Source organism: Equus przewalskii, chromosome 2 (assembly GCF_037783145.1).
Source record: "Equus przewalskii isolate Varuska chromosome 2, EquPr2, whole genome shotgun sequence".
Lineage (NCBI taxonomy): Eukaryota > Metazoa > Chordata > Mammalia > Perissodactyla > Equidae > Equus > Equus przewalskii.
The window spans coordinates 87,126,505-87,639,430 of record NC_091832.1 but is presented as its reverse complement, the minus strand read 5'-3'; the positions used below and the strand labels follow the sequence as shown (position 1 = coordinate 87,639,430).

Genomic DNA, 512,926 nt, shown 5'->3' with positions numbered 1-512,926 from the left:
TCTCTCCGACCACATTATAAGTCTCCTGAGGGCATCTCTTCTACGTTTTGAATCCCTGACAGACCAGGAACCCCTGCATACTTGACACAAGGAAAATGATAATAATATGTATAGACAGCTTAGAGATGGAAGTGGTTTCTTTCTCTTGCTCATCTCTCTGGATTCCTTCACTGCCCCTTGATTAGCTTCTCGATGGAGAACTGTCCCAATGGAAAAGGCCATTATTCCCACAGTTATCGCTAAGAATTTTCATACCTCACATTTGTACTTTTAAAACTATCAGCTCCAGTTTGTCCAGGAGTCTGACAGCTAATGTGAGAGAGAGTTCTATGAACTTGCTTCTTTTCATTCACTTTTTTTTTTTAGAATTCTTTAGACTAATGTACTATTGCCAATGGAAGTACAAGTTAAAATAGCAGCCACACTTAGTGTCTTATCAGAAAAAATACAGTTTGTTTGATTGGGAGTCCCAAAGAGGTCTCTCTGGAGATTAAATCCTATCTTCATTCAAAGAAATGAAAGGATAAAAGGCAGAAAAACGACTTGGATGAAATATTCCTTCTCCTTTTTCATAATTTGATTAATGTTTGATTTCTATACAGCATTTTCTATTATTAAACAAACAGAGTTTAAAAAGGGAAAGGGGAGGGGGCAGGGAGAGAGAGGGAGAAGGCTGGCCAGCTCCTGACTATAAAACTCATTCCTCTTGGGACTGTGCCCACATCAGAAACGACTTGAGCTCACTCTTGTAATTTAATAAGATGTCATCAGATCCCTTTGACATATTTATAGCCTTCTAATTAAAACTACTTGATGCAAAATCCATGTGCTTCATGTAAAGTAATTTAGATTATCATAGATACTCTGTTCTATGATCTATAGCTACCAAAAGCCATGCTTGCCGTGTGTACTGGCAGGAACCCTGGGCTAGCGCTGTAGGATATGGATCCTGGGCTTGTGTCTCCAACTAATTAGCCAGCTGATATTGGGTAAGTTCCTCACTGTACCAGGACACAATTTCCTTATGTATAAAATGAGAGATTTAGCTTCCTTCCAGCTCTGACAAGTATTGCTATTAGATATTACTAATCCCAGGATCCATGTGCATTGCAGATTTGAAATTGCAAATCTTGGAGAGGAGTCCATTAACTACTCCATTTCATTAATTTGTGGTGGCTTAATAATCAGAAAAGACACTCTTACTCATTTTTCTCTAGTCTCCCAGCCTCCTCTCCTCCTATCCTCTGTGGTTCTTTGCTGCTTTCTCTGATATATTCTCTGAATCTCCTTTTTCGCTCCTCCCATCCCGTTATGGTTCATTCTTGAGTCCTTTCATGTCTCCTACAGCTCTCACTCTAAATTTCTGTAACACTCTCTGATCTACAGCTATCATTTTCTTCGTGCTGAAGAAATACGCTGTTACAGGGAGGCTGCTACTCCCTCTGGGGTCCTTAATGTCTAGTTTTGCAACTGTCAGAAACATAATTCTCTCTCCCGTGAACTGTGTTCCCAAGAGGACTGCTGTAAGCACCCTACCTGACCGACGAGATCACATTCTGGGCAGATACAGACCATAAATGCCTGGGAGACATCATTTGAATGTTCAATTCTTGGTACAGAAGAAAGTGTAACCATGTGTCTGCTAGGGCTGCCCTATCAAAAGACCACAGACTGGGTGACTTAAATAACGTTAATTTATTTTCTCACAGTTCTAGAAACTAGAAGTCGGAATTCAAGGTGTCAGCAGGGTCGCTTCCTTCTGAGAGCTCTGAGGGAAGGATCTGATCTAGGCCACCCTCCTTGGCTTGTAGATGGCCGTCCTCTCCCTGTGTCTTCATATAGTCTTCTTTCTATACATGTCTCTGTATCCTAATTTCCCCTTTTTCTAAGGACACCGGTCATATTGGATTTGTGCTCCCCCTAATGACTTCATTTTAACTTGATTACCTCTGTAAAGACCTTATCTCCAAATAAAGACATGTTCTGAAGTACTGGGGGTTAGGACTCCAACATATACATTTTGGGAGGAGACACGATTCGACCTATAACACCATGCCCCAGAAAGGGCAGACTTACTGAGGCCTCATTTTCATTGTCTAAAGCAATGCTTCTCCAATTTCAGAGTGCCCTTTGTCACCTGGGTACTTTGCTAAAATACAGATTCTGATTCAGTAGGTCTGGGGTAGGGCCTGAGATTCCATATCTCTAAGAAACTCCCACATGATGCTAACACTCTTGATACGTGGGCCACACTTTGAAGAATAAGGATCTAAAGCATGGTTTATAGGTTGATTTAATTTTACAGACAGCAGAATAGGAATACTGGAAAAGACTTGAGGGAAACATGGCTTTCTGCCTCCAAAAAGGAAACAATGATATGTCCTATACCTTAACTCCAGGCTTATGCTTAGTTGAGTAGAATGTACACAAGAGCACAGAGTAAAATATTGGTGCGTGGCAGTCAGTCATCCTCATGATGTTGGGGTTGCTTGCTGTTGTTACTATAGCTGTTGTTTTTATTTTTAGCAATAACATCATAATCACACAAACAAGTAAAATATTTTCATATACATTGGAATTGATCTATCTGTTCAAAATAAACTTGAACTGGGTTGCTAAGCAATATGTACCATAAATAAAATATATGTTAGTTTTAAGCTATATAAATTATGCCAAGATAGTGTGTAGTAAGTAATAGCAGAAAACTGTGAAAGACTCCTATCAAGAGAAAAAATTTGAAAAGGGAAAATATCACTATGAATAAATATATTTAAATGAAGACATAGACCTTGAAAAAATAGAAAATGAACTTCTGTGTTGTAATGAATTTTCAGAAATCAAGTTTTATACCTTTATCTTAACACCAAGATATAATCATGTTGCTTAGAGTTGTAGACATAACTTAGAATTATGTCAAAATGTATCGGAAGCAACTTTTAGTGTTGGTCACTAAACAGCAATACTTACTATGTGATTCAAACATTTATGTACATTTTACAGCAGGGCACTCCAATAGAACTTTCTGTGATAATGGAAATGTTCCATATCTGAACTGCCCAATACGGTGGCCACTAGCCACATATGGCTATCAAGCACCTGAAATGTGGCTAGTGTGACTAAGGAACTGAATGCTTAATTTTATTTAATTTTAATTAAATTTAAATGTAAGTGGCCAGTATAAAAATAGAGTGTCTTTTCATATTGGCTACTTCAAAAACCAGAGCTAAAGGCGATTCTGACAGTTCAGTTAAAACGTTTTGGTGATACATTTGTTTGATAATCCCTTATACATAATCCACACTGAAATGTTTCACATTCCCTTTAACTTTCTGCTGTTTTGATCCTGTACCTTATTCAAAGTAGTATGTTAAACATACTATTTGCTCTGAGTTTTTGTGTGTGTGTGTGAGGAAGATTGTCGCTGAGCTAACATCTGTGCCAATCTTTCTCTAGTTTGTGGGGGATGCCACCACAGCATGGCTTGACAAGCAGTGCTGGGTCCGCACCCGGGATCTGAACCTGCGAACCCTGGGCCGCCGAAGCAAAGCAGGCAAATTTAACCACCATGCCACCAGGCCAGCCCCCTGAAATTTTTTACATTGGCCTTTGACCAAAACCAATAAAATTCTTAAATCTAGGTATAGTTTTATAGTACATTCAAAATCCATTATGCATGTGTTGAAACTATGCACTGTGATAACATAAATGCACATCTCTGAGTGTAAACAAGTGAAGAAGTAGCACTCTACACACAGAACTGTTGGTGGATAGAGGTGATGGTGGTTGACGCTTGTCATGTGTCAAACTCTCCTCTGTATTAGAGACAATAGAGACAGAGGAACCAGGAGCGTGAGAGTGCCACTATATGCCTTTATATTTAGTTCTATAAACCTCTCCTGGAAGACAAGAATTTTGGAGCAATAATAATATTTAAAGAGAGAAAATCAAATGCATTAGGCTACCTACAAGATTTGACTCTAAAACTTTACCAGATGCAAAGTAAAGTAATCGTGGGGCATAAGCAATAATGTATAGCCAAAGGGAATGTCAGAGGTCCAAAGAAAGAGTGAAGAAAAGATCTCTACCTTAATGGAAGTGGACACAAAAGACATAAAACAGTAGTGATTCAGCAAAACCAAATGGAAATAAGTGGGAGTAGTATTAATAATATCTAACACTTAAATGGTGCTGCGTGCCATGCACCTATTCTAAGTACTGTCAAGAACTGTGAAGGGTCTGAGATTTTGCTCTACTTAGAGGCTAATAAGTTAGCCTGCCGCGGTTTCATGGATGCTGGCAGAAGACACAAGACTTCTGGGTCAGAGACAAAGGACAGTTTATTATTCACAGCAATAGCCATAACTAGTTCTCCGAGCCCAAATTCCCACAGGGTAACACAGAAAGGGCCAAGTGATACTTGCCCATACAGTGGGTTGAGTTATAGAAGAGGAACTTTGAGCTTAGGGATATCAAATCTCCTGTAATAGACAGTAGGCAAACCTACCTGATCTTTGCATTAGAGGGAGAAGCTACCTCTATCTTCCAAAGCTGTTTGTTCTACAAGCATCCTTGCAAAGATAGTTCAGAATAAAGGCCTTCAGCACTTCTCCTTACAAGATGTGTAGAAACACAAAAGAGCCATAGAGAATTGTCACGCAATAAGCACTTTACAAATCTTAACTCATTTAACCTTATCAACAACCATGTGGGGTAGATACTCTTCTGCCATTTTACAAATGAGGAAATGGAGGGACACGGAGTTCCCACGGCTATTACATGGTAGAGTGAGGGTTTGGACCCAACAGTCTGGCTCTCGAGCAGTACTGTCCAACAGAAACATTATATGACCTATGGGTATCATTTTAAATTTTCTAGTAGCCACACTAAAAAAGTAAAAAGAAGCAGTGAAACTAATTTTAATAATATAGTTTATACAACTCCATGTACTCATAATATTATCATTTCAACATGTAATCAATATCTAAATTATTAATGAAATATTTTCCATTCTTTTTTATACTGTCTTTGAAAACCAGTGTGTATTCTACACTTCCAGTACATCTTAGTTGACACAAAATTATCAAAAAATACTTGACAGTTGAGAAAGTAGGTTCATATACCCAAGTTGTTCCAAACCCACTTAAAAGCTTTCCAATAACTGAATCAGTTGTCAGTTTTTAAAGGTAAACTAATTAGATAAGCAAATAAAACATTCCTTCTTCAGTCACAGCAACCCACATTTCAAGTGCTCTGTAGCCGTAGCTGGCTCATGGCTCCTGTATTGGACAGAATAGCTTTAGAGCTTGCGCACATAACCTCTGCGCTCTCCTGCCTCACAAGAAAAGTGCGTTAGACGTGTAGAGAATTTTAACCTAATGTTGTGTCCTTTTTATTTTAATTGCTTAACAGAGTCACAGTTGTTTACTTCATTATGCCTGAGCGCAGAGGCTCACAGTGAGACCCCGTCTCATCCATGTTCCATCACTTCTTGTCACTTCTCAGCTGTGTGACCACAGCATATTTTCTGACTTCCCGAAGCCCAATTTCTCCATCTTTAAAGTAGGACAAGAATAGCACCTCTGAAGATTAAATGAGGCCATTTGTGTAAAGGGCCTGGCACAGCGCTGGGCACATAGTTCTTGCTACATAAATGTCAGTCGTTATTTGGTAACCAAAGTAAATTTAATATGAGAGACCAAAAAAAAAGCTGAATAACACATCATTTGAAGATCCCCATTTGTTTCCTAAAGGAGAGGCCTTGCTCACTTAGCTGTGCAGACCGACGTCACCCTCTAGTGCCAAAAACCTTGAACAGCAGGCATCACCAACTGAACCTCTGAAAAAATGTGTTCATTTCTCCCACCTCAGATGCTGTGTCTGACCCAGGTCCCCAATCCCAGCCCCGTGCATTAGTAGTCTGTCTTCCAGCCCAGTGCTTCTGAAACTTTAATGTCCTTTCTTAGCAGTTACCTGGGGATCTTGTGAAAAGCAGTTTATGAGTCACTAAATATGAAATGGAACCTGAGAGTCTGCATTTCTCATCAGCTTCCAGGTAATTCCAGTGTTGCTGCCCCACAGACTCCTCTTTGAGTAGCAAAATTTTAGGAAATTCTATTTATCTTTCCAACTCTTTCAAAAGTAATCTCCAAATTATTAGAATAAGGAATTACAGGATTAAACTAAATCTTGTCTTCCTTCTCCTGTGGACACGTGCAAGAGGAAAAGCCCTAAATGGATACTGAAGCTGAAGTACACCTGAATATTAAGGATGGCTTTGAAGAGAGCAACAGTGATCCTCTAGGGAGAGTGCCTCAGCAAGTGAATATGGGGGTGGTTGGGCCATTACGGCAATTCTTATATTCCTTTGACCTCAGAATGTAATTCAAGATCATGTGCTATTCTAACTAGATATCTATGAATTAATGATGACCGTATAAATTAATCTGTGTTCACAGTTTGAGGCCTGAGATAATTTGGACTAGATAATGGCATGGTGGTGGGATCACTGGATAAGCAGTGGAAACTGAGTTAGAATCTCAGCAGTCACTGATCAATGGTCTCTCCAATGTCATATTCAAGAGACACTGGAAGGTTAACATTTGGAAGAAATCATCATCTATACTTATTTCACATTTGATAAAATGGATGTAAGGATAACTGCCACATTTTTGCAAACATCAAGTGAGATACAGTGAAAGTGCTTTGAAAATAGTGTTCCATGGGTATAAGTACAACTCATTAGAAGTCTGAAACATGAAACTGGCCCAGTATCTCTTTGGCATAATAAACAATATGGTTGTTTCTGGTAAGAAGAAAACGGGAAGGGGAACTTGGAGCTTATTTAAATTTTTCTATCCATTTTTTAAAAACTAATTAAGATTACAATGACTTAATTACTCCAAATTTCTAGGTATTTGTGTTGCCTCCCATAACGTGACTGCCAAGTTAATGATAATATTTATTCTCGTCTTGTTTTCAAACATTCATTTCTGATGATGAGTTTCATACACGACAACACAGTCATGCCTTGTTGGTACGTTTGCTCATTATCTAGTTGGACTCACTGTTACCAACTTTGGTAAAAACAAAATCCGCAGGGTTTTTCAAAGGCATGCTGAATATCAAACACGGCAATCGTGGAGGGTCTTGCATTTATCTCCTGAGGCATTGTGGTATCATTCTGGACGTGAACTCACATTTTTTACCTACTTTCAGCCCCCTCCCACCGTGGATATATATGAAGCCTGGCCTCTGTATGTCCTTGTTTCATTGTAAGAAATGACTTGATTTGTTTCTGTTGGCTTCTTAGAAGCTTGTTTTAAAAGTATTTCACTTCCCCTTGTTTTGAGTTAGGATCTCATATTAGGGTGCTTCCCCTAATTTATTCTCTCAATGATAATAGATTTCAAAAAAAGTAATATCAATATGCTATACTTACTACAAATTTAAAGGGAGAAAGGGAAGTTTGATTACCAGAGTTTGGGAAAAAAGCAAAACAATTCAGCCCTACATTTCTATAATGAGAGAAAATCAAAGAAGGAAGGTAGGAGACAAGTAAGGAGGGAGGAAGGAAGGGAGGTGGGAAGGAAAGGAGGGAGGGAGAGAGGAAGTAATTGGGAGGTTTCCTTTCTATATACTTTCTCCCTTTTCATTTACAAAATCAAACCTGACATTAGGACCAGGAAGCACTGATTTCGTCACAGGGTAGTGTTAAGAACACTTACAACAATCCACCAATCAATTGATAAATAATTATTGAAGACTAGGTGGGAAGACAAAGGTGTGTATAAGGCAGGTTCTTCATTCTCACAATGCTGAGAATGTGGGAAGAGATAGCTGGACATAAAAAATATCCAGACAAAAAATAGCACTATTCATGTCTTAAAGTATTTACCTAGCAAAGCAAATGTTTTAGCTTAAATCTAGTCCACTTTGGTTATTTATCTAAGGCCTGTGTTTAGGGCCTGGGTCAAGAGAGAAGGATGAGATCTTGTGTCACAGTTAAGATTCCAGGTGAGGTTTTCACTTAGTCCATTAAATGAACCCATCATCATTTGTCACCCTGGGCATTGTTAAGATTCTCATATCCAGACCTATTGGACTCCTGGGCCAGCCAAACATCTTCCCACCATCACCATTAGTGTCAGAAGCTCTTACTTTCCAATCTTTTTGATTGGCCTGTCTATTCAACTCCAGTCCAAGATTGCTGTCCTTCTTTTCATTACTGTGTTCATGAGCTACTTCACTAGAAATAGAAGCAGCCATGCCAAAATACATACCCAGATTCAGAAAAGTTTATTTGCAGGCAGGTAGCCTGGACCATTAACAGTATGGCACTGTCGTATTATATGGCACTCCAAATATAATGCATTCAGTTAATGTTCTATAGAGTTAAATTCCCTAGCAAAAAGATACAACCTGAATATTTCCAAAGAGGTGAAACAGGAATACAGAGCTTCTCAAGATTAGTACTCCATACTGCCAGGCTTACTTCATTATCCAATTTGCTTCCATCCTCATTATGGAAGAAAAACAGCAATGCTACTATTTGTAAGGAATCCTCATCTGAAAATCACCATGTAAAGACACATTACTACTTTACCTTTGGGAGACAATCAAAGTGCATTTCATGTACGGCATCCATAAAAAGCAGCTCATGAGATCCCCTCAAAAAGTCCACTTGGAAAACTTCAACCGGACCTATTCAACCTCAATTCCACTTGTCCCCAAATGCCTTCCAAGCAATTTAACAAAATACTTGAGGCATATGTAGTAGAGAGTTATGCTAATTAAGGGAAAAGAACAAAGTCAAAAGAATGCTTAGCAAATAGTTCCTTACCCAGATATGAAAAATTATATGGAAAGCTAATCAGCGGCCAAATGTCTTTCTATCTGGCTAGGTATAATGTGATCCAATAATCATTCAATTAGGTATCTGTAGCCAAGAACTCCCTTGACATACACACTGCCCTGCATTGGAAAACTTGGAGTGCTGCTGGAAAAACTGGATAGGGCAGAAGAAGACTAGAGGAAAGGAAGATACTTGACTAGCAGAGACTGCATCTCTAAGAAGCGGGTCTGGGTCAGGGGATCCTGGGACAAGAAGGCCAAGGGACACAGGAAGGGCATCAGAATGTGTCTTTCAAATGAGAACTAAACAGCATTGGAGAAATGTCAACTTAAAAGGAAGAAGGGATAGAGAAGACTTCTTACTGCTGCCGTGTAGTTATTGCTGCACCCCTTAGAAAGTGGGTGGGTCAAAGGGAAAGACTATTTCACAAATGATGTGCTGTAGTTTCATGAAAGAATTGAGCTGAAGCATCAATTTATGCTGGCATTTGGTCATTCATTCAACACTCAGCTAAACAACAACTGCACACACACTTTGGGCTAGTGGAACAGGAATAATCAAGACAGACAAGGCTTCAACCCTCAGAGAACATACATGCTAAGGAGGGAAAAATAATAGAGAAATTAACAGTAAACACTACAAAACACTATAATTATGTATTGTAATAAGTGGTATTGTGGCAGAGTATATTTTTCAAAGGTTGCTTGCGATAAGATCTCCCATCCCACATGCTTTCCTAGAGTCATCTCCCATCAAGACACGGAGTCTTATTCCCCCACCCTTGAATCTGGGCCAATAAAAACTAGAAATGGTGCTGAATGACTTTCAACATCACTATGTTGTAAAAGGTTATGCAACTTCCACTTTGCTCACAGGAATGCTTGGTTTCTGAAGCCTTCAGCCACCGTGTAAACAGTTGGACTACCCTGAGGCCACTATACTGTGAAGAAGCTAAAACTAGCCTACCTGGAGAGACCATGAGACAACATGAAGAAGAGTGATGTCCAGCCAGGCCAGCTTCTCCAGCCCTGTGCTGGTCTAGCTCCCATCACCTCCTGACTGCAATTGCATTAGAGGCACCAAGCAGAAGCCACATTGTCAAATCTTTCCTCATTCCTGTCCCAAAGAAACTTAGAGACGTAATAAAATGATTGCTCTTTCTTTAAACCACTAAGTTTTAGAGTGATTTATTGCATAGTAATTGACAAACAGAATAGTTAAGAAGGAAATGCACAGGGTGATGGCACAGAGAGTAAGTGGGAGTAACAGCTATTTTAAACAGGGAGGCCACAGAAATCCCATCTCAGGAGGAGTGTGGGAAGAACTTAGAAAAGGCATCCCAGACAGAAGCAAAAACCAAGACCTGGAGGGAGGAAAGGACTGGTCATGATCATAGAGGTCAGACTCACTGAAGTATTAGAAGCAAAGGGAAGAGTGAGGTTGGAGATGTAGGCAGGAGACAATTATGCAAAGTCTTACAGGCACTGATAAGGAGTTTGGGTTTTATTTTAAGTGCACTGAAAAGCCCTTGGGTGATTTAAAACCACTAACACCAGTCCATATCCATTACTCCAGCTGCCTTGGTCCCCAGGCTCCCCCTCCAGACCACAGCTTCCTTGGTGTACGATCATTAATCCAAATAATGGGCTTTGGTGTCCACTGGAAACCGAAATTGAGTGACATCAAAAGACAGTACGTCCACAACACCAATCACCAGTTTCTGCTCCTGCTGCTGTGTCCCAGTTCTCCTTTATCTCAGAGATTGGTACGTATTCTGTATAGGGTTTCCTGGTGACCAAGATATCTGGTCCTGAACTCTTTCAACCTCACACTCTACTTTTTTTTTGAGGAAGATTAGCCCTGAACTAACTGCTGCCAATCCTCCTCTTTTTGCTGAGGAAGGCCGGCCCTGAGCTAACATCCGTGCCCATCTTCCTCTACTTTCTATGTGGGATGCCCACCACAGCATGGCGTGCCAAGCGGTGCCATGTCAGCACCCAAGGTCCGAACTGGCGAACCCTGGGCTGCCGAAGTGGAACATGCGCACTTAACCGTTGCATCACCAAGCCGGCCCCACACTCCACTTTTTTACCTTCACACTTATTTCCCCTATAAGGAGCTTCATTTTTGTGTTTCCCCACAGACCCTACCACTGAGTACATACTTGTTGAATGAATGACTTGCTAGAACACTGCAAAACCACAAAAGATGCACCAAAGGATTGATTTAGCAGCCAAATCTGCACATTCAGTAAACTGTAATCTGCAAACCCTGTCCTTAACTATATATCTTGATAGGTTCTTCTGGCTGAAGTCCTTTGTGCCCAGGGCCTTCAATAAATCTGCCCTGATTTCAGGGGTTTGTGGATCCTGTTTTTTTAAACAGCATTTGAGATTCTAAAGACGCTCCCAGGCGTTTCAGTTCTGTGAGCAAAGAAGGGAGGTGGAGGAGGGTGGGTGAGTTGGGGCATGGTGGACCGGGTGGTCGACTGGTTCTTATCATAACTGTTTAGTTTCATTTACATTTTTCTCCGGGTTGCTCAGGTCCAGGGCAGTGTTATTTGATGTTGAACACCTGCCTTCACACAGGGAGAGCTGCAGCTAACCCTGCCGAGAGCAGCATTGACATTTCTGCTCTATAGAATTGTACAATGGGGCTAAAAGATGGACAGCCATGAGCTCCCGCCTGGTTCATGGGGTTCTGACTCAAAAGGAGTCACCCTATTCACGATTACAGAAGTCGTACTAGAGCATCTCCTTGTGCTTTTAGTTCCTGTGGTAAAAGCAAGCTTGTCATTCTACTTAAGCCATTTGATTTTGTTCGCTGGCCATTTTTATAGGCCTCAGTTCACTCTTTGATGAGACCTTAGTGAGAGATGAGTAAAACTCTAGACGATATTGTGCTAAGCTGATTCTCAGGGAATCTTTAGTCATATTGAATCAGAGCTGTATTCAAATTGAAAGTTACACGACTCAGAGAGCTTCCCATCCTGAGAATCCAGAACAATCCACAGGTTACTGGATGATTACAAATATACATGGGCCTCGCAAGTAACACTTCTCAAACTTTTATGCCCATACTAATTGGCTGCCCATCTTATAATATGCAGATTCAGACACAATAGGTCTGGAGTGGGGCCTGAGACTCTGAATTTCTAACGAGCTTCTTTGTGACGTTAATGCCCTGGTCTAGGATCATACTCGGTGTAAGGAGTCAAGTTAGACTCCAGATTCAACAGCCGTTGCCCTTAGCATAGTGGTTCCCAAAGCATGTTCCCCAGACCAGCAGCATCAGCATCGTGTGGAAACTTGTTAAAAATGGAAATTCTTGAGCCCCACCCCAGACCTACTGGATCAGAAATTTCAGCACTCAGTGTTTCAAAGGGCCCTCCAGGGGATTCTGATACACTCTGAAATTTGAGAACCAAGGCACTATCAAGATTCACTCACTCAAGTGAACTAAAGGATTTTAGCCACTGTCTCCAAACTTTGATCCAGTAATCAATCAATGGGTTGATTAGAATCAAAAAGTTTGATATATTTAACACAAATCTAGAGTTTAAAGTATAAATTTATTACAAAATGTTTCATCCTTATCTTCAAGATGCAGCTTCCATATAAAAATCCTCAGCATTTTTCACATTTAAAAAGTTTAATGCCTTCAACCCTCATGTAAAGATCTTCTGGTTCATTAATACTATCTTTGGACAAGTCCAAAATCCTGAAAGCCAAGCTCTTAATGCCTGGGTATGGATACCAGGCCAAGGGTCACTGGAGTTCTTGAAGTCCAGACACACCTTTGAACATTTTCAGTGGCCTTGTGGCTATTCCTAAAGGGAGGCAAATAGACAGCTCAGAGATATCTCACACTGAAAAATGGTGTATACTCAAGAGCCATTTCTTCTTCAGATGGAGTAAGCCAAATGGATGACCTCCTAAAATGATTGGCAGGATCAATAGGCAAGTAAGAATTAGACTACCTTCCCAGTGTAGGCTGGAAAAACATCTGTGACCTCAGACCTTGAGGCAAAATTTCCAGGGCTGCCAGGATCCTGTTAACTGTCTATCACCTCTGAAAGTGCAAAAGGGCAGCTTACCCCACAGGTCACCAGAGAAGGTGGAACCTGGAGCCTGTCCAGACCACATAACACCGCCCAGGATGCCTGTGACTCAGGCCTAGAGCTTTCGTACCTACTCTGGTTTCAACTTTCACAACTGGGACCACTTTGCAATTTCAGTTTTAAGAGTAATCTTGGAGAGAAATACATAAACCCCTGACTAATACCTTCTCAACTATAACTGTGCTAGTACAAGACCATGCAGCAATTGAATAACGCTGACTAATAACGTATATAATATATATAGCTCCTTTCATCTGAAGACCTCAAAGCATTCTGCCCATATGACCTCACTAATCCTTCAAACAACTTCTGTGAAATATATGGGAAATATTATTATCTCAATTTCTCAGACAGAAAAAAGAAAGCGTCTATGAATTGCCCAAGTCTCACTCTGAGCTCAGAGGTAGGCTCAAAGCTAAGAGTAGGTAGAGAGATTTGGAGCATTGAAGGGGCTAACTGGAAGAAGGACAATCTAGAGAGGAAACAACTTTGCTTGTCCTGTAAGCAACATTAGTCATGGAACCAACAGAATTACTAAGAAACAGAAAGAGGGTTGGCTTTTGGAATTTTTGTGGTTATTGTTTTGTTTCCGAATACATATTTTTATATCTCCATGCTTTGTTTCAGTCTTTATTCGGGTCAGTGTAGGTTTGGGGGGACAGGGTTGAAGAGAGGTCATTGCTTTATCTCTCCACATTGCTCAAGTGCATCTTGTGAAGTTTTGCCCAAAGGTCAGTGGCTAAGCTTACACTTAAGATTCTGATCCTTAGTTTCCTGATTGTTCCCTTGACTCCAATTTCTCTTTCTCAATACTGTTTTTGTAATCCACATTTTATTTATGCAACAATTGCAAAAATTTCCCCAAGGGGTCATTGAGGATATTATCAAAAGTACCTCAGATTTCCTGAACTGATACATTAATATTTAAAACTTTTTAGAACGGTATAACTGCCTTTCTTTCTCCCTCTCTTTCTTTCCTTTTTCCTTTCTTTCCTATTTTAAAATGTCAAAGGCTTCCTGACATGCTTTGGCCATGGAAATGGAACATATTTTCTCATTAGGTTAATTAATGGCTCTGCTTGGGTGGCATAATTTGGTGTAAGTTTCCTTTTAGAATTCTGTCATAACTAAAAAGGATCTTATTTTTGTTATGTTTTGTGGTGTCTTTAAATTTTTATGACTTCTACTTTGTTTAGTCTGTGTGTAATCCTTCTTTTGAAACCTAATGTCCTAGAAAATTTACAGTTTTCTCTCAAAACTGGCACTTTCTACATTTTACGGTGATTCCTGTTTCTTGGGTTCTCACTAGAACTTCATTTAAGTCCTTAAGGTGTAATTGGCAGCTCAGGGAGTTTATGATTACATCGTCAAAGTAAACTCCCCAAGTGCAATATATTCAGCCTGACAAGACGCTGTTCATTAATCTTTGAAATATAGCCAGGTGTGATGTAGTGAAGGGAGCCTTCCAACTACGAACAGCTGAAGGGCTCCCGACTGCCCCCACTGGGGAGGATTCCTTCCTCCTCACTGCCAAGGCTGCCTGGGTGGGGACCGAAAGGGCCAAACGCCCTTCCTTTGCCAACCATAGTGTTCCCTGCCTCTGCTGGTGTTCCTACAGCTTGGCAGCTTCTCCCCTTTTCATGCATTCGTTCAATCAACAAATATTTATTAACAATCTACTTTGGGTTGGGCACCAGGTGGACTTGGAGAGACAGTAATGACTCAAACAGAAACAATCCCTTGCTTCATGAGGCTTATAGTCTTAGGGTCTAGCTATAAACAAAGGCCTCAAGGCTCCTTTTCTCAATATCACCAAACCCATGTGAAACAAACTGCCTTGCCTGAATGTGCAGTAGCGTTTCTTCTCTGCCTCAGAGGTAGCTTTGATTCTAAATGACTCCGATCATCTGTGAGTGAGGTTGCAGGACAGCTTGATGAGTGCCCTGACGGAGATTTGCAAATAGCCCTATCACGGAGGAGCAACCAAAGCCACCTCGGGGGCAATGAGTGCTTGACCAGAAAAGCAGAGTCTAGCTAATCACTGTGCAACACTACCTCTAGAACTATAAGAAAAATCCAGATAAAAGGCAATACCTCTTAAAGGCGTTGGTAGGTCTTTCCCCAGATCTTTTTGTTTGCCTGTAGAAAACATAGTGGGCTAAATGCAATGTAGCATTCTGGATTGACTCTGAAACAGAAAAAGGACATGAGTGGAAAAACAAATGAAATCTTACAAAGTCTGGAGTTTAATTAATAGCCACGTACCAATATCAATTTCTTAGTTTTGTATAATGTGCTATGGCAATGTAGACGTTAACACCAGGAAAAGCAGGGTGAGGGATATTTAGGAACTCTCTGTGGTATTTTGGCAACTTTTCTACAATTCTAAAACTACTCCAAAATAAAAGTTTATTATAAAAATATTTGCTTATGAAACAGAATCCTTTAAATGAGTAATAAAAAGCTACTGAAAAAAAGCACATAGTAGGCATGGAGAAAAGATATAGCTTCCAAAATCAAACTACAAATTTTTCTTGAAACTAAAGAGAAATACATCTAGAAACTCAAAACCAGAAACTGATATTCTCACTGGATTTGTCCCTCTTTCTCTCATGCTACTTTGTTTGCTCTCATTGGTTGTGTTTTGTTTTGTTTTGTTTTTGAGGAAGATTAGCCCTGAACTAACTACTGCCAGTCCTCCTCTTTTTTTGCTGAGGAAGACTGGCCCTGAGCTAACATCCATGCCCATCTTCCTCTGCTTTATACATGGGATGCCTACCACAGCATGGCGTGCCAAGTGGTGCAACGTCCACACCCAGGATCCAAACCGGCGAACCCTGGGCCGCTGAGAAGCAGAACGTGCAAACTTAACCACTGCACCACCGGGCCAGCCCTGCTCTCATTGGTTTTAATGAGAAGAATCATATGCCCCAAGTTCAAGAAGCATGACTCCTATCATTTTATTTTTTAACTCTCTGAATTTACAAGACTTGTTCTTTCACTCATTGCCACCTCCCTAATTCACACACATACACTCACACCCCAGGTTGTTGCTGAAACACAACTAGCTGTTCCTCTCCTGTCTGCACACACACTCTTCACTTTCCTGTATTTGCCTGGACGCATAGAAACTTCTTTTTAAGTAACACAACAAGCATTCATGTGTGCAGATTGAAGATATTCCAGGCTTAGAATTACATTCAAGAAGACTTGGCTGATGGCATCCAATAAGGAACTCCTGTTTTTGTTAGACTTCCTACACTGTGGAGTAGTTACACAATCTGTGCAATGCACACTCCCATTTCAACCTTTTCAGGAAGAATTTTTCATTTCAAAATAGAAATGGTAGTGATGAAAGCAATATGTTTTTAGCTAGCTGCGTGCTTGAAAAGATAATGGTTTTGTAAACCAAGTGGAAACCTCTGAACAAACTGCTGGCTGTGGTAAGGGACTTCCTCCAAGGGCAGAGTCAGCCATTCAACATTCAAATGGTGCCTTGTCTAAGATGAAAATTCCTCCCCGCCCAGGGAAATGGACCATAGAATGAGAATATTAGTGCTGGGATGATTCTTAGAGATCATCTAATATAATTTTATCTTATTAAAGATGAGAAAAACAGGCCTGCACACTCGTGCCTTACTCAAGGCTTTAATGACTGAGCTGAGCCAAAACCAGATACCCAGATGCCAGCGCCACTGTCTCCTCCTCCATACCACACTGGCCCATCATCCTGAGGCCCCAGCTCTGAGAGTTTAATGTGGATGCTCAAAAAGTTTGCTTTGTGTTCCACACTTTATTTAAATGAAATAATGTGAGCAAACAAGTCATTTACAAACTGGGAAGTACCACACACATGTCATCTGTAATTGATGCTGTTGTTAGTATCATTAGTATCTATATTCGGCTATGAGAGAAGCATGACACATGCAAATTCTACAAATTCTCAACTGGAAAGAAAGGCAATTTTTACATGCTGATGATCATCTTCTGCTCTATCCCTTTTGATTCCACGGCTTTCCCATGGGTCCCCTGTTTTCTTTAAGAAACTGCTTTTTAAAATTCCTTTCCTTCTTTTGGACTTTCATCCCCCCTTTTTTAATATATATAAGCTGACAAGGAGGACTCACTGAAGAACAGAGTCCAGGTTTCTAGAAAGGCTCTGCAAAGAGGAAGTAAAACCACATCACACCATTCATCTGCCAAAAGTAATAAACCCAGCCAGCCTCAGCGCCCTCTTGACTTCATCAGCAACTAACGCTCCTCGTTTCTCCCCTTCCTTGCAAAGGAAGAGGAAAAGATGCCAGGCAAAGAATGCCAGCAAATCAAACCATGGGAAAAATAACACCTTCAAACTCAGGGCAAGATTCTTCTTTCCAATCCATGTTGCAGATGTCCCATCCGGTATGCTTGGCAGAATATGCTGCTCTTGGAACAAGATGCGGAACACAGGTTAGTGAGAAGATTTGGGCCAGAGACTGGTTGTTAATTTTTAATTCATAGTTGTTAAAGCCTGAGAAATATCACTATGATTTTGTTTCATACAATAATCAAAAGAAATCCGTAGAAGACATAGTTCCTTACACAGCTTTAAGAAATATACCTTCTGATTTCCCACAAATTATATTAATTGCTCTGCAAATCACTGAGTCTGTGCTCATGATTAATTGGCAGAATAAATGACAAAGTCAAGATTCAATATTCCAATATTTTCCCCAGACAGAAACTGCTGTGGGAATTCCAGCCTGGAAGGGCCATTCTTGATTCTTTCCTTTTTTTCTACTTGAATCCACCTGCCTCCTCTCTTTCAAATCAGTAGAGGATCATTTGAAGATAAGTAAGAAAGCCCACATTCTTAATATTGGCTTTCATCTTTCCAGTCAACCAAGATAGCAACTGAGAGAAAAAACAAACACAAACACTTATGATGAAACACCTTTTCTGAAATATAGGTTTTGGATTAAAAATCAAATAATCTGAATTTTAATCCCTGTTCTGTCGTGAACTCACTGTGTGGCGTCTCTAGGTTCTCAAACTCCTTTCGGGTCCCCCAACATTCTGTTTTAGTAATAAGGATAGTTTCTTCCAGCTCGAATATTCTCATTTTAGCATCCCTGAAATTAGATTTCTATCAAACAGGCAGGAGTACATCAGTATTTTCGAAAATGGCTGTCACCTGGGTGGAGAAAGGCACATGCTTATATCACTAGAGATGGGTATTAATGGGGAAAACAAAAGCTCTATGACCAGAAAGAAAAATCTTCGTGATTAGGACACCACACATATTTTTATTCGTTTCCCATCGACCAAACGTTGTCTTTAAATGCTGCTTTCTGTTCTCAGGGTTTCTTCCAGGAGAGAGCAGAAAACTCAAATGCATCCAGGAAAGGTTTTTCTTTTTCTTTTTTGTTTGAGGAAGATTAGCCCTGAGCTAACAGCTGTGCCGATCTTCCCCTGTTTTGTATGCGGGTTGCCACCTCAGCATGGCCACCAAAGAGTGGTATAGGGCTGCACCTGGTAGTGGAACTGGTTCACTAAAGTGGAGTGCACCCAGCTTAACTACTACACCACAGGCCAGTCCCCAGGAAAACATTTTTTTACAGTGAATAAAAATCAACCAAGAAGATAACATTTTGGAGCATCACTTTATGGTTAATCCTTCTTTTAAAACAGTTTCTACCTTGAATTGTTGAAGGAAGGAGCTAGCACGTGCTGAGCCCACACTGCATCAGATTGAACGCTCCACGTTCAACATTCATTGACATCTAATCATGGCCCTTAGGGAGAGAGATTAATATCCCCATCTTACAGAGGTAGAAAACTAAGGCACAAAGTACAGTAATTTGTCCAAGGTCATTTATATGTAATAAATGCTGGAACAGAAATTTAAACCAAACGTGTCTAATTCCAAAGCCTTTCTTCCACAACATATGAGCTTGTTTACATAGTGCTTGGCCTCTTAGGAAAGATTAGCTTATTAATGGTATATAAGTTAAGTTTCCTTTCTCAAGACAAACTTCATACAGAGTCACGTAATTATGACACTTTATTTAAACTGTCAGGCACAAACTATTGAATTTGGTGAGTACTAACATAAATTCAAAATAAAGGAGAAAAGAAGATTCTTGTTTCACAAGTGTGAAAACCAGTGTATGACTGCCCTTGTGGAAGATCCACCAGTGTTTCAAAAGTCATCAAAGGGAGGGCCGGCCCCATGGCCGAGTGGTTAAGTTCACGCGCTCTGCTTCGGCAGCCCAGGGTTTCACTGGTTCAGATCCTGGGCACAGACATGGCACCGCTCGTCAGGCCATGCTGAAGCGGCATCCCACATGCCACAACTAGAAGGACCCATAACTAAAAAAACTATACAACTATGTACCCTGGGGCTTTGGAGAGAAAAAGGAAAACTAAAATCTTTAAAAGAAAAAAGTCACCAAAGGGATTCCCCAGTGGGCTGAGAAGACTTCACACTGGTTGTTCTTTTCAAATAGTATTTCCCTACCTCACCCTGATTTCAACCTGAAGAGTGTCAAGGGGCAAAGGAAGCAGGAAGGAGAAGCAGGGCTGGCAGAGTAGTGGGTCAAAGGCATACCTTGTAGAGTGTAAGGACCACCAAGGTGAAAATCAAAGAAGCATCCTGAGAGCTTTGTTTTCAGTCATGAGAGGCTTTTTGAAGTTCACTGGCTGGGATTAAACTCCCCAAACATCCTTCATCCCATCCTCCCTGCACATACACACACTATTTATTTACCTCTCTCCACCCTCCCGTATCTGACACAACCTGGGGCTGCTAGGAGGCAGTGGCAGGAGAAGCCTCCAGGTGTCCTGCTCCAAGGGATTAGGAGAGTTCAGCTTTCAACTCCCCCCTGTCCCACCCATTTACTCCTTCCTACCGCACCCATCGCTCACCCTGACAGGCACACCTTACACCTTTGGCTGGCTTCATGGGAGCTGTTTATAAATAAGGGCACCTGTCTGTGAAAGCCAGACATTCACAGGAGCAGCCGAGGAGACAATAGATTACATGTTTGGGGAGTTTCTGTGCCTGAACTTTCCCAACAGCTGTATCTGCACTATGTAGGCTTTTGTGGGGTTTTGTGTTGCAGGAGAGAGAAACAGGTTCCTTGTCTTTGTATCCGAAACACATCTGCAAACCTGTCACATTCTACAGCAAGTGAACCAAAAGCAAACATTTAATAGTACTTGGAATTCTACCCCTTCTCTGTTAAGGAAGGTTGAAACGTGTTTGTTAAATGAAAAGTTTGGCTGAAACTAGATTCTTCTCCAAACACAAAAGGAGGTTGTAATTTCAAGCATTTTCCTCCTTGGATTTAATCATGAATATTAAGTATTGGTACCCAAGTGCCAGAGTAACAAACTAAAGTGAAGACCACCCATCAACTTAATTCCAAAGGCTTATTTCATGTAACTCAAGCTCCAGTTATCTGAGAGTGAGTGATGCTATTCACAACGGCCCATAACAAAAGCCAAAGGGTTTATGGCAATTTGACCTTTTCATTTTTCACTGGTTTATTTTCAGATAGCTGGGAAAACATTTTCCACTTGTATTTGATGACATGATTTCTAAAGCATCTTGACTAATTTCTCAATTAGCCAGGATCACCCCAAATGCCATTCACGTCAAATCATGGGCCAAAAAAAGCCATTATACAGTGATGAAATTTAAGCAAAACATAATTTGAACCCAATAATCCACAAGATCTTAATTCTTAGAAGCAATTGACTTTCTCTTAATTTTGTAGTATTTGCCACATCTTAATATCATTTCTTTTATTTTTTTTTAATGCATTTTCATTCTATTCAGACCCGAACACTCCAACCTTCTCCCACCAGCACCAATCCTCCATTCTCCTCCCTTGCCATTTTAGATGGAAATAAGAGATTCTATCCTTTGTCATTTCAAAGTTCAGAGTGCACTCCTCTTTCCTCCCAAAAACAGGAAACCACAGACGTTTCAAAGATCTGTGATTAAAATCATTTCTGCAATGAGACATGATGCCAAAAGCAAAAACACATTCTTAATGCATTGTTTGCCTGGAAAAATAAACTGCATTACAGGGAGGAATGTAGAGCAAGGTAATCATAGAAACCCAGAGGTGTAATCCAGTTAAACTCCTTGACCTGCATCAAATGTTGACAATTCTAACTTCTCTGTTCCAAGAGAAGTTTCTGGGACACATTTGCAACATTGCTTAAAAGTCCTGCCACCTAGTGGAAGAATTAAATAAAGTAGACCTCAGATAACCTGCTGGTAGAGAGACCTTGAGAAAAACACCTCCTCTATCAACAAGATTTCCCTTGAAAAATCATATTGGGTTAGCTTTAGACCTGATTTTCATAAAATGTTAAGATTCATTGAAATGGGTCGTTTTACTCTTCTCTGTTCACGTGCATCACATTCAAGGTAGGAAAGACTTGAGTTCAAGCCCTCAGAACTATGGGTGGAATCCACAAATAGTTTATGGTAATCATTCTGTTAAGCTGGTTTGGTTGACAGTTTTCAAAATGGGTTCCACAGAGTTAAGAAATAAACCGAATCCATTCCAGCTTTCCCTGGTGGAGGGCACTCCACTAGGCACTTAAGCCTCCAAAAGCCCAGCAGGAGGCCTCTTTATAGAAGGGATTTCTTTAGCTGGCTAAGGGAAAATATCCTGCCTGAACAGGAAGGTAGAGCATTAGTGGCCGGACCTCACAGATAGCCACCAAGTTTCTGAGAAAAAACTTCTTGAAGAGTCATGCTGAGAAGGAACTCTCCACAAAGACTTTGAGCAAAGTACTATACTTGAGTAAGACCTACAATGCATGCTTGGCCCCAATGATATCAACAGATGTGTTATGACAGCAGTCAGTTCCCCAGTGACTTGAAGGAGTGAACTTGCCTCCCTGACTACCTGGTCAAGGAAATATGAAAGTCTGTGATGGACAAGATCAGAAACAGTGTGAGATTACTGTACACTACAAATGGAGGTGTTCTATGATGCAAGGCCACTAAATACACTTGCCATGTGCCAAGGCCTATTTCAGATTCTTCTTTGTCCATGATTAAATGCAAATGCTATTAGGCAAATGCCTACTAGTTCTTTCTAAGAGTCTAGAGCTATTCAGAGGGAAACAACATTTGCTTCTGGTAAGAAAATTATGGTTCCAGACTCCATTAGTTGTATCTTCAATTCCGTCTCCTATCTCCAGGATAAATGATCTATTGGCCAACACTTGTGGATAAATGATCTATCAGTGAACCCTTGTGAGGTTTCAATTAATATGTATAAAACACTTTGAAAGGAGTTATGAAAGACAATCCTACCACTCAATATTCAAGAATTATGTTCTGTGCCTTTACCCAGACTTTCCATTATTTGTTCAGTTTTTTAAACAAATACTGTTGTTTACAGACCTAAATTTGATTTCACAAAGAATTTATTTCATAATTTAAGACTGAAGTGCTTTTCGTAATTTAATTATAAGTATGTTACATTCAGGAATGGTTTTTCCATCACTCTTACAGAATAGATTTTTTTTCAGTTTTGAAAACAAAACTGATTTAAAATAAAAGCACTACAATATTTCCAAAGAATGTGAAATGTTTTTTGTAACAAGGGGTAGTTATTGTTTTATCATTTTATCAGTCATTTTTTAATGATTTTCATAGCTGCTTATATGTTTACATCATTTTCTTTCTGAAAGAAATAAAAGAGAAAACAACAAATGAACATGAGACTTACCCTACAAGAAATACTAAGGAGAGTCCTTTAGGGTAAAATTAAAGGACACCAGATACTCAAATCTACATGAAGAAAAATAAGCTCCAGTAAATGTGAGTATATAGGTAAAAATAAAAGGCAGAGTAAATGAAATTTTGTTTATAACTCATTTTCTTCCTCCTAGCTAATTTAAAAGACAACTGTACCTAACAAAAGAACACCAAAATATATGAAGCAAGAAGTGACATGATTGTAGGAAGAAACAGGCAATTCAACAATAATAATTGGGGACTTCAATACTCCACTTTCAATAATAGATAGAACAACTAGACAAAAGACCAACAATTAAATAGAAGATTTGAAGAGCATTATAAGCCAGCCACAACTAACAGAGATCTAAAGAACACTCTACCAAACAACAGTAGAATGCACATTCTTCTCAAGCGTACATGAGACATTCTCTGGGTTACATCACATATTAGGACATAAAACAAGTATCAATACATTTAAAAGGATTGAAGTCATACAAAGTATGTTCTCCAACAATAGAATAAAATTAGAAATCAATAACAAAAGGAACTCTGAAAAATTCACAAATATGAAAATTAAATAACACATTCTTAAAAACACAATCTTTCAAAGAAGAAGACACAGGAAAATTTTAAAATGCTTTGAGATGAATGAACCCAAAACACAACATGCCAAAGCTTACAGGATGTGGTTAAAGCTGTACTTAGAGGGAAATTTATAGCTATAAATGCCTATGTTAAGAAAGAAGAAAGATCTCAAATAAATAACCTACTCTTCCACCTTAAGAGGAGCAAACTAAACCCAACGAAAGTTTTATTTTTTGATGAAATTAACTAGCTGATCCTAAAAGTCATATGAAAATGCAGGCACTCAGAATAGCCAAAATAATCTTGTGAAAGAACAAAGTTGGAGGACACACGCTTCCAAATTTCAAATTTACTATACAGCTACCAGAATCAAGACTGTGTGGTACTAGCATAAGGATAGACTGTAGATCAATGGTGTAGAATTGAGAGTCCAGAAACAAGCCCACACATTTATGGTCAATTGATTTAGACAAAGATGCCTAGATCACGCAATGAGGAAAAGAAATCTTTTCAACAAATGGTATCCAGAATACTTAAAGAACCCTTTCAACTAAACAATAAAAAGACAAATAATCCCATTAAAAATAGACAAAGGATTTGAATAGATATTTCTCCAAAGAAAATATATAAATAGCCAATAAGCACATGAAAAGATGTTCATCATTAGTCACTAGAGAAACGAAAATAAAAACGACAGTAAGATACAACTTAATATCCATTAGGATGACTATAATAAAAAAGACCAATAACAACAAGTGTTGATGAGGATATGGAGTATTAAAATCCTCATACATTACTGGTAAGTGTGTAAAATGATACAGCCTCTGTGGAAAACAGTTTGACACTTACTCAAAAAGTTAATTTATGACCTAGCAATTCTACTCTTAGATATATACCCAAGAGATTTAAAATATGTTCACACAAAAACATGCACACAAATGTTCACAGCACCACTATTCATAATAGACAAAAAAAATGGAAACAACCCAAAAAGTCCGTTGACTAATCAGAGGATAAAAAAAATGTGGTGTATCCATTCAATGGAATATTATTTGGCAATTCCATGGAGACAGAGAATAGTTTGGTGGATGCCAGAGGCTGAGGAAAGGAAGAAATGGTGAATGACTACTAACGGATATGGGGATTCTTTCATGATGATGAAAGTATTCTGAATTTTATGGTGGTGATGTTTTCCCAACCTTGTGAATACACTATAAGCCACTGAACTGTATACTTTAAGCAGGTGAGTTTTGTAGTATGTGCATTATATCCCAATAAAAGAAATTTAATATTTTAAATTACCTTTAATGTTAAAAAATAAAAAGATGACAATAGGCATCAAACCATTGATCACACACACAATTTTCTAACATCTTTCATAAACATCAAACCATTGCTCACACACATAATTTTCTAACACCTTTCACACAAAATTCTAACACAATTTTCTCACAATGTGGTTCATAAGTTAGCAGCAAAGGCATTACCTGGGAGTTTGTCAAATGCAAACTCTCAGGCTTGTCCCAGATCTTTTGAATCAGAATCTTTTGCTTAACAAGATCCCCAGGTGATTTATACGCATATTAAAATTTGAGAAGTGCTACTGCACTGCAAGAGTTTTCATTCTCCCATTTTAGGGAGTGTGTAAAAAATTTAAGTGGTGAGTCCAGGAGCCTCTTTCTCAACAACAGTCTAATTTCCTTTAGGGGACTACAGCTCCCCCACTGCATGCCATCTTAGTGGGATGGTAAATTCAGATGGCCTGGATTGGTGTCTAGAAGTCAAAGGGATCCCAGAACATCTTTTCCCTTTCTGCTGGCCCCTCCCTCCTTCCTGCTTAGTCCTTTCCCCACTCACCCCTACCCTGCCCTCAGCCAAGGGACAGGTTGGTATAGGATCAGCTCCGACTGTCAGCCTCTGTCTCCTGAAACTTGGAATCTGGAGTGAATGACTCCAGGAGAGATGAAATAGTTGGTGTTCCGTTATTCCAGGGGGAGTCCCCTAATGGTTGTGTATTCCTTTTCCCAAACTTGTTTCCCCATCAATTTGGTGACATCCAGGACAGCTTTCAAATAAATGTCCTTTTGTTTTGTTTTATTTACTTTAGTTGGAGGTGAATTTTGATGCTTGCAAAGAATCCTAATTGACACATCACCCTTTAATATCATAACATTTGGTTTGAATGCATATATAGTTCTGATGATTTATTCTCACAATGTGGATTCATATTCATGGCTATCATATCAGTAGGTATTATAATTACTGTTAATAGGCATAATTATGATTGTTAAAATAACTAGCCAAAGATCAAAAGCTAGTAAGTGGCAGAGGCAGGAATCACACTCAGCAGTCTGGCTCTAGGATTGATTTATATAACTCACATTGAAGGGGATGAGCAGTGGGCTTCATTTGAGCTGCTACTGGCAGAATATTTCTGCCAGTTAGATTAAGAATTCATATGCTTGTATACCAATGTTCACAGCAGCATTATTCACAATAGCCAAAAGATGGCAAGAACCAGCCATCCATCAACAGAAAAACAGATAAACAAAATGTGGTATATACATGCAAGAGAATATTATTCGGCCCGAAAAAGGAATGAAATTCCAACACATGTTACAACACAGATGACCCTTGAAAACATTATGCTAAGAGAAATAAGCCATACACAAAAGGACAAATATTGTATGATTCCACTTATATGAGGTACCTGGAAAAGGCAAATTCATACAGAAAGTTACCAGGGGCTGGGAAAAGGGCTGATGAGGAGTTATGATTTAGTAAGTACAGAGTTTCGTGTTGGGGTGATGAAAAAGTTCTGGAGAAGTACTCCAGTGTAGTACTTCCAGTGTAGTGTAATGGTTGCTCAACAATGTGAATGTACTTACTGACACTGAACTGTGCATTTAAAAACAGACAAAATGGTGCTATGGACTGACTCAATGTTTGTGTCCTCCTAAAACTTGTTTGTTGAAGCCCTAATCCCCAATGTGACAGTATTTGGAGATGGGACATTTGGAAATTAACTAGATCATGAGAATAGAGCCTTCATGAATGGGATTAGTGCCCTTCTAAGAAGAGACATGAGAGAGATCTCTTGCTCTCTCTTGGCCATGTGAGGATACAGCAGGAAGGCAGCCAGGAAGAAGGCCTTCACCAGAACCCACCCATGCTGGCACCCTGATCTCAAACTTCCCAGTCTCTAGAAGGGTAGAAATAGATTTCTGTTACTTAAGCCACCCGGTCCATGGTATTCTTTTATAGCAGCCTGAGCTGACAAGACAAAAAGTAAATATTCTGTGATGTATATTTTACCAGAACTTAAAAAAAAAGAACTACTATCCTAAAATCTTAAAATCTGAGGTAGAAAAGTGAAAGTAATATATGACTTACAAATATTTCATTGGTAAGAATTTGAGCCCTTTCCAGTTAGAAGTAACAGAAACCTGAATCAAATAATGTTAGCAAACAACGGGAATTGATGGACTCGTGTAACTATGAAGCCCAAGCTTAAGCCTGGATCCTGGGGCTTATCTTGTGTGCCACCTCTTGCTCAGCTTTTCTGTATGATTGCTTCCACTTCAGGCCAGCTCTCCTCACCTGGGTCTAGAGATAACTACCAGAAGCTTCCACCTTCATCAGCTTTGCAGCTAGAAATCCCAGTGTAAAGAGAGAGCCTCTTTGCTGACAAAGGTGCTGGAGAGAGTTCTACTGGTCTGGCTTGGGATTTGTGAACCAAATACTATGGCTGTGGGGATGAAAGAACCTGATTGGCTAACTCAGGCCAACTCAGTAGGTCTTCATCATGGGCCTACGCCTAGAGCTACAGGGTTGATCTGTACCCCCTGAATCACATGGACCAAGAATGAGGTAAGACTTCCCCCAAAGAGACACTAACATACAGAAAGCATATATATAATGTCACTTCAGTGCCCTGCCCGCGGCCCCTCAGCCCTCACTGTTCAATGAAAGCCTGAGTATTTACTGCAAGCGGTTGAGATTCTCTGCCTGAGGACTCTCTGGCTGCTAGAGCAGGATAGGTGGGGCTAACAGGGAGATGGAGTCCACAGGTGCAGCTTTCAACCAATGGGGAACGGACTTGGTGGGTAAATACTGCACCTGCCTCACTCTTCAAGAGCGACAACTCTGAGGCATGTTCCATACCCTCTCCCAGAGCTCTCCAGTGGGATTGAGCCCCTGTTGCCTACAATGGTAGCCTGCTTATTAACCTGCTTTCTATTTAACTTCTCTACTCTCCTATCATGACTTCCTGGAATCACTTCCCAAATTACCTACATTCACTCCAATCCCTGACTACAGGTCTGATTCTATGGGAACCCAAATTAAGACAACATGTGCATAACAGTGGGTGAATTCAAACTGTGGTCTGTCCATTTTATGTGAAGAAAATTTGTGGGAACTATTTGATATCTCCTCATTTTCTTTATAACACTCAGTATTTGTCTAATAAGCCATTTAAACTCAGAGAAAATATTTATTTATCCAGGAAAATACATCAAGGTTTGTGTGTGTATATTAGTTTGCTAGGGCTGCCATAAGAAAGTACTGCAAACTGGGTGCTTAAACAACAGAAATTTATTATCTTGCAGTTCGGAGGCTAGAAGTCTGAGATCAAAGTGTTGGCAGGGGTCGTTTCTTCTGAGGTCTCTCTCCTTGGCTTGTAGATAATTCTCTTCTTTCAGCACCTTCACATGGTCTTTCTTCTGTGTGTATCTGTGTCCCAATCTTGTCTTCTTATAAGGACCAGTCATATTGTATTAGGGCCCACCTTAATGGCCTCATTTTAACTTAATTTAAAGCTAATTTTAACTCCTTTAAAGGCCCTATCTCCAAATACAGTCACATTCTGAGGTACTGCGGGTTAGGTCTTCAATATATGAACTGGGGGAGAGGGGGCAGGGTGGGATTTAACCCATAACAGTGGGTGTCTGTGTATTGCGTCATTTTTGTCTTTAGAGGCAAAATGTCTTCCAAATAGAAGATTTCCCTGCCATCCTCCTCTCTACAGATTAGTATAATACGGACAACAAAATGGTGCCCTTTCTTTAAACTTCAAGGCCCAGCATTATAGAGTGGGGCAAAGTTTCTCTCCCAAAAGAACTAAAGGAAAGAGCTATTGAAAACAAAGAACGAAAACACTAGAACAGGAAGAAATCTGTGAGCTTCCTGAGTAACAAAGAGTCTTAACAAAGAGTCCAACCACAGTCATAACAGTGAGAGGCGTTCTGCTCTAGTTTGGAGTCTCCACAAGAAACACCAGCCAGCAGCTCCGGTGGTCTTCGCCTCATCACCCCTGGAGATTTGAGATGACAGACTCACTTTGTATCCTTAAGATTGCGTTACAAATTCATTCCTCCACGACTGAAATGAGGACACGGAGGTCCAGAGGACAGTCTAGGCTCTCTCCATCTGTAGATGAATGGGGAGGATTATGATTGGCTCCGCATGATTGGAGAGTGTGATGATAGCATGATTTATGACCAGTGGTGCTCATGAGGCTATTACTCAGTGTTATGTTATAAACACATTGAAAAATACACTTATGCCACATCACAAGCCAGTGTCATGTGAGCAGCTTGGTGATATTGTGACCCAGGACTCACAAAAATATTTCATTGAGGAGATGGGTGAAATGTGAGGACATGAATGCAGTGATCAAAGAGGCAATGAAATTTGCTTATTTCCACCTAACAAATGACCCGTCAGTTATAGAAACCATCTCTACTCAACTCCGCACCTCTTTGTATTTTGCCACAGCAGTGCCATCTTTTCTTACCACTGGAATTTCTGGCTCTTCTGGGCTTCTTTCCTGCACATATTTCACGGCTCAGAAAGCATGCCAAAATACAGATAGAGATTTCTTGGTCAGGAAGCCAAGCCAAGTTTGTTTGCTCCCTGGTGCATGTCACCAGCCTCAGTGTCTTTTTTTTTTTTTTAATGGAACTTTCTCTAGGCTCCTGATCTTTCCAGCTCTCTGGCAATCTGGGTCCTGTTTTCTCTTCCCCAGATGCACTTTCAATTGTTGCCTTTTTTCAATCAGTTTCCAGATGTTGTTTCGTATTCATTTTATTTCCGGCACATTTTATCCTTTACTGAACTTCTGCACAATTCCCTTCCATGCCACCTCCCCACTCCTCCTCCACTCCATCCAGATGAATCCTAGAAATCTGCTGCAATTATAGCAAATTTAGTTTGCTCTTCCATGCCCCAGCTGAGAGCGCCCCAGCCCTGAAGGTGAGAAAGATGATTGGTCTGCAGGAGGAGCCCCTTCAGAAGGAATGAGCTCCCAGCTGACAGCCAGATGCTATTGAGGTGCAGGCCCACTGCCGAGTAAAAGTCTCTGTAGAGAGAAAGAATGTTCACTGGGGCCCTGAAGTCCAAACAATAGTTTGTTTTAGAACTTTTTTTAAAAAAAACTCTTTGTGCAAATATCAAGCCAGTAAGCCAGAAATGTTTTTTAAATTACCATTGAACCATATAAAATTGTAAAGAGGTCTTGCCTTTCTGTAATACCTCTTACTTTTGGCACTATTTGGAAATGAGATCCTCCACGTAAATTAATTTTTTAGATAATCGAAACACGTCTTTAAGCCCCAAATCATCACAAATCTCAACAATTTTTACATAGCTCTTTCTAGAATGCATTACATTTTAGAGGGTGGTGATCATAATCTAATGTTTTCCTAATGATTCTGGGTTAAGGTTACGAATATCAGCAGCCGTGCCCTCGGGATTATGAGATGTTAGTGTACTCTTTTCAACACCAGCGTTTCTCAACTCAGCATTGTTGACAGTGGGGCCGGATAATCCTTTGTTGTGGGAGTACGGCCTGTGCATTGTTAGGATGTTTAGCAGCATCCCTGGCCGCTGCTCACTAGATACCAGTAGCACCACCCACTTAGTGGGATAACCAATAGTGTCTTAAGGACAAGGATGTACGCCATCATTACATATTCTCAACGTTGTGCTGGAGGCTTAGTCAATGCAATAGGAAAGAAAAGGTACGAGAATTGGAAAAGAAGAAAAACACTGTCTTTATTTGTAGAAGACGACTACATGCTTGGAAAATCCAAAATAATCTGCAAACTATTAGAATTAATAAGTGAATTTAAAGTGTCACTAAAAACAAAATCAATATGCAAAAAATTAATCGTATTTCTATGACCTAACAAAAAACAACTGGAAAATAAAATTTTAAAAAATATGACGTAAAATTTTATAAAAGAATCAAATAACTAGAAATTAATTTAACAAAAGATGTGCAGGACTTCTTCACTGAAAACTGCAAAATATTAAAGAGAAATTAAAGAAGACCTAAATAAATTGAGAGACACAATATGTTAATAGATTGGAAGAACTCAAGATTATTAAGATTTCAATTCTCCCCTAATTTATCTATAGATTCAATGAAATCCAAAACCAAATCCCAGCAGGGATTTTTTTTGGGAATTGATAAAGGAATCTAAAATTTATATGGAAGTGTAAAGGACTTAGAAAAACAATCTGGAAGTAGAGCACATCTGGAGGAATAATTCTACCAGATTGCAAGACCTATCACCAAAGCTATGGTAATTAAGGTAGTGTGATATTTGACCAACGGAACAGGAAAAAGCATCCTATTCAAACCTACCCATATACAATCAAATGATTTACCAAAAATGAAATTCAGTAGGGAAAAGATAATTTTAGTAAATGATGGTGAAGCAATTAGATATCTACATGGAAAAAAAGTGAACCTTGATGCCTACATCATATCATACACAAAAATTAATTTGAATTTATCATAGACAAAAATATAAAAAGTAAAAGCATAAAAAACTTTTGAAGAAAATATAGAATATTTTCATGACAAGATAGGCAAAGATTTCTTAAGCAAGATGCAAAAGACACCAACCATAAAAGAAAACATTGTAAAATTGGATTTAACTAATCTTAACAATTTATGTTCATCAAAAGATAACATTAACAGAGTGAAAAGAGAGGCCACAAAGTGGGAGAAGATATCTACAATACAAAAATCCAACAAAGGACTTATATACAGAACATAGTTTTAAAAACAATTTAAAATTGGCAAAAGAGATGACCAGACGTATTATAAAAGAAGACAGACAAATGGCCAATGAATATATGAAATGGGGCCCTAATTCATTACTCATCATGGAAAGCAAATTTAAACCACAAAGAAATACCATCACACATCCAGAAAAATGGCTAAAATTGAAAAGACTGACAAACCAGGGGTTAACAAGAATGAGGAGCAACTGGATTGCTGGTGGAAGTATAAATTCGTACAACCCCTTTGGAAAACTGTTTGGCAGCATCTCCTAAAGCTAAATATCTACTTACCCCAAGACCCAGCAATTATACTTCTAAGTATATACCCAAAATAAATAAATATATATGTTATTAAAAAGACATGGGGGCAGGCCCAGTGGTGTAGTGGTTAAGTTCATGTGCTCCATCTCAGTGGCCCAGGGTTTACAGGTTCAGATTCTGGGCGCGGACCCAGTACCACTCATCAAGCCACGACGTGGTGGTGGCATCCCACATAAAACAGAGGAAGATTGGCACAGCTGTCAGCTCAGGGCCAGTCTTCCTCACACACACCAAAAAAAGACATGAACAAGAATGCTCAAGGGCCTGTCCAGTGGCACAGCGGTTAAGTGCGCACATTCTGCTTCCGCGGCCTGGGGTTCAGTGGCTTGGATCCCAGGTGCTGACATGGCACCATTTGGCAAGCCATACTGTGGCAGGCATCCCACATATAAAATAGAGGAAGATGGGCATGAATGTGAGCTCAGGGCCAGTCTTCCTCAGCAAAAAGAGGAGGATTGGCAGATGTTAGCTCAGGGCTAGTCTTCCTCAAAAAAAAAAGAATGCTCATAGCAGCTTTATCCATAATAAGCAAAAATGAGAAATCAAAATGTTCATCAACAAGTAACTTATAGGATAGCCATACAATGGAACACCACACAACAACAAAAAGAAAAAAACTACTGCAGTGATATGCTCATAAACATTTAACAACTGGCTCTCCAGGGAGGAAAAGGTCCTGATTGTTAGTGTTTTCTGATTCTTGTGGTGTAAATACTCCAACATGGCCAATATCAAGTTACCAACATGAAGTCACAGAATGCGGAATTGGAAAGAAATGCGCACAATCACAAGCTGGTACGAGCCAGCTTCAGCGCAGCACTGCGTTACTGATACCTGGAACAACACTGATGAATCCCTCAGATGCTACGTTGCGTGAAATAAGCCAGAAATGAAAGAGTGCATAATCATTACCTTTCTGTTAATTAAAAGAAAAAGGAAAATTACTTGATGATAGAAGTCAGAAAAGAGGTTACTATAGGGAATTGGTATTGAACAGGAAGAAGAACAAAAATTCTGGGATGCTAGAAACATTCTATATCTTGATTTATTTAATGATTAGATAGATAAGTAGGTAGGTAAATAGGTAGAGAGATTTATGTAAAAATTCATCAAGTTGTAAACTTAAAATTAGCATGTTTTACAGACTTTACTGTATATATGTTATGTATCAATTTAAAAAATTTTTAAAACAGGATACTCCTGGGTGAACATGGCAAATTGAGCACACACATCTTTTTGGTTCATTTTGAAACCTAATTAAAGTAACAGTTTCATGTTGTTTTTTCTTTTTTGCTGAGGAAGACTTGTGCTGAGCTAACATCTGTTACCAATCTTCATCTGTTTGTATGTGAGCTGCTGCCACAGCATAGCCACTGACAGACAAGTGGTATAGATCCCCACCTGGGAAATGAACCTGGACTGCTGAAGGGGAGCATAACAAACTTAACCACTAGGCCATGGGGGCTGGCCCAAAGTAATAGCTTTTTAAGGCAAAGATCCACAAGAATGGGAAGAATAGGAGAAGAGGCTACGAAATATGTGAAGCTAGAAAGCCTCTAGACAAGAGATAAATAACTGTCCTGAGAGTATTAAATCCTAAGCTGCCAGTAGAGAAAGCCAATACCAACCTAGTTTACATCACAGAGTCTTCAAGAGGTGCATGAATTAGTGCAGAAGTTACCAGTGAAAACAGAAGCAGGGGAATGGTGTTAAACTAAGGAAGGTTGGTTGACAAATTCCAAACAGGAAAAAACAGGTCAAAAATAAAAATTCAGGAATCAGAATGCCCTCCAAGTTTTTATAAGCAACACTGGAATCTAGAAGGGTAGAGAAATTTTTCAAAGTTGCTAAGAAAAGGATTTACAACCTAGATATATATGTCCAGAGAAACTATCAATAAAGTATGAGGGTAGACAAAAGAATATTCTAGATATGCAAGGTTTCATGAATTTACCTCCCACAGATCCTTTCTCAAGAAATTATTAGAGGCTATATTCCACCAAACTGAAGGAGTGAACGAAGAAAGAGGCATACATAGGATTCTGGAAACAAGACTTTTAGAGCCAAAAGGAATTTTAACCTGAAGGTGCTGGTGATCCTAGAAGGACCTCAGTAGTAATAGAGGGCAACCTGTCCATATTAGAACCTGTAAAAGGCTTGGAAGAAATTTCTTCAAAAACGTGAAATTGATAGAGTACCTGCTATGTCTGAACATTGAGAGATATTCAATTGGCAGTGTTGGAATTAGAAATATACCTAGAAAACTAAACAAGTGACTCCCATCCCCAAAAAAGAAAATTACTAACTCTAGGAAACACAAGACACAAGTAGTTGTCATAGGTTACTCCATAGCCTTTATGAATTCATAATGACAAAAGCATAAATATGGCTTTCAACAAAATAACTATAAAAGTATTCTGAGAAACTATGTTAAGGATAGAAAATGTGCAGGTATATGTGACACAGGGAGAGAAAAGATAGTAAAAGCCCCATCCTCCATTAAAGAAAGTGAATAAATAATGCCTACAACTGGAGATCAAGAGGTAGCAACACGGCATGTTATTTAGACACTTACAAATTAGATAACAAAACAAGAAGCCAGAAAAAATTAATTTCCTTTGGGTCAGAGGAATGTGGGACAGGAGGTAGGATCTGCTATTGTTTTTCTGTAACAATCTTTGCAGAATTATTTGATTCTTTAAATTAGATAAATGTATAATTTTGATGGAAATGTTTAAAAGAGGTAGAAGAATTTTACAAAGCAATGTGCAGACACAGAATATGAAGCGGACATTAAAAAATTAGAAATTTTGGAAATTAAATATATAATCATTGAAATTATTAAAAATTCTGTAAATACCCCTATATACGGACAACTGATTTTCAACAAAGGTACAAAAGCCATCGAGTGGAGGAAAGACAGTCTTTCTGACAAATGACGGTGGAACAACTGAAGAGCCAGATGCATAAAAAATAAACTTTGATCTATTTCCTGCACCATATACAAGAATTAAGTCCAAATGGATCATAGACCTCAAGATAAATATAAAACTATAAAACTTCTTGAAGAAATCATAGGAGAAATTCTACATGACCTCGAGTTATGTAAAGCTTTTTTATGTATGACACCAAAAGCATGATCCATAAATGAATAAATTGATAAGTTGAATTTCATCATAATTTAAAATTTCTGCTCCTTGAAAGACACTGTTAAGAGAATGAAAAACAAGATGGAGACTGAAGTAAACATTTACAAAACATAACTAAAAAGAGACTTGAATCAAGAATAAATAAGGGACTCTGAAAACTCAATAATAGGAAAACAAACACAACAACAAAAAAAAGGGCAAAATATTTGAATAGACACTTCACCAAAGAAAATATGCAGAAGGTGCTCAATATCATTAGTTACTAGGGAAATGTAAACTAAAATTACGGTAATATATCAGTATACATCTATTATAAGGGCTAAAATTTAAAAAACTAATCATACCAATTGTTGGTGATGTTTTTCTGGGAAAAGGAAAAATTTCAAACTCCTGGAGGAAATTCAAAATGGTGAACCACTTTGAAAACAGTCTGGTAGTTTTCTTAAATAGTTAAACACACATCTTATCATATGATAAAGACATTCCACTCCTATCTACTTACTCAATAGAAATGAAAGCGCATGTCCATATGAAAATTTGGACAGAACTATTCATAGAAACTTTATTTTTAATAACCGAAAATGAGAAACAACCCCAAATGTCCATCAACAGGTGAACTTATAACTATGGTGGATCAATTCAATGGAATACTCTTTAGCAAAAAAAGGAATGCACTATTCATACACACTACGACATGGATGAATTTTAGAATAACTATGCTGAGAGAAAGAAGCTAGACCAAAAAAAAGAGTACATTCTGTATTATTCCATTTATACAAATTTCTAGAAAGTTAAAACCTATTTAAAGTGACAGAAAGCAGATCAGTGGTTTCCAGGTAACAGGAGGTGGAGAGGGGCAACAGGAAAGGCTTCTAATGGGGCACAAGGAAATGCTGGAATTTGGAAATAATAGATAAGTTCATTATTTTGATTGTGGTGATGGTTTCATGGGTGTATACATGTGTCAGAATGTATCAAATTATCCATTATAAATGTGTGTGATTTATTGTATGTCAATTATACATCAACAAAACTGTTTTAAAAAGTGCCAAGGTCACGAAAGATAAGGGAAGACTGAAGAATTATCACAGTTTGGAGCAGAATAAGAGATGTGACTACTAAATGCAATGTGAGATCCTGGAGTGGATCCCAGAACACAACACACAAGAGAACATTAGTGGAAAAACTGGTAAAATTCAAATAAAGTCTATGTTTTAATTAATATCATTGTACCAATGTTAGTGTCTTAGTTTGATAATTGTGCTATGATTATGTAAGATGTTAACATTAAGAGAAGCTGGGTGAAAGTGTATGGGAACTCTTTACAACACTTTTATAAATCTAAAATGATTTCAACACAAAAATATTTTTAAAAAATCTGTAGATGGGATAATTCCCAACAGGACAAAGTTAAACAAATCCTGACTTAGAAAATGTGGCTGGGGAATTCTGGCACACAACAAAAAAATAGAATAAAATAGGTTTTTTTAATGAAAAAAAATTTGAATGACAAGAATAGATACAGAAGTACCAACATTTGTTTAGTAGTACTTTCAAAAGGAGAGACTAGAGAGATTGTAAGACAGGCAATAACCAGAGTAATAATGGCAAAACTTTTTCTCAGAACTTAAGAAGATCATGAGTCCTCAAATAGAAAAAGTCAGCAGATTGTCATGCAGAAACAAGTGTTTTACAATCTATACTTTGAGCACTGGCACTGAAATTCCATAACATAAAAAGACAAATAGAAAATCCTAAAGGCTGCTAAAGAGATAGACCATCCAAAATAGAAGAAAAATCAGATGTATATTAGACATCTCAAAAGTAAAATAGGTGACTATTTTTAAAATTGAGCGATATCTTTAAATAACTGAAGGGAAATAATTTTGAACATAAAATTTTATATCCAAACTATCATTCAACAGTAAGGAAAAATAAAAATTGATCAGATATATAAAGACCCTAATGTATACCATCTATAACGTTGCATAACTCCAAGTACATATAAATGGTTTTCCCTGGAGTTGCTCAGTACACAGCCTGTGTAGTATGTGTGGCAACCCTGATCTACAAATCCTTGTTGAAAGAACCCTATCCAAGAGTAACCACTAGAAAAAAAAAGCCATTTTCTGAACCAATATAATAAAATTATGAAAAAAGAAAACTTAATTGCTCCAACAAAAGGAAGAATAAAATAATTTTTAAATGTGGTTAATAAAAAACAAAAATATCATGGGGCTGGCCCCGTGGCCCAGTGGTTAAGTTTGCGTGCTCCGCTGCAGGCGGCCCAGTGTTTCATTGGTTCGAATCCTGTGTGCGGACATGGCACTGCTCATCAAACCATGCTGAGGCAGCGTCCCACATGCCACAACTAGAAGGACCCGCAACGAAGAATATACAACCATGTACAGGGGGGCTTTGGGGAGAAAAAGGAAAAAAATAAAATCTTTAAAAAAAAAAATATCATGGAAACACTATGAAAATTATCCTCCTACTGTAAATAATTCGAAAATGACAAAATATATGAAACAACTCTTTTCAGACATTGGACAACAGGCAGCATTGGTCTGTGAACCCTAAGAAGAAGGAAGCAAACAAGATGAGCTCTATGATTTTCTTGGCTTTCTGTCAGGTGGCAGTTTCTAGGCAGCTCAGGAGAGAATTATACATAATCCAGTATTCTCACAGAGTTTGGGAGACAGAGAATAGAGTTCAGAGAGGTCAAGGTGACTAGAATTTATGGAGTAGAATGCCAAAGATGAGAAAACCATAAAGAAACAGCTCTAAAGATCTGCAGAGGAGTCCTCTGGAGTGTTCGGCAGGGTACTGATCTCCACAACCAGGGAATAAAGCTCCTTGAGGCTGGGAGTAGGAAAGCAGTAGGTTGAAGCATTCCCAGAACGGGACTAGGAATAGCTGAACAGTCAGAATGGAGAAACTTCCTAATATGAAGAGAATTCAGTAAAGACCTCAGCAAGGTCAGACTCTATACTAGGGCTAACCTAGCACTAGAATAAAGACTGCTCTAACCTCACCCTAGCAAAGCTTAAAAGAACCAAAAGGACCAAATTTATCTGCATAATTTAACTACTTGCCAGAACAAAGTACAACACTTTTTAAAGGAATACAATGAAATCAAGAGCTCAACAATGTAAAATTTAGTGTGTAAAATCCAATAAGAGAAAGATCAAGCATGCAAAGTAATATAAGAATGTCGCATATAATCAGAAGAAAAATGTATATATATAAACAGAATAAGAAAAATTGAATATAATAAAATTACTAGACATTGACTTTAAAACACCAATAATTAATATTACAACCATACTTAAAGATTTAAAGGAAAAAGTGAACATAATGAGAAGAATGAAAGATATAAATACGACCCAAATGGAACTTTTAGAGATAAAAAAGTACAAAGGACTGATTAATGGAAGAAAAGATTAGTGAACAGAAAGCTATAGCAAGAAAAACTACCCAAAATAATGCACAAAGAGAAAAAATATTTTTAATAAAATGACAGAGCCTCAGTAACCCATAGGACAACATCAAGCAGACTAACATATAAATAACTGTAGCCTCAGTAGGAAGGAATGTAGGGGCATGGAAAGAAAGAGAAAATACTTAAAGAACTATTGGATGAATATTTTCCAAATTTGATGAAAATTATAAACACAATAGTCCAAGAAGCTCAATAAACATCAAGCAAAATAAACACAAAGAAAACTACACCAAACCACATCATAACAATATTATTGAAAAACAGTGATAAAAAGAAAATCTGAAACAAAGCCAGAAAAAAGGGCACATTACATACAAAGATACTAAAATAAGAATTTAACAGAATTCTTGTCAGAAATTATAAAAGCTAGAAAACAGTGAAGTGTCATATATGAAGTATTGTAAGAAGCAAAAACATCAGTCTAAAATTCTATACCCAGCAAACACATATTTCAAAAATGAAGGCAAAATATAGACTTTTCAGACAAACAACAGCTTAGAAAACATGTCACTAGCATGTTTGCACTAGAATAAAAAATAAGTGATACCTAATAGAAATTTGTAACTACACAAAAGAGTCATCAGCAACAGAAATGGTAAATATGTAGGTAAATATGAAAGACATTTTTCTTAAGTTTTCATTTCTTTAAAAGATCATTGACTGCTTACATTAAAGACAGTAACAATGATATAGGGACTATTACTTTAATGCTATGGATGAGGAAACTGAAGCACACAGTGGTTAAGTAATTTGCCTGAGGTCACACAGGTGATAGAGCTTGTATTTGAATCCAGATAACCTGCACATTTGGCCTATACATTATACAATAAATAAAACATTGACTATTTACACAATGAAATATAATAGACTAACTAAATGAAATCAGCATGATCTTTATGTACTAATATGGATGGATCTAATATACTGCTGATTGAGTAAACTTAGCAAGTTACAGAAAGATACATACTGTATGATATCTTTTATGAGAAAAACACAAAAACAATATTGTGAATTTTAAAAGAGCATACACATTTATAAAAAATATTTTTGAAAATCTGAAAAAGTGCCCTTCCAAATATAACAATTGTCATCACTGCAGAGAAGGGAAAGGACTTCAGACTGAAAGTGCTGATCAAAGAAGACCTTAGTTTTATCTGTAATGTCCTAAATTTTTAAAAAGGAGAATGAGCTCATGTAATACTTTTTAAATGTAGGTAGAGCACACATGAAAGAAAAGTTTATGTAGAAAGAACAGAATAGAAGAAAAAGGTTAGTATCAATAACAAATTCTTAGCCTGTTAACAGCCCCACAACGAGGATGATCTAATGTCTTTTAAGTACACACAAACATGTGCAAATAATGAAAATATTTTTGTCTGTGTCCCTTAGGTGGAGCATCTTAGAAGAGACCACTATTCTTACAAATAAACCTAAGCCATAGAACAGATAACAGTAGGTAGCCTCTATATATTACTCCACAGATTATTATGAACTTGTGAATATATTCTACCATTTAAACTGTTTATGAAGGATGGCCGTTCATTAAATATTCAGCAAAATTGTAGTTAACGCCAACCAAGGTACCACACAATATTAAAAGAACTAGAAATATAGAATTTAATAAGAGATGCACACAGCTCCTGCCTTCATGGAACTTGTACTTCAAGGTAGAAGAAGGACTTTTAATTAGTCGTTGGGCAAACAAACAGAACAGAACAGAAAGTTCACAAACAAACCGACACTTGATTTGTGACAAAATTAACACATTGCAAGGATGATCTTTTCAATAAACGGGATATGAAAAATATATATCTTGACTCTCATATATATTTTACACCATGCAAACATCACTTTTACATGGATAGTGGACCTAAATGTAAAACAATATGCTTCTAGAAGAAGAAAAGCAGAATAATATAGTCATGACCTTGGAATAGGCAACAATTTCTTAAATGACACAAAATTCTACAAAGAAAAATACTGATAAATTATATTTCATTAAAATTAAGAACTTCTGTTCTTTAGAAGATACCCTCAAAAGTGTGAAAAATAAGCCAAAGACTAAAAGAAGATATTTGCAATACATATATATACAACAACAGACGAGTATACAGAATATATTACCCAAAAAAAACACACAAAAATGCTAACCTGTCAATGAGGGGAAATGAAGATAGCCCAGTGACAAAGTGGGGAAAGACTTGAACAAGAATTTCACAAGAGAGGATATACAAATGGCCAACAAAAAAGATATTTAATTTCAGTAGTCATCATCAGAAAGAGGAAAGTTATAAAATAAAATGAAGATACCACTATGCACCTACTAGAATGGCTAAATAAAAAATATTGACAGTACTAAATATCAGCAAGAATGTAAAGCCACTAAAATTTTCATACATTTCAGATGGAAGTTTAAATTTGTACAACCTCTTTGGAAAACTACTTGATGGTATCTACTAAAGCTGAATATATGTTTACCCTATGACCCTGCAATCAATTCACTCCATGTATATGCAGAATAGAAATGTGTAAATCTCTCAGAATAAAAAATCAATACAAGGATACAAGAATGTTAATCACAGCAGCAGCATTCATGATAACCAGAAATTGGAAACACTCAAATGCCAATCAACCATAGACTGAATGGATGACAAATTGTGGTGTACTCACTCAAAGCAATGGGAAAGAAAGATTATTGCCATATACACCATGAATTTCACAATCATAATATTGAGCAAAGGAAGATCCAAAACAAAAGTACAAAGTGTATGGTTCTACTTATGTGAAGCTCAAGAAAATACAAAACTAATCTATGATGGCTGAAGTCAAGACAGTGGTTACCTTGAAGGAGTGGGTTTCTGGGGTGCTAGTAATGTTCTATTTCTTGATCTAGACGGGTGTGTTCATTTTGTGAAAATTCATCAAGATACATATCCATGACTTGTACACATTTTTGTATGATGTTATACTTCAGTTAAAACTGTATTTAAGTAAAAAGAAAAAATCAGTAATTGGAAGTCTGATGAGAGTCTTAGAAAAGAGCAGGATGATATACAAGTACATTACAGAGAATAGACGAAGTCGGGGCAGGTGTCTTAAAGCACACAATGTTCAAATTGAACAATAGGAATTGGAAAAGCAAGTGTGGTATGTGGGGGGTTGAAATGAGGAGACTCTTCCAGGGAAGAAAGAATGTGAACAAAAGCCTAGAAGTATGAAAGAGCATAGCTCATTCAAGATACTGAGAGAAGACTAATGGGAGCAAAGAGAGCTAGGGCAGAAGAAGTGAGGCTCAAGAAGTAGAGAGAGTCTAGATCAGGGAGGACCTTATAGGCCATAATAAGACATTTGAATTCCATCTTAAGAGCAACAGAAATGTGTAGATGGACTTTTAGCACAAGAATCACACAACTGTTTTTATTATTAGAAGAGGGCTACAGCATGGAGAATTGACTGGAAGGAAGGAAGACTGCAACGTGGAGAGACTATTTAGGAGGCTGTTGCAGTAACCCAGATTAAGAAGTAATGGATTCCACTAGCTAGATAGAAGGAATGGAGAGAAAGAAAAGTAGGATGTACGTTGATGATTGGATGTAAGACGTGAAAGAAAGACACAAGTCAGAGAAGCTTCCCAGGGATCTTCCCAGACATTTGGGTGGATGATGATGCCAATTACTGAGATAAGAAAACCTGATTAGTCATTAGATCAAGGTAAGAAGATGTGTTCCCTTTTGGACATGTTGAGCTTGAGAGCTCTGCAGGACATCCAAGAGGAGTCTCATGTCGGCAGTTGGATATATAGATCTGAAATCAGGAGAGAGGCCTGAATTGAAGATACAGGTCATTAGCAAGTCCACTTTTTATTAATAACAGAACGTGTGACAGGATAATATTTTGCTGTATTAACATGCACTTTTTTTCCCTCAGAATTCTCTTTTACCCTGTAACCATCCTCCATTCAGGCAACTAAATTTTACCATAAGATGTTAATTGAATCAAGAAAACAAAAAAGACAAATTCTAGATTTCTAAGTCAAAACTTTGAAGAACTAAAGGCCCAAATTTATATCATAAACAATAGATTCTGAAGAATACATAATCAGTCAGAATTCCTTTTTCTGACCCAGGAAAGATAAAAAGTTTGAGGGATAGGGTAGAAAAGAGTTGGGAAAATGACAGAACAGAGACCTAGGTTGCTTTTCTGATAAGGAGCCCTATTCTTCACCCTCCACACCTTCCTACCACGGGCTGAGTCTTGAGGGAGGAAGAGGAAATAACAGAAACCCTAGATATGTTAGGGTGTTAAATGTCAGAGGAATCTATGGCTCAGTTCTCACGTGGAGCCTAGGGAGATAACGTCTTTCAGAGTTGCCTCAATATAGCACAGGGTAACTAAGCAGACCGACCTCAGACAGCCTAAGACCAACCTGAGACAGCCTGAGTTTCCCATGCCCCAGGAAGGCATGGGAAAATCATAGAAGTTGCTGACAGAGAGGAGAGCTGAACTCTAGAGATCTTTTAGTCAATATGAGGAAAACATGACAGTAATTTCAATGGATTGATGACCAAAGAGCTGATGGGAACAGGATGTATCAAAGAACCTTACTAAGATGCCACTCTCTTGACCCTAATGACACTAATTTACATAATGTATTAGTTAGTTCTTGCTAGAAAAATGCTGCATAACAAACTATCCCAAAACCCAGTGGATAAAACAATAACCATTTATTTAGCTTATGTGTTTGCAGGTCCCCTGGGAGTCTGCTGATCTAGGCTGGTGTGACTGGGGTTAAATTCTGCTATATATGTCTCTCACCTGGGGCTAGTGGGCTCACTCAGGCTTTTTCTTCTCCTAGCAACAGTGAAAGCCCAAGAGTGAGCAAAGCCAACTCTACATTCATGTTTCAAGCCTTTGATCACATGACGATTGCTAATATCCCAGTGACTAAAGCAAGCCCCAGAGTCAAGGGCTGCAGATAATCTGTCTAGAATGGGAGGGCAATACAAAGTTACATGGCAGGAGAGGGTGAGAATTAGGGCGATTATCCTGCCTCTACCACTTCCAAATTTAGATGAAACCCCTGGAAGAAGGGAAAGAAAAACAATGATTTAACTGCAGAAAGATACAAATTAGTGATAAAAAATAAAATCCCATTGCTTGCATATCTAGATTTTGCAATCCATATCTGTAACTGTTAGGAATATTATAAGTATAAACAAAATGCAAAAGAAGTCCATCATCTCATTCTGACATCAGAATAACATCACAAATAAGGTTATATTTGATCTGCGCTACAAAAGATGAGTAGAATTTCAAACAACTGAGCTTAAGTAAAAGCGCAGAATTATGAAAATTAGTTTTCGAAATGGCAAAGATTTCTGCAGCTGCATAGAATACACAGAGTGGAGCGATTCTCTTCAGGAGACCAGACACCTGTGAGCAATGGGAATCCGCAGCAGTTTTGTTTCTTCCTAATTTTTTGTTGATCAGAAAGAAGGATGAGAGGAGCACTGTCTATATGAAGTGCTCTAGGCCAGGAACCGTGCATGAGGAAGATGACGTGTCTTGGGTGGGAGTAGGGATTGGAGGTCTGGAATGGATAATTCATTCCAAAGTAAAAAGCAGAGAGAAGATGTAGGGGAAGCAGAGAGAGAAACCAGTAAAGTTGGGAAGAGATGAGAGAAAATCCCGGAGGACCCCTTTAACCCTAATTTCTGTGGTTTTCCTGATGAAGTTGTGGTGTTAATGGTTTCAGAGTTAATCAGAGAGCCATGTGTCTCAAACCTCAGATATAAGCCAGATGAAAACAGACATCCCACTTAAGTGGTATTTTAGTGACACAAAGGCTGACAGAAAAAAAAAAAAAGATTTTCATAGTAATGACTCTATCATTGCTTTAAAGCTGCATGGTATTTTCAGAGCCCCTAACAACCACCAAATCAGGAATTCAAACCACACCCTGGAAGGCTGGGCTTCCTTTTGTTAAAAAGAAGCACTGAGGATCTCTGAGGTCAGTTACCCAGGCAGTGAAAATCAAGTCCTGACTCCCCTCTAACCACTGGAACATTTGCCATGTGGACCCACACCCACCTAGGACATTGCCAAAACCCTGAGAAAGTACCATGACTAAGATCTGTGTCTTTCTCTGGGTACTCTTTCCACAGAAAGCTTCTTATATCTCTTCTCTGATATTTCACAAAATGGAGAAATAATATACCTGAGAAAAGGCCAAGCGTGAAAAAGAATTTGATTTTGGCATCCCATTTAAAAGGTTCTACTTACTTCCTCAACCCATGTAAGGCTTATTGTTGAACCACACCCCAAAGAGAATACAGCTTCAGCTTCCGCAAAAGACCACACCGTAAGCAAAAACATTGATTAGATGGATAAATAATAATAATAGCTAATAATTACTAAACTCCTAATATGTGCCAGGCATGGTACTAAAAATTTTGCATGTAAAACTCTTAAGATCCTGACAATGATTTTATGAAGTTGGTACTTTTACTATCCCCATTTTGTAGATGAAAAAGCTGAGGCATGGAGAGGTTATACAACTTCCCCAAGGTCAACTTGATAAGAAAGTGGCAAAGCCAAGATTCAATCCCAACAGTCTGATTTCAAGGTCCGTATGCTTAAGACCGACTCAGAGAAGAAATCAGAAATAACACACTCTTACATTAAACTTCCAGAGAACAGAGAAAAAACACTTTCTGGCTCATTTTATGAGCCCAGAATTACCTTTACTCAAAACCTGACAAGGATATAACAAGAAAGGAAAATTACAGGCCAATCTCTCTTGGGAAGATCATAGTATACGAAATGTTAGCCAGTTGATTTCAGAGAATTCTTATAAATAAATAAGAAAAAGGCAATCTGATAGAAAAAGAGGATTTCACAAAAAGATATCCAAATGGTAAGTAAACATATTTTTTAAGTGTTCAATATCGTTAGTCATCAGGGAAAGACAATTTAAAGCCATAGCATGTCCACCCGAATTACTAAAATTAAAAAGACTGACAATATTAGGAGTTGGTAAGGATGTAAAATAAGAGGAACTCTCACACACCATTTTTGGGAGCATAAATTGGTATGATCACTTTGGAGAAGAGTCTAGAGGTGTCTGCCAAAAGTGAGCATATACACACCCTGTGGCCCAGAAATTCCACTCCTAGTTTTATACTCAACAGAAATTCATATATGCACATCAAAAGAGAGACAAAAAAATGTTCATAACACCTTTATTCATTAGAATCAAAAACTGGGAACAGCCCTAATGTCTATTAACAGTGGAATGGATAAATAAATTGTGTTATATTTGTACTATGGAGAGCTATACAGCAGTGAAAATGAACCATTGCTGTTCACAATAACTTGAGTGAATTTCACAAACTATAATGTTGAGAAAAAGAAGCCGGAAACAAAAGTGCACATGTGTTCTGATTTCGTTTATATATTGTTTTAAAATAAGCAAAACAAACCTATGGTGATAAAAGTCAGAACAGTGCTTACCTCTGAGAAGAGGTTTTAGTGACTGGAAAGAGATAAGGGAGGGTGCTGGAAATGCTTTATTTCTTGATCTAATCATTGGTTACGTGAAAGCATTCACTTGATGTCTCAAGTATAGTTTGAGAAGTAGCACCTTGGAGAGAGAGATGGCGTGATCCAAATTCATGCTACACATGTAATGAAAATGGTTCAACCAGACGTTAAGCAGATTCTATTTCAAAATCAACTAAACAGTCATTGCTTCATTGATTGGGCATCTAAAATATACCTGGAACAATACTAAGTCCTGAGAGTAAAAAGATAAAAAGACAAACTTCCTATCAGCAAATCGTTCACAACCTAAGTGGAAGAGAAGTATAAAAACAATCTATTTCAAAACGAAGTGTGCTGTCCTGGAATTGTGCAAATTGTTTTGAGAATTTCGGGAAGCCAGGGAAGGATTTCCAGAGGTGGCAATACTTAAATCTTATAAGAGTTTTGCAGGCGAAAGGGCTAGATGGAGAGTAGCAGAAGGAGGGGGCCAGAGAGAGGCATTTGGCACAGAATTGACAGTATTTGCAAAGAGAACACAGAGAGAGAGTACTGTGAACATTGGGTAGTTAGGTATGGCTAGAGCTTAAAATGCAAGATAGAGAATAGTGAGAGGTGATGCTGGGCAGGTATGTCTTTTATTCCATCTCGGATTTTTATCCTGTGGGACATGGGAGCTATTGAAGAATTTGTATTTAATCAAATGTGAAGGATAGATAGGAGGAAGGTAAGACTGGAAACTGGAAGATTAGGTAGGAGGCTTTTGCAGAAAGTCAGATATATGTGTCAGGTTTTACCAAAGTAATAAACCATCCAAAATCTTAGTGGCTTACAACAAATATTCATTTCCTCCAAAACCTTGGTGCCTTACAGCAACATTTATTTTTTTATCATCCAACTGTGGGTCAGCTATGGGTTGGTTTTAACTCAGCTAGGTTGAGCTGGGTTGGGCTTGACTTGGCTCTGGGCTCTAGAAGCTCCGTGGGTCTTCTACTTCAGGAACCGGGATAAAGGAGCAATGACTTCTCTGGGCCATTCTCTTCTGCTGTAGGATGGCAGGAGAGGCAGGCAGAAACATGCAATGTCTCCTGAAGCTTCTGCTCAGAACTAGCACACTATCCCTCCTGCCCACTACACTAGCCAAAGTCACATGGTCAAGTTCAACACCTATAGGACACAACAGGATTCTCCCCTGAGAGGGTGAGGAAGGGGAGAGCAAAGATTTGCTAAGCATATTAACTCAATCTACCACATCAGGTAAAAGATTCTGAACACATAAACGAAGGCAGACAGAGTGTGAATGGACAAGAGGGAGTCAGGAAGGCTGAGACTGTAGCCAGAGTCTGGTATCCTAGCTAGTTGGACTGGGTGGAGATGGACTGCCATGTGAGGAGACTAGGAAACTAAACTAGAAGTTTTAACCCAGGGAAGTAACTGATTAGAGTTAGGTAGTCAATCTAAATCAATTCACTGATTTGAAAACATTAGACTAAGCTAAGAAATCCAAGGACAAACCTCTCAAAGGGAGCTAATGAAAGAGAAGAATTAAAATGAGTGGGAAGGAGCAGGGTCAGTAACAATCTTGAGCTTATCTCAGTTCTGCGGCAATGAGTACTCTGGGACCTCTCAAAAGGCAGCCCTAGAACAGAAACAGAATGATAGAATTGGTGTAGGAAGAAAGGGAGAGGGAGAGAATTTAGGATGACTCCTAGCTTTCTAGTCTAAGAAACTGAGTGGCTATTGGAGTCATCTGCTAAATTCTGCAACGCAAAAGGAGAGAGAGGTTCAGAGAGAAGATAAGTTCAGTTTGGTTTGGTTTTTAGATTTAAGCCATCTAGGTGGACATGCCTATTGACGAGTTGAATATAAGCTATGGAGCTCTTCTGTCTTTCATGCTGTTTTCATATCCAAAACACCCTCTCTCTCCTCTCTCACCTAGCCAAAGTCTTAAAGTTTCATGATCATTTATAATTCCATGTTGTCTTTCTTCTCTGAGCTGCTTGCATTTAGATTGTATTTATTTTCATTTCCATTAGCATGCCTTATTTACCACTGATCATTTGTGTCATACACACACACACTAATCTTGTGCCCTAAACTATAAATTCCATGAGGACAAGACCTTATATGTCTTTAGTATCTCCTATGTAACTTAGCATGGTGATAGGCAAAATCCAAAATTAAAGAATTAAAGAATGCATTGGATGATTAACCTTCCCAGTGAAGAATAATAACCAATGACTATTATCCTAAGTAATAGAGTAGTATCACTGTAAAGACCATTTTAAACAGTATTACTATTTTTTTGGAGACTGCATCTTACAAATTTCCTTTAAAATAGCACATTTTTTAACCTAGTTTCAACATTTGAGATAATTCTTATTTTTTAAGCAGTTATCTTCTGGTGTGTATCTCCATGACTGTATCTTTGTTCAAAAAACATTGTTAAAATTCTAACCTAGATACATGTTGAATGGCAGATGAAAGTCAACCTCATTTAAAAATTAGGCCATAACACATGACATATTTAAAGTGCTGAAAGGAAAAAACTTACAAACAAGAATACTCTCCTCAGCAAGGGTATCATTCAGAGTTGGAGGAGAGACAAAGAGTTTGCCAGACAGGCAAAAACTAAAGTAGTTCATCACCACTAAACCAGCTTACAAGAAGTATTAAAGGATCTTCTTTAAGCAGAAAAGGCCGTAACGAGAAATAAGAAAATATGTGAAAGAAAAAATCTCACTGGTAAAAGCAAATATTTAGTAATGACAATGGATCAGCCACTTAAAAAGCTAGTATGAAGATTAAAAGACAAAAAGTAGTAAAATCAACTATAACTACAATAAGTGGATAAGGGAAACACAAAAAAAAAGATGTAAACTATGACATCAAAAACATAAAATGTGGGAGGGGAGAGAAAAGGTAGTGCTTTTAGAATGCATTTGAACTTAAGTGATTATCATGTTCAAGTAGACTGCTATATGTATATAGGTCAATATATGTGAACTCCATGGTAACCCCAAAACAAAACCTACAATAGCTACACAAAAAAATTTAAAAAAAGGAACCCAAACATAACACTAAAGAAAACCGTCAAACCACAAGAGACCAAGAGAAGAAGAAAGGAACACAGAAGAACTACAGAAACAACCAGAAAACAACCAACAAAATGGCATTGAGTGCTTATCTATCAATAATTACTTTAAATGTAAATGGACTAAATGCTCCAATCAGAACACATAGGGTGGCTGAATGGATAACAAATAAAAAAGACCCATCTGTATGCTCTCTACAAGAGACTCACTTCATATCTTCAGATCTCAAGACACACACAGACTAAAAGTGAAGTCCCGAAAAAAGAAATTCCATGCAAATGGAAATGAAAATAAATACTCATTTCAGGGGTCGGCTCAGTGGCACAGCAGTTAAGTTCACACGTTCCACTTCGGTGGCCTGGGGTTCACCAGTTCGGATCCTGGGTGCAGAGCTACACACTGCTTGTCAAGCCATGCTGTGGCAGGCGTCCCACATATAAAGTAGAGGAAGATGGGCACAGATGTTAGCTCAAGGCCAGTCTTCCTCAGCAAAAAAAGAGGAGGATTGGCAGTACATGTTAGCTCAGGGCTAATCTTCCTCAAAAGAAGAAAGAAAGAAAGAAAAGAAATACTCATATCAGACAAAATAGACTTTAAAACCAAGGCTGTAACAAAAGGTAAAAAAGGGCATTATATAATGATAAAAGGTCAATCTAAGAAGAGAAGATAACATTAGTAAATATTTATGCATTCAACATAGGTGCACCTAAATATATAAAGCATATATTAACAGACATAAAGGGAGAAAGTGATAGTAATACAATAATAGTAGGATACTTTAATATGCCACTTACATCAGTCAATAGATCATCCAGACAGAAAATCAATAAAGAAACATTGGCCCTAAACAACACATTAGACCAGATGGACTTAATACATATATACAGATGTATAGAAGGACCATATCTCAACATGATAAAGGCCATATAGGACAAACCCACAGCTAACATCATACTCAGGAGTGAAAAGCTGAAAGCTTTTCTTCAAGATCAGGAACAAGACCCACTCTCACCACTTTCATTCAACAAAGTATTGGAAGTCCTAGCCAGAGCAATTAGATGAGAAACAGAAAGAAAAGGCATCCAAATTGGAAAGGAATAAGTAGAATTGTCACTATTTGCAGATGACATGCCACTATATATAGAAAACCCTAATGACTCCACAAAAAAACTATTAGAACTAATAAATGAATTCAGTAAAGTTTCAAGATACAAAATTAATATACAGAAATCAGTTGCATTTCTATACATTTATAATGAGCTAAGGAAAAGAGAAATCAAGAAAACAATCCCATTTACAATTGCAATAAAAAGAATAAAATACCTGGGAATAAATTTAACCAAGGAGATGACAGATCTGTACTCTGAAATCTATAAGTCATTGATAAAAGAAATTGAAGATGACACAAATAAATAGAAAGATATACCATGCTCATGGATCGGAAGAATCAATATTGTTAAAATGTCCATATTACCCAAAGCAATCTACAGATTCAACACAATTCCCATCAAAATGCCAATGGCATTTTTCAGAGAAATAGAACAAAGAATCCTAAAATTTGTATGGAACCACAAAAGACCCTGAATAATCAAAGCAATCCTGAGAAAGAAGAAGAAAGCTGTAGGTATCACACTACCTGTTTTCAAACTATATTACAAAGCTATAGCAATCAAAACAGTATGATACTACCACAAAAACAGACACATAGATCAATGGAATCAAATAAAGAGCCCAGAAATAAACTCACACATATATGGTCAATTAATCTATGACAAAGGAGGCATGAATAATACAATGGGAAAAAGACAGTCTCTTCAATAAATGGTGTTGGTAAAACTGGACAACTACATGCAAAAACTGAAACTGGACCACTATCTTACACCATATACAAAAAAAAATTTGAAATAGATTAAAGACTTGAATGTAAGACCTGAAACTATAAAACTCCCAGTAGAAAACATAGGCAGCCAGCTCTTTGACATCAGTCTTAGAAATATTTTTTTGGACCAGTCTCCTTAGGCAAGAGCAACAAAAGGAAAAATAATTAACACGTTTTTGCACAGTAAAAGAAACCATCAACAAAATTAAAAGGCCACCTACTGAATGGGAGAAGATAATTGCAAATCATATATCTGATAAGGTGTTAATATTCAAAAATATATAAAGAACTTATATAACTTAATATCAAAAAACCAAACAACTCAATTAAAAAACGAGCAGGGGCCGGCTCTGTGGCCAAGGGATTAAGTTCCCACGCTCTGCTTCTTTGGCCCAGGGTTTCGCCGGTTCAGATCCTGGGCACGGACATGGCACTGCTCATCAGGCCATGGTGAGGCAGCATCTCACATGCTGCAACTAGAAGGACCCACAACTAAAATATACAACTATGTACTGGGGGGATTTGGGGAGAAAACGGAAAAAAAAAGATTGGCAACAGTTGTTAGCTCAGGTGCCAATCTTTAAAAAAAAAAAAAAATAAGAAGAGGATTTGAATAGACGTTCTTCCAAAGATGACATACAGATGGCCAACAGGCACATGAAAAGATGCTCAACATCACTAATCATCAGGGAAATGCAAATCAAAACCACAGTGAGATACCATCTCACACTGTCAGAATGGCTATTATCAAAAAGACTAAAAATAACAAGTGTTGGTGAGGATGTGGAGAAAAGGGAACCCTTGTACCCTGTTGGTGGGAATGTAAACTGATGCAGCCACTATGGAAAACATATAGAGTTTCCTAAAACAATTAAAAATAGAACTACCATACAATCCAGCAATTCCACTTTTGGGTATTCATCTAAAGAAAACAAAAATACCAATTCAAAGAGATATATGCATTCCTATGTTCATTGCAGCATTATTTACGATAACCAAGATATGGAAGCAACAACATATAGAAATGCCCATCGATAGATGAATGGATAAAGAAGATGTGAGATATATATATACAATGGAATATTACTCAGCCATAAAAAGAAAAATCTTGCCATTTTCAACAACATGTTGGACCTGAGAGTATTACACTAAGTAAAATAAGTCAGACAAAGACAGATATCATATGATTTTACTTATATGTGGAATCGAGAAAACCTAATGAACAAACAAAACAAAACAGAAACGGGTTCATAGATACAGGAAACAAACTGGTGGTTACCAGAGAGGGGAAGGGTTGGGAGAGCAGGCAAAACAGGCGAAGAAGATTAAGAGGTACAAATTTCCAGATATAAAATTAATAAGTCACGGAGATGTAATGTACAGCACAGGGAATATAGTCAATACTATAATAATAACTTTGTATGGTGACAGATAATAACTAGAGATATCGTAGTGATCATTTCACAATATGTAAACTTATCAAATAACTATGATGTAGCCCTGAAACTAATAGGATATTCTTTACCAATTATACCTCAATAAAAAAATTAGGCTATAACAATCAACAGTATCAAGAGTTCACAGTTCAGATGGTCAATTATTTTGTGGTTTCTTTCCAAGAAGACACTAATAAAAAGAAATAATACATGTTAGAAATGTAAAAACACCAAGAGATGTTAAGTATTTTCTGAAGACATGGTTATGATTCTTTACCTGCTGTACACCAAATCACCGTCCATTTTATAAGCAGATAAGCAAAGGTATGGTTTGACAAGCTCAAGCTAACACTACTTTTTGTTTTGGAGGTAAGAATAAAAGACAGGTCTCTAACTTCCAGACCAGAGCTCTAAGACTAACTAAGTAGAAACTCTTAACTAGCTGCTGGATCCCAGTAGGGCAAGAATAAAAGATATAGCTGGAGCAGCTGAAATTAAAGGAATGTTTTAAAATCTCCTAGTTTCTTTTTTAAAGGTAGGCTTTGAAAAACTTCATTTTGTGAGGTATTCAATGGGGACCTGGAAAACTGCTCTTAGCATTTTAACATAAATTAAAAATCATTTAAGCAGACCTCTATTCAGCTCTTGCCAACTGCACATTTATTTTTCTGGTCAAGGAGGCTTTGCTGTTGCAAATGAAGGGGAAATGAAGGCATTAGAGCTTGGGCATATCAGTAAAAAAAGAAGTAAATGTGGATGTTGGATTAAGTTCTCTCATAGCTGCAATTTCATTTATCTGGGCAAGGAATTTGCCCCCCACAAGGTACTCTTGAAAACATTCTCTGAAAACTTAGGTGGCTGTATAGAATCTGGAGTTGCTGCAGGTGTTTCTGAAAAGCTCGTTAGCCCTCCAGAGAGCTAGGAAAATAACAGCTCCAACCTAATGAGAGCTCAGTGAGTAAGGTGGTCAGTTGGAAGAGCTAAGTTGGGAGGAGCTGTTTCCACTGCATCTGTACTGAGAGATGGGTGACCTCCATGGAGCCTAGAAGCTTGGTTCCATTTTGGATAAGCAACTTCAAGCATGGGGGATGGGAAATGGGGAAATGAAGGATAAAACATTACTTGCTAATTCTAAACATATGTAGCCTGCACATTGGTGAGTTGAGGTTGGCAAAGGGTAAAACAAAATCTTGCTGAACTGCTTTCCTCAGTGACAGCTATATTTGTTGATTTTTCCACTGGCATCCAGCTTTTGGAGTCTCCATTTTCCTAATTCAGGAACAACAGAGGGCAGTCATTGCTCATGTCTGAATACAACACTTGGCATCCGTGTTTTCATATAGAGAAGATTGTCTTCTGTGGGCCTGCAAAACATCAGTCTCACTCGGGCATAGAGTGGAGAAATTTATATACCCAGTCTGGTGGATTCAAAGTCACCACAGACTGCACCTCTCCCTTTCCTTCTTGGCTTCCTCCATATCCCAAAACACAACCAGCAGCTGAATAGAATATGGCACAAGAGGTTTCTTCTCCCCCCATTTTCCTCTATTAATAGAACATGGCAGAGGAAAAACCCTGTGACTGTCAAGTCAACAGCTAACTCAATTAAAGATGGCCCTGATCCAGAGTCAAAGTCAATCAGGAGTCCCTTCCATCAGAACGAGGCAGGGGAGCTGGGAAGGTATGTCACCAGTTACTTCTCATGGAACTTGAGAATAACAAGCACCAGGAAGTTGCATGTATGGCAAGAACAGAAGACAGAGTGCATCCTATCATAACTAATGTAGCCAAAAGCTTTTTTTTCATTGTGTTTAAGTTAGGACTGGCTAGGAAGTAAAGCAGATTTGTGAATGTTTATTAACGTTTTTATGGTTCAAGTACTTCCTATAGCAAAATCTTATTCACTAAAAATGAGCTCGAAGGGAATAAGTTCCCTTACTCCTCCCCACACGTCTTCTGTTGAATCTTGCCCGAGGAGGTTGTGAGAGAACTCAATCCACTAATTGTACAGACCTGAGATCTTGTCCAATTTGAGTAGTCTATAAGCTCCTTGAAGGGTACCATCCATATTCATCTCGATATTTAGCACAATATCTACCAGAGTTTTGTGGAAGTATTTCAACCGATATCAACAAATATTTATTGAGCATACACTTTGTCCAAAATAATTTATTAGTACTACATGGAATACAAGGGTGACTAAGTAATGATTCTTATTCCTAAGGTCTTTGTACTGTAGAAAAAGGTGATTAGAGATGTACAAATATTACAAGAATGCCAGGTGAAGTAAGAGGAGTACATGAGAGAAGTACAAAATGGGAAAGAATTTGAAAGGAGGGAGGAAGCATCTCAGTCTGGAGGTATGCACAGAGACTAACGTGTCTGAGATGGTGCTGACAGATCAACAGGATTTCAACAGACAGACTTGAAAAGAGGAAACAGCTCAGCAGATGAGCACAGAAAAGGAATAGTTACAGATTCTCCAGTTGTCCTGTTTGGCTGGGGAAGAGAATGTATAAAAAGAAAAGGTAGTGTTAAAGCTGAAAAGGTAGATTCAGTCAGTACGTTTTTCTCAAGATGCACGTTATGAATGTATTAAATATTTTCTCAAGATGCACGTTATGAATGTATTAAATATTTTCTACTGCCACTTGACATCCACCCACAGCCCTTTCTAGTCTATATCCTGCCCCCATATGTCAGGATCTGGAAAGCTAACTATTACCTTTGTAAGATGCTCTTGCAGCTAGGGTTTTATGTATGATTTAGATTCTGGCAATGAGATGAACTCTCTTGGTATTTGGAAGGCAGATGGGAGCTAGAAGCCAGCTTTGGGCAGCAGTGTCAGCTAATAAACTGAAAATTTGGAGGACTTTTCAAGGACGTTTTCAGGAGTCCAGTTTTCCCAGGTCATGTAGGGATATCCCCTCCAGAGTGAAAGATAAGTCATTGCACCTTGAACCCTCATGGCTGTGAAAAAGGCAGTATGAGGTAGCCTCTTTTGGTTTTGGAGTCAGTTGGTGTAGGTGCCATATTTGAGTGTGCTGCTTCTATCCACTTACCAAGAGTATTAGTTATCTATAGCCTCAACAATGCAGCAAAACAAACTACCCCAAAATTTAGAGGATAACATACAAGTCATTTACAGATGATCCTGACTTAACGATGGTTCAACATAAGATTTTTTGACTTTACAATGGTCTGAAAGTCATACACATTCAGTAGAAACCATACTTCAAATTTTGAAGTTTTTATTTTGAACTTTGCTCTTTCCCTGGGCTAGCGATATGCAGTATGATCCTCTCTCATGATGCTGGGCAGCAGCAGTGACCCACAGCTCCCAGTCAGCCATGAGATCACAAGGGTAAACGACCAATACACTTACAACCATGCTGGCCCCATACAGACATTCTGTTTTTCACTTTCAGTACAGTGTTCAGTAAATTACTGAGATATTTGACACTTTATTATAAAATAGTTAGATGTGTTAGATGATTTTGCCCAACTTGAGGCTAATGTAATGTTCTTCTGAGCATGGTTAATGTAGGCTAGGCTAAGCTATGAGTTCGGTAGTTTAGGTGTATTAAATGCATTTTGACCTACGATATTGTCAACTTATGATGGGTTTATCAGGACATAATCCCATCATAAATTGAGGAAGATCTGTATTATTTCTTAGGAGTCAACTGGGGACTGGCCGTTCTAAAACAGTCTCAGCTGGGAAAATTCAGCTCTCTTCTACATGGTCTCACATCCTTCAGCAGTCTCAAACAGGATTCAGGAGAGGAAGCAGAAACATGAAGCACCTTTTTCACCCTCTTCTTGAATCAAGTTATTTATTATCCCATTGCCCAAGGCAAATCTCATGGCCAAGCCAGAGTCAAAATAGAAAGGGACTACAAAGTTACAAGTCAAAGTATATGAATACATGTTGGCCATTAATTGGGGCCATTAATGCAATCATCTACGCAACGGAGTAAATTTTAAAGGTGCTAGTTTTGAGTAGGGCCCAGAGTAAGAGAAGCCAGTCCAGGCTGCAGTTCAAGCATCTCTGGCTTTATGACCCAGTATAGCCAATGATATTTACAGTGTCTGCTGCAGATGCAGAGACAATATGAATCCTCCGGCAAGCCTTGAGAGGGAAATCCTAAAGTTTTTGGAGCAAGCTATACTCTCTTTGGTAAATAGGTACTTCAAGGAATAGCTTTTACTGGGTCCTAGAAGTGAGTAAATGCCTGGTCATAGAATAGTAAATGGCCATGAACTTGAACTGCCAATCAAAAATGGTGTCATCTGATATCAAAACCATAACGTTGCACAATTGGAAAGGCTGCCTGCAAGACTGGGTACAAGCAGATCCTGAAATTACGCAAGCAACCGGTTTAGATGCTCACGTCACCCCCTCCTGCTACATTGCAACCTCTCTCCAAACTAATACCCAGGGCCTCGTGAGGAATTCCCTATAACCAACCAACTGCAGGAGGAAAAACTGTCAGGCTGGATATGCTAGCACCATCAAAACTGAGCTGCTGCATATTAAAGCCCCCGTTAAAAGTGGTCCCGTAGAAGGACAATCAGAAAGAGAAATACATTCAACGGGCAAAACTTAAACTATATATCTAGTTCTTCACTTTGTCTGAAAGGAGAGATAGAGGAAGGTACAAATGCAAAGCAGTTCAGAGGCAACAGAATACGGTTTGGCCAGAGGGTAACGGGTGGAAAAGGAGTAGAATTAAAGAATTGGTTATGAGAAGGTCTGGAGAAAAGGCCTGTGGATGTACTCCTCAAAATGGCAGAGAGTGGGAGAATATTTGTGTTCCATTGAATGCTCATCAAAGGGCACTCATTGAGGAGAAGCCTACCCATTTAAGAGGACAAAACCCATTCTGTGCATTTCAGTTGGCCTCTTTCCCTGGCTACCCTAAGGCTTGCCCAGTCGGCATGCAAGCGTACTGGCCCTGTCAGCAGAGATGGAGGTGATGCATGACTCAGCAATGTGGACTTTCTCTCACCAGGGAAGATGCAAAAAATGCTCCTGCTGAATGCCTGCTTGCCTGAAGGAAACATCAGAAAACATTTTTTTTTAAATATACATATATATTTATTTGATTTTAGATATATTTTATATATATTATATATATATTCTCAGAGAGATTTGAAAATATTGCATCCATAAAATAAAACAGGTATCAGATGGAAAATAAAATTATTTTAGAAATAATTGGCAATTTAAGATGTAACTATTGATGTAAATAATTTAATATATAGACTGAATAGGAGAATGAACGCAGATAAATATCAAATATTTTAGCTGGAATATTGAGATGAAATATTATCCCAAAACACAATACTATAGCACAAAGATATGTGAGTAGGAAAATGGAGACATGGAGAATAGATGCAGGAGTTCTAACATATGTCTAATAGGAATTCCAGAAGAAACAGAGAACGGAAGTGATTAGGTTATTTAAAAATAAAAGAAGGAAATTACACGAAGTAATGAATCCATAGATTTAAAAGTTTCAGAATTAATGAAGAAAAAATACCCAAATACATCTTGGTGAAATTTCAGAACTCCAAGCACGAAGAACAAATCCTAAAAAATGTCGAGAGCAGAATAAGGAGTTGCTCACAAAGTAATGAGAATCATACTGGTATTTGTTTTCTCATCACCAACACTGGATGCTGGAAAAAAACTGGCAGGAAATCAGAAAGAAAAAGAAAAAAATACACAGTAAATATAATGGAAACAATAAATCCAAACATAACATTAATCATAATATTAAAAGACAGCAAAGCTCAGATTGCCAAGATAGGAGGCAGGTATGAGCTATGAAGATTATAACAGAAAATGACACAGAAAGATTTACTGTAAAGAACTAGAAAGATATGCTAGAAAAATCATCCTGAAATATTAATATCAGAAAAAAACAGGAAAAGATAAACAGAATTAAGAAGAATATTTACATTGCTATTGGCATAAACTACTACTATTGATACATTGCAGAAGCTACCAGTGATGTAAATACAGAGCAGAACCCTGCATTTTGGGGGTGGCGTGGGAAGATCCTGAGAATAAATGAAGTATCAACTCAAGAAGCTAAGGAGAGAGAAGGAAAGAGAGAGAGAGGGAAGAATAATCAAATAAGCTAAAAAATAAATTAATAAATATGAAAGTAGAAAACAAAAATAAGTAGATGATTAGTCAAATGAAAAGTTAGTTCTTTGATGAGTTCCTTAAAAAGAGAAGTTAAATAAACAGACTTTGTCATATGTGATCATGATAAAAGAAAGAAGACAAATAATCAGCTTTAGGATTGAGAAAATAAAGATGTGGAAAATTTTAAGCAAATCAAATACAAATCTGTACCAAACAAATGTGAAAATTAGTTGAAATAGATTATTTTGTGGGAAAAACTGAGTAACCAAAATTGACTCAAAAAGGAGCTGAAATCCTGAAAAGACCAACAACCATAAAAGAAGTTTAAGAGGAAATAAAAGCCCTAAAAAGGGCACAATGCCCAGACAATCTTCTGGACACATTGTATTAAACCTGCAAAGAACAGATAATTTCTGTACTATTTACACTGTTAAAGAACATAGAAAGAGATGCAAAGTTTTCAGTTCATTCTACAAATATAGCATAACACTGAATCATAATCAGATAAAAATAGAGGGAAAAAACCACTCACAAACAAAACAAAAATCCCAAAGACAAATAGAGGCAAAAGTCCCAAATAAAATATTAGGAAATTTAACACAACAGTACATTAAGAGAATTACATCACGAACTAGTAGTCTTTTTCAGAGAAATGCTAGAATAGTTTAACATTTGTCTATTAGTGTAATTCACTACACTAAGAGCTTGAAAGAGAAAAATTATATTACTATCTCATTACATATGAAAAGGCACTTGCTAAAATCAGCAATTATTCCTGATAAGAAAAGTTGTTCTTAAGCAACTTGGTGGAAGATACCAGCAAAAACCTATATGATGCTTTCGATGAATCATAAGGAACATTCCATTCAAGTGAAGTGTTTTGCCTCTCTTGTAACTCTTCAGTAGGAACTACTCCACCACAGCAAGGCAGCAAATCAGGAAACAGGAAGACATATGATCCAGGAAACAGGTGACCCAATACAGGAGAGAGGCAAAGGGAAGCTCTAGAATGATGGTGAACGAAAATCTAGGCTGACAGATGTGCAGCAGACAGAGAGAGTAAAGAGCAGGAGGCTGAATGACTACAAGAAGGATAATTCCAAGAAAAAATAATGAAACTGATAGAACGGTGCTAGAATATATTGAGAAGGGATGTGGACTTCAGGCAGAGTTTTCATAGGAATTAGTAATAGGTACTTAGAAAATTAAGCAAAGAAAAAAATAAGTTAACTATGAATTCTGGGGAGGGAGAGTCATTTAAGAAAAATAATTAAATTATAGTACACTATATGACTCAGCTGAAAATAATGTATATATGGTCGTAATAATGTAAAATATAAACTCTGAATATTGATTTACTAAAATTGTGATATAACCCGTTTGGGAGAATAGGGTGGGAGAGGGGTAGTTTAAATAAGAGAGTTAATTCCTTATGTTCCATAATAAGTCAGTAGATAATATCTAAAATAGAAAAAATTTTTTAAAAGTAGTAGCATGGGGCCAGCCCAGTGGCATAGTGGTTAAGTTCACTTGCTCTGCTTCAGTGGCCCGGGGTTCCCTGGTTCGGATCCTGGGTGTGGACCTACACACCACTCATCAAGCCACGCTGTGGCAGCATCCCACATACAAAAATGGAAGAAGGTTGGCACAGACGTTAACTTACAGCCAATCTCCTCACCAAAAAAAAGAAAAAGAAATAGCATAAGTACGTTATTTAGAAACATAAATGTGAAAACCAGATGAAACAGTTGAAGAATTGAAAGTGGTGCCACTGAGGTGTGGCAGGGATGGAAAGGGATGTGGCTAGGACTGCTGGGTTTTGTTGTAAGTCTTGTAAAACTCATTCACTTATTTATATACCTGCATGTATTACTTTGATAAGAATTAAAATTAAATTCAGATTTTAAAAAAGAAAGAACAATACCCAGTAAGGATGTAGAGAAATGTCTACCTCCCAATGCTACAGGTGAGAGAATAAATTAGTACGAGCTTTCTAGACAGCGTGTTGGCACTAAGTATTAAAATTTCAAATGTTCCTATCACTTACTGTAATAATTCCTCCTCTCGCAACTTATTTTGAGGACAAGAATAGGGAAGATATGCAAAGATTTACCTAAAAGGATGTTGCCAGCATCATTCTTTAAAATATCGGGACACTCTGACTCTTCATGTACCTTAACAAGGGAATGACTAAGTAGATTACAACTTCCCCATACAGGAGAATACCTGCAGGCTTTTAAAATAATAGCATAAAGTAGTGGTTTTCAAATCATACTTGTGGGAGCCTGTATTTGTTTCCCAGGGCTGCCACAGCAAAGTGCCAAAAGCTGCATGTGTTAGAACAACAGAAATGTATTGTCTCACAGTTCTGTAGACTAGAAATCTTAGATGAAGGTGTCCACAGGGTTAGTTCCTTCTGAAGTCTGTGAGGGGCAATCTCTTCCCTGGCTTCTCTCTGGCTTCTTGCGTTTGCCGGCAGTCTTTGGTGTTCCTAGGCTTGTCGATGCCTTATCCTGAACTCCGCCTTCATCTTCGTATGCTGTTCTGCCTGTGTGTGTATCTGTCTCTGTGTCCAAATTTTCCTTTGTTACAAGGGCACCAGTCCTATTGGATCAGAGTCCACCCTACCGCCTCATCTTAACTCGATCATCAATCATCATCAAAGTCTATTTCCAAATAAGGTCACACCCGCAGGTACTGGGGATTAGGGCTTCAACGTCTTTGAGGGAATACAGTTCAACCCACAATGGAGGCAGCATTTCTGAGGAGTACCTCACAAACCGCTACAGAGGCACAGATGGGCCTGAGCTGGTGTGTTCTGGACTTCTCTTGCCCACTTTAACTAGAAATGTTCCATTTTTTACCAATTAGTATTCTTAGAGTTTATATGAAGGAAAGGACCACTACTTTAAAATATTTAAAAGCTAACAAAGTAAAACTATATTTATTGTGTCCCCAACATATTGCTAATTAAGAAAAGCAGTTTGTAAGCATGTGAACATGTTCCCAGTTCTGTAAAAATATAAAAATCCATGGGCCGGCCCAGTGGCACAGCAGTTAAGCGTGTACATTCTGCTTCGGCAGCTCAGGGTTTGCTGGTTCGGATCCCGGGTGCAGACATGGTATAGCTTGGCAAAAGCCATGCTGTGGTATGTGTCCCACGCAGAAAGTAGAGGAAGATGGGCACGGATGTTAGCTCAAGACCAGTCTTCCTTAGCAAAAAGAGGAGGATTGGCAGCAGATGTTAGCTCAGGGCTAATCTTCCTGAAAACAAACAAACAAACAAACAAAAACTATTAAAAATACAAAAACCTTTATCTATATCTATAGCACTTATATTTAGATTAATATCATTTTTGATACAATATACCCCTAAAATATCCAGTCACTAACAGGGCTACAATTTTACATGTTCTTTATATTTGTCTTCATACTTTTCTGTGTTGTCTAATTTTTTTCACAATGACATATCTTTGTAATAATAAAAGACTATAACTATTTTTTAAAGAAAGAGGTCACTTGTGACATTTAGTAAATACATGCTGGTGAATTGATTGATATAGTATTATCCATCTAGCTTGGCTTAAAAGAATTTCAAACCAAGATAATTTGAATGACTATTCAGTTCTCTCCAAAACATCAGTCCTTGTCATTCAAATCCCATTGGTAAAATTGAGTCTGCAAAACCAAGCGTCTATTGATGGATGAAAAGACAAACAAAATATGGTATTTACATATAAGAGAATATTACTCAGCTTTTAAAAGTAAGGAAATTCTGACATGCTACAACATGGGTGAGGCTTGAAGACATTATGCTAAGTGAAATAAGCCAGTCACAAAAGGACAAATATTATAAGATTCCACTCATATGAGTACTTAGAGTAGTCAAATTCATAGAGACAGGAAGCAGAATGGTGCTTGCCAGGTGCTGAGGTGAGGGAGAATGGGGAGTTATTGCTTAATGGAGTATGAAAAAAGTTCTGTAGATAGATGGTGTGATGGTTGCACAACCATGTGAATGTGCTTAATCCCACTGAACAGTACACTTAACAATGGTTAAAATGGCTTGGCCAGCCCCATGGCCTAGTGGTTAAGTTCAGCACACTTGGCTTTGGCAGCCTAGGTTCGGTTCCCAGGCATGGACCTACACCACTAGTTGGTGGCCATGCTGTAGTGGTGTCCCACATACAAAACAGAGGAAGATTGGCATAGATGTCAGCTCAGGGCAAATCTTCCTCAAGCAAAAAGAGGAAGATTGGCATAGATGTTAGCTCAGGGAAAATCTTCCTCAGCAAAAAAAAAAAGTTTAAAATGGTAAATTTTATGTTATGTATATTTTACCACAATTTTAAAAATAATAAAAATATTGAATCTTCAAATACTTCAAGCTAATGGTACCTATCTGACATTCACTTTTAATTTCATAAGCTCATTTATTTTTTATTAATGAATCATTAAAATCATAATCATCATTTTCATCAATACTATCAACATCAGACTATCTAAGAAACCAGTTGTATGCTTTATTCTAAAGATGGTTTCTCATTTCATTACACAAGCAGTATAAATACTTTTAGGTGAAAACACTGAGAGCATTGAGAAAGTCCTTATTTGGAACACTAAAATGGACATACCTAAGCTCAATATTCCCTCCCTTGCCCCTGGGGCAAGCTCTCCCCACCACCCTCCACCTCTCAGCCGCAAAAACACTGAACGAGATAATGAGAGAAACCACCCAAGAAAAGAAAAAGGGAGAATCAGTTACATATTCAACAAGCCAGGGAACAAGAAAACCCCAATCCGTTCCAGTTCTCTAGTTTCACCTTAAAGGCAAAGAACTGTAGATGCTTGTGAGGACTCTTCAAAGCCTAGATTCACAGCCTCTCCACGCGGGAGGTTACCAGCATCTGAAGAAAAACAACTACCAGAAAAGCTCTTCTTTGTTTTCATTCTTTGCAGTCCTTCAGGAAACTCTTGATAATGTGAAATGTTATTACTGCAAATGTTGGCCCGGGAAAGTTTACTCTAGAGTCTGACTATCACTGACTGTTCACAAAATAAAATCATTTTTAAAGCCTGTGAGGAGAGCCAAGTGCAAACCACAACTCAGAAAACCACCAAGGCGGGCTGGCCTCGCTGCCAGAGTTTAATGTGATCTAATGGGAGGACATCAAGATGTGAGAATTGGATTTTACGATGCTCCATGTCACATTTGGCAATACAAAGGCATTGGGCCCAACTTTCCGATCCTTAAGCAAACATTTGAAGTCATGTTTTACTTTCTCATCAGTTTTAATCCTGTCAACCAGGGCAGAGAGATTCAGCCTGCCCTACTCATTGTAAGAGTGCCATCTGTTTTGGGTGGTTATAGATTTAGTTAAAATCAATTCATAGAAGATGAAGATGGGCAGGCAGGGAAGGGGCCAGGAAAATAGGATGAAGTTATTTAGTGGCAGTGTGTCAACTGGATTGCAGCTTTCTTCTGCGTTTGTGATTTATTCCTCGGGTGGGAGGGCAGCGGATAGTGCTAACTAAAGCAACGTTCTCTCACAAGCAAAAACTAACCCCAGTGAAAGACAGTCAGATCTGGGCTGGATCAGGTTGCTCAGTCTCACACCAAATGGGATTGGAATTCAAGTGTAGCTCTATTTCCCATCACTCTCAAAAGAAAAAAAAAGAAAGAAAAAGAAAAAGGGAAAAAAGAAATAAAATGGTAGCAACATTGAAACCCGTCGTACACGGCAAATTAACAACTGATGACTCCATGAAATAAAGAGGGTCAGCCGGGAAATCCCATCGAAGGGCACATGAACAATGGAAAATAAGTGGAACTCACATTTTGTGCTGCCTTTATTGCTATTGCCAGGACAACAGAATGAGAATCAGATCGCTTTTCCTCTTCTTATGGAAGAATGCGTTCCTAATGATGTCAAACTCTTACTTACATTGTCATTTTTGTAGCAATTACGAAGTTGACCCAATGAAATGCGAAGCCCATCGAGTCAAGTTTCTTAAAGCAATAGTTGGCTAAGTGAGGTGCAACATCTCCCAGGCTGCAGGAAGAAATATTACAACTTTTATTTCTACTGACTTTTTATCCAAACAATAAGAAAGAAAGTAAGCCTCATCAATAGTCAAAATAAGAATGACACCAGGTCTTCTCTCTTGGGGCAGATATAAAGGGTCACATTATCACCGGTGGACTGTGAGTCTTCCCGAAGGAAGGCTGAGAGTTCACCAGTGCTGAGGTGGGACCGATGCTGCATCAGTTCAGGCAGGCTGGGCTGCAGTAATAAACAGACCAAACGCGTAGCGGCTCAGCGAAGTAGAAGTTTATTTCTTGCTCGGGTAACACTTTCGGTGGTTAGATCAGCAGCCCAGCTCAAGTCATTCAGGCATTCAGGTCAAGGAAGCTCTGCCAACTTTTGCTCCTGGTCAGCACCGGCCATCTGCATCTCTTCCCGCCAGAAGAAAGAAGGGGCATGGAGAATCAGTCCTAGGAGGTTTCTTATGGGCCCCGCCTAAAAGAGGCACGCTTCGTTTCAGCTCACCTTCCATTGCTAGAACTGAGTCTTCTAGCCACACCTCACCACAAGGGAAGCCAGTAAATACAGCCCGATTATGAGCCCAAGAAGAGGAAAATGGATCGTGGTGGACAGCCAGCAGTCTCTACCACAGTTCCCCTTATCCGTTGAGTGATTTGCAATAGATCGCAGTCTACATGTTCCCATTACATAGATTTAACCATTTTAATGAAATTTAATCTCATAAAATGAACAGGTGACCTAAAAAAATTCCTACCAAGGAGTCACAAATTGAAGGTAATACTAATAATCCAAGCACAAGCCTGTAATAAGAAAAGCTCAGGGCTGGCCCAGTGGCACAGCGGTTAAGTGCACACGTTCTGCTTTGGCAGCCCCAGGTTCGCTGGTTCGGATCCGGGGTGCGGACATGGCACCACTTGGCAAGCCATGCTGTGGCAGGCGTCCCACATATAAAGTGGAGGAAGATGGGCACGGAGGTTAGCTCAGGGCCAGTCTTCCTCAGCAAAAAGAGGAGGATTGGCAGCAGATGTTAGCTCAGGGCTAATCTTACTCAAAAAAAAAAAAAAGAAAGAAAGAAAGACTCAGAGCTAAAGCCTCTTATATTTTTACCTCTTTGTCAGCAATAGGGTGAGGTTTTAAAAAAAAAAAAAGACTATTAAATTACTTCTGGAAAGAAATCAAATTAAAATTTTTCAGAGCCAGACCTGATGGCCTAGGAGTTAAAGTTTGGTGCACTCCACTTTCGTGGCCCAGGTTCGGTTCCCAGGCGTGGAATCACACCACCTGTCTGTCAGTAGCCGTGCTGTGGTGGCTCACACAGAAGAGCCAGAAGAACTTACAACTATACACAACCATGTACTGGGGCTTTGAGGGGGAAAAAGGAAGAAAAATAAGGAGGAAGATTGGCAACAGATGTTAGCTTAGGGCAAAAATTCCCTTAAAAAAAATGATTAAGATGGCAAACTCTATGCAACGCATATTTAAAAAAAAGAGTAAAAATTTTCAAAAAAATTTAAGTTCATTTAAAAAGCATTTTTATATCCACTTTTATAATAATGAACCTCACTTGATATACATGAAACACTGCTAATAAAAATGTGAACATATCACAATTAGCAAAATAGTTAGGTAATCATAAAGCAAACTGGAGACAAGCTTCTACAATTTTATGTACAGTCTAAAGTCATGCTATACCCAACCTATTATTTGAAAAATTTTCCTAACCTTGTTGATAGAAGTGTAGAAGCTTCTTTTGAGATTTCTTATTTAGTAACAAAATACAAAAAGTCACATACCATTGAGTTCTCCTCATTTTTTCTTCTCCCATATTAAAATGGCAAAATAATATACATAAAACCATCTGGCAACAAATAAAAGTGTATTCTTACCTCAACATAGAAAAATTACTAGTTTTAAGAAATAAGAATTAAGATATGTTATGCAATGTTGGGGTTTGATTTACAGAAGAATGAAAGTATAAGTGTTTCTATCATGTCCCAGATTATAGTACTTGTTAGATCCTTTTTTAATAGTTAAATACACACTAATGTGTGTGTGTGCGCACGTGCACATGCACACGTGTACCTGAGGAGGCATCACAATGTATATATATGCTAGAGAAAGTATATTCTCAGCAGTCATTCAACCAATATTTATTGAGCACCTATCTTACCTTTATGGAGTTTTCATTACCATGTCAATAGTAAATTTAGGAAAACCAATATTTTAAGAGAAAATTGTCTAAGGGTATCCACTGATGGAGCAGCTACGTTGACTGAAATAGTTTTCTTTGTTTTGTTTTGTTTTAAAGATTTTATTTTTCCTTTTTCTCCCAAAGCCCCCCGGTACATAGTTGTGTGTTTTTCAGTTGTGGGTCCTTGTAGTTGTGGCATGTGGGATGCCACCTCAGCAGGGCTTGACCAGCAGTGCCATGTCCATGCCCAGGGATCCAAACCAGGGAAATCCTGGGCCACCGAAGCAGAGCATGCAAACTTAACCACTCGGCCATGGGGCTGGCCCCTGACTGAATGTTTGAAAAGATTTCTGGGATAAGTTTACTGAGGTAGCACAAATGAAATATATTTGTTCCACCATTCATAGGCAAGCTACTGCAATGAAATGCTATAAAATGTCATTGATGTGGTTAATTTTATAAAAACATGACTTTTAAAATATAGAGGAGTCAACCACCTCACACCCATTAGGATGGCTACTATCAAAAAGCAGACAATAACAAGTGTTGACAAGGATTTGGAGAAATTGGAACCCTTGTGCACTGTCTTTGGGAATGTAAAATGATGTAGTCACTATGGAAAACAGAATGGCAGTTCCTCAAAAAATTAAAAATATAATTGCCATATGATCCAGAAATTCTACTTCCCAGTATACATCCAAAAGAATTAAAAGCAGTGTCTTGCAGAGCTATTTGGACACCTGTGTTCATAGCAGCATTGTTCACAAAAGCAAAAAGGTGGAAGCAACCCAAGTGTCCATTGACAGATGAATGGATAAACAAAATGTGGTATACACATACAATGGAATATTACTCAACCTTAAAAAGGAAGGAAATTCTAATATATGCTATGACATGGATGCATCTTGAGGACATTATGCTAAGTGAAACAGGCCAGACACAAAAAGATAAATACTGAATGACTCCACTTACATGCATACCTAGAGTAGCCAATTTATAGAGACAGAAAGTAGAATGGGATAGCCAGGGGCTGGAGGAAGGGAGAATGGGGATTTGTTATTTAATCGCTATAGAGTTTGAGTTTTGCAAGATGAAAAGCATTCTGGAGATTGGTTACACAGCCATGTGAAGGTACTTCACACTACTGAAATATACACTTAAAAATGGTTAATATGATAAATTCTGTTACGTAAACTTTACTACAATTAAGATTTTTTTAAACATAGCAGAGGTTTTACAATATTTTCTAGTGAGATATGCAGCAACCATGAAAATATTTTGTAGCACTCAAAAGTTTGCTGGCTTTTTAAAGAACAAAGAACACACATACACACACACACAAAATCTACTTTCAAGGTAAGGATGACATTTTACAATGACTGAAAAATAGCTATTCTTTGAAAGAAGCTTAAGCTATGGGGAGAACATTTGAAACATATTTAAAAGTATTTCCATCACTGGTTATGTTGGTGCAGATAAATATACAAATGTAGCCCTGTAAAAATTTTCATAAATGAACAATCACACTTAAAAATAGAAATTTAAGCTATTTAATAATTTATCAGAGTTTTAATAGTTTAGAATCCAATTGGTAAAACAATAACAAATCAGCAACTTCCGATTCGTTTGTTAAGAACAACTGGTTGACATTAGGGAAGATAATAATTTTTTATCCAGATTTCAACAAAAGTCTTTGCATAATTGAAAAATAGGACATAAAAATGAATGTCATGATTGAGTAAGGCTTGCCAATGATGAGTTCTTTCCATTTGGATCTACAAATATGTGTGAAGCATCTTCTTACGATAAGATAGTCAAAGATACAAAAAGTGAGCCAGATTTTTGATTTACTACATTACAAAGTTTTAAACCATGAATTGGAAAAAAAAATGAAGAATATTAAATCACACAACTCTCACTAATGAGAGCAAAAAGGGTTTTGATACCAAAAATAAAACAGAGTACATAGTATAATTTTTAAAATACTATTTTTCTCATCTTACTTAAGCCATGTTAATTTCTATTCTACATGTATTTTACAAATATAACAATAGGTAGTATCTATATATAACTCATGAATAAATTAATTTTGTTCATACATAAAAATTTTTTTAGTAATATGGATATAAAATTTAGAGAATATTGTTCTAAAAATTCTTGGGAATCAGTTAGAAGAAATCTATTAATCCTTGTTTAAAAAGTAAATGGTCTCTAACTGCAATATGGAAGACCAAAGTTAGATATGAGAAAGGCTTCTTTATATGAAGGCAAAGAGACACAAGATAAATTCTCATCCATCACACGTCCTTAGGTATAATTCTGCCTTCAACTAGAAATTCATTATTCATAGAAATATTATGTAGCTCTTTCATTCTTTGTATTAAATGCTATCCATAATAGAATTCAAAGTATATATCTGCAGTTAAGCTGGCCCTGTGGCCCAGTGGTAAAGTTTGGCATACTCTGCTTTGACTGCCCGGGTTCAGTTCCTGGGTGCTGACCTACACCACTCACCAGCAGCCATGCTGTTGTGGTGACCCACATACAAGATAGAGGAAGACTGGCACAGATATTAGCTCAGGGCAAATCTTCTTCAGCAAAAAAAAACCCAAAAAACACTTCATTAGTGAAACAATACTGCACATGTATATTTTCCTTTATAATATTTAATATACTTCTGTGTTCATAAATAAGTTTTCTCAAATCTGTTTTGGAATGTGATGGGATATATTTAAGTAAATAAATAATTACGTGAATGAACACTATATTATTCTTTTCATCTGACCTCTTCCTTCACATAAATCCAGTGCAGAGGGGGGGAAAACCCATACCACAATAAAGTTACGTCATTCCCATTATTTAGAATGCCTTTCCTTATTTCTTTCATCTTATCTGAATTTTATCTGTACTCTGAGGCCCATTTCCAACAAATTCTATTCAACAACTTTTTGAGTATATTACTGTAGTACCGGAGTTGCAAAATGTGCCCTGTTTCCTGTGCCTATATGCTCTTTGCAATGGGGCTTTACAGTTTCCCTCATCAGGGAGAGGAGTCTATTTTCCCATCTCTTGAATGTGGACCAGCTTTGGGACTTTCTTTGGTCAATAAAATGTGGCAGAGGTGATAGTGTGTCAATTCCAAGCCTAGGCCTTAGTAAACCTTGCCTACTTCCACCGTGTCACTGGGAACCAGGACTACCCCATAGAACAAGTCCAGGCTGGATGAGAGACCACAGGGAAGAGAGCTGAGGTGCTCCAGGTGGCGGCTAACAAGTGCTCTGAAGCACAGCTGCCTGACCCACATGTGGCTGACAGCAGATGCATGTGGAGATTGAGCTAAGAGCAGAAGAGCCACAGAGTGGAGCCTGGCTGAAATTGCCAGCTTATAGAATTGTGAGCTAAATGAATGGTTATTATTTTAAGCTACTAAGTTTTGGGGTGGTTTGTTAAGCAGGACTATTACGGTAATAGATAAAAATACAACTCCCAGGTATAATAAAAAGACGGAAAAATGTGGTCATTTATGCCCTCCAAGGACTCATCTTCTTGGACAAGTTCTTTTAAACTGGGACCCACTGATGGACTTTAAAGAGATCTTAATTTCTCTGAAATTATACGTCAGATTTGGCACGTATACTCAACTGTTTTTTCTCTGGGGAAGTGGACTTCATGGTTTTCATCAGATTGTCAAAGCAGCGGGCCAGCCCAGTGGTGTAGTGGTTAAGCTCAGTGTGCTCCGCTTCAGCAGCCCGGAGTGCATGGGTTCAGATCCCAGGCACAGACCTACACCACTTGTCAAGCCATGTGACACACATACAAAACAGAGGAAGATTGCCATAGATGTTAGCTCAGGGCCAGCCTTCCTCAAGCAAAAGGAGGAGGATTGCCAACAGATGTTAGCTCAGGGTCAATCTTCCTCACCAAAAAAAAAAAAAAAAAACCCAGATTCTCAAAGAAGTTGGGCCCCTCCCAAAAGGTGATTATAGTGCAATCATGGAAGATATTGATGCATTTATAAAAATTATAATATATATATAATAAAAAATTAGATCCAATAACAGAGGCATGCGCCAGGCAGTATACATCAATATTGAGAAGAAAACTTTTCACTCTCCTGTGGAATTCTGAGGCTTTCTTAAATCTTTTTTTTTTTTTTTAAGATTGGCACCTGAGCTAACATATGTTGCCAATCTTTTTTTTTCTTTTTTCCTTCTTCTCCCCAAAGCCCCCCAGTACATAGTTGTATATTCTAGTTGTGAGTGCCTCTGGTTGTGCTATGTGGGACGCCACCACAGCATGGCCTGATGAGCAGTGCCATTTCCACACTCAGGATCTGAGCCAGTGAAACCACAGACCACCAAAGCTGAGCGCGCATACTTAACCACTCAGCCATGGGGCCAGCCCCTCTGAGGCTTTCTAAAGAAATTATTCTTCTCAAGTGTGAGAAATTGCCCCACACACAAAAAGAGCCTTTCAGGCAGTGGAATGGCAGGTACAACAACACAGGAATGTTCACGTGCCTAAGCCGTTTAAGAAAAAGCAAATTGTCTGGTGCAGCAGTAGAGTCAGATACATAGTTCAGGCATGGAAGATACAACCGAAGAAGACTGAAGCCGCCATGTTAAGGGCTTGTATTCCAAGCTAGGGCATCTGAATTTGAAAACTGTAAGGACCAACCACTAAAGGTTTTTGATCAAGGAAGAAACATAATAAGAAGTGCATTTTAGAAGAAGTCTTTGGCAGCAGAGAAGAGGATGGCTCGCTTGGAGAAAAGACGACCGTAGGCTGCCATTGTACAGGAAATGATGGAGGTCTGAGTTCAAGTGATAGCTGTGGGATGTACAGGACGAAGGTTAGAAGACATAAGCATCAGGACCTACCGAACGATTAGGTACAGAGATGAGAAAACAATCCAGGAGGATATCTCCTGATTGCACAAACAGAGATGGTGATAGAACTCGCCAAGGAGAGAACGTCAAAGGAATGTATTTGAGAGAGAAGATTTTGCAAATCCCATTTTAGACAGGTCCAGTTACAGAGGTGTGCAGCAGGCCTAGAGCTCACAAAAATGGTGAAGGCTGAAGATTTGGGATTTATTAACTATAACTTCTGAGGAATTTGAGGAGTCTACTTGGGGGAAGTACAACATATGAGAGAAAATTGAGGGCTATACACATTGAGGTCATCTTAGGAATGCACACTTTGGTCAAAGGGTACTGGAAGCATCAGCAGACTTTTCTCAGTACCTGGAGCGAGAGTGGCCTCCTGGCCAGCCACATCTTGCGAGCTGAAGCTGGGGTTGATGTCAGTGCTCTGTCACTGGGACAGCAAACTCTATTCCATGCTATCTACATCCTGTACACACTTCTTGCAGTCCAGCTCCACAAAGATTGATACTTGAACCAACACCTCCTCAGGGCAGGAAGGATAACAGTGGAGACTAAGAGATACCCTCAAACGTTACCCAAGTGGGATCAGCTAATGCTAATGGCTATCAAGACACATCTAATTTATAAATTATAAGCATAAAGCCCATGGAAATGGACAAGGTCAACCAGAAGACCGGGAGAAAAATAGAGGTCACAAATGGCAGCCTGTTTTTGGCTGAGCCAACAAATTAGTTTTGTTTGCCCTGCACAATGTTTTTAAAAACAGTGTTAGCTGACAACATTTAAAAACTGGGAGAGGGGCCGGCCCAGTGGCGCACACGTTAAGTGCACACATTCCGCTGCAGCAGCCCAGGGTTTGCCAGTTCGGATCCCCGGCGCAGATTTGGCACCACTTGGAAAGCCATGCTGCAGCAGGCATCCCACATATAAAGTAGAGGAAGATGGGCACGGATGTTAGCTCAGGGCCAGTCTTCCTCAGCAAAAAGAGGAGGATTGGCAGCAGATGTTAGCTCAGGGCTAATCTTCCTCAAAAAAAAAACTGGGAGATTTCATCCAAAAAAAAAAAATCAATTTCCAGCTTCTCTTAAAAATTAGAAGATATTGCAACACTGAGCAATAATCAGTTTCCACTCAGCAATAATCAGAGGAAAGCGAGAAGTAATGGCTACCTTTATAATGACCACATGTCCTTCAATTAGCCACTGTTCTCATTGGTTTTGCTAATTTTATTTACCTGCCTGCTCTCTGTAGACATCTGAATTTTTGACACTCTGGGTAGAATCAGAGAAGAAGTCTAAAAAAGGAAAATGGAAGAATTTGCCTCCTGCTACTGCTTATAAGCCAGTATCTTTTCCTCACTAAAAGTAAGCTCTTTGAGATCAGATCATATGCTTTATTCATCATTTTATGCTCACAGTCCTCTGTCCTGGGCTCTGCACATAGAAGGTATCCCCTAAGAATTTTCTGAAGTGCTTTGTTTGTTTGTTTGTTTCTTGGCTTAGGATAAGTCAGTGTTTGTATGTAATTGCACTTTTTAAAATCTGAATCTGATGCTAACTTGCCCGATGGCGCGTTCATAGTTCCTTCCCCCTACTCACTGTCATCACCTTAAACTCCTGCTCTGATCAGAGTAATAAAACAGCGACAGTTATTACATGTCTAATTCACTTAAAATCAGAGGGTCTTATGGAATCTTTATTAACTCCTGCTGTGAGTAGCAAGAATTTGCATATCCAGAGTTAGGTAATGTAGGGAGTTCCATGTCATGCAAAGGATACAATAAAACTTCAAAAAATTTGAAAAGAAATTTCCTTTTCAGTTGATTAGAATTTTCTTCGCCATTCTTCACTTAGAAAGATAACAGAGAAGGACTGAGATCATATGTTTTAAGGACTCGATCAGTAAGGGAGGGAGAAAGAGAAATTTCCATTCTCAAAGATAAGGAAAAATACAACCTCATAGTTAGAATCTGTTGCATTAGAATCTGACAAAGTTTCACCGGCTTTGGCAATAGGTTCTTGCTGCAATTTAGAAATATAGAAGAATTGCGTTATCAAGATCACAGAAATGCCAGAGCCACTTATCTGCATACCCTCAACCACTGTATTTTAACTTTCTCCCCTTTTTTCTGCTAACTGAAGAAAGTAAATGAGCTCATATTAGAAATAAGATACAGTAAGTCTGATATGAAGGATAGGAGATCAATAATAAAACTTACAATCTTACGTTTCCTCCCACTTTCAATAGTTCCCCCAAATCAAGGCAATAAAAATAAATTTTATTTAATCACATTAGCTCATTAATCATATAAAAGGCGCAGCTGGTGACCCTTCACCTTTCCCAATGGGACTGAGAAAGTCAATAAGCTGATAAAATAAAATGAAGTCTCTATCAGAATGTTAAAAAACAAACTTTTTTTTAATGATTAAGAATAATGTATACTCAAGATTCAGGTCAATTTCCCAAAAATTTCATTAAAGAAAATTATCAGGAAAAAGTTTGCTGACCCAAACATACAGGATTTTTTTTTTTTTTTTTTTGCAATCTCTTTAAAAATAAGAGAGAAAGATTTTAACAAGCTTCCCTGTTCACCTTGATTAAATCAGAATTTTAGAGAAAGTAACCTAGCAGAACTTCAGAAATGTGAAGTTCAAGTTCAACTAATGAAGGGACAAAGACTTTAATTTTAGCTGAATGGTCCTCCCATTTCTGTGTCAGCTTCGCACTCTATTAGATCCTCCGGAACAAAAGACTCAGACCCTCCCACTGGGAATCTTTAGCTGGAGCCCTGGGCACTATTGTTGATTTTATCCTAAAGGGCTTGGGAACACATTTTATAAACATGAAAATAGAGAGCAAATAAGTGTGAGAAACATTCACTGAAAGAAGGTCAATGGAAATAGCTCACATGCTGTCAAAGCCCCATTGGATTTCTTTTAAAATGATGTAGGTAGATGCATTTCTGGTTAGTGTGTTTAGTGTGATAGAGGTTTGAAAATGATATTCATTTGTCTCTTTCCTAACATGTGAAAATAATCACAATTTCTCAAGGAAGAATCTCCTGCTGGGTTACCAACTGCTGGGCTCATCCTCTCATACAACCAAATACCTTATTTTCAGCCTGAGACTCAAGGATGCTTTCTTTGGACAAACCAACATTGGCTCCATGTATGGAAATTCTCCTTCCTAGGGTTACCCAATGCGAGTGAAACACTGGAATTCCATGACACCTGCAAACCATTTCTCCTCTTCTGACTGAATTTGGCACAACAGAGCATGGAATCAGAACTAGAAAGCCAGGGACCTACCTGCCAAATGAATGCTATTTCAGGATGTCTTCAATGTTGTTGTTTTCTTTCTAAATAAAAATGAAATAATGAATCACATAATAACACCACAATAAATTTTGCACACGCTAAAATATAAAAGAGAGGACAATATTTCTTGAGCTTCCAATATATGTGAAACACATTTTGGACTGGAACAAACAACTTGAAAAGGTATTATATTCACAAATGGCATCTGAATGGAACAGTTGCGTATGCAACTGTGAAAGTAGAAAAGCTCCATCCATTGATAGAGGGCTGCCAGAAATGGATATTAAAAACTCAAAAGCTTTCTCAGTTTAAGTCAAGGAGTACAATTAGTCTCCTACAAATCCTATCCCTAAATCAAAAAGCGAAAATCATCCAGCTTTAGTACACAGAACCTTCCAACTAATCATATGCATAACTCAGCCTAAGAAAGCCACTATTATTCATAGCCATATTATCTAATATGCAATAGAAAGTTTTTCTCAGGATCTCAGAGGAGTTCCAAGATTGCATTTTTTACGACAAATGGTAGTTATGACTAACTCAAATTCTACTACAAAATATAAAATTGACAGTAGACTAGAAATCTATTCAGTCAGCAAGCATTTAGTAACTATAAGCCAACTGGAAAAGACACACCCAATACAAATCTATACCTGTTGCGTCATCTCTTTAGTACATATTTATTTAGGTCCCCTTGCACGCTCAGCATCATGCTGGGAGCTGGGATGTAAGCAAAATAGATGTGGTGCTCTTCTTTTGGAGAGTAAAAAGGGTCTCACTCTCTGATACTGGGCGTGTCAAGCTGTAAATGGTAGTGACATCTCACATTGATGAAGGTGCTGTTATCCTAGGCATCAGAATGAGAGAATTCTTAGCCCAGTTGTCTCTAGGCCAAGCTATTCATGGAGTTGCAAAGAAAAAATACACTTAAATCACTTTTATTAGTAAAAAAATGTACGTGGAGTTTGCTATAGACTGAATGTTTGTGTTCCCCCAAAATTCATATGTTGAAACCCTACCTCCCCATGAGATGGTATTAGGAGGGAGGGCCTTTGGAAGGTAATTAGGTCTAGATGAGGTCATAAGGGAGGAGCCTTTGTGAATGGGATTAGTGCTTCTATAAGAACCACAAGAGAGCTTTCCCCCTCTCTCAGGTCTTTGCCACATGAGGATACACGAGAAGTCAGCAGTCTGCGACCCTGAAGAGGGCAGTCACCAGAACCCATCCATTCTGGCACCTTGATCTTGGACTTCCGACCTCCAGAACTATAAGAAATAAATGTCTGTTGTTTCTAAGCCACCCACTCTACGGTATTTTTGTTATAGCAGCCTGAACTTAGACAGAGTTGGTGTGAACTATTTTTGTTTTGTTTTGTTTTCGTTGCTGTTGTTTTCCTTCTGTCTTCTCTCCTTATGGATCAAATTATGAGTGGATTGGAGTAAGATTAATGTTACCAACCACAGAACACTAACTTTCATTGAGAACCTCTGGCACCAAGCTGATCCAGACAGACATCACTGTCATCATGATCATCATCATGATCATCATCCAGAGGTCTGTAGTGCCTACCCGATCCATAAAACATGTGTTAGTATCTCCCAAATGGCACGAGGGACTGGGTCAGAGAACATATCTCAATATTTAACTGCTTATATTGAATAGCTAATGGATTAGGTATTTTAGAAATTGCACCCAGACTGGCAAATGCAGATGGGCTGGAGCTGTATGAAAGTGTAATAAAAATCTAATAAAACATTTGAGCAAACTCACACATCTGTGGACAGATGGGAGGCATTATGTAATACAGGTCATTGCTGCAGCAACCTCTAACCCCCCTGGCTACTGCTGCTGGGCCAAGGTTGAGTGGAAAGGGCCTCTGTGAGTTTTCCTTTTCTGTCAACATTCAGAGAAACCATTTTTAATCTCTCGAAAATGAGCTATTAAAATAGACAGCCTTTGACCCACACCCATGAAAACGATGCACAAAAATACCCCAAATCTTTGACCCAGGACCCAAGGTCTCACTGCTTGTATTTGTTGGTTTTTTGAAAACATAATATTTCCATGAAAACACTTTCCATTTCCATGAATACACTTTGCTACTTGCCAGGAGTTTTTCTCTCTGACAAATGCACTAGATAGTAATGTTTGAGGTGAGCTGCTCGATGTAGCTTTGGGGAGTAATTTCAGAAGTGGTCAAACAATTAGCTATACAAACCACAAAACAGATGAGAGATAGGTTTGGAATTTTTAAAAGGCTATATTCACCAGACTATGTAAATAATATGAAATTAATCCTCAGAAATCCTCACTTTAAAGAGAATTTAATATATGTGTGGGTGTGGGTGTGTAAAAATTTTACCAAATTCCAGAGTAACACTAGAATTTCCTCTTTCCATCCACTGACTAATCTTCAACTTGATATTCTAGAATGACTTTCTTCCCTGGATGGAAATTACATCTTCTACGGTATTAAACATTTAAGGTACATAAATCTGGAAGGCGGGGGTTAGGGGGAAGAGGGGCATCTCCTTCAGCAGCACTCCAGTGAAGAGCTATCAAAGAGCACTTGGGAAGTGTGTCTTAGAGGTGGAACATTTACACAAGCTTCTGGATCAGCTATACCTGGATTCAGCCCTATCACTTTTTTGATTATATGACTTAGGATATGTTCTTTAACCTCTACTACTCAATTTCTTCATCTGTAAAATGAAGATACCTCCTAAAATTGTTGTGAGGTTTAAAAGAACTATTGTATATAAAGCACTTAGAACAGTGCCTAGCAGGTAGTAAGTACTCAAAAAATATTAGTAATGATTACGTTGTTGTGTTTCAGACCAAGGTGCGAAAAAAAAAAAAACTAAAAAAATTGTCATTCAACTATCAGAATCCTGAGTTCAAGCAATAATGCCAGTGGAAATCAATGACTTCAAAGTGCTTAGTATATGTGCTATGAATCAGTTCTTAAAAATTTTCATTGACGCTAGATGATTCATGACACATTTACGGTTAACTCTCTTAGCCTCTTTTGGCCCATCAATGCCAAAGAACTGCCAAAATTAGGACTATCATTGAAAAAAGGTATGTCTAGTCTTCCAGTATGAAATCCTAAGAACGAAAGCCACAAAGTGAAGTTTGACTATCAAATTCGTAGGTTTGAAAGATGATTTTTCCCAGGTCAGATTACATAGAATTTCGTAGATGGGAATTAGAACTTCATATTGTGACTCATAGAATATTTTGTTATAAAACCTTTCTTATACATACAAATTTGTATAAAATACTATAATGAACACTGGTATACCCATCTCGCCCTGCTTAAAAAACAATAAAACCTTCTGAGTATACTCAGGGTTGCCATGTTGAGCGATTGCAGAAGGCACTGTTCTTCTTAGAGTGGAATGTGAATGATTCTCTGGGAGGATGTTCTGTATTCTGTATTCTGCATTCTGTATACTGTGTGAAGGGTGTCCCCTGGGACTGAGCCATACAGCAGTGAGCCGGGACACGATCAAAGAGCTCCAGTAACCGTTTCCTTGTATCATTCAGGAGGCACCATCAGGAATTTGGTGTTGATTATCCCCAAGCCCATTTCTATACCTTAATTACATATAGATCTACTTGTATAGCTTTCCTCTGTTTTGGACTTCATATGAACTGCATCATTCTTTATGAATCCTCCTGCAATTTGCTTTTCATGAATTCAACATTACACTTCTAAGATAGACTCCTGTTGATCTCTGTAGCTCCAGTTCATTTACTTTAACTGTTGAATAGTATTTCATTATCTGAATAAACCAGTTTATTAATTTATCTATTCTCCTTTTGATGAACAGTTAGGGGTTTTTTTGGTCTCACTTTTTTTGGCTGAGAGCATTGTAAGTATTCATTAAATGTTAGCTATTATTACCTGTCTTGTTTTGCATTCAGTACATTGGTGAGCAGTATCTATTCCACACTTTCCTGTGTGCCTCCTGGAGACTAGTATCTAAAAACTACATTTCTCAGGCAAGAGATCAACAACTGATTTAGGTTTGGCCAGTTAGAGGCAATCATGGCAGGTTTTCAGCATGGGAGTAAGATGGACACTGCACGCCTGCTATTTCTGCTGCGGCTGTTGATACGCACAGTCCTAGAGGTACTGGATTTTTCTACAGCGATGTCAGGGGTCCTAATGTCCAGTCACTCTGTGAGGTTTGAGAGGCAGGGCTAGTGCAGCCATTTTGTCAGTGAGAATCATTGCAGACCTGCTGTGGGTCTGTGCGGCAGCAACTGCTTCTTGATGACGTGCTCGTTTCCTGATTGTGGCAGCTTCCTGCGCAGGATACTGGATGGTTTGGGTCTATGGCTGGCAGCTTCCTGATCATAAAAGAGATGGCCTGAGTGGTCCATTCTGTAGTGTCGCTTTGGATGTCATACCTGAAAGCTCAACTGAGAGTCTATTTTTTCATCCTACTAGTGACTTCACTGAATACCTCATTAGAGAAAGATTTACCATGGAGCTTAAGCTTCAAAGACCCTCATTGTATCGGCCCATGGCTGGTCATGTGTTTTTACCAAAATTGCAAAAGTAAGATATTTTACTATTGTAAATAAAGACTCTTGTCTCTTTCCACTTAAACTTCCTCTCAGTTACATTTGTTTCCAGTTTTGATGGAGTGGCCTTAGACATTTTTGGGATCCTGTTAAGGAGAAATTGAGTTGGATGTATATTTAGATTTGGTTAACAGACATACTTTTGGGGTTGCAATCACTCCTAATGCCCACTGTGTGGACTCATCCAGCTTTGTGACATGAGGGGACAGATCCAGAGATCATATTGAAGTCTTAAGGTGTCCTACAGTTTTAGCACCAGAAGAGTGGGTAGTGGAGACTAAAAAAGTTTAAAATTGACTGAGCCAGAAGCTCATCTGTAGAAAACTTCCAAATCTTATTGTTGATATGAAAAAGAGATTTGACATTGGTTTTCCCAATTTTAACAATAATTCTAAAAATTTACATGGCATTTCAATAATAAGTTGTAAAGATGAAAGGAATTTTCTAAACTATCAGTAATAAAACAAAATTTCAGTTACTCACCACAAAGACTGAATTATCTTTTTATTCTCTCTACAAAAGTGATACTACAAAATTATCAAATGAAGAGGAAATCAAAGAGTGTATGAGGCAAAAAAATATATAGGGAAAATGCTGTAAAGGTGCATTAAGTATTTGATTAATAAAAAGAGTATATAATTTTTCTGGATTTTTGTGATGCGGTAAATGTCAGCTTTTTAGAATTCATAATTTCGTGTCATTTTTTCTTACTATGAATAAACTTTGAATTTCATGCTTAATTTTATATTTGTAATGTTGTATTTTTTTCCTAAAGAAACTGCCAAATATTGTATTAAATTCATGCCCCAAACAACTAGATCTTTCTCTGTCAGTAATAAATCAATTGTTTAAACTTGCTACATTGGATTCTGTTCTCTCCAGTGAAATTCTAAATGATTAGCCAATTAGTATCAGGTAGGGTTGCATGCAACAGAATTTCAAGGAAACAAACTGCTGGAATTGGTTATCTCACCTGGGTGGTTTTGAAAGCAATGATAATCCTACTAACAACAGACATAAGTAATGCTTGCTGAAAGTGGAGGACTGTCACACGGAAGTCTTGGCAGACCAACCAGCTGCTGAACAACCGCTTACGGTAAGAATGAGGAATAAAAGAAAAGTGGGACAAGTTGGCTAATTTTAACTGCATTGGAGAGTTTAAAAAAAAAGAAAAGAGCAAGCTCCACATTTAAAATTCTTAAACTCTGTGAACAGAGAATCAGAGAACTTTTAGAATTACCCTAAAACAATGGTTCTCAAGCTGCAGCGTGCATAAGAATTCCCTGAAGGGTTTGTTAAAGTACAGCTTGCTGGGTCCCCAGTCTCCAGAGTTTCTCATCCAGTAGATCTAGGGTGGAGCCCAAGAATTTGCATTTCCAACAAGTTTCAAAGTGATGCTAATGATATTGGTTCAGGGACCACATTTTGAGAAGCACTGCCCTAAATGAATGCCTTACCTCTTGTACCTGCAGGACAGGTATAACTAAATGTCAGAGGCACCAGGTTGCCAAAATACAACTTAAGTTAAATTCCCAGCCTCACTTGGCCTCTTATGTGAAAGCACATTAGTTAGGAAAAAGTAGGACGCTATGAATTGGAATGGGGACATTTGAATGGATTTAGATGACTCTGAATACCTGGACCTCCAAGCCCACTGAGCTTTCCATTCTAGCAACTGTAGCCCCTCCTACTTCTATTAGATAAATCGGCCATGTTTAAAGACCTAATGTGACTGCACCTCCAGGAATTATCTTGCAAGAAGATGCCAGTTCTCCCTATGCTCCACCCTCCAACCCCTCATTCAATCCAGACATTGAATGAGATCCCAGCAGACCCCAGGGGGCAAGCACAAAGTCTAACCAAGGAGGAGAAACCTTATACAACAAAATAGTCTTAAGATTTTGCCAAGTCATGTTAATAAAAATCTGGAGAATTATGGGAATGAATTCTGCAAGCAATCATTCAGGCTGAATTTATCAACATGGATGCATTTACTAGAAATTCGGGTTTCAGTGCCACATTTCACAAAGTTAGAAGTAATCTAAAGTGTTTGGTCAATTAGTTGACTGAACTCGAACTCAATGGCTGCCTACGCTAAATAAAGTTAGGTACTAAAAATTCCTTGATATAACGTAGAGGAAGGCATACAGAGACTTTGGGAAACAGGGATATTGGAGAAAATTCAACATGCATGACTGACTTACCCACCCACCAGCTGTGAGCCTTGAAAGGGTTCAGAGGACCCTCTCTTTACCAAAACGTTCAAAATCACTGTAGAGTAGTCATTCTTTTGCAGGCTAGAGATCAAGGTAATAAACATTTCCCCAGAAAGAGAATCCTGAGTTAAATAAGGATGAGGCCATCTTAGAGTAGCAAAGGCCATGTGGCAGCAGGAAATTACTGGAGATAAAGGAATAGATATTAAATAGAAAGCAGGGCTTCAGCGATAGTTATAATGGTTTGATATATTCTGTATATCCTCCACGGAAAAGCAAAAACCTCTTTCGCTGATAAATAGAGACCTGACTTGAATCAAAATTATAGGGAATCAAAGTTGCTCATCCAGTTCCCAGAACTGAGTAGCAGAGCCCCATGAATGAAGAATCCAGGGTCATCTAAAGAAGAAAGCTGAGACACTGCCACAAGTCCAAACTATCAATATTCCACCTAGCTTTCCCCAAAGGCACCTGTTGACATTTCTAGTATAACTGTGCCCTAGGAAAAGGGAAATACTCAGGTCTTTATTTAGAGAATTATTAGTTGCTGGCTTTGAATAAATGCTAATTCCTGGGGCCCTACATTGCTACTGTGGTCAACTGTTAAGAAGGGGGACTTATTGGGGTCAAGTGATAAGCGGAATTTTTATCAAAGTCCATCTATGTTCTTGAACACATCCTGTGGTTATTTTCCTATTTCTGTATGCAGACTTGAAAAAAAATGACAACTAGAAGAATCCTCAGAATAGCTTCCTGACCTGTGGAGTGATGGCTGTTATATATGTTAAGACAGCCAGGAGGAAGCTTCTGAAACAACTACTCCTTTCCACAACAGCAAACCAAAGGTAACGCCACATCTCTAGGGGGAATCACAGAGATTAGTGGTACCATCAAATATTTGAAAGATACATGGATAGTGATTCTTATCACATTCCCATTTAACCCTCTTGTTTGGTTTGTGTAGAAGATATTCTTGGAGAATGATAGTGGCTTAGCATCACAAACTGGCTTAGTCAGCTCAGGCTGCTATAACAAAACATCATAGACTGGGTGGCTTAACAACAGACATTTATTTCACACAGTTCTTGAGACTGGGAATTCCAAGATCAAGGTGACTGTGGATTCAGTGTCTGATGAGAATCCTCTTCCTGGTTTCCTTCTTGCTGGATCCTCATGGTAGGAGGAGTCTCTTCCTCTTCTTATAAGAGCACTAATCCTATCTTGGGGCTCTGCCCTCACGACCTCATCTAAACCTAATTAACTCCCAAAAAGCCTCACTTCCTAATACCATCACATTGGGGGTTAGCATTTCAACATAAGAATTTTGGAAGGACACAAACATTCAGTCCACAATGCAAGCTTAATTGGGGGATGACTCTGATAAGCACCTGATTGGCAGCTATTGATCTAGCAACTCTCCATCCCTAACCCAATAAGCAGAAAACAACAAAAGCCCTTCAACTGGACATGGCAAGGATAGGCATGTGCTGTTACCGTCTTGCCTCAAGGCTAATTAACTCTCCAGCTCAAGTCACAGGGTCCTTTATCATCTTACCTTCCCTAGGACATCATGCTGGTGATTACATTGATGACATCAGACAGATACAATCTGGTGAGCAAGGAGTAGCAGTTACCCTAAATTTCTTCATAAGACAGATGTATGCTAGAAGATAGAAGATAAACCTCATAAAAATTCAAGGGCTTGACAACCTAGTTCATAGGTCATTGGACATCAAGAGAGAATTGTAACTGAAATAAAGGAGCAATGCCTAACTCCCAAAATTAGATGCAAGGATTGATGGGACTTTCTTATCTGTGTGGGTGTAGAGACAATAAGTTAAGATTTTGTCCTGCTGTTATTGTTGTTTGGAAATCTAAGTCAAGGAAGAAGGGCATGCTGGCGGGTTAAGGAACCATAGAGGTGCAGTGTAGTATACTGCAGATTGAGATTCACACAAACAGAGACTAGAAAGCTAAAAACAATTTCCTTTTTCCTTTACAGCTAGGTTCTGGAAGCGATTTAGATTCTGCCAGTCAGATGAACTCAACCAGATTTGGGAAATAGAAAAGAGGCAGAGGCCGCATTTCTGCTGCTTCTGTGCTCTCTGCTGGCAAGCACGATCACGGACTGTGTGCTGGCCGAGTCCCAGGGCCTGGTCATGAGCTTTGTAGGTGTCAAGAAACAGAGCAACATATCTGTTTTTTTGATGTGGATCATAGCAGGCAGGGCATTGATCTGGATCCAGCAGCATAGCAGTAGCCTCTGATCATGGTTGTTTCCTGATTATGACAGTTACCTGCTGTGAAAGTTTACTGTCTCTGGCAGCAGCAATGCAGTTCCAGAGCCAGCAGTTTCCTGATTATAGAGGAGGCAGCAGTTCCTTTGTTGGCCCAGTTCTGTGATTTAGGGGAGTCATTTCAGAAAGCACAACCTAGAGTTCTCAGCCCTCTCAATAATACTAAAGCCATTAAATTATTATTTTTTTTTTTTTGAGGAAGATTAGCCCTGAGCTAACATCTGCTGCCAATCCTCCTCTTTTTGCTGAGGAAGACTGGCCCTGAGCTAACATCCATGCCCATCTTCCTCTACTTTATATGTGGGATGCCTGCCACAGCATGGCTTGCCAAGCGGTGCCATGTCTGCACCCGGGATCCGAACCGGCAAACCCTGGGCTGCCAAAGCAGAACGTGTGCACTTAATCACTGCACCACCGGGCCGGCCCCTTAAATTACTTCTAATAAATGCCTTCCTGCCTAACTAGCTAGAATAGATTCTGTTCTTTGAAAATGAACACTGCTTGATACAGAGCACATGCTTGAAAGTTTCTCCAGAACATATACACAGGAGTGTAATTGTTGGGTCATGGTGTAGACACATTTTTAACTTTACTAGGCATTGCCAAAATGTTCTTCTAACTGTTGTGTCAATTTACATTCCCATCAGAAAATTCCACCAAATTTTGTTATTGTGATACTTTTGATTGTTGTTAAACTGATGGGTACAAAAAAAGGATCTCATTTTAATTTGCAATTCCTGGATTACTGATTTTTCATACATTGATTGGTTAATCAGTTTTCTTTTTTAGTAAATTGCCTAATAATATGATTAATTCATTTTTCTGTTGAATTGCTTATCTCTATTGATTTATATAAGTTCTTTATATATTATGAACACTAAATCTTTGCATTTGCAAATATCTTCTAGCAAGTGTCGACAAAAATAATCCATAACCAGTCTATAAATGAAAATTTGGGTGAGTTTATTCTGAGCTGAAATCTGAGGACCATGGCCCGGGGCCTTTCTTCCCAAAGGGAGAAAGGGCACCGAAGATGTGGGGTGCACAGAGTGGTTATATACCCCCAAACAGGGTGTTTCACATATGATTGAAATGTCCCTCCCACAATAGTCACAAGATTGCCCTGTCAGCACAGTGCTTGATGGACACAGCAGGTAGTGGGTCTGCTCTCTGGGAGGGCGTAGCAGGAGGCAAGTCTATTGTCTTGAGCTGGGTGGTCACAGGTGAGCACAGCAATCAGTTTCTAGCCTAAGGAAAGATGCTTAATCCTTAAAGAAATGCCAACGTTGGGAGGGGGACGGAAGTTGCACTTTTATCTCAAGGGCCTTTGTTCTTGCCATAGGGAATATCTAAAGCAGATATACAATGCATGCTCAACAGCCACGGTCAGGCCCTTTTGGAAAGACAAGGTCAGGCCAAATTAGGTTTATACCAAATGGCTTCCTCATATTCTCCAATATATCCTATTGCTTGCCATTTTTATTTGTCACAAGTGGCATGCCTTTTTCATTTTACTGTTATTTTTGCTATATGAAAATTTTCCACCTTAATGCAATTAAATTTATTGAGATTTTCCTTCATTATCCATGCTTTTTGTGTCTTATCTAAGAAATCCTTTTTTACATGTCATAAAGATATTTTCTCATGCCTTCTTTTAAAAGTCTTGAACTTTTTCATTTTTACCTCTGTAATAAATCTGGAATTTATTTTTGTAGCTATATGAGACAGCAATGTGATTTTATATTTTGCATATGGATAACCAATTATTTCAGAACTGTTTGTTAAATGTTCATCCTTACCCCACTAATTTTAATGCTACCTCTGTCCTATTCCAGGTCCTACATACCCAGAGGTCTTTTTCTGGGTCTTCTAGTTTCTTTCATTGCTTATTTTTCTATACTTGCAGTAGTACCACACTGTAGGGGATGAAGACATATCCTCTACCTGCTCTGGGTACTTCTGGCTGGACAACGAATTAAATTCACATGAGACAGAATAATAGGAGAAAATTAAACAAAGTTTTATAACATGTATACATGGGAGAGGCTCGGGCAAACTGAGCAACTTGCCAAAATCACTGAAGCCACCACCTTAAATATTGTCTTTGGCTAAAGACAAAGGGGATGTTGAGGATGGGGGTGTCGATCATGGGAGGTTACCAAAAAAGCACAGTAAACAAGAATAAGCTTATTATGCAGATTTAAGTCCTTGCCTTCTGCATTGATAAGGTCATCCCTCTTTCCTGACACAGAGAGGGAGACACCTTTACAGATGAAGATTTCCTCTACAAATGTAAATGTCTCTTAACAAAGGGTAAGTAAATTCTACTTTTCAGAGTTTCTTTCCTGTCTGCAGTTTTTAAAAAGTAGCCAGCCCAAAATAATCCTCATGCCAAAGAGACACATCTTGGGGTGGCCAATTCCAGTCCCCCACAACACTGTCTTAATTTTTACAAGACTTGACATCTGGTAGTGTTACCAGCCAAAGGCTCTCTCCACCTGTGCACACAGAAGCCAACACTGTGTACACCAGTCTTTGAGCAAAGAAGCAGTTTATTACACAACTGATTGGTAAAGAGACAGAAGGAAGGCTCTCAACTCTGTCTCCCTGATCCTGGGCATAGAGTAAGGTTTAAGGGATCAGAGAGGGCAGGCTAGGATGCAGAAGTGCTGGCAGGGTGAGTTTCGAGAGACAGATGAAATTTTCTCTTTTGCACATACTCCTGGCTGGCTTGCTGTCCCTGAAAAAGAGCCCTAACATTCTGTTGTCAAGATGAGGCCAGCACAGTAAACAAGGGTGAAGTTGTTATGTAGACTTGTCCTTCCCTTCTCTACTGATAAGAGTTTCTAGAGATTTAGTCATCCTCTCCTTCCTGGCTCAGAGAGGAAGGCACCCTTACAAATGGAGATTTCTCTTATAAATGTAAATTACCCTTACAAATAATGGGTAACTTGTACTAGGTTTTCAGAGTTTTTCCCTGTGTCTGCTGTTTCTTAAAAATAACCAGCCTAAAATAATTCTTATGCCAAAGAGGCATATTTTGGGGTGATGAATTCTGCTCCTGGTCCTGTGGTTACAGTAGAGCGAGTCTCACAACATTGCTCTTAAAAATTGTTTTGGCTATTCTGGGCAGGCTAGAGGCTACAGTTGTGGACTAGAAGAAATGAGGTTAGCCAATACAGATAGATTAGGGGGTATCATGTGGCTCACACCATTAAACAAATCAAATACTGCATTCTAGACTCTATCAACATGTTTTCCCTTGACTAAATTTATCATTTTAAGTTTTTGACCTTCAACTTCAATAACCTTCTGTTCGTACTGGTTAATAAGTAACAATTACATATAATTCATCAAGTAGATAAGTGAATCATGAAACCCTTTTGTGTGTGTGTGTGAGGAAGATTGGCCCTGAGCTAACATCTGTTGCCAATCTTCCTCTTTTTGCTTATGTGGGATGCTGACACAGCATGGTCTGATGAGAGGTATGCAGGTCCACGCCCAGGATCTGAACCCAGAACCCTGGGCCCCAAAGCACAGTGTGTCAAACCAAGCACTATGCCACTGGGCCGGCCCCTGAAACACATCTTTTAAAGCTGTATTTTAATGACTTTACTATTTAGCCTCAAAGAAGAAATTATATTACAAAATGGTATGTTCAATCTGTTTATCTCTGAGTCGACTAACTTCCTTCAATTACAAAAAAGAAGTGTACATGTATGTACCTGTGCATATCCAGTTGTCTTTCAATTTCCCTTACCCTCAAATAACCTATTTTAAGAGTAAGTCTGTTTTTCGCTTAAATTTAAGAGTGATCCCCCTTTATACAAAGCATTCCGTAGAACTGACTCATTTAACTCTCACAATAAACATAGGAAGTAGTGTGTAATAAGAAATATAGATTTGGTCTTCTTCCCTGGCTCCTGTCACAGAGCTTCTAAAACCTTTGTAATTTCTTGAGTGATAAGAGCATTTTTTGTTATAGTATTTGGTTTCTGTACAGAATTCCTAAAACCCTCGTAATTCCTAAGTGACAGAAGTGTCTTTTGTTATTCACAACAGGTCTTTTAATCACACTTGGGTTTATGCTAATGAAATAATTTAGGGTGGGGTCCCTACATAGCCTCAGGATGGGGCTGGTCACCAGAAAGACCAGTGATCACAGTCATGAGTTGCATAAGGACACTTCAGTCAACTTACAGACCCCATATACCTTAGTGGTCCCACAGATTATAATGAAGCTGAAAAATTCCCATCACCTAGTGATGCCATAGCCATTGTAACATGGTAAAACAATGCATTGCTCACATGTTTGTGGTGATGCTGGTGTAAATAAATCTGCACTGCCAGTTGTATAAAAGTATAGTACATATAATTATGTACAGTACAAAATACTTAATAATAAATTACTATGTTAATTTATGTATTTACCACACTATACTTTTTATCATTATTTTAGAGTGTACTCTTTCTACCTATAAAAAAAGATTTACTGTAAAGCAATATGCTGTGTTATGCTGGCAGCAACCTCATACATCTTGGGTTTACCGTAGTCTCTTGATTGCATCATTTTCTCTTGATTTAATCTCATGTTGTTTTGTTCATCATGGCCCCTAAGCATACAAAGTCCACTGCTAATAGTGTCAATAAGAGGTCATGTTGAGTAATTTATCTGGAAACAAAATTAAAAGTGATAAAAGACTACAAAGGTGGAAAATCAGTGATGGTTATTGCTCACCAGTCAAGTATGTCTCATTCCACCAGAGCTATGATCTTGAAGAACAAAAACAAAGTGATGAAAGCGGTTGAATGATCAGCTTCATTGAAGGCAATGATACTAACAAAAATTCAAGAAGGGCCTATACCATACATGGAGAAGCTTCTAAAGACCTGGATTGAAGACCATAAACAGAAGTGTATCTTTCTCAGCACCATGACAATCACAGCCAAAGCAAAAAGGTTATTTGTGATGAAAGAGAAGGCTGGAATCGACTACAAGCTTGAATTTACTCCTAGCTTTGAGTGGTTTAAATGACTCAAGAATTGTTATTCTTTACATAATGCGAAAGTGAGTGGTGAGTCTGTGAGTGCTGATGTGAAGGCAGCTGAAGAATTTTTGGAAACCCTAGATAAGCTGATTATGGAGGAAAATTACTTGCCAGAGCAAATATTCACTATGAATGAAATCTTCCTATTCTGGAAATGAATGCCTGAAGGGACTTTCATCCATAAGGCAGTCAAGTCAATGCCAGGTTTCAAGGTTTTTAAGGACAGGATAACAGTACTGCTTGAGCACAATGTTGCAGTCTGCAAATTGAAACCCTCTCTGATCTGGCACAGTAAGAACTCCAGGGCCTTCAAGCATATTAATAAGCATGCACTGCCAGTGTACTACAGGGGCAATAAGAAGTCATAGATGACACAGCTCCTCTTCCAAGATGCCCTCTTGAATTGCTATGCCATCGAAATGAAGAAGTACTACTTGAAGAATAACACATCTTTCAAAATTTCGCTTATTGTTGATAATGCTCCCAGACATCTTCCTTTTATTGATGATCTTCATCCCAGTATCAAAGTGGTGTTTCTCCCTCCAAACACCACCTCTTTGATCCATCCGATGGATCAAGGAGTTATAGCAGCTTTTAAGGCGGACTACCTGAGGAGGATCTTTCCCCAGGCTATTGTTGCAACTGAGGAAGACAGTGATGCAATTCTGGAAGGATTACAACATCTCTGACTGCATCAAGTTTCTTGCTACAGCTTGGGGTGATATTACCAAGGAGTGTATGAATGGCATCTGGAAGAAGACACTCAAGAGGTTCGTCCATGACTTCAAAGGATTTACTGAGGATGAGGAGGTTACAAAAATCAACCAGGCTGTGTTTGAGATGGCAAACAACTTTAACCTGAATGTGGATGAGGATGACATTGAGGAGCTCCTAGACATGGTTCCTGGGGAAATGACTAATGAGGAGTTGTTGGAACTGGAACAGAAACACATAGCTGAAGAAGAGGCAAGAGAAAAGGAAACTGCAGGAGAAGAAAAAGAAGAAGAGCCCCCAAGAAAATTCACAGTGAAGGGTTTAGCAGAAGCTTTTGCAAACATCAACAACCTCCTTAAAAACCATGAAAACATGGACCCCAACACCAAAAGGTTTTCATTAATAGAGAGGAATGTTTATGGTACATTATCTGTTTACAAGCAAATCTATGATGAAAAATAGAAACTAACCAAGCAAACCACCATGGACATATTTCTGAAAAGAGTGACACCTCCTCAAGAAGAGCCTCAGGCAGGTCCCTCAGGAGGTGTTCCAGAGGAAGCATTGTTATCATAGGAGATGACAGCTCCATGCGTATTATTGTCCCTGAAGAGCTTCCAGTGGGACAAGATTTGGAATTGGAAGACAATGATATTAATGATTGTGACCCTATGAAGGCCTATGCTAATATCTGTTTGTGTCTTCGTTTTTAACCAAAAATTTTAAAAGTAAAAAATTTTTAAATTTTAAAAATAGAAAAAATCTATAGAATAAGGATATAAAGAAAGAAAATATTTTTGTACAGCTGTACAATGTGTTTGTCCTTTAAGCTAGGTGTTGTTACAAAAGAGTCAAACTTTAAAAAAAGTAAGCTTATAAAAAATTTATAGTAAGCTAAAGTTAATCTATTATTGAAGAAAGAAAAATACTTTTTTATAAATTTAGTGTAGCCTAAGTGTACAGTGTTTGTGAAGTCTGCAGTAGTGTGTAGTAATGTGCTAGGCCTCCACATTCACTCACCACTCCTCACTGACTCACCCAGAGCACCTTCCAGTCCTGAAAGCTCCATTCATGGTAAGTGACCTATATAGCTATGCCATTTTTTTTTTTTAAAGATTTTATTTTTTTCCTTTTTCTCCCCAAAGCCCCCCCAGTACATAGTTGTATATTCTTCATTGTGGGTCCTTCTAGTTGTGGCATGTGGGACGCTGCCTCAGCGTGGTTTGATGAGCAGTGCCATGTCCATGCCCAGGATTCGAACCAATGAAACACTGGGCTGCCTGCAGTGGAGTGCGCAAACTTAACCACTCGGCCACGGGGCCAGCCCCAAGGTATGCCATTTTTTATCTTTTATATCGTATTTTTACTGTACCTTTTCTAAGTTTAGACATGTTTAGATACACAAATACTTACCATCGTGTTACAATTGCCTAAGCATTCAGTACAATAACATCGTATAAGGTTTGTAGCCTAGGAGCAATAGGCTACACTACATGGCCTAGGTGTATAGTAGGCGATGCCACCTAGGTTTGTGTAAGTACCCTCTATGATGTTCACACAACACGGAATCACCTAACCACGGATTTCTCAGAACATATCCCCATTGTTAAGCAACACATTACTGTAGAGAGTTGGAAACTTCAGCCACAGCTACTGGCCTTCAGGAAAGGGGGTCAGGGGAGCTGGAGAATAAAGCTCTATAAAAACTCTTGAAAGATGAGATTTGATGAGCTGCCAGGTTGGTGAATGCATCCATGTGCAGGGAGGATGGCACACCCCAGGGCCACAGGGACAGAAGCTCCTGTACTCAGGATACTTCTGGACCTTGCCCTATGTACCTCTTCATCTGGCTGTTCAACGGTAGCATTTATAATAAACCAAGAAATGTACACAAATGTTTTCTGGAGTTTTATGTGCCATTCTAGCAAATTATCAAACCTGAGGCAAGGGTTGCAGGAATCTCTGTAGCCAAATCAGACAGAAGTTGTAGGTAACCTCAGGAAGCACTACTTTCTACTGGTATCTGAAGGGAAGGAGGTCTTGTGGGACTGAGCTCTTAACGTGTGAGGTCTGACCTAACTCTGGGCAGTTAGTGTCATATAATTAAGTTAAATTGTAGGACATCCAGTCGATGTCCACCAAAGAACTGAATTGCATTGTTGTAGGAAAAAACACACACATCTGGTGTCAGAAGTGTTCTGCGTGAGAGTGTAGAGAAAGTGTTTTCCCAAAAGTAGGCACTATTATAGCATGCCCATTACACAGAAGTGGAAAACAAGACACAGAGATCTTAAATAACCGGGCCTGGCCCTCCCTGTTAATAAATGGCAGACCTGAGGCTTGAACACAGGCAATGTAGCTTCGTCACTCTCCCAAATAACCACTACAACTCTACTGCCTCTCATTAAACTAACGATCACAGAGATTGATAGTTACAACCAAAGACAAGTACTTACGAAGAAGGACAAAGAGTTATGAGAATAGGTAAGAAAGAGGACACGACCTAATCCGGAGAGAGGGAGCATGTAGTTAGGAAAGGTTGCATTGAAGGAGAAATACTTAAACTGAAATATGAAAGATGAGTAGGGTTTAGTTCCATGCAAGTTTGTTTGTTTGTTTTGACAAGGGGATGGGGGTAGTGAGAAGAACCTTCTAGGAAAAGGGTAAATACAAGAGTATAGTGACGCCTTTGAAGAAGCCAGTGCAGCTGGAATTCAGAGGCAGAGTGGCGTGAGCTGAAATTTGAGTGGCAGCTGGGTGGCCCATGTCACATTGGGTCTGGATGCCCTGGCAAGGGATTTGAACTTTTTTTTTTCTTTTTGAGGAAGATTAGCCCTGAGCTAACTGCTGTCAACTCTCCTCATTTTTGCTGAGGAAAACTGGCCCTGAACTAACATCCGTGTCCATCTTCTTCTACTTTATATGTGAGACACCTGCCACAGCATGGCTTGCCAAGCAGTGCCATGTCCACAGCCGGGATCCAAACCAGCGAACCCCGGGCAGCCGAAACAGAACATGCACACTTAACCGCTGCACTACCGGGCCGACCCCAGGGATTTGAACTTGATCCTTCACCTCCACAGGGTTTTAAGCCAGAAGCGACATGAACAATATGCAGTTTTTAAAAAGATGTGTTGAATATGTTAAAGAAGGCACAATGCTAGAATTTCATTAATAAAGGAAAAATTTAAGTTTTCCATAAATAATTACCTTTATTAAAATTTTTCTGAGAGGCTGTAAATTTATCATCAAAATTTAAATTTAGCACAGAACCAGAATAAGAGAACAAAGAGCACAGTCTTTGGAGAATTCACATCAGACTCTCATCCCAGCTGTTCAAATTACTTGTGTGATTCAAGGCAAGTAATATCATTGCTATGAGTCTCAATTTCCTCAGCAGTGAAAGGGAATACCATTTACTCGGAGGCGTTGTTAATACGATTTGTCTATCAGCAGGAGCACTCTAAGACTTCGAAATCTAGTTGAATTTGTCCCAACTCTCCAACCTGTGACCATTAAAAGCCCTTCCCACAACTTCCTGTAACTTCCAGTGGCTCATGGCCCTCGTTATCTGTGCCTCTACATCTCTGCATCCACCAGGCTACCTCCGCATATCAATCTGGAGGGCAGCCCAGCCCCTTTGCAGTCCCATCAAGTTTCCTGATCCAGACTTTGCATACATTTCACAAATGTACTTGAGATTTGATGGAAGGGCCCACAGGGAGGATTATATTGAGCACTGTGGTCTCCCATCACCTCACTGGTTCTCCCTTCTGTTTGCTTCTTTTCCTAGTCCCCTTTTCTCTCTGATTCAACAACAGCAACACACCCTCCCTCCACTTACCAGGAGGAGTTCTGCCCACACCTCCATCCTCTCACTGGCTCACCTTCAGTCATTGCAGTATTTTTCTAGCAAAGACAACTCTCTTTTTTTTAAAAGGAATTCTGGTGAATTATATTTTCTTCCCATGAAGATTTCAAAATCACTAAGTATAGAGAGTAGCTACTGTTATCAATATTATTATTCACGGGTGCAGATATTCTGTTTCTTAGTATATAGAAAAGCATGCCTTTAACTCTTTATTTAAGTTTTCCTTAAAGCAGAACAATCCCTTATCAGAGTCTCTGATTCAAACTAGAGGATGACTGCATTAGTTAGCTCTGTTGCATAAACAATGAACCTCAACTTATAACGGCTTACAAAACAAAAGCTCATTTTCTCGCTGACATTTCAAATGGACTCCAGCTCCACTGCAGCTGTGCTTTTGGCAGTGGGTAGGCTGTGGCTCTGCCCCGTGAGTCTTCACACAGGCGCTAAAAAAGCAGCCCCTATGTGGGACATGCTATTCTCACGGCAGCGGAAAGAGGGCCAGAGGTAAGGACACAATGCCTCTCAAACCTTCTCAAACGTGACATATTTAATGCCCACTCACGTTCTATTGGCCAAAGAAGTCCCATTGCTAAGCTCAATGTCAATGAGACAAAGAAATGGAGAGACTGAATATGCAAGTGGATAATGGCCAGACCTATGTAATAAAACTCTGACCCACAACCTCGACAGCAACCAGCCCAAGAAGCCAAACCACAACCTCTGTAGCAATTGGCCCCAGATGGTCAGGACTTGGTCAATGACTGCCAGATTTTTTTCTGTCCCTGCTTCAAATTCAGGATCAACCAGAGAAAGCCAAATATGCTCCCAAACCAATCACATACCATTCCCCACTTCCAATTAGCCCACCTCCAGCTTCCCCATGCCAATAGCCTCCAATCAGCACACCTGAAGCCTTCCCTTTCTCCCATTATGAAATAGCTCTCCCACTCCCCTGCTGCCTTTGAATCTCTGCCAAACGTAAGCGATGGAGGCTGACTGCTTTGCTGTATAGCAAACTGAATAAATGGCCTCTGTTTGTTCTCATTTGGGTGGTCTTTGCTGTTTCCACAAAATATACCCTCCTATGATGGCAGGGTCTGGTGGGGAGGGTTACTGCAAGTCACATGGCAATGGGTGATGATGAGTAATCTTCTTGAGGGAAGAAGAGAATAAATAGAGAAGGGACAATGACACAAGCTGCCACAGTTCATCCTCTGGATCATGAAGCTTTGCTTTCCCCCTCTCCACATGCAAAATTCCATCCAATTATGAAAGCACGCTTCAAGTCCAGGATCTCCTGATAGTCTCTGTTTCACATTTGGATATGTCTACCCTGTCTTCAGAGACACATGAACTAAAACACAAGTTCTATATGCAAGATATAATAGTAGCTCAGGAATAAAATAACGGTAACAAACAGTCTTCAGAAAGGGGAAGAATGGGAGCTAGATGGCAGAAACTTATCAATAGCAATTCTAAAATCCCCTGGGCAAATGTTGCAAAAGTCTCCTCCTCTGTGGGGAGGAAATGTTCCTACATTCGGCTCTAGCTCTACTTCCTGGAAGTGTTTCTTCAGTCCGTTTTTCTCCATCACTCTTGGCTCTACCCTCTGAGAAGCCCTCCCTTTTTCATTATCCTCCCTGACTACATCTAAAGAAGTCATTGGACAATATGCCCTCCTTTGTGGCTGAGCACTGTTAAAGAAAAGATTATTTTGACACTTGTTAAAATGGAAGACTTTATTCAGGACTATTGCAATAGGTGTGAAGACTATCATAACAGGGGAGAGAAATTGGGCTCAACTCTGAATTCAGTAAGGACAAGTGGGGATTTACAGTCAAGGAGCAGAATGAGGAGGTCAATGGATGGAAAATTACTAAGAGGAAGACATCAAGGTTAGGGGGGATTCTTGCTAACCTGACAATAAGATTCTTGCCGAAGGCAAGATAGGGTGATAAGATATCAAGGATGGAAGATGAGGAATTATTTGATCAGATATTGAGGGTGATCAGATATCAAGGGTGGGAGGAATTCTTGCTGGAGTGGGACTAGTCAAAAAGGGGATATTTGAGCAGATGTGATAAATGAAATTAAATGGTTGGCTATAATGCTGTCTTCCATGTGCCATGAGGGGAAGTCACATGGCTAAACCCAACCCCAAAGGGACAAGGACAAATACTCCTTGAGGGGTGGGAACTGCAGGACAAAAAGGTACAATCTTCTCACAAAGTAAGACGAGCAAATAACTGGAGAAATAATAAAGCTGATCATATCAGTAAAGAATAGAATTATTTGAGGAATACGTTTTTGTCTCTTGACACTGACAAAGAAAGAGAATTAATAAATGAGTTAAAAACCCCCACTAAAACTTTGATAAGAAGAAGACTATGATTTCCTTTTGCTCTTTTTTTTTAAAAAAAGATTTTATTTTTCCTTTTTCTCCCAAAGCCCCCCGGTACAAAGTTGTATATTTTTAGTTGTGGGTCCTTCTAGTTGTGGCATGTGGGACGCTGCCTCAGCACGGCTTGGTGAGCGGTGCCATGTCTGCGCCCAGGATTCAAACTGGCGATACCCTGGGCCACTGAAGCAGAGCACACGAACTTAACCACTCAGCCACGGGGCCAGCCCCTCCTTTTGCTCTTGATTGCTTTGTTTTCACTTCCTTTCTAGGCATACGTAAAGTGTAATAAGTCATATGGAATAAAAGAAAAAATGTTCCCCATTAACTCTGCTCACTTTACATTCCTAACACCAGCCAGACCAGAAAACACTGGGCGGCAATGGAAGAAAAGGATTATAGAGTCCACCTTCCAGGGACACACGCCTATCCCTCCCTCCTGCAGCTTATTGACTTTCACCAGCAGACTAGGCAATTCCTGGAATAGCGTGCAGATACCAGGGCCGCATCTACCCTTCAATAATAGGAGTTCTCATAGTATAAGAATAATCTGCCTACAGATTAGTAGCTAAATGCCCAATTGCCCTCTATGTTAGTCTTTTCCTATGGTCCAATTTTGAGAGCACAGACTCAGTCTTCCTTCTTGAACAGGGCAGCTGCTAGCTTATACGTGCCTTGTGCCAAAGAGGAAAGAGCTGTCTCCTCTAGGTGGACAAATTAGAAAAAGCACCATTAAAAAAAAAAAAAAAGATGCCCCTCCCTCCCATTAGTAAAAGATGCCACCTGAGAGAGAGAGCACATGGCTTAACTAAAGAAAGTACCTTTGTGGGATGAAAAAAAAGCACTCTGACTCCCAGCAAATGTAGCCCTCAGCCAGGGTTTTAGCTTGGCAAGTGCAACATGGCTTTGATTGCAGCCCCCACTCACCTCTTGGACCAGGTGCCTTTGTTCAGTGCACAAAAACAATTATAAGTGACAGCCCTACATTTGACATTAAGCATGGGATGCAAAAATCTCATGTAAAACTTGTCCAAATGAATATTTTCCCCCAATAAATTTCATTCTCAGCTTCTGCAAACCAGTGTTGAGTGGTTTAATTAAACTCCACACTGACGTGAGCCAGTCACTTGCAACCATTCTCTATTGAGAAAGGAGCCTTAGGTAACTTCGTGGCTTGAGCACAATAAGACCTTTCTCTTCCATGTAGGTAATATGTCATGTTTAGTGCCCTCTGATGGAGTTATTTATACATTCCCTTAATGTAGAAACAAGCTGGTGAGCTGGGGTTTTTAAGTTTTCTTTTTTTCTCTCTCTCTTTCATTATCATTTTGCATTTTATTCTCCTTTCTGGTTCAATCCTCCACATTCAGATCTTTACCTTTTCTTGCCAATTGCCAGTAAGAGTATACTTGAAAATGTTCACAGGATTTTCTCCAGACACCTGCTGTCAAGTACCACGTAGGAGACTTATGCAGTAAATGGCTTCTCATTAGAGAGATTTGCCATATGCTATTATAAAGAAGTCATTCTTCAACCCCTTTGCTTCGCACAGCATCATACTCAGCAGTGCAAATGTACAGATTATTTAATGTTTCATAACACTCACAAATGGAGTTTTAAGAAAAAATGATCAACAAACTAAGACTATTTACTTTTGGGAGAAGCCAGTGTCAAAGCATTGCAGAGGCCTGAACTGTAATGTGAGTTCTAATTTTTCACATTTGTACAGTGTCCACTCTGGCGATGTGTGTGTTCAAAGTGCAGAAAGAGTGGCTAGTGACTTGTTTTTCTTAAAATATACCTACTCACAGTAGAAGCAGTCATGAATAATCTAGGGCTACTCATCAGAAGCCACACAAAGTACATAAGATGGAAAATAAAAATAAATAAATCAACGTTTTAGAAACTTGCTAAGGTCTAAGATTTATCAGTGTAATTTGAAGACTGACTTTTTAAATACTACTTTTTTGAAAAACTATTAAAATTAAAGAAAATCATCTATTCACCCAGCAGAGGAGAATCAATGTGGTTGGTTATTTCAGTGTAACCCAATTGAATTTACATGGCTTTAATAAGATGGTTATAAATTTTCACTGCATTATGATACTCCTGTGGATTCTAAGAACATACTCATCCAGAGATGACTGTCGCCAGGTCTTGTCCTTCTCATCTTTATTTGGGGTGAAGATGAAAAGAAGGATGTTTTCAGTTATAAGTAACAGAGACATCAAATCAAACTAGCCAGAATACTAAAAAGTGGAAATTATTTCACATAATAAAAGGTCCAAAAGTAGCGAGGGCTATAGGATTGGTTAAGTCAGTGGCGAGCAATGTTATCAGCTCTATCCTTCTCTCCACTCTCAGCTTTATCTTCAGGCTGACTACAAGATGACTTCGGTAGTTCCAGAGCTCATGTCCTAATAAAGTACAGATTGGATCTCTCTTAGGAGAAAGAAAATGTGCCCTAGAGGCTCCCTGAGAAGCTTCCATATTTCATTCCTAAACCACCAATGGCAAAAGGAATGAGATTACCCTTGAATAAAGCAGACCCACTGTTGGAGCGGGGGAGGTGTCAGTTATCCTGGGGGTCCATGGTGTCAGGGGGCAGAGGGGTCAATTCTTTCACAAAACTGAGTTTCTGAAAGAAAAGAAGAGAAAATGGATACTAAGTGAGGAACCAATATGATCCTCTCTGAAAGCTAAATCTGTAAGTAGTTTAGCAAATCTTAGTAAAAGTGTCTCCAAAAGTACTACTAAAATCCTGATTACAAAAACAAAAACTCTTCCTTCTCAAGAGATTGTCCAGTTTCTTCATAAGATTTAATATTAAAAAGAAAAGAACAGAGAAAAGAAAAAAGGAAAGAAAAACCCTATACATTCTTACAGATGTACTTACTGAGCCCATTCAACATCAAAACTCAGAAATTTCTCACTCAAAATTTTAGAGTAAATATTTTGGCTCCTCTTAATTGTTGGATACTCACCATAGAGAAAGCTAAGGGACTAAAAAAATATAGATCTTCTCAAAAGATAAGGGAAACATTTCCAGCTTACTGTCAACTATGATTTTTTCCAATGTTACAGTTACCAATACACATATTTTTGGATCCCGTCTAAGTATTCTACAAGTTTTTTAAATAGTCTAGCATCTTGCTCCTCCAAATATATTCCTTGAACCAGCAGCATTAGCGTCATCTGGGAACTTGTTTGAAAGGCAAAATCTCGGGCCCACCTCAAACCTACAGAATCTGCATTTTGACCAGATTCCCAGAAGATTCATATGCACATTAAAGTTTGAGGAACACTACTATAAGGTATACGTAGTCACTCATTGGTTCCTGGTGTCTGGGAGATACATATACATAATATGAAATCTAGCAACTACAGTGTATTATATCCCACATCACTTTAGCTTGGAACTTGAGGAACCAAGAAATGAATATCATGGACTCAGAACACATAATTCCTTCTCATCTCTTATCTCTATTCCATTAATCCAAATAACAAGATTCCATTTAAAATGATTGACTTATACATGAAGGATGCCAGAAAACTTTCTGACCCCTTCTTCTGATCACATTAAAACAGTCTGGATATTTGGACATGGGTTTGACGGTACATGGTGGGAAGACTAAAGAGCAGAACTTGCTTGGAGTCATTTAGATAAATGCTGGCACTATTTCCACCAAATACGGACTCAGGGCAACGTGGAGGCCAACACATGGCTGGTGCCCAGCAAATACCCCCATGTTAATTTTTTTAAGTGATAATAAGGCTAAAGTTACAGAGTGAAGTTTGTTCCTATGGTTTGATCATTTGGACAAGTACAGTATGTTCAGAGGCTTATCTACCCCACATTTAGCAAACTCCCTTTCTTGGCATTTCTCTCATTTCCTCGAAAAGCCTTTTCTGGAGAAACTTCAGATCAGAAGCCAAAGAAAATTCAGCTCAATTTGCCCTGCTCCCCATGGAGCTCCCAATGACTGAAGGCTTTCATTCCCTTCTCTCCCACATTAATTCTGGCCATGCGTTAGTCACCATCAGTGTTTCCCTAGGTTTCACGATGAGAAAGCACTGAATTCGCTGGCCTTGTCTAGGCTAAGTTAGCAGCCTGCTGCTTCATTTTCATGGGCATCTGTTTTGCTTTGCTTTGTTTGTTTCTGTAGTTGTTTTGTTTTACTGCACAATATTGATGAAAAATATAACCAAGGCTCTATAAAGGTATGGTCAAGTCTACAAATGTAAGATCTGCAAATAGATAGTCCCCAGCACCTTAGCTCCTGCCTTTGCCCTTTACCTGTGCTTTGTCAACTTCTCCTCCTACACCCTTGGCTTTTATAATATTTCTTTTTCCCCTATGCTCAGTCCTATCCCTACTGCCTTTCCTCTGAACAGATGACCTTGCCTCCTGCTTCATAGACAAATTTGACGCTTCCAGGTGAGAACTGTCTTGGCTTCTGACCCACCAGCTACAATTTCTACACATCCCTATCTTAATTTTCTTTCTCTAGTCTGTTCATATCCCTTTGCTAGTTCCAGACCCATCCCTTTACCTCTACTCTTGAACCCTTCTGCGGGGGGGGGGGGGGGGGGGTGGGGGGAATGGCAGTCACTAAAAATATATGTCCACATCCTAATCCCTGAAACTGTAAATTTGAAAAAGAGTCTTTGAAGATGGGATTGAGTTAAGGATCTTGAGAAGAGGAGATCATCCTGGATTATCCAGGTGGGCCCTAAATTCAATATCAAGTGTCCTGTAAGAGAAAGGCAGAGGGAGATTTGAAACAGACAGAAGAGGGGAAGGCGATGTGAAGATAGTGGCAAAGATTGGAGTGACGAGGCCACAAGTCAAAGAATTCCAAGGGAAGCTGGCAGCCACCAGAAGCTAGAAAAGGCAAAGTAGGGCTCTCCCCGACCCCTCAGACTCCAGAGAGGTGGCCCTGCTTATGTCTTGATTTCAGACTTCGGCTTCCAAAACTGTGAAAGAATAAATTTCTCTTGTTTTAAGCAACCAAGTTTTTGGTAATTTGTTACGGCAACCATAGGAATCGAATACACCCTCCTTACTAGAGGAAGATCTTGCTGTGTCAATTAGTTCTTCTTTCTCCTACATGTTTTTGTTCCATGAGGAAGATTTTGCCCTGAGCTAACATCTGTGCCCATCTTCCTCCACTTTGTATGTGGGATGCCTCCACAGCATGGCTGATGATTGGAGTAGATCCACACCCAGATCCCAACCCGTGAAATCAGGCCGCTGAAGCAGAGTGCAGGGAACCTTAACCACTCAGCCACCGAGCCGGCCCCTCTCCTACATTTCTAATCCTTCTACTGCCTCGTTTCCCTTAGCCACACTTCCTTGAAATTTTCTTTCACCTTAAAAAGGTTTTGTTTTGTTTTGTTTTTCTCTGTACCCCTTTCTCCTTCCTTTCCAGGTAAGCACTTCAAAAGCAGTTTGCAAGCTTAGTTCCCTCTCATATTTTATACTGCTACAATCAAACTTTTCTGCCTACCACGTCACTGAAATGTTCTTGCAAATGTCACCTGTGTCCTCAAAATTGCTAGAGCCAACAGATTCTTCAACTTTCACCTTATTTGACCTCATTGTTGTATTTGATACTACTGCCTCCTCCTTTCTTGAAATGTATCCTTTTCTTGAATTCTAAAGTGTAAATTTCTCCTAATCCTCTTTCTCCTCTCTGACCATCCCTTCTTAAACTCCTCTGTTGCTCCTGTTTTCCTAGTCATGTACACATTGGTAATTCCCAAGGTTCTTTCTACTCATCACCTTCCTCTCATTTATATGCTCTCTGAATAACCCCATCTTCTATGGCTTTAAATACCACCCATATGGATGAAAATCTAATCAATTTCTGGATACAACCCCTTCCCTGAAACTCTAAATACGTATAGCCAATTTCTTACTGCCTGTATATTAAGAGGTATCTACTTTAACACCCTATTAACACCTCAAATTTAATATTCCCCAAATTAAACTCATTGATTCCACCATTAACTGGTAAAAATGGGAGTTATTGTTGGGAGGCAATTCTCCAAGCCATTTTTAGTTACACATCTCAGATTATCTTTTCAAGGATGTTAGTACAGCAAACAACCTTGGAAGATAAAGGCAGTGTCTCTCTCTGGGTCAGAGGACAGATATTTCCTGAACAGAAAAATAAAGATAATTTCTCCTTTGAAGGCGAAGGTTGGCAGCTTTGCTAGCAGCACCTTTAAAAGATTGGAGCGTTCCTTCGAGCAGAGTTCCTCAGCTCTGGCAGACCAATGTATGCTTAGCGTTCACTGGGTCTGCTCCACATTGCCCGTAAGACTTGGAGAATAAGAGGAACTGATGCAGACATGAGGCTCATACTGCCTGCTGTGCCATGAATAAGCAACTGTCTAAGACTGTTTGGCTTACTGTTTCCTTGTTGACTACATTTATGGACGTGTGGCCAGCAAGCCTAGCAGCTGCAGTAGTCACTGCTGCCTACAGACTGCTTGGCCACAAGACAGCTATACGCCTAGACAGGAAAGGAAAGAGGAAATGGCCAAGATATTGCATAAAAAGTTTGGCATTGGGTTAGTAGAGGCTGGAGTTGGAAATGTTTGGGCAGAGCAAAAGCCTGAGGACCTCAGCTGGAGGCTGGCCAAGAGCAGAGGTAGCAGATCCTAGAGATCCTTGGGTACTTCTGTCACTGAGGAAGTCATTAGTTCTCTAGCTTAAAAAGTACAGCAGAAATCTGTCTGCCATGTGAGAACCAGAGAGGCCTGACTCACATCCATCAGACTCGCTTCCTTCTGCCCACAGTGAAGGCTCTCATGGGCGAACAAGGTGTGCCACTTGTGTGGGGCATAAGTAAAGACTCAAGATCAATCAACAAGTAACCAAAAATTATCGTACTCTGGTATTAAGGCATTATTTGCTATCCCCCAAGTCAAAAGCCCAGTATCACCTTATACTGTTCTCTTCCTTTTATCTCCTCTCCTAACATACCACAGCAAATTGATGACTGAGTCCTGTCACGTATTTCTCTACAAGACCTTCATCTGACTTTTGTGGCTTTGATTCAAGTTGTCATCGCTCTGTACCCAGACTCTTGTTATAGTCACCTAACCCATCTCTTTGCTTCAAGTCTTGCTTTCTTCAGTTTTTATCCACTGTGCTGCTAAACTGATCACATCAGTCCTCTGCCTAATACTCTTTGGGGGTTCCTGACTGTCTACAAAATAAACTCCATGCTTAAATATGGCATATAGAGCCCCAAACAATCTGGCTTCTACCTATATCTCTAACCTCACCTCTCTCGCCTCCTAATGCCCCCTCCAAGTACCGATCATAAGAAACATCTCCAGTTATCCAAAAACCCAAGCCCTTTCCCGCCTCCATGCCTTTGCTCATGCTGCTTCCTCTGTCTAGAATGCCCTTTCTCCTCTCCTGGTGAACATTTTACTCAGCTTCAGGATATTCTTCAAATGTGACCTTCTCTATGAAGTTTTCCTGACACCACGTCCCCATGCATTGGGGCCCTAACTGTATTCTGTATATTCAATCATAGCATTGGTAGCGTTTATTATATTTAGGAGTTTCCATGTTTATCCCCTCCCAGATTATTAGATAATTGAAGAAAGAATCTGCCTTCTTTGTCCCTAGCACCTTGCACAGTGCTGAACACAGAGTAAGCACTCAAAAAAACTCTTACTAAATATGTTAATGAATGAGTGGCTGAAGAACAGGAACCCTGCCTGCCACCTTAGAGCCACGCTGGGTGTGCTGGAGTGGAACAGAATGAACATGGCGCCTCTTCCTATTGTGCCAGTTTTACACAATGGTAAGTAGTCCAAAACATTTTAAGTTAAAATGAGTTAGAACTTATTATGAATCATGGTATAAATGTTATGTTAATACTGAAGGTGAAGTGTTCCAAGAAAGTTTGAACTTGATTTGGACCACTTTGGGCTGAGACCTAGACTTTCCCAGGGCAGATGAATTTAGTGTTTGTGTTATTGTAAGTAACAACATGAAACTCACAATGTAGCTATTGTTAGCTAGGTGGTAGGGAGTCTGCATAAGAGGTGTGTATCACCTAAGCCAACAATACAGAAAGGCCTGGATCTATACCGAAATAGATTCTAGATAACTCTTTACAAAAAAACAAAAAAAGGAAGATCCAGCCTGGTGGCGTAGTGGTTGGGTTCATGCACTCCACTTCAGGGGCCCAGGGTTCACTGGTTCGTATTCTAGGCACAGACATGGCACTGCTCATCAAGCCATGCTGAGGCAGCATCCCACATAGAAGAACTAGAAGGACCTACAACCAGGATATACAACCACGTCCTGGGGATTCGGGGAGAAAAAAAAAGAGGAAGATTGGCAACAGATGTTAGCTCAGGGCCAATCTTCCTTATCAAAACAAACAAACAAAAGATTCACCATAGAATTCTTTTAAATCCCAAATTCTACAGCATTTAAAATATAGTTCAAATTATAAACATATGATTCTCCTCAATTTTTCATAAATATGAACATTTTTACATCTCTGGATTTTAGATCAAGTTTAGAGTCAGTGACGACAGTTCAGAGACCTAAGTTTGTACTGAGGACTCGAGCTTTGTATGCACTCTTACTTCTAAACTGGTAGATAATTTCCTACAAATGAGGAAAGAAGTGAGCCCTAAAGTAAATACTGAGTTGAAATAGAGATTAGGGAAAGTTTAAAAATAGTTGACCATATTTGTACAGCAGAAAACACTTTAAAGAAAAAGCATCAAGGTTCATCTACTACAGAAACTTTAAAAAGTACTTTTTGCCAAAGGAAGAAATTGTCAAAACAAGTTTAGCTACGTTGGACCAATTGTAGATTTTCTTCCTGTCACCTTAGAATCCATTTGATGTGTGAGTGTATGTGTGTATACGTTTTACGTGTGTGCCTCAGTAACTATGTAGTTAGCAAATAACTTTGCTGCTCTATGACACTTCTTGAACCACTAGTAAATAACTAAGTGGCGACAAGAATTAGAAAACAAAAGCAATCCAAAAACAGAGGGTGGAGGAACTGAAAAATTATAAGTTGCTCCAAAGACTATCTGGGGTCAATGCAAGAGGGAAATCTGAGAACATTTTCTTAAAAAGAAAAAAATGAAAGGAAACAGAGCATGCAACTTCAGACCTCAGCTTGTGCCTAATCTCGTTGTGTGGGATTTTTTCATTCCAACACGTACCTCCCAGGACAAGCAGAACAGCAACCCCAAAATCACGTTCATCTTCTGAGACTAATACATAATAAACATAGCCTTCCTTAAGGAGACATGAGGATCGGGACAAACCACCGTGTGGATCTCCCATCCTGCAAATCCAAAATGTTCATACAGATAATATCTAGCGAAAATGAACACAAATGGCCGCCGTTTGGGGGAAGAGAAAGGATGCAGATGTAACAAAAGAGCATGTGACTTAGGGAATATGGAAAGGGTAAAGGGACTCTCATAACTGCTCACAAATTGTACGGACTTTTGTGTGTTTGGTTTTCTTTTTTACTGGGTGGTGGGCACCACCTCCTCTGCCCTCTATCCTTTGCTCACTGAGGAAGTTCAGGTGCCTGGTTCTCACAGCGTTGGAATATGAGCCCACCAGATTGTCAAGTCTCTGTTATAGAAACATCAGAAAACTATTTTTGTGGCAAATATGGCATCTGAAGGACACCTCAGATTTCTAGTCCTATTCTATTCCATATCTTTGGGTGACAAAATCTATTATAATCTGACAGAGGCGTGTAGAGTATACAGTGTTGTCTTTGAAAAAGAGTATTTAAATATCTAGAAAATCAATCTTTTGTAGATTGTCTTACCTCCTTTTTATCATTTTATCTGCATTTCAAAGTAATTTCAGAGCCAAAAAGAAGGGAGACATTATTACTATTACGCTCTACCTTGGAGAAAAGACAAAGAATTGATAGAAACCTCCAATCCCAGCCACTAGGTGTTTATAGCAGCCATTCTGTCGTCTTCTGGAAATCCTCTCCATGTGGTATGTATCTGAAGCTGTAAGGTGCAAGTGCTGGAGAAAACCCAGCTCTTTTCTCAGTGAAACGACCTGTTTTTCTGTGAAAAGAAAGGAGGTGTTTCTCTGAGACCACCATTACACCTGCTATGCTTTACTGAAATTCAACGCCCCCGCCCCCCTCGCCATCTCTCAACTACTCACACCTGGGAGCTGACTAGCAAAAACTGTTGGGTTGGGAGTGGGGGAAGGGCTAAAATATAACCATCTTGGTTACTAGGTAAACAACTCTTGCAAATGTCTATGGTTTTCTGTGTATAACCGAATTTGGGTCTAACTATATTGTGAAAATATCAAAACACTTTGCTTTAATTGACACACACCAAAAGAAAAAAAAATTGAAAAGATATTTGGCAAGGCATTTTGTTTTTTAACATTAGTGAAATGCAGTCTAACAGTGTTCTTACTGTAGTCCTGCCCGAAAGTGATCATTTTTCTGTACTTTTCCTATGACAAATTTATTTTCCCTATATGCTTTTGTTGGCTAGCAGCTCTGGCATGACTTGACTGACAATGAGCCAGAAGATCTGAGTTTGGGAAAATGCACGGCTCGCAAGCCTTGGCACATGGTAGATAAGTGCAGAGCAAACGCTATGCATTCAAGCAGAGCCCTGTGTGTTGGCCTCATCAGCTCACCAAAGGACACCACAGACATCAGAGGAAAATGACATACCACATAAACTTGTGGACAGAGATCCAGGGAAAAAGAAACAACTAGCTTTTCGATGTTAGAACAATTAAACAATTGCTAAAACTTCCATTAGCTTCATTAGGTAGCAATGGGTCATATGTTACAGGTTCTGTTTAGTTCACATAATTGTTGTCCTACACAAGAGTTGAGAAAGTTCCCCTCTGATGATTTACCTTTTCTCTATGAAGTAGGAGGGGAGGGTATCAGCTCAGAGTGAGGATGTGGCCAGGGTTGAAAGAGATTATCCTAAACCATGGATAATGAAAGTCTTTTTTTTTTTTTAGGAAGATTAGCCCTGAGCTAACTGCTGCCAATCCTCCTCTTTTCGCTGAGGAAGACTGGCCCTGAGCTAACATCCATGCCAGTCTTCCTCTACTTTATATGTGGGACACCCACCACAGCATGGCGTGCCAACCTGTGCCATGTCCGCACCCGGGATCCGAACTGGCAAACCCCGGGCCGCAGAAGCGGAACGTGCGAACTTAACCATTGCGCCACTGGGCCGGCCCCGGATAATGAAAGTATTTTAACAGCAAATTCTTCAAAGAAGAAGATACGTGTAGTCTGCAGTGGCAATCTTATGAGGGTATTAGCATTTCAAATTGATCTTTTAATCTAATACACTAGCATTTAATCATATGCAATGTGTAAAAGACTTAATTACCACATAATAGGTGATATGTTATATGTTAGCATATACCTAGAAAAGAGATCCAAAGATTTCCAGTTCACTTGACAAAAGTGTGCATAGGTATGCACACACACACACACACACAAGAAATGGGTTTTTTTGTTTTTACTCTCCCTCTAACAAAAAGTTGTCTTCATCGGAATCTAAGTAGTTTCACTCAATGGGTCTGGTCTGACATCTGGTATGTGATTAAGCTAATCACTAAACCAATAAGGCAATGATATATAAAACTTTTCTGGACCACATTTGTCTGAGGATTATTAAATGCTAAAAGTTCTTCCCAGAAAAACATACATACACACCAAATTTTACACAAAACTTCAGAGAGTTCACAGACCTCCATAAAACCTATTGCGTCAGTTAGCTATTGCTGACTACATAACAAATCAACCCAAATGTAACAGCTTAAAATAACACTATTTATCTGAAAATTCTTCGGGTCCACAATTTAGGCTGGACTCAGCTGAGCAGTTCTTCTGGTCTTGTCTGGGCTCCCCCTACCTCTTTTGTGAGCCATAGGTCAACTATGGGTGTTGCTTATGCTTCTGGGTGCTGGCTCCTAGAGAGTAGGACGCCTTGACTCAGTTCCATGTGATCTATCATCCTCAAGCAAGTTGCCCAGACTTATTCTCAGAGTGGAGACAGATGTGCAAGAGAAAGAAGTGGAATGGCTCAAGGCCTCTTAAGAGCTAATTGCATAATTGGTGCTACAGCCTCATTCTTTTGACCAAAGCAAGTCACAAGGCCAGCCTAGATTCAAGGGGTTGGGGGACAGACTCTACTTCTTGATGTAAGATGTTATAAAATCATATTGCAAAGGGTATTATTACAGGAAAAAATAGAGAATTGGAACCAATTTTTCAATCAATTTACCATACCTATCATGAACCTACATTAATAATTTTTTGCAAGAAAAATGAAGTAATTGGGGTTAAAAGAAAAAGCAGGTGCTTATTTTTACTGTGATACACAAGTACAAAAATCAGTAACTTTGACATTCCAGAAAGTGTCCTCATGTCAAGTCCAGAGCCAATAGAGTACCTTTTTCCTAGCTACAAGCAAGAAATCTTCAATGCTTTTCTGTTTCTTTCTTTTTGGTGAGGAAGTCTGGTCCTGAGTTAACATCTATGCCAATCTTCCTCTATTTTGTATGTGGAACACCACCACAGCATCGCTTGATGAGTGGTGTGTAGGTCCATGCCGGGGATCCGAACCCACAAACCCCAGGCCACTGAAGCAGAGCGTGCAAAATCAACCACTACACCACCAGGCCAGCCCCAATGCTTTCCTTTTCTGAAAAATAACATGTTAGAAAATAAATATGCTCCACAAACCTTAAAGTTCACACTTTGTTATTGAAACAAGACATCATGGATTGCACATATATTTAGGGGTGTGCATGTTAGGAATATTGATGGACTAGCTGTGGAAAGTGACGCTAAATATTCTAAACGTCTGTGTCAGTTTTTATGCCCAACTGCACTGAAGTGGCATGGGACTTCAAGTGTTTTCATGTGTGTCATTCCTTGGGGATCCTATAGTAAATAACACTAACATTTCCCACTAAAACAGAATCCTAGAAAGCAGTATTTCTGTAAAGCATAGGAAAACCAGGACAACAAAAATTCCAAACAGGAAGTATTGAACTCATAACGTACCCTGAGTGTGTGATGATTGATCCAGTGAGTGCCATAGCATCATCAAAAATCAACTGTCAGAGGCCGGCCTGGTGGCATAGTGCTTAAGTTCGCATGCTTCACTTCAGCGGCCAGGTGTTGGCAGGTTCAGTCCCAGGCATGGGCCTACACACCCCTCCTCAGGCCATGCTGTGGTGGCATTCCACATGAAATACAGGAAGATTGGCACAGATGTTAGCTCAGGGACAATCTTTCTCAAGCAAAAGGAGGAAGATTGGCAACAGATGTTAGCTCAAGGCCAGTCTTCCTCACCAAAAAAAAAAAAAATCAGCTGTCAATAGGTTTGAGTATGGTCATATTTTCTTCCCCCTAGAAAGAACAGCCAAAAAATAATTGACTATAGGAAATTCAGTAATAAATGACAATAGTTGACTCAATTTAGCAAAATATTAAGTCCTTCTTCAGGAGTATTTAGTTTACATTAAGTCTGAGTTTGCCATTACCAAAGGGTATGTGTCTAGTTAGAAGAGATCTTCTTTGATACGCCAATGCTCTAATTCTTCTTACATATTTTTTTTCTAAATTAGAAGAGAATTGCTGTAATGGCTGAATCCACTTGGATGAATCTTCCATCTCATCCCAACTCCCTCTCTATAATTGTGTATTAGTTTCCTGTTGCTGTTACAACAAATTATCACAAATTTAGTATCTTTAAACAACACAAATTTATTATCTTACAGTTCTGGAGGTCAGATGTCTGAAATGTGTCTCACAGGGTTAAAATCAAGGTGTCAACAGGCTGCATTTCTTTCTGGAGGCTCCAAGCAAGACGGCATCTTCCTGCCTTTATGAGCTTCTACAGGCTGCCTGCATTCCTTGGCTCATGGCCTCTTTCCATCTTCAAAGCCAGCAATGACTGGTTGAGTCTTTCTCGCATCACACCACTCTGACACTGATTCTTGTTCTACTTCTCACTTTCCCTTTTGAGGACTCGTGATAACATCAGACTACCCAGATAATCGAGGATAATCTCCTTATTTTAAGGTCAGCTGATTAGGAACCTTAAATCTGTCTTCTACCTTAATGTCTCTTTGCCACGTAATACGACATATTCACAGTTCCAGAGATTAGGACATGGACATCTTTGCGGAGACTGGGGGCATCATTCTGCCTATCACAAAACCTAGGACATCCTACTTCTTTTCTCAGGCTACCTTAGATATTAATGCCTAATGGTGTGAACCAATTCTTCCCAGGAGAGGCTTTGCAGCACATGCTTATGATATTGAGACAGTTACTTTATGATGGTGAATTGCATCTTCCCAATGCAAATTCTGGAAATATCAACTATGTCATTATTGAAATGTAAAAGAATGTATCGTGTTTCTTCAACTAGAAAAAGGACCATTTGAAAGAATATAATTGGAATATTTTATATATTATTGATAAACTACACCCAGAGTCAATTCAATGCATCAAGCTTGATTATTGATAGTTCTTTGATTTACTACAAACCCTCTGCAAGTCCACTGCCTGTTTTTACCCCTTTCCTTATCAGCAAAGTGTATGACAGTAATTGCTGCCTATTTTGAAGTAGTGATCAATGTCTTGTCTTATTTTTTTTCAAATTACTAAACAAAGATGAGCAAGATTTATCTTTGCTCTCAATTTATAACAAAATAATACAGAAATGATTCTGCCCATCTGCAGGCAGACATGAAGATTATTTATGTCCTGTGATCTAATTCTTTATCCTGTTAATAGCAAGTGTCATCTAGTCTGGTATTTAACAAGATATGGTAGGATGAAGGCAGAAGTTCTAAAGGCAGAGGAAAAAGAAGAATGAATTAGAAAATAGCAAGTAAAAAAAGAAAAAGGACGTATGGAGAAAGAAGAGTATAGCTATTGCAAATAAGTGAGAGGGAGCATTAATTTCCTTGGGATTTAAACAGTGGTTATGTAGTGGCTACCTTCTTTTTTCACTAGATATGACTTAATTAAAAACATTGGTATAGGGCCTGCCCAGTGGTGCAGCGGTTAAGTTTGTACATTCCGATCAGTGGCCTGGGGTTCACTGGTTTGGATCCCGGGTGCAGACATGGCACCGCTTGGCAAGCCATACTGTGGTAGGCGTCCCAGATACAAAGTAGAGGAAGATGGGCACAGATGTTAGCTCAGGGCCAGTCTTCCTCAGCAAAAGAGAAGGACTGGCAGCAGATGTTAGCTCAGGGCTAATCTTCCTAAAAAAAAATTGGTATAAAATAGCATAATGTGGTATTGAAAACATAAGGAAATACAAGAATAAATTAATGCCTACTTGAAAGTAGAGGCATTAAGGCAACAACTTTTTTGCTGATATTCCATTAGGAAAACTATCCATGTTTCCATTAAGAAATGTTCACTCAAAAATGATGTGGCAATTTTTAGACATTCCCATTACTAGCAGAAATTTGGGAGGAAAAACAAATAGTCATGATCTGTGGACACTAACTATATTTATATAAATCCTGGGTGGTCTTCTAGTATATTCACTGCCTTCTGCTCAAGTTAGTTCTGATCAAAGTGGAGAACTTTCCTTCTAGACTGAACCATTTGAGTTTCTCCAATCATGGCTCCTTTCATTCTATTCCTTTCACTTGGAATATCTTTCCCACTTTTTCCCAGAATAATTCCTATTCCACCTTTAGAATTTAGACATCACTGCATCTGAGAAGCACTCCCAGTCACCACCCCTCCTACATATTCCTGTAATGGTATGCTCCTTTTTATCACTACTCTTGGCACATTGTAATATAAATAACTATTCACTTGTCTTCCTCCACCCCTCTCCCCAAATCAGTCTTCCTGCTACTTGAAGGCAAGGTCCCTATTGTTTTCATCATTGTACTCTCAGTGTCTGGCACATAGTGAGTGATCAATAATTGTTAGTTGAATAAATAGGTAAATGGACAATAAATAAATGACGGAAGAATGGGAGGGATGGAAGAAGTCTGGGAGAAAAGATGTTTAACAATGCTTATTCATCGCCCAACCATAGAGCTTTTCTGCATCTATAAGAGAAGTGCCACTTCTCACCATTTGTAATTTATAAAAAGGGCATTTATTGACAGACCTTGACCACTCTCAGCGTACTCCATTTTCACAGAACAGCACAGACCCCACAGTGTCCTGTGTAATTCAAGAGTGATTCCACACAATTGCTAGCAAGCAACCAATGTGACTGTGTGAAAAAGGAACTTTGAAAGATTTAATTTGCTTCTGCCAAAGAGGTATGGAATAGAGATGTAATCTCTCCTGATTTTGATAAGGCATTTTGATTGCTTCACAAAACAAAGTTAAAGACATTTAGAAAAGTAGGTTTTGAGTCATGTACATTAAAGGGTACATTAAATGGGTGCATTAAAGAAGTAAATAACTGATACAAGGGTTGCATTCAAAGGGCAATTATCAGTGATACATTGTCAATTTGGAGCAACTTTCCAAGGTGTGTTTCACAGAGATAAACCTGTCATTTCTTATCTTTATTAATGTTTAGAATAAGGGAACTGAAAAGATGCAGTTGTTTGTGTTCTGTTAAAAACAAATTTCAAATGACTGATGAAATGGGTAAATTTCCTATAAAATGAGTTGAAAAATGGAAAGACAAAAAAGTGTATATTTAGAAACCAAAATAAATAATTCATATGCAGAATAAAATACAATTGACAGGTAAACCTTAAGAACAAAAGAAAACAACTGGGAGATAAGGGACAAGACTAGATTTGACCATGAGCAGAATGAGTTAGCAACATAATGTCCTAAACCACTCATTCACAATCAGGGATGACTTTGCCCCACAGGGCATATCTGGCAATGTCAGGACACTATTTTGACTGTCAGATTGGGGAGGGTGTTACTGGCGTCTAGTGGATAGAAGCCAGGGATCCTACTATACACCCTACACACAACAAAAGCTCCCCACAACAAAGAATGATCTAGTTCAAATTTTCAATAGTGCTGAAATTGAGAAACAAACAAATGAAAAAATTGTATGATACAGGAATGTATTACAATGAATGATAATAGGCATTTAAACTTTCCGTCAACAATATTCTGTACCAAATCCTTATTAGAATGTTGTATCCTATTTAGGGTTTTACCCTTTAGGAAGTGTAGGCTGTGAATAACCAGAAATAGACTCTGTTAGGGGGCTGGCCCCATGGCCCAGTGGTTGTTTGCGCACTCCTGCCGCCCAGGGTTTTGCTGGTTCACATCCTGGGCGTGGACATAGCACAGCTCATCAGGCCATATTGAGGCGGCGTCCTACATGCCACAACTAGAATGACCCCACAACTAAAATATACAACTATGTACTGGGGGGATTTGGGGAGAAAAAGCAAAGAAAAAGGAAAAAAAAGAAATAGACTCTGTTATGATTGCCCGTGTCTTGCTCTTCTGCTTATGTAAGGAACATTATGCTATTACTCTGTCTCCCACCTATTCAGAAGATCTGGAAATAATTCATGTCTGCTTAGAAGCTGAGTTCTGTGTCTTGCATTTGCATCAAGAAAATCTAAGATTCCTGGATTAAAAATATTTACAAATATACTGTCTGATGAACAGACTGAAAAAGAAAACTGAATTAAGTTTAAGTTGAATGTTCTAGAAAATTGTCAGTTCTCAATTATGTGCTAAAAGAAGATCTCTAAAAGTTAAAGCACATAGAAAAATATCAAATATACTGAAAATACAAATACCACAAAACTTTAAATGAATGAGCCAAAAATCTTCCATTACCAACATCAAGCTATCCCAAAGGCTCAACATGTTTTAATAATATGCATTTTATAGTTAGAAATGTAGTAAAAATGAAGAATGAGGGATTCTAAAGCAAAATAAACAAATCTTCAAGTCACTTTAGAGTAGACAACAGTTAGAAAAGGGATAAGGTGCTGGAAATGAAGTTAGAAGCAACCATTTTAAAAAGTGGGAAATGACAAGCAAGTTTTTGTGGTGAGAAGAGTTTATTTTTGTGAAGCCACATTGAACAAAATGACACAGTGGAACCGTTTTGTGTGGTCCTGTTCATATTTCCATTGGATACGCACCATGCTGATTCTACCAGATGCTTTGCAGCCAAATACGACAAAATGTGACTTTAAGCAAAAAAATGTATAAAATATTGTTTATTATTTAAATTTCAAAACAAGTATTACATTCATTATAAGAACCACATACTAGTTAAGAATTATAAAACACACCCTAGGTATATATGGCCATAGCTTTAGTCTAAACATTTTCCAAATGTTCTTTGATGAGTAAGTTGAATTTATAATATTATTTAATTCATTAACCTGCTTGATATCATGAATGCACTAAATTCTACTTTAATAATATATAATCCAATTACTAAAAGGGCATAATTTGTATTATTGTAATATAATGTGATTTGGAAATGGAGAAAAATGTGAGAAGTCTTCAGACAAGTCTTTTTATCTCATACCCAGTAGTTTCAACCTCTTTCCCAACAAAATCTTTTCCCAGAAATAGCAACACAAAATTAAGGATCTTCTTAGAGTTTCCTTCCTTAGGCAGTGGGGAGACACAAGACTCAATTGTGTCAACTCTTAAATAATTAGGAATTAATCACAGTCAGCATTTTCTAAAGCAATGCCTTTCTCAGTTCTGAAAAATTCTCCGCCATTATCATTTCATATATGGGAATTGCCAGTTCTCCCTATCCCTCCCAGCTCCTCTTCTGGAACTCTTTGTGAAGCAAATGTTAGATCTCCTCATTTTAATTTTTTAATTAAAATTAAATTAATTTTAAATTAAAATCCATGTTTCTTAACCTCTCTTATTTTTTTCTTTTCTTACTTTTTTTTTCATTTTTCCCCTCTGCGCTGCATCCTTGTTACTCCTCAGATCTATCTTTCAGTTCACTAATTCTTTCTTCAGTTGTGTCTAACATACAGTTTAATCTATCCATTGTGTCTTGTACTTCCAATGACTATATTTGTCATTTCTATAAGTTCTCTTCACTTATTATTCATGTCCACCTTTTGTTTATTGATAGTATCTTTTAAACACTTTTTATTCCTTCTTTCATGCCTTTAACTACTTAATTTCTTTTAAAATATTAGTTGGTGATTCTTTTTTTATTTCCTCACATTTAAATCATGGAAGAACAAAATTCTAGCCAATGAGTGGATTGTGCCGATGTTGGACATTGCCCCTTTACTTCAAATATATACCTCTGCTGAATAAAATAGTAAACTCAAACAAAATTAAATAGCTGAGTTATAAGTTTAAAAAAAGAAATATGCAGGTGTTAGAAATGAGGAAGGAAATTGAAGAGTGGTGTTATAGGTTGAATTGTGTCCTCCCCAAAATTCATGCATTGAAGTCCTAACCCTCAGTAGCTCAGAATGTGAACTGATCTGGAAATAGGTTCATTGCAGATGTATTTAGTAAAGTTAGGATAAGGTCATATTGGAGTAGAGTGGGCCCTTAATCCAATATGACTGATTGGGAAGAAGGGGAAATTTGCTCGAGACATACACATGCAGGAGAACACCAAGTGAAGATGAAGGCAGAGATTGGGGCAATGCTCCTACACACCAAAGAACACCAAAGATTTCCAGCAAAGCCCAAGAAGCTAGGTGAGAGGCATGAAACAGATTCTTCCTCCTAGCCCTCAGAAGAAACCACCCCTGCTGACATCTTGATCTCAGAAGTCTAACCTTGAGAACAGTGAGAAAATCATTTTTTGTTGTTTAAGACACCCAGTCTACGGTACTTTGTTACAGCAACCCTAGCAGACGAACACAAGGGGTAAGCTGAAGCCAAAGATATGGGGCTCACTTGGTAATCAGGACCAGTGGTGAGCCTTACTATCTAGGAGCTAAGGTTTGAAGCCTGGGAAAGGGCAGGAATTCAAGGATAGACCTTGTGCCCCCAGGGAGGTATAAGTGAGTTACATGCATAAGGCTAGCAATCTGGGAGGGCTTCTTTATAAGTAAAAGGAGACTAGAGAAATTCTACTTCCTCAGCTAAGAAAATAAAAAAGTATATCTTCCTAGTAGCTTGGCCAAAAAGAGAGTCTGCATGAGAGATCTTTTCATCTATAAACAGAGATCATTTTACTTCATTCTTTCAAATTTGGACGCCTTTTATTTCTTTATCTTGCCGAATTGCTCTGGCTAGGACATCCTTCACTATGTTGAATAGCAGTGGCAAAAGCATGCACACCTGCTTTGTTCTTGATCTAAAAGGAAAAGCATTCAGTCTTTCACCATTGAGAATGATGTTTGCTGTGGCACCTTCATATATTGTTTTTATTATGCTGAGGTAATTTCCTTGTGTTCCTAGTTTGTTGAGTGTTTTCATCATGAAAGGGTGTTGAATTTTGTCAAATGCTTTTTCTGCATCAATTGAGATGATTATATGGACTTTTTTTTCCTTCATTCTGTTAATGTGATATATTACATTGGTTGATTTTCATGTTAAATCATTCTTGTATTCCAGGAATAAATCCCATTTGGTCATGGTTTATAATCCTTTTAATATACTGTTGAATTCAGTGTATGAGTATTTTGTTGACAATTTTTACATCAATGTTCATAAAAGACATTGGTCTGTAATTTTTTTTCCTTGTAGCTTCTTTGGTAGGCTTTGTTATCAGAGCCTCATAGAATGAGTTAGAAAGTGTTTCTTCCTCTTCAGTCTTGGAAAAGTTTGAGAAGGATTGCTGTTAGTTCTTCTTTAAGTGTTTAGTAGAATTCACCAGTGAAGCCACCAGGTTCGGGGCTTTTTTTGTTAGATTTTTGATTACTGATTCAATTTCATTACTAGCTATAGGTGTATTCAGATTTTCTAATTCTTCATGATTCAGTCCTGGTATGTTTTGTGTTTCTAAGAATTTCTCCATTTCATCTAAGTTATCCAATTTGTTGGCATACAATCATCCATAGTATTCTTATAATACTTTTAATTCTATAGAATCAGTAGTGATGTCCCCACTTTCATTTCTTATTTTAGTAATTTGAGTCTTCCCTCTTATTTTCTTGGTCAATCTAGCTAAAGGTTTATCAATTTTGTTCATCAATTTGAAGAACAAATTTTTAGTTTTGTTGATTTTCTCTATTGCTTTTCTATTCTCTATTTTATTTATCTTTGCTCTAACCTTTATTATTTCCTTCCTTCTACTAACTTTAGGTTTAATTTATCTTCCTTTCATAGCCCCTTAAGTTATAAAGTTAAGGTTGTTGATTTGAGATTTTTTTTGTTTTTAAGTGTATTTGTAAACATAAATTTCTCCATTAGCACTGCTTTCACTGCGTCCCATAAGTTTTGGTATGTTGTGCTTTCATTTTTATTTGTCTCTGTCTTATTCTGTCTGGGATGCCATAACAAAATATTGTAGATTAGGTGGCTTAAACGACAGAAATTTATTTTTCTCACAGTTCTGGAGACTGGAAGTCAAATACCAAAGTGCCAGCAGAGTTGGTGTCTGATGAGAACTCTCCTCCATGCCACACCCCTTTTTTTAAAGAGAACCCAGGGCCCATTAACTGTCACCTCCCCCCCATTCACTTTCCCCTCCCCCAGACCCTAATAACCACAGATCCACTTTCTGTTTCCACAAATTTGTCTGTTCTGGACATTTCATACAAATGGAATCATACACTATGTGGCCTATGTGTCCGGCTTATTTCACTAAGCATAACGACTTTTTGTTTGTTTGTTTTTCAATAAATTTATACCCCTTCACCCATTTTTCCTGCTTCCTTCCCCTCACCTCTGGTAACCACCAATCTGTTCTCTGTATCTATGAATTTGATGGGTTTTATTGTTTTTCTTTATATTTCACATGTAATAGAGATCATACAGCATTTGTCTTTCTCTGTCTGACTTATTTCACTTAGCATAAGGCCATTGAGGTTCATCCAGATTGTTGCAAATAGCAAGATTGCATTTTTAATGGATGTATAATATTCCGCTGTATATATACACCACATATTCTTTATCCATTCATCCATTGATGAACACTTAGGTTGTTTCCATATCTTGGCTTCATTGCAAATAATGCTGCAATGAACATGGGAGTGAATATATCTTTTTGAGTTAGTGTTTTCCTTTTCTTCAGATAAATAGCCAAAAGTGGAATTGCTAGATCATATGGAGGTTTATTTCTAATTTTTTGAGGAACATCTATATTGTTTTCCATAGTAGCTGCACCAATTTACATTCCCGCCAATAGTTCACAAGGATTCCCTTTTCTCCACAACTTCAGCAACACTTGTTATTTCTTGTCTTTTTGATAATAGTCATTAAACAGGTATGAGGTGATATCTCATTGTAGTTTGATTTGCATTTCCCCAGTGATTAATGAAGTTGAGTATCTTTTAATTTATGTCTTGGCCATTTGTATATCTTCTTTGGAAAAGTGTCTATTCAGATCTTCTGCCCGTTTTTTTATCGGACTGTTTTTTGCTATTGAGTTATATGAGTTCATTATTATATTTTGGATATTTGCCTCTTATCAAATATATGATTTGCAAGTATTTTCTCCCATTCAGTAGGTTGCCTTCTCATTTTGTTGTATGGAACCTTCTTAGTATGATGTAGTCAAACTTACTTATTTTTGCTTTTGTTGCTTTTGCTCTTGTTGTCAGATTCAAAAAATCATCACCAAGACCCATGTCAAGGAACATACTGTACATGTTTTCTTATTGAATTTTTATGGTTTCAGGTCTTATGTTCAAGTCTTTAATCCATTTTGAGCCTCAATTTTTGTTTTTTATAACCATTATAGGTTATATCTTCTTATAGTATTAAACTTTTTTTATTAATATATAATGTACTCCTTTGTCCTTATAACACTTTTTGATTTAAAGTTTATTTTGTATGATATTAGTATAGCCACCCTTGCTTTCTTTTGGTTGCTATTTTCATGGAATATCTTTTTCCATCCTTTCATTTTCAACATATTTGTGGTTTTGGATCTAAAGTGTGTCTCTTGTAGACAGCATATAGTTGGATTTGTTTTTTAATCCATTCTGTCAATCTCTGTCTTTTGATTGAAGACTTTAATCCATTTACACATAAAGTAGTTGCTGATAAGGAGGGACTTCTTTCACTTTGCTATTTGTTTTCTATATGGCTTATATTCTTGTCCTTCATTTCCTGCATTATGGTCTCTTTTGTATTTAGCTTTTTCTTTTTTTTTGTACTGATAAATTTTAATTGTCTTCTAATTTCCTTTTATGTGTATTCTATAACTATTTTCTTTGTGTTAGCATGGGGATTACATTTAACATCCTAAAGTTATAACACTCTAATTTGAATTTACATCAGCTTAACTGCAAAAACATAGAAAAACTCTGCTGATTTACAGCTCCATCCCCACCTCTTTCGGTTATTAATCTCACAAAATTATATCTTTGTACATTGTGTGTCCAAAAACTTAAATAATTGTTTTTTAAAATGCATTAGTTGCTTGAAATTGTGTATAAAACAAAATTTGGAGTTACAAACAAAAGTTACAATAATACTGGCTTTTAGACCAATAAATTTTAAAAATATATTAATTTCTCTTCATATATGTGTATATATAATTCAATCCTGTAGTTCCAGCTTTTTTCTTTTTTAAGGTTGGCCCTGAGCTAAAATCTGTTGCCAATCTTCCTCTTTTGTTTTCCTTCTTCTCCCCAAAGCCCCAGTACATAGTTGTATACCCAAGTTGTAGGTCATTCTAGTTCTTCTATATGGGATGCCACCACAGTATGGCTTGATGAGTGGTGGTAGGTCTGCACCCAGGATCTGGACTGGTGAACCCAGGCCACTGAGTGGAGCGCATGAACTTAACCACTTGGCCACAGGGCCAGCCCCTGTATTAGACTCTTAAGTCATGTGGAAAATAAAAAGTGCAGTTATAGACTATTGCTACAGTAATACTAACTTTAATAATTGCCCATATGTTTACCTTTACTGAGATCTTTATTTCTTCATACAGCTTCAAGTTATTGTCTAGTGTTGTTTTGCTTCAATCCCTTCAGGATTTCTTGCAGGGCAGGTCTAGTGGCAAAGAACTCCCTTAGGTTTTGTTTATCTGGGATTGTCTTAATTTCTCCCTCACTTTTGAAGGATAGTTTTGCTGGATATAGGATTCTTGGCTGACAGAGTCTTTTTTTTAGTATTTCAAATATATCAGCCCACTGATTTCTCTCCTCCAAAGTTTCTGAAGATAAATCTGCTGATAATCTTATTGAGGATCCCTTGTATGTGACTGTTTGCTTTCCTCTTATTGCTTTCGAGATTCTCTCTTTGTTTTTGACTTTTGACAATTTGATTATAACATGTCTGGATCAAAGAGATCATCCTGAATTCAAAGAGATTCATCCTACTTGGAGTTCACTGAGCTTCTTGGATGTTTATATTCATGTCTTTCAGCAAATTTTGGTGGGGTTTAGCCATCATTTCTTCAAATAATCTTTCCTTCCCTTTCTCTCTCTCTTTTCTTTCTGGGACTCCAAAATTGTATAAGTTGGTCCACTTGATGGTGTCCCTTAGGTACCTAAGGCTCTGTTCACTTTTCTTCAACTCTTTTTTCTTTTCTGTTTCTCAGACTCAATAATTTCAATTGTCCTATCTTCAAGTTTACTGAATCTTTCTTCTGCCTGTTCAAATCTGCCTTTGAAGCCCTCCCGTGAATTTTTTATTTCAGTAATTATACTTTTCAGGTCTAGAATTTCTTTTTGGCTTATTTTTAGGTTTTCTATCTCTGTATTGGTATTTCTGTTTGGTTCATACATTGCTTTCCTGACTTTCTTCACATCTTCCTTTAGTTCTTTGAGCACCTTTAAGACAGTTAATTTAAAGTCTTTTTCTAGTGGGTCTTCCTTCTTATCTTTCTCAAAGAGAGGTTCTATTCATTTATTTCTTTCCTTTGAGTGAGCAATACTTCCCTGTATCTTTACATGCCTTCAGATATTTTTGTTCAAAAATGGATATTATTGACTCTAATAATGTAGTATCTCTTGAAATCTGATTCTCTTCTTTCCTCAAGGTTTGCTTTTTGTGTGTTTGTTTTGCTTTGGTTGTTGTAGGTTGTCTCCTAGTTGAGGATCAGCCTGAGGTATAAACTTAAGGTCTTTATTGGTCTTTTCTAAGCCTGTGCCTTTTCCTGGGCATGTGTAATGACATTTTCATTTCCCCCAAATATGCTGCTGCTTTTGAATATCCTAGTCTTCAACATCTGGCTCCCAAAAGGGAAAAAGAGAGAAATGAAGGGGAATGCCAGCTCATTAAATCCCCTGGAAGTAGCTTGAGCCAAAGGGGAGAGGCTTGCAGCAAAGGATGGGGGATGGTACAACAATGGCTGGCCACTTCTGTGTCTGCACTTCTATGGTCAGAAGCAGTAAGCAGAACACAGATCTTCAATATTTAGAGGGCAAGGTCCTTAACACCCATCCTAGCTCCTGCACGCTGCTCCAGGATCACATGCATGGATGCCTGCCTTGGGCTGGGGAGTGGGAAATAGGGGAGCTGCTACTGTGCTAAGAGTTGAAATTGATTAAAATTAACTGCAGTTTACTGTCCAAGCCTTCCCCTAGAAGCTGCAAGCCTTCAATAGACTCCAGAGTTCTAAAATAGTTACAGCAGACAGATTCTGCCAGTGTGATTGTTGTCTAGATGAGAAGAAAGATTTCTGGCGTTTCATACTCCACCATCTTCCCAGGATCCTCCTCCCCAGTTAAATATTTTTAAGAAATACAAAGTCTGCAAATATCAACAATGCTATGAACTAAGCTGTTTTCTTTCCTTTAAAGTTAAAAAAAAAAAAAGAAAAGAAAAAGTTAACATAGCCACCTGTTTCTACTTGGGAGAAATTCGAGAGTGCAAACACATTTATATGGAATACTGCTTCATGACATCATCAAAAAATCATGGTCTGACCTCACATCATTCCTTTAACATACAAATATTATTCCGAATGATGCCAAGATTTTGTGATTCAAGATGTGGAGTGAAAGGAGAGAGAAATGAGATCTTTAAGCAAGAGAAACTTACCTGCATGTGAAATCTGGACTCTAAGAGAGCTGAAGTTTATGCTCTATCTTAGAACACAAATGGAATGTAATTTATTCATTCACTCCATTCATTCATTCATTCAACAAATATTTATTTTGTGCTATTATGTCCCAAGCACTTTCCTGGACACTGAATATACAAAGTGAAGAAAAAGACAAAGTCCCTTTCTCATACAGCTTACATTAAGACAGACCGAAAAATAGTAGACACAACAAATAAATTATATACTATGTTCAAAGGTGATCAGTACAAGAAAATAAAAAGCAGGGAAAGGGAATGAGGAGTGTCAGTGTGGTGAAAAGTGCTGCTATTTCTTCTGTAATGTTTAGGGAAGCCCTCACTGTAGTAAATAATCTAATATATTTGAGTCATAGTTAATTCAGTTAGTAGTCAAATCTTCCTCTCAATCAGTTAATATGCAATACCCAAATTAGCCTAACTTTCCCCACCTGGAGATTCTTTTGATCTTTTTTCCTTATTAAAATAAAATGTACCAAAATGCTGTGCTTGTTGCTTAGTGGGTAAGGCAGTTTGATGTACAAAAACCTGAATAAATACCCCTCCACCTCCAGCCCCAGAGGTGTGTGCAATTATTAGAGTGATTCTTTAAAGGACTTGTTAAAATGCCAAAATAGTGCCACAGAAAACACGTCAAATAAAGATTTAAGTTTTCTTTATGAAAAAAAAAAAGTGTTTAACGAGGGTTTATGGGGTTTTATAAAAACACCTTAACACCTTACAGACCTAAGGGGGAAAAAGCTCTATTTAAATATCATGCACCAATAGCAGACCACCCAATGCCGATGACTAGAAGCCTCAAACAGACCCATCCTTGGGAGCCTATGTGGAGACCCTAATTTTATGGTCATTTTAATTGTATTTGGGTTATTACCTCATGCCCCAGCAAACACCTACAGTATTTAATAAAAACGAGTGCAGAACACTGTTCTAGTTAAAGTATGTATTAACCAAAATCATAAACTAAGTATGCTTCACCATAAATTAACTGGGTGTTTAGTGTTTCTTTGCCTTTAAGTTATATTTATTTTCTTATAACATGGTATGCTTCACTATGTACCAAATCAACGTTAATTGACTTAGCATTTAGATACACTCTTCTATCTCTAGCTCATACATCCGCAAACACATCTGCCCTGCATATGATAAAGTGTAAGTACCGTTAATCAACCCTACAGATATCCAAAAGAATGACTATAAAAGATCACAGGGGCTGAAAAGCAAACAAATCTTGAAAAGAAAAGGAAAACAATTCATTTTGTATTTGTCTAGAGTCTAGCTGTAGTGGTACTACTTACGTCATTGTTGATTCAGATACAAAAAGTTGTGGTCTTCCTCGGCAGAACAAGAGGAAATACCTAGAAAAGAAAAAATAAACTCCTTCACTTTATAATTTTCTAGAGTCTAGAAAATGGATTCTTAATTTTTTGCTTCAGTGCTCTGCAGAAAAAGAGTAATAGATGAGGATAACATGCATAATTTAGAACTGATGTTCTTTACCGCCACCACTATCTGACTAGATGTTACAGCATAACTCCCTCAATTACCAAGTTTGTAGCTCCTTCTATTTCCTTACCTGGTCATTCCATAACCCATTAAATTTAGACCTACATAATCTTCCCCCTTCGACAGTTCTTATTTAAGTCCCCCAAAATCCCCTAGTTGCCAAAATTGCTGGTCTCTTTTCAGTCCTTAATCGATGTGACTTCTCTGTAACTTCTGCCTTAGAAAGCACTTCTTCCTCCATGAAACTCTCTCTGACTTGGGCTTCTACACCATCACCTTCCTGGTTACCATCCTATAGTCTTAGAGCCCCTTCTCAGTCTCCTACACTGGCTTCCTTTTCTCTAAGCATCTTTCAATTATCGACGATCCTATGTCATCCTGTACATTCTTCTCCTTTTACTCTGCAAACACACTGAGTGAGTCTATCAATCTTCATCTGCTGATTATAAGGTTACAATTCAAATTGAATGTGTGATGTCCCCCTCCTCCAAGAAAAATTGGCTCCTCCCCCAGTGTCCCCTATCCCAGTAAACAGCGATATCACCCATCAGGTGCTGGTGCTGAAAACCTAGATGTCATACAGGATTCTCCCTTTCCTTTACCCTCCGTGAAGGGATCCCAGATTTAGCAATTAAAAATCCAGGACTCTCAACTAAATTTTAATTTCAGATAAACAATGACTCATTTTTTAGTATTAACATTTCCCAAATATTGAAATTCAACTGAGCACACTGTATTTTATCTGGCACTTCTACCCCTACATCTAATCAAACACCAAACTCCTAAATATTTCTCAAATCTTTTCATGTCCCTTTATTTCCCATTGCCTCCATCCTAGACCTAGCCACCATTGTCTCCTGCTTAGATCTCTAAAATAGTCTCCCAATAAAACTCCCAGAATGTTCCATGACCCCCTAAAATCCATTCTCTATACAGCAAGCAGAGTGATCTTTTAAAAACCATGAGTTAGATCAAGACATTCTTCCTCTTATTTCCCTTCAACAAATTCCTTCACATCAACACCTCAGCACTGGCCTCTGCCTACCTCTCCAGCCTACCTTTCAGTGATGCTATTGACTTTATTATGTTTTGGTCACAATTATCTCATTTCAATTCTTTAAACTCTTTTAGAGACTTCCTGCTTCACACATACTATTTCCCCTGCCCTAGACTTTATCCACCACTGATAATAGAAGTTTTTAAGTAATTTATTGAGGTGAAATTCACTTGAAATAAAATTTACCATTTTAAAGTGAACAACTCAGTGGCAGTTAGTACATTCACAACGTTTTGCAACCCCCTCACTATGATGTTCCAAAAAATTTCCCTCACTCCAGAGTAAAATCCTTTATCCATTAAGCAGTTTCTCCCTATTCCCTCCTCTGCTCAGCTCCTGGCATCCATCAGATTGCTCTCTGTCTCCATGGACTTGCACATTCTAGACTCTTTATATAAATGGAATGTACAATATGTGGTCTTTTGCGTCTGGCTTCTCTCATTTAGCATAATGATTTGGAGGTTCATTCACATTGTGTCATGTATCAGTTCTTCGTTCCTCTTTGTGGCTCAATAATATTCCATTGTATACTCCAATTTGTTTACACATTCATCTGTTGATGGACTTTTTGGGCTGTCTCCAAATTTGGCTATTGTGAATAGTGCTCCTTGAATACTGTTTTCAGTTCTTTTTGTTATCTACATAGGCATGGAATTGCAAGTCATATGGTAACTCCATGGATTAACTTTTAACTTTTCAAAGAACCACTAAACTGTTTTCCACAGCAGCTGAACCATTTTACATTCTCATCAGCAATGTATGAAGGTTCCAATTTCTCCACATCCTCATCAACATTTACTATCTGATGTTTTTGATTATAGCCATCCTCGTGGGTGTGAGGTGGTATGTCATGTGGGTTGTTGTTGATTTTTTTTTTTTTTTTTTTTTTTTTTGCTGAGGAAGATTTGCCCTGAGCTAACATCTGTGCTAATCTTCTTCTATTTTGTATGTGGATTGCTGTCATAGCATGACTACTGATGAGTGGTGTAGATCTGCACCCAGGAACTGAACCTATGCAACCAAAGCGGACTGTGCCAAACTTAACCACTAGGCCACAGGGCCAGCCCCTCTCATTTGGTTTTGATTTGTATTTCCCAATGACTAATGATTTTGAGCATCTTTTCATATACTTGGTCATTTCTATGTTTCTTTGGGAGAAATTTCTATTCAAGTTCTTTGCCCATTTTTTAACTGGTTGTTTGTCTTTCTGTTGTTGAGTTGTAAGACTTATTTATATATTCTGGATACTAAGCCCTTATCACATACGTAATCTGCAAATATTTTCTCTTATTCTGTAGGTTGTCTTTTCACTTTCTTGATAATGCCCTTTTATGCACAAAAGTTTTTAATTTTAATGAAGTCTAATTTATCTATTTTCTCTTTTGTTGCTTGTGTTTTGGGTGTCATATCTAAGAATCAACTGTCAAATCCATGGTCATGAAGATTTACCCTTACATTTTCTTCTAAGAGTTTTATGTCTTTAGATCTTATATTCAAGTCATTGATCTATTTTGAATTAACTTTTATACATAGTGTGAGGCAAGAGACCAACCTGATTCTTTTGCAATGTGGATATCTGGTTGTCTCAGTACTACAACAGATGTGTTTCCCAGCCTTTTCCCCTGTCCCCTGTCCAGTCCTTATGTATCTTTCAGGGCTCAGCTGAAATGTTACATTCCTTAGACAGCTGCTCCCTCCCTCCCAGAGTAGGTAAGGTCTGCTATTATATGCTCACATTGCACTGTGTACCTAATTTCTGTCCTCCCTGCTACATTGTGAGCTCCAGAAGGTAAAGCCTATGTCTGTCTGATTCACCACTGCATCCCCCATTGCCTAGCACAGTGTCTGCCTATATGTTTGTTGAATTCAAAAATGCTTGCTGAATCACCCACTTCCCACAATTTATCTCCAAATCAGGCCTCTTTTCAAACACACTAAAGGACCCCTTATTTAAGGAACACAAAATCTTTTTCAGGCCTCCAAGTTTCTGTCTGAAATGACCTATGATCATTCTCTGCCCAGCAACTACTACTCATCCTTCAAAACATGCTCAAATGTCACCTCTTCTGTAAAAACTTACCTGACTTCTATAGCTATCTATTCACTCCCTTATAGCCCCTTGTAATTATTTCCATAATAACCCTTACCATATTATATTAGTTAATTGTTACAGGTCTGATCCTACACTAGGCTATACGCTTTTCATTGGCAGGGAACAACCATCTTTAACTTCTTCCAGCGCCTCACACAGTGCCAGATACGTAGTAGAAACCCAAGAAATTTTGTTCAATAAATGGATGAATGAATATGTGGACAGTGAAAAAAACATGAATCAAATTAATAATTAATTTTCCATGTCTCCATAAGTGCAAAGACCTGAAAGTTGCCTTAGAAAGATATGGGAGTTGCTCAGGTCTCCATCATAATCACCAGGTCATTTGTGGATGTGCCCTTCAAATTTTCTGTTTAATTACATATAAATCAAATTCCAGGGACAATGAACTTGGGAGATAAGTCGATTAACAGACTTTTTTGAAATCTTCTAGATGCTTGGTATATGCTAGATGCTATAGGACAGAGAAAAGAAACATAAGGCATGACCTTTGTCCTTGCAATCTAGATTAGTGGAAAAGAACTAAAGTGAAATAGTGAATTATGAAACACTTAATGGATAATATAAGAATAATCTATGACTAAGTACTAATTATCTAACAGCTTACAACTATAAACACAATGGAATTCAGAAATAACCAAATAAGCTTTATTTATCTAAGAAACTTTTATGGCATACCTATTATTGTAACAGGCTCTGTGCTAGATGCTGGGGATACAGACATGAGTAAACATCCCTTTCTTAGTCAAAAATTCCTTTGAGTATCTGAATAAAATTATGAATCTTTTCTCTAGGAAAATGCACACACGTTAAATATACAGCCATACAAACACACTCATAACAATATTGTAAAAAATATTAGGAGATTGTCAGGGAAGTGGGAGAATTCTGCCCCCTGTTTTCCTTAAGGTTCTTATGGCTGGTCAAATAATTAAAAAGGCAGGTTAGCAGGAGAAAATCAAACAAAGTTTAATAGCATGGATACATGGGAGAAACTCAGGAGAAACCGAGTAACTCAGCCAACTGGCCAAGACTGCCTGTTTAAATATCTTGTTGTAGACAAGGAGGACATTTGGGGTAGTGATTTGGGATTTCAGAGGGGCAGAAGAAAATTTATATGGAGATGGAAAAGCAAATGTTTGGTAAATAGAACTTTGAGAAGAGTGGGTTTAGCAAGGATCCTCCCAGTCTACCGGATACCCAGAGTTATCTATGCTGATGGCCTGTCCTAGGGACCCGCCTTTATTTTAAATTTCTTTTAGGCAGTTAGGGGAGAAAGGTTGAATGTTATTTCTGAGTCTGAGCCTTTATTGTCTTCAACTCGAAAAAATCCGCATACCAGAGTGGCGCATCTTGGTGCAGCCTGCCCTGAGCCCCACCAAGATCATGAGTCGAGAATGCCTGATCTGGAGAATTTCTCTAGGAAATATAAAATGATTGAAGCCTAGAAGAAAGCAAGCTTCTCAGTTGTTTTTTTTTTTTAAGTGTTTTACTATAATCCATATGTTTAAAAGTAAAAGATTTACTATAGCTGGAAATAACAACAACAAAAAGGGCTCAAGGGTTGGTAGACAATTTTTACTCTATGGAGAAGGTACATACTATCCAAAGAAGGCAGCTTCAGCAGACAGGTGCCGCCCAAATGTGGGCCCAGCATTGCCTGATTTTGCAACTTTTTGTGAAAAGTCATAAATTCAGATTTTATGTGAATCCATCTGGTTTTTAAGTGTCGGTGCTGTGAAAGAGACTGTTCATTGCCTCCTCAACATCCAATGTCCCCTCCTTTCTTACTAACAGAACCCGAATTTTATTCCAGCTACAATGTCCCCGTTAAAAGACGACATTTCCTAGCCTCGTTTGTTGATGGAGTGGCCGATGAGATGTCAGCAGAATTGTTGGGAGACTTCTAGAGAGGGCTGAGTCAGTTGGGAGGAATGTTCCTTTTGCCCTTCTCCCTTTCTACCTTCTTCCAGTCTGGAGGCTGACGTGCTGCCTGGAGCTCTAATAGACATATTGATCATGATCTGAGGTCATGATATGACTTTGAAGATGGAAGCTATGAGTTAGGGATGGTAGAGCAAAAACATGGATGATGCCTAGGTCCTAGATGACTGTGGCACTTCTATACCATCCTGACTGCCTACTTCCAAACTTCTTTTAAATAATAGAAAAATAAAAAAAATAAACCTTTATCTTGTTTCAAGTATTGTTTGAGGTAGGTGTTTGTTTTATGCAGCTAAAACATTCTAACTGTTATTTCACGTTTTCTTTTTAAACAAAAGGTGAACCAGTAAAAAACACCTGTGGTCTATATTTAGCCTATAAGTCACCTATTTATGACCCCTTGCTGGGGACACAGAAAGCATATTAAAAGTTAATGTTATAGAAGTAGTCATATATGCATATGCATATTTCCTAGCTCTGTTTACTGAGAGGCCTGGAAGCAACGACGCTCCAGGAGAAATAACACAGCAGATACCCAGCTCTTGGTTTCTAAATGTTATTTTCCTCATGGCAATGGAAAAAACCAGGGCTTTGGGGAGAAATGGCTGATTCCAGGGCTAGGGCAGGGTATATGCAAGATGAGTGGGAACTTTCCTGCCAGAAAGTAGAGAAACGCTAACAATGTCAATAACAGATCATATAGACAGGTTGAAAGAACACAGGAGCCAACTTGAAGTACTACCCACTGGCCAACCCTGGGGCTAAATATGGGGCAATTTGAATAAGAAAATATATGATGACAGTAATAGATTATAACCCCTAGAATAAAGCAAACATTCAGGAGTACATACTGATATAAATAACTGAGTAAATAAATAAATGTGGAAGAGACAGCTCTTTCTTACAGCAGAATTCCAATTAACAGATGTAGAAGGAATGCTAGAAATAAGAAAATTACCAATTGGCAAATACCTGAGTTAACAGTTATTGCAGGCTAGAATTATCAATGGATTGAAAAATTAGTGAGCAAAAGTATGGTAAGAAACATGATGTTGCATGGTCTCAACATATCATTCCACAAAATACTTATTAAGCACAAGGGGAAATAGTATCTTTAAGTACAGAAATCTTGCAAGACACCTTGTCAATCAAGGGATCAAAATTAACATTACCCGTAATGATGATACCGGCTCAAAACAAGGTTGACATAAGGGAAGCCATATTGTAGAAAAGAAACCATATTGTAACTTTAAATGACCTCTAACTAACTAGCCCAGACATACTCTGTAGATTTTGTGGCCCCTCCCAGTTGCTCTAAGATGATAACTTTTACTCTTTTGAGTTCCTTAGGAACGTGATGACTCCCAGGCAGAGAGCCTATGCTGATAGCCATCATCAATGACAACTGAAAGATCAGGGTATAGGGCGTTGCTCCATTCTCTGATGCATATCCAGTACAACAAAGGACTGTCAGGAACTGGGACCAGATGTCTGCCCCACCCAGAGACCAGCCACCTCCCCCACCTGGAGACTGGCCCCATATATATCTGGCCTGTAGTCTTTGTTCTGTGAGATGGTTCTTTCGGACATGAGTCAGCCATCTTCCCTTTTGCTAGCAAGCTACAATAAAGTCCTTTCTCTCCTACCACCTTGCCTCCTGACTATTGGCATGTCTTGCAGGGAGCAGACGAGCTCACTTGGGCAGTAACAATGAGACAAATAAATATCACGTACCCCCTGATATGGTGCACTTAAAAGGATACTACATCACTTTGGCAGTATTCTTGCCCAAAATGCAAAATTCAACATGCATATTTTAACATGAGGAAACATCAGGCAAAATCCAAATCAAGAGATATTTAGCAAAAATAACTGGCCAAAACTCTTCAATAGTGTCAATGTCATGAGAAACGAAGAAAACCTGAAGTACTCTCCCAGATTAGAGAAAACTAAAATGACATGCCGGTTAAATGCAGTGCAGAATCTTGGCTTGGATCCCAGGCCATAAAAAAGACTTTAGTGGGGCAAATAGCAAAATTTGAATGAAGTCTGTAGATTAGTTAATAATATTGTTGCAGTGTTAATTTCCTGGTGTTGATTACTGTACTATGGTTATAACATGTTAATATTTGGGAAAGCTGAATAAAGGGCATGTGAAAACTCTCTACTGTTTTTGTGACTTTTTTGAAAGTCTGAAATTATTTCAAAACAAAAAGTTAGTAGATGTGATACTGTGATATAAAAAGAAATATATATTTTGTTCTTTATCCCCGTTTCCTGGCTTATAGCTCCCAAAACCCTTGGAGTCTCTGAATGGATGTGTCTTTCTGTATGCTAATGAGATGACTGGTGGCTGGGGGCTCCTGGATAGCTTCAGGATGGGGGCTGGTTGCCAGGGGAACCAACCAGGTGACTAGAGCCCTGAAACTTTTAGCCACACCCCCCTGACCTCCAGATAGGAGAGAGGGCTGGAGGTTGAATTAACCACTAATGGCCAGTGATTTAATCAATCATGCTTACATAATGAAGCCTCCATTAAAAACCCTAACTTTAGAGGTTCAGAGAGTATCCAGGTTGATGAACACATCAAGGTGCTGGGAGGGTGGCATGCTCAGAGAGGGCATGGAAGCTCCATACCCCTTCCCCTATACCTTGCCCTATGCATCTCTTCCATCTGGCTGTTCCTGAGTTGTATCCTTTCATAATAAACCAATAATTTAGTAAGTTAAGCACTTTCCTGAGTTCTGTGAGGTGTTGTAGCAAATTATCAAACCTGGGGAAGGGGTCATGGAAACCTTTGATTTATAACCATTCAGTCAAAAGCACGGGTAAAAACCTGAACTTGGAATTGGCATCTGAAGTTGGGGGGTAGTCTGGTGGGCCAGAGCTCTTAACCTGTGGTGTCTGCACTAACTCCAGGCAGTTCAGTTATAATTGAATTATAGGACACCCAGTTGGTGTCCAGAGAGTTGGCAAATTTCTTGGTGTGGAAAACCCACAGATTTGGTATCAGAAGTGTTCACATGAGTAGAAGAAGTAGTTTTTTCCTTACGCTAACATATTCTTTATGTCAACACTATACTATTCATTTCTTATAGAACTGGCTATCTCATACAGTATTTCTAGAAAAATATTTTTTCAAATAATTTTTAAGTAGATCACTGACAATGGGGATCTCTGAGTTACCAATGTTATCTTGTGGTAACAACTTCCGATCTATATATAAAATGTCCTGAAATAATATTAAATATTTCCTGAAGTGGGCAGTGGAATGATACAAGTGGAGTATAAGAAAACTCTACATGGCAATGGTAAGACAGAAAGATTGGAAAGGAAGAGGAGCATGGCAAGGTAATAGGCCACGATCTACATGAGAGTGGATGAGGATTTGAACTCTGGTTGGCAGTAAGGATAGAAGGGAGATATTAAAGAAATTCATATTTTTAAAGTTCAGGATTTGGCATTTGAAAAACAAGCAAGGAGCCACAGATGCTAGTTATCATGGAAAACAGTAGCATCTTGATAGAAATAAAGAACTTGGGAGGGACATATGATGAACCCAATTTTGGCCATGCTGAACTTTTAAGTAGTGACAGAACATTTGGAGATATGAGGCTGGAACTCAGAAAAGAGATTCAAGCTGGAAGTACATTTGGGTGTCACCAGCAAAATGTTAATTGCTGAAATCATTAGAATGTATGATCTCTTTGATGAAAAAATTGCAACAAAGAAAATCAGAAAAGCAGGGGCTACAGAGGAAAAAAGACTAGAAATAGGCTCTTCTTAAACTTTTATGGCCAATTATTAGTGGAAAAGTGACCAATTTAGTTTAAAAATTATGGCAGGCAACTTTTGCAATGGTACCTGCCTCTCAATGATCCTCTATCTCTGGAAATGGCTTATGGCTCTACAGGCGAGGTCCAATGGCCGTGCTGCTACATGACCCTGCACCTTGGCCATTGATCAAGAGAATATAAACCTGACTCAAGCAACAATATTCTCCCTCTCTCAATGTCTCTCTCTCTCTCTCTCTGGTATTTAAAACTTGGAATGGAAAGATATTGCAACTGGGAGTCACATTTACGGCAAACTCCCACTGAAAAGTCAACCAAGTCCTACTTCTAAGGTCCCTGAAGCTTAATCCCCAAGGCTTGGTTTTCAATTCTCCATGATACACTAGTCTCTTTCCAACAAATGTTATCACTCCTGGTTTTGCTTTAAGGTACCTGGAGTCAGTTTCCGTTGCTGTGAACAAAAGACTCAACTAATACCACTGTCTTAGTCCATTCAAGCTGCCATAACAAAATACCAGAGACTCAGTGGCTTATAAACAACAGAAATCTATTTCTCACAGATCCAGAGACTGGGAAATTAAGCTGAAGGCACCAGCAGATTCGGTGTCTGGTAAGGACCCACTTCCTGTTTCACAAAATGGAGGGCTCAGCCCTCTGACCTAATCACCTCCCAAAGACCCTCCTCCAAACACCATCACATTGGGGATTAGGTTTCAACATAAGAATTTGGGTGAGACACAAACACCATAACCACCACAAATAGTTAATGACCATGCCCTCAGTGATACTCAGACTTTAGTGAGGATGTGAATCACCTAGGCATCTTGTTCAATGTAAATTTGGTTTCACTAGGCATGAGGTAGAGTGTGGGATTTTGCATTTGTAACCAGCTCCCAGACGATGCCAGTCTAAAGACACAGTTGAAGTAGCAAGCACCACATAACACTAACTCTGTCCTCAAGGATCTCGTAGTCTAGTGAGGCAGACAAGCCACAAACATGTGAAATAAATCATTCAGGATATCATCGTGCAGCAGAAAGTACCTTGGAGTGATTTTAGTCTTGTTTCAACCTTTAGCTCTATTTAAACCTACTGTGCTTAAACTTGCATATCACTGAATCAAATTGGACCTCAGTTTCTGCATCTGTAGAATGAGAGTGACAGGATAACTATCACATCCCTCTCAACTCTTAAATTCTATCTGTGATCATGGTTAAAATCAATTACACAAATGGGGGTAATATCAACTTAGACAACTGTCCATTATATATATATAATAAGAAAAAAGTTATTTCTTATAAAAATACATATTTAATGATTTCAAAAATGTGCACAAAATATTGAGTGGAAAAATACTTTAACAAAACAATATATACAATATTGTCTTAATCTAAATCTATATATATATGTATTTATATGTGTATTATATATATACATATAAAAGCCTGGAAGTCTTTGAATTCATGGTTAATTCTAACTTTTCCTCTTTATCCTTTTCTGTTTTTCTACTATCAACAGGTATATTTTCATAGGAAATGCCAAAGTTATGAAAGATAGTGTCCATCTCTGTTAATTCCTGACTGTCCCAACCCCACCAAACTGCTCCGCACCTGAGCCCTGAGCTGGAGATGACTCAGTCTGTCAAGATGTTAGAAGCTTTCTTCTCATGAGTGAGCAGAATCTGGAAGTAGTTTGTCCAGTGTTGCTGGAGGTGAATTGAGACTCCTGGGAATAGAGCTACCATTTGATCTGACTGGCCTCCTGCCCAGCTTCTGGTTTCTACCCTAGCTCTCTGCTGGGATAGAAGCCCAGCCCTGAACCCCAGCCAAAAGAGCTGGAGCCCTCACTCCACTTAATTCTTGCCAGCCCAGGAGACAGACCCTGCTAGGGGCACCACCACCACTATCATCCCAACTTCCCCAGCTACCAGATTGTCCACATTAACCCAGAGAGACCTCCCAGGACTGCAGCTCAGATAACGGCTCCGATAGTGGGATAGCCTGCAAAATCTGAGAAATTCTCCCCCACGCCTGAGACATTAGCCTGCCAAAAGCCTTTTTACAAATGACTTCTCTACCTTCACAAGTAGACTAGAAACATAGCAACATATTTTGCAGATTAATTCACTGTACTGACAAAATAGCAGCTATAGCTTGAGGTAAAATTTGCTATTATAATTATGATACAATTACACACTTTGATATATATATCTATGCTTACATTATGGATGAATTGAGATCATATAACATCTTTGGGACTTGGTTTCCTCATTTGTAAAGTGATTAGACAACGCTCAATTCTCAATTAACATTCTAGATAAATTTCTTTACTAAGCAATTAAACTCACTTTTTGGACCTGTTCTGCTTCTCCCATAGTGTTCAGACTGCTAAGTATGGCCATGATGTCACACTATTTTATGGTTAGCTATGCATGTGAGTTTTCTCCTGTGAGTTCCTTGAAGACAAGGATTTTATTTGCGTGGTCTCTGTAGCTGAGTGCCTTACATGGTGATTAGCTCACGGGAGGCCTCAGTAAGCACTGACTGAACCGCAAACATTAATAACTAAGTCACAACATGACCCCCAAAATACTCCACACTTGAACAAAATTTGCAAAATAAGTTTCCTTTATAATTCTTAAAGTTCCTTACATCCTGAAAATGTCATTTTTAGATGAAATTAGTCATGTTGAACTTCATCAAGGGAACCTTGAGTTCTTTTGGCTATTTTGAGAGTAGGAAAATGGGGGGGGTGGGGGGGGAGCAATTATTTCATGGATTAATATAGTCTACCTTCTTCAAAAAGAATTTAGGGCAGTTCACAATGTGGCAGAAGTAGTGGGAACTGGCATGCTTCACCTTATCGATGCTCAGAAGCCCTGAAGCTACCTCTCCAGAGAAAACAGCTCACACGAATTTGGATGATAAGGAAAGAACAGAGGCACCTGAGAAAAGTACCAGATAAACAATAAAAGTGTCAGGCTAGCGGTGGAGCTTGAGTTAGGCTGGAGGAATTCTCTTCCTGACAAATGTGCCTCAGAGATTCCTTAGGTCACTGGAAGAATCTCCGTAAAATATGGAAGTATTAGTTTCTCTTGTTACCCCTAGTAGAGAAATGCTTTGGGAGCCTAGCAGAAGAAAGAGTTGTTAAAAGATCATTTTCAGGGGCTGGCCCAGTGGCATAGTGGTTAAATTCAAGGGCTCCACTTCCGTGACCCAGGGTTTGTGGATTTTGATCCTGGGTGCAGACCTGCACACCACTCATCAAGCCATGCTGTGGTGGTGTCCCACATACAAAATACAGGAAGGGGTTGGCCCAGTGGTGCAGTGGTTAAGTTTTCACGTTCTGCTTCAGCGGCCCGGGGTTCGCTGGTTCGGATCCCGGGTGCAGACATGGCACCGCTTGGCACATCATGCTGTGGTAGGCGTCCCACATATAAAGTAGAGGAAGATGGGCACAGATTGGCTGAGGGCCAATCTTCCTCACAAAAAAAGAAAGGTAGATAATTTTCAGAAAAAGGTAAAATGATGGCTCCGATATAACTATACAAATAAACACGTTAAGAATTTTTTTAACCATATGATATGAGGGAACCAGGCAGATGTTATAACCTGTTTAAAGGAAAAGTCAAAACAGCACAAATTTATAAGGAGTAAAGGAACATGGAGATGAACTGCAAATAGGGCTAAAACTAGTTTTTCCACATGGGAGAGGAAGTAAATTAAAATCACTACCAGGTCAGACATAATGTACATTATCTATCAGTAACCTATGACTTACAGAGAGTTGCAAAATAGCTCAAAGACAACAAACCAGGCTAGAATCTGATCGTGTGGTCCAGTATGCTATAGATGAGGCACAGTTTATCACTGAAACTCAGAATTTTTTCTACAGAGTTAACTTGACCCTCAGCCCTAAGAGATCTCTTCAACCTCAGAGATATTTCAGCCATGCTTTGGCAAGCAAATTGCTATCATTTAATAACAGAATTCTCTACTGGTATCTGAGATGCCAGCAATGCATAGTACTCATTAGAAAAGAGCCACAGTTTTTATATCAGGGGTCCATGTGTGAGAGAGCTGACTTCATGTTTTTAAACTTCCTAAGAATCTGACGTTCTCTACCCTTGTGCAGACATGGGACACAGAGGTTCTCCTCATAAACAAGGACAAATTACTTTCTCAAAAAGTAATATTGACTCTGCTGAAATACTCAGGTGAGTTTTCAGTTGTGACCCTAGGATTCTGTGCCATGAAATATGGAAGATTATTTGGGCCTGAGAAGTTTTGAAGGCTGTTGTTACCTGCCACCAGACTTTGCTCTTGCAATGATTCCTGCAGAAGCAGCACCTCCCGGATGAGCCCACGGTGCTCCCATGGCTTTAGAACCACTCTCAGTGGTGTCTGTGCCCTGTTCGATCAATTGCCCAATTGCTAGAAGCAAAGGTACATCCCTGCAAGTTAGACCCCAGATACAAAGGCAGAAACAGGTTAGGCAGCAAGCCCTTCTTCCCTCTAAATCGCCCTCCCCTGAGGCAGGCAGTGAGTGACCTCACCCCTTGGCCATGCGCCTCCTCCATCACCCTGGTGGTCTCCCCTTGTCTTCCTATCTCAACCCAGGCACTGAGGAGCCTTTGTTCACTCATCTTAACTTGTTCTGTGGGTGTATCTCTTCTTTCCGTTTCATCCCCTCAGCTCCCTCCAGGAGCTCCATCCCACCCCTTCAACCCCAGGCCACTCCCTCTTCTCAGGAACACTTCTCTTATCCATGTTCATGTCCAGGCAGTTGGCAGCTTTATTCAGAATCTAAAGACCCATGAAATCTTGAGCAAGCAGGCTAGGAGGAGGGATTAGGATCCCCTTCCCTAAACCAAGAGGAGGGGTGGTTCCTACAGGGCCAGGCACGCTAAAAACTACCAATTGGCTGCCTTGACCATAAAAGCAGTTCAGCCTGGCCTTTGGTGAATGTCTGATTTTTTTGTTGTTGTTGTTAAGTAGAATTGTATCCCAATGGACCCACCCGGGTAAGTTAGCTGCAAAATATACATTCCAATGGCTGAATGAGTTGACCTGTTGTATGGGGTTACGTAGTATTGTTCATTTAAATACTGGAGAATGTCTGTCAAATACAATGGTTTTCATTGTAGCACAGTTGATGTTAAACTGTTCTGACAGTAAATAGGCTACAGGTTCAGCTGCTTCTAAAGGAAAATCCCGGTTTGTGTTAATAAAACCATGTCATCAGCATCATGAAGGGCACATACTCTACTCTTTACTATGCCTTGCAGTGTTCTCCCCATTTATTTAACTGCTGTATCAAGTTATATATAAATGAGCTATGATGCCAAATTAGGACACCACCTGGTTTTATACATTTAGAATTGGAATTTTATCCTACCCATAAGAAATTCAAAACACCAGGATTATAGAACCTAATTCATAGATTCATTCAAAAGATATTCATTGAGTGCATCACTGTTTTATGAACTGGAGATACGAAGTTGAATAAGACATGGTCTCTGTCCGGGAAGAACTTAAGATGTAGTAAAAAAGAGAGTGCAAATGAGTATTACAACATTTTCACAGGGTTGTCTTGTGACTGTTGGTCACTGCTGTATTCCTAGTGTCTAGGATTCCTGAAAATTTATTAACTTGAATAGAAATGAAATTCTGTGGTGGTATTAGGACACACGGTCTTACGGGAGCATTAACAAGTGATCTGATCAGAAAATAAAATCACCATAAAAAGTCACATTATTTTGTTTTTATTTCTGATTTTTTTTAATTGAAATAATGAAAGTAACACAAGCTTATTGTAAAACATCATCCACAATCCCATCATGTCATTAGTCTTAACTATTTTGTTTCTGAATAAAGAGAATAATATTGGTCAGTAGTAGATCACCCCTAAAACTTGCTCATCCTTCCTGTAAGTTATAACCTTAGAGCTAATTAGGAAAACAGATTTGCCTAGAAAGGTTTGTTTTGTTTTAAGCTTTAAATGATAATAAAAGAGTTACTAAATCCCAATTTAGTAAATGGTTTGAGACTATAGAATACAAAGAGATCATCATATAACTCTAGAGCTGAGGTAGACAACTTCTTACACTATTGGAGGTTAGTATGACTATGGTTCCTTTCAAAGATGCCTTCCATGGACAGCATTTTTCCTACACTCATATTCATTATTGGTTCTGTCAATTCAACCTAAAATCTTTCATTGACATCAATCATAACCATCCCTTTCCCCTCTAAAAGACCAAGTTTTAAAATTATCTGAACTTATTGAATCAATGTATCACTCCAGCTAAGCCATTTGAAGGGTTATTTTACAAAATCTGTAGTATGCATTTGACTTCTCAGAAGTCTTTCTTGAACCAGATGAAATATTAAAGATCAATGTGAAAAATGCAGATTTTTAATTTCTTTTTGTTTTCAATATCAAAAGAAATTAGTCTTTTTTTTAAAGGAGTTCTCCTCACGACTAGCACACTGAAATTCAACACCAGGCTTTTGTCTACCTTATTTCAATCTCTGACTTTGGCCAAGTCATCTCTTTGTACCTAAGTTTTCTCATCCAAAACATTGTATGCATCACTAGAAGGTGATAAAACCAAATCATGACTAAAGATTAGACAGGATAAATAAGTTTATATTTTTAAGAAAAGAAAAAGCTACAGATATCAAATCCCTTTAAGATAGCAAAGGCAACACCAATGACTGTCTTTTCACATCTTTGACCTATAATTTCTTCACCTCTAAAATCAAGTTAGGTTAAATGATCTCTTGGGTCCAATGTGGCGTTAAAATTCTATTAACATGTTACTCTATTACCATGAGAATTATATGCAGAAAATTAAGAAATAAAATAGCAGACAACAAACATAAATAGTACATCCATAGTAAACATCTCTAAAATGCTTCCAATTTACCGTCTTCAATAAGAAAGTGAAATCTCAAAAGGGCTTAGCTGGTGGTGACAACGTACTGTGAAACCCAGAGTCTGACTCAGGTCCAAGGTCAAGGAATTAATGTAGACAGAACCACAACAAAGTAGACACAATGGCAAAGGGAATCATTGAGAGTAAATTGGAAAGGAATTTGCTATTTTCTCCATTCTGGTTTTGATATCAGACTTGGTGGGACCAGGGTCCCAGGTCTGACCTGGTCCTTAGTATGGGTTCTTGACCTCAAGCAGGAAAGAATTCAAGAGCCGGTCAGGAGAGATGATACAAGTTTACTGAGAGAAAAAAGCTAGGCTGATGAGAGAGAAAGTAGACTCAACTACCTGAGGAAGGAGAGTAGGCTGGGCTGACCGGGTAGAAACCCACCAACCAGTCCCAGATGGGGTCTAGCGTGCTGATTTATAGTGGTTGAAGTGGGGTGTCGGGTTAGCAGCTGAGGATTAGTCAGTCTCTGGGCCAGGCGGTCATCTCCTGCAGGTCAGGCACCAAGCTTGTGATCAGGCTGCTGGTTGGCTACCTGCAGTGGTCAGGCATCTATTGCTGCTTGAGAGACAGCTCTCAGGTCTGCCTTTTCCCTCTCTCAGTTTTATTCAAACCTATAGAAAAAATTACTTCCAAAGCAATTTTTAAATTGTACTTAATAATGAAATATCAAAGTGGATACAGCATTAGGCATTTCTCTAGGCCTTTTATATGCTTCTTGGGTGGCTGAAGGCACTCAGCTTCCAGTGTATTTGAGGGGTATATTAACGGCTTAGTACAATGAAGTATCTTAATGGCATATTTACTGAAGCACTTAATCTACTCTTTGGGGGTGAAGAGATCAAGTGCATCCCTGTTAGCACAGAGGCTTCCTTGGGACAGTATCATGGTTGCTGCAGGCTGGAGCCCATAGACTCACCCTGAGTCTTGTTGATAACCTCAACTTGTCAAAGTTATAATTTGTCACCAGGCATTTTGAATTAGAACCTAAGATATTTCATCAATACCTGTCAATCCACACTCAGCAAAGAAAGCAATACAGTGTCAAGTAAAGGATTTAATTTAACGAGCTGGCCATAAACCTGTCAAGGGTTGTTTTTTCTTAGCTTCCCTTCTTTCACCACTTCCCAAGCCAAATCCAACCAAATACACAGGGTTCCATAGAACCACTCTGAGCTGAGAGAAACCCCCACAAACTTTCTCACCACCCATCTGTGTAACCTACTAGAGAACTGGCTGGCCAATAGGGCCCCAGTTTATTTGACTGTTAAATAAAGAGATCAAACTAAATGGTGTTTAGAACTAATATTCCATAATTCTATCTCATTTTTTTCCTTTGGTAACTAGTAGTTTGAAGGACCCTAAGTAAAGCCAAATTTCCAATTTTGCCTCAAGGAAATTTGATTTCTTTTTTCTTTTTTTTTCCAAAATAAAATCTCTATGGTACAAAAAAGCTGAAGGTAGCTTTATTCCTTTTGCTTTATTCCTTTAGGGTGGTATTTAAAGAATGAAACCAGGAATGGCTGGTATTTAAATAAACAGTCATAAAGAAAAGAGAATAAAAGTTATAATTTAGAATGAAATTATTTTTAATGAAATAATGCCACATATGAGTGTATCTTCTTTTTAACCTATCTATGTAGGTATAAATACCATGCCAGCATCCCTGTGTTGTAAATCGGCTCACAAAAGAAGGGGCCCCTGTAAATAAACTTTTTTTTATTGCAGTTAAGGGGTTAAAAAAAAAAGGCCAGTTTTGAAAAGGACTTGGGAATTGAAAATCATTCCTATATACTACCTAGAGGAAAGAGTTTAAGAATAAAACTATATTCAGTTTCACCATCGGACACATAATTACTAATCATAAAATTACTAACCATGTTATTACCAGCATTTCCAGTGCAAGCATCAGAAAAAAGATTAAAACGTTCTTAATATTGGCCTGTGAAGCTGAAATGACATAGAGTGAAAAGGCCAGACATTTATTCTGGTTTTCCCTATAAACAATGACATAAAGAACAACACGTTTAACCGGTAATTTCTGGGTCAGGCAAAGGAGAGGTCGTATACAAGAATCCGGTTTTATAACAAGGGTCTAATGGGGAGAAGGAGTGGGTTGAAAGAGCAGCTTCTTTAACCAAGTTGAGTTACTTAACTTTTAATCTGAAAAGGACAGAAGAGTTTAGCTAAGTCGCACAGAAGCACTTGAATACCTTCTCCATGAAGTGGCCTTCTCTTAGGCTGCAGTAGGATTAAACTAGTTATTTCTACGTTCCTTCAAGTCTCTCTTTTCAGTGATTCCTGGAACTTTCAAAGACCTATCCAAATGAAACAAATGTCCAGTCTGAAGGCAAATCTACCACAGTTCAAGCCTCCTTTCACACCCACTTCTATCTCGCCTCAGTCCGTTTATTCAAGATTCGGGCCTTTCAGGTTTCTGAGCTCAAATTTTCATTTCAACTACTCCACCTCCTAGAAATACCTAATGGACTATTAAAGAATTGGCAAAGAGTAAGAGAAATATTTCATAACTGGTATTTTTATTTTGGTTAGAAAAAGTCACAGGTAATTTTAATTCACAGCTATAGTTCTTAGCCCATTTTAGAAGAGCAGTTGGGGCTGGAATTTTTTATTTAGCTTTGCTCTAGACTACCTGCAAATCATTAAAAATGTATCCCCAGTTGGGCCCATGGATAATTAACTGTTCTTTACAAAATCCATCTGTAAAGTTGCAGTATAAAACACATTTTATTACCCATTTTGCTTGTGATCCTAAATTATTTGGAGCCTCTGCTTAGATTAACTAATTTTGACCTAATTCTCATAAAAATAAACACAACGGTTTTAGAGTTCACAAACTTTGAGCATCACAGTTGCATATCTGGGGCTAACACTGTTCTTGTGGGATGACATAAGAATATATAAAGCACTAAAGTTCTAGAAGTGACTTGAAGAGTGTGCAGCCCCACATAGTTCCCATTAATGCAGATGTTTAAATCTTATAAGCCTGAGTTAGGAAGCTCCTTCTGTATCATGTTGAAATATTCTTTGAAGCTGTATTTATTAAATTCTTTCCATCCAGCAGCAATAAGTTAAGTGTTCGTTTAGTGGTAAGGGCTCCGTCTACTGCATTCACACATGATCCCGCACTTCCGAGACCCAGTTTATACACAGGAAGAGAGAGCAAAGTCAGTGAACAGTTATCAACTATTCATTGTCCTTCTGATTAACAGTGACAGTTCTAATGATTCCCTAAAGTTTCAAAAAGTCAATATTAGAAATGAAAACCCAAGAATCTAAATTAAAATGGAACCCTTTCATTGGCATTTAGTCAAGGAACAAGCTGAAATAAGGAAAGAGCACTAGATTAGGAGTTAGGAGACCTGGCCATTTACTCCCTGTGGTTCCAGTTTCATCTGTCTTATGGAGCGACACCTGCCTTATCTACCTAACAAGGTAGCCTTAACCATCTAAATGAGGCAATGGGCATGAATGTTCTTTGTAAACAATAAAGTACTTTACAAAATATGTGAATAATTCACTTTCCTGTTATATGTACAGAAAATGGAATACACTTCTAAAAGAAATTTTTATTTAAAAGTTTCAAGAGGACTGCAAAAGATTCCTAACAAAATTCTCTACTGTTCTTATCAGAAACATAAGGGAAGCGGGTAGTGAGGTAGCAGCTGCCCAAAGAATCAGACAACAGAGAACTCAAAATCTGGCATCAGGGAGAGTACTGAAAATACTTGAACCTTTCTAAGAAAGTTCAGAGAAAAGAGATTCATCATTTTCCACAAGATCTAATTTCTATTTAATTACTGATTTTTTTTTAACTACAAAGCTGCAAAATATTAGTGCAAGCAGAGCTCTTTATTGGTCACCCCAGGACACTTATTCTTAGCTTGGCCCCTCTTACATCTTTACAGTGTTTTTGGACACCTGTGAAATTCTGAAGGCAAAAGAAAACATCTGCTCACACCCTTACTAATGCCTCTGGGTCCTATGAACCAATGTTATTATTAACTTATTAATAATTATTATATTACTATCATAGTAGGATTTAGGTTAGACCACATATCCATGGCAATGGTAAATTGGATAGAGGAAGTATTTTAATTGAGATTATACTACAGTAGTCCCCCTTATCCAGGGGGGATACGTTGCAGGCTCCCAGAGGGTGCTGAAACCGCAGATAGTACTGAACACTATATACACTATGTTTTTTCCTATACTGTACACACATATCTGAGGTGTGACAGCAAAACTAGCATGAATTTCTTTTTCCTTCTTCACAATTTCTTGGATAGAAGATTTATTCTGACCCAAGATCTTAGCAACCTCCGCGTATGATTTTTTTTCTTTCCTTATTAAGTCGAGAACTTTTCACTTAAAGGAAGCACTTTGCAGCTTCTCTGCGGCATATCCGAATTACCAGCATCACTACTATTGTGCTTTGGGCCATTATTAAGTAAAATAAGGATTACGTGAACATAAGCACTGCGATACTGCCACAGTCGACCTGATCACCCAGAGGGCTACTAAGAAGTGACATGCAGTGTGGTAGTTATAGAGCATGGATATGCTGGACCAGATGATTCACGTCCCACCTGGGACAGAGCTGGACAGTGCGAGATTTCACCACGCTACTCAGAATGGCACAATGTAAAACTAATGAATTGTTTATTTCTGGAATTTTCCAGTTAATATTTTCAGACTGCAGTTGGCTGCAGGTAACTGAAACCGTGGAAAGCAAAACCGTGGAGAAGGGGGAACTACTGTAATTCATTTATGATTTATTGCTAATCCAATGAAGGGCCCCTAAATGTCTAAGTGTCCCAGGACCAGAATTACTTAAACAGGGCTAAAATAATTAAACACAAGCCTCGGTATGAAGTAGAAACAATAGCTGAAGATGAAGTTTGGAGATACATAAGTTTCTCTAAGAAAGATTGGCGGAAACAGACTCCTTGCTCTTTACAAGACTCAGTTTAAATTAAATCACATTGATTTCTTTCAACCTAAGTCGTAAAGTTGCAAAATAGTCATGTGAGGATCATCTTCTCTAAGAAGTCACGGAGAGAAATATAAGTGAATACTTTGCTCTGCATTGAATCAACCTTTCTTTCTCTCCATCTCTCCATCCGTGTCTCCATCCTTCCCAACATTCTTCTTTCTTTCTTTTTTTCTGAAAAGCAACAGGCTTAATCCATGAAGAAATAGGAAGCAATATAGCCTCATCAACTTTCCATATTTCTTTCTTTTTGTGTCCCCATCCTGCACCACCCCGTCTCTCCTAACAGTAGTGATGTGGTGAGGGATGGTTTTAATCCATTAGTTCAAAGGTGGGATCCCAGAACAATATTGTCCTTTGAATAGTCTTTGGGATGACAGAAAACATAAAACCAGAGGCCACATACCTATCTGATCCACATGTACCATCAACATCAATAGGTATTCTACTACAGCCTCAGGCGGTTTCTTCTAACAAGCATTCTGCCCTCCAAACACTCTTGTATCCTGGGACTCTGCTTTTGACCGCCCATCCATTCCTCTTATCTACTTTTGGCAAATAGAAATCAGCTAAATCCCACATTTCATAACAGCTACATGAATTTTTCTGATACTTAAGTAATATTTAAAGTATTGCTATGTGGTATCCAATACTAGATGATGTGATATAGAAGATATATCTATAGAGAGAGACAGAGACAGAGAGAGAGAGGAAAGTTACTTCAGGAGTTGCTCAGAAGTAAATATTCAACTTAGTTATTTAGTAGCTGTGCAATTTAATCAAATTAATCAACCTGTTTCCTTCGTTCTAAAAAAGGGATAATGATAAATATAAGAACATTGAAGGAATTAAATCTAGTAACATATAAATAATGCTTTATCATAACGACTGGCACAAAGAAAGCACACAGTAAATGTTGACTATTTTTAATGTTGTGAGCACAAGAGGCAGTCAGTGTAAGGAAACAAGCAGACTACCAGGCCTATGTAAACATTTGAACGAACATGGGTCTCTCTACACATGCCAACCCGCCCTTCCTCTTTCATATTTCAGTGTTAAAAGGTGTGAGTGAACAAGGTCACTAAACAGCGATGCTTGTAATTAACACGAACAAAGAAAATCAGCAGAGAATTTGATTGCCAAAAACACTTAAAAGGGCCTTTTTAGTACAGAAGATGACATGTTGCTATTCTGGATAATGCTAGACTTACCCCCCAAGTTGGAAATAGCATGATCACCAGATAGGTTGGAATTTGTGGTCAGTCATATGTCATTTTTAACAGGCATGGGGAAACAGAGTCTAATATGGAAATAACTAAATATTAACAGTAGTTAAAATAGCAACTTACTCCCTTACCTCTTTAGGATGGAAAATTATCTTTTCACTTGACAAACATGACAATGACAAATGCCCTATGTATCTTCCATTATATGAAGTTGAAGATATGGGACAATTTCACTGTGGTGATAATTCCTTTTACAATCTTTTTTATTATGAAATATTTCAGATTTTTTTTTTAATGTAGAAAATACCATAAACCCTTGGGTATAGACTACTCAGCTTAAAAAAATAAAACATTACAAACATAATTGAAGCTTCCCTAATGATCTCATTTCTCAATTCCTCTTTCCCCTGGACTCCAAGGTAATCACCATACTGAATTTGGTGTTATTTATTCACGTGGGACGCATTCTCAAGGTTACTTTCTCAGGCCAAGATAAAAAGGCTAGTCTTCTATCACTCTTCAGAGTTAATTATTCCCTTCGTGCCTCTGAGAAGAATTTATGATGTGGCAAGATCTGGTGATACTAGAATTGGGTACTATTTTTCTTATTAAATCAAAAGAGGGAAAACACGCCATTTAAGGCCACTCCAACTGTGAAATATAATGTCCTTTTAAAAAAATAAAGTCAAGGATATTTAGAAACATGTGGAGAAAAAAAATTTTATAGATGTGGAAAGAATTCAAGATTTGAGTTTCAGCAATATGGCAGACTATACTTAAAAACCCCCTTGCTTGATCAACTGGAAATGCTGGGGAAAATTACACAAATTTTAAAAAAATGCACAGCTAAGCTCATATAAAAGAAAAAATATCCAGGTGCCAGTAATAATGAAGCAACTGAAAACTGGACTGGCAAAGGAATAGGCTACCCTGTATTTGCCTCAATGGTGGGTGGTGAGTAGTGGCTGCAATCTAGGACTTTGGTTTAAAGGTATACAAAGGATAGGAGATGAGAACTTGGCTCTTGCAAGGTGGTGAATTGAAACTAAGATCCCTGAATAAAATTGGAAGGGCTAAACTCTCAGTTGAGGGGAAAAAATCTGCCCACCAGCAAAAGAAGACAGTAGACAATAGGGAAACTGGCTCATCTGTGCTTGGGCTCTGAGTGAATTCTTTGAGAATTCATACCATTGGCCTGCACAATACAGAGGATCAAATTTATGTCATATCTAGTCTAGGAAGCCACAAGTCAAGAAATTATAAAGAACTATGTCCTAAGTCAGGGATCCCCACTGAGTGCACACAAAAATAAACCAAAAACGATTCTGGGAGAACATTCTTAACCCAGGCTGCAAAGGAATTCTACAGATAAAGCCCTGTTGAAGGTAAGCTTATAATCCAAGATTTAAAACAAAAGAGAAAACAATCTATACCGGTGGATTCAGCAGCCAAAAAACAGCAGATTGAAACACCCAAGAAATTAACACACTAGAAATGTCTGATAGAGACTACTAAATAGTTATGACTAAAAGAGTTATCACATATTTTAACTAATTTGTTTAAATTCCCTAAAATTTTAACCACCACAAATTCTGCATTCCTTAGCATACATAAAAATGAAGAATGAGGGGCCAGCCCCATGGCCGAGTGGTTAAGTTCGCGAGGTCCACTGTGGTGGCCCAGGGTTTGGTCAGTTCAGATCCTGGGCGAGGACATGGCACCATTCGTCAGGCCACGTTGAGGCCCCATCCCACATGCTACAACTAGGAAGGACCTGCAACTAGGATATACAACTATGTCCGGGGGGATTTGGGGAGCTAAAACAGAAAAGAAAAAAGATTGGCAACAGTTGTTAACTCAGGTGCCAATCTTTAAGAAAAAAAAAATGAAGAATGAGTAAGCAACTGTTAAGGGAAAGATTAATAACTGCATTTGGGGCAAGATCAGGGCAAACCAGTCATAAAAAACATTGAATTATTTGCCACTGAATTATTTTGGCATTATATAACAACATAAAGTTGTGAATGCACTTAACAGCTACTGTGGTGAAACATGGCCTTCTCTTGGAAATGTGTACATTGAGGCTCTTTCCTCAAAAAGCACCTCTCAAAATGGTGATATAGAGCAAATAACCACCTATATAGGATCTGGAGGATGTTGGTCTACAGATCAAAGCTAATGTGGTACTTTGAAAGTTGGGAGAGGTGGTGGTAAAGAAAAATGTTATACTCATCTTTACATTTTTTCCTATATTTAACTATTTGTAATGCTTTATAAATTAATGATCAATATATTCACCATTGACTCCTTATCTAATTTATTCTTCTGAGGTCCCCATAGAATAGACACCTATATAAACATCTCAGCATGATATCAATATCTGTTGATTATCTTTAACCTAAAGTTAAACTTTCTGCCCAGCCACATATAAGCAGACAGTGAATTCTGTCTATTTTATACTTCCAGTCATTTCTTGTCACTTCCACTGCCACATTTCTATCTGGCCCCTCATATCACACCTGGGTTTTTCATTTAGTCATCAAATATTTTATTGCAAGCTTACCACGTGGCAGGTACTGTTCTTCGAGATGCTACATTAGTAATATGGTTTCAGAACCTATCTTTATCACCTTCAGTGCTTTCTGCCCCAGTTGAAACTTACTGATTCAACCTTCTCAAAATACATATCACTTACCTATCTGTTCAAAACCCCTCTATAACTCCCTGAAAGAAGATACAGGCTGAACTTTTTTACCTTGGTATTAAAGGGCCCTCCAAAATCTAGCCAAAACTATCTTTCTAAAGTTTTCTCTCACCTCTCTCCTAGATGGTTGCTTGCATTGGTTTGGGAGGCAGTATCTTCCAAATAAACCATATAGAGTTCTTTCTCCCAGAGAGTCAAATGGAGTAAAAAACAAAAGCCGAATATATTCTGTTTACAGAAAACATATAAGAAATATAAGGATATGAAATGGTGGAAAGTAAAAGAATGAAAAAAGCACAACACTCAAACACTAATCAAAAGAAATCTAGTATAGCTTTCTTAAATCAAACAAAGTAGATTTTAAGGTAAAAAAAAATTACTTGACATAAAGAAGTACACTTCATAATAAATAGTTTGATTCATCAGAAAGATATAACAATTCTAAATGTATTTGTAATTAAAAACATAGCCTCAAAATATATAAAGAGAAAATGGACACAATTATAAGGAAAAGTAGACAAACCCACAATCATGTGGAAGATTTTCATACAACTTTCTTATTAACTGACAGAACAAGTCAAAAGACAAAAAATCAATAGAATATATAATATTGGATGACACAATTAATGAACCTGACCTAGTTAACATATATGGAGCACTGCACCCCAAAACTACAGAACAAATATGACTTTGATGAACCATTAATAAAAACTGAACATATGCTGGGCTATTAAAGCATGTTTCAACAAATGTCAAAAACCGTTCTCTGACCACAGAGTAATTATGCTAGAAATCAATGATAAATGGATACTTTGAAAATTCTCATATATCTGGAAAGAAAATTTTAAAATGTACTTCTAAATAACCCATGGGTCAAAGATAAGCATCTTAATAGAAATTAGAAAATATTTTAACTTAATGACAATAGATAATTATGTATCAAAACATATAAGATCAACCAGAGCTGTGCTTGGAGGGAAATTTACAGTTTTAAGTGCATATTTTTGAGAAGAATGCTGGAAATTATTGATCTAAGTATTCATCTCAAAAACTTAGAAATATGAGGAAAATTAAGCCCAAAGAAAATAACAAAGAGAAGAAATTAATGAAATAAAACATATACATGCAATTGAGAGGATAAATAAAGCCAAAAGTTGGTTCTTAGAAAAGAGTAACAGGGGCCAGACCCACGGCCAAGTGGTTAAATGCTTGTGCTCCACTTTGGTGGCCCAGGGTTTTGCCAGTTCGGATCCTGGGAGCAGACCCAGCACTGCTCATCAAGCCATGCTGAAGTGGTGTCCCACATAGCAGAACCAGAAGGACCTACAACTAGAATATACAACTATGTACTGGGGGGCTTTGGGAAAAAGAAGAAGAAGAAGAAGAAAATAATATTACAAAAAAGAAAAGACTAACAGAATTGATGTTTCTGCTGAGATGGATAAAAAGGAAAAAAGGAGATATCACTAATAACCAATATCAGGAATGAGGAGGGATCTACACTACAGATCCTACAGATGTTTTAAAGATCATAAAATGATAATATGAACAACTTTATGCCAATAAATTTGAAAATGTAGATGAAATGGATAAACTCCCAGAAAAATATACATTACAAAACTTACACAAGAGAAAGTACAAAAATCTGAATAGTTCTTCACCTATTTAGAATTAGAAATCAAACCCATAATTATGTCTTCATAGTAAATCTTATAAATAAGGAATTATTCTAATCTAACACAAACTCTTCCAGAAAACGGAAAAATAAAAAAAGTTTGCCATTCATTTTATGAAGCCAAAATAATTCCAATCCCAAAACACGATAAGGACAGTACAAAAAAGAAATATCACAGGCCGATCTCACTCATGATGCAAAAACTATATGGTACACATAGATGAAAAATTCCTTAACTAATTTTCAGCAAACCAAATCCAGTGATAAAAAGGATAATGCCTATAATCAAGTTGGATTTATTCCAGGAAAGATAATTGATTTAACACTCAAAAATCAACCAATATAATTCAACAAAATGATAAAATAAGAAAATCATATGGTTATTTCAAGAGATACAAGAAAGGCATTTTATATATTCAATACTCACTCATGATTTAAAAACAAAAAATTTTTGTAAACTAGAAGTAGAAGGGACTAGCATTAATTTTATTAAGGGTTTCTCGAAAAAACCTAGGCAAACATCATACAAAAGGTGAAATCTTGAAAGCTTTCCCATTGGGATCAGAAAGAATGCCTGCTTTCAATGTTCAATTTAACATCTCAGACTTCTGTTTACATGTTACTGGAGGGCGCAGCTAGTAGAATAAGAAAAGAAAAGAAATAAAAGGTATAAGGAGAGGAAAAGAATAAAATAGAAGAAACAAAAGGAATAAAACGCATCATTTAGAGATGTAAAAAATCTACAGAAAAATTATTTTAATTAAGAAGTTAGACAGTTGCTGGATATAAAGTCAAGATACAAAAGTCAATTTTATTTCATTTTACCAAAGCAAACTTTTGCTTTTAAAAGTACCATTTATAATAGCATCAAAAAATATCAAATTCCAGGAATAAATCTACAAAAGACGTATAAGATGTCTCCCTAGAAAACTATAAAATATTATTGAAAGACATTAAGGACTCAAATACATGGAGGCTTCTGTAAATTAGAAGAATCAATATTGTAAAAGTGTCAGTTCTCAAATTGATCTATAGACTCAAAGCAATCCCAATAAAAATTCTATCCAGTTTCTGCATGTGTGTGTGTGTGTGTGTGTGTGTGACCTGATAAGCTGAATTTAAAATGTGTGTAGTAATGAAAAAGACCAAGAACAGTTGAGACACTGTTAAAAAAGAACAAGCTGGGAGAACTTAAGCTACCTGATGTCAAAGCATATTACAAATCAACAGTAATAAAGACAAGTGTGGTCCTCATATAAGAATAGACAGATTGAATAGAGCAGGGAGCTCAAAACATAGCCTACACGTGTGGATACCCAATTTGAAACAAAGGCAGCATTGCAGAGCAATGGGAAAAGATGGTCTTCGACAGATGGTACTGGGTCAATTGGATATCCATATAGGGAAGAAAAAAATGAAATTTAACTTCTATCATCTAAGGCGGATTGCAGATTTAAATCTGCATAACAAAGCAAATAATGCTTTTAGTAGATAATAAAGGAAAATATTTTTATGATGTTCAGCTTGGAAAAGATTTCCTGGCACACAAAAAACACTAAACATCAAGGAAAAGATAAATAAATTGGTCTATATTAAAATTAAGAATTTCTGTTCATTAAAAGATCTCATTTTTAAGAGAATGAAAAGGCACAACACAAGTGGGAAAAGGTAGTTAACAACACTTATAATTATCAACGGGTTTATATCTAGAATATATGAAGCACTTTTATAAATCAATAAGAAAAATAAAGACAAATTTTTTAAATGAGCAAAAGACTAGAATATTTCACAAAAGACGCTATCCAAATTGCCAACAAACATATTAAAAGTGGCTTGACCTCATCAGTTATTGGGGAAAGAAAAATTAAAACTACAGTAAGATAGGGGCCGGCCGGATGGTACAGCAGTTAAGTTCACATGTTCCGCTTAGGTGGCCCGGGGTTCACCGATTTGGATCCTGGGTGCAGACATGGCACCGCTTGTCAAGCCATGCTGTGGAAGGCATCCCACTTATAAAGTAGAGGAAGATGGGCACAGATGTTAGCTCAGGGCCAGTCTTCCTCAGCAAAAAGAGGAGGATTGGTGGCAGATGTTAGCTCAGGGCTAATCTTCCTCAAAAAAAGAAAAACCAAAAAACTACAATAAGATAACACTACACTCACTAAAATGGCTAAAATTTAAAAGACCAACAATACTATAAATTGGTGAGTATATGGAGCAACAGTGACTCTTATACCCTGCTGTTGAAATGTGAAAGAGTACATCCACTTTTGAAAATGATTTGGCATTATCTACAAAAAAATCCACATACCGATGCCCTTGAAATGAGGAATTTGCTCTTACATACATGTCTAACAGAAATGCACATGCAATATGAGCCAAAAGAACTGGAATTTCATAACAGCAGTATTTGTAATAGTTCCAAACTGAAACTTCTGATAACCAACAACAGAATGGATAAATAAATTATGATATATTTCCTGCAATAGAATACCATATATATAGCAATAAAAATGAACAAAGTATAGCTACATGCAGTAACATGGATATACATTACAAAAATCATGCTGAGTAAAAGAAAACCAACACAGTGGAAAATATATTGTATATTTGTATATACATATGTACGTAATGTATATTATATTAAACACAGGTGAAATTTAGCTGCACCATTTAACCCAGGGTAGAGGCTGGTCTTGGAAAGGAGGAAGGGAAGAGTGGTTGAGACAGGACCTGAAGAGGGCTTCCAGAGAGGTGAGGTGTTCTAGTCTTTGGCATGTCCATGAGTGTCCAATTTGACCTAATTCATTGAGCTGGTGTTTGGTGTACTTCAATGTATATACATTATGCTACACACATACAAATTAAAAAGCAAAAAGGCTGACAAAATCGACCAAAGATTACAGTAGATAGGACTCAGGTGCTCATATAATTCCTATACTACTGAGTTACTTCCTTTTAGCTTGCAAATAATAGAGAAAAATGTTCACATATAAAATCTTTCCATTAAAATATTTCCTCTTATTATATTCACCAGCTACACAAAGAGTATATGTCAGTGGTTACTATTATTTAAAACAAAAAAATTGTGCTTACACTATATTGTTTCTTCATATCACTAGTATATTTCATGCTTCGGTTGACATATCTTGAAAAAGGATTATAGTCTGAATAACACTATTTCAAAGACTTCTTCAGTTTTAAAAGAAGGCTTTCTTATTTTGAATCCAAAAGTAATTAGATGTAAGACAAGCACAAACTGGACCCAAAGGAATCAAGTTGTGCTCTGACTAATGATGATTTTGTTTAAATACACAACATGCCATATTCCAAGAACTCAAATATTTTTCTAATGACTATTGAGAGCCTTATTTGGAGCTGTGCATAATTTTGGATGGTCTTGCTTATAGTGGATTTTTCTAAGAATTCCATTTATTATCTAAATCTCTGGAATGAAAGGAGGGAACCTGTAACAATGGATCCAAACTGGGTGGACATTTCTATGATTCCACAAGCATTATCCTCTAAATGCCCCTTGGAAAAGCATAGATTTCTGCCCAAATTTTTTTACCCGAGGCAAACTTCTGATAGCCTTCACCATGGCCCAATCTTAGATAATTATATATGACAAATATTACCTAAATATTTAGATTTACATAAAATTGTTTCAAAAAATATAGTTTTTATCCCATAGTCTCCTTCACAACTTATAACGGTGGTGGGTGTTAGGCTACCCACATTGCCTCTTTTTTCCTCCAAAGTTTTAATATAGCACTAAATATAAGAATTAAATAAGGGTATGGGTATAAAACATAATAGGGTAAGATTAAACTTTCACCATGCTCTACCCTACCTTTCTTCCATCCTGTCACTTAAGAATGTTACATGTTACTCATGTTATTCATGTTAATTCCCTGCCGTACTGCAGTCTGAATATAACCTTCTTATTCCCCCACCAATTTGCAGTTGCCCATGCCCAAAATGCCCTCCCATTTCATGTCTTTCTATTTAAATCTGCACAGTGTTCTGGAACCAGAGTATAAATTTATGGACATTTGTTCCCCACTCCTGATGATTCCCAACTGGATGGAAGCTCAATTCCTTTACTCTGAGTCTCTCTCCATCCCTTTACCCCATCCCTGAGGAGGTAAACATCTGACCTGTAAACATAGGAAGAATAATTGAGAATATATGGCTCAATTCCACCCTCCTTCTTCTAGGGAGCTTCCCGTCCATTCATTGCAACCAGCTATGACATGAATCTTACGGATTGTTAGAAGCCCAAATTAGCTAAGACTTAAAAATACATCTGTCAACCTGTCATGTCTCGGGAAAGGTGATATTTTGGCCTTCATCTTCATTATTTATTTCTCAACTTGTACATAACTAGGAAAGACACCTCTTCAGATACCCCTACGTACATGAATTTCTCTCTCTTCCATAAGATCCTTACTGACTACACTGGGCATTGGTGGTATTTGCCCTTATTAAAATAATCCTTATTATCTGTTTCACTCACTACTACCTTACATGGAGACTGTATGAATGTCTGTGTGTGTCCCTAGCCATCATCAGCTAGACTGTAAATTCTTTCTGAATAGGAAATGTTGTCTACTTATTTGTATTCTACAGAGGATTTAAGGCATTCAATAGTATATGTTGATTGTTTGAAAAAAGAGGCAATATTTTTCTCCTGGAAACAATATAATACCATTGATCACAGCATGACAGAGTAAACATCTTTTCTATTTGATAGGAATAAGCAATCAAGTATCCTTAATAAACAAATAACATGACACTGTGGATTATTCTCTTGTAAGTAAATCTTTATAAAATGTATTGCACGTTTTCCAGCCTTCATAAACATTATATGCCAAACTGCCCTTATCTTTTTTCATTAGTGCAGTGTTACTAACATGATCAGTTATGTTATCTTATGTCGTTAGATTTAGTCTAGAATAGGGACTTCTATTCAGCAGATCAAAATAGAGAAAACGTACCCAAAGTGGCCTGAGAGAAGACAAGTTTAGAGTTGGAAAAATAGTGCTTATCATGAAATTCCAAAGGGCCAAGAAAAGACAGAAACAAGAAGTGGCCACTGGCAGCTAAAGGACTTCAGAAGTGGAATCAGGAGTAAGAATGGGTCTAGCAGACCAGCTTAGAACCAGTTACATACACAACACTGTGCTGGAGCTTCTCTTTTAGTATGATGCTCATGTCCTACTTCTGGGAATGAGCACGTGTCTTAAAGAACTGACAAGGTTGTTCAGCATCTATTTCAGCTTGCCACATTAGAAAGTTTTATCAGATATCTTTTCCTCTTTGATAAGATTGAGAAACACAAGAAATAGAGTTTTGATATCTTCCACGGGCTCAAAAGGACAAACAGTGTAGTTAATCTAGCTAAAAAGGTTGTGTTAGCCCCCATCCCTTGTAACAGAATTTGTGGAATTTAGAAATTCCTAGTGCTATGTGAGGTAAAATTCTATATAGCTGCTATTACAGTAAGGTGTTAGTACATAGTAGAGGATAAAATACAAGGCTGAAAAAGGGATTCTTTAGAACTTTGGTAACTTTAGTTACCGGACATGAAGTGCTGCAGAACTGGCGGATCTCTTCCCAAGTCCAGCAGAATTCACAGGGAAGAGAGAAAAACAGCCGTTCCTCTCCCATAGATTTCTCAGATCAAACCATATGAACCGAAGACAAAATAATAACACTAATACCGCTCCTTTTTATTGAATATTTGCCAGGCAGCGTGCTAAGCGCTGACATTTCTTATCTCACCTTGTCCTCTGAGGTGTACTGCTATTATTTTCAGTCTGCAGAGGAGGATGCCGAGGCTTAGGAAGGCTGTGTGTGGCAGATACCATTCACTGTCTATCTAAAAGACACTCTTCTTCCACGCATAGAAAATAGTTTGTTTTTTTTTTCAGGGAGACAATGTGTTTAGCCCTAAAAAATATTCATTTGCCTAAGTCAACGAGGACAATCCTGCTCCCCGCTTTCCCAGACAAACTTGCCTCCCTTTCAGATAGAGGTGGCCACGTGACCCAGTTCTGACCAATGAGATACAAGAAGTATGCTGGAGATTTCTGGCGAACTTTTTCCTTCCTGATAGATGACGGATATGGCCAGTGCTGCTCTTCTCCCTTCTCTCTCAAGTGCGAATGGGATAGCTAGGACTATGGCAACTATCTTTCGACCATGAGAGAATGATCTAAAAATTCTCAGAAAGCCTCTGTTATTAAGCTGTTAGACCAATGAAGCAACCATGGATCTCCAGACTTTTTTTTTTAAAGATTGGCACTTGAGCTAACAACTGTTGCCAATCTTTTTTTTTTCTGCTTTCTCTCCCCAACCCCCCACCCCCGCCCCCCGCCCCAGTACATAGTTGTATATTTTAGTTGTGGGTCCTTCTAGTTGTGGCATGTGGGACGCTACCTCAGTGTGGTCTGATGAGCCGTGACATGTCCGCGCCCAGGATCCAAACCAGCAAAACCCTTAGCTGCTGAAGCGGAGAGCACGAACTTAACCTCTAGGCCACGGGGACGGCCCCTCCGGACTTTTTAATGCACAAGAAATATAAAAACTTAGTCCCTGTGGTAGGGATTTCTGTTATTCATAGTTAAATATAATCCAGACAGTCATTTTATGAAAATGAGACATAAGATGTGAAAGTATGTGAATGCATGATCTTATAACAAAATAATGCATATTTACTGCATGCCTATGTCGAGAATTGTAATAACGCAAATATAGAAGACTGATCCGTCTTCAAGAATTACTAATATACACAGTATAACATTCATATGCTAAGGTAGTTTTGGCAGATTACATAAATGCTGAGGGAATTAGAATAAAAGAATGAACAAAAATATACAGGATTAAAATCAGAGAAGTAAAGGCATTCAAGGGAGTCACTTTTGAACTAGTTTCTGTTCAGGTAAGTGGGATCAATTGGTAGAATAGTGACAAGATTGAAGGTCATTAGATGCTACATATGAAAGAGTAAAAGTAAGAATGAGAGAGTTGTGTGCATAAAACAGACAAGCATATCTGCTTGGCTAGAGCAAAAAGTCTGAGAACAATGAAAATAAAGTCATCAGAGGCAAGGAAGATGCATGGTGTTGACAGGACGCCAGAGGACTTCAGGTCTATTTATGTAGGTAAATTTGTACAGGTAATGTGGAATTAGTATAGATATTTACAAAAAGCCATGTGATGGAATATTGTCGATATTTTTATCTTAGAATAAAGTAAAGACCAAATGGTCCAGCTGGGAGCTTCCTGAAACTGGCCTAGACTGATTTGAACGGGGTGAAACTACAAGTGATAATTGATGTGGAGAAAGAAGATGTAAGACTTAGGGTTATTGAGTATGGAAAGATGAAGGAGAGGAGTCAAAATTAGACCAGATTACCAATCTAACAATTGACAATTTCAAGAAAGAAATGAGGAATTCTGTTCTAAACAGCCTGATGACTCAGAAAAAAATCCCTGAAGAATAGGTTCCTTGTACCTTCTATTAGTTACTGAATACTACCTTAAAAATAGGCACTATTTTAAGATAAATAGTAAAGTTCTTTTCCTTTGTCTACAGTAAACACCTGAGTGTGTTATAACTCAATAGCTGGATGGCTCATTCTCGCTTTACTGAAGCTACTCTCCCTTTCATTTTGTCACCATATCTATGTAACACGTGATTCTTATAAATTTTAACAGTTGAAAAACAAACAGCTGGCTGAACTTTCTGCTTCAGTCTTTTGGATACTTTGCTTCTTGGTAAGTGATCAGTATTTTGATACTGCTGTAGTAACAACAGGAAATGATCTGTTAAAATCTGGATCTCCAGCTATAGATGAATGCCAGGGTAAAGAGGAGAGCTAGTCTCAGAATAAAATCTATAAAAACAGTTTGGGGAGTTATTTCCAGGACCACAGGGAGAGAAGTGTAATTTGCTCTCAACATCGGAAAAGTAAATGCATAGTGGAAGAACATCTTATGGTGATCATTGTACTGCATCAGTGGAAAGCTTACAGCCACAAATGTAGTAATTAAAATGATTGAAATGGTACATGCTAGAGCTTCAATTATACATGATGTGAAATACCATTTCCTGAAATAATTCACTTGGAAAAAGTTTCATAAGCAGGTAGAGCACTTCTAAATTGGTCCAACTGTAATTTCGCTTATGTTTGCAAAATACAAAGTTGGTTCCATTCATTAGAAAAGACAAGAGAAGACAAACAACGGTGGTGGGATTAGCCATAGATAAAGGAAGGACACTTTCACATAAAATTGAAAAACAGACTGGTTAATAGTACTAAAAAATCATTTTAACTTCTCATATAAAATTGCCACGGATTATAGATATTTTCTTAGATTTATATTGGGAGGTTTTCTAAGTAATTAGCCTAAAGATTTGTCCTGTTAATAGAATTAATCATTATCACGATAATTAATAAACTAATCCCTAAGGCCTTCTTCTTCCTCTCTCTAAGGCTTTCTGGACACCACTGCACAGAAACAGAACCAACCAAATGGCAGACTATGAAGCACAGAGAGCTTCCTGTAGCAGGCTGGTAAAGGGAGCTTTGTACAGCAAACATGTCCAAACACCATACTTTAGGGAGTCATAGTAGAAGTGGGGAAAGCCAGAACAATGTGGACAAAGGAAGATAATCTTGGTTTAAAGATCCACAAAGCAAAAGTGTCCACATACAATCACAACTACAAAGTTATTATTTTCCCTAATGCTTTAATGTAACATATTTTGAAAATTTTGTCATACTAAAAAGGTAGTTAATGAAATAAACTAATAACCAAGAGTTCAATTAAAAATAAGATTTTATTAAGAATTTTTTAACTCTAACAATTAAGAATTGTTAGAGCAGTAACAATTTTCTAGAACACTAGAAACATAAATATTTGTATTTGATTCATAAAATTTTATACTCACGAAGATTTATTCTGTAGTGTTTTAATCTGTACTAAATTAGTAGTCATAATGGCTAAAAGAACAGAAGGCATGGTGTCTAAAATTAGTTTTCAAGATTGTCTGTGTTTTAATCATTGAAACCTTCCAAACAAAAGTAATATACAAAACATCACTTGATTCTGAATACACAAATCATCTGTTTCAAATTAATTTTTGTTACTCATATAAAAGAAATGATAATCCAGATTCAAGAATAGTCTTGAAAAGTGAATAACTAGCTGATATTACAAATAGTCTTTCTTTCCAAAACTCCACGTCCCCCACAATGTCTTCTTTGGCTTCACCTCTATCTTCCTGAACAGGAAGTCAACTCTCTCTTCTCCTCTACACTACATCAATCAATGAAGAGATCTTAGCACTTTAATTTCTGATTTGGTTGGTTAGAGACCTATTATTTCCCCTAGTAGGCTATAAGCAACTGAAAAACGAGGTCCGCATCAGATTTATCTTTGTTTCCTTATTATATCTAATTCAACACCCAATATCTATTAGTCTTTTTAGAGTTGTGTATTTATGAGTGTTCAATGATCTGCTGTATTTTAAAGTTCCAGTCCTATAAGTTTCTTGTGACAATACTTCCTCAGCAAATAAACTAATTTTGAAAGTCTCATACTTAGATTACATGTGAGATTTAAAAATTTAAATCTTTTAACTGCACAGTTTGTCCAATACTCAAAAACATAAACTAGATTACAAGTGAATTAGTGAATTTGCTGTCATTTTTTTAACTGTTAAAGGCTTTTCAATCTCAATTTTTTTATTCTCAGATCCGATACAGTAAGACTTATAACTACTTCATATCTAGCATCTTTGGCTAATTCCTATGTGAAACAGGGAGAATAAGTTTTTTTAAAATCAGCTATACTGAGATATAATTTACATGCAATAACTGCACATATTTAAAGTGTATAACTTGATAAGTTTTGGCATACGTATGTACCTGTGAAACCAGTACCCCAATCAGGATAATGAACATTTCTATCATCCTCCAAAATAGCCCATCCTTTCTTACTTCTCCCCACTCCCTATCCTAAACAACCACTGATCTCCTTCCTGTCAATTAGTTTCCACTTTCTAGAATTTTTTTAAAAATAGAATCTTACAGCATGTACTCTTTTTGTACAACTTCTTTCTCCCAGCATAATTATTTTGGAAATTTATCCATGTTGTTGCATGTATTAATCGTTCATTCATTTTTACTGCTGAGTAGTATTCTGTTATATGGATATACTACAATTTGTTTATACATTCTCCTGTTGATCAACATTTGGGTTGTTTCCAGTTTTGAGGTATTACACATCCAGCTACTAAGAATATTCATGTACAAGTCTTTGTAGGAACAAATGCTTTCTTTTCTCTTGGGTAAATACCTAGGAGTAGAATGGCTGGGTCACATAATAGGTATATGTTTAACTTTTTCAGAAATTACCAAACTGTTTTCCAAAGTGGTTATACATTAATTACACCCTCACCAGGAGTGTGTGCTCCAGTTCCTCCATATCTTTGTCAACACTTGGAGCCATCTTTTTAATTGAAGCCATTCTAGTGGCTGTGAAATGGTATCACACTGTGGTTTTTAATTTGCATTTCACTAATGTCCAAGGAAGTTGAGCATCTTTTCATAAGCTCATTTGCCAGTCAGATGTTTTCCTTGGTGAAGTGACTGTTCATCTTTTGCTCACTTTCAACTGGACTGTTTGTCTTCTTACTGTTGAGTTGTAAGAGTTATTTAAATATTATAGATACAAATCCTTTGTAGGATATATAATTTGCACTTTTAAAAGAGAAATGCAACTGCTTTAGCAAATTACGCTTTGTTAATGTAATGCATGGTGTACCTGTTTTAAATAATCCTTATAATACGGGGAAGCACTATCTCCGTAATGTTCAGCTACCAAATTTCCCCATGCCTTTAAGATGGTCAGCCAGCTAGCATAAGAAAAATAGGGGAAGAGAGTAGAAGTAGAAAATATACTGATTTTCTCAACATTCTTCTTCATCTCTCCTGATGGTAGGAGTCTCTTAGCAGACTATTAGTAGTAGGAGATAACAGCCTGGATCGCGCAAATGATAATTAGTCCTCTTCCTTTTTTTCTTTTAAGCAAACTTTTAAAAAGCAGTTAGCAAATAGTAACATTATTACTAATAAAACTTTCTGTACTTATTAGATTTCTCTGTGACTTAGACTAAAACTCTGTTGTTTACATGAATGTTTTCCTTATCAGACTAAAGCAAAACATCTAATACAGTGCCTAGTACATACTGCTATTACTTTTTTGATTCTTTCCTTTTAATTCCTATCCATGCGTTTTCCTTCAATCTTCTCTTCTACCCTTCCAAGAATCTCACGTTTATACTTGAATTAATTTGCTGATCCCAAGTGATTTTTGGTTATTGACTTTTGGGTAACCCTATAGATCACCTACCACGCTTCTTACTTCAAAAGACAATAAAATGAAAATGATAAAAAAAACCTCTTTGTGGAATTCATAGGAAGAACAGCAGAGGTTGTGTTGAGTCAAAAAGTGAAACCTTTTTTTAATAGTATCCATGTAAGTTAGTACTCTCTGCTAGAATAAAACAAACACATAATTATTTTTTAAACTTTGCCATTTAAGACTTCAGTCTACCCAGTAATGCAAGAACCACCAAAGAATCTTTCCCAAACAAGAGCCAATCTGGGAAAGTTCTGTGGCTAAATAATCATCCTCCCAAAAAGTAACAGATATAGGGAAAAAGAAAAAAGTATACAGAATCAAATCTACTCATTTTAAACCATGGAAAGAAAACACATGTAAGCTTGTTTAAAATCTTTTTATATATAAAGAACAATTTCATACATTTTAAAAATTTTCATGAGACCTATTATCCCTCAAGGAATGCTTCAGTGTCAGACACAAATTTGAAACTAATTGTTCTATAAGCTGCACTAGAATTAGGATACACAGCAGATTATACTGGCAATCTCGGATACAGTATCAGGATATAGATAAGTATATTTCATGGAACTAATTACAACATGATTAACTATATTCCCCAAATTAGAATGGTTCTCATCAGACACCTAATACTAAGCTTATTTTGACACAGTTTCTAAAAAGGTCAAGTATTAAAAGAATAAACTTCCTCTGGATAGAAAAAAAAGAAGAAGAAGAATTTTGACCTATTAAAGATAATATCTGTTGATAAAACAGTTTTGTTCCCAAACAGGGGCCAGCCTGGTGGCATAGTGGTTAAGTTTGTGTGCTCCGCTTCAGCAGCCTTGGGTCTGCAGTGGATCCTGGGCGCAGACCTACACACTGCTCATCAGGCCATGCTGTGGCAGTATCCCACATACAAAAAACAGAGGAAGACTGGCACACACATTAGCTCAGGGACAATCTTCCTCAAGCAAAAAGAGGAAGACTGGCAACAGATGTTAGCTCGGGGCCAATCTTCCTCACCAAAAAACAAACAAACAAAACCATAGTTTGTTCCCAAACATGCAGTAAATCATTACTCTAATGCATGATCACTATATGAAATAATCACCTGGTTAGTGAAAAATCAGGTATATCTTGAAATTTTCAGTTCAACTGGTTTTCTTTTGATGTAAGAAAAAATTTAATGACTGGCTTCAAATCCACTTCTGATAATGTAAAATATGTGGGCTTTATTATGTTAAAGAAAACAAAGATAATATAACCCAAAATTTCTTTATTAAAGTTACAAAAAAATACTTTTCAATGCATACAAAATTGTAAAATAACTGATGCTTTTTTCAATAAAGATAAAGATATAATATTTACTGAAAAGATAAAACAAAGATATGTTTAATGACTTTTGTTCTGTTTTAAGGTCACCTTATTGAACGATACATCATGAAATCAATAGTTGTACATCTAGGAAATTTACCAATGGAGCTCTCTTCCACTGGTGTGTATATTTTAATTTGTCTCATGTGGGTGTCTCTTCCATTTTGGTGATTGGCTAGAACAGCAATCTGTATCATGAATGTACGAGTTGGCTTCTTATGATTATCAGTTAAGGGAACGTGAATCCAGCCACTTGGTTCCACCAATTCCAGTTGCTGCCAAGAAAAGAAAATCAGATTATGTTTTCACCCAATGAATATAACTTATTATAATGAATGCATTCTAAAGTTAACTTATAATTAACATTTTGCTCACTGTGATAATAACCATTATCAGTTACCAGGCACTATTACCATGGTCCCTTTTTACATTTGCTTAAGCATTTTACAGGTACCATCTTAGTAGACAAAATAAAAATAGACGTATGCAGTCTTAGTGTTTATAGAAACTTAAAACATAACAAACAACATACAACAAACTTATAACATACCAGTAGAGTTAGACATGTATAAATGTATACAGCCAATGGAAGACCTCACTGATACAAGTAGGAAAAGAATCTAACACTAAGCTTCTGGTATATTTTATTTCAAGAACCATGCCTAAGACATCTAATATATAACAATATATCACACTCTATATAAATTACAAGAATATTAACAAAAGAAAATCAGTCATTAAATAAGCATCAGGCAAAGCTTTGTTCTTGGAAAATAGTGATTTATCTCATCTGGATGATAATCTAAACCTAAGATCTAGATTTTTAATTTTTTTCAATAAGAAATGCCAGATACATTTTTTTAATTTTTAATTTTATTTTAATCAAGAGTCCAAACTATCCTTCCTTAACAAAGGAAGGAAAATTATAAGTCAGAAAGTAAACCTAAGTTTCTAAATATTTTCCTAAAGTTATGAAGTAGTTCCTAAAAGATAAATATTGATTTTTAAGTTTTCTTAATTATTGAACACATATGAACTATATGCATCACAGGAAATATAGGCTTATCTTATCAACACAGCCAAACGGCAAAGAGTGTCAAAGAATCTGAATCTGGATTCCATCAGTCACTCTAGCAAAACAATTAAGTGAACACTGCTGTACCTTCTTCTTTTCCTCTTCCCCCCTCCTTCCTTTTCTTTATTTTCTTCTTTCTTTCTCCTTTTTCTTCCTTTCATTCTTTTTCATTCTTTCCTTCTTTATCTTTTATTTCTTTCTTTTCATTTTATGGAGAAGGAGGGTAGGTAGAAAAAAGCAAAGATAGTGCAAGAGAAAGAGAACCGGAATCTTTAAAAAAAGGTAGTTATTTCTAAGACTGAATGATTTCCTCCTTTTAATTACAAAACGTAAGAATAAGTGATTCTCTATCACTCATGGTACTTTTAGTAAGTGGCTTTTTATCAAATTCCATTAGCATTAACTTAAAATGAACAAGGCAGAGACCAGATATATCTGGTTTCTATCACTAACCTTTTATTCATTCAGGCAACAAGTAGTTACTGATACTTAAAATGTTCAAGGTATTGTTCTTAGTTAAGCATACAAAACATTAATAAGGCCTTGTTCCTAACCTTAAAAAAAGCTTAGAGGCAGACAAACAACTTCTCTGGCTTTATTCAGTTTCTTCATGTATAAAATAAAGGGATTGGACAAGTTGCCACCCAAGATCCCTTCCAGCTCTGACATTCAATGATTCTAAATAAAAGAAGACAGATGTGGTAGGTAGAATAATGGACCCCCAACGATGTTCATGTCCTTCCCCAAAATCTGTGACTATGTTAATTTACATGGCAAATGGGGCTTTGCAGGTGGATTAAGTTAAGGATGGGAAAATTATCCCAGATTACCTGGGTGGGCCCAATGTAATCACAAGGGTCCTTATAAGAGGAAGGCAGGAAGACAGAGGAGGAGATGTGATGACGGAAGCAAAGGTTGGAGTAATGTGACCATAGACAAAGAATGTCAGCAGCTTCTAGAATCTGGAAAAGGCAAGAAATAGTTCTCCCCTGAAAATCTCTAGAAAAGAATGCAGCTTGCTGACACCCTGATTTTAATCCATAAGGCCCATTTTGGACTTCTGTCCTCCAGAACTGCAAGATAATACATTTGTGTTGCTTTAAGCTACTAAGTGTGTGGTAATTTGTTATAGCAGAAATAGGAAACTATTACAATAAATACATGTGGGAGTTCAGAGAAGGGAGAAAGTACTTCTGGTTGGAATAATATATTCTCCAGGTAAATGTACTATAATGAACCTCAATGATGAATAAAAAGTAAAACTAAGATTCTAAATTCAATTCCTTACTAATAGAGAATGTTTTTGACAAATTTAACCATTATTTCTGATAGACTCAATGTTATTTTCATAGCATATCTTAAATGCTTCAGTGTACTAAAAGTTATATTAAGATTTTTATAGCACATATGCTTTTTTTGGAACGATATGTGAAGAATTATAAATGTAAATTATTCAATAAATACTATTAGTAAACTACTTTAGAACATACCATAAGATTTATTTATCACAATCACTAAAACTACATTACAAAGTATGTATAATTATTAACATCTCTCAAATGGCTTCACAATCAACTATACTGCCTATACATAAACACCAATTCATGTGTCTATTTCAGTTCTGTTGTGCCCAGTTTAAAATTCTCAGTCATCTCTAAAGTTATTATTCTAATATTGCCATAACTTAACTTATTTCATAGATTCCAAAAACTCAAGTATATGTAACATATATAATTTTTATGATTTGTAAATGTTTGATTAGAAGGTTAATATATTTTAAGCAAAAAAATTATTTATAATATTTTTATATTTTAAACAGAAAATTAATGAAAAGTAATATTTTGCCAATTTAACTTTCTTTTTCCCCAAATTTCTGGTTTGGACCTCAATAAATAAAATTGGCATCACCATTAATATGTAAATTTTTCTATATTCTTTGTTGTTCTTTTTTTCTACCATCTCCCTTTTTGGCTCTTTTCTCCATAGATTTACTCACTTAACATTTTTTATTGGCATGTCTACTATATGGAAAAAATTCTGCTAGCCGTAGACGAGGGCATGTGTTGGCAAACTTTTTCTGTAAGGGACCAGACAGTAAACATTTTAGGTGTTGTGGGCCATGTGATCTCTATTATGACTACTCAACTCTGTCTTTGCAACGTGAACACAGTTATAGACAATGTGAAAGTGAATGGGTGTGGCTATGTTCCGATAAAACTTTATTTACAAAAGCAAGCCACAGGCAAGAGTTGATCCATGGGCTTCATTTTGCTGACCCTTGACACAGGGAGTAGTTATTGACAGAGCCTACCCTCAGAAAGGTGAGATACGTTTGTGAAATAGATAAGCTGTCTCAGTCAGGAGACATACAAGTTATTTTTAGAGAGAAATCACTAAGTAAGAATCAAGTTGTTAACAGGAGAAATGAAGAGGCCAAGGAGAACACTAAGGTCTCATGGAGGGAACAAGTATAAGAAGTGCAGTTCTAAGGCTGGGGGAACAAAGGAAAGAGGCTGAGATTATTAAAACTGGGAAGTTTAGAAAAGGGGTCCAGTGGAGCTGAAACTCAGATCTCTGAAATGGGAGCTATTTGGCTGGTGTTACTGTCTCTGGAAGAAGACCTTTGTGAGGGTGGTATATAAACCTCTGAGGAATGGGTGCCGACTGGCTAGCGGTGCTAGTATTTCTGATGTGGGGCTTCATGAGGCTGGTACTGTGAGCGTTATAAAAACTACAAACTGGACTCAGGGATTGCTGTGGGAAGGAACTGCTGCCATGAAGAAACAATGCTAGAATGACGGGAAGCAAAGAGGATACAAACAGAAAGAAGGAAGTCCCTTTTTCCTCTTCCTGCCTTGCAGTCTCCCTCGAGTGCCCCCTTTTGTCAGAGCCTAACAGATATGCAAGGGCTCCATGCATATCACATCTCTACTGGCAACTATTATGTGCCAAACAATGTTCTAAGGACTGAAAATACAGTGGTAAATAAGACAAATCATACCTGAAAGAACTACTCAACGAGGTACAAATAGAATTTAAAGATGATAATAAGACCTTATGAAAGAAGTCATAATGAAAATACTAGCAGTGAGGAAGAAACCCAAAAAAAACAGTTAACCAAAAAGAATAAATTAATATATTTATAAGATAAAATGTAAAGGTCAATAATAATTCCTTGAAAAGAATGCTAGGATAATAACAACAGCAAGCTCTTATATAGCACATACTATGTGCCAGGTACTGCTCTAAGTGCATTACATAAATTAATCTATTTAGTCCTAGCAACGATGCAGGTAATATTATTATCCTGATGTTACAAATGAGACAACTGAGACACAGAATGGTTAAGTAACTTTGCTGAGTCACAAAGCTGGTAAGTGGCAGAACTGTGATTCAAATGGGCAGTGTGATTCCAGAGACTAAACTTTTAAACACAGAATGTGTTTTACATAATGTACAGATAATAACTTAGTAGTAATAATTTTATCTGAAATCCTATACTATACAAATAAAACATGAAGCAAAGGAAATATGGGCAAGAGAAAATTGGCTGAACTCATCACAATGCAGTTTCCTTTATGTCACACATAACTATACATATACACATATGACATAAAGGGAACTACAAAAGGGAACAATAATAGAATTAAAAGTGGAATGCCAATTTCAAAATCTCTAGAGAGGAAGAAATAATATTATTTATTGTAAAAGAAGTTTTAAAAAAGGACATGGCGGCACGATATATAAAGAGCATAAAATAAGTTGGGAAAAGATGCGTACATCAAACACTGCTTTAAAAAAGTTCAGGTTCTGGGGCCGGCCCCATGGCCGAGTGGTTAAGTTTGCCGGCTCCGCTTCAGCGGCCCAGGGTTTCGCCAGTTCAAATCCTGGGTGTGGACACAGCACCACTCATCAAGCTATGCTGAGGCGGCATCCCACAGGCCACAACTAGAAGGACCCACAACTAAAAAAAAAGAAAAAAAAATACACAACTATGTATTGGGGTGCTTTGGGGAGAAAATGAAAAATAAAATCTTTAAAAAAAAAATTCTAAAAAAATAAAAAAGTTCACGTTCTCTTAAAGATATGCTAGTGAAATGTGCCAGTCACAAAAGAACAAATACTGTATGATTCCATTCATACGAGGTATTTAGAACAGTCAAATTCATAGAGACAGAAAGTAGAATGGTGGTTGCCAGGGGCTGCAGGGAGGGAGGAAAAAGGGGAGTTATTGTTTAAGGGGTATAGAGTTTCAGTTAGGGAAGATAAAAAAACCTCTGGAGATGGATAGTGGTGATGGTTGCACAAGAACATGAATATACTTAACGCCACAGAACTGTACTTATCAATGATTAAAATGGCAAGTTTTATCTTATGTATATTTTACCACATAAAAAAAAAAAACTCAGGTTCTCTGTTCAAAGTCAAAAAAAACTCAAACCATGTGGAAATACTGGAATCCTAAAACACTGCTGGTAGAAATGTAAAATGGTGCAGCCACTTTGGAAAATCACTCACAGTTCCTCAAAAGATTAAACATAGAGTTACCAGAACCCAGTAATTCCACCCTAAGGTATATCCAAGAGAAATGAAAACATAAGTTCATGCAAAAATGTGCACACAAATGTTTGTAACAGCATTATTCATAATAGCAACAACCCAAATGTTCATAAACTGATGAATGGCTAAACAAAATGGGATAGATCCATACAATGGAATGTTACTTGGCAATAAAAGGAAACGAAGCACTGATATATGCACAACATGGATGAACCTTGAAAATAGGTGAAATAAGCCACTCACAAAAGACTGCATTCTGGATGATTCCATTTATATGAACATCCAGAGTAGGTAAATCCATACAGACAGAAAGTAAATTGGTAGTGGGTTAGGGCTGGGTAGTGGGGAATAGGTTGGGAAGTGACTACTAACTGGTACAGACTTTTTTGGGGGGGGGGGGGCGATAAAAATGTTCTAAAATTGATGTGGTGGTGGTGGCACAACTCTGTGAATACACTAAAAACCACTGATTATACATCTTAAATCAGTGAATTGTATTGTATGTGAATAAAGCTGTTATTTTAAAAAACTCAAAATGTAACTACATATCATCTAAAAAAGGGCAAATCTGTGTTTTAACACAGGAATTAACAAATATTCTAAATACAAGCAAATGGTATAAATATATTTGACAGATGAAACCAAAAAGAAAGCAGAGCTAAATATTAATTAGATTCTAAAGTTTTTCTGGGGGAAAAAAAGGAGGGGTTTGAAGAGTTAAAATCTGAAAAAGAAAAATGGGGGTAAGGAATAGGGCTGATAATTCTAGACAGCAAAACCTAATATAAAGCTACATTAAGTAAATGGTATGGTACTGCATTTCAAATCAGTAGGTGGTATCAGTGAGGATGCATCTGACTGTAGGTAACACAAATCTAACTCAGTGAGGCTTAAACAATGAGGAAATTTATCATCTCACACAATAGGAATGCCTGAGTTAACACAGTAACAGAGTAGGTCAAGGATGCTATCTAGGACTCAGGTCCTTTCATCTTTTCATTCTTCCAACGTGGGTGGGTTAGTATTGTCCCCAAGCTAGCTTCCCTTACAGTCACTAGATGGCTGCAGCACTCTTCCAGAGGCAGAAATCAAGTACTATTCCTCTCTTGGATCCCTTTTGAAGAACAAGCACACCTTTGCAGAAGCTCTTATTAAATATCCATCCCTAAGTCAATCATCAGCAGAGAAGCGGGACCACCATGATTGGTTTGGCTCAATTAGGATTCACTCCCTGGGGTTGGAGATGGTGGCAGTACATGGTTACTCTCTGGGGGAAATAGAGTAAAATTGGAATTCTATCAGAAAAAGAGTTAGAGAGAACAGTAACTGAGTAGAAAACCAACAGCTACAGCGAAGAAAGAATGGCTTAATCAAAAAATAGTACTGCAACAACTGGTTGCTTAAATAAAAAGTTTAGATTTCAACTTTATACCAAATACAAAAGTAGACTCCTAAAGAATTAAATATCTATACATACAAACAATCATAACAACATAAGTACAACAGCATTAGGAAAAATATATAGGAGTATGTTTATAATCTTTTGGTAGGGTTCACCATCCAAAGCAATTCACAAACCCAAATATGATGAAGGAAAAAAACCCAACAAATTTGACTACATGAATATCAAAAAATTTTTATAAGGCTAAAAACAAAGTAAAAACAAATAGTAAACAGGGGGAAAAAATTTGTAAATTTCACAACAAAGGATTGATATTTTAGTAACAATTATAAGAAAAAATAAACACTATTAAAAAAATCGACATATATCATGTACAGACCATTCACAAAAATAAAAGAGAAATGCAATGGGCCAACAAACACCAGAAAATTGTTCAATCAATCTCACTAATAATTAAATAGATACAAGTTATACACATAAAACACATATCAGATTCGCAAAGATTAAAATAATTAGGAACACTTGAGTATTGGTGAGGGAAATATATACTCTCATAGACTGATATGGAAATTAAATAGGTATAACCTTTCAGAAGAGTACTTTGGTTAACACCTATCAAAATTTTTAGAGTAACTCCACTTCTAGAACCATAGGAAAATACTTAAGACAAGGGCACAAGGATTACATGGATAACAATATTCAGAATTGGAAATAAGTTAAATGACCACCAATAGCTGGGTAACTGTGGTAGCCAGACCCCGAGATGACCCCTGGTAATTCAGGCTCTTGTGAAGTACCCTTCCACAATGGATTAGGGCTGGCTTTGTGCAACCAACAGAATATGTCACAAGTGACGATGTGTGACTTCTACAGATAAGTCACAAAAGGCATTGCAGCTTTTGCCTAAGTCTACTAGATCACTTTCTGGGACAAGCCAGCTACCATGACATGAAGACACTCAAGAAGCCCCTTGGAGAGGTCCATGGGGAGAGAAACCTAGGTCCCCAGCCAAAAAGTAGCACCAATCCGCCATCCATCTGAATGAACCACTTTAGAAGTGGATCCTCTCATCCCAATCAGTCTAGGTGACATATGACACTAATGGCATGAGAGACTCCAAGAGAGAAATGTCCAGTGAAGCTCCTTCCAAATTCCTGAACAGAAACCATGAAAGGTAATAAACGATTACTATTATTTAATACTACTAAGTTTTAATGTGATTTCTTATACAGCAAAAATGAAATATAGAGTGGTTAAATAAATTATGGTCCATCCATATCCTGGAATATCTTGTAGCAATTTAAAATGATGTATCTCTACATATATTTGCAGCTATTTACAGCTATATCTGGGTAATTTTAAAAAGCAAACTACTAAATAACATGCGTTGCATGATCTTATATATATATTTTTTAAAGATTATTTTTGTAGGGATAAAGTCAAAATATAAATAGGCAATATCTAGAACAGTGAGAATACAGATCATTTTCATTTTATTCTAACTCTATGTATTATCTATGTTTTTCTCAATAAATATGTATTTATCTTATTAAAAAAATCTATTTTTAATTTGGTGGTGGTTGGCAGAGGGACTCAAAAGAGGAAAAGTTTTCAGAAAGTTTCAGTATCTAATTTTAACAACTCATTGATAGCATTCCTTTACTCCACCAATAGAATCATCCTTCTTGGTGTTTTCAACATCCACAGAGATAATCCATTTAACGATCCGGATTCTCCTTTCCTCAACTTCTTCACTTCCAACAATTTTTATCTCCACTCCACCTCAGTTATCCCTCCCACAGTTATATTCTACAGTTGAAATCTTGACTTCAAGCATCCCCATCTCTATAGCCTCCTAAGTCACCAGCTTTCTCTAGTGACCCCACTGCAATAGCATTAACCCTAGCAAAACAGCTAGACTATTGATTCCACCTACTTTTTTGCTGTTCCTTAACCCACACAGTATCTTCAGTTTCCACTTTACCTCAACAACATCCTATAGTTAATCATGATTATCAACTCCTGTACACACTTTATTCAAATGTCCCTCTCTCATTGGTTCATATTTTTTGAGGAAAAAAACAACAATCCTGGTTAAACCCAACTCTCTGCCTATTGGAAAAAAATAACCAACTGTGCTGACTGGTTCCCACTTTAAATTCAAGACGACAAGTCTATATTCAAGTGTACATTTCTTTAGAAAATTTGCTTTCACTGTCTCTGGGATGGCTGTTTCTGAGCTGTTCCCTCAAATCCTAACACTTGGTCTAACCTTCTCTCTCTAAGTTAATATCTTCTTTCACTAAGAAAATAGAACAATTAGAAAAAAAATACTATCTTCTCATCAACTGTTATACAGTAGTTAAACCGCTACTGCACGTTTTTGAGGCCAGTTCTTCTATTTACTCAACAGATCCCATCCTTTCTTTCCCAACCAAAGACTCCGCTCCCACAATAAACATCTCTCCAAATCATTTTCTCTTCCCGCTGGATCACTGTCATCAGCATACAAACATTCTATAATACTTATTATCTTAAAAAATTAAAAATAAAACCCTTTCTTAGTCCTATGTCCTCTTCCACCTACTGTCCCAATTTTCTGATTCCTTTCACAGCAAACCCCTTAAAAAGTTGGTTTTAATTTTTCACTTGCTAGTTATCTTTATCCCACTCCAATGTGAATCTTGTCCCTATTGCTGAAACCAATCTTGTCAAATCAATTCCCTCGCAGAACATGTCTTTGATACAGTTTATCATTATATTCTGGATTTTATCTAATGATGTGCTTGACTAAGACCTATTTATATTTTAAATTTTAAGGCTTTTAAAGCTTTACATATCATAGTTTAAACACAGTTTTGTATACAAAATATATAACATGATTTACTAAAGATAGTAAGAAATGTTGTAAATGACAGAGAAAATAACTGGCAATTCAGTAAAGACAGATAAATTTAAAGATTAATAAAGTTAAAACTTATTAATGCTAAGCTAAATAGGATACTTGAAATTATGTGCTTAAAAATACATCTACCTGAATGAGCTTAGAAGTGGATCCTTCCCCAGTGGAGCCTGTGATGAGACTGCAGCCCTGAACAATATCTTAACTGCAGCCTTGTAAGATCCTAAGCAGAGGATGCAGCTAAGCTATGCCCAGACTCCTAACTCACAGAAACTGGGAGATAACAAATACGTATTGTTTTCAGCCACTAAGTTTGTAGTAATTTGTTAGACAGCAATAGAAAACTAATACACAAGGGCAACAGATGAATACTGAATATTGAAAAATTTATATAAGACTGGTGAAAATTCTACATTAAAAAATATCTAGTGCTTTACAAGTGTTTATAACTAACCCAAATAGATAAAATAAACTGAGACCATTCCTAGTATTAATTTGAAATAAATATTTCTTCAATATTTCATTTCATTTCATTACTTGACCATGATCCTGTTTAGTCAACTTAATTTTACTTGTAAAATACATGTTTTAGGGGCAATGTGCATAGCAGGTATTCCACTGAGTGGCAGGAGAAGCCACATAATAGACCACAACTTCAGTACTGTCAGCCCAAAGCTTACCAAGTCACTTCTGAATAGGAGCTATCACCTTTCCTCAATATTCCTTCCTTGATATCAGCTGCTATGGTACAAAGCCCATGATGGTGAAAACTGTATGTAAATACAATCCATTAGTTTCTCCATGAAGGTTTCTCTCAGTCCGTCCCTGGGATCTTCTACTTCCTATCAGCAACCTCTAAGTCACTACCTGTACTCCAGCTGTGATTTATTTAAGAGCAGGTGTACCCCTCCAAGGATACACTGATTAAAAATACTAAGTCCACAACAAGCAAAGCTTACATTAAAACAGAAGTTATTCATCAATAAAAGTCATGTCAAATATTAAATACAAAGTTGTTTACATGTACTTTCTTACTGCTAATCACAGAGCCCTGGAAAATAAATGAAAGAAGAAACAACTACTTGATAGCTGATTCAAGAAAGTTATCCTCTGCTCCCCACTCTCACAACCTTCTCCTCCTTCATTAACCATAGCTGCGGCTTGATGAAATTCTATAGAATCTCAATATCAGAACTTTCAACACGTGAAGCAGAAGATTCTGGAATTTTAACCATTCTTTCACTTAAGAAGGAACACAACCAGTTAACAGCAATGATGACCTACTTGTAGAGAAAGGAAATCTAATATGATCCTAAAGAAACTTCAAAAGTTCCAAATGTGTTAAAAGTAAAGATATCACAAAAGCAGCTTAAAAAAGACAGAATCCGACTCAAAGAGCTCAGTATAGAAGCAAGGTCTTTCGCCCTAGTGAAGAAGGCGACCGCCTAAGAAGGTGAGTTTGAGGTCAAAATCAGTCACCCTGCTATAGATGGTCAAGACATTTATTGTGGACTAGAAACTGTCACAAAAAGTTTCTATACAGAGAAATTTACTCCCAAAAGAGATCCTGGAGAGTTAAGACTATGTAGCTTACCTGTTTTAAAGAAAGAAGAACAAAAAAGAGAAGAACTAGAAAGAATGTTCTACTAATCTACATGAACAATTCTGAATAAATCTGAAGTCAATATCAACTAAAATTAAACAATAATTTCATCAAAAGCCCAAAATAGTAAAGAAATGTTAAAAAATTGCAGAAAATTTTTGAACAGCAACAACAAAATACTACTTCCCAAGTTAACTAGATTTAACTATCATTAAAAAGAAAACCAGTAAATATAAACACATGCATAAATACATAATAAAATTTCACCTTAGTTCTTTTACAAAAGCAAGGCTAAAAGTCTTATCTAAGTAATGAATAATCAAGAAATGATAGAAATAGATAAAAATACATAGTACGGTGGAAAGAACATCAGACCAGATGTCAAAAGAAGACCAAGATTTGAATTCACTTCTAGTCTTGAGTTTAAGTAAATTACTTCTCCTTCCTAGACTTTTACTTCTCCATCTATTAGGTTCAACCATCTAAAATTGTCATTTTTGTAGATCAAAAATAAAATTAGGGGTCCAGCCTGGTGGGACAACGGTTAAGTGCACACGTTCTGCTCTGGCAGCCCGGGGTTCACCAGTTGGGATCCCGGGTGCGGACACGGCACTGATTGACAAGCCATGCTGTGGCAGGCGTCCCATATATAAAGTAGAGGAAGATGGGCACAGATGTTGGCCCAGGGCCAGTCTTCCTCAGCAAAAAGAGGAGAATTGGCAGCAGATGTTAGCTCAGGGCTAATCTTCCTCAAAAAAACAAAAAAATAATAATAAAATAAAATAAAATTAGGATTTTATTCCCCCCTTTTTTTTTTTTTTTTTGCTGAGGAAGATTCACCCTGAGCTAACATCTGTTGCCAATCTTCCTCTTTTTATTTTAAAGATTTTATTTTTCCTTTTTCTCCCCCAAACCCCCCAGTACATAGATGTATATTCTTTGTTGTGGGTCCTTCTAGTTGTGGCATGTGGGACGCTGCCTCAGCATGGCTTGATGAGCAGTGCCATGTCCGCACCCAGGATTCGAACCAATGAAACACTGGACTGCCTGCAGTGGAAAGAGAGAACTTAACCACTCAGCCATGGGGCCAGCCCCCCCTTTTTTTTTTAATGTGAGCCACCACCACAGCATGGCCACTGACAGACAAGTGGTGTGGTTTTGTGCCTGGGAATAGAACCCAAGCTGCCGAAGCGGAGCAGGACGAACTTTAACTAGCAGGCCACTGGGGCTGGCCCTGTACAATTTTTACGCTTTCCTCATAGGAATGTTGTAAGATAATAAGTTTCATTATTGCTAAATCCATGGGATCCTTTTCAGCGCAAACCTTCTTATCCTTTCCATATAACTTGACGCAACCTCTTTATTGAAATGTTCTCTTCTTGTAGAATCCGTGATTTCACCTTCTTCAGGTATTCCCCCTACTTTCTTCTGTGTCTCTCTGGAGACCCCTCTGCCTGTTCCTTAAGTGTTACATTCCTCACAGTTCTGTCCTAAAACTAGTCTCACAATACACAGTTTAATCCACACAACTGTCCTATACAATCGTATCCAGATCCATGACTTTCAGGTACCTCAAGTGGCTATATGCTGATGTTCAAAATTCACATGGAAAAGTCTGGACTTTAAAAGTGTCTCTTTTTAAATTCAAGACAATGGAGTAGTTTGTGGCATACCAATGTTCCTGCTGAAAATAACTACAGGTAAAATTCAAAAATCATCATTTTACAGTTATCAAAAGAGTTGCTAAAGCAAAAAGGACTAGACAGGGTCAGGATTCCAAGGAGGAGAAACCTCAGACAGGTTGCTGGTCTTTCTGCACCCACTTTAACCACGGGGCAGGGGCATTTATTCACTCTGGGATGAGGCAAGATGTGGAGAACTGTTGTTTTGCCCAGGTAGAGAGTTGCTTCTTGAAGCCAGAGAAACATGCAGAGCTAATACTAGCAGTCTTTCAGAAAAGACACAATTAGAGACTTCAAGAGCTTCAAGCACACAGTCTATTTTCCCCTCAAAATATCTGCCACAATGAAGTTGCCTGGAATTGGAGGCTGAAGGAATAAGCAAGGGGTCTCTGAGAAGCACAGTAGAGTTTCTGACAATCTGTCAGGGCTGAGGAAACAAATACTAGAGTCTAGAACCTGCCAGGGGGAAGGACCCCAGCAAACACACCAGGCCCCTAAATGAAAGGCCTGCGTGCTATGAGGTAAGAGTATTAAAGAACAGAGATAGACGCAACCTTACCAAAACTGCAACACAGCCTTAACTCAACTGAGAGACTGAGAGCAAAGCTTCTCAATCTGTCTGCCTAGCACAAGAAAAAGCAAACTCTCTCTAGAGAAAAAGCAATGAGAATGAACAATCTATAACTATCCAACTAAATAGATGGCTCTCACAAATATGCTGAGTAAAAGAAGCCAGACACAAAAGAGTATATGCACAACATGATTCCATCTTTACAAAGTAAAAAATAAAAAAACAAAAACAAAAAGATTAAAAAAAAAAACCCAAGTGAAGGTAACCTATACTATTAGAAGTTAGAATACCGGGTAGCCTTGAGGGAGCATAAGGAAACATAAAGAGGTTTCTGGATTCTTATCTGGTTACTGGTTACATAGGTGTCTTCAGTTTATGAAAATTCAGTGAGCAGTTCACTTATTATATGTAGACTTTTTTGTATCAATATGAAAATTAAAAATTAAAAAAAAAGACCCAGATCTTTCTGTTCTGTCATACTCTGTGTGTCTGTGACGTCTGCAGCAGCTGCAAGCATCATGTTCTCACACAAAAATGTTCAAAAAGGTTTTTTTCCTCTTTTAATTACAGAGGAAAATATTTTCCAGAAGCTATCAGATCTCTCATTGGCCGTGGCTGGATCACATGCCTATGCACTAGATGAAAGGGAAGTTGGAAATGGAGTATCAGGCACTTTCTGTTTTAACGGTGGAAAGTGGTCTCTGTTGGCAAGGAAGAAAGATGGAAGAATGTTGCATAGGTAATCAACACTATCTGCTACTCAGGATTATTATTAATGGCCACTTAACTAGTCTTGCTGTACTTTTGTTCTCCTCTAGTCTAAACTTGGATTAGCAACAGTCATTTGATAAAAATGTAAACTTGAAAAACTTTTCACTAGCTTCTCATGATAATAAGAATAAATCCATGATTCTTAACACAGATTGACAAGGCCCTTCATGATCTGGCCTCTACTTACCTCTTCAGCCTTAACTTGAATGGATGTTCACCTACATTTTAGCCATCTAATCCGAAATAAGGCAATAATTATACTGTGTAAGAAACTGACTCTAAAAATATCCCAAAGATCAAGAGATGGCAAAGAGGGATTAATTGTATGTCATTTAAAATGGGTCATCTTACACCATTCACAAGAATTAACTCAAAATGGATTAAAGACTTGAATGTAAGACCTGAAACCATAAAACTCCTAGAAGAAAACATAGGCAGCATGCTCTTTGACATTGACCTTAGCAGTATCTTTTTGAATGTCATGTTTCCCCAGGCAAGGGAAACAAAAGAAAAAGTAAACAAATGGGACTGCATCACACTAAAAAGCTTCTGCACAACAAAGGAAACCATCAACAAAATGAAAAGACAACCTAACAATTGAGAGAAGATATTTGCAAATCACATATCTGATAAGGTATTAATATCCAAAATACATAAAGAACTCATTCAACTCAATAACAAAAAAACAAACAACCCAATTACACAATTAAAAAATAGGCAAAGGATCTAAACAGACATCTTCCCAAAAAATATATATAGATGGCCAACAGACACGTCAGATGTTCAACATCACTAATTATTAGGGAAACGCAAATCAAAACCACAATGAGATATCACCTCATGCCCGTCAGAATGGCTATTATTAAAAGAAACAAGAAATAATAAATGTTGGAGAGGATGTGGAGAAAAGGGAACCCTCATCCACTGCTGGTGGGAATGTCAACTGGTGCAGACACTATGGAAAACAGTATGGAGATAGTCTTGAAAAAATTAAGAATAGAACTACCATATGATCCAGGTATTCCACTTCTGGGTATTTATCCAAAAAACATGAAAACACGACTTTGAAAAGATATTTGCACCCCGACGTTCACTGCAGCATTATTCACAATAGCCAAGACTTGGAAACACCCTAAGTGCACATCAATGGATAAATGGATAGAGAAGATGTGCTATATATGTATGTGTGTGTGTGTGTATATATATATATGTATGTATATACACATGCACACACACATACATAGAATGCAATACTACTCAGCCATAAAAAAAAAAGATGAAATCCTGCCATTTGCAACAACATGGGTGGACCTTGAGGGTAGTATGCTAAGTGAAATAAGTCAGATGGAGAAAGCCAGACACTGTATGATTTCACTCATGTGCAGGATAAACAACAACAATAACAAACAAACAAACAACATACAGAGAATAGATTGGTGGTTACCAGAGGGGAAGGGGCAGGGAGGAGGGCTAAAGGGGTGATAGGGCACATGTGCACGGGATGGATGGTAATCAATCAGTCTTTGGGTGGTGACCATGATGTAGTCTACACAGAAATCAAAATATAATGATGTACAACTGACATTTATATAATGTTATAAACCAATGTTACTTTGATAAAAAAATAAACTTTCAAAAAAAATAAAACAAAATGGGTCGTCATAAAGATAGATATTTATCCATATCCATATATATATATATATACATATATATATGTATACACACACACACATATGGAGATAGATATATGAGAGCAAAAATTTTAAAAATTAACCAAATTTAAATGAATTTCTTGGAAGACCAAAAAACAGAAGGGAATAAAAATGAAAAAATCTGTGGCTCAATACAGGAGGTATCACAGCTAACAAATGTGGATTCAGAAAGAGAAAACAGAGAGGAAAAGTATGAAAGAGCATAAGAGCACTTCCCAGAACTGAAGGACAGGTGTCTCCTCCCTGATGGGATCCACTGACCACCTAGGGCAATGAAAGAAACACACACACACACACACACACACACACGCATGGTATAGCATCCTGAAGTTTCTTAACATCAAGGATAAGGAGATTATAAAAGCTTCTACAGAGAAAAATAGGTCACATGCAAACAATCAGAAATCAAAAGTGGCAGTGAATTTCTCAACGTTTACACTGAAAACTATGAGGCAATGGAGAATGTGCTTCAAATTCTGATGAAAAATTATTTCCAAACTAGAATTCCATACCCAGCCAAATCATCCCTCGAGGGTGAGATTAAAATAAAGTTTTCAGTCATGCAAGGTTTTAACAATTTTACCTCCCACGTGGAGGATGCATTCCACCAAAAAGAAAGTAAATCAAGAAAGATGAAGATGGGATCCAGGAAACAAGGGATCTACCAAAAGAGAAGGTGAAGGAAATTCCCAGGATGATGTTGAAGGGATGTCTTAAGAAAACAACTGTTAGTCTGGGTGCTCGGAGAAACAGGCACCAAGACACGAAGAGATGTACCAGAAATTTATTACTGGAAACATCTGTGAGAGAAAGTGGGGGGAGCTGGGGAGGCTGGAAGAGCTGTCAGACAGCGATGCAGGTCTGACCCCAGGGGAAGGAGACAGGGAAGGAAGGTTGAATGGCTATGTGTTAGATTGCAGTGCAGTTCTAGGTAAAGTTCAGTAAGACCATCAGGGACTCCTTGCGCCAAGGCTGCCTGTCAGAAGGGTCCAGAGTCCCCAGGAATGAGCCTGCTTTAGCGCCTCTGCTGTACTCAGTCACTGGTTGGGGACAGATTGTGGAGACAGGGCCTCGGCACACACCTGTTGATGGATTTCAGAGAGCAGCAGCTGGGACCATCAGTCAGCTACTCCCCACAGTCAGAGATCTGACAGGAATATTCTCATGGCTACCTGTGGCAGCTCGGTAATGTGTCACCTTGGCTGGCCTAAACTACAATTCCCAGGATCTCCTTTCCCACATGTTTCTGGTTAGAGGGACACAAGAGATACTTTCATGTAAGATTTGGAGGGTAGAAGAGAAGCAGCAGCCACTTTGTTTTTTACATCCAAGTTGAGGTAAGCACTCCTGCAGATCACACATGTTGTCACTATCTGCTGGCTCATCTCACTGTCATGGAGCAGTAGCCAGGCCTGTAACTGCTCCACCTTCCCCTGGATCCTCCTGGGGCTTCTCTAACTCCTGGGACAGATGTATGTCTGCTCTATGATAAAGGGCAACAGCTTCTTCTGCAGGACACTCACATCACAAGGTTAGAGGCAGTGAGAACTGACATGGATTACAGTTCATCTCGTTTGTGCTTATGGGTTACAGTTTGTCCTTGCTCTCTACCATTTTACATCTATCTTTACTTTTGAATTCCTGCCCTGTTGATTTCAAGCTCCAGCATCAGACATGAAAACAACAGCCTTACAGAATTGATTTAACCAACTCCTACTTGTCTAAGCTAACACCCCTGTTATGAATCCCTTATTATATACTGCCACCCACCCTCCCATACATGTATACATATGTACACACACATAAATGCTATAGACATCCCCCCTCACCAGTGCTCTGCTTCCCTGATTGAATTTCCACTGACACACTGACACAGTATCTGAGCTGGAGGTCCAGGAGGGGTATTGCCAAGAAAAAAGTAGGGAACTAAGAGAGCAATTGTGACTGTTTCAAGAAGTATTTTATAGATCTGTAAGAGAATTTAGGGATATATTAGTAACTGGTAACATTTTAAAAATTAAGGAAACAATGCACAACTATTGATTCCAGGACAATAAAATTATGCCTAAAAAGGAAATTTAAGCATAAGACATGACATCAATCAGGTATAAACAATACTTAAGTCATCATAATAATGGAAATGTACATAACGATTTCAGCAAATACCATGAAAAACCATACTAGGAAGATGAAGAGAAGTATACGAGAGAAGAAATGGGATTATAGAGCTAAATCCTGGTATTTCATAGGAAGACATCATTAGATCATGTCTTTAAATATGGATACGTACACACACATCACTTAGAATTGTAATATCTATTACAAGTATCTATGTACATATGTTATTTAGAAATATGAAAGCAAATACCAAAAAAAACCAAAAAAACAAGGCTAAAAGAACTAAGAGGATTGCTCCCAAGGAGTGAGATGGGCTGTGGGATAGGAGAGAAGTACTGGTGTTCTAAATCCACTGCAGTCCTTTCAGACTTCTAACCTATGTACATGTTTTACCATAGTAAAAATAAACTTAAAAAATTCCAAGTTAGTATAACTGAAAATTAAAGACTCATAAGCCTCATCAAGTTCACAAAAACAAACAAAGAGAGGCAGAAATACGATCACAAGTTTAAACCACTTAGAGTTCAAAAACAGGCACTAAACTATTGGCTTAGAGACACATACAGAGGTGGTAAAAGTATAAAGTAAGCTAAGGAAATTATTATAAGAAGTTAGAATAGAGATTACTTCTAAAGGGTAAGGAAAGGATTGTGATAGGGAAGGGAGGAGGGTACACTGCCAGCTTCTGGGATGCTCATAACGTTCTGTTTCTTACATTAAACAGGTTACATGTAAACTGTATCTGTGTGTTTTACAGACTTTGGGGATAAGCGAACACTAAGCACACAACAAAAATGGTTGCAGAAACTCTAGCACACAGTTGAAGAACTTCTCGTGCCTTGTAGGAGGTTCAGCTTTTTCCTAGTCCTTGATATTCCAGGTAAATTATGATTTGCTGTTAAATGAGCTCTAAAGTAAATGAATGTATATTTAATTTATACTTTATATTAATCTTTTATCCCAAAGCAAAAATGAAACAGAATTTGTATGTATAATAGACATGAGAAAACCTTATGCAAATATACACAAATTTAGACTTTTCACATGCATGAGTAATTTTTAAGGTACAGCAAATTAAGTAGACTGTCATTCTATCACCTTAAATCTTAATAATAAATAAATACTCAAAACAAGAAAAGTTAAAGATAGCCTTTAAGTACACGTCAGTAATATATCTACAGAAACAGGCTGTTTGATGGTCTACCATAGGATTATAAAGCTCTGAAAAATAGATGGGGAAATCAGGAATTCAAGATCCCAAAGAATCACAATAAAATATTTTTTATATAAATCACTTAACCACCAAGTAAGTAATTGCTTATTTAAAAAATCCAGTTGAAGCAGAAGGATACAGGGAGATCCAATTACCTTTTTAAAAAATGTTCAGTATAGCAATGAAGCCTTTGAAAGGTTTTTTCACAATCAAACTATCTTCAAAACAACTGTTAAAAAGCTAAGGCAAGACCTATGGGAAGCATGTGACAAACATGACAGATACATCTGATTAAGAGACATCTAGAGATTTTTACTGCAAGGATATCTCAATTCTATGGAGATAATGAGTAAAAAGCAGAATTCTAACTGCAATATAGTCCTAAATACACTTTAAGGAGATGTGGAACTCTGAAGGGGACTGGAAAGAAAGGTAATGGAAATTACTTAGGAGTGAATGAAAGAGACATCCATTAATTAGGGCTGACTCCATTTGAGTTTTCTGGCTTTATGATTTTTTCTTTTCTATGAGACAATAAGTTAGTAACAACTAACATGTTTGGAGCACTTACTCTTTGCCAGGCATTGTTTTAAGAGTTTTACGTGTACTAATTTATTCGAGCCTTGCAACAGCCCTATGAGGTACACTATTTTCATCTTCATTTTATACACAAGAAATCTGAGGCACAGAGAAGCTAATTTTCCAAGGTTCATAGTTAAGTGGCAGAACAGGAACTCAGACCCCAGCAGATGACTCCAAAGCCCATGCTCTTGGATCTTTATCAACTCAAAGATATAAATGTATATCCAATAGTTTTGTGGAGCTAAAACTCAATTTCATGAGATTATATAGAAAGGCATATTGTGGATGCTTTTACAGCCTATAAAAACATTACCAATTTTCAAGGCTTTGCTCCTTTCAGCTACCATATATTGAGCTGCTACCATGTGCCAGGCACTTAACATATATTTGTTTTAATCATCCCAATACCACATTCCTAATTTATAGCTGAGGAACCTGAAGTTCATAGAGAGGTTATACAATGTGCCAAGGGTCACCTAGCTGGTGAAGGATGAAGCCAGGATTTGAAAGTCATTTCCCTGCCAAAGCTCTGAACATCACAGTAATAAAGCAGTCTTAAAGTATGTCTCTCTAGAATAAAAATAAGAGAAGAACATATATTCTGAGATGAGTACAAATGAATAAATACTGGCAATTCAAAAATCTATATATGCTTTAAAGAGATGTGGAATTCTGAAGGAGATTGGGAAGAAAAGAAGAAAGTAACGCAACTGTGTCAAAGTCCCACAATACTCATTGTTTCCTATTAGTCATGGTACCTAGAAGTAAAGTATGACAATGGGAACAGATGAAGTTCTTGTTAGACGTCTAGGCAGAGGTGAAAACCCAATATATATCTCTATTTATATTAAAAGTTAAAATGCAAACATCTCTAGTATTCACAATAACAGCTTTTCAAAACAGCTGAAGTAGTCCCCCCACACACACTTTGCTTGCAAGATCTGTGATTTCCATTGGTCCCATAATTCATATATATAACATGTTTTGTTTATAAAAGTACAAAAAACTCGACCTCATAATTTACTTTCAGAAGTATTTATCCAAATCTAGAACTTCTGTCTAGAATAGGTATGGTAGAATTATAAAAATGAATATTTTGGAATAAAAAGTAATGAATTTTATATTATATAAATTTTAAAAGCAGTGAACTAACTCTACTACTTATTGCTTAGATATTAGGAAGTTTGACTTCATTTTGATGTGAATTACTATCATTTTGAGAAAAATGTTAACTTGTTTCCTAAAACTGCAATCAGTGACAACTGAGTAAAAAAGCAAAGACATTTTTGTTCTATTCACAAGCACCAACAAACAGCTCAGTGGGGAAATGGCAGTGTGCCAGGTTGCCCTGTGAGCAATTAGGCTTCGTGGCAATCAGGAGACTGAGGCGTCTTAGGCCCTTAGAAAACGAGCATGTTAAGGACTTGGTGCTTTCACTTCCCTTTCCAAGAGGCACACGTGAGATATATCTTGTTTAGATGACCACCTCTCCCATCTATGGGACTGAAAGAAAGGTTAAGACAACTAAGAAGAAGCAAATTGAGGAGAACATGTGAGAGACTGGCAAGCATCATTGTCCACTAGACCTGCTGACTATACGTAATAACTGCTCTCAGATAAGACAGTAAACTCATTCTAATAATCAGAAGAAACAATAATTAAAAGATTCATACAATTATGAAATGCAGAAGTGCATTTTAATTGATCAAGAAAATCAGAGTGAAATTCAGAGGCAAACAAACCTGAAATTATCTCTCAATGATCAAACCTGAAATTATCTCTCAACGAAAAATAGTTGAAATGGGTAAAACCCAGTTTCAGCAAGGAATTTGTGTATTTACTCTTTTATTAACTTCTGCATGGAAAGTTTCTAAGAAAAAGAACAATGCTGAATGATTCAAATAAACCTTATGGGAGACTGTGGGTATCAATTTCATTTCGCTAAATTTAAACCTGAAGTTCCCTATTATCTGGTAAATGCTTTTTCTTTCTGATGTTTTATGAGTCTGAGTGAAAGGTTAAGACTGCCAACACACTGGACTACATTTTGCAAATTTGCTGTCTGTCTAATATGATACCCAGTAGCGTAAGAAGAATAAAAATGAAAGAAGTAAATAAGATTAAAAATTTTTAAAAATTAATCTAAGGATCCATAAATATATTTTCTAATACATTCCTTAGTTAGAATAATGTAGGATCAGTTGAAAAATTTTACTAATTCAATATTGTCAAGAAGCCACCATATTTATCTGAATTTCAAATGAAACATAGGACAAATTTATGATATTTTTATATTCATCTAGCCAAGATACACTTCACTTTATAAATAAAATAGATTTTAAAGGGCAAAAGTCAATATTTAAATCAATCCTTCTTCATATGTATCTTCAACAAAAGCTCATTATTTCTCCCTTTCAATACTGTCTCATTTCATTTAAAGTTTTTCATTATTTATAGTGCATAAACAGACATGCCTTTTCTCTACTTCTTGATGTGCCAGGGACAATCATGGAATATACATATATGACAACTTACCCTACAAACAGAAATCCTCACAAATTTAAAATATATGGACCAACAAAACGTTTCACTACACTCAGAAAACACAGAGTCTTTATTCCAAGAGGAACTTTCAGTAAAAAAAAAAATGATGTGTGAACAGCAGACACTGATGTTCACACAAGCATATTGCAGACAACCCAGCAGGCGGTTTTCTGTTTTTTTTGGATTATGCTCTGGAGGTGCTGGCACAATGGAATTTCAATACCATAATTGCTTATTTCGCTGTGTATCTTTAAAATAACAGGTAAAGGAAAAAAATCAACTACAAAAATAACAAAATGTTTTTAATTCTTCTTTTCAAAGGGTGCAATTTAGAACCATTACACAAATAGAGAAGAAGCACAAAAGGGGGGGAGAAAGAAATAAAGTAATGTTCCAAAGGTTCAGTTTACAAGGACCTCACACTAAGTTTTTTTTCTCTGCAACTCTTACTAGAAACAGTATTATTTGTTAAAAATGCGCTAGCTGCCAAGAGCCATGGTCCATCTAAAGCAAAATGCTTAAGATGGAAATAGAGTGTTAATACAGAAAAAAGGGCAAGATTCGGTATACAAATTTCTGTAAAACCTATTTTTAAAAAGAATAATAAGGTGAAGTTTTGATTTGATATCTTTTTGACTGAAAAATAATTGCAATAACAGATAAAATACTAAAATATATAACACCGTATTAAAACAATAAGATGTAATCAAATTTCAAACTTTCTAATTAAACCTTTTCTTTGTAAGTTATTGGGAATTCAACACTAGTCTTGGTTCACATGATAGAACAATGGGAAAATTTTCCGAATGGTTGAACACTAACTCTGACAAGTGTGGAGAGCCAACTACAATACATTATATGGTAGCATAACCTGCCACCCACGTTGCTGAGAGAACAGCTTTCAAACACATGCACTGAGCTGTAAAACCACAAAATCCCTTATTACACATTGTCTTTCTTACTCTAGGTGAAATATACCATCAATTCTTTGCATTATAAATCTTTTTTTATTACTATTTTTGAAGCCTATTTAACAATTTGACTGTCTTTTTCTTACATTGTAAAAGATGCCTTTTTAAAAAAGAAAATGCAACAGGAATGTTATCATCCTCCTATGGTATTATGATGAAGGCTGATATCTGCTGCAGTTTCTTACAGCTTATTTTGGGGACCCATATTACCTAAAATGAGTTGTAAGCTAAAAGTTCTCTCTCTTTTTAATTTAAAGACCGAGCCCTGATATTAGTTCACCAAGTTTCTTAAAGTATTTGAAAACATTTGCTTTCTTTAAGAAAGACTGATACATTGCTTTGGCGGCTTTAAAAAAATACATGAGTTTCATCATCAGCAAAAGAAGAGAGAAAAACAGATTGTCAAAATTCATCACGGAGTGACTGTTCTCTCTCTTTTTGTGTCTCTTCCCAACATTCCTCCCTTCCTTGGCACAAATCCAAACCTATACCAACCAACCAACCAACAAACAAAAAAAGTTATTCTAGATTCAAAGATACAATGGTATCCTAGACAGTGTTTGTCTTATATTGGTAAAACATGTAAATGAAGTAAGCCTGCAGGATGACAAACCCACGTCATCCTCAGTACAGCACTGTGCTTTGTCAAAGATGCCTTCTTATCTTGCAGCAAAGAGCTCGCTGCAATAATGATTGTACAGATCTGTACAAAAGGGCTTGAGATACAGAACAATAAGGGTGAAAAAATAAAAAACTTAAAGACACTACTTTTACAGAGATTCCAGGACACTACTTTTTGAATATTCAAGATAGTTAAAGTCATTTCTAATATTGTGTTTCTCTGTACTATTTTGCCTGATTAATTTCTCTCCAAAATTCTCCCTCCTGTCCTTTACATTTCCCTCCCCACAACTCCGGCCCACCATGACCCACCTCCACTCACAGTCTGCTAAGTGAATCACAGCATTCCAGGACAGTTACAGGACATAATAGTTTCTTCTGGGGTTTTCATTTGCAATGTTGTTCAAAGTGAATTTTATTTGTAAGTGTTTCTACTATACTGACAAGGTCAATTAGTCCTGTGAACTATTGGTCTTTCTGCCTGATAGCTTGGTGGATTATTCAAGTGGGACCATTCATAACCTATAACTGAATATGCTGCCAATTAACCTCAGAAACATGACAATACCGATATCTAATGGGATTTTAAGTTTATCTTAATAACATACTATGGTAATGTCATTTTCCCCAAATTGGTGGTATATTATTTGATAGAAACACTACATTTTTGATGAAACTCTACATTCAAATTATTCAACTTGTAAGTTATGGTGTAAAAATTACATAGAGTTATTTCTATTTTAGGGAAGTTCAATATAAAAATGTTGGAGCTTTTTAAAAACAATAGTTATTATTAATATCAGCATGCCTACATTTGCTTATATAATTTATACAACTAAATAAAGAATAAGAGAATCCTTTAATATGCAATATCCAGTGCTCTTATCAAGATTTCTCCTAAGGTACAGAAAGCACTACTACTCTCTCAGTAGCTAATGTGGAAATTAATTTGTATTTTACTTCAAATATTCAAAAAAACAAGTTTTCAAATATTATTTATTTTTTAAAAACACTAAAGACAAGAGAATTTGCATTAATTGAATGTTTACTATGTGACAGGCAACATGAATAAGTACTTTCCAAACTTTATCTTACTTAATCATCTCAGGAATCCAGTGAAACTGGTACTGTTATCCCTATTTTATGCATGAGGAAACTGAGGTTTCAGAGGGGCTCAGTATGTCCCCAAGTTTCTCACAGCCAATAAACGGCAAAACTGAGACTTGACACCAGATCTGTCCAGTTTGTCAAAATGTGGTCTTTCAACATCACTCGGCCTAAAAAAATATGAGATAATCCCCAGTCATCTCCCAGTATCATCTTATAATAATTGGACCACAGAATACTGCCAAGCTTCAAAACCATTATATAAAAGAATGATATCCAATTACTACTGAGCAACAACTAGAAGGAGATGAAAGAATGAAGAAGGGTGTTTTGATATCCAGATAATTACATCAACACGAAAAGTTTTATTAACAGTAAGACAATACTCCAGTTTTTTTCATATCATTTCCAACGCAAAGGCACTCTCATATAAATGAATGTACATGTGGTCTACACGTGGCCCTGTACCCACACATTACCTGCTCACATACACACAAACTCATCCAAACTGTTAGACCCACTACTCCCAGTTTCTAAGCCAAAAGTATCGTCTATTATGTCAGGCCACAAAGAAGTGAAAAGCTATCTTAACACCACAGGTATCAAGGTATCAATTTCTTTGCTGAGAAGGATTTTTAAAACAAGTTGAATAACTTTTTCATGTAGTAATTTTTTTTAAAACTATCTGATCAAGTGAGCCAACTTAACATATATTCTAGCAAAATATGTATTGTGATACCTCTGTTTTTGCTTTACAAATTTCAAACAGAAGCAATTTGTTCAACTGTTAGGTCAAACTGCCCTAAAGGCAAATGCCTATTAACAGTAGCACGCCCTGTGCATTTCTAAAACTCAGTTACTACTCCCAACTTCCCAAATCAGGGAGGCTTCAGACTGGCTAAAGTAACTCTCAGGGCTTCAATCACTGCTATTCGTAAAACCATTTGTGCAACTAGGATAGACAGAGCTTATTTGAAAATATTGGCTTGGGTAAAAGTCATGACAGTCAAAATATGCATAAGTAATAATTTTTAATGCCCATTTATACCCCCCAATTCTATAAATTTATTACTATAAATATTGTATTAACTTAAAAGAACACATCCTGCAGAGTAAGTATAAGGGATAAGAAGTAGACTTCAGAGTCATCAATGTTCAGTCAGCTTTGCTTATTTTTTAAATAAATTAAATCAAATCCCATAAGCATTTCAAGAGAGTACAAAATCAAAGGAAGTATCCAAGTGAGTAAACTATTACCTTAGTAAAGAAAAATCTAATATTTTGACAGAATGGATCAACATGTGATCCAACAGATTTTATGCTATTAACTGGTTCATATCAAAAAGATTAAAACTGCCAAATTATTCCTTTATAAAAGCCATAAAATAATAAAGCCAGTGATGCTATAGTTTCAAAGGATTAAGTCTATATATTCAACCCAATGCCAATGGAAATTTCATTAAAATAAAAAACAAAAAACTAGAAAACCTGCATGGGATGTATGCTCTGTCCAACTTTGGACAATTGATATTGAAATGCCAAATATGAACATCAAAAAATTTTTTAAAAAACCACTTTATACTTACATCTGGCAGTAAGGAATTGAATCCAAGACAACTTATCTACTCTCCATTACTAGAACATGTCGTAAGAATGATAACACATTTATCTAGCACTTTCCGACCTGTGCAGTCAAGTGTAAGGATAAGGCAAGCAGCCACTACAAAACTAAAGGAAAAAAGAAATCTGGAAGGATATAAACTTATATTGATTGAGAAACCTATTATTTATTTGATACATCGCAGATGTTTTTACACAACTTATTTAATCTTCACAATCACCCAAACAAGATAGGTATTGTGATTCTTCTTTTTTAAATAAACACATGCTCAGAAAGGACAGAGAAAGTGCCCTATATCACAAAATAAAGAAGTGATAGTACCAAGATTCCAGTCTGATCTGACAGACTCCAAAACCCACAACTAAAGGACCATATGGCAAAGACAATCTAGAAACATGTTCCTTCCTCTGGCTTAGGTCTCATCCTTCTGTCCTACTTTAAATACAATATTTAAAACCCAGATTGCAGATTATGAAACAGACTGGGTTTCTGCCCCTGGAAGCCAAGGTTAGAGAACTCCATGTTCAGTGGCAAGTACAATATGACTCTGGGGGAATAGCAGCAAGTTTCAAATGACTACAACTTCAGGTTAAACGGAGTTCAGTGAGTCATGATAACTCCGTGCTTCTGATAATCCTGATCTTAGTCAACAGAAAGGTTTCAAATTTGAATTCCATATCTGCTTTAGACAATTCTTGCTCAACACAAGGCAAGTCTTCATACAAAATAAGTATTTTAAAGCCAGGAACACCTCTCAATGCCTTCACTAATTTTCCTCAGAGAAATGATAAAATTTTAAAATGGATAAAGCTAATGTTTAACAACAAGATTTTATAAATTAGATGAGGATAATTTTGATTTTTTATCCTTTTATTACCATAAATGTAATGCCGCTCTATTTTATTTTATTAGCTTTTTTTAAGGAAAATCAGCACTGAGCTAACATCTGCTGCCAATCCTCCTCTTTTTGCTGAGGAAGACTGGCCCTGAGCTAACATCCGTGCCCATCTTCCTCTACTTTATATGTGGGACACCTGCCACAGCATGGCTTGCCAAGAGGTGCCATGTCCGCACCTGGGATCTGAACCAGTGAAACCCAGGCCGCCGAAGCAGAACATGCGAACTTAACCCTGCGTCGCCAGTCCAGCTCCCTACTTTAACAGGGATTTTTTAAATTAGAGTAAAATAACACTATTTAGTCTAACATTTTAGAGAGTCAGAATGTCTATATTTTCAAAGTTGCTATCTAAATACAGATAAAATAGATATACTAATATACTAAAATCGTATATTAGTAGTTATGGCCATAAGTTTCTGTTATTATTATTTTATTGATTTCTATTATAAAACTGGAGATGTTTTCCTATAGAAGAAAATATTGGGGGACTCATTATTATGAAATCTCACTTGCTTAGAAGCAAGTATGTAGTCTCAAGGAAGAAGCAGGAAAAACAGAAGTTGCCAGCATACTATAATTATCATTTTATATGAGCTCAATATGCCAGTCAAATCCTAAGAAAACTTCTTATCCTGAGTGGTGGGGAGAGAGATGGACAGTATATTATATACTTTCTATTTTGTTTTGTTTTGTTTGAGGAAGATTAGCCCTGAGCTACCTACTGCCAGTCCTCCTCATTTTTTGCTGAGGAAGCCTGGCCCTGAGCTAACATCCATGCCCATCTTCTTCTACTTTATATGTGGGATGCCTACCACAGCATGGCGTGCCAAGCGGTGCCATGTCCACACCCAGGATCAGAACTGGCGAACCTGGAGCCACCGAGAAGCAGAACGTGCAAACTTAACTGCTGCGCCATCACGCCAGCCCCCTCTTTTTTTTTTAAAGACTTTATTTTTTTTAGAGCAGTTTTAGAGTCACAGCAAATTGAGAGGAAGGCACAGAGATTGCCCATATACCTCCTGCCCCCTCACATGCAGTACCTCCCGTTATCAACATCCCCCACCAGATTGGTACATTTGTTACAACTGATGAACCTATGCTGACTGACACATAATCACCCAAAATCCAGAATTTACATTAGGGTTCACTCATGGTGTTGTACATTCTATGGGTGTAGACAAATATATAATGACATGTATCCATCATTATAGTATCATACAGAGTATTTCACTGCCCTAAAAATCCTCTGTGCTCTGCCTACTCATCCCTCCACCACCCCTAACTCATGGTAACTCCTGATCTTTTTACTGTCTTCATAGTTTTGCCTTTTCCAGAATGTCACACAGTGAGAATTATACAGTATGTTGCCTTTTCAGATGGCTTCTGTCACTTAGTAATATGCATTTAAGGTTCCTCCATGTCTTTTCATGGCTTGACAGCTCATTTCTTTTTTAGTGCTAAATAAATTGTGTGTACCACAATTTATTAATAATTTTCTATATCACAATTTATTAATCCACTCACCTACTGAAGGATGTCTTGGTTGTTTCCAAGTTTTGGCAATTATGAATAAAGTTTCTATAAACATGCATGTGCAGGATTTTGTGTGGATATGTTTTCAACTCCTCTGAGTAAATACCAAGGAGCACAACCGCTGAATCACATGGTAAGAGTATGTTTAGTTTTGTAAGAAACCACTAAACTGTCTTCCAAAGTGGCTGTACCATTTTGAATTCCCAACAGCAATGAACGAGAGCTCACGTTGCTCTACCTCCTCACCAGCATTCGGTACTGTAAGTGTTCCAGATTTTAGCCACTCTAATATGTATGTGATGGTACCTTGTTTTAATTTGCATTTCCCTGATGACATACGATGTGGAGCATCTTTTCATATGCTTATTTGCCATCTGTACATCTTCTTTAGTGAAGTGTCTATTAAGGTCTTTGGTCTATTTTTTAATCAGGTTGTTTGTTTTCTTATTGTTGAGTTTTTAAAAGTTCTTTGTATATTTTGGATAACATTCCCTTATCAGACATGTCTTTTGCAAGTATCTTCTTTCAGTTTATGGCTTGTCTTCTCCTTCTCTTGATATTATATATAGTCAATCCAAGGTATTTGTCACTATGTGATGTTTGTTTATATGGTGGCAAAAAATGGGAGCCTATGGAATATGTAAGACCCAGAGCAAGAATTTATACATTTCACTATCAAAAATAAGTAACAGAAAATTTACATAGCTACTTTGGAAACACCATATTAATTTAGAACAAGATAAAAGACTGACTCAATAAAAGTTGATAGCTTACATATTATCTGAACAATTTCCCTACTATTGTTTCAAAGTTATGGTACCACTTAGTTTGAATCTAGATCTTCTTCTCTCATCAGAATTTCCTTGAGGGTCTCCTCTGCCTAGTGCTTCTGTCCTACTTAATTAAGCCCCAGAGATCAAGACAAGCTGTGCACCATTCAGTTAGCTAAGCATCACTCTTAAGAATCACGAAGTAGAGGGGCTGCCCAGTGGCCGAGTGGTTAAGTTCGAGCGCTCTGCTTCAGTGGCCCAGGGTTTCAACGGTTTGAATCCTGGGCGTGGACATGGCACCACTCGTCAAGCCATGCTGAGGTGGCATCCCACATGCCACAACTAGAAGGACCCACAACTAAAAAAAAAAAAAAAAAAACACAACTATGTACTGGGGGGCTTTGGGAGAAAAAGGAAAAATTAAAAAAAAGTAATAAAAAAATAAAGAAGAATTACAAAGTAGACAATTTGCTCTGAAAATGATGCTGAGATAGCTGGGCTACTGTTTTTGTTTTCTACCATCACCTATAATTGCAAACACGAGGAAAGCTCCCCTAAAACCTACAAACCCTTGTACGATGATTTTTCTTAATTTCCTTATAAAGGTAAAAATGGCCATAGGAGAAAGTATCGTCTTGTATTCCCAGAGTTTCTATTCTAATATTCTCACTCTTTTATTCTGAGATTCGAAATTTTTTTTTCTTAGAAATTTTATTCTCCAAATAACACTGTAAAGCTCTTTATAAAATCATTAAGCAAAATCAATCAGCAGGAAAAAAAGCAAATATTTACCCCAAAAGCATTAGCGTTAAAAGTATCAATCAAGGAAGTAAACAATTTTTAAATACATTTCAAAAACCTATAGTCAATCTATCCCCTGTCACTCACTAGTCATTTCCTCAGCTACACACTTCAATTTTTCTGAAAAACTTAAAGAAACATTTTGCTAATTTGTAATCTAATGTGATTGTAAGGAAAAAAAATGGAAGGAATATGTATTGTATATTGATTCCTAGCTATACCACTGACTTGCTGTGTGACATTGGGCAGCTCACTTCACCTCTCTGTGTCTCATTTGTAAAATAATGGGAGTGTACTTGGCTAGGAGCTGCTAACTGGTGGCCCTTTGGCCACATCCAGCCTGTGGGCTTACCTTGTTTACCCAGCATGGGTTTTTTGTTTGTTTGTTTTTTGGTGAGGAAAATTCACTCTTAGCTAATATCTGTTGCCAATCTGCCTCTTTTTTTTTTTTTTTTTTTTTTGCTTGAGGAAGATTAGCTCTGAGCTAACATCTGTATCAATCTTCCTCTATTTTGTATGTGGGACGCCACCACAACACGGCTTGTGGTATGGTGTAGGTCCGCACCTGGGATCCAAACCCACGAACCTGGGCTGCCAAATTGGAGCACACTGGACTTAATCACTATGCCACAGGACTGGCCCCTCCCAGCATGTCTTAAAAATTGGGAAATTTCACCTTCAAATCCAGATTTCTGATTTTTCTTTCAAAACTGTAAGATTGGCAACATTAGGCCTACATTCCCATGTGTCCCACAAAGGCTGAAACTGAAGAGCAGCTGTCCCCTTTGGATAAGGCACGGACTTTTGGTGTTATGTTACCTGCCTGATTTCTTAGCATCTAAGTTTTTCGAAGAAATAGATTACCTCTAGAGTTTCTTTCAGCTCTAACATTCTCACATTTAGAGTGAGCCATATAGCAAAAGGTCCATTTATTCCAAGTCCTAGCTTTATTTGAATAAAGGGATAATAATAACGTCTGACCACCACTTGAGCTTTGGAGAGACAAAATGAAATAGTGAGTAGAGACTGCTTAGCACAGTGACATGCATGTGTAAAGTGCTTAATAAATAACAGAGGTAACAGTAAACAAATTACAGTGAACATAATGACTCAAAAACAATTCTATGATGGTCAATTCAATCTAAATCAAAACTGATGTCCTGATTTTTCTCTTCTGAATGCAACACTGCTCCCACCAAAAATATCAACTGCAAGATTTGCTGCAGCTCTTTCTGCTGTACTACTGTTCTAATTAGGGCCATTTTAGTTGCCAAGAATAAAGATTAACTCAAAAGTTTATACAGGAAGAGGGGGCTTTCTGAGAAGTTTACATATCCATGGGAAGCCAGGAAAACACCAACAACCAGGTATCAGGTCAGTAAACGAAGAATATTGGGGGCACCAGCCACTTGTTCAACTCTATTTTTCTCTCTCCCGGTTATCTGTCTCCGTCCTTGCATCCACTCTATTCATTCCACACCATCCTAACTCCTTCCATGTCTTACATATTCTTCTCACTTTAAAACTTCAGTTTGCACATGGCCCTTCACCTTACTCACCCTCTCCATGTCACTATCTCTGTGCATCAAGTCTTGCTGCTAAGCTGCCTGTTTCATTTGAGTCATATTTTTGAGAGAGGCAAAAAATTAAAACAGAACTACCATATGACCCCCAAATCCCACTTCTGGGTATACACCCCAAAAACTGAAAGCAGGATCTCAAAGAGATATTTGCACATCTGTGTTCACGGCAGCATTATTCACAATAGTTAAGAGGTGGAAGCAACTCAAGTGTCCATCAACAGATAGATAACCATAATGTGGTATATACATACAATGGGGTAGTACTTAGCCTTAAAAAAAAAGAGAAAATTCTGTCGCATGCTACAACCTAAATGAACCTTAAGGACACTGTGCTAAGTGAAATAAGTCTGTCACAAAAAAGACAAATACTGCATGAGTCCACTTATGAGGTATGTAACGTTGTCAAATTCATAGAAATAAAAAGTAGAATGGTTACCAGGGGCTGAAGAGAGGGAAAATGAGGAGGAGTTGTTTAATGGATATAGATTCCTAGTTTTGCAAGATGAAAAAGTTCTGGAGATCTGCTATACAACAATGTGAAAACACCCATCACTAGTAACCTGTACATTTAAAAATGTTAAGATGGTAAATTTTGTGTTTTTTATCACAATTAAAATTTTTTTTTAAATTTTCTGAAAGAAGGAATTGGATTTTCCCCAATAATCTTTTTGAAGCAAACTTCACAAGCATGGGTCACTGGCAAGCCCGTGAACTGACTGCTGGTATATTTATTTGACAACTTTTTATTAAATGCCTACTGCTTCTGAAACTGTGCTAGATTCTCAGCCAGGTGCCCACCCTTGCCCTGTTCAGCTGGCCATCCACGCTCAGTAGGCTTTGCTCATATAAAAGGGGTTGATAATCTCTATCTCTAAAACCATGTCATTTTCACTTTTATATTTCTATTATACCGTATTCTGCCATAGGGTTAAAAAAGGGTTTTTTAATTTTGTTTTTTGTTTTCTTTGCCCTTGGCCGTTACTACTGTCACTCTGCCTAAAAGAAACAGTGCAGCTCTTCCATAACTGATGCGAAAGAGCACTTGAAAAAAGCGACCTTACATACAGCACAATGAATGCTCTTGAAAGGAACCTCATCAACTTTGAAGTTTACTTTAAGTACGCATCAGCAGGACCAAACCTTCCAATGCAAAGCATTACGAAACAAAAGAATCCCCTTCAGAATCTTCTTACTTGGCACAAATACTATGGTAGGAAAAGATGGAATTCTCCTATTAACAAAATAATTTCATTAGTCTCAAATCTAAATTTAGAAACTATTACTCCAAAGAGTGATTAAAATACTTGCAAGAACTGCCTTAATTCAGAATTGCATTAAATAAATTTCAATGAAACAATGTAACACATGCTTGATATGAAAACATGTAACACACGCTTGTGAAGGAAACTTTTCAGTCCCTATCTAACTGGATACTTCTGATCATTCTCAGCTCCTATGACAACATATTCTCTTGATTTTCTTCTCATCTCTGGCAGTTCCTCTCAGCCTTTTTCATTGGATAATATTTTTCTACCCAATACTTGAATGCTAGCATTTCCCGAGTTGCAGCCCTGGCACTCTTCTTTTCTACTATACACACTCCCTCAATGAATCAAAACTCACACTGAAGCTTCTACTTACACACTGATGATTCCCAAATCCACACTCTTAACCTAGACTTGTGTCTTCAGGTTCAGATCCATATAGCCCACTACCCACTGTTAAGCCCTCCACCTAAAACACCAGAAATCAGTGACAAAACTTAATCTCATGAGCTTAACCTTTCTCTCTATCCCCAGTCTCAGTGTTCCTTGACAAGGTATTCCATTTCTGATTAATGGCAACATTCAACCAGTTGCCAAACGTGAGAATTCTAAATGCCTTCTTCTACCTACTTAAACCCCCTACACATACTCCTGGTATAACCCAGGTGGCAATCAGTCACAAGTCCTTTTGATTCCACTTCAAATACATCCCTTCCTCTTGAACTTCATTGCCACAGCCCTAGTTAATTCCTCATAATCTTCACCTGGATACTACCTGGTCTTCACATTGCTCCAACTCCAGCATTCCCAAGATTAGACTTTATTGATGTTTCCTCATTTAAAGTCTAAACTCCCTATAAGTCTGACGGTAAGCACAATCTAACTTTTGCTTACATATTTTCACTGTAGCAATTATATATTTATTCCCTACAAGAACGTAAACTCCTTATGTACAGAGGCCATATTACCATCACAATAAATGTGTTGAATGAATAAATACTTCTCCAGTCTTTCTTGTCATTCTCTTACACCTACCCAGCTTGCAGGCATACTAAACTACTTGCAGTTCTGCCATTATGCCATGCCCTCACTCTTTCACACCTTTGTGCATGCAGTGCCCCCTTTCAGAATGCCTCTACTTTCTTCTTCAGTTGAACAATCATCTCTTTCAGAAAAACTTTTTAAACCACTGCTTCGAATATTCCATTGTGTTCCCACAGCCTCCTAAATGCATCTACTAGACTATATTGTAACTGTTGATTTATTTCCCTGTTTCTTCCACTAGACCATGACGTGCTTAAGGGCAGAAAAAGTGACTATCTTTGCTGTATCTCCAGTACCTAACACAGTGCCTGGCACTTAGCAGGCCCTAAATAAATATTCACTAAATAAAGCATGAATCTATCTTTTATGGGAATGTCAGACTATATCTCTTAAAAAATGTAAAATCCAAGGGGCTGGCCCCGTGGCCGAGTGGTTAAGTTCGCGCGCTCCACTGCAGGCGGCCCAGTGTTTCGTTGGTTCGAATCCTGGGCGCGGACATGGCACTGCTCATCAAACCACGCTGAGGCAGCGTCCCACATGCCACAACTAGAAGGACCCACAACGAAAAATATACAACTATGTACCGGGGGGCTTTGGGGAGAAAAAGGAAAAAAAATAAATAAAATCTTTAAAAAAAAAAAAAATGTAAAATCCAAGTTTATGGTCAAACAAAAAACAAGAAGTAAAGGAATGTTTCTCTCTTAAAGATATGATATTCTACTGTGCAACATATTTCAGTTCCAAAAGGAGATGTATCCCAAATGAATAGTTACATCAACTCCATTTTGGAAATAAGTAATGTATATAATCATGAATAATTTTTTAATTGCATATTTTACTTTTAAAGAGGGATAAGAGAGGACAATACTTCTGGCCTAAAAACTGTGTATCACATCAAAACATTATACACTCATTTCAAAGATTCCTAAAAACTAATTTAAAAAAATATATTGTCTTTTAGTTAAATTCAATAAAAACTTTTTTTCCAAAGGCTCAATAAATTAAACATTCTGTCTTACCAGACCAATTTATGTTTGCAGATATTACCTAAGTCATTCCACTTTATATCAAGTTGTTTAACATAGGCCCCTCATAAGAAAGTAAATACAAGTCGATTTTAAGATCAATGGATAGAATCAGAGCCTTTGTCTGCATCTTCTTACTCTACCCCACACATTAACGGAGCTCAAATTATAATAGTAAATGTTATTTTAACAGAAGAGCTGACTTATTAACCACTTCTGTCAAAGGACCATATATGGACTCCCACAGCCATGCCACTGATTTAAGACACAAGGTAGAGCCAAAAGGCTCGCCCACATGGAAGAAAGGCAAAATATCATTACAGCTTAACACTGAAGACTTGTTTCAAGCCTCCTCTTAAAAAAAAAATCACTTGGTAACAGCTTTATTATCTGAAGACAAAAACAAGGCTTAAAATTCACTTAAGTGCTCAAACTTGTGCTCCATCAATATTTTATCCTTTTGTGGCCACAAATTTTAGAAGCAGAATACTAACAATGAACGAAAGGACAACTTTCACATACGCTAAAAATATCTGCTTAACCTTAAGTTAACAAGTTGTTTTTTGTAGAACTGTACAGAAATAATCTTGAGAGTAGTCACTATACGTCTAATAAATCACATCAGTCTCAGATTTAAGTACAAAAATTTCTACAATAGTTTTTAAAAAGAGAAATAACTAGTTAGCAAATTGAAAAGTATTTTAGGTTTTCTTAAATTTCAGCTGGAGATGTTTTCTAAAATGTTAAAATGGTCATATGTAAGATATACTAGTATTCTTTGGTTCCTTGCTCTAGATGACAAAAAATTGCCTACACACATATTCTCCCCTCTGAGAGCAAAGAAAAAGAACATTAAACCAAAATATAAAGCTAACATACAAAGGATTTAAAAATTTAAAAAGCACTGTATCTTTATTTGAAAACTTCTCTTAAATAACTTCCTGAACATGAACATAACTTCCTGCATAAAAGTAACACAATTGAGATGAAGTATTTGAAAAGATAATGCAATAAAGATTCTGAAATGCTAAATTCTCATTTCTATATAGAAATAGTCTCTTGTGGAGAAGCAATAAATTATAAATATCTTATAAAGTGTTCTTAGGTTGTTGGTTTCTGATTTGTGTAGGATGGATAATTTTGAAAACAAGAAAGTAGAATGAGCAGCAGAAATAAATTCAACTTTGGTGTCAAAGATGTTCTATGTGGTCAAAACCAGTTTTAGTATCTTGAAACCAGTAAGCAGAAAGTGTAAACTTCATTTCCATTTTAAGTCCCTCCTCAGGTATAGAGGCTAAAATATGCATTCTAGAACAGTAAAGGAAGGGCCCGATCTCTTTGTAGAGATTTTTGAACAGAGATAACAAAATCTAGACATAACATCATGCTTCATAAGTGAACTGAAGGAAAACATATGATAGAAAAAAATAACTTTGGGATAAATAGGGTAGCCATTATGTTTTCTCACCCTGAACTACAATTTTCTAAAAGTTACACTAGAAATCAATAATAAAATTACAGAAAATAGGTTTTTAGAATGTTTCAAGTAAACAAATCCATAATTTCTAGTAAAAAAGGAAAACCCATTAAAACACTCCAATACACACTACACCCTCCAGTGGGCAAACATCCATGGAAAAATATAAAAAGATTTAGTTGGATTTTCCACTCAGTTAAATCAGTCCTATAACTAATGAAATGATGGTTCTAAAAACCTCATAAAAGTTCACACTATTTTCATCACTTGTCTTAGTATCCGAATTAGAAGCAAAGATTTTTTTAAAATAACAATTTAAATCTTATAAAGGACTAATGTAAAAAAATAAAATCATGATCTGCTTATCTTTCCTTAAAAATCAAAGTGCTATCAGATTCTTATTTCTTTAACTTAGAAAAAGGTAAACAGAATAAATCACATATAAAAACGTACAATTAAAAGATAAAGTATCGTTTATATCATGAGCTGCAAAGGCCGGCACTAATATTTTAAAGCAAAATCCAAAAATTATGGTTCCTTAGTGAGAACTGTGGCAGAAAAGCAGTATGTTCATTAAGTTTTTCAGGAAAACAACTTACATTATCACCTGGTAATATTCAGTATTACTGGTCTCATGAGGCTATGTGGTCACTACACAGAAATATAAACACACTTAGAATAAAATTAAGAGACTACCTAAAAGAGCCCTTATTCTATATGGGAATGTTTCAGCATTTAAATGATATAATAGTAGCAAAGACTAGATTAAAAGTATTCCACAATGGTCCAATACCATTTCAAGTTTCTCCAATTTACAACACAATACAAAATACATATTTAATACATAAATCTAGAAATCATGTATGAAGATGTACATTTCCCAAAATGCATCAAAGAATTTTTGAATATATATACTCTAGGAAAAACTAGCACAACTAAGACTCCCTGAGGTCTTGAACTTAGTACAACTAGGATACGAGACTAGCAATTAAAGGATAACAGTGACATCTAGTGGACATTTCAAATATATACCACACATATGTTGGATCAAAACATTTTATTTCCAGCGTTTCACATATTTCAACCTGCCTGAGGAATTACATGACAAATCTTTAGTTTTAAACCAAAACAAGATGACTTTGCTCCCAAAAGGTTTCTCAATATGAGTTACCCAATCATGTGATAAATACAAAATATTTAAGAATTAAAGTATAAGAAGTGAATATCTCATCTTTAAAGCATTAAACACTAATTACATGTATTAATAGATGACTCAACGAAGGGCTAGCAAAAGGTCCAATATAATCATCATAATAAAAAGAACTTTAAGATTCTGAATGAAAAAAGCACTGGGGTGAATGAAGAAACTTACAAAGAAAATTAAGAGTTTATCTATTTATGCATTTATTCAAATATGGGAAGTATGTATTAACCAGTATGGGATCTCAGGTGAAATAGGAAATGTGTCTAAACTGAAAGAAGAATATCTTATCTACAACAATTTTTCAAAAACAGTTCTCAATTTATAGGATTGTTTTTTAAAAGTAAATGAAGATAACTTTATGAAACAAGACCAGGCAGTCATCTCAAAAAGTGACAAACTTACCTCAAAGAAGGATGAAAAAACAAGCCAAAAACAATATCTGTGGAGAATGTCCTTACTCTTATTTGTCAATACATAAGCAAATTTCACAAGAGAACAACTCTGTGCTTAATGAGAAAATAATGAAAGTATACATGATTTTTATTAAGTATTTTATTACTAACTCAGGGAAGAAATATAAATGCAGAGACAGGATCTTAATATAAACAGTAAGTCAAATAAGAGTCCAGGCCACAAAGTAAGTGGAAGTCTTTCAGAAATCACAAGTGCTTCTCAGACCTCTCAGAACCACCTAACTCAAAAGATTTGAATGATTATTTGAGCTCAACGATTTTCTGACAAGAAAAAATGCTAATGCCAGAACTTAACAAGTATACAGTTCAAAATCATTGAAAATATCTCTGAAATATAAGTATTAGGGGACTAATAAAATTCAGGTCACAAAAGCCCTGTCCTAATAACTTCAAAAAGTTATAGAGAGGATAAATAAATTGTGGTATATTCAAACAATGGGCTACAACTCCATAAAATCAGCCAAACTGATCTATGGGATAAATGAATGAACGAATACATAAACAAACAAAATCACAACAACAGTTACCTCTGAGGGTAGGATGGAAATGGAGATAGACTGGGAAAAGGGATATGAGGGAATTTTCTGGGGTGATGGAAATGTTCTATATCTTAATAGGAGCTGGAGTTAAACAAATGCATTTGCCAAAGCTCACCAAATAACATACTTAAGATCTCTGCAAAATTTATATAAATTTTACCTTAAAAAATGAACGTTAAGCAAATATTAATAGCTCCACCAGTTATCATACACCATGCTGAAGTATTTGGGGTGATATGTACAGATATCTGCAACTTATTTTGAAATGCATGTAAAAATTACACGGATTGATGGACAGATTATAATAAAGTAAATATAACAAAATATCAACAATTAGAGAATCTAGGAGCTAAGTATATGAGGCTCACTATATAATAAATATATTAAAATATTGGAAGAAAATAAAGATGACAATCAGAATTCAAAAGAAAATTAAAAATATTAAAAAGAATTAAAAATGTTTTCTTAAATATTAACAATTTTCCCTTTATATATTAACATTTAACCTGCTAATCTAATGTCAAATGAGATTATCCTCTAAAGAGCAACAGTTACAGGATAACATATTTTTAAAAACGTGAAAGACATACCCGAATTTCTTGAAGGTTGTGAAAATTATTTCCTACTCTGACTGAGATCTTGCTTGGAGTATAGCTTTCATCAGATTTGTAGTCCGCATAAATACATAATGTCTTCACAGTTGTTTTTCTTCTAAAAGCAATTAAGGTAAAAACAACATGCCCTTTATCATGTGGAAAGATTATATCCAAAACACCTTCTGATTTTAAAAATCACAGTTTGCTAAAACAAGTATTTGAATCAACAACTTCCAAATCCTTTAATTTTAACAGGATGAAAATGAAGAACATGTAAAAATACAGATACATATTTACTTATATAGACGTCTCTTATCTAGAACATGGTCAAGAACCAGATGTGAGCAAAGAAGGAAGAGTTAAGCCAAAATAGCTACCTTAGAGTGCAAACAACATAAAGGATTTCAGTCCTCTTGATTTGTATTTCAGGCAAAGAAATTATTCTAATAAGCTTGGGGTCTTTTACTAGTTAATTACTTAATGTCCTATGTTAATACTTGAAAATAACTACCTAAGCGAGAAATTAAGTCAAGCAAAGAGAAAAGTACTTTTTTAAAAACAGGAAGTATAATCTATTACTTAATGCAAAAAACAGAATTCTGTTGTTTTTAAAATACATATCTTAGGAAGATAAGCAAAGACTATATAACAGAAAATTAATCTCGGAAAAAATCCAAGTGGCCAAAAACCATGAAAATGTGTTCAATCTCTAATAATCAAAGCAACAGAAATTAAAAGACACATAGACATTAGTTTTATCATACTGGAAAATATCAAAATGACTGATAATACACGAATTTAATTAGAAAAGGTACTTTCATAGCCAGTTAGTAGGTACACAGCCTTTGACCCACAAATTCAACCTCTAAGAATACACTAAAAGATAATAAAACAACTACTCAGAAATGGATCAGATAAAAGTTTATTGTCCTGCAGTTAAATTACTAAAAAATTATAAACAACCTAAATATCCATTTCAATAGGGAATTAGTTAAATAAATTATAATATATCCATTTGATAAAATACTATACAACTGTTTAAAATAATCACGTAGATATATAATTACAGTAGGAAAAAAGTAGATTATAAAACAGTATATACAGAGGAGTATATTTTGGGGAAAACTAAAAAATTTTTAAAGAAATATAAACCTATATGTATGTATGGAAAAAGACATAGAATCATACAAAAACAGAAAAAGTGGCTACTTTAGTGGGGTGGAACTATGGGAAATCTTTATTTTCTTCTTTACGATTTCTATAATTTCTGAATCATTTTTACAATAAGCAAGTGCTATTCTGTTGATTAGAGAAAAAAACAGATAATTTTAAACATCAGCCAAAAAAACCATTAAGAAGTCTATTTAAATGTGCTTTAAAAGTTAAGTCTGGTATAAACTGGCACTAACTTAATAACAATGAGCTCCTTGAACAGAAGCAGTCTGGGTCAAGTCAGCCTATAAAAACAGCAGGGGATCTGCGGCTCTTAGAGAGGGGACCAAACTTCTGTAGACTGAGGTATTCATCAGAAAGGAATGGGGAAAGTTAAGGACTTTTCCTCAAATAATAAAGACAGATCAAGATGTAAAATGCTAAATACCCAGGAACTGCTGACAGGATAAATACCATTACCAGGTTTTCAAAAGAGGCCAGAGGTATCAAACTGACATCTTTCTCCTTCTGCTGGGCCAGGAAGAAGGCATGAGTGGGAGCAAAGGAAGAAGGGGAAATTCTGGAGTGCATACCAAAGATCTCTTCCCTGAAGAGCCCTGAGCGGGCACTGAAAGGTCTTTCTTATTTTGGAGAGATCAAAGATCATGAAGATTACTCCTGAGGACTTTTTTCTCTTTTTTTTAACAGAAGCAGATCTAAAGGACCAAGCTTTTTGCTCAGAACAATTTTATTTCCAAGTTATTAAACTCAATAACTTAGTCATTGGAAACTACAAGATGATCAGGGTGAGGTTAGAAAGGCAAAGAATAATAACACTAATGATTATAAAAACAATAGCAAAAGAGGCAAATAGCAGGTGAATGTTCTGTATCTGGCCCAGAAGTAATGCTTAAATATATTATCCCATTTACTCCCCAATCTTGTGACACAGGAACTATTACCACCTCCATTTTACTGATTTTTTTTTTCTTTGGAGGAAGATTAGCCCTGAGCTAACATCCACCACATCCTCCTCATTTCTGCTGAGGAAGATTGGCCGTGAGCTAACATCCATGCCTATCTTCCACTACCTGTGGGACACCTGCCACAGCATAGCTTGATAAGTAGTGCATAGGTCTATGCCCAGGATCCAAACCAGCGAATCCCAGGCCACTGAAGCGGAGCACCTGAACTTAACTGCTACGCTACCAGGCTGGCCCCTGATTTTTTTTTTTTTTAAATAATAATGCTCAGTGGTTAATAACTGGCTTAAGGTCAAAAAGCTAGCAGGTGGACACAGTCAAAGTTCAAAGGTGTGCTTGTCTGCTTCACGTGATCTTAACCACTATCCCCTTCCTATTAATTAACTGTACTTAGCTTATTCAACAGTCAGTGATACCAGTTTACAGTAAGATGCATAGTTCTTTAAATGTTATCTACACCATGGGTTCTCATTCTAAGGTCCACATATCCCCAGAAATCATATATAATTTATGATACATACATAGTTTTATTATATTTGCAAAAGAAACTGTAACCAAACCAAAAGTTTAAAATTATTCCTCTAAAAGGTACCCATAAAGCCTTTTAAAATGATTTATCAATTTTATCTCACAGTAAATTTATAAAAGAATATTGCATAGAAAATCACGCTGTTTGTCAATAGCAATGCACATGGGAAGATGGAATGCATGGATTATGACACAGCGGAAGCTACTCAAATTATCATAATAATAATAATCACCATACTCTGAACGCTTACTACATGCCAGGCATCACGCTGAACTCTTAGAATAAGGAATAGCATAGGAAGGGAGAAGGAAGAGGATAATACTGCCCCATTTCTGATGACATAAGGAACACTCCCAGCCTCTCTCTATCCCCTCCCCCACTACTCCCTTTCGGCTGAGAAAGAGCTGCTGGCAGGAAGCAAACATTTGCTTTGATCCTTCATGTCGCAGATTTAATAGGGACAGGCTCTACTTGGTCCAGCACTTTCATAACTGGATGGGTAAGTCTGTTTAATTCTAGAGTTCAATATTAGGAAACACACTTGACTGCAGACACAAGCCCCTTTCTCAAAGATCATCTTTGTCAGTTTTATAAGGGTCTTATTTTGTTCTCCACCTGCTGATTTGGAACCCATGAAATTGCAACAGAAGACATTAGCAGCAGATACTCCTAGGTGCCAACAACCTAACAGCCCTTTTTTCTTTCTTCATAACATCCAGCTAAAAGACTATATTCCCCAGCTTCCCTTAAGGCTGGGTATGACCATGTGACTAATTTATGGCCAGTAATATTTAAACCAAATGGCTGTGTCTTATAAAGAAAGTTTCTTTAAAAGGAAGACATGTCCCTTTTACCTTTCCTACCTACTCCTTCCTGCTGCCTGGGATATGGACATGATGGGTGGAATTCCATTAGGCATCATGGATCATGAGATAATCTTAAGAATAGAACCCATGAGCTAAGAATGGTGGAATGGAAGGAGAAGAAATGTGGGTCCCAATACACTAAGAGGCTACCATACCACTCCTGGACTGCCAGGCTCCTCTTATAGGAAGAGGTAGAAGAAATAAATTTCCACTTTGTTTAAAACACTGTTATTAGAAGCTCTATTACTGGAAGCTCTCACTCCCATTTAAAGTAGCATTCTTATGTCCACATTACAGATGAGGAAACTGAGGCTCAGATCAGGTTAAGCAAGTAGTTCTTATTTACATATCTAATAAAGCACAGAGCCAGAATTTGAATCTAGGTTTGCATGACTACACTTACATAAAAGTAACTACTAATTCCTGAGGTACAAGACTTAAAACTAAAAATAAAATAGTCATAAAATTCTGTTTATCATTTCATGTTAACATGCTAGATACATTCTTACCAAAAAACTGTGACATAAAAGAAACATAAAGAGTCCACATATTTGCCTAAAACAAAAAGCAAACAAATCATTTAATATATAAATGACTGAATTCTCCTTTGTTTCTGGTACATTGATGGAAAATGCCCTCTTTGTGTAAAAGTATGTTTCTAATCAATGTTAATAAGATGCTAAAATGAAAGTTTTCACTGAAGATTAACACAACAAAGACCTATTTTAATAGGACCTATTTTCATAGGACATATAAGAGTTTAATGTAAAACTTTCAGCAGATATAAACAAACAGACAAAAAGTCAGGGATGTCTGCCCATGAAGGAATAACTGTCACAGGACTTGCCCTCCCGCCATAAACAAATAGAATACTAGACAACAGATACAAAGCACTGTCTGTAGACACTGAACGACAGGCAGCACAGGGCTATGAGGCCTGAGAGAAAGCAAACGGATGAGGTGAACCCTATGAACAAACGGGCTTTCTAACTGATGGCAATTTCTGGACTGCAGTGCAGGGAGGGAAAAGCCTAACAGAACCTTCAGTGTCACCAAGTTGAGAAAGGAGCTATACTGAGAAAAAACTCCAGCAATCTGCACAGAGTCCCTTGAGCCTTTGACTGAATACCAACCAGCACACACATAAGGTGAAACCTGACAAAGACATGCAAAGAACAGCAGCTGCTGGGGAAAGAACAATTACTGGAAGCAGTAAGCCAAACAATTCCCAGAGGTCACATAGGGTAGAGAATCATTAGGGGTCCCAACAACCAAAGTGGAGAGTCCAAATATCTCTTCAAATATCTAGGACATTCATTTGAGATCCCCGAAGGGTCAAGCCCTAGTATACCATGAGGCTAATTTTGCCCAAGAGAAGTGATCTTAAAAAGTGGTCGAGGGACCTAAGGGGGACCTCAAGACCCTTTCAGGAGATCAACAAGGTCACAACTATTTTCCTAATAATACTAAGATGTTATTTGCCTTTTTCAGAATCATTCTGAGTACAGAGTGAAGTTTTCCAGATGCTATTTGGCACAGGATGTTGCAAAAGATTTAATGAAGAAGCATATATGAGACTCCAGCCATCTTCTCTGAAGCCAGACACTAAAAAGATTCACAAAGTAAAATAACACTCTTCTCACTATTTTTGTTTGCTTTGGAAGAGACAGTTATTTTTTCCTTAAAAAAAGTTATTTATGTTAACATATAATAGGTTAATTACCTAATTTTGATGAATAAATAAATACTTTAAAATTCCTCAGCTAGAATTTCTAATATGGTAAATACTGATAGATATAAAAAATAAAAGATCTTCAGGGGCCAGCCTGGTGGCACAGCAGTTAAGTTCACACATTCTGCTTTGGCAGCTCAGGGTTCGCCAGTTTGGATCCTGGGTGCGGACCCATGCACCAATTATAAGCCATGCTGTGATAGGCGTCCTGCATATAAAGTAGAGGAAGACGGGCATAGATGTTAGCTCAGGGCCAAACTTCCTCAGCAAAAAGGGGAGGATTGTTGGTGGATGGTTAGCTCAGAGCTAATCTTCGTCAAAATAAATAAATAAATAAATAAAAATAAAAGATCTTTGGAGAACTCAATAAAAGTTTAAAGTGGTACTGAAACCAAAAACTTGCAGAACCGCTGCCCTAGAGCAGGGATCAGCAAACCACAGCTCACAGGCCAAATGTGGCCTGCCATTTATTGTTGTAAAAAAACTTTTATTATAACAAAGCAATACTCATTCACTTACATACTATCTACAGCTGCTTTTGCACCACAATGACCAAGTTGAGTGGTTGCAATAGGCTAAAATATGGTTTGCAAGGCCTAGAATATTTACCATCTATCCTGTTACAAAAAGTTTGCTGACCCCTGCCCTAGAGTAAAGGGTATTCTAGACCCACCATAAAAAGCCTTAAAATCAAGCCTCAAAAAGGTCAAGTTGATTCTTAAGTAACTTAACTGTCTGCCAGAACAAAGTCTAAGCCTCTTTAAAGAAAAACTCCAGCACTCAACAAGGTAAAATTTACTATATCCAGTATCCAGTCAAAAATTACTATGAAGAATCAGAAAAATATGACCCATAATGAGGAAAAATAAGTCAATAAAGACAGATATAGAAAAGACAAGAGATGATGAAATTAAAAGATAAGGACTTAAATAGAGAAAACATAAATATCTACCTATAGGTGTATATAACAAACCACTTTAAAACTTAGCAGCTTAAAAAAATCATTATTTTGTTTAGGAATCTTGAATTTGGGCAGGCCTCAGAAGGGAAGGCTCCTTCACAGTGTCAGGTGTGAAGGATCTACTTCCAAGATGGGTCACTAATATGGCTGGCAAGTTGGTGCTGGTTGTCAGCTGGGAGCTTAGCTGAGGCCTTGGGCTCTGGTTCATTTCTTTGTGGGCTTCTTCATTTGATGTAGGTTTTCTTACAGCATGGTAGATGAGTATCAAGGGAGAGAATCACATAAAAAGAGAGTGAACAAGGCAGAAGTTGTATCGCGTTTTATGACCCAGTCTTAGAAATAAGTGTTATAACATCAAAACTCTATTAGGCAAGAAATTCACAAAGACTTGACAATTTCAAGGGGGAAGACAGATGTCCTCTCTTGATTAGGTTGTAGGAGAGCACGTGTAACTGGAAATAATGTGAGCATGCTGGAAAATATGTCATAAATATGCTCAAATAATTAAAAGAAAACATGAACGCAATTAGAGATGAAAGATTTAAAAAAACAAATAGGATTTCTGGGCATGAAAAAGAAATCTGAAATAAGAAATTCACTAGATGAGATTAATAGTAGTTTAAACATTGCAGAAGACAGTGAATATAATGATATAGCTATAGAAACTCTGCAAAATGAAGCATAGAAAACAAAACACTCTCATCCCTCATTAAAATGAATAGAATATCAGTGGTCTGTGAGACAGTATAAAACAGAATATGTAATTAGAATACCAGGGAAAAGGTGAATGAAAGCATTTCAAAGAATTATAGCCAAAATTTTTCCAAATTTGATGAAAACTATATACTCACAGATTCGAGATCAGTGAACTATAAGAAGGATAAACACAAAGAAATCCACACCAAGATAAGTCATAATTAAGCTGCTTAAAAAAAAATAATGATTAAGAAAATCTTAAAAGCAGTGGTGGAGGGTTGAAGGAACACACTATATAACGAGAAACAAAATAAGAATGACAACAGACTTCACACTATGATGGGACAGTGTCTTTAAAGTGTTAAAAGAAAAAAACAAATAACCTAGAAATCTGTACCCAGTGAAATATATTTCAAAAATGAAGGCAAAATAAAGACATTTTCAAAGAAACAAAAGCTATGAGAATTTATCACCAGCAAACCTGCACTATGAGTAACATTAAAGGAAGTTCTTCAGGAGGAAGGAAAACACCAGATAGAAAGGGAATCTATGAAAAGAAATAAAGAGCAATGGAAATGATAAATATAAAACATTTTTCACATTTTACAATTTTTCTAAAAGATAAATATTTAAATGAAAAATAATTACTATATACTGTAGGCTTTACAACAAATGTAGAAATAAATTACACAACAACAGCATAAAGGACAATGTGGGAATGGAAGTAAATAGTTGTAAGATTTTTGTATTATATGTGAAATGCTATAATATCATTTGAAGGTAAAGTATGATAAGTTAAAGATGCATACTGTAAATCTTAGAGCAACCACTAACATTGTTAAAATAAACATTAAATAAATTTTTTAAAAGTATACTTAATAAGCTAATAGTAAAGATCAACAAAATGGATAAATCTCTAGCTAGTCTGACCAGGGAAACAAACAAAAAGAAGACATGAATTACCAACACCAGGTATAAAAGAGAAGATATTACTACAGTTCCAACAGAAATGAAAGGTTAATAACTGAATATCAGAAATACCTTTAGGTCAACAAATCAGACAATTTAGATAAAATGGACAAATTCTTTGAGAAACACAAATTATCAAAATTGATTCAAGAAGAAATAGAAAATCAATTAAAGAAATAAGACTTTGTATGTAACAAACACTCCACACAAGAAAACTCTGGGAACAGACAGCTTCAATGTCAAATTCTTCAAACATCTAAGGAAGAAATATCGATTCTAAATGAACTCTTTATAGAGGAAGAAACACTTCCCAACTCATTTTATGGGTCCAGTATTACCCAAAAATAAAAATAGACTAGGATATTATAATAAACAGAAATGATAAATCAATGCCCCTCCTGAATATAAACATAAAATTCTTCAACAAAATATTAATAACTCAAAACCAGTAGCATATAATAAAGGATTCAAAAACCAATCAATGAAATATGTCACCAAAGGCACAAAGCAACATAAAAAATAGACAAATTGGACTTTATCAAAGTTAAAAACTTGTAGAAAGGCAACCATGGGAGAAAATATTTGGAAATCACATATCTGATAAGGGATTCATATCCAGAATATATAAAGAACCCCTAAAACTCAACAACAAGAAAATAAAAAAAAAAATTCAAAAATGGGCAAAGAACTTCAATAGCTATTTCTCCAAAGAATATATCAAATGGCCAATAAGCACATGAAAAGAGGCTCAACATCACTCACTAATCATTAGAGAAATTCAAATCAAAACCATAATGAGATACCACTTTGTACCCATTAGGATGGCTATTATCAAAAATATAGGAAAAAAATGCTGGCATGTATACGGAGAAATTGGAAATCTTGTATATTGCTGGTGGCAATGTAAAATGGTGCATCTGCTATGGAAACAGTATAACGATACCTCAAAAGATTAAACATAGAATTACCACTTGATCCAGCAATTGCACTTCTGGGTATATGTACAAAAGAATTGAAAGTCAGAACTCGAATAGATATTTGTATATTCAAGTACATAGCATTACTCACAATAGCCATAAGGTGGGAACAACCCAAACGCTCATCGACAGATGAATGGATAAACAAAATGTGGTATATACATATAACAGAATGTTATTCACACTTAAAAAGGAATGAAATTCTGATACATGCTACCACATGGATGAACCGTGAAAACATTATGTATGCTAAGTTAAGCTAGACACAAAAAGACAAATATTGTATGATTCCATTTATATGAGATACCTAGAACAGGTAAATACATAGAAACGGAAAAGCAGAACAGTGGTGACCAGCGGCTGGGGAAAGGAGGGGTGGGGAGTTATTGTTTAATGGGTACAGAGTTTCAGTTTGGTATGATAAAAAGCTCTAGAGATGGACAGTGGTGATAGTTGTACAACAAAGTGAATGTACTTAATGCCACTGAACTGAAGATTTAAAAATAGTAAATGTTATGTATATTTTACAATAAAAAAACAATCAAATTCACTATCTCAACAGACTAAAAAAGAAAAATCACATGATGATATAAATAGATGCAGAAATGGCATTTGAGAAAATCCAACACCTATTCATTAAAAAAGTCTGAGCACACTTATAGAAGGGAACTTCATCAACCTGATAAGCTGAAAGGTTATATTAGTTTCTGTCTATTAAGGATGAACAATCCTCCGCAGGAAGCTGGAGGTATCACCAGAGGCCTAGGATTTGAGGAAGGAATAAATGATAAAGGACCCTCATCAACAGAACTGCAGGTGAATCATCCACAGCATTGAGTGATTGCAGAAGTAGATTCTCTCAACCCACAAAAGCATCTATAAGACAGAGTCAGCTTTAAACACAGAGCCAAGTAGAGAGCACCAATGCTAGACCACCAAGACAGAATTGGCAATTATGAATTTTTCTTCTCCATTCCCATACTAGCAAGCCTGGAGAGCTCAGAAACTAGTAAAAAAAGATGGGAGGAAACAAATAAAAGGTAGGGAAAGAGAAGCAAACCACACCTTTCTTCTTCCACTTGCAAGAGATTCAAACTTAAGGAGAGGAAGAAACTTCACAAGTCTGAGGCTTTCACTATTAGCTAGAATTACTCATTAACTTCATTATTCACTGAGACTGAATGTTTTCATTTCTAATCTGTTTTGCTATTTGAAATGCACAGAGATCAGAAGTGGGCGGAGCAAAATGGCAGGTGAGCTGACCCGGGATTCTCTCCCCTCCAAAATACAACAAAAGATTGGAAGCACTGGATTTTAGAGAATAAACATAATGCCAGCTCGTTAGAGACCTACAATACCAAGAAGGCGGAGATCATAAACCCTACTTATAGCCTCGGAGGCGCTGGAACGGTAGGAGAGAACATCGCTCCCTCCCCTAGAGTCTGCGATCACTGCGGTGCCGGTGGGGAAGGAGCGGGGGAGGGGCCGCGCGACCGGGGGATCATCCGGGACTCCTGCCGCTGATTCAGTGGAGACCTGCTGACAGGGGGGAAAGCTTCCGTCCGCGGGGACCCCATAAATCAAGGGCCTTGGGAGACCAGAGAACAGAACTGATCTGAACCCAGACCGGCGCGTGTGAGTAATAGCCCCTACCCCCAGGCAAAGCCAGTGGGCGCAGCCATCTTGCCCCAAGGCAGAGAGCTCATAACATGCAGCTCTTGACCCCCATCTAGTGGCGACAGGCTGTAACTGCAACCAAATTATACCACCATGAGAAAAAACTGCTCCTCTACCATCCAGCAATTTATAAAAGCCCCAGACCAGAAGGAAAACAATAAAAACACAGAATTAAGTCCTGAGGACTTGGAATTAGGTAAACTAAGTGATAATGAATTCAGAGCAGCTATAATCAAAAAACTCAATGAGGTAGAGAGAAAGATAGAGAAACAAGCCGAGTTCTGGAGTTACTTCACAAAAGAGATTGAAATCATAAAGAAGAATCAAACAGAATTACTTGAGATGAAAAACACAATGGACCAGATAAAACAGAATACAGATTCCCTGAATGCCCGTGTAGACAACATAGAGGAGAAAATTAGCATAATCGAAGATAGACAGGCTGAATGGCGCCAGACAGAGGAAGAAAGAGAACTAAGAATTAAAAAAAATGAGGAAAATCTCCGAGAGATAATGGATTCAATGAGGAGTAAGAACATAAGGATCATAGGAATTCCCGAGAATATGGAAAAGGAAAATGGAGCAGAAAGGGTGCTTAACGAAATTATGGAAGAGAACTTCCCAAATCTAGGGATCAATGGAGAAATGTGTGTAGAGGAGGGTTTTAGATCTCCTAGATTTGTCAATGTAAAAAGACCTACTGCAAGGCACATAGTAGTAAAGTTGGCAAATAGGAAAGATAAGGAGAGAATACTCAGGGAAGTAAGGAAAAAAAAGAGAATAACCTATAAAGGAGCCCCTATCAGACTGTCAGCGGATTTCTCTACAGAAACCCTACAAGCTAGGAGAGAATGGAGTGATATATTCAAAGCTTTAAAGGATAAAAATCTTCAGCCAAGAATACTCTATCCAGCAAGAATTTCCTTCAGATATGAGGGAGAAACTAAATCTTTTCCAGACAAACAAAAGTTAAGGGAATTTGTAACTAAAAGCCCTCCATTACAAGAAATCCTCAAGAAGGCTCTCATACCTGAAATAAGAAAAAAGGGAGAAAGGGGACACAATCCACAGACTAGGGAGACCGATGGATAGAACCAGAACAGGATAGTAAATATTCAATTATAGCATTAGGGTAAAGGTAAGGAAACTACCAAAACAAGGACGATCTTAGCACTCTAACTACAAATTAATAAGACAAGTTGGAATAAAAAATGAAAATAATTATTTAGGAGGGGAAGAGCAAAGGGTCTAAATCAGTATTGGTGACATAGGTAAGAGACCACCAGAGAATAGACTATATTATACACGAGATTCTAAATACAAACTTCAAGGTAGACACTAAAATAAAGTACAGAACAGAGTCACAAATCATAAATAAGGAAAAATCTAAGAAACCCAGCATAAGAAATTGCAGTATTAAATGGGTAGTCTAAATCAAACAGGAAAGGAAACACAGGAAAACAAGATAATGAGCGACAGATTAACAGCATTAAGTCCACATGCATCAATAATCACTCTCAATGTGAACGGATTGAACTCTCCAATAAAAAGACACAGAGTGGCAAAATGGATTAAAGAACAAAATCCAACAATTTGTTGCCTCCAGGAAAGACACCTCAGCCCCAAGGACAAACACAGACTCGGGGTGAAGGGGTGGAGGACAATACTTCAAGCTAATAGCAAGGAAAAAAAGGCAGGTGTTGCAATTCTTATATCAGACCAAGTGGATTTCAAAATAAGACAGGTAAAGAGAGACACAGAGGGACAATATATAATGATCAAAGGGACACTTCATCAAGAAGAAATAATGCTTATAAATATCTATGCACCCAACCAACACAGGAGCACCAAGATTCATAAAGCAACTATTAACAGACCTAAAGGAAGATGTTAAAAACAACACAATAATAGTAGGGGACCTCAACACCCCACTCACATCAATGGACAGATCATCCAGACAGAAAATCAACAAGGAAATAGTGGAGCTAAATGAAAAACTAAAACAATTGGACTTAATAGACATATATAGATCACTCCACCCTGAAAGAGCTGAATACACGTTCTTCTCAAGTGCACATGGAACATTCTCTAGGATAGACCATATGTTGGGAAACAAGGCAAGCCTCTACAAATTTAAAAAAATTGAAATAATCTCAAGCATGTTCTCCGATCATAGTGCTATAAGGCTAGAAATTAATTACAAGAAAAAAGCTGAGAAAGGCACAAAGATGTGGAGACTAAACAACACACTACTGAACAAGCAATGGATCACTGAAGAAATTAAAGAAGAAATAAAAAAATACCTGGAAACAAATGAAAATGATAGCATGCCATACCAACTCATATGGGATACAGCAAAAGCTGTATTAAGAGGAAAATTCATCACAACACAGGCACATCTTAACAAACAAGAAAAATCCCAAATAAGCAACTTTAAAGCACACCTAACTGAACTAGAGAAAAAAGAACAAATGAAGCCCAAAGTCAGCAGAAGGAGAGAAATAATAAAAATCAGAGCAGAAATAAATACTATTGAAACGAAAAAGGCAGTAGAAAGGATCAATGAGACAAAGAGCTGGTTTTTTGAGAAGATAAATAAAATTGACAAACCACTAGCCAGACTTACAAAGAAAAAAAGGGAGAAAGCTCAAATAAACAAAATCAGAAATGAGCAAGGAGAAATAACAACAGACTCTGCAGAAATACAATGGATTATAAGAGAATACTACAAAAAACTATATGCCAACAGAATGGATAACCTAGAGGAAATGGATAAATTCTTGGACTCCTACAATCTCCCAAAGCTCACTCAAGAAGAGGCAGACAATTTGAACACACCAATCACAAGGAAAGAGATTGAAAGAGCAATCAAAAACATCCCAAAGAATAAAACCCCAGGACCAGATTGCTTTCCTGGGGAATTCTACCAAACTTTCAGAGAGGATTTAATACCTAACCTTTTCAAGCTATTCCAAAAAATTAGGGAAGATGGAACACTTCCTAACACATTCTATGAGGCCAACATCACACTGATACCAAAACCTGACAAGGACACCACGAGAAAAGAGAACTACAGGCCAATATCACTGATGAACATAGATGCAAAAATTCTAAACAAAATTTTGGCAACCAAAATTCAGCAATTCAGCAAAAGAATCATACATCATGATCAGGTGGGATTCATACCAGGGACACAGGGATGGTTCAACATCCGCAAATCAATCAACGTGATACACCACATCAACAAACTGAGGAATAAAAACCACATGATCATCTCAATAGATGCAGAGAAGGCATTTGACAAGATCCAACAGCCATTTATGATAAAAACTCTGAACAAAATGGGCATAGAAGGAAACTACCTCAACATAATAAAGGCCATATATGACAAACCAATAGCCAACATCATACTCAATGGGCAAAAACTGAACGCCAGCCCCCTGAAAACAGGAATGAGACAAGGATGCCCTCTATCACCACTCTTATTTAACATACTACTGGAGGTTTTGGCCAGAGCAATCAGGCAAGAAAAAGGAATGAAAGGAGTCCAAATAGGGAGGGAAGAAGTGAAACTCTCGCTGTTTGCAGACGACATGATCTTATATATAGAAAACCCCAAAGAATCCATTGGAAAACTCTTAGAAGTAATCAACAACTACAGCAAAGTTGCAGGGTATAAAATCAATTTGCATAAATCAGTAGCATTTCTATACTCCAGTAATGAACCAACAGAAAAAGAACTCAAGAATACAATACCATTCACAATCGCAACATAAAGAATAAAATATCTTGGGGTAAATTTAACTAAGGAAGTGAAGGACCTATATAATGAAAATTACAAGGCCTTTCTGAGAGAATTGGATGATGACATAAGGAGATGGAAAGACATTCCATGTACATGGATTGGAAGAATAAACATAGTTAAAATGTCCGTTCTACCTAAAGCAATCTACAGATTCAACACCATCCCAATCAGAATCCCAATGACATTCTTTACAGAATTAGAACAAAGAATCCTAAAATTCATATGGGGCAACAAAAAACCCCGAATTTCTAAAGCAATCCTGAGAAAAAAGAACAAAACGGGAGGCATCACAATCCCTGATTTCAAAACATACTACAAAGCTACAGTAATCAAAACAGCATGGTACTGGTACAAAAACAGGTGCACAGATCAATGGAATAGAATTGAAAGCCCAGAAATAAAACCACACATCTATGGACAGCTTATCTTTGACAAAGGAGCTGAGGGCATACAGTGGAGAAAAGAAAGTCTTTTCAACAAATGGTGCTGGGAAAACTGGAAAGCCACATGTAAAAGAATGAAAATTGACCATTCTTTTTCACCATTCACCAAAATAAACTCAAAATGGATCAAAGACCTAAAGGTGAGACCTGAAACCATAAGGCTTCTGGAAGAAAACGTAGGCGGTACATTCTTTGACATCAGTATTAAAAGGATCTTTTTGGACACCATGCCTTCTCAGAGAAGGGAAACAATAGAAAGAATAAACAAATGGGACTTCATCAGACTAAAGAGCTTCTTCAAGGCAAATGAAAACAGGATTGAAACAAAAAAACAACCCACTAACTGGGAAAAAATATTTGCAAGTCATATATCTGACAAAGGCTTAATATCCATAATATATAAAGAACTCTCACAACTCAACAACAAAACATCAAACAACCCAATCAAAAAATGGGCTGGAGACATGAACAGACATTTCTCCAAAGAAGATATATTGATGGCCAATAGGCACATGAAAAGATGCTCATCATCGCTGATCATCAGGGAAATGCAAATCAAAACTACACTAAGATATCGCCTTACACCCGTTAGAATGACAAAAATATCTAAAACTAATAGCAACAAATGTTGGAGAGGTTGGGGAGAAAAAGGAACCCTCATACACTGCTGGTGGGAATGCAAACTGGTGCAGCCACTATGGAAAACAGTACGGAGATTCCTCAAAAAATTAAAAATAGAACTACCATACGATCCAGCCATCCACTACTGGGTATTTATCCAAAGAGCTTGAAGTCAGCAATCCCAAAAGTCCTATGCACCCCAATGTTTATTGCAGCACTGTTTACAATAGCCAAGACGTGGAAGCAACCTAAGTGCCCATCAACAGATGAATGGATAAAGAAGATGTGGTACATATATACAATGGAATACTACTCAGCTGCAAAACAGAACAAAATCATTCCATTTGCAATAACACGGATGGACCTTGAGGGAATTACGTTAAGTGAAATAAGCCAGCGAGAGAAGGATAATCTGTGTATGACTCCACTCATATGAGGAATTTAAAAATGTGGACTAAGAACAGTTTAGTGGATACCAGGGGAAAGGTGGGGTGGGGGATGGGGACAAAGGGTGAAGTGGTGCACCTACATGACTGACAAACCACTAATGTACAACTGAAATTTCACAAGATTGTAACCTCTCAATAACTCAATAAAAAAAAAAAAAAAAGAAATGCACAGAGAGAGAACTGTATATATTACTCAAAAATGTAATGGCTGTCCCCACCAAGTTCTCACCCAGGGCAAGGAAAGAACTTGCCCCTGATTCAAAAGAACAACGAGGTATAAAAGTAAATGCTACTTTGTAATTGTGCACTACAAGTCTACCTTGATACATCAACAACATAAACCAACTGTTTCTAAAATCTATGCACTCACCTAGTTGAGAAATTGTGACAAGAATTAAGAGTTGCTTATTTTCTCTGTGAAAAAGAAGATCTAAGAAGTCAAATATTTTGTTTCATCTTAACAAAATATGAAGTCCAAAGTGAATCTTTTTCTAGCTTACGTGTAATATAATTTTTTTCAACACAGAAAGTCCTTTCTTTAATACATAATGTATTTATCATAACACATACGAAAATCAAATGGAAGAAAGTTGAACACTGGGCTTACATAATGGAGGTATGGAAGTTGGTTCCTAAGACCTAAAAAATTTACCCAATCCTAAATTACACCACGTGTTTTAATTATAATCTTTGACAATAAATTCCTAACATTTCCTTTAATTTTTTTTCTTTTTCGTTCATAATTCAATGTGCAGTTGACTGCTAAAATCCAATGAATATCTGGTTGAGGTTAATAATTTCTAATGTAGTCATAAGTGTCTTAAGTTACTAAGCTTAGTACCTATTATTTCTAAAATACCTAAAATTTCTAAAAGTGCTGGCATCAGCACTTTGATTTTTCCATTTTTTCTCTACTTTTTAAAAATAAGGGAGAAATGCAATAAACTATTCAATAACTGCACAAATACTCTTTTACAAAGATATCTAAATGCTGGAACTGTACTGCTACCATGCAATAGATCCTAGTGTTCATCTGTTAACTGATATTCTTTAAAAACCCACAACTAATCAAAAGAGATGACTGAGTAAAAAATATAGTCTTTACAAAATTATAAAGTATAAAAGTTATGGACAGTCTACAATTTGGAGGGGAGAGGAAATTAATTTGTAGGATTTGGCTTAAGCAATTCAGTCATCCATGTGTTGGTATTTATGTGCGTATATGCTATTATTAAATGTATAAAGTACTTTTTGTTCAAAGTGTTTTAAATGATAATGGAATTTGTGGCTACAACATTCCCATTCAATTAGATTCTAGGAAATACAGATTTCTTTTTTTGAAATTTATAATTTATCTCCACCATTAAACTGTGAACCTTTCTCTTCAAAACAAAGCAAGTTAGTAGAACTTCTCAGTATTTTTCATAACATTTTTCTGTTCTTCACTATTTCAATAAATTTCTTTATGACATAAAAATCATTATGAGTGGCATATATTTCTTATTACTATGATAAAGATGACAGTCAAGATCACATTCAATAAAACTTGCAGGAATTTTGATGGAGGCAGACCAAACACAAGTAGAAATTTTATTCTGTTCCTGCTCAGCTCAGTATTTCAGTATTTACTCTTCTAAACTGTCAAGTAAATACTTAAATCTTCCATATTGAAGTAAATCACACTCCAGGTTTTCTTTAGCAATTATTAACAAATTTCAAAACTGTTCCCAAGAGTACCACCCCTTTACAAATAGAAAATAATTCACTATATCTTTCATAAAGGCAAAAAGCTTCCCCATTTTCCATTTAATTACAGTATTATCCACTCAAAGAACATTTCATTTTCTTATGATATTTGACCCTTCCCCATCTTTGCCTTAGCATTTTTTTTCTAATTGCCAAGCTGAGATTATTTCTTTTTAGAGGGAAGTCTTTTCCCTTCATTTATTTATTTAATAGATAATAGTTTCAAATTTATGCTATTCAAATTTTTATAAAGATCACTTCTTTGAAATTTTCTGCTTGGCTGACAGAACAGTATATTCCTCTTAAGAAAAGGAGAGAAATATCAAAGTTTTCCAAATAAAAGTGGATATTCAATGCATGAGCCCTACATGATATTTCAATTGCTAGTGTGTCTATTCTTGAGTTTAGAGATATTTAAATTATGTTGATATTCTAACATTCAAAGCTATTTCACAAAGAAGCACAGTAAACACACAGCAAAGTGAAATATAATGTATTTTAACTAGACATAATCAGAATCATAAGCCTATAGAGCTAAAAATAAGCTTAGAGAGTTGTGTGATCTAACCACCACTTGTACCAGGTAGACACCCAGGTACAAAATTTTCTTGACAGGTAACTCATTACATTATCTTCGATCAGTTCTAATTTTTAAAAGCTCTCCTTATACTAAGCCATAACTGGTCTCTGTGTAACTCTCATCTTTTGGACGAAGCTTTTTCTTATGAGGTCACACAAAAGAAATCTAATCTTCCACAAAGTGGAAATCCTTCAAATCCAACTTTTTTATTACGTGGTTTAGTTTCAACTCCCTAATCATTCTACACACTTTCTTCTGAGCACACTCTAGCTTTCTTTATCAGTGTTAGAGGGGCAAGTCAAAAGGAACACACACCAGGAGGTCTTCCTAGGCACTATGCTTCTGTTACTGCATCCTAAGATCATATTAGCTCTTGTGGCAGCCACATCACACTGCTAACTGAGATTAAACTTACTGTCAATTAAAATTACTAAGCACTTCACACCTCTTAGTTTGTGTTCCTTTCACATTTTGAGGTGCATTTTTTTGGGGGGGGGGCAAGAGGATGCAAATTAAATGTAGAATTATAGCTTAACATTATATTTCACCTATTTGGAATATAATAGTTTATTAGCCACTAATACAAGAACTAGTATCTAATGTTTTGATTTTAGAAACCATTTTAAGAAATACAATAAAACTTTTATTTAAAAAGAACTTCAGTGCTTTCCCTTTCTGAAATAGCTTTCCTAAAGCTATTAGAAGAGACCAAGCAAGACAGGCACCTGCACAAAAAGGGGATACTGGAGCCTGTTCAGAGCGAAGGGTACGTTCACACGAGGGAGGGGGAGCTGCGTAGTACAGTGTCAGAGCCCATGTGAAGTGAGCAGAGATTCTGAAGAAGAGAGCAGTCAAGTATGAGTGTCAGAGCCCAAGTGGGGCGATGAGGGCATCCACACCACGAAGTGGCCCAATGCAGAGTGTAAGAGCCTGTGGGAGGTGAGAAGTCATCCATGTTGTGGGGCAGCCTATCGTGGAGTGTCAGACCCCGAAGAGGGAAAGAGAGTATCCATATCAGGCAGTGAGGTTCTGGAGCCAAGAGAGTGAAGAAGGTGGGCTGGCATGCAGCATCAGAGCCCAAGCGGGCTGAGGAGAACATCTACACGAGGGAGTAACCGATGTAAGGTGTCAGAGCCTGGGCCAGGTGAAGGGTATCTATAAGTGGGGAGGAGCAGAGAGAGCGAAATGACAACAGCACAGGGCAAGTTGAGAGCATAGGTGGCGTGAAGGGGCATCTGTTTGGGGGAGGGAATAATGAGAAAACTGGAAAACTGGTTACCATACAGCAGATTAATGAAATAATACAGTAGGAAGGACAGGAGAACCAGGTTCTCATTATTGAAAAAGGAACTTAAGAGGAATAGAAAGGGAGAAAACTAGAATAAACCCTGTTTATTCTTGATTGGAATTGGAATTGGAAGTGTTGGTGTGAATTTATGGTGTTCTATGTGTGTGTGTGTGTGTGTGTATGTGTGTGTAGGTAGACAGAGAAATAAATACAGATGTAAATATGTTTATGCATGTATATGTGTTACATACATATATTCCCTTACTCTGTCCACTGAGAAGGCTCAGGAACAGCAACTCCAATAACCATGAGCCCATCCAACACCAGATGTGGTTTCTAAGTACTATTCTCTACTAAAATACACCAGATCTCCTTGGAGAAATGGCTGATTCCAGGACCGGGGCAGGGAATCTTGTGCCAGAACATAAGAAAGTGCTCAAGTAATCACGCGGACATGTCAAAAAGCAGTAAGTCAACTTGAGGGAAAAAGAAATGAAAGGTATCCAAATTGGAAAGGAAGAAGTGAAACTCACACTGTGGATGACACGATTCTATATATAGAAAACCCTAAAGAATCCACCAGAATACTATCAGAAATAATCAACAACTACAGCAAAGTTGCAGGATACAAAACCAACTTACAAAAATCAGTTGCATTTCTGTACACTAATAACTAGCAGAAGGAGAAGTTAAAAATACAATCCAATTTATAAGCACAACAAAAAGAATAAAATACCTAGGAATACAGTTAACCAAGGTGAAAGACCTATACACTGAAAACTATAAGACATTATAGAAAGAAATCGAAGACGACATAAAGAAATGGAAAGATATTCCATGCACATGATTGGAAGAATAAACATAGTTAAAATGTCCATATTACTTGAAGCAATCCTCAGATTCAATGCAATCGCAATCAGAATCCCAATGACATTCTTCATGGAAACAGAAAAAAGAATCCTAAAATTTATACGGAACAACAAAAGACCTCAAATAGCCAAAGAAATCCTAAGGAAAAAAAGAACAAAGCTGAAGGTATCATACTCCCTGACTTCAAAATATACTATAAAGCTATAGTAATCAAAACAGCATAGTACTGGCACAAAAACAGACACAGAGATCAATGGAATAGAATTGAAAGCCCAGAAATAAAACCACATATCTATGGATAGCTAATCTTCGACAAAGGAGCCAAGAACATACAATGGTGAAAGGAAAGTCCCTTCAGTAAATGGTGTTGGGAAAACTGAACAGCCACGTGCAAAAGAATAAATATAGACTATTATCTTATGCCATACACAAAAATTAACCCAAAATGGATTAACGAGTTGAATGTAAGACCTGAAACCATAAAAATCCTAGAAGAAAATACAAGCAGTACAGTCTTTGACATTGGTCTTAGCAGCATCTTTTTGAATGCCATGTCTACTCAAGCAAGGGAAACAAAAGAAATAATAATAAAAAAAAGGAACTACATCACACTAAAAAGCTTCTGCAAGGCAAAGGAAACCATGAATAAAACGAAAAGCAACCCATCAACTGGGAGAAAATATTTGCAAATTATACATCCAACAAGGGGTTAATTTCCAAAATATATAAAGAACTCATACAATTCAACAACAAAAAAACAAACAACCCAATCAAAAAATGGGCAGAGGATGTGAACAGACATTTTACCAAAGAAGATTTACTTATGGCCAACAGGCACATGAAAAGATGTTCAACATCACTAATTATTAGGGAAACGAAAATCAAAACTACAATGAGATATCACCTTACACCTATCACAATGGCCATAATTACTAAGACAAAAAATAACAAATGTTGGTGAGGATGTGGAGAAAAGGGAACCCTCATACTCTGCTGGTGGGAATGCAAACTAGCACAGCCACTATGGAAAACAGTATGAAAATTTCTCAAAATATTAAGAATAGAAGTACCATATGATCCAGCTATCCCACTAATGGGTATTTATCCAAAGAACTTGAAATCAACAATTCAAAGAGATTCATGCACCCCTATGTTCACTGCAGCATTATTCAAAACAGCCAAGACATGGAAGCAATGCAAGCGCCCAGCAGCTGATGAATGGATAAAGAAGATGTAGTATATATATATGTGTATATATATACATACACCATATACATACAATGGAATACTACTCAGCAATAAAAAAAGACAAAATCGTCCCATTTGCAACAACATGGATGGACCTTGAGGGCATGATGTTAAACAAAATAAGCAAGACAGAGAAAGACAAACACTGCATGATTTCACTTATACGTGGAAGATAAACAAACACATGGATAAAGAGAACAGATCAGTGGTTACCAGAGGGGAAGTGGCGGGTAGGCAAAAGGGGTAAAGGGACACACGTGTATGGTGACAGACAAAAACTAGACTATTGGTGGTGAGCATGATGCAGTCTATACAGAAACTGGTATATAATAATGTACATCAGAAATTACACAATGTTATAAACCATTAAGACCTCAATAAAAAAATTGAAAAAAAAAAAAAAAGTAATAGTTGACTTGAGGGGACTCCCACTGGCCAAATCTGGAACAATTTGAACATTGACACAAATAATGATAATAACAGATTTTAAGCCGTTGAGTAAAACAGGAAACTCCAAGTTCATACTGATCTTAATAATTTTGAATAACATGAAAGTAACTTTCCAGCCAAAGCTTGGCAGAGACCACCTTAATCATGTGATAGAAGTATGAACATCATCAGTAATGGGACAAAATCAAAATCATGTACCACTCTTGATAGGATGCAGTGAAAAAAGGATATAGCATCACTTCTGTGCTATTTTTCCCAAAGATCTATAACCTGAAGAAAGACTGAAGAAACTCAAATTAAGGGACATTCTTTAAAATAATGGGCCTATAATCTGCGAAAGTGCCAAGATTATGACAGTCAAGGAAAGAGTGAAGAAATGGTCCAGATTAAAGGAGAGTAAAGAGAAGTGACAACTAAATTCAACCTGTGATTCGACTTTATTGGAACAACTGGTAGAATTGAACGAGGTTGTAGAATTAAACGATAATAATGTACCAATGCTAATTTCCTAAGGATGTATTGTGGTTACGTAGGAGAATGTCCTTGTTTATAAGGATGACATACAAAAGTATTCTGGAGAGATGAAACATCATATTGGCAACTTATTCTGAAATGATTCAGAAAAAAGTTGTACTTTACTTGAAACTTTCCTGTAAGTATGAGATTATTTTAAAATTCTTAATGAATTCCCTTTTTTAAAAACACTTGTTTAAAAATGTGTTCCTCAAGACACAGGGATGGTTCAACATCCGCAAGTCAATCAACGTGATTCACTACATTAAGAAAATGAGAAACAAAAACCACATGATCATCTCAATAGATGCAGAGAAAGCATTTGACAAGATCCAACATCAATTTATGATAAAAACCCTCAATAAAATAGGTATAGAAGGAAAGTACCTCAACATAATAAAGGCCATATATGACAAACCCACAGCCAACATCATACTCAATGAACAAAAACTGAAACCCATCCCTCTCAGAACAGGAACAAGACAAGGGTGCCCACTTTCACCACTCTTATTTAACATAGTACTGGAGGTTTTGGCCAGAGCAATTCGGCAGGGAAAAGAAATAAAAGAAATCCAAATAGGCAATGAAGAAGTAAAACTCTCGCTGTTTGCAAACGACATGATCTTATATATAGAAAACCCCAAAGAATCCATAGAAAAACTATTAGAAACAATCAACAACTACAGCAAAGTTGCAGGGTATAAAATCAACATACATAAATCAGTAGCATTTCTATATGCTAACAATGAACTAACAGAAAAAGATCTCAAGAACTCAATCCCATTCATGATCGCAACAAAAAGAATAAAATACCTTGGGATAAATTTAATCAAGGAAGTGAAAGATCTATACGACGAAAACTACAAGACCTTCTTGAAAGAAATCGATGACGACATAAAGAGATGGAAAGACATTCCATGCACATGGATTGGAAGAATAAACATAGTTAAAATGTCCATACTACCCAAAGCAATCTACAGATTCAACGCCATCCCAATCAGAATTCCAATGTCATTCTTTACAGAAATTGAACAAAGAATCCTAAAATTCATATGGGGCAACAAAAGATTGCGAATTGCTAAAGCAATCCTGAGAAAGAAGAACAAAGCTGGAGGCATCACAATCCCTGACTTCAAAACATACTACAAAGCTACAGTAATCAAAACAGCATGGTACTGGTACAAAAACAGATGCACAGATCAATGGAACAGAATTGAAAGCCCAGAAATAAAACCACACATCTATGGACAGCTAATCTTTGACAAAGGAGCTGAGGGCCTACAATGGAGGAAAGAAAGTCTCTTCAACAAATGGTGTTGGGAAAACTGGACAGCCACATGTAAAAGAATGAAAATCAACCATTCTTTTTCACCGTTTACTAAAATACACTCAAAATGGGTCAAAGACCTAAAGATTAGGCCTGAAACAATAAGTCTTCTAGAAAAGAATATCGGCAGTACACTCTTCGACATCAGCTTCAAAAGAACCTTTTCGGACACCATAACCCCTCACATGAGGGAAACAATAGAAAGAATAAACAAATGGGACTTCATCAGACTAAAGAGCTTCTTCAAGGCAAGGGAAAACAGGATTGAAAGAAAAAAACGGCCCACTAATTGGGAAAAAAATATTCACAAGTTATTTATCCAACAAAGGGTTAATCTCCATAATATACAAAGAACTCACACAACTCAACAATAAAAAATCAAACAACCCAATTACAAAATGGGCAAGGGACATGAACAGACATTTCTCCAAAGAAGATATACAGATGGCCAATAGACACATGAAAAGATGCTCATCATCACTAATCATCAGGGAAATGCAAATCAAAACTACACTAAGATATCACCTTATACCTGTTAGAATGGCAAAAATATCCAAAACCAAGAGTGACAAATGTTGGAGAGGTTGTGGAGAAAAGGGAACCCTCATACACTGTTGGTGGGAATGCAAACTGGTGCAGCCACTATGGAAAACAGTATGGAGATTCCTCAAAAAGTTAAGAATAGAAATACCTTATGACTCAGCCATCCCACTACTGGGTATCTATCCTAAGAACCTGAAATCAGCAATTCCAAAAGTTCCATGCACCCCTATGTTCATCACAGCATTATTCACAATAGCCAAGACGTGGAACCAACCTAAGTGCCAGCAACTGATGATTGGATAAAGAAGATGTGGTATATATACACAATGGAATACTACTCAGCCATAAAAAAGGACAAAGTCGTCCCATTCACAACAACATGGATAGACCTTGAGGGTATTATGTTGAGTGAAATAAGCCAGACAGAGAAAGACGAACTCTGTATGACTCCACTCATAGGTGGTAGTTAACATATGGACAAAGAGAACTGATCGGTGGTTGCCAGGGGAAAGGGGGGTGGGGGGAGGGCACTAGGGGTGAAGTGGCGTACCTACAACATGACTAACAATGATGTACAACTGTAATTTCACAAGGATGTTAACTTTCATAACCTTAATTAAAAAAAAAAAAAACAACTAAAAAAAAAAATGTCTTCCTCAAAGTCCTGGGTTTCCCTAGTGAGGGCAGGGGCTGAGTTAAGTGGGGAGGGCCTTGAGTTTCTGACTGTTTTAATAAGAATAACTACATCTTTGCTGAGAAGCAGCTGAGTACTGACTAGCAACCATTTGTGAAGTCAAGCCTTCTAGATCAAATGCAGGCTCTATACCACAATGTATGATCTTAGTAAGTTATTTAATCTTTCTAAATTTTAGTTTCTTCATCCGTAAAATGAGAAAAATGATAGTACCTACATCTTACAAAGCTGTTTTGAGGATTATTAAGAAATGATATATATTAATAACTATTAAATATTAAATTTAAACTCTTAAAGAGATAATACAGTACCTAACGCTTAATAAGTGCTCAATAAATGTGACCTATTTTTACTATTATTTGTTCAGTACATTGGCCTTCTGTATAAAATTGTATTTGCTAAAAAAACCCTGCTATTCCAATATAATACAATTGAATTAGGACACTCATTATACAACTTTTAAGTGATAGCCTCTGTTGTCACAGAGAAGAAATTTATCCTAGGCTACACAGCATAATGCTTAAAAGCACAGGCTCTCAGGTCAGAGTGCTTATGTTCAAATTGCAATTCTGCCACTCACCTGCTGTGTGTAATCCTCTGCTTCTGAGACTACAACATAAGGATAAAAATAGCTGTAACGGTTAAATGAAATAAATGGGTAAGGTATTTAGCAAAGTATCTGGTATTTTAAGTCTTTAAAAAAAAAACAGCTGCTATTTTTATTTCTGGTGCCTACATACTTAAGATTCTAAGACAGGAGTTGGCATACTACAGCGCACTGGCTGAATCCTGCCCACCACCTACTTTTGTAAGATAAAAGTTAATTAGAACAGCTAAATGCAGTCATTACGCATTGCCTATGGGTGCTTTTATCCTATGACGGCATAGCTATGTAGTCGCAAGAGAGACCAGATAGTTCATAAGACCTAAAATGTTTACTATTTGGCTTTTTCACGAGAAATTTGTTGATTTGTACCCTAGGACAACAAAAACAAACTAAAACTACAATGCTATAGAATGTTAAAATACATGATATAAATGCAGCAAAACAACTGAGTTAACTGGTTTCCACCTATGTCAAAAAATTTAAAGCAGTTGACAAACACACGGCTGTTTTCCTTTCCCCCGAAAATGAATAAGCATTTTCAAACTGAAAACATCTTTAGAGGTTCTAAGTTAAAATATTTTTTTCCAAATGGAATTACAAATTTGAGAACTTACGTGAACAGTCTATAGCTAAAGAACGTACTATCATCACTCCAAGTGTACTAAATGCAATACATTAAGGTATCACATTGGGTCATAAGCAAAGCATATTTTTCTGAAATAAATCACTGAGAAACATCCATGTAAAAGGAACTGTGTAAGGAATCATAAAGAATTCATAAAGGATAAGACAGTAAACTTAAAATATTTACAGTCTAGTTGAGCAGAAAAACAATCTCTAAGGCTGATAAAAAGCAGAATTAAGAGCATTTCACTATAATTTCCATATTCTTTAAATTTTATGTAAATAAAATAGATTTATTTATCCTCTTATAACCTACACAAATTGAAAAATTCAAAAATGTATTACCTGAATTGGATATTCACTAAATGAGGCTGGGAGCCATCTGATTGCCAATAAGTTTCTAGATTGTCATCTCGTAACTGATCCACACCAAATCCTAAAAACACCACAAGTGATGATAAATTCTCATGAAAAAGAAAGAGCTATATATTCAAAATATAAAATTACCATATATATTTGTCCAGAAAGAGCTATATACTCAAAATATAAAATTACTATATATATTTGTCCAGAAAGTCTGATATAAAAGATGGTCAGCACTGGGGCTGGCCCCGTGGCCGAGTGGTTAAGTTCGCGTGCTCCGCTGCAGGCGGCCCAGTGTTTCATTGGTTCGAATCCTGGGCGCGGACATGACACTGCTCATCGAGCCACGCTGAGGCAGCGTCCCACATGCCACAACTAGAAGGACCCACAACAAAGAATATACAACTATGTACCGGGGGGGCTTTGGGGAGAAAAAGGAAAAAATAAAATCTTTAAAAAAAAAAAAAAAAAAAAAAAAGATGGTCAGCACTATAAAACTTAAATTAACCAGGGGCCAGCCCTATAGCCAAGCGGTTAAGTTTGTGTGCTATACTTTGGCGGCCCAGGGTTTCCCTGGTTTCCCTGGTTTGGATCCTGGGCACGGACCTAGCACCACTCATCAAGCCATGCTGAGGTGGCATCCCACATAGCATAGCCAGAAGGACCTACAACTAGAATATACAACTATGTACTGCGGGGCTTTGGAGAGAAGAAGAAGAAAAAAAAAAAGATTGGCAACAGACGTTAGCTGAGGTGCCAATCTTTAAATTAATCAGAATTCTTCCATCCTCTTAATCAGACTTCAATTCTCAGAAGAAATATCACTTGCACACACTAAATCTTACATTAGGACCAAGTTTTCTTGGTTGTTGGCTTTAATTTTTGAAGAATATCTTCTAAATATACTCTAAAGTCAGTATGTATTTAAACCCAATTTCTTACAATTTCTAAAAAAGAATGATCCCTATGTCCTGCAAAATCCTCAAAAATAAACCAGATGTATTAAGTTCAACATGCCATACTTATTTTGACAAGAAAAAGGACAACTTAGAAATACTTTCAAGTCATATACATTTTGAAACCAAGTGTTTCTCATTAACATTCTGATAAATCAAAAATTAAATTTACCCAGAATCCCATATCACCTAGCCATTCCAGATAACTGAAGTAAAACTATCCTGCATTGTTTTTTCCTGATTAAAATCATAATAATTCATACAAATTATAAATATAACAACGGTATAGATTTTTCAAAAAAATTTAAGGGAGAGATTTGATTTACACTGTTTTCTGAGTAGTATATTCATTACAGATCAAATTCAAAAGCACAAAAAAGAGGGTGGTAAAAAGTCTCTATCCCTCCACCACCTAGTTCCCCTCTCCAAATATAATCAATGTTGTCAGTTTCTTACACACCCTTTCAGACACTAGACACATATACAAGCAAATACATACATATATATTCTTTCTTCCCCTCTACACAAATGATGGTGTACTATATATAGTTCTAGATTTTGCAGGTTTTTTCTTTTCACTTAACATGTGGAAGATTATTCCATATCAATAAATTAATAATAACACTAATATCACATTTACTATGTGCCAGTCACATTCTAAGCATTTTACATACATTAAACCATGTAATATTTATTAAGTCATATAATAGCTCAGTTAACCTAAATATCTTCCACATTTTTTAAAGATTATTCAGTATCCCATCGTCTGCAAATATCAGAATTATATAATCAAACCCCTATAGGACATTTAGGTTGTTTCCACTGTTTTCCTTTTACAAACAATATTGCAATAAACATCTACCTATCTATAATCCTTAAGCGCACGTTAGCATTTCTGGAGGACAGAGTTCTAGGAATAGAATCCTGGGTCATTTGAATCTTTCATTTGATAAATATTGCCAAATTCTCTGCCAAAATGCCTCTTCACCAATAATGTACACGAACACCTATCCCTCTAATGTGGCTCGCAAAAATTAAGATGTTCTGAAATCTTTATACTAGATTTTGAAGACTTACTACTAAAAAATCAAATATCTATTTAATAAGTTTTTATATTGATTATATGTTGAAATCATATTTGGGACATAAAGAGGCAAATAAAATAAATTATTAAAATTAATTATACCTGTTTCTTTTTACTTTTTAAATATGGATACTAGATAACTTTAAATTACATATGTGGTGTACATTATAGTTCTATTGGACAGCACTGCTTTGTACTCATGATAAAATGCAATCACTCTTGTAAATATTTACTAACCTGACAGGTGAAAAGTTGTATTTCATATTTATTGATGATTTATATTTCTTCTTATAGAAAGTAACTATTCATACCCTCCTAAATTTTCATTGGACTTTCATCTTTTTATTGATTTATAACTCTTTCCTACAGTATTATGGATATTAACCCTTTGTCCATGTGATTCAAATATATTCTCGCCAGTCAGAGATTTGTATCTTAATTTGCATATGCTGCCTTTACTGTACACAGTAGCGGATAAGAGAGGTTTTCCCAGAGGAAATGATTTTTGCACTGAATTCTCAAGTAGCAGTAGGCATTAGATAGGTAAAGAGGTACAAGGGCAAGGTTAAAGAGCATTTAGCAAAGAGAAAAACATGTAATGGCATGGATCAAGAAAAATGGCATCTATAGGAAACAAAACTTTTTGGGGGGAGGGAAGATTAGCCCTGAGCTAACATCTGTTGCCAATCTTTCTCTTTTTGCTCGAGGAAGATCGTCGCTGGGCTAACATCTGTACCAAGCTTCCTCTATTTTGTATGTGGGACGCCGCCATAGCACAGCTTGCTGAGCAATGTGCAGGGCCACGCCAGGGTTCCAGGTTCTGAACCCAAGGCCGCCAGAGCAGAGCGCGAGAACTTAACCTCTATGTCACCAGGCTGGCCCCCAAAGGTAGGTCCTTCTGGGAGGGAAGGCTACAAATTGGGGTGGAGCAGGAAATGAGTCAGAGAGGGATGAAAGGAGTCAGATCATACAGACTCTGGAGCACTAAGCTAAGGAGTATAAATTATCTTGAAAAATACACCAACCTACTGAAGAAATTTTAGCAGGTAAGTCATAGGAGCAAGAAATAATAAGATCAGGATCTTTAGATAGCTTGGTGTCAGGCAAAGACAAAGTCATTGTAGTAATCCAAGTTGCAAGTGATCATGGTCCGAATTAAGATAGTGACAGAGGTAAATGTTTAAAAAATAGCTTTCTATTTCACCTAAGAAAAACTTCTTAAAATGTAAAAACTGGGCTCTCCATTACTCACTCTGTAACTCTGAGACCTGTGCTGTACAGCATGGTGGCCACTAGCCACATGTGGCTATTGAACTCTTGAAATATGGCTAATCCGAATTGAGATTTGCTCTAAGTGTAAAGCACACATTGGTTTTTGAAGACTAGTATGAAATATAAAATAACTCATTAATAATAATAGTCTAGTTATATTGAATTAAAAACATTTTATCACAATTAATTTCACCCATTTCCTTATCTTTTTAATGTAGTTACTAGAAAAATTAAAATTATATGTGTGACTTGCATTATATTTCTATTGGACAGTGCTGCTTTAAACCATGCTTCTATTCTTTCTTTATGCAATACTGCTGGCTAATCTAGAATATTCAATTATGCAAGTTACAAGGTGAAAAGCTGTTTTGCTACCAATATAAAGAGTTTTAAGTCTTAAATCCCGTTTTCTTTTTACTAGTTTGAGTTCCCTAACGGAAGATAACTAAATCACGTGATTCTTCCTTAAGAGCTCCACAGTTAAATGTTCTGTTGATTAAAAGGTTTTTTTAATTTATTTTATTTTAGCTATTTGGCTAGTTTTCTTTCTCTCTCTTTTTTTTTTTTCCTTTTTCTCCCCAAAGCCCCCCGGTACATAGTTGTATATTCTCAGTTGTGGGTCCTTCTAGTTGTGGCATGTGGGACGCCACCTCAGCATGGCTCCATGAGTGGTGCCATGTCCTCGCCCAGGATTTGAACCGACGAAACACTGGGCCGCCTGCAGCGGAGCGTGCAAACTTAACCACTCGGCCACGGGGCCGGCCCCTCTTTCTCTTTCATTTCATAACTTTACATGTGTATAAGCTCAAAGGATTTCCTAAAATGGTGTTTGTTCTTAACAAGCAAAATAAATATTAAACAAAAAACCTGAATAACTTATCCAGAATAAGAGATGTCCTGTAACTCATGACTGATCATTTTAAATTTGTTTCTAAGATATTGCTTATGAAACTATAACAGTGCAACTAAGTAGGTGCAGTCTCTTCAAGAACTGAGTAGTCTAAATCTGTACCTCTGGAATACTAAGTATGATTACCAGTATTTACTTCCTCAATATGTCTCACAAATAGAACCTCTTACAAACACCCGTTTATGTGCCAGTGCCATGTCTCATAGAGTAGACTTCTTTTCCAAAGCTTCCCACTCAGTATTATATGTGAATTCTTTTAGTCCAAACAGAATCTGTGACAGATGTGTGATAAGTGCTTTGACAGGAATTATGATAATGCACACAAATAACATTGTTACCCAGAAAAAAACTTTTATATGATGTACTGACTCTTAAGGTAGTGGTTCTCACAGTATGGTCCCTGGACCAGTAGCATCATTGTCACCTAGCAACTTGTTAGGAATTCTAGACCTACTACATCAGAAACTTTAAAATTAACCCCTTTGAGAGTCTGTATTTTAACAAATCCCGCAGGTGATTCCGATGCATGCTAAAATTTTAGAACTATTACTCTAAGGTAAGGTTTCTCAACCTTGGCACTACCGATAGTTTGTGCTGGATAATTCTTTGTTGTGGGGGGTAATTTTCTACGTAGCTCACTGGCTACTTCTCCATAGTGCACTTTGTTGAATCCTATCCCTGCTGTTCTGTCAGATCCTTACATCTCGAAGTGCCCTGAGGCTTTACTCTTTAAATACATTCTCTCCCTAGGACTCTATCCAGTCCCCAGGTTTAGAATATCATCAATATACTGATGACCCCCAAATCTATATCTCCAACCCAGAGCTTTCCCCAGAACTCTAAGCTTCTATAGTCAATTACCTACTAAGCACCTCACTAGAATGCTTATGGGCATCTCAAAACTAATGTATCTAAACCAAATTATTTACTTTTTGATCCAAAATCTATTTATTCCCCCCTCCCTCTTTCTAAATTCAGGAAATAACACTGAGTTATTCAGCCAGACACTTAGGAGTCATTCTTTTTTTTTTTTTTTAATAATATGTCCCTTCTGCCCTTCCTTTTTCAGGTAACTAGCTATTAGTTTGCATTTTCTAGAACTTTCTATAAATCGAATCCTACAATGTGTACTCTTTTTGTTTGGCTTCTTTTTTTTTAAATTTATTTATTTTTTTATTTTATTGAGTTAATGATAGGTGACAATCTTGTGAAATTTCAGTTGTACATTAATGGTTTGTCATTTGTGTTGTAGGTGCACCACTTCACCCTTTGTGCCCACGCCCTACCCCACCTTTCCCCTGGTATCCACTAAACTGTTCTCTTAGTCCACATTTTCAAATTCCTCATATGAGTGGGAGTCATACAAAGATTATCCTTCTCTCGCTGGCTTATTTCACTTAACATAATTCCCTCAAGGTCCATCCATGTTATTGCAAATGGAATGATTTTGTTCTGTTTTGCAGCTGAGCAGTATTCCATTGTCTGTATGTACCACATCTTCTTTATCCATTCATCTGTTGATGGGCACTTAGGTTGCTTCCACGTCTTGGCTATTGTAAACAGTGCTGCAATAAACATTGGGGTGCATAGGACTTTTGGGATTGCTGACTTCAAGCTCTTTGGATAAATACCCAGTAGTGGATGGCTGGATCGTATGGTAGTTCTATTTTTAATTTTTTGAGGAATCTCCGTACTGTTTTCCATAGTGGCTGCACCAGTTTGCATTCCCACCAGCAGTGTATGAGGGTTCCTTTTCCTCCCCAACCTCTCCAACATTTGTTGCTATTAGTTTTAGATATTTTTGTCATTCTAATGGGTGTAAGGCGATATCTTAGTGTAGCTTTGATTTGCATTTCCCTGATGATCAGCGATGATGAGCATCTTTTCATGTGCCTATTGGCCATCAATATATCTTCTTTGGAGAAATGTCTGTTCATGTCTCCAGCCCATGTTTTGATTGGGTTGTTTGATGTTTTGTTGTTGAGTTGTGAGAGTTCTTTATATATTATGGATATTAAGCCTTTGTCAGATATATGACTTGCAAATATTTTTTCCCAGTTAGCGGGTTGTTTTTTTGTTTCAATCCTGTTTTCATTTGCCTTGAAGAAGCTCTTTAGTCTGATGAAGTCCCATTTGTTTATTCTTTCTATTGTTTCCCTTCTCTGAGAAGGCATGGTGTCCAAAAAGATCCTTTTAATACTGATGTCAAAGAATGTACTGCCTACGTTTTCTTCTAGAAGCCTTATGGTTTCAGGTCTCACCTTTAGGTCTTTGATCCATTTTGAGTTTATTTTGGTGAATGGTGAAAAAGAATGGTCAATTTTCATTCTTTTACATGTGGCTTTCCAGTTTTCCCAGCACCATTTGTTGAAAAGACTTTCTTTTCTCCATTGTATGCCCTCAGCTGCTAGGAGTCATTCTTGAATCTTTCTGTTTCTTCAGTAAGTCATGATTATTCTACCTCTAAAAATACACCCCAAAGCCATCATATCAACAACTGTCAGCCTAGTCCAAATCAACATCATCTGACACAGATTACTGTACCAGGCTTTCCTCCATCACTCTCCACCATTACGCTACTACCAATCATTATTTTCAGTGGCCACAGTGATCTTTTAAAAATTCTGTATCAGATCATCTCACTGCCCTGCATAACACCTCCAGTGGTTTCTCTTCATACTTAAAATCCAAATTCTTTTATATGGCCTACCAGAGTTCACACAATCTGGCCTATGTCTACTTATATCTCCAACCTCATCTTCTACCACTTCTCCTCCTTTCTCACTGCTTTCCTGTCACACTAGCCTTCTTTCTGAACCTCAAACATGCCAAACCAGTTAGCTTAGAACCTTTGAACTACTTGTTCCCTGTGTCAGTAAGGTTTTTCTTTGAAATCTTTCCACAATGGAGTCTTCTTAACATTTACACCTCAGCACAAAGTCACTTCTCAAGAGAGGCCTTTCTTGATCTATTTATTATATTGCTGTTTTATTTTCTCCAAAGTACATATTGCTACTCAACTCAGATATTCTTTAACTCAATGATCATAACTGTCAGTTATAGCACGAACCTAAAAAAAATTAAAATTTAGTGATTTCTTTTAAAGAAAAACGTAATTTATACGACCCAACTATGCCTCTCAAAATTAACTCATAAAAACAATGTCTTGGTAAAAGATATAGATCAAGTGGAAAGTATGCCCTGGAATATGTTCACAAAATACAGTCTCCCTAAATCCCTTATTTATTTATTTACTGCTAGAAGATTCACCCTGAGCTAACATCTGTGCCAATCTTCCTCTATTTTGTATGTGTTTCACCACCACAGCATGGTCACTGACAAGAGATGTAGGTCTGTGCCTGGGCAGCAAACCAAGGCCACCAAAGAAGAGCATACTGAACTTAACCACTAGCCCATGGGGCTCGCCCCTAAATCCTTTATTTTTTCTTTTTCCCTTAATTTTGTTTCCCAACGTGGTATGAATTTGGTGCTTATGAAAAGAAATGATTAAATTATTTAATAAGACTCTGTTATGATGCTAGCAGCCACACAAATCTGACTTTTAGTTTTTCTAGTCTCTTGGGCAGAGACTGAAATTGTGCTGCATTGCAAGATTGCTTTGTGATGTGCATTCCATTAGGCTGAATCTAATAAATATATTCCAATTTTAATCTGAGTGAAATACTGAACCAGTATTTCCAAAGATAAAAAAAATAATTTGCAAAGCTATGTACCACCTACCATACTGAAGCAGGCAAGTGAATTTGTACCTCTTAAAGACTGTAATATTCTGAAAGTTTATTGAAATTCTCCCGTATATCATTTGTCATCTGAATTACTGCATGTCTCCTAAATGATTTCTTTATCTCTAATCTTGCCTCACTTCAATCCATCCTCCACACTTCTCAAAAGTGACCAAGCACTGGTTGTTTTACATTGCTACTTAAAATTTTTCAATGGCTCATACTATCTATACAATAAAGTATGAACTGTTTAATAAAGCCTTTACCTAACTAGCTAGCTTCCCTCTCTTCTAGTCTTATTGACTACTTACAATCCTTTCAATGAACCACTTTTGGTCTAAGCAGTACACCTTTGCACATACTGTTCCTCTTGCCTTTATGTCCTTATTCCGGTGAAATCCTATTCTTGCTCCCTCATGCAGGATAAGCATCATCTCCATGAACACTTCCCTCATCCTTTCAAGCAGAGTCAATCACTTTCTCCTTTGGGTACTACTGCACTGAGCCCATACTTAGTGGAAAGTAGAATGACATAGTGGAGCCTGACTGCCTTGAACCTCAGAATTCCCACTTAATATGTGATCTTTGCCACAAACCTAATTTTTTGGGAATATTTTTATCATTTCCCAAATGAGGAAACTATAACAGGATATATACTTCATATTACTTTTGGAGACTTTATTGAGGTAACCGTTTATTTGATACATGTAAATTACTTAGAACAGGATCTGTCATTTAGTAAGCACTAAATAAAAGTTATAAATTATTAAATTTCATAATAATGACTACGTTAAACCTATAATTCCTCCACTAGATTGTGAACTCCTTGACAGAAAGGATTGTGCCCTTTTTATCTTTTAATCTCTAACAGTGTTACCAATTTCAGCAATTGTCTGCTGACTTGAACTGAAAAATATCTGACCACAGAGAAGCAAAGCAAAGGTTTAACAATTAACTTTCTCATGCTGTTTCTTATTAATAAAGAGTAGTCAGTCATTCTTAATGTGTAAAATGATAATCACATAATGATATTTCACTGATGGACTCTAAGCTAGAAATCACATGAAGTAAAACGTATAACACTACACTGAGAAATTTCACGACTTTCATACCCAACACATTTTTTAGTGATCCCACCACTCTTCCGGTACTGTCAACTATTGTCCTCTTCTGTACTTGAAAGATGTCAGAGAAGCCTTCAGGCATCTTCAGGGAATCAGTGACTTCTGTGAGGTGCTCTTTGCAAATACCATAGCATAAAAGGATATAAACTGGCACTAATTTATACGCCATTACCAACATAGCATGGTACCAGTCAAATTATGCTACTAGGTCAAGCAATGGAAGATGTTCAGTTTGAGCAAATTCACAGAAATATTTGATGCTATAAAGAATATTAGAGGGGCTGGCCCCGTGACCGAGTGGTTAACTTCGCGCGCTCCGCTGCAGGCAGCCCAGTGTTTCGTTGGTTCGAATCCTGGGCGCGGACATGGCACTGCTCATCAGACCACGCTGAGGCAGCGTCCCACATGCCACAACTAGAAGAACCCACAACGAAGAATATACAACTATGTACCGGGGGGCTTTGGGGAGAAAAAGGAAATAATAAAATCTTTAAAAAAAAAAAAAGAATATTAGAAACTTCTGAAGCAGTCTAGCATATAGAAAGCTGGAAAAAGGCATCACCCCCATTCAAACAACAAGAAAAGTCTACACAAACTACAAACTCATAATTTTCTGAAAACATGAGAGCTTTTAACCATGCAGCAACCAAACAGCCTGAAATCCAAGAAGAGGCAGCTCCTAGCCTCAGGAGAAAAAAACATCGACAGCCTGTCCTAACTGTAGGTGAACATGGGAGGAAGGAAGAGCAACCAAATAAACACATAAGAAAAAATCAGGTGGAACTTTAACAAACTGCTAGAGGCCAAGTGAGGGCTAGCATAAAACTATAGCAGCCCTAGGAGTCCCAAATGCAAGGTAAACTCATGTTGACTCTCAGACTCTTCTCCAAGGGCCCTCACTGTACACACAAGAGAAAGATTTGGGGGAGAGCAGGAGACTGGAAAGCCTACTTCAGTGGTTCATGCATGGAAGAGGGGACTGAGTGCCACTGCAGGAAATGCAAAAAGCCCTACTCTCCTTCCCAAACCCTTCTCTCCTACAAAACAAAGGACTTAAGCTGCTGAGGGAGGAGTATCAAATCTGCTGACCCCAGGACACAGATACAGACCCATGCTTGCTGGGAAAAGAGTAAAAGAAAAAACCCTCTACACCTGGGAGAGAGGCAGGAAACAGTCCTTCGTCTGGGAGTGGGATAGAAAACTCTCTCCCACAAAAGACCAGCCACAGATAGAAGGCAGAGTTTCACTAACATAGGTAGGAGGGACCAAAATGATAAGAATGCCCCACCCTGAAAGCTAGGCACACAAGGGCTGTCTAAGATTGAAGCTAGACAAGGAAAACAGAGAACAAGCCCTGCCTGTCATCCCCGGCACTGAGTATTACGAAGGCATAGCATTCTACTGCTGGAGGCAGGGCAAGAGCATGGAGAGAGACACCTCTGACGCACAGGGGTACAGAGACAGCTGAAAACTGAGAGTGGAGGAGGAACACTAAGAAAATTCCTCTGGCACAACAGCCTCCACCATAAGCACTGAGCATCTTTAGAGGAATTTGAAGTCTATGAGGTACTGAAGGTAACCATAGCAAAAAAAAGAAAAAACCCCAAACCCAGCTGAATTCCTAACTAATTCAATCCCCACTATAAAGGACTAACAGTAGAAAAGAGGTATCCATTTCAATGTATAAATACCATCTCTCTCAGTATCTACTAATCTACATGTGATATTTGGCATTCAATAAAAAATTGATACACAAACAAGCAAGAAAAACAAATATTATCAAAAGACAAAGCAATCAACAGAAATACATTCAGAGGCAACCCAGACGTTGGAACTATCAGACAGGGACTTTAAATAACTATGATTAATACGTTAAGAAATCTAGAGGAAAAGGTAGAAATGCAGGGACAGACAGGGAATTTCAACAGATGAAAACTCCTTTAAGAGTCAAATGGAAAAGCTATAAATAAAAAACACCATTCAGAGCTGAAAGATTCCTTAGACAGAATCATCAAGAGACTCAAAAAAGCCAAAGAAAGACGGAGTAGACTTGAAGCCAGGCCAATAAAATAACATCCAAAGCAAACGCAAAGAGAAAAAAAGAGTGAAAAAAAAAAATAGAGCACCTAAAAGCTATGAGACAACACCAAATGGTCTAGCAAAATCAAATAGTCTAGCATATGTATAATTGGATTCCCAGAATGACAACACAGAAGGAATGGGGCAAAAGAAATACTTGGAAATAATGGCCATGAATTTTCATAAAATATTGCAAGACATCAAACCAGAAGATTCAAGAATCTCAGTGAATCTCAAGCAGGATTAAACACACACACACAAACATATTGAATGTCATATTCAGATTGCTGAAAATCAAAGATAAAATCTTAAAGACAGCCAGGGAAAAAAGTCACATTAGCTAGAGCAGACTTCTCTTCAGACACTATGCAAGCCAGAAGATAATGGAATGACATCTTTACAGAAGGAAAAGGAAAAACCAACCAACCTAGAATTCCACACAGAAAAAATATACTATGACAATAAAAGCAAAATGAAAACTTTTTTCAACCAAACATTGCTAGGAGACCTGCAATACAAAAAAATGTTGAAGAAAGTTCTTCAGGCAGAAGGAATGTGATATCAGACAGAAACCTGGCTCTATTCAAAGAAATAAAAAGTTCTAAAAACTAAACTAAACATAGAAGGTATTTTTTTTAATTTTATTCATTCCAAAATATAACGAACCTTTTAAAACAAAAGTAGCAACAAAATATGCAAAAGTAAAACGTATGACAAAAATGGCATAAAGGATGGGAGAAAGAAATTGGAAGTATACTGTTGAAGGATTCATATACCATACCCATAGTGGTATAATATTACCTGAAGGTAAACTGTGATAATTAAAGATGTATATTGTAATCCTTAGGGCAACTGCTCAAAAATTTCAAAAAGGATATGTCAATAGTGGAGATGAAAAAAAATCATAAAAAATACTGAATTTATCCAAAAATAGGTAGAAGAAGAGGGAATAAACATCAACAAGAAGAGAATAAAAAAGAAAACAAATTCCAAGACAGTAATTCTAAATCTAATTATATCAATAGATATATTAAGTGTAAATGGTCTAAACATTCCCAATTAACAGATAAAGAATGTCAGATTAGATAAAAAAGCAAGACCCAATAATATGCTATCTATAAGAAATCCACTTCAAATGTAAAGAAATATATAGTTTAAAAGTAAAGGGAAGAACTTCTGGTTTCCAGTCTGACATGTAAAGAGCTTGGAAGATGTCACTCTCATCTTTACAACAACAACAAAAAGCTGAACTAACTGAAGACCAGTAATTCTTCTTAGGTCCAACAGAGAATCGAGGTCACATCACAAACCACCACCCAGAAAACTGAAGAGACAGGTGAACACACAGAATCATACCTTAAAAGGAGCAGAAACTACCACTGGAGTCAGCAACTGGTAGGAAAAACTTAAAGAATAACTGACAAATTACTAATTGACTAATTGCTGGAGACTGAGTGCAGAGTAGCTTGAGAGAGAAAAACTCCTGGAAGCCCAGCCTTAGAGAGAGCTCCACATTTTCATGAATTTTACCTCTCGGAGCCCCACCTACTCCAGCCTCCTCTAGCCTTCCTATCTCAACTTAGGGAAGAAGAAAAGGTGAGAAGCATTTATAAAGGTCACAACCATAGACACTGGCCCCCGAAAAGACTGAAATCTAGTCACAGGATTACAGAACACTTCTATTCCCACCATATCAACAGGGCTTCCATATAACATCAGGAGGTTACAATTGAAAGAATTTAAGCTTAGGCTCCGTTTAAGGAGTTTCTAGGGAAATCTAAAGATAATTAGGAGACAAAAACAAGGACACTAAAGGAATTTTAGCCTCTGAATCTTAGCCCTTACCTACCAGACACAAAATCAGTAAGGATATGGTTGAATTGAATAGCACCATCAATCAGCTGGATCAAATTGACATTTATAGATTACTTCATCCAATAACAGCAGAATACACAAGCTTCTCAAGAATACACAATTCTTGGAGCCTGGCCCAGTGGCATAGTGGTTAAGTTGGTGCACTCCGCTTCAGCGGCCTGTGGTTCACCAGTTCGGATACCAGGCGCAAACCCATGCATCACTTATCAAGCCATGCTGTGGCAGGCATCCCACTTATAAAAAGGAGGAAGACGGGCACAGATGTTGGCTCAGGGCCAATCTTCCTCAGCAAAAAGAGGACGATTGAGGCAGATGTTAGCTCAGGGCTAATCTTCCTCAAAAAAAAAAAAGAATACACAATTCTTCTCAAGCTTATGTGTAACATTCACCAAGATGGACCACCTTCTGTACCATAAAACATACATAAAAAAATACAAAAGAATAGAAATCATACAAAATATGCTCTCAGACCACAATAGAATTAAACTTGAAATCAGTAATAGAAAGATAACCGGAAAATCTCAAAATATGTGGAGATTAAATAACATATGAATCAAGAAAGAAGTATCAAAAGAAATTTTAAAATATTTGGGGGCCAGCCCCGGTGGCCTATTGATTAAGTTTAGCCCATTCCACTTCAGCAGCCCAGCTTCTGTTCCGGAATGCAGACCTACACCACTCGTCTGTCAATGGCCATGCTGTCGTGGCAGCTTACATACAAAAAGAGGAAGATTGGCAACAGACATTAGCTCAGGGCTAATCTTCCTTAGCCAAAAAAAGAAAAAATATTTGAAATTGAATGAAAATGAAAATACAAATTATCAAAAATTGTAGATTGCAGCAAAAGCAGTGCTTAGAGAGAAATTCACAGCACTGAGTATATATATTAGAAAAGAAGAGAGATCTAAAATTAATAATCTAAGCTTTCACCTTAGAAAACTAGAAAAAGAAGAGCAAATTAAATCCAAAATAAGCAGAAGAAAAGAAGCAATAATAATCAGAGCAGAAATCAATGAAACTGAAAACAGGAAACTAACAGAGAAAAACCACTGAAATCACAAGCTGGTTCTTTGAAAAGGTCAATAAAATCAATAAACCTCTACCTAGACTAACCAAGAAAAAAAGAGAGAAGACACAAATTACTAATATCAGAGATGAAAGAGGAGCCATCACTATTGATCCTATGGAAAATAAAAAGAACAACAAAGGAGTATTATAAACAAGTCTATGCCCACAAATTTGATAACCTAAATAAATGGACCAATTCCTTGAAAGACACAATCTACCAAAACTCACATAAGGGGAACTAGATAATCTTAATAGGCCTATATCTATTATAGAAATTGAATCAAAAATTAATAACCTTCCAAAAGAAATCACCAGGCCTAGATGGTTTCACTAGCGACTTCTATCAAACATTTAAGGAAGAAATAATACCAATTCTCTACAATCCCTTCCAGAAAATAGAAACCGAGGGAATACTTCCTAACTCATGCTGTAAGAGCAGCATTACCCTAATACCAAAACCAGACAAAGACTTTGCAAGAAAGAAAACTTAAAGAACAATATCTCTCATGAACACAGGTGCAAAAATCCTCAAGAAAATATTAACAAATAGAACCCTTTTATTAAAAAGAATTATACACCACAATCAAGTGTGATTTATTCCAGGCATGCAAAACTGGTCCAACATTCTAAAAATCAATTAATGTAATCCATCACATCAACAGGCTAAAGGAAAAAAAGCATATGATCGTTATCAACAGATGCAGAGAAAGCATTTGACAAAATCTAATGCCCATTCAACATAAAATCTATTGGGAACGTCCTCAACTTTACGTATCTACAAAAAAACAACAGCTAACATCATACTTCATGGTGAGAAACTAGAAGCTTTCCCACTAAGATCAGGAATAAGACAAGAATGTCCCTTCTCATCACTCCTATGCAACACCATACTGGAAGTCCTAGCTAATGGAGTAAGAGAAGAAAAGGAAATTAAAAGTACAGATTGGTTAAAAAAAATAAAAACAATAGAACCCACTCCTAAGTATTTATACAAGAAAAATGAAAACAAATGTCCACACAACTTGTATATGAATGTTTACAGCAGCTTTACCCATAATCACCAAATATTGGAAGCAACCTTATCTTAGTTAACTATTGCTGCAAAGCAAATTACCCCAAAACTTAAGAACTTAAAACACCAAACATGCATTATTGCACAATTTCTATGGGATAGGAATTTGAAAGCAGCTCGGTTAGGCAGTATGGCTCAAGGACTCTCATGAGTTTACAGTCAAGTCATCTGAATGAATTGTCTGAAAGCCTGACTGGAGCTGGAGGATCCATTCTCAGATGACTTGCTCATATGACTGTTGACAAGAGGTCTCAGTTCCTCACTGGCTATTTTCAGGAGGCCATGGTTCCTTGCCACACCAACCTCTCCACAGGACCCCTTGTTTCCTCACAAAATGGCAACTGGCTTCCCCCAGAGTGAGTGATCCAAATAAGGGCAAGGCAGAGCCACAACGTCTTTTATGATCTCGTCTCAGGAAGGGCAAGGCAGAGCCACAACGTCTTTTATGATCTCGTCTCAGGAAGACACACACCACTACTTCTGCCATATTCTAGTGGTCCCAGAGACCAACCCTGACACAATGTGGGAGGGGTCAACAGAAGGGCATGAATACCAAAAGACAAGGATAACTGGAATCATTCTGGAAGCTAGCTACCACAAACCTAAATGTCCATTAACTGGTGAATAAACAAACTGTGGTACATCCATACAGTGGAATAGTAATCAGCAATAAAAAGGAACGAACTACTGACACATGTAACAGCAGGGAAAAATCACAAATGCATTATGGTAACTGAAAGAAGACAAATCCAAAAAGCTACACGGAGTGATTAGATTTATATGGCATTCTGGGAAAGGCAAAACCAAAGGGACACATAACAGAGCAGAGGTTGTCAGGGGCTTGAGGGGGGCAGAAGACTGACTACAAAGGGACAGGAGGGAATTTCTTTGGATGGTGGAAATATTCTGCATTTGATTGTGATGGTGCTTACATGATTGTTAAGTGTTTGTTAAAATTCACAGAACTATACACCTAAAAAGGGTGAGTTTTATTGTAAGTAAATGATACCTCAATAAATTACTCATAAAAAGAGAGAGAAAGGAATCTTAAGGGGAAACAGAAGAATCTTGGTTGGGAAGAGGGCTTATGCGTAAATAATAGAAGTCTCTGAAGGAAAAGCAACTACTGAACCAATAACATTATAATTAAAGTTCCTCAAGCTAAAAAACTTTCTCAGAGATTGAGTCTACAGACTGAAAACGCCCATCAAATTATAGGTTAGACAAATGAGAAAAGATACGTAAGTATCCTGGCATATCCTGGCTTGAGCTCTAAGAATAGACAGCAAAAGCTTAAATGCTTCCAGAAAGAAAGAAAGTCACTTAGAAAAAAAGAGAGACTTTTTTTTTTTTAAAAGATTGGCCCTGAGCTAACATCTGCTGCCTATTTCTTTTTTTTCCTTCTTCTTCTCCTCCCCAAAGCCCCCCAGTACATAGTTGTATATTCTAGTTGTAGGTCCTTCTCGTTGTGCTGTGTGGGACACGACTTCAGCATGGCTTAATAAGCCGCGCTAGGTCCGTGTCCAGGATCCGAATTGGGAAACTCTGGGCCACCAAAGCAGAGTGTGAAAACTTAACCACTCAGCGAAGGGGCTGGCCCCAAGAGGGACTTTCACAGGGCTTCTTCTTTGCAACATGACAAAAAGGAAATGATGAAATAGCATCGACAAATTTTTGAGAGAAAAGGACTGCCACCTAAGTATTCTATCCCAACCAAAAGTAAAATAAAGTCATTTGGGGATATATAATCACTAAAAAATGTTATCACCCACTCATCCCATCTACAGAAATAGCCAACAAAAAAATGTTAACCAAATAACTGAATCAGAGCAGAGATAGAGGAGGATAAAGAGGAGACCTTATGACGTACGCAGTTAAACTGAAGTAGATATTAGTAAAGTAATTGGGAAGAGAAATACAACAAATGAAAACTCAACTAAATGTATTTTAGAATTAAAATAAAGTGTTGAAACAACAAAAATATTAAAGTTCGTCCAATGTACAAGGAAACTGTAAGTAGTTAATACAAACAGCTTTTTTGTCTTGTTTTACCTGGTTTGCAAGATGAGAGTGACCAAACAGCTTGTGACCCAATTTCCCGTACTGTTCCAGTCCTTTCCAACTGCTTAGGGTCAGCACCAGGAGGTGTCTTGTTTGGTGTGGTCATTTTAAAAATGTTCTATGTAGAAAAAAAGAATATCCACATTATACCAGGATCTGAGCATCCTTCTACAAAAGGTAAAACTAAAAATTTAATAGCAAAGTGGATCACTAGTATGCCTTTGATATTAATCATTTATTTCTCAAATGCAGTCAACCTAACTCAATCATTGCAATTTAAAAATCTTGGGAATTCAGTTTTTGTTTCTAAAATATATTATGACGTACATGTCATGCAAAGCAGCAGAGTATAGTAGTTGAAGGATACAAGATTGGGGTGCTAGCTTCAGCCTCTTCTTTAGCCTAGACTTTGGGCAGGTGTGGGATTTATTTCCTTTCCTGTCAAAGGGGCTGAGTTGATCTATAATTCTAGAAGGCTATGAAGTTCTATACCTCCATGAGTAAAAATTCTGAATTCAAATTAAGTTTTTCCCTAGAAAAGTCAGATTGAAATACTCTTATTCCAGGAATATGTAACTACTGGTCTCACTTTAAATAAGCCATTAAGTGATGCAGAGAAAGAAATCACATCTCCCCACTAGTTGTCGAAAGTTCCATTTATATGTGCTCTGACCATAGAAGATAAAGTCAGAAAATTGGCTTCAAGGTCTGGAAGTGAGTAACTGGCCTATTCTAAAGCAAAGGTTACTTCATCTTTCACATCTCATTAGTTAATCTGGGTAAGTCCAAGCAAACGTGAAAAAAGATACCTCTTGGATAGTAAACAGCATGTAAAAACTGCTTCAGTAGTGTAAAGTTACAGCTAACTGAACATCGTTATACATGCTACTATAAACCTGGCCCAATAGTTCTGTATACCATCTCCTCGACACCTACTATTAGATCTCAATTGTTCCCTAATCTCCACACAAGCACTTGATATCCATTAAATAAGAACAGAGCCACTGGCCTGTAAACTTCAGAAAGGCCTGAGACCTAAAGTGTCCAGTTACAATTTACGAAATGGATGAGCGAATAGGTTCAGTCATAAACTCAAGTATTCGCGACCTGCAAGTTAAGTAAGGTCTAGAGTAAGACAATTAAACCTGGGACAATCATTACAAGCTGAATGACCTGTCATTGTCAAATGTCCAAAAATGTCAAACTGTCCAAAAAAAAAAGGCCCATCTCTACACTGGAGCAGAACTCAACTGCCAGACCTGGTACTGGACGCCACCAAGTGGATAAAACACCGAACTCGGAGAAGACTAGGCTCCTGGCCACACAATTCAAAAGGAGCTAAGAAGAGGAAAACCACAGCGAGCAGGGTCTGAACCAGACTCTGTGGGTCCTGCTTGACACCTCTGCTAGATGTGCTAGAACGGGCAATGGCTAACTCCACTCCTGACCCACAGGCCTTGAGGAGATCGGGAGCGGAAAAGGAGACTGAGATTGGGGAAGAGAACGCATCTGCTTACGCTAGAACCATTCTCCACGTCGGGAAAGAGCCCAGGAACTTACAGCTTGCAGACCCGGTTCGCCTCAACTCAGGTTTTTGGGATCCCCTGCAGCTCAGCGCCACTCCCACTCAGCGTCTCAGGACAGCCTGGCCTCCCGAACGACGTTTGGAGTCGCAGCACAATGACGTCAGCTCTCGCCGTCTCGCCTTACCTACCTCCAGGGCTCCGCCCGCCGCGCTCTGTCGCGCGTGCGCACTACGTCCCTATGGCATGCGCGAGGCGGTGGCTGGGTACCGCCATTTTGGCCGGCGGCCGTAGGAACACGCTGTGTGACTGAGAAGTGAAAGCAAGAGCTGATTTGGTCTCTACGCTCCCCTCCGCGAGGGGATCGTTTTCTCCAGGTACGTGAATAGCCCGGAGGTATTTGGCTGGTAGCTGTGGTCTGCCACGTTTTAAACACTGTAGGGACGTTGTCCGACAGCGTTTAGTTAGGCCTCAGGTGGCGGCGGCGGAGGCGGCAGCGGCGCGTGGCAGCCGGCTCGGGCGGGACAGCTGGAACCGCCTGATCGCGGGCGCCGCCGAGAGCTTCAGACACCTCGCGCTTCCCCTCCAGCTGACCTGGCTCTTGGCCGCTGTTGCCCGCTATCCTCGCTAAGGGCTACGAGAATGGACCTAAGTGCCATCTCCTCAGCGATCCAACCTCCGCCGCCTCCACTCCTCCTTTACCCCGCTCCTACCCTAGAGCTGAACCTTCTCGAGAGGGAGGCACATTCAGAACTAAACAGCATCCCCTACACCCCTGCCCTTCCCCTGGCACAGTAAATGGATATATTGTCACATGTGTGTATTTGATTATGGAAAGTCGTGGCCTGTTCTTCCACCGTTTGGTGATTATGGAATGAGTCACGGCATCTTGCCGCCATGGACTCGAATACTCCGTGTCCACTCCCAGTTTTCATAGAAATGATCGCCAGACGTCGCTCTGCTGTCCCCCTAGAGTGACATGTCCTCAGCTATAACTGGAGTTATCCCAAGACATCTGCCAGTTGAACGCCTTTAGCTTTTTTGGTGTGCTTTTATAGCACTTAGCATTTTTCTCCTTAGTGATTTATCCGTTTTCGTCTTTATTAGGTCTTAAACTCCTTGAGATCAAGTGTGGTGTCTTTACTCAAAATACCTTTATTTTCTCGTGAGTAGTTCCTTCGTTGTAGGCACGATGGCCAAAGCCGATTCCCACATCCCATAAAGTACATAGGCCTGTCTTCTCTTTTTTTCTGTAGTGAAGTCGGTAAGACTGAGAAATAACTGTTAAAATAATGGGTTTTTTTGGTTTTTCTTTTAACCCTCTCTTCCATAGGACTACCAAGTAGGCATTTATGATAGTGGCGTTTGTGCTGCAGTCTTCAGTGCATCTGTTCCATATACTGAGAATATTCATTCTCTACCAGCTACCTGACAGTAATGCTTTGTCAGTGTTAACCAAGGGCTCTTATCTGTATTTGAACCAAAAGGGTTTGTGGGGGGGGGGTGGGAGGGGGGAGTTAAAAACCTTGTTCTCCCTGGAAAAAAATTTTTAGGAAGAACATTTAGGGGGAGATAAAGAAAGCAATATTAATTTAGTGTCCCTTCTAAATTAAAATTCTGAAATAAGAGTTGTGCACCACTCCCGACTTACGTGTTTTATTAGACTAATAATCTACAGTAAGTATAGGTTAGAATGTTTCACATGATATCAAGCATCATTTGTTAACAGCAGTCCTTTAAAAGCTTTGACACAGCATTATAATAATTTGGGTCATAGACTGCAAATGCTTTCCCTGTATGCCTCACTTCCTTTTTTCCTCCCAGCTGGAAGAATGACAGTGAGGGTCATTGTTTGAGTACCTATTTTGAACACAGTTTGTTTGCAAATTTGAAATACATTTAAAACCGTCTTTGTTCTCAGGAGTCTGTTACTATACTCTTCCCTTCCAAGCTTTACTGTGGTGTATCCTTCTTGAAAAAGAAAGTGGGATCCCCCTTCCCCAATTCTTGAAACTAATGTAGAAATTTAATTAATAGTGTTTACACAGTTAATTCACAGTTCTACAAAGAATCTATATTCATTTTCCCTAAATGTATTATAATTTATCACTGTTTTTTATGTAAATCAGCTTATTAGCCATTTCTGGTATGTTTTTATTCTTCTGTAAAAATTTTCTTGTTACAGTCACTTGGTTTTTAAAATGGTTTGAAATGTTAGATGAAACATTTTATAGTTTGGGAGAAATAAGGTTTAATTTAAGCAGTTTCATGATAAAAGATATGTCCTGTCAAGGAGAATTCATTATACTCATTCACCAGGTAATTTGTATGATCACCAGTTTTATTTTAATAGCTAACTAAAGAATGTTCAGTTTTTAGGGAGTTGTCACTTTCAGAGTGATAGCTTTTTTGTAGCAATTCAAAAGTCATTTAATTTCTTCCTGTTCTAATCTTTATGAGGCCTAGACTAGTTTTGAGAGGTTTTAAAGGGGTAATGTGAACCTCTTAGTTAGCATAACTGTTTATAGCATAAATATTTAGTCTCCTTTTGGGTGATTTTTTTTTTTCAATATATGCTTTAGTGGGTAACAGTCACAATAAAATATTGGTAACTTGCAAGATTTCTGAAGTTATAACCTATAGGAAAATTATTTACTTTATTTAAATTCATTTTCTCATTCATTCATTAGAAATGTTTGAGCTCCTACTATGTGCTAGGCACTGGTCCAGCTACTGGGATAAATAAACAGACAAAAATCTCTACCCTCATGGGGCCGGTCCACTGGCATAGTGGTTGAGTTCGTTTGCTCGGCTTCAGCAGCCCAGGGTTTGCAGTTTCGGATCCCAGGTGCGGACCTAGCACTGCTTGTCAAGCCACACTGTGGCAGCATCCCACATAAAATAGAGGAAGATCAGCACTTATGGCCAGTCTTCCTCACACACACAAAAAAATCTCTACCCTCATGATGGAATACATTCTACTTGGGGAGGGAAAAATATTGTCTGTGTACGTAGAGAAAAAGAGAATATATGATACATATATATACACACACAGGATAAGTGTGTCCATACACCATATATATACATATATGTATATGAAATATACCGTACATATGTATGACGTAGTATGTGTACTATGTATATACTATATATACATATATATGAAATATATACTCTGTCACATAGTAGAGGGACAGAAAGGCAGTTGGGTATGTTTTTTGGTTATATAGTTAGAAAAAGCTCACTGAGAAATAAACATTAAAGACTTGAGGGAGTGAGCCATTTAACTCACAAGTGGAAATAGCATTATAGGCAGAGGGAACAGAAAATGCCAAGATCCTGAAGCAGGAGCGTGTCTGGCGTGTGCTAAGAATTAGCATTATAGGCAGAGGGAACAGAAAATGCCAAGATCCTGAAGCAGGAGCGTGTCTCGCATGTGCTAAGAACAGCAAGGAACCGTTGTGGCTGGAGCAGAATGAACAAGAGCTAGAGTAGTTGGAGATGAGATCAGGAAGTTAACAGAGGTTGATCAGTGCCTCATTGGTTATTTTAAGGACTTCAGCTTTTACTCAGAGTGAGTAGGGAAGCCATTGCAGGATTTTCAGTAGAGGAGTGCCATGATCTGCTTTACACTTTAAAAGGATCATTCTGATTCCTATATTGAGAATGAACTGTGAAGAGTTGGAATAGAAGGAGGTAAGAGTAGAAGCAAAGAGAGAGATTAGGAAGCTATTAGAGTAATGCTGATAAGAAATAATAATGGCTTAGACCAGAGTCATGAGAAGTCAGATTCTGGATGTATTTTGAAGGTAAATTTGACAGAATTTGCTGTTGTGGCGTGTGAAAAATAACTTCAAGGATTTTGAGTAAATGGAAGACTGAAGTGGTCATTTAACAGAATGAACAAGGCTGCTAGAAAAGCAAATTTGGGTGGGGATTTTAGGAGCTCAGTTTGGCAAATGCATATTAGACCTTTAAAAAAAGACGTTAGGTGGGTGGGTAGATAGATATACAAGTTTAGAGTTAGAAGAGGTGTCCTGACTAGAGATAGAAATTTGAGAGCTGGCAGCATATAAATAGGATTTAAAGCCATGAGACTAGTATAGAATACCTTACAGAATGAGGATGGATAGAAAATATGACCAAGTATTAGAGCACTGTCAAGTTTTAGGAACCTAGGACATGAGGAGTGACCAGGAAAGTAGAAGGAAAAGCATTATTAGTGCTGTATACCAGAACCAAATTAAGGAAGGGTTTCTATCTAGTAGGAAAAAGTTGTAGTTTGTGTCAGACGTAATAGGTTAGATAATAGGGTAAATTAAGGACTGATAATTATAACCATTTGTTTTAGCCAGATAAAGAACAGTTATGGCCTGACTAGCTGTTTTGATGGAATGATGGGCACTAAAGCCTGGAATGGATTACAGAGAAATTTGAAACACTGACTACAGGCAACTCTTTCAGATAGTCTTGGCTATTAGCAGAAGGAGAAATAAAGCAGTGGCGGAAGATGGGGTCAGATAACAGAATGTTTGAATGCTGATGGGAGTAACCCAGTGGAGAGAATGATGGTGTGAAAGACAAAAGAGAGAATTATTGGAACATTCTCCTTAGCAGATGCCTTTTAGTGTGCAAATGGACTTAGCTATGGAAATACATATAGTGTGATTGCTGGTTGGCATAAGGGTTCACTTGAGATGACACTAGTCTACATGGCTTTGTTTTTTTTCTCTACCCATTTTCAGCTGTATGTGTGCAGGTGAAGAATTGTGTTTTACCAGGGTTGTAGTTAAGGGCGTAAATGATTGACAATGGAATTTGAGCTGGATATGGAGGGAAATGAAGATACTAAGCGCTGAGGGACAGTGGAAATGTGGTAGAATCAAGAGATAGTGATAGTAGATCTGGGGAGTGGGAGAGTTCAAAGAGTTGTTGGATTGTTGTGTACCAGAGTGGTGAGCTGAAAAGATAGGAGTAGTGGTTGGAGAATGGGGTATTTGAAATAGAGTTTATGGAAAGATTGCAGTTATTGGTAATGATGAAGTCAAGGATTTCTCCCAAGGAATGGGTGGCTCAGGTAGGGTGAAAGACCAAGATCGTTGGAGGAGAGAGGTTCATGAACCAAGAGGACAGGCTATTGGTGGAAGGATCATCTATGATTTTCAACATGTTGAAATCACCAAGAATTATGACAGGAGTTGTAAAAGAGAGAATGAAAGTTAGTCAAGGGCTGAAATCTTCAAAGAATGGGAGGGAGTGATATAATGGTGAGTAATGACTAAAGCAGTTGGATGATCTGAGAGGCAAAAAGCTGACTGTTTTTAGTGAGGAGAGAGACAGAATAATAGTCTGGGAGCAGCATTGAGGAGCAAGATCTCTTAGCTCCCTCCAAGCCTAATGATATTGAGGGGTGTGAGAAAGGGTTGAGAGTTCTACAAGGAGAGAATCAGTCTGTCAAAGAAAAATCAGGATTCAGGATCGTAGTCATTGATAGAAAAAGCCAGCAGAATGTCTTTGTTGATGGATAGTCTTTTGACTTCAGGGTGTTTCATTACATATTGGAATAAACCGAAGTATTAAGGCACTTTTTAGAATTATTTACTTTAATCACCATCCTAAGAATATTAATGTCTGTCACTAAGCCCTATATTGTGAAAGATTTTTAAGTTCACTTTGACCTTAGCTGTGTAATTGATGGCACAATATCAAGACATAAAAGCTTTAAAAGTGAGCACAGTCTATAGCCAGAGTTACTTGGTCTCCTTTTCATTTCAGTGCTGTTAGCATAAAATTCATTTTGGCTGTATTACAAATTCCCAGAAAAGTGAAGTTTTCACTTTTTCTAGTTGATCGACATGACAACCATAACCTTAATAATTTTTGGCCATTTGTATCAGTAGTGTCATAGTCGGATGGGTAAGACATGAAGTAGTGCTTAGTTCGTGGGAAGGAATAAACATCTTTATCTTAGGTATTAGTTTTCATGTCAGGTCTTTCTATTCTGTCTTTTGGTCTGTATTCATACACTGGTATCAGTATTAATTACTGAGGCCTTATATCGTTTTTTTCCATCTCTCAAGTCTAGGTTCCCACGTCCCCGTTGCTCATTTTCAGTTTTCTTAGCTATTACTACTTCCTTTCTTTTTACGTAAGAGCTTTAGACTTGGTTTGTCTGGTTTATTTCTTTCCCCTTGAGATTGGGTTAAGTGTATAACCTCAGGGAAGATTGAGGTCTCTGATATTGACTATTCTCTATTGTAAAAACTGAGACAACATGTTGTTCTGTTTGTTCAGGTCTCATATGTCTTTCAGTGGTATTTTGAAAGTTTCCTCAAATGTGCCTATATCTTGTTAAGTTGATTCCTAGATCTTTTCTTTTTTGTGACTTTTGAAAAGAATGTTTTTTTCTTTCTTTATAAAAGTCTTCTGATGAATGGTGTATCTGTAAAATTCTGTTTTCCCAACCTTACTAAATTATTTTATTGCTTTTGCTAGGTTTTTTTTTCCTATTTTCAGATAATCATATCTGAATGTAGTGATAATTTATGTCCTCCTAACTTTATTTCTCTTAATTAATTGCATTGACTGTGCCATAATTTTGTTAATTTTCTTTAATAGGAGAGCTGGATATTCTTACTTCTTTAGAATTATGGCAGATAAATTGACGAGAATTGCTATTGTCAACCATGACAAGTGTAAACCTAAGAAGTGTCGGCAGGAGTGCAAAAAGAGTTGCCCTGTGGTTCGAATGGGTAAGCTATTCTTTGGATCATTTAAGAACAGAGGTTTCAGAAGAAATAAATTGGCTTCATAGTTCTCCAGGTTTTAGCATATACTTTTTTTCCCCATTAGTTTCTTTAAAATATAAAGATAAGACCACATTTTTTTCTAAATTTCTCTTGTTGCCTTATGATTAAATGATCCTATTTTTTTAAACTGTATTGTTTAATATATTTTAAAGTTGACTAAATCTAAAATCAAACCAGAGTTCAGGTTACTGAGATTCTTACTGTTCTGCAAAATCCTGTAATTACTTTAAATCATCGAGAGAAGGCTGCCAATATGTTTGTATTTGATAGTATTCTCATTTTAAAAAACAAGAAAGAAGAGCTTAATAAGAATGACAATTCATAAGGATTTGCTGTGTTTTCAAGATTAAATTTACAATTCATTCTTTGTAAGGGCTGTGTTAGTCTTTAAGGGCTGTGTTAAAGTAATTGTTACTTTAATGTACTCGGGAGGTGTAAGTTTATTGAATTGTAAGAGAAACTTTAGATGTCATCTGTTATAGTCTACCATGCTATTCAGAAATTCCATTATTAATATTCTTAATGCCAAGTTTAATTTTGTCTGTATATTAGATGGCTACATTCCTTTCTGGAGCTTCACTGCTTTAGCTAACATATTTTATTCCTTTCTCTGATGTACATTACCACTTTCAAGGCATATTTTGTGAATTAAATATTCAGGTCAGTCAGCTTAAAAATAAAACTTATAGGATCTGCTATATTTTCACTAGCATATTTTCTTTTCCAGTAGTAAATTAAAATAAGCATATTGGAGTCATCTCTCTCTTGCCTGACAAGAGTATTCATACAAGTAATAAATTCAGAAATCTATCCCCACAAAACACTGATTTAAGACATTATCTCAAATGTATTTCTTTGTGTGGCCTTTGTTTTTGAAAATCTGCTTCTGTATGAAAATTTTGAACCAGAATTGCCTAAATAACAATGTTCAGAAAATTAGAATGTCAAGAAAAATGACTTAATTCTGTCTTTTCCTTTGCCAGGAAAATTATGCATAGAGGTTACACCCCAGAGCAAAATAGCATGGATTTCTGAAACTCTTTGCATTGGTTGTGGTATTTGTATTAAGGTAAATGCTTATTTTATTTATTGGATCGAATTTCTAACATGGAGATGAAATTTCAAAACTCTGAATACATTATAACTATTTTTTAAGGGGCAAAATATAAAACAATAGGAAAATGGTGTTCTTATATCAATAATCTAATATTCTTGCTCTTTTAATTAGTTAAACCACCTTATTTAAAAGTTATCCTTGCCATACTCGACTTTGTAAAGCCATTTCCAACCGAAATTAATTTCTTTTTTTTCACCCTTTTATGAGGGCATTCTCCAGCATGTCTTTACCAGAACTTTTTAGAAATATAAGTACAAAAAATATGAGTCATATTACATGCATTTTTGGTCTGTATTTAATTTTAAATTGCACCTTTTAAATAGAAATGCACACAGCCAAAAATTTTTTGATTTAGCCTAATCCTTAAGTGCTGCTTCTGCTCTATTATACGTGCTTCTATGTTGGATTTAACCCAATAGTGTAATTTTTCAAAATACGTCAGTTTTTGTTGCAGTGAAGAGTTTGATTTGGGCTTTTGACTTAAGAATGATGGATTTCCAACTTTATTTCATAAAAGATATTTAAGAGCCAGTGCATAAAGTTCTTAATTAAGATATTTTTATTTGTAGATAATGCATTTTAGAGAGGAACTTTACCAGAATAGGGATACCACCCTGTTATTTATTCTAAAAAGGCTTATGTGTATTTTACATTGGTTTCTGAGTCCTCGGTGAAGTTTCTGAATCCTCGGTTAAGTGTCCGGAAAAATTTCATTGGTACCTGAAAGTGTTTCCCTTGTTTTGAAAATATAAGCAGGAGACATTCCTTCTTATTAGTAAATAAGAGATTTACTAATCTCTTATTATGTACCTGGCAATGTTCTGGGTGCTGGAAATCTGATTTTGAACAGTATGTTATCTATTTTTTTTCTTTGCTGCTATTGAAAATTGAAATTCCAAAATTTGGGGTATGCACTTCAGTGGCTGAAAAGATACTAATGTGATGAATCTTTTTGGGAGTGGGAGTAATATATACCCCCAAACACTGAGATACTTAGATATAAACCTCATATATGGACAGTATGGATATTTTTTTCCTTGTATATTTAGAGAAGTTTAAATTATTGTAGCCTATAAGCATTTTATATGCATTGATGGAATAATAGAGAATTCTGTAAATAGAGATAACCTCATTTGCAGAAGAATATTTTATGTAAAGAATTAATAGTTTTTGGGGGCAGCCTGGTGGCACAGCGGTTAAGTTTGCAAGTTCCCCTTCCATGGCCTGGGGTTCACCTGTTCGAATCCCAGGTGCGGACCTATGCACTGCTTGCTGGCCCATGCTGTGGCAGGCATTCCACATAAAATAGAGAAAGATGGGCACGGATGTTAGCTCAGGGCCAGCCTTCCTCAGCAAAAAGAGGAAGTTTGGTGGCAGATGTTAGCTCAGGGCTAATCTTCCTGGAAAAAAAATTGAAAAAAAAAATGAGAAAAAGAATTAGTAGTTTTGGTTAGAGGGTGGTAATTACTTTGTTAGATAATGAGTTTTGTTTTTGTTTTTTAATTCTCTATATTCTTTTATGAAATGAGAATTCACTGAAATCTTTATGTGCAGAGACTTTTTAATTGGTCCCCTGAACTCAGTGAACAGTTCTGCTAAATCTCTAATCTGAGGCTATTCTTTTTGGGTGTACCTTTATCTGTACAGTTTTAGTTATCTGTACTCCTGAGAAATTTTTCTAGCAACAATACCACTCTTAAATGACCTTCCAGTTGTTGCCATTCTTGTCCCTTGGGCATTTATCTGATTGATAGTCAACTGTTATTTGAATAAGTTCAACTTTTTTTTTAATGTGAATTTACTTAGTTGCCATATGAAGCATCTTTTTCATATGGGGTGGTTAAAATTCACAATGGAAAGACATTAATCCTTGCTCTGTGCACTTATCATGCTAGCTCTTGGTGGGACATAAATAGGCCAAAAAAAGGTACAATCCATGACCTTAGAGGACTTTACAAGGTAGAAAAGGAGGCATACAAAGACAGGAAGAAGGAAGTAGAGGGAAAGCATCTGTCATGGACTGAATATGAAATCGTATACTCAGTAGCCATGTTTTATCTTGCCTTAGCCTTCTGTCTAGTAATGTAGAAAACACACACATAGACCAAAAATTGCTCAAGTTCTGTAAGGTTTTTCATAAATATTAAACACACATTAAATGTCTAAGATTAGGCCAGTCACTAAGGGGAATACAAAATTAGTTGATAGGATTCTTGCCTTCATGGAACTTAACCTTTATTCTTTAAGTGAAAAAGAAAAGGAAATGAAACAATACTTTACATCTTTGTGAAACTCCCATGTTTGGAAGATTGCATATGAAAAATTCTTAATCTATCCATTTTAGTCATTTGTATCTTTCTAAAAATTAATTCTTTACTTTAAACAACAGAAATGCCCCTTTGGCGCCTTATCAATTGTCAATTTACCAAGCAACTTGGAAAAAGAAACAACACATCGATATTGTGCCAATGCCTTCAAACTTCACAGGTATATTTTCAAGTCAACATTTCTCTTTACTTCAGTCAAGAGTAAAATACATTTGGAATTTTCAGAGAAATGCAAAAATGGAAAAAAGTGGTATTCATCATCCATTAAAGAGAAATACAATATTATCATGCAGAATCATATTAAATATGTCAGTGGTTCATTCTGGCTAACATTAGAATTACCTGGGGGTCTTTTTTAAATTGCTAATGCCTAGCCTTCAGCCCAGTTGAATTATGTCATATCTCTGAATGTAGAGTCTGGACCTCAGTAAGTTGAAAAAGCCCCCAAGTGAATCTAATATACAATTGGATTTGCAAATCACAGTTATTTAAATACCCTTATCCCCAAAATAACGTTTAATGGAATTTGTGTTTGATTTTATTTATCTATTAATCTCATGATCTACAGAGAATATTACTCTGAACTTGGAGATAGATTGTTAAATCACAGGAGTTCTTTGAGATTTAATTTGCTGAACACTAATATTTTGAATCTGGGAGTCTAGATTTAACTAATAAAAAGGTATTTCTCAACCTGCCAGCTTTAAGGGGCCTACTGCAGCAGGGAGAATAAAGTGGAATATTTCTAGTTGATGTGGCACTTCTCTCCTTGTAAGTAAGTGGCAGGTCAAAATTAAAAAGAGACAGTGTGAGGTTGCACCTGCTATGTAATTTTGTAGCAAAGCATTTTGTTATACATTAAAACCAAGCCTTATATGTAAAGAAGAATCGTTATACTTTAGAATGGACTTTGAATGAAAATTGAGAAAATAAAATTTGGAGTAATATTGGTTATGGATGCATTTCTAACAATTAACAGTTTAAGTTAATCTTGGCTGTCTTTTTCTTTTTTTCTAATAGCCAATAATATCTGGCCTATATCTCTTAGCTTATTAATGGATGTGTGTGGAGTGCAAGTGGATTAAAATAGATCATTCAGATATTATGGTACTTTTTCTGCCTAAGTCTGAGTTTTATTTTTGTATGCTTATGACAGGTTGCCTATTCCTCGTCCAGGTGAAGTTTTGGGATTAGTTGGAACAAATGGTATTGGAAAGTCAACTGCTTTAAAAATTTTAGCAGGAAAGCAAAAGCCAAACCTTGGAAAGTATGACGTATGTATTACCACCTTATAAAAACGAATGTCTTGGGTTGGTTTTATGAGACTTTGAAGGAGCGTATGTGTGATTTTTCTTTTACTGTCCTTGTTTTCAGGATTATTTGTGGAATTAATTCTGAGAAACTGCATATAGATGGAAGTCCTTGCTTTTTAATTAAAATCTGTTATTGCTACATAGCTAATAATTCTGAGCATCCTTAAACTGTTGAGTTGGTATGCCTTGATTTGAAATTAAATCCACTTCTAATCTTAAGTTAGATGCCAGAAGTATTCTATTTGGATATATGTTCTATTTTGTATAACAGCCATCCTCTTTGCAATTGTGTTGTTAAATTCATGTAATTATACCTATATTTCTAGGATCCACCTGATTGGCAAGAAATTTTGACTTACTTCCGTGGATCTGAATTGCAAAATTACTTTACCAAGATTCTAGAAGATGACCTAAAAGCCATTATCAAACCTCAGTATGTTGACCAGATTCCCAAGGCTGCAAAGGTCAGTTTGCTTTTTAGGAGGAATTTATGCATTCTAGATATAGGTAGAGGTATAAAAGATATATCAAAGAAAACTTATTTTACTTTGTAACTCTTTATAATATTGGAAGAATTTTAATGTTGATAGAAAATAGTAGTAACTACTTCTGGTATATCATCACAGGGGACGGTGGGATCTATTTTGGACCGAAAGGATGAAACAAAGACACAAGCAATTGTATGTCAACAGCTGGGTAAGTGTTTATTTTGTGTATGTTTTAATAGGGCCTGAACTTAACTCATAAAAATAATCTTTGTATGGATTACTGAAATAAACGGGAAAATTTCTAGTAATTGTCATTATTTACTTTATATGTTATACAGTTTTCAACTGAAATATCATTCAAACCCAGAATGACATGAAATATTCATTTTACTTAGAAGAGATAAAATAAAACTTACAACATTGAAGACAATGCCTCTATGTTCTTTGTAGATTTAACCCATCTAAAAGAACGAAATGTTGAAGATCTTTCAGGAGGAGAGTTGCAGAGATTTGCTTGTGCTGTCGTCTGCATACAGAAAGCTGATATGTAGGTTTCTTTATAACTTTTGTACATCTTAATCCTTATTGTAGAGTTTGTATTTGTAATGCTGCTAATAAAGCAGTAGTTTTGAAAGAAATTAATGGAAATTGGATCTTAAGTTTCTAATTTTTGAGGTAAGAGGTTGAAGCAGTTGTACATCCATTGTCCATTCGCCTTGTTATTCCCGCAGGAGAAAAAACTAAATAAATAAATAAAGATAAGTACTTTACAACTTATGGGTTCCAGAGTTTTTTAATATGAAGTCACTTATTATTTAAATTCTTTTTGTATATAACAAGGATATTTTTTAAGACTTAAGCTCTCCAACCAGACCAGCATGTTTTTTAAATACTTTAAGTAGAACATGAGGTTTTTTTAGGTTACCCCAAGTCAAGGTGACATGCCATGTGGGAGAGAAAAGGGAAATGAAAAAGGCAAGTTTCCTGCCTACCTTCTACTGCCTCTCTTCTCCCAGATATTTATTGCTCCCGTCTTTTTCTGCATTTCTACTCTGGCATCCAATGCACGCTAGCTCTTCTTCACACAAAGTATTCTGTAATTTTGTGCCATGCCCTCCTTTCCAAAAACTGTGTTTGCATTAATGCAGCTCACTTTAGTTAATAAGAGATAAGCTCTCTGAATTACTTCTGACTATATCAGGATATTTTTCCTGAGGAGATAACATTTGGTAAATTAACCTAATCTGGGAATCTCTCTCCAGACTCAATATGCAGTCCTGCTGTTCATAATTTCTTTTCTTCTACTTCTGAGCGGAATACAGAAGTTTTTACCATTACAGGGTGGACTCCTCAGTAGTATAAGAGGGGATTTTTGTTGTTGTTAAATCAGAAACTATATTACAGTGCTTTAAAATAATATGCAAGGTAGAATTGTCATATTTGTCTCTCAAATTATTGTATTTGTTTTTCTTTTTCGTAGTTTCATGTTTGATGAACCTTCTAGTTACCTAGATGTCAAGCAACGATTAAAAGCTGCTATTACTATACGATCTCTAATAAATCCAGATAGGTAAGTACAGATTTGGTATATGCCTGTGTTATTTTGTTTGAGGAGTTTTACAGATTTCTAAAGATTAAACAGGGACCATCAGTGTCATATACACGTTCATGTTTTCCATGTTGGTTATTTGGAGCTACCACTTGAATTTACCTTCCTCTATCTAGAACAGAGGTTCTTAATGTAAGATTCACTTAGTACCATGCCTGGTTCCAGAGAGCCTAGGAATACTCTGAAATGATACGCAAATCCAGCATATATGTATGGATTTGTGGGAAGCAGATCCTTAGCTTTTACCAGATCCTCAAATGGATATGTCACTCAAACACACAGAAAATTTAAAACATTATAAGGATCACCGGAGTAATTCTGGTTCAGGATCTTTCTGAGCACAAGAGAGTTCTTATAACCTCTGTTAAGTAATGACAAAAACCCTGTATTTATGGGGTGCCTTTGTAGTTTGGAGAGTTTTTAAATCCATTATCTCATTTGAGCCTCTCATAGTAATCTTACAAGTTAAGATGTTTAGGTGGTATTCCCATTTTGCAGATGAAGAAGTTTAAGGTCAGACAAGCTAGTTATTTGTTCTAGGTTGCAAATTTACTATATGGCAAAGCTGTGACCAGAGCCCAGGATTTTTTATGCCTCTGCTTAGTGACTGATTTAATACACGGCTGATCTTAGAAGAAAGCAAGAGAAATCCCTAAGGATCAAAAACCAAAGAAAACTATAAAGAGAAGAGACAAGGACATGGCTTTCCTGAGGGATGATGCTCATCTCTGTATTAGGTCTTGGGCTTTAACAACCACTTGTGGGCAAGAAGCAAGGCTTTAAGTTGGATTATCACACATGTAATGCAAGGACTCTCAAAGGACTGCTTTCTCAGCAAAAGCACAAGCACATGAAGATGTCAAGGAAGCATATGTCTGCCACTCACTGAGCTCTTCGGGCTTGGAGGGATGGCTTCCCTTCAAATCTATTCATGGACCAGCGACTCACTTGGATATGGAATTGAAATTTATATAACCAGGGGAGTCTAAGAACTCTTCCATGGCAAGAAAGTAACACAAAAAGAGGATCCTAGAATCTTTAGTCCTATTGTACCAAGCAGAAGCAAACATAAAACCACTCTGGAGGGGTATGCCCTCAACCCTGGTCACACAAGATTCCTAGAGGTAGACTTGTGAGCTCAAATCCACGGTTATAAATGACAGGAGGAAACTGTCTGCAAATGAGTCAGTAGACAACAAACAGCAGGATTAGACCTTCAGGTGACATTCTCAAAGAGACTATAACATAATGTTTAAAATAAATAAAAACATAAAAGGATTCAAACCCTAAGAATATGATACTACAAGCAATAGGTAAATGTTCAAAAAAAACCCATACAAATCTAGAAATCAGTATAGTTGTGACATTTGAAAGCTCACTGGACAGATTATAGATAGGTTAGGGACAGCAGAGAAGAACATTAGAAACCTGAAAAAGTTGATCTGAACAAATTACCAGAATGCAGCAGAGAAAGAATGAGTTTGAAATATGTAAGGGAAGTTCAGAGACATGGAGAATGGAATGAAAAGACTATTTACATATAGCTTAATAGGACTTTGAAAAATAAAGCCATGAAAAACTTATGATTCAAGGAGCAAATGATTCATCTACATGCTTTGAAGTGAAACTTAGTATATCAATGATAAAGAGACAACCCTAGTTGGGCCAAATAGTACCCATAATTTTCACTTCATAGATAGCCTGGGCGTTATGATAGGCTCTTGGGGGAATGTAAGAATATGAAATGTAGGGGCTGGCCCAGTGGCGCAGCGGTTAAGTGCGCATGTTCCACTTCGCGGCCCAGGGTTCACTGGTTCGGATCCTGGGTTCAGACATGACACCCCTTGGCAAGCCATGCTGTGGTAGTCATCCCACATATAAAGTGGAGAAAGATAGGCATGGATGTTAGCTCAGGGCCAGTCTTCCTTAGCAAAAAGAGGAGGATTGGCAGCAGATGTTAGCTCAAGGCTAATCATCCTCAAAAAGAAAAAAGAATATGAAATATAGTCCCGGTCTTCAAGGACTTTACAATCTGGTAAAGAAAAGAATACACCCTAGCCGCTTTTTTGATATGTTTTTATACCTCTTTATTATACTGAAATGAAAGTTATAGATATCTGCCTTCACACACAATTTTTTTTTTTAACATCAAATAACATCCTAACCATAATAAAAAGGAGAACTGAAAGGATAGTATTCTACACCCAGGTGACATGTATCTCAGTATGTAAATATTTAGGCAAATCACTACAGTCCTATATTTGACAGGGCAGTGACTTTAATTGTAATAGGGATGGCACATCAAAACAAATTAGATTGACAGAGTCAGTGAAATTAATGTTAGACATTTTTACAAATGTACTGGTTCTTATTTATAGGTATAAGGTTAAACTAATCTCTAGTGATTGATGATAAAAAGTTACAGGAAGTATATGTGCATCCTGAAATTCTGCATGTCAAGGTATACTTTCAGTCTTTAATGCTGTAAAAAAATTTTGAAGGTCATAAACAACAAGAAAGAGAGGATAGATTGGAGAGCGGAATAATAATGCAATAGGTTTTCTAAATTTGACCTCTAAGAAGATCTTTAGTGATATTAAAAACCAATAAGTAACCCAAAATTAGTTGTAGAGTGTAAATATTCACAGCATAGATTTCTCATTATGCTGTAGATTTCTGTTTCTTGCCAAACCCTCAGAGAATAGAATAGCTCACCTAAATCTTTTTTACATTTTGGACTTTTGCATAAGCTTCATTTGAAGGTAGGGAAATCAAGGAGATTTGACTTTTTTCTTTTCAAAGCAAATTAAAAACTAGTCGATAATAGCATGCTGCTTTACACTGGGCTTTGAAGATTTTAAGGATAAAAAGTAGAGAATTATTCCAGATAATGGAATATTGCCAACAAAGACACCAAGGCAGGATGAGTATTGGCTCACTTGAGTGATTTGCTGTTTTTATTGATGCTTAGCACCCTCATGGTAGAAAACATATCCTCTTAATATTTCCTGTTCATATTAAGCTTGCCCCCACCTTGTTTTATATTCCTGCTTTTGTCACCTGAGACCTGGATTACTGTGATAGCTTCCTAAAAAAAGAAAATTCTTGCCAGATTAATCTTTCTGAAGTGTTTTTTTCATACCATTCTCTTATTCTAGAACTGTGCGGTCGCCTCTAGCTGTATGTTGCTATTTTAATTTTAATTAAAATTAAAAATTTATTTCTTCAGTCACACTAGTCACATTCCAAGTGCTCCATGTTCCAAGTAGCTACTTGCTACCACGTGAGACAACATGGGGATAGAACATTTCCACAATCACAGAAAGTTTTACTGGACAATGCTGTTTAAGAACCTACCAATTTCCCCATTGCCAATTAGCATAAGTCCAAATTCTTCATTTTGTCATTCAGCAACTTTATTAAATATCTGTTCGGTACATAGCACAAGACTAAAGATCATAGAGGTGCTAAAATGTGTTATAGTTTGTCTTCAAGGTGTTTTATGGGCAAGTTGTAGGGGTACTCAAAAATAACAAAGTCCAAGTATCAGTTCAGAGTTACAAGAGTTCAAGAGTGGGGGAAAGAAAGTTCATCTGCGTATTAGGGAGGGTATTCCTACAAAGGTAGGATTTGAGATGGACCTCAGAGGGTTAAGGCGGATTTCAGCAGGTAAGGATTTAGGCATGAGACCATTTAGGAGAGAGAATAGCCCTTAGATACAAATATGGAAAAGTGGACTATTCAGGAAACAATGAGAGATCCATTTTTCAGTGTGTCCTACATATATATGAAATAAGAGAAAATAATAGCTGAAGTTTTGGAAGATTTTGAAAAAAGTCTTAAGGATGTTATGTGTTTCATTTGGAGCTGCAGGCCACATCTGAGGACCTGAAGAAAATGAGATTTGTCAAAAGTCTGTTGCAATATTGGAAGGAACATAATGAGAACCTGAACTAGAATTTAGGCAGAGGAAGAGAAGGGTGAAATAGACACAAGACATTGTTAAGAGTTCACACACTTGACAATTTAAATAATAGATCACTGTGAATAAAATGTCACTTTTTATGGGAGTGATGATTCCATTAATACAAATCTGGAGAGTTTTTATTTGTACAGGAAGCTGATAGATAAAGTTGGAATTTGATGTGTTTGCAGGACATTGCTTTTTGAACAAACTGAACTAAGTTGAATAGGAATAAAGTGCTGCATAAAAGCTTCATGACTTGTCTAATAGTTTCTACACTAACAATACTTTTTCTTATCACTTCAAAAGTCATGTCATATCCCATCCCATTTATAAAGTGCTCCAGAACACACTAACCTATTTCCTTTCTGACCTCTTGGTTTTATCTGTAGAAGATATTTTGCTATGTCGTCTTTTGCTGTTGTTTCGTATCTATTCCTTACCTTCCCCAGCAAAATTGAAAGTTCTCTGGTTAAGGTTCTCTGTCATGTTTTTTATGTATCCTCTACTATAGCTAGCATGAGACAGGACAAGTAGAAGGGCTTAATGCATAAGCCCTTCTTGAATTGAGCCCATGTTGAATAGCATAAACGGTTTAGGCTACATCTGATTTAAGTCTGTTATATTTGTTTCTACTTTGTAAAGTTTAAAAGTACGTTCTTTATTAGCAAAACACATTTCATATATCCATAAACTCTTTCATATTAACTTGTTTTCTTTTAGTTTAGGTAAACATTTTGAAATATGAACATTGATAATGAGTCTTAAAGAAAATGTTTTATGGCTTTTGCTTAATATGGTCTTTACACTTAATTTAAAAATACATCTATTTTCCTGAAGTTTATTCTATAGTAAAAAAAGTTGAGTTTTAATTATAATTGAATATAATTTTAATTATGTATGTTATATTACATTTAAAAATAAAAATCTATGTTGATTTTCAGATATATCATTGTGGTGGAACATGATCTAAGTGTATTAGACTATCTCTCTGACTTCATCTGCTGTTTATATGGCGTACCAAGTGCTTATGGTGTTGTCACTATGCCTTTTAGTGTAAGAGAAGGTAACTTGAAAAACTGTTTTCATAAATGCTGTATTTTTTTTCACTCTGTTGCTTAGAAAATATATTATTGTTGATGTTAAGTAGTTACATGTTGCTATAATATTATTTATCCAAAACTCCAGTCTTATGGAATGTACTCACTGAACAGAATGTATATGTAAGGAGATATATATATATATATATATCAGTTGTTATACAAAACCTCTTTTTGGAGAATTTTCTGTTGGGGTGGGTAGAAATGCTTTATCAACTTGCTGTATTAAAAGTTTCTTTTATATTTTGACTTCAGCATCATTGGCGTCTTCAACTTTTATCTTTGACAGGCCAATACCAGTAGTGAAACTCTTAAAATTCATTTAGTGCTCATCTTGTTTTCATGTTTGAAATTTATCTGTATCTTAAGTGTGTGGGAATAAGACTGTCCAAAAGTCTAATAAGACTTTTAGGCACTTTGACTAAATGGCCACTAAGGCTTCTTCCAGTTTATGTTTTAATTTGGGGTATTAATTTTTTAACCTCACACTTAAAATTTTTAAGTAGTCCAAGATCAAAAAACATGCTAGTTTTGGCAGAGTAAATGTATCTATTTATTTATTCTGTCAGCAAATATTTATTGAATGCCTATGTTTTAGGCTAAGGATACAGGCCCCCTGATGCAGCTCTCAACTCCAGATGAAATGAGTAACAGTCTTAGGCTTTCTTTCAAGACCTTCCAAAACTTTAGCTACTAGCTTTTTCTTATTTCACTTTTGTATAGAAACACTTTAAAACAATCTTTTCATTGTTTCCCAAATAACCTTTTTCATTTTTGTGTGTCTGCCACTGTGGATTTTAACAACTTGTGTGGAGAAATTCTCATGTACAATATTTTAGTTTACTTTCAGTTACTAAAATCTGTTTAGATAATGGTGTTTATCTTTGAACAGTAAAGCCCAAAAAAATGTTAAATGAAGTTAGTTCATTATTATAAATTTCTTACAAACCTACAAAATTAATCTGAAAAAACCACAGTAAATTGTAACCTCAGTATGTAGTTTTGTCTCATGTGAAAATGAATACTCTTAACTCAGATTGTTTATTTGAAAAATTATTTCCCAAACTATTTTGTATCATTTTATGTCAATCTAGGAAAATATTCCATTTTTACTTGTCATTTTTCGTATAATATTAGTTTCAGGTGTACAACATAGTGATTAGACATTTTTATACATTACAAAATGATCAGCATAAGTCTAGTTACCATCTCTCACCATGTAAAGTTATTAAAATATTATATAACTAGAAGTTTATATCTCATAATCTCCTTCACCTATTTGTTCTGTCCTCCTACTCTTCTCCCCTCTGGCAACCACCGGTTTGTTTTCTCTATCTTTGAGGCTCTTTCTGTTTTGTTGTTTGTTTTGTTTTTTGGATTCCACATATAAGTGAAGTCATATGGTATTTGTCTTGCTCTTTCTGACTCATTTCACTTAGCATAATACCCTCTAACTCCATCCATGTTGTCGCAAATGGCAAGAATTTAATTTTTTTTATGCCTGAGTGATACTCCATTGTGTGTATATATATATATATATATACACACACATACCACGTCTTTATCCATTCATCTATCAATGGACACTTAGGTTGCTTTCATATCTTGGCTAGTGAAATAATTCTGCAGTGAACATAGGGCATGCATGAGTTATTTAAACTTGCATTAGATACATAAAACATCATGTTATCACTGCATGTTATCATAAATCCACAGAAATTTAAAATCTATGTGTAGATTGCTCCCAAGAGAGTTTAGGATTTTGGCTTATATGATAATTTCTTGCTGTATAAAATGTTTAATCTTTAATTGATCTTTACTAATCTCTTGTCAATGATTTTCCGACAGGCATAAACATTTTTTTGGATGGCTACGTTCCGACAGAGAACTTGAGATTCAGAGATGCATCACTTGTTTTTAAAGTGGCAGAGACAGCAAATGAAGAAGAAGTTAAAAAGATGTGTATGTATAAATATCCCGGGATGAAGAAAAAGATGGGAGAGTTTGAGCTAACAATTGTAGCTGGAGAGTTTACAGATTCTGAAATCATGGTGATGTTGGGGGAAAATGGTAAGTTTTCCTTATTTTGTGATATTTGAAAGTCTGTTCTTTCTATCCATTCGTTTTAACTATTCCCTGAAAAACTTTGACTCAGTCAGTCTGAGAGCTGGATTGAATCCATACTTTTTGGGGGGGCGGGGGGGGGCGGTTATGATAGTTTACAACGTTGTGAAATTTCAGTTGTAAGTTATTATTAGTCAGTCATCTTATAGGTGCACCTTCACCCTTTGTGCCCACTCCCCACCTCCCTTCCCCCTGGTAAGCGCTAAATAGTTCTTTGTCCATGTGTTTATCTTCCACATATGAGTGCAGTCATACAGTATTTGTGTATCTGGCTTATTTTGCTTAACATAATATCCTCAAGGTCCATCCATGTTGTTGTGAATGGGACAATTTTGTCATTTTTTTTGTATTGCTGCAGTGAACATAAGGGTGCATAAGTCTCTTTGAATTGTTGATTTCAAGTTCTTTGGATAGATACCCAGTAGTGGGATGGCTGGATCATATAGGTATTTCTATTTTTGGTTTTTTGAAAAATCTCCATACTGTTTTCCATAGTGGCTGATACCAGTTTGCATTCCCACCAGCAGTGTGTGAGGGTTCCTTTTTCTCCCTAACCTCTCTAACATTTGTTATTTTTTGTCTTGGTTATTATAGCCATTCTAACGGGTATAAGGTCATGTCTTAGTGTAGTTTTGATTTCCATTTCCATGATGATCAGTAATGTTGAGCATCTTTTCATGTGCCTATTGGCCATCTTTATATCTTCTTTGGAGAAATGTCTGTTCATATCCTCTGCCCATTTTTTGATCAGGTTGTTTGATTTTGCTGCTGTTGTGTGAATACTTTATATATTATGGAGATTAACCCTTTGTCTGATATAGGATTTGCAAATATTTTTTCCCAGTTGGTGGGTTGTCTTTTCGTTTCAATCCTGTTTTCCCTTGCCTTGTAGAAGCTCTTTACTCTGATGAAGGCCCATTTGTTTATTCTTTCTTCTCTTTCCCTTGTCCGAGAAGACATGGTCCAAAAAGATCCTTTTAAGAGCAGTGTCAAAGAGTGTACTGCCTGTATTTTATTCTAGAAGTGTTATGATTTCAGGTCTTACCTTCAAGTCTTTGATCCATTTTGAGTTTATTTTTGTGAATAGCGTAAGAGAATGGTCTGCTTTCATTCTTTTACCTGTGGCTGTCCAGTTTTCCCAACACCATTTATTGAAGAGACTTTCCTTTCTCCATTGTATGTTCTTTGCTCCTTTGTTAAAGAATAGCTGTCCGTAGATGTGTGGTCTTATTTCTGGGCTTTCGATTCTGTACCATTGATCTGTGTGCCTGTTTTTGTACCAGTACCATGCTGTTTTGATTACTGTAGCTTTGTAGTATATTTTGAAGTCAGAGATTGTGATGCCTCCAGCTTTGTTCTTTTTTTCTCGGGATTGCTTTAGTAATTCAGGGTCTTTTGTTGCCCCCTGTGATTTTTAGGATTCTTTGTTCTCTTTCTGTGAAGAATGTCATTGAGTGAATCCATACATTTTTCAGTGTAGTTGACATTTGGTGACATTGTATGATTTAGTCTCACTGTCATTCAGTCAAGTTCATATTTCCTATTTTGGTTTGTAACTTTCAGTGAAAATAAGATGTTTTGCTAAGCTGGTTTTTCTTTATATAAATTGATAGAGCATTTATTCGTCTTGGAAACTGACTAGGAAGGAGAGGATAAAGATAAATTGGTAATTCAGAAGCAATCGAGTTTAAAATTTTTTCCTTACACTCCTCCATTTGGAGCTTTTCTTACTTTAAATTTAGGCTAGTCTACTTTTGTAAATAGTTATATCGCCAGCATTTTTTTGGGGAGGCTGAGGAAGACTGGCCCTGCGCCAACATCCATGCCCATCCTCCTCTACTTTACATATGGGACGCCCACCACAGCATAGCCTGCCCAAGCGGTGCCATATCCACACCCGGGATCCAAACCGGTGAACTCTGGGCTGCCAAAGCAGAATGTGCACATCTAACCACTGCACCACTGGGCTGGCCCCTCACCAGTGTTTTTTAATATTAGATTGCTGTCATAAATATAACTGTGAGATGAATTTGAGTACCAAGTATCTGGTATTGCTTTCATGATTTTAAAAAAAGATTTCAGTTGTATACTTACAGCTTACAAAATTGTAAAAGAAAAACTTTTTATGAGGATTGTTGCAATGTATCAATCTTTAGTTAATAGAGGAATTTTTAGCTGCTCTGAAATTAACTTCAATATTTTATGTAAATGGACTTTATAAATGATGGTATCAATCATAACAGCAGTATACTATCTTAATAAATTGTGTGCATTATTTTAACTAAGTCAAGTAACCCAGGACTTAGACTTTATAGACCTACCATTTATTAAAATGGTCATTATAAGCTTTAACTAGTTTATATTTCTCCTAATTAGTCTAGAGTGATACTGGAGAACTGAATCATACAAGTATTTTTCTATATAACTTTCAGAATTCAGTAATCTCAGTGTATATCTTTAAAACTAATTTCTCAATTAAAACTCAGTAGTACATAGTGATTTACTCTAAATGTGAAGCCTGTTTCAAGTCAGTTTGTTGTGTGTTGTATTGCCAGGCACCGGTAAAACGACGTTTATCAGAATGCTTGCTGGAAGACTCAAACCTGATGAAGGAGGTACTGTTAGAACGTTGAATACTTTTACTCTTTGCACATAGTAAACTTTAAAGATCTGGGTGGTTTTCAGTATTTTATTTATTTGCTGTATTTTGCAGGAGAAGTACCAGTTCTAAATGTCAGTTATAAGCCACAGAAAATCAGTCCCAAATCAACTGTGAGTTATTATTCTGTTCTTTGGTTATTAAAGAAAAGTTTTTATATATGTATATATATCTCTATCTATATATGTGTATACACACACACACACACACACACACACGTATAGCTTTCATCATATCAAAATTCTTCTCCAAGTTAGTTTCTGTACAGTTTTATATCCATAGAAGATAGTGTTATTTAGCCATAAAAAGAAATAAAATACTGATAACATGTTACAATATGGATGAACGTTGAGGACGTGAAGTTACGTCCTTCTGTTTCTACAGGTGTTGTAATGAACTTTTTAACTACAGTATCTACACTCAGTACCTCAACACGCACTCTGTTAGGCCTATTTGAGATAGCTTAGCTTACAATAAATATCTTATTTGTTGATACTTTCTATTAGCTTAGCTTTTAAGTTTTCCAACTCAGCCCTCTCCTGAGATAATAAACAAAAGGCTTCTTAAGATTTGTCTCAATCACATTATCATGCATTTTGTGTTATCTTACTGATTGCGTAAGGTTATTGGATACTCACATTGACCTTGAGAATTACTCCTATTCTCAAAGGATTTTTCCCCAGAAACATTCATCATTTACTACTTTCAAATTTTAAGATTATTGCTTTTTTTAGTTGTCAGACATGGTGGATTTTTAATTAAAAAAATCTCAAAAGATGCCATAGATGATGGATAAGCATAAAAACGCTATTGATATCTCTTGGTGGCAAATTGATATACTTTTGCTCTGGAGCTTAACTTTGTCAAGATTTATACTTAGAGTAGTTCTGTACTGAAATAAAATTTCAATGCTTTTTCCATTAAAAACAGGGAAGTGTTCGACAGTTACTACATGAAAAGATAAGAGATGCTTATACTCATCCACAATTTGTGACTGATGTAATGAAGCCTCTGCAAATTGAAAACATCATTGATCAAGAGGTACTCTAAAATAATTATTTTTATTGTTTTAAACTTTGGATGTCTCTACATAGTTTGCTAAACTTGTTCTCCAAATAGGTGCAGACGTTATCTGGTGGTGAGCTGCAGCGAGTAGCTTTAGCTCTTTGTTTGGGCAAACCTGCTGATGTCTATTTAATTGATGAACCATCTGCATATTTGGATTCTGAGCAAAGACTGATGGCAGCTCGAGTTGTCAAACGGTAATGTCCTGCTCTTAAGAGTATTACTTTTGATTATATGTACTGGCATACAACTGTGCTTAATACTAGCATTTGACTGTTTCACGATATAAAACTATAAAAGATTTCAAAATCCTTTGTTTTATTAGTTTCATACTCCATGCTAAGAAGACAGCCTTTGTTGTGGAACATGACTTCATCATGGCCACCTATCTAGCAGATCGAGTCATCGTTTTTGATGGTATTCCATCTAAAAATACAGTTGCAAACAGGTAAACTACTTTCTAAAATATTCAAACCTAATTATAAGTTCTAACAATTAGAAAATTATTTAAAATTTCCAATAAGCTTTATAAACAGTCATACCATTTTAATTTTTAAAAAGGAAAGAGCCGGAAATCCTAGAAATGATTCTATGACTCCCAAGATTATTCATATCAAATACTGGATGGGCCCAGGTAGAACAGTAGTTTTCAGACTGTTCTCCTGACTCAGGAGGATAAGCATGCAGAGCTCTGGACCCCTTACCTTTTCTTTCAGATTAACTTTTGTCTGCTTCATTATTTGGATTTCCAAAACAGGTTAGGATTTTGTCTTTGCAAATAATTTTTTGAAAACCATTGATGTCACGTATGACAAATAAAACAAGATCCACTTGATTACATGATTCGCCTAACTAACACTGCTAGTGGTAAAGCTCACAGTAGACCCCAAATATCTGGTATTGGTCTACAGCAGAGTTAAAATGAATGATTTTACCTTCTCACCTTTTTTCCTCTCGTTTTTCCCTGTTGACTTAATTGAAAGCACTTAAAATATAGAGAAGCCTAACATTCAAATCAGTTTATAAGAAATTTCCTATACTTTTAGTGCTAAAACCTTAGATTAGGTCGAACCATGTGAAATTACTGATATTTGACCATTTTTGACCTATGAAAACAGCAATTTCATGTGATTCCAGCTTAATGGTGTCTAGTATTAGAGAGTGAGGAATGGAGTTGCCATTTGAATAATTCTAAGAAATAAAAGTGCCTTACTGAGCTCTTTCCCAGAATTCCATTGTTTTCATTTTAAATTTGTATATCAATTATTGAGAATTACATATTTCTTTGAGAGTTAGGGAAATTTCTTAGACTTTATAAAGCATATTTATTCAAATAATGATCCTCCCTTTCTATTTATAAAATGCTCAAAACATTCCACGTGTGTGATGTGATGTAGCCTGATTTAAGAACTAGTTTGGGTGAAGAAGATGAATAAAGCATAGAAATTTAAAAAGGACTTCTTAGTACTGAAAACCATTATGTTGTACATATTCCCTCCAGTGCTAAATTCCTAACATAAATATTACTTTTTCTGTTAATTCTCTTCTCCCCTAAAAAATATGAGATTTGAATTTTTGTAATCTCCTAATGAATGGTTTTTTTGTTTTTCTAATATAGTACACGTCTGTCTTAAATATTTCTTTTTCCAGATCAGAAACACAGGTTAAACTGTGTGTTTTGCACAGAAATATTATAGCCAAACAAACAGTTTACCTTAAACAAAGACCTATCTCAACAGAGAATTTATAATATGCTGTCATTGTATTATTATCGAGATGACTTATGATTGGGGAATTAGAAGGAACAGTGATTTTTAATACTCTTCATCCCAAAAAGTAGTTAAATTTGGGTGGTAAAATGTAATCACAATTGATAGATCTTATTTTTTCCCTAGTCCTCAAACCCTTTTGGCTGGCATGAATAAATTTTTATCTCAGCTTGAAATTACTTTCAGAAGAGATCCAAACAACTATAGGCCAAGAATAAACAAACTCAATTCAATTAAGGTATGTAGAAAAACTATGTTAAATTGCGGATAACTTCTCACTGTAAATAATTGAAAGGCATGTTTCAAATTGGAAGCCTGTTTCATTAAAAATCTACACATATTTCCTTAATTCTAAGATTCGTGTTTTCCACCTTAATCTGGTGGCATGCTTCAGTCTGGTAGGCAGCAGTGTGATGTAGCTGCCGTTGCTGCATGGACTCAGGCAGAGCTGTTGATGTCTCGTTGAATCGTAACCACTGTTGTACTACATGTGTTGAGTTTAACTGCCATTTAAAATGTCTTCAGAAAGATTACACTAATTCAATATTGAAACAAAGAAGTTTTTGCAAGTACTTTAACCATTTCTCTTATATATTTTTCTTTTTGTGCGTGCACAAGAGCAACACAGGATTAAAATGTATATTTTAAGAGTCTAAACAAGCTCCTTAAGTGAACATAATATTCTAAACAATGGAAAAGCATTTTGTCAGTTTAATTGGCAGTTTTTTTCTTTCTTTGTGGTACATAAAATAATTGTGCACCTTATGCTTGATATAGTGTGTGAACTATGGTTTGTTTTTTAGAAGGCAGTAATCTCTTGGGCACTCAAAAAAAGAAAAAGTGAGTGAACTCTAAAAAAGCATTTCTGTGTTTTTAGTATCCCCTGTAGTGCCTACTTAAAATGCTATTTACATTTCCTGGCCCTCTAGCCATCATCCTTAATATTTAGAAGCTTTAGAAGTCTGCTATACATAATGTGTAGCATTTACTAGTTTTTATTATTTTCATATTTGTACTTCTTTAGCTTTGCTACTAAACTGTGAGCTCTTGGAAAGCAGAGACAAGGTCATCGTACACATCATGTCTTTTTAAGCACCTAACACGATGTCTGGATGCCTTTAGCCTTCACTGTGTATTTTCTTTATAAATGATTTATGTTACTCTCGCCAGGATAATGAAATGACAAGTTCTGACTTTAAATTGAAGAGTTTTCCCAGTTTTGAAAAGCTAATAAGCAGAAAAGAGGAACTAAATTCCAGAACACTTATTATGCACAGCTTAATTTTCCTAAGAATGTCTTCTGAAGCATTATAAACACTTTGTATTGTCATTTTCTTGTGTAGATACTCATGGTGCAGTCCCCAGGTACACCTATTCATCATTTCTCTATGCCTAGTCATATCAGACAGTCATACCATAATCCTAATGAGGGAGCAGCTAGGCAAGTAGGTCGATGGATCATTACTGGTCAGTCTATAAACAGTACTGGGAAAAGTTATTTTTAAATACGTTTTGTGTAAGTTCTCAAACTGACAGTATGTTACCTTTTCGACCAGCTTAAAATTAAAATGCTGAAGATGAAATTGAATAGTTTTCCTGGAAACAGTATTTTATATAACAAAATTTTATATGTGTAAGTAAGGCGTTATATGTAAAGGGGATTTGCTTGAGATGGACCAGGAGACGTGTTCTGGGAGTAGGGATGGGTCACAGAGGTCGTAATGTTGCCTTTTAGTAGTGGACCCAGGAATATCGAGAAGCAGACAGTGAGTACAGAGGAGGTTGTACAGACACTGTTGTGAAAAGTTATACAGTGGGTAAGTCTACCCCTACGTGTGGAAGAATGGCGTTGATTTTTGTTGCTTCTCTATTTTATTTTTTAGGATGTAGAACAAAAGAAGAGTGGAAACTACTTTTTCTTGGATGATTAGACTGAATCTGAGAATATTGATAAGCCATTTATTAAAAGAAACATTTATTAGGATTTTGTCATAGAAAACTTTAATCAGGTTTTATGCCTCACATACTCTGGAGCTTGAAGTATAGTTTACTTAATGTAACATCAAAAGCCAGTTGTGTTGTAAATTGTAGTCTGAATACAGAAAATGCCCCATTTCTGTTCTAGATAAGCCCCTTTTTGTGCATAACATTCTAAAATGAAGACATTTCAAGCTAAACAAATTACCTCCAAGTTTTCATGATGTATGGGAAGATTTTTAATGGGTGTATAATATTCATGTACCAAATGCTCACCAGTTTTGCCCCCTTTTAAAAATCTTGAAAAAAGATTTCTGTACTTACATGGTTTGCCAAGTATGACAATATAATGAAACTGCCCTTATTTTAAAAGCCGGTCGAAGACTCCACTGATGAAATTTGATAAATAAACATCAGGATTATATTTGTTATTTGTTTTCAGTCTTTGCACTATATTATCAGTGTGTTTAGGCTTTCAAAGGAAAATTACTACAAAACACCACTTTTGGGAAATGGCTCTGTTACCAACTTAAATATTGTTTACGATGTTTTTGGTGCTGTTGAATATCTATCAGAAAAATCATTTCAACACCTCTCTCCCCACCACCTACCAAGAAAAAACCCAACTTTAGTCTGAATTATTCAATTTTAGATTTCCATAAGATTGTATATTCTGTAATTATTCTCAAGGTCATTCTTTAAACATACATTTATGTAATCACTGATCAAGATTTAGGAAAAAGCATTTTAAAGAATATTTGTTTCCCTTTAAAGTACAGGCTCAAAATCTTTAGAGTTGGTGCCTAAGCACCTGTGTATTTTTAAACTTTCACAGATTTCTTCTGATGGGCAGCCAAGGACTATGAGCCGTTTACCTAAAGGCAACATTAATGCAAATGAATCCCCAGATAGCAATACAGAGTATCCTTTGGTACCAGATATATTCATTTCTAAGTCTGGATATAGGGGACATTATCTAAATCTATTTGACTTTTTGTTTTTTGCTTTTTGAATTTTGGATAGTGTGTAGTAAGAGTTCTGAAAACTTATCTTAGGTTCCTGAGTTTGAACAGTGGGATACCTGTAATGTGAAACCACTTCCATTTCTATTTCTGATTATACTAGTGCACTGAACTGGAACTAACAGAGTACAAGTGAGGAAAAGAGTTTACTAAATAAATTAATGGAGCAAGCAAAATAGAGAGGAAATTTAGAAGTTATTGAATAGACTTTTAGAGCTCCTTGAAACTGTAGAAGCTTTGATTAATATGCAAACAGTGGATAGAAGGTATGGTTTAACTGCACCCCATTAGGCCTTTTAAAAAATTAATTTATATGACTAATCCATAAGTACATGTTTATTGTGAAAAAAGCAAATATACAGAAATATGTAGACTAAAAAGTTATGATTTCCCTTTACATTACCCTCCCAAAGGTTACCTGTGTTTGCTGTTAATATATATCCTTTCATGCTTTGCACTTACTAATGTGTGAATATGTAAAGGGTTTATTTTGTACATAAATGGGATTATACTAAAATAAGTAGTGCCTACTTTAAGGATAGGTTAAATTTGTGAATGCTTATTTCATATATTGAATAAAATAAGACAAAAGCTATTTTTATTTACTGATCCATATTCTGTCCAAAGAAAATACTTGTGATATAAGAGCACAGTTCTTTCTACTTATTGCTAATGACAGAATATGTTCGTTTTTCATGTAAATTAAATTTTAAAAATACGTATTTAGATTTTACTGAAATTTTATATAGCAATAGAAAAGAAAGGTCTTAGAGTTGCTAACAGAAGAAAAACGTTTTTCTATAAAACCAGTTATACCAACTCAAATAGACCTTCAATGCAGATGTTAGCTATTAAAAAGAATGAGACTGCTCAGTGTGTCCTGATTGGGAAGAAATCTCTAAGCAAAAAAGGTGGTGCAACACAGTTTATATAATATACACCATTTACATGAAACTATACAAAATACTAAAATACACAAAAGGATAGTCTAGAAACTTACTATTGCTTTTTGGGAAGGCTAACTTGATGGTTAAAGAATAGGAGACATAATACACATATACCCCATTATCTTTCGAATTTTGTACATATCAACTGTAGAAATCATGTAAGTTTTTAAATCTTCAATAAAGAGATAATCCACTTTTTTTTTTTAAAGATTGGCATGTGAGCTAACATCTGTTGCAGATTTTTTTCCTTTTTTCTTCTTCCCAAAGCCCCCAAGCACACAATTGTGTATTCCAGCTGCAGGTCCTTCTAATTGTGCTGTGAAGGACGCTGCCCCAGCGTGGCCTGATGAGCGGTGCCATGTCCGTGCCTAGGATCTGGACTGGCAAAACCTTGGGCCGCTGCAGCAGAGCACGCAAACTTAACCACTCGGCCTTGGCACTGGCCCCAAGATAATCCACATTTATTATGTTCAACTAGTGTACAGCAGTCTTAACAAAAGCAGTGTATGTATACAGTTTAAGTTAACCTAAGTTTAGACCATAGCGTCTTGAAGTCCAGTCCAATCTCTCTTGCTTATAACTCAGTGTAGAGTTTGGTGTCTGGCGTGTACTTTGCCTACTGTGTTGAAGGAATGAATCTACTTGCCAGAGAGAAAGTAGGAAGACTGGACAACTACTCAGTAGGTTCTATAATTTCATATTCATTAACATTTAGATAGTGTATGTCAAGCTGTTAGTCCAGTGCCTGGTGTATTATGAGCGCTCAGAAGAGAAATAGTTCTGGGTTGGAGAGTCAGAAAGCGTGAAGGAAGTAGCTCCAAGGAAAAACAGCACCTCTAAGGATAAATAATAAGGTAATCCATGTAAAGTAGAATACATGTCAGGTCAGGTAGAATCAGCACAGGCATTGAAGAGGTTAGTGAAAGGATGCATACGGGCAGGTTGTAGAGGATTTCCTGTGCCTTCAAGATTTAAGTTCGAGGTTTCTACATGCTCAAAGTAGAGACTGAAGAGACAGCAAAATTAGAGAAGCAACAAGAATTTTCAAGATAGCAGTTCAGGAGCTTATAATTTTTTAATTTTTTTATTCCATTGTCTTAATCTTTTGAAATATTTAGAGCCTGTCCATTTAACTCATGCATTGCTTTGTAATGTGTCTGCTACCTCTTCCTCTTGGGAGGATCGTTTCCTTGTATTATTTTAATTTGTGAGCTGATGTTCAGTGAGGCTTTATCTGTGAAAATTCTAAGGCCAAACAGTCCCCTTTTCCTTCCAACCTCTTACTCACCAGCACCTCCTTCCTTGCCAATTTGATAGGGTAGGCAGTGTGCCCAGCCCCCAAGGGTGGGTCATAATTGGGCTAAGACAACCATGACAATCCTCTTCTATATTTTCCTACTCTCTTGCAGCTAGGCATGGCCATGTTGACCAGTTCTAGCCAGTAAGTTGAAAGTAAAAATCTTCTGGGGTGTTTCTGGAAGTCCTCTAGCTTTCCTAATAAAAGGAGATACATATCTGGTACTGCTTCTTGTGGATGTGTTGTGCATATAAGGTGACACAAAGGAAATGCCAAGAAAGCCACAAGGATGCTAGTCCTGACATCAAACACTGGACAATTGCTAGCAGCCACTTCTCTCCAGATTTCTTATGAAATGGAAATAAATCCCTATTTGTTTAAGTTACAATAAGTCAAACTGGTTTTCTGTTAAAGTAACCTTGGTTCCTTGGCTGAGGTCTGCCTTTCCAAAGGCTTTCTGTCTGCTTCTGCCAGGTGACCCAAGTGTATGACCAGTTTGGAACCACTTTTCATCTTAGCTTGCAGATTCCTGGACCTCAAACCTAAACAAATGTGATAACATTCTCAGGGTTTTATTGTGGGGTTTTTTTTCCTGTAAGAATCTAGAACCCAGGCCAGGAGAGGTTTGTCTATAGAAAATGTCTACTATTACTGTTAGTGCCCTTTTTACTGGGGTGCTCCTGGCTTTAATGCAAATGTTAGTTCCAGCCGCCAACCTTGCACATGCCCAAGTCTGTCTCTTACCTACACAGTTCTCAGCTGAGACTGGCAACCATGTCCATCCATCCTTTCTCATGGAGTGCAGCCTTGGTGTCACTTCATGTCTATTGCTACTGGTTTCTGGTCTCCGTTTCTGGAACTGATGTGTAAACATAGCTTATAAAATTATAAAGGACTTAAATGCTTTTACTAACTCCTAATGTACAAAGTAACTTACAGGAAGCATGCAACAAGTTACACACTAACAGGTGTATCCCTAGGTAGGTACATAGCATTACATTGTTTTCTACTCCTGAAGGCAGTTAGTCTAAAGCCAGTTTTAATTTAAAAGAAAAAAGTTACATTATACAGAATTTTTGTTGTTGAAATCTGTTAATAATTTGCCAGTTAGGTAGAATATCCAAAAGGATATGAGGCCATAAGAACCACACAGTTCACATCTTTAATCTTTATAAGATTTTTTCTAAATGTGAAAAACAAAATGTAATTACAGGAATGGTATGTATTTATAAAGGGTTGACTTTGAAGCTCCAGCTTCTCTAATAAACTCATAGGATTAATCTAAAAACTAACACGTTTGTACCAATGTCTGTAAGCTTCACTTTTCTGGGGAGTGCATGATTCACACTTTTGGATGAGCTTATAAATTTAGTTATGAAGGGAAGCTGTGTTGACTTGTTTTGTAGTTTAGATTCTCATACTATTCCCTAGACATGAACCTAAAAGTCAAAGTCAAGTAAAAGTGTTAACAAATATTCAAAGTGAAAAGCAGGCCCTTCTAATATAGAAAACTTTCAAAGAAACCCTGTATAGGATATTTCTTGTGGAGCACTGGTCACCTGTCTCACCTTTTTATCCCATCCACTTCAAGCAACCAATTCTCCAAGGGCTCACCCAGCACCAACAGACATCCGCGTTGCTCTCCTCCCCATCCTCTGGCTTCTGCATTGACTCGGTGGGGAGAGGCACTGGCACTCACCCAGCTGACAGATAAAGGCTTCCCCCTTTTCTTCTTCCTTTCTCCCTGCAATCCCCCCAAGGTTCTATACTGCCCCCCGATCACTCACCTCCTCAGGCAGTCCCAAACCAGCCTATAGGACTAACCAACTTGTCCTTCCCTGCTTGCTGCCCCTTGTTCCTAGATCACCTTTCTATCAAACACTTGCACTGAATGAAGCTTTTTTTTCAGGCTGTGCTTTCTGGGGAAGCTATTCTAAAACAGTCCAAATAGTAAGTAGGTTAAACAAGTATTGACTAGCAATATTCTTAGGTGACTTGATTTAATGTAGAAATACAGCCTTAAGAAACTTGGGTTTTCAAAGTACCTTATGTATACTTGCTACCTTTGTTTTCAAATAAAACTTCGAAAAGATTTGCTTTACTTTTCTTCAGAAGACAGATATTACTGAATACTAACTTTAAAAAAAAGGGCCATTTAAATCCATAAATTCTTAGATATTCCGCACATCGCCATTAGCTCTAAAACCACTGAGCTAGGTTCAAATCCACATTCTACCACTTGTTAGACGCATGACCTTACTCAAATTACTTGGCCTGTCAGTTTTATTATACAGTTGTGTGTTGCTTAACGACGGAGACACTTTGAGAAATAACATCATTAGTTAATTTCATCGTCGTGTGAACACCAGAGTGTACTTAAACAAACCTACATGGCATAACCTACACACCTAGGCTACGTCGACCACTGTCATATATACCAGGCATCGTTGTTCTGCAGTGTGTGGCTATATATATAAAGTAGGGAAAAGAAGAGTTACCTACCCCATGGATTATAAAGCCTATGTGTTTAGTTGCACATACTAGAATTAACTTCTGCCTGGATAAAAACCATGGAAACCATCTCCTACTTTTAGAAGTTTGACTAAAATTCGTCTAAGATTTATATGCTATATTACTTGGTTAACCCTGGAACCAAAGAATCACAAGCAGAATCAAGAGACAAAATTTTATATATATGCACACAGTTTTATATATAATGCAGCATCACACCATGTAGGGCATTTACTCTTATTTTATACATTCAGATATGTTTGAAACACTTCTTAAGGCTACAAAACAGAACATAGAAAAATAAACAGGAATATATTCAACACTTACAAAAAGTGATATGATAAAGAATATAAAGTACTATTTTCCTTTCAACACTTCAAAAGATATGTATATATACTTTTTTACAAGTAACATCACAAATGATCACATCTTCACATGCTTTTAAGTATTATTTGTACTCAGTGTAAGGCTATTATTTTTCATACATAAACTTTTTTCTAGCTCTGTAACAATGCAATTTTTAATCCATTCAAGTAAATTCAACCCCAAAATTGCTGTTTCCCAGCATTAAGACATGCACCCACCCTCTTCTAGGATTTTCTAAAACATTTCAGGGGGAAAAGATCCCAATTAGTGGGAGAGTAAATGGCTGACACTAGTAGCAAAACCTTAGTTCTTTGAAAGTGACATACTGGAACTGAGCCATTAAGATTTTAAACAAAAACACAATAGCATTTAGACATTAAATAGGAAGCAAAATACAGTAAACAGAAATAGTGTAGCCAAATATGCATTCTCCTCAGCTACACTTAAATGGACCTTGCTTAGTACCCAGAAGTGAAAGACTAAGGTTACCTCATCTAAAAGTGAAGGTAAAATAAATGAGGCATAAATAAATATTGCTAGTTTCTAGGATGGCTGAATGTTTCTAAACCAGAAATGGTTAGAAAGGAACTGTATTGCACCAAGTCAATCATAAGCAAGTTTGCAGTTCACAGGCATTTTAATTCAACCTTGAGTCACAAAGGAAACACTGCAAGTATAGTTTGCATCAAATAAGCTGTATCAGCATTGTGGTTTGGGAAAACCCACTCCTACCAGGTCAAGGCAGGGTCTGAGCTTAGGTCAGCCGTGAAAATGAACGCATGGGTTACCAGGAAACGAATGAGGACTACACAGATGCTAACATCCTGCTGCCAACCAGTACATGGAGCAAGAGTTGAAGATTGATCTGAGAGGAAATGAAATTGAAGAGAAATACACACGATACTAAAAGGAAAGGGACAGCAGTCAAGTTTAGCAAAAGCAACTACCTAAAAGGAAAAACAAAGGTGAGCTTTGGTCATTCTAAACATTTGTTCTTCAAAATGTGTAAGATCATAATACAGTCAAGTTCCATAATTTCCAACTCAAAATACAAATGATTCTCACTTCTAAGCTTTTGTTTTTCTCTTATATAGAAACATTATAGTTCATGTCAACATACCTCTGATTCAGTTAAAATGGAGGACGACAAAAGCTTGCTTGGCCCTAGTTTGACCTCAGCATAAGGCAAAATCCCCTGGGCTAATACAAACAAACCTAAAGGAGAAAAACAAAACTGACCTTCATACAAAGACTGATAATTTTAAAACTAATTAACAAAAGTCAGAGTTCTTTTATTCCAGAGGTCACTGAGTAAAGTACCATCTCCTAAACTTCTCTTTCAGCACTGTTTCCATCATGTCCTGGAGGTAAGTTATGGGAAACAGGAAAGAAATCAGTATTTCCTTCAGGAACTATAGAGTATTCTGTTACTCAATTGAGGTAAGACAGAGTGACAGTGAAGAAATGAGCAGTATTCTTTCCTATCCAATTTTTAAACATTTCCAGAAGAAACTGAGACAATCAAATCCCAGTCAATAAAACAAAGGACACTAGAAATAGCAATTTCTTTTGGACTCCTGAGATCACACTATTGAACTCTTAAATCTAGTCATTGTATGTAAATGTGATTTTCATAAAAATTATCAGGTTAGGCTAATAATAAAGCATTAGCTGAAAGTGGAGGACCCTCTAATCTTCATTTCATAACAACTGTTGATGTTAACTAAGAAAAAAATGGCTTAAGGAGTATACCTTCCTCAATTGTTCTAGCTTTAGAAGGTGACAACAGAAGTTCCTTTCAACAGGTTCTCTCAAGAATTTTTTTCCACACAACCATCCCAGTCTTTACAAATTTTTACCTAGCACCATCATAATAAAATGTTATCTTTCAAAGTGCTGTCTAAAATCCTATGTTACAAAACATCTAAATGCTAATCACTACTCAAATCAGCAGTTACACAGACATTAGGTAATTAAAACCACAGAGGTAAATAACCATTATTACAGTACAGTGGAGATTCACTGAGCCTAGCTGGCATCCCAACATTCCTGCGGGTTATCAGAGAACCCAGAAAACTCATCTGCTTCAGTTTGTCAAATTCAAGTGAATTGTATTTGCTTTTAAAGTAATTTGCTTTAAAAAAAAAAAAAAAACTATTTTTGGCTAGGTATATTACACGTGGCATGCAAAGAGAAATTACTACGTTATTTGCATAGCACTCAAACTTCCTGATCAAAAGAGAACATAAAAAAGGGTAGATTTTCACATTGGTATGTACAAATAAGAAATATAAGCTACAGTTATTTTTACACAGTAACACAGATAAATGAATACTGTGTTAATTCAGAGTCAAATCTCCAAATGAGAACAGAGTGCAACATGCAAAGGGAACTTCTAGTGAATACTGCAAAGACTGGAAGGAAGCAGGATCAGAGACATGTTACCAAAGGGTTGACAAGCTATAAAAATGCAAAGCAAAACCATTTTCTAGCAGCATCCTCTAGAAAAGAACTAGAAGTCACAATCATCCTTTTTTGTACAATAGTTCCAGCCGTGACAAATTGAACATGCAAATGTAAAGTGATATACATAACTAATGGTGCAAAGAGAAAAACAAAACACAGTAACTCTATAGAAACCTGTCAAGCTAAAAATTTAACATTTCTTCTCACAAAATATTTAAATCTGTCAGTGCATTAGTGTTAAAGTGGCATTAAAAAATTTCTGCAGTTTTAACAGATGCAGATTATTTTCAAAATGCATAGCATCTACATTTCTTTCGAGTAGGCACCATGATATTTACACCAGTGCTAAGAATTCTTGGTGGAAACAGCCATTTCATTAGATTTCCTATTATTTCTTAAACATCTGTTCTTGTACGCGATCTCAAGTTCAACAAATACTCACCAAAATTCAAAAATATACCCTATGAATATTAAAAGAACTATATACAACATTTCTAAGACACAGGTTAATAGGCTGCCTTATGTGTAATATTAAAGAGAAGACATTATTCAAGTTTGACAGATACTGAGATGAAAGGCCTTTGGGTTGGAAGCATTTCAAAAGACAACAGTGTTTTAGGCTAAGAATTGTTTGAGCCCAGTTTATGACTAAGGCATTGCATAATAAAATATACATTTCTATTTGGTGCAATGTTATGTTTTGGAATCTATAGTGTGTCAAATGGTATATTTTCTTGTCACTTTAGTAAACACTATAAAGCACACATTTCCAACATTTGAAATTAAACTTATATGAGGAAAAAAACCAAACGCTAAATCTATAATGTTTTATATTAAGCTGTTTATAAAAAATACTTTAACAAACATTTTCTACTTTTTATGGGAGCAGTCACCCAATAAACAGATTTTGAACAAAGAAAAATGGCAATGCCAGGAATTCACCTGCCCCCTTGAATGCATATCCAAAATCTGTTGTCCAAGATGGGAGTGAGGGTAAAGGGGGAGGGGAGGAGAGCGTTCCAATTTGGGTTTTTATTTTAATGTATTTTTTTAAAGCCTTCAGAAACATTCCACCTAAGAAAGGGTTTCTGCTCTAAAATCCCGCAGCAACAACCATCAAGCGTGTTGTCCCCGATGGCCGTCTCCCATCCCTGATCTTCTCCTGTCCCCCCTATACGGCCGTCCTCTGACATTGCGATGGTACTGATAACCTTCGTCTCGGTTTCTGCTTGGCTGCCCTTTCCAGGACTCCTCACCTCTCGCGTGTTGATATCCTCCCCTACCAGAATAGCCCCAATCGCTTTTGTACTTCCTGCCTCCATAAGTCTGATTATAGAACTGCTTGGATCTACCACTTCTCAGAATATTAGACACTTCACTTTCGTCTTCTGAACTCTCTTCTTTTGGTCTTTGCACTCTGCTATCCACAGAGTTGGCCCCACTGACCACGTCAGCAGCAGTCTTAGGATCTTTCACTTTTTCTGGTTTTTCTTTCAGACTTGGAATGGTCCTTTTAGGCTCAAGTTCAACAGGCACAGTTTCTCTCTCTCTGTTCAGAATCTGAGTGGGAAGAGGAGCCTTTCCCTCTGCTACAGGAGGGACGGAAGCCAATGCCAGATCTGCCTTAGGTGTCTGGGACGACTGCTCCACCCGGCCTTCATGCTTACTCACACTGGCTTCAGGGAGACAATGTGTGCCTTCACCTCTGGCCTCCTGAAACTCCTCTACTGCTGCACCTGAACCACATTCTTTAGACAGATCCAAATTTTCCAGGGGCAGATCCAATTCTCCTTTCTCATCAGAAGGCAAAACAATATTCTGCCTCATTACTGGATTTTCTACAAATCCCTGAAAAGGGTACCCATACCAAACATGAGGAAAGAAAGGAGGTGCAATGGGAACTGGGCCTAAGAATGGATTGGGTCCAAAGGACGGCTGTGGGAACATATTCTTGCCACTTAGTGACTCTTCATATTCAGCATGAAGAAGCTGTCCAGAGTTTTCAGATTCAAGATCAGCCTGGTAAGACAACTGTCCATGACTTTCAGACACCTGAGATGGAGGGATAACCAGAGGTGAAGAAAATGTTGGTGGTCCAATCTCTGCCTGTGGCATCTGACCATTAACACTGGCCTCAGTCTGCATAGGAAAGTGTGCGTCGGTACAGGTACAATCACTTTCATTCTGAGCAGAAGGAGCTTCTTGGAACCAAGGGTTTTGAGGATACACAGGGACAGGGACCTTTGGGTACATCCTGCAGGCTGCCAGATAGGCCTGGTGCAAAGGGTACAGGTAAGAGTGCGGGGCCCACATGGGACAACTATATGCCTAGAAGAGACAAAAAAACAGTTAAGATAAACAAAAAGAGGGGAAAAAGAATAAGTTTCTCATGCCTGCAAAGATCATATAATCTGCAGTCCAAATACCAGATCACTGTGATATGCAACATGAAAAGGAATTACAAAATTAAGTCACTGCTCTAAGACCCCATTCCTTGTTCCTATCCTGAAACCAACCCAAAGTCTTGGTATAGAGGCTGACAGGAGACAATATAATGAACCCATCCACAGATTATCATGATCATTAATTCCATCCTTTGGATATAAATGCATTGAAATAATTCTGAGTGGTGCAGATCTCACAAACAACAAACATCAGCACTCGAGCCTCCAGCTTCAAGTATCTCTATCACTGGCTATTTAGCTTGACCTGCATTTGTGTTCTGGCTCTACCACTAACTCTCTGTGTGACCCCAAGCCAACTAGTTAACTGCTCTGGACCTGTTCTACCAGAAAAATGCTGGTACAGGAGCAGAGGATGCACAACATTAGCACTCCACAGGTCTAGGAGCCCCCAGAGCACTCCTCCTCCAAGATGAGAGTTAGACCTCTAGTCAGAGAAGGGTGAGACTGAAAACGAAATACTCCAAATCCTTCTCCTGCAGAGGTTCAGCTAGAGACCAAAACACAAAGAAAAATTTACCAGCTAATTGGCTAATTAACCAATTAGCTAAAGCCAATATTAACTAGATAAACATAAAACTAGGCAATGAATGCAGTTGATGGTGAAATTAATCAAGTCTCCTTTTATGAGCTGGTCAGGAGGCTATAGTAGACACTTCATTTCATAGTTTTAGTCTAGAACCCACAGAAACTAACCCAAGACAGGAGAGAACACAGCACTGACAAGGACGTGGAATTCTCCAGCCTCTTTCTAAGACAAGCTATTTCTAGGCTGACCACTTCCCAAAGGATGCCTCCACTCTGCTAATGAGCACACCACCTTCCATAGGAGTACTTTCACATGTTACTTCCTTTGATCCTCTCAACAACCGAAGCAGGTGTAAGAATCCATAAATGAAAACAGCTAGGCTCAGATACACTAAATGACCTGCCCAGGGCTACACAGCTAAAAAGTGACGGAACAGAACTTCAAACCCAGATCTTTCAGTTAATTCCTCAGTAAGGACATTTCCACCAGGCTGCTCACGGACGGGACTATTTCCTGAATATACTGACAAGGTGAAACCGCTGCCAATTAAAAGGAAAAGCAAGCAAATACTGGAGTCTCAATCACCACCAAAACTAAACAATACAGTCCTGAAAATGGTAGTTCTCAATGAGATTTAATGAACCTTAGGTGACTGATTGACAGGCTAAGAGTTAATATTATTTAAACAGTAATAACAGTTAAGCTGTTAACTTAAAAAAATAACTTTAAATGATAAAAATGTGAATACCTTTACACCAAGATTGAAGAAGAATCGAAGAATGTTCTTATCTGAAAAATAACATAATCATCACTAAAATTATACATTCAAAAAGCTTTTTTCCATTGTCCTCAAACAATATATAGTTCTAAAGACAATTTTGCCTACTGGAATTGTTTTCTCTAGCCTGTGATATAAAACATAGATTAAAAACTATAAAATAACCAGACCAGACTCTGCCACTGTAGGGTAATTCTAGGTTCAATATGCTTTCTCTATGCTAAGTCCCAAAATGGCTAAAATTGAGATTTTTTATCTGATTAAAGTCAAATCTATGTGAGGGAAACTCAGGTGTTCGCTGTATTTCTTTTTTCAACTTCTCCGTGGAGTTTAAAAAATTATGACAAAAATATTGGGGGATAAGGGTAAAATCAACATAAACCTAACTCATTAATAACCTGAGATTTAGTAGGATGGTATTAGCCCAGGTATTCATTTGACATCAGCCAGTTACCTACAGACTCAACCATCAAACCCCTAATAAAACCAAATGACCCATAAAAATCCAGGTGAAGAGGGGCTGGCCCTGTGGCCGAGTGGTTAAGTTCGCACGCTCCGTTGCAGGCAGCCCAGTGTTTCCTTGGTTCGAATCCTGGGTGCGGACATGGCACTGCTCATCAAACCACACTGAGGCAGCGTCCCACATGCCACAACCAGAAGGACCCACAACAAAGAATATGCAACTATGTACCGGGGGGCTTTGGGGAGAAAAAGGAAAAAATAAAATCTTTAAAAAAAAAAAAAAAAATCCAGGTGAAGAGCATACAGTCACTGCATTACTCTTCCAGTTTTTCTACAGATAGGAAATTCTGCAAACTAAAATTCCCTTAAAAGGGATGGGGAACAGACAAATTTTAAAAGAATTCTTTAAAAAAATATATTGTTGCTTGTAGTACATTATATGATGACAGCTGTTACCTATTATAGTCATTCTTCTCCATAACTTTTTCATGGATGAAATAATATGAGTAGTTCCAAAAACCAGACCAGTTATGAGAAAACTCAGTAATATTTAGTTATCTGGTTAATAACATTATTAAGACTAAATTCAAAATAGTTTTAGTCTGTTTTTTTGAAAAAATGACACAGAGGGAGGGGCAGTTACTAAACACACAAAGAAGATATTCCAATCAAACACAAGCTGAAACAGGAGCGTGGCTGACTACCAGCCAAACCTCTGCTGTCCTTCCCCAGGGAGTCCTCTGGCTTACTCGGCAAAAGGACTTCTGACCTCTGCTCACATTTCTCACTGAACCTGTATCAGTACATGGTAAATAAAACCGACTGAACTTGGAGAAGGACCTCACCTTTAGGCAGGTCCTCCCCAGTGTGACACAGTGAATAAGGTGGTGCAATGGCTCGATCTCCCTTTTCATTATAAGGAAACCCAGGATAGAGTGGGTCTTGGTAAAGGCTCATTGTCTGAGGCAAAGGCATCATGGGCTGGTTAACTGCCTGTATTGACACAGGAACTGGAGAGGGTGTTAAATGAGCTTGGGACACAGCAGAATCGGGTCCAGTGGTCAGAGTCTGTGTCACAGACAAAACAGGAATTTGAGCAGGAACACCTACAAGAGAGGAAAAAGAATCAAAAACTTTATAAAGGTGAAAATAATTTTCCTCTACAAATATAAGTTTACACTAAGTTAAAATGTTAAGAATGCTAGAAGACAGCCTGGTGGCATAGTGGTTAAGTTCACACGCTCTACTTCAGTGGCCTGGGGTTCAAAGGTTCAGATCCTGAGCACAGATCTACACACCACTCATCAAGTCATGCTGTGGCCCTGTCCCACATACAAAATAGGGAATGACTGGAATAGATGTTAGCTCAGTGGTAACATTCCTCAAACAAAAAGAGGAGGGTTGGCAACAGATGTTAGCTCAGGGCCAATCTCCCTCACCAAAAGAAAAAAAATAACAAAGTAAAGAATGTTGTACAATTGATATAGCTGGTAAAAAGGTGTGTACTTAAGCAGTGTAAAATACCTTTTCTATCAACCAAGGACCCTCCTGGACACAAAGGAGGAAATGAGCTCAGGAAACAAGCTGTGGGTCAATGTCTTCTAATAGTAGCTCTTATAAACATATGTAAGACATAGAGCCTGGCAAAGGGTTCAATGGGGGGCCATAAAGAGCTGGTCCATGAGGGATGCCAACAGTGGTGCCAGGGCTGAGAAACCAAAGCAACCAGTGGAGATAACCAGCTCAAACTTCCTACTCCTGGGATTCTGAAGGCTTATCTCAAATAAGTATCAAATGAACTTGGCCCTCCCACAGTGGACACACAACAAAGCAGAGGAGCACAAAAAGCTCTGTGAGGCTCCACACACCTAACCCTGCTCTGAGGTCAAGCTCTCACTCAAGAATTTGAAGTTTCTGACTTGGAAAGGCTTTTGTTGGCTGGTTTATTGGATTTTTAAAAATCTTATCTAACCTGTTGGTCCAAAAGTTGTAGGTTCACTTGGCCAGGCTGGCACAGTGGCTGGTAAAGAAGGCACCGCAGGAGTTAGATGTACCTCTGGAGAAACTAGAAGGGGAGCTGGATTTGACAAAGACACGTGTTCTGCTGGCTTCTTCAACAAGAGGGGTGGAAAAAGACAAGAGTTCATTTCGCTTAACACTAATTTTAACGACCAAATATATACCTTGAGTTGCCTACCTTTTACACAACTGCAGTTTCTATATAAACGGTCTTTCTGGTCTTAGAAATGAAACAGAAAAACACAGTAGCTAAAAATTCCACACAAACAAATTTGATCCTAACCAGAGACTGCCTACCAAAAGTCAAAAGTCACTAGCAGAGTTAGAAACAAACTGTAAAGCAACTTGAATGCACTGCTTTTAAGGCAAAATGACCTTGAAATTCATGAGTCTAGAACAGCGCCTCACTCAAAGATATACCATGAAATTATGTGCTTTCTGACACGAAGGATGTAAACAGAAAGGCAAGGACTCAGACCATTCTCTACTCCTGTGTTAGACCAAGAGCCAAAATGTGTGCTAGAACTCGGTGCGTCATCATTAAATTGGTAAATTGGTGCACTGCTTTTTAAATGTATATTTTTCTAATCACTCCAATCATTACATACCCTCCCTTCTATGAAATAACTTAAGGGTACAGACAACTCTTTTGTAAAGTTTTGAAATAAAATAGAAATTCATAATTTCCCTTCAAAAATCTAATTTTCAAACCAACTCACCGGAAAGGCAACACAAGGTAGCAAGTACAAACTTATTCAAAATCAACTCAGAAGAATGGCGTCAATGTCCAGGAAACGGTGATTAAAAAAATAACACTCCATAAAAACCGAGAACATTCTAGACTAACCAACAACAGAATTAAAGAAAATTCATAACTACACCCAAATTATGATGCTAAAATAAACGTTCCTATTTTCTATACAGATGTTTCCTGTTTTTAAATGATCATATACACACAGCTAAGAAACCCAGAAAATGGAGCGCTCGATGTCAAATGCAACAATATACTTACTTGTTCTGCAGGAGGTGGGCACTCCAATTTCTTTGACTTTGACGGTGATGAAACTCTTGCACATTTATCATCACTAATATTCTTTGGAAGCAAAAAAAAATAAGGGTAATTTTGTATTTCAAAGACCCACATTCTAGGAGAATCATGGTTGCCTTATAGTTCACCCCACCTGCACCTGACTGAACCCTCTCACGACTGTTTTTTCAATTATATCTGGTTCCCAACAGGTGGTGACTTTGCCTGTGCGTCTTCATGATATCAAAGTACTGTACGGGCCACCATTGTTACTGTGGGCATAATTTCAAAACAGCACGTTCTTCCTTTAAAAATCTCAATCTACTACAGAGTAATGGGAAGTACAAACTACTTTCCACCAGTTTGGACAGGTTGTCATACTGTACCCTTGAAGAAATGGTTATATCTGTGAGTGAATTCTCCTCAAGCACTGTCATCTCTCCCCAATTTTTTTTCTCTGCTTTTCTACTTCCCTAACACTTAAGATATAAAATGATGACATCATCTCCATTTCCTCCTTCTACTTCTTCCTGCTATACTATCACAGTGTTAAGGAAAAAGAAAAGATGCAATGAGCATTTAAAACGTGTACCTCCAATGTGCTTGGCTCGGGTTTTTTATCCAAGTGAACATGCCCATGGATAGAGTCTGCAACAGATCAAGAAAAAAGACAGCATCAGCCACTAGTCAAGTTCGACAACAGAACAACAAAATATGAAGACAGAGAAAGCCAAGGGCTATCTGAAACATGTTTAGTCAGCAAATAATAGTTCTCAGAATGACATTTAACATGCTTTAGCTTGAGTTAACGTTTCTCTGCCACCATGAGATATGTGACAATAAACTGCTCCCTGATTTCAAAAGTAAGGGTTCTCTTCCCAATGTCTAACTTTAAATCAGACACAGATCTCTAGCATCTGCATTCAAATAATGAAGTAACACACCTTTATCTTTTCGTTCTTCGGGATCCCCTCTCCGCCTGCTTCCTTTTCTGTCACCCACATGTGATGATTTTCTCTGGACGCATGGGTTGCTGCTCTGAGAAGCTGACTGACTAACTGATGAGCTCTTAAAATGAACAAAACCCCACACTTTGTGTTAAAGATTTACCCACAAATATATGAACAAAAATCTTATAATCTTACTCTTAAAACATCTGAATAAAAATCTTAAAATTCATAGCCCTATATCATTACACTTCTGAAACTACAAAAAAAAGAATCTAGGTTTCCTATTTAATTATATACACTACAGTAATAGGCTTATTAATAAGTTGAAGTACTAGGCCATCAGACCCTGGGCATAAATTAGTAGTAAGACTTCAAATCCCCATCTCGGGGAGCCACCCTGACCAAATGTTCACCTTGCAACTTACACTTACATTCTTTGCACAAAGAATAGCACCCTTCACACCAACCTTCAAAAGTAGCTGTTATACAGCCTTTGTGGGAAAAAACAGGCAAGTGCAAAGAGAGACAGTGCACTGGATTCTTATCACTGAAGTGCTACTGACTGTCAATCACTTAAGCACTGCATGAGATCCAACCATCTCATTGTTGAAACAAAGGGACTGGACTAAGTCAGGTTTTTAAGCTGAAGTATCACTAAGGCCCTTTCTGCTTCCAGCACTCTGAGAGAATGCAGCACAGCTGAGACAGGATCTCAGCCCTCTGTGGCAGGAGTTTTCTAGAAGACAAACCCGAGTCACAATCAAGTCCAAGAAAGAATCAAACTGCCTAGTCTAAGTACGAAGACCCCATTTTAACAATCAAAAAATTTTACAATCTATTCCCACATGACAGAAGTTGTATTTTTATCATTTCCAAATTGAAAAAAAGGACAAAAAGCTATGAGTACAACCGTAAATGATCTGTAGTTTTTTACTAACTAAATGTTATGGGAAAATAACATATGACATAAAGATAAATATACTTAGCATACAGACCATGCCCAATTCATATACGGACGTGGGCACTTCTTCCAACCCCTGTGCAAGACTGAACTACTATTCCAGATCCGCTGCTTGCAACTGAGCATCTCACACCTCTAAAGGATTCCACAAAGGCCAGAGAACAGAGAATTGTGGTGTGGGGCCCTAACATTTTATATACCAGGTAGCCTTCTATAACATTCCATTTTGTTTGTTTCATCCACTGTTAAGAAAAAGTGTCCAACCACCATTCTGGATCACAAATTATTTGGTACCACTTACCAATATTTAAAAGAACATAGGCTCAGGACTCCCAGTGCCCCCAAACTGAACCAGTTACCCCTCCCCTGTGCTGCCAATGAACCCTCCCCACAGAACCCTCCCCTCAGTAAAGAGCATTTACTTCACTCTACATGAGAACTGTCTTCCCTTCTGACTCCTCCAAAACAATTAAGAAACCTAAAGGTAGAGAACATTTCTTTCATCAACCCAGTGTCCAACACACAGAGCAAAGGTGAAGCCACAGGGTTACATATACTATCACCTCCAAGAGGAAACACTCAGAGTGACAGCTCTTATTAGACAGTCTAGGTTATTAGGTCCTTGTATGTTTAATAAGGAACAGTGATTTTATAGATGTATCTTGTTAACTGAATCATGAACTTCTACTGCATATTACTCTAGCTAGCAAAATAAATGTGTTTTGGTTCAAAAGAAAATACTAAACTAGAAGTGAGGTAACCAATTTACTTGCCTCAACTCTGCCACCAACTAGTAATGTCTTTAGACCTAATCTTCCTCATAAAAAATGTGAAAAGGAGGGACAACTACATGATCTTTAAGATACCTTTCAGTTTAAAAAGATTTAGTCTTACCATCATTAGAAACTATGGCTTAATATAAAAACTGTATTAAGGAGAGACTTTTAAGTGATAACTTTTAAAATCTCTATTATACATACGGAAAGGGCTGGGAAAGCCTGTTCATCTCTGTTCTGAATCTCATAGAGTAAACGAGATTCTTCTATAGCTTGCTTCTCTCTGCGCTCTTCTGGGGAGAGGCCAAAATAGTTCGATTCTCGACTCGCGTGATCAGAATCCTCAGCTCTCTCACGATCAGGTTTTCTGTCAAATAAAACATTCTTGTCATGAGAAAAAAAAACAAAATGTACTGCGTACCTAAAATAAAATAGCCGTTTTTGGAATACAAATATTTGACTAATTTAGCTATACTGTGATTATTATTCAACTTTTGGCATCCTGATAATAAATGTTTAGCAAATGAAGTCCCTATAGCATTAGGATATGTTAGAGTTAAGAAGACAAACTTACAATAGGTGGAAAAATTTAAAAAGAAAAAGAAATATATAACTCACTTCCAAGTGATACAGAAATAATTCAGATTTTTTTTTTTTCCTTTTCATCAGGACAGAAATGTAAAGCACTGTCTATATTCTTTATGCCATCTTCCAATACTTTCATAAGAATTCACTTTCAAAAGAAAGGGAAAGTTATTAGTTTAGGTATCAAAAGCACTGCAATTTTTTAAGTAAGGGGAATGCTCAGAGGAGACACTTGGTCCATCCTCCTGCTTTCTGATGACACCACTAAGGGAGATGGAAAGGTGGGATGAAGGAAAATTAGGATGTACCAGGCTAGATACTAACTGCACAGATAAGACTGCTGTCATCTCAATATAGTTTTGGTCAATGAAGGATGACAAATTAATGAATAGAGTCCAGTAGCCTATAACATAGTTATCTTAGTGTTAAGGCAATATAAAGACCATTTCTACTATGTCTAACAGTTCCACAACAGTGGGAAATGAAAATCTAAAACCCACAGGAAAAATACGTCGTCACAATACAAAGAGATATAATCTTCCTAAAAAGAGTGGGAAGAACACAATGATACCATCTGGCTTTTTTTACCTCCGAAATAAAGAACAGTCACTTCACGTGCTCAAATAGTCCCACTTAAAATCATACCCTAATTCCAACAGGGAAAATGTCAACCCAAATGATACTAGGGAAAAAAAAAAGTAGGAGAGCAAGTCGGGCCCCTTATAATCTTATACTAGTCCTTCTCAAAATCCAGTGGGAGAAGACTCCAAAGAAGACTGAGCAAGCAACAGGAGTCTCGGGAAAGTTAACAGCACCTTACCACCATGTCGCCTCACCCTAAACTGTCCATCTCATCCCCACCCACCACACAGAGACGCTAACTGGAGGAGAGGCATTGAGCAATGACACTACTATCATTTTCAGCACTTGCATAATGAAAGCATACATGGCAGTCCTGCCTGGTTTTTGTTATATTTCTTTTTGTTTTCTCCAAAGGAAGAGACAGTATCAATGAGAAAGAAATGAAAAAGTCACAGTTCATGAAGGTCTCATGCCCAACATTACAATTCTTTTATTCTGTAACTAGAATTCAAAACTCATGTGTTACACAGTAGAAAGAAAGTCAAGATAAACTCTAATGAGCTTAAATCAATTGGACTATTAGCTATAAAATTCTAAACTTTGCCTAGATTCAAAAAAAATCTTAAATATTTAATCAGCAGTCACTAAATTTGTCTGAATATACTAGTAAACTTTACTCTGGCAGCCACAGTGAATGCAGACAAACTGCAGATACAACTAGGTTGCTATATAATCTGTCACAATGTCAAAAATAATTCTCTAAAGTTTCATATCTATATTATTACCCACTGTGTTCTGCCAACTTGTGTTTTTCTATACCAAGTAATACATAGCTAACACATAAAAAAGAAAAGGATCCTAAGAAGACAGACATTTCACATCTGTCTGACCATTCTACCAACTCCCAGCAGATGGGATATGACACCAGAAACACACTGGATACAAATTCAGTTTGTGGTAAACAAAAGCATATTTAAATTAGCTATTTAGTAGTCTGTGTGTACCTTCTTTTTTAATCTTTAAGACACTACAGGGTATCCCTGTGTTCAAGGGGACAAAAATGCTTCTTTTAAGAAATGAGAATTTTATTAAAGAAAAGTCTCATTTCTGCCTATGACCTTCCTATATTTACTTCATATTTTTAGGTTTCCAAAGTCAATATTCAAAATAGGTTAGTCCTCCTAGGTACTTTGCTTGCATTGGGCAGGACGTCACCAGATGCTAATGAGTGGAATCTGGTCAATGTCCAAACAACTGACTTCAGCCTCCAATAGTCGATTAACAGCACAAATTCTGTTTCTTGGGAGAGGTAACCCACCATGGGCCCCGGAGGTCCCCTCACATTGTTGCGGGGTGTGTCAAGAATGCAAAGCCTCGACCATTCTACTCAGGCCAATGTTCAGGGTCGTGTTTGCAGTGACCAACTTCAAGGGATCAGGTAACATCTTTCTTCTGATTTTTGAATCACTTGTTCTCATTAGAACTTTTGGAAAACTGGATTATGAATATGCAAGTACTTTTTACACATGTAAAAAGTATCCCTGGGAGGATATGCAGGAGTCTGTTAACACTAGATGCCTCTGCAGAAGGAAACCAGATCACTGGGAAAACAGGGATAGGAAGAAGAATTATCACAATAAAGAAACTTTTGAATATTTTCGATTTTGAACAATATCAATTAATTTCCTATTCTAAATAGTTTGTTAAACTAAAAAGAAAAATGTAATATATTTGAAGTATTGGTATTCATTACAGATGGAACTGTGTCTCCCAAAAAGATATGTTCAAGTCCTAACCCCTGGTACCCGTGCCTGTGACTTTATTTATAAAAAGGGTTGAGTCATCAACTCAAGGTCATACTGGAGAAAGGTGGCCCTAAACCCAATGACTGGTGTCCTTATTAGGAGACAGACAGACCCACAGGGAGAACACCATGTGATGATGGAAGCAGAAATGGGAGCGATGTATCTACAAGCCAAGGAACACCAAGGGCTGCGGACAACACCACAGTAGGAGGGGCGCAGGGAACAGATTCTCCCCTAGAGCCTTCAGAGAGAGTACGGCCCTAGTGACAACAAGAGCTCACACTTCAAGCCTCCAGAACTGTGAGAGAATACCTTTCTGTTGTTTTAAGCCATGCAGTTTGCGGTACACCTTGCTACCACAACCCCAGGAAACTAACACAGGACTAGTAACATGTCAGCCTAAGAACCTAAAATTCTGTCTTGAAGATGTTACATACACTATATTTAATGTCAAAATGTTAAGTACATTCCCAAGAAAGGGGAATGCCTAAACGCCAGAAATTAAGGAACTAACGACCAGAGCTTGGCAAGCACACATACTGAAGCTACAGCTGTTCAGACAATTGGGGAGAGGGAGCTTGGGTGGAGACGGCATTAGTCACAGTAACCAGGAGGGCCCCAGCACGCGCAGGCCAAGTGTGCATGAAGATGACAGCCTCAACTTAAGGCACGCTTTCTTGGGCTGGCCCAGTGGCGCAGCAGTTAAGTTCGCACGTTCTGCTTCTCAGCGGCCCGGGGTTCGCCGGTTCAGATCCTGGGTGTGGGCATGGCACTGCTTGGTAAAAGCCATGCTGCGGTAGGTGTCCCACATATAAAGCAGAGGAAGATGGGCATGGATGTTAGCTCAGGGCCAGTCTTCCTCAGCAAAAAGAGGATTGGCAGTAGTTAGCTCAGGGGTAATCTTCTTCAAAAAAAACAAAAAAGCCACGCTTTCTCACATAAAGCTCCTCCAAAGGGCATAAACCCCTCTGCAGAAGAGCAGATTAGAGAAAAAATAAAATTCACAGCACAGGAAACTATGACCCTGAAGTTCATCTGTCTCTGGATGCTCAGTGAGAATGCTAATATTCGTGATCACATTAACCTAAAACTGTAGCCCGGTTCAGTATTAGACCCATAACCACCAACAATCCAAACTTATCAGAACAAAGTAAACCAACTATTTTGGTCGATTCAAGTTCATATATAAAGAACACCCTCATCCTCCAATGAATTAGAAATGCAACTTGGAATTCAGTACTTAACACAGTGCAAGCTACCAGAAAACTATTAAGTGCCAGAATAAGATTTGGCTTGGATAAGATCTCCTAAATCATTTGAAAAAAAATATACATGCTTTACCCTACAAAATTACCTTGATTTGTTTAAAGAGAATTATAAAGGACTGAAATCCTCACGTGGTATTTTGTCAACAATATTTTTAATATTATGCTACAGACAAGTACATGAACACAAAATTGTAACTATTTAAATGTAATGTGGCAAATAAAAGAAATGCCCCTCAATTCTTACTTCTCTTGCATTCAGGAAGGTTACCTTATGATCTGTGAGGGTGTCCTGCTAAGATTTTTGTGCTCACTGGAGGGTTTCTGAGACGGAGACCCTGCAGGATGAGTGGAGAAGCCATGCTGTCTCACTCCTGAGGGCTGCTGCAGCCGAGGAGGTAGTGCTGAGGGGGCTTTTACTGGCTTGCCTGGATTCTTTGGCCCTCTGTAATCCATGTCTGTGACAAGAAGTCAAAAATACCTCATAAACTTTCCTATTATAAACAGCTCCAAGTACCATCCCCACCACTCTCACCCCCCAACTGTAACTCAATGTGCTCCTACCAGGATGGAAGTTTTGTCCGGAAGTAGAAGGTTTTTTCATCTTCTTCCCTGACACTGTGTTCCAGCTTTCTAAGGGAGGTGGTTTGAGATTCTTCGGTGAGTGTCTTCATGAGGAAGAAAAACATTTGTAATAACTTTAAGTATTCCTAGTAAGACTATCTACGTAAGTATTGTGCATAAATATTTTATTTTCAACTTCTGTAAGAATTTCCAGTTTTAGTTGTTATATTAAAAATTAAAATACAAAACATTTAGCAACCCAGATGCAATTCTAATCAAATAAGATGACATACATCAAAAGCATATTCTCTAACCTAACAAAACAGAAGGCTAAAAGGCCTTAATGATAATCTAAGCAAAAGATGAGACAAAGAAGGAATGGCTGTTACTGTTAGCTGTGACGATGGTACTGTAGTTGAGGTGGGGAAAGGGAGTCCTCACCGTGCTAGAGACACATATAAAGATCTGTTTCTGTAAGAACTGGTGTGATGTCTGGGATTTGCGTCAAAATATTCCAAGTCCATCCCCATTTAAAAAGGAAAAAAGAGGTTAGGGAGAATAGATTAGAAAAGATTGCCAAATGCTGTTAGCTGCTGAAACAGGGTGATGGTTATATTGAGGGTCCCTGTACTATCCTCCTTATATCTGAGTGTGAAATTGTCCATTGTGAAGTTTGGGTGTGATTTACCACCTTTTTCTCTAGTAAACGCAGCAGCAACTGAAACAAAAGGTGCTCTAAAGTAACAACGTGTAACAGAAAGTCAACCACGATATTTTACTCTCCGTCTGACAAACAATGACTGAAAACTAACTACATATGCAACACAGAGCTGAATGAAAGCAGAAGTGAATGTGGGCCCTATCCCCCAAACCTCCCACTTGATAGTGACAATATACTCAATTTCCCAAATTGCCTTTGTGAAGCATGGCACATTTTAAACAAGCAACAAAACAAGTATTTTTATTTAAATATTTCAACGTGCAAAACACTAAATTTGAACTCAAACTTCTTTCTCAAAAGATCTAAATAAATATATTTTCTACACGTAGACAATACCTTTTAATTGACTTCGCAAATACACAGTGCCATTTAAAAATGCTCATGATTACATTTGGCTAAATGGAAGAGACAGGAGAAGAGTGGTACATACTTCTTTCCAAGTTCTTCGACCAAAACTGGTCCGTTCTCAGAGTGAACACCTTGAAAGTCTACATTAGAAAATTTTCCATTGTGATCCAACCTAACCTGTTGAACAATCCCAGAAACAAAAATCAGTCACCTGCTCCCTTTGCATTAATGATCAGGTTTTAAATTTTTATTTTGTTTTCAATTAAGGAGAAAATGAATGTATATCGTTAAAAACAAAACAAAGTTCAAAAGGGTGCACAGTAATATCTGCCTCTGACCTCCCAGACCTATGCATCTCTACCCAAAAAACTTTTCTTTGTTTACCCTTCCAAAATTTTTCTAAATTCTTTTTCTAAATAGTTCAAAGAGGGGCTGGCCCAGTGGCGCAGCAGTTAAGCGCGCACGTTCTGCTTCTGTTGCCCAGGGTTCACTGGTTCGGATCCCGGATGCGGACCTACGTACTGCTTGTCAAGCCACGCTGTGGTAGGCATCCCGTCCCACATATAAAGCAGAGGAAGATGAGCACGGATGTTTAACTCAGGGCCAGTCTTTCGCAGCAAAAAGAGGAGGATTGGCAGCAGACGTTAGCTCAGGCCTGATCTTTCTCAATAAATAAATAAATAAATAGTTCAAAAAGAAGAGCACAATCAAATAAGGCTCCAAATGTTAGCTCAGGGCTGATCTCCCTCAATAAATAAATAAATAAATAGTTCAAAGAGAAGTACGAGCACAATCAACTCAGGCTCCAAACAAGAGAGGTAGCACGTCCTGGTTCTGAACCAGGGCTATGGCACCATACACACTAGGATTCAAGGCCCACTCTTCTACTTACCAGCAATATGACCTTAGGCAAGTTACTTATCTCAATTTCAGTGTCCTCATATGCAAAATCGGGCTAATAATAGTGCCTACATCATAGGACTCGTGGAGATGGAATGAGGTACATATGATATATGTAAAGGACACCAACTAGCACACAGCAACCACTCTAGACGAGAGCAACTATTATTATAACTACTATTATCTTCTCACTTTTCCAATATTTAAAATGTGTTAACTGTGACCTTTTTTCTCCCTAAAAATAGATCCACCATCTGTTCTCTAATAAACAATCGGTTTTAGCCAATAGCAAATCATGACAGAACAGTAAGCCTTTAGATTTCTTTCTGTGGTCAGATGGCCCCCATCGATCAGGGCATCTGCCAATCCTGCACTAGGATCACCACGCTGGGAGCCCAGGGTATGCAGCATGACTTTAAGCAACCTCCTACTTTTATTAGCAGATGAGAGTCCTCAAGCTGAGGTTTCATTCTTCATCAACCACAACAGGACACTTTGCCTTCCTCTCTTCAAAAGTTTAACAATAAAAAAGATTTTTCTAAAGTTAATTTTGATAAAGTTTAAAATACATCTAACATGCTTACTTGAGTAAACAAAAGTCACCTTTGAATCACAGCAGTTTCCATAATAAAATTTCAAAGAAATTTTAGCCAAGTGAAATAGTTAAGTAGTAGAAATCGAAACAAAATACTCTAAAAAGGAAAAAATTAAAACAAGTCTCTGCTTTACCATCTACTTTATCAACAGCATCTACTTTACCAAAAGCAACTGAAACCTCAAAGGAAATACGCTTGATTTAAAATAACGACTAAGATGATTTTAGTGATGCAACATAAGATAAGCAACCTTCTCTTCTCTGTTGGGGCTGGGTGGTGAGGGACGGGGAGCCCTAAGCCCTGGGTTCCTTCTTCTAAGTTTTCCAAATCTCTTGTAAAAGATACCACAATTCTGTTCGGCCATCAGAGCACACTTCTGACAAGCCTGTAGGGAAGAACCTAAATGAATCATATTCTCTTCTTCCTCTCCTTTCAAATACCCTCGAATCAGAACAATAGTAAAAGTTCTTAAGGTAAAGTCTGTCACTTTATGCCCAGATATAATCCTGGTCAATCAGATACTTTTCACAAACCACTTCATCATAAAGGAAATGAGTGTTTCCGTCATAAGTCAAGAAAAAATGTTTGTCAATAGCTATTTTAAAGTAGTTGGGTTTTTTTTAAGTTACTTTATTTTATTTTATTTTTCTTGCTGGGAAAGATTCGCCCTGGGATAACATCTGTTGCCAATCTTCCTCTTTTTACATAACCTGCCTGTACAGCATGGCTACTGGGCTACTGACAGACAAGCGGTGCGGTTTTCGCCTGGGAACTGAACCCAGGGCTGCTGAAGCGAAGCGTCCTGAACTTTAACCACTACGCCACCAGGGCTGGCCCCAATGTAGTTTTAAAATGGCAAACCATTTAAAATAGAAACCATTTTTGATGAAAATTACCTTTCAAATAGCAATATTTTTGTGCATGTGCGTTGTTTCTGTTTTGGAAATAGTAGTACCTTTTCAAAAACAATGAACAAAAAAGGGACCTTGGAAATTATCTTATTGAGTTTCTCTAGCCTTGGTTTGACTGGACCAGATAATTGGCATTATTGGAAGCAGATAATTCTTTGGGGGCAGGGAGGCGTCCTGTGCACTGTAGGATGGTCGGCAGCATCCCTGGCCTCTACCCACTAGATGTCAGTAGCACCTTCCCAGCTGTGACAACAAAAAATGTCTGCAGACGTTGTTGGGGGGGGTGCAAAATCATTCCAAATTAAGAAACACTGACCTAACCCAACCTTCCACTTTAACAATCAACTACTTAAATGCACAGCGGCAGCTCACTCACAGTAAATGGCACTCTCCTTACTATTCACTAGCCTTTCTCAATCCAAGAGAAAAATATTATCTATCCATCAAAATCTTCCAGGATTACTTTCATAAAGAAAACAAATTATAACGTCAAGTTTGAATCACCTTCAGTAAATTATCTGCCAAGTGTAATTAAACTTCCTTCTCTGAAGCAAGTAATATCAGAGAGTGACTCGTTAAAGATCATGCGATGGGATGCGATAGTTTTAGATACATAGAATTTTGGTTATGTATTCAAACGGGGCAAAAAGCTAAACATTTAAAACTATTAAAATGTATACAAGATAAAACATTCTGAAATCTTAAATTAACAACACAAACGTGAGCTGTTTTCTTGGTTCCTATTGGAATAAGTAAGATTTCAAGTAAAATCTTTTCTTCCTCTATATAATCACTTACTTGGCATTTATCTCCAACTTCATACTGTAAGCCAGCAGCAATGGAATAGTCACGTTTCTGTTGAGCTGTAAAACACCAGTATATATCAAGTTGACTTAATTATTTTCAAGCACCCACAAATAAAATTTATGGAAAATGCAGATTTTTTAACTCACCTTGTTTAGACTTCAGCCAAATTTCATACTCCACATTTCTATAGACTGCTGGATTGAGTGACTTAAGAACCTTTCTAGACAAACGCAGGTTAGGAGAGTTCCCATTGTTTTTCAGGTGCTAAACAAACAAAGTCAGGAAGTCTGATCAACACAGAAACGCTTTTACAACATTTTCGTTTGAGCTATATATGAGTACAATCAAATGAAGCAGAAAACTTCAAAAATTAAGAAGTCAGCCAAAAAGTTTCTTACTAGATGATCCTGCCTCTATTGAAAAGGTACCAGAAAAAAAGAAAAGAAAACTACAAAGAAATACCTGATCACTCGACAAAGCTTTCAACCCATTCACATCATTAGCAGCGGCAGCTTCACTCCTACAAAGGAAGAAACAGAACCATAATTAGGAGCACAAAATGCGTCTGCATGCATTTAACTTCTTCCAACCTCATAGAAAAATCTCAGAAGTCAGCTATATTACAAAAAGCCAAAGCTGTATTCCAAGAAGCTCCTAAGAGTTTTAGCATAAGTGTGCACGGATGTGTGGGGGTGTTATGTGTATGTGTACATGTATATGTAAGATGTAAGTCAAAGATTTATATCCGTACCTCTTACTGGCTGAATCACCAGAAAAAAAGAAAGAGAAATAAACTGTGAAATCTGGGTGGATAGAATAATTGAGTTTATAAAACATTCAATGTAAAAATTTCCTTTCAATGTATAAATGAGGCTCCATTAGACAAAATATTCCACTACAACAAGATGTACAATCTAATGAGATGAGATACAACTATGAAATCAGTAAGTTAAATGCTAATAAGTGCTATGGGGTAGAGGGAGGGAGGAAGAAATGATAGTGTTGAGAAGGAGGCTCAAATAATAAAAAGTGGGATGAGGAAAGAACCTGCTGAGACATCTTTTTGAATACAGAATTAAAGATGATGAGATAGCAAACCATATGGATACTTAGTATTCCAGGCAGAGGGTACAGCAAGTGCAAAGACCCTGGGGTGGCCAAGAGGCTGGAGATGCTGGAACAGAGTGATGGCAGGTCAGATGAGAGATGAAGTGAGAGGCTACCTGTACTCTTCTCTCCTACAATTCCTCCTTAATAAATCAATCTCTAGTCTTCAGAACAATCTCTAAGTCTATACCCTTAAATGCAGCAATGTTTAAGAGACCCCAAGTATCTAGAGTCTAGACTAAAAAAGCACCCATAATTTTCAGTACTTCAGGATTGACCAATATGAATGTGACAAGAATCCAGGCACAAGACTATAGTGACATCATTGTACCTTCCTCCTTATTACCACACTATGCCTATTTATCCTGCCACGATTATGTGACATTCTTCCCTAGCTGAAGCCTTGCCCTCCCTACACCAGACATTACACAAGTAAAAAGAAATCTTAATAATGCAACGAAAAGTTAATTAAAAAGGCTCCCATGTCCAAGGGGCACAACAGTACAGTATAAAAAGAAAAACTGAGCATTACAACGTGCACATCCTCCCTGGTAAACTTCTCCAGGCTGCTAGCCTTTACTCCATGTTTCACTGCGACTGCCGTCCCAGACCCAGCAATTGCTAAAACTATTAGCAGCAGCAACCACGAAGCATGTGCTGGAAGGCCGCCTACACCACTCACAGGTGTAAGACAACAAGCTAATCATTCTGTCCCAACTCCCTGTCTGCTCAATTACACATCTGAATCAGACATGGTTTCCTGGAGAAAACCATGGAGCAGAATTTCTATCTGTGCAAAATTAATTAGTCTATTCTAGGATTATATTTACAATGGCAGACCCAGATTCTAACCTAAGTGACTCATTTCTTTCTTACAAAGAAATGGTAGTCAATCAAATCTTCAATCAGGATCAGAAAAATTTAATTCAACAAACGCCTAGAATTACAGATAAAAGCAGATATATTTAAGTATTTAATGAAGAATTAGATACCCTAAGGCTTAATTTCATTCCTTTCTCTAGTTTCACAGTATGTGACACTAAGTAGGATACTTTCATATTCTTAGACAAGAGAAATAACACACTTATAGCTTCACTGGGAATGGAATAGGCTTGGTTCTTATATAAACTTATTAATATTACTGATAAAAACTAACATATGTTGGACACTATATCTATCAACTAGGCTATGCACTTTACAGGTTATCTCATTTAATTCTTACAAATTCTCCCTTTCGAGGAAATACTAATATATCCTCAGTTTATAGCTACAGAAGTGAGGCTTGTTAGTGAATTTAAGTAACTTCCCCCAAGTCTAGTTAGTAGGCAGGAAGCCAGGTCTGAAACCAGGTTTGGAAGTCCGCAGCCCAAGCTCTTAACCTATGCATCCAGGTTAAGATTATACTTAACCTCTAATCTAAACTACCCCACACAGCCTGTGTGGAAAAGAAAAATAAGACTCAAGAGACTACAAGTTAAAAGGTGCTTATTCACAACCTAAAGAGTGGCATTATCCAAAGCTGTTCACATACCTATATCCCAACTTGGGATTTTTATTATCTAAAAAGAAAAAGAAGGGGGCCGGCCCCATGGCCAAGTGGTTAAGTTCGCACGCTCTGCTTCAGCGGCCCAGGGTATCACCAGTTCAAATCCTGGGCGCAGACTCGGCACCACTCATCAAGCCACGCTGACAAGGCGTCCTACATGCCACAACTAGAAGGACCCACAATTAAAAATGCACAACTATGTACCAGGGGGCTTTGGGGAGAAAAAGGAAAAATAAAATCTTTAAAAAGAAAAAAAGAAAAGAGAAAGAAAAAGAAGTAGCATTATCTAAGACAAAATTTTAAAAAGTCAAGGAAATCAAAATGGCCATTTTTTCATCACAGGATATGTAAATAATTGACAGGTTAACCTTAAAATTTTACAATACATGCACATATAGGTAAGACCAAATCTATTCTACAGATACTCATCTAGATTACACAGAAATAGATTCTTATCAACCAAAACATCAACTTTCAAAAGAAAAAGTCCTGCAATAGAAATCAGGTAAAATTAGTGACAGGGAAAAAGAATCTTCCACCACAGGCTGCTGTATTTTAGGAATACCATAATATCTCAACATGCGAGGCAACTCTAGGCAGGAACATTTATTGAACATTTACAGCACTATAAAGGTATTTCAGGACCTAAATTCATTCTTACTTGCAACTATCATCCTCTGAATCTGATATTTCACTGTTGTTTTCATCAGCTACTTCGGAGGTGTCTAGTCCCATCAAGATTTTACTAACATCAGTTTTAAATACCTTCTCATAGAGCAATTCATAAAGGAGAGCTGCAAGTAACAAGAGAGAGATGTTATGCAATATTAACTAATTTTATATTCTAACATAAAATTGAGATTGTCTATCACTGAGACTTCTAAAATCTTAACTGACACTTGCAACATCTTATGGTCAAAACACAATTTAATCAGAAAGTTACGCAGATAGAGAACAACTAGAATCTCGGTGTGTGCAGTTAATGAGTTCAAAATCATCTTAGGAGATACTGCCATTTTTAAAACTAACAAAAACAGAAAAAGGGTCACCACTGTGAAACAAGCATGACAGTAAAAGTTAAACATAAAAATTGAGCAATTACTCCATTCTACGCACTGTGCTAAGCCTTTACATATCTTCGTATTTAATCCCAGCACAGTGAAGTATTATTCTTCTAACTGTACAGATGAGAAAACTGAGAATTAGAGATGTCATACAACCAGCCCAACCCTAAGAGCCTTGGATGGAAAACATTAAGATTGCTAGAAAGAGGATAACTTTTCATTAGGGACTAAAAAGAAACTGTTATAAAATGTATTCTCAGCAGCCACTGAAGGAAAGAAGGCTATTTGGACAACTTTTCTGCTTTAAAAAAAAACAACTCCAGAACATGGAAATAAAGATTAGTAAACGGAGTTTAGGAGTCTACACATGGAGTTTAGGACTCTCATTTGGTTCTATTACAGTAATCTTTATGAAAACAAGTACACTAAGAATTCACCCACGATGGGTGCCCACCCCCTACATGAGTCCCCAGAGACCTCCTTCTCACAGACCATCTTTCTTCCAACCCTATTATCATCCAAACCACAGGCACTGAGAAAGCACAAGAAAGGGAGGCTCCAGGAGCTGAAGCATCCAGATTTTGCCTAGCTGGGAAAGGAGGACGACACAGCCCAGGACACACACAGGTAGACTTTCCTATCTCAAAATACAATCAATCAATTTTTTAAAAATCTGCATTACACATATCTTTCCCGGTCACCACTAGCTTAAGAGGAAAGAGTTGTTACGTGTCCAGCACTGCTGCTTTGTATGCGTGGTGTGCACTCTGTCAGACCAGATGACAAAGGATGTGAAGGGTGGCAGCAAGGAAGGAACTACTAGAGTAGTGATTCTCAGTCTGGGAAGGAGAGGGGATTTCATCCTCCCAGGAAATATTTGACAAGATCTGGAGACATTTTTGATTGCCACGTGGGAGAGAGAAAGCTGCTGGCAACTACTGTGCAGAGGTCAGGGATACTAGCAAACATCCTACGATGCACAGAACAGCCCCCACCACAAAGAAGTTTCTGGCCCAAAATGTCAAACAGTGCCAACGCTAAGAAACGCTGCTCTAGAGCCAAATACAACCAAATGCTTGATTTGCTCATTTACATTTTCAAGTTACACACTAACAACTTTAAAAATACATACAAATCCTTATTACTAACATTATTTGGCCAGCCTAGCAGTGTAGTGGTTAAGTTTTCATGCTCTGCTTTGGTGGCCCAGGTTTCACAGGTTTGGATCCCACGTGCAGACCTACACACTGCTCGTCAAGCCATGCTGTGGCAGCATCCCGCACAGAAAATAGAGGAAGATTGGCACAGATGTTAGCTCAGGGCACATTTCCTCACAGTCACACACACACACAAATTATTTACTGCAGGAAAGAAATAACTTTGTATTTACAAGTCAAACTCTAGCACCTAACTCCTTTTTTTCTGTTGAAACAAGTTTTTATTATAGTATTAATATTTTGGGTAACCTACGGTTCTTAGAAATATCTTTTTATACAACAGAGTATATTTGCCCTGATTTGTTTCGTATTAAGACTGTATAGCTTGGGAATATAATTTCCTATACAAACAAATGGGTGATACTTACACTGACACATGGCAGAGCTCTCTTTATACTTTATGGGATAGACAATATCATAATGATTTCCATTTGAAAAACACAGTAATACCTGAAAAGGAAAAATAAAAGACACCTTTCAGCCCCTCATATAAAGTGGAGGAAGAGTGGCACAGATGTGAGTTCAGTGCCAATCTTCTTCAGCAAAAAAAAAAAAAAAAAAAAAAGGAAGGAAAAAAGAGACAAAAGACCAAGAAAATATTCCACAACCTTACTAATGCTTACCTCTAAGAGGCAGAATCAAAAGAAAATTTTTTCTGCTTCTTTACAGTTTTAAGTACTTTCTAAATAGTCAATTACTTACTTACTTAGTTAAGTAGTCAATTACATAGAGAAATGCATACTGATTTCGTTTAGATTATATCATATTCCAAAAACTGTATTGCAAAGGCTAGAGCTAACCACCTTGGAAACCCCCAAGTCTTTACAAAGAGAGTATTTCACTCAATTCCCCTCCCCCTTACCACCATTAGCATGGTGACAAGATACTTCAACTTGGCCTGGATGATTCTAAAACAGCTAATTAAAACAAAGTTCTCTTAGAATGTACCAGTTGATTTTTCTTTTTCTTTCTAGGTGTCACATAATTTTTCAGCTGGTTCTGCTTCATGACAATAACACCTTCACCAGCAAATTATTTTTATAATGAGAAATTACCAAAGTATTTCTGGATGCACTGGAAGAACCTGTTTACACAAGTTATTTTACTATTTAATGTTTATATTGACACCAAACAGTAAGAGTCAAGTTAATCACATACACTATTTCCAAAATATATAAAGAACTCATAGAACTGAACACCAAAAAAACGAACAACCCAATCAAAAAACGGGCAGAGGATATGAACAGACATTTTTCCAAAGAAGATATACAGATAGCCAATAGGCACGTGAAAAGATGTTCAACATCACTAATTATTAGGAAAATGTAAGGCAAAACTACAATGAAATATCACCTTATGGCTGTCAGAATGGCTATAATTAACAAGAAATAACAAGTGTTGGAGAGAAGGTAGAGAAAAGGGAACTCTCACAAACTGCTGGTGGGAGTGCAAACTGGTGCAGCCACTATGGAAAACAGTATGGAGATTTCTCAAAAAATTAAAAATAGAAATACCATATGACCCAGCTATCCCACTACTGGATATTATCCAAAGAACTTGAAAACACTAATTCAAAAAGATATATGCAGCCCTATGTTCACTACAGCCTTATTCACAATATGCAAAACTTGGAAGCAACCCAAGTGCCCATGAAGGGACAAATGGATAAAGATGATGTGGTGTATATATATACAATGGACTACTCCTCCATAAAAACTGACGAAATTGTGTCATTTTCGACATCATGGATGGACCTCGAGGGTACTGTATTATGCTAAGCGAAGTAAGTCAGAGAAAGACAAATACTGTATGATTTCACTCATATGGAGAAGATAAACACATACACAGGTACAGAGAACAGACTGGTGGTTACCACAGTGGAAGGGGGTGGAGGAGGGTGAAAGGGCTAAAGGGGCACATATGTATGGTGACAGACGGAAACAAGACTTTTCATGGTGAACATGATGCAGTTTATACAGAAGCTGAAATCATGTACACTTGAAATTTACACTTATAAACCAATGTGACCCCAATTAAAAAAAAATTTTTTGATCATATACAATAATATCTCAATTTTTTTCCTCTGGTGAAATGTTATAATAGGTTCAACACAATGCTCTGTGGGGAAAATCAAATACAAAATAATATGAATCGATGATTAACAGGAACTTAAACTCAGTATCATAACCTTCATACAGAAATTTATTCAAAAAGTCACTTAAAAATTATAGCTCAGAAGGTCAAGGTGGCAAATGAGTAGTTCTTTTACTTAAATCCTTTAGAAACACTCAGAAAAATTCTTACCTTTTCAGGAAAATTATTTTCAGTTACTTGTGAAGGAGAAACATTTGGTTCTCGATAAATTATAAAATCTTTCCTGAAAATAACATTTAGAAATTACTTCTGACAGAATACATTTCATGAATTGAGATTTAATAGTTCATTAATTCATTCATCACAAGTCTGGCATGTGCCAAGCAATGTTCTAGGCAGTGGAGGTAGAGCAACAAACAAAAGATAGTAATGGAACACCTAAGTTGCAAAATACTACATAAAAGTATCTTTTAAAAAAATAAACTTTCAAATGTAACTTCATATACAATTCTAAAAGGAGACCTCAAGGCACAGAAATTGTAAAGATGAAATTTATTTACATTTCCAAAAGAAAAAATAAAGCATTAGCCTCCTCCTCTCTTGGGCAACAGCAGTAAAATTGATAATACGGTACTTTGCCTCTCTTCCAGTGGCCATTCAATGCTACTGGCCCTGAGAAAGTAGGAAATCATTTCTCTACAAGGTTGATAAGTGATATAGTTTACAAGCCTGGAAAAATTTCTGTACTCCTTTCCAAAAATATTTTAAGACCTACAGCTTCTAAATGTTGACATATCTAAATGTCAAAATCTAAACGATGCAATTAAAAACGCAAAACCTTAGAAAAGATGCTTCACAACCAAGGCATATAATTGCTTTCTACTTTAACAGTTTTAGTACAACAGAATATACTAATTTCCCACTGATTTTATTTTTGTTTACTTATGTTATCACTGTTTACCTGTACATAAGAGAAAGGGCACTTATTTCCACTTGTCCAACCCATTCCTGTATTGAAGAAAAAATAGTTGGCACGTAAGTGTCTCATACTTTTTACAATATACCTCTATACAGTACATTAATACGTACCTTTACACATTATACCCAGTGAACTAGAAAAGCTCAATAATACTATTAGTATTGTGAATACTATAAAAACATTTTATAAAACAGGATATAACATACACTAAAAAGCTGCCCAGGGGCCGGACCCCATGACCAAGTGGTTAAGTTGCGTGCTCCGCTGCAGCAGCCCAGGCTTTCGCCAGTTCGGATCCAGGGCACAGACATGGCACCGCTCATCAAGCCATGCTGAGGCGGCACCCCACATGCCACAACTAGAAGGACCCACAACTAAAAATATGCAACTATGTACTGAGGGACTTTGGGGAGAAAAAGGAAAAATAAAATCTTTCAAAAAAGAAACACAAAAAGCAAAGCTGCCCAACTCTCTGTTGCAAAAGTCCTCAGTAACAGTGTGGAATGACAGTGCCTACTGGTGGCAAGACCATGGAGTGGTATCTCTAAGTTGACAAAGTGTTGAAGGCAAGGGCTCTGTACTCCAACCTAGCACCCAGGACAGAGCCTGGACATGGTATGTACCCAGAAAATGAGATGTTCAACAGAAGCAGAACTCAGTAATCAGAAAGGATAAAAAAGGGCAGAAGGTCTCTTACCTTCAGGGAGACTGAAGGTATAAAGAGAGCAGAGTCCCAGCAAATGTTTTGAAATGAGGTAGAAATTCTAACAGTCCTAAAGGAGTCACTTTAAGTCTTTAAGTTTTTTAGAAGGAAATGGCCAGTATATATCAAAATTTAAAATATCCATATAGGGGCCGGCCCGGTGGCACAGTGGTTAAGTGTGTACATTCTGCTTCAGTGGCCCAGGGTTCCCTGGTTCGGATCCTGGGTGCGGACACGGCACTGCTTGGCAAGCTGTGATATGGAAGGCATCCCACGTATAAAGTAGAGGAAGATGGGCATGGATGTTAGCTCAGGGCCAGCCTTCCTCACCAAAAAGACGAGGTTTGGCAGCAGATGTTAGCTCAGGACTCATCTTTCTCAAAAAGAAATCCATATATCTTTGACCCAGCAATTCAATTTCTATAAATCTATCCTAAAGAAGTATTTCATCTGTCCACAAAAAGGTATATAAACAAGGATGCTCACTGTAGCTATTTGTAATAGTTAAAAAAAATTTTTTTTTAAAGAAAGCCCCAAGATGGCTGGCCCACTGGCATAGTGATTAAGTTCAAGTGTTCTGCTTCAGCAGCAGTGGGTTTGCAGGTTCGGATCCCCAGCATGGACCTACACACTGCTCATCAAGCCATGCTGAGGTGGCGTCCCATATACAAAGTAGAGGAAGACTGGCACAGATGTTAGCTCAGGGACCATCTTCCTCACCAGAAAAAAAAGAAAGCCCCAAGATCCCACTAATAGGCAAGAAATAGTTAAATAATTTATGGTTCGTCTACACTATGTATGGAATACCATGCAATCATTAAAAAGAACGAGGTATACCCACACAAACTGATCAGATTATTAAGTGTAAAAGGTAAGTCACAGTAAAATAATCGTATTGTATAAAACAAACAGAAAGGTATGTTCAATACATATGCATATGTACATAGAAAGAGGACTATAAGAACACATCCTAAATTGACAGTGGAGACAGGGAATTCAAGATGAGGGAAAATGAAGGATATTCACTCTTCATTCTGTATTAAATCTTTTTACCATGAGAATATATTCGTATACTACCTGTGAAATTAGTAAAGACAATACTAACAGTCACTAAAAATAATGAGCTATGGTAAATGAATACTGCTGCTTTTTCCTTGAAATTTGAGAATAAAAGATTTTAGACAATGTTTTGATCTCAGACAAGGAAAATCTTTCCCTCAGAGACTTTCCATTTTAATAGTTCTTAAAAGTTGGCTCTGGTTTTCAAAATGAAATGAGTGCCATATATTAAAATAGATTTCTTAAAATAGGCATCTGCCGAACAATCCTAGCTTCCCATGAACTGTTACAAGCGACACCCTCTGCTCTAGAGGAAATCCTTCACTGAACCCGGTCTGCTGAGATCACAAACACAAGCTACATCTACTTTTCTGCAAAATGTGTTACATCACTTTGAAAAATGGAAAATTATTCTACTAGTGTCAACAAAATACTGCCTCTCAAATAATGTACCTTTTTTTTTTTAACGATTGGCACCTGAGCTAACATCTGCTGCCAATCTTTTTTATTTTCTTCTCCTTCTCCCCACAGCGCCCCAGTACATAGTTGCATATTCTAGTTGTAGGTCCTTCTGGGTGTGCTATGTGAGACGCTGCCTCAGCATGGCCTGATGAGTGGTGCCATGTCCGTGCCCAGGATCCAAACTGGTGACACCCTGGGCCGCTGAAGCAGGGTGTGCAAACTTAACTACCTGGCCACAGGGCTGGCCCCTAATGTACCATTTAATAAGTATTTAATCTTCAGGATAAATTCTGTAGTAGTCTGGTTAAGAAAACAATGGCTATCATAATTATCTTCTTGTCTTCTCTAACCCCCGTTTTAAATTATAAAAAAAAAAAATCTAAGTTCTACCATTGTTCTACCTTAAGGCTACAATTTTATTCACTCAGCACTTTTTACAGTGTTTGATGTACTTTCTTATTGTGTGTGAGAGTAAAGCATTTTTGCAAAACCTGTTTTAACTGATGAACTACAGTATATCAAGAACAATTTAAATGTTCTTAGTCATCAACAGCAAACTTTTGTTCCTCAAAAGACACTATTAAGAAAATGAAAAGTCAAGACACTAATAGGAAGAAAATATTTGCAAAATAGATATCCAATACAGAACTTATATCCAGTATAAAGAACTCTTATAATTCAATAAAACCAACATCATAAAAAATGGGCAAAATCTATAAAGAGACGTTTCACCAACAAAGGTATATGGATGGCAAATAAGCACATGAAAAGATGCTCAACAGTATTAGAGAAATGCAAGTTAAAATCACAATGGGATACCACTGCACAACTGCTAAAATAGCTGCCATTTAATAAGCTAACAGTATCGAGTGTCAACAAAGATGCAGAGCAATTAGAATTCTCACATATCGCTGAGAAAGCAAAATGGCAGAGCCACTTTGGAAAACAGTTTGGCAGTTTCTCATTAAGTTAAACATACATTTACCATATGACCCAACAATTCCACTCCTAGGTATTAATCCAAGGGAAAAGAAGACATATGTCCACACAAAGACTTAGAAGCAAATGTTCTTAGCAGCTTTAATCATAACAGCCCCAAACTGGAAAGAACCCAAATATCCATCAAATGGTAAATGGATAAACAAATTGTAGTACATGCATACAATGAACGACAACTCAGTAATAAAAATGAACTAACTACTGCTACCACAACAACATGGAAGAATCTCCAAGTGTTTCCGTTACGCTAAGTGAAAGAAGCCAGACACAAAAGACTACAAACTATATCATTCCGTGAATATGAGTCTAGAAAAGTCAAAACTTAGGAAGCAGATCAGTGGTTGCCAAGAGCTAGGGGGTGGGGGAAGGAGATTAAGTGCAAAAGGGCATGAGGAACTTTTTGGAGAGATGGAAATATCCTATATGGTGTTTGCGGTGGTGGTTACACAACTGTACACACTTGTCAAATCTTATCAAATTACACACTTAAAATTGGTGAATTTTACTATATGACAATTTTACCTCAGGAAAGCTGACAAAAACATATTCTTGCAAAAGTCTGAGGCACTTTTCAAAATGTTCCACTGATATTTTAAGTAAAAGGATAAAGATGCTTTTTCTTGAGAACTGGATGAAGCAATGGAATTTATCCATCAACCGTATTTCTCTTTCCATTTCATACATCCCATATATCAGAGAGAAGAAACGAATGAAGACAAAAATATTGATGCTAACAACGAAGAATGAAACTGTTCAGAAGGTTTGATCAGACTGGGGAAGGGATTGTCAAAAGAATAAAAAATCTGGCCAGCCAGCATCCTAGGAAGGAGGGACCTGTCCCACGTGCTCAAAATCACAGCACCTCTCCCTCCTTCCTCTCCGCACCTCCCCAGTCAGTCTCAGTTCAGTTCACACCACCTCACTTCCTCCCTGTCCCCTTCTCTCCACTCCCATTATGTCTGCCCTTTCTCAGCCTGAACTGCTGCACAAGATCACCACAAAATAACATCCTGGGGTTTTTTTCTGATTAAAAAATTAATAAATGGTTTTTGTCACTGCCTTTATTTTCCACAAAGGAAGTAAAAATCAGCAGTAACATTACTGCCTAGAGATAACAACTCTGAACATTCTGGTTAACATTCTCTTAACATATAATGCAATGTGGATTTAACATTTACTCAGCACACACAAAGTGATCATCAATTAGGCACCCCAAATTGAAACGTAACGATGGAATTCCAAAAGCAATAAAATATCCAATTCCTGCTTTCAAAGAGGGTTATAAACTGAGAGGAAAAAAACATAAACTTCAGGAAAATGAATTTGTGACCATCATACATGGGCAAAACTCAGTATCAAAATCACTGAAATAAAAATGTAGTCAGGAGCAGATTTAGAGAAAAGGCCTTCAGAGGGTATCTGTCTCTAAAACTGGAGTAATAATATACTATCCCATTTTTTTACACTTAATAGTGTGCAAATTTTTCCATGTATAAAACAAATTTTTTTCTTCTTTTTCTTTTTTTTTTTTTTTGCTGAGGAAGATTTGCCCTGAGCTAACCACCACCATCAATCTTCCTCTTCTTGTATGTGAGCTGCTGCCACAGCATGGTCACTGATAGGCAAGTGGTGTAGGTCTGCACCTGGGAAGTGAACCTGGGCCACCAAAGTGGAACGCACCAAACTTAACCACTAAGTAAATAGGGCTGGCCCTAAACAATTTTTTTTTACACCATTGCAATTGGTCCTCCTGCCTCTAGTCTCATCTACCTCCAAACCATTTTTACACAATGTTCTTCCACCTACTTATTCGGACTGAACAAAAATGCCAGGCATTATTCTCAGTTCACAGCAGTGAACAAAACACACTCACTTCCTGCCTCAGAAAAATTGAAAGGCATCCCAATGCCAGATTCCCAGGCCCCAGGCACAGAGACTTTGAATCAGGCCTGGAATAGAGGCCAGGGAATCTGCATTTCTACAACCACCTCAGGTGATTCTGATGCAGGTGATGTGTAGCTCAAACTGCGAGAAACGCAGGCCTAAAGTATAAACTCAAAACTACTGAGCCCAGCATGGAGGGCTCTCCCATGATCTGGCTCAGCCTGCCCTGACTTATTTCTCACAACGTCCTACCTTCACATGCTCTATATGAACTGAACTGCTTTCTGAATCTGCCTAGCTCAATTTTCACTACCTGGAAATGCCCTTCACCCCATGCATTTCTTATTCAGAATCTATTCAGACTTCAAATGCCAACTCACCGTCCAACTCCAGCTTTGCCTCCAGCTAGAAATAAAACTTGGAATGCCTACAGCATCATATCTATAATTCTTATGACATATGCACTTTCTCACTTATGTTAGATATTCTTCCCTACTACAGGGAAGCTCCTGAGAACTGCATCCAAATCCCGGTTCCCTCTGCATGCCCAGGGTGCCTGGCAACTCCTGGCCCACAATACCCACTCAAATTAGCATTAGGGACTCAAGCGGCGGCACCGACTGCTGACCAAGAACCCTGTCCCTCTGTTGTTATTCCCCTTCCTCTCTACCCGACTCCTCTTCTTACCTTCTCCCTTTGGTAATGTTATTTTAAACTTAACAGTGATTATCTCTGGGGATGATGGGACATTCTACAGAGCATTCTACATGGCATTCCATATTTGGATTTTTACAGGGACAACATAAGTTTTGTAAACAGAAAAAAAAAAGACAGAAAAATTCTTTTAAACTTCTACACGACTGAGAAAGTGTGGCAGTGGGAGTTGGCGGGGAAATGCTGTTCTTTTACTCTCAAGTCTCTTCTTGCTTCTCAAGCTGATTACAGGAAATGGAACCTCCTTAAAGGAACCTGTCTTTCTCAGCTGCCTGAGGAGGCAATCAAATCTTGCCCTGTCTGCTAAGCCCCATATACATACCAACACAGCATCCTGAAAACCACCACCAGTGTTATTTTAGGTCTTTTATGCTACATTCACATGCTATCATGACAAAGATAAAGATAGCACACTCTGTCCTTAGTGAGGCAACATCCCCAGTGCACAGTACACAGCTCCAACTGTCTTCCAACTAAATGTTGCATAAAGTGTGCACCTAAGAAAGGTTTATAAGAAAACAGGGTAACTCATAGTGTATGTAACCCCTCCATACACTGTAATATTAATATTACTTTCTAATGAATTGTGAGTACATTATGCGAATATCTAAAAAATAGAAATGAGAAGATTACTACATACCTGTGGATTTTCCAAACGTTTTAAATACTCTTCAAATGACCCTTCTATAAACTGGGGGAAAAAAGAGTTTATTAGGAATACATCAAAACACCAGTTAACCTCTTCACTGTGAATTACTGAGCTCTCATACAAACCCTGGATACATTAATAATAGTAAAAAATATGTATATAATCTAATAATGACAATATATACAAATCATTAAGTAAAGATCAGAAAAACACAAGAGTTTAGAGAAGGAAACACTGTCCGGAAAGGCTTCCTGGACAGCATCTGGATGGGTAAAGGGACAATGTGGCATGAGGAGGCAGCAAGAGCACTGTGTTGGGAAGACAGGCTCGACAGGACCAGCAGGAACAGGGCAACTTGGTGGGGAGAGCAAAGTGACAGCAATTCGAACTCAGCTGGACACCTGTTTATGGAGGACCTTGAGTCCAGGTAGGACTTTCAACTGAGGGAAAAGGCAATCCAAGGTCACTGTAAGTGACATTAAGAACAGAACATGATAAAAACAGCACTTTAAGATTAACTTGGTAACAACCAATGCATAGAGGAGAATTAAACAAAGACAGATACACCAGCTGAGAAATATTAGTTTACCAATACAGATATGAATATTCATTGTCTCTTAGGTCAGTTATACTAAAGAGATGAGAACCAATAATGCTAAAGATATTTTGAAGAGGAATCAACAGATTTTTCTAATATAGCTTGCTTCTTTGTTACTTTAACATAAAAATAAAATTGAGTTTACTGAATCTACGTGATAACGTTTTTTGCTGTTCTCATAGTGATTGCACTAATTTACTTGACAAAGTTCTAAAAGACATTCATCTGAAATACCAAATTCAATTTTATTTAAATTACAGTCCCAGTTAATTTAGCAAAGTGATAACTTAAAAACATTAAAGTACACTCCCCAATCTATAAAAATCTTTTAATTGCCCAAGGTTTTTAAGATTGAGATTAATTCCTTTATCGATTGTATACTATCAAATTTCCAAAAAGTACCTTACATTTCAACATATATAACACTTACTTCTAGTAAAATAACCATACAGTTTAAATATCCCACCAATCAGAGGCTACTGTTCTGTATTAGGTGATTATTTATAGACTTAAGAAAAAACAAAACCACCCAGAGAACCATTTAAAGTTGGAAGAGAACCATTTAAAGTTGGAAGAGACCCAGGTAGTGTTCTGACACAGCAGGCATCCAAACTGAGATCTCCTTTCTAATCAGAAAGTACCATCCAGGCCCTGACTAACATGGTCCTAACAAGGCACAGCCCATCTTCCCAGGACAGCCTCTTCCAATTCTAGCCAATAGAAACTGTTAGAGGTACTTACTATAAGGAAAGTGAAACTTCCCCACTGAACTGTCCACCTTTGATCATCCCTTCTAAGATGGTCAGGGCTCAACATACGCAAAGCACTTCAAACAGCGCCCGGCACACAGCTGGCACTCAAGCAATGTGAGCAACTTCCATTACTGTCAACAGGATTTTACCCTCTGGGGCCAATAATAATGATTAATTCACTTGAAATTTCTTCAAATACCTAAAGACCTCTCCACTTCCTCCTCTCTTCACCACCACACCCTAATACTCTCTTATCTAGCCTCCACATTACCACTTTCTTTTTAATTAGACAAGTTTTCGAATCTCCTGCAGGTCACTCTCCTTCCTGGAATATATTACTGTCCACCTTATAACACGGCACCAAGAAAAATGTCACCATAATAGTATTTCGCTTGGATATAGGAACATTAACCCAAGAGCACATCCAAACTAAGAACTATTTACCTATTAAGTCTTAAAATTGAGTCATTTGCAAAGTATCACTGTTCTTTTGGCCGTCAACAGGGAAAAACACTACTGAAAGTTGTCAGATGACATAATTCTAATTCATACAACCAATAACTAGTAAATCCTATAAGGCTTTCAAAGTAAAATGAAAATAGGTCACTGTGGCATCTTATTTCACAGCCTACTGCATACTACTAAGAAAATTACAGTGAGCTGTTATACAACATTCTGTTAACTATTAATCATTATTTACATAATTAGCATTCTGATAATGTGATTCATATCATCACAATGATGAACCCTGAAAATTAAAAATCTACAAATTCCTTCTGATAAAATTAAAGGCTCAGTATTAACTATGCTCAGCATATTTCTTATACCCCAAGTCTGAAATTTTTTAAATTCATAGCAGGTTACCAACCACAGAAAACTCTATTAACCACAACACTTAATTCCATGTCAGACAAGGCTCACTCTTAATACGCAAGGATCCTGCACAAGTCATCTTCTCATTCCCCACAGCTCAGCGTCTTTTCCATCATAGAAGTTTTCTAAATGTCAGAATAAATGAATTCAACAAAATGGCCTAAAAATATCACAATTGGATTTAAATTCAATAAAGCAATTCCTTCTTATAAAAAAGGTTATTTTTCATAACCTGCACGAAGATCCAGCCTGTGAAATCCCACCAGACCACTTCTAAAGGCTGAAATGTAAATGCAAGTCAGGACACCATTTCATGTTTAAAATTACAAATTACCGCTTCAAATTTCTCTCTGTTCTCTCGAAGATAGTGAATACAGGCCATTCTGACTTCAACATGGCGAGACTGAGAGTGCAAGACCTGAAAAGGAAAAGCAACACACTCTTAATAAGCATTGTGTTAGAGGATTTAAGTTACGACTGAGTGCCTTCTTTCACGCCCAAAATAACCTCACAACCAATAGACATCAGGTTCCCTCCGGTTCCCGTTCTATACTTTCTAGATCTTTCTTCATTCCCACCTCTTCCTCTAAGCACACAGATGATATCACATATATAAACAGTAGTACTTATTAAGCCCAATGCCATTCTATAAAGAGCTTGCTACCATTTCTCCTTTAGGTCAATGGACTCACTCCTTTGTACACTTAAGACACTCCTCTCCTGGCCAGCCCTCCACTATAACTTTGCTCTTCACAAACCTGGGCTAACAGAATCTCTGCTACACAGTGCTTAGCTTCAGCCTATGCTTGTTGGAAAAGCGAACAAAGAGGCAACTTCAGCTGGAATCCTTGTTGAGGCTTTAAGCCTGAAAAAGATAGATTTATTTTTCCCAAAAATTTCTACGTGAGGCAAGTAATTGAAAATTAAAGTCCACCAAGGTTTCACAAAAATTAAGCCGCACATTCTTAAAATCCTTAGCTGTCAGGCCTACAGGACTCTTGAAAGAACATCCCAGTGTGCAGGACACAGGATGCAAACGTGCTGCTGTGGGCTGTCATCCCAATAGCCTTGAAACTTGCTCTTATGCCCAAAATCTAAAAGTCCACATGAAATAAGCCACACTACAAAGATGATGCAAATCTCACTTCGTAGCCTCTGTGTTCTTCTGTTAAACAACTAGTTCAACAGAAGGAATAACTAATTGGCATTTTGTCTCTTACTAAAATTCTAAAGCTTTGATTTGAAACAAACTAATATTATCAAATGCTTAGGAACCCTTTGGCCAGCACACAATATTTTAACCACCATGCTTAAAGGAGGAGACATATTATTTCCTATTACTAGCTGTTTCAAACGAAGGTGTTCCTGGTACCCTAAAGGGTTATGGTGGGGAAAAAATATCTGACACATTTAAAATAACTACATGTCAAACTACTATCAGGGCCTCCTGAGAATTTATATTAATATAAATAGCTTTAAGAGTTACAGCTCCAATTGAATGATTCTCCCTTATGCTCAGGGTGAGCAGAGAATCCAGCTGCACACTCTACAGGTCTCTCTGAACAGCCAAGGCTCATTTATACCCACAGAACCAGAAGTACAACTGTCTAGACAGCTAGTATGTCCCTTTACATTGAGATGCACTGAAGATGCACCAGCTGAGGTCAGCAACTGGGACACTGCTGTCTTGGGAACTCTTAAACAGCATCCTTACATATTCTAAGCTTCCAGCACTGGAAAGACTATCCATAGGTAAAAATTACCACCACATGATTTTTTTTTGCCAATTCAGCAAAGGACATTTAGCTACACTTCTTTCACAGAAGCTGTTAGACACTACTATGAATCAAGGTATTATTAGTTTGAGTAAACCACAGTGTCATCTGATACAGCAGCGGTTAGCAAAGTGAAGCTAGTCTTAAAGCCATTTACCTAGCAACAGCTGGGAGACATAACTGAATAAAGCTTATTTTCCATCAAAAACAATGGCAGGGATATCTCTTGTTTTTTCCTCTTTTAACAAAGATTTTATAGCACATGAAATCTGAACCTGTTCGAAGCAGCAATTTCCATAAACTGTAGGGTGCTGGTATTTACAAAGCCAAGCACTGCAAGAGAAGTAGGTTAAATGACAACTGTTTAAAAAGTATAATACAGTGCAAGCTCAAGGATATTCGGGGAAGAATTCAAATGGTATGACAAATATCTCTGCAAATTATTATGGACACGAAAATAAGCTAGAAACAGGAGGCTTTCCAATCCTGACTTGGGACAAGACAGTGACAAACACTAGGAAAGGCTGAGCCACTGCTGCAGCAAGTCTGCTAAGAGCGCCCTATTTTTAGCTCCATGGCCCCAGAGCTGATTGAGGTCAGGCCTCCTGCAGGCCCAAGTCGAGAAGTGTAAAAAGGGAAGGACCTACCTAAATCAGGTAATTTGGAGGGAAAGGCTGGTCCTAATTCAAGTCTCTCCCTCCCCGCTCCGCCCCCAACACTACCCTTTAGATTACTTACTCTGACTCCTTCTTAGAAATGATCAATTATTTTGATATTTTTGGAGAAATCTGGCAAAAAAGTAAATCCTCTGCAGATTTTTAAAGGGCAGCCTGAAGTTGGTGTTACTTCCCTTCCCCATGCACACACTTTCCCTTTGGCCATGAAGCCACACCTTTCGTCCATGCCTAGTAAAGAACTGAGCTTCCCCTAAAATTCATGGTATGAAGCTTTCTAAGCTCAGTAGGCTAAAAACCAGTGTCACATAATTGGAGAGGATATTCCCTCAGGCCTAAATTAAATCCCGTTACAAGACACAACCAACTGCAGGATCTGAATGTTAGCAATGAGTTAACGCAACTAGCTCTTGCCCCTTTCCCCTTAAAAATAGAGATCCCACCACAGTAATAGAGAGGCTTCTGTAATAATCAAGCTTACCAATTAACCATGGCACCTAAGACTGAAATCAGATACCCGTTCCGCTTCAATATAAACTAGGCTCTGGATAATCCAACTCCAAATAAGCATCATACTTCCCTTATTTCTATTTGTTTCTACCTCCTTCCTCACCGAACTCTTGCTAGAGCTAACAGTACGCATAAATAGGAACTGAATTCACTTCCACCTCTTCCCTCTGCTTCTGGAGCTGCTCTGGAGTCCAGGGAGCCTGAGGCAAAGGAAGCAGGACAGATGGAGACCCGGAAAATTCAGAAACGGGACAGAATGTTTACCTACTACTAATAGTAAAGACTGGGGTGGGTGGGTGTGAATATATCCCACAGCAACACAAGAACATCCAAAATTTCTGCTATAAAAGAAACCTAATAAACTGAAAAAAGACCGAGCTTAACATGGGGAGCTTTACGAAAGCTGTTTGAATGACAATGCCTGCAACATAATACAAAGGTTTGTATCAGCTGAATCAATTTCTTGTTTAAAAAAAAGATTTTATGCTACTGATGTGAAAACGAGGGCCTTTGGGAAATGGGTAACCTTCCAACGTTGAAAAAAATGAGAATAGACTGGTCTGAAGATGTTAAGTAAAACATTTACTCACAAATAGAAATTTTGAAAGCTATTTAGCATTCAAAAAAGTCGAGAAAAACAGAAACATAAAAACTCCACGGGAGGGGAGGGGAGGGAAGGGGTGGAGAGGGAAGGAGTGGATCTTAAGCCAAAGGAAAGCAAACTGTGAAAGGTATGAAAATACACACCAAGGCAGTAATGTGAAACTTTTAACCAACTATTTCACCAGCTATTTTTCAATATAGGATGGGTTTTGGTGACTGCATACCTACCAACCAGATTGTTAAAACATGGAATAAGCTCTTTTACCAACAAAACCAGAAACACCTTCCTAAACAACTGTATTAGAAAGCGATTTTGACCATTCACAGAGAAAAATTCAGTCAAGAAGGGCCCAGAGAACCCCCAGTTATATCCTTCCCACTATCGACACCAAAATAGAGTTTCTTAAAAAATAAATTATTTTTAGCATAACCTACACTGTCTTGCAAAGCATAATTAAGTATGGAATGTACTCAAATACAATTCTTTAAAACATTCTGTATTTTTAAAAGTCTGGCTTTCCCAAACGGCACATTTTTCCCCACTTGACTCAAGCGGACATCGGCGGGCTTAACCCCACATTCCCAAGTCCAGGAACAGGAAAAATAATGCTCCACGAGGACAGGCTGGCGCACCACCTCCTCCAGTAAACACTGGTGGAGTGGTATGAACGCTGGGCTGACAAAACGAAGAGAAGGTGAATGCGGAACAGAATGGAAAAAGATCATTTCGCCAAGTCCCCGGCCACCCATCAACTGCACCCGCTCTCAGCAGGCCTCCCGGGTTACCCTCGACTCACTACCTCTCCCCGAGGAGGGGCGACACCCGGTTAATGGACGGGCTCGTAAGTTTCGATTTACTGCTCCCAGACCCAGGGCAGCGTCCCGTTCCGGCGTTACAATGGGCCGCTGTGACGCCAGCGGGGCCACGCGCGGCCCGGACGTGGGCGGCCGGACGGCGGCCCGCCAGCCGCTCTCCCACCCAGCCCCGCCCGCCCCTCGCCCCTCGCCCCGTTACCTGCTCCGCCACGGCCCGGAACAGACACGACCCGTCCTTGGCGACCAGTTTCCGATACAAGCCCAGCTTCCGCAGATAGGCATCCATGGGCGTCGCGTCCTCGCGGGGCCCCGCGCCGCCCTGCTCCCCGCCGTCGGAGGCGCCGACGGCCGCCTCCATGTTGCCGCTCCTGCTGCAGGCCAGGCGCGGCGCGGGCTAGCCCCACATGGCCGCGCCGCCGGCTCCTCGACGCCCCGGCCTAGGGCGGGCGGCGCCGGGCTCGGGCTCGGGCTCGGGCTCGGGCTCGGCGGGCGGCGGCAGGCGGCGGCGGCAGCGGCCCGAGGCGGCGGTCGGCGCTCTCCGCGCGCATAGGGGAGCCCTGCCTAATGCATGGCCGTGCGCACGCGGCCGCCTCCCGGGGGACCACGCGCCCAGGGCAACGGGGGGAAAATCAAAGAAACCCGGCGCGTGAGCAGTCACTTCCCCGTGGCCTCGCCGCCCGGCTCAGGAACTGGGCCGGGGGTCGCCGCCCCCACAAGTTTCCTCGTCCAGACGAGGGGGGAGGCGAGGAAACCTCCGCCGCGCGCGCGGGGCCGACTCAGGTGAGCGCGGCCTGCGGCCCCCGCGCGCTCCCCAGCTCGGGAGCCGAGGAAGCCCAAAGAGAAAGCCGCAGCCTTTCGTTTCCCCACCTCGCAGGAGGGCGCCGGAGGGGCGGGGTGCGGGGGGCGCCGGCGGAGGGCAGCACCCTCGCAGCCCAGAATTTGTTTTCGCTTTCGGCCCGACAGCAGAGAGGACGGCGGGAGGTGTAGTTTGGGCAGCGGCAGGAAGTCGGCCTGCGGCGGGCGGGGACACGCGGGCCAGCCTACCGGGGGAGGTGCCCGGGAGGCACGCGGACTACAAGTCCCTACAGCGCGCGCCGCCGCCGCCCGGAGCCGGCTTCGCGCTTCCCGGGCACCGCGTCCGCGAGCAGGCCGAGGGTCTCCGCCAGCCGCGAGCCGCCACGCGCAGACCTTCGCGCGCCGCCGCGCCCGCCTGCCGGCCCGGCCACCCACTGCGCCGCGGGGCCGCGGGGCGTGCGCGCGCGCTGCGTGGGTGGAGTTGCCAGGGACACAGAGGCGGCGAGGTCGGCCCTTTGTGTATTCCCAAACAGAGGGCGCACCTGTCTGCTCCCCTCCCCCCGGCCTCCTCTCCGGGCGTTTCCATGGAGGTGGCTTTAACGGCTTAAGCAGAAAATAGAGCTAATTGGCGAAGGCTCCTGGAACTGGCCCCGTGCAGGACGACGCAGGCTGTCCATAAATCAACCGTGGACTGCTGATTCCTATTGGAAATTAGAAGTACAGATCACGCGCTATGGCAAGATGATGCCTTTACCACAGACATTTTTGTTCACCCTGCCCCTGTAGTTGCGCACCCCAGCACAAAGAGATGTCGCTGGTCGGAAAAAGTTAGGTTTTTTTTTTTTCCTTGAAAAAATTCATCTTGTGATTGCTTGATAACGTGCTGGACTTGCCGTGGGTTCCCAGCAATGCTCGAAGCTTGCAGCTCCACTTCCCACCTTTCGAAGCTGAATGACAGTTATGCCTTCGAACCCAGAATTTATCCAGCATGTTTCTGTGACACCAGAATTTTATTTTGCTAAAATGCAACAGCATCTGGTGTCTTTACTTATATACATGGTTAATCATAAAATCCACTCCACTCTTGAGGGTCTGGGTGATGGGGGGTGGGGAGAAGAAGGGAAAAGTGGAGGATTATTAGATTTAGAAATGTAGTCAAATAAACTCTTTGGAATGGGGCAAGGCAGGCCAGATGGTGAGAGTCCAATGCGAATTGCTGAAAATTCTTTTAGAAATTTGTTTTTAGTACTTTGGGTGCAAGCACTTAATGGCTCGTGTATTCACTTGGTGCTTCTAAACTTAATTAATGTTTAAAGATTCTGTCTCCAATTGTGCTGTTTTCAGTGAATGCAGAAGTTACTGTGACCTAAATGAATTCTCTTGTCCCAGTATGAAATTTTATACATGTTGTAGAGAAACACTTTGGAATCATTGTTAGAAAAATCTAGTTTCAAGTCAAACCTGTTGCTTTTCTTTCTCTAAAAATATTTACATTGTATATACTTCTCATTCCACTCAAAAAGAATTACCCAGTATTGCCACTGCTTACAATATGGATTGCCCTTTTTTTATTTTCTTAACATGGTTTGCCTTTTAAACCCACAGAGGAATTAAAAGTAAAGTAATATCCAAACTGTAGAGCTTAAATATTGAATTCCTAAAATAAGTAGATCCTATAGTATTAATCTTATAAGCAACAGACTTTCTGATATGCCAAGAGAAAACCATGCCTTTCCTAACATTTATTTTAATATTCCTTCAATAAGAATTTCTGAAGCTAATCTCATATTCAATATGTATTTATGGGAAAGCTATTGAATATATCATGCTAAGATTGCGTTGCTGAATATCTTAAGGATATGTTAGAAACATATTTCCAGAGACTTCACATTTGAAAATTTATCAACCCCTGTTTTGTAATTGAACTGTTCATGATTATATTGCTTTAATTTTTTTAAAAGTCATTCAAATAAAAAGTTTTGCTCACTTTTATATGCACAGTAATTACATTTTGGGTGGCTAATAATGTTTTGGGTGTATTTTCTATTTTAAGGCTATTCATATTTTAATCTCATTTAAATGTGCTTATATATATTTTTTAATAAAGTAATATCACCATCTTGTAAAGCCCAAAAATTCCTTTGAAATACTTTGAAAAGAAAAGGAAACCAAATATATCATTAATTCTACAATGTCTTTATTTTCCATTGCAAAAATTTAATTCACGGGCAGTAGTATGATCAAAATAAGAATGGACATGATCATTTAAAGAAGTGTTCTAGTCCAGAACCAGACACTAGAGTCCACTTTCAGTATTTTTTAAATGAATGATTAAATACTAAGAAATCAGAGGCCTTTATCAGAATTCATCCAAATTCTATGTTTTCTTGTAATAATGTGGTTTGTTATCAGAAGTATTAGAAGAAAAACACATTTTCCAGTCTTTTCCATGCTTGATGCCTTGGCAGAATTACTTAGTGTCCTCACTCCTGCTGAATGAGTGCAGGACAGCCTCACGCTAAACTGACTGCTTCTGGTTCCAAAATTAGAAGTGAAACACCTGTTGTATCTGACCCTGAGCCTGTTTAAGGAAATCCTTTAGGTATTTTGAGACCTAATCCAAGGCAGACCCTCTGTATGCCAAATCCCCAAAGATAGCTCACTGTTCAGGCATTGTTAAAGGATGCTACAACTTTAAACTGCACCAAAACTTACAGAAGTTCCCTAACTTTCAAAAGATCTTTACTTATTAACTTGTGAAACTTTTCAAGAAACCATATCTGATTGAAAATGTTTGCTCTGAGGAAGCCATTTCTGAACAGCAATAGTGAAAAACTCTTTAAACAGACATTTTAATCAAATTAAACCTGAAACAGTCAATGTTTCTGAGAACCTAATGAAATTAATCGAGTTCATCTCATGCAAATATGTCAACTAACGATTTTTTCTTGTACACAGTTAATACCTCAAGTTTGTTTATTCTGACAAACTTTGGAGCTAATAATTGTACTGGATAGAATTTTTTTGTTTCAGAAAGTGATAGATTTTCTGGAGTGTTTTTCCAATAAAAGGCGAGATATTGTGGTAGGCAGCCTCTAAGATGGCCGCCACCAATCCCTGCTTTCTGGTATTCACACTCTTGTATAATCACTCCCACACTGTACCAAGTTTGGTCTGTGTGATCAATAGGATAGAGCAGTATGACAGTATGTCACTTCTGAAATTAGGTTATAAGAGACACTTCTGGCGTTTTGGTTGCTTTCTTACACTCCCTCTCTCAGGGTAACTCACTCTAGCGAAAGCTGGTTGCTGTGGGTCCTGAGCAGACTTATAAAGAGGGTTCTCGTGGTGGGGAACTGGAGCCTTCTGCCAGCAGCCATGTAAGTCAGCTTTGAAGCGAATCCTCTAGCCCACTCAAGCTTTCAGATGACTGCAGCCCTTGCTGAAATCTTGACTGTGACCTCATGGGAAACAATGAGCCAGAACCAACCAGCTAAGCTCTGAGATTCTTAATTCTGAGCTTCTGCAATTCTTGACCTCAGAAAGTGTGTGAGATAATATGTTTATTGTTTTAAGCTCCTAAATTTTGGAATAATATATTACACAGCAATCCGTAAGTAATACAAATATAATACTCCATTGTTTTTCTTTACTAGGTAGACATAGAATGTATTTCAATAATTCATGAAAATTTTTTTCTTAATTATAAACTCCTTTACGAAAATAGAGTAACCTAAGAATGTCTGGGCTTTATTGCCACATAGCGTTTTGGTTTGTTTTCTATAAAAATTCCAGTAACAGGGGTCAGTCCGGTGGTGTGGTGGTTGGGTTCACACACTGCACTTTGGCAGCCAAGGGTTCACGGGTTCAGATCCAGGGTGCAGACCTACACACCGCTCATTGGGCCATGCTGTGGCAGCGTCCCACATACAAAACAGAGGAGGATTGACACAGACGTTAGCTCAGGGCCAATCTTCCTCACCAAAAAAAAACAAAAACAAAAAAAAATTCAAGTAATTGAATCCTACAAAAAACCTATTTTATGAAGAAAGACCTATTTCTTTCAGATCCTATGTGTTAGAGACTACTACCTATCCTCCACTTCGCGTTTTATTTCTTCTGAATATTAGCTGAGTACATGGCCGTCCAGCTTTGGACCACATTTCCCAACCTACCTTGGAACTAAATATGGCCATGTGACTATTTTAGGGCAGTGGGATGTGTGCAGAATTGAGGAGTTTAACTTCCAGGGGTCATCTCCTTAAAGAGGAAGCCTCCTGCCTTCTACTCTCTTTCCTACATCCTAGGAGCTGGTTTGAAAACATGGTTGAAACTAAGCCAGCATTGATCATACAAAAAACAAACCCTAAGAGATAACAGAGCAAAGAGATGAAGGAACCAGGGGCCCTGAATGCTTCATGGCCTGTAAGGCTTACTCCACTCGCCCCTAGACTATTTTGTGAGAGAAAAATAAACTTATTTAACTAGCCATTTTTTTGTTTTTATTCTTGTTACAACTACTTAGTCTATGTATTCCAGCATATTTTTCTTCCAATATTAAATAGGTAGTAACATTTGGGGCCAAATAAAATTTATTTACAAAAGTTACTTCCTGAGTTGAACAGAACATAATTTTTTTTCTGAAAAGTTCAGAAATTTTTTTTTCTGAAAATGTGGGAATTGCAAATGTTAAAGGACTTCCAAAAAGGTTTTCTGATGTTTTCAAACAATAACTTTCTTCATCACTGATCCACATTCTCCTTTAGGTTCTACCTTGACACTGTTGATCACCTCCTCATTTTGAAACTCTCCTTGGCTTTATGAGTATGTCCATCTCAATATTTTGGCTACTTCTCCTTTGCTGGTTCCTTTTCTTTGCCCACCTCCGCCACCCCCATCTTCTAAACGTAGAGGTTCCTCAAGGCTCAAGCCTCAACCTTATTTAGTCCTATTCTCTTTTCCAAGCTTTAATCCACAACTCCAATCCATGCTGGGCATTTTGACCTAAACACATTTCTAAGAGTAAACTCATCTTCCTGTTAAAACCAATCCCCTCAAGTACACTAACACCAAGCATTTGTGTTTATGTAATAAGTACTAAAAAAATGATAAACACACATTAAATGATAAATCAAATGACAATGATAAATCATTTACTGTAATAGTTATCTCTTATTTTTGCTTGATCATCATTCATTCTCTGTGGACTAGATGAGAAAAATTAAGGAGTACATTATAACCAAAATAAATTGATAAAAACCAATTTTGTAAAAATGAGATAGTTTAAATGCTCAGGCAAAGTGAAAAAAGATTTGTCTTGGGGCCAGCCTCGTAGCGCAGTGGTTAAGTTCACACTTTCTGCTTTGGTGGCCCGGGGTTTGCCAGTTCACATCCTGGGTACGGACATGGCACTGCTTGGCAAGCCATGCTGTGGTAGGTGTCCCACATATAAAGTAGAGGAAGACAGGCACAGATGTTAGCTCAGGGCCAGTCTTCCTCAGCAAAAAGAGGATTGGCAGCAGATGTTAGCTCAGGGTTAATCTTCCTCAAAAAAAAAAAGAAAGAAAAGATTTGTATCATGGGAGTACACTCCAATTTATATTTTAGGGAATTATCAGAAGAACCTTATCTATACTTTAATGATAGAATGAAATGAGAAAAAAGATATATGTTATTGCTAACATGTTTCATTCTCAAACTCTTCACGGGAAGACATGGTTCTAGAAGGCTTTAGCTAGTAAGCCTCTGATTCTGTGCCCATTTCTCACTTTCTGTGGTAGCTTGAAATATCAGCCTTAGCAAGATCCTTCATGAATCTTTTAAGTCTTCAATACTACAGATTTCTAAGTAGCATAAAATTATTTAACATAGCACAAATTATTTAATCATTTTGCCTTTTCCTTGCTCCATCAAAAGGATCAAATGAATGGTGGAGATGAGAAACCTTCTGACAGCAAAGATTTCTTCTTACCTCAGGAGAGTATTTCAAGATCACACTCTGCTAGCCTTGAAGGAAAAAGGAAACCACTTTCTTTTTTTAATTAAAAAAAAATTGGGGGGCTGGTCCGGTGGTGCACAGGTTAAGTCCGCACGTTCTGCTTCCACTGCCTGGGGTTCTCCAGTTTGGATCCCGGGTGCAGACACTGCTTGTGAAGCCATGCTGTGGCAGGCATCCAACATATAAAGTAGAGGAAAATGGGCATGGATTTTGGCTCAGGGCCAGTCTTCCTCAGCAAAAAAAGAGGAGGATTGGTGGCAGATGTTAGCTCAGAGCTAATGTTCCTCAAAAAAAAAAAAAATTTGCTCTAGCTTAATATGACTCAAGACCAATTCAAGAAGTTTACAAAAAAAGAAGAAGGAAGGAGGGAAGAAAGGAGGACAAATGGGCATGACCCTGGTGCCAACTGCCAGCCAAGTGTCAGGTGAATGGACCTAGAGAAGGATCTTGCAAGAAGTTTGGCTAGAAATCTCAAGAGCTGGGGTAGCTGAGTCGTTTGGCCCACCACCTAGCCTCCGCATGAGGGAGCATCTCCCACTGGCCATTTTAGTTAACTGCGCTCGTGCTTTACCCCTTGACTGCTTTGTAGGACCACAGTGGGTCTATGCCATGATACCCTTGCCCAGTGCCAATGTGAATACCTAGAGGAGAGGAGAGGGAGCACGCCCTTGTGCTTCATGGGGTGAACTAAGTTCCAACCCCCAGCACTCAGAGTGTAGTCCTGACACCCTATTACCAGTATGATTGGAGGAGTCAAACTAAGCTATGGTTTAGTTTCTTCTCGTAGCTGTTACTTCCTTGTGAGGTCAACACATTGCCATGCCCAAGCTGCAAAGACTAATAAACCTCACAGTAGACTGAAGCTCTTGCGCAAACAGCTAGTCAGAGTCCATCATCTCCACAAATAAATCCCCACATATTTCCAGCCTTTTACCCCTCCTCCACCACCACCTCTCAATTCCTGCCCTGACAAAAGCAAACTCACAAAGTCACATTATAAGGAATTTCCTTTGGATCCCCAGTGGGATTGTAAACTCTTTGTAAGCTTGCAGAATTTAAGATTACTTTGTATTCCCAAGTGTCTAAGAGTGTGTTTGTTTTTGCATATCAGTTTAACAACTCAATAAATACGCATTAGATATTTTTATGTATTCCCAATACATCTCTCAATGTGGAAAATATTTACAACTAAACTTTATAATTACGGAACCTGTAGTTGACGCCTAAATATTTGACCAAGATTATGTGTTAGGTTATACATCATGTCCTTCTTTATAAACAAAGAATTGAAGAAAATCTAAATGTTCAGTAGAAAATTCATTAAATATGCTTTAATAAGCAACATAAATTAGAATACTATTAAGCTTTTTAATGATGGGTGTATCTGTGTGTTTGTTATCACAATCACCCAGAGAACTTCTTAAAACCACAGATCACTGAAATTGAAGGGAGAGGATGGAGATAAATGAATCAAAGATTAGGCCATGAGAAAATTATTGTTGCAATTAGGTGATGAGTACATGGGTGTTCATAATGCTATTCCTTCTACTTTGTATATGTTTGACATTTTGTATAATAAAGAAGATTAAAAACAAGGTTTTTGAATCCTGCTCTAGATTTCTTGCATCAGATTAACAAGGGATGGGGCACAGGAATCTGTGTTTTATTGGTCTCCCCAGGTGATTCTGAACATCAGCCAACTTATCTAGGAACATCTGAAAACTGGGATGGTGGCAGGGGGTTAATGCACACCACCCAAGAAAATGAAATTATGAATTTTTAAATTAATGTGAGAGGAGGAAATAGACAGCTGACCTATATCCAAAGTCTATAATCCCTTTCTAGATGATCATGAGAAATTCTTGAAGACTCCAATCTTAACATTGCACTCATAGTTTTATATATTGTACCATCAGATAAGACATCTAAAGATAAAATTGTATTTCTTAAGATGGCCGCAATATGTAATACCAATATTTTAAAATTAAAGTAAGAATATACAATAAGGCATTCTTATAAAAAAATGCAAAAATGTACCATAATAATTGAAACCACATAGATGTGGAACATACTACCCTTAAGAACAATGTGAAAGTTAAGTGCAATAATTTTTAATAGCTTTATTGAGGATGCAATTGACACACAATAAAATGTATATATTTAAAGTGTACAGTTTAAGGCTTGACATAAATATATACTCATGAAACCATCACCACAATCAAGATAATGAACATATCCATTACCCCTATAAATTTCCTGTTCCCCTTTATAATCCCTTTACCTCAACTCTCCCCAACCCTCAACTCTCCAGGTAGCTACTCATCTGCTTTCTGTCACTGCATTAGTTTGCTTGGGCTGCCATGATAAAATATCGCAGCCTGGGGGGCTTAAACAACAGAAATTTATTTTATGGCAGTTCTGGAGGCTAGAGTTGATTTCTTTTGAGGCCTTTCTCCTTGGTTTGTAGACAGCTGTCTTCTCTCTGTGACTCCACAGTCTTCCCTCTTTACGCATTTGAGTAGAGATTTCCTCTTATATAATGACACCTAGTCAGATTGTTTATCCATTCACCTGTTGATGGACATTTGGATTATTTCCAGTTTTTGTCTATTAAAAATCAAGCTGCTATGAACTTTTCATTTCTCTTGGGCAAATTACTCAGGAGTGTGGTGGCTGGGTCATATGGTAGGTATATGTATAACTTTCTAAAAAACTGCCTATGATATTGTAATTTATAATATGAGATATATATTTGGCCTTTGTCCCTCTCAGTTCCTGGCACAGAGCTCCTACAACCTTTGGAATTTCCTAAGTGAAGAGAGTGATAGAAGTGTCTTTGTTATGTTAATGAGGAGGTTTTTGGAAAGCCCCTAAGTAACCAAAGGACGGGTTGGTTGCTATGGGAGCCAACCCTGAATAAAGGGTTAGAACTTTCAGTACCACCTCAACCTCTGGGGAGGGGAGAGGGGCTGAAGATTGAGTTCAATCACCAGTTGCCAATGATTTAATCAATCATGCCTGTGTAATGAAGCCTCCATAAAACCCCAAAAGAACAGGGTCCAGAGAGCTTTGGGGTTGGTGAACACACTGCTGGGATAGTGGAGCACTCAGAGAGCATGGAAGCTCCGCACCCTTTCCCCATACCTTGCCCTGTGCATCTCTTCCATCTGGTTGTTCCTGAATTAACCACTTATAACAAACTGGTAATCTAGTAAGTAAAATGTTTCTCTGAGTTCTGTGAGCTGCTCTAGCCAGTTAACTGAACCCAGGGAGCGAGTTCTTGTATCACCCAGGGAAGTCCCTAAAATATTTTCCACGTCTAATCCTTTGTTCTTAAGTTGTACTTGCTTATAGAAATCAAGGCAGAACAATGCCCGATGGCGAAATGGCAGAACCAGTCCAAACCAGAAAGGTCCAAGATAGGGATGGGGTGCCACGTGCGAAAGGTGCCATGCCCAAGAAGGGAAGATCTCCACATGCCCCAAATGCCCCTACCCCGAGACAGAGGACGTGGAGACCCCTCACCCTTCACATCCCATAAGAACTCTGCTCACCTTCCCTTGGGGAGAAGGTGTTTTAGAGCAGGAGTTCTGCCTCCTCCATTCATTGATCAATGAATAAAGTTTCTACTCTGCTGTTCCAAATGCAGTCTCATTCTTTTGGCGTGAGTGGCTCTGGGCAAAAGGACCGATTTTTGGGTCACTGGTCCCTTAGGGGTCAGTAACACTTGGAACCTCCAATCTATAGCTTGTTGGTCAGAAGCACAGGTGACAAATGGTCTTGCGATTGTGTCTGAAGTGGGTGTGGGAGGAGTAGGGAGACAATCTTGTAGGACTGAGCCCCTAACCTGTGAGATCTGACTCTGTCTCCATGTAGATATGGTCACAATTGAGTTGAATTGTAGGACACCCAACCGATGTTGGAAAATTGCTTGGTGGTGTGGAAAAAAGTACGCATTGGAATTGGTGGCAGAATCAGACTGCCAAACTGTTTTCTAAGTGCGTTGTTTCATTTCACATTCCCATCAGCAGTATATGAGAGTTCTAGTTTCTCCACACCCTCACCAATGTTTGGTATGATCAGACATTTTAATTTTAGCCATTCTAATAGGTATGCAGTAGCATCTCATTGTGATTTTAATTTGCATCTCCCTAATGACTAATAATGTTGAGCATCCTTAAGTATGCTTTTATGCCATCTGTATATCTTCTTTGGTTGAATGTTTGTTCAAATTGTTGGAGTCTTTTAAGGTTTCTTAGGTGAGAGCAGCATTTAGCCTAGGGATAATTTATCTCCACTACAAAGCAAGACCTTTCTGGGGACATTCTACCCAATGTCCCATGAATTATGAGGTTTTCCAGTCTGGCTGTGGGACACAACATTATTCCTGGATCTGTATGTACATGGGGCATTGTTCTCTCTACTCTTCTCAGATGTTTCTTTCCTTGACCGTGGGTAGCTTCCCCCCATGCACACATTGGTGAGAGGACACTTCACAAATCTACCAGAGTTCTCTCTCTGTGCAGCCTTCTCATCTCTTACAAACTGTCCAGTGAATTGTAGCAGCCTTGATCTCCCCCAGATTCTGCTGTATCTCCTCAACTCACAGATTGCTCGGACTTTGCCTGGATTCCCTCTCCCTGTACCTTGGCCTGCAACCTTTCTCAAGACATTAAGCTGGGGAAATCGTAGAACTCATATCATCTGTTTTCCATCTCTCAGTGATTGCTGTCCTTTGCTGCCTAATGTTCAGAGTCTCAAAAACCATTGCTTTAAGCACTTTGTCTGGAATTTTGGTCATTTCAGGAGGAATGATAAAGCAAGGTCCCTGTTATTCCGTCTTGGCTGGAAGCAGAAGTCTGAAGTAATAATTTGAAAACAAATACAGAACAACATAATGAGTATCATTATTTTTGTAGATTTTTCACTTGGGCCACAAAATAAATCTCGATTTCCCTAATTTTGACTCCAAGACTGCTGCACTATCTTGATTCCCTCTGGGGATTCTCTGATCCCAATCATCTCTGCATCTTCATCTGTCATGTCTTATTGATGTATCCAATCTCTCTATTAGAAAATACCCTCAATCTTCTTCCCACCATGTGGCAATGGACAATCACAAATTGGTGTATACAAAGACAATTTTTCATAAACATTCTAATTTTGAGCAACCATTTGCCTCATTACTTTTATATATTGATGTATGTTTGTTAATCTGCTTGTGTGAATATACTTTTATTTGAAGATTTGTTCAGTAAATCTTTGAAGTGACCTAATTCACAAGTTATACAAATATAGTGGAACTGTAAGAGGAGCAAGAGTTTAAACAAAAGTTGATGATGAGTTGTAAATGGAGAGAGAAAGTTTTCTAAAAGTGAAGGAAGTACATATATGAGATACATACCAAAGATACATTTTCATTCTGAAAAAACAAAATGAAATCCATCAGAAAACTTTGAGTATTAATAAACGAGTTCAGCAAGGTTGCAGGATATAAGATGAATACAAAAAACAATCATGTTTTACTCATATGTAGAATATAAGCAAACTTATGGACAAAGAATAAATTAGTGGTTACCAGGGAAAGGGGGATAGAGGGTGGGCACAAGGGGTCAAGGGGCTATACTTATATGGTGTATGACAAACAGTAATGCACAACTGAATTCTAACTACGTTATAAGCTATTATGACCACAATAAAAAAAAATCATATTTCTACACACTAGCAATGAACAATCTAAAAATGACATCAAGAAAACATTTCCATTTCAATAGCAGCAAAAAGAATAAAATCTTAGTATTAACTAACAAAAGGAGTTCAAGACTTGTGCAAAACTACAAACATTATTGAAAGAAATTAAAGAAGACATAAACACATGGAACGACATCACATGTTCATGGATTAGAAGACTTAACATTGTTAAAATGGCAATACTCCACAAATTGATCTATAGATTCAACACAATCCCTATTTGTTTCTGCAAAAAGATATATAAATGGCCAATAAGTGCATGAAAAGATGCTCATTATTCATTATTGATATGTAAATCAAAACCACAATGAGATACCACTTCACACCTACTAGAATGGTTACAATAAACAAGACAGACAATAATGAGTTTTGGCGAGAGTGTGGAGAAATTGAAATGCTCATACATTGCTGAAGGGATTGTAAAATAGTACACCCACTTTGGAAAAAAAGTTTGCCAGTTTCTCAAAATGTTAAACATAGGGTTACCGTAAGATCTAACAATTTCTACTCTAAGGTATATATTCAAGAAAATTAAACCATATGTCCACACCGAAACTTAGACACTATTGTTCATAGTAACACTATTCACAATAGAATACAACCCAAATGTCCACCAAATGATGGATAGGTAAACAAAATATGGTATATCCCTTTAATGGAATATCATTCAGCTATAGAAATGAAAGAAGGATTCATACGTGCTACAAAATGAATGAACTTTGAAAACATTGAGCTAAATGAAGGAAGCCTGTGACAAAAGTCCACGTTTGATTCCCTTTATATGGAATGTTCAGAATGGGCAAATCCACAAAGACAGAAAGTAGATTTATGGTTGCCATGGGCCGCCAGGCGGAAGGAATAGGGAGTGACTGCTTACAGGTACAATTTTTGAGGGGAGATGAAGATGTCCTAAAATTAGATCATGGTAATAGTTGCACAACTCTATGATTATATTAAAAACCATGAAATCATGCACTTTAAAAGGGTGAATTTTATGGCATGTGAATTACACTTGCATACAGCTGTTATAAAAAAATAAATAAAATGAAGAGTAAGCATTTAAATTAAACTTAAAAAGCCAAGAATGGATGCATTTTATTATTTGCCTTCAGCTCTACTACAAGGTTCAGTTTTACAAAGTGCATAACATTTTCTTGTGCCAAAATCTATTACGTTTTCAATCAATTCAACTAGTGTTGGTTTCATTTTCCTCAATTAGTGAAAACAGTTAAAATGTTTAGACCAATTAGTTTGGTAATATAATAAGCTTATCTGGTATTAGTCTTCCAGGATAGATATCTGTAACATTACTGATAACACATTCAGTTCTTTAATTATCCGTTTTTATAAAAACTTTATCCACAGATAGTGTAAGATGTAAAAGTGGAAAATAAAGTGCCAAGAAAAAATAAAACTTAATGTCAGCAGAATGAGAGAAATGTAGCAGAGTATGAACTTTCTACTCGTTTTAATATGTTTTCTTTCCACATTTTCTTTCCTTGCAATAAACACGTGATAAGGAAGAAGGCACTTCCACCGCCACTCTTGAGTACAGAAGGGACCAGGCATTTCCTTTACTTGTATAAAGAATGATCACTAGGCTATTGATCTAAACAGGGGTTTTAACAGCCATCAAGATCTGTTGTGAAAGATAAGAAGAAGACATTTGATTTGTGCGACTATATAAACGAAATAGAGGACAGAAAGCATGTGGGGGGAAGTGAGATAGGGGCTGGTGCTTGGGATATAAACATAGGAAAATATGTCATAGAAAGAAGGAATCTGGTGCCCAAGAAGTGCCAGATAAATAGATTAAGGATTACTGTGAGACCTTACCCGCCAACCAGCCCCCAGACTTCACAAAGGTAAACTCCAGGCCTTTGTACACAGTGACTCCCTTGGCCGGCATGCTGGCAGACACCCAGCTTAACAGCTGATTACCAGCTGAGTGCAGAGGTTTCATTCAATGACTTAAGTCTGGTCAAGGTCCAAGGAGGGCCTTGGACACCTAGCAGAGCGATGAGGGTGCTGAACTAAGAAAAAGCCATATTCCCTCCTCCACTGTGGACCTGTGGTGTTGCCTACTCTTTTTGCTTACTGAAATATGGAAAGACAAACAAAAAAGGAGAAAAAAATTCTTCAATGATGCCCCTTAGCTAGCTTACTGGAATGATTATTAACTTATCGTCTCTTAACCCCAAGTAGACCCTTTTGTAGCTTCTCTATTGACGCTAGGACTGGGACTTTGCAAATTAACTTCCCAGACACCTTTGCCAGCTGGGTGTTCAATTCTGCCAATAGGAGGCACTAGAGCAAGATTAGAAGATGGGAGGAAGAGGAAGAAACCTCTTTCCTGATTTTTTGTTGTTCCTGACTGTGTTGGCTCAGCTTCCTTCAGCAACACCCCCACCCTCTTCACCGCCCCCTCAGAGGTAGCCAGGCAGCATGCACTTCTCAGAGGCCTGATCCCAGCTCCAAAAGGGCCCTTCCTCCCAGAAGGTGAATGGTAATCCCAGTACCTTCCCTTTTGTTTCCCCAGCCCCAGATGTAGCTGATGCTTCTGCTGTTGTCTCTTGGTCACCTCAGTGCTCCATTCTTGTTCTTTCAGCCCTACAACCCTGGAGTAACCAATTCTCTAGGTAAAATCTCCCCTGTTAAAAGATCTAGTGTTTCCCTTTTCCTTTTGTCTCTTTTTCCCTGACTGGACTTTGACTAACACAATACTATGTTCTGCATGCTGTAACCTGAAGGGACATCTACCTCTTCCTTTATAAAGATATAGAAAAATTGAACGAAAAAAGAAAAAAAAATGGGGTTTTGCTCCTTAGCTAGCTCAACTCGTATTATATTTCTAATTAATTTTTAAATTCATCTTAGTTTGAACATGTCATACTTGTTTTTCAACATGCCTAATCACCACCTATAAAGCCTCTTATACCAGTGAATGAATTCCCATATAAAATAAACAATTGAGATTCTTTTTTTAGAGTATGCAGTGTATTTTTATAAAACAAAATTTTACTTTAGCTGTAGTTTCCATTGCATTGCCACCTAATATATTTCTATGCCACTCCTTAGATCAAAGAGACTAACAAATTTCCATTTACAGCTATCTATTCTGAACCGAAAAATCTCCTGTAGTGGCAAGATTTCAACCCCTCCTTTGACATTTCACCTGCAGAATTCGCAGAGCCTCTTGAGACATTATAAGCCTTCCTCCTTCTCTGGCTAGGTTGTATTTAAGTACAGCGGAATAAGGCTGATGGTGGTATTTCTTCAAGATGAGTATTTAGGAAAATCCCATAAATACTCTGTGTCAGTTACTAGTTTATTGCCTCTCAGCTCCAAATCCACACTTCATTGCCTGCTCTGCAATAATGAACCTGGACTTTCTCCTTGGCCCGTTGGCATGATGTTAACCTTTGTCCGTATTGGGTGCTGGCAGCACACTGGAGGAGAACGAAGCTTCTCTTCCTGAGAGCAGTGTCCTCTTCTCCTCTAGCTCCAGCAGTGGCCAGCAGTGCCCAGGACCATTAGTATATGGCGTCTTCCTATAAGCAGCTTTTCATGGCACCTCTTGGGTGACTTTACAGCAGAGTGCTGGTGGTAAGGTATTTCCCCCTGGAGAGCTTTTCCCAGCACTTTAGGGAGTGGCTTTCCAGCAAGTTTCACACTGTGAAGAAAAACTTTGCAATCCAGTATGCTGAGGACATGCTGTTTCCAATGAGGTCTGGACATCGGCACTAAGGGGCCTGTTCCTTGGTGATTCATCTCAGCCCTGTCGGGATAGTGGCTGCTCCCTAAATCTGCTATTCACGTATCCCTTGGAATTCTCTCTACCTCTTACTAGTCAGTCCCTTACTACTCCACTCCCCTTTTAAAGTTACTAATTCTTTATATTAAACTTCTGTGTTCAAATTACTATGTGATTTATCTCTCCTGACTGCACCCTGCTGATACATACTTATTTGCTGTATTTTGCCTTGTTCCATCTGTTGCCAATCTGTAACTCAGCAAGTATCAAGCATCTTCTATGACTAGTGATACTCACGAACCACAGCATGAATGTATATTAGAGGGGGAAGCAAAGTTTTTATTTTTTTTAAAGATTTTATTTTCTTCCTTTTTCTCCCCAAAGCCCCCCGTACATAGTTGTATATTCTCCGTTGTGGGTCCTTCTAGTTGTGGCATGTGGGATGCTGCCTCAGCGTGGTTTGATGAGCAGTGCCATGTCCACGCCCAGGATTCGAACCAACGAAACACTGGGCCGCCTGCAGCGGAGCGCGCCAACTTAACCACTCGGCCACGGGGCCAACCCCGGAAGTGAAGTTTTTAAAAGGCTTGATTCATGTTAGTGTAGGTTTTCAGCCTTTGTCCTATTCTATTCCTGCTTTGACTAGACCATTATATACTCACCTAGCTTTTAAACTTTGGCTTTCGTGTTGCACATCAATTGTTTTGTCTGCCCTGCACGGCTGCCCTCTTATTTTGGGAAATGCGGCTATTCCTTTGAGGGGTCTGCTCCTCTCCCACTCGCATCCACTCTTCTAAATGTGTGAGTCTAATGGAGGCTGACAGTAACACACCCTGTTAGAGGATTGGGCCAGAACTTGAGTCTGGCTAGTCCGAGACTTTGCTGAGGATTTTTCTGAATTAGAAGTTAAACAAGTAATTTCCTCTCTGGCCCAACTGGGAAGACATAAACTTGGAGCTAGTGCTAACTATGGTTCCAGCCTTACGGAAAAAATCAGGCTAAGAAACTGAAGTTGATATATGGAAAAAAAGCAACAATAAGAGGAAAGAGAAAAAAATTTCATTGGACGTAAAGTACTTGGTTTTTGTATTATCAGAGGGACAAATGCATGCCTGCCCTTCCCACAATTTAGTTTAGTTGGTTAGTTAAACCAACCAATTCCTTTTTTCCCTAAGCTACTTTGAGTTAGCTTTCTATCACTTATATATAAATAGAGTCCTAAGGTGTTATCTTGCCTGCAGACCCCTGACTGCATTCTTACTTCCGTTCTTTAATTCCTTCAGCACATTTTATCTGTACTTACCATTTGCTACTTTATACTGTTTCCTTCACTGCCCATACGGCACAATTTAACATTTAGTTCATGGTATATAAAGCCATATTTGTGTATACACATCTTGGCCTTACGGGTTAGATGGTACTCTTCACATCTACTACAGTGCCATGCACCTAGTTTGCTGATTAATTGATGAGTGGGAATTCCATGGGGTTACACATGTGGTTATCTATTTCCCTTTTGGGATCTTGTTTATCTATTATAGTAAATGGTACCTAAGAAATCTTCAAGTAGCATACTGTGATAACAACAGCCTCTATTTATTAGAGCTCTGTTATGTTTAAGGAAATATGTTTTGTATACATTATCTTATTTAATTGTAACACAATGAAGCATTATTATTTCCCTTTTAAATATGAGAATACTAAAGTTAAATTAACTTGACAGAATTTGAACCAAGGCTTAACTGACTCCAAGCTGCATCCACTACCCTACGCTGCTTCACCTGTAATGTATATACATTATATTTTAAAAGGAAGACTTCTATCTTTTAAAGGAAGTGTATTGTGTATACTTCTACTTTTAGCTATAGGAAATGGTTTAGGAAGAATAAGTAGGTGGAGCCTCAGGGTAGTAAACACCGGACATTGTAAAGACATCTCTTTTTTTAGTTGCGGAACCTACTCAAGATGGGGACCCTCTTCACCTGCCTGCTTAATGGAGTACACACAATGGGGTGGGGGTGGTGTTAGGAATGTGGTCCCATCAGCCTCATTTGCCTTTGATTCTGCTCTCTTTTGCAGCGAAGAGAAGCCTTGGACACAGTCTTGAAATAAAACCAGTGACTATCTAAAGCTAGTTTTATTTTTCTGAGAAAAATAGAAAATAGATACATACAAGTAGACCTGTCGTTGGTCTTGTCTCAATATCCCCTTATCAAATTGCCTTTCTTATTTTTGTTTAAATTTTGCTTGACATATAAAAGGAGACCATTTTGACTTTTATATCAAATTAAGTTTATACATTGATTAAAAAAAGATACACAGAGCAGCATTTTCTCAATAATTGCCACATCTTTGGGTGTGGGGTCAAAAGCCAAAATTACTTTTAATTTTAAAGCGTTTTTTTTTTTTTTTTTGGTTAGTTGACCCAAATAATTCCTTTTTTTCTTAAGCTACTTTGAGCAATTATCCATAAAAATGTACTTAACTGGAGTTTTTATTGCTAGTTTCTTAAAAAGGACTATAATTGAAGTAAATAAAGTAATTGCAATTCACTTGCTGTAGTTCACATTTCAGCTCTACATCTGTTCCTGGAGAGAAGCTTGAAAAGATTGGTGGAGCTGTAGTGACTACTTGCAGTCAGAACATGTTTTTGTAGCTATATTTATGTCAAAACAGAAGAAAAGCAAAACATTTGTTATATCCATCAAGTTTTTGTTCTCGAGTATGGCAGATAACTGATTTGGGTTATTATTACACAATAGACTAAGTTTTGCTTTTATTTTTCTCTCTCTTTTAACTGAAATTACAAGTCATCCAAAATTCAAAGACTGGTTTTGTGCCAATAAAGAAACAGCAAGGATAAAAGTCTTCACTCTGAAAAGCATCATAAAGCTGGACCAACTAAATCAGGCTTCACTTAATGTTAAATCTGAGTTTAGAATCCTCTCTGTGAAAGGAGATTCTAGTGAAAGCTTAAACCCTTAGAAGCTTTTTGTTTTAAATACTTTTCTACGGTTTGGTCCACAGACAGAATACAATTAATCTGCAGATGGACACACATTCACCAGTACACTGCTCAGTGTTGCAGACAAATACGTTCACAGCCCATCAAATCCTTTCTGCAAATGGACAGATTTTCACATATGGACCCCAAGTGACAGGAACACACACATATATACCTCTCCGATGTTTTTGAAGGACATCTTAGAGGGACTTTTTTTTTCCGTAACTAATAACACTAAGGATTGTACACGTGTTACTTCTGCCCTGTGAGAGTTTCAACAGCTCACTTGAATTCTTTTTTTCTGAGTACTACTGAAATGAAAAAGAAAAGTAGACAAGCAGACACATTTTTGTCCTTGGAAAAGTCTGTTTATAACAATCTTAACTCTTAGTAGCAAAAAAAATTCAAATGCATTTGAATCATCAGGGGCCACGCCAGAAAATAGCAAAATTCTCTGCTTAGACGAGCTGAAAATTAAGGGCAAACCTATAACCACCCCACTCCCACCCTACTCTCTCTCCATGTTCGGCAGTAAAGAAAGCAAATTAGAGTCTCTTTCTCAAAAGCCGGAGGAGGGCAACACTGAAGAGAGCCTGAGAGAGCAGAAAAATATACCCTAAATACATGTTAAGAAAATGCCTAAGTTGAACAATCCCCAGCCATATGAAGTAATGTGTGTACCACTGTTTTCCTATGTGGATTTTTCTTACCTCTTTCCTATTTAAAACATGGAGTGGGCAGAATGTTTTAATCCAGAGTTTTTACTGTTGTAACCTAGGAACAATAATTTGAGACTTCTAAATAGGTAAATGTCACCATGGAGACAAAAAGATATGCTTCTGCCTGGAGCTGACACTGAAAAAGGACACGAAGCTCAAAGTACATGTAGATTGACTCATGGACTGTTGAGCTAGCTGAACCTTTGGTCTGTGATTAGCCCTGAAAATGGATTTTTAAATGTCCAGATACATTGTCAGTTGGTATATAAAATGATGTAACCTCTATGGGGAACAATTTACAAATAATCATATAAATTATAATTACACATACTCTTTGACCCAGCAGGTCTTCTGGGAATTTATTCTACAGGTATGTATAGCATATACATATATGCTCAGTAATGCATACATGAGGTTATTTGTTGTAACATTCTTTGTGATAGCCAAAGTCTGGAAACAACCTAAATTTATATTAGTAGAGCACTGGTTAAAATAAAGTATGGAAATCTATGCAGCCTGATTGGTATGGAACGATAGACAAGGTATACCGTGAAGCAAAAACAGCAAGTGCTGTAAGAAGCAATGTGTATGGTATGCCACTATTTGTGTAAGAGGGAAGGATCATATTCATATTTATTTGTTTGTATATGCATAACGTGTCTTTGTATAGATTCAGCGGAAAGTGCTAACATTGGTTGCCTCACAAGGAGGAGAACTGGGTAACTGGGGTACAGAGATGGGAGGGAATCCTTTCACTATATACTTCTTAGTACCTTTTGAAATTTGAACCATGTAGATGTACTATCTATTTGAGAAATAAATAAATGTAAGCAAAACAAAACGAAAATATATACAGGTGAACAAAACTGTTCACTGACCCACAAAAATTTCATCGGCTCTACCCACATTTGAGAATGTCTTATCATCTGTCTTTCACCCTGTATAAAAAGATTTTCTAACATGGAAAAAGTATATGCCCTGGAAAATGTATTGAAATAGTAATAGCTGGCTGAACATATGCTCTGTGCCAGGCAATATACACAGCTCTTCACATATATTTTCTCATTTAATTTTCACAACTCCATGAGACAGCTACTATTCTTATCTTCATGTTACAGAGGAGGACGTGGATGTAACACAGCTAGGATCCAACCTCAAGTCTTACTGACTCAAAAGCTTGTATTTAATCACTCTGTCATACTGTTGGTCTTTTCTTCTTTCAACATACTTAAATGCTTCAAAGACTTTTGGCTGTACATCAGCTCATTAAAATTGTCTAAGTGGAAAAAATGCATAGGCCTTATTTGGCAACTGGTTATCTCATTTGATCAGTAAAAAAACCTTGTTTCAGAATAGAGGCCAAACATATTGGCTGCATTCTTGCATATCAACGCAGGGTAATCTTGAAGTCATCTGCTCAAAATCATGTCATTAAATATCATTTGTGATTGAACAGGAAACTTCAACAAGAATAGAATTAACCAAATCAAAAAAAACCTCCCCAAACTCACTCTTCCTTGGTGGCTTGGTCTCAAGAGCCAGATGTGAAAACATCAGTTAGCTTTGAGCTTTGTGCAAATTTAAAATTTCTTAGGTTCACTGGACTTGAGTCTTGTGTAGTTCAAGTTTCAGTTAGCACTGGCAGTACTCAACCTTGGTCTTCAAAGGATAAAGATATTTGAAAAGCATCATAGGACTTCAGAAGTTTTATAACAAACAATGCTGATTACTTAAATATAAACAAATCAGTAACATCTGGATTATTTGCAACTTCACATGTAATTTTAAAGAGAAAAAATAAAATGCCTAATGGAAGACATTTAAGGTTTGGTCAAATATAAAATCTGAGGAATAGACTTCTTTGGGGTAGGTTTGGGGAATTTCACCCATCAAAAGATGATCTACGTTCGTTGTATAAATAAAGAGACTAAAATTTAAAAGGTCATTTCCTTGCCATGTTAAAAGAAAAATACTCAATGATATTCATGTAAATAATAACACTCTATTACATTCAAGTACTTCGTAGTTTACAAAAGGACAAAGCTTTTTTTTTAATACTTTATAAAATCAATAACTGTGACTTAAAAGAGATGATTGTGATAAAATTTCAAGCATTTAGATGATTTTAATATCTTTTATTTTTTAAAACTCCTATTTACTTCTGAAAGAGTTTGAGGTAGTTTATAATGAAATATACATATTATTTCCATCACAGTCGGAGCAAGAAAACAGAAAACTTCACTCAAGATCTTTACAAGAGGAAATCTTAATTCAGAGACTTAGATGGTCACAAACAAGTGACAGAAAAGCTGAGATGGCAAGCATAGGCATTGAGGCAACCCAGGGATTAGCAACACAGGACACTACTACCATCCAGGGCAGGAAGACCACCGGAAGAGGTGGACTTACCACAGTCCAGAAAATGGGCTCGAGTGGGGACCTGTTCCCACTGAGCTGGGACAGGATAGGCTGCCTGGAAGAAACCGAAACCAGGAAAGTGACACGACCACTTCTGCAGGTGCTGCCTGAGGCAGAGTAATGAATAATTTACCTCCCCTCCTCCTGTTCTTCAATCTTCTGCCACTGCCTCTCAATGGCTGAACCTGCCTGGAAACCAGGCGAAGAAGAACTGGGAGATGTAGTTCCCTCTGATCTAGAGCTGAGCACAGACAGGGCACAGAATGGATTCTAGAATCTAGCCTTTTTGTTATTCATTATCCATTCTTACCCTTACACCAACACAACAGCAACTTCATGATTCTGCCTAACATGAAGCAACTATCCATCATGCAAAGATACTGACATCTTCCACCAAGGAGAGACACAAAGACTCCCAAAGTTCATCTCAAGGTTCTCTGGGTAATATGCAATCCTCCCTGGATGTGGCTCCTCTTAGTCCCAGTGACCTACGAACTCAATTGTGAAATTAAGCACTACTGATTCTCAGTCAACATAGTATGGAAGAGAAAGGAAAAATATCTGAAAGACAAACAAAAACCTGGTGTATATACAGATATATATATATATCCCACACTTTGATTGCTTGGGATTCTCTATCTGATTGAGTGACTACAACCTTTTTTTTGTAAGGATGAGCCCAAAATAGCCCAAACTTTATTGGGTTGCTTTATATTAGGATAGAGCTATCTCCTCCTGGATTGGACCTTGCAATTCTCCCTCTGGGGCATAATGGCATCTGACTCTAGTTATGGGCCAAGAAGCATGATAGATGAAAGCTAGGCAAGTTGGTAATTAAACCGTTGCAGGATGGCTGTTCCTCTCTCCAGCAAACGTGGGATACTCTGTCACTGGAAGAGGCTTGAGAGCAAGGTCCTAGGTCCTATTTAGCCATCTCCACCCATGAACTGCAGCCACAGGTGCTGGCCCTGTTTTATATTCCAGACTGGATAATGTGTGCTTCTTAGGCTGTTCTCACAGGTGGCCTCCCCTGTCTACTTTGAGTACACATTATCTGCACACTAGGTCATTCCTAATCACCTCTAGTGTTACCTACAAAACCAATGACCAGCCTCACTGCCCCAATGGTTGAAACAGTGTTGAAAGAGTGAAGTATGAAGTATAGAGGCCAAACTTAGGGATCCGATCTGCTGGGGAGGTACTAAGAGGTGAGGGTGAATTTGTACAAGACAGATACCCTTTGCAGAAGGGTCTTCCAGGAAAAGAGTTGGCTTTCTGCAAAGTTCCATGGAAACTGATTACAGCTTAGTGCATAAAGGCACTGGGCAATGACAAGTGTTGGACCCAGCCTCCCCCATCCTCATCACACTAAGGAATGGATTGGTGTTCTTCTACTTTCTTCTTCTTGAACAAATGTTAAGGTGCTAAGTCATGCAGCCAGTTCACCACATCATAGAGCTTCAAGGCTTGGACTCTACTCCCCATTTCATGTCAGGAGATAAGGGCACAGTGCTGAACTGGCAGGAGAGGGCTAGAACCAAGTTTCTGCCCTGTCATTTTGCTATTGTGTCCCAGGCTCTGATCATACCTGGTGGTTAGGGAAGGGGCTAATGCTTTCCTAATAATGCAGCTTAAAAGTCTCATAGCCTGAGGGTTGGAGTTCCTCTCCCGGAGGCTGATTCAGCCAGAAGTCTCTGCACTGCCCCAGAATGTAAGGGCAATGGGAGGATCTCCTGAGACTTCTGTTTCCATGAGTCTTCCCCTATGAATGCAACTATATGTGTGTGCTGCATGGTCATTTTCGTTATTTGCTCAATACTCATCTGGAGGCTCTGCTGCATATTGTTTGGTTAGAGTTATTTCTCAAGTATTTTTCTCAGATTGAATACAGGGATGATATAGTCTCTGAATCTCTGATTATAACTTTCTTTTCTAGTCAGTGAATTGTTTTTTAATCTAAGTAAATTATCCTAGCATCTCATTTCTTTTTATAGTAATGTATAGATGTCATTCTATTAATTTCTAGCTTCTGATATTACAGATTTGAAGTCAGATGGCAATTTGTCTTTCTTCCTTTGTAGGTAAAATTCTTTTCTGACTGGAAGCTTTGATGATTTTCCTAAATTCCTTTGAGTTTCAAGTTTACCAGAATATGCCCAGGAATGTATCTTTTCTTATTAAAACCATCTGCAATTCAGTGAGAACTTTCAGTCTGCACGTCTTTCTTCAGCTCAAGGAAATTTTCTTCTGCTATGTTTAACTATTCACTTTTTTCCATTATTTCTTTTTATTCCACTGTGGATTTCCTATTATCCATATGTTGGGTCTTCTCGACCTATCCTTCAAATCTCTTATCATTTCCCTAATGATTTCCATCTTTGTATTTTTGTTCTATGCTTTAAGATCTCTTTCATTTGATCTTCAGGCCAGGAATTTGAGTCTCAACTTTAAATATCTTCTCTCTGTATTAATATGCTGAATTCCTAGTCCATTTGTGCTATTCATCAAACTCCTTTAGAGTTCTCATTATACTTTTAATTCTCTTCTAGCAGTTCCCTTTTAATAAGGAATTGTTGTGAGTATTCTGTTTATTCATCCTCTCCCTGGCTGCTGGACCTAGTCATTTTGACCTTCCACCCCAGGGGTCTGATTATCTTTGAGAACCACACTTTCTACAGGAACTGTGGATTTCAGATGCTGGCATTGGCATTTTCTAGGGCAGGTCCTTAGGCTCTCATCTGGGTAAGAAAGGAGAAGGACCTACAGCAACTCCCTCCCAAGCAGGAGTTCTGTTCATTATTGGCCCCACTTCTTCACCCCTGCCTATATCCATGCTCTTGTAACTTTGCAATACCTTCCTATTCTGGATGGGACTTTCTGCCTCAGGATTTACACTGGTCTCAGCCACCAGGTGACTTGGTGTGACCAATGGGATATTTTTGAGCAGAGGCTTGAAAAAGTGCATGCACACTTCCACTTGCTGTCTGGTTCCTCCGCCTTCACCATGGGAACAACTCTGGGCTAACCTGTGGAAGGATGAGACATACGGAGCAGAGGTGTGTCATCCATTTGACCCTCCAAATGACTTCCTATCTCATTTCAGGGTATTCATGAAGTTTGAAAACATAGGCTAATGTGTACAATGCCATCAGGGACATCTTCAATATGTAAAAAACAAAATAGCATAAATAGTATTTATATTTCCAGGCTTCATGGACATTTTTGTGGAATAAAAGCCAAAGTCCTGATAATGATCTACAAGGAGGCCCAATGTGAGTGCCTACTCCCTCCACCTCTCTGATCTCTCAACATCTCTGATTTTCCCTCTTGCTCATTCTGTACCAGGCACAGTGGCCTCCTTGCAGTTCTTTCTCAAAAACAGGCATTCTCTTACCTCAGGGCCTTTGCATGTGTCTGGAATGCTCTTCACCTTTTACCCAGATAGCCAAATACATGGTCTTCTCTCTCAATTCCTTCATCTCTCCTCAAAGGTCACCTTCCTTCATTATCCTACTTACTCCCCTCCAACACTCTCTATTCTCTTTTGTTTTTCTCTGTAGTGTTTCTCATAATCTAACAAACTCTATACTTCCTTGTGAGACTGTGTATTCTGTAAGGGCAAGGATCCTTGTTTTGTTCACTGCTGTATCTCTAATACCTACACAGTACTCAGTAAACACTTATTGAGTTGAATACAGCAATGAATATTTTAAAACTTTATCTTTGGCATAGAGCCAAATGCTTATTTTTATTGTAACAGAACAAGCGTTCTGTTCATCTAAAAGTTGTATCATATCATTTAAGTCCAAGCAAAGTCTGATGGTGGCTGCAGAAGATGGTGGATTTAGATACAATTTATTTAATTTATTAAAGGCCTATTACAATTTCAAGATTCTCATAGTGGTAGATACAATCTGAATTTTTAATACATTTGAATGTCCAAATAATTTTTCTCATGAAATAAAGGGTTAATTATATCTAAACAAAAGGCTTAAAAATTCTTCAATGATCCATTGCTTGTTCAGTATTGTGTTGTTTTGTCTCCACATCTTTGTGCCTTTCTCAGCTTTTTTCTTGTAATTAATTTCTAGCCTTATGGCACTATAATCGGAGAAGATGCTTGATATTATTTCAATTTTTTTAAATTTGTAGAGGCTTGCCTTGTTTCCCAACATATGGTCTATCCTTGAGAATGTTCCATGTGCACTTGAGAAGAATGTGTATTCAGCTCTTTCAGGGTGGAGTGATCTATATATGTCTATTAAGTCCAATTGTTTTAGTTTTTCATTTAGCTCCACTATTCCTTGTTGATTTTCTGTCTGGATGATCTGTCCATTGATGTGAGTGGGGTGTTGAGGTCCCCTACTATTATTGTGTTGTTTTTAACATCTTCCTTTAGGTCTGCTAGTAGTTGCTTTATAAATCTTGGTGCTCCTGTGTTGGGTGCATAGATATTTATAAGCGTTATTTCTTCTTGATGAAGTGTCCCTTTGATCATTATATATTGTCCCTCTGTGTCTCTCTTTACCTGTCTTATTTTGAAATCCACTTGGTCTGATATAAGAATTGCAACACCTGCCTTTTTTTCCTTGCTATTAGCTTGAAGTATTGTCCTCCACCCCTTCACCCCGAGTCTGTGTTTATCCTTGGGGCTGAGGTGTGTTTCTTGGAGGCAACAAATTGTTGGATTTTGTTCTTTAATCCATTTTGCCACTCTGTGTCTTTTTATTGGAGAGTTCAATCCGTTCACATTGAGAGTGATTATTGATGCATGTGGACTTAATGCTGTTAATCTGTCGCTCATTATCTTGTTTTCCTGCGTTTCTTTTCTTGTGTGCTTTAGACTACCCATTTAATACTGCAATTTCTTATGCTGGGTTTCTTAGATTTTTCCTTATTTATGATTTGTGACTCTGTTCTGTACTTTATTAAAAGCCTTAAAAATTCTTAAACATTCTCAGCAGATTTCTCATCAACTGAAAACAGAATATAGTTTTGGTCATTAGTATAATGTGACATGAGTTATTTTGAGGCTTTGCTGAAATAAAATAACTGCATAATGTATTTCAAGTAGACAATTAATTCAATTCTTTCATCAAGTCACAAATTGTTTATATATACACACATTTTTTCTGATTAACAGTGAGAAATGCTTATATGGAATGTTTGTAAAACACAAAAACAAAAATAAATCACACAAGTATCCCTTCTTTTCCATTTAATTCTGCATGTCATTAAGTATTCTTCATAAACATCATTATAATAGAAGCACACCAATCCATATGGGTTTTCTATCATTTATTTATCTATTCCCCGATTATAGGATTTGTAAACTGTTTTCTACTTTTCTCTACTATAAATAAGGCTTTGATGATCATCCTTGTGCATAATTCTTTGAAATTATGTATCTTTGTTATGTATATTTTGGATAGAGTCCTGGATATAGAACTAGGAAATCAAAGGATATAAACATCTAAGAATTTCTTGCTACATATTGTCGTGTTACTTTCCAGAAATATTGCATCACTTTTTACTGTCATCAGCAGTGTTTTAATGCATCTCATCCCTCTCACATTATCACTGATTTTTTAAAATTGTGTTAAAATATACATAACATAAAATTTACCATTTTAACTATTTTTAAGTGTACAGTTCTGTGACATTAAGTATATTCCCATTGTGCACCCATTACCCCCATCCATTTCCAAAACTTTTTCATCTTCCCAACCTGAAACTTTATACCCATTAAACACTAACTCTCTCTCTTTCCACTCCTCAGCCCCTGGCAGCCACCATTCTACTTTCTTTATCTATGAATTTAACTACTCTAGGTCCTCATACAAGTAGAATCATACAATATTTGTCCTTTTGTGACTGGCTTATTTCACTTAGCATAACGTCTTTGAGTTCATCCATGTCGTAGCATGTGTCAGATTTTCCTTTCCTTTTAGAGCTGAATAACCTTCCACTGCAGGTAGACACCATATTTTATTTATCCATTCACCTGTCAGTGGACACTTGAGCTGCTTTTAATTTTTTTGTTTTAAAGATTGGCACCTGAACTAACATTTGTTGCCAATCTTCTTCTTTTTTTTTTCTTCTTCTTCTTCTCCCCAAAGCCCCGCCCCCAGTACATAGTTGTATATTCCAGTTGTAAGTCCTTCTAGTTGTGGTATGTGGGACGCCACCTCAGCATGGCCTGATGAGTGGTGCTAGGTCTGCGCCCAGGATGCGAACTGGTAAAACCCCCGGCCGCTGGAGCAGAGTGCGTGAACTTAACCACTTGGCCATGGGGCCGACCCCTGAGCTGCTTCTACCTTTTGGCTAGTCAGCATTACATTTTATTTTATTTTATTTTACTTTATTTTTTGAGCAAGATTAGCCCTGAGCTAACTACCGTCAATCCTCCTCTTTTTGCTAAGGAAGACTGGCCCTGAGCTAACATCCATGCCCATCTTCCTCTACTTTATACATGGGACACCTACCACAGCATGGCTTTTGCCGAGTGGTGGCATGTCCGCACCCGGGATCCGAACCGGTGAACCCCGGGCCTCCAAGAAGTGGAATATGCGAACTTAAGCGCTGCACCACTGGGCTGGCCCCAAGCATTACATTTTAAAAAGACTTTTCCCCATGTAGTTTTAATTATATTTATTTGATTTATGGTAATGCTGAACACATGCAGAGAAACATACTCATGCACATTTTTTTCCCCTCTTGATTAGTTATTTGTATATTAATTTTGCTTATGAGGAATTTTTGGATAACAGCTTCATTGACTTTAATATGTATTATATGGAATCAATACAGGAATATATTAAGCTAAGAACATCTCATTTACATTTGTATCCGGAATGAAAAGCTTTACTATTTAGTCATGTATTATTTTTTTTTTGCAATTTGCCATAGCTGCCTTTAGATGGCATTAAATGCTCAGGCATGTGTTGCAGACATTTTCGGATATTGCACGTGGATGTGTATGTTTTGACAGTTTGATGGATTTAAAATCTGATCCAAATGCTATCTGGGGCCTCGAATGCAAGATAAGCCAAGATAAAAGCTAGACATCTCAAGCCCTCTTTCAGCGCCCAGGCTATATTCTGACTAAGTTCTGTCCTCTTGCTTTTTCCTACAGCAAATATTCTCTAGGTCTTTGATTAGATAGGTCTTGGATTAGATAGTTGTAGAACAAACATCTTTAAAATATCTGAAGTTCAATGTGAGGTCCTAAGTGGAAATAGAGACTATCCTCTCTCCCACACATGGTAAAAGTTTGGGTTGAAATGGGGTTCTTTCATGTATGCAAGGAATCCCTTACAGTCATTTTTCTGAATCAACACTTCAGACCAGATTTTCCAGTTCTGCTTGGCATAATGGACGCTCACGCAAACACCTAGCAATAAAGGATGTGGGGAACGGCCATCTCCATGATTCCGACGTTTGGTTTTGATGTGAAGCAATAACATATTTATTCTCATTTTCTTTAAAGATTGGCACCTGAGCTAACAGCTGCTGCCAATCTTCTTTTTTTCTTTAAGATTGGCATCTGAGCTCACAGCTGTTGGCCAATCTTTTTATTTTTTTCTGCTATTTCTCCCCAAATCCCCCATTACATAGTTGTATATCTTAGTTGTGGGTCCCTCTAGTTGTGGTATGTGGGACGCTGCCTCAGCATGGCCTGATGAGTGGTGCCACGTCCGCGCCCAGGATCCGAACCAGCGAAACCCTGGGCTGCCAAAGCAGAGCTCGAGAACTTAACCACTCAGCCACGGGGCAGGCCCCTATATTCTCATTTTTTTGTGACTGCATTCAGAGTTCGTTTTGCTGAAGGATATCTTTTTTCTTTTTTTTAATTCTCAAGGTGCTTTTCGGCCTCTTTCATAGATGTTTTACTCTCCGGAAAAGGGAACCTGACTCTAGCACATTTCACTTTGTTGTCATGGGTTTGACTGGGGCCTGGGATGTCAGATTTGTCCAGGGTCTCAGCATCTGTTACTCTGTGGCTAGCCTCCCCTACCCTGGGTTGGAATCAGCTGGCTCCAAGATCTGTGTTCTGTCTAGCCACCAGACCACACTATCTTTCAAATGAAACCAAAGTACCGCTGAAAGCCGGAAGGAAACTCTTGAACTGACTGGATTGTTTTCACAAAGACTTCTTTTGAGGCAAAGCAGTGGAGGCAGACAACAAGAATAGCTTTTTTTTCATAAGCGAGTTTCTTGGACCGTCTCTACCTTTTGAACCATTAGCTTTTTCTTTAGTAAATTACTGCTGAAAACACTGTGCCTGTTTGTAAAGATCAATGACATATATCATACATCTGATAGTACTTTAAAGCCTTTTTAAGAAAAAAACATGTTTCCATCATATCTAGGGTGGAGGGCTGACAAATTTTAGAGAAACCTGTTTTGTACCAGGTGCCTCATATTTTTTATTTCAAATAATATTAACAATAACCCGCAATCACAATCTCTATTCTATTGGTACAGAACTAGAAGTTCAGAGAGATTAAAAAAAACTTGTTCAAGTTCGCAATTAGTGAATGACAGACCCAAGATCATGGTCCATTCCCAATGAATATGGTGAAGACAGAAACAATTTATTTACGTTTGAAACATATTTGGTTGCTTAGCCCAAACTGACATCTTTTGAATCTTTGTAAAATTCCCACACCTTTTCTCTCCTTAATAGTCTCAGATAACAGTAAATGAATTAGATGTATTTCACAATTTTTCTTTCTATAGTTACCCATTAATCATAATTGGCAGCATTTTGTAATTTTCCCATGAGTTTGTAATTAGTCTATGTGGGAGTTTGAGGGATGTGGAGCTGGTCAAGGAAAAAGACGACTAAGAGAGGCAGTAACCCACAAGCTTTATTGCATAGTGCTTGAACAAGGCTGCATGACAGAAGAAGTCCCTCATACATGAGACATGCAGAAGCTTATCACAGGGGACCACCATCCAGAGGGAGAGAAAGGCAAGGGAACTCCCGGGGGAGAGAGGGACGAGAGGGGGCTTACGTGGAGTCTCTGGGTGAGAGAGATCCACGAGGAGCAAACGCTTGGGGTCTTATCACTGCAAGACCCTGTCTTATCGATAGGTAACAGCTGTTGGGTGAGGTCTTGGGGGTATGCAAAGCAGGCAGGAGCTAAGAAAATTTTATTGTTCAGGCTATTTTTTTTTTTAGGAAGATTAGCCCTGAGCTAACTGCTACCAATCCTCCTCTTTTTGCTGAGGAAGACTGGCCCTGAGCTAACATCCATGCCCATCTTCCTCTATTTTATATGTGGGACGCCTACCACAGCATGGCTTTTGCCAAGCAGTGCCATGTCTGGACCCAGGATCCAAACCTGTGAACCCCGGGCCGCTGAGAAGCAGAACGTGCAAACTTAACCGCTGCGCCACCGGGCCGGCCCCTATTCAGGCTACTTTTAAAATGATTGAATGTGTATAACTTTGAGTTTGGTACCAACAGGCTTTTGAGCTAATGGATCTCAGCCTGCAGTGAAGAAATAAACAACCTAGGGGCCAATATACAGAGGCCATCTTTGACTCATTTACATAACAGTTTATCTCAAGGTACCAGAAGTACTTAATTATTCTGGGAACGGAGAATAGCTTCTTTTGATCATAGAAAGTATCTGATTCAACTAAACTAATAGTTTATGAGTTCAGTGATACTACCTTTTATGGTTTTATTTACCAAACTCCACAGGACACATGACGAGCTTCCCTAGAAATTCTTAGTCATTTACCCCGCATTAAGTCCTTGTTGCAGCCCTGAGCCCCTGCAGCTGCAGTGTTCTCTGCTCTCAAGAATTCCAGGAAGGAAATCTCTTCTCAAATGAATCTCTAGGCTCTTGGTGGATGCTGGTTTTTGCACCAGCTTGGCTGTCTCCAAGGTGATGTATCTAGTTTCTCTCTTGGAATGTGTGGGCACTTTTCCCACTGGCCTCAACGTTAAGGCCTTGTCTGATACTCCAAGATTACCAGAAACATCCCATTTGTCATCCTATTACCTACATAGCAGATTACTATTTACTGGAATAGAAGAATCTGCTTAGGAAAAACAAAGGGAAGGGAACTGACATTTGTTGAGCACCTATACTATATGAACAGGTACGTTATATGAATCATCACATTACTCTTAATGGAAACCCTAAAAAGTAGGTATCATTTTGTCCCTTTTTATTATTGAATAAACTAAAGCTAGGAGACTTTACCTATGATCAAACCAATGATTCAAGCTTAGATCTGTTTGACTTTGAAATATGGGCATTGAAACTAATAGCATTTAAAAATATATATCAATAAGCGTTTCCAAATAATTCGAAGACAGAAATAGAATTAAATCAATTAGAGATTGAGAAGTAACTGAGAAGGGTGACACAATTTATAGAATAACTCACTTTTCCATTCATAATATCAATTTTTACCAATCTGAAGTCCATGGTTTTCTTTGAGAAACTTTGCACATCTATCACACAAGTGAAATATGAAAAATAAAGGATGATTTGGTAACACATTATTTATTGAATTAGGTAGTTATCAGCAAGAATTTTGTCTAGTACAACTGATCTTAATTGTGTCCTTCACCTCCTATACAAAAAAAATTCATACACATATATTCACTGAAAACCATGAATTGCAAAGTTGTATGTCTCGTGTTGTCTCCATTTTTGAGCTGCTTTATGCAGATATAATCGACGTTTGATAAACTGCATATCGTAAAGTGTACGCTTTGATAAGTTCTGGTATATCTCTATACCTGTAAACTCATCACCACAATCAAGATAGTGAAAATAACCATTACTCAAAAGTTTCCTTTTGCTCCTTGATAATCTCTCTCTTGCTTCTCCCTCCCACTCAATCACTGATCTGCTTTCTGTCACTATAGATTAGTTTACATTTTCTAGAGTTTTAAGAAAATGCAGACATTTAGTATATACTCTTTTTTGTCTGGCTTATTTCACTCAGCATTTTATTCGTCCATGTTGATGTATATATCAATTATTCATTCCTTTTTGTAATGGAGTAGTATCTCATTGTATGGATAGAGTACAATTTGTTTATCCATTCACCTGTTGATGGACATTTGGATTGCTTCCAATGTTTGGTAATTTCATAAAAACCTTTTATGAACATCTGTGTTACAAGTCTTTGTATGCACATATGCTTTCATTTCTTTTGAGAAAATACTCAAGAGTGGAATGACGGGATCATAGGGCAGGTGTATGTTTAACTTTTTAAGAAACTGTCAAACTGTTTTCCAAAGTGACTTGTACCATTTTACATTCCACCAGCAGTATATGAGAGTTCCAGTCTTCAAATCCTGGCCCACACTTGGTATGGTCAATCTTTTTAATTGTAATCATTCTAATAGGTGCTTGCTAGAATCTCACTGTGGTTTCAATTTCTATTTCCTTAATGACTAACGCTGTTGAGCATCTTTTATACGCCTATTTGCCATCCACATCTATTCAAGTCTTTTCTCACTAAAAAAAAAAAAATGTAGTTTGATTTTTAAAAATGAAAAGGAATAAAATAATACTGGTTAGTATGGGCAGGGAAGAAGATCGGGAGAACCATTCCCCAAACCAATAAAGTTAATATCTGTGAATATTAGAATTAAAGGGAAATTTAAATTTGTAAGTTACGCATTTGGAAATTTTTGATTTTGATTTTTTGCAATAAGCAGAGATTACTTTTCTTATCAGAAAAAGAGATTTGTCTTTGTTTTGCAAACATGCATTCAAGACAATCTTTACAGATTTGATGATTTGGTGAAGCGGGTCCAGAGAATTATTTTGGAATAATGGGAAACAAACTATATACAGCTACAGCTACCTCCTCTCAGACAGCATTTTAAGGACACTGCCTGAGAACAGAACACCTGGGGACATTTGATGGAAGGAGGGTCATATTAGAGCAGTGTTTTGATTGGTCTTTGCCTGCTAACAGTGAGGTGGGGTGGGGATGCGGGGGTGCTGAGCCCAATGTCTGGAAACACAGGTGAGTTCTGGAGAGAGAAGAGAGGATGAGAAGGCTGACCCTACGAAATCCTTTGACTAGCTACTCCTCACATAACTCTTTCACCTTGTAATAACCTTAACCCTGCCACTCTTCTCCCCTTCTTTATGTCCCCCATGATTATTTAACACTGACAGATCACCTCCTGACCCCTTGTGATGATCTACAAGAAACTCCTTTGAGTGACACTGACTTCTCATGGTTCATTGATGGTTCTTATTTAAAAGGTGACAATGGTAAATGTGCTGGATATGCAATATCAACACCCTTTGATGTAATTGAAGTAGCACCATTGCCTTTGGCTACAAAAGCCCCAAAAAGCTGAATTGTAGGCACTCACATGGGCCTGCCCCCTAGCCAAAGGCAAAACTGCCAACATTGACACTGATGGTAGATACACTTTCCTGTTGGGAGTGGTTCAGTAATTTAGCAATGTTGTGGAAGCAATGTGGCTTCGTTACTTCCAGTGGAAATAAAATTAAAAATGGTCCTTATGTTCAGGAATTATTGGATGTTATACTAGTAGCCATTTGATAAAATTATTGTGAGAATTAGCTTAATTCAGATAAAGCCTTATAAGAGGGGCAGCCACCTTTTGTTATTATTCAAATGGCCACATATATCTGGAAGGCTATGGAAAAATTCTTTCCTGCCACTCACTCTTCTGTTGATTCATTCCCGTATTTCTGAATATTTATTGAGACCACTATGTTCTCAGCACTGTGCTGTGTGCTAGAGATAGAATAATCAACTAGAATAGAATCAGTTCCTGGCCTCATTGAGACCTTAGTCTAATGGTGAAGACAGATATTAATCAAATAATCACAACCACAAATATGAAATTACTATGGAGGAAAGGCACATAGTTCTATGAGAACAAATAATGAGGAGATATGACCCTAAGGAAGTGTTGTTTAATCTGAGATCTTGAGGCCAATAAGGAGTTATCTACCCTGAATTCAATTAAATGCTGCTAGACTTACCTTTTGGCAGCCAGGGAATTTCTGCATAGCAGAGGAGAACTTCATTCTGCTTTCCCAACAGAACTTCCTGAAGAGACAGAAATTCAAGGCTCTGACACTGAAGAGGTTGATGACTTTTGTGATAGTAAAGAAGGTTTTATTCAGGATTTGTCTTTGACACTCATGCAAGACAGTGTGAAACAGAATGAATCTCAGTGATGTGTAGAGTTTCTTTCTTCACCACGGCAGAAAACCCAGAGGTGCTACCAAGCTTTGCTGGTTCTCCAGCCATGCCCACTACCAATGTTTGAGTTGAAGCTTTGTTTGGCAAATAAAGTTTTTACAATTTCAAAACCACAGGATGCCTCTGAGCTTTCCAAAAGAGTTCCCAAAATAGGAATCCCCATTTGATACTGTCCTTGTGCAAATAACATGGAAACCAGGACTTGGCTCTGGTTAGAGAAGTCAATAGTTTCATGATGAAGAGAAATAATAATTCTTTTACGATCTGCTTCAAAGTACTGGAATAGATTTTAGTGATTCTGAGTGGAGGAGAATGGATGAGAACATTTGACAGAGGCGTTGTTTTGGTTTCAAAATTTTGTTCCAAGGCACAAATCAGCTTAACAATTTCCAAGACATGTTGCTTCACCAAGGTCTTTTATTTGGTAATGCAGCAAGCAGTTTTGTAGGACGACTCAAGACAACACTCTTTATGTTGGAGCAAATCCAATTTTGGTTAAGTTTGTCTGTTTTTGGTGAGGAAAATTGACCCGGAGCTAACATCTATTACCAATCTTCTTTTTGCTTGAGGAAGATTGTCACTGAGCTAACATCTGTGCCCATCTTCCTTTATTTTTGTATGTGGGATGCCGCCACAGCATGGCTTGATGAGCAGTGTGTAGGTCTGTGCCCGGGATCCAAACCTGCAGACCCTGGGCCCCTGAAGCAGAGCATGGGAACTTAACCACTATGCCACCAGGCCAGCCCCTAAGTTTTAATGTTTTCCAATTGAGCCGTTTACTTAGGTAAAAGAAGTAGATTGTGAAGTGTGTTTTCAGGATGTAAGAGGCCATTTCAGCTCTGTTGGCTTCCTACTTCCATAGGAAAGAATCTTGCCATGCAAGATGCCTTCTGATTTTTGTGTTCCATTATGTTCTATGATACAAATAAAACCCAAGGAAATATATATCTTTTTTGTGATATTTCCTAGCTTAGCTAGTATCAAGTACAGATCAATAGATGTTCATCATCCTACTGACATGTCTCATTTTCAATTCATATCAAAGGAAGGCCTGGTAGATATTATCACTGGCCAATGGTGACAATTCCAAATTACCAAACTGTCCTTTGCTTTGCATGCTGCCTTTTACTTGTTTAGTATGAAACAATGCTTTAATAGAAACATTAGTTGGGGCCTGGCCAGTGGTGCAGCGGTTAAGTTCACACATTCCACTTTAGTGGCCCGGGGTTCACCGGTTCGGATCCTGGGTGTGGACATGGCACCTCTTGGCAAGCCATGCTGTGGCAGGCATCCCACATATAAAGTAGAGGAAGATGGGCATAGATGTTAGCTCAGGGCTAATCTTTCTCAAAAAGAAAAAACCAAAAACAAATCAGTTGTACAAAAAGTCTTTTCCTCTAACTATAATTTTAAATATTGGAGAAGACATAAAAGAAAACTATATTTTTCCCCAGGTTTGTGGATTCTCTAAAAGCTGTCCATGGGTGCTCTGGGTCAGAAAGCTCAGGCTAACAACCCCACCATCTAGTCTTTAATCTTAGAGTACTAATGTCTCTCTCTCATTCAATTTCACCTTTTCTTTATCTCTTAAGCATAACTGTCAGAAGTGAAACAGAAAATAATTAAAATAACTTGGAGTAGTGATTTATAAACTGTGGCGCAAGGGATCTCTGAAAAGCCTCATTACTTCTCCCAGCCTTCCCAGCCCTTCCAATTTTCAGTCCTCTTGCCATCTCCTCCCCTCTCCTCAGACTTTTTTTTAAACTCCAATGCTTCTCTGAAATTATGATGAGTCTCTCGAGAGTTTTTTTTTGTATCAAGATCGACTATTTGCACATCTCAGAGAATATTGTCTTCTCCTAGCAGGATTTGTTGACCTGTGTAGGGTCTGTGAACTCTCAGGGCACTCATAGATGTCCCTTAAGTGGGTCTGGAACCAAAACCTCCATATTAATTTGCCTATCTGGAGTTTTACATACTATGATTCTTTCCTTGCTATGACTTTTTCTCCTGTCTTCGGTCTTGTTTTTCTAGAAGACTAATTACTTCAGCCTGTCATTCATGATCACTTTAATCTTGTATTCTTTTTCTTTCCTCATTTTAAATCCTCATCCACTTAAGTTTTTGAATTTGCAACCTCCCATTTACCTTAAACCTGGCCCTGCTTGGAAAGCCTTTCCCTTCATCCGTCCAGCAGGGGTCACCCTAATTCCTTCCCAGAGAGCCGTATAGATGAAATAGCCACTATTAAGTTAAAGAATCCACTTTTTAGTCTTGACATAGTTCCTGTTTCCATGTAACATTATAAGTACTTAAGGCTCAACATTCACATTGTAGCCATCTCCATCATCTAATACCGGGTAGCACTTTAAGCATTTTTTGAAGAAAGTATTTGTTTTGCTTTAAAATTGTATTTATTTTTGCTATAATTCCTACAGGAGAGATAGACTCAAAATCATGCCTTACACATTGTAGATCAAAGTTCCTATTCTTAGAAACAAGCATACCACGAAGTAAAATTACTGCACTTCTCTCTCTCTCCTTGTTTTTGTCTTCAACTCATGCTTTCTCTTAATACATTGGAGATTTATACATATATGTATTTGAAGCACTTAGCATCTAAATGATATAATTTAAATAAGATTAAATTAGGATGTATTTTAATTGTTTTCTTAAATCAAGCATTCTTTTTAAAATTCTTTTCTGTAATTATTTATGCCATGTTTTTAATGCTCTGTTTATTTTTTTTATCATACTAAATAAAAAAGAACCAGGAAAAATTAGCTACATGATAGCTAGTTATGAAAACGTAATAAAGTGTTAATGAAAGTAATTTCTTCATGCTCAGGAACAACTTGATCTAAACAAAGATGTCACACCAAAAATTCTACCTTCTTATTCCTGCGTCATTAAATTAGATCTTCCCACAAGCATCAGACATATTATTTTTCTCACCTTAAAACAAACACTTCTTTTGAGGCTACTTCTCCAGTTATTGCCCCAGTTCTCTGCTCTTCGCTGAAACAAAACTACTTAAAAGAGTTGCTTCTATTTTCTGGCTTCCTCTCCTCTCATTCTCTCTTACATCCATTCACATCAGGCTTTTTCCCATCACTCCTCTGAACTTGCTCTTGTCCAGGTCACCAGTGACCTCCATCTTGCTAAATCCAATGGTCACTTCTCAGATCTCATCTTACTTGACCTATGAGCTGCGTTTGACAATTAATTAGTGCTTCTTTCTTCAAACATTTTCTTCACTTGCTTCTAGGACAGTTCTCCTGTTACTGTGTTGATCCCTCATTGTTGATCTCTTTTCCTAGATTCTCTTCCTCTTCCTACGGATGTTAGAGTTCCATAGGCTCTGGAGTGGTCCCCTTCTCTTCTGTATCTCCACTCGTTTCCTAGATGATCTCTTCCAGTCCCACGGCTTTAAATACTATCTGTTCTCTAACGAATTGTGTTCCACTGCCGATCACAGACATCCAATTACAATGGCTTAAATACATAAGAGTTCATTCTCTCACATACTAGGAGTCAGAAGAGTCAGTCCACAGCTGATATGGGGACAGATCCACAAAATCATCAGAGACTCAGGCTACTTCTGATTTTCTGTTCCATATCCTTGCATGTGGCTTATAGCTCAGGTTCATCTTATGATTTGAGATGACTGATTTAGCTCTATGCATCATATACTCATTCCAGGAAGAAGAAAAGGAGAAAAAGTCAGCACCCAGCAGATCCACTCTTTTAAAGAAGCCCATTTGGAAGCAACCCCCCAACCCTTACCCACACACACACATTTGCATGTTTATCTCATTAACTCAATGGCTAGACTAAGTCATTTGTAGACTAAGTTTAAATCTCTCTGCAAGGGAAGCTAGTAGTTGTGGCCTTTACTCCAGGCAGCAATATGCTTAGCAAAAATTGAAGTTGTATACTGAGGAGGAAGAGGAGAAAGATTATTAGATAAGCACCTAGTAATGTCTGCTATAACATCAATATATTAAAGAATCACGTATTAATATCTCCTGCCCTGCACTCTTCTCTGAGCCTCAAGACTACTTACCCATTATCTCTGCTCGATGCCTACTTGGCAACTCAAACTTAATAGGAACAAAACATACCCTTTATAACGCTGTCTCAGGCATCAGTGCCTGATTAGATGGAGTTAAGGAAAGAACGAGGAATGAGAAAGTGAAGACGATGAATATAGAGAACTCTTTCAAGGAGTTTTGGTATAAAGGGGAGCAGAAGGGCAGAGAAACAGCAAGTGGTTGGAGAAGAATATGAAGTCTAAGGAGAGTTCTTTTTAAATAAAATAGGTGATATTTCAGTGGACTTGTGTGATGTTGGGAATGGTCCAGGAGAGAAGCAAACAATGATTCAAGAAAGAGAGGGAATAATTGCAGGAGCAAAGTCCTCGTGAAGACAAGTATGGATGAAATGCAGTGCACAAATGAGGAGAGTGGCTTTTGATAGAAACAAGAGGGAAGGGAGGGTGTATGGATACAACTTTTAGGCAAGATGGCTTACTGAGTTCAAGCTTTGATAACCCACTCTGCTCCGAACATAGACAATAATAGATCAAACCTAAAGGGAGGAAATAATAAAGATAAATCCAGCTTCAAAAACAAGACGAACATCTCCTAGATGGAAATAGAACAGAAGTGTCAAAGCGAGTAGCCAAAGCCACAAAGTTTATGGAAAATCAGAAAGCATAGAGTACCAGCCAGGATTTCAGCTCCTGAGGGGTAGAGGACACTAACGTTGCTCCATGAAAAACTGGACCCAGCTTTACAGCTTGAAAACTCCTCCCTTCTCAGGAGTGAGGCCAAAAAAATATTAAAACTCTAGATGACTTCTACTTGCAGACATGGCTTTTAGAAAGCTGTGGACTTAAGGAGATGTGGGTACCTAGATACAATCTTACCATCAAATATTGAGCCAAGCTGCCTAATTGCTCTGTGACTGGATCTGTGGAATCTACAATGTTACCTTAGGGCAGGAATTCCAAGCTGGCACTATAAGGCTTGGCTTTTGATTGAGGGTCTGCTGACAGAGAAGGGTGAGCTCATGGTTGAAGGCATGGGGAGAGAGAAAGAAAAATGTTAAAAGCTTCCAAATGCTTCAATATGAGCCTGACAACTCAAATTCCAAAACACGTGGATAAATCTAGTGCTTAGAAAGAAAGCCAAGAGAATCAACAACTAGAATGTGAATTGACTATAGATAAAATCAGTTTTATCTCTAGAGCAGTTTGATAAAATTTTAGTGTAAATATGATTGAGATGATCAAGGAGATAAAAGTGTAACTTCTTCTAAAAAGAACAAGAAATTATGGGATAAAGATAAGCAAAAGTGAAACACAAAAGAGGTGATCAAAAATTTGTAAATGAAGGGGTTGGCCCTGTGGTTAAGTTGGCACACTGTGCTTCGGTGGCCAGGGGTTTTGCTGGTTCAGATCCTGGGCGCAGACCTAGCACCACTCATCAAGCCATGCTGAGGTGGCATGCCACAGAGCAGAGCCAGAAGGACCTACAAATAGAATATACAACTATATACTGGGAGTCTTTGGGGAGAAGAAGAGAAAAAAGAAAAAAAAGAAGAAGATTGGCAACAGATGTTAGCTCAGGTGCCAATCTTTAAAAAAAAATTTGTAAATGAAAAACACTGTCATTGGAGTACAAATGTATGAGAAGATTTGAATTGTATATAGTTGAAGGGAGAATTAGTGATTTGCAAGATCGTGAAAAAGAATAGCCTGGAACACAGCAAAGGGAGAGGACATATGGGTGTGGACACAGGTGCGTTGGTGTATTTGGTGGTGGGAGATCAGGCGGGTCTCTTTGTATTAGTTCTATTTTCTCAGCAAAAGTAGAAGTGAGATCATCAGCTGAGATGGAGGAGGAGGTGTTGAATGTTAGAGGAGAAAGGGTAAGGTGCGACAATCCTTTTAGAAAGTCAGAAAGTAAATTAAAGAAATATGAAAGGATTGCCAGGGAGTGCTGGGGGCGCACTTATGTCTACTAGGATTTAGATCCCCTGAAAAAGTCTTTGTTGTTAATGGGACAAATTCCAGGCAAGGGACAACAAGGAAATTGAGTAGAAAGACAAAAAAAAAAAAAAAAAACGACAAAAAAATAGGAACACATTCAATTCATTGTGATTATTTTCTTTGATAGTTGAATAAAAAGGTGGGTCCTGTCTATAAAAAGCCAAATTTTCAAATGACAATATAGAGAAAAGAGGAAATAGATGACCTATGAAGAAAGAAGAGCAAAGACGGAGAGAAAAAAGAAGAAAACAGTAGAGATATGTTACAGTCGCATTCATCAGAAGCAGGAACCGTGAATAGCAAACACTCAGAAAGTGGAAAGAATAATTTAGAAGACAGACCCACTTAGTTCTTGGAGGGGGGATCCAATAGTCACCCCTAGTTCCGTATCCCTCAAAAGTTCCTTTTTAGTATATTTTGGAAATTTTTAATCAAAATAAATGGTAAGTTTATAATCTTTTCTTTTAAGAGTTAAGTGCCTATCTGGAAAAGTCTCTTGAAAGCTCGTTCCTTGATGATGACAGTTATTAGAGGTATGGGAATGTTTCTTTTTCCTTTTCTCATTTAGAAAAGAATCTGGTAGTGGTCTAACTACTTGAAACATAGAGATCTATAGGTGGTTATTCAGTCAGTCAACACGTATTTATTGCCTGTGTACTTACGCACATCAGTGGTTTCACTACAAGGAAACACCATGACAAGTCAACTCTAACAGCTGGATTCCATTCCAAGTTTCACTACTCAATACCATTGTGAACTGGGATTGGGTGACTTATTTAAACTCTCTGGGTCCCAGTTTCCTCTTCTGTAAAATGCAGATGACGATATTGACAATACCCTCCCCCGTCAGGTTCTTGTGAGTGTTAAACGCTATAAGGTATCTAAAGTGTTTAGTGCTTTGCAAGCGCTCACTAAATGGTACTGTTATTATTATCTACGAAGTAAAATTCCAAGGAGCATATTACTCTGTCCTTGACAGTGATACCAAAGTTGAATATTTTAGAGTGGGTCTAATGCATACATTTTATTATGTATCCCAGTGCACCTAGCATCATCTTGCTAGATGCTCTGTGGATGGTCAGCAAGTAACATCTACCGCTATTATTCATAAGAATAGTACTTTGAGTTTGATAGCATTTTAAAGTTCTCAAAATGCTGACATAAGCATTACCTAAATTGATTCTCACTGCACCCGAAGAAGTAGATATAGGATGAATGTTATCTTCTCAGTTTAATAGATGAAGAAGCAGAGAAAAGCTAAATGACTTCACCAAAATCACATGGCTTGTAAACTGAAGAACTCAAACTAGAATACAGGTATTTGTTCCTCCTGGTTGTTAAAAAGCATCATGGAGATTGAAAGCAGTCATTAATGGAATTGTCGGTTAGCTTAGTAATTGCCCTAATCATTTCTTTGTTTTGATATAGAAATTGTTTTATTTCACTTGTTGGTTATTAATATATCTAAGGATATCCACAAACCACAAAGTAACTTCATTAGTTCATGTGCTGTATGAGGCATAATTTTTCTTATACATTTAAAGTGGGAGCCATTTCATTTTTTAATAGAACACATACTTCTTTTACCCAAGAGTTTAAAATTCGTATTTCCAGCAGTCTGCTTCCGGTTACACAGTCGGCTAACAAAAACAGGACTATTATTCTTGCTTTACATCTTTCTAGTTATTGTCTTTCTTTCCTTTTCCCTCTTCTGTTTCAGATTGAAGATCTATGAAATCTGTGACGTTTGTTATTTTTGCCATATAGCACCAGATGGAAATAATTATTAATATGTTTTTGTCCCAATCCTTCTATTATTTATTAAAGGTGGGGAGTTACTGGCACTTTCTATGAAGCTGTGTTAAACATTTGCCTAGAGTTTGGCCTTGCTATGATTTGACCTTTGCCCGTCTTTCTCTCTACTCTTTTGCTCAAGAAGGAGAGTCCTCTCCTGCTTGAAAAGAGGATGGGTGCTTTCACGGCCTGTGCAGAAACGTGCCGAGCTTCAGACCCGCAGGAGCCTAGAAAAGAGGTGAATGTTTCTACGTAAATAAGGTCATGGGGTGTCTCTTCTGGAATAGGCAGGAGAGACAGGAAGGAAATTGCGAGGACAGCAGCTGCCACGTGACGTGGAACTGAGGAAACATGGTGGTGTGTACCTGAGGGTAAACTCTCTTAGCTGCTCCTTGAGAACACCCGTGAAGATCTAAATTTTTCTTCAGGCTCTTGGAGTCGAATCTGTACATTTTTCAGATGTGTCACTGTCACTAAGATCAGAGCAATGCTATATTTGGATTATACAATCGTATACACAAAACTAATTAAGCTATATTTGATTAAATACAACTTTGCTCATGGCCCTATTCTAGATGCTAATATAAGAAAAAAATGTTTGTGTTTGGATGATAACCTAAAAAAGTTGAGAACCTGCAAACTAAGGGATTCCTTTTGAAGACCTGCCTAAATAGAGTATAAACTAATTCTTTTAGATTTTTCTAGACAAGTACCAAAACTTTGTTAGTAATCTTTAAAACTAGATGGAAATGGCCTTTCCTAGATGGATGAGTTCCTCTGAAAAAATAACCAGTACTAGTGTTGGTATATGTTGCAGACTATGGGCTTTGGTTTATAAATTTATTCAGAAAGGCTTTTAGTCTTTCTGGAAATGAGATAGCAGCATTGTTCCAGCAATTTTCCTGAATTGTCCGTGTGGTTGGCTTCACTGCCCTCTTTGCTAGGAAAATTTGGCCTGCAGTTCTCCCGAGTTAGCAGAGTCAGTGAAATTTAGTATACAGCTGTCATTTTTTCCACTTAACCAATTTTATTGTCAAATGGGAGAGTCTCTCTGCTGATTGGCTCCACCACAGATTTATGATTCCCAGCCTCGGCTGGGTCCTCAGGGCTGCTAGGCAATCATTCCTGTGGCGGAGACTCTGGGTGAGCTCTCCAAAACAATTTCCAGTCCCCTTCTTCTTTATCTTCATCTATAACTCAGGCTAGAAAACAAAAATTCCCACTTCCCAGCCTCCTTTGCAGCTAAGAGGTGGCCACATAGCATAGTTCTGGCTGATGGAGTAAAGGGTTTCCCTTTGCAAATAAAAAGGCATTCTAGGAGAACACTTTTTCCCTTTAGACCAGCATTTTCCCCTTTTCCTTTTTCCTGCCTTGAACTTGGATGGAAAGCCTGGCAGTGCATCTTTCGACCATGAGATAATGTTCAGGAGAAAGGAATCGAGTTCCAAAGGGCCTCACTGAGCCACTATACCCATCTTTGATGGCCTACCCATTGTAGCCTTTTTGAGTAAAATAAATAAACCCCTGTCCATTTATTCCACATCAGGCTTCTGTTGTTTGATTATACTTTGGACTGAAATACTCCTTAGCCCCAGTCAGCTCCTTTCTTTCCTAACAGTGGCAGATCTGCAATCCTACCTGAGTGGGCACTTCTTGGTGGCCTCTCCAGCCATCCCACAAAGCTCTAGTTTCTGTTCCAGAATCTACTAGGTTTATGAAAAGCCATTCCATTCCTGTATCTAGGGGTGAAGAACTTGACCTAGGATAAGCGAATTGGTTCATTCCGTATTCCAGACATAATGTTTTGTTCATGATTGAGTGTATGACCTAAGATAGTCCAATCAGAGTAAGTTTCAGGACTTTTACTGGGAATTCTTTCTCTCCCTTTTCCCAGTCAATGTGGTGTGCAGATGCAACATCAGGAACTGTTGCAGCCATTTTGATACCATGTGGAAAGGCAGCCTGAATACACAGTTGGCACACTGAGGAGGGCAGATCTCACACCGACATAGAGAGCCAGCCTTCTGATTTGACTTCACTTGAAACCTGTTCAGTAACTCCTCTTTATAGTTTAATCATTTCTTTTTTTAAAGTTTATTATTTATTTATTTTTTAATTAATTTTTTTTTGAGGAAGATTAGCCCTGAGCTAACATCCACTGCCAATCTTCCTCTTTTTGCTGAGGAAGACTGGCCCTGAGCTAACACCCATGCCCATCTTCCTCTACTTTATATATGGGATGCCTACCACAGCATGGCTTGCCAATCGGTGCCATGTCTGCACCCAGGATCTGAACCATCGAACCCTGGGCCCCGAAGCAGAACGTATGCACTTAACCGCTACACCACTGGGCCAGCCCCTATAGTTTAATCATTTCAGGTAAACTAAAGTCTTACTGATACGCTGTTCTAGAGTGACCTCTAACTCTCAGTAGAAAACTTCACGTGCAGCATAGCTTCCATTTGCTCCTCCAGATCCATTCTACTCCTTTGCTCCCTGTTCTGTGCCTCAGGAAGCTGAACCATTTTGACCACATTAATAGGCATCCTTGCCTCTGACTTCCAGTTGGATTTGGCCAACAGGAAGCACCAGCAGGTGATCAGAGGGAAGGAGGGAGTGGAGTAAGATCAAGATATTTATTTCCCTGGACCTGTCCTTGTGGGATCACTGCAGGCTGGCTATGTTTCTTAGCCAAAGGCCAGATCTCCTGTCGGGTGGTCTCTCTGCATAGACCTTTCTAATAACCACACCTTTCTCTTGTCCTTCACTCCTATGTGTGGCAATGGTTCCTCACTCATGCAAACTATAGAATTGCACCAAGTCTTGTTGTTTCCCTACACCCTGAGCACTCTTTTGTAAATAGTCCATTTTCTTAAAATCTTCTCAAATTATCCAATTTGACCATGTCATCTGATTTCTGCTGAGACCCTGACTGATACACCCTCATTCTCTACTTCACCAAGGAAAAGGAGGTCATACATGTCTGTATGTCCAGCCATCACTCAGAGTTCTCATACATATTTCAAACATCATTTGAGACTTCACTCTTTGTTTCTGAGATTGCTGGGGGGTGTGGAACAAGTCTGTGCCTCTTTTCCTTTTCATAAGAATGGGAATAATGATGCTTTTCCTGCTTATCTTGCCAGGAATGTTGTAAGAATCAAATCATGTAATGGCTGTGAAAGTACTTAGAGAAGCCGAGTACTAGACATACACAAAGCATTGTTATCATTATTGTTACTACCAGAGAGTTAAATGCCAACCCAAGTTTGACTGTAGCCCAATGAACGACGTTTGAATGTTCTTGCGCTCTCTCTCTCTGGGTTTACATGCTACTATATAAACACATGCATGTGTTTTGGTGACAACTGCAAATACCTCTAATTACTGGCCATAAGCTGTCATCAGCCATCATTTTGGTACAAATGTGCTTGCCCTTCACATCCTCTCCTCCCCGGGTGGTTATGTGGTAGGAAGACCATGAGCTTTGGAGCCCTCCAGACTTAGCTTCAAGTTCCGCTCTGTTCTTTACTAGTTCTTGGTTACTAGCAAAATCACATAGCCTCTCTGAACCTTAGTTTTTTGTCACTGAAATGGTGATCACTGCAAATATTGAAGGAGATATGGTATAGAAAGGGCCTGCACTGATACCCTTCCCTTTTCCTTACCTAGCTGCAGGAAGAGCTGTCCCCCAGGGGTGCAGCACACTTTCCTGGACCTGGAACAAGAGGGCCATGGCTTAGCTTGTGTACAAGGGACAGAGAGTTAGAATGCTGAGAGATGGACTCTGAGATGATTGTGGGAAAAGGACTGGGAAGTGACAGCGTGCTCATGTCAGGGAGGGGACACTCTCTTTGATTGAAGCTTACTGGAAGCCACACACTGTGGGTGGGACTAACTGGCCACAGAAACCCTTCCCAGAAGTAATCCATGTGATTTGAGGACATTTTACTGATGAGATTAAGATGCTAAGATGCCATCATGAAGCAGCCAACCTAAAGTGTAATTAATGTCTAACCAGCTATACACTTGGAAATTGCAATGTTCTATGGATGTCCATTGAAGTGATGGTATTGGGATAAGGGAAATAGTATTTATAGAGCATCTACATTGGGTCTAGTAGCTTCTGTACATTATCACAGCTAAGCCTCATATTAACCCCATGCAATGGATATTAAAGTCCTTATTCAACTGATGGGGAAATTGACATTCCAATGGCACAAAGCATGTAAGTAGCTCTGGATCAAGCTTTCAAACTCACAGGAAGCTCAAGTATTTAATACAGTGGGTATCAATCTAAGCCCATAAATTTAGGTGCACAGAAATATGTCAACTTCATTCTTATGTAAGTAAGCTAAATTTATATTCTGAGTCACCATTCCATCCGGATGGCAGAAACTTAACCTCTGACAATTTGGATTCCTTCCCCCTCCCTTACATGGGATTGTATCTGAGTTCTGACTTCTTATGGTTTATCTAAGTTTACATGGATATATGGGTTATATGATGCCAAAGTGTTGGTTGTGGTAGGGCAGGGTAGGAAGAAGTCTTCATTGAGGGGGTCAGGGGGAAATCTATTCCTCCCTAATTGGTCCATGGAGATTGTCATGGAGACATCTTTTGTTCTCATCTGTGCAACCTTCAAATCTAGCCAGTCCCTCTCAGCTATTTCTTTGCCTCCTTTGGATGCATGAGAATCATTCTGTTGCAGCCCATCGTGATAGCTTGAAGGTTAGACGTTCAGGCTATCTGCCTATGCAGACCACAGAGCTATTTCTTCTCTGGATTATGCTGTTTCCCCAGGGTTCTCCCCAGTGCTTGGGCACAGATCTCTTCTCCTGTTGGATTCCATAATCCCACCTGGGGGTTTTGGTCCTGGTTCACGTCCCAGCTCTCAGCCTGGAGGGTAGGACACAGACTCCCTTTCTCAAGGTCACACTGGTGTTATACTTTAATCATTTCCCTTTAATTTTTTCTTTTGCCAAATGAGAAGAATCCTTTTCTAGTTGGTAGAAAAAGTGGACAAGGAAGGACTGTTCTTGCTGCTCTCAAACCTTGCTATGATCCTTTTTTTTTTTTTCAAATTCTAAGGAGTTAGCTTTTGAAATACAAAGCTAAAAGTTTCCATTTTTTCCCTGTTTTCCGCCATCACATCTCTTCCCTGAACTAACGAATACCTAATGGTTTAGCTGTCTTAATAGAGAGAAGGAAACGCTAGGAAACAAATAAAAACTCTTTCAGAACTGTTATCTTGTCCATATACAAATGACTTTATTTTTCATTTACCTAAATACAGGAGGAAATATGACTACAAGGTGGATTGGACTCACCCCTCACTCCACTCTCCCTCTGCTGATTGAGACGTTTTTTCTATAGACAAAATACATGGGAAGCCAAATGACCACTAGAAACTTGCTGTCAGAGCAAGTAGAGACAAGTGGAGGATGTTGCTTCACTATGATGGTCTAATTAATGCCTTCTACTACTCCTCGGGAAAGACCCGGCAGAGACTGAGACTTACACTGACCTTGGGAGCTGGCCCCTAAATGGGGACAAATTCTTGATTTCCAACTCTTGCTTTCCTTGGCTCCATAATGCTCATCTCTCTTTGAGTTTTCCCATCACTCTGTCCTTGGCTCTCTTATTGGCCACTAGGCACTCTCCAGGCAGGGCACTGTGGAGCTGTGTAAGCCTTCACTCTCTGAAAGTTGTATATCTATTCCAGGCCTGCTTCTGAGACACTGCACCCAAGGCAGCTTGGCTGAGGTTGAGTGTGCCCCAAACGCCTGAGCCTTGCATTTCTGGGCAACCTTGTGCACTTCTGTTTTGTTTTGAAATGAAAATACATGCACATGGTTAAAACACATACACACACATATACATATGCTCACACAGAGAAAAAATGTATGCAGCAAAGAAGTCTACTCTTCAGCCTTGATCTCCACCCCTCAACCCAGTACTTCCAATTCCATTTCTCAGAGGCAAGCATTCTTACTGGGTTCTTGTTTTTCTAGAGACACTTATATCATACACACACACACAGATACGCGTGCCCGCGTGCACACGCACACATGCACACACACATATACTCCACAAATTGTACTATATTCTATGCATTGCCCTGCCCCCCACCTTTTTCCTTTCACACTATATCTGTCCATTATGTTTTGAGTGTCTCACTCCCTGACCTTGTGTTTGGATCATCCCATCATTACTACACCTCTAATTGTTGCTCCTAACCTCTCTTTAGCCATCTACTCATCATTAAACCCATCTTCAGAAGCCACCTTCTTCCCTATTTGAAGTCAGCATTGTCTGAGGACAAACCATTATAGAATTATTCAGTATACACTATTAACAAACCACTTGAAATATATTATTTGCAAACTTAACAGTGAACTTAACAGTACCACAAACATGTGACTATTTGTAAAGTATTTTCTCATGAAAGCAGAAAAAAAAGGCATTCAAATCTTTTGAAAAGATAGAGACCTATATTTGTTCCATGTTTTTATTTCTGTACCTATAATCCATGACCATGTATCGCACATTAAAATAATGTCTTCTAATATGCTATGACTGCAAATTAGACTGTTCCAAGTTCTGGAAATGGATGCTTAAGTGGCTTATCCTTTATATTTAAAATTTTTCTACTCTAATAGTATAAACTTTTTGTAAACTTGCACATCAGCATGGAAGTCTTTTTTTTAAAAAAACATTTCTTATTAAGAAATGTCTTGGGACTAAACTTTATGGTGTAGAAAGGAGATCTAAGAGTCTGAAATGAGCCTTCTAATTTCTAAGTTCTCATGCTAGAGATGCTGTGGGACAAGATCCTTGGGGGAGAGTTGGCTGGAATGTTTGCCACATCTTTTTGCTGGCCAAGAGAATCCATGGCTGTGTAGGAACTCAGCATCTCTTTCTAGGAGTTTGTGAGGAAGCCAGCCTTTACAGATTTTGTCCTGCTTCTGAAAACCTATGCAGATTCTGCTTGAGATGGCCTTATTCTTGAGAGCTTCATGTTTAAGATTTGATTTATTATTACTTCTTCCTTCACGTGCCACTTGACTCTCTATTTCACTTCAAACTTGGCCTGTAGAGTTAGACAGACCTGGAGTTAGATACCAGCTCTGCCACTTATAATTGTATAAACTTGGACATGTTACTCAACCTTTCCAAATCTTGGTTTTAACATCCACAATGATGAGAATAATGATATCAACCTTGCAGGAATTCTGTGAGTGTTAAATGAAATAATGCACATAAAATTATTACCATATGATAGTCAACATTTTGTAGTTATTCATTCAAAAAATATTTATTCAGAACATATCATGTGTCAGAAACATAGTTCAGGAGGGAGCTGAACCTGGAAGTACAAACAAGAATTAGTCAATGACAGTGGATAAAAGGACCCGGGAGCAGAGGGAATAGAATTCTTCCAGATGGGAATAACACCTGCAAAACTACAGAGTAAGAGTGAGCGTGTTGTGTTCTGAGAATGGAAAGGAGACCAGGGTGAATGCACCAAGAAATGCAAGACAGAGAATGGTCAGGGTGAAGCTGGAGATCATACAGGGGTTTACAGGCCAGGCCAAGCTAACTAAATTTTACCTTAAAAGCAATGGCTTGCCATTATTATGCCTATTCTTCAAATGGACAAAGTGACCCAATGAAAGTAAATATTTTCTTAGTGCCAAACAGCTCGTGAGTGACAGAGCACTCACGTTTTAAGTGACATGATCAGATTTTGCTTTAGAAATACCATTAAGGCAGCAGAATGGAGTACGTGTGTGGGAGGGAAGCAGAGGTCAATAGAAAGGCCACGAGGCAAGGAGGCCGTGAAGCAGTTTATGTGAAAGATAATGAGATGAGACCCTTAGGAATTAGAGGACAGGGAAGAGTCAAAAGTGTTCCTTCCTCCCTGTGGACTTTGGAGATCCTGGATCCTTCACTGGTGACATGTCCATCAATGTCCCAGGCTTTAGGGACATGGCATGTGGTGGACTGATAGATTCAAACAAGGATAGGGGTAAAAATGACAAGATGAGAAGAGGGAAAGACAAAGCCATAGGTACCCTACGGCGGGTCAAGCAGGAGGTGGGAAAGAAGTGAATGACAAAGGCAACCCCAAACCCACAAACAATCCTCCTCACTGAACAAGGGGATGGGTGAGTCATTTTCAAGGTGTCTGTGTACTTGTTTAACATAAAGTCAAGGAAAAGCAAAGCCAGCTCTCCAGTCCATAACGGAAGGCTAAGGAGAGGCCCTTTAGTCTAGCTGCCCCGAACCAATGACTTGGGAGGTTGGTTGAATTATTGTGTGTATTTCATTTTGGCCAGTTGCCCTTATTTCGATGCTCTCGATTTTCTTATCTCCACAATAAGGGTCCCCCAGCTAAGCCTATTGAGTGCCTGCATGTGCCAGATATTTTACAGGCCTTTTGTCATTCTTTCTCACCACAACCCTGTAAGGAAGACATTATTTCCACTTCACAGATTAGGAAACTATAAAATGTTTAGAGAGATTAGAAGGTTTTAATATTTAGAATTATACCAGAAGATGTTCTATTACTGTATTGGGGCTGGAGAAGACACTCCTAAGCAAAATTAAAGCTCACAAACTTTTAGGAAAATAATTATAGATTACTCTCTTTAAAAATTTTTAATTCTGGGGCTGGCCCCATGGCAAAGTGGTTAAGTTCACACACTCTGCTTTGGTGGCCCAGGGTTTGCAGGTTCAGATTCTGGGTGCAGACCTGCACACTGCTCATCAGGCCATGCTGTGGTGGCATCCCACATAGAAACTAGAATAACTTACAACAAGGAAATACAACTATGTACTGGGGCTTTGGGGAGAGAAAAAAAAAAAAGAGGAAGATTGGCAACAGATGTTAGCTCAGGGCCAATCTTCCTCACCAAAAAGCATAAAAAAAAATTTAATTCCTGAGCCAGCCCTGATTGCCTAGTGGTTAAAGTTCTGCACTCACTGATTTGGTGGCCCAGGTTTGGTTCCCAGTTGCGGAACCACACCACCCATCTGTCAGTTGCCGTGCTGTGGCAGCTGCTCACATAGAAGAACTAGAATGACTTACAGCTAGGATACACAACAATGTACCAGGGCTTTGGGGAGGAAAAAAAAAAAAAAAAAGAGGAAGATTGGCAACAGATGCTAGCTCGGGGCAAATCTTTCCCTACAGGAAAATAAAAATTTTATTCCTGAATTTTGAAAGATGCCTAAAGACAGTTAAAATGCAAATGATAGGCTGAGAGAAAATATCTGCCCCATGTATATCAGACAACATATCAATATACAGAATATACAAAGAGCACTCACAGATCAATAAGAAAAATTGCAAATGACCCCAGAGGAAATATGGGCAAAAAATATACACAGGCAATTCACAAAAATGGAGCTATAAACAGCCAAAAAATATGAAAAGATGCTCAACATTTCTAAAGTATTCACAGGAAAATCTTATTTTTAATATTACAAAAAGTTGAAATGTTTTGAATTTAGGCAATCATTTTTAATTTCCAAGAACTGTATTCAATTCTTTTCCACAGCAGCCTATTCTGTTTTAAAGGGTGTGATATTCTCTTAGCCTCTCTTAGAATAATAATTATATGCTTTTTTTTAAAGATTTTATTTTTTCCTTTTTCTCCCCAAAGCCCCCCAGTACATAGTTGTATATTCTTTGTTGTGGGTCCTTCTAGTTGTGGCATGTGGGATGCTGCCTCAGCGTGGTTTGATGAGCGGTGCCATGTCCGCACCCAGGATTCGAACCCACGAAACACTGGGCCGCCTGCAGCTGAGCGCGAGAACTTAACCACTCGGCCACGGGGCCAGCCCCAGAATAATAATTATATGCTTTTAAAATTGTCTTTCATTTCCCGTATTAACTCTGTTTTCTCAGAGGTTAATCCAACAAAATGGAATAATATAACAAATGAAACCAATTGGTTTTATTCCAATGTTTGGCAGTTTTTAATTGTTTATATTTGTAAAAAGGGTCTCTATTGGCTGGTATGTATTTGAAGATATTTGATATCCCCGTGGTGAATGCAGATTCCTATCTTAGGGGCCAGCTATGGTGACTGGGGAGGGGGGAAGGATCAGGGGGACTGAGTGTGGACAAATAAGCCCTTTTCCTTAGGGTGGCTGGGTACCTTGTCCTCTGTGTGGGGAGGGTCCCCATCCCTCAAACTAGTTCTCAGTTATAGGGGCTCCTGCCTATCTTCTCTAATCCCAGTGCTCACAGTGGGAGTCTTACTCATCAGAACTCTAATTTTATTTGGCTATTTAAAAATGTGTTCATGGCTTTACCCCAGGGCTGAGGCCAAGTCAGAGGCTCTGAGAGTTGTGAGCTCATACAGGTATTTCCCAGACGCCTAACTACATGCCAGCTGCCTCTCTGACTCAGTTTCCTACTCTCTTCCAAGTATTTCTGAGCAGGGCTTATTCCCATTCTTTGCCTCCCTAAATTTTCTCCTACCTGGATTAAATCTTCTAGAAATTCTATACTCTTCTGGTCTATTGATTCCCTTCCTGTTATGGATTTATTTGTATCGCTATACTTCTTTCATCATCTCAGCAGGACTTTGGGAGGGATGAGAGGTAAATGTGTGAGTTTAGTCAGCCATCTTAAACCGAAAGTCCAAGTAATGATATGGGTCCGTTTGCGCTAAGTGCTTTGAAGGAGAAATACAGTATGGTTCAGGGAAAAGCTTTCCCTAGAGACACATTTTAAAAGGTAGACCTCAGTTTGAAGTTTGGTTTTACTCAGAAGCAGAGAAATATGCTAAATGGCCTTTAGAGGTTTCTTTCATGTTTATAATCCACTGGTTTGCCAAGTTTGTGTTCATAGTTGAGAGTTTTTAAAAAATGAAGTAAAAATGAAAGAAAATAATAAATTTCTTTTCAAAACAGAGAGACTCAAAAATCAGATATTGCAGTGGGCTGAGCTCAGCATTTTAGCCAGCACCTCTGTCATCACCTCATCGGACTTGCTCTACTTAGGCCTAAATGAGCTTCTCGAAGAGTTAGAGCCTTTCCTGGATGCTGGAAACCTTGTCAAGGGGTTACCTTCTTGTGGAGAAGGAAAGCTCACTTCTTGCCTCAGCGATAATTATCTCCTTTATTTAACTCTAACTTCATGGTGGGGTGGGGGTGAAGCCGTTAGAGAAGAAACTGTTAAGAAAATAATAAAACTAAACTGATCTTTCCTATGGAATTTAGGGTAGTTAGAATTTATATTGCCTTTTTTTTTTTTTATTATAATTGGTAGTTATTTGACTACCATGCCCATACCTTGACCCTCAGCATGAGGATCAGATCTATTCTTACTCATAGAATCTTGTTCCTAGGATAAACTAATGGCTGAATTATAGTGGGACCAAAGAAGGGATGCTCCTTGTCACATCTGTTACGTTTGAGTTTTGGAAGTTTGTACCTGGGAGACTTTCTCTAGCATACAGAATTGAATGAATGAGCTGAATCTCCAAGTTAAGATCGCCATAATAGTCATTGAATGACACCTCACTTACCTTGTGAAGAATCGCCAAGGATGAGCAGGAACCTCCAGAAAATCTACTTGAAATGCACGGATTCGGTTATGCTGTGGATCAAATTCTTCCTGTGTACACAGCAATATTCACCAAAATACTAAAATTATAGTCATTTATCATATGATTAGCCACGAACTGACTGCAATTTAGCTATCACCAACACTTCAGTTGACAAGTTTATTTGAGAGCAACAGTCAAAGGAGCATATCAGCTTTTATTTCTCTTGCTGCCTATGCTCTATCCCTGAGGGAAATTCTATCTCCAGGAAGCCATATACTTGGATTGTGTAAACTGAACTCCCCACAGATACGTTTTTTTTGAGATATAATAATTTACCCTCTTAACTGTTAGAGAAGTTTGCTACATGAGGAAGATTTTTTGGATCATTTGCAAAACCCTAAAGTTGAGATATAATCCAGTTAGTACTCTAATGTCGCTTATGCAAAGATTTCTTTTGGTGTTTAGTGAATGGAAATTTCTCTCCCTAAGATTTTTTTTTTTTAGGATATGAAAGTTTACTATTGCCATGTTTGCATCCTCAGAACTTATGATCTTGGTCTTTTCTTCTTGCCTTTACCTAGGGCCAAGAGAGAGACATTGGCTACGTTGACAACCCTAAAGTGGATTCCAAGAATGTCACTGACAGAATGACCTTTACAACCAAGTCCTGCAGCCAGAACTTCATTGTTCTCCACAGTAACGTTCAAACAATCGTCATTGGGTATGAAAGCTGTGAGTTTCTTGTTATTCTTCGTCAGCTGGCCCTTGACACACTTCCTGTTGGCAGAAGTGAGCTATTTACCTTCAACCCTGACTTTTTCCAGCAAAATTCCCTTTGCACGTGAAGCGCCTCCAAACGCGTTGGCCTTCAGGGCTGGGCCCAAGTGGGCTTTCTTGTACTGTTTACCACGCCGCTTCTGGTCCTCTTGGTGGCTGTGGATGTTCCCGGCAGTATGAAGAACTTGACACTTGTGCATCTTGCTGGAGCCACAGACCCAAGCAAAAGGTCTAACATACTTGTTAAAAGAATTGTGGTAAAATACACATAACATAAAATTTACTGTCTTGCCCATTTAAAGTGTAAAGTTCAGCAGTGTTAAGTGCATTCTCATGGATATGCAACCAATCTCCAGAGCCTTTCATCTTATAAAACTGAAACTCCATACCCATTGTGATGATTAATTTTATACTTCAACTTGGCCAGGCCAAAGTGCCCAGATATTTGGTCAAACATTATTCTGGAAGTTTTTTTGAGGGTGTTTTCAGATGAGATTTACATTTAAATTGGTAGACTTTGAGTAAAGCAGATTGTTCTCCATAATGTGGGTGGGCCTCATCCAATCAGTTGAAGGCCTGAATAGAACAAAAGACTGACCTCCCCCAAGGAACAGGGAATTCTGCCAGCAGACAGCCTCCAGACTTAGACTGCAACATTGGTTCTTCCCTGGGTCTGCAGCCTGATGGCCTACACTGCAGATTTTGGACTTGCCGGCCTCCAGAATTGCATAAGCAAATTCCTTCAACTAAATCTCTCTTTATGTATATAAACATCATAGCGGTTCTGCTTTTTTAGAGAACCCTGATTAATATACTCATTGAACAGTAACTATCCCCCCTACCCCGTCCCTGGAAACCCCTACTCTACTTTCTGTTTCTATGAATTTGACTGCTCTAGATGCCATATATAAGTGAAATCATATGCTAAATATCTTTTTGTAACTGGCTTATCTCACTGAGAGGAATGTCATCAAGTTTCATTCATGTTGTAGCATGCATCAGACTATCTTTCCCTTTTTAAGGCTGAATAATATTCCATTGCAGGTATATGCCACATATTGTTTATCCACTCATCTGGCAGTGGACACTTTGGTTGCCTCCATTTTTTGGCTATTGTGAATAATGCTGCTATGAACAGGGGTCTACACATATCTCTTCCCAGCTTTCTATTCATTTGGATACATATATATATTCAGAAGTGGGATTGCTGGGTCATATCGTAATTCTATTTTTAAGTTTTTGAGGAACCATGATATTATTTACATAGCGGCTGTATCATTTTACGTTCCCACCAACAGTGTACAAAGACTCCAATCTCTCTACATCCTTACCAACTATGTGTTATTTCCAGCAAAAATAATCCTGCAGGAACCCAAAGTAATCTTCTATAGGGGTCATTTTTTTATGGGATAGTATTTTGAATGTGCATATGTGGGGGAAATGCTGATCTGTTTTTGGTTCTAGAAAATGTGATGTTAAGGCTTGCTACATACATAATTTAGGCTGAATCTACATGATATCAAAACAATTAGTTAGAAGTGAAAAATTCTGTCAAGAAGTTCCTTACCCTGTAGTGCTGAATGACTGGAGTGGCAGATTTTGTTGTTTAGAATATGTGTACAAGCAGCCTTATTCAAAGCTTTTCTCCATAAAATATACATAGATCATTATAAATGTCACCAAGGCATTTTGAGTGGTAAGCATTTTTAAATTTTGAGGGAGTTGATAATGTAAAGCAGAAGGAGCGAACGGGCAGGCCACAAGCCAAATCAGGCCTGCAGACTTATTTGATTTGGCCTGCACATTTGTTGGCCTGTACAGTGTTTTTTAAACTAAATTTTGAACTAGTTGACAACTTTTTTAATGGAGAGATTTCATGCAAAAATCTTGATTTCTAGCTTTTTTTGGGAAAAACTAGCTGACCTGGCAAAACTGGGCCGACATTCCCACATGGCAACAGTTGGCTGGAGCTGAGAAGCAGCTGCCCTTTTGGCCCGAGCTTGTGCTGTCCGGTTCTCCACGGGCCCCACCCACCCGAGGCTGGAGAGCTGTGGACACCAAGGCAGCGGACACCTCCATTTTGCCAGGAACTGCTTATAACTTCCTGTAACGTCCAGTAGATTATACATCCCTTGGTGAGCTCTCAGGAATGGCTTGATTATTTACTGATTCTGAATCTTCATGTGCTAAAATTGTTCAGGATCCTTCACTTTCTTGGTGGAAAAGGAGACGGTAAGACTACGGCCTTAAATAAATGAAATACAACAGGAAAATGACTTAGACAGTGCAGAGACAGAGAAACCCTTTCAAAGAAAATAATAATGCGAATGTAATATTCTGCTAAGCAATTTGGCCTTGAATTCTTTTTCCCCTGTGAGGAAAACTGAAGAAAACAGCACCCAAGAAATGTTTCAAGCTAAGCCCTCTATTTAATACAAGAGAGAAACAAGGGGCAAAAGGTTAGTCAGCCGTCTTATGGTGGCAGAATTCTTGAGTTAATGTAAATAGAAATAGATATAGAAAATGAGGACCATATGGTTGGCTAGATCAGAGCCACTCTGTGTGTGTGTGTCTGTGTGTGTGTGTGTGTGTGTGCGCGCATATTTGCAGGGCCACCCACTGAGAAAAATATTCAACTTATTGTGTCTCAGCTTATTAACTTCTCCCTTTTAATTACTGAGGCACTTGGAGAAGTTCTTTTGTACTTTTAGGTGGTAGCAAATGAAAAATGTGTTAAAGAAAAATGCAATTCTCTCTCTCTCTCTCTTTTTTTTGGTGATTGTGTTGACTAAGAGGAATATGAAAGTCTTCTGTAAGATATGCCTTAATCTCCAATGGAAAATAAGGTTTCCAGAAAACAGTTATTTAAACTTCCGCTTGCAGCATATTTGCTATTATCCCACAGGCCAAAGCAAGTCACATGGCTAAGCCCAGACCTCACCAGAAAGGGGCTATCGAAGGGATTTAGTGAGATCTGCTTTCGAGACCAGTGAACTGTTCTGGAATGATTAAATAGAATCTAGGTCAGCACCTATTCTGGAAAAATATAGTAGTTGATCCTTATTAAAATTAAATTTTAATATTTTTATCCTTTCTATTACAAATCATTTTCATTAAAAAAATGCAAGAAATATAGAAATTACCGAGAAGAAAGAGAAAAATCACCCAAAGCCCACAGCCTAATAAAAAGCATTCTTCAAATTTGGTGCATGTGATTCCAGAAATCTCTCTACATATATACCTCTCCACTTAGAAGTGGTTCTGATCCACTTGGAAGCTTCTTCAGAGACGGTAGAGGATAGCAGCCTGGACTGGACCTGTCATCCTTCACTCCCAGAACAGTTTTCAATACTTTTAATTCTTTGAGCTGTGTGTCTGTCTGCAAGTGTGCTTTGACTCACCCGAGTTGGGGAACCTGAGAGAGACTGGAGAGAAGGGGAAGAGGCAGCATTTATCCGTGGAAAGAATCAGCAAGAAAGGAACAGAAGAGAGAAAAAGGGAACAACAACAAAAGCCGTCTGGGATGGCGAGGAGAGAGCAAACTGCGACACAGCAGCGGGGATTCTGTGACGCAGGCAGCACCGACTTATCTATCAGGCACAATGCTGGGGACCCACAATACTTTTAGGGCCCCATGAAAGCATTTTACTTCCTTTAATATCACAAGAAAAATAAATGAACTTTTAGGTGAAGGAAAAGGTTTTAATTTATAATATTAATATATTTATTGTTATACCAACATAGTCATAAAACAATTTTTAACACTGTGTCTTTTTATGGAGGAAGGAGCAGTCAAGGGCAAAAGTGCCAAAGGCCCACAAAAGTCACAGTGCAGCCCTGGATCCAGTGGCATGTCCCAACCTGTTCAAATTTATTCAACATGTCGGTGCCGTGCATCCTAGGACCTTTTGCCACTTACGATATTATTCCAATTTTACAAATGAGGACTCAAACCTGGAAGGAAGTGGGAGAGAGAAAGCGGTGGAGCTGGGAACTGCCCCAGAAGTCAGTTCAGTGTTCTTCGCGCCAAGTTTGTCACGGGAGGTGGCAGATATGGAGTAGAGACCAATATGGGAAAAGAACACAATCAAAGTGAAAAATATAGAAGGGTTTATAATTGGCCAAGTATTTCCCAAGGCACCAAACTTTCTTCCTGAGATGACACTTAAGTACATAAATGAAGACACAGGCAGCTCAAGAGAGCTCAAGAGGGAAAGCGAGGAGACAGTGCTGGGTGCCCCAGTAAGACAGCTCCATCAGGTGGGTTGTTACTAGATGTTTCTCTTTCCTTTGTAATCACGTTCTGCTAAGATGCATAAGACACTAGAAAACAAGTTCAGTTTAGGCCCTTGACAGCAAGTTAAAGCTTTTTAAAGAAATCTAGTAAAATTTCTTCCTGCAGAGTTGTTTCTGTATTTAAAGGAAGGCTGCAATAAATTTCAGTAATGAGTTAAATTTCTTAACTGATAAATATGTGTTTTCTAAGAAAAATAGTTTCTCATATAAAGATAGCTTTCGTTGTTTAGAAAATATATATGTACACATACGTGTATATACATGTGAGATACATATATATTTTGCCCCTATTTGCTGGATTATCTATAAATTAATTTTACTCTGAACTTGAACTTGTGGTTTGATAGGTAGCACCAAAGGAGTCACTCAGAAAGAAAAGACATGATCTCGTGAGCATTATTTTAAAAGTTTACTCCATTCTTCAGAAGACTTCATGCTTCTAGAAACAGCAGTCTGCCTCCCAAATGGCCAACTTCGGGAAGACGAGATAAGCCCTGCAGAGGCGAGGAGAGAGGACAGTGCCTCTGGGTGTCAGGTGCTGATAATCTCTCCTCAGACAGTCACGATGCTTGAGTCTGAGACAAAGCCCACCCCAAAGTCTAGCTCTCCAATCGTAAATGATCAGATAATATATTACAAATTCATTGCGACTAGACTTAGCCCATGACTCCCTTTATGCAGATCTGAGAAAGCAAGGCCCTGAGTTAGCTTACAACTAACACGGCAGCCTGTTTTCCTTGTCAGCTGCAGGGGAGAATAATGTACAGGAAAAGGTGACGTAATGATTGTCTCACTTTCATTATTCTCTCCCAAATGAATAACCTTCCACACCAAGGATGAGCTCACTCACTATTAGTGGAATAACATCTGGTGAGCGAGGCCCCCAGCTGAACATGCTCTTGGTGTGGGACTATATTTAACCAGCAGAAACCCAACCATTGTTGCACGTATCACATGTGCAGTCCAGTTATATTGTGAAAAAAATTTTAAGGGGTAAGGAAATACTCTTAAAAGTATTTTAACATGCAAGATTTTTCCTTATGAAGCAAGGCGTTAACCTGTTCCAAAAGAGGTCCTAGGCTATTATTAGAGTGGAATATCTCAGACATGTGACAGATGCCTCGTTCTCCTTGGCTGAGGCTCGGATGCTTGCCATAGCTATCTAAGTTTAAATTTCAAATCACGGACAGGAATCTCTCTCCTTCAATTTCCCTTCCCATTCTTAATTTCCAGGCAGGCTGGCCACACTGGCCATGGTGAATTTTGCAGTGTAATCTATCTAATAGATTTACTGTAAATGATGAATCACCCTAGTATTTAAATCTAATGAGTAATGCTATAAGTCAATTTGGTTTTTAAAAATGCAGCATAGCTAAGGTCATCAGTTAAATGTGCTAATACAGAGTAATGTAGATGTTCAGAACACGCAAGCAGTCGGTCCTAATGGTCAAGAAGCTAGAATGCTCTGGAATCTGTCGTGTGCCAAAGCATTTAGGGGGATTACTCACTTAGAATCATGACATTTGGGAAGGAATTTCATTCCATCAGGACTGGGGAAACTTCCTCAAGCTTAGGCTTCCCTCATTGTTCTCCCCATAAAATGTAGTAACACTTTTTTGTGGAGATGCTAACAAGCTATTATTATTTTTATTTAAAAGACTGATTATGAAAATAATGCCTATTCACTGAAGAAAATATGGGAAATTTAGAGAAGCATAAAGAAAATACAATCTATTCTGATTCCAATCACCCAGACCTTTTTGTGTATGTTAGTCTTTTCTGTTCAAGTATATGTAAACATTTTCTCATCTTATTAACTGTTCTGCTACAATTTTATTCTAAATGGCCATGTAATATTACATCACATGACTATGCCATAATTTGTCAAATCAATTCCCTGTTGGACACTTAGTATACTTCTAATTTCTTGTGATTATAAACAAGACTGAGATATAGATCTGTGTAGCTAAATCTTTGCCCACATAGGTGATTATTTCCTTGGGATACATTTGCAGAAATAAAATTGCTGAGTCAGGGGCTGGCCCGGTAGCACGGCAGTTAAGTGTGCATGTTCTGCTTCCGCGGCCTGGGGTTCGCTGGTTTGGGTCCTGGGTGCGAACATGGCACTGCTTGGCAGGCCATGCTGTGGTAGGCATCCCACATATAAAGTAGAGGAAGATGGGCATGGATGTTAGCTCAGGGGTCAGTCTTCCTCAGCAAAAAGAGGAGGATTGGTGGCAGATGTTAGCTCAGGGCTAATCTTCCTCAAAAAAAAAAAAATTGCTGAGTCAAAATGAATGTAAGGTTTTAAGGTTTTTGACGCCGGTTGAAGATGCCTTTATGATGTAAGGGGAGATTTGTTTCCTTCTCTGAACAAGATATCCCCAAGATTAGAGATGCTGCCCCAGTCCCTCTACCTCAGTCTACCTCTGGTTCCTCATCTATAAAATAAGAGGGCTGGAACAATGTGAAAACAATGCTTTCTCTGCTAAACAACTTTCATCTGTTACCTCATTTAGTCTGTACAGTAATCCTGTGAGATAGGATAAGTGACTTGGGGATGTCCAGATAGCTTGTAAATTGAGGAGCCAGAACTCAAACTAGATTTGCTATCTCAAAAGGCCATGCACTAAACCACTAAGCTACATAGTTTCTTCCAGGGCTATCACTCATTCATTCATTTACTCATTAATTTGATATACTGTGTGAAAGTCACTGTTCTAGGCACACGAGACACGGTGGTGAACTGAACAAAGTCTTTGACCTCAGGGACTTTGTAGTGTGGAGACAGACAATCAGTTACAATAGCAATAAGTTCTATGAAGAAAGATCAAGCAAGGAAGAAGGCTGAAGGATGACAAGGATCCTGTGTTAGGAAAGGTGGTCAGAGAAAACCTTTCTGAGAGGATGAAGTGAGTGAAGCTGCCATGGGGATATATGTAGGACAAACTTTCCAGTCAGAGGAGCAGTGGTCCAAAGGCTCTGCAGATTCTGAGGGTGGGAGGAATTGGAGATGAGAGACACAGCTGAGGCCAGCCACGTTGGTGGAGTTGACATCACCTCCGCAGTTCTGAGAAGGAAAGATGGCTAACTGCACGTCACCTGATTCTCCTATTTTTGAATTGGCTTTAGGTAGCTGGGAGCTTAGGCCATAGCATTAAAATTCTAGCCTTGCACGCCCAGGAACAGCCCGTGAGAGTGTACTTCTGGACTCAAATGAAAGAATTCAAATGAGTGCATCATTCGGCCATATTCCTTACCCACTCTCTCCAGAGGAGGAGCAACTCTTGTTCACTATACCAACGCTCGTAGCAAAATAGAAAATAAACAATTTCTTGGACTGGAATGGTCTTGCAGAATTGGGAAAACAGCCATTTTAACGTTCAAAATAATGTGGTTATTAATCACTTTAGAGGACAAACACATCTATCTGGAGACCAGCTGTTTCCTGATGTCATTTAAATTCTTCAATCCCACATGTTCTGCTACAGGAAGGAATCTAACTTATTTCCTGTTCTTGCGAATGTGTCCTTTCAAATTTAATTTGGGGTTAAATTAATTTATTATGCATTTCTAAAAACCTCAATGTTCTCACAGACCAATAGCCAAGGGTATGGTAACAATACCATGACTTGGTGGGACTTACCTGCAGCGCAATGCTCTTCAGACATAAGAGATGTGAAGTAAGTTGAGAGCTTTTATTGTCCCAGTGTAAGAACTCATGAAATTTAGTGGAAGAAAAAGCTAGAGCACATTAGAGTCTTCCAATTTCAAGATTTGATTCATTCTCTGTATACTAGGGGGAAGAAAATCTTGATAGCTGGGACCAGAATCTGTTTTAGGGAAATACTCCATAAGCTACTTGGGTGGGAGGTGCATCCTGTGGGCATGGGTAGCTGGAGACAAAGAAAGAACAGTCATTGCTAAACTCTACAATAAATGCCTGGAGGTGGACAAAACTGAGTCAATGGGGAATGTGACAGAGCGACCGGTGGAGGAATATAGAGATATATCTTAAAAGCTTTTAAGATGTAGAACATTCAGTGTTCTGTTTTATGATCTTTTTACTTCTGTGATGTAAACCCCACCTTCACAGTCCCAAAGCTTTAGTAAATTCTACCATGTACGTAAATGCCTTGTGTGAACGCAGTGCATGTGTGAACACGTGTCCTGTGGGAACACAGAGGCTGAGTTCCATGTTTGGGTTAATGTGATGCAGAATAGAGACAGCATGTGCCACATGGCAAGATAATCTGTCAATTAAACTAATCAGAGGAAGCAGCATTCAGAGTCAGAAACAACAATGAGAATGAGAGTCCCCTGGGAATTTCCAGAAATTTGGGGATGGCCACTGGACTTTTACCAGAGAAATGTGGCATGAGAGTTTGAATCATCTTCAGAGGCAAAGGGACTCAACTGACATCTGGGTTACATGTTAATAACTCATATTGCATTTGAAGCATGTGATTGTAGTTAAGATATAAAATGTAGACTCTGAGGCTTCTCACTCCTTAGTAACAACTAGGGCCTTCGACTGAATGTCTAGAAGTTACCTATCCCTCTCTGGTTTCGATATTGGTAAAGACTTCCCTAGACTCTACATTTCCCAGTTTTTCTTGATTTCTATGGTCCTGAAGTAGTTCTTCATGGGCCTGGGTCAGAGGACTTGTGAAATGACACACACATCTCATGGGAGTTATATGCTATTGTCACATTCCCAAAGAAAGCACTTGTAGCAAGGCATCAGGAAACATCAGGCTGGGGGATACTCATTGAATGTAGTTCCTTGAGTCTCCCTAATTATTCATAGGGGATGGGCCTAGGCATCCTGCATGACCGTGGTTAGTTCTCTCAGGTGAGGGAAGCCCCCATTAGAGGCTTACAAAACCTCTCACCAATCATGCTACTCCAAAGCTCTATCATACTTTTCATAAAGTAAGAAAAAGAGAAAAAGTCATTAGCAAGCTTTATCACTTGGATAAAACTGATTTCAAGTATAATTCTTGGTATGCCACATCACCATTTTGTTTCATTGACTGTAGGTTAGCCAGTAATTACTAGACATCACATGCATAGATGTGTTACAGTTATGTTTTGAAGACAAGCCCGAGGCATATGCAATTGGTTCAATTCTTAGGAGGGGCTGGGCCCAGCAGGCCTGGCCAGGGTCTCTCACAGAGCTCTATTTAACAACTGGTTGATTAGGATATACAGGATCTGTGATATTGTATTAGCATGTAAGAAAATCCTTTTCTGAAGGGTCGCATTTGGCTATATGTAGAATAATGCCATGAGCCAGAAAAGGACTTTCTGATTGCATGTGTAGGATTTACTTATGTTTGCTGGAAGGGTAACTTTTCCTATATTCATCCCCACCCTTAGAGAAGGTAATTTGGTCCAGACAGGGTATATATAGTCTCAGGAACATTTTGTTTGTGGGGAGAGAAACTCAATTCAATCTAAGTGAAATTTGAACTAAATTAAAAGAATACTGGAATAACTTAGAGAATTGAAGTATGATTCTTAGGAAGTACAGCAATTTTGAAGACCTCAGTGTCTGGAACCAGGCACTCAAACTCTAAACAGCACACTCTTCTGAATCTCATCTGCTTTCCTATGCATACTGGTTTTATTCTATTTTATTGTGGAGGAGAGGCTCTTTCTTTATAGTAGAAAACAGGGTTTTACTAAGTCCTGGCCTTTTGTTATTCTTAGAAGAAAAGGGGCTTCTCTCACACAATTTTAGGTTAAAAAATCCTGGGGCAAGACTCTGATTGGCTGGACTTAAATCATGTTTCCAACTCTTGGATGAATTTCCATCGCTGAGAATATGAAGTGCCAAGATTGCCTCAGGCTGGTTACACGTGCATTCCTGAGATTAAGTAGGTGGATTCTGTTAACCTAAGGAAGAGTATGGGGTCATTGTACACCGGGCAGCTATACCAGTTTGCGTCTGTTGCCATCCCTTCACTGTCTCCCTTACCCTAAGAAGAATGGTTGAGAGGAAAAGGCCTACCCATGAATTCAACCTGGCCCAAAGAAGGAAGGAACTTTGAAAGCTTCTTCTTCATCTTTATGTAACTAATACTTGGCCATCAGGGTAGAAGGTTCTGTTTCTTGGCGAGGAAGGCTTTATTTCTGAAGCACAGGTAGGCCTCAGGGAATTGCCTGTAAGGAGGAAAAAGAAACCAAAACTTCTTGGCACAACCTTGTAAAGTGCTCTTCCCATGGTGGGCAGGGGAATATAGGCAGACAGCTTCACATTTAGAAAGTTTATCTTCTTTAATACAGCTTTAGAGTGTACTATCTTTGGAAAGTAATGTTTCCACTAGAAAAGGTGTGTGAGACATGTTTAGGCCAACACTTACCCACTAGGACAGCTGCAAGAATGATGAGGATGCATAGGTTCACGTGGATTGACATAGAGACCTCAAAAGAGAGATTGAACTTGCAGGGCAAAGCTCACCTTGGCTGTCCTCTGAGTCCCCCCCGCCCCCATGAAAACAATGCACTGCTGTGGCTATTGGGTCCTTGAGCTATCCAGGTGGAGGCTCAGGGGCAAAGGTGGGGTTAATACAGCAGTAGTAAGGATTTGCATTTGGAGGACTGAAGAACTAAGCCATTCTTAGAAGGGGCAAGAGGAGGCTGGACTTCAAGCAAGAGAGCAGAGTTAAGAACTAGGATGTTTCCACAAAAGGATACCCGCAAAGGACTTACAATTTTTCCTCTTGGGCTGTGAGAACTGTCTTATTTGTCATCCAATTTTAAGTTTTCTCCTCCTATATTATAAATCACCCTAGTTTTTGCCAAGTCTTTAATTGTGTACTGGATATGCGTAATTTCTGTGTTAGTGTTTTTGTGGGATATTAAAGGAAAGAGTAACAAAGGAAGTGTGATCTTATATCCTTCCATGGAAACTATCATTATATCATGAGAAAACGAATCCCAGATCTTCCAGGTGGGGACCAGGATGGAGAATCAGGTCAGAGATGAGGGAAGGGAGAGGAGCAAGTGACTCAGAGAAGCAGCTGCCAAGAGGGTGACTCAGGAGCAAATGTAAGGCAAACATCCTTTTTCTCAAACATCCTAGAGGAAGGTGATTCTCCGGGGTTGAGAAGTGGGAATGGTGGTGGTGGAGGGGAGGTAAACACTGATTTTATTCTCCTCTATTAGGCTCTTTCTTTCTCTTTTCACCCCTCTCTCTTCCTCAACATTTATTAAATTAATTTCTCCTTCCAGTCAAATACTGTATGATCTCACTCATAAGTAGAAGATAAAAACAACGACAAACAAACACATAGCAATGGAGATTGGATTGGTGGTTACCATAGGGGATGGCGGGGGGAGAGCAAAAGGGGTGATTAGGCTCATGTGAGGGGATGGACTATAATTAGTTTTTGGGTGGTGAACATGATGTAATCTACACAGAATTCAAAATATATTAAGATGTACATCTGAAAGCTATATAATGTTATAATCCAATGTTACTGCAATTAAAAAAATTAATTTCTCCTTCCAAGATGACCCAAATGTACTTTGCTTATACCAGTATTATAGAGCTCATTTTCTTCTACTATGAATTTTTATTAGTTAATGTCTGTTATCCCCACTAGATTACAAAGACAGTGACTATGCCCTGTTCATGGGAAAGGCAGAGTATCTGAGACAGTGCTTTCCATACTGTAGGTGCTTAATAAATGCTTTTAAATTGATTTGAAAATGGTTTACTTAGCAATTTTCTTTTCTACAAGAGCCAACGAAGTTCCAGTCTAATACTGTCTGCACCCTTAAATTGTCATATTATTTAGAATATTTTGATAACTTTTACCATTTCAAAATAATACTAAATTGAATTAATTTCTTGCTAAGCTTCTCAAGGAAGTAAAATTACAAATCTTTCAGGTGCCAGAAAATTAAAGGAACACATTGTTCTTCCATAAAGAGAAAAATCACAATGGGGCATTTGCTTTTCAGGAAAATTCTTGATGCTTTTAGGATGATTTCAATTTCCACTTAAGAAATTAGACCGTTTTAGGAAGAGATTATTTTGTTAGGTCAAGGGGAGTCAGGTTTTCTAGTGGTCCAATCAGAAGAGTCAGCTATTGAGAAATTGATACTTTAAAAATTTTTAAATTTTCTGCTTGACAAACAACAAATGTGTATATATATATATATATATATAATTCAACCATAAAAAGAAGGAAATCCTGCTATTTGTGACAACATTGATGAATCTTGAGGGTATTATGTTAAGTGATTTCATTCCCTTCTGGTATATATCCAGAAGTAGAGTTGCTGGATCATATGATAGCTCTATTTTTAATTTTTTGAGGGACCTCCACACTGTTTTCCTTAGTGCTGCACCAATTTACATCCCTACCAACAGTGCACAAGGGCTCCCTTTCACCACATCCTCACCAACACTTGTTACCTCTTGTCTTTTTGAGTCAGCTTACATCTAACAGGTGTGAGATGCGATCTGACTATGCTTTTGATTTGCGTTTTCCTAATAATCAGCGATGTTACACGTTCTCATGTACTTATTGGCCATTTGAATATCTTCTTTGGGAAAATGTCTGTTCAAATCCTTTGCCTGTTTTTCATTCAGAGTATTTGGTTTTTTGCTATTGAGTTGTATGAGTTTCTTATACATTTTGGATATTAATTCCTTATCAGATATGTGGTTTGCAAATATCTCCTCCCATTCTGAGGTTGCCTTTTTATTTTGTTGATTATGTCTTTTGCATACAGAAATTTTTAGTTTGATATAGTCCAACCTATTTATTTTTGCTTTTGTTGTTTGTGCTTTTGGTGTCATATCCAAAAAATCATTCCCAAAATCAATCTAGAATATTTTAATAACTTTTACCATTTTGAAATAATACTAAATCGAATTAATTTATTGCTAAGCTTCTCAAGGAAGCAAAATCACAAATCTTTAAGGTGTCATAAATTTAAAGGTACACATTGCTCCTCTGAAAAGCTTCCAAGAACTTTTCCCTTATGTTTTCTTCTAGGAGTTCTACAGTTTCAGATCTTACATTTAAGTCTTTAATCCATTTCAAGTTAATTTTTGTGAGTGGTATAAGATAGGGATCCAGTTTCATTCTTTTGCATGTAATATCCAGTTTTCCCAACAATATTTATTGAAGAGACTATCTTTTCCCCATGGAGTATTCTTGGCTCCCTTGTCAAATATTACTTAACTATACATGTAAGGGCTTGTTTCTTGGCTCTTGATTCTCTTCCATTTATCTATGTGTCGCTTTTTTTTTTTTTAAGATTTTATTTTTTTCCTTTTCCCCCCCAAAGCCCCCGGTACATAGTTGTATTATATTCTTCATTGTGGGTCCTTCCAGCCATGGCGTGTGGGACGCCGCTTCAGTGTGGTCTGATGAGCAGTGCCATGTCTGCACCCAGGATTCAAACCAATGAAACACTGGGCCGCCTGCAGCAGAGCACAGGAACTTAACCACTCGGCCATGGGGGCCAGCCCCTCTATGTGTCTATTTTTATGCTAGTACCATATTGTTTTGATTACCATCCCTCTGAGATATGGTTTGAAATTGGGAAGTGTGATGCTTCCAGTTTTGTTCTTTCTCAGGATTGCATTGGTCATTCAGTGTCCACACAAATTTTAGGACTGTCTTTCTATTTTTGTAAAATATGCCATTGGATCTTGATAGAGATTGCATTGAATCTATGCAATCTATACAGCTTTTGGTAATATGGACATTTTAACAATATTAATTCTTCTAATCCATGAACATGGGATATCTTTCCATTTATTTATGTTTTCTTCAATTTCATTCATCAACATCTTATAGTTTCCAGTGTATAGATTTTAACCTCCTAGGTTAAAATTATTCCCAGGCATTTTATTATTTTTGATACTATTGTAGCTGACATTGTTTTCTTTCTTTCTTTCTTTCTTTTTTGAGGAAGATTAGCCCTGAGCTAACTACTGCCAATCTTCCTCTTTTTGCTGAGGAAGACTGGCCCGGAGCTAACATCCATGCCCATCTTCCTCTATTTCATGCGTGGGACGCCTACCACAGCATGGCTTTTGCCAAGTGGTGCCATGTCCACACCTGGCATTCCAACCAGCGGACGCTGGGCCACCGAGAAGTGGAACATGCGAACTTAACCACTGCGCCACTGGGCCAGCCCCCTCTTTATTTCTTTTTCAGGTAGTTTCTTGGTAGTATATAGAAACACAACTGATTTTTGTTTGTTGATTTTGTATCCTGCAACTTTACTGAATTCCTTTATTAGTTCTAACAGTTTTTTGGTGGAGTCTTTAGGATCTTCTATACCTAAGATCATATCATCTGCAGAGAGAATTTTACTTTTTCCTTTCTGATTTGGATGCCTTTTATTTCTTTTTCTTGCCTGATTGCTCTGGCTAGAACTTCTCTTATGTTGAATAACAGTGGAGAGAGTGGGCACTCTTTTCTTGTTCCTGATCTTAGAGGAAAAGTTTTCAGCTTTTCACCATTGTCTATGATGTTAGCTGTGAGTTTGTCATATATGATTCTTTATTATGTTTAGGTACGTTCCTTCTATACCAAACTTGTTAAGAGTTTTTATCATGAATGGATGTTGAATTTTGCCAATGCTATTTCTGCATCTATCAAGATGATCATGTGATTTTTATCTTTCATTCTTTTAACGTGGTGTGCCACACTTATTGATTTGCATATGTTGAATCATTCTTGCATCCCACGGATGAATCTCACTTAATCATGGTGTATGATCCTTATAATGTGCTGTTGAACTTGGTATGCTAGTATTTTTTTTGAGAGTTTTTGCTATCTATATTTAGCAAGGATATTGACCTGTAATTTTTTTTTCTTGTAGTGTCCTTATCTGGCTTTGGCACCAGGGTAATGCTGGCCTCATAATATAAGTTTGGGAGTGTTCCCTTCTTTTCAACTTTTTGGAAGAGCTTGAGAAGGACTGGCATTAAATCTTTTTTAAACATTTGATAGCATTCACTTGTGAAGCCATTAGGTCCTGGGCTTTTCTTTGTTGGGAGATTTTTGATTACTGAATTAATCTTCTTACTTGTTATTGGTCTGCTCAAATTTTCTGTTTGTTTATAATTTACACTTGGTAGGTTACTTCTGTCATTTTGTTATTTGTTTTCTATATGCCTTATAGCTTTTTTGTTCCTCATTTATTGCGTTACTGTCTTGTGTTTAGCTGATTTTTTGTAGTGAAATGTTTGAATTCCTACAGTAGGGCTGTAGTCTGGGCTCTGTAGCTTGATGGTAGTGTAGGCTAGGCTCCAAGGCTGCCCAGGGTCACTGTTTAGGCTTCCAGGTTTTGTGGGGCCAGAGGCTGTGCCCAATAGCTGGGCCAATCTGCTGCCTTGGTTCCCTGCCCCAACAGGGCTGTAGGATGGGCTCCATGACTGCCTGGTTTTCTGGCCAGGCTTTCTGGATGGGCAGGGTCTGGAGGCTATGCTCAGCAATTGGGCAGGGCTATGAATTTGCTTCCCTGTCTGGGCAGGGCGGTAGAATAGGCTCCAAGGCCAGCGTAGCCTCTGAAGTGGGGACCCAAACCAGGCAGAACTACTGAGTTCCTGGTTAGACAGGACTACCAGCTGGGTTCCGCAAGTGGCCAGAGCTGCTGGCCAGGATCTTCGCTCTGGGCCACTGCAAGCAAGAACGCGGTTTGCCAAGAACTTAGTGCTGGTTACTGTAAGCCCCGGCCCCCTTCTCTGTCTCTATCTGATCCCCATTGGTCAAGCCCCAAAGATTTCCCCTGTGATTCCTGTGAGGCAAGACGTGAGTGAGCCTTCTGGGAAGCATCTCACAACGCTGGGGAAGCTGGATGTCCACTTTGGGGTCTCTCCACCCACTGGAGAAACCTTAGGCCGACGGGGGCCCTCTCCCTGCAGCGCTGTGCTGACCTGGGGAAGGGGTGATGCAGTCAGAATGTAGCTGTTCCTCTTACCCTTCTAATGAGGTCCTTCTAGTCTCTGCGGTCCAGGGGGTGCTCCAGCCTCACACTCTGGTTCTGGGATTTTCACAATGGTGTCTTGTCTATAAATAGGTGCTATTTGGTCTTCTTGTGAGGGAAGTGAAGTCAGGAATGACCAATGGCGCGATCCTGATGATGTCACTATCTCCAACCTTCTCTAATCACCACACACACCTGTGGATACAGCAGTCATTACATAAAGGGAGAATCTCAAAGAACCCAAACTTTTTTGCCTTGCACCAATCTTCTTTGAGTGATTTCATTTTCTGTTTTAAAATAATTAACTGAAGATAATTTTGATCCTGGAAATGGTTGTGATGTGAGCAACGAAAATAACAAAGTGTGAAATAACGTGTACCCTGTGATTGCAACTATTTAAAATATTTTACCCATGGAAGATAATATTGCAAAAGTGAAACAGTTGTGTTGGAAAAGAGCAAGAACAAGAAGGAAGTTGTATTATTGGGGACAAAGACAAACCTGCTGTAACAGATACACCTGGCAGTATGGTGGCTTAGAAGAACAAAATGTTTATTTTCCTTCACATCAGTCCAGGGCAACCAAGCAGGCAACTCTGCTCTGTGGGGCCGCCCAGAAACCCAAGCTTCCTCTGCCTTATTCCCATGCCATTCCCTAGGACATTGTCCTCATCTGCTGGGTAAAGTCATGCCTGTCACCTTGAAGAAAAGGGACAATGTGGAGGAATTTCTGCAATATCATAAGGTGCAGGCTTAGATGTGGCGCTTATTATTTCTGCTCATGTTCCTATGAATAATTGTCGTGTAGCCACACTTAACTGCAAAAAAAGCTGGGAAGTGCAGTCTAGCCAGGCAGCCTTGTGCCCAGAACAACGTAGACAATGGATTTGGGTTGATAGTCTCCCCTGCTGTATCAATCACTGAGAACTGTGGTTGGTGACTAACAAATACTGCCTCATTTAACCCACACAACTCCAGGTCTGAGTTCCTCTCACTTGTAATAGTTATCAAACTTTTCTCCTTCCATCGCATAATGGTATTCTGAGAGTTTATTATCTTAAACTATTTTAATGTTGTTATACAATAGTTCCAACCTACAGAATCCATATTTCATTATCTCTGAAGCTCCTTTTGGCTCCAAAATATCACTTTCATTTCCTACAAAAAAGAAATATTGTCAGGCCTTCTATTAGCGGTGCAGGGTTATATGGACCTTTCACTGAAGTTGAGGTATGAGAAAGGGTGGGACTCTCAGGAAAACTGTGAGATGAAAATAATTGAGAGCTATTGATTCATGTGTTAAGACTTTTATACTCTGCATGTTTTAGTTTCATCATTTATCCCCATCAATATCTGGTTTCTAAAGTACATTTGCTTTTCATATTTTAAAGAAATTCAATAAGTTATTATATTAGAAATTTGATTAGGATCGGAATTCAGTTACTTTATTAAATATGAATATGAAGGTGAAATTTCAATATGGATTTTTAGCATCAGTATTAGAGAATTAACAATATTTGTCATTTCCTAATTTTTAACCTATAAGGTCACCTTCTCACACCCTTGCACACCAGTTAACTAAACCATAAATTTTCATGTCATCCTGGGGTACATGCTAAGTCTGATAACTCATCAAGAGCTGGCAATTTCACTCCTTAAGTGTGTCTCTTCATTCCTTTCTCTCCACTCTCCCTGCTCTCGGAGGACTACAGCAGACTCCTACTGGTTTCTCCATGTCTGGTCCTGCTCTGTTCTAATCCATTCTGTGTGCTGTTGCCAGAAAGATATTTTCTAAAACACAACAAACCTGATCGTGTAACTGTCTGACTCACAACTGTTCTACTGGCTCCTTAATGCCTTCAGAATATAGACCACATTTTGTTTGGTTTTATTGCCATTTTCCACCTCATACTCCACCATATCCAACTCTGTGCAGGTCTCCAAATAGGTCATGTGCTTTCTGATTTCTGGGCCTTGGCATATGCTGTTCGTGCTCATCTGGCTAACTCCTAGTGTACCCTCAGCTCTAACATTTGATACCAGTTTAACCAGGAGCTTTCCTCTGCCGGCCCACAGCAGGGTTGAATACCCTGTCTGTGTGCTTCGCTAACATCTGTTCTTAAACCAGTCTCAGCATTTAGTTCAGTGTCTTGTGACTATCAGTTGATTTGTCTGTCTCTGTAACGAAACTGCAGGCTTCTTGAAGGTAGGGATTGTGTCTTATTTTTTTTTATCCTCAGTGCCTGGCATTAGCCTTGCACAAGACAGGTGCTGGATAAATATTTTTTGGATGGAAGGATGGAAAGTTCTGACTTATCAACTTTGCTCTCATCTTTCTTAAGCCGTAATAGGAATATCTCCTTACTCTGAGGTCAGCCTTTATTGAGCCCGCTGAGCAATAAAGTGAACAATTCAGGGCTCTCTGACTAACAGAGATGATGGAAGTAATTGCTTGTCCCCACTACTGGAGCCCATTAGTGAGTTGAATGAATCATGGTTATGTTTCTGGTATGGATGCCACGAAAATGGTCTAAGGACTCCTAGCAACTCTCTCAAAATTAAGACAAATTTCAGTGTTGGCTGCTTGAAGTGTTTTCTGGCACATATATTTCTGAGCACCACACCTGGCAGAAAACCCCATAAAACTGAACCTGATTGTGTTGGACAAGTACACTGTGCTTCTGGTAATCTAAGCACAAAAGCTGCATTTATATTCTCACTCATTGAGGTATGCAGTGGTGACTAATGAAGACATATCTGAGACGGGTGTGAGTCCAAGACAGAGTGAGGGCCTAAATTTGGCTGCTGAATACATGTCCACTGACCTTTTCAGTATCTGGCAAACTCTATTTTGAAAACAGATTTGATCTTTAAATTATGACTAGAAAAATCTTAGCCGAGCACAGGTTCCCGCCCGTCGCCCCACTCCTAAATAAGAGAATAATGGTGTCTGTCTTTACAAAATTACAAACAGTCCTCTGAATAGCTGGCTTTACATGACAGATAATTTTTTAGCTACCAGAGCTTTCACCTTAAAGTTACTGTGTCAGTTAGGAATTGAGTTCTGTTGTGAACAGAAAACGCTGAATAAACAGAGGCTTGAACAAATTGGGGGCTTTATTTTTCTCATGTAATAAGTTCAGAGGTAGAAAATCCAGAGCTGGTATTGCAGCTCCAGAATGCCGTCGGGACTGTTGTGAGTTGAACTGTGTGCCCCTACAAAGATGTCGAAGTTCTAACCCCAGTGCTTGTGAATGTGACCTGATTTGGAAACAGGGTCTTTGCAGATGTAGTCAAGTTAAGATGAGGTCCTTAGGGTGGGCCTAATTCAGTATGACTGGTGTCCTTATAAGAAGAGGGACATTTAGATAGAGACACATGGGAAGATGGCCATGTAAAGACAGAGGCTGAGATTGGAGTGATCGATGCTGCCATGAGCTAAAGAGCACCTGGGGCTACCAGAAGCCAAAGGATCAAGGAAGGATCCTCTCCTAGAAGCTTCAAAGGGGGCATGGCCCTACCAACACCTTGACTTCAGACTTCTAGCCTCCAGAACAATGAGAGAATACATTTCTGTTGTTTTAAGCCATTGGGTTTGCGGCTCTATGTTGCGGCACCCCTGGGAAACTTGTGTACTTTCTGCTCAGCTGTGCTTGTTGCTTGTATTCACATCGTGGCTGCTCCGCCTCTACTATTGTGTGCGAGTTCCAGGCAGGAGGAAGAAAAAGGCCAAGAAGGGAAAGATACCTGCCAGGAGTCTGCCATCTTTGAAAGAGCTTTCCTGGAAGCCTCACTCAGTAACTTCTGCTTCCATCTCATCATCACCCCATTGGCAAGGGTATCTGAAAACTCAGTATTTTAGCTGAACACAGCATTGGCATATATGAAATCAGAGTTCTTTCAGTAAGGAAGAAGGGGAAAATGGATAGAGTGGACACTAATAGTGTTTAAAACAGTAATCCCCTTACTAACTTAGAGGTTCATAAATAATTTTAGGATAGGGTAAAACTAAGAGATCCTAAGTTAATAGAATCTCATGGGCTTCTCTCTAAAAAACTAAAAATTATAAAAGGTAAAATACACTTAAAGACTGTCCAATCAATCTCTCTCATTTTCTGCAAGAAGAATAAGTGCCGAGGTGTGTAAGCAGCATAGCCAGTCTATAAAGTTTGATTTTCACATATGAACTTCAGCCATTAAACTTCCTTCAATAACTAACACAGTGTGCAGTTCGTCTTTAGAAGGTAAGATCCGAATAATTTTGTCACTAAGCTAAATGTTGATACTTTGCTAGACACACAAAAAACATTGACCCAAATAGTTAAGTGTGGTATCTACTCACTTTGTGCTTTATGTCTTATTTCCAAGCTTTAAACAGAAAATGAAAGTTCTAGTCCTAAAGCACAGGGGTGGCAACTTAGGTGATGACCTATATTTGGGTAAAAAAACAAAAACAAAAAATGGTAGTTTTCATGTGAATCAGTCTTTTCAATGTTGTTTATCCTATGATTAGATTCCTAGACCAAGAAATTAAAAATGCAAAGGTTCAGCTGATTGTAGACCCTCTAACAGGACGAGGAAAGTAATTTACTCACACCTTTCCAAAAAAGTTATTCTTTAAAGTCTTGAAGTTTGGAGATCATTGTGGAAGACCTTTTGGATTAGTGTATGTCCTTGAAATTGGTCTGTGAACATTAGAAGTTCAGGAGACTGTATGATTAATGTATGAAAAGTGTACTGCAAAGTTGATGGAGCTAGGCTGAATGGCATGAAGTTTTATATAAAATAAAATATATTTATCATTCAGATAAGATATGATATGTTCATTTCATTAACAAAAGTTACTCCCACACTATATGCAGTAGCCATATAATGAAATCTAACCCAGTCACCAAGAGTACCAGGGTATAAACCTATCAGTTGGGTTAGGAAAATAGGCCACCATCCTAAATTAGATGCTAATAGTAGTTTACAGTTCCTTGCAACGCAAGCACTGTTTTTGAACTGACCCAATGAAACTTGCATGGAAAAATTTGCTTCAGAATGGTATATGCTGTGAGATTCAGGGCTACTGTTCTCTGAGTCATTCTAATTTTGGCTTATATTCTGCTGAATTAAGCATTGCCTCAGAATGAGGAGTCATGAGACAACCTGAGGCCAGCAGGAGATCAGAATAGGGAACTCAAGGAGAAAATAATTAGCAGCTTATCCTGAGACCTATCTTCTGGACAAGCTGCTCCTTCTACACATCTGCCAGAGTAGCTTAAAATTTTTTGTTTTATTTATTCGTATGTCTACATTTCAATGGCTTGACATTTGAAGGATGCAAAAGAAGAGGGAGGGGAAAATCTTATTCCTGCTCCCAGCCTTGCCTTTCTTAAGGCAATTAATGTTATCAATTTTTAATGTATTGTCATAACATCGTATTGATGTATTTGTGTCCATACTTATTCTCATTTCTTAGTTAGAAATAAAGGTGCTTTATTTGTTGGGCAAAGTGGATAATTGCTCTGGAAATTTGACCACCAAGGACCTGTTATGTGTTGAACTCTATTCCCCCAAAATTCATATGTTGAAGTCCTAACCTACAGTACCTCAGAATGTGACCTTATGTGGAAATAGTGTTGTTGCAGAGGTAATTATTTAAGACAATGGAGTAAGGTAGGCCCCTAATCCCACATGACTAGTGCCCTTATAAAAAAAAAGGAAATTTGGACACAGACACACATACAAAGAGAATGCCATGTCAAAATGAAGGCAGAGATCTACAAGCCAAGGAATGCCAAAGATTGCCAGCAAACCACCAGAAGCTGGGAGAGGGGTATGGAATGGATTTTCCCTTAGAGGGAACCAACCCTGATGACCCCTTGATCTCAGACTTCTAGCCTCCAGAGCTGTGACGTAATAAATTCACGTTGTTTAAGCCACCCAGTTTATCGTACATTGTAATGGCAGTCCTAGGAAACTAATACAGGACCCATGGAACCATGGCCTTTTTGTTTTTGTTCACAAGTAGTTCACATAATTGGTATAGATTAAGCACTCAGCAAATATATGTTGAATGAGCAATGGGAAAATGATGCCATGAGTCTACTTCAAGGAGGGCAAGGAAGATGGGAAATAGAAAATTGCCACTAGATTGCAATTCCCACCAAGACAGTGACCATGTCATTTAATATTCCGTTCCTAGGGTGGGATCTGCTTCTCAATACACATTTGTTGAACCAAACTGAATGTCAGGCAGAGCAGGTAGCTCTATGCCTAGCAAGTGATCTTAGGTGGGAGAGGTTGGGTGGGCTGGTGCTTCCTGATGCATTCATGAAGCTTAACCAACTTACCTGTCCTGATTTCGCATTGTCAGGAGTCTCAGTGCCAACAGATTACCACAGTCCTGTGTTGTTACTCGATTTCACTTTATTTAGGGATGCAGTATGTGGTCTTTAAGGTGTATTTCTAGGACTACTGGAAGGTACAAATTTGTTTTATCTTTAATCAGGTGGTTCAACATTCCTTCAAACTCAGATGTGTTATTCTGTTGTTAAATTACTATCTTGCTTTTCTAAAAAATTCACTTTCTTAAAGGCTGATATGAACACAAAACCATTCTTTCTTCAGAAGGATTGTTTGAAACCACAGAAGATATTCCTAATAGATTGCCTTTCTTGGTTGGTTATTTTACGTCAAAGGAGAAAATAATGCTATTGTTGTGGATCAAAATATCATGTTTTAAAATGTCATTGCTATTAAATATCAAGGACATAGAAAACCAAAATAGTAGCAGCAAAGATGTAGGATACAAGTAATGGGATCCAGGGGCCGGCCCTGTGGCTGAGTGGTTAAGTTCACGCATTCTGCTTTTGTGGTCCAGGGTTTCGCCAGTTCAGATCCTGGGTGCAGACATGGGGCAGCTCATCAAGCCATGCTGAGGTGGCATCCCACATAGCAGAGCCAGAAAGACCTATAACTAGATTATACAACTATGTACTGGGGGGCTTTGGGGAGAAGAAGAAGAAGAAGAAGAAGAAGAAGAAGAAGAGGAAGAAGAGGAAGAAGAGGAAGAAGAGGAAGAAGAGGAAGAGGAGGAAGAGGAGGAAGAGGAGGAAGAGGAGGAAGAGGAAGAAGAAGAAGAAAAAGATTGGCAACAGATGTTAGCTCAGGTGCCAATCTTCAAATAAAAAAGTAATGGGATCCGACAGGATATTTTTGAAATGTGCCTGTTCGTGTGAATTCAGAATGGGTGTAATTGTCCAGACAACTCAGGTAAACTATTTTTCCCGTCTGAAAAGTGTTTAGAAAGAAATCATGATTTTTGTGTGTGTGTGTGTGAGGAAGATTCACCCTGAACTAACATCTGTGCCAGTCTCCCTCTACTTTGTATGTGGGATGCCTCCACAGCATGGCTGATGAGTGGAGTAGGTCTGTGCCCGGGATCCGAACCTGTGAACCCTGGGCTCCCAAAGCAGAGTACGTGGAACTTTAACCACTTGGCCACAGGGCTGGCCCCAAGAAATCATGATTTTTTTTTTAGTGCCTGAAAATTTCAAATGTCTCTATTATCCATCTGTGGTTTATTAAAAAGGGCTACAAATTCCTTGATACTCTACCCCTTGAGAGGTGTGATCTGGTTTCCCTTCCCATGATCCTTGCTGACAAGTGATGCTATGCCTAGACTTTAAGAGACTGGAAGCTTTGGTCTGATTCTCTTGGACTCTCAGTTATCATGGAAAACGTTTGATATCCCTGAGGCTACCATACTGTGAGAGGACCCAAGGTAGCCACGTGGAGAGGCTGTGGAGAGAGGGAGAGAGAAAGAGAGAGAGATTGAGGGCAAGAGAGAGAGATGGCTATGCTCCCTTCCCATCTCTTCCAGCCTTCAGCCATTTGACTCATCCCAGCTGGGGCCCCAGGCGTTGTAGAGCAGAGACAAGCTGTCCCCACTGGGTCCTGTCCAAATTCTTGACTCACAGAAGAGTGAGACATAATAATAATAAATTGTTGTTTTAAGTCACTAATCTGTGGAGTAGTTTGTTATACATCCATAGGTAACTGGAACATCATCTTTCTTGTGTAGATAGTCTCAGGTTATGTCTTATCACTTCCTAGGTCTTCCCTTTGTGGCGTCTAATAATACCTCCAGTCTTCAAAATTAGAATTTCTTCTTGAGCTATATTATGCCTCCCAGCCCAGTATACACCGATTGACTTCTTGTCACTCAGCAATCATCTGTTCAACCATCGTGCCATTTACTTGAAGCAAAAGCACTGTTTCGTGTACTTTTTTCTCTTGGCATGACATGCAAAACTAGGCTCCATAAATTGTTTAAAAGAAAGAATTTGTGTCTCTACTCATGGAGATTTTCTTTAATTGATGTTAGGAAAAAGTAGACTTCTTGTTAGCACCAACAGAATGTTAAAAACATTGCTGTTGGCTTCCAAAAAGTACACTATGATATGTGCATATGTACATATGATATATTATAAGTACAACACAATATGATCAGTAACTAGACTTGCTAAGCTTCATTGTGTGGCTACAAGAAACTATATAATGTGCCTCGCAATTGTTTGGCACATATTAAATTTTCAGTAAATACTATTTATCACCACCCTATTCTTTTTTTTCCTCTTTGCTACTATGTAATATTTATACTTTTGGAAACCTAATGCCTGTTAAAACCATAGACTATTGCACACATATATTTTAACCATTGGTAATGTGACCTTAAAAAAAGCAACTGTTTTTGTGGCTAGAAGTTAAAGAGAAGTTAGAGGTACAGTATATTAATGATAAGAGATTTGCTAGGTTCCTCTAACAATTTGCATTTCAAGGGCTTAGATTAGAAGCTTCCACTGAAGGCAATTCATTTTCCTTTTAAAAGAGATGTATTTAGCACATGAAATTGAATTTACTTTTAAAATTCACTCTCTATTCCCCGAATTATGTCAGACATATGGTAACGGTTGTTTAATGTGCCAACAAACGGGGTGTTTGTTTGTATTTAATATAAACAAATTACAAACGTGAAAAAAATTCTCTTTAGATGAAGTCCATTGTGCTTTGTATGCTTAAGGGTCCCTTTTGTTAAATGAGTCTCTTATGCTTTGACAAAACAAAGGGGTGAAGAAATTCTGCACAAGGAAAATTGCTGTATTTTAACTTGAATATAAATTAAGCGGTAGAAGAATACCACATTATTCTCTGTCTCTTAAAATGGTTTAATGAAAGGCTTACTTAGACGACTATTTCATGTCTCACGTGAGAAGAAATTTATAGCCCTGATCTTCAACGGCATTTATTTTCAAAACCACTGCAGGCTTCAGCACAACTTCTGTTAATGCATGCCCAAGAGGAAGTTGCAGATTGGCATCCGGAGTCAGCTAAGAAGCAGTTATGGGTATAAGCAGCCTTCCTGGGGATTTGCAGAGTGTGTGACTCAAATGATGCTACAAGTCACTCCAAAATTCATACTCAAAAATGGGTATAGAACATTAGTAGGAACAGAAAGGATTTAGTGGGAATTTACCGTAGTTCTTTAAGCTTTCTCAAATTTTAATTCTGCTTGACAAGATAAGCTAAGTTGAGACCCCGGGAAAGCATCACTGTGGAGAATGTGTCAGGCTTTTAGTACTGAGGTCAGTTTTTCACTGCCTTTGTCACTGATACTTTCAAAAAAATTGATTGAGGCGTTTCTTCCCATTCCTGAGATAAAACAATTGGCCCAAGTTCTTTCCTTTTAAATACCTCTTTGACCTGGAGAGAGACAATTCTCATCTATCTAGAGGCGCTATCAGAGTTGCTCTCATTCTATGGAGTGCATTTGGATAGTGCTATTTATATGAGTTCTCTGGAGCAAAGCATTATGTATAGCTGCGAAGCCATCTACAAAGTGACACAGGAAATTTGATTCATGGTGGGAGCAGCTGATTTAAATCATTTTTTGTTTCTCATCTTAAAGGCCCTCTCATAAAATCGACAAGCTTTTGCCAAGCTCTTCAAATAGTCTTTTAGCTACCGCATGAGTTCTTCCTGCCTCTCTGCCTTGACTGATTGCTCAGCCGCTGCTACGTGGGTGGCTTCAGAGTTGCACTGAGGGCTTTTATGTGGTTTCTTGGCTGATGGGCTGTTTCAACTGCCTTGTGCTTATGGGTAGCATCTCAAATTTGACTGGCTCTGATGAACACATCTTTAGTCATTCAAGAGAAATATTTAGTGAAAATTCCGTGTGATATAAATACAAATTTGTCTTCTTTCCCCAGCATGGAAAATTTTCTGCCTCAGAAAACTGCAAAAGACTTGGAAGAATTAGATCGTGTCTCATGTTAATGAATAAGAAGCCAACAGAAACATCATCATCTTTGCTGCATTCAAATCCCTGAAAGTGTTATGAATTAGAAGATAAAAGTAAAAAAGAAGAAAAGAAATTTTGTTTGCATCTGCCATGTTACTTGACCATGACTAGGCACATAATTTATCATAGAATGCAGTAGATAATTCTGCCCTGTTTGCCAAATATTTATTGAGTACTTATGTTCTAGGCCCTAGGCTAGGTAATCTGGTTACAAATATGAATAAAACATGTGTTGTAGATTGGGTTCTCTGGAGAGCAGAAACTGAGACGGAGTTGAGTGCAAAAATTTTCCACAGGAGAGTAACCCCTGTGAAGGAGAAGTGGAAGAGGCAGAACTGAGCAGAGAGGATCGTCAGAACACAGTAAAGACCTGACAATGTCTTGGCCAGCCCAACAGGAGGTTCTAGAGCAGGTTGCTCATTGGAGGAGGCCCACATTGCGTACAAAGGGCTAGGCCTTATACCTCTGTTCTGGCCTGGGGGCCATCTCAAAAAGCATCCTGACCTCTTCACCACTGCCTTGCTCAATCATTAACCAGGGTCTTCTCCAAGGAGAGCATGAATGTGGCTTGAATGCTGAGGTGAATCCTGAAGAAGCTAACAGCTGGAATCTGTCTGGTAACCACCTTCCTCCTCTTGCTCAGCAAGTCCTTTTTCGAAGGAGGAGCTGAGCAACACCTCTCTGGGTCTGCCATAGTCCTCTACTCGTGCCACACATATCTACTTCTCCATGATGTTTGGAAACAGCCTCTCACGGGCTCTGATGGACCTCACTTCCTGAGGAGAAACTTAGATAGGGGGAGGTTAGTGTGACAAAATAGAGCCCCATCTCTGCAGTTGGTTTCAAGGCCACAGCTGGTGCTCATCATCTCCCTGCTCTACTGTCCATTCTAAGTTCTCTTCACCCTCAGCCACCACCTATGTTGGTCTTGGCAGTGTTTCTGAAGTCGACTCCCTATTAAACATAAACTTCTTTGGCCAGGCTTGTTGTATGTTTCTATTCATATGGGCAAAGAGTACCAAGAGGTGCTCAAATTGGGTCACCTGAATGCCACACACATTTCTCCTCATCTCTATTGTGTACCAGGAAGCTTTCTTCCTCATGCTGTTCAGGGTCACTTACTTCTGATAAGATGGTGACTCCTTGACTTGCTTGCTGGTCCCTGAAAGCAAAGATCCCATAGTGCTCAGAGAATAGCTGTAGCCTGTACTTCAATGAGACCCTTGCTGTGTCCCCTGGTGAGAACATGCCCCCTTTGGGACCAAGGGCTTCTCATCCTGCAGAGCCCAGAGTTGTGGAGAAAATAATCTACAGAATACCCCAGGAGATCACTGGGAGTGATAGTAAGTGGACCACTTCTACCTCTATCCCTTGGTTCCAGGCCCATATATTGTTCCTGATGGGGATACATTCCATAGAGAGGTCTCTGATTCAATGAGTGTACTGCTTCCTGGAGGATCGTGCTATATACTCAGGAAGCATTGCTTCTGAGCTGGTGGTTCAGCTGCACATTCAGCAGGCTGTTCATTGCTCTAATAGGCTGCAGCTTCTGGGTGATGTGGATGAAGTAGTGCATGATATGATTAGTCAATCCCAGGGTCAGGGGCCCACTTTTTTGCTCCTCTATTTTGATAAAGTCGGTTCCGTGGTTTGGAGTTGTGTTATATGGAATTCCATATCTATAAATCAGGCATTCCGTAAATTTCGAGATAGCAGTGTTTCCCTGTGGGCAGGAAAGGCAAACCTACACCAGGAATGTGTCTATTCCTGTGAGAAGAAACTGCTGGAATTTCCAAGATGGAAGAATCTCAATGAAGTCAGTTGGCTATCAAGTGACAACGGGTCTCCTTGAGAAACACTGCCATATCAGAGGCTTAGCATTGCTCTCTGTTGTTGGAAGGTTGGACATTGGACACTGTTAGTTAGATTGGCCTTGGTTAGTGGGAGTCTGTGCTTTTGGGCCCATGCATAAACTCTATTTCAGCTGCTGTGACCACTTCATGTGTGCATTTTGTTAGTACTGCAGTAGACAGTGATAAAGGCTAGCTAATACAAACTGGCCAATTCATTCTGTCTACTTGGTCTACATACTTCACATGCAATTCTGTATACTTATCCCATTCCTTTAACTCATAATTCCTTGCTTTGAAGATTGAATTCCAAGCTTTCAATCTTTCTCCTTCTAAGTCTCTGACTAGCCAGACAAGGCATTTTCCACTCCCATGAGTTCATATATATTCCATCTCAAGCTACTTCTCCTTTCACACAAAGTGAATATGACCAGGTGCATCACCTAATACTTTGCCTATTGAGAAGATTTTCTCTTTGCAATCGTCTCTCAAGGCCACTCTTGAGTGGGAATATAATACAGCTGCCACACAATTTTTGGCTTGCATGCCCTGAACCAATCCATCTGTAAACTAAGCTTGAGCATTTTCCTCCTCTTTCATTTGATCATACAGGACTTCCTCTCTCTCTCTCCCCTGATACAACTGAAGGTATGAGCTGTGGGCAGGATGCTGGTAAAACTCTCATGAATGACATGGAGTTCTGAGCTTCTTGCTCATGCAGCTTGCTGTGCCCTCTGGTTCTGCTGATGCTCAAGCTTGGATGTATATTTCCGTTTTATGATGGATTGCTGCTGGGCCCTCATGACTTTACAATTTGGCAGGTTCAATAGGTTCCAGCTGATGTTGTACAGTTCAGGATGGATAATCACTTTGGTGTTCCGTGTTCAAACATCGCAGCTCTCTACCATGGTTTGGTAGCACTCTAAGAGCTGTTTTCAAAAGGTGTGTATGTAATTCTTCATTGCAGATGGAATGGTATTGCTTTAGGACCCTAGAATTAGCACTGACATGCTCCTACTTCATCTTGTCATAAACTCTACCCTTTATATCTTTTTCATCACTGACATCTCCATCACCATGGTGACTACCAGGTCATATGGCCCAAGTGGCAGAGTACTGCATTCTAGACCTACTGCAGAGCCGTATCTTGATCTTTTTTTCTTTTTAAAGATTAGCACCTGAGCTAACGTCTGTTGCCAATCTTCTTTTCTTCTCCTTCTTCTTCTCTTTCTTCTTCTTCCCCCAGTACATAGTTGTATATTCTAGTTGTAGGTCCTTCTGGCTCTGCTACGTGGGATACCGCCTCAGCATGGCTTGATGAGCAGTACTAGGTCCACGCCCAGGATCTGAACCAGCAAAACCCTGGGCTGCCAAAGTGGAGCATGCGAACTTAACCACTCGGCCACGGGGCCGGCTCCCCCCCCTTATCTTTATCCTGATCCCACTCAAACATGGCAGTGCTCTGTGTCACCTAGTTAATAGACTGAAGCACTATTCATTCCTAGGTGTGGAATATGGTGCTCTGGAACCCAAAGAAGCCTAGTAAGTGTTATGCTTCCTCATTTGCAGTAGGGTATATTCAATAACAGCAATTTAGTTTAGGGGGATAGCACAGAATGTCCCTAACTAATGGAGCTCCTAAATACTTTACTGAAGTGGTAGGCCCCTCAATCTTTTTGGGGTTTATTTCCATCCTCTGGAGCATATGTGTCTTACCAAAGCCTCCAGTGTACTGGTCATCTCTTGTTTATTATGCTCTATCAGCATGATGTCATTGATATAATGGAAAATATGATGCTCTGCAAGAGGTCCAAATAGTCTAGATCACTTCAGATTATATTGTGACTGAGGATGAGAGAGTTCACATAGTCCTGGGGCAAAACTATATATTGCCCTTTCCTTGTGAATGCAACGTGTTTCTGATCCTCTCTCCTGTATGGGATATATAAGAATGAGTTTACTAAACAAGTAACTGCATAACATGTTCCCAAGGCCATATTAATTTACTCGAGAGAAGAGATTCCACATCTGGCACAGCAGCTGCAGTTGGGGCTGTAACTTAGTGGATCTTGTGGTAGTGTATAGTCATTTTCCAGGATCCATCCAGTTTCTGCAGCAGTGGGACTGGCAAATTAAATTGAGATATGGTAGGAATCACCATCCTTGAATCCTTTATATCTTTAACGGTAGCATTAATCCCCAGCATGCCTCGCTAGAAGGCAATATTAGTGTTGATTTACTCTCTTGGCTGGAGGGAGGTGGGTGTGGCATCTCAGAGGCTTCCACTTGGCCTTCCCCACTACAATAGTTTTACTCCACAGTCCAGGGACCCAGTGGAGCTCCAGGTATGTCAATCCAATAATGCATTCAGGGACAGGAAAATTAAGTCAGACTTTAGCCAGGACTCCATTTAGTAACTACCCCCATATGTCCACACTCTAACAGGTAGAAGATGATGACAATTCAGTTCTTTGGGAATCAGTGTCAACTTGGACTCTGTGTCCCACAGACCTTACAAAGTCTGTATATTTCCATTTCTGCAGTGTATAGCCCCTCAAGTACACGGCTGTAGGTTGCTCTGGCGAAGGACTGAGGAAATCTATACAGGATATGCTTGTCATGGTGTTGCACGTCTTTCTTCCTGGGGACCTAGACACTTCTTTAGTCAATGGGTTCCAGATCTGAAAATTGGCTCAGGTAGGGAACTGAACAAAGAATCATGAATTTTTATTTGGACAGCCATCCCCAACTTCCTGCTTCTCCATTCTTGCTTTCTTCTTACTATAGATGTTAAGCAGTGCTCTTGGCTGCCTGTCTATTCTGTCCCTAAGGACATCATATTCAATTAACCATCTCTACAACTCTTTTTGGGTCAAAGGCCCTTGGCTGCCCCTCTTACCTGGCTTCTAGTGATTAAGTATCATCACGTAGTCTCTATTGCTATTAAAGAACCCAGCTCTGTGACCACCTCTTGTATCACAAGCCCTTGCCTGCAGAACAGAGCTATTACTGAACCTCCTGGTGATGCTTGTATCCTTACCTCACCAGCACATTCCTGATTGCCTTGTTGAATAGTGTTCTCTGGGTCTTTTCATGGAACATAATCCTCTGGTAGTTCTTTTGGCCTCACATAAAATGTCCATTCCAGCATATCCTTTTATTCTGTCCTATATCGTTTTTCATAGCCGCTAAGGCATTTCAAGTTTGCCCAGGGTAGGCCACTGCTTCCTCCAGGCTACTAGAGGCTACCCTAGCAGTGATTTCCCCATCCCTAGGGTCCTTTCAAGGTATCGAATCTCATGTCCTGAGAAAGTGCCCCAAGTCAATAAATTGCTGCTAGTCCACTCTTTAGGTCAACAAGAACAGTCCTCAAGAAGCTGCATTCAAGGAACCACACCTGAGAACCTTAAGCTCACTGAGGCCTGATTAAGATGGACTCTGAACCTGATTCATAATGGGATGAGACTTTGGGGAGTTCTTGGGAGAGTGTGAGTGTATTTTGTATCTGGGAGAAATGTAAATAATTGTAAATAATAATATTGAGGTCAGAGGGCAAACTTTGGTAGTTTTGAAATACACCTGAAAACTTTTTGATAGTCTTCCCATCAAATGGTGGGATCTATATCCCTTTCTCTTATGCTGGGTAGGGCTTGTTTGCTGCTTTGAAATGAAACCCTTTGACATCCAAGGCTTGGTCATAAAAAGCCTACCCACTGCCCTTTGGCCTCTGAGGATCTCAGATACCATATTATGAGGAAGCTCAAACTAGTCCACGAGGAGAGACCAAATAGAGCTGCCACTCGTAGGTCTTCTTTTTTCTTTTTCTTTGTTTCTTTCTTTTTTTGTTGTTGATGAAGTTTGTCCCTAAGCTGACAGCTGTGCCAATCTTCCTCTATTTTGTATGTGCGATGCCGCCCCAGCATGGCTGACGAGTGGAGTAGGTCCGTGCCCAGGATCTGAACCCAGGCTGCTGAAGTGGAGCGCATGGAACTTTAACCACACGACCACAGGGCCAGTCCCCACTTGCAGGTCTTCTGACTGAAAGATCAATTAATATTCCAGTCAACAGCCAGTAGCAACTGTTAGACATGTGAGTGAAGGTACCTCCAAATAATTCAGCCCCCAGCTGTCAAATCACCAGCAGCCACTGTCTTCTCAGCTGAGGTTCCAGACATCATGAAGCAGAGATAAACCATCTCCACTGTTCTCTGTGGAAATTCCTGCCCTACACAATCCACGAGCAGAATAAAATGATTGTCTATGCCACTAACTTTTGAGTGGCTTGTTTTTTAGCAATAGGAAATAAAGCAAAGATCAAACTGACAAATATCAACAACTCTCTTTCAACAACAACTAACTAGAAAATGTAATGTAAAATAAAACATCTAGAATAGCAAGAAAGAAACTAGGAAGGAGTCTGACAATGAATGCACAAGATCTTTATGGAAAGGAATTTTGAACTCTATCAGAGGACAAAAATTAGATCCAAATTAATGTGATTTAAAAGCAAAAATTATGCAGAAAAAAAATCATTGGATTTGACTATGGAACATCAAGGATTTCTGTTGAAAGAAGTACACATGAAAAGTTAACAGACAGATGATAGACTGGGAGAAAATATTTGTGAAGACTAAAACTGCCAAGAGTTTAGCATCTGAATTCTACAGCAAACTTCTATAAATCAGCAGTAAAGAGAGAACACAATAAAAAAAATGAACAAAGGAGATACACTGGCAAGAACATGGAGCCTGAATGAGCAATAACTGTATGAAGAAAAACTGAAACTCTCTAAGAATCAGGATAAAAGCAAACTAAAACCAAGATGAAATACCACTTTGTGTCCCCCAATTAGGAAGGTGGATAATATCAAATATTAACAAAAATGTGAGGGTCTGGGGCCTCTCAATCACTGATGAGGGAGTCTAAGTGTGATAGCCATGCTGGCAAGGACTTTAGCAGTACTTTGAAAAATTATGTTTGCAATTTCCTATAAACCAATGATTCCACTCCTAGGTATAATTTCCTTTCTCCCTACAAAGATTGCACAAGGATGTAGGAGATGAATCAATCAGGAACCAAACAAGAAAATAAAAATCATGCTAATATTTCAAATGGAGGTATTTAATACAGGGAGCTGATGTTGGAAGGATAAAGAGTTCAAATAAAACATTGGGGTAACTCAGAGAAGAGTAATTGTGGGTAGCGGCTACCACTTCTAGAACTGGGGGAACGAAAGGAAAGACGTGGTGTGACCACAACATAGAGGCTTTGAGGAGGGGCTTTTTGGAGTTGGTGCTCAGACCTCTGAAGGGAAGGTGTCACAAGGCTGGTGAATGGACCACTGAAGGGTATACAGCTGGGGCTCAGAGTGCTCATCTTCTGCTACCAAGAGGTGCGCTGCTGCTGCTGTGAGCTCTGAAAGAAGTGCAGGGCTGGAGCTGGAGCTGCCTGCTGCTGACGGAAGAACACCAGTAGAAGATGTAAGCAGGAAGAGTTCCCTTTCCCCTCCTCATGCCTTGTGACCTCCTGCCAATACCTTCCATTGGAAGAACGTAACTAGAAACGAGGTGGCGAGGGAGTCTGGGAAACACTGTTTGCAGAACCCAACCTTCAGAACAGTTGACTAGAGTCTGAAATTCAATAAGTAAAAGATTTACATCCGAGCATCATTGTGGTTGCAGGAGACTCCTGCCACACTAGGTGTCCACTGCTGTGGGAATAATAAATAAAAAGTTGCAGATACGTAGTATGGAATTTGCAGCTGTGAGAAGCAGACAAGTACGTGTAAGTAAGCAACATAGACAAATTCCAAAAACAGTGCTGAGAGAAAAATTAGGCAAAGGCATGCATGAGATTTAAGGTACTCCACTAGGTATGTATATGTAAACCATAACAGGGGCTTCCAGATTGGTGCACACGTGGAGGTGTTGGGTGAGTGGCGAGCTCAGAGAGCTTGGAAGCTCCTCTCCCTTTCCCCCTACCTTGCCCCGTGCATCTCTTCCCTCTGCCTCTTCCTGAGTTGTGTCCTTTTCTAATACATTGGTAATCTAGTAAAAAAAAAATTAAATAAATTAAACTGTAACAAAACAATACTACATATTTAAGAGGTTGTGCATATATTTGAACATATAGATATTGTGTATTAGAATAAGTACTAAGGGTGCTGCACACAGTACAATTCCTGGAATTATGCAGCGCGGTAGCCCTGCATAAGGAGAGAAACAGAAGTGGGCATTAAAAATAAGGGCAAGAAGGGCCAGCCCCTTGGCCAAGTAGTTAAGTTCGCCTGCTCTGCTTTGGCTGCCCAGGGTTTCACTGGTTTGGATCCTGGGCACAGGCATGGCACCACTCATCAGTCCATGCTGAGGCGGTGGCCCACATAGCACAACCTGAAGGACCTACAGCTAGAATATACAACTATGTACTGGGGGGCTTTGGGGAGAAGAAGAAGGAAAAGAAAAAGATTGAAAGAAAAATAAGGTCAAGAAAATAAGAGAGAGACCATTAATAGATGGAAAAAAAATAATGTGCTAGGAACCAAGAAGCATAACTCAAATCCCTACACTTGAGATTTTTAAAGTAAGCTTTTGTTACTCATATTTATTGCAGATTTTTCTAATTTTGCCCTTTATTTTTATTGTTTTATGAGGCATCTGACATTCAGAGTTGTTTTCTACCACTGTAGTAATTGATCTTTTCCTTTCTTACTTCTGCTAGTGGTAGATGAAAGATACCACGCCTCCCACTGAGAGTTGGCATCTATTTATCTTTCCCCTTCCCTTGAATCTGGGCTGGCTCTGTGACCTATTTTGACATGGTGGAGCATATAGAATATAAGGAAGATATCATATAACTTTCAAAGTTGGGCCTTCAGAGATCTGCATTTCTCACCTTTATTGGTTCCTTGGAACCCAGCTGCCATGTTGTGGGAAGCTCAAGCCACATTTTTGGAAAAGCTCCATAGAGGAGAACTGAGGCGCTAGAGTTGACAGCCTCAGCTGACCTCCCAGCCACCAGCCATCATGAACTGCAAACCATATGAAAGAGACATCTTTCGTGTCCTGGCACTGTCTGCAGCCCTACTCAACACCACTTGGAATGTCAGAACTACCCAGCTGACCCCAATCAACTCAGAGACTCTTGGGAGACTGTGGTTGTTTTAAGGGAGTAAATTTTGAGATGGTTTGTTAAACAGCAATAGATACCCGCAACACTTCTATTGCTTTGATGCTGAGAAAATCCGGATATCAATGAAACTCTTAGTCTATATTTTCTTCTAATTTGTTAAAGTGGCATCTAGGGTTTTAACTTAAATATTATATTTTCAATCAGCTAATTGACTCAATTCCATTTGATAGATAATTTATTCACTCACTTTTTGTAATGCTGTTTCTTTAAGATATTGAAAAAAGCTTTAGTGGTTTTTTCTATTATAAATTAATATATGCCCATTCTAGGAAATGGTGGGGATGCAGAGAGAGTCTGCCACTAATTCCATCTCTGCAAGGACAACCACTTTTACCATTTTGGTGCATTTCACACAAATTTTTCTCTATATATGTTTACATAAATGCTATCATCCAATCTATCTTATAACTCAGTGATACCACATCCATTGTAGAGATTATTCACTGTACACGTGTACTCTGCTGAGAAAGTAAGTGGGTACTGAACCCAGAGGAAAGGGTGCCTTTTGCTAACAAAGATGTTATCAGATTATCAAGTCCTCTGTCCTTGAGGCCATTTTCACCCAAAGGTGGAGCCTTTTCAGCCTTGGCTCTGCTATGATCTGCTCTATTTTTGCTCCACTTTAAAATACAAGCCTTGCTCCATATTTCTAAAAGCAGAGAAACACTTTGAGGAAGCAAACCACTAGACCTGGGCACAACTGAATATAAGAAATATGAGAGAATGAAGAGTCAAAAATAACTCTTGAGTTTTTAAGATTGGAGTTACCAGCATTACAGAAAGGGAGGGAGGAAGGGTCATGAGTGGAGTTGAATAATATCTCCCCCAAATTTATGTTCAACCAGAATCTCAGAGCGTGACCTTATTTGGAAATAGGATCTGGAGATGGGATTATATGGGATTTAAGGTGGGCCTTAAATCGAAAGACGAGTGTCCTTATAAGAAGAGGGGAAGACACACTGAGACACTCAGAGGAGAACACCACGTGAAGATGGAGGCAGCGGTTGGAGTGGAGTGGTGTGGAGTGGAGGCAGGGGTTGGGCTGGCATCTACCAGCCCCAAAACGGCAAGGATTTCAGGCAACCGTGAGAAGCAAGGACAGAGGGACGGAACAGATTCTCCCTCAGAACCTCCAGACGGAACCAACCTGCCGGCACCTTGATTTTCTGTCCTCCAGAACTGTGAGAGAATACATTGCTATTGTTTAAGCTACCCAGTTTGCAGTCGTTTGTTATGGCAGCCCTAGGAACCTAATACAGGTACCTATTACCTGTAGTTTATTGAAAAGGTTACTGTTCCGGGTAAGGTTGAACTGTAAGAAATTGTCAATATTTGATCATTCAACCTAATAGTTTATATAACTAACTTATTTTATTTTCTCTCTCACACACACAAACACATTTCTTGGATATGTTTGCAACAACCTTTAGAAGTATAATCCTTGTTTTACAGATGAGGAAATTGAGAATCAGAGAGGCTAACTAATTCTCTCATGGTCTCACAGCCAATGAGTCACAGAACTGGAAAACAAACTCAAAATTGTCGGACTTTAAGATCCATGTAGTTTCATTTCGTGCTTCTCAAACTTCAATGTGTAGAAAAATTACCTAAGGATCTTGTTAAAACGTAGATCATGCTTCAGTAGGTCTGGGGTGGGGCCTGAGATTCTGCAATTCTAAGAAGCTCCTTGATAATGCCAACCTGCTGCTGATGATCAGATTACTCTTTGAGTATTGGGTGTAAATATACTGCCTTCCTTGACACGATATAACTCATAACGTGATTCCTTTTGGAGTAATTATCATGAGTTCTAGTCAGATGTAGGTATGGTCATAGTGCAGATGGCTGAAAATATGGGGCTGGACTATTTTGGAGAAATGAGTGTGGGAGACATAGCTTTGGTGTCATCAGCAAAAGGTAGGTGGTGGAAACATGTGACTAGATGAGCTAACTGAAAGACAATTTATCTTGCTTTCTAAAAATTTTCAGGGGCCGGCCCAGTGGCACAGCGGTTAAGTTCGCACGTTCCACTTCTTGGCAGCCTGGGGTTCGCTGGTTCGGATCCCGGGTGCGGACATGGCACCGCTTGGCACGCCATGCTGTGGTAGGTGTCCCACATATAAAGTAGAGGAAGATGAGCACAATGTTAGCTCTGGGCCAGGCTTCCTCAGCAAAAGAAGAGGAGGACTGACAGTAGTTAGCTCAGGGCTAATCTTCCTCAAAAATAAATAAATAAATAAGTAATAATAATAATAAAAAATTTTCAGGGGCTGGCCCGGTGGCCAAGTAGTTAAGTTCGCATGCTTGTTTTTGGTGGCCCGGGGTTTCCTCGGTTTGGATCCTGGGCGTGGACATGGCACTGCTCATCAGGCGATGCTGTGGTGGCATCCCACGTCACACAACCAGAGGCACTCACAACTAGAACATACAACTATGTACTGGGGGGCTTTGGGAAGAAGAAAAAGAAGAAGAAGAAAGATTGGCAACAGATGTTACCTCAGGTGCCAATATTTAATAAACAAGAATTTTTCATAGTTCATTCCTTTTTTTTTTTCTTTTTGAGTTTTTAAAGATTTTATTTTTCCTTTTTTCTCCCCAAAGCCCCCCGGTACATAGTTGTATATTCTTCGTTGTGGGTCCTTCTAGTTGTGGCATGTGGGATGCTGCCTCAGCGTGGTTTGATGAGCAGTGCCATGTCCACGGTCAGGACTCAAACCAACGAAACACTGGGCTGCCTACAGCGGAGCACACGAACTTAACCACTCGGCCACAGGGCCAGCCCCCATGGTTCATTCTTTTTGATGGGACTGATAAAGAAAGGAAAAACCTAGGTATTTTCTGAATAATGATTAAAAATATATTTTCTATTCATAATGTGTATTCTTAAAGCAGCATTTCAAAATGTCTTAACTGGATAGGTTCAAGTGTTATAAATTAACATTGCCTCATGGTGAATTCAGTGAACTGACCCACGTGCCTAATCAACGAAATTCTCACAACTAGTTTAAGTGAATGCTTTAATAGTACTTGTTTCACAATAGAGTTTTGGTTTAATGGAGCAACTGAAGAAACTTAGTAAAGGTCAAGGATTTTCTATGGCCCAGAATGAATCTGAGCTCAAAATTTTCCAGATACAGTAGTCTCCCCTTATCTGACGATTTGCTTTCTGAGGTTTCAGTTACCTATGGTCGACTGAGGTCTGAAAATATTAAATGGAAAATTCCAGAAATAGCAATTCAGAAGTTTTCAATTGTGTGCCATTCTGAGTAGTGTGATGAAATCTCGCACCCTCCCACTCTGTCCTGCTGGGACACTATGTCTCGATGCCTACGTCATTCGCCTCATTTCATCTCATCTTGTAGGCATTGTGTCATCTCACATCATCACAAGAAGAAGAAGGGTGAGTACAGCACAATAAGATATTTTGAGAGAGAGAGACAATATTCACATAACTTTTATTACAGTATATAGTTATAATTATTCTATTTTATTATTAGTTATTCTTAATCTCTTACTGTGCCTAATTTAAAAATTAAACTTTATCATAAATATGTATGTCTATATGGCAGAAAAACACAGTATATATAGGGTTCGGTATAGTCTGCGGTTTCAGGCATCCTCTGAGGGTCTTGGAAGGTATCCCCCACAGATAAGGGGGGACTACTGTATCCAGGATGCCCACAAGGTGCAGCGGCGACACCACATACCGAGGAACAAGAAAGTGGAGGGGGCAAATGTCTTTAAAGTTAAAAAAAATCTTTTCTTGAGGACTTGCTTAGAATTCTGGGATTAGTCTGTCTTTGTGAATCAGTAATGAAATTCACATTAGACTCAGCTCTACTATAAAGGATTTCTTTACTTCATTTGCAATTTTTTAAGAGCTAATTTGCAACATCTGCTTAAGTAAACAGAACTTACTTGAAAAATAGAGAAGCAAAACCATGTGTCTGAAAAATTGCACACAAGTACTTGATAGATTAACTAAATCAAATCCAGATGGACATGTGCCTCTGTAGAGTCTCGGTAGTTTTCTTGCACACCACTTGACAAAGGCCACACTATTAAAGTCGAGTAGACTCTTCAAGGCCAAAGAATCCTTGTCTTTGAATATACAAGTAAGGAAATAATAGATGGTTTCCATTGCATTGGTTGAAGAACTCGTAGAGGCATTTTCTCTGAGTACCATGGTTCGGAGGTTCCTCGGAAGAATCTGGCCACTGTACCCCAGCTTCTGACTGACTTAGAATATTTTTACTATAGAAAGGTCTAAATTGTTCATTTGTGAGTAGTTTTTCTTAGTGATTTCATGCAAGTATCAAACATTTGAGACCTTTTCAGATCCTAAAATCCATTACCCATCCACTATGACTTGATAGTTAATCTTTAAGGAATATGTTCGTTAATAAGGAATATGATTGTTAATCTTTAAGGAATATGTATTTATAGCCATAAATATTGTTATAGAGTAGATATGTATATTCTGTTCAATAAATCAGGAGGGAAAGCAAATCTGGGGAACCAAGATGAGAATGATTTCTTCATAACATATTCTAGAGGGTATCCTTCAAGGTGATTTAATAGTTCAATCCAAAGGGCTCTTGATAGTGGCTAATTAAGACTGAGCAGATAGCGCAGTTCACTTATCTCTGTCTTAGTGTGCTCTATTGTAGTTATTCAATGATGAAACAAGTTATTGGAGGCAACTGTGATCTATTCAGTAAATAGATTTGAATGCTTAAATCTGATGCTTCTTCTATATATGAAAGGTGAAGCAAGTTGCCCAGATTGAAATGAAAATATCCAGAAAAACATCTGGGAAATCACAAAACTGATATTCTTCCTCTAGAGGAGACATGATATGTTACTATTTCCATATTATTCTTTTTTTTTCTTTAAAGTGTGTTTTCTTCTGTAATTTAAAAGTTCCAATGAAGAAAAATAGATTAAATAAGTGTGTAATGACTGTAGCAGTTGCATTTTGATGGAATAGGTCAAGTTTTTCTAGATGACGGTTTATCTAGAAGTTAGAATGATTTATTGACTATTCCAAACTCAAAATGCATTATCACAGTAAAGTTTCTTGCTGTTACAAGGACCATACTAAGCATAGTCTCTTGATAAAAACTTTTTGATGATTGTTAGAAAATCTATTAAACCTTTAAAATTGAGTAAGCATAAAGCATTCTGCACTAAGACATTTTCTTGGCTTTCTTTTATAACTCCAAGAAAAAATCAAATTAGCTTCCACTTTGGCTAAATACTTCACCATTTGTGGTTGGAAGATGCCAAGCGTCATTTTAGTTATTTTCATTTATGGATTAAAAGATAAATTGACCCTCTGTGAATACACATATTGTACACAGTATGGTATTATTTCAATCTTTCAAGTTGACATGCTAACTAGGGGGACAAGAAGATGATCAAGACCCTGGGGATTGGTCTTGATTAGAGTCTTCACTCCCACTCTATCCAGCCCATTCACTCCTTCATTTAGCTATGCTGAGTTGACCCTGTGCATTGTGCATACCATATTGAATAGAAATCGTATGCTTAACATGTCTGTTTTCTTCACCAGAATATAAGCTCAGGATAAGAACCATGTAGTAGCAGATACGGAGAGGTATGGCTCAGACTCCTTTCAAGAAAGGACTCACTGCAGTTAGCTCCTTCAAGATCAGCTCAGCATTGAAGTCAAGGTCACCCTTTTCTCAGGGCAGCTTCCAGGCAATGACTGAGCAAAGCAGGATGGCTGAGCTCATATTCTCCTTGGGCAGCCCCTAGCTTATGATCATATTAGGAGGTGGTAAAAGGGCCTGGCCATTCTCAGGACTCCTCTCACAGATAATCTTTGCTCTGGAGCTTGGACCTCCCATTGGGCTGGCAGAGATTTCTCATACCTGCACTGTGGTCTGATACTTATCCTCCTTAATCCTGTTTCTATCCTTTTGCTTTCACAAGTGTTCCTTCTCATAAACTTTTGCACTCCCCAGTCAAGCTCACATCTGTTTTCTCAGGGATCCAATCTGTGACTGTTGATGCCAGAAGGGGTCCAAGAAAGCAGGCAGTAAGGTGGGGTGTAGGAGCTGGTTCACTCACTCCCTGGCTGGTAATGAGAAACCAATTCCTGGTGGCAGTTGGTGTATAGACAGCCCCCAGAATAAGGTGGCATGCCAACTGGTAAAACTTTCACAGGTAATGAGATATGTCTGTAGGGGGAAAATGTAAAAGTCAATGGGATGACTCAGGCATTTGAAATGTGTGTGTGTGTGGGGGGGGGGGATGAGAAATACAATGATAGTGGAATTGGGTGGTTGTTTCTAAAATACATTGAAACTGTACAGGTTAATAATGAAAAGCTGAGAGCAGTTATCAAATTGAAAACCAGGTGTAAAAGCCAGAGGATCTTTTTGGTAGCTTTCAAAGAAGCCCTCACCTCATGCAATGGGCTCGCAGAAAAAGCCGAAGATCAAGCCCAGGATTTGATTTTCGAACTGGCTAAACTTCAAAGAGAGTTGAAATTTTGACCAATGTAGTCATGAGTCTGGTTGGGAAAACCTGAATCCCTGATTCATGAGGTAAAGACATGTGGGGAAATGTTTCTATAAATTTTGACTCCCCATGCTATTCTGAATTTTATGAAAGTACAGAAGTGGCTTCCCCTCCTCATTAAGAGCCAGCACGCAACAGTGTTGACCGAGTGTTAGAAGGGTCTGCTGAAGGGGCAGCTGAAGTGCCAGCTCATAGGCAATACTCTGGCCATGATTCTCCTCCCTCACCCTTACCTTATCATTACAATTACATCACTTTATTTAGCTAAAATAATAACTTTTTGTTTTACACGTCGTGACTGTCAATATTGTTTTCTACAGAGCCAAGTAATGTAGTAGGATTATATATTTTCTTTCATAATCTATTATTTTTTCTGGAGTTGCTACTTAGCTCTTTTTATACACACACATACACACACCACCATGGTGAGTATACACTGTAATGCTTACCCCATTCTTTCCCCAGAGATCTGCAACCATTTACTTGAGTAACAGTTTACTGGGGAAAAGAGAATAGCTAGACATTGTGAGGTCTTGTTGGACATAGGGTCCAAGTTGACGTTGGTATCCAGAGACACAAAGCATCATCATAGCAACCCTGTTAGAGAGAGGGTACCTGGGAGGAGGTCAGGCAATTAATGAAGTTCTGGCCAAAGTCTGGCTTATACTGAGGGCCCATAGATCCACTAGGTGGTCATTTCTCTGGTCTCCAAGTATATAATTGGGTCTGACATACTTGGCAACTTGAGTAACTCCACCTTGGACCCTTGGCTTCATTCCCCTTTGAGCAGGTGGAAGTGCCAAGAGCTAGTGGTCTGTCTGCATAGTAGTCCCACTGCTCCATTTTCAAACATTCAACCCATATCCCTATTTCTCACCTTGCCCTCTGTATTACCAAGTGCCTCCAAGTCCTTTTGAACCTCAGAGCTTTGGCTCGTTTTTAATCAGGTGCCCCTTTTGTAGGCACTTTGTCACTAAGTCAGTCACCACTTTTTGATTTAAGTTATGTCTTCCAAAAACTTGTTTAACTCTCTCATCTGCAATATCTCCCCTTGTGATCTGTTTTATTTATGTTTGCTTTTAATTTCTGTAACTTTAAAATCTGCTTATTATCGTTTTATCAAAATCTTGAAGAGAAAATAAACTCCTAATCAGCAATATTTAACTAAGCATCCTGGCTTTTTCATATGTACAGCAATTACGTCTCTCAGCTTCATCAATTTAAATTTCTATTCTTATGTGTCATTTCAGCGAATTGTTCTTGGAAGCCACACCACTTAGAAGGCTGAGGTATTCGTAATTAAGAAATGATTTTTTTTTTAAATTAAGAAATAAGGTAGTACTGTTGTATGTGTTCTATATGCATATTAATTTAAATTTAAATTTAATCTTTTTGGTGGTGAACATGATGTAATCTACACAGAATTCAAAATATATTATGATGTACATCCGAAAATAAACAAATAAATGAAAAAAAAACCCAAAATAAAATAAATTTAATTTTTTAACTTATTTATTTATTTTTTTTTGGTGAGGAAGATTGTCCTTGAGCTAACATCTGTGGCAATCTTCCTCTATTTTGTATGTGGCATGCCACCACACCATGGCTTGATGAGCAGTGCATAGGTCCATGCCCTGTATCTGAACCCCCAAACTCTGGGCTGCCAAAGAGAATTTAACCACTACAACACCAGACCGGCCCCTAATTTAATTTTTTTTAATTAACAGAAAACAAAGTTGCAGAGTTAAGATATGGCTGGAATGTAAAGGTCTTTACATTTTAATCGAACCTTGAAAGATAAGTAATATGCAACAGCTAACATTTATTGAGCACTTACTATGTACCAGACACTGTGCTAAGTGCTGTACATCCACCATGAAAGAGGAATTAATGTTAGCTCCATTTCCCAGTTGACTTTTACAGAGACTGAAGCTCAGAGAGATTATGTAACTTGTCCAAAACTACACAGCTAATAAATGATGGGGGTGTACTTGAAGGCAAATGCTCTGTCTCCAAAGCCAGTGATCTTAACGATCACACTCTGCTGCGTTTTAGGAAGGAAGCTAGATGTCCCAGAGTTTGGGAAGCTCCACTGTGTTCTGCCATAATCGCTCATGACGTGTCATTGGGAGCAATTACTTGTATACTAGTCTTCCTCCTCCACTAGACTTGTGAGCTCCTTGAGGGTATACACATATATGTCTCAATATTTTTTTGTTCATGCTAGTGCAATACCCACCACTGAATAAGTGTTTATAAACATGTGTCATAAATGGATAATGGCTACTGATTTCAAACATTAAGAAGAGCCGTGTGAAGCAAAATATAGTTTTATGGGGACGGAAAAGAAAAAGACTTCTTAACTTCATTTTAGCACTATGGGAAAGGGAACAGGAGAATTTCACTCTGAACTTGTGGTGAAATTTATTCTTAACTTATGGTATTCTTAACTGGTACCTTTAAAAAGATCATCAAAGTCTGGCTTAGTATCAAGAGAGTCTTGCTATAACTAGCCGTGAACTATGACCAAAAAGGACAGCTCTATATTTAAAAACTGTGGTGGTTGATGGGATGGGCAAAGGAGGAGGAAATGGAAGGAAGTGAAGTTTACAGTTCCGTAAATTACAGCTTCTGGCAGGACCATGGTACCTCACCAATGGCAACCAGAGGGCGAGTCAGCCAAAGGACGGTTGCTCACATTCATATAATTAAGATTGTATTTTTGGTGTAATAAAAAGCCTTACATTTTGGCTTGTGTTCCCTTATTAACAGTTATGCCACGGGCAACTGCCAGGAGAGCCACCAGCATGGGACTCCAGTGACCCAAATCTAAAGATGAGGAAAATACAAACAAAAACCATAACTCAAGACCGAAAGCTTCTGAGGAGAGAGAAACCCGGACCCAAACATTGAGATACAAGACCTTTACCTTTGTCATTCAGAATTATTTCTTTACCTGTCAGTAGCAGAGCTTAGGGGAGGCACCAAGAAATCCTCTCCTACGCTTTGAACATTGGCCCACAACAACCTGTAGCATTGCCCTCTCCAGGAACTTTTAAAAGAAGAGTTAGTCATCTCCCAGGGACTGTGAAAACATATGGATTTTTCCAAGATGTCTGTTCCTGACCGACAAAACGAAAACTGAGTAACTGATCTTCATTAGCTTATTGACTAAAGGAAGCTTAGTAATATATAGATGTTAGTATCTTTCATTCAGGACCATGGCTTAGTGGACTAACATATATACACCTCTCATTAGGGACCTTGGCCATGGATTGGTCAGTCTCTTGGAACTCTGGTAGCCTCTGCTGAGCAGCAGTTAGGCCTATAGAAACTCCTCTGTGAATTCCTTGAAAGTAGGGGCTATGGATTGCAACTGATGTAAGTCTATTTGGTCATACACAATTCTTAGGCTCTTTCTGGAAGGTAAGAGTGGCCATTGAAGAAGTGGAGGTAGACAAGGGTTTGTTACTCCTCAATCTTGCTACTAGGTCATAATGAAAGCAAGTCTCAAACCAAATTCTGCCTCATATACGACATTTATTAGCCAAACATTGGTTAGCAAGCAGGTTCAAAACTGTTTCTGCAGTTCTGCAAGTTTAATGAAGTCCCAGCTTTTTGTTATCTTAGGTGCTCTGAAAATGACCTTTCCCGCTTGGAGGCTGACTCAGCACTCCAGAGTCAGAAATCTTTTACTCCTGTGGTATTCATCAGGCCACAGAGCTCCTCATAACCAACAGCTAGACTCGAGACTATTAAGGGGTCAAATCTTGAGTTCCACCTTTAAGGTTAAAGGTTCAGTCTTTGTTTGCTTCATATAGCCTATTCGTGCAAGTGTGGAGAGAGTCCCAAATATTTGAAACCAATGCATGCATTGTGAATATTTTTAAATTTCACCAGTCGTGTCCAATATCTAACATTTAAAATTCATCATGCCGATCAACACCGTTAAAAACCAGAGATTTGTTTCTGACATTCAGTATGCTGATGAGCAGGGTCAAGATGGTTGATCTCGAGATACAGAAAACAGAAGGAATGGCAGTTACTCCCTCTGGAATGGGGGCTGAACATCCCTGACCTTATACATTGTTAAGATGCTATAGTTTAACCTAAGTATATTTTAAAATATGTTAGAGACTATTTTAATACTGTCTTGTTCACCAAGCACCTGGCCTAGAGAAACCATTCAGTTTGCTGAATTAGATAGGATAGTTAATGAACTTGTGCATTGGAATATGGTTGTATCAACTGGGTTACTTATTCATGAGCAGTTAGGGTGTTAAGAGTTGATTATGGAAACTCATGGGGTTTATTTTTATTTTCCAGTTCTCTTGGGGCACTCTGGAGAAAACCCTTGCTTGGCTAGAGGCCACTGGTGGGAACTTGACAAAATTTTTCATGATTCCATTGAGGAGGCCACTTGAGGCCATTCATTAGCAGACTTTGTGAACAATTACTTTGAAGTGATGGTTTAAATTGTGTTGTGGTGAGAATTGCTCATATCTTTGTAGGTAATATGTTTAATAATTTATAAAAAGAGTGAGACTTTTTTCTGATGGGGCAGTAGCCATACACCCCTGAGAAACAGACCAAGCCATCCCTTCATTGCTGTCTTCCTCTGAGTTGCTTAGGGAATCCAGAGGTGGGAGCTGTAAAGCTATTGATGGTCCGGCTGCACTTTGGACTACTGCACATGCCTTTTTCTGAACAATGCTGGGTGAAAGAGCTAAGGAAGAGGCATTCCAAACCTCCCACTACAACCTTAAGCTGATCCGTAGAAGTTACACAGAGATATCTCTCAGCAATGACAAGGAAGTGAAGCTTCTCAGTTTTGTCTGAAGTTTGATAGTTTTTCTGGGAGCATTCGCCATTGGTTTTCAAAGGCAGCGAATCCACGTATTATGGGATCTGGTCTCAGTTGTGCTGAATCTAAAGCCTGGGATGCCTATTGTGGCACAGATCCCACTCAGAGCACCCCTCTTCCTCTGGGAAAAGCTTCCTACCTTTGAGATTGCTCCTGGCCATGAAGCGCTGTGGCTAGGATGTGTTTTTTCCTCAGCAGAGGTGTATTTCTCCTTTTTCCACCCCTGTCAGTGTCGTCCCATGTTGTAGGGTCTCTTCTTATCCAGTTTCCAGATCTTTCTCAGAAGAAATTGTTCCACATGTAGTTGTAGATTTGTTGTGTCCATGGGAAGAGGTGAGTTCAGGGTCCTCCTATGTCTCCGTCTTCCCAGAACGAAGCTCCTCAGTTTTCATTTCTGGCTCTTAAGACCTAGCATATAGGTCAGAGAAATGGAAGAGGATAAAGTCAACTAGGTATTACTTTAAACTATCTTCATTAAAATTACTTTAACAAAATTCACAAAGTCATAACCTTTTGTAGTCACATCTTATTTCTGAATTCCCTTTAGGTTGAAAACCTCACTCTTAGATTGGACGGTAATGTCTCTTTAATTAAACGAGCTGTTTATGATAAGCATCAATTCCACTTGCCTCCTCCCCACCCTGGAACACATTTTTCTTCTCACACTCCTGTCCCTGGAGAAAAATTTGTGACTGCACCTGTGCTGATGTGTATCAGATGCTTCCAACTAACAAACGTTTGGTTTACCAGCTTGGAAAGTACCCTTGTCTTTTGCCCCCTCGCTGAAGAGAAAACATGCACTCGAGCTTTGATTTCTTGCAATCTGTGGCTTACTGGAATAACATGTGTTTGCTCAATGTCTTTGTTTTGCCAACAAAACACCCACAATCTCAATGATATTTTCAACCCCTTGTATCGTATCCTGATGTCTATTTATATTGACATCTAGACACTTTAGTTTCACCGCTGGCACAGAAATGACATTTTTGTGCCCAATTATTACTGTGATCATGCAGTGCAACCCCTTTCCAGACAAAACCCCTCACTGCCAGCCACAGCGCAAAAATTTCCTTTATGGAAGGTTTTCCTGATCATTGTCTTTGGCTTCTAAGAAACCATCCATTTAATATTGTGTGATTTGGGGAGCTTTTCAAGAGCAGGAGTCCACCCGTTCCTCTATAAAGCTAAATGTTCATACTAGCCATTGGAAGATGTGTTAATATTCATGGGATCAACACACTTGACATATACTCTTGGCCCTGCTATTGTTGATTTATTGTGGGATCATATACATGACTGTAGAATAAAAGAAGCTCTAGAGGGATTTCTAAAATATTTATTTGCCTCTGCTGTTAGGTGGGAGCTTAGGATATGAGTGGAGGACACAAGCACGCAATGATATAGTAGAATAAAACCCCCACGAACACACCCCAGGATAATGTAAGTTTGCATATAATCTAATTAGCTCCTATCCTCTGTGCAGTCTCAGCTTCCAAACGCAAGTAGGTTAATGTTCCTGTGTTCTGGGAAATGGTTGAGACTTTGAAAGGGAGCATGAAGTTTGATGGGGAAACAGTAGGCAACCCTGAACAGGAAGCAGGAAACCAGAGTGTAGGTCTACAGTATTCCATTGGTTCAGTCTTTCAGGTTGGGTTGACAGAACAGCTTTCGTCAGAGCAGGAGAATCCTAGAGTCACTCTCACTGTCCTGGAAGTCCCAGTCAATGTGAGATCCAGAATCATCCCCATTGACATTTGGCTAGAAGGGGGATGGAGGCAGGAAGAACTCCCACCAAGAGGCTCCAAAATGCAGCAGGGTTCTGGATGGATTTGGATCACACGGAGAGTTCCCTAGGATAACTCCTGCCTGGCAGGCTAAGTAATTGTATTAATCGCGTGGCAATACAACTCCACGTGTTATACAGTCTATAGTAAGTCTTTGTGGACCCCACTTGTCATATTATGTTGGGATTCTACCATAGCTCCCTACTTGCTTTTAAAATGTGATTCCAGTTTCCTTAGCATCGTGGAACTTAGATAAGGGTATCATGACATTAGCTCTTCAGCTCATGTATCTTTTCCCCACTCCTGAAATATTTCTATCAAATACGGTTACAATCACCATCTTCAAGAAGCTTTGCAAAGCAAAGGAAAACTACATTTCAGATTTTGGCAGTGGGGTATATATTGACATCATGTGTGTATGTGTGTGTGTGCATTCATATATTTAAACATGCTTGCATTTTTGCTGATTGAAGGCAAAAGCATATGCGCATTTAGCTTTGCACTTAATGTGCAGAACTGAGAAGCTATCACACAGGAGGCAAGTGAGAAGTAAACCAACAAAGCATTGGGGCATCTGTGGTGGGTACCTTATCAAACTGATGCACTTTTGCAATTAAATTTGAGCATTTTAATTTTTTCTCCAGTTTTCAAAGACAGAAGTTGGCAGCTGTTTCAGTGTACAATGAGTTTAGGGCAGAAAATGCAGTGAAGTGATCATTATTGTTTGAGGAAGAATCACTTAAGGGGTCTCCTCACCTACGTAAGTTTGGTGTGAAGAGACTCCATTGTCTTGGTGGGCAGTATCACGTTGAAAAGATGTCCCTTGTTCTGGGAAGTGTCACTTAAGAGGCCTTACTGAGTCACTTAAGTGCAGGGTAAGCTGGCAATTACTCTGGGAGAGGAGTGTAACCAGAACTTTGAAGTTTTAAGTGTCTTAAAAAGGTTGTGAGGTCATCATTGCAGAAAAAGATGGGAACTTCCTTGGCCAAGCACTCCTGGGGCCATGTTGCATTCTGAGAAGTGACTCTAAATAGGAACTGAGAGAGTTTGGTCACTAAGAGATCTTTGGGATCAGGAATCTTAGGGCGTGGGGTCCTGTAATGGGACAAGATGTTGGGGGATGGCCCTTCTCCATAAAGAACTACTGTGGAAGGCCTTGACTTTGAACCAGGAGTAGTGGCAGGAGTCGAGGATAGTGTCTCCTCCACCGAGCTTTAGCACTGCCCTGGAGATGGCTTCTAGGATGTGGGCATCTCTTCATCTTTTTGTTGTTGTCCCAGAGAGCTCAGCACAAGTGTTCTGAGACTCCTCTCCCCCCAGGCCTCCCAGCCTCTAACACACTGCTTCTCTGGAGCCAGAACTTGGGAAAACTCAGCTCTATGAACCCACAGAGAAGTAAAAAGGCTTTAAGCTGGCAGGTCCCAGCCAGTTTGATGGAAAGGCCCTCCACTGTGAGTAACACTGACCCATAGGGCTGAGGCCTTCAGGCCCCTTGACTACTAGTAGAATCAAGTTCTTCCCCAGCTCTCCCTTTTGCCTGTGATTCTCTGAGATGAGCCTCCACTCAGCAGTCAAGGCCCCTGTACCACAGACCCTGGTATCACTCCAACTGGACCCTCCTCAAGTCGCTCCTGTACACCGTAGGACCTTTGAATGCCTAATGAAGAGTTTATTAGAAGAAGAAAGATGAACCTCTGGACTTGCAGTTACTGTCATGAGGAAGCTCAGGGATTACACTCTGAGAATAGACTAGGACAAGTTGACGGTACTCTGTACTGGGCTGAGGGTCACCCCAATTCCACATAGGGAGCACAAGTAACATGAAGAGAAAGGTCATGGTTCTATGCTATTAAATAGAAAGAGCAAGAGACTAGAATGTGTTGAGGTACACACAAGCACGCACATACACAAATACACACATAGTATATGTATATATACTACTGCTGGTCACATAAATCTTAGGAAAGTAAGCAGTAAATACCCAAATGAAATTAAGATTGGAATAAAGAAAAGGCCAAAGAAGGAAGCAGACGCAGAGCAGGGTAAAACAGCTAAAAGTTCAAGCCCGTACAAGAGATCTATGTCCATGGCTGAAAGAGACACTTTCTCACTGGCCAAGTCTTCAGGGTTTCCCTGAGTCATACTGGCTTTGTCATTAGAAGAGGTCAGTTTAAGTTAAGGTAATGGAAAGTCTGTGACCTTGTTTTAACATTAGAGAATCAACCTCTGCTCAGAAAACGGTGATTCCTTTCTCCATGATTCATTAACTTGAAGCCTCTGGTTTCCTGGAATTCTTTAAAAATTCCAATTCTCTCAGCAGTAACTATTAAACACCACAATTTTGGATAATGTCTCGCTTGCAGAGGATGGAATAAATCCTCTCACTATTAAAGTGAAGCTGTTTGCCTTTTATTGCCTCCTGCCCCAAATAACAGTGACCCAGGTTATTTCTGAATTGCATAAAAATGTAATAATAATTTTATTTTATCTATTTTTTTTACAAAGTTTTATATATTATTGTTGTTCTAGCTCCATTCCTTTAATAACTGTGTACTGAATACTGACTATTCTAGGAGCCACCACTGATTGTCACTGAACAAGGCGCTTTACAGCTCTGTCTGATCCTCTCTACAACATGGAACCCTCACAACAACATAGATTATTCTTCTAAGTTGCCCAAAGTCAGACAGCTAATAAAAGGCAAGGCACTTGCTGATTATCTGATTGCACAGCACTTTCTGCTAGACCAGAGCAAATCTTGGAAACTTTCTTTTCCTTTTGTTCTCTTAATCTGTCAGAAATTTTCATTATGACTCTATATTGGTTCTCACTGCTGGCCAATATCTAATTTCCTTCTGTTTATTTCATAATCAGAGAAACTCTGACACCCAAGTACTTCAGCATTTCTTTTACTCCACGAAAGTTTCAGGGAAAGCAAACTCAACGTTTGGTGAGAGAACATCGACTAGAGAATGGAGAAGAATCAACAAGGGGGTTTGGGAAACTAAGAACCTTTGCAATCAGATCTTCCTAGCGAATATTCACTACTACCTTTGAAATAAATTCAAATAGAGTTTAGTACTAGAATAACAGTTCTATCACCAAATGCCATTCCAGAACATATTTTGAAGTCAAATGTCAATAATTTTAAACATGCCGTTTAAGGTTATCCATAGATCTGCTCCATTTAGTGCAAAAGTCAAGACTTGACTATAAATAGGTGAATGTAAACAGCTCCTTGTAAAGACAGGCAAGATGGTGTTTTTGCTTTGCATTGTTTTCAAGTACTGGAAACTCACAATTCAGCAGATATATCTACAAATGGGTTGAATTCTTTGTGGAGGCAAGAAAAATACTTGGTTGGCCATAGAGTCATAACTATAGGAATGTGTCATGATATGAAATATAGCAGAATATGCTACCCCAAAATATGCCACGTTGGCATAAGAATTATTTTGAGCTGAAGGCAATCAGGAAGAAGATATAAGAAAAGTTCTCTGCCCTCCTCCTATTTGCCTAAAAGCAGGACATAAATTTGTAAAGCGTCCCCCCCTCCCCTCTCTACCAGGAAAGATAAAAGCTAATCACCAGAGAAACTTCTAGATTCTTATCAGCCCAGAGTGCACTTAGGAATCTACATAACAAACTTTACTAACTAGTCCTTCTCTTCCATTCGTTCCCCCATATATTTACTTTCCCACAATTTGCCACCCTAGAAACAAAGTCTCATCACTTCTTTAAAAATGTATTGTTCTTTCCTTAAGACGGTATATAAGCCCAGGTTCTAACCACCTCTTTCAGTTGCTCATTGCTAAGAGTTCCTGTGTGTAGGCACAGTGCACACGTTGATAAATTTCTGTTTGTTTTTCTCTTGTTAATATGCTTTTTGTCCATTGACTTTACAGGGCCCCAGGCAGAGAACCTGGGAGGTAATAGGGAAAAAGTTTTTTAACTCCGCAACAGACCTGACTCTCGTCTGGCATGTGTGCAAAAGTAGAAAAAGGCTTTTGACCTCCTTTGGCCGTGTTTGGGTTCCAAGACTTGAGCCTGCCTCTTCTTGGGAAATAGGTGCTCTGAAGTGAAAGCGGATTCAATAAATTATCGATAGTTGTTGGGTCCAGAAGAATATTCTTCCCAGAGTACATGGTTATCAGCCTTCTTCCAGATTCAAGATGGATAACTTGGCAGGACATTCATATACTAACTTAAAATATTCATCATGATATTCATGTTTACACCAAGCAAAAACAAGGAAGACTTTCTTGCCCTGTGTTATCTATAAAATAATCAGAGCTTTGGGATGTAAGACCCCACTTATTTTTGGATTCCATCTTCCATTCAAGTTATATTTGGGTAGTATTTTATGTATATCTGACATAGACATTATTCTTCCCATTATTATCCTAATTTACAACTATGTAGATCTAAGAGAACCAAACCAAAGAGGAGCAGTTAGTGACCTTTAGTGCGCTTTGGCTGGGAACCATATAAACTCATGGTGGGTGAACTCATCCAAACCTGACAAAACCTGCATTTTGTTTGTGTTTGCATTTCTAGCATTTATCACAGGATCTAGAATATAGTATTCATTCACCAGTGTTGTTAAATACTAAAATATCGATAGCAGCAGTGGCAAGGATGCCTCCTTTCTCTCAGACAGGCTCGCTTGCTAACATCTGCACATCGGGCCATGCAGGCAAACATGGACCTCATCTGCAGGATTATCCTGAGAGCTTCTCCTGGTTGCTGTGGGCATATCTGGACTTGCTCAGCAAAACCTAAATTCTCCGCTGTAGATTCTGCTCAAATTTCCCCTCTTTTGCCCTCTCCACCCTTTTCTTTTATTGGTTGAAATTTTGAGAATAAGACTATTTCCTGTGTGAAGGAGTTTGACTTCGCCCTTGAGTTTTGTCTGGGTGCTGGGTGACGGGGAGGGCCATTCAGGCTTTGGACCTATGACAATAGGGGTCGTCTCCCCTCCTTGTCTAAGAAATTCTCTTTCTGTGGAGAGTCAGAGTGTAGTCTTCACCACTTCTTTGAGATTAAATCAGAGGAAGAAGAGAGAGATTCAGGTGTCCATTTTTCTGTCTTTCTGCCAAAGATAAGTCATTAGATACTTCTTAATGCATAATTGACGCATGGTCACCATAGAATCAAGTAAAGAGGGTCTGCCATTTATTCCCAAGGGCCATTCACTTTTGGCTTTTGATACGACGTCTCTGCTTTGGGGCTTGGTCCTGCACCTTCTTCAGTTCTTTGCTTAAATGCTGTCTACTCGGTGAGGCCCTCCTGGAACACACTGCTTAATGTCACCACCTCCTCTCCCAGGAATCCCTGTCCCCATTCTCTACTTTCCTCCATAGCACCATCATCATCTAATCTGCTATAAACGTAATGTACTTACCTTCTTTATTGTTTCTCTCCCATGAGACAATATAAATTCCATGAAGGTGAATTTGGGGTCTCTTGTTCACTCCTGTAGTCACAGTGACATTTTAGTGCCTGGTCCAACACTATTTGTGGATGGAAGGAAAGAAGAAAGGCAGGCAGGAAGGAAGGTGGCAAAGTAGGGAGAGAGGGAGAGAGAAAGGAGGGAAGGAGGAGGCAAGAATTTCGGGGCAGGGAGCTGATAGCCTCAGAGAAGCACTAATGGAAGAGAGAATTGTTGTTTTGGCCTTCTCTGAAGGTTTGAGTCTCTGTTTACGAGAGATGTTGATAGACATGTGGGTAAGAACCTAGGAGTTTTTAGGACAAATCAAGTTCCCAGACCTTAGAAACAGCTACAGAAACTACTATTTTACAAACATGCTCAAACACACTCTTAAATCGTTGCACGACATATATATTTGTGTGTTTGTTTCCTTTCTTATATATTTCTTCATGGAAAGGTCAGGAATGTGATATATATTTATGCAAAGAGCTTTATTTGCTAGAACATGTTGTTGATGAGGTTATGACTACAGGTTCAATCGTCAGATAGGCCAATTATACTGATCTTGTCTAATTGCCCAGAGTGTACCCCTAAGTCCAGCTATTGCCTCAAAAGTGCTTTTAATTAATTATTTAGCACAATGGTGATGGGGCAAATGTGTGAGTGTGGCAATGGAGATGGATAGACACCAATTCATTACTGCTTCTGGAAAAGCAGCTCAAAATTCCTGATCCACTGCTGCTGGGTCCGGAGATCAGTAGATCTTCACTGCAAAGGCTGGCACAGAAGGCCCAACTTCCTTAACGGATTTAGAAATACAACTTACTTTTCAAAACAGCTTGCTGAGTGCAGAAGTCAATTCAGAATAAATGACAAAACCCTTTAACTCCTTTCAGATAAGGACAAAACTTCTGATTATCAGATCCTTCTCTTGTCATGTTTAGAGACAGGTAAGCGAGCTGATGAAAATAATAGCCCAGTGGGGTTAATTCCCACAGCCTCGTGCAGTGTTGGCTAAAAGCAACTTTGAGACACTTTTCTTATTAATGTTATTCACTTAGTTCATAAACTTTTTTGATAATTTACTATTTGTAAGGTATAGAACTAGTTTTGCAAGATGCCAAAAATGAATCAGACACAGACATTGCCTTTAAAGAACTTATGAACCAATAGGAGAGATAAAGCAGTAATTAGATAACATCCTTTTGTTTTGCCACATTTACTATGTGATCAAAAGCAATAAGAACGAATGTAAATGATTTTATCTTTGCTTTCTTGCTCAACATGTACAAAAACGCTACTAGCTCTTAGGGCAAAGAGAAACCAGGAGTATGCCCATGCAAACCATTGTAAGTTTCCCCAATCAAGTTCGAACACCCCTATGCAACACCTTCAAAAGTCTAAAATCTTGCAGCAGCTGCTCTGCAGTTAAAGCTGTGAGGCTAATAAAAATCATCCAAGAAGCCAGAATTAGGCATGGCAAGGAAGAATCCCAGCACCTAGTCTTAATCTGAGGTTTCTTAATTTCAGATAATCTTTAACATAGCTGATGTGAAGAAGAGAAGTGGAGAGCTATGCCTGAACAAGCTGGGTCTCCTGCAGAATTTTTATCAGTTTATCAGTGGGAGAGCCAGGGGTAGGAGAGGTAAAAGGTGCGGTTGACTTTACACTTAAAAAGTCTCAGGAGGTACTCAGTTGTAAAGGGACATGGCTAAACAGGTAGAAACAGACTTCCCACTGGAGTTCTTCTGCAAGCATCGTGGAAGTATCTGTCCCCCTTATTTTAGACCAATGCTTCCTCCGGAATTATGGGACTGGGGGCTACAACTGCTTCCAAGCACTTACTGGCAATTTCAGAAATGGTGAGTGACAAAGATTGCATGAGTCAGGATAGCATCCACTCTGGTAGCTCTGGCGTCAACATACACGCATGCACACACACACACACAATGTGGAGAGAGTTCCTCAAGTTCTGTAAAACTCATCAGGAGCCCCATACCCCCTTGAACCTGGTAGCTCTGGCTGCAGAGCCCCTGTAAGGTAGGAGTTGGAAGTTTTCAACTTAAACAGCCATTGGGGAACATCAGGAAGTTGGTGGCAGGTGCAGAAACCGCTCCCCATGAAAAGGCAGCTATCTCCTTTCTACCTTTCCATGTGGCTTTCACCTTCAGCCTTCTTGACCTTTTCTTGGCATGTGTTCTTCTGGGTCCAAATGATCAGGGTATGAAGACAATTATTTCTCTCAGCTCTTCTGGAAAAAAAATTCCCTTCCATCATAACCCCTAACACTTGCTCTGGATGTTTTCACTGTAGCTAAATATGGTAAGAGCTTTTTGGCATTGTGGTAGTGCCTTTTGTTTAATTGAAATACTTACTGTTTGGCCTTTCAAATGACCTGAAATTCCTATCAAAAAATTGATATGAGTGTCTTAGAAGAAACAAATAAAGTGACCACAAATGTGATTGAGAAAAATAACTACTGACAGACATCTTGCCAGATGAGTCAGCTTGGCAGATTTTTCTGCCAAGTGTTTAGATTTTTCAGAAGATAATAATCTTTCTTTTTGCATGTATACGTATGTGTCTAATTATATGTAAGCCCTCTCAACTTATTTCCTCTTTAACCAAAGACCACACATCTAAATATTTTCAAGTTCTTGAAACTAGTTCACTTCAATGGAATTTATTGTCAAGAACTGGGGACACAAACAAGACTAAGATGTATTCATTCCTATTATTCATCCTTTGAAATTCGTGCCTGGTTCTCCTAGGTTCACTGAATAGCACCTAGTATTTCATACTTCCACGTGTCTGCTCCTGTGGTCTCCCTCTGCTAAGATTACCTTTCCTGCCCTGTGCACCTGCTGAGCATTTAACCCTGTTTGAAAGGGCTATACAGGCAGGAAACAGCCTTCCTCCCCTACCCCAGTGGTTGGCCATTTAGCCATCTAGCCTATACCATAGGCTGGCAAGTATGGCACAAGGGCACTGCCACTGCTGTCTTGTACACTTAGGAAAGCCCATTGTGAAAACTGCGCAACATAGAGGCACAACACCACTCCATGCCTCCACCCCTCCAGAACTTTAGTCTCGCTTGGCCAAATCCATTTCCCCTGCTCAAAGGAAAAAAGAAGCACTCTTGTCATTCCCCAATGGACATAATCCAGGCTACTTAAGGGGTATTTAATAAAAATATGTGTTAGTGCCACAAGGTCATCATCAGTTACTAACTTAGTTACTTTTGGGTGTTGGTATCTTATCCTATGCCTATTCCGGCTGAGACACTGGTTAGGAGTGGAGGGCCAAGTCCATTTGGCTGTAAAGCTGTCTAAGTAAAGATATGACCCTTGATAAGACATGACATTCCTAAGAAAAAATTAATGCATATTATGTACTGCAGATATGTGAAATACAAACATTAGGTGTTATATTGTGGTAAAAAACACATAAAATTTACCATCTTAACCATTTTTAAGTGCACAGTTTAATGGTATTAGGTGTATTCACATTGTTGTGCAACCAATGTCCAGAACTTTTTCATCTTGTAAAACTGAAACTCTACACCCATTAAATAACAACTCCCTTTTTCTGCCTCCCCAAGCCCCTGGCAACCACCATTCTACTTTCTGTTTCTATGTATTTGACTACTCTAGATATCTCATAAGGTAGAATCATACGGTCTTTTTATAACTGGCTTATTCCACTTGGCATAACGTCCTCAAGGTTCATCCATGTTGTAGCATATGTCAAAATTTCCTTCCTTTTTAAGGCTGAATAATGTTCCATTGTATGTATATACCTCATTTTGTTTATCCATTCATCTGTCATTGGACACTTGTGTTGCTTCACCTCTTAGCTATTGTGAATAGTGCTGTTATGAACATGGGTGTGCAAATATCTCTTCAAGATCCTGTTTTCAATAGCTGTGGGTATATATACACACATATATATATGCATATACTCAGAAATGGAATTGCTGGATCATATGGTAATTCTATTTTTAGTTTTTTGAGGAACCACTCTACTGTTTTCCATAGCAGCTATATCATTTTACATTCCCACCAAGAGTGCACAAGAATTCCAGTTTCTCCACACTTCACCAACACTTGACATTTTCTGTTTTTTTGATAGTGGCCATCCTAATGGGTGTAAGGTGATGTATCATTGTGGTTTTGATTTGCATTTCCTTAATGATTAGTGATGATGAGCATCTTCTCATATGCTTGTTGACCATTTGTATATCATCTTTGGAGAAAGGTCTATCCAAGTCTTTTGGCTGTTTTTCATTTGGTTTACTTGTTTTTTTTGGTGTTGTTGAGTTTTAGGAATTCTTTTTATATTCTGGATGTTAACCCCTTATTAGATACATGACTTGCAAATATTTTCTCCCATTCCATAGCTTGCCTTTTCACTCTGTTGATTGTGTCAAATATTAAATTTGAATACAATTACAATAAGGGAATCCAAAGGTCTAGGATTTCAAATTTCCTGAATAGTATATAAAACACTCATTCCTCATACAAACAAGTCTGTTTCTGAATTTCCTAAAAACTATGGAACACTGAGATTAAGAGACTAGGCATCAGGGTTTGGAAATTTTGTTCAACATACGTAAAGCTCAGTGAAATTTTCCCCTTAAAGAACATGGTTTTGCCTGATAAAAGAGAAGTGGTATGTAAAATGTAAGATAAACAAGCAAGTGCAGATCACGAAGCAGGTGGGCACCTCAAATAATGAAAGGAAAGCAGAGCCAACCATATAAACGCTGTTGTATAAAAAATCTGCATTCTAGTCTAGAAACCTAAGGCAAGAAGAAGGGACCTTATCAACTTACATAAAATCGAGAAGAATAAAGACAAGAGAACAGCAGCAATAGAAACTGATTCAAGACATAAATTTGTTAGGTGGTTCGTGCTGACAGATCACAACAAGGTCAATCAGAGATGTCTGGAGTGTTGCCCCATTAAGACTGATAGGAGAACTATAGGCTTCTGGGTGACTGCATTGTGGCTCTAGAGGAATTGATGACAGCAAAATATCATAGGAAAAAGAAACAACAAAAATAATTTATATTTTTAAGTCTTAGCCCATAAAACAAAGCTTTATTTAAAAATTCAGAACCCAAGAGCATTGGGAACTGGATCCTTCCTGACTCTCGATTGCCAAGCCCAGCCCATGCCCATTGGCAATGAATTCTGCCCAGAATACTCTGTGCTTCCAGCTGGCGAGTTAGTCTGGAGCCTCAAGTGACCCTAGCTGTACAACAGAAAGATGGAAAGCTCAGAATATTCTAACCCTGTTTGCCACTACCTAAGTCAATGGCAGGTGCCAGAGCAAATAGAGACATCAGATATTGATTTTGGAAACTTATCCCAGAAAACAGATCTGGGCCAAAGGGAGCCTAACATTCTGGATATGAATGAGAAAGGCAGCAGTCTGTCAGAGGACTGCTGATTGTCTGTCCAGCCAGCAGCTGAAGTCAGAGAGACCTAGAAGAGAGACTTCCAACTTGGCAGAACCAGGCCTAGAGCACCTGGTGGACAACGAACTTTATTAACGATCAAATTCTAAGGCACAAACAGAAACTGACTTAGATTTCTATTAAGCTTTATACTAATAAAAAATCTAATGGAGTACCTACTACAGGTCGTGCTGTGTGGAACAATCAAGGAAGCACAGGCCACCTAACTTTCCGCTGTGAAGGGTTCCTAGAAACACATGTAAAAATAGATCATTATACAGCAGACTGTACTTTCCTGTAGGGATGAGATTGTAATTCGGGGTTGACTTCCTGATCCAGGGTATGACCAGCAATAAATCATAAGGCAAAGCTCCACATATAAATTTCTATGCTTTTAAAAATAATAAAAGTGTGCTCCAAGTTCCTATGAAATGCACTTTACATATTGATTATCCAGAAGCCCAGTGAACTATCAACTATCTATAAAGTACCAAAAAAATACAACTCTGTCATTTCAAAAGTTTATTTTTTTAAAAATGTGCTACTATAATACAGAGAACAACAATTGCCTGAAACTGATTGACACGTGCTAAGAGTTTTGCCTGCATTATGTTATTTAATCCTCTCAACAAACCTATAAGGAAACTGAGGCTTAAAATGGTAACATCACACATCCTAGAACAATTATTTAATAAGTGACTAAACTAGGATTTAAACCCAAGGCATCTAATTCTAGTGCTGGTGTTCTTAATGCTGCGCTATACAACCTAAAACATGGTAAGATTCAAGCATCTCACGTATCCATGGAATTTGAGAGCTGGACAAGGCATCAGCCAGCATTTAGTTTGGTTCCTTTATGCTGTAGATAATGAGCCTAAGATCAAGAGAAGTGAAACTGCTTATAAGGTTTCTTAGTGACAGAGCCAAGGTTAGCATTCTATTAATTTCTATATCCAAATTCTTTCCACCTCATCCAATGACTCGAAGCAACCTCTTGTTTCAGTAAAACAATTTTAAGACATGGTATGATTTCCATATACAAAATGAATACTCAAGTTCCCTGAAGAACTACCAGTCACGATTGGTTACCTAACCTATAAGTTACCTCAAAACTTAGTGCTTTAAAACAACAAACATTTATTATTTTACAGTTTTTGTGGGTAGGAATTCAAGAGTTGGGCCTGGGGTATCCTGGCTCAGAGTCTCCATTTACTCACTGTGAAGCTGTTAGTGGGGGCTGCAGACATCTGAAAGCTTGACTGGGTCTGGAGGATCCACTTCCAAGATGGCGCCATCACATGGCTGTGGGCAGGAGGTCTCAGTTCCTCACTAAGTGGGCCTCTCATTGGCTGCTTGGGTGGCATGGCACTCAAGGGGAGGGGAATTAGTTTCAACTTCTTTTTTTTTTTAATTATTATTATTATTTTTGAGGACGATCGGCCCTGAGCTAACATCTGCCGCCAATCCTCCTCTTTTTGCTGAGGAAGACTGGCCCTGAGCTCACATCCGTGCCCACCTTCCTCTACTCTATATCGGTGCCGTGTCCACATGCAGGATCTGAACCGGTGAACGCCAGAACGCCGAAGCAGAATGTGTGAACCTAACTGCTGTGCCACCGGGCTGGCCTCTCAACTTCTTAAAAGGGAGCAGTATCATAGAATTTGTGGACAGATTTTAAAACCACATCTACCCAGCAGACTCCTTCTCCTCCTTCTCCTTCTCTTCCTCTTTCTTCTTCTTCTTTTGTTTTTGTTCCTAACAGAGCCTTTGTTTTGTCTGGTGTCCCTCCCTCCTCCAATGCGACTTAGAGATAAATCCTGATTAGTCTGAGTCGACCGGGGCAATCACATTCCTCGTAACAATTATTGGTTTTTAAGGGACGTATGACACAATTTTGGCGAGAATACATCAAGGGAGGTCTGTTGGAGGCTTCATGAGAAAGATTTACTTAGTCCTAAACAGAGGCTCAGAGGAGGAGATGCTATCTTCCGTCGTGGGACCTTTTCATGTCTGGATGCGACATCTGGAACTGCTGTAGCCATCTTGCAACCATCAGGAGAGCTACTCTGAGCACAAAGGCAGCATACTCAGAGGATGGCAGAAAGGAAAACTGGAGAGAATCTAGGTCTTGATGATGTTGTCAAGTCACTGCACTAACCAGCCCTGGAGAATATTCCCAACCTCTGCACTTTTTGTTACATGAGATATTACAGTTCTTTATTGTCTAAGACATTTTGAGTTGTGTTTTCTGTTATTTTCAAAGACTATGCTACCTCATATTCTGTATAAGACTTAATTCCTGCTCCAAAATGTAGATTTAGTGCTTTCCTTGGCATAGTCCCAGGCCAGAGCCACAAAGCACTTAGTAATTCAGAATCTGTAATGAGTAAGATAAACTCATAAGGGCTTTCCAGAATACAAGGATAAAAAGTGCTTTTCCCCCATGCAGTCAGGACAACACCTCCCCCCAACATTTCCCACTCATCTTTGGTTCCTTAGAGTTTGGGTAAGGGGAAGGAAGGAAAAGAAGGATAAAAATTTGCCCATCCTGTATTCCTCTGCTCACTCCGTCCCTATCACCTAAGCTGTCCTCTCCCCTCTTTTCTCCTCTAACTAGCTAAATCTTACTTCCTTTTCAAGTCACATCTTGTTTAAGAAATCTGAGAGCACTGCAGTTCATTTCACTTTGATGTGTAGTTCCTCTGGAGTCATGGCAATACATTTGCTAACCACCTGGAGACATCTTTTGGGTTATGTATTCCATATTGCTTTTTCTCTTGTTTATTTCTTGCCTTCTCTAGACATTCTAAACATCCCTGAGGTCAGAGACTCTATTTTATTCTTTAGAGATTCATATGGGGCCTACCTCCGTATGGTGGATGTTTATAACTAGTTCTTGCTACACTGATTTAAAAGATAAGTGAAAAAAATAGGAATAGAAAGAAGACAGAAAGAGGGAAACCTGGGAATGCGTGTAATCTTGATTTGGCCTATCTCAGAATTTACAAAGTAATGGTCTGGGTGCAGCACGACTTGGATGGTTTAGGGTTCCTAACAGAGCCCTGTTATTTTCTCTATCATTCCTACCCCTGGGTATCAGAAAGGGAGGATGGGGGAAGCTGTACTGATTCATGGATGTAGGTGTGGATTTGCCGGGCTCTCAGACTGAGCCCATGTTCTCCAGTTCTCTGCATCTCTAATACTCTTAGTCACAGCCTGCTTCACTCAGATGTGTTTTCAGCCTGGCCCCTGTAAGCACTTGTGTTTCCAACTACTGCTCTTCAGGGTACAAAATAACAGTAAAAGCAGTTGGTACCATTGTAATTTTTGCCAAGGAATTTGTAAGCAGGTTCCAAATGGACCTGGTGAATTCCCATAATAGAACACAAGGTAATTTCCAGGGACAGTAGCCTCTGCTGGCATTTTCCCAGCCGTAGGAAAGTGCCGTTTATCCTATAGGTCCCTGCCAAATGCTGCACTGCTCCCTGGAGTCATGTAAATTTACCTTCGGGGTTGTAGCCAGAGCTGTAAATTCCATGTTTGCAGTCATTTATCTTCAGAAGGCCCTAGCAGGGGGAACGTCTCAATAGAAATATGTCTAGTACACCAGGGGACTCCTTTCTAAAATTTTTCCTCTGTGACCTAGATTTTCAACTTAAACCATCAGTTATACAGGATGCAGGAAGATGCTTACAATTCAGTGGGATGTCTCAGGATTGTTTCCTTACAGTCAAAGAAAAAATGGATGGAAAATTATTTAATTAAAACCTAGGATCACGGTTCTTTCCAGAAAACTGCTAACAGTGATGCATCTAAAACCAAAAATCTCAAAGCAATCAGATTGTCTTCTTTGTTCTCTCATTTTCCTTATCCTTATCTCCCTTTGTTTTTCTCACTTTGTACTTTTTTTTCAACTCCTTTAAAAAGTCCACCCTCTTTTGTCCCTCGTTTTATCAGCGGGATTACTCCCCACGAAAGACCCCAACAATGAAGAGATGTCTGAACAAGTAATAGGCTCCTTGTTTTCGTTTTCTACCTCAGTCGGGCGCCTCATCTCCCTTTAGAAACCGTGGTTATAAGAGCACATACATTTCTGATGTTTCTTCAGAATATCATGTCAGGAAACTGCTCTCGTGGTCTCTCTTCGTGAACCTGGAAACTCTCCCAAATGACTTCCATGGTGAATGAGTCTTCGGGCCGCGTTGTCTTCCACAGCCAGTTTATTTATGATATTAGCTCTGGCTGAGAGATGTCCTTTAGCTCACAGCTCAGAACAGACTGAACATTTTTGCCCCACAACTTTGGTTTAATTAGTATACAAACAGAAACAACAGACTAATTGGGCCCCGCTGCTGGGTTGAGGGGCCCCTCCCTGGACTCACCTCTCTGATCTCTGGAGCAATGGGAGCCCATCACCGCTAACGTCTACTGCTGCCTGACCACGATCCTGATGTACCCTCCTCCTGGGATAAAAGAATTACCTTTCTTTTTTTTTTTTTAAAGATTGGCACCTGAGCTAACAACTGTTGCCAATCTTCTTTTTTTTTTCCCCTGATTTTTCTCCCCAAATCCCCCCAGTACATAGTTCTATATTCTTAGTTGTGGGTCCTTCTAGTTGTGGCATGTGGGACACCGCCTCAACGTGGCCTGATGAGCGGTGCCCTGTCCACACCCAGGAGCCAAACCACCGAAACCCTGGGCTGTGGAAGCGGAGCCCACGAACTTAACCACTCAGCTACAGGCCGGCCCCTACCTTTCTTTTTGAATGGTCTGAATGTAAACCCACAGATAACCAAACTCTAAATCTGAATCAAAAAACAGCCATCATTTTCAAATGTTAACACTTGCTGCTTCCTAACTCTTAGCAGTGACTCAGAGTTTAGTGTGTACTGGAATCATCTGAGGGAGCTGGGTACAACGCAAACTCCTGTGCCCCACCTGAGACAGCTGAAACGGGCTGTCGGGAAAATGATTCTCAGGAGCCTGTGTTTCAATAAGCTGAATTCTCAAAATTCAGGTAATCACCATGAAGAGAATCTAATAGACTAGTCTGTGAAACATTGTCTTAGAGAACATATTTTTTCTGGTTCTAACGATAGGAAGAACATGCTTATTTTAATAACTGTTCATTTCATTGGGAGATTTCATTCTTCCAATAAACTACATGCCAGCATTACACTCTGTACTGAATACCGTTTCACATATACATAAAAATCCTTACTCTTTAATTTCCATTCAGTTCATCTCCTCACAGGCATTAGAACTTCAGTAAAATGACATTTGTGGCATATGTGCACACTTCTATTTATGTATTAACTGCATTAATGTAGAAACTCAGCATCTTGGAAAAAATTAGAAGCTAGTTGTGTCTGTATCATTATACATTTGCACCCACTAAAAAGGTAAAGAATTTGTATTAAAAAATATATAAAACGAGGGTATTATGTTACGCGAAATAAGCCAGTCAGAGAAAGACGAACTCTCTATGACTCCACTCATAGGTGGAAGTTAACATATTGACAAGGAGATCTGATCGGTGGTTACCAGGGAAAAGGGGGGGTGGGGGGAGGGCACAAAGGGGGAAGAGGTGTACCCACAACATGACTAACAATAATGTACAACTGAAATCTCACAAGGTTGTAATCTATCATAACATTAATTTAAAAAATATATATATATATAAAACGCTTACAACAGTGCCAGATAGCGAATGCTAACAAGTTTATGATTCCTCGTCATCATCATCACCATCATCGTTAGCATTATAATGATTTGTCCATACTTTAATATTCTTTACATCATTTTTGGTACAGATTTTTGACTACTCAATAATCCATTTAAATTCTTCCATCATATCACTGTTGACTATATATTCCATACTTAACATTGAAATGAAGATTTTAAAAATGTTTGTCATCACTTTGGTCAAATAGAGTCCCTGAGTCAAAGTCAACCATCAGAGGAGTCTGGTGTCGTCCAGGAACGGGTCCACTTTAGTTGCTCACTGGCTGGGAGTGGTCGTGGCAGCATGGCCTCAGCAGAAAAGCAGCGATGGAGTCCAGGGAGCAGCAGACAGGCCTGGAGTTCGGGGTCTGCCAGTCAAGTTCTTAGGGCCACCACCCTGCCTCCCACGAGGCCTCAAGAGAGAGGCACTAGATTTGTTCTTAAGGTATAAAATGTAAGTCTTATCAGAAGGATTTTCATTTATCAACAAAGACATTTCAACACCTACAGCCTGAGTTGCCAGAGTCACAGAGGTGGAGGAACGTGGCCGATGGGAGTCAGGGTCCCGTTTCCATAAGATGCTGAGCGTCACCCCAGAGCCTGGGAAAGGAGGATGGAGTGGTTTCCTACCAGCGTCTGGAGTAGACTCACTTCAGGTTTATCAATCTGTTTCCAGAGAATGTTCTTCTGAAGACGTGGAAATTTCATGGATTCTCTGAAAAACATTTGGGAGAGGGGTTTCTTGTGGCCATATTCCAGAAAGTTCCCAAAGAGGAATTTCCTATGTCATAGATCTCATGGAAACAAGTAGAGAAGTTCCAGGAATGGATCCTGGCTGAGCATTATGCTGCTAACACAATGTCTTTTTAATCTTCTCTTTCTCATATTTTTCTCTTACCCCAATCAAGCCAACCATTATACTCCTAAAATAAAGAAAAGTGGGACAGATCCACTCCCTTCATTTTGTTGAAAGCTGAGGAGAGCCAGGCTTATCTGTTCACTTTGACCACTGTCCTGCACCTGACTGGTCAGGACTGGGTCCGCTATAATTTCATCCGTTTCCTGAGCTCTGACTCCAACTTAGGCTGTGTGTGCAGGTTACACACAGGGCACTCAATTTATTCTTTTAGATATACCTACAAATATATATCTACATATACATAGAGGAATACCTGTAATATGCATATGTGTTTATAACGCTTCCTAAACTAAAATACAAAACCCTCATTTTCCCTGGCAGACCTAGGACCACCATGCACTTCATGCATCATTTTCAGCCTTTGACCCTTTGACCTCTCTGTGGTGTTCCTGGTGGCCACCCTCAAACTTGGGACATCACTCCTGCTCTCATCCTTCCCATGCAGACTGGAGAAAGGTGGAGAGATGCGGGGGGAAGGGGGACCGAAGGAACCAATGGAAAATATCTGGGACAACTCCTATTTGTTAGGAGCGTGGTGTAACAGAAGGAGCTCAATAGAAGAGTATACGACTAGACCCTCGGATGCCAGAGATGAGTTGCCCCAACCCCTCAGCTCGGCTGAGGGCCGGCCTGTACACTGAGCAGTTAAGCCACTTAGAGGAATTGAGGCAGAAGGCTGGCCAGAACACTAACCGAGGCTTTCAAGTCTTCAAATTAAACACAGTTTTGTATTGAGTTTTGTTTCTTGAAAGAGGAGTTGCCTTACCAAATTTTAATGTTTAATAAATTTTTTTGTTTGTGTGTTTAAAAACAGTAATATTTTTACCATTATGTTGAAAGCATCACTTAATTCAACTATTTCGATAGGACTAAAAACTACTCTCTCTTTCATGATATATCGCTCACCATCTCTTGCAAAGAGTAAGGATCAGTACTTTAAAGAGCAGAGATTTCACAACAATTAATGCTTCCATAAAGCAGTGTTAAAATTGCCAAATACTGCACAAAAAACACGTTTCCATCCTCCTCCAACATCTCACATTCGTCGGGATTGTGTGCTTGTGGGCACAAGTTGGGGGGGGGGGCGGTGGGCACAGCAGTGGTGAAAGAGATTTGAAGGGCCAGGAGGTCTGAGACTATAAATACACAACGCAACGAGCCAGAGGTCAAAGCAAACGCTGGGGGAGCCACAGAATTCCAGGTTGGGGGCAGACATTGGAATGTGTGGAGTTTCTGTTCAGACACGCTTCTTTCCTCTCTCCTTCCCTCCCCTCAATCCTAGCCAGCAATTAGATCCTTTAAACCATTTACACTTAGAAAAGCTCAAGAAATTCCACTAGTTCCTGGTTTGGACCAGGTTAGAAACAACAAAAAATAAAGAAAAAGAAGAGTCTATAGAATGTAGAGCTCTAGAACTGTGGAATAAAATCAAGAAACATGGAATCATGGCATGGAGCTCTTACACAGAGCTTTTCATCTTCAAAGTACATAATAAACATGAACTAATTAAGTTTTACTGCAGGGCTGTGAAGAAGATACGTAAATATTATTATCTTCATTTATGGCTGGAGGAACTGAGAATTGAGGCAAAGTTACCAGCACATGGAGGCCAAAAAGGAGATTTGGAAGATGGCTTCCATAGGCTTCGCCGGATGTGGTTGCTCTGGCCTGGCCTCCAGCTTTTTGCTCTGTCACTGGACATTACTGTTAGCGTAACATTCTTAGGAATTCACAGTTTAGCAGTGCTGGCAGGCTCTGAAGGATATCTGTTCACCACATGGGAGAGGCAGAACTTTGCAGCAGATGAGAGCACAGGCTTGGGAATGAGAGAGGCTTGGGTTAGAATCCCAGCTCCCTCCTCTGCTCTGTGACTGTGGCTAAGACTCAGTTTCCTCATCAGTTACACAGTGAGCCATTGCAACTTCCTTCCCCTCCTAGCCAATAAAACTAGGGACTTCCCTTCCATATTTCAGCCACTCCCCAAGGTTTCCCAGGATCCCACCTCCTCCACTGCCCTTCTTTGCTCACCCCAGAGCCTCTTAATTGGAAGAGAGAGAACAGATGTTAGAGACAGTTTCCCACACTGGGCTGTGCAGGAGAATTAGTCAAGGAATTTGTTTAACACACCAAGGCCGGGCCCCATTTCTGGAGATTCTGATCCAGTAGGGCCCTAGAATTGTTGTTTGTTTGTTAACAACCACGTAATTCTGATGCAGCCAGAAGATTAGATCAGCAACCAAGTCTCTGTTAGCACCCTCAGCTCCAGGGCTAAGGAGCCACCAGGAGGGTTTCCAGCACTGTGCTGCTCCTGTCTTCTTCTCCCTGCCCCTGCTCACTCCTTCAGACACTCCTCATGCCATCGCTAGCTTGGTGCTAGTTTGGGTCTGGCTTTCTTCTGAAATCTAAATGGCCACATCTAAGTGAGTCTGGTCATCTGAAGCCTGGGTTCTTTCTACCACAGCACCCAGTGTTTAACTGTACAGACAAAATAGGCATTTGTATGCCAGTCACCACCACTCATAACATCTCCATGGTGTATGAATTCTCTGCTTCAAACATCTAATTTAGGAATGATCCTTTGGAAGATAAATCCATTACCATGGCAGGAACTCTCAAAATTAGGAAAGCAGGTTCACTGTGACTTTGTGGTTGTCATTTGGGATTTTGACACCTTCTTATTTGATTAAAATTGGTTTGTTTAGCTAATCTCTAACCAATTGTGTTTCTTTACTGATAACAATTTATGCACAATCTCAGCTGGGTTCAATAATCCTATAGTGAAGTCCACCATTTGCCAGCTACTTAGAAAAATGAGCAAGAAGTAGTCTTCCTGGAAGGGACTCTCCACCTCCCAGCCCCAATTCCATTCATAATCACCAATGAAAATCTTCTCTCCCTTTTTAATCTCTCCCTCTCTTAGTCACAGAGAAACTCTTGGCTCCTCACCACATTTTTATTGTCGTGCTTGCTGCTTTTGTGGTACATTACTTTTGAATCCCTGTAAACCAGAGGTCAGCCTTTCCAAATCCATGTGCCTCAATTCAATTTTCTTCTAGAACATTGGAGAGTGGAGGGAAGGAGAGTGATGTCAACAACCATCTTGAGGGGAAAGAGGAAGGGGTATTATTTTTGCAAGAGGAAGGAGGTTCTTATGTTCCGTGTCAGCGACTTGTATGCCCTTGAAAATCAACCTTGACTTTTTTATTTGTTCATATTATTGTATTCTTTTTATCATTTTCAAATAATTTTTGAGCATGTGTTGTATCCTGGGCTCCATGACAACAGCAGGGAAACAAGAATGAATGGGACAGAGCCTGTGCTCAAGGTGCTCTCAGCCGAGAGGAAAAGAGAGAGAGAAACCACAAACTAAAATGTGATCTTATAAGAATGTTGAAAAATGTGTCTATGCATTGGGAACACAGAGGCAGAAACTATTAGGGGAAGGGAACAGAGAAGTGGTACTTCAAGCAGGGACTTGAAAGCTAAATTCATTAGATGAGATGCCACTTCAAGCAGGGACTTGAAAGCTAAATTCATTAGAGATGGAAATGAATACAAAGTAGAGGGAAAGCATGAGAAAGACCCTGAAGCATGAAGAAGCATAGATACCTGACATCAGTCCTGAACCAGAGCCTGCCCAAGAGAGGCCTAGGCCCTGCCACTTGAAGAGAAGCCGCACAGAGTCATGAGAACATACTCATGTGTTTTTTGTTTGTTTGTTTGTTTTAGGAAGATCAGCCCTGAGCTAACTACTGCAAATCTTCCTCTCTTTTTGCTGAGGAAGACTGGCCCTGAGCTAACATCCGTGCCTATCTTCCTCTACTTTATACGTGGGACGCCTACCGCAGCATGGCTTGATAAGAGGTGCCATGTCCACACCTGGGATCTGAACTGGTGAACCCCAGGCTGCAGGGAAGCAGAACATGAGAACATAACTGCTGCACCACCAGGCCAGCCCCATACTCATGTTTAACTAACTTTTTTCCCAAGTTTTCATGTTTTTAAAGTGATTTTCAGCATCACATTGAAATTTCAGAGAAACAATTTTAGGATTTCCATTTAAGGTTCTTCTTTAGTAATAATTATTAAGTAGTTATGTAATTGAATCAATAATTTGCTCTCTCTCCATCTTTTTTTTTTTTTTGAGGAAGATTAGCCCTGAGCTAACATCTGCTGCCAATCCTCCTATTTTTGCTGAGGAAGACTGGCCCTGAGCTAACATCCATGCCCATCTTCCTCTACTTTACACATGGGACGCCTACCACAGCATGGATTGATAATCGGTGCCATGTCTGCACCCGGGATCCGAACCGGCCAACCCTGGGCTGCTGAAGCGGAACGTGAGAACTTCACCACTGCACCACTAGGTTGGCCCCAACTCTCCATCTTTTGTGAAGCTCTTTGCTGCCATTTTTGTTGGATATTCTTCAGGCTCTCCTTAGAGGCTAGTAATAGCATTGGCATTTTATAGACAAGGAAACAGACATGAAAAGTTTTGGAGACTTTTCTAAGTTTACAAAGCAAGTATCATACAAGAATCAAACCAGAATTATGTGACCATATAGCCCATTTAAGTATACAGAAATCCCTGTGAGTAAGCAGTAGATTAAGAGTTAGAAAGTTGAATTTTTGTTTTATGACTACTACAATTTCACTGGAGAAAATCTAACTTTCTTAAACCTTATTTATTTTGTATTTTTTGTTCTCCAGTAGTTCACCCTTCTCACCTATTTGTTTATTTATTTATTTTTATTTATTTTTATTGAGGTCACATTGGTTTATAACATTATATAAATTTCAGGTGTACATCATTATTCTTCAACTTCTGCATAGATTACATCATGTTCACCACTCAAAGTCTAGCTGCCATCAGTCACTGTACACATGGGCCCCTTTACCCTTTTCACCCTCCCCTCATCCCCTTACCCTCTGGTAACCACCAATTTGTTCTCCATATCTGTGTGTTTATTTGCTTAAACCTTATTTTTGTCATTTGTAAGATGAGGTTAATAATACCTACCCTTGATCCTCTTCTCACAGACCTTGAAAAGTTAAATGAAATAACATCAGTGTGATGCTTTGCATGCAGAAGCAAAGCACAAAATAAATGCAAGGCACTTTTTTGTCACTAGCAATGTAATGATACAGCTAGGCCACAGTATCAAAAGAATATCATGGCCAATTTAAGAAAACATAGAGGAAGATACGGCTTCAAACGTAAATAACAAGAGGTGAGAAATTATTTTTATGTTATTTTACTTTAAAAGAACAGCTGACTTCACCTATCAAAAAAGGAGAAATCAAAAAAATTTAACTAGAATTATCATATGACCCAGCAATTACACTTCTCGATATATACCCAAAAGAAATGAAAGCAAGGACACGAATAGATATTTGTACACAAATATGGATAGTGTATTGGTAGTGTTGATAGGATCATTCTTCACAGCAGCCAAAAGGTGGAGACAACCCAAGCGTCCATCAACAGATGAATGGATAAACATATTGTATGTACACACGATAGAATATTATTTGATATTTAAAAAAGGAAATTCTGACACATGCTACAGTATGGATGAATCTTGAAGACATGCTAAGTGAAATAAGCCAGTCAAAAAAGAACAAATAGCTCATGATTCCACTAATATGAGGTGCCTAGAGTATCCAAATGCATAAAGACAGAAAGCAGAATGGTGCTTGCCAGGGGTTGGGAGTTGGTGTTTAATAGGTTGCAGAGTTTCAGTTGGGAAGATGAAAAGGTCCTGGAGATAGATGGAGGTGGTGCTTGCAGAACAATGTGAATGTACTTAACACCACTGAACCGTACACATGAAAATGGCTAAAGTGGCAAATTTTGTGTTTTGTATGTTTTATCACAATAAAAAAATATCCTCCACAAAGAAAGAAAAAAATAAGGAGCCTATACTGAATTTGGAGCCCAAGATCTAAATCGGGTTCCAGCTCAATTTCTATGAGTAATATGATCTTGAGTGAAATACATGGTTTCTCCTCAGTTTTCATTTCTATTATATAAAGATAATAATACCATCCCTACATGTTGTAAGCCTTAAATGTATGTGAAAACATTCTATAAACTCCAAATTCTATGAAATATTCTATTCTACTTCACAATAAGCGAGCCCTGTGGTCTAGTGGTTAAGATTCAGCCTTCTCACCGCAGCAGCCGAGCTTCGTTTCCCCATCAGGGAACCATACCACCCATCAGTCGGTTGTCATACTGCGGTGGCTGTGTGTTGCTGTGATGCTGAAAGCTATGCCACCAGTATTTCAAATACCAGCAGGGTCACCCACGGTGGACAGGCTGCAGCAGAACTTCCAGACTAAGATAGACTAGGAAGAAGGACATGGCCACTCACTTCTGAAAAAATTGGCCATGAAAACCCTATGAGTAGCAGCAGAGCATCGTCTGATACAGCACCGGAAGGGGAGAGGATGGTGCAAAAAGGACCGAGCAGGGTTCCGCTCTGCTGTCCACAGGGTCGCTAGGAGTCAGAATCCACTTGACAGCACTGACTAAAACTAAACTCACAATGAGTTTTGGAAGCGAACAATTTTAGAGGCAAAGAAACCGAGGCCCAAAGAAGGGTGTGAGGGCAGAGCCTGAACTGGAACTCAGGGCACCACTGTCCGTTCTAGCACAGCTTGCCACCTGACTTTGTCTGCTTCTCTGGGTTCTTAGGAAAGCAAAACGAAGCGAAACCATCCCCAAGCAGGGCAATGGCACCAACTCGCTTCCTGGTCCTCACGCAAGTTCTTCTCGGGCTGGCAGTGCCAGGAATTCAACGATAGGAAACTGAGGCTAAACGTTTAGTGTGGACACTTGGAAACAACCGTCTTCGTGTTTCCCTGAATCTTCTTTTATTCCATAAATTACATCTTTCATCGACCCTGATTGACCTACCTCAGTTCACTTAATTTCTCATCCTGAAGGAGGTTCTTACTGTCTTGGCTCCTAAGGAAAAAGGCTTCCTTTGGGGAAAGATGTTAAGCCTTCTCAGTGCTGAGGTTGGGAGCAAGACAGGGCTAAGTGCGGCCTATCACCTCTTACTCTGTAGCTGAAAGAGTCTCCTGTCAGTCAGTCACAGGGCCGAGAGACCCAGGTGAAGCTTCACACTGGCGCTGACCTCCTTATCCCCCGGGCGGTCTGAGCCAAGTCATGTTTAATGTTCCAACTCCAGGAGCAGCTTCTAATTTCTAAGGCAGGGGAGACATTTGGTATGACTGAGAGATACAATTCTATGTGTGTGATGCCCTTCTACTCAGGGACAGCTACAAAAAGGAGCTGCTAAAAATCTTGCAGAACAAGATTCGCTTTTATAAAAAGTCTTTTCAAACAGACCCTGAGTCCATTTTGTGGAATCTCTGACTGGACCTACACTAACGATTTAATTCAATTTTCCTAGTGCCGAGTCTGCATGGGTGAGGGCCCCAGCCAGTCTGCCCAGAGACCTTGGAGAGAGAAGGCCCAGCCAGGACAGCCAGCCAAACCTGCTGGAAGCTGGCCTTGCCACAAATGGAGCTGGAGGTTGGATTATTCGTGCTGGAATTTTCTCTTTCTGAAAGACTGGAATGCAGTTGGGTTAAGAAGTCCTGGAGAAGACAGGTCACTTATAACCTTCGTTACCACTAACCATTAATCACCATTTCCATCACCCTGGTGGCAAAATTGTCATTGGAGATATGAGTAGTGGTAATATACTAGATATTTACCAGTTGATACTGCCAACCAAAAAACAAATAATCGACAACAACAAAATACTTGCTCTTTCATTGAAATATCAGCAGCCCATGATGTTTATTTTGTTTGTGGTATGTGTGGTGTGTGCATGTGGAACTCAGGAGGTAAACACGGCCTTTAACTTTCATCCCTGTGGGCCTAATAAATATACTGTGCAGAGACAATATTATACTGGGACATAACCAAAGAGTTAAAGAGATAAAAGAGTACAGTCTCTCCTTTTAGGATCTCTGATTCAAACACTCACCTAAAAAAATTTGAATAAAAAAGATTTCAAAAGGCTGCTTACATGGATGAGTAGACAGATTGGTCAAGTTTGGAAATTTATTTTGTCATCGTAGTCAACTAAAGTAAAAGCATCCTAAATCCTGTTAATCCTTACCTAGTTTTGTTTCAACTTCCATTTTTTACCTCATTAATCTTGAAAATTCACTTTGAATATGTTTTAATTTTTTTGAACAAGAAGAGGATTAGCCCTGAGTTAACATCCATGCCCCTCTTCCTCTACTTTATATGTGGGCCGCCTACCACAGCATGGCCTGGCAAGTGGTGCCATGTCCACACCTGGGATCCAAACCAGCAAACTCCAGGCTGCCGAAGCAAAACATGTGCACTTAACTGCTGCGCCACCGGGCCGGCCCCTGTTTTAAATTTTTTTAATTAAAATTGAGTTGGCGTTCATGTAGAACATTCACTGACATAGACCACATATTTCGCAATATAGGAAAATAAAAGATACAGTTTATCAAAATTTGTGGGATGCAGTGAAAGCAATAATTAGAGGGAAATTTACAGCATTGAATGCATATGTTTGAAAAGATCTAAAATCAACAATCTATGCTTCCATCCTAGGAGACTAGAGAAGGAAGGGGAATTTAAGCCTACAGCAAGCAGAAGAAAAATAATAAAAAATTAAAGCAGGAATCAATGAAATTAAAAACTGGAAATTGATAGAGAAATCAAAACCTGGTTCTTTGAAAAGATCCATCACATTGATAAACTTCTGGCAAGGCTAACCAAAAAGAAAAGAGAAAATTTCCAAATTCATAATATCAGAAATGAAAGAGGGGTCATCACTACTGATCCCATTGACATTAAAATGATAATTAAGGAATATTATTGATGATGTTATGCCCACAAATTTGATCACTTAAATAAAATGTACTAATTCCTTGAAAGATGCCAACTGTCAAAATTGACACAAAGAGAAATAGATAAGCTGAATATGCCTATGTATTAGTCAGGGTTCTTCAGAGAAACAGAACCAACAGGATGTGTGTATGGATAATTTATATGTATATATATATAAAATATACCTATATGAAGAGATTTATTCATATATATGTCATATATATATTTATTCCATATATACTTTAATATATATAATATATATATATATATATATATATATATATATGAAAAGAGATTTATTTTAAGACATTGACTCACATGATTAGGAAGACTAGCAAGTCCAAAATCTGCAGGGTGGGCCAGCAGGCTGGAGACCCAGGAGAATTCATGCTACAGTTCCAGTCCTAAGGCTGGCTGCTATAGTACCAGAAAGAGCCCATGTTGCAGATGAGGTCTGAAGGAAGTCTGCTGGAGAATTCTCTTTTGCTCCAGGAGGCCAGTCTTTTTGTTATATTCAGGCCTTCAACTGATTGGATAAGGCCCACTCACATTATGGAAGACAATCTGCTTTACTCAAAGTCCACAGATTTAAACGTTAATCTTGTCCAGAAACACCAGAATAATGTTTAATCAAACATCTGAGCACCCTGTGGCCCAGCCAAATTGACACATAAAATTGACCATCATAGTCTATAATTGCTGAAGAAATTGAAACCATCACTAACAACCTCGAAAACAAGAAAGCATCAGATCCAAAAGTTTCACTGGTGAATTCTACCAAACATATAAGGAAGAAATAATACTAATTCTCTACAATCACTTCCAGAAAATAGAAACAAAGGGAACACTTCCTAATTCATTCTATGAAGCCAGCATTATCCTAATACCAAACCAGATAAAGACATTACAATAAGGAAAACTGTAGACCAATATCTCTCATGAAGATTGATGCAAAAATCCTGCACAAAATCTTAGCAAATTATATCCAACAATGTATAAAAAGAATCACACACCACAAGCCATTGGGATTTGTGCCAGGTATACAAGGCTGGCTCAACACTCAAAATCAATTAATTAAACTGATCTTATCAACAGGCTAAGAAGAAAAATCATATGCTCATATCAACTGACGCAGAAAAAGCACCTGACAAAATCCAGCACCCATTGAAGATAAAAATTATCAGCAAACTAAGAATAAAGGAGACTTCCTCAGCTTGATAAAGAGCATCTACAAAAAAATTACAACTATAATTATACTTAATGATGAGAAACAGATGATTTCCCCCTAAGATCAGATCAAGAATGATGTTCTCTCTCTTATTTAACATTATGCTGGAAGTCCTAGATAATGGTTAAGACAAGAAAAGGAAATAAAAGGAATATGGATTTGGAAAAGAAAAAGAAAACTGTCTTCTTTATGGATGACAGATTTGTAGAAAATCCCAAAGAATTGACCAAAAGAAAGAAAAAAATTCTGGAGCCAATAAATAATTACAGCAAGTTTGCAGGATTCCAGGTTAATATACAAAAGTCAATTGCTTTCCTATGTGCCAGCAATAAAATTTAAAACAAATTTGAATTTAAAATTGAAACTACATTACCATTTACATTATCCTCAAAATGAAATACTCAGATATAAATATAACAACAAAATATATCTAGAATCTATATAAGGAAAACTATAAAACCTTTATGAAAAAAATTAAAGATCTAAATAAATGAAGAGATATTCCATGTTCATGGATAGGAAGATTCAATATTGTCAAGGTGTCAGTTTTTCCCAATTTGATCTATAGATTCAATGTAATCTCAATCAAAATGTCAGCAAAATATTTTGTGGATATTGACAAATTGATTCTAAAGTTTATATGGAAAGGTAAAAGACTGAGAACAGCAAACACAATATTGGAGAAGAACAAAGTCAAGAACTGGCATAATATCCAAAGTTAAGCCTTACTCTAAAGCTACAGTAAAAAAGGCAGCATGGTAAATGCAAAAGAATGGACACATCAATCAATGGAATCTAATAGAGAACCCAAAAATAGATACGTACAAATACAGTTAACTGATTTTTGGCAAAGGAGTGAAGGCAATTCAGTGGAGAAAGGATAGCCTTTTCATCAAATGGTGATGCAACAACTGGACATTCCTATTAAAAAGTAAAGAAATATAGATAGAGAGTTTATACATTACACAAAAACTAATTCAAAATGGATCATTAGACATAAATGTAAGTTAGAAAATTATAAAACTTCTAGAGGATAACACAGGACAAAATCTAGGTGAACTTGGGTTTGGCAATGAGCTTTTTAGATACAACATTGAAAGTACAAAACATGAAAGAAAAAGTTGACAAGTTAGACTTTATTAAAAGTAGAATCTCCTGCTTCATGAAGGACACTTAAGAGAATAAAAAGACAAGCCACAGCTGGGGAGAAAATACTTGTAAAAGACATATCCGGTAGAGGACTAATATCAAAATTGTATACAGAGAACTCTTAAAACTCAACAATAAGGAAACAACCTGATTAAAAAATCTGAACAGATAACTAACCAAAAAAGATATACAAACCGTAGGCACATGAAAAAATGCTCAACATCATCTGTCATTAGGCAATTGCAAACTTAATCAACAATGGGATACCACTATACACCTATTAGAATGACTAAAATCCAAAAACTGACAGTGCAGGAACTCTCATTCATTGCTAGTGGGAACGCAAAATGGTAGAACCACTTTGGAAGGCAGTTTGGCAGTTTCTTACAAAACTAAACATAGTCCTGCCTAATGACCCAGCAATTGCGCTCCTCAGTATTTAACCAGCTGAACTGAAAACTTATGTCCACACAAAAGTCTGCACAGAGATCTTTAAAGCAGCTTTATTCATAAACTCCAAAAAGTAGAAGTACCCAAGATGTTTTTCAATAGATAAACAATCTATGGTACATCCATACACTCAACATTATTCAGTGATAAAAAGAAATAAGCTATTAAACAATGAAAAGACATAGAGGAACATTAAATCATATTGCTTAGTGAAAAAAGCCAGACTAAAAAGACTGCTTGCTGTATGATTCCAACTATACGACATTCTAGAAAAGATGAAATTATAGAGACAGTGAAAAGATCAGTGGTTGCCAGAGGTTCAAGGGGTGGAGAGGAGGAATGAGTGAGTAAAGTAAGGGTGGTAAAACTATTCTGTATGATACTGTAAGGGTGGACACATGACAGGATGCATTTGTCAAAACCCATAGAACTGTCCAAATAAAGCTTACCTTACGTTAACACAAAATATAAATCTTAACGTAGGCTCATTTATGTCATTTAGGAGGTTGGGGATCCCAGAAAAGAATACACACTGAGACTCTTGTATCACAAACATATGAAACAACCTCACTGAAGACGGTGGAGGAAAATGTGCAATCCTAAGTAACTTTGGAAATGAATCGAGTCTATTAGATTAAAGGCAAAAGAAACTGCACGTAAATACTGTACTCTAGTTGATAAAGTTGTGTCCCATGGGGGTATAGGTTAACAATTCTGATACTGTTAAACATGTACACTGAAATTGAACAACTAAGTAACTTGATGGCAAACAATGGGAACCAGTGTTCTCACTGTTGGAGAGGGAATTTACAGATAAGCAAGGGAGATTATAATGATCCCTGTGGTAATGAATTAGAGTTAGAGATATCAGTAGGAACTCATGTTTAATTTAATATGGATACAGATAGCTACACATAGAAATATTTATAGATATGTTTATTTACATGAGTTAATATACATATATATATTCCTTTGCTCTGTCAATTGAGAAAGCCTGAAAGAAACAACATCCCAGTAGCACATAGATCTTGGTTTCCAATATTATTCTCCAATAAAAGGAACCAGGGCTCATTGGAGAAATGACTGGTTCTAGGACTGGGGCAAGAGAGATATGAGATGAGCCTGGAGTGTCTTGTGGTTCCAGAAAATAAGGAAGTGCTCAAAAGCAAAAAACAAACAAACTACAATGATGGAGATATGTCAAAGTGACACAGGTACCAACTGAAAGAGCTCCCAATACCTAAACCTGGAACAAGTTAAGCAACAAAATAAATAAAGTAGTATTGGATTATAACCCAAAGTATAGAGTAAATATCCATGAGTCCATAGTGATGTAAAAAATAATTGAGTAAATTAATAACTGGGGGAGAAGAGACAAATCTCCTGTGCGGAAGAATTCCAAACAAATTAGGTAGATACTCCACCCAGGAGAGGGGGAGCATGACTACCCACTCCTGAAGCGTGTGATGCTCTTACTGACTCCCTCCCAGAGAGTACAGTATGGAAAGAGGAATAAAAAGGAGGGACTTGACAGTGGAGAATCTCGACAACCACTGTCAGCTAGGTAGTCAAGGTCAACATTAACAGTCATAAACGTGTAGACAGTATGATGTGATAAAAAGGCATTTCACCGTTGTGATCTTCCTCCCCAAAACCATAACCTGTCAAATGAGAAAAACATTAGACAAATTCCAGTGGAGGCACAGCCTACAATATTCCTGACCAGTATTCTTCAAAGCTATCAAGACCATCAAAAACGAGGAAAGGCCGAGAAACTCACAGCCAAGAGGAGCCCCAGGACACGTGACAACTAAATGTAATGTGGTATCCGGAGGGGATCCTGGACCAGGAAAAGGACAGTAGGTCAAAAACTAAGGAAATCTGAATAAATTACGAACTTTAGTTAACTACAACGTGTCAGTATTGGTTCATCAATGACAACAAATGTATCATACTACTGTTAAGATATTGATAATAAGGGTGCAAGGTGGTGGTGGTGGGGTAATATGGGAACTCTCTGTACTATCTGCTCAATTTTTCTGTAAATTTTAAACTGTTCTAAAAAATAAAGTTTATTAATTCAAAAACAGTTAAAAACTGAATTGTTGGCTTTTTGGTGTCAGTTCTTTCTCCCTTCCTTTAATAATAACATTTTCCTAATATCATTAAAGGCAAGAGAGTTATCCCTCCAGTGTCCTCCATGGTGGCCTTCATTAAATATAAGAAATCACCTGATCCCACCTCTAATTGGGGGAGGTCAGAACCTTTGGCCACAAACGAAAAATTCCACATTTAGGGGGTAGGGAAGGGAAGGAATACGGGAATTCTAATATTCCACAGCTCTAAGATTTCAAACAGTTATAATTAAGAAAGTTAAAAATCCATTCTTTTTATCGAGGTCATAATAGTTTATAACATTGTGAGATTTCTGTTGTACGTTATTATTTGTCAGTCACTATACATATGTTCCCCTTTACCTCTTATGCCCACCCCACAGCCCCTTCCTTCTGGTAACCACTAATCTGTTCTCTTTGTCCATGTATTTGTTTATCTTCCACATATGAGTGAAATTATGTGGTGTTTGTCTTTCTCTATCTGGCTTATTTCACTTAACGTAATACCCTCACAGTCCATCCATGTTGTTGCAAATGGGATGATTTTGTCTTTTTTATGGCTGAGTGGTATTCCATTGTATAGATATACCACATCTCCTTTATCCAGTCATCAGTCGATGGGCACTTGGGTTGCTTCCGTGTCTTGGTCATTGTGAGTAATGCTGCAATGAACATAGGGGTACATAAGTCTCTCTGAATTGTTGATTTCAAGTTCTTTGGATAAATACCCAGTAGTGGGAAAGCTGGGTTGTATGGTATTTCTATTTTTAATTTTTTGAGAACTCTCCAGACTGTTCCCCCATAGTAGCTGCACCAGTTTGCATTTAAAAATCCATTTTTAAAAATTATCATTGTAACATTTTCCAAGACGCTAATGGTCTCCATTCTATTGCGGAAATGAAGATAATGAAAAGGACTTTAAACTCAGCTTCCAAGTGCACAAAGAACACTTGAATCAGCTCCATCAAATACACTCAATTTTTCCTCGTTTGTCAAGTATCTACTTTCCAGGGTTTTTAGTTTGATGTGATTTTGTATAACTTGGAATACTGTGGGGCACCTAAGAAACACATTGTTCCTCTGTTCAAAGGTGGAAACTAAGTTCAGTAGATTTGTAAATCTGCTTCAGGCTGTTGCCCCTGGATTTTGCAGGATGGAAGAGTCTGAAAAGAAAGAAGAAACGAAACGAAACAAAAAGTCCAGAAACCTTCCGCCCTTTGCAGAACATCTATATTCATCAGTGAAGGGAATTAGCAGCCAGTTTAATTCACACATTTTACAAGAAGTTTACAAATTAGCCCCATTGCACAGGCTACTAGGAGTATAATCATAATCTTTGGGTCATGATACAGGGTCACTATTTCTGACACAGCCCAAGGGCTCTTTTCCATTTCTACGCTGTCTCCTGCTGCCTGCACTCAGCATAGGTATTCAATTAACTTATGCAGCCTTCCTTGTGTTGACATTGACAAGCGCATACTATATAGAACCCACATGATATCACTGATAGTAGAAAAACATCCTCATGGTTCCAACTCACGCAGTCCAAGACTTTGAGATAATCCCATTTCTAAAACAAATGTTTAAACAAAGTCGTCATCATCAGGAGTAATTACATCCTACTTCTTGGGGAAATGTGATTCTTAAACAGAAGATTGAAATTTACCCACGATTCAATTTCCCAACATGCCATCAATGTTAGAAAGGTGGTAACTAAAGCATGGGATGAAATAGCATAGAGAAGTAAGTCTTCTACTCCCTTAAAAGAGAGAAGCTGAGTGCTGTAAAGCCTGTGGAAGAGTGTTTTTTCAGCAAAACTCAAAGAGATTCTGCACACAAGATTCTGCACAGGCCATAGCCTGAAATCCAAACTCCTAACGTGCACTGTGTTGGATAATCCCCATTTGCCCTCCAAATCCACTTTCCATCCTTCTCCCAGCTGCTTTGTACCCTGGGTGTCTGATTTCCACAATCGACCTCGCTTGGTCTCCCTTATTCTCCAGCTTCCAGTTGGGTTTGGGCAATGGAAGGCATAAGTAAGAGATGGGAGGGTAAGAGAAGAGAAATGTTGGATATTTATTTTCTAGTGGCTGCATCCTTCTATTTAAATCCATAGTTCCTGTTAGGCAGCCCCTCTCCACATTTATGGTAGGTTCCCATAAATCAGTTGTTCTCAGTTGTGACAATTTAGCCCCCCAGGGAGCACATAGCAAAGTCTGGAAATATTTTTGATTATCATTGTCACAACAGGGGGGAGGTTGCTACTAGTATCTTGTGGGTAAATTGTAAGGATGCTGCTAAACATCCTATAATGCACAATACAGCCTCTCACATCAAAGAATTACCTGATTTAAAATGTCAATAGTGTCATTATTGAGAAATTTGGCAATACTTGGTCCTTCCCCTTGTCCTTTTGGTCTTTGATGTGGTATGGCTGCCCATTATAGCTAGACCCAGTGCTTTACCACCCGTTTTGGGTTTCCTTAATGTGCCTGCCACTTTGTAAATCTACCCCTCATTAAACGCTTCAATTATTTCTTTCAGGTGCACTATTTCTGGCAGGGCCCCTGTCTGACTAAACATGGCAAGCAGAACCCAACATAAGATGTACCTCTGGCCCATCTTTCCTAAATCCCCAGCGTCCTATGCTTCAGCCATGCCAAACCACTTACAATCACCAGGACATGCCAGTCGTTTTTCAAGGGTTCCTGCCTTTGTTTACATTGAATTCTCTATCCAGAATGCCTTTTCCCAGCTTCCATCCCAACCTGGCCAGCTCAGCTCAAGCCTATCTACAAAGGCTTTTCAAATAATCCCCAGGCTACACTAGTCTAGGTCAAACTGACCTTTACATTCTTGGGCTCCCATCATACCCAGTGGATGTATACTCATAGTACAATGACTGTCTATTACATGAATTTTATTGCATATGTTGTTTACATTTCTGTATCTTTACTATATTCCTAGCACCTGACACTGTGCCTGGCACATAATAGACACTCAGTAAATTTTGGTTGTATAAAATTATTCAATCCATTTATTCAACAAATATTTTCTGAGTATCTGCTCTGTGCCAAACTGTTCTCAGAACTGGGAATACAGCAATGAACAAAACAGACAAAAATCCCTGCCTTTACAGGCTTAGTTCTAATGGAAGAGACATGGTAAACTCGATAGACAAGTAAAATGCACAGGAGAAGGGTAAGTGGTGTAGAAAGACTTTGGTGGAGGTAGGGTGAGACTTTAAGTAGAACCGTCTGGGGAGGTCTCGCAGAGAAAGTGACATTCATGGAAAATATACGAATTGAGTAAAGACCAGAAGAGGGGAAGAAACATCTTTGAGAATTTTTTCCATTTTATGAACATGGAAACTGAGACTGAGGGTGGACTGGCTCGAGGTCACAAAACTAGCATGTGGTCCAGCTAAGTGATGTGGATCTTCTGACGCTGCTCCAGTGTTCTTGTAACTGCACCACAACCGCCTCTCACATGAGCCAAAGAACGGACACAGCGAATCCGTCATTTCGCCAGTTCCTCAGCTAGGCCTTCATACCCACCATTAAGTGAAGCTTTTCAAACACCAACGATGAGCCCAAAGAATGTCAGAGGATAGGGGAAACAGGAGAAGACAGGTAGATATGTTCTCCTGAATTGAAAGAGAAGAAACAACTAGATTATTATCACATGCCTTTATGCAGCTCTGTATTTATTATGGTAAGGCCTGCAAGAATTAAATGTTTCTCTCTTTCATATCTAAGAAAACCCACCTAACTAACGTTACTCTTTAGTAAACGGACTGAAGATCAGAAGCCAAAGTATGGGAAGTGCTCTGATTTTACAAAAGAAAAGTGCTAAATTATCACACCACAGTACTAACACTTTGTTTTCTCTCTCCAAGATACTGGATTGATCTTGCTGTCTCCAGGTTTCAGATCCATTAGGCTTGACCACAGGACAGGCACTAATAGGCATATTTGCCTGTCGTCTTCCTTAAACATAGCCCAAAAATATAAAGATTGGAACTTCTAACTTCTCTTGAGTTTGCTTGATTGTGGATGAGTTGAAATTGTAGTCCTAGGTTCCAGTCCAGGACCTGAAAAAAATTAGGCCAAACAAACAAACAAAAAAATGTAAGCAAAAGTTGAGAAAATATATTAAGAAAGACCAGTATTCTTGAGACGCTGCATTTGCTTTGTTTAGTCATAACCTTGGTCAAACTGTGTCAGCAGGCATAGCTGTTTTGTATCTTTAACATGTGGGGTAGATTGGTGGGAATTCTATAGGCTAGTGGATTATTCATAGAAGTTGGGATTAGTTTAATACATTGACCTCATTTTGAAGCAATGAAAACATTAGTTAATACTTCACATTTCTATTTAATGTTTTGTCAAAGACCTTTCCAGGACTTTACAAATAAATTTTCTGGACCTTGAGTATTCTGAGATGCAGTTCTCGCAGCTGGTTTTATACGTATAAGGACAAGAAAGCAAAAAGATTGGCCAGGGTCAAAGAGAGAACGGGTGTCGGCACTGAAATTGAAGTCCTGGATCCACATCCGGGTGTTACATTACCAATCAGCAGGAGATAAAGATGGATACTCTATCCAGGCTGAGCTAGAAGGTGCCATCCCGACAATTTTGGGAGAAATTGAGTTTGCAAAAATGAAAGTAACATAAGAGGCAAGAAACCAGATAGAGGAAACTCAATTTTCATCATGCAGAGATGAGAACACTTGGAGGGCATTTGATTACGTTCTTTTAAAATATCTAAGGAAACAAAAATCTCAACATGGTGGTTAAAATGATTTAAAGGTTGATCTCTATTTGAGGAAGTCACTATGTGAAGAAAAGATACATCGAAATTCTTATTTAGAAACCAAAGATTTATCTTTCTTTGTCAGACAGACCGGGTTCAGATTCTAATTCTGCCATTGGCTAGCTGTGTGAGCAAGGGCAGATTTCTTAGCCTCTCTGAAACTCAGTGGTTAAGACCAAATGAGGTAAAGCATGGAAAATATTTATCATTCTGCTTGGTACATAGTATACATTCATTAAATGGGAGCTGCTGCTGCTGCTATTGCTGTTACTACTATCCCCTTTCATCTCACCATGCACCCCACCCACCCACTTCTATTTTCATCCCTCACGTTTTATTCACCTACATTCGAATCTAGACAAGGACTAGTGGAATCAGAAAACTGACACACACAATGAATCCTTAATTCAGAAAGTTCAATTGCCTCAAAACCTGGAGTCCATGTTTTTCATGATGTTTCTTATGAAAGAATGATTTCACTGGAAATGACATCAGTTCCTGCTTTTCTAAAATGATGGAGCTCATCTGAACATCTGGTATGAAACTCTAACTATCCCTTAACATGGGCTTATTTTTAAAATTTGTACAATTATCTTTTTATCCTTTTATCTCAGAGAAAAGTTATTCTTCCTCTTGCTCTGAAGTTACCTTTCCCCAAGGTTCCAGTGTCCTTGAGAAAATTACTCCCACATTTTCCCTGTTCTTTTTTCTATTTACCTTAAAAATATCACAAGATGTCTTTAAAATTTTAGTAAAAAGTTATACCTACAAATATGCAAGTAGAAAAAAGCAAGAAAAAATGACTCAAAATTCCACCATATAGAGTCACTATCATTAACATATGTGACCATTATTCCAGACATCTCTTTATATTTACACATGGAAAAAAGAACAATAAATAGACGTAATTCCTAGAAAATCAAATTACTTTTAAATTTAAAACATTGTTTATTTATTTATTTATTTGTTTATCTTGAGGAAGATTAGCCCTGAGCTAACATCCACCACCAATCCTCCTCTGTTTGCTGAGGAAGATTGGCCCTGAGCTAACATCTGTGCCCATCTTCCTCCACTGTATATGTGAGATGCCTGTCACAGCATGGCTTGATAAGTGGTGTGTAGGTCCGCACCCAGGATCCAAACTGGCAAATCCCGGGCCACCGAAGCAGAGCAGTAAACTTAACCACTGTGCCACCGGGCTGGTCCCCAAAAATATGAAGTTTATCTTTACTTGAAATTCACAGATAATATAAAAGTGAAACTGAAGGAATTGTTGAATTTTAGATAGAGGTTTTCTCACCAACATAAATACTGTTTCATAAGAAAAACTTTTGGAGTTTCGAAGAAAAAAAAAGGAGAAGAACTTTAAGACTCCTGATTCTAGCCCATATGGAATAACAGGGATTAGGTTTATCCTTCTGTCCTGAAGAAGTAAAGAACTGAATGAAATCTATGAAACCATAGCTTTTAGGCATTGACAAAAAGCAGCACAGAAGTGATTTCTGAGAGAAGGAAAACAAATAAGGTAAGCCCTAACATTGACCCAACTCACTTCCTAGAGAGTCCCCAGGCCTCAGCCCAGGGACTGTGCACCCAATCAGAGCCTGGTCACCTCTCTGAGATGAGAAGTCAGAGTTCTTAGTTCAAGGAGGCCAAGGTGCTTAAAATTCATGAGACCCAGTCACAGGGAAGGGAAATCTTCAGAGAGAAAGAGCTCTGGAGGCCTACAGAGGGTTTCCCTTGAATCTTTACCTGAGTACTGATCTGTGCACGTGTTGTGGAAACTATCACAGCAGGGAAAGGAGTACTATAAAGGAGCAGGTGGAACAATTCTTGGAAATCACACAGATCTCAGAATAGTGTTGCTTCCCACCAGCCAGAGTGGAAAGATTTTCCCTTTATTCCTGGAGTATATTTTGTTGGATATAAAATTCTCAGTTGATAGTCCTTTTCTTTCAGCACTTAAAAAATGGAATCAAGTATATAGACAATAGTATCTAAGATTATATTTCATAGTGAAATTAGATAGTGGATTAATTTAGTGTGTAGTTCTGAAAATCATTTCTATCATGATATTTTGATTTGATTTCCTGTAAAACTACGTAAACTAGTTGAGGGCAGCGGAACAGACATGAGCACTTCTACGTAATCCCTCTGAATCCAAATAAAATTCTACGTTTTATCCAAATACGTGGTGTTCTGAAATTATTGCTAAAATATATTCACAAGGGAACGTGGATAAATGGAAACAGTTTGATTTGTTGGTGTAGGTATGCTTGTGGTTGAAGTTTTGTTTTTCTTTCCTTTAGAATTCTCTTAGTAGTAGTATAATTTTTTACATGAAAAAATTAAAAAGTAAAATATATTTATAGTTTTATCTTTAAATTGGAATCAAAAAGCCTGGGAATGTTTTATTCTATAAATAGATAGAGAAATGTTTGCAACATAGATGTTGTTAGAGGTATCTAGATTATCACCCAAAAAAAAAGGCAGTGACAAATCTTTTTTGTTGTTAAGGAAAGACGCTTGATAACTTCAAAAGTTTGACCTTAAAATCCAGCCCCAAAGAAGACTAAAGTTCTGTCACATTTCTTCTCCTATGAGGCCTTCCTTATTCAACCAAGAATCGAGGAGCATAAATTAGCTGTCTGGGGCTGGCCCCACGGCAGACTAGTTAAGTTCATGTGCTCCACTTCCGTGGCCCAGGGTTTCACCAGTTTGGATCCTGGATGCATACATGGCGAAGTAAAGACAGGATTGCTCCTTTTTCCTAAAAGAAATTATTCAAAAACAAGGAGGGAAAAAAATCTAGAAGTGTGAACTTCATTTTACACAAATCTAGTCAATATATGTAACTCTGAACTACAAAAAGTGAGGAAAAGACCCCACATAAAGACAAAATGGAAGTGAAAAAGATACTGACAGATGACCTTTTAAAAGGTAATATTTATCACGTCCTTACAGTGCTTGGTCTACATGACTGGTCAACAAGCCTTTTCACGTGTTACTTCGTGTATTAACCCTGATAGCACTCAGTGAGATAACTGCTGTTATTATTATCTCTTTACTGCAGAACTAAAGTCATCGAGTTATTATGTGGTAAAGCTGTAATCTGAAGTCAGAGCTATTCTATACTGCCTCTGTGCTGTGAGAAGCCTGCAAATATCCAGTTCACGAAAAACTTTCCTTCACTCGAAGGTGAATAATGACCATAAAGGAACCACATTGAATCTATGGGATGATACTTTAAAAAGAAAAAAAAATGTTGACGGAATCGGAAAAACAAATGGCAGATAAAGAATATACCCTAGAATCATTTTGCTGTGAACCAGATGAAAATTATTGCCAAATACGTTGCCTTGAATTAAAAACATTTAATGAAGGAAATGCCTATATGGAACAAGAGCTCAAAGTACATCTATTAGAGTTGGGGGAAATATGTGCTGATAAGATAGTAAAAAAAGAAAGATGAGGGGAAGGCAAAAGTATAATCTTATTAGAAGTGAGGGTCACATTAGAATAAAGGAGAATACTCACAACTCAAAATAAGGGATATGGGAGAGAGGATTGAGAAAGTAAAATGAAGTTGATTAAAGAAAGATGATAGATGTGGAGATAAAAATTAAGATTAAACATGCATAATTGGTATGCCTGAAGAAAAGAAACAAATAACTGAACGGGAACATAAACATAATTTAAGAGAAGTTCCCAGAAATAAAATAAGACACGAATCAAAAGACTGAAAAGGTACATTGTACCTTAGGAAAAATTGATAAAGATGACCAATAACAATTGTATCTTAGTAAAGTCTCTAAACTTCAAACCTAGCAAAAGAATTCTTAATTCCAGATTAAAGTGTTGGATGGTCTATCAGTCCATGTTCTCCAAGAAGCAGATGCCAAGACAGTATTCAACGTACAAGAGATTTTTAGAGGGGAAACACCCGTGAGAGAAAATGAGGAGGAAGCCAGAGGAGGTTGAATGAGCCCTCAGACCATGATGCAGTCGTGATTCCTGAAGGAGAGAGGGAAGGGAGGGAGGGAGGGAGGGAGGGAAGGACACAAGGAAGGAAGGAAAGCAGGAAGTCAGGCTTTAGTGTGTAATGCACTTCTAAGAAAATTTTGGCAAGGCTGACGAGGCATCCTCCAGCCAACAATGTCCATCAGAGGAGGCTCACATCTCCCAGGAATGAGCCTGCCTCAGTATCCCTGCCACACTGTCACTGACGGGGAGCAGCTAGTGGGAGAACATGGCCTCTTCACGCAGTATTGGATTTCAGAGTATAACAGCTGGAGCCTTCGGTCAATCATGCTCCCTGCAGGAGGCCATCTGAGAAGTGCATTTTCATGGCTGCCACAGATTGAATTACACAGTGATCTCCATTTCCATTTCAAAATTTCATTGAAAGGATAGTAAATAAATAAAAAGGCAAAACCCCACAAAAACAAAGAGAACAGGAGGAACGGATGATTTACGTCAACAATACTTTGGAAATGGAAAGCAGGTGATAATTGACCTAGCAGAACAGAGAAAGCTGAAACTTGGGCCAGTATGTGTATAAAGCTCACAGGAAACAAAATGATTGCTCTCATGGCAACTCAGATATTGAAGGCAACAGGCAGCTCTGAAGACAGAAGTGCAGGGTGGATTGAAAACAGGAAAAATGATGATAAATGTTTAAAAAGAGAAGACAAATGCCTGCATCCCTTCCCTGTCCCAAATAGCCAGGGACCTCATCTTATGAGTCCCAGCAGAAGGCTGGAGATTACTTGCTGGAGAACTTGAACCAGAAAGACTGACCTGGACTTGGGGATATCAGGAACACCTTAAGGGTAGGGGTGACACTCTTACTGAGAGGTGTAGACCACCCTCCAACTTTCTCAGGTCCCAGAATTCTAGCAACTATACTTAGCCCTGGCCCAATCTCAACTCACAACTGGGGGATTTCAGATGAAAGTCACTGGCTACAAAAGAAAAGACTTCCAAAGAAAGAACCAAGTCTCTCCTAATTACTCCTCAGTGAGGCTTACCGATTTCCAAGCCCCATCAACGCTTATGGAGTCCTAACCCACTTTTTAGAGCCTCACTCTTAAACATGAACTGAGAGGAAAGGGTCATTACACACTTGAAGAAACTTTCTTACACAAAATACAGAGAAGAAAACAAACAAATTGAAAAAACTGCAGAAATAAAAAAATGAAAGGACTGGAAGAAAACTTTAAGAAAATTGATAATTCAGAGTGACAAGAGAAGACATTACATTCATGAAACAGGAACATATACATATATACTTATACATGGAACATTCAGAGAAGAAAAAAGAACTCTTTCAAATTAATCATCAGATTGCAGAAACTAATTTCCAAAAGAAAAAATAAAAGAATAAGAAAAATTTCCCAGATGAAAGGAGCAGAAAAAGAAGAAATGAAACATTGGGGGGGGGGGGGGGATTAATAGACTATTAGGAGTCCACATGCAAATATTTGGATTTCCAGAAAAAAAGAAAAGAGAAAACGGAAGGGAGGAAATTATTATAAAACTAATAAAAATTTTTCTCATTATCGAAGTGCATGATTTTCCAGATTGAAAGTGCCCAGTGAGTGCCAGAACACTAAATGGAAAAATGACTTCCCCTCAGGTAGATTGTTGCAAATTTCCGGAACATCAGAGTTAAAGAAGAGTTTCTAAAAGTGTCCAGAGAGAACATACAAATGTTTGAGGATCAGATTGGCAAGAGATAACATTAGCACTAGAAGACAATGAAGCAATGTCTTTAAAATGTTGATGTAATTATTTCCCACTTAGAATGCCACATCCAGCCGAATGATAAATTGCAAGTGTGAAGCAAAGATAACTTGAGAATGTAAGGTCTCAAGAATTTTCCTTCCAAGCACACTTTCCCAGATGGCTAATAGGAGACATGACCTGACAAAATGAGGACATAACCAAGAATGAAGAAGATCTGCAGGTAACAAGGGCTCCAGATAGGAAGGGAATTCCCGAGACGATAATGAAGGGAAGTTTGAGGCTGAGAGCTGGCCAGAGCCTGGGATGCACACAGTCCAGACAGGAGGAGGATGCAGGAATACAGGAGAGACCTCTTCAAAAAGAAAATGAAGTGTATATAATACTTGATACATTTAAACATACTTTAAAGAAGTTTTCAGTTCTGGTAAGGACTTGGGACTGCTACATGAAAAATCATACAAAAAAGAAGCAATTTTTAACTCCATAAAACAAAACAAAAAAAAAGTTTTTCAAGAAAGGAAATTTAACCATTGTATACTATATAGCCCAGCTGTGAATAACAGTTACAAAGTCATAACATGACCACTGAATATTGATTTAACTCCAAAAGGTGAGGAAAAGGAAAGCAGGGGAAGTGTATATTTCTATGGATGTGTGTGCATATGGATGATGTGGGCTGGGGATGTTTGTAAAAGAGCTAAACCCTCCATAGTAGGAAGTAAATGCATAGTATCTATATGTGAAAAATTGTGAAATAGCATCACTTACTAGTACAGAGATATATACCAAAAGAAATATCTGAGAAGTTGAAAGTTGCTGCCTCAGGGTAACCGGAATTGGGACTGAGGATGGCTGGGGCAAGCAAAAATTAACATTTGAAAAAGAGTGACCAGTTTGAGTATTCAGTCAAAATGTATAAGTCACCCATAAGGGGAAACCAACAGATGACTTCAGACCTCTCCATGTCAACATTCAGTACTAGAAGGAAGTGGAGCAGTGTTTCACAAATGGTTAGGAAAGATACTATGATCCAAAAATTTTATTCCCAGTTAAACTGTCTTTCAAGTATGAAGGCAACAGAAAAATAGTTTTGAACATATAAAAACTCAAAGAATAAAGATCCCATGATGCCCTCAAAGAGGTCAAACTTCTGCCAATCAAACGATAAGTGAAAACACTGCAGTGAAAAAGATTGACAGAAAACCTTCAATCTGTTTAATTGGTGAAACTAAAGCAAATTGTGAGGATAATGGTCCAGGACAGACTATAAACATTATAAATCACAGCAGAGTACACATGAAATAACTAAAAAAGTTGGAGGAAAGGGAGAGAGAAGATGAAAGATAAATAGGCAGATTTCCCCATCTTTTATGACCAGGGGTAAAAAGATAAAGATACAGCAAGTAAGGCAGGGACAATTTTACTTCAAGGCATAACAATAAACACTAAGAAAAATAACACAATCAACTAAAATAGGTGGTGGAGGGGCTGGTGGCAAAGACTCTCCTTTGACCAAACTTGAAGTAGGGTCTGCTGAGTCCTTTTTCTGACTAGTCTCTGACCTTGGACTCTGTCCATGCCCCATTTAGTCCAGTTTCAGCAAGAATCCTGCTGGGTCAGTTTTGAGAAAATCCCCTACTCTTGATATCTGATCGACTTCCTCCTCCCCCAAGCTTCATATCTTATCGCCCAGGCCTGCCTTCAGCAAGGCTGAGTTGGTCTAGCAAGAATCCCCCTAGGCTTGATGTTTCCTCTTAGTGATTTTCCTTCCACTGACCCCCAGCCTCCTCTTTGACTATGAATTCCCACTTTTCTTTGCTGTATTTGGAGTCGAGCCCAATCTCTCTCCTCTACTACAAAACCTCTTGTAATAGTCCCCCTGAATAAAGTCGGCCTTACTGTCTTTAGCAAGAGTCATAAATAATTTTTTTAACAGTAGATGGTAAAGAAGGAGAGAGAGGAATTATGCTAAATTTGCCCTTACTCAGAGTGGCTTCAGGTCAATTTTCTAAAAGTCATCCAATAAACTGGACTTAGAGCAAATTGACTTTTGGTGAATTGGTTCAGTGAATTAGCTTTGGGCAAATTTACTTTTAGTGCATTGGCCTGTTTCTGCTTGAGTAGAAAGCCAGTAAATACAGCCTAAAGAAACAGAGGATTAAATACCCTACATAAAACCTTATATACATATAAATATTTTATATAAAATTATAGTACATAAGAATAACCACTAAAACAAAGACATAAACCTTCCAAGTAATCAGAAGTATCACACACACATACATGAGGAAAGGAAATAACGAAAAAAGACTTTAAGCAATAAAACAGCACAAAAATGGCAAAAGTAAACACAAATATATCTGTCATAGCAGTAAGTACAAATGGGCTAAAATCACCCATTTAAAAAAGCCTAATTGGATTTTTTTTTTTTTTAAATCTCAACTGCACGGTGAAGACGAGGAGCTATAAAGAAGACAGCTGTGGAGTCAAGCTGCCTAGATTTAAATCTATGTGATTTGGGGCCATTAATTTCTCACTGCTTCAGTTGCCTCCTTAATGAAGTGAGGATAGTAACTAAAGTTAACTCACAGGACTCTGGGGAAGATTTAGCAAGTTAACATGTGTAGAGCGCTTAGAATGGTGCCTGTCACATAGGAAAAGCTCCGTAACATTGGCTCCCTAGCAGGACGTGAGACACATCTAAAACCGAATGTTTCAGAAAGGTTGAAAATAAGAGGATGGTCAAAGTCCTATTGATCAAATGGCAATGCAAAGAAAGCAGTGGTTTGGATCTGAGGACCAGAAAGATTGAATTAAGGGTGGAGCTTTAAATAAGACAAATAAGGGCACATTAGAATGATAATAAGTGTGACGCAAATATTCTTAAAGTAAAACATACGGAAAGTACAAGAAGAAATTGGCAGGAACTGGCAGGGTGGGAACACCGGGTCAAGATGGCTTCACTGGGGAATCCCACCAACTTTTAAAAATAGATCGTTTCAATGCCAAGTTGGTTCAGAGGAAGAAGAACAAGAAAGGTTTTGAAACCCAAATCAGTTCTAGATGAATTAAAGATTACAGTGTTCGAGAAGAAAAACTTGGGAAAATTTTAAAAATAATCTCAAAACGGTGAAGTAGGACAAAATCCAGAAGCCCTAAAACAAGATTGATAAATTTAACTTCATAAATATATTTTAAAATTTCCACATAGCAAAAAGTCAATGAAACATGTCGAAAGATAATTTAGTGGGGGAAATATCTCCAATACTACTGTAGATAAAGGAACCATTTCCTTTCTATGTAGAACACTCCTACCAGTCAAAAAGAAAAAAAAAAAATGAATTCCTCTCCCCGGAAGGTACATTTTTAAAAAAACGGACAATGATACAAAGCATATGAATAGAGGGTCACAAGAAAGGAAATACAAATAGCTTTTAACATATGAAATGATGCCTACCAATAGCTACCTTTGACCCAAAACTTCTGTATGTAAATATGACATATTTATAAGAATATATTTATTCTATCACTATTTTTAAAAATAAAAAAATTGGAAATAACATAAATATCAATCAATAGGGCCTATGGTAGGCAGAATAATGCGCCCCCCCCCCCAGATGTCCACATCCTGATCCCCAGAATCTTTGACTATGTTACATGGCAAGAGGGAATCAAAGTTGCAGATGGAATTAAGGTTGTTAACCAACTGACCTTGAGATGGAGAGAGGATCCTGATTATCCAGGTGGGCCCAATATAATCAGAGGGTCCTTAAAAGTGGAAGAGGGCTGCAGGAGAGTCGGTGTCGGAGGGATGTGGCATGCAAAAGACTATCTACCATGGCTGGCTTTAAAGATGGAAGGAGGCCGTGAGCCAACGGATGCAGCATTTCCTAGAAGGTGGAAAAGGTAAGAAAACGGATCTCCCCACTGAGCCTCCGGAAAAGAATGCAGTTCTTATGACGCCTTGATTCTTGCCGGCTTAGACCAATTTCTGACCTCCAGAGTAGTACTATAATAAACAAGTTGTTTTAAGCCACCTAACTGGTGGCAACTCATTACAGCAGCAATAGAAAACTAATACGAGACTAATTACATAAGTTATGGTAACCCAGACGATGGAATGCCATGCAGCCTTCACAGGAGAATGAGGACACTCTCTATCCTGGAACTAGCATGGGACAATCTCCAGAATATATAGTGAGTGAAAAATGCAAGAAATGGAACAGTACAGGTAATATTGCCACCTGTTGTGAGGATGTTTTAAAATAAAGACATACAAGGAACTAGGAAGAGTAGTTGCTTCCAGGCAGAGAATCTAGAAGGCTGGGACAGAGCTGGCAGGCAGGAAAACGCTTTTCAATACACATCCTTTTGTAACTTGAAAGAAAAGTAACACTTTATTTAAAAATAAAGAAATGTGATTTTACCAAGGGGGCTGTCCTAGAGCCCTCAGAAAGGGCCAGGCTTTTGTGTGATACACTCTGAAAACTTTCTGTACTTCTCTTTCATAACCAGATACTGTTATAACCTTAACCATATACGTTATAATGATGTAATATTAAATGTAATTGTTGGTCCCAGAGTATTTGTTTGATGTCTGGCTTACCCACTAGACTCTAAGTCCCATGATGGCAGAGACCACATCTGCCTTTTAAGAGTACCTAGCAGTGCCTTGCACTTAATTGGACTTTAATTAAATATTTATGGAATGAATGGATGAATTAATTAATGAATGCGGCCGAGTAGAGAGTAAGAAAGGTTCATGATACAATTATAATTTCCAAAAATAAACAGATAACTAATCCTAACATCCAAAATTTAAAAATGAAAGCATACAATAAAAATATTATTCAAAGATATATAAATGTCTCGCTATAAATAACTATCCTCATATTGCCCTCTATCAAATCACAGCTAAATCTAGTTCTCTAGCTTTCTTTATCCAGAGAAAAAAGTTTCAAATATTTTTCAACTCATGGTGTTAAGATCCCTGGCCCGTGTTCACAGATTGAAGCCATTTAACAGAGTTTGTCTTTTCACAGCTGTCCACAGTTTCAGCTGTCAGTTGAGAGGCCTTTAATTCACCAGCTTTCCCTGTTTGCTCTCTCTGCTTCACTGTGTCTGTTTCTTGCAGCTTCTGCTTCTCCCTGCAACTCTCAGCTTCTCCCTTTTCTCTCATGATCAGAACATAGAAGCTGAAAGACCGGGAGAGAAGGATCACTTTCGTATAGGCCTGGTAACCCCATGACTGCCTGCAATCAAGAAAATTGTACCACATAAACCACTGTTCAGAGAGAATGCTGTTCATTTGCCAGTATCTTTTTTTTTCTTCTGGGCACGCAGCTAGGCTGTATTTCCCAGTCTCCTCTGCTGTTAGGTGGAGCCATATAACTGAGTTCTGGCCAACGGAACAAGAGGCAATCATGGGTCTAGTGGCTGGATGTGGAGATCTGGTGAACTCCAAGACCCTGGAGATTGGTGAAGCCCCTAGACTGGAAGCATCCTGGGTTCCTAAGTTGCCATGTGGAATAAAGCTACCCAGGAGACCCACCCAACCACAGACACCTGTGTTGGACTGTTTCAGGTCAAAAAATAATTTTTTTATTATTTAAAACCACTGAAATATTGGTGCCTTTATTACAATTCAGAGACTGGTACCTCTAAGTTGGGTGCTGCCATAGCATAAATCTAAAATACACGAGTGAGTTGGCGAATGGTAAGGAAACATGGTAGTAGCTGAATGATGGATACTAGGCTATAAAGTAGCAAGACACTGAAAAATGGTCACCTGCAGTAACTTAAAGAAGACCGTGTGTTTACTGAACCAGGGCTCTGAGGAAGCGGTTGGGAATAATTTGAGTGCTGGTGCCTGCTGGCTACTATTAGCTGTCTTTGGTAATGTTTTATAGGAAAGAGATGAGTTCAGGATGGAGTTGGCTGGTCTGCAAGCTGAAATGAAAGGGAACAGTCAAGAAACCTGGGGCAATGAAATGTTAGGATAGCTGATACCTTTGAGATTACCAAATAATAAGAGATAAGGCTTTGAGTATTAGAGCCAGTGATATTCCTCAGTTAAACACAAGACTCAGCCCAGCGGCAAAGATCAGATTAGGAATGTGGCCTTCCCATATGTTCTTTTAGATGGATACGGGATAGAGACACATTCTCTCTTCCTTTGTGGGCCAGAAGCATAGATCCAGGAAAGGTCTCTGACGGCCTAGGGCAGAGGTCCACAAAGAGCCTATGGGCTAATGGTCTATGGCTGTTTCATGCTACAGAGTTGCGTACTTATGACAAGACACTATAGAGCCTAGAAAGCCTAGAATATTTACTAGCTGGCCCTCTACAGAAAAAGTTTGCCAACCCCTGCTCTAGGGAATGGCAGAGCCCCTAGACAGAAGGTGCCTGGCTTCCCAGTCACAACCATCTCTTGGAGGAGAGCCAATAACCCAGGAACACACACCCTGCCCTTTGACTGCGTTTACACCTTTAGTTCCTCTGGTTCTCAGGCCTTTGGATTCTGACTGAATTATACCACCAGGATTCCTGGGTCTCCAGCTTGCAGAGGGCAGCCTGTGGGACTTCTCACCCTCTGCAATCACATGAGCCAATTCCTATACCACGTAGCATACATCCACTTGTCCTATTGGTTCTGTTTTCTGGAGAAACCCTGACTACTAGAGTTGTTGCTGATGCTGTGGATAGTGCTATTTTAAACAGATAAATTGTCTAGTACATGTATTTTTTCCCAACTTGTCTGATTGTCTCCTTTAAGTGACTTCCTAGGTCCCAGGATCTCTTGGTCCAGGGGCATGAACGTTTTTAAGGCCTTCCTATATACTGCCTAATTGAACTCTAAGACCGTTATAAAAAATGAAGCAACTCTCAGGTAGAGATATATAGAAGTGACATCTAAACTTCTGGCTAATGTTTCTCAAACTGAGTATTTTAGAATTGCTCAGTTTTCTCCAAAATGTGCTTTCTTAGGATTGCCAGCTTGTCCATCCATGTGGAAAGCTGAGGGGTTCATTAGAGAAGAGTCCTCCTCCTGTGTTTCTTCAGCTTTCTGAGCCGGGAGCAGCCCCTGCTTAAACAGTGCCCGCTTCTCATTAATGTCTCCAGGGCTCTTGCAATATCCCCAGCTCCGTTTTAATGAGTCAGCGATTTCCTTGAAATGGCATGAAGTCAAAGCAGGGCTTCCAGGCTGCCAGCACAGTGACACTGAGAAGCCAAGTCACCAAGACTAGAGCTGAAAGAGAATCCAAGAAACCATTTGGCCCAACTTTCTGGCTTCAGGCAAATAAGATGTTCCATCAGCAGAAGAGTTTTAGAAGATCTAGACAGCCTTTGGCAAGGAATGGTGTCTCTCTAGTCATTGTGTTAAGCAAAAAGAGAAAACGCTGTACAAGGAAAGCAAATTGCAGTTAAAATTAAAGTGTTATCCCTATGAAGGAACAGTCCATCGAATGGTACCTACATCAGGACAAGACTTTCCCCTATTCATTACCTGTTTCTAATTTGTCTCCAGTGTCAACTCTTTTCCCCAAAAACTAGGCTAACAATTGCCATCAATTCACTTGGCACAGAGTGTCCTATTGCCAAGGTGTTAAAAAAAATATATATTTTTTTAAAAATTTAATTTTCTCTACAAAGAATGTTTAAATAACAAGAGAAAGTCACCATCTTAACACATATCCTACCATTTTAAAACAACCACTTTTAGCATCTTGGTGCATTTTGGTCTTTTGGGGGTATAGTCCAGAAAAATTGCTTTTGGTCCAAGTATCCCTATACAGTACTTTAGTTTGCTTTTTCCGTTAATATTGCTTCACAACAATTTTCATGTGATTAAAAATCTATAAAACATTATTTTTCAATGACTGAATACCATAATTTACCCAACATTTCCCAATTTTTTATTATAAATAACATGGTGGTAAAGACTTCCATGTGTAGAACATTCTCCACATTTTGGATTATTTAAAAAAGATAGAGGGCCAGCCCGGTGGTGCAGCGGTTAAGTTCGTGCATTCCGCTTGGGTGGCCCGGGGTTCACCGGTTCAGATCCCAGGTGTGGACATGGCACTGCTTGGCAAGCCATGCTGTGGTAGGCGTCCCACATATTAAAGTAGAGGAAGATGGGCACCGATGTTAGCTCAGGGCAGGTCTTCCTCAGCAAAAAGAGGAGGATTGGCAGCAGATGTTAGCTCAGGACTAATCTTCCTCAAAAAAAAAAATAGATTTCTAGAAATTAAATAGTATGCAATGAGGATATCTGTTTCACCCCAAAGTGTGGATTTTGCAAAATAAATTCATTTAGGATATCAAGGGGTAGAAGTGGACTGGGACTGTGAAATTGTAAAAATAGAAGAATGGATCAACTTTCTGAGTGATGTTTCTTGTTTGTACATAGATGTACTCACAGATTTTTCTTAATTGTTAGAGCCTTAGGAACTGAAACTAGTCGCTTTCCATCACTCTTGGTTGATGGGAGGTAGATTTGGGCAGGCACCACCACTATTCCTTCTTAATCTTATTTTCAGGTTATGTGACATATAACCACAGTGCCTGGTACCTAGCGAATGATGAATAAGGCTCTGTGAAATGGGTGAATGCAAGAATGCATATGGGCTTTGAACCTGAGCAGAAGGGGCTTCAAATCCTGTTTCTGCTGCTTACTAGCTGTGGAACTTGTTAAACAGATAGATTGCTGTGGAACACAATAAAAGCAGTATTCTGGATAAATTCCAGAAGTCAGTGCCAACTCCTTTTGTAGTTTTTTTATGTGAAACCTTACATTAATTTCTTAAGAAGAAAGAGCAGTGCCCAAAACATATCTCAACATGAAATCTATGGGCTAAGGTGTGAGACAAGAAGAGGTTCTTGATGGTAGGAAACCACTGCTTGCTAGGATGATTTTTCAAAATCAGCTTTTGTATCCTTTAACTGTTGCCAACTCTTACAATCGCTGAACCCTTAAATGGCAAATCATTTAATGACCTCAGCTACTGAGGGAGGCAGCAGGAACTGTGAAATGGACACGATACTTGCTTTTTGATAAGATGAATTCCCTTGGCTGGGCGAATAACGGCTGACCTGTGGCACTTCTTTCTTTCTAATATTTCTATGGCATCAGCAGTTGCAGGCCCCTAGCAGGTGTTGCAAACAAAGGCAACATCTTTGATCCCACTCCATTTCTATAAGGTGAGCTTTTAATGGGGTGTATTGTGGGGAGCAGGAAACCACAAATGACAAGTTATTTCTGGATTCTAAGGCTATTATTAATGGGCCAGTGAAATAGAGCTCTGAAGGTTAGTTCATCTGCTATGAGGAGGATTTTCAAAGGGAAGAACTTTTATAGACATTTTTTTGGCCTGCAACCAGGAAAACTTCAGTTTTGTTTAAAAAAAAAAATTAATCTTAGGAAGAAATAGAAGAGTAGAGTCAGAGTGTGGATAAAGTGGAATTCCAAACAGTGAAGTGCAGCCTAATGGTCCACTGGTGGGCTGTTTGCCCCATCCTCCCTAACATGACTCTGCAGATGCAGAGGGATGCAGGGAAGGTGGGTTTAGAAGCTTAGGCAGAGCATGGGAATGGCACTTAAATCAGGGTCAGATGGCATCTCTAGGAGGCTTGTTGGAAATAAAAGGACTCTATTTGCCCTTCCACCTATAAACCCTTGTTGCTTTACTGGAGCAGGGAGCTTGCTTCATCTTACATTCCTGCCCTCTTCCTCAAAGGCCGGAACATGAGGCCCTTCTTCTCCCTGGTGAGTATCACGCCCCCCAACCCCACTCCTTCCACTTCCCTTTTGTTAAGACCAGAAAAGAGACATTTGTAAGATGGTGTATTGGTCAGAGTTCTCCACAGAAACAGAAACAGAATCAGTAGGAGATACATACATACATATATATATGTATATATATATATATATTTTCCATATATATATATATATACACACACACATATACATATATACATACACATATATATATAATGGTACATATCACATATAACATAAATATTATAGAAAGCTATAACATTATCCATCTATCGAGAGAGATTTATTTCAAGGAATTGGTTTACGTGACTGTGGAGGAACTGGCAAGTCTGAAATTTGTAGGGCAGGCCAGCAGAAACTCTGTTAGGAGCTGATACTGCCACTTGAGGGAGAATTTCTACTTTCTTAGGGAAATCTCAGTTTTGATCTTAAGGTCTTTCAACTGATTGGACAAAGCCCACCCAAATTATCAAAGATAATCCCCTTTACTTAAAGTCAACTGATTTAACCACATCTACGAAATACCTTCACAACACCACCTAGATTAGTCATTTATTACAAAACTGGGTACTGTAGCCTCACCAACTTGACATATAAAACTCACCATCATGGACAGTCTTAGGAATATATATACCTTTTTAAGTGAGCTATGAGAGACATACTAAGTGGGCTAACACTCTTGTTCTCTTAAGTGTTTTTTTTTTTAATCCCCTTCTCTTACTTAAAGGAGACAAAGCTAATAACATTAATTCACACCAAAATGTAATTGACTGCCGCCTCGTGGAATCCACCCGGGAAAGTTACAAATGGAAAGAGTTAAGCTTATTTAATCAAATGAATATTTGATTATTGAAGAATTTCAGGTGGTATGAGTAACTGAAGGATTTCATCTGTGTTACCCACCTGGGTCTTCCTGTGTTGTGGGAATCTGGGATTCTTCAAAGTATCTTCATTCTCCTATAAATATTGAATACATTCACTGAGTTTCTTGAGCCCAAATTAGGTTCTTCAGGCCACTCCTTGGTGGGCTTTTTCCCACTTCAGTATGCCAAGGAATGACCTTGAAAGATGTTAAAATTGTTGATTCCGGGACCCATTGCTAGAGACTCTGGATCAGCAAATTTGGGTGTGTCCAGGAATCTTTATTTTTAACAAAAATCCGCCCTAGTTGACTCATTGTTTGAGAAACACTGTTGTAGGGCAAGATACAGGACTCCCTTGAGACCAGACTGAAGAAAAGCTATCACCAGTCCCAGCTGTGCTGAGAACCTCCCTAGAGAACTGTGGTGGGACCAAAGAAACAACTACCAATTATCCTTCCTCCAGGTATGTCAGGAACCTGGGAAATGTATGAGAAGGGCAGGCTTGAAGTTGAGAGACAATAGGTCAAAACCAGGTAGATATTCTAATATTTCTTACAACAGCAATGAATGTTCACTGAGAGCCTAAATAATGGGTGCTTCTTACTTCATTCACTCTTAGGTGATGCTTGTGGCAAAAAGAAGTAGAGGAGTAGCTGTGGCTTACGTATGGTTTACCCACCCGCGCTGTCTTTACACAAGCCTGCTAAAATGTAGCCAGAGGTTATTAGGCCTTCCTAATAGGCGATGTGGATGCCTGTATCTTATTTCCACATCCTGTCCCAGCACTACCATTTATTCCAACCATCCATGCAGGTTGCATTATGGAACTTGCTCGTTCAAAGAACTGACGTAGTAGACACTTGACTTCTATGTCTAGGGGGCACAGAAACCTTTCTGAGAGTATGAACTGTGTCTTGTTGACCCAGTTCCCAACACACTGTCAGGTGTAGAATATGAGCTCAAAAATACCAATATCTTAATACTATAGATGAAGAAGAAAATGAAGGAGCATTTACTTTCTGCCAAGGTAACATCTGGGCAGACCTCTGATGCAACAGCATGTGCTGACGGGCGGTAGTCATCACATCACACTTCATGGTTTAAACTGATAGAAAGAAATTGGCTGCCTTTTTGCTTTTCCTACAGCTACAAGGGCTTGGGTTTAATTACTCCTGATTAATCCCAATATGTTGAAAAGCTGTGTTTATTCAAACATTAAAATGTGTGGAGAATTGCCTTGAAAAAAATATATAAATAAGCATTATTTTCAATTCTATTTGTGAAGACTGTTGCCACAGACTCGTAATTCCCATTTGCTTTAAACGATGCCAGTGCTTCATATTTAAGTCACAAATGTGGAATTTTTAGACAGAGGACTCCAGGAATAAAGATAGATTTTTCGCCAACATTTCCCCAAGTTAATATTCGAGGGAAGAGAATCAACTCTACAATTGTGAGGAACGGAGCACTTTTGTATTTAGTGAAAGAATTGCCTGAGCAGGTTATACAATTCTCAACACGTCCATTTTCAGCTAGGAAGGAAAAATCTGATAGAATATTCCTGAGTTCTTTGATGAAAAGTTTATAGGACGCATTTAGAGGGTTCCCTCGGTAACAAAAGGGCTCCCAGGACACACAGCTGCTCAAGATAGCATATGTTCCAGGAACCATGAGAACATTACTAGTCTTAACAATAAAAAGTTCCTCCCTTTCTCAGATACCAAGAAATAGTCAAATGTTTTGGGCCAATTCCAACTCTTTTTGGTCAGCCCTCTCTCACCCCTTATGGATGTTCTTTTAGCAGCAATCCAAAGAAAAAAAAAGCAAAACCATGTGGACTAGAAGAGGCACCCTCCAGGAAGAGGGAGTGAACATACCAACAGTTCCTCAGTTAGGTGTGGAGGCAGCTGCTGAGCCTCAAATACGTAAATAAAGGCAAATTTAAAGATCAAGAGCACAGATAACACTGTATCATGTTTCCCCCAACTGCATTTGATATCTCATATCTTATTCAACATCATTTTATTGCTTTTTCTTAGAATAAACATAAAGTTGTCTTACTCTGTACGTGAGTGTTCTGGACCAGATCACGGTTTCTGCCTTTCAGATTAACGAAGGAAATAATTTTATTCTTCTTCCAATCTCCAAGCATAAAACATAGATCTACAGAATCCCCAGGAGTGAAAGTGTTGTGTTTCAATCACCAAAACAAAGTTAGGCAAAGCTTACTATAAGTGATATATAATTATTATATACACATATACTTTTACATATTGACCGTGATGTAATACTGGGAAAATGTCTTAATAAGTTCCCAATAATAATAGAGTATATTTTAAAACAGTGAACAGAAGGATGAATTTTCACAGAGAGTATGATGTCTTCTGGATATGTTGACAGGAGAGAGTATTTTATAAAAGAGAGAGCTTTTGTAAAAGAAAAAGAGATCCAAACCAATCCCTCAGAGATATCACAGAGGTGGAATTCCATGCTTAGCCGTGTTGTCAAAGGCCTCGGGATACCTGGAGAAGACAGGATCAGACCAGACAGAGAGGGAATTGGTGGCCAGGTACCTGCTGTGATGATCTGAAGGACCGTCTCACCACAGGCTGTCAAATGCCCGGAGTTCCATCTTCAGAACCATACTACGGCCTCCAGAAAGACCATATTAATGCGTAAGTATGTTACCCGAGAGAAGTGTGGCATTACTGCTGATTTTACTTGGCATGGATAAGATAAGCAAACTGTTCTGTATTCTGGAGAAATAGCTCAATGGAAGAGGAGATTTTGAAGATGAGAAAGGACCTATTATGGTATAGCACCCTGCTTGGGTTGGGGGAGAGGCAGGAGACTGGCGAGCCAAGGGAAAGGTGTGAGGACCCTGAACCAGGGTGGGTAGAAGTTAGAGATGGATGAGGACAAAGTCTCAGGGTCCTGGTACTCTCTGGATTATTTGATGGTAAATTCTACCAAGTGAGGAGAAGATTTTAGATTAAGGAAACTAGGAAGACATCTCACTGGTTGGTTGGGTGAGGCTGAAATGAAAAATCTACTTTACGGAGCAGGGATGGTGTTCTTTACGCGAAGGTCAACTCTGTGGGAGGCATTTCAATTCTTTCTACTTACAAGCTGAAGAACAGTGTTTCCCAGATGGTGGAGTGTGAGCCACTGTGGAACCAGGTGGATATTTTCATTTTAATAATTATATATGTTTAATATCTATTAGAAAAATGTAAGGAGTGTACCAAACTTACAACTTCATGAATATTACGACTTAGGAAGAAGCTAAAGTAATAAGAAAGGGAGTTAATTTAAAGGAAAACATTAAGTACATAAAAAAAAATCATGAACGCATATGAATGATTGAAGTGTGTAAAATTGTTTTAAAAATATTTGAAAATAAATGTACTACTGGTCTACTTAAGAGTTATGGTATATTTATGAGCTAATAAATAGAGCCATTTAGCTTAAATACAAATGACTAGGGAAAAAAATGAAGTTGTATCTTGAAGTGATAGCATTCTGATTTCCACAGCACTTTCTGGAAAGTGATCAGTAGGCCAACTTCAGAGGCCATCTGGCAGGGTGGTTAAGCAGAGTGGGACTTTGGGGTCGGGATCCGAATTCAGACTTCACCAATTACTGGGTGTGTGACCTTGGATAAGATAATGCATCTCTCTGAGTCTGTTTGCTGTAAAATTGAAATAATATCTCCTTCTAATGATTATTATAAGGGTTAAATGAGATGCTGAACGTGAAGTGCTTTGCATACCTGAAAAATAGTAAGATCTCAAAAATCTCAAAAATGGTATCTCTTTCTCGCTTGGGACTTTTTTCAATCCTTTTTAAAGTACCTTTAACTGACCTTTATCACATCTCTACAGACATGACACTTACTGCTACATACTTTGGTATTACGTGTTATATTAGTGTAAAAGATCGTGGAGAAGTAGAGGTTACTTCCAAAGGAACTCCTGTTCGCCTCCCTGGGTAATTCAACCATGACTGTTGTCTGCTTTTTATGCATCTTTAACTGTTTTGGTTCTGTCCATAAAGGATCCCACATAATCTACCTCCTTCTACTGCCAAAATTCCAGGAAGGCTCAAGATGATCCTTCCCCCACTTGATACTTCCATCACAGTGAATTGACCTTGTAACTACGTGACACATTCTTTAATTTGTGGGTCATCTGCCTCTTTTGGAAAGACATTTGAAATAAAGTCTTCTGTTTCTTTATCTAGATACAGTGTACTGATTGCTGGGGCTACCTAATACCAGGGGAGGGTCAAAAGGAGACATTCCGGAAATAATTCTTCTGGGGCCAAATTGACCAGCCTTAGATTTCTAGAGCTGAACCATAACACTCATTGTTTAACATACTAGGCTAACCTAATAGTAGCCCAAACTACCAGACACCTAAGACAAGGCTGTTCTATGCTATTTTTGAAATAGACTTTTAAAATCCCTTCAGTGTTTTTATAATGTACTTTCAGTAATAAAGGCATACATCATCATCACCATCCTGCTGATCACCATTGTCATCGTGGTTTGATCAGCAGAATGCTGTCTTTATTAACATCATGGACGCTGGCTGGTGTGAATCCCAGCTCTGTTACTCACTGTGTGAACTGTAGCCAGTTACCCTGTTTCTCAGTTTCCCCAACTCTAAGATGGGAAGCACATGTAAAAGCTTAAGAGGAGTGTCTGTGTTGTGGCCGTCTCACAGGAATGGTATATAGACTCCCATGCAAAATTTGATACAAATGTCAAGACACACACCAAGAAAGTGTGAAAAGGTTTATTATGACAAGGTTTTTTGGGGAGAACATGATAGGCCTCGTGAGCTGGTCCAAAAATGTCTCGAGAGAGCAAGTCAAGGAGACTGGCATGGAGGTTTTTATTATGGTTAGGAGGTGGGGCCAGCTGAGGGCAGGGCCTTTTGTGGTTTGAATCTCCCACTGGTGCCAAAGGAGGGAGCACTGGCTTTCTTACCGTCTTGCCCAGAGGTGAGGCACAAGGGAGGGGTGAGGCTTAAAAGCTGTCAGTAGTAAAACATCAAAAAATGCAATCAGATTATTACAGTCTGTGGCAGAACAAATGGTCAATAAATGAGGTATATCACTGTGTTTACCTTCACTAGTGTCTGAAGTTCTCTTAAGCATGATGCTCTAGGAGTTGTGGCCTAATAACAAGACAACTCATGTAGATTCACCATAAAGACTTGCTTTATAATAAAAAATTCTTTCCCTTAAACCTCACCAGGCTACACCACAGATTTTTGGGTTTCTGGGTGTCATTTATTGCCAAATAGAGCATCACCCTGAATGTGTTCATGTTGCCCCCAAAAGATAAAAAAATGTGCCTATATGAGCATTCATTAGCAATAGCAAGAGACTTAAGAATAGTCTGTCTGTCTCCCTATCTTTCTATGTGTATAGAGTGTATATGTATGTTTCTGTATCTGTGTGCATATGAGAAATACAGTTATTGATTGTGACATTAGTATCGGTACAGTGTAATCATTTTGTACATTATTATCAGTGTCTGAGATGGTTAAAAATGTATTCAACCTCAGGAATACGGGAATGTGAGGTGATCGATGTGCTAATGTTTTTAGTTTTGAGAATTTGCATCAAAATAGCTGTGATAAGTCAAAAGGCAAGGAGAACTTTAATGTTATTTTTTATGTATCGGTTTTAGTGTGGTATGATTTCCATAAAATGTAATAATTGTAAGTGTACAGTATGATGGATTTTGATAAATGTACACAGTCACGTAACCACTATAACTATCACGATATTTCCATCACCCCAAAAAGTTTTCTTGTGACTCTTTGCAGTGAGTCTCCTACTCAGAACTCCTAGGACCAACCACTGATCTCATTTCTATCACTATAGTTTAACATTTGCTAGAATTTCATGTAAACGGAATCATACAGCATACAGTTGTTTGTGTCTGGTTCCTTATATTAGTTTTCTATTGCCGCTGTAACAGACTACTACAAAAAGCACCTTAAAACAACACCCATTTATTATCTCACAGTTCTGTGAGTCTGAGGTCCAGGTACAACGTGGCTTCACCTGGGTATTCTGCTTAGATTTCTCAAGGTCTGAATCATAAGGCAGCACTGTGCTCCTAACCAGAAGCTCTGGGGAATAATCGTTTCCAAGCTCATTCAGATGGTGGGCAGAATTCAGTTCCTTGCAACTGTAGGACTGAGGTCCCCTTTCCTGGCTAGCTGTCAGTTGGGGGCCATCTTTAGTTCCTAGAGACCTTTCTCTGGTCATTGCATGTAGCCCCCTATATCTCAAAACCAGCAATAGTGCCACAAATCCTTCTCATACTTGGAATCTTTTGGACTTCCCCCTCTGCATCTCTGACTCCAGCAGAGAATGGTCTGTGCTTTTGTAGGGCTGTGCTTAGATTGGGCCCACCTGGATAATGCTGGGTAATCTCCTTCTGTTCATGTCCTTAACCTTAATGACATCTGCAAAATCCCTTTTGCCATTTAATGCAACATGTTCACAGGTTCCAGGGACTGGGGCATGGACGTCCTTTGGAGGGCACTTTAGAGACCACACTGCTTTCATATGATATAATGCTTCTATGATTTATCTTTGTTTTTGTGTGTATAGGAGTTCCCCTTATCCAAGGAGGATATGTTCCAAGACCCCCAGTGGATGCCTGAAACTTCAGATAGTACCGAACCCTATATATACTATATTTTTTCCTATTCGTGCATGTCTATGATAAAGTTTAATTTATAAATTAGGCACAATAAGAGATGAACAACAATAACTAATCATAAAGTGGAATAATTATAACAATATGCTGTGATAAAAGTTACTGTAGATCTTAGCAACCTCAGCATAAAATTATTTTCTTAAGTCAAGAAATTTTACCTTTTCACTCAAAGGAAGCGCTTTATGGCTTCCCTTTGGCATATTTGAATTCCAGCATCACTATTCTCATGCTTTGGGGCCATTATTAAGTAAAACAAGAGTTACAAGCACTGTGATAACCCAGACGGCTACTAAGTGACTAACAGGTAGGTTACACAGCATGAATATGCTGAACAAAGGGATGATTCATGTCTTGGGCGAGAAGGAGCAAGATGGTGCAAGATTACATCACCCTACTTGGAACGGTGCACAATTTAAAACTTATGAATTGTTTATTTCTGGAATTTTCCGCTTAATATTTTCTAATCAAGGTTGACCACGGATAACTGAAACCATGGAAAATGAAACAGTAGATGAGGGGGACTACCATATCAAGAGTTCATTCTTTTTTATTGCTGAGTAGTATGCCATTGTAAAGATATACCACAATTTGGTTATTTATTACCAGTTGATGAACATTTGGGCTGTTTCTAGTTTTTGTCTAATATTAATGAAGTTACTATGAGACATTTGTATACAAATCTTTGTGTGAATATATATTTTAATTTCTCTCGTGTAAATACCTAGGAAGAGAATGGTTGGGTCATACGGTAAGAGTATGTTTAACTTTGGAAGAAAGTGCAAAATTATTTTCTAAAGTTGCTGTACCATCTTGCATATCCACCAGCAAGATATGAGAATTTTAGTCGCTCCACATCCTCACCAATTGTTACTATTGATAGTTTAAAAAAAGAAATTGAGCCCCTCTATTGAATGTGGAGTGGCATTTCATTGCGGTTCCAATTTGAATTTCCCTAATGACTAATGATGATTATCCTCTCATGCATTTGTTTGCCATATCTTCATTGATGAAGTCTCTGTTAAAAAACTTTTTGCCCATTTAAAAAATTGGGTTGTGTTCTTTTTGAGCTGTGAGAGTTCTTTATTCTGAATACAAGTGCTTTATCAGATGTATATATTGCAAACAGTTTTCTCAGTCTGTGACTTTCTTTTTCGTTTTCTTAGCAGTGTTTTGAAGAGCAAAATATTCTAATTTTGATGAAGTTCAATTTATCATTTTTTTATTTAATGGTTGGTGCTATTTAAGAAATCTTCACTTAACCCAGGGTCACCAAGATTTTTCTCCTATGTTTTCTTCTAGAAAGATTAAACTTTTAGCTTTCGCTTATAGTCCTATGATCCGATTTGACTTAACTTTTGAATATGACGTGAGATAAGAAGCTGCATTTCCTTCTTCTTCTCTTTTTCTTTCTTTTTTTTGGCATGTGATATCCAATTATTCCAGCATCAAGTGTTGAAAAGATTATCTCTTCCCTCGGCACCTTTGGTGAAAATCAATTGGCCATGTATTTGGAAGTCCATTTCTGGACTCCCTTTTCTGTTTCGTTGAGCTATATGTCTATCATTATGCCAAACCACATTGCTTTAATTATTATAGCTGTCTATAATATTCTTAGCATGTCCTCCAATTTTATTCTTCTTCTTCCAAGATTTTTTGTCTCTAGTTTCTTGGCATTTTTATATAAATTTTAGAGTCGTCCATGAATTTCTACAGAACCTTCTGAGATTTTGACAGGGATTACACAAAATCTATAGATCAACTTGGGGAGAATTGACATCTTAACAATATTGAGGCTTCAGATCTATGAGCATTGTCTACATCTTTATTTAGTTGTCTTTTTCTCTCAGCAGTGCTTTGTAGCTTTTAATATATCAGTCTTGTAAATTTTTTGTTAAATTTATCCTTAAGTATTTCACATTTTTAAACTATAGTAAATGTCTGTGTTTTCTTAATATCAATTTTCAAATGTTTTTACCAATATTGTCTTGACAGAGTTATTTAACTTTTCAGTTTCTCTTTCTTAATTTGTAAATTGGGATGTCATGTCCATTTTGCAAGGATATCATGAAGATTAATGAAAATTATTTACTCAAAGGCACGTAGAAGTCAAAAATTATTGTAAGACAGGTGCTCTAGAAGAGTCATCTCATTTAAATTTTTTTTTTTTTTGAGGAAGATTAGCCCTGAGCTAACTGCTGCCAATCCTCCTCTTTTTGTTGAGGAAGACTGGCCCTGAGCTAACATCCATGCCCATTTTCCTCTACTTTATATGTGGGACGCCTGCCACAGCATGGCTTTTGCCAAGCGGTGCCATGTCCGCACCCAGGATCCAAACCTGCAAGCCCCAGGCCGCCAAGAAGTGGAACTTGCAAACTTAACCACTGCGCCACCAGGCCAGCCCCAAGTCATCTTGTTTAATACACAAAACAACACTTTTAAGTGTATATTTGTGAGTTGAGTGATGACGCCCAAAAGATATGTCTACATCCTAATACCTAGTACCTGTGAACATAATCTTATTTGGGGGAAAAGGTCTTTGCAGAGGTAATTAAGTTAAGGATCTCAAGATGATATCATCCTGGATAGTCTAAGTAGGCCCTAAATCTAATGACAAGTGTCCTTATAAGAGGCATACAGAGGAGAGACAGAGAGAGAAGAGAGGCCATGTGAAGATGGAGACAGAGAATGGAGTTATACAGCCATGAGCCAAGGAACACCTGGGGCCACCAGAAGCTATAAGAGGCAAGAAGGATTCTCTCCCAGAGACTTCAGAGGGAACACAGCTGTGCTGGCACTTTGAATTTGGACTTCTGGCCTCCAGAACTATGAGATAATTTCTGTTGTTTGAAGCCACCTATTTTGCGGTAATTTGTTATGGCACTCCTAGGAAATTAGTACAGTACTATTATCCTCATTTTACACATAATGAAACCGGGTGCCAGAGAGATTAAATAACTTTCAAGGTTCCATAGCCATCAATCAAACTTGATTTTTCTTGATCCAAATCTGTTGTGATTAATCATTGCACTATATCCCCCCTGATACATGCTAGGTATTGTGGGCATCACAGAAGAAAGCACTGGTCTCCTTCCATATGACTCTTAGAATCTTTAAAACAACATTCCTAAAAGTACAGAAATTGAGTTTATAGAACAAAAACAGACTGACAACCTCCTAATTGTCCAAAACTGTATTATCCAATTGTCGTCTGATTTTCTGTTTCCAACTAGGCTATTTTTTTCTTTTGTTTGACGCTGTTCAGCATCTCTACATGCTATAGCAGAGATGAAACTTTGTTTCTCGTACAAAGAGTTGAGTAGAAGAGAATGAAGAGTGACCAGGAAAAAATGTACTTAACTTTTGTTAAGCAAAAAGAGAATAATCCATCATAATCAATTATCGAGAGAGGCAAGTTGAAATCTCCAACTATAATCATGGAGTTGTTATTTCTTGTTTCAGTTATATCAGGTTTTGTTTCATGTACTTTAAAGCTCTGTCATTAGATGCATAAATATTTAGGATTTTTAAGTCTTGGTGAATTGGTTTCTCTTTATGAAATTACTCTTTTGATCCCTGGTGATTTTCCTTGTTCTAAAACCTACTTTGATATTAATTGTAGCCACTCAGCTTTCATAAAATTCATTTTAGTATGGTGTATTTTTTTCAATCCTTGCACTTTAACTTATACGTCTTTATATGTGAAGTGGGTTTCTTGTGGACAGTATATATGTGGGTCTAGTTTTTCATCCATGCCAACAATCTCTGCCTTTTAAATTGGATGTTTGGCCTAGTTATACTTAGTGTAATTATCAACATAGTTGGTTTTAAATCTACAGTTGTCTTAGTCAGTTTGGGCTGCTATAACAAAATACTGTAAACTGGATGGCTTATAAACAACAGGAATTTATTTCCCACCGTTCTGGAGGCTGGGAAGTCCAAAATCAAAGTGTGTGATGAGGGCCTACTTCCTGGCTCATAGACTGCTGTCTTTTTTCTGTGTCCCCACATGGTGGGAGGGGGCAAGGAAGCTCTCTGAGATGTCTTTTATAAGGGCACTAATCACATCTACAAGGGCTCTACCCTCATAACCTAATTAATCACCTCCCAAAGGCCCCACTTCTAAATACCATCACATAGGATGTTAGGTTTCAACATATGAATTTTTCAGGGACATCAATATTCAGTCTATAGTAACCATCTTCCTATTTGTTTTGTTGTTTCCATCTGTTCTTTGTTACCTTGTGCTTCATTCTTTTGGACTGTGTTTTTTATGATTTCATTTTATCTCTATTATTGGCCTTGGTTTGTTTTTGTTTCTGGGTTTTTGTTTTTTTAATATATCATTTTACATATGGCATAAGAACCTTTTAGCAGTATATATCCATTCCATACCTCAACCTTTGTGCTACTGCTATCAAACCTTTCACTTTTACATATGTTATAAACCCCATAATACATTATTACTTTGAACAATCAATTATCTTTTAAGGAGATTTAAAAATGAGGAAAAGATATATTTACCCACATATTTACTATATCTGGTGCTCTTCATTAATTTTTAAGATCTACATTTCCATTGGGAATCATTTTTTCCTTCTGCCTAAAGGACTTTGTATTTCATTTCTTGTAGTGGCAGTCTGCTGGTACTAAATTCTCTTGGATTTTATATATATGAAAAGTTTTCTGAAACATCTTTTGCTGAGCTTATATCTTTTCCTTTGAATACTTTAAAGGTATCAATCCATTGCATTCTGACTTGCATTTTTTGGATGAGAAGACTACAGTTATTCTTATCTTTTGCCATAGACTGAATTGTGTCCCTCCCAAAATTCATATGTTGAAATCAAATGTGACTGTATTTGGAGACAGGGCTTTTAGGAGGTAAGTACAGTTACATGAGGTCATAAGAGTCCTAATCCCATAGGACTGGTGGCCTTATAGGAAGAGGAAGAGAAAGAGAGCAATCTCTCTGCATGCACATGTACAGAGGAAGGGCTATATGAGCACACAACTAGGAGGCCGCTATCTGCAAGGCAGAAAGAAAACCTTCCCCAGAACTTAATCATACTGGCACCATGACCTTGAACTTCCAGCCTCCAGAGCTGTGAGAAAATAAATTTCCGGCGTTTAAGCTACTCAATCTATGGTATTTTGTTATGGCAGCTTAAGCTGAATAACATATCCTTATTCTTCTATATGTAATATTTCTATTTTCTCTGTCAGCTTTTTGTTTGTTTGGTTTTGTTTTTGCTGAGGAAGATTTGCCCTGATCTAATATCTGTGCCAATCTTTCTCTATTTTTTAGTGTGTGGGCTGCCAGCACAGCATGGCTGCTAACAGCGTAGTGTAGGTCCACACTTAGGAATCGAACCCAGGCTGCCAAAGCAAAACACACTAAACTTAACCACTAGGCCACCAGAGCTGGCCCTCTCTGGCAGCTTTTATGGTATTCTCCTTATTACTGGTTTCCAGAAATTTGATTTTGTTATGCCTTTACATGGTTTCCTTCATGTTTTCTGCTTGGGGTTTGTTGAGCTGCTTGGATCTGTCAATTTAGTTTTCACCAACTTTAGAAAATTGTAGCCGCTACTTTTTGAAATAACTTTTCTGGTCTCCTCTTTGACCCATGTTTTCTGGGACTCCAATTACAAATACGGTAGGCTGCTTGACCTTGTTCTACAGCTTACTGATGCCCTGTTCACTTTTTCCAGTCTTTTTTCTCTGTGTTTTATTTGAATAGTTTCCATTTCTAGGTCTTCGTGCTCACTACTTTTTTCCTTCTACAGTATCTAAAAAGCTGTTAATTTCATCCACCCTGGTTTTGCCTCAGATATTGTACATTTCATTTCTAAAAGTTCCATTTGGGTCTTTTTTATATCTTCCATTTCTCTCCTCTACCTTCTTGAATGTATGTAGTATTTGTATAGATGTTTTAATGTCCTTTTCTACTAATTCTATCACCTGTGTAATTATATTTTATAGTTATGTTTTGTCTAGTTTTATATTTAAGGTGTGGAAGTAAATCTGATCCTTGTTATTCTATTGTGTTTAGAAACTGAAGTCTTTAATGTTGTTGGGACAACTGTTGAAGACAGTTACCTGCTTTATGTCTGCAGGGTATGAGCAATAATTAACTAACTAGAAAAATGTTAAAACTTATCATTGAGTTAATTCCAGCTTGGTGAAAACAGATGTTTGATATAATTTGGCAAAAGCTATGATTATATGGTTAGAAAATAGAAATTGACTGTGTCCTGAGGGTTCTAAATTTTTGTCTTAAATACAGTAAAACTTGTTATTTCAACATTTTCTTCTCATTTTATACACCACCACAGTCACTAAAGTCCCCCAAGGTTGATTGCATTTCCTACGTTTGTGCTCCTGCATACCTCAGAAATGTGCCTGTACTTCTGGAAGATGTTTTAATGTTAGCTGCTAGGTGTTCAGATCTTCACTGACAAATGCCTGGCGTAGTTTCCCTACTGAAATCCAACGGATAGAGTTTCCTAGCTCTAGTTAGTATCTAGTAAATGCTCAACACTTCTAGCCATATCCCCAAATTGATCAGTGAAAATGGAGCTGTAAAAATCTTCCCTTTCTGCACAAAACTCTTCTTTTTGGTTATTTGAGATGAAAATACTTGCTTATTGTTGGCTATATCGTAACTGCTTTGGGGAAAGGAATGTGTCCTGTGCACAGTTGTAGCCACAGAGACTGTGCTGTGCACATAATAAGTGCTGAGAATATTTGTAGAAATAAGTGAATGGACGGCTGTTTATACTCAAAGATGAAAAGAAGTGCCCTGGTTAATTTGCAAATCTCTCTCAGAGTGTATACACTTGCTAATTCTTCCATTTTCAGCCGAGCATCCAGAAAATTGAAAGGCAATGAAAATGACAAAGTACAACCTGAAATGTTTAAGATTATAGCTAAAATGTGTTGGTCGGGGGCCCATCCACAGTGGCCTATTAAGGACCGGATGCAAAATCTAAAAGAACTAGGTTGCTAGCATCAGACTGAATTCCCAGAAATGAATTCTTACCTTAAACATGAAACTTGATTCTGGTAGCATCCAAATTTAGTCCATCTTAATTAAGGTTATACTCCATAATGAAGAGTCTTTCTTATACATTTTGTGATTCTGTCTTTCACAATTAAGTTTTACAGAGGAAGAGGTAGTAAAAATTTTGGCAAAGTCTCAAAATGCTTGCTGAACTGTGCTTGTCAGCAGCTGGTGGTTGATGTGTACTTTGTGTCCTTTTAACCAAGCCCAAATTTGAAAGAAAATAACAGATGTTCAGTTAATTATTTTTCCGTGTGTCTGTGTGTGTGTGTGTGGCTGCCTTCCAAAGACATCAAACATAGGCGTTGCTTATTGATGGTGATCTTGTTTGGTTTCAGACTAATCAACTGGCAAAAATAAAATGAACCCTACACGGGACATTTGGAAAATAGTTTACAGCAAAGAATTCCAATAGCAATGTTCCTCAGAATCTAGACCAAACTTTGTAATGTATGCTTTGGGAGTAAGTAATGAAGCCACGCAGCTACGTGAATCTTAAATGATGAACACTAATGTGCTGGATCACTTAGGAATTTGGCCAATTGCTCTTTTACTTTTGAACGCTTGGTTCCACTGTGTACCGTAGGCCATAGGTGTAAATGAGCTTGTCTTTTCATTCTCAATAGTGTCTTTCAAAACTTAAGGAGTGATTAATTTTGATGAAGCCCCATTTATCAATTTTTTAAATGGTGCTTTTGGTGTCATATCTAAGAAATATTCACCTAATCCAAGGTCACAAAGAATTTTTTCTACATTTTCCTCTAGAAATTTTACAGTTCTGTGTTTTACATTTGTCTATGATACATTTTGAGCTAATTTTTGTATACAGTATGAGGTATGGATCAAAGTACATTTTTTGGCATGTGGAAACCCAATTGTTTCAGTACATTTTGTTTAAAAGACTATCCTTTCTCCACTGAATTGCCTTTGTACCTTGTCAAAAATTAATTATCCATATATACGTGAGTCTATCGCTGGAATCTGTATTCTCCTGCATTGATCTATGTATCAATCCTTACGGCAATACCGTGCTGTCTTAATTACTCTAGCTTTTTAATGCCTTGGAGTCAGATATTGTTAGGCTCCAATTTTGTTCTTTTTCTAAATTAGTTTTGGCTTTTCCATATGAATTTTGGAATCCCCCTATCAATTTCTTTGAAAAAGGCTTCTGTGATTGTGATTGTGATTGCATTGAATATATAGATAAATTTCAGGAGAATTGACATCTTAGCAACAGTGACTTTGATTCCTGAACATGGTATGTCTTCCCATTTGTTCAGGTCATCTTTACTATTTTCCAGGAATTTTTTGTAGTTTTTAGTGTAAATTCAGGGTAATTTTTAATTTGTAATGTAGCGTAATTTTAATTTCAAGACTTCTGTCTTGTCAGATTTAACCCAAAGTATTTCATATTATTTGATGCTATTGTAAACAGTATTTTTTGAATTTTAATTTCCAGTTATTCATTGCTATAGATAGAAATAAAATTAATTTATGTTATTGATCTTTTATCTTGCAACCTCACTAAACTCACTCATTAGTTCTACATAAACAATGATTTCTTCTCCAAAAAGGGGCAAGTTGTTTTCTTCTTTTACATTCTGGATGTCTTTTATTTCTTTATGACCTTATTGCACTGGCTAGAACCTCCAATACAATGTTGAATAGAAATTGTAAGAACAGATATCCTTGTCTTGTTCCTGACCTTAAGGGGAAAACCGTCAATCTTTCACCATTAAGAATATTAGCTGTAGGTTTTTCATAAATGCTCTTTATCAAAAAAAGAAAGTTTACTTCCATTTCTAGTTTGCTGAGAATTTTTATCAGAAGCAGAAGTTGGATTTGTCAAGTGCTTTTTCTGTGTCTGTTGAGATGATCATATGTTCTTTTTCTTTTCTAGATTGTTGATGTGGTAAATTACCTTGATTGATATTCTAATATTAAACCAACTTGTATTAGTGGGACAAATCTTATTTTGTCATAATGTATTACCCTTTTTATTTATTGTTGTATTCAATTTACTAAAATTTTGTTTAGAATTTTTGCATTTAGGTTCATAAGGGTTGTTGATCTATAGTTTTCTTTTCTTATAGTCTTCATCTGGTTTTGGTGTCAGGGTAAAACTGGCCTCATAGAATGAATCAGGAAGTTTTCCCTCTGCTTTAATTTCCTGAAAGTGTTTGTGTGGAATTGGTATTACTCACCAGTGAGGCCTGAAGTTTTCTTTAGCAATGGAGGGGCTTAAATACAAATTCAATTTCTTTATTGGAAATAGGGCTATTTGGATTATCTATGTCTTCTTGAATGTGCTTTGGTAGTTTGTATCTTTTAAGGAATTTGTCCATTCCTCTAAGTTGTCAAATTTATTGGCATAATGTTGTTCATAATATTCTCTTATTATCCTTGTAATATCTGCAGAATATGAAGTGATGTTACTCTCATTCTCGTTGTTGGTTATTTGTGTCTTCTCCCCTCTTGATGTGCCTTGGTGTAGTTTTCTTCATGTTTCTTGTGCTTGGGGTTTGTTTTGTTTCTTAGATTTGTAAGTTTATAGTGTCAACAAATTTGGAAAGTTTTCAGTCATTATTTCTTCCAATACATTTTCTGCCCCCTCCCTTTTCAGGAACTCAGATTATACCTGTATTAGGCCATTTGAAGTTGTCCGTAGGCGCTGGTGCTGGTTTTTTTTTTTTTTTTTTTTTTTTGATTCTTTGTTCCATGTCATTTTGGATAGTTTCTATTGCTATATCTTCATGTTCACTAATCTTCTCTTTTGTAATGTCTAATCTGTCATTAATGCTATTCAGTACATTTTTCATTTCAGATATTTTAGTTTTTGCTTCTAGAAGTTCAATTTTGGTTTTCTTTTTTTAATAAATATTTCTTGTCTCTAGCTCACTTTTTTTAAGGATTTGGAATATATTTTTAATAGCTATTTTAATGTCTTTGTTAATCCTGACATCTGTGTTAGTTCTGGGTTGTTTTGGATTGGTTAATTTGTCTCCTCGGCATGTCATATTTTCCTGCTTCTTTGCTGCCTGGTAATTTTTGGTTGGATGTCAGGCAATGTGAGTTTTACATTGTTAGGTGTTGGATATTTAAAAAATTTCTATAAGATCTTTTTTGGGGATGCCGTTACAGTACTTGGAGACAGTTTGATTTAGGATAGGGGTGGAGAGGGTCTTGCTTTTAAGATTTGTCAGGCAGGTCCAGAGGATGTTTAGTCCAGTGATAAGTACTCCTCACTCCTTGACTAAGACCCTTCTGCCCCATGAATGATGAAGTTTTCTGGTCTAGTTGGTGAGAACAGATACTTTTCCAGTTCTGTGTGAGCACTGGGCAATGTTTCCTCTGATCTTTTCAGGTGGTTCTTTTCCCAGCCTTGGATGATTTCCTCATATGCATTCATGCAGGTATCTGGAGTTTTCTCTTTGCGCTGTTCTCTCTTCTCTGCCCTGTGAACTCTAACCATCTTGATCTATCTGGACTCTCAGCATCTCCCCAGCTCGGAGAGTCTACGGGGCTCCACATGAGTTTGCCCTTCCTGCAATGCAACCTGGAGTTTCTCTCAAATCAGTAAACTGAGGCAACTGCAGGGCCCACCTTTTTATTTTCTAGGTCTCAAGGAACATCACCAGTGTTTTAAAAAATCGTTATTTCACATATTTTGTCTGGTTTTTTGGTTGCTTCACACAGGAGGGTAAGTTTGGTCCCTGTTTCTCCATTTTGGTGGAGAGTAGAAATCCCATTTCATTATGTCTTAAAGGTATAACGTTATAGCAGGATTACAAGATACTTCACCAAAGTGTGTATATTTACTTTATTATTCCAAAGTAACAGAGAGGTACCTAAGATGAACATGTAAACTCTAGCAATTATATCTTATTCACTCTTGCATACTCAGGCATCTATCACAGTTTCTGGCCCATAGCATGAGCAAAGTAAAGTGAAAAGATACCGTTTTGCCTCACTGGCTTCTGGATTCTGTGTCTCTCTTTGTGAACGCTTGATTTTCAGTCTTCCTTACACAGTCAGTCTTTCTCCATATATCAGGGAAGACATTTCCAAGCAGTTACACTTCCACATCCTTCCAGCTATGTGACTCCAGAGGTAAGACCCCCTTTAGCTCTAGCTCCAAATGGAAAAATCCTAGAGAAGGACTCGAATCAGCCCAGATTGGATCATGTGCTCACCCATGTGCTGAGGGAGAGCAGGATACTGTGTTACTTTTTAATGAAGCATTTTTTCCATTAAAATATATGTCATTTATAAAAATTGCGGAAATTTTAGACAAGTATAAAAAAGAGAATATAAGTATTTCACCACCCCTAGAGAGCCAGTATTAACCTTTTGGAATGCTTCCTTCTTTTTTATGGATAAGTTCTCTTGGAGAACGGGGGAGGGGCCAGCACAGTCAGGATGTTATTTAGCATGGTACTTCAGTTTCTAGTTGTGAATTCTTGGTTTTCTTCTTTCCAAGGAAGGTTAGGTGGAATCAGAAACCAATTAGACCCTATAATTTGCCTTTAAACACGGTAAGTCTATGTTTTAGTTAAGCGCTGGAAAATAAGAGCAGAAGAATGATTCTGCCTCTTTGCCTATATTGAGAAATACTGTCTCTTTAAGAAACCCACAAACTATTTTGTTCCCATTGCCAGGCTTGACTCATCTATGTCAAGAAACACCTGTATACCTTCAGGGTAGTCTTTTTGAACACTTGTATAAATTAAAATTTATCTTTAGAGTTTCAAAGTTCAGTATCAACAGTTACATTAAAGGGGAGAGTCTCAGCAAGTCAACAATAGGAGTTCTCAAATGGCGTAGGCCTTATCGTATAGGTATTTAAAACAAACTCCCTATTTCATTTATATGATCCATTCACCAAAGTTTATTGTATATCCACTTTGGGCACAACACCATACATGCTGCTTTGGGGACCATAATGGAGGTGGACACATGATTCTCATCCTTAAAAAGCCAACTTCTCATTTAGTTGGGGAGGCAGGTAAAATGGATTTATCAGCTTTATTGTAAGCGTACCCTTGGAGGCAGGTACCAGGGTTTTAAAGCCACAAATCCCAGTTTGACAAACATTCAGTTCAACAAACTTGTATTTTATTGCCCATCACCGTGTATTCACTGCACCTGTCACGGAGGGTTAAAATATGAATGGCATAATGTCTCACCCTGCAGGGCTGCTGCTAGAACACAAAGTGCCTTTTAACAGAGGAGATGGAAATCTCATCCAAATCCCTGAGTGGAGCTTTACAAAAATGTGTCCCCTTTTGACTGACCAATTAGAAAAAGTGCCCCTCTGGTCAGACTAATTAGAAAAATGTGCTCCTTCTCCTGCAGCCTTGGGCTGAGCAGAGGGGAAGCTGGAATTTAGATACCATTTGTGTTCCAGTGGCACAAGCTACATGAGGAACCTGCAGTTTATCCTCGTTCTTCACCTTATATTTTCTAATATGAAGCAGTCCTAATTCTTTGAGCCAGGTAAGTAAGGGATGCTCTTATAGGTGTGGAAAACTCTGCTGCCTCAAGTTGTTGCTGTGCCTTCTTCTTCACCTCTTGGATTTCCTTCAGGTTCTCCAGTCCTGGCGCTGTGTTTGTTGTTTCAAGAGATATCTGTCTCTCTGTTTTTCCCACATATTGTTAGATATGATGGCAGAAGATCTGAAGGCCTTGTCATAAGAAGCCCTGGGCAGCTGGTGTAGTTTTTGCCAATACATGCATTTGAGTGCTATGACTTATGAGCAAAGACAAGAGGGTTAAAGTACCTTTGAGCAAATACACAATCCTCCAGTGACTCCTCTGGCAATACATCAGAGGTTCTGCAAGACAGCTCCAGGCAACAAATTGAGGCCAGCCAGAATTGATGGAGGAGACTCTGCTGCTCTGCTTTTAAAAATACCTGCACTACAGTGCATGACAACTGGCTTCTGCTTAAGTGCATTTGATGACTCCAAACTTGGCCTGATTGGTATTCAGGCTGCACTGTCCTCAGGAGTACTTTGGGAAGATCACAATTGTTTGCAAAACTTTCTTTTGAGTCCGAGTTGTCTCAAGTGTATAACCAGGGTGTTCCCATAATTGATTCCAAATAAATGGAAGCTTAATGCTGAGAACCTTCAGCCTTTTTACAAGCCTTATTATAAATTACCTGGGATTCATTGGGACTACCAATTTGACTAAAGTTTGGATCTTGAAAATAAGTATTGTTTCATAGGGTTATCATCCTTGGTTAGAAAATAATTGGATTTCTAGCCTTCCCTCAGGGCTGGTATCCAACAGCTATTTGGAAAGCAAGAGATTTGCCCCTCTTTCATCTGTACTTGTTTACTCAACCTTCACTAGAAAATAATAAGCTCACCAAATGAGAAGGATAATCTAGGCTCCTATAAAGAGAATTAGGTTGTTTGTTGCACAGTTTTTGTAGTAGCGGGGAGCTGGAGGTAACCAGAGGATCATTTATTGCTGGGTGGTGCCAAAGAATATTGTGCAGTGGTGAGAACCAAGGACTTAAATGTACACATGGCAACATAGAGGGACCAAAAACACATAGTACTTCATGGAAAAAATAAGAAATAAAAGTATATAGAGCACATAAATTTAAAAATATGTGCACACAAGACAATAATGCCTATAAGGCAAAAATACATACAAACAAAAAGGTAACATCCCGCAAACATTAAAATAGATGGGCAGGAGAGGAAAGGGAATGGGGTATGAAAATGAGAGAGGATAAAGAGCATAAGAGTGGGACCTAGCAGAGACCAAAGATTAGCTGGGTCTTCTGTTTGTAAGGGTCAAAAAAAACACAGTAATATTACTACTTTTCTCTGAAGTGTTTCAGAAGATATGTTGGGGTTCCAGGAATCCCTGTTTAACAAGCATTCTCATTAAGTTTTCTGATCAGAAAAGTTTGAGAAACATTGCTCTATAGTGTAGAGCAATTGTTGGAGCACTTGGTGATGGTCTCTTATAAAAGGTGAAAATGCTGTAGGGGACAGGGACACACAAAAAAGTAAGATCTGGTTGCTGCCCTCAATGAGCTAAGACCAACACGCCTCAAAAAATATGCAAAATGAGTGATTAGAAAGAAGCTCATGCTAATTGTAAGGGTAGTTTGGGGAAGGGAGATATTGGAGTGTGCTGGAACATTTGGGGAAAGCCTCAGTCAGCTGCTGGGAGGTCTAATGTTCTTTGCAGATGGGTAGTATGACGAGTTAGAAGGGGGAAATGTGGCATTCTAGGAAAGAGAATTGAGCCAAGTTTTAGAAGTGGGAACCGACACAGTGTGGGCAGTATGGAGTGAGGCATTCAACATGAAGGGTGCATTTTGGATTGGCATGAGGAATGCAGTTGAACAGAAAGACTGAGGAAAGATTATAAAGGATTTTAAAACCTGGGCTGGGGAGGATGGTAAGGGTGGGGTGGGGGGGTGTGTGGTTAGACTGAGCCCAGAAGAACAACACTTAGAGGTCATGTAGAAGAAAGAAATCCAAGGAAGGAGTTTGAGGAAGTGTAGCCAGAGATAGGAGGAAAACCCAGGGGAGGGGATTTCAAGAAGGTAGGTCGGCTGTTTGGAATGCTGCTGAAATGTTAAGTAGGAGGGGGACTGAAAGGTCTCCATCAGGTCTAAGAGCATGAAGGTCACTGGGGACGCTAGTAAGAGCAGTTGTGGTAAGGTGGTAAAGAAAGCCGGGGTAGAGTGGATGGAGACCAATGAGGCTTTGCACTTGGCAGAGCTCTGGGGAAATCTCCCAGTGCAGAACCACTATCCTGTATGGGACACCTTGTCTGAAGCATCATTGGTCTCAAAGGAAGTAGGCCAGATGTCCAAAGTTTGTCCTCAAAAAAGAAGTGAACTGAGGTAGAACATCAGGGCACTGGGGCTGGAGAGAGGCCGGCTTGCACTGAGGGCACATGATGACAGCAACACAGCTATCAGGATCCTGAGCCTAGGGGCCAGCAAGGAGGTAGGAGTTGGGGAGGCCAGGCCTCTCTGGAGGAAAATTTCTCCAACTGAGGCCCTGTGGCAGAGACTACTAGCTGTCCTGTTAAAATCTATCCTATCTTTTCTCCCAAGACATACAACTAAACTATACTTCCCAGCCTCTTTCAGCTAGTTGTGGTCATGTGGCAAAACTCTTGTCAATGCAGATGGGAGTTCTGTGGGCAACTCTTGCCTCATTTACTGAGGAGAAAATCCCTGCCCCTGGATGTCCACGTTTGTTCTTCATACTCCCTGAAATGGCAATGACTAGATTGATTTTGGAAGCCAGATGTTGAAGATGACAGAGCCACTGTTGGCCCGGGCCTCTGAATAATTGCATGGAGCAAAGGTGTCCACTAGCTCAATTGTTAACCTTGAAATTGTTACATAGGAGAGAAATAAACTTCCTCATTCATTAAGACATATTGTTGAGTCTCGTTACAGCAGACTTGTTAGCCTGTTATCCTAAGAGAAAATTGGTACCTTACCCAGAGGGTGGTGAGTGTGGTACCACCAACACAAAACACTAAACTAACGTTGCATTGGCTTAGGCACGTTGCAGGTGGTCAGAACATAGATATTGCAGTCCAGAAAGCTAATGACCCCTTTTATATCATGGAAAAACACTCAGTAGAATTGTCACCTGCAATAACTTGGAAGGCAGTCAAAAGACTAAATGAGGGCCAGCCCCAGTGGCCTATTGGTTAAGTTTGGCACAGTCTGCTTTGGTGGCCCAGGTTTGGTTCCCAGGCACAGACCTATGTCACTTGTCTGTCAGTGGCCACACTGTGGCAGTGGCTCACATATAAAAAGAGAAAGACTGGGAGTGGATGTTAGCTCAGGGAGAATCTTCCTCAGGAAAAAAAATAAATAAAGCTCTAGGTGAATGAGTGGGGCAGTCATGAGCCAGAATACAAGTATCTATTGCCTGCTTCTCACAGGTGGATTTACCATGGAGCTATTGAAGCTTAAGCTTCAGGGCCCCTTACTGGTATGTGCCCCTTCCAAGGACCTAGGAGCAATGTGTTCAGAGGCATTTTTTTGTAAATTTTTCAAAACTAAGATACTTTATTCATAATCACTTAAGACCATTCTCTTTCTACTCCAACTTCCCATACATCATATGTTCCCCCTCTTTAGGTGGTGATGGAGTGGCTGCATTTTAGGATCTGGTAAGGAGAAGCTGAGTTGATGATACATTTGTTTTGGTTGGAGGGAGACATATTTGTATGGTTTGCTGTTACTTTCCTGTATGGGCAGGTTGTTGCACTGTTGAATCCCAGTGTAAGAATGGCTTCGAGGAATATTACTTCTGCTTGGTGGGCCATCTCACCGAGAATGATGACAGGAAGCCCTGGCATTACTCTATGAATGAATGACTCCTCGGCACTCAGCATCACATGTATGTGAATGGTCAAGAAGAACCAACACATGAAATGTATGAAGCCAGAAGCGAGTCTGTGGGAAATTCTTTCAGTCCTCAGGCTTGTAAAATTATAAACATAATACAGCTATGTTTGGTATGGAAACTTTAGTACATTTAAAATATGTGCATTATCCTGCATATATATTACATGTAATTTAAAATTTTAAATATTTTAAGCAGGAGGTTTGATTCTTATTAAGGCCTAGTCAAAACTGAAGTTCTCTTCTGTTAGGAGTATACTTACAATATAATTTAAAGTGTACAGTTTTTTCTTTTTCACTTGGAATCCACATGTCGTGGCCATAAGAATACACTATTCAGATCATCTGCTGCAGAACTCACAATTGCCTGACAGCCCCAACTGCTGCTCCACTGCATTCACCAGTCAGTGTGTGGGCATGGGTGCTCAGGGGTACCAAGGCAGACCCATTCTGGGAAAGGCAGGACTCCTGCAATGGTGACTATGGCTTGAGGACTTCCATCACCCTGGACAAAACTCCCCTGTAACTGCGCTGCACTCCAAGACTCTTCCCTACTCTCTTCTCCCTTCAGTCCCCTTCCCTTCTCTTCGCTGCATCTTCTTCCTGCCCTCTCTCCTTCTACAGGTGTCACGGTCTGAAGTCTCTCCCTGCCTTCTCCTGCTCCCTCTCCCAAAGAATCTGTCATACATCTAATCTTATCTTAGCATCTGCTTCTCAGTGGACCTGAACTAAGGCAAGTGATCATGAGAGTGGTCCACAAACCAGGCAGTAAGATGGAGATTTGGGACTGGTTTACCCACTGTCCACTTTCCCCAGCAGGGAAAGAGGATGTCATCCTGAATGATAGATGGGGCACCCTGGCCCAAGGTGGCAGCTCAATTGTTAAAGATTTTAGTGGTGATGACCTGGAAAATGTCCCAATGGAAGGAAACAAACTTGCAGGGCAACGATTCAGACAAGCATGGAATCCAATAGAACATAGCATATAAGCAAGAGACCATATTCACAGTGAAGGAGGTGTGAGAGTGAGCCCATGGCCCTGGCCATGAGATCCACTAGTTTTTGCATATCATCATCCAGATTCAGCTAGCCTTGTGGTGCACTGGAAGAACCTTTTAAAGGTACAACTTCAATGCCAGCTCTGAGATAATACTCAGGAAGGATTAGGTACCTTTCTCCAGGATATAACATCTGCATTTAATAAGAGAGCTGTGCTGCTCCCACTAGCAAGAAGACATTGTCCTAGAAACCAAGGGGTAGAAGAATAATGGCCCTATTTACCCCTATTCCCAATGACTCACTTAAGATTTTGTCTTTCTCATCCCCACAACTCTGGGCTCTACAAGGTTGGAGGTCCCAAAAGGGACAAGTTTTGGGGTCCCACTCTTGCAGAGGACCAAGCAAGGGTCCTATTGAACTACAAACTTTGGCTGCCTCCAGTGCACCTCAGATGCCTTGTCACTAGGGACGGGCAGGTTATAAGTCAGTAACATGGCAGGGGTAATTGACCCTGATTCGGAGGAGAAAGAAGTCTGCTCTCACACAACAGGGACAGAAAGGAACACATGTGGAATCGAGGTGATCCACTTGGTGCCCCCTAGTGTTACCTTATCCTTTTGTAACTGTGATCAGATATGTGCAGCGACTCCAGGCTGGGAAGGGTGTGATTGCCAAGAGCTTACGCTCTTCAGGAATGAAGGTTTAGATGAGCATCAAGTAAGTCACAAATACCTGCTGAGGTCATAGTGGAGCGTGAGCAGAATTGGGAATGGATAATAGAGGAGGGCGAGGATGAGCCCAGTTATGGCCCTGAGTCCCACTGCAGCGATGGAGGCTGTGGTTCATCCCACTACCCCATCACTTCTAAGTCTGCCCCAGAAAGGCCCATGGAAACCATGGAGGAGTTCCTCTCTGCACCTGCAGGCAGAAGTAGATCTGTGTGGCACAAGGGCGGCAGCCCTGAGAATTTAGCTGCAAGGAGCATAGTTGACTGACTGCCCCAGCTCCTGCCCCTCTGGACCCAGCACTGTGTTTGTGCTGAGGCTATACTTATCTCAGGCCATTCACAGCCAACGACTGAGCACAGCTGGCCCTAAGGCATTCCAATTCTGTTGAGATACAGGACGCTTCCAATGGGTGACTTGGCTTAAGGACTCTCCATCAGTCTAGCTGAACCTCCTTGGAACCGCACTTGGGATCTGAGAATCCTTCTGTCTTCCTTCCCTCCCTTCTTCCAGACCTACCTCACAATCTAAGGATCTGCCCACCTTCTCCTGCTCCTTCCCTGAATAAATCTCCTTCACCTCTACCTGGCATCTTTTTCTCAGTGGACCTAAACTACACACAATGAAATAAAATTGATCAGAATTTCTATTTTTGTAAGCAACACTACAAACAGCAAATATGACTGTGAAGCTGTGCATTGTATTCAACCCATATTAGTCTTCTTGACACATCTGGGCCCTTTACAGATCTAGAAGTTACAGATGAAAATTGCCACTACAATAGCAAAATCGCTGAAGATGCAAATATTCCGATGACAAAACACCTCATATTCACAATAGATCAATGTACATATTGTAAAAGTAATTTGATTATATAATTATGTAGCTCAACATAGTATGGTAGCAATTTTAAAACACATTTAAAATGCTCTTACGTGTGCCTTAATTTCTGATTATTTACACTTTTCAGTATTATCGATCATACCAAAATGCAAACATGGTGGGAAGTACCCTAGTGAAAACCAAAAATAATTATTTTATTCTCCTGTAAATATCATAGCAAAATTAAAATCTTTGGTAGTCAAAATCACGAAGAGAAAGAAAAGAATCACAGTAGCCAAGAATATGGTTAATACACCAAGGATATAGGTAACGAAAATGACAACAAAACAGATAGATAGCAATGACAATCCAGATGTTCCCAAAGGGAACGAAAAACCCAGAAAGAAGACAAAGGCAATAGTAAAGAAAAACATAATTTCTTAGTTAAGGGAGCATCCACAAAATCAGCAACAGCTTTATTTTGATGAAATCTTTGACTTTAATGAGAACCATGATCTTTCATTATGGTGAGCAAGAATTTTATTCACTGTTGGTTAATGAGAGACCGTTTTGGGTTTTTCTTTTTCAAAATTAAGATCCTGATAATATTTATGATCAAATAGAACATACACTGGACCAAAGGAGTGCTTCTCAACAGGTATTTGAAAAAATTTTACAAGTGGTAAAACTATTAGGAGATCCTAGCTTACTCCAAGACTAAAAGTTACATATTTTATTTTGTTTGCAAACTTTTTCCAACAAAATGGATATTCTTACATCGGACAGATTTTCTGACTGACTGTTATCTTGAGAATTCTCTCAAAAGTCATTTAGATTCCACACAGCAAGAGAAAGCAACTTTACCTGGATTACGGGTAAATCAGATAAAGTTGCACTGGACAGATGAGCAGACCAGGAAGAATCTCCAGTTTCAGTTTAGAGTAAAAAGAATAGTTGTGGTTATTTCATTTCAAGCGAAAGAAGTTTGCCTTTCAGAGATCACAATGGGACGTGGTGTTCTTGGAACAATGGAAATTTCAGGGACTACATCAAACCAACTACTGAATTTGATCTTTTTACCCCTCGTTGGCACATGGAAACATGTCAAAATTAAAAACTCAATGTGACCTATTTATACAAAGTAATTTATGAAGAATTAATAAAAACAAGGTGGAAATATGTACAAAATGAAACAGAAAATTCAATAAATTAGCCAAACAACAGATATTATGCCACTCTTGTAGATGCCACACCAGATGTGACAAATGCTCATCAGATGGTAATTACTGTGTCACACAGTTATGATAGGAAACTCTAACAGCTATTTTTAACCTTCCCGGCCAACTGAAAATCATCTTTCTGTTATTTTATTCAACAAAGTGAAGTTCTGGACGATTATAACCAGCCATTGAACAAGAGCCATTGTCAGTTTTAGGACAGCACTCCTGTTGTGACAGTGAGGACAAAGGAGTGCAAGCACAACTTAATACATTAATGTTTGCATGTATGCTGTAGAAGGCTCATTCCTTTCATCTCACTCGTGTTTTGCAAGGTTATATATGTTTCCAGTTTGCCTTCAAGATAGGTGGTTTTAAATGTGGAGGCTGTCATAGGCTGAATTGTGGACCCCATGTGGAAGTGCCTAACCCTCAGTACCTCAGAATGGAATGTATTTGGAGACAGGGCCTTTAAAGAGGTGATTAAGGTAACTTGAGGCTGTTCAAGTGGTCCTTAATTCAATTTGACTAGTGTTCTTATAAGAAGAGGAGATTAGGACACAGCCACACACAGAAGGAGGATCGTGTGAGGACACAGGGAGAAGATGGGCATGTGCAAATCAAGGAGAGAGGTCTCATCAGAAACCAACCCTGTCAACCCCCTGATCTTGGACGCCAGAACCGTGAGAAAACGAATTTCTGTTCAAGCTACCTAGACCGTAGTATTTTATTATGGCAGACCTAGCAAACTAACGTATATGTTAACTTGGGTTTTTCTTTAAAGAAACTAAATGTCTTAAAGATGGTGTGTTCCCTATAAGGCTGTTCAAGTCTTGCATCTTAAGGGTAACCTATATTTTCAAACATTTAGAAGAGAAACCCACATCAAAATCCATTTTCCTTTTTGAAAAATAGTTATTCTAAAAATTGATATGGCCAATTATACCATTTTAACTGCAATTTGTACAGACATTTGGAACATTAAAAATGCCTAATTTGGACATATATGAAGGGTTTTTTCTTTTGTCATCTATAAATTTACGTATTCAACAACAGAAGGAAAACAGTTAAAATTACTAGAACGTGAAAGTGATAAATAGATTGATGGAATCAGTAGAAATTATTTTGACATAAAGCAAACCTTAACAAAAAACTTTTCAGGTCACACCAAAAACCATAATTCATTAAGAAAAATAGATCCATTTCAAACAAAAATAATGAATACCTTCTTTGATTGTTTGGTAATGCAATTAGTGAAGAGAATGACGAATATAAACACATGGGGAAAAAAATATAAATTTCTTGCTTATTTGACAAAATTCTGATATCATCCAAGATAACATAAAATTCATAATGCTCTGCTAAACAAGTACATTAGTTTTCCATGACCAACTACTTATGGAGTGTTGTCAATTCAAAGACTATTTAAAATTTGTCCTGCAGTAGAAAACTTGAAATGTCTGGGAATCTTACACCCCATACAAAAGAGAAACTGGATCCAAGTTTTCCCAAATTAGACAGCAATCCTAAAAATTTATGAGACACTATCGATAATGAAAAGATAAATAAAATCCACACGCAGTTGGAAATTAAAAATAGACTACTAAATCATGTATCAAAAAAACCAAAATTAAATTTTAAAACACTTGGAAATTAATGAAACTTGAACATATCAAAACTTTTGGGATGAGGGAAAAATGGCACACTGAGGGAGTGTTGTAGAAAAGAATGGAAATTGAAGATTAATGTGCTAAATGTCTAAGAAGTTAGAAAAAAAAGTATATAAGCCTGCAGGAAGGAAATAATAAAGACAAGAGCAGAAATTAACAAATTAGACAACAATTACAAAAGAGGAAATAAACAAAACTAACGTTGGCTCTTCAAAACTATTTACTGAAAGGTCAATCTCTTGTAAAATCGAGCAGGGGAGAGAGAGCGAGAGAAAGCGTGCCCGAGTGATCAATACTAGAATTGAAAAGGGAGGCATAACTTATGTCTGTTGTATCCATGGTTATAATATTAAAAGTACTGTGAACAAGCTTATGTCAATATAAACTTGAAAATAAAGACAAAATGCACAAATTCTTAGAAAAATATATCCCCAAACTGACTCAAAAGAAATATGTATCTATCATGTACATGTAATAGGCAAATTGTACCAAACTTTATGAAATGAATAATTCTAGTCTCACACAAACTTACACAGAAATGTAAAAAGAAGAAAAACTCAGGAATGCCTTCTCTGCAGCATTTCAACTTTCCCATTCAAACTAGAAAAGAATGGCACAAGAAAAGAAAATTATAGGTCAATCTAATTTAGGAACATGATGCAAAAATTTTAAATAAAATAGCAAACTGAATCTAACATGTACAGAAAAACAAAGTATATCATGACCAACTTGTGTGTTTATCCCAAGAATGCAAGAGTGACCTAACATTTGAAAATCTGTAGTTATCAGTTGCCACATAAACATATTAAAAAAAGAAAAACCATGTGATCATTTCAACAGGTGTAGAATAAAAATTGTATAATTGTATCACTCGTTTTTTTAATAAAAATCATTATTAAATTAGAAACAGAAGAGAATTTTCTCACCCTGATAAAAGATAACTACCAAAAACTTATATGAACTATCATTTTTAATGAGGAACACTGAAAATATTCCCTTTAAGATCAAGAACAACACAAAGAGTTCCACTGCTACTCAACATTGTGCTAGACATCGTGAGCCAGTGCAGTAGGTCAGGACAAAGAAACAAGAGACACAAGAAATGGACAGGGAGGGGAAAAAATAGTCATTTTTCACAAATAATATATATATATTAAAAAACCAAAAGAATCTATAGACAAATTATTGGAATTATGAGTTTGG

At 38.3% G+C, this 512,926-nt stretch overlaps 3 protein-coding genes, 1 long non-coding RNA gene and 1 pseudogene across 16 annotated transcripts; 1 reads left to right on the top strand and 4 right to left on the bottom strand.

Moving 5' to 3' along the window:
• Window positions 1–61,380: 61,380 nt before the first annotated feature.
• ANAPC10 (anaphase promoting complex subunit 10) lies at window positions 61,381–248,885 on the bottom strand. Of its 4 annotated transcripts, XR_011537124.1 has the most exons (7): window positions 248,772–248,885; window positions 247,203–247,329; window positions 229,950–230,040; window positions 203,249–203,369; window positions 123,516–123,575; window positions 106,007–106,147; window positions 97,344–98,687 (listed from the first exon to the last, which is right to left on the bottom strand). XR_011537124.1 is itself a non-coding variant. In XM_070608960.1 (6 exons), the coding sequence occupies exons 2-5, from the start codon at window positions 247,315–247,317 to the stop codon at window positions 123,528–123,530; spliced, it is 375 nt and encodes a 124-aa protein (XP_070465061.1). In that variant the 5' UTR covers window positions 247,318–247,329; window positions 248,772–248,885; the 3' UTR covers window positions 61,381–61,728; window positions 123,516–123,527. The 4 variants fall into 4 exon arrangements, 3 of the variants coding, with proteins under 3 accessions (XP_070465061.1, XP_070465059.1, XP_070465060.1); XM_070608960.1 differs by lacking the exons at window positions 97,344–98,687; window positions 106,007–106,147 and adding an exon at window positions 61,381–61,728; XM_070608958.1 differs by lacking the exons at window positions 97,344–98,687; window positions 106,007–106,147; window positions 123,516–123,575 and adding an exon at window positions 161,998–163,266.
• On the bottom strand, window positions 164,183–174,103 carry LOC139081799 (uncharacterized). 2 transcript variants are annotated; one of them, XR_011537125.1, is made up of 3 exons: window positions 174,013–174,103; window positions 173,611–173,700; window positions 164,183–164,265 (listed from the first exon to the last, which is right to left on the bottom strand). It is a non-coding gene; the product is annotated as an uncharacterized lncRNA (long non-coding RNA). The 2 variants fall into 2 exon arrangements; XR_011537126.1 differs by lacking the exon at window positions 164,183–164,265 and adding an exon at window positions 173,063–173,203.
• An 88-nt stretch (window positions 248,886–248,973) lies between the features above and the next one.
• ABCE1 (ATP binding cassette subfamily E member 1) lies at window positions 248,974–277,479 on the top strand. Its single transcript, XM_008515365.2, has 18 exons — window positions 248,974–249,111; window positions 255,353–255,486; window positions 256,527–256,612; window positions 259,050–259,147; window positions 260,144–260,261; window positions 260,627–260,764; window positions 260,927–260,996; window positions 261,239–261,335; window positions 262,269–262,358; window positions 267,306–267,427; window positions 269,310–269,531; window positions 272,141–272,200; window positions 272,299–272,357; window positions 273,175–273,285; window positions 273,364–273,506; window positions 273,635–273,757; window positions 275,205–275,316; window positions 276,962–277,479. Exons 2-18 carry the CDS (start codon window positions 255,384–255,386, stop codon window positions 277,007–277,009), a joined length of 1,800 nt encoding a protein of 599 aa, XP_008513587.1. The 5' UTR covers window positions 248,974–249,111; window positions 255,353–255,383; the 3' UTR covers window positions 277,010–277,479.
• Window positions 277,480–280,092: 2,613 nt separating this feature from the next.
• On the bottom strand, window positions 280,093–327,043 carry OTUD4 (OTU deubiquitinase 4). 9 transcript variants are annotated; one of them, XM_070608953.1, is made up of 22 exons: window positions 323,345–323,520; window positions 322,171–322,277; window positions 321,747–321,830; window positions 319,181–319,231; window positions 312,702–312,748; window positions 311,951–312,023; window positions 310,015–310,096; window positions 308,027–308,159; window positions 305,175–305,232; window positions 304,859–304,976; window positions 304,704–304,768; window positions 301,581–301,675; window positions 300,430–300,533; window positions 300,137–300,323; window positions 295,833–295,995; window positions 293,886–294,009; window positions 293,534–293,589; window positions 292,927–293,007; window positions 291,868–292,006; window positions 290,741–291,001; window positions 289,404–289,444; window positions 282,994–287,992 (listed from the first exon to the last, which is right to left on the bottom strand). In XM_070608953.1, exons 3-22 carry the CDS (start codon window positions 321,792–321,794, stop codon window positions 286,781–286,783), a joined length of 3,138 nt encoding a protein of 1,045 aa, XP_070465054.1. In that variant the 5' UTR covers window positions 321,795–321,830; window positions 322,171–322,277; window positions 323,345–323,520; the 3' UTR covers window positions 282,994–286,780. The 9 variants fall into 9 exon arrangements, with proteins under 9 accessions (XP_070465058.1, XP_070465057.1, XP_070465054.1 ...); XM_070608957.1 differs by lacking the exons at window positions 282,994–287,992; window positions 322,171–322,277; window positions 323,345–323,520 and adding exons at window positions 280,093–281,180; window positions 325,990–326,289 and having other exon boundaries at window positions 291,868–292,003; XM_070608956.1 differs by lacking the exons at window positions 282,994–287,992; window positions 322,171–322,277; window positions 323,345–323,520 and adding exons at window positions 280,093–281,180; window positions 325,990–326,288.
• A 54,383-nt stretch (window positions 327,044–381,426) lies between these two features.
• LOC103547882 (small ribosomal subunit protein uS12-like) lies at window positions 381,427–381,858 on the bottom strand (annotated as a pseudogene).
• Between the last annotated feature and the right edge of the window lie 131,068 nt (window positions 381,859–512,926).

Bases quoted from the DNA above. Each gene is read 5' to 3' on its own strand.
- ABCE1 (XM_008515365.2), top strand. From the start codon at position 255,384: ATGGCAGATAAATTGACGAGAATTGCTATTGTCAACCATGACAAGTGT. The intron at 261,336-262,268 runs GTAGGTTTCTTT...TCTTTTTCGTAG, and splicing joins TGCATACAGAAAGCTGATAT to TTTCATGTTTGATGAACCTT. The intron at 273,507-273,634 runs GTAATGTCCTGC...TTGTTTTATTAG, and splicing joins GCAGCTCGAGTTGTCAAACG to TTTCATACTCCATGCTAAGA.
- ANAPC10 (XM_070608958.1), bottom strand. From the start codon at position 247,317: ATGACCACACCAAACAAGACACCTCCTGGTGCTGACCCTAAGCAGTTG. The intron at 230,041-247,202 runs GTAAAACAAGAC...TGGTGTTTTTAG, and splicing joins ACTCTCATCTTGCAAACCAG to GATTTGGTGTGGATCAGTTA. The intron at 163,267-203,248 runs GTATGTCTTTCA...TTTTCTTGGCAG, and splicing joins ACAACCTTCAAGAAATTCGG to CAACTGGAATTGGTGGAACC.
- OTUD4 (XM_070608950.1), bottom strand. From the start codon at position 326,148: ATGGAGGCGGCCGTCGGCGCCTCCGACGGCGGGGAGCAGGGCGGCGCG. The intron at 305,233-308,026 runs GTAAGAATGAAT...CTTCCTTTGTAG, and splicing joins TCAGAGGATGATAGTTGCAA to GAGTGAAGCTGCCGCTGCTA. The intron at 292,007-292,926 runs GTAAGTATATTG...CTCTTGTTGAAG, and splicing joins GCCCACCTCCTGCAGAACAA to AAGCCAGCAGAACACGTGTC.